This window comes from Cygnus olor, chromosome 6 (genome assembly GCF_009769625.2).
Source record: "Cygnus olor isolate bCygOlo1 chromosome 6, bCygOlo1.pri.v2, whole genome shotgun sequence".
Lineage (NCBI taxonomy): Eukaryota > Metazoa > Chordata > Aves > Anseriformes > Anatidae > Cygnus > Cygnus olor.
In genome coordinates, this window is record NC_049174.1 from 25,447,488 (window position 1) to 25,973,455 (window position 525,968).

At 44.5% G+C, this 525,968-nt stretch overlaps 4 protein-coding genes and 1 long non-coding RNA gene across 9 annotated transcripts; 2 read left to right on the top strand and 3 right to left on the bottom strand.

Moving 5' to 3' along the window:
- The first annotated feature begins 76,771 nt into the window (after window positions 1-76,771).
- Window positions 76,772-296,173, top strand: SEMA5B (semaphorin 5B). The gene is given in 25 exon segments (XM_040561085.1): window positions 76,772-76,887; window positions 98,338-98,561; window positions 108,508-108,568; window positions 158,088-158,293; window positions 173,253-173,352; window positions 188,417-188,462; window positions 210,463-210,525; window positions 220,952-221,002; window positions 221,004-221,051; window positions 221,793-222,006; window positions 224,586-224,871; window positions 229,266-229,401; window positions 232,965-233,172; window positions 235,369-235,576; window positions 250,464-250,581; window positions 256,942-257,123; window positions 260,215-260,358; window positions 263,264-263,411; window positions 264,800-265,025; window positions 265,676-265,894; window positions 267,613-267,783; window positions 268,694-268,843; window positions 269,754-269,798; window positions 272,952-273,157; window positions 290,013-296,173. Coding segments are annotated over 22 exon segments (3,279 nt in total). The 5' UTR covers window positions 76,772-76,887; window positions 98,338-98,561; window positions 108,508-108,568; window positions 158,088-158,139; the 3' UTR covers window positions 290,169-296,173.
- An 8,813-nt stretch (window positions 296,174-304,986) lies between these two features.
- On the bottom strand, window positions 304,987-367,652 carry SLC49A4 (solute carrier family 49 member 4). Its single transcript, XM_040561082.1, has 9 exons — window positions 367,146-367,652; window positions 350,306-350,399; window positions 338,000-338,268; window positions 332,140-332,269; window positions 326,879-326,987; window positions 326,166-326,233; window positions 321,208-321,335; window positions 310,647-310,829; window positions 304,987-306,993 (listed from the first exon to the last, which is right to left on the bottom strand). Exons 1-9 carry the CDS (start codon window positions 367,525-367,527, stop codon window positions 306,878-306,880), a joined length of 1,479 nt encoding a protein of 492 aa, XP_040417016.1. The 5' UTR covers window positions 367,528-367,652; the 3' UTR covers window positions 304,987-306,877.
- Window positions 367,598-403,221, top strand: HSPBAP1 (HSPB1 associated protein 1). The gene is made up of 8 exons (XM_040561083.1): window positions 367,598-367,776; window positions 379,039-379,224; window positions 384,829-385,013; window positions 388,796-388,932; window positions 391,864-392,035; window positions 399,010-399,093; window positions 402,287-402,397; window positions 402,593-403,221. Exons 1-8 carry the CDS (start codon window positions 367,740-367,742, stop codon window positions 403,142-403,144), a joined length of 1,464 nt encoding a protein of 487 aa, XP_040417017.1. The 5' UTR covers window positions 367,598-367,739; the 3' UTR covers window positions 403,145-403,221.
- On the bottom strand, window positions 385,830-417,734 carry LOC121072009. Of its 2 annotated transcripts, XR_005820933.1 has the most exons (4): window positions 417,395-417,734; window positions 408,456-414,209; window positions 390,201-390,340; window positions 385,830-386,313 (listed from the first exon to the last, which is right to left on the bottom strand). It is a non-coding gene; the product is annotated as an uncharacterized LOC121072009 (long non-coding RNA). The 2 variants fall into 2 exon arrangements; XR_005820934.1 differs by lacking the exon at window positions 390,201-390,340.
- A 10,123-nt stretch (window positions 417,735-427,857) lies between these two features.
- SLC15A2 (solute carrier family 15 member 2) lies at window positions 427,858-467,086 on the bottom strand. 4 transcript variants are annotated; one of them, XM_040561779.1, is made up of 23 exons: window positions 466,874-467,086; window positions 466,745-466,791; window positions 463,384-463,471; window positions 462,629-462,770; window positions 460,721-460,813; window positions 459,522-459,621; window positions 454,297-454,387; window positions 452,064-452,141; window positions 449,351-449,433; window positions 447,981-448,067; window positions 447,577-447,666; window positions 447,258-447,302; window positions 445,006-445,038; window positions 443,844-443,932; window positions 442,074-442,155; window positions 440,023-440,148; window positions 439,155-439,319; window positions 436,745-436,791; window positions 435,409-435,519; window positions 433,929-434,025; window positions 431,501-431,647; window positions 430,353-430,457; window positions 427,858-429,479 (listed from the first exon to the last, which is right to left on the bottom strand). In XM_040561779.1, exons 3-23 carry the CDS (start codon window positions 463,388-463,390, stop codon window positions 429,303-429,305), a joined length of 1,995 nt encoding a protein of 664 aa, XP_040417713.1. In that variant the 5' UTR covers window positions 463,391-463,471; window positions 466,745-466,791; window positions 466,874-467,086; the 3' UTR covers window positions 427,858-429,302. The 4 variants fall into 4 exon arrangements, with proteins under 4 accessions (XP_040417713.1, XP_040417710.1, XP_040417711.1 ...); XM_040561776.1 differs by having other exon boundaries at window positions 466,745-467,067; XM_040561777.1 differs by lacking the exons at window positions 466,745-466,791; window positions 466,874-467,086 and adding an exon at window positions 465,648-465,833.
- Between the last annotated feature and the right edge of the window lie 58,882 nt (window positions 467,087-525,968).

Consider the following 525,968-nt stretch of genomic DNA (forward strand, 5'->3'; position numbering starts at 1 on the left):
CCCGCTCTGCCTCGCCACGATATCCCGGGTGTCCTCCAGTAATCTGAGCACCAAAGCGGGTCAGAGGTGTTACAACTGGCTTCCCACAACCAGGCGGGATCCTCACCTACAGCCCAGTGGCCGCGTGAAATTCTTCCTTGGCTCAGAAACATCAAAGAGAAATCAAAGGCATCTTTTTGAGTCTGATCCTTGCAGCTGGCTGTCGCCTGGGCATTACACCAAGAGGCTGGCTTCAAGGGAGCAATTTGTAGATCCATACAGCTAACTGATCACTTCAAGCGGTGATCATGAAAACTGAACACCGTTGACATTAACAAGTCCCCTGGTGGAGATGTAATTTTGCAAAGCAGAAATACACATCGAGAAAGTTATTACTATGAGCGTTTACACTTTTGTGGCATCTTTTGCGGTGGAAACAGTGCACGCTTTCCTCAGGCACAGCTGGCTAACCTTTAGCAAACCATTTCACAGTGCTACACCTCGCTTCCCATTTGCGGAAGGCCTCGGTTAGCCTGCCTCCAAATGGGGCTGGCAATCCTTAGCTTCACCTAAAAATGCTGGTGAATGCCTGAGCAGGGCAGCGCAGGAACCGTCAGGAGGTTGGGATGAGGAAGGATGCACAGCCAGAGAAAGACTTAGGAGAGGAAAGGAAAGGCAGGAATCTCTTCATCTACAGTGGAAGGACCCAAAACAATAAAATAATCAGCCTACCAGCAAAAGGCTTTGGATTCCCAGTTGAAGCCCATTTCAAACAAGCGATCAAACCTTCCAGGAACAGGCCACCTCTTCCAGACGCTGCTCACCTCCAGATCACTAGCCCCGAGCTGAAAGGCTTCTGCACACAACTACCCTGACTCATCCGGACCTCTAATCTCAGTTGGATATCCAGGTCCTCAAAGACTGAATCCTCCTGTGACTCCTTTGTGTAGGAAACTGTTATATCTTCTGACGCTTCACATCACAGTTACCAGTACCAGGCAATGCAAAAGTAACCTCAGTGTGGTGGATTATCTGAAAGATTATACAAAAAGAAAAAAAAAGTCCAGTTTGGAAAGCCACAATTCTTATATAGAGAAGAAAATAAAGAGGGTATCTTTGTGACAACTACAGCTTCTTTCTTTCAATTCAGCTCGATATTTTGTGTTGACATGACAGGCATTGCCTGAACTTAAAAGACAAAATCATTGAGCATTTGTCTCAGGTCAAAATAATATATCAAGTATCAGGTCTGGACTGAGCTTGCCAGTGCCAACTACTTAATCAATCCGGTTGTGCATTACTAATGAACTTGTTACAGTGGTATCCGAGTGTGCCACTATCCAGCACGCCAAGTTTTACCCTGTATCTATTTGGCATTAATATCATATTCCACTTGCTTCTTCATGATTATAGTATTTGTATAGGGCACCTCAAATAAATGGGTGTCAGAGCACCCATTTATTCACCACTGAGAGACAAGAGAGAATTACTGCCCTTGGATTATAGATCAGAAAACAGTAGCAGAGAGATTATGTGATTTGCCCAGGGCTATAAAACCAGACAGTTTCAGATGAGGTTCGTTTCCAAAGTCTGCCTTGGGACTGCTAATCCTTACTTGTCTGTCTATATTCAAATGTCTATTTTACCAAGGATAAAATACAAAACTGGACTGACAGTAAGTATGTCTGTAAGGAATTACACCTTCTGTATTTCCTATATGTTGCTCCTTTATTTGACAAGCTTTACTCTTTGTTCTCGTTTTAACCTGAGCAAGTCTCTGGCAGTTTCTCACAAAAGGTAAAATGAGCCACCTTTACCACACAAGAAAATGACAGTAGAGCAGACAGAAAAAGACACAAACACTTTGCAAGCCAAACTGAATCCAGGGGCAATCCAGTATTCTACACTGGGACCCCAAACCACACAGCACCCAAAAGGAAAGGACAATTCCCTCCCTGCCTTAACTGCATCAAGGTCTCCTCCTTCCTTCCAGCACCATCTCTTCCTTTAGTTCAGCTTCAGCCAACTGTTTTTAATCTATGGTCTTATCTCTTATAATTTTTGTGACATCTGTGTCATGGCACTGATTGCATCAGCTGAAAAGAGACATACGAGCTGGTTGCCATCAACAGATTGATGGTATTGAAGCCCTGGGCTCATCATGACCTTTCCTACAGCTCTTCTGCACATGATGAAAAGGAAAAGAGACAGAACTAGCCCTTGCAGGACTTTGCATGGGAGTGGTCTCAGAGAAGAGGCACAGCTGCACAGCGCTTTCCTCTAGCTGATGGCTGTCAGAGGGGAGAGCCTGAAGGCAGCTTTCCACTCCTGCCTCCTCAGCACCTGGAGCGGGGCTGCAGATGCAGTGTATCCGTCACATCAGCTAACAAGTTACACAAAAGATCATTAGCACGCCAAAATGAGGGACACAAAGGTGCAGCTGTAATGTAGAGGATTGTTTCTTAGGCTGAACATTCCAGTTTCATACTTTTGCATAAACTCTTTTTAACACTGTTTTGTTAATGGTGGAAATACATCATGAGTCTCCAGAGACTGCTGTCTGTTACTCTGCTGTAACACGTCTGTGATTTTCACCTGATTCACTCTCTGCAGTGAATGGGGATGGCATGAAGGCAAATCAGGATGGAGTTTAGTTTGAAGGCTCTTAGCCTTAATGCTCTGCAAGGATGCCCTATGCAACCATATCGCTCAGTGTTTCCATTTTCTGCATCACACCCCTTTACATTTCTGAGGTCCTGAAGGACTGTGCATTTTTTGTACAGACCATGCACAGCACAAAGGAGAAATACACATGCTGTGAGCTTTCATGGGAATTTTACTTTTGTACTTTATTGTTGTTGTTTCCTTCAGTCCAGAATCAAAGTACTTCTGGACCACAGGTAGACAGATGCTCTTTATATAGGAGAGGAAAAAAAGCAGTAGGTACTGCAGGAGTCAGTTAAAAGTTGTGTACAGATGTTTTCCAAACTTTTCTTCCTAGAATTTTTCCATTACAGTTTTTATTGCTTTCTTTAACTCTGAGGTCTGCATGCCCCTTTAGGTTTAAGTGGACCTACTGTTAAGAACACTGTCATTTCTTTCACTGAATTTCCAAAACTGGATATAATGTGTTCCTGAGTAACATAAAAACCTTTACAGTATGGGCACCTTGCTGGCAGGTAGTAGATAATTTATGTCTCTCAGTTACCTGCTGAGAGAATAGTTTAAACAAGATTAAAACAACCATTGGAGTCTAGCTGTTGTGCAGTAACTACAGCAATACTGAGTGTTTCCAAAGTATTGCGGTTGAGATGGTTTTCTAGTGATTTGCAGAAGCTTTATAAAATATTTGCAGGCTGTTTTACCTTGAATGCATCATCAGAAAAGGGTCGAACAATGAGCTTGTGAAGAGAGCTGAGATCTGAATCTGAATTCAGTCCATAGCACAACTACAGGTTTCCTGCATGAGGATTTACATCTCATATGATCTAGCAGGGGCTGACGTCTCCACCTGTAAAACAGAAATAGGTGTATTAATGGAGCTTAGCTAACACGCCTTGGATTGTGATGGCACCTACATACCCCAGTAGCAGGGACCCAGCTGGTTATTTTTGATAAATATAGGTCTTTATCCTGCTGGCAAAATGTTTGTCTTCACTCTGTAAGTTCACATACCGAGACTGATTCTGCCATGCTGCTCAGGGGTAGCCTCACACCAAGGGGTGGCAGTGGGGAAGTAGATGGGGCTTTTTGTGTGAGTTGAGTTATTACGCCTCTGGTCTGAGTACATGAAATATTCATGCATACAAAGGTCTAAATATAAAGGTAAGATTATAAATATATGACCAAAATATTGTTTGGTTGACCAAAATAGTGTTTGCACTAGTGGCCTCAGTCTTCAATGGAGCTGCATCCTTCCACAGTAGCTGAGCATCTGTCTCTATATCGTACACAAAAAATGTATTAGCATTCAACCACCATATATTGTATATTTGCTGCAAACAATGTTCCACTAAAATATTTTTCATACATCTGTCCTATGAGAATATAGCCAATATATGCAATACATACATATTCAGTACTTTTTCCTCTCAGTATGCAGGTATCTATATTTTATATCTACTTTTTCTATACGTGTATATACACACATATGCACACGTATACGTGGCATACATTAAATTAAACAGATGTTTTGTGGAAATTTATATCATTATATATAATCATAGTCATTATCCAGTCGATATGTTTTTTTCCTCCATTTTTCAGCTTTCCTGGTATTAGTTTGTGTGATTAAAGTACTGCCTGTGTAAGCTCAAGATCAGCAGATGCAATTAAATGTACGACTGTGCAGTCACTAGTTACTATGTGCAGTAATGCAGACTTTAATGAGAAGGATTTCCTTCCTGACAGACCTCGTCTTTGCAAGGACCACCACTCACAGTCATATGAAAAGAGCTGCGTTGCGATGAAGCTAACATTAAAGAACAACTTTCTGTCAAATCCTTTGGCTTTTTGCAGTTGTGCAGCCAGGGTAGCAATTTAGCAACTCAGTAAGGAATTTACTAGGTCCTTAGGATTTTCTGTCTCTAAACCTCTTTCCTTCCTGCGTACTGCGGCAACTTATCTTTTAGTAGGGAAACACCACTGAGAATGCCGCATGTGAAAAGAGAAGAAGCAGGGAAGCAAGTGGGAATAAAGCCTTGATCCTAAACTCTTTGAAGGTAATGGATTGACTTCAGCAGGCTTTGGCTCAAGCCCCAGCTGTCAGAGAGAAAAGTCAGTAAGGGAAGGAGGAAAACAGTTGAGAAACAAGGAAACAAAGGAGGCAGAGATAAAAAATGCTGAACAAAAAAGGAAGGAAACAGAAAACATAAAAGGTAGAGTGCTAAGGGAAGTGAGGCAGAGGAGAGCAGTAGTGGACATCACTGAAATGTCAACAGAGAAGAGTGAGAAAAAAGCAACAGCAAACAGCCCATGAAACAGGTTGTTCAGGAGGCAGATTTGCTCCTGCTTTTTCAGCTGGTTGTCCACGTAGCACAACTTCCACATTGCCAGGGACTCAGTGTCAGTCATTTCTATACAGTCTTGTTTCTTGCCTCCACTGTAGCAATGAAAAGATTGTTTAAGGTGGGTCTTATAGCCACAAGATTGTCTTGCAGGCTAAGAACAGGAGTTAGAAGACCTAAATTCTGTTTCAGAGCTCTGTCCCAGGGCCCTGGCAACCATTAATAAGTCTATAAAGTATTATTTTTCTCATTTTCTCCTCTTGAAATATTCATAAGCGTGGTGACAGGAGGTTACTCGGCTGCTGTTTGTGAAACAGTGAGATTTACAGACAGTTTCCACTGTGAAACCCTCTGGTAGGGTCTGTGTTGAAAATGGATGTTTCTGCTGCAGAGGATCATAGTAAGGTTCAGTTGTTTTCCCAGATCTTCCTTTCAGGATATATTTATTTTACTAAGACAACTAGCAACACCTCTGTGTGGCTCTTGGTACTGTAATACAATAGTGAAATCCTTGCAGAATTATAACAACACTGAGCAGGAACTCTGCCAGCCAGGTAAATTCCTTCCTACACCTTTATTATCAAGGGTATCCACATGCCTACCCTCTCAAAAAGCCTTATCACACGGCTGTTTGCTGAAGCTGAAAAATGATTTTCTCCTCCTGGGGTTCAGCGGGAGACTCTGGAATTGCGGTATGGCCCCGGGACAGGCAGACAACACTGTTCGCTGGGGCCCGGGAGAGGGAGGGGGATCTCCAGGTGACTTCTCCTCCCCTCGCTTCCCTGTGCCCCCAGGAAAAAGCCGAGCAGGAGAGCCAGCCAAAGGCTCCAGCCGGATGTCGCCAAAGCCAGGATCTCTGCACACGCAGGTGACGGTCTGGATTTTGCACTATAGCGTCTTGGCTCTGTCTTCATTTGCAGCTTTCTCGAACTCTCTTGCTCCTACACAATTTTTTCCACTCCTGCCTCGCAGATATCCTCTTATTCTTTTCTCTCCTGGGCTGTCTTTCCCTGTAATATCCATTTCCCAATTACATTTCTTTCCGCTTAGCTGACCTCTACATAAGATATTCGCCTCTTTCCTCCAAAGAAAGATGTAGATAAAAAAGTTCCTCTGCTGCCGTCTCCTTGTTCACTATCCTTATGCATTATATCCACTGCTCCATCTCGTGTCTTTCGTGCTACTCAGACCATAAAGTCTTTGAGCCAAAGACTGTCTCTTGCTCTCTTTCTCAAGGGCCTACTTAGTAGGTCAGTCGTTAGGCACATACAGTAAACATCATAAATAATAACGATTCTCAGTTCCTCCTGCAATGATTTTCTCATTGGTCGCGTTTTTGGTTCCTGTATATTCTGGCTTCATCGGCTACACACATAAAAATAGACAAAAGTGGCTTTAGAAGCCGGGAGCTTTCTAGCAGCTGGCAGGGTTATCTTGTGGTGAGTGGACCCAGAAACCACACCAGGTACTGAAAGGTTTCTGATACAACCTAATTATTTCAGGTATGATTCTCTTCATTAAATTCAACAGTTCGAGCAGAAATTTTCTATTCTGGGCATCTGCTCCAAGTTTAATTATTTTGGGAAACTTCTGCCAGAATTATTCAGCCATCTCTAAGCATTAGGCTTAGTGGATGAGGTGCCTTAGAAACTCCTGACCACCTTTATTTAGTCTGAAAGCCTCTAATTCCCTCCTCCCTTGGAGCAGGCATCTGGCCTTCATGGCGGAGTCATGCCCTTTGCAGTCTCTGTGAAGAACTGCCCAATTTTCCCAAATTAAGTTCAGATTAAAAAAGCAAACCAAAGCTGTCGTTTGCACACGTGTAAAAGCAAGCGCCTGCGTTCTCAGGGCCCCCATCTCCCACAGCTCCAGCAGGCCAGCCTGCAGCTGCAAGATCGGCTGGGCTGCTTCCCCAGCCTATGCCAGAAATATCAGCCTCTTGCACGGGGGAAACTGGGTGCCTCTAGGCTGAGAAATACCCCCCAGGATCAGGAGAGAATTGGCACACGTCTGTGGGAGGCCAAGGCTGAGCAAGAAATTGCAACTTCAGATCCCCTCCTCCCCCAAATTCTAAGTGCAGAAGGAACAAAGTAGCTCGCTCAAAAGTTGGGAAATGATAGATTAAGGATGTTTGAAAAACTGTATTGGCTTTCGTAAGCATGGTTTGTGAGGTGGAGTTTTTAATTACACAATTACGCTTTTTTATTTCCACAGACTCCCTAACCTGTTTGTTGTGATTGTTGGGAGACTTGTAATTAAAGGCTGGAGATAACTGGAAGGGAAAAGGCAGACCTATCATTAATAAAACATGATCTCTATAACATTGGGCAAACTGCTTAAATGATTTTTTTCCACATCACCCCTAAATGTTGATATCTCTGTTTCTTGGCATCCAGCTTGGTATCTGATCAGATTTGCAGAAATGCTGAGCACTCCTAAGAGAAACTGAGTTCCATCAGAGCAGTGCAGTGAGTACTTACACTGTACAGCTGACTGTTCTGAAATAAAAGGTCTTAGTTAGTTAAAAAGTATGCTCAAATATAGGGAACTCAGCCTTATATTGCCTTGTTTCAGTTCCCCCTTTATCAAGCGAAAGGGCATCCTCTTTTAAGCTACTATAACTGGGAAAACAAACTGCATGAATCACTCCATCTCTTTTGTGAAAAGGGACATGCAAACGACCCTGTTATGAATGTAACTCCCGTCAAGGCAAAGTCTGAGTAGCATACCGTAAGGAGGCAAGCATATATGCAAGACGGAGGATAGATTAAAATATGAAGAGCTACACGTGGACTGAGCATCATCTATCCTGTGCACTGAAAGAGGAAGGGGACTGTAGAAAAAAAAATGCTCAAATGGTAATGGATACCTGTTTTTCTAAGAAAACAATCTTGGAAGAAATGAACAGTGACAAGACAAGAAGGTGTTCAAAAACATTGTGTAAAAATGTGTTAAGGACCTATAAAATGGAGACAATGATACTTTTCCTTGCTAGTGAAGTGTTTTGAGAACTGCTGGTGAAATCTGCTGCAAGACTTAATGAATTTTTCTTTTCACAGGAGCTATAAGACCTCGTAGAGTGATTCCAGGATAGCTCAAAGGATACTTCTGAAGGAAACTGCAGTCTAGTTAGTTAATTTCAGGGGTTTTGGAGCAAAATCCACGAGCCATCAAATCCAGTTTCATTTTATGAAGTAACTTGGTGTCATGAGCTTTAGACCCTAGAGACAAGACTACGGATTTGAGGTTATTAGGGTGACATAAGCCAGGATCTGGATTTGGTTTATTTTTTAAACAAGTTGCTTCTTGGCAGCAACCCAGAAAAAAAACAATATATATATATAAATAAGAGGAAGGATAGCATGGTAATAAAACAGCAACCAAAACTAGTTCTGTGCAGACTGGAGTCTGTGAAATATAAGACGAGGACAGCACTGAGACACTAATAAGGCATTGTCCAGCTGAACTAGTAAAAAGCAATAGAATGAGGTTTAGTGGAGGCTGACAGGGTCACCTCAAGCTCATTTCCCCGCGTGTGCCGCAGAAGGAATATCGCCGGAATGACCACATTTTTTTCCCCTTCTGTCAGTTATACAGCAGAAAAACTGAGCACCTGCTGAAGGCGCTTGTCAATGACAAGCAGCAAATGGTAGCAGTAAAAGTGCAAGCCGATGCAGTGAATGTGACCCAAGAAATACAGGCTGACAGTGAAAAATGCTGCAGATTTGAAGTGTGCCATAGCTCTCTGAGTTTATGAAAGCAGCAGATCTGGGCAGCTAGCATGGGAAACAATGACAGGGCACGTGTCTGAGACGTCGCTATGGACAGGCAAAAAATGCAAGGTCCTAAGCATCTCTTAGAAATGGAGTCTTACCACTGCAGTGACAAAAAGTAACCGTATTCCCCATTTTTAACCTCCTGTTGCCAAATTCCCAGACCCTGCTCTAAGTCGTCAGCCAGACACGTGGATCCCAGCACTGTCAATACAACCCATACCAGGCCAAGGAGCCACAAGCCTCTGCCTCCCACAGGCATGAGATCTCCCATGTGCGAGCTTTTATCTCGCTTTGCACACAATTCATGTGAGCTACTTGCCACTCGGAGGAAGAAGGCTACATACCTAGTACGTGCCATAAGTACCAGGGCACGGTTGGGTTGTAGCTACTCTGTGTAGGTGAGGATTTGATAGACTAGGTGTTCAGGACCCCCAGAAGTCAGAGGACCCCAGATATTTATTTGAATTGCTTACACTTAAAGCCTCCTCTGGGAGAAACGTGAGCAATCCTGAATTCAGTTAATTTGTCTAAATGAAAAACTACTAAATAACTCCTAGAAAATTTCCCAAGATGAGAGCTATAAGCTATAAGGTCTTGTATTCTGTTGCACTCTCTTTGGGAGAGGAATCCTCTTCATTACAGAGGCTTTCTGATCTGATTTATTGCTCGTGTAATGCAGCTTCATGACAGTAATATGTACTTTCCATTCCCTCCTGATTCAGTCTTGAGATGGTAAAAAAAGACAGAAGCAGGGATGTTCAACTATGTGTGACCTAGGTATTCTTCCTTAACACAATCTCTTGGGTTTGTGCTTTTACCTGTGACATTAATATCTGTTTGGTTGTGTACTCGTAAATGCCAAACTTTTAAGTGGGAAAGGATTTATTTTAATATCTTCTGTTTAAAGTAAGAATCTTAGGGTGAGTATTTTATCCTTATTGATATATAAACATAATTTCTTCATAAGGAACATGGATATATTCAGGTTACATAAATCAAAATACTCAGCCATCTGTACCAGAATAGGGATGGTATGACTTATGTAAAGGAAAACTATGACTCTCAAATCTGCTGGAATTAAAAAAAAACCACAACAATTTAATTCAAAATATTTTGGTTATATGTTTTTTTAATACTTAAATACTGCAATACTTGTTTAAGTGCAAGCAAGATTGCATAATGAGAGAGCAAAATAAGTCAATTTCTCTGTAATGTTGACAAATGTTTCTTGGTCAAAGCATGTTGTGTAACTTCTGATATGGTTTTGCTATTGTAGTTGTATTTATATACTGTAATAAAATGTCCTTTAAAATTTTCTTATTTTTAAATCTATTTATTGTTTTTCTCTTCTCAAAATAATAACACATGGATTTACTGGACAATATTACTACACTGCCTATTTGGTTTACAATGGCATTTTGACAGATGAATTTGTTAACATAAGTATCAGATTTCTTCACTCTTATTACTAATAACACAATGTGTTCAAACTGAGATAATTTGAAAATCCATTTGACCTATCACTTTTGATGGGTTGCTGAGTTCCCGTGCCTTTCCAAGTGCGTGAGGAAAACAGCTTCCTTCCTTGGGAGTCATTTTATGTTTTGTGTAGTAAGCAATGCAGAGGAAATAAAAGTTCTTTGTTTACAAACAACAGAGTCCCATTCAAGTGTTAAACAACTGTTATTATTAATTATTTACATTGTGATAGCTCTGCAGAGACATCATCATGGAGCATAGCTCTATTATGGTAGCTGCTATACAAACACAGATGAAAAAGATTATTATTGCTATTCCTTATGGCATATACACTAAATTGCCCAAGGTAACAATGATTTGTTTATAAAAGGCAGCAAAAGGGCCTGGATTAATCCAAACAAAAAAGCCTAATTGTACTACTAAAACCATTTGTGATATGAAAGAAGGAAACAAAACTAGAAAAGAATGTGCTAGATTAACCTCACATCTGTTTATTGTTAAAACAATAGAGGGATCCGCTATTCGACACTTCAGAAGAGCCATTAAATAAAAAGGCTGGCGAGGAAGACCTAGCTGACTCATTACTTTTGCCAGCTTTGGCTAAAAACTGAACAAGCACTTGTGGCTCTTCCTTCTGGATTTTTTTTCTTTCCCATCTATATCTATTCTATCTTCCTTTTTTTAGCTTTTCTTTAGCGAGGGTTTTGCTGAGTTGGCCAAGATCACAGACCTTGTTGCTATGATGTTAGATAGATTGAAATCCCAGCATTCAAAATCCTGAACCCTATTTAGCCTTTCAGTACTGGTCATGAACACACTTTTGATTCATCTATCCCATCAAATTTAATACAACACCAATGCAGGGAGCTTACAATCCAGAAGCATTATATTAATCTAAAATTATAAAAAGATCCATTCTAATTTTGGACCCAGAGATATTTGAAAGTATTTCTGGTATTATTAAAATCAGCATCAATAAGGATTAGATCCCTCTGAGGATCTAGGTTTAAGAGACTGATGAAGGAAGGCTGCAGTATATTAGGATACTGAAGTCTGTAAAACTACCGGCTAGCATACTAATTACTGGATTACTTTTCTTTCTTCTATTGTATTGCTGTTTCCAGAAAATTTGATTCATCATCGTTGCTTCATTTTCAGTAATATACCAGTTTCGTGGGACGCCAACACAATATACTGAGTTCCTCTGAATTCTCCAGAAGCAACAGCCTCCCACAAAAGCCCACTCCCTTCACAGTGCCCATTTAAGCATGGATTTGTATGTCAGGAGAGCAGTCAGGCATGGCTTTTTCTCTGTGCTTGCTAAATGATACTTAACCTACTGTTCCAGAATCTCGAGAAGATTGTTTTCTCCTCTGGACTTTTTCTGAGAAAAATTGTTTCCTTTCTCTCTAAGAGGGTCTTTTCCATTAAGCTTTTGGGGAAGCAATCTCTGTTAGAATGCATGGTCATGATCATAAATGCATCTCAGCATTGCAGTTCATGTATGAGAATTAGAGGGAACAACCCCTGTCATTTAATCTGATCCACAGGGGGCTGAGAAAGAAGCAGGCAGAAGCAGTGCCTGCTCCATTTATCAGCAGAAAATCTGATGAAAAAGTACAGTTCTAGCCTGTTTTTGGTGGAGAACTGAGCTTTTAACAGAACTAGTTTAATTAGAAATGTTTCTGGTTGGTGGTACTTGTTCTCTGTGGAAAACTGCAGCTGAAACTAATCATAACACTAGCTATTACAATTTTGTAACATTACTAAAGTCTTTCATACACGTCCTATGATTGTCTTACACTCTTCTAATCGCCCTGGGTGCATTGTGGCCATGTCACTGCCGTGACGCACCAATTCCCTTTACAAATAAAATGAAAGAGAAGGGCATGTTGATCTACTTATTCATGACAAGGAACCCAACCTACCATGCAGAATACTGTTTTGCAACTCCTGCACTACAGTTCCCAGGAGGCAACGCAGATATGTTTAGGAATCAAAATATTTTTCTTTTTCGCTGCCATTTCAGAATATTCTATCTAAGAAACTCTTCTTAACTGCCAATTTTCCGGGCAGCTCTAACCAAGAATCCTCAATGAGACAATAGAGGAAATAACAGAAGGACCTAGCTAAAAATGAAAAAGAAACCTAGGCTTCCAGTTTTCACGTTATCATCTTCTAATGAGTTTATTTTCTATTATGTGAGGTACTTAGGCTGATTCTTCCAAAAAATGGATGTTAATAATGATCAATCTACATTTACTCTGCACATAACCGGAGAGGTTATGATGCATGGCATAATTGCAGTGTACTGAATGTTTCCTTTTTATGACTGGCTGCAGAGACTGTAATAGCCTGTTACTCATTTCTAGGTAACAGAGTTCCTCCTTCAGTTTAGGTGGCAGGAATTTTGTGCTTCTGCTGATGAGATTTTCAGGCTTGATTCTGACTGGCAGCTGTAGACAGCTACATTTAATTATCAGACAATCAACATTGTTTTGTCACATTCTCCTTTCAAAATGACCCCAATGTACCTGACAACAATACCATATCAAACAAACCAAAGACGCTCTTGGAAAGGAGGGAGTTTTCCTGAACGCTCTTCACTCTGAGGAAGAATTTATTACATGCTTTATGTGTTCGTACTTCTTTGTTTCATTTTTCTTTCCCCAATACGTTACAAAGAAATCGAGAAGACTCAAGTTTAGATCTGGCATAATTCCAACAGCAGTCTTTGTTATTCACCAATTAATTATTTATCTGTTCTCCTAAGAAAGAAAATCAACAGGCAAACAAAACCAGGACGTATTATGTGTATTTACAAGCTAGGGAAACACAGTAAAGATAAAGGAAAGAAGTGTAAATTTAAAATATTCTTGAAGATAAGACACCAAGGATAAAGCGAAATTTCATTAATGTATTCAAGTACATTGGCCCAAAACCATGCTGGGTATTAATCCAGAGCTCACAAACGAATTTGTTTCACTGTTATTTAAAAACAGAACAAAACCCAGCTCTGGAGCAGTTACAGTGAGCTGACAACCTCCACACAGAGCACAATGTACTGGATTAGACTGAAGAAAACCCATTTAGTTAGATAGCTGCCACCAAAGAAAAAGGATGAGCTCATAGCTACGGTTTTAGTGCACAACTGAGGAGAGACTGACTGTGAAAATCATCTCATCTCTCTGGGTCTGTTCCATGAGTAAAATAAATCTATTTTTAACTTTTTGCATTGTGATAACCTTCGGGGAAGACACGTTGTGCCATCATTCGAGACCAAAACAAGGCCTTGGAGAGAAAAAGATGCACCTTTTCTGCCTGAATGACGACCTATGGGGAGCCTAGTCCCACTCACCTCTACCTGGGTGATGGTTCTGACCATTTTAGCCAAAACATGGCTAAATTTTGAAGGGAAGAATATAGCGATGCAGTTATCTGTGTCAACTGACAAGGGGATGAGCAACATTCACTACAGATGCCCACAGGAGGTGGTGTTGGCAGGGCTGCCCGGCCTCCCTGAGGCAGTGTGGTTGTCTGCCCCAGGTGGGATGCAGCCTGCTGGGCTGTTGGGTGTTAATGCCTTTTCCACCAAAAACTGTGACCTGGATGATCTTCCCTGAGCCTACCTGGCCTGCCCTTTCCCTCAGGACTTGGCGTGGCACCTTGACAGCGCTGGGTGGTGGAGAAGGGAGAGTGACCATCAGTGAGGCTGGCAGAGCTGTGTCCTGCTGCCACATCAGGAGCTCTTCAGGGGCTGTCACCCAGAAGGAGGTAAGGCCTGGAGCCACCAGCTTCAGTCATGTTTGGGACAACAGGGAGATTGTGGTGTTCGGAGCTCCAGATCTAAATGTGTAATTGATTTTGTGCACCCATGAAAGGGTTTCCAGGGTTTTGGGGAAAAACCTTGAGACCATCCCCTCTGAGGGTGATAGGTCTTCAGCACCCCTCACCAGACACAGAAGTGGTTTCATAAGTCATGAAGGGACAGAAAGATGTTGGGGTGCTGCTGGGTGGGGGACAGTGCTGAACACAGCCCCTGAGGTCTGGGGTCCTGAGGGGATCGTCCCTGCTCAGCAGAGCAGCCACTAGAAACCTCAAGCTGAGGGCCGCAGTCAGCACTGAGTGGGCTCCCAGCTGGCCGGGGGAAGGGAGGGAAGATTATTTGCAGGAGGTTTCAGTGTCAATTTCAGAAAAAGATTTGGGGAAGAAAAAGCCAACTGTGTGGTGTTGTTTCACAAGGAATGCGTGCCAAGGAGCCATAAGAGCTGGTGGCTCTCTGGGGACCAGGGACTGCCTCAGGCAGCAGAACGGGGCCTCGCCATGGGGAAAACCCCAGCCCTGGGCACCGGGTGGCACCCTGGGGACAGGGACACAGCTTGGTGGGACCCATGGGTGAGGCTGTGGGCAGCTGGAGACCAGTACTGCTGCAGCAAGGACTGAGGGCCCCGGGGTCCTGGAGTGGGGTCCTGGGCTGTGGCCCCAAGGGCTGGTCAGAGCCATTTAGACTTATGAGCGCACTCAGAGCCCTGGCAGTGGACTCTGTGCTACTGCAGTAACTGGAAAAGAGAGGAAATGAAATATCACGACATTCCAAAAGAGACAGTGTCTGATAAAAATAAGCATTTTTTACTGAGTGTGTGCTTCAGCTGTGTAACATATTGTCACAGGAAGCCACTGAGGCCAAGAACTTAAAGAGATTCCAGAAGGTTTGGTCAGTTATGCTATAGCAAGGCTGTCCACAATTGGCACAATTTACAACAGATTTCAAAGATACTCTAAAGTGTATGCTTCAGGGAAGAATTGAGTATTTCAAGAGAATAATTTGAGATTTAAAGTAGATTAAAAAAGTATACCTAGCAGACTATTGCACTGCCCTCCTAAGGTACCGTTAGAGAGGATACTGATCTGAATAGATTGCCAGTTTTACAACATATGACAATTCCTATACTGTATGCTGAGTGAGAGTAGCCTTGAAAAACAACAGTGTGTGAAGCTCACAAGATTTTAGCTTTTACAAGAGCTGCAGCAACTTAGCTGCTGACAAGTGAGAGCATATCTGACCTAAGCATCTTTCAATCAGTGAGGTTCTATCCTTCAGAAAATAGGAGTAACCGAGGAAAATGTTATTACTTCCACAAATTAATTAAGGTTTCATGCTCTTTTGCCTGGGCATGGCCTTTTGTTCTCTCTCTCCCCTGCCTTCCCTTTTTAATCTTGCAGACATAGAAGACAGGAATCCTTCATCATTTAGGTAGTCGCTTGTACCTATGAACCCAGTCCACTGTTAGGACCTTTCTGATGATGTGAAAAATTGCCTCTGGAAGTGTCAGTATATCAGCACAGCAAACAACAAGCAGGGAGTGGAATCCCATGACAACTCACGTATGAGTTTAGACAAAATCCATGCAAGTGTTACAGCATGTGAACATGGAAAGAGAGCTGCCATTTGTACCAGCTGGCCTGATGCCATTCACAGTTTAAACAGTAGAATGTGGGTCCCCAAAGTACACAGACTACCACTTGTGACCTTAAGGAATTCCTGTGTGAGCCTTAAAGAGAAGGTTGAATTTGTTGTGTCATGCTTTTTCCCATAAAGCACACATCTGTGTAAAAGATAGTAAGTTATAAACGTGTTTCTTTATAAACTTGTAACTCTTTTCCACCCAGCGAACTGCCCAAACACTTAGGAACTATTGGCATCCCTTTGCCTACCACTGAAATGCAGCCATTTCTGGGCTGCAAAGTAGCAGCTGCTGCAAGATCCACTATTGAACGGATTGAACATTGCTTGTGAATAATACTATCTCCGGCTGAAAATACATGGCAAGTGTAACCAGTGATGTGTGGACTCAGTGATTCTCAGACATTGCCCTGACACAGTTGGTGCCTCTTATCTCTCCTATATTCTGTTTTTCCTTGCAGTGTCCCAATCCTTTTCTCACTATTTTTCCAACATACGTTGCAGCTGCCAGAAAAATAGTTGAGCAAAATTGGACTGACTCTAGGAAGCAAATGGGAAACCAAGCTTCCTTCGTCTGCTTTGAGGCAGCCCATCACTCAGCATTCTCCAACCAGAATGTTGCGACTTTAGACTTGTTACTACACACACTTTTTCTCTTGCACACAGACGCGTAATTTTCTCTCCAGGTCACTCTGCATGTTGGTTCTCTCCTCCCATTTTTTTGTTGCCTTTTTGTTTTGATCATTGGCTGAAAATTTGCTCCCAGCTGGATTTACAGTAGACACAGAAAGACATCGATGAAGAATGCTTTTATTGCAGGGTCTAGCTGGTTAAGGAAAAAAAAAAAGCATTTGGGAATCTTCAGTGAATCTTGACCTGAGCTCCAAACCGCAGCAAGACATCACATCTCTGAGACCGACAGATGCTTTACCACCGTGACAGCAGCGGTTTGGGAGATTATTGTCTGACAACTGCTGTGTTCTCAGAGTCAGCAAAATTGTCAGCCTGGGAACTGAACTGCTAATTGCCTGAAAGCCTATGCAAAGTCTTGCCTGGTTATTGCTAATCAGAGGAAGAATTAGGGCCAGATTATGCGTGAAAATCTGGATTAAAGTGAACCCAAATTTTTGTAAAATGATGACCTTCTACTGAACTTCACAGCTGGCTCTGACAAAGGATGTGATTATTCTGACCTAGTTTTCAAGCTCTCCCCCAATATTGAGACCTGAATCCAAATCTAACATCATTATCCAGGCTCATCAGCTGAACACCTCTGAGTAACTCTAAGTGGGGATAACGCAAGACACGCAGTCAGGTAGAGGATGTGTGCTTCAGTGCTGATCACTGTAACTTCATGAGCTCTCAGTGTCATCATTTGTAGCAATGTGGCACCAATCTCCAAAGCTTGTTTTGAATCATGCAGTGAAAAATTATTGGTACTTAGGTTGCACAATTTTTTCCCTTGTTATGTCAGGAGCAAATGACAGTTTGAAGTGAGTACTGCTGCTTCAGCTCAGCAGCTGATATGTTTGCTTACCTGATGCAGTGTTTTTTGGCAGTGATTAATGAGAGCTCTCGAGTCAGAGCTTATAACCATGATGAGCATTAACAGGTAAACCCACAAACAGTAAAGGATAAAGCTCCTGAGGGAGGGAAAGGCACTTGCATCTTAGTCTGGCTGCTTATATATTGGTCTCAATCAGATTGTACAGGGGTTGTTACACTTCAGGCCAAGCCTTTTAAAGGTCTAAATACATTTTTCATGAGAATAAATGTTTATAGCCCAAACTGACCCTAGAGAAACTGGTGTCTAACTTCTCTATTTAATCAGGCCGAGGCAGATGATTCATATTGGAATGCTCTTTTTTTTTTCTTTTTTTTTTGTGGCAAAATCAAACCTGTCTGCAGTATGCTTCTATACAGAAACAAGGAGATGCAGCAATGCCTGCAATATTAACAAATCTGGTGGGTATAATGTCATAACATATAATGCTATCTGTTATACAGGGATATTCATGTAAAAATGCCCCTGGTCATTAGTGCATTTAAGCATACGCCTAACTTTAAGCAAGTACTTGAAAACCACTGCTGTTCCTTGAACTTTAATGGGACTTTGGGCCACTGTTCAATTTGATATTTATCTTCCTTGAACACAGGAGGTGGGCTTGCTTGTGACTTTTTTGCTTTGCTGGATCAGGGTTTATAAACTTACAAGTTGATTTCTATCCTAGTCTGTCTAAATATTTCAAGCACATATACAAAAATAAACCTAATCTTCTGCCAATATTCCACCTCTCTGGTCTCATGACAGCCAGGACACAAACCACTGATCTTTCCAATGATCTGGCTTACAAATCTCATTTTAGAAGGTACCGGCAGCTAATCACTCCTTCAGTTGGAATACCTACATTACTGCATCTCTGTTGCATGAGACTAGCTTGGAAAATGAAGTTAGACTTGTACAATAGAAGTAATTTAATACATGATTTAGAACTTTAACCACCTTACTACAAACTAATTTGCATGCCTGCAAACCTTTACTTGTATGAGTAACCCTATGTGTTTTGACGAGGAAGGAATTACTGGTGAGATTTGGCCTGCTGACTGTAGAAATGATAGTATCATAGATCAGTGATACTATTTACATGAAACGTGGCAGTTCCATTCATTGTTCCTGGAAAATCAGGTTTTCTGCCCTTTTTTTCCTTTCTCTACCACTGTTGGATCTTGCATTTTTGAGGAAAGGGAGAGGAGAATCAAACCTCATATGCCAGTCTGTTATTGCAATCTGAGTGTAACATATAGGCAATCAAATAATTGATCACACTTAACCTGGTTACCTACCAACTGAAAGCACAGCTGAGATTTAGGTAGGTCAGTGTTCTTATAAGTGAATTCTTTTGGCCCCTTGACAGAGCTTTAAGCAACTGTATGACTGTCAGACAGGTTGCAATGCTTAGTATTTTACAGAACTGGATCTTATGTTGTAGACTCACAGAAAAAAATGGGTTGGAAGGAACATCTAGCGGTCTGTAGTCCAAACTCCTGCTCAGAGCAGGGCAAGCTTCAAAATCAGATCAGGCTGCTCAGGGTCTTGTTGAGCTTTCAAAACCATCAGGGTTGGAGACTGAATAGCCCCTTTAAGCCCCTGCCTCAGTGATGCGCCCGTCCCACTGCGATGATTTTTTTCCATGTTTCTGAACAGCATTTCCCTCGTTGCAGCTTGTGGCTGTTGCCTCTTGTCCTTTTGCTGTGCGTCTCTGAGAAAAGTCCGGCTCCGTCTTCTCCATAGGATCATGGTAGTGGAAGACTAATTACATACCCTGATGGCCTTCTCTTCTCCAGGCTAACCAGATCCAGTGGCCCCAGCCTCCCTGTGTACATCAGGCGCTCCAGTCCCGTAACTCCCTTCTCTGGGGTCTTTCCAGCCGGTCAGTAGCTCTGTTTCTGCAGGCCCTGAGCTCCAGCTGGGGTCGCTCGCAGCCTGGGGTGCTTCAGACTTGGTATGTGCCGTTGTTGAACTTCACATGGTTCTGGCTAGCCGATTCCTCCAGTTGGTTGAGGTCCTTCTGAATGCAAACCCTGCCCTCGAGTGTGGCAGCTACTCCTCCGGCGTAGGTGTCACTGGAGGGCGCGTTGTGTCTCAGCACCCTGGGCCATATGGCACAGCGGTAGGATAACATATTGCCTTAGTCAGCAAGAGAGATTGTTCAGCTAATCTGGCAGGAGTTGGATTCTTAATAACTGTTGACAAGAATTCATGGAATACTTCTGGCCACCAGACTAGGCTGAATATACAGTGTACTTTGCAGTACATGTTCTGTTAATTGGAAAAACATGTAGTCATTGTATTTTGATTATACGTAAGTTTTTATCTAGTGAAGCCATTTCTGACAGATAACCTCGCACGGAAAAGAAACATAAAATGGATAACGAGTAATACATAATTAGCTATATAGAAAAAGTGGTTGGAGTTATCTGAGAAGAAGGATTACAACAGCACACTGCTAAAGCTCAATACCTGACCCTGCCCGCTCCAACCACCCTGGTCTGCGCTGCTGCAGCTGCGTGCCTGCAGAATCCACTGTGCAGCCTTGTTTGCTTTGCTCTTGTGCCTTACGTTCGAGATGCCACTGCTACACGTTGCGATGGCCAAGCTGGAGGAAGAACATGATGTTGTGCAGAAGGTGTAGGGGTTTTAATTGCTGAAAACACAAAGCAGAAGGCCTCTCTCTCTGCGCACTAGCCCACTCTGCTGCAATCATTTTTCTTTATTGACATCCCTGGCTGTGCCTGTGAGGGGAAGCAGACACTCCCAGCTAGGAAGCAGTGCGGTGCACAGTCTAATGCGACGGCGTTCGTGGCTTTCTGGTAATGTGATGCTTGTGGTATCCTGCGATCTCTTTGCTGAGGTACTGCGAGCAAAAAGGTGGCTGTCTCTTCCAAATTGTTAAACCTGAAACAAGCAGCACGCAGTAGTAACACCCAAACCAACCTCTTCCTGATGTTTAGGTTTACCAGTGACAAGCTAACAGGGAAAATTCATGTGCCACATATTCCTAGCTCCTCTTAGGACAGCTTAGCGCAGGGCCAAGATTCCCATTCACCACAGGACTGCTTCCACCACCCTGCTCCTCACGTGGGAGAGAAGAGCCCACTGTGCCTTAATGAAGTGGGCAGCGAAGAGGGCAGAGAGGGGGAGACCTCCATCCCTTTGTACTTCGCAAGGACGTCTCCCTAGTGTTGGGCCTTCTGTTGCATTGCCAGGCCAGAAAGGGGTGACAAGTCAGAAACGGCCTTTCACCAAGAGGGACCAGGGCTACAACATGTAGATACGAACTGTTCTCCTAGGGCAGGAGGCAGAGCTGTTGGGTTTAGGGTTACATTTCAGGTTTCTTGTTGAGAAATGTCTGAACCTGTGAAGTTGGACCTACCTGCCTGAGAATTTGAAACCATGCTTTCCCAAAGCCTATGGAATTGTCTGCGTCAGTCCCAACAGGCCCATTTCTTAAGAGAGGAAAGGCTTTGTCACAACCATTATAGGTGAAGATAGAATACAGTTTCTATTCTAAGTCCTTATTTTAAATATCTGTCTGAAAATCTACAAAAAGGAGGCTTGAACTTTAAACTAATTGGCCTCCGCCTAGAGATAAAATTACACTTTTAAAAACAGTTCATATGTCGAATAAGAAGGCTAGAAAAATGTTTCATATTTTTTAAAAAATACGATTTTTTGCTCCTGACCTTTCAGTTTAAACAGCCCTGCAGCCAAAGTGGGTGAGATTTGAAAGTCAATTGGTTTTGATTACAAGCAACTGAATATCACACACGGAGTACGTACAGTATGGATTTTAGTTAAGTTCATTAAAGCATGCAGGTATGGAAGGACACTGCATTAACTGAGTGCTCGGAACTTCTTAAGTCCTCGGAGTGGCTTTTTAGGTCAGGAGTTCAGAATACTGTGGGGGAATTAAAATCTGCTGAATGGATACGCAGTTTCTCCAGTACGTTCACATTGCCAGTACACCAAGAACTGCATTTTCCAAACTCGACACCGAGAGTTTCATTATCAAGACATTGCTCGTAACGTAAACAGGTGGAGGAAGGAAAGCTAATACCTTCAAAACCTGCTCATATTTAGATCCAGATTTGTCAATAGAGCACATCACATGTTGGATACAGCAGTGTGTTGTATAAGCAGGCCCCTGTAAACCTTTAAAACAGAATAGGGCAAGATACTGCAAAGGCTGTAAAGGGAAATTGCAAGTGTTGAGCTCCTGTTTAAGCTGAATTACCTAATGTTGGGTATGAAGGCAGTGGATAAGCTGGAAACAGTCCTGAATCCACTTTCTATTCAAATCCAGACTTTGTACAGAGTGTTCAATGAGATGTCTTATGTGCCAGACAACATCTCTTTAAATTAAAGTTTAAGTCTAATTGTAAAGGCCCCGATGTCCCCCAAGAAAAAATAATCCCACATGTATTTACCAAGGAAGTTTTCAGTCCTTAGGGTAATATCTACCTTAGAACACAATAAGGTCTTCAGTGGTAGGTTTTCCACTTCCAGTCTCAAGGCAGAAGTAATTTCTAATAAACACAGCCTCTGGCCCCAGAGCTTGAGTTAGAAGAGGAGAAAAAGCAGTTTCTGATGTGGTATCAAACTTCTTAATGGTGTTGTTCAAGACTAATTTTTCACTGTTCCTTTTATTTGCCAAAAATAGGTGACTGCTGGGCGCCGTACACAATGTGGATGCTCAGCGGGCAGTGACAAGTGTCTTGGGTTAACATTCCCTCCTTCTGCTGTACCATGTAGTTAACTCAACCTGGACGTTTGATGAGTCTTTTTCTGCAGACAAGGACCTTCTTCCCCTTGTGAGCCTTGGTGGGAATACTCAGGCCTGCCTCTGTTAACTGTGAGGACATTTGCTGACTTCGCCGTGTCAGGCGACATATGAAAATTGGCAATTAACAGTACCTGTCTTCAGGGCGGAAAACAATTGTATATCACTTATTTGTAGGCAGCAGAGGCTTCAGATAGAGTTCTCTTAAAATGAAGCAGTTGTCCCAATTTAAGCCCATTTCATTTCTTCCCAAAGAAGTGAAATATAGTTGCTGCGGTGATAGTGTCAAGTCATCCCTCTGTATTATTCTATTTGTTCCATCACAGCCTTTCCTCTCCAGGGAGCTCATTTGTATTCTCCTGCTTTCAGGTCATCTGACTCTCACTTTGTGTCATGGATTTAACTTTGCCTTCTCTTTAGTATGAATTAAAATGTTACTGTCGCCACCAGCCTGAGCCTGGAAACCACAACTGTGACTATTTAGCAACCTATTTTAAATTCAAGAAAAAAAAGCCCTGTACCTAAATATTTAATGGCTAATGGCCACTTGGCTTCAGATCTAGATCTAAATATTCAGGATAATGCTTACTATCACTAGTGCTGCATGCCATTTCTTTTGAGTATTTGCTGATATTGTACTTAGAGAGGCATTTTTTCCCTTTTGAGAACACACTGCGCCGTCTAGAAGCTCCGACCAGCCGCCTGCATCAGCACAAAGTTGCAAAGAACATTTCGCTGCGTCTGGTGTGAGTGTTTTCTTCGTGGCAGCCCTTCTTCTCCCCTTGCAGTGCTCCAGGGAGGTAAAAACCCGTAGGCAGCTACTGAAGTGAGCACCTGAACGCGTGTGCTCTAAATTTAAGCATCGTTTTAAAGTCTTGTCACTGACGTGCGCTCCTTCCCTCGCTCCGTGGGAAATGCTCTGGCCACCTACAGCAAAATTGCTTTTCTAAGGCCACGGCTGCCGCTGCGGAGTCGCGGTCTAGGGATCAAGCGGGGGCGAGCGCTGTCGCCCAGTCTCCGGATGATGAGGCCAGACTCCAGATTTTCCTCCCCATCTCCCCCAAACCCCGTGAGGGTTCCCTGAATGCCCGCGGCAGCAGCGTTCAGCAGCCCCGTGCAGCCCGCCCAGCCACAACGGATTGATTTCATGCAGAACCACGCAGCCTGCCCTACTTCGGCAGGCAAATGCAACACCGGCTGCAATTCGGGGGGCTGTCTTTGGGTGACCTGACCCACCACAAGCCCACCTCCGGCGACCTCAGCCCCCCCGGACCCCAGCTTTACGCCCGCGCTCAGCAGCGAGCTTCTGCTACCCACCCCGCAGCCCCATACCCTCGCCCAGCTTCGTCCCCCCGGCTGTGCCTGGGGTCTCTGCCCCATTTCACCCAGCCCTCCCAGCACCCTGCAGGCAGCGAGGTGCCCCCCACTACCCCTGGACCCCCCTTTTTTTGCCCTCCCCCCCCGGCAGGGCAGGAGGCTCCGGGCCGGCCGCCAGCCGCGGCTGCAGCCGCATCGGGAGGCACCAGCAGCACCTAGCGGTAAGAGCCGGCCCGGCCCGGCCCGCCCTGCCGAGGTTTAGGATCTGGAGGTGGGAAAAGTTGGTGGGTACAGCTCGCTGGGCCTGCGGCGCCCCGGTTTTAACTCGGCACTTCTTTTTTGAAGAAGCGGGATGGTAGCGCTTTGCATCAGATGGCTGCTACTGAAAGGAGTCAGTAGTTTCCCTGTTGGGGCAGAGGTTCGGAGAGGTCCTGCCGCGTGTCCCAGTTACAGTATCCAGACCGAGAGGCCAAGAAACAGCCCAGGGCTTTACTGACACCTTCACTCGGGGGTGTCTGAGCAATGCACATGGCCAGCAGGACTGCCAGCTCTGCAGGGCAAAACAGCAAAACAGGAGACGGAAAATGCTGGGAGATTTTCGGGCAAACAATCTTTAATAGAAAAGCGCTATCCAGAGATCTTTAAATGTCGACAGAGGGTGGACCCCCCCTTAGTTTACCTCATTTCATGCTACTCACTGCTCACCGCTCAGTGCCTAATTTGCACATCTCGGAAGGAAGAAAGGCAGAGCTTTGGGGGGTCTTTTTGGGGTCCTGCTCCCGAGGCCTGGGTGAGCAAAGCACCCGCTCTGCAGCAGGACTGGAGAGGACAAAAAGGAAAAAGGAAAATCCAGCACGGCCCCGCCACAGCGGTACCGACCTGCGCTTCATCCTGCTCTGAACGCCCGGCCCGCTGTACGTCATTATTTAAAATTTAATTTACTAAATTGAAAGGTATCATCGTGCGTATTAGGGAAACGGATGAGCTCAACAGTTACTTACTATTCACGTCGAAATTAATACAAATACCCCAAGAAGACGCTGTACCAACAAATCGGCACGGGTTTTTCTGTAGGTCTTCAGAAGAGATGGGGGTGAAAACAGAGGGCAGAGGAGATGCTGTCGTGCCGGGGGCAGCTTGCTCAGCGCCTTTCAGGCTATGCCCGAGTCGAGGCACATCTTTGTATCCGAGTTCTGAGCAGGACACAGAGCCACGCTGCGTTTAGTCTGCACCCGCTCCCTGCCCTCAACTTCCCGGTGCGTCTTTTAACATGGAAATCGGGTTGAAACCGTAAATTATGTACCGACCATTTCAGGCAAACCGTATCCAAAAACGCGTTCCAGCATGAGGGGATGTAGTGATAGTTACTCGATTACAGAACTGAGGAATTAAGACCGGGCAAATAATTACCTCTTGTGTAACGCGTGTCTCCGTGCCGTGGCTTTGACCTGGGGGAGCCCCGGCGGGGTTCCGCTGGTTTTACAGAGCACCAGTGGCCGGATCCGCGCGGGGAAGAAAAAAAATGAAATAAAATGAAGTAACCCCCGGCTCGTTATGCACGCACCCCCACGCGGCGCCATCACGCAGGCCGCCCTGTCGGAGGATCCGGCAGCGAAATGAAGAGCCGAGGCCCTCAGCCGGCAATTTTCCCCTGCCGCCAGATCGCGGGGGCCCGGTGCCCGAACTTTGACCACCCACCCCCCCCCCCCGAAAAAATTTGGGGCCCCCTCCCACCGTCCCCGCCTTCTCCCGCTGCAGCACCCCGCCGCCGAGCGCTGCCGCCCCTCCCCGCGCCTGCCCTGCCCTCGCCCCCTTTCCCCTCTCCTTCCCCCCTCACTCCGCGCCCCCTGCGCTGCCCCGCGGCGCTGGGAGCCCCTCGGCTGCCACCGGGGAGAGCCGGGGCCGCCAGCCCCTAGCTCCCTCCTCCTCCCCTACCTTCTCCTCCTCCTCCTCCGCCTCCTCCTCCTCCTCCTCCTCCTCCTCCCCCCGCTCTCCGATGGCAAGAGTTGGAGCCGCGCTGCTCGCAGCCGCCGGGAAGAGCCGGCGGAGCGCGGGGCAGGACCCGGGGCCCGACTTCGCGGCTCCCCGCTTCGCCGCCGCCGCCTCGCCTCGCATGGCCCGGGCCGGCGCTCCCTGAGCCCGGGGCCGTGGGGCCAGCCGTGGGGCCAGCCGTGGGGCGAGCCGTGGGGCCAGCCGTGGGGCCAGCCGTGGGGCCAGCCGTGGGGCGAGCCGTGGGGCCAGCCGTGGGGCCAGCCGTGGGGCCAGCCGCCGCTCCCCGCCGGCCTCCAGCGGCAGCCGGAGCGCGATGTGCCGCTGAGCCCCGCACCCGGAGCCCGGCCGACAGCCCGTAAGCGCCGCGCCGGGGCCGGGGGAGGGAGGTGGGAGAGCAAACTTCGCGCTGCGGAGGGGGAGCGGGGCCGGGGGACACCCTGCGGGCTGTGGGGGCACCTTGCGGGCACCTTACGGAGCTTGGGGGCACCTTACGGGGCGCGGGGACACCCTACGAGGTGTGGGGACACCTTACGGGGCTTGGGGATGCTCTGTGGGGTGTAGGGACACCCTACGGAGCATGGGGACGCTCTGTGGAGCGTGGGGACATCCAGTGGGGTGTAGGGACGCTCTGTGGGACACGGGGACACTCTGCGGGGTGTCGGGACACCCTGTGGGGACACCCTGTGGGGCACGGGGATACCCTGCAGGGTGTGGGGACACTGCAGAGCATGGGGACACCCTACGGGGTTTAGGGACGCTCTGCAGAGTGTGGGGACACCCCACGGGTGTATGTACACCCTGCAGGGCATTGAGATACCCTACGGGGCCCAGGGACTCCCTGCGGGGTGTAAGGGTGCGCTCGTGGCCCCACGCTGGGCTGGTCTCGCAGTCCTGGGGCTAGGAGGTGGCCCTGGAGGTGGCTTCGTTCCTCTTTCTGTCCCCTTCTCCAGCACCTTCCCGGCTCTCCCGAAACCCGCTGAGCGGGGCTGTGAGGGAGGGAAGGGGTGCGGTGGTGGGAAGCCGGATGGCTTGGATAGAGGGATATTAAATTATTATTATTTTTTTTTCAGATGGTAATTTGTCTTTGTGGTAGGGGTGGCCCATTAAATTTCAGCTCACGTCCTGATGGAGATCAAAAGCAAAGGGGAGAGGGAGAGGGAAGCGGAGAGCCTTGTGCAGCTCCTTCACTCCGCGTATTGTTAGAAACTTGTGGGGCAGGGGGGGATAAGGGGGATTCCCAGGAACAACCCTAGCGGATCCAGCTCCGACACCCACACCAAAAGTTGGAGATGTGTATTTTCCAACACTGCCATCTGCTCCGCGGTGCTGCCCAGGAGCGTGCTTGCTGTTACGCCTCGGAGGAAACAAACAAAAGGTTTGCTTGCCAAGTCAGTGCTGAACCTGGCTGTTCACGGGCATTAGGTGGAGTGCAGGGGAGTATCTGTGTCCTGAAGGCTTGCTGTCCTCAGCTGGCTCAGGTTAGACTCTTTTTGATAATTTCCTGTCCTAAAAAAAGGTCTCCAAACATGGTAGATGCCAGGTCCTGTTTTTTTTTCTTCCTTTTTTTCCTTCTTCTTGAACTATTTATGTCTGGGTATATCGGTTTGGGATCATAGTAAAGTTTCATTTTTTGTTGTGCAAATGTTCCCTCTCATTACAGAAAATACTTCTCCTAAATTATAGTCTGAGCGGCAAGAGGTTAGCTCTCTTTGCCTCCGGATGGGTTCAGTGGTAGGCTGAGACCCCAAGCTGCCTGCACTGCGAATAAAATAGAACCCAACTAGGCTAAAAGTTATAATGGGCTTTGATTCTCACTGCTGCTTGAGATCAGCGGAGATCCGGGGTGAGCGAAGGCAAGGTGGAGGAGTGCGAGTAGCTGGAACAAGCTACTCACACGGAAAAGTGCTCTCGATTATATGTGTGAGTTGTAAGCACCCAAGGGAGAAAACTGGTCATAAACTGCAGAGAAGAAGGCAATGGGAAAAAGAAAAAACCTGCTGGTGTTTAACCAGATTACTTGGGATTTTTTAACAGAGGTTTTCTTTTTAAACAGCTACTCGAACCATCCGTATCTTTTTCCTTCGTTTTTCTCTCCCTTTCGGGCTCAAACTTTTTCTGTTCAGCTTGGGCTGAGCGCTAAGTTGGCTGTGCACGAGGCAGGCTGCACTAGGGGATCTTTGCGTTTTCAGTGCCGTGGAGGCAATTTCTCCTTTTTCTTTTTCCCTCTCCCTGTATCTTGCCTTCTTTCCTCAAAGAGATTAAGTTTTTGTCCACCCCGCCAGCGACATGTTAATCCTGGAGTCAGGGGGGCGCGAGATCCCGCCGCTCAGCACATAGATATTGGCTTTGTTCAGCCCCCAGCCCGTGGGACCGCTGGAGTTGGCAGTGGCTGCCCTCCCTGACCTCCCTCCCTCCCCACACCGAGCTGGGGCAGCCGGCGAGGAGACAAGGAGCAAACTCCAGCCGGTTGAAAAGAACAGCCCCGGGAGACAAAGGGCTTCGGCAGGGAGATGCGGGGGGTGTGGGGCTGTGTGGGGAAGGACTTGTAAGGAGGTGGCCCCGTTGGATCCCACAGGCTGGAGGAGGTGGCGTGGGGACGGGTCCGCGAGGAGCCCGCACAGCCCGAGAGGGACCCCATACAGGTGGTGCCATGGGGCTGTGGTTGTTTGCAGGAAGACGAAGCAAGTGCCCAAGCAAAATGGCTTTGGTAGTCTGGTACGATTGCTGTTTATTCTCCAAACAGAAAGCCGGCTTAGGGGAACGTACACCTGGGCTTTACGGTCTGTGCTTCTCTGTAACTTACCCTGGAGTCAGTCGGAAAAGTCTGCTGGACTTAGGCTGGGACACGCTCAGCCCTTAGTGGGGAACACGTCCTTGGAGAGCAGTGGCTGTGTGATGCTAAATGTGGCTCGAACAACACGTCTCTACTTCAGCCAGGCTTAATAATCCCGTGAGCAGTCACGCTAGGGTTAAATAGGACCATCTGCATGAGTATGTTTTGCTGGAAACAACCACACTGCGTGAAAAGTTTGTGTGTGAAGCCTAGGCTGTTGCCTTGCTGTTTGGCAAAAGGGGGCAGTATCAAACAGTACCACAAAGAAATCCACTGTGCATCTGCCTCCCTGCCTCGAGAACTGATGCGTGGTGTTTCTGCTGGGACCTGGGAGCTCGGGCTGTTATCCGGAAGCCCTTATTCAGGTGGTTCCTTACACAGACATCAGTGAAGTTAATTGAGTGCGTAAACGAGGCAGGATCAAAGCTGGCGCTCTTTTACTTCAGGGCTGCATCGCTTCCATGTGCCGGCCTGGCCAGGGAAGGCTCGGAAATGTAGGATAACATCGCATGATTTCAGAGCCGCTTGGGTTCACGTTCAGGAGGCTGGCAGCAGTAACCCTAGCCTGCTCTTACACCGCTGATTTTAGGGATGGCGTGGTGAGGCCCTAGGCTTGGAGTGCCGGTCCTATAAATGCCCTTCGGGGAATTGTCATCGCTGCTTTCCTTAGTAAGAAAAGTGAACGTTTTCTCTTCTAAATTTAACTTTGTTTGAGAACTCATTTGCTTCCAGCCGAGAGAAATATATTGATCCAGCATACAAAATACCGCTCTTAGAATGCGTTCAAAAGCCTTTTCACCTTTTATTTATCCGCACGCCTGGAACCATTGGATCACCACCTCCCAGTTAATTTTTTACTGAGCAGTGTTTCAGAGGGTCTCTCGTGGGGAAGCCGTGCTGGGCTCCAGCCATGCTGGGTCTCGAGAGCAGCCCGGCCCTGGGAGGGGAGCGGTAAGGGATGGGGGGCGATAAGGGATGGGGAGCCGGCCGGCACCGCAGCCACATCCCGCTGTCGGAGCAGTGCCCAGCCCCGCGGTGCAGGTGCTGCCCGGTGCGAAGGCAGCAGCTGGGTTTGCCCCGGCTCAGAGCATCCCTGACTCCTGGTGTAGGACTGAGGAAGGGCGAGGGAATCGAATGCAGGTAGCGGTGGAGGCGATTCGGGGCCGTTCTCCAGGGGTGGAGTTGGTGTCACGGCCTGCCGAGATTGCAAAGTAAGGCCTGGGTGATGCACTTACCTCTTATAGACTGAATGCCGCGAGGGTGAACTGCCGCTCCTGTAGGTTGCATCCTGGTTATTTAGTGCCCTTTTAGGTTGCATCCTTGTTCTTTGTGTTGGTGTTAAACTCCACGGACACAAGCCGTGGGGTACGAGAGTGCTGTCCCTGCTGTGCCTTGAAAGGGGCTGTGTTCGAATAGGAGTGCTGTTGACTTTGAGAATCAAATAACAGTTCTTTGTTAATGCTCTGTTGCTTTTTTTTTTTCTTTTTAAGGAGGAAAACCTCACCGAAGAGCATGTGTCTCCTAGTCTTACTGTAGGTCATTGTTCCTCTTCCTTTTACGCTGTGGGCTGCTGACTTCCAGCACTCCCAGAACCAGAACTCATCCCATTTCTGCCCACGGTTGCAATTTTCATTAGTTTCTGTGGTAGCTGTCTGCATACGAGATATGAGGTTTTGACAGGTATTTGAACCTGCAGCTTCTGTGGACAGCGCCTTGCTTGCTGGAGGTTATTCTGCAAGCACGGTTAGCCTCGGTATTTATTTCACCTCTGTTCTCATCGGCGTCCAAAAAATACTGCCTGACAGCCGTTGTTCCTTAGCCCGGGCTCAAAGCGTGCGAGCAGCAGAGCTGGGAAGGCACGAGGGTGGCTCTCAGTATGCAAGGTCTCCTTGACTACAGCACTACGACTCCCAGAGTTACCTCTGCTGCAGCACTCGCACAAAGCTCTCGCTTTTAAGGCCCGTGCAAAAGAGCTCAAAGTGATTTTCCGACGATGAGCGCCTGAGTGGCGGTACTTCGGGTACTGCTGTTACCTAATGTGTATCTACAAAGCACACGGTTCTGTTTTGTGCCAGGCTGCAGTAAGTCTGGCAGGTAATTTGCATGTGAAGGATGTTACCAAGTTACAGCGTATGACTCCAAATTGGTGACGGGGCTATTCATGTGCTTATAATTAGGCATACCCCAAAGCACTGTGTTGGTTAAGGACCGGTATGTCTTTATTTACTTTTTAGTAAGCTTTAAATGAGATCGTAAGTAAACATGCTGATTGCTAGTCTTAATCCTCAAATCAGTTGTGAACACATCGGGAGTTTCTAAGTCATCTGTGTAATTTCGTTGCTTTTCAGTAAGGGGTCATTTGTGGAGAGAGCAGGGGGCATTTTCTTCCCATACGCCTGGTCTTGCAAGGTGCTGCATGTTCTTGGTTCTCATTAATGTTTCTCTGGGAAACAGCATCCTGCACCCTCAGACCCCGACAAACACAGGGCCCTGTGGGTCTCTGCTTTGTGCAGCAGGCAAAATGCTTCGGGGCTTGGTAGTCCCCACATGTAGCGTGCTCTCCATTAGGCTGTTGCTAAAAGCCATATAAATTGCACCGTGCCGGTTTCAAAGGTTTGACTTTGTCCATTGTGCAGCACCGTGTGACCATCTGGGACACAGCAACCTGCGGAGAAGAAGCGCAGTGAGCGGTTTGATCTCGGCCGAGTGCTGCGCTGAACTCAAAGGCTCAGTCACGGCTTCGTATCCACGAGGCAGCCTCAGCAATTGGGAGCAGCGTGTGGGGATCTGGCGCTGCAAAATGGGTCCCCCGGCAGCCTCGAGCCCTCTGTGCTACGGAGGAGAGGATCAGATGGCGAGCTGAGATGCTGTCCGCTCCCCTGCGCAACAGCCAGCCTGAGTCCTGCTTAGGCAGTCTACGAGCCATTTGCAGTTTAAGGGTTTGTGGCTTCTGAAGTTTGTGTATTTTGCAGATTGCTCGTGCCATAGCCTTCCAAAACTGTTAGCTTTTAAGGCAAGCAGATGGCTTTAGCAAAACAAATTTGCTGGCACCTGGAACAGGTGGATCTGGAATCAATTTATGCGGTGTAATTTTTTCCACACCCCTTTTGGAATAATTTTATACCCTGGAGCCACCTAAGATGCTTATTATGTAGCCAATAGGGAGCTGCTTCTGTCTGACTACATAAGATTTTACACATCTTTTATAGCTAATGCCGAGATTGAAATGCAAAATTTAGTGCTGGGAGTGCATGCGAATTTGCGAAACTCCCGGGAGAGAATGTGGGTGCATGTATCAGTGAATGAATTATGCTCCTCCATAGACAGAGAGGGCTTTTTTTAGTGGTAACAAATGTCCTGTGTTCAGTGTTTGTCATTTTAAAAGTAGTATTTTTCATTTCAAGTGCGAGCCCCGTACAGGTTACTGATGTAGAGTAAAAATGAAAAAAATACCTTTAACTGCATCTGAAAGGACGACAATCAAAGTTTTGGATGTGGTGCAAAAGTAGGGATGGAGCTGGCGTTTCCAGTACGGCTGTGACAGGTACGAGTGGTTACCTGAGAAGGGAAGGATGCTCTGTGAGAAGGGGAGGATGCTCTCGAGGGGCAGGGAGCAGACCCCGGACGAGGCCTTGGCCACATCCTTGTTCTTGCAACAGAAGCGGGGCCAAGCAGCTCACCTGGCTGGGGAGGTTCCTGGTGACTCCGAAAGGGCTTTGAGCGGGCTCTGGGAACGTCTGCACAACTCAGGTGTTGGATTAGGGACCAAATGTGGGAAGGGTCTGGGGCCAGCCCTCGGAGGGAGGAGGATGCTGCCTGCGGCCGGCCTGCTGTGCAGGTTGAATCTCTCTGCTGTGTTTCCTGGCCACGTGGAAGTTGTTTAGCCTGCAGCTTCAGCTAAAGGTTGCTTATTTATCTCCTACAATGCTGATTTACAATAGATCAAAGATTAGCGGGAAAAAAGAAGACGAGAAAGGAAAGGGTAGGAAGTTCACTCTGGATAATTCAGTTTGACAGGCTAATATAGTAAATTCAAGAACGCCGAGCGAGAGGCGCATTTTGGAGCCTGTCTGTATAATGCAGGGAAGGAAAACTTGGCAAGGTCTCAAAAGTTTGTTAGAGTGATTACAGATCCCCCCGCTCTGCCTCACGTTCCTTGCTCTGCTCTCTCTTCCTGATTGAAGGCGACTGTCTGCCAGAGGGAGATTTTCAAACACATGATTTGGACGGGGCAATCAGTCTGCATTTATAAATCACTTAATATTTCACTCTCCGACCTTTTTGGGGTCCGCTCCACATCTGAAGGGCATTTTCATTAAAAATACAAAGCTGAGGCTCGATTCCTGCCTGCGTCCAAGGTGCTCCTCCAGTCTAAGAGAGCTCAGCTTTTGTTGGTAAGTGCAGCCAGAAACCACCTATTTAAAATAAAAGACCATTAGTGGCTTGTGGTAGGATGAAACAGCTGAGAGATACATACTTTATTCAACATGAGCAACATAGGACCATGCACTGTGACTTCGGCTCTGAGCTGCTGTTTGTTACTGATGGAGGGTGCTGTCAAGTAGCATGTAATGCAAGTGATGAGGAATTGCACAGTTCCTGATTTGTGACGATAATTAAGTGATACAAGAGTACGACTCCCCCTCAGTTCTGTTTTGACGACAGTGCGAGGCAGTCAGAAGTAAAAATCATCAGGGAGAGAAACTGAGGCACAGAAGGACTGCGGCCTGGAGCATTTTGTGCTCGTCTGTTAAAGATATCACGAAGCGTAAGGAGGCAGATGGGCGCCAGGTAGGAGGGATTGCCAGGGACCGAAATCAGTAGGAATTAGGCTTTGACATCTGTGAAGAGTCAGGTGTTACATGACTTGCTCGAGGTCACACAGTGAGTTAGTGGCAGAGGTAAGGTTACAACCCCTGGAAACGCTTACTCACATCCTTAACTCCAAATATGTAGTTGCATCCTGTGAATTAAATGCTTCGTCTCACTGCTTTCCTGGATCAGAGCTCTAGACTTGTGCCTTCCAAGACTACGCACTTGCTAAACATTGCCAGGAGGTTACCTGGTCCTGCGAATGCTTTACTCACCCGAGAAGTTCAATTCGTTGGGGTGACTGCAGTTGGAGAAAATGATTGCAGGTGCACAACTGGCCCCAATATTTTGCAGATGCAACAGGGATCATTCCTGCATTATGTACTTTCATATATGCACGTGCACACGCATCTATATGGATTGAATTAAAACAAAAACAAGTGATTAACGTCTTTAAAATTTAACAATTTTCCCCCTTAACCAACAGAAGTTGTTCCCAAGAGAGTAATTTACTACATATCTTCGGTATTTGTACAGGACTGTACATCAGGAATACAAAACATGATGTTGCTAATGCTGTGTGTTCCCTCTAATGGGTCTTTGAAATATTAAAACAACTTATATTTGGAATGAGCTTTGCACACCTTCTTGTCTGTGGTTGCTTTGCAAATCCAGGCTTCACTGCTTCGCTTCAGAAAATTATGAGTTTATTATGCTCCTGGAATGCTAATAGCACTTTATTTTTTCCTCCAAATTTCTTCTTCCTATTTATTTATTGATTCTTCATTTGAGCACAGTTTCACAGATAATGATGATGCTACTGAGAATAACTGGTATGAGTTAATTTTGAGAAGGCTGAAGTTGCTGTGCCATCCTTCTTTGCCAGGAACCTCTCTGTAATATTCATAAGCTGAGGCATCCAGGATGCTGAATTAGTTAAGAAGACGACTGCATAAGATTACTCCCAATGTTATATTTCATTCTTAGATTCATAAAGACAAAGCGTGTCGGGGCTGACAAATCTAAATTTAATTTTTCATTGAAAACCCATTGGCAGATTTGCAGATGGCAGGATTTAGGTAAGCAGTCTCTGATGGTCACTTAGTCTTTACTCGGATGAATCACTTGCTGACTTGCGAGTGAACACGTGTGAACCAGAGATTTTAGCATTTCACCCTTTACATTTTACTTTTGTTTCCAGGGATTCCTCCCCATCCGAATCCCTCCTCCCACAGTGATGGATGAGGACTTCAGAAAGTGCTTTCGGTCATTTTCTCTGTCTTCCCTGAGGCCACAGGACTTCCCTGAGCTGATTCACATTCAAGCTGGTCATTTGTTCTAAACAAGCACCCAATTTTGATTTAAATATTTCTGAAGGAAGAGAACATCCTGCAATTCTTGGTTAAATGTTAAAAATTCAGCAGCCCTCATGGTTATATTGCCTCTTACTTTCTCAGTTGCTAGCTTCTTGGACTTGTTATGCTCTCATGTGGAGAGCAGAGCATCCCATTTGCTTGCGGTGGAAGTACTTGTGAACTGCAATCAAGTCAGCTCTTAATTTCTCTGTGATACTGCAGTATTACACTTGATTCTTCTGTGGTTTTTCAATCCTTATGTCAGCCTGATGGCTCTTCTCTGAACACTTCCTGAGGATGTTAGTGGCCAAAGAAGACAGAGTGATGATGCTGACAGCTGCAGAGACTGGGGAGAACTGGAACAGCACAGATTACAGAGCAGGACTGAGCAGATAGTAGGAAATAAGGACTATATGGCAGATAAAGTTGGAAGGCAAAAAAGAAGCACAGTGGCATATGAAACTCCTGGCATGAGCAGCCTGGTTTAATTTATGCCTGGGGAAGAGCTGGAGTAGCTGTAGTGTTGAAAGACAACAGCATGTTTTTGCTGGCAGAGGAGGATGGCTGGGAGGTGGGCAAGGACTGCAGCAGCAGTAGCGCTTGTAAATCAGAGCAGCGTTGTATCAGAGGAGCTCTCTGTGGGAAAATTTCAAAACATCTGTCTGCACTTTGCTTGGGCATAACCAAACTCTTTCTTTCAGTTCAGTCTGAATTTCTGGCGAGGCAGCCGTTCTGTTCTTGCAAGTGTAAGGTCTGGTCCTGCAGAACCAAACCTACTTTTGCAATTTGTGCAAATGCACAAAGTGTGCACAAAGGAGTGCACAAATGAGTAACATCTGAAGTGTTACTCATTTCAGTGAAATGACCTGTAATGAGAATTTACTGGCCTGGGTTCTTGATTGCTAACACAAGGCAAGCACCATTAACTATCCCAGAAGTTATACCAGTGTACGGCTGGGCTGTACTAACCCTAACTGGGATACTTGTGATCTGAGAGGACTAGAACCTTCCCGTAAGTAACCCGATTTCTGTTTTTAGTTTGGAAAGATGTTATCATTTAATGAAAACTCTTTGTTTTCTGGCAGCGTACTTGGCTATCCATTTGCAAAGCTCTCAAAGGACTTGGACATCTGTGAAAAGTGCAAGAGTTTAATTCCGCTCACAGCTACGCTAGTGCAACCTCAGTGAGGAGCTACAGTTGTGCTTGACTGATGACTAATAAATAGTGTGAGTCCAGGTACTCGGGGACAAATTTGTACCTCTTTGTCGTTGTTGCACAGGGATGGTGTTGGACCAGAGGCACATTCCGAAATAAGGTGTGCAAGATTATGCTATTGCAAAACCCAGTGCCAAGAAAAGCATTTCCAGTTTTAATTAAAACAAAACCCCAGACAACAAGATCTCTGTTTCTGTTGAATTGTTACCTTCCCAGACGTTTGAGCATGAGATGCAGAAGTAATTGATTAGAAACACAAGTAAAATAATAAGACTTTTTTTTTTTTTTCCAAGTTGATTCAGCTGAAAAAGGGGGAAAAAAAACACCTGAAGATTTTCCCTGTGTCGAGTAAGACTTCTCTCCACATATAGACCAAATGAACTGCTGAAGTGCTTCAGTGAAGTTAGCACAAGGCCCTGAGCCAGTGGGATTATTTACATGGCAGACTGCTACCTGGTCAAATCCGGGCTTTAAGTACATAGCCTGAAGAACTGGGAATAATCTGATGTCTGCAGTTCGAATGGCCTGAGGTATTTGCAGAAGAGATAATGGCCTGATCCTGCACCAAGGGATATCAGTAGCAAAATTTCCATGTATGTAAGTTAATACTGGATTTCTCTCTTAAGAAAAAAATCAGTACGCACCTTGTAGTTCTTATCGAAGGACTATTTGGTTTTGAGATTGGCATACTGCCGAAGTCAGGACTGCATGAGTTGGCCCCAGGTTTTCAACCTGACAGTACCTCTTTAAAATGCAGCAGTATAATTTCGACATCTCTTATTTGTTTTGAATAGCAGAGCTAACATGTCTGTCAGTCACAATGACTTGATAGACGTGATTAAAAGGCAGGGGATCGGGAAAAATGCGTGCTTATCACAGCCAACCCTCCCCAGTGAAAAAGTAAGTGGCTCAGTGGCATTTTTGCAATTGAGGTGTAACTGAAAGCATTTTTGGAAATGTACTTTGTAGACTGCTTTGAAATGGTGTTTTCTATTATGACCAGTTTCTGGAACAGATTATCATGATTGTAAGAAGCACTTCAAAGCAGATTGATGTAGGAAGATCTTTCCCTGAAAACTTTGGCTTCTATGTAAGACAGAAAGCTACAAATGTGTCTGCAATCTGTGTTGTTTCAGCTACAACAGCATTTATTTGATAAAAGTGGGCTGCTATTAATTTCCAAAATGCTACAAAGCACTTTGTATTTTGCTGGTCCCTCTGTTTCACAGAGGGTTTCAAAGGCTGTGTTTCCTTTCTCCCATACCCTCCAAATTTCTGTTTTGTATTTTCTAAGGGCTGAGACTTAAACATTGTAATAAAATACTGAATTGCATCCGATAAACAGTCAGACGCTAATTTAAAGTATCAATGGCCAGACTTCCATAAACAGATCTTGATGCATCATCTGCTCCATTCCCTGACCTTACACAGCTCCACCTCCACCATTCAGCTGCCATCAGCAGTAGCTAAATCTTGGGAGGAATTGGAGAATGCTATCAGATACACTTCAAAAATATATAAATCTCTGAACTTCCACCTACAAGGCAAGCTACATGGCATTTCAGCAAGACTCCCAGAAAACTTTACTTGTAGGCTAAGATCTGTACCTGGGGGAACTGAAGTCTTCTACATACGTGCAAACACAGGAGCAATCTGTGCCACAAAAGGCCACTTTCTGGTTGGTATGAAACCAGGTGGTAATAACACATTGGAATGTGGCGACACGCCAGTAAATAATTCTTGGTTTTCAAGGGTATTGAAAAGGGAGGAAGCTCGTGCAGAAAATGAAAGGCAACAGGAAGAAGAAAGATAAGAAGCAACTAGAACTGTTTTACTCCACTATGTTTGGTAGCACATGTAGAGGACAGGAAGAAGAAATTAAAAAAAGTTGTCATGTTACTTTGTATCTCCTCCAGCTGGAATATATCAAGCCCATTGCATCGCCCTTTACGTGATTCCTAAACAGACAAATTTCCTTTTTACCAGGGAAGAAGCTGAGGGAAAGAGAAGTTGAGTCACTTAGCTCATCGAGGGAGGCAGCGTATGCGAGTCCTGCAGTCACAGTCACTTTTTCTTGCTTGACAGCAGAAGTATGATGAATTATTTGCGTTAAAGCAGAAGAGCCTTGAAGTAGTTCCTCCCCTTTTTGGGAAATTATTCTTTCCTATAAAGCAAGGCCAAATGCTGTGTTGATGGATCTTTTATGAATACTTATGGTAAAGGTTAAAAAATGTGTGATTTTTTTTTTTAATCTACAATGTCATCGAATGACCATTTCTGACACGTAAGTTTGAAATCAAAATATTATGTTGCTTTTCTGTTTCAGTTCTTCCAATAACTAGAGCAATACTCTTTGTCTGCTGTAATCCATGGAAATACTCGCCGTATGCTATAATCCGTGGATTCAGTTCAAAGTTGCCGTCTTGGTGTCAGAAACCCCACCAAGAACTTGCCTTTACTCTTTCGCTCATGCGGTGCTTGTCACCTTCCAGAGGCTGGGAGTCCATCTGGTTTCGTAAGGAAAACTGCTGCTGGCAGTGAGACTCCTCCACCCAGCTCATGCTGGAGGTTGTGTCTTTGCCTTCCCGTAGCCACACCGTGCCCGGCGGTCCCCACGTGACGCAGGGATGGAGGGATCTGTCTGGGAGATGTGGTAAATAAATGAAACGACCTTGTTTTTCTTTCTAAAGAAATGCAGATCACTTTTAAACAAGCTTCTAAAGCAGATAACTCTCTGAGCCTTTTCTTACCCTTTCTTTTCTCCAACATAGAAAATTATTCACCAAGCACCGCTTTTGTCTGTATTTTTAGTGGGCATAAATTTATCTACTTAATACGTAGTATGCTTCTTGCATCTACACATAATTAAATCATATTTGTTCTTAGAAACTATTCATCTAGTGTAAACCTGCTTCCTGAGTAAATATTCCTTTAATTAGTAGAACAAATAGATTGCGGGATTTGGAGTTGATTATCACAGCATTCCTTTCCCTGATGTCTGCTTCAGATCTGCACAATGGAGAGGTGTGCTAAATACAGCCGGGGAACACAGCAGCAAGCTTTTTTGCAGTTTGAAAATAAATACACCTTCTGAATACTTCACACCTACGGAACCCTTCATTTGGGGATTACAAAGTGCTTCACCGTGCTGTGTGGGTATTATTCGTTTCCCTTTTAGAGGAGGATAAACTGAAACGGAGAAATTAAGGCCAGAATGCTACATCCCCGCGTTGTATTAATAGGGGAAGCTGTACCAAGATGTGTATGGTCTCCAGCCAGGCTCAGTGGCTTGGGACTGGGGTGTGCAGGCGGTAGCAGAGCTGAGAGGGGAGTGCAGCCTTCCTGGATTTTTTATGTTGGGACTGTATGGGGGCAACTCCTGAGAAGTTAGGGGAGAAATCTGTTTCCTGCGGGAGGAGTGTTTAGGAGTTATCAGCGGCTTCATGTTTCCTAACTGCAGGGTAAGGAGTTCCTACTAGGGGAGGGCAGATTCTGAGCTCTGACTTGCTCCTGCTGAGTTAATTAGCTTGACTTTAAATCAGTTCCTCTTCTGAGCTGGAGTTGCTTATGTGGGAAAGAGAGGGAAGAAGCCCCAGCCAAATGAGAGCCCCCGGTAAGGACGCAGGTGAACAAGGCTTGTAAATGGCTGTCCTGAGACTGAGCAGAAGAGTGTGTCTGCCAGTGAAATGTCCCTGTTTGGATGTATCCTTAATGAAAGGAAAGGTTTTACTCTGCAGTCAGCAGCCAAAACATCCCTTCTGCTCTTTGAGCGTGGCATGACTTTGCTTCAGGGGTGCAGTGAACAGAGGTGGCATTTGGGGGAGACTCAGCAGTGTCAGAGCTGATGGATGGATGCCATGAGATCCTGCATGCATGGGGACAGCTTTTTGTGTCTGCTTGGCTTTGGATGGGGGTAAATTTGTAAAACCATCCCGCCTCACACACATACTGACTTCCAAAAATGCTTTCCTCTTACTGTTCCTGGAGCTATTAGATGTAGCTGAACCTCCTCAGATAATGGACTGTGAAGGAAGGAATATGTTGCTTAAACAAAAACATCTTTAGCAGCTAACAGGGTTAGTTGTTTTTATTTCTCTCCACATATTTACTCCAGCTCTGATAGCTCAAGGGCTCTCCTTCATGGCTCCGAAGGCTTTATTTTAGCAGGACAAGCATCAGCCGACCCGGTAAGCACCTCCTTGTTGGATGTTGGTGGTGATAATGCAGCCCGTGCCTCGTCTCCTAGCTCAGGTGTGCCTACCTGCGTGGTTCTGCAGCGATAACCAGAAGGTGCCTTCCTGTGGTTTGGTGTAATCCTGTTAACCGCAAGAAGATGTTCTCATTGTGTAACACACTATCCACTTGGGAGTTAGCAGGAAATACCTATTGCAATTCAGATTTACATCCTGGATTATTGGGCAATAATTTCCTTGTTGCAGGCAGGTTCTGCCTCCCTCAGAGGTCAGACAGCGCGGGGACAGGAAGTTTAAGCCAGCTCCAAGAGGATGTCTGACGAGAGCTCTTTGCCTCGACTTTCCACCGTGGAAGGGTGTGAGAGAGTACATGGGATCTGTTTTGTTCATTGAGATCAGAAATCCTTCTGGGATGAGAAGTTGCCCCACAAACATCAACGGCACCTTGTGCCGCGCCACTGCACTTCGTGTGGAACCACTACCTGCCTGTGGGACACGAACAGCAGCAGCAATCCGTCTGAAATGCAATGCCCTGTGCTTTAAATGCTTTCGCTTTGTTTTCAGATAACAATCTCTTAGCTCTTTGAGGCATTTAGCAAAAATTGTTTTAGCATGACTGCAGCATCTCAGAGAGCGTTGTGTGTGTTTTCGAGTGGGTAGGAGCCGAAACCATGCGGTGCTGCCGCAGCCGTAGCGCTTTGCTGTGCTGTGGCAGGTAGGATCGATTTTACAGTTAGGTGAGACTGATTTCAAATGTTCCTTTATTGAGTTTATTGGCACCTACAACTAACAGTGTTAAAAGGTTAACTGGTATGCATGTTAAGCTGCACACAGCCCAAAAAATTTGTGTGGAGAATCAAAACAGTAGTCTCCTGTGAATGGTCCCTTCACTCGACAAAATGTCTGTGTGCGTATGTTGAGGCTTGATGAGGTTGTTTAAGATCACTGGATACTGTAATCTTACAGCTTTTCTGTGCCTCTTGTGGATAATATTCCTGGCTGAACGCTGAACTGAAGGAAGGGCAGAGCGGGCTCTTGAGCAGAAAATAGACGGAAGACTTGGAGCATTCCTGAGACGTCTGGGATCCGTGGCTGGCATCGTGTTGTGCTACAGGCCTACTGCGTGAACACGAGCATGTCCCACACATGCTTCATGCTTCCTTACTCAGCCCCTTAGAAAGCAGACGGTACTTCAGAGATGATATGAGGTTTCTCTGGGATTTGTAAAGCTCTGGGAACACCTCGTCTGGGCCAGCTACAGAACTGCAAGTATTGCTATTGCTTGGAGTCAGGTAGTCCTGTGAAAATGTCACCTCCTTTGGTCCACATTAACAGTTAGAAAGGGACAAGAACTGAGCGAGAAAGAGAGATGTGTGCTCTGATTGCTTAAATACCAGTGTGGGAATTAGTAAGTTTTAACTTTTAAACTCATCCCTACCAGCAGCTCACTCTTTGCCTTGGGCAAACGATGGGAACCAGCAACAAGCTCCTCAGTTGAAGTAATAATACATAAGAAAAAGAAGAGAAAAAAAATACATCGTTTTCTAGAGCTGTTGTGGGAATTAATCAGAGATTATTTTAAAGTATTGCCTGAAAAGTGCTACATATTTTAAATGATTTCCTCTCTCTGCATATTAGTTGTATGCATAGGAGAAAATCAGTCTGAAGCACAGCTCTCGTTTGGTGATTTCGATTTGAAATGACCCTTTCTTTCATCAAAACAACAGAAAGGACAGATGTGTGTTATTAAAAAACAAGATGTTCTCGTTCAAACTGGCAGCATTATCTCTGAAACCCACCCTGCAGGAGCAGTGCTTGCAGAAAAACTAGATTCCCACCAGTTAGCTGCTGCTATCTCTTTCACTTCATGCTCCAAATTACTTGCAGAGCAGCTGGCATTAGCCACCCTTATTTCCTTTGATGCAAGAAGTGTGCTTTTCCCGTTCTCAGATTCCTCCACACCTGTGCTCCCAGTAACAGGCGGTGATCGGCGGTGAGTCACTTGACACGCTCTGTGCCTAGAGTTGGCTTTGCTCCTAGTGACGTGTGCCAGCCCAGGCGGAAAACATAGAAAGAAAAAAATATAGACCCTAAAGGCATGATAAGTTGAATTATTTCCCCTCAGCCCTTCCTTTCCCTTCCCGGACTGGAAATCCAGTTTGCGTATGAAGTTCATGAACTGGAAACAAGCTGCTGACTCTGTGGCTGCTGTTGGCTATGATCCTCCAAACCTCAGCATTCAGACTGAAAGCCAGACCTCTCTGGTACATTAAGGCTCACACACTAGCTTTAATTGTTGAGCTTCCTTTCAGGACTAAGAGATTACAAAAGAGTTGCCAAGGCTCTCTTGTCAGTGGTCCGTGTTCCCGTGATACCCTAGCTAACTTGACTTTGAAGTGGGCTGCAAATGAGGATGTTCTCCTTTCTCTCCTCTACAAGTGCACATTGCAAGGGTCTAACTGCCGCTGAAGTTCCCATCAACTTGATTAGTTGGCACCAGCTTCGATGTGGACTGAAACACCGAGAGCAAACCGTGTCTTTAGAACCAGACCTCTAAAAGTTACCCGAGAAGTGACTGTGTTTGTTCCTCCTGAATTTAAAGCCTGTGGATTGGCTATGACCCTCCTGCTATGGACCTGATCCAAAGATCACTGAAATGAAAGAGAGGGAGGGTGTCTTAAAATTCCTTCCCTCGGTTTTGGATCAGGCTGTCTTTTAAAGATACTTGTCCTCTCTTCTAATCTGAACCGAGTATTCTTGAGAGCCATGCATATCTTTTCTATTTCACAAGTTTGTGTGTTTCACTCCCACTGGCATGCCTGGCTCACGGTTCCTCTCATTTCGTATGGCTTGTGGTCTGTACAAGCAGGTTGGTTTTCATTACTGCATCAGACATGGATAGCTACCAAGACTGCATTTTAACAGAAGGTGGAATATATCAGTGTTGTACAACTGAAGCCAGAGCCAACAGCATATTTTACCTTTAAGCTAGCGAGTCTACCAAAGCCAGTATTTTTTTAAGCTAGATGGGGACCGTACATCTGCTGCGGTGCAGCTGGAATACCCGCCAGTAAGGGCAGGGTGCCCTCTCCAGGGGCTGGGTGTATTGCTTTACGGGCTGTCCACCTGCACCGGACGCCTTTCACTTGGCTGCACTGCACCGTGGTCATGGTTGAAAATAAGCAGATTTGTTGTTTAATACCTTTGGCAGTCTTTCAAGGAGATGGAGTGAAAAATTGAGAGCGCACTTGGTTGGCATCCCATTCCCATCAGGAAGGGCTCGCGTAACAACAGGTCCTGAGCTCGGCCTCTCCTGCGGGGGCATTGTACCTGCTGGAGGGAGGGGGACCCCTCGGACGCTGTTGTTTCTGGACAGCATCCTGCAGAGAATAATCGTAGTGCCACCACATCTCAGAAAAAGCCTTTCGGCCTTGGTCGCTCTCTTTGGCGAGGCGGATGAGGCAGCGTTTTGCAGCCCGCAGTTATGTGTTCCCGAGGCAGGGAAGTGCTGCCGCGTTGGGTTGGCCTTAAAGGTCATGGTTCTGCTCCGTGCGTGCAGGAGGGAAGGTCTCTTCGGTTTCTCTGTGAGAAACCCCCCAAAGGCAAGAGCAAACTTCAGCTGAATTGTTTCTCTTTTTGGCTCTTTCGGCTGGAAGTGGGCTGAGCTCCAACTCCTCTCATGCTGTTTGCCCTGTAACCTCCGTTCCTTCCCGAGTCCCATCCGCACCGTCAGAAACGGGGCAGGTCCCTTCCTCTGCCCCGGCCCGGGGCTGTAGTGCTTGGACGCGGTCCCCTCAGCTTTCACCCCCAGAGCCGTGCCCAGGCAGCGAGCACGGCCGCTCGCCATTACGCGGCACGCCGCGCCTCCGCCCGGCACGCTGCTCGGGGCGGCGAGGGAGCGAGGAGCTTTCAGCCCAGCCAACCTTGGGCTGAAGTACACAGGCCTCTACTGACATTTTCGGCTGAATGCTAACGGTAGCCGCTGATGAAGCCAAGAATGTGTCTCTTCATGCCACTCGAACGCTGTATCGAGGGCGAGGGCACGATTAGTCATTCAGCAGGCAAACATCTGGTGTTCCGCGTGCCCTGCAGCTCTTCCTACTTAGCAGGCCTCACAGAGGCCCGCCAGAGCTGGGAATGTGTTAATGCAGGCATTTCAGTTTTGTATTTTTAACCACCACCATCAACTTCTGGACTGGCTACAGTTAGCCAGTGTGTTTTAAAAGAAGTAAAAACGTGCTTACTTGTCTGCTTTTTATTTTTAATTCTGTTGTTACAGCAGGGGACGGGTCCCCCACCAGACACGTACCAGCACGGTGCCACTGACTTCCACTTGTCGTGTCCATGCACTCTTCAGTCTTCCCAAGTGAGCAGAGCCCAGGCTCTAAATCTGGCCTGGGAGTTTAGGCACAGTTCTGAGGTGTCTGTTTTCTTTTTGGAATATATGCCTGGGTCTGGAGATGAGTGTTGAAGTATTATGTACAAGACTTTGCAGCTGCTTAAACCCATACAAGTTTTCTACAGTTGCCTGAGGCAAAACTGGTTTGCTCGTGTGGTCTTTTCCAGTTCTGTATTCTTGTATTTCTAGATCCCAGCTCACTCTGGACAGCCAGAACCACTTATCTCTTTAGGAATGTGTGATAGATGAAAAAAAAAGAAACAAGATTTTCAGAGGGTTTCTAACCACTTAACACTGTCTTTAAGGCTGAATAGGTGTCAGAAAACCAGTGAAAATAAAATATGTCTTTATGCAAATCTCTGCCCCTTTCCTCCCCATGCTTTGTCTTCTGTTCTGAATCCCAGAGTCGCTCTCTGACCACGGGCAAATCCTTCTTTAATCCTTGCAAAACTTCTTCCTTTTGCTCCTTTCTCCTACCCTTGTTTCCTTCATCTTGGGCAATCCATCTGGGCTTTTAAGTGACATCAGGTTTCTTTGTTTTCCACACTTGGTGAAATGCCCTTTTCCAAATGCTTTTCTGTGCAGTACACCTGTAATAGCTGGCTTCTTCCAACTCAGGCACTTCCCTTAGCATATCTGATGTCCCATTGGAAGATAAAACTGCTCACGGTGCCTTTTGTTTGTCTCATGTCTTCTTCCAGAGGCAGCAAAAGACGTGCAATGGGTTTCTAGTCCACTGAGTCTGTAGCTGGTGCAGTGTGTCTTGAAGCTGGAGCCTGAGCTGGAGGTGTGTTACAGCTGCTAGGAATGCAAACAGTGTATGTAGACAGAGCCTGAATTGCCCCAGGTATCTCAGTAGATCTTAATCACAGCCTGTTTTCTTCATCTAGGCATAGCTTTCAAGCAAACCGAGTTTCAGAGAAACATGACAAAACTGCTCCGCTGTTTTGCAAAGTGCAAGCAGAAGTTGTAGTTAAAGTGACCCTCACCATCAGTTGGAAAGTACAACCTCAGGCAAAAAGACTTCACTGCATGCGACTTCAGTAATGGCAAGGTGACAGATACGCATGGAGCACAGGGAGAACTTGCTCTCTCTGTCTGTTGTGTAACGTGTTTTTATGCAGACTAGTAAGCAGAATTGTGGGGGGTCCATTGGCCTTTTGACCAAAGAAGAATCATTAGTAAATCGTAAGCCAATTAGGGTTGGAAAAAAGCTGACAGCCTCTCCAGTTCATCCCTTGCTAATGTGGGACTGTTCCCTACAGAGCATTTTCTCTTGTTGGCATTAAATGATGGAGCATCTATTGCTTCCCTTGGGAAAGTACACATTCACCATCAGTGAACTCTGTTTAACAGATAGCCTAAACCTTCCTTAGTTTCCTTCCCGTTTCCTGACTAACTCTTCTGAGATTTTTGCACCTTTTGAATATTTGTGGATAGTGCTGTTGTTACCGTATGTCATATAGGTGATCAGTGTATCCTTATCCTTAAGATACACTCATCTACCACCAAATCCTAGAGGAGCCCTTCCTTTTGGTTGCATCAGATCTGAATTTGGACATAGAGCCAAATGGTTTCAGAGGAAAACCCTCCTTTTTAGACTATCCTTGCCATCATTCGGTTTGATGATTAGACTACCATTTTCTTTTATTTCAGCTCAGTGACCAAGCAGCAATCTGGAATTATACATCATCCTGTTTCATATACTTTATGACTTGGTGTAAATTAAAAATAATCCTTTTTGGAAGCCTGAAATTTTACCAGTGGCCAAAGTTCCAGAGAATCCATTTAGAGGAAAAATACCAGTAAAAGTAAGAGAGGATAAAAAGCATCACTGGCTGTGTCTTTTGGTGTAAATCACATTCATTTCATAAAAGTCTTGAACACATCCCTTAAACTTTAATACCTGAATTTCAAGCCCAGCAGTCAGTGGAGTTTTTAGCACCAGCCAGAGAGTATTCATAGTTGGCAGGCAGATGGTTCTTTCCCCTCTTTTACATTCTTTTAACGCACTAACACTGCCAGTTGGGCATTTGAAAGCCTCATTAATTTTCCTCACTGTTTGGCAATAAGACCTTGCTTGTTCCTTGCTGTCTTCCATTACTGAAACCTGTGCAGTTTTCAGATTGCTCCTACTTGTTGCTTTGATGTGGGGTTGGGTTATTTGCCTTGCTGTGGAACCAAATGGCGGAGATGCTGAGTGATGCAGAAACACGCTGGGATGTGATGTCAAAAACGCAAGTGGTTAGAGTGCAGGGAGGAGAAATTTGGTGCGTGGGTACATCGGGTACAAGGAAGGAATTAGAAATGAGCAAGAAAGGATCATGTCAAGACAATATTGATGTTAGATCCAGCAAGCTCAGAGGAGACTGTAGCTTTCTCTGGTTACAGCTTCTGTGTTTTGATGTTATTAGAGGAACCAATGATGTTTCTTTATACTTTCCTGGAGAAGTCTCAGGTTTCTCTGGAGCTCTGGAAATACGTGATGTGTCTGAAAATACTACTTTTACATAACTGCTTATTTTTCTTTTTTTTTTTCCCTTTATTTTCCCACAAGGCAAATGCTTTACAGTGTAGCTCTTCTTTATACAGCGAATGTGCAGAAATGGCAGCACGGAGCTGCATGTTGAGGGGTTTCGACTGGCTCCGTATCTCATTATCCAAGTTACAGGATGGATTTTTTGACTGCCTGCCCTGCAAACTCATTCTGAGACAGGTGTGTTAAAAATGCATGTGTCCTTGGTTACCTGGAGAGAGCAGAGGTGCTTTGTAGCTCTGAGTTAAGTTAAACGAATAGAGCCTGTATTATTCATCAAGACAAAATCATTTTCTGAATCTGAAAAAAAAGAAACTGTCTTGTCTGAAAATCATTTATCTGGCCTTGATTTTCCTGAGGGCAGTGAGCAGAAGTCAAGTTTAAAACAGAATAAAACTCTTTTTCTGTGGGATCAACAAAAGTAAATTGCCAGCAGAACCACTTTTGATCAAATAAGTGTCTACTGCAGGAATTGACTGTGCTGCCTGCACAGCACAAAGTTACAGCGTGCGTCTGCTCTCCGGTCAGTTAGCACTGCTTCCCTCTTCCTCTTGGCGTGCTTGGTAAATTGAGAAAGATGGATGGGTAAAAGGTTTTGTCTTTCTCATGTGGACTTCTCCAAGGTGAAGAGCTCGCTGCTAGATCAGCAGTATACATCTGACAGCGTGTGTGCAGAGAAACCAGCAGCACTAGGAATTCGTGGTAGCAGCACCTCCGCTGATGGCACAGAGAAGTATCGCCCTTATGTCATGGCTTCAAGAGGAGTGATAATATTCTGCAGGTCTTGGCCTGGGGCATGATTGTCTGGGTTCTCCGAAGTGGAGAAGAGTCTGATAGAACCAGAACTGCAGGACAGAATTGAGGGTGTTAAATATGATTCATGTGCCGAGCTCCTCTTCCAACGAGGTAGGATGTCACAGGAGTCATTATCTTTAAGGTGAGATGTAATTCTGATATCCGAGCTGTCTTGTCATGGTCAGTATCCATGTCATACCTCAGGTCTCTTTGCTTTTCAGCCCCTAAGTCTTGGACAGATTGCAAATTGGAGCAATTTATATTCTTGCTGCCATGGTGAATTACATAGGAGAATAAATCTCCAGAGAAAAATGTGTTGGGCTTTTGTGTGAGTAGGCACTAAGCAACGTCACCACTGGGACCCGAGGAGCCACGGCTGGGGTAGGGTGGAAACTAACAAAAGGAATATATTGATTGATTCCTCTGAGCTTTTACGTCTGCGAGAGAGGGTCTGTGGAGAAATTTCTTCATAGAAAGAGTTAGGAGAATCTGGATCCATATTCACTTTTGGCCTATCGACCACCATTGCCCTCCAAAGTTACCCTCCTCAGTCTTCTAACAAATAAGCTCAGCAACCCGCTGGTGAGACACGGAACAAAATATTTTTGCCCTAAAAGTTCAGTTGATTCCTTTTAATCCTTGATGCCAATGCTACTGTTACCGTTCTTTCACTGATTCTCTCTACTGTAGTGGTAGGCAGTAAGGTAAACCCAAACCAGATCCAGTGATTAGCTTCCTCCTCAGGAGGAAGAGTTCTTGTTGTTCCCTGTACTCTTCCAGATACCCTATATTTGTGTCCGCACGCAATCCTCTCTAGCATTGCAATTAGTTACAGTATTCCTTATCTTCTCTCCCCAAATACTTGTGCATCTGCATGGTATGTTGTTCAACAGGTGCTGTTTTCCACTCCAGACATGACTTTATTCCTCCGCAGGGAGGAACGGCTCCTGAGGACAGCCCTCAAATACTTCTCTGCTCTGAGTGCAAGGCAGTTCCACCAGCAGTAGTACAAATCTTGCCTCCTTAATAAATCTCAGGCTTATTTTCTTTATTTCTTTCCTGCCAGTCTTCTTCCTCTTTTGTGAACTGTATTACTTGTCACCCGGATTCTTGCAATAGCATTTTGTCCGGCTATTTTCTCCCCTTCGTTGTACAGCAGAATTTAATTGAACTGGATGAAATATACATGAACATGAAGCGGTGATTACTCAGCCCTGCTCCTGTTAATTCACAAATGTAATTTAACAATTTAAAACAAATCTTAACTTCACTCGGTAGTTTTAGCGCATCGATCACTAAATTAATTAGGGCTTTCTAAGTACATCATGCAAGTTGTGCGTCCCACTCCCAAATACATATTCTGTGTGGAATTTATAGGGGTCGGGAAAGCCTCCCTGCGGCAGCTGCCTGCAGCCTGCTGGTGTGACTGCTTACGTTGTGGGACCACAGCCTCAGGAGTTACTCCTTGGTGCCTGGTGCACTGTGCAGTGGAGGCTGCACTCGATGCATTGTCCTGGCTGGAGACAAGCTGGAATAAGACGTTCCTGCTCCAGCTGTTCCTCTCCAGCATCTCGCTGGAGGTTGTGTAGCTGCCTCGCTTCTCATTTGCAGTGGGCGAGGAGCACTCAGAGTCAGCTGGCGAGTGGTAACGTGCTACCACAAGGTCTGCTGGTGGTTTTTCATTCTCTAGGCTATTTGCTTAGGCTGTAGTTGTTTTAGGGTTTTTTTTGTACCATGTTAAGACTCCTGTTTTTGAAGTCTTTTGTTTTCCTCTGCTCCCTTCCAAACCCTCTGTCCTCAAATCTTGTAGTTTTGATTTAATCTTTTGCCAAGTTGTTTTATTAATTTTTAGATAAATGCCCTTTGGCTCTATCAGGTAAGACAAGATGTAGAAAAACTGTGGTATAGCAACAGTTCATCATTTTGCCCCTGTGTAGTGCCAAGCCCAGTGGCACTGGTTCCCCACAAGGCTGTGGAGTCCCAGGGGCCCCCCAGAGATCACAGAGTCACGGCATGGTTTGGGTTGGCAGGGGCCTTACAGCCCACCCGGTTCCACCCCATGCCATGGGCAGGGACACCTCCCACCAGCCCAGGCTGCCCAAAGCCCCATCCAGCCTGGCCTTGGGCACCTCCAGGGATGGGGCACCCACAGCTTCTCTGGGCAGCCTGTGCCAGGGCCTCACCACCCTCTGGGTAAAGAGTTTTTTCCCTGTATCTAATCCAAACCTTCCCTCTTTCAGTTTAAAACCATTCCCATGTCCTCTCACTACATGCCCTGACAGAGTCCCTCTCCTGCCCTCCTGTAGGCCCCTTTAGGTACCAGCAGGCAGTGCCTCAAGGGCAACAGAGGTGATGCAGGACTGGGATGAAATCTCTGGACTACTGACTCTGCTCCCTGCTCCTGAAAGTAACCATGTTGTGCAGTCCTTAACGTGTCGGGAAAGCCCCACCTTTAAAACAGCTACGTGTCCTATCCCTCTGTTCTCACTGGAAAAACATTAAATAAACTCAGCTTCTGACGGTCAGGAATATTTTCTGAGGCGTATTGTAATTCTATTCAGAGATAGCTTATATCACCTTTTTCCTTTATGAACACTTTCTTCTAACCTAAATAGCTCTTTATGCCTGATATATTTATAGTCAGTAATCATCTCCCCTCTCGCCTTTTGTTTTACTAAGCTAAACAATCCAAGCTCATGAGATTCATAAAATGCTTGATAGCATGAGTAACTTTTCTCTGAATATACTCAAGACTGAAATGCTCTTTGGGCCCAGGTAGAACTGAACTGCACAGCACCATTCTTCCTTTCCTACCTCTGCTGGAAGAATGTGTTTTCATACACGCTGTGGTTTCATTTTTCTTCTTAGAAACTATGCCCTGTTAATGGCTCAGGTGACTGTGAATCCAATTAGAAACCCCAGTCTTTATCTTCGTCTTGCTGACCAGTGATATCCACAATATTCCTGCTGGCTTTTAAATCCTGTTCTTGCCCTTTGCATTATTGAACTTCGTCCTGCTCCACACCTTTTACGTCGCATATGATTCCCTCCTGCATCACCAGCATTTCTGAGCCGTGAGTCAGCAGCACCTTCCATTACAACAGGTCTACGAACTTAAAGCGTGGGGAAGTTTGAACGCAGGCTGCCAAGCTGCATGTGTAGCTCCTGCTGAGCGTGCGCCTCATCTGCTGGGAACCCGGGCCGTAATGAAGGCATGGAAGCTGCAGGTGGAAAGTTTTCATCTTTTGCTCTTGGTAGCACACCATACATTTAACTTTGAATGTCTTTAGTTTAATCCCTACCATACACGTCATGTTGGTTTCCACAGTATTGCACGATCCTGTGCTGTGCTCAACTATTTCAGTGTGTGCACACTCAAGGTACTCACCATCTGTTGAGATAAACCTGCTTTGCTCAGGACATTATCTCAACAAATGTTTCAAAAGATGCATTTCTAGATGTGCCGGTGCAGGACTGTAGCCTAAATCGCTCCTGATTTGACTGTGCTACAGATGCAGTCTGCGTGGGACTGTTTACATGTCCCCGTGTGTGTCGGGTTCGGAGGGCAGCTGCTGCCACTCACTGCCAGTCCATTAAGGAGATGGGGCAGGTCCGATTGACTTCAAAGCAGTGGGACTCCATATGGGTAAAATTTATGCCTGTGGAGCTCCTTACAGGAGCATGATTTCATGCAATATTACTGAATCTACTCATGTAGACATAGGTTGGAAATTCCTTTTATTGGCAAAAGCTGAAGTTGGTCAAATATTGCACTTGTCCAGTCTGCAGCCGGATCCCACTGACCTGGGGGTTACACCAGGGGATCGGGCCGGCCCAGTTAATTTAGCCTTGATGACAGCCATTGTGCCGCTGATCTGTACGATCGGATTGTGTTTGGGCGTTTGAGGGCCTCTGGGGAACCCCACGTGATCCGCTCTGTGAAATTAATTTGATAATGCTCCGCATTGTTTTCCCTCAGCCCGATCGTTCATTCCCTGCTGAAGCTGAGGCACTCAGGGCTGGGTTCATCGTGTTTAGAAACCAGCTACAGTTTTCCATTTACAGGATGTCAGAATCCCTGTGTGGTCTCCCTCTTACAAAAACACAAAGCTCAGAGCCGTGTGCTGAAGGATGCCTGCCTGAGGTTTCTGCCAGCGAGGAGCACGTTGTCATCCCTCCAGCTTGGAGCAGTGCAGCCCGTAATCGCTGCCCTGTGAAACACGGGCATCCAGCTTCCTTGGAGCTGGCCACGGGCGGACCTGCAGGTGCTCCTTCACGAGGTAACTGATGTGATCCGTGCTGGTGAAATGCAGTCCTGGCAGATTCAGGGGTGAGAGTCCAGTCCCTCCGGCTTGCAGCCTTCCAGCACTGTGCCTGCCTGTTTCAGCTCTGCCAGCTGCAGGCACTGGGCCAGCCCGAGCCCCGGTGCAAGTCCATTAGCATCGGCTCAGTTGCCTGCACCTACCCAAGGCTAACCTCGGCCCACTGTGGTTAAACTTCTCGCAGTATTTCCGCTAAACCCTTTTCTTTATTCACGGGTTTAGAAGCTGGCTGTAAAAGTGTGCTGCATGCTGACATTTGGCATACAGCATGTCCTCGTCCTGGGAGCAAGGATTTTCTTCCTCTGTAAAACAAAACAAAACAAATAGAAAACTCAAAGCCCTCTGAGGAATTCTAGTCTGATTTCCTGAAATAGGAAGGTGTTTGTTTCAAATTCTTTCTTATTCACCTGTGTCTCTGGGGTAGATTTGTGTTAAAGATTATCAAATGCATCCGTATGCAGATACAGAGAATCTGTTCTCATGTGCAACGTCAGCTCATATCGCTTGCTTTGGTAGTTGGGGGGAGATAATCCTTCCAGGAAACGTAAGTACTGCTTAGGGCAGTGTGCCCATAAATCAGTCTTCTGCTGACCAGGTAGCTTCTTTGTGCTTCTGTATCCCTCACCTAAGTCAAAGCCACTGCTTCGAGCAAACGTTGCTCTGGTTTTGTCTTCACACAAGGCTTTGAGCCTTGATAAATTTGTTACTCAAACTGAACACACAGGCTTTTATGCGGACAAATTTCAGTTTTAGTGTTTCTTGAGAGTATTTCGTTGCAGCTTTGTGTGGCCATCGCCTGTTGGTGACAATCGTGTGGTATGGATACGTCACATGAGAGAGAGTCTGTCGACTGAGTGAGTGGCAGGAGTGCTCAGTAAACAGGAGGGGGCTTGGATGAGTCACTTGTGCAGGCGCTCATGCCAAAGTACATTTACATGAGCATTCATGAAACTGCTAGGACTTCCTCTGTGATATGTCCTTGCAGAAGTTTTTGGTTGTTTTTGTTTTTTTTTGCAAATGCAGTCGCTTTCTGGACAACAATAAAATCAGCCTCACAGCTGGTTGTAGAAAAAAAGCACCTGCAGTGTTTGTCAAGAGGAACTTGGTGGAAGGAGTTCAAGTAGAAAGTGAACCTGCCTGGTGCTGCTGCCAGCACCACTGGGCGAGATGAGCTGCGAAGTGGATGCAGTAGGGGCAGACCCTGCTTTCTGCCCTCATGTCTGCCCTGGGATCCGTATGGCTGCAGCAGACCGCACACGGGCGGTTGGGAAACCGAGGCGTGGGAGGGGCGTATTATTAGCATATTTATCTATTTCACAAGGATATGGCAAATTTTGAAAGATAGTCATGCTCATGCCTTTTAAACAGCTGTACAGATTTAGGTTGGTACTGTCTCTCAGCTGTTCATTATCTGCTGCTCAGCTGACTGATCATGTAAGTATTCCTAATTTGTTTCAATACAGAGTGAAACAGTTAATTTAATGAAGCTTTTAATTAAGCTGATAGCAAGAAGGGATGGTCAGGTCTTAAAGCACCATTGTTTTCAGCAGTATGCAGGACAATGGCAATGATATTTGCAAAAGCCTGCAGAGGAGCAGAGGTAGAAATGATACTTCAGTTCTTATCTTTAAGCTATGTCTTACCTTATATCCTTAGGCTATATTGGTTCTGAAACACGTTATGGACTGCTTTCTCCCTTCTGTCAAAATACAAAGGTCTGGAAAATAGAATCAAATAAAACTGGAAAAAAATGTTCTTGTAAAGTGCAGTCTTACTGGAAATTAAATCCAGACATTGCAGGAAGGCTTTCGATTCTGACTTAACAATGCTCTTGTTCCTTATTGCAGCACTGTTTACATGGCTGATGAAGGAGAAATCCCAATATGCACAGATCCTCTTTTGCAGACTAGAGCACCTTCACAGGTTTATCCAGTGCTTTGCCTTTTTTAGCTCCTAACGCATCAGTCCTGGGGAAGTGTATGTTCATGGGCCTGTTAGCAATAAGGCCTCGTCTGTTTTTTTGTAATGAAAATATCACAGCCCATCTGCTTTTCCAATTGTAGAGCTGTCCTGGTTGGTATCTCACTGGCAGACCGGCTGCGGGGAGCACCACGTACACATTTAGTATTAATTTCATGTATGCTATACAATATAGCACATTTTCACACGCTCCTTTGATAACCCTTATGCTTTAGTTTTCAGTACATCTGGGGTTGGGGAAAAATCAGGCCCTAAGGGCATGCTGGCTCTGCTTTTGAAGACCCCGAGCTTTCAGAGGAAGCTAATAGAAGCCATGGGTGCTCAGGACCCCTTAAAGCTAAGCCACAGATTGTGCTGCGCTCGCTCATACCAAATTAATACCTCACTGCAAATAGTTCGCCTTCCTTCAAAGCCGTCATGCATCGAGCACAGCGCTTGGCAGTATGATCAAGCCTTACGGCCAGGTGTAAAGAGAGTGGGAGTAAAGGACCAGGAGCCCTCCGGATGCCCCAGCTCTCCCAGTAAGGGTCTGACCCGTGCCAGCTGCAGGTCTGGTGGCCAGCCGTCTGAGCATACTCTGCTATGTGAAAACCTCTTGGCTCTATGTTAATGCGTATGAAATAATATGTAAACCCTGGCGTTGCCACTGTGATTAGCATTTATCTCATTTTGGATGAGAAACTCAAAGAAGTTAGCTTTGCTTTTATCTTTAATCAATTTCCCTTTCCAGCTCTGGGTTTTCTTCCTTTTTTGTCTTCCCTCTGCACTCCTGGAATGATTTTTAAATATTTGCACAGAAACAAAAACAAGCGGAATTGTTTGTAGATGTCATCCTTGTAAAGAAAAGCTTGATGTTATTATAAATGTTGGACGAATAACAAGTCTATACCTTAACTTTGAAAGCACTTTGTGATGCTCGCTGTGTCATAGAACTGTATTTGTTAAAACAATGCAGCATTTTTCATGGTCTCTGGTTTTTAGTGCTCTACCCTCTATACGTCCTTTACTAAGTCCCGATCATTTTGGTACCTGAGCACAACTGGGGCTTGATGCATTAGATTATTACGGATTTGTATTTCTGCTGCCTGTTAAATATGCACCCTAGTTCAACCTGAAATTATGGCCAAAATGCAGGAATTACAGGTGGTGTTCTGTACCTAGAGTAATTCAGGAGGTCATAATGGCCTAATCTGGCTGTAAAATATAATAATCTGTCTAAACCTTTGCAAGTACCCTAAAGTACTGCAAAGTGCAAAATATTATAAACAGAGTGAAGAGCCATCATTAGAGAGGAAATGAAAATAGCCTGGCTTGCCTAGCCTAGCAAAACTGAGGTGGAAAGGGGATATGAGTGTCCATAAATATATCAGGGGGGTTAATAAGAGGGAAGGAAAAGGACTTTTTAAGCTAAAGGACTAGGGTTGCACAGAAGTAGCTTGTATACATCGGTTGTGAATAAATCCAGGCTGGAAACTCTCAGGTTCCTGCGCGTTAGAGAAGTGAGGGGCAGGCTTCTGTAACAGCTTTTGAAAGGGGAATATGTTCAACGTGGATCATGGTTGTTTATGAAAGGGATCAGTGATGTGGTTGTGTGTGAGAGCAAGAGACTGGATGACCTGGCAGAGTTCAGTAAAAGAGCACAAACAGCCCGACTTTTGTTGTATGCATTTAAGGGCCCAATTCAAACCAATGGCAGCAAACCCCAGCAACGGCACCATTCAGATCGTCCTTAGTTTACCCCATTGCACAGATTTCCGTGACTCTGTGGGGGGTGAGATGTTATATGTGAGGTCTTACCTTGCATAAAGTACAACTTGACATTCCCATGGTGGCCAACAGACGCACGGTTGGAAAAGAAGTATGTTCGCCTGCTTGTCACTGCTCAATTTAGACATGACTGGGTATAATAAATCTCTCGAGTTATCTTCCATATGCAGTATTCTGTATCTTATGAATCCCTTGAGTGAAGTTTAATGAGAAAGCAAGGTCACAGAACAATAAGAGAAAATTGCCGCGTTCCAGCTATGAAGACAAAAAGATTGATCCAGTCAATAGCCATTCAAATCAGGGGAAACCTTTACGTTGATTTCAGTGGAAACTGGATCAGAGCCTTAGTGAGTAAATTACTGTCTGGTCTCCATACTGTGAGCATCTGGTATCGTGATATAACACAATTATATCAGGGAAGACATTTTACTCTTAAATTGCGTTATAAGGCGTAAGAAATAAAAGAAAAAACGATCCCAGTTGGAGCATTCTCCACAATACAAAGGTCATTAATTTTTATCTTCAGCTGTGAAATGTAATTCAGAATCCCATAGAAAATGCACATTGGCATTTCTGATCTCTTCTTTAGGAACAGTCGCTTTCCTCCTGAAGAAAGAGCAGCTAATCGCTTTTCTTCGACCAGAAAGGAGAGCTCTGTACATCAGTGCATTCAATCAAATGCTGAATTTTCTTCCTTGGTGCTTTAAACTAAAGGTGGGTCCAAGCTGAAATGTTGGATCCTAAACCTAAGACTCTGGGCAAGTTTCTAGTTTTACAGCTCCTATACCAGGTAATGGCTATCTCAGCTGCCATGTTATTCTTGTTATTCTAGCAAAAAAACCCTAAGACTGGAGCAAGATCCAAAGAGCGGTATTGGTATAGTTGCCCTAAATTGTCAGTACGCTTTTGAACTAGCTGTGACACATGCAAAAACCATGTTCCTGAAGGCCTGCTATGAGCTCCCTTTTCATGATGATGACCTGGGGCTCAGAGCAGGTATCAGAGGCAGAGCCAGAACTGAACCTGGATTGTCTCAATTGCAATATGGAATTGTAAAACCACATGGCAAGTGAAACCATATTGCAATTCTGGACATTTTAGGGATGCTGATTTATTCTCCATTTGGCCAGATTCAACTGTCTCTGCTTCTTCTGCTATTTAAATCAAACCACCACGTCTTCGGGGATGGGACCCTCTCATTAAAACCCAGTTTGGTGCGTTAGCGTTTTGTTCCAGGGCCATCCGCAGGGAATAATTGAATCTGACTGTTGTGTTTGTCTGTGCAAACAGACCCCTCGCACTGCAAAGCCTCCACTTAGTATGCGCACACAGCATCGATAGCTTAGCCCGCCCTCCCCGGCACGGCGTATATATGTATCCTGCATGCACTTGCACGCACCTACCTCCAGCTGTGCCGGCAGGTTCATTTTGCACCATTGCTGGGGGCTTTTCAGGGCACACAGAGACAGCACCACGGAGGAGGGAAAGCCGATACTCTTTCTCCTTCACAGCAGGTGCTTGTTAAGTGCTTCACCATTGCTAACTTGCAGATGTAAAAATTTTTGGTGGCTGTGTAAGAAAATACTTGCACCAGTAAGCAGCGTGGGCTGTGCTGGCTGTGCCTCTACTGTCTGGGCACCTGCCCAGAGCTCCCTTAATCCCGAGAGCCATCCGACATCCACCCGCTGTGCCGCTCTGAGCCCCGTGCAATTCGGGGAGCCCGTGTCGTGGGTGCAGTGGGACCTGCAGCTTCCCCAGGCTCCAGCCAGGAGCCTTCAGGCTCCTTCTCGCGCTGCACCCCGATGTGGATGTGTGCATGCCAGAGGGCTTCGGAGCTTTTCCTGTCGCCTGAGCTGAAGTGTCAGGAGGATTCCCTGTGCTGACTGCAGGAGCAGAGGAAATGAGAAGTCCGCGAGTGCCAAAGTTAGGCACACGTTCTCTCTTACTCTTCACAAAGCTGGACGACGTTCCCACGGTGCTGCTGCTTCCCATCTTCCACCCTCCTGAGACAGTTCAGAAAATACAAAGCGATCTTCACCGTTTTCACTGCATTCTCTCCAGCTTGGAAGTGTCAGAGCTGTGTTCCCATGTTCTCTTTGGGCTCTCGCTGTGCTGGGGTTACTGCCCTTTTAGGTCTGCTGCTCGTTTGGCGATGGGAATGCTCCCTGCTGCTGAGTGCAGATGAACTGGGTTAGGATATGCACTGTTTCAACTCAAGTTAAGTGCCCTTCCTGCTTCAGCTCTCCATTTATTGTTGACGTACGGCTTTGCTGGCCCCATTGCACTGAGAGCTCATGTTAAGTTGCTTGTCTGCTCTGACCCCCTAATTCTTCTCCTGGAAAGCAGTGACTCTGCAAACAGTGCCTTTCCTTTCAGGGATGCCCTACGTTCTTCCCTCTAGATCAGTGATCCCCGCATTTGACTAAACTGTATTTATTTATTTTTTGAGTGGAACCAGCTTATAAAGAAGTCTGGAGCTCACCGTACAATTGCCTATACTGTAGGGACCAACTGAATGCATCTGAAGGCAGTTCCTACTTTCTTGGTATTCCTTCACGAGTTTCACTTTTTTGGCTGTGGTCCCAATCTGTTCCTCAAAACCTGAACTCATGCAGTCAATATCCATGAACCGAAGTGTTATTATTCCAGGTAAGGGCCTGGCCCCGTGTTTTAGGGCCCTGTTTGGCGTACCTTAGCTCTGCAGATGTCCTCTCTTGTCACTCTTTGTCAAATGTCACTTGTCACCCAGATCAGCTCCGGGCTACTGGGGTCAGACAGCTCGCGCTGTGAGGAGAGCAGAGCAGAAACGCTGCTGTGGTCAGAGGTGCACCTTTGAGATGGGCTGAGCCGAAATGCCAGGCAAGAAGAGACCTGATGAGTATGCAGATTTCAGAGGTGGCTGCTGCTTGCTGTCCCCATATTGGTGAATTTAGCCCTAAACTCTGTAGCTCAGACATGTCTCAGGCAGTTTCAGCAGTGTTGGTAAGGTAGGAGCTTCTTTAGGAGTCAGAGATGAAGTTTTTCTTTCCCTAAACTGGTACAGGGCATACCTGGCAGAGATAACTCACAGGAGCCTCGCTGTTAATACGACCAGAACTGGAACAGATAGGACACGTTTGCGAATCAATTCCCGACTTCCCCATGCATGTCTGTCTCCTCTGCCATTTCAGCAGTGTGGTAGAAGCAGATAGTATCCTGAAGCTTTTCTTCATCTCCTCTCACATAAAACATGCGGCATATTATAGATGTCAGATCAGAAGTGCATGCTAGCATATTTTACGCACAAGCTAGCTTGCTCCTCAGGTAGGAGATGTTGAATATAAACCCAGCACATTCAGAAACACCCCTGCAGCAGTTAAAGGGAGTTGACCACAGCAGCTTCCTGAAAGAAAAGCATAGCCGGGGATATCTGGCACTGGCCTGGGACTCAGGAGCTGGGCCACTATTTCTGGCTCTGCTGTCAGTTCTTCCTGTGCACAGTTCCCCTGTTTGTAAATACAGACACTTATCTCCTTCAGGAGAGCTTTGCAATCCATTGAAGAAAGTTGTGGGAGAGCTGTAGAAATGAAGAACCCGCTGGTGGCCGGAAGAGTCTGTAATTTTAGACTTTTGTATCAATATCTAAGCAGGCTTCTGTGCTGGCCCTTTAGTAACACTGCGTTGGGAGTGGGACTTGAGGATATGGACGCTGCACGATGTACACGAGACCCAGCCCTGAGCAGAGGGCAGAGCGCTCCGCGCAGATCAGCTCCTGCCCTCTTGCACTGATTGGGATGCTGCTGCTACAAACTGCTGGTGGGACGGGTACCTCATTAAAGAGAAGAGGCAACAAGTGAGCATCACAGTAATGGGGAAATGGGGAGGTAATTGTAGGAAGGGGGAGCGGGTGAGCAGCCTACATGGTACACGACTGGGTTTCAGCTTCTGGTTTTACTTAGAAAAATCCAGCTTTCTGTGCCTGCGCTTCTGCTTCCATTTAAAACTGAAACTCTTTTTTAAACCTCTGTTTATCTTCAGAAACCTATTTCTGCCTGTTTTCATTTAGTTTTTTAAAATTGCTAGTTTAGCCCAGTAAGACTTACCATGGATTTTCTTAAGGGGAAGAAATGGATTCTGCAATTTCAAGCCAATAATGATCTGTTCGTGTACAACATGAAAGAAAGAAATCGAAGGAGTTTTTTGACAAGGAACAGACGTCTCTGTAAAGTAATCTTTTCTAAGCCAACTGTGGAGAGATTTAGCTTTCTGGTGTTTCCCATGAAAACGTGCATAACTCATTGCTGTTCAGCAATTTCAGGTCACTTGACTGGACGTAATTAGCATGCTGTAATGAGCTGGCGAGCCCGCCGATAGTCCTGCCAGGGAAATGTTTAGGAGCCTGCAGAATGTACTTGGTACATCACACGCGATTGTTTGATCCAGGAAGACATTTCTCCTCACCTCACAAGGTTCATTTGATGTATATATGTGGATGTGGAGTGTATATGAGGCGTGGTGCCTTGGAGGAATGTTGCAATATCAAAATTGGTGGTTCACTAACGACCTGCTTCAGGTGAGCTTGAAATACTCCTCTTGGTGATGGCCTAGAAAAGAGAAGCTGACGGTGTAGGATGGGGAGGAGAGAAGCTGGAGCATAGAATAGCTGCGTGTGCCTGTGGGGAGGGTATAAAGCCCTAAATAAGCAAAATAAAAAACGTTGTCGATGCACTGGGAATGATGCGCATTGTTAGAGCGAGCCGCTCCTTGGGAGAGCAGATGTCTTCTTCAGTTCTCATCACTGGAGTTTGGAAAGGATTTCAGGGAAATCCGCTGTAGACTCAGAGAGCAGCATTGCACATGTTCTCTGAAATACTTTCTGACTGTGCGTGTTCAGTACTAGCAATAATTTAGGCCCCAATCCAATACCCACAGAAGCTAATGGGTGTCTTTCCGTTAACTTCTTTTTAATAGAGCAGGCCCATAAAGAGAAGACAAGCGTATTTTTAAGAGCCTGCTAATCTGTGGAGCATGTGTTGCTTTGAATGAAATCCCTTAGCACACTGTGAATGGAAGATTTCCAAAAAAAAAAAAAAAGTAAATATCCATTTGTAGAAGCTAAGAAACTGTAAAGGCTGAGGAAGGAAAGGTCAGCTGCATTCCAGGCTAAAGACTGAAGATCTTCGTGGGTTTTAATGTGTTTTTTTATGTGTGGGAGTATTGAAGATGCCTCAATATTAATTATATAGGATATAAATTAATATTAAGAAGAAATCCACCCAAACAAACCGCAAACCTCCTTGCTGTGCCTGAAAATAAATTGCATGAGTGCAAGGAGGCAAGGAGCCAACTTCCTCCATCCTCATATAGACAAGAGGAAACGAAGGTCTTACCTGCTGTTTCATAATCAACACAACTTTTGTCTCAAATATGTATTCTAAAGGTTTTTATTCCAGAAATTGTTTGTTTTGTGGGATTACTGCGCTGCGTGTTTGCATAACTCTATTTCATATTTATTTTTATTTTTAAAGCCATAATGGCCTATGAGCATCTAGTCTGATAATGTGTTAAAATACAGAACGTAGAATTTCCTAGGCTAATTCCAACTTTAAATCTAATAACATGTGAGAGTGTAGTGGAACATACTAATAAGAAGAAGTTCAAACTTCAGAGTGTGCAAGAAATGGACAACCTATGACGACATGCCAGGTTGAAGTCCTAGGCAAAGAGTAAAAGGTGAAAAGTCTGCTGCTTTCCAGTTTGTTTGTCTAATTTCACCTTCCAGTGCTTTGATCTTGTTATACCTTTGTCTGCCGGATTAAAGAACTGCCTGGGATCAGATACCAGATATTGTGTAGGTACTTACAGACTGTGATCAAATCTCCTCTTAACCTGCTCTTTGATAAGCTAACAAGATTGAATTCTCTAAATCTCCCGCAGAAAAGCGTGTTTTCTAGACCATGAATCATTCTCGGGCATTTGTTTGATACTATTGCACCGGTGTGAAATTGGAGGTGTCCAGTGGTGAGTCGAGCTCTGTTATTTATTTACTTTGTAGAGGCTCTTGTTCTTTGAAAAATCCTAGGCTCCAAGTACGTTCCAAAATGTGACCAGTTCTGCATTTCTGCCAAAGGTAAACAGACAGAAGTCGAGAAGCATCTCCCCCTCTTGTGTAAGTCCACATCTGTAATTGTTTGCACACTTTTAAATGTTTCTTTAGCACTTCAGAGAGGCGGCGATGGTGAAGTAATGTGTACTGATCCCAAAGCAGTGTTTGGGAAACGCCTAAAAGAACCAGAAAATGTTGTGCTTGGCACCAATGTGATATCGATGCCCACGTCATGTTTTTGTCAGATAGGTAACTGAATCACCTGTCTTCATGATCCTGTTGCTACAGAAATGAGTAGGACATCCTCCACGCTGCACTGGTGGCAGGAGAGCACCTGAACAGAAGTCATGACTTCCAGCTTCCAACCCCAAATTTCCTAGCTAATGCCAGTTTTAGATCTAGGAATGCAGGTCTGTCCAACCCACGTGTTGAGATGTAGATTAACATTTTAGCTCCTGCCATTTTAGCTCAGTGCCATTCAGTGTGGGGTTTGGAAGCTTAAGCATTCTGAGTGGGGAGAGGGATTAATGGCTTACGGTTTAGCCAGAGAAACATAATACTTGTGTTCCCGAGTATGTTAGGTGGAAAGTAGCTCCTGAAAGGTAGCTCCGCTCCGTTATCTGACCCAAAGAAAGCCAAAGTACAGCGTACACGGTTGTGCTGGTGATTTCCTGGTTGTAAAAAGGAATAAATTAACCCGTGTCAGAGAAGTTATACCAGATTGATAACCAAGTAAATGACAGCAAGTGCTAGCAGAGAGCCTCCCTTTCCTACAGAGGTGGTCCCCAGAGGCTGTTCTTGAAGAGCTCCCTGGGACTCCAGTCAGTAAGTGCTGAAGGCACTCAGGTGTTGGAATTTATGTTACTGAGCATGAGGAGTTCGGTCAAGTCCTTAAAATGCGGTGCAATTGTCTGTGCTACAAGAAGTTTCAGTTCTCTCCCTGTAGGCAGGAACCTGTGTTTTACTACACATGCATGAACATTGTCAAAATGCAGCTATTACCATTGCTAAAACCGTAGTGGAAGGTGTATCGATCCTGCATGAAGAACAGTTGTTTACAGCTGGCAGAAGCGGCTGTGTGCAGAATTCACCGGGGCTGGCACATTAAGCACTGCTCAGCCTGAACGCATGAACTTCAGCCTCCTGCGCTCCGCTTGGGTCTGCTTATATTTCAGATAAGCCACCGGCAGGTTGATGGTTTTAGTGGAATGCAATCTGAAAATCAATGTCCCCGTGTCTGCTTTCACCATTGTGCTCCATTGCTCTTTGTGGTCTTACGTTATTAAAATTACATCAGGTGTGTAGCTGTATTGTATGACTCGGTAGTTGGGACGCAGATAACACTGGGATTATTGGGTCAGACGTATTTATTATCCATTCAGAGAGAGTGGATATCTGATGTGAATTTCTGGAAGTGTCTGAGTTGATTCTGTAAGCTGAGAGCAGCTTCCCCATCATCGGCGGCTGCGTGCAGCCAGTCCTCTGGCTGCCGCTTACCTTCCCTTTATCCCGTGCTCCACTGGAGCGGAAGGAGCACGTAGATTGGAAATGGCTCGTGGTAAGTGTGGGGAGAGGCAAAAACCTGTGGACGGAATCCCGCAGCCAATGACTCCCTGGCAGAGGAAGAGGGGAATGGGTGTTTCTCCATCCTTTGTGCGTGCTGAGTGGGGCCAGCTCTCGGCTTTGGGGTCAGATGTTTTTTTATTGCTGGCACTGATTGAGAGCCTAGGGAGAGGAACATGCGGCCAAAGGAGAAAGCTCCAGATAGTCACGGGCATTGAACAATTGGGTGTGTTATCATGACCCCTGCTACACCTAACTGTCTTACTGCCTTTTTGTCTTCTCCCAGCCATAATGTCTCTGGATGCTGCCTGTCTTCCTGTGTGCCCTGTGATGGGTGGGACAGTACGTACAGCTCTGCTGGAGCTTGGGAACGGGGTTTGCAGTCACAGATGGGCACAGGCACGGTGCAGGGGCACCATGGGCTCCGAGGTGCCCAGATGAGTCCCAGAGGTGCTTGTTTAGCACCAGAGCCAGGTGATGACACCGTTGCGATGCCTTTTTGGGTTAACTAGGCTTCCTGGGAAGCAGGTTGCATTAGCTTGGCAGGGCGGTACGTCGCTCCCAAGTGCCAAACAGCGGTGGTTATGTTGCTCACAAGGCTCAGCCTAGCTGCTGGAGAGCTGCCCTGGGTGTCTGCCTGGCAGTGCGCTGCAGACACCTACCCCTGCGGACGGGGCAGGTTGCAACAGCCTTGTCCTTGTGTGGTGAAGAGAGGGAATCATCCAGGCCAGCTCCACGTGGCTGGACTTGCACAGACGAGTCAAAGCCAGGACAAGCAATCTGGCCTCACTTGGAAGCTGAGTGTTGGAGAGGTACATCTGCATGTGGTGGCCCACAGCTTGGGGCCAGCATATAAAAATCCCCAGCCCCTGCGGTCCTCAGTTCACAGGCAGAACCCTGCAGGTTTGATTCAGAGAGACTGCAAGGGGTGAATTGCATTGAATTAACTTCCCCTCCCCAAAAGCCAGCCTCTTCTTGCAGAAAGATGCGGGGTTGCCCTGCACCTCTGCTTCTCCACCCAGGTGCCTGCAAGGTTCGGTGCCTTCCAAGTGAGGAGATGTGCTCAGCCAGTGGTTGCTGAAAATCCCTATTGGGATCTGGAACTCGTAGGCATGAAATGTTGAACCCAGGTTCATCTCAAGTCTTGAGAATGTTTTACAAAGCCGTACGCACGTTACTCAATAAAACAGATTGCACCTGGGCAGCCCTTGCAGCTGTACATCAAAGGGATGCACACACGGCCGAGGGGCGGGGGAGCTGGGAGACATTTCTCTTTAGATTGTTATCTAGGAGATGCTGTTCGCCTCGGCAAGCCTGTGGCTTCCAAGGTTATAGACAGGAGTTTATTTTTTTGCTGCGATCATAAATAGCTTCTGGCTCCTTGGTCTGACTTGTCAGTTCTTCTCCTTGGGGTCAGGTTTGGTCTTTGTCATATGCTTATCTGATTCTTCTCTGGCAAGGTCCAGTTTGCAGCAGCAGCTCTTTTCATCCCCGTCAGTCCCTCAGGAGGACCCTAGCTTCCCAAGGATCCTCTGAGAACCCAGCTGAAGAGAGCTGTTCGATTCCTCAGTTAATTCCAATATCCAGTCTGCTGACTTGTGCTCCTTCCCATGCTTCCTTCAAGATTTTGCTCCTTTCTACTCAGTCCCACCCTTGGGCTGTGTACAAATTGTTACTGACTCTTTCCTTCTCTAGTAGTTTAGCTGAGTTCTCAAAAAAAAACACCTTGGTGGTGGTGCCCTGTGGCGTTAGCACTCATCCAGCACAGCTGCCTGTGCTCCTGCACCGGGAATGTTGCCTGCCTGGGGGAGCTCGCAGCGTGGGGAGGCTCCAGGCACCCGTGGTACTGAAAAAAGGAGGCTCACACGTGCCTGGGGGGAGCCTGGAAGCTGCAGGCAGAGTGAGGAAGCTGACAGTAACAGCCCAAGGTTTATTAGTGTGCCACACACCTGAATGGACATCTCTGTACGCAGCAGTGCCTAAATTCGTTTTGCAAGCGGTAGCATCTAACTTCATTTCGAGGTACCTTGGTTCTGGATTAAGCTTTTGCAGAGTCTCAATTTTCTTCTTTCCCTGACTTGAAATTCCCAAAGCAAAGGGAGCACCTGGAGTGGATGATACTGCAGATGTTAGAGGCCATAAAAGCGTAGGATATCTGTTTTTTCCCAGCATGGGGTTCGTCAGCAGCTACACATCCAGATATTTCATTTTAAAGTATTAACACATTACATGGATTCGCAGCTCGATTTTCAGTGCAAATATTTTATAAAATATTGAAATTTAACACAGCTCTATATTCTCTGTTATAGGTTGGTTAAACCTCTGAGAGTAGTTTCTTTCTTTATCAAATCCTGCAGAATCCTATTAGTTGCTGAGCTTTAAGATCCAGTAGGCCTTTTCCCCATAAGATCAGCTGAGAAGATGCAACATAAATTCAAAATATTAGCACAGACTTTAGCCTAGGGCTAACACCGTTCCCTGCAAGGATATGGGGCCTTCACTGTACTTACACTAATATTTGTGACATACCCTTTACCCTCGGCTTGAGACTTTGCTTTCCCAATCAACAAACCTGTCTGCTTGAGGCTTATTTGATGAGGCAGTTGATGCATCCTGCTGTGAAAGTAAGCACAGCATTCAAGGGTCATTTGAAGTCCAGCATGCCCAACTCCTTGCTTTAAGACCACTTGAGGAGGGGAGAAAAATTGGAAGAAAACTCTCCAAAGAGGAACTTTGCACCGAATAAGCAATTTGGATGAGATTGTTATGCAGCCGCATGAAGCCGTGGGAAGAGATGACCACACGAGGTTAATTGCATCTCCCGAGCGTTTCCAGATTTGAAGAAAGAAGGAAAATGTTAAACCCTGCACATTTTCTTTCTCTTGTCTGCCAAGCCCATTAAGAAGCGTTTTAGAGGAATCTGCAGCTTGATGGGTTCTTGCAGGCCGTCAGCACGTGTCGGGGGTGAGCAGCAGGGTCCGTGGGACACTCGGGTGCCCGTGGGAGGAGGCAGGAGCAGGACGGCGAGCACCACGATGCTGATGGAGCCACGAGTGGCTCTGGCACAGCAGCAGCCCGTACGTGTGGCTGGGTGAGGGTGGGAAGCAGCAGGGCACTGGGAGAGCACCGCAGCTGCAGCCCCGTGCCCCAGGGGATTTGCTGATGTGTGCTGGGTGCGCAGGTCCGGCCGGGGGCTGAGCACTGAGTCCCAGCCCTGTGAAACTCTGGGGGCTGGCTGAGGCCAGGAGAAGCTTTCTGCTTTGTCTCAGAGCTGGTCGTGCTGGCTCACAGCAGTGAGGTGTCTCTTTTCTACCTTGATTACCTTTTTTTTTTTTTGTTTTCTCTTACCAGGGATATTCCATCTTCTCGTTACTTTGGATAGCAGAGCAGGGATGTTAGACATGGTCTCTTTTATCCACTTAGCTAGAAGATAGGAGATTAACACACCCCTTATAATTGGCATCCATTATATCAATAAAAAGAGCAATTAACCTGTTACCCTTGTCTGAAGTTGACAAACCAAGGAAGAAAGTTGCATACAAATTAAAGTTGTCGCCCAGCTAAATGGGATCTATTTCTCAGAAATGGGGAAGTTTCAAAGGCAGTTCGCTGGGATCAAAAGAGAAACTAACCATACAGGGGGCTTGCACCAGGCAGTTTGAAAACCCACCTTCATTGCCCCGCCTATTACTTCATTGCTTGAAGTCTTCTTTCATTATATGGTGTAGACTAAATATGTCTTGCTCCTTGAGTTCAGCAGCATGGATGAGCTTCACTCCGTAGCACTTCACACCGTGGGTGAGGTTTGGGAGTCCTGTGGTTGTACACTCCTGTAGGAATCAATGTGGGGGAATCAGAGTGGGTTCTTGGAGGGGATTGTTGCTTCTTTGGCAGAATGTGTCAGCAACAGGTAACGTCTACAAGAACATGGCTGGGGGGGTGAGCTGGGCCATTTGGGGTTGCCAGTAGGACAGAAAGCCTCACCTATCAGCAGTATGCAGCCGCAGCCTCAGGCACGTTGTGATCTTGCCAGATCTTGCATAGGAAGCAATGTTTGAGCAGCCCCAGTCCTAAAGAAAGGCTCTTGGGGTTGGCAGATGATGAATCAGATGAGTTGTTCCCGCTGAGTCGGTCAGAGACAGTGTCACTAGTCCTCCAGAAAAGATACTAAATGAAGTTTCTGACATTTGAAATCATTAATTATCGCTTGGCACTTTTCAGAAGTGAAGGGGTGCCAGTTCCATTTTGCATGGTTATTTCTTGGCAGATTTAATTGAATAAGAAGTCATGTAGGATTGTCTTCTCCGTACCATTAAACAGAAACTGTGTGCATTAAGCAGTGGCCACAGTGATCCGTAGTCCCAATGCTCCTAAAATTCATCCCCTTTTTCATACATGAACCCTTAATAAATTCAGCTTAGCATTGTGGCCATTGTGCATAAGGCACCATTATATCCGCTCAGGAAGAAAAGCACTGTAGAAATTCAAGATCCGTATTTTAAAACACCCACTAGGTCTGGATTCTTGCCTTAAACTCTATCTGAAAATAAGCAGAAGTGCCAGACACTGTCTCTTTTGCCCTGCCGCTGGCCCCCTTTCCTTCAGAGCAGATTAGGAACAAATGTGGAACTCACCAGCTCGCTTAAGCACTCCGATGAATTTAAAAGCAAACACAATGATAAAAAATCCACAGGCTTTTTATGCAGTTTTAACTTTCTCCAACTTGTTAGCAACAATGAAGACGTATTGCATGAAATGGAAATGTAATACAGATTTCTTTCTTCATCCTGCTATTAAGATTCTTTGTGATGTCTCTATAGTTAGTGAAAATCAGAGTAATGGGGTAATAGAGGGGAACTATTTACGTATTGTTGGAGGAGATTGACAAACTTTTTTTATCCTCATTGCTATTTCCTCCTGTTTGAGCAAACACATTGCCTTTTTGATGATGTTGTGACTTTTGTCACGCTCTGCGTCTGAGCGTGTTTGTTAATTGGCACCTCTTGGATGAGTCTGTCTGTCAAAATCACACGTGGCACCTGGCTGCGTAATGTAACAAAACACCCGCAATATTTGAAAGAAATGCAGGTTTTAATATCAGTTTCTATAAATAAAGTCTCGTTGTTGACGCGAGATTGATGTGATATGCCTTTAATTAGAAAAATGAAAAGTCTTCTGTGCATTTGCTGCCTGATATTTAAGCTTCAGATATTTAAGCTTCCCAAACCAAGACATAACTTAGGCCCATGAATAACTTTCATTGAAGTTATGGGCCATTATTACCTAGACAGATGCTTAATTTTAAGCATGTGCTTCTTAAATGCTGCAGAAGGTCAGGCCCCACTTTTCTGAGAATTCATCAGACTCTGCTTTCAGACTTTATTGGTGCTCTTATTCCTGTGGACTCGGGAATGTCACTAAGACTGGGATGGACTATTCGGTTTCCATAATATTGCTTTGGCCACAGTCCCGCAGCCCGATCCAGGAGAGTACAAAGTATTATCACAGGAACAGAGGTTTCCTGTATGCTGTGCAAATTTGTAATCCCCTTCCTTCCCTTGTAGAAAGCTAAACTTACATCCAAGAACAAATGAGCATGCAACCGAGTTCATGGAAGAGATCACTCACATCGAAGGAAGGGACCTCTATCAGCATTTGAAGTTTCCCAAATGAATTATGTTGTCTCTTCTAATATGCTGTGCTCCACATTAGTGGCTTTGTGGGTTGCAAGGTATGCCCAGACCTCTTCTTTAACAGCAACGACTGTAAGTAATCCAACACAGAGCCTCAGCTGAAGCCCACTGGTGTCGGTGTAAAGGTCCTTACTGACTGTGGTTTTGATCAGGCCCTTGCTTTCTGCTCAAACCAGTGCCTCCTGATGTAGGAGCTGGGGTTGGGAGAAAATAACCGTCCCTTCATGCTGGACGTAGAGGTGGGTTTGGAGCCGTTTTCCTGGGAGGTGTGCATTTCGGAGGGGGACGTATGCCACATTCTTACAGGCGCATACACAATGTGGGAAGGCTGAAGAAGCATGTGGCTGAGCATAGAAATGAAGGATAAAGTGCTTTCCTTGCCCTGGCGAGACTGAGCACACAGACAGAGAAGTGCACACAGACAGAATGAGCCCTTTCATGCGGGGCGTCATGATTTACCGATGCGCCGCCTGCATACCAAGTGAAGCGGCGGCAGGAGCAGGGCGCCGGCCCCCTGGGAGCCCGGGGCAGCCGAAACCCCAACACCTTGCGTCCCGTGTTCCTTACACCCACGTCGTTCCAGTGACTGCGTGAATTTACAGCCGGCCTATACCAGCCTGTAGGTGAAGATTTAAGCACCTTCTCCTCTTTTCCCTCTATTTGCAGACTGGTACACGAACGGCTGTGAAGTGATATCAGCAGTTTGCATAGAGAGCGCCGGGCTGTCAGCGTGATGTGCTTTGCTCAGGTGTAAATGGCTTCAGTGGCTGAGACACGGCCCCATTCCCTTTAGCATGATGATCACTTCTGTTGCTGTAGCCCCCGCTGGGTCCCATTCTGCTGGTTATTGCGGCGGTACCGAGGAAGGAGCAATCCCTTTGCCGCATCCAGGGCCTGACTCCGATTTCGTGTCCTCCGTGACAGGGTAAACGAGCTGAAGTCAGTGGAGCTGTGCCAGGTGAGGGAGAAGCGAGCAGGGAGCGTGATGGATCTGCCTGCCGAAGGTGCTTTTATGGCTCCCAGGGCTGCGATGTTTGAACGCCTCGCAAACTTTAAGACCACTCCAGTGAGAGAGGGAAGCAGCGCCGTCCCTGCCTAACAGCTGGGGAGCTGAGATACAGTAAGATAAAGTACCTTGGCCAAGGTCGCTCTGGAAGTCTGTCACAGAGCAGGGGCTGCCAAACAAAACCTTGCCAGCTCTCAAGCTGCTGAAAGGGTGGCTGGGCCAGCTTTCCTCCTAGCATGGGGCAAATGGGCTGTCCCTGCCTCTGTCCCACCCCGCCTCGTCTCCCTACCCTCCTTGGGCCACGTTGGCGTGAGCTGCTCCCCAGCAAAAAGGCAAAACCCGGCTTTGGGGATGCTCTCTGGGGTGCAGGCCAGGCTTTATGGTCCTGGGGCGATGGGTGCCAGGTTCCCAGGCACGTGGTGATCCCAGGTCAGCACACCGCGGGGCTGCTCTTCACCAGGGTCTGCACCTTCCCCTCACACTGGTATTATTTAGGGTGACTAATCATAATAACAAATTGATTAAGGTTAACTGGATAAAGTCATCTAAGTCATATTTACTGCTAAACTAACTGCCCAGGGAGGTGAATTAATGATCTTTACAGAAACCTTTTATGGTTATTTGGCCACAAGGTGCGATCTGGTTTGATCTTTTATGCAACATAAATCAGTTTAATGGTTAAATCTGTGCAGCTAGCTGTTGAATTTAAATGAGGGCTTTTTAAATGAAGTATGATGCTTTTCCACACACAGAGGGACATTGAGCAGGTGTATATTGCAATTAAATGGGAAAACTTACAATTAGATAATGTTAAGTTTGTGACACTGGCTGACAGAAGCCTGGAGATTCATGGTGAAGGTCCATGATCAATCATTAATTCCTGCCACTGCGGAAGGAGTAAAAATGCAAATGGTCTCAGCTGAGGTCAAAGCAGTGTGGGAGAGCGATGCAGGTCATGCAGCGGATGGCTGCTACCAGCCACTCATTTCGGTAGCCGTGGGTTCAGATGCTCCGTTGTGTCACAGATGGAAATGTGGTGGGCTTAGGAGGCAGCTCTCGGCCTTCCTAGCATTTGCATTTCTTTTGGCAACACCAGGGGAGGTCCGGCAGAGATCAGGGACCTGTTGTAATAGGCAGGCTACAAACACATCCTGGAGATGGCTAAAACATTTGCAGATTTTCTAGGAGGGGAGAAAGCTGAAGAGGTATCAGCAGCTCTCCTGGCACTTTGGCACCGCGCTCCTACTTTGCCTGATGTGGTCACAGCTTCTCCTGCCCCATTCAGGCAGCGGTGCTGTCTGTCCCAAAAGCTCACTGTTGAAATCTGGGGAGATGAAGGCTGACAGACCTGTGCTAATGGAACCGAGGTCAGCAGACCAGATCTGGAAACGAAACCAGCGCTTCTGATCCACGGCCTTTTGTCCTTTTGCCACAAGACCGCGCTGATGCTGGATCTCCCAGGAATCCTGCCTTTGCCCGAGGATGGAGAAAGGGAGCAGCAGCCAGGACAGCTTAGCCATGAACTGCTTCTCAGCGGATTTGCTGAACTTGAGCACAGTCTGTTAGACACACCTGTTTACTCAGGTGTTTCCTGAAGAGAGGGAGAAGTGATTGGGGTGTTGATTGAGCACTGGGGAAACCTTGTTTGTAGTTGGGAAGACATGGAGAGGAGTGAATGGCTCCTGTTTGATTGAATTCTTTTCCGAGTGCTCCTGCGTTAATGTTTTACTGATAAAATTTCGGAATGGGCAAAGAGCTGGGGACAGGTGTGTGTGGGGGGGCAGGTGACAGGATTCATGGGCACTCCAGGAGGGATTGGTTCAGGGAGCCTGCGACACTTTTCCCCACTCAAGTCAAAGTTGCTGATGGGACACGGTCCTCCTGGTCTCGTCTTGTTGTGGAGCAGAAAATAGCTGGCTGTTCTTTTCTGTAGGGCTTGGTCCCGTTGAGTGGTGGAGCTCAAATGCTTGGTGATTCTGCCAACCCCCCTGCTTGTTTGAACTCCCTGGAGTGCCCCAGGGGAGCAGCACAGAGACATGCTTACGGCTGTGAGCTGGGACTTGGGGCACGTGGCTTTTCCAGTAAGAGCCTTGGCTCTTTTGCCTGGATGACTGTGAGCTTTCTGCGTGTTTCCTGGCCGTCTCCCATCATGGAAACCGGAGTCAGTAGCGCAGAGCCCTGGGTAAGTACTGCTTGCAAGCACGAGGATGAAAATGGCTGTGGGAGTGTTATCCTTGCTTGCAATGGGTGTGCATTAAGGCTCCTGCTAGAAGTTGGACAGTCTCCATAGAAGATCCACCGGTGTGCAGGACCAGAGCATTTGAGGGCTCTTCTTGGGTTAGGGCTTCTCAATCCTGCCAGCTAGTTGGGTTTGTTCCTCTCCTGTAATCCACCTGTGATGAAGTTCTGTCCCAGCAACATCAGTAACAGATGTTTTTAACATTTATAATAAGAATCATTTACATCTTCAAAGCTCTTTGCAAACATAAGCTAATGGAAGAATCATCGTTAACCAAGAAAGGATGGCTTTGTCTTTTTGATTTTTGACTTTTTACAAAAAACACCTGAAATTTGTAAGAAATACAGCTCATATAGCAGTTAAAGGAAAAATCTGTGGATTTCTTTCTTCTTTTCTGGCCAAAACTGTGATTGATGAAGTTTTAATTCCTTTTTTCTTTTTAACTGGCTCAAATCACAAAAGAACAAGAAAAAGAAATTAGCTACCTTCCTCCCAGCCTGCTTCTGGAGTGAATTTGCAGTATTGGAAATTGGATCTGTTTGGATTCTAATGCTTTTACCTTTTCTTTATTACCTTTTTGTACAGAAGAAAATAGAGAACATCAAAAAAAAATTTTAGAGCCATAAAAACTGAACAGGGGGGTTTCTAGATAGTGCCTGAAACTACTTCAGACAACATCTTTTTGTACCACATTAAAATGCAAGTCGGCGTTGTTGCATTAAGTCTCCCACCACTTCGGTGAGGTAAGTAAATATTATGATCCTATTTAACATATGCCTCAAGCCACATAAAAAGCCAAACTGAGACTTGGCATACTTGGATGTAAATCATTAAAATTGCATCTCCTTTAATGAAGGCTGAATTCAGTCCAAAGAGGGAATGTTAGAGCTGGAATTAGACTCGGTCCTCAGCCTGCCTCCTGTACACCAAATTGTGGTTTAACAGCATAGCGGCGTTTAGAAAACCAGACCGATGACTGTGACGGCATTTTGGATTTTCACTACCACGATCGTTTCCCTGTTTTTAAATCAAAGCTCTTTGGTTCTCTAGGTCGGGCTCATATAAAGCCCAGTCCTAGGTCTGGCTGCCTTACACCTGGAGTGGGCATTGCCTGGAGCCCTGGTGCTGTATGAAGCTGCTAGCTCAAAACAAAGTTTGAAAACTTGCTTGGATTCAAGTTCAGTCGGTATGATGAGCAGTATAGGATTTCCACAAACGCGCATGGGGGGGCTTGGACTTGTGCAGAAATTGGCAGTAAAGTTTTTAAAGCGTGAAGCAGGGCTGTTGCGGTGAGCTCAGAAAGTGGTTTTGTTTGGAAATAGTCTGTTTTCTGTATAGAGACAGTCTGAGATGGGTGGAGAATACAAAGTGCCAGTTTCTTCCTTTGTTTTCTTAGTCAGGTATTCTATACGATTGCGCTGAGAAACTGGCTGGTTTATTTTTACTATTGGGACTTTCAGGATTTTGAAACTGGACATTATGCTCACCCTGTGCTGAGCCTGCACTGGTCTTTCAGTAAAATGTATCTATATTTCAGGCTTGTAATAAAAGCAGAAATCAGAGAAGCTTTGCTTAATTTCCAGATTACTACAGTAGGCTTGTTGATGTGTTTCTAATCTGGGGTTTGTGTGTGAGAAGCGTCTCAATGTGGCAGCCTAATTCTGTCAGCAGAGTGACCCTCATCTGAAATATCTGGCCCTGACAAAAGTCACTCAAGGATGTTTTTTCCAGTCTCTGCTCTGATTTTATGACTTGATTTTATTGATTTGATATTTCAAGTCTGATTTTAAGAATAAGGCTGGTCCATTCTGCTGGAGGAGAGGTGTAGTCACAACTTGCCATAGCCTCCCAGTTTAGGAAGGTCCAAAGCATCTTCTCCTTTTTGTCCCAGTGGTTACGGAGGAAACCAAGAGGTAAGGATTGCCTGGGGACTCTTTCAAAACACACGCAGAGTCTCAGCAGTTACTTGCTTTGGTCGTGCTTTTGGATTTGCCCTGGCAGAGCTGTCCAATTAGGAATAAAAAATAGCATCAGAGCCCAACTGTGGTACCCAAAGAAAGAGATGGATACTGAGCATTCAGCATTGCTCCCAATTAGAGCTGCTATAAAACACGAAGCAGATGCTCTGTGGCAATGCAGGCACTGGTGAGAAGCAAAGCAAGCAGAGGTAAAGCCGCCCTGCCAGGCCCCGTGCCCACCTCTCCGGCTCCCTGCCAGCCGCACCGCGGGGATGGCGCGGGGAGGCGGCCCAAGCAGCTCAGGAGGTGGAAGGAGCTCACAGCTGGGAGAAGGGAGGTCTCTGGCTGTAGCACATCATTAATTGCCAAAAAAGATTACCCCCTTGACACTGCTGCTCCACATGCTCGGTCTTCAGCCCTACCTGGCTACATGGTACCGCTCATTTTCTGCTTGTGCTGCAGGAAAGAAACAAACCAGCACCACCATTTTCCCTTCTGTGCCCTTGAAAGGGGAAGGAGCTCCTTCCCAGGCAGAAAGGGCAGGCCTAGAGAAAAGGGACTAGCGTGGGACTTAGAGGGTTTGGGTTAATTCTTGCCACTGCCACAGATGGCTCATATAACCCCAAGCACGTCAGTTAATTTCCATGTCCTTTCATTGCTGCAGTTTTTACTACTCCTGGCTTTTTCCTTTCTTGTCTACTGTATGTGCTGCTCAGGCCACTTGCGGTCTCCTTTTCTTTTGTGCAATACAGCAGCTGAGGTGGTGGGAGGCCACGGGCTGCCGGAAGAATAAAACAAGAACCCAGGCAACCCCGAGCTGGTTTGGGCTGGGTGCAAATGAAATCTTGTGGTCTCGGTGGCTCCTGCTCTGCTCGCTTTGGGTGCTGGAGTCGGACTTGCGGTCATGCCCAATATTTCCACGTTGATGAGCTGGATGGGGACTCTGTCAGTGCCACGTCATACACATGGCATCGTGAGTGGCTCCGCTGACAGGAGAAGTGTGTGCGTGCTGTGTAAGTTCCTACGGGCCTAGATACCGGAATGAGAAAGGAAATTCCTTTCTCTGAGGCTCCCAGCACCTCTGGTACGATTCAGATGAGCCTAGAGGCTAAGATGGGACGTATAACTCTGTATCACATTTGTATCTAAATCTATAGTCACTGTTTGAGTTCAGCCTCATGCTGAACAGCACAGCAAGAGGCTGGGGGCTCGTAGGGCAGAATTCCTGGGGCGACAAGCCACCCCTGGGCTGGCACCTGAACAAGTATGTCAACAAATCCCCATGTCCTGCTGTGGCTGTGTTTTAAATGGTCTGGTGATGCTAGGTCACCTTTACATGCTGTCGTACCTGTTGAGACATTGTGGGGCTGTTAGCAATTTGTTGCTGAACACTCGAAACAGAAGAAAGCTCTGCGGGGTGGCATGCTCCCCGGCAAGATGAAGCAGAGCACAGAGGCTTGGAGGAAACAAACAACAACATGAAGAGATGGCCACCGGCCAGGTTTGATGATACAGTTTTTAGGAAATTGCGAGTGTGCACAGACGATTTCTGTTTTCCCTGACACCCTCATGATTATTGTGTCTGCGAGGCATTTGAGCAGAGAGGCACGATGAGAACTGGTATTCAGTCTGCGGGAACAAATGGGAACCTTGTCCTGCTGGGTGACAGCCGCTGTCCTTTTCTGCGGGGGCATGAGGAGCAAACCGCAAGCAGCCCGAGCAAGTGCTGCGGGCGGCTGAAACCGGCCCTATTGGAAAGCCACCGAGAGCTTCTGAGGGGACATCGGAAGGGTTCGTGTGTTTGGTTGAAGTTGGCATTACTTCTGTCCCAGCGCAGATTGGAGATGTCCCCGCAGCGCCCAGGGCCCCGAGCAGTGTGATTAACAAGGGAAGTGACTACGTTAACCAGAAGTTACATAAGGAATAATTTACCCCCAGCTGCGCACAATAACACTGCTGTAATTCCATCATGGTGCTCCGCTGCCATCAGAAACCGCCCGCCTGAAGTTGTGGCGTCTCGTTAATCCCTGGGGACTCGCAGCCACAGCGCTGAGGCCCCGGGCATGAGTCCTCCCTGTGGGGTTAGCTGGGGGAACTCTGCAGAAGCATCTCAGTGGGTCCAGGTTTGCAGCCAGCCAGCCGAGGGCAGGGGCAGGTGGGGTGGGAGCATGGGGAGCGGGGAGGGAAGGGCCTCGATCCCTTGCTCGGGCCCCTTGGAGCGGTTGCGGCCCTGGGCCTGCTGTGGTGGGACCCGCGCGGACACCGCACGTGAGAGAGAGGTGGGACGAGGAGGAGCGAGGGAAAGGCCCCTGAGGTGATTTCAGCGAGCCCTCTGGCAGTGTGGCCGTGGGAGGCTGCCATGTATAATAAGGAAGCGATTTGTCTGGGAGTAGTGATTCAGCATGTAAAACTCTCTCTGGCTGACCTCTTCCCCGAGTCCCCAGCTCGGGGTTTTGCCGGCAGTTCCTGGCGGAGGAAGGCCGACCAGGCTCGGCGCTGCGCTGGGAGGAGAGGTCAGGGTGCTGATGCTGAGGCAGTGCTCTCCTGGCGGTGCAGGGGCCGCCTTTCAGCCCGGCCCTGTGGAAGGAGGTGGATTTTGCCCTGCTTGGAGACACATTAACCACGGGAACTTTCCTTTCTCCCCAGCCGGCCCGCGGGCTGGCTCTGCGTGTGGCCTCTCCCTGCCACCCCTCCGCCCGGGAGCTGCGTGCCCACAGAGCTGTCAGCCCCTTCCCCTCCGACTTGCGCCAGGCCGCTGCCTTGCCCTGAGTGCGTCTGCTGGTATGTCCCCGAGCGGGTCCCCTCTGGTGGGTGGCCCTGGGAGGGCTGGAGGCTGTGGTGGGAGCTGCCCTGCAGGCACCTGGTGCTGGAGGGTTCAGAGGGGAAATTGGCGTGAGCTTTCTCGAGCCCGCTCCGGACACGAGGGTTGAATCGGTTTTGCTTCCTGGGTGCTCTGGGAGTTCCTCCTGTCCAGAGCTGTGAGTCTCTACCTGACTTGCACGAACGATTACAAACCTGCTGCTTCTGGGGAATTGAGCTGGTTTTATAGGTTGCCAAGCTCTCCCAGCAAGCACTGTGCATGTTTCCCATTCAGCACTCGCTGCCTGCAGCGCAGAGAGGCAGCGCCTCTGAATCTGCAAATGCCGGCTTTTAAAATAGCAGCACCCATGTGTTCTTCTTCCCCGGCTCCTAATATGCACCCCGACATTTTTGCTGCTTATTCCATCAAAAAGCTTTATAATCTCTTGGGGATGGGGTTCTCTTGCCGCTTGCTTTCTGTGGTTATACCAGTGCAAACTGGACGTGAGGTGTGAGCGGATCAAGATGGGCAGGGGTCTCTGGGCAGCCCGAAGGGGCTGCAGGTCCCTGCCTGCTGCTGCCGTCATGTGCGGAAGGAGCAGCTGTGCTTCTGTGCAGTTCCCTTCCACAGCAGTGCAGCTGTCTCCACATCCAGCCTCGCTCCTTTCCTTTTCATTAGCTGAACGTTGACATGGCCAAGTTTCCTGACCCTACAAGTTTTGGGCAGCCTTAACTCTCCATGTGGCTGAAGGCCATCAAATACATACCGCATCTCTTGGGGAGCTGGAAGAGGAACCAAGAGTAATTCGTAGATGGGAGAAGAGACAAGCTCTGCAAAGGAGCGACCGTTCTGCTGCCAGATGGGGCTGGACTGGGCATGCAGGAGGGTTTCAGGGTAAGAAGTTAATGACAGCCTCATCAGACCTTTTCATCTCACGTCCCCTACAGCAGTGGCTTGTGATTATACCTGCTGCTTTGCTGGCAATGTAACCAGCTCAGCATGGGGGCTGCATGTGAACAAGTAATGAGCACGCAGCTAAAAACCTGCCGGTGGGCACCGCGGGCTTAATGACTTCACAGGGTGCAAGGCCAAGGTGCACGGGGCGCCCAGCGCTAACCCTCGGCGAGGCTGACGCTCAGCAGTGAAGGAGATGTCAGAAGTTCAAGGCAGTACTCTGCGTTTGTGAATTCACCTTCTGAATGTGGTGCTTTCCAGCTCCTCCAGTGATATCAGCACAAACTATAAGCGAAATAACTCCTTTCCCCGTTATTAGGTGATATCTATTAGCAGACAGCTCATTTTCTGTTCTCTTCCTGGCAGGGACATTTTGGCCATGAACAGTTTCCAATCTGGCAAGCACGACAAAAGTATTACAGGAAGGGAGAGAAGTCAAGATCCATGGAGGAAATGTTTTTCTCCTTTTCTTGCTGCTTTGAGAATAGCCCCCAAGCAGGATATCTCAGCCAGGAACCGAGCTGTCTCAAGTTGCCTGTTTGTATGTATCAGCCAGTAACAAGCCCACTCCGCATTTCTGCCTCTTCTCTGGTTTTGGTGGGAATTTGGGGAGGAGCAGGCAGGACTGGGATTCCTGCCTGGGTATCTGCCGGGTCTGACACTGGCCAAGCCCTTGTGCTCTGTGGGGTGCGTGCGTGCATTAGGCTGTCCTCTGGGGACGTCTCACCCCAACTCCTCATATCCAGAGATGGGCTCTGACGTATTTTTGTCACGAGCTTTTGCCTCTCAGCAGCTGCAGTTCGCTGTCCCAGTGCTGGATGTTCTCATTACCAATGTGATTGCCCAACTTGTGCGTTGTTCATCCCGTGGCTGCTGACACGGGTGCGTCGCAGCCTGGTGAAACCAATACAGGAGGTAAAACAGGGACTGTAGAGAAAATCAGCAGCTAGCTCAGTCATCATCTTCCTTGCACTGCTGTTGGCATATGCTGCGTAGAACAAATCCTGTAACCTTTCTGTGTCTCGGTTCCTTTCTGTCTAATGAGGACAAATATTAATGGCTCCTGGTGACAGAGGGAGGCTGCTTTCATACTGACAAAGTGCTTTGGTAATCGCAGGTGTTCTGTCAGTGCCACATAATGTTAACCTGCCGTCTGGATGATCAGTGTTTCCTGACGTCTGGGTGCTGGGAGCTCGGTCTGTGGGCACGGCAAGGCCTGCTGGCTGCTCTGCCCACGTGCTGAACAGGGGACAGCTGAGAAACCGGGAGGTTGTGTCACTGCTGCTGGATGTGACACCTGGGTCTGCACCGTTACTTTTCAGCCTGGTGCACTTGTGGCACGTGGAGCTGTCGTGGCAAGGGCAACAAATAACTCCACGGGGAGGAGAGGCTCACCTTGCTCATCCCTCTTCCTCTCCCCATCACCCAGCCCAGGGTCTTTTATGCCACCTGCCCTGTGAGCCCCTGAATCTTCTGCTCTCTGTCCACGGCTTGGGATGGGTGAGTCAAGAAGCCCATCTGCTCAGGCTCTGTGATACTGCTCGTAGCCCCTGGCGCGGTGGGGGGCTTCCTCAGCAGTGTTTTACAATGTGTGGTTCATTAGCACTTATGCCATGACTTTTCCGAGCAGTCTGTAAATGCCACACCGGCCCTTTCTTCATAACGTTCTCCCCATTTCACTGTTGACTTAATTCTTTCAGACCTCATCCCAGAGGAGCTACTGCTCGCTCACTGATGTATAAGGATTTCTTATCCCCTGGCTTTCTCTGGTTTTCATAGCTGGAATATTATTTCCCCTCTTGCCCTGCCCTCCCTAGACACTTAACACCTTATGTTTCATTTATAGTCCCTGTCTGATATTTTCTTTCAGCATTTTGTCTCTCCAGTCTTGTTTTTCTTCCCCAATCTCACTCTTCTATGCAGGCAAATGGAGTTTGGAGTCTTCCTAAATCATCCTGTAAAACGGGGCAGAGCAGCCGCATTCTAGGTGCTGCCTCAAAAATATGCCCACAAGCCTTTCATTCCTCTTTTTCTTTTTAAATGTATATTTTAGGGTCACTTGTGGAGGACATGTTTGCAGCGCTGCAGAAGCCTGTTGGTTGCATTTCTGTTGAAAAGCCCAAGACGTTGCCACAAAGCAAGATGTGCAACCACAAAGGAAATGATTCATTTTCCTCCCCCTAAGAGCCTTACAGAAGGTGGTCTTCACAGCAGCCCCTGCAACTGGGGTCTTGTGCGGATAGGAAAGCTGGCGACAGTCACTTAACCAAGGTCACTGGAGGAAATCAGAAGCAGAAGCGGGACAGGGATTGTTGTGATGGTGCCTCCAGGCACGTTCTTGGAAGGCCTTCAGCAGGGTGGTGCTGCCGCCCCGCTGCGTGCACACCACGCACCCTTTGCTGCGTCCCGTGGAAGTTGCCAGTGGGCACGGACAGCTAACACATTTCAGGCTGGAAGAGCGGGAGGACTGAGGCATGCCTCTGAGAGAAGCATGTATTTATTGTGATGCGTGGTGTGTGTTACCATACATGACACTTAGGGGCATTTTGTGACATGTTCCTTTACGCTGAGTAAAAGATAGTTACTTTTATTCAAGATTCCTGCTGGAAAAGCTTTCTGTGTGCTAGCAGCCAAAGCATGCAGGTAAATTGCCCTAATGTAGTCAGCAAACCATTCCCCCTCACACCCCAATATGGTTATGAGGCATGGTGGCTTTGCACAGGATGGGAAATCCGCGCGGATTGTTTTTAGAACTGATTTGTCACTGTGTGTACAAAACCATCCTGATGCCCCTGACCAGCCAGGTGACGAGGAAAGACCGTGCTTTGCCAGGCTTTGCCTCTCTGGAAGCACAGTTGCAGTGCAGCAGAACCAGCAGTGGCTCTGCCCTTGGCTAGTGGCCGCCCCTGCACCGCTTGCCGCTCTGCTGCGCTGCGTGGGGGATGCAGGGGGTGTTTGGAGCACCGCAGTGCTGTGGTTGAACCTCCCTCCGTGTGCAAGGAGAGACCTGGGACCTGGGCTGGTCCCTCTGAGGTCACCTTGGCTACTTCTGCTTGTTGCTGCAGCGTCTGTGCAGCCCAGGCTGCTGGTTTGAAGGTGGGAAGCGGGGATGCTGCCGCCTGCTGCCTTTTGTCTTTGGAATTGTGTTACCGAGGGGTGTGTGTACCCTGGGGGGACGCTGCTTTGGTTTGGAAGCCATCCAGAGCATAGGTGCTCTGAACATATGGCACGTGGATTGTTCCTTTCTAAGCATAAATGAAACAAAGCACCACCGCTAAGGTGTGAGGTAGAACAGGAGCGCCCGGCAAGTTCGGGTGCTTGGTTTTCACAGCTCAAGCCAGCGTCTGCAGAACATAAAGGGTTAGCTGTTCCAGCAGTAGCATGATTAGGTGCTATGAACACTAATGATCCAAAAAGCTCAGTTTTAGCTTATGTGAGAATTGTATCCAATGTTTTCATGCCTGTTAACTTTGCAGACAGCAGGTTTCCTACAGGAGCCGAGATCCAGGCAACTACATGAAAAGTTACTGAAAATGCACGTAGCGTCTGCCTAGAGCTGTGGTCTGCAGCGGGAAGTTAGACAAGGTGAGGCTGTAAAAGGCCGGTAATTGTACACAGGAGATGGTTGTGATTGCTTTTGAATGTGGAGCCATTGTCAGGAACACAGAGGAAAAAGCACAGCCTATTTGAGCGCTCTCATCTCAAACTTGTGGCTAAGTGAAGACAGGGAGCGATTTGGGAGTGCTGTGGTCCGTGCATTTTCACCTCTGGGATCTGCAGAAACTTGGGGTTTCGTGCTGCCTTTGGCATGGCTTTGCTCCGCTCTGCCAGATTCCATTAACCCGCAGCCAGCGGTTACGTGTTGGGGGTGGCGTCTACCAGATGCGAATTCGAGGACCAAAAGGAGAGGTTTCAGTAATGTTTGTTTCAAGGCGCTTGAAGATTTTAATTTTGGCTCCCGAAACAGCTGCCATCCTTTAGCTATTATCAATGGCATTAGAGCTTCACGTAGTAACAGCATCCTGGGATCCATGCGAGAGTGTCAGACTGGCTTGCTGCTACATGAAAAATGTCAAATCTTGCAGCAACTCAGCTCTTCATTTTTGTCTGGTGTTTAGCACTTCGGAATTTGATGCCATCATCTTATCAGAGGGAAAACGTCTCAAATTAGAACTTGCTTTAAACAGATGCTTTGCAGACTCGAGTAAGTACAATTTGTAGGCAAAGCTCAGGGAGAAATTTAGTTGGTGAAGGCATCTAGGTTTATTTACCACGTTTCTGGGACCCTGCTAGCTTTGTACTCCTGCTTCCCATCACTCCTTGAGCTGAACTTTCCCTGCCAGGGGATTCCTCTGGGTTTGCTCTTATCCCCGAGGCTCTGCCCAGCACAGGAGAGCACCGCTGTTACGCTGCCTCTGGGTCGCTCAGGCATTGCCTGTCCCTTGTGCAGCGGTACGAGCACTTCATTCGCTGCTGCGTGTGTGCAAAGAGCTGTAATTACGGCACGTTAAACGAAACAGTATGTAGAGTGTGGGCTAAGCTCTGGATATTTTTAGTCTTTGTTGGCCTTGTCGTGGCCCTCGCTATATTTCTCTGGGAAACAGTTGCTGAGTAGCATCATTTAGCTTGTCCCACATAACTCCGGGCTCTTGGAAAGCTGGAGTTTCCTGCCAGGCTTGAGAGCTCTGGGACTGCTGCTTTCCCATTGGGAACGTGCCCATTTTAGCATATAAGACCTCATGCCGTATTAATTCTGATGAGTGTTTGGGGTGGAAAGGACCAGACGTTAAGTGTTGTATGGGGGGGTGGGATAAAAACCAAAGGTCGTGAGTTTAAGCGAAGGCCAGGGTATAGGTGACAAAAATCCCCATCACCTTGCTCCTTTTTGCGCTCACTGCTGCCTCAGCTTCCCGGCAGGCAGCTTTGGCCATGACTTGTTTGAAATGCTGGGGTCCGAAATGAGGGCTGATGAGCCTGGGGCCTGAGACATCGCTGTCAGGGTCCCTGGAGGATCAGCAGAGGGGAAGATAAGCCCGTGCTGCCTCCAGATGCCGTGCAAAGCTCATCTTTTAGCTCAAACCGGAGAGGATGAAGGTGCGAACTGAGCTCTCTGGCTGAGGCTGTTGTGTTAAGTGCAGCCCCATGTTCTGCTCTGCCCATTGCTCCGAGTGGTGCTAACCTCTGGCACTTGGTTGAGGCAGACACCTGGGGATGGCGATGCCTTACACTGCTGTAACACAAATAGCTGGGGCTCATCTGGTTTTTGAACCCTCAGTATTCACCTTTTTCCTATCCTGAGAACCAAAAGGCTTTTTTTTGTTGTTGTAACGGGAATTTCATGTAACAACATGGCTCTAGGAGCTGCAGCTTTTAAGAAGAGAAGGTCAGGAGAGACTATATAAAACCACCATGCTCTATTACATTACATAAAAATTAAATAATACCATACTTCAGAGACAGGGAGAAGCACTTTTATGGGCTGAGAAAACACACATGAAGTGTAAGCTTTCCATGCAACAGCACGAAAAGTGGGAGCAGGGCTGGGAGCAGAACAGACTTCTTCCGTCTCTGTGCACGGAGAAGGAAAGAAGAGAGCAGCCAACGATCCTGGACATTGAATTCTTCCTCTGCTGGGCAAAATGTTGCACTAGGGAGAGTTACCTGAGTCGTTTGTTTTCTACAGGCATTGCACTCGCTTAGAAAAAGGAGACCTTTATGTATTGTAATTTAATTGGTCGCTTTTAAAACTGCTAAGACTGAGGAGTGAATTTAAGAACGAGTTTTTCGAAGAAAAGCTGCTGGTCCCAAACTTAAGCAAGACTTAGATTAATCACAGTCTTGTGTGCAAGAGAAGCCATTTGAGAATCCATCAAGTTCATGGGAAAGTGATCTTGGAAGAGCAACAAATAAACGCTGTGACCTTTTGACTCTGCGAGCCCTGGAGCTGTGGTGAGTTTGCAGTCAGGCACTTGGTTCCAGACAGGAATTTTCATTGCTGCAGTGAAGTAAATCACCGTGAGGAGGAGGCCTCGCCGGCCCTGTCTGCGTGGAGATATTTTCAGAGCTCTGATTCCCTGCGGGTGCCCCCTCCCTAAGTGACAGCGTAAATGGGAGCCAAATGATAGATCTGCTCTGGAAGCTTGAAATACCAGCATTTTAAACCAGGCAATTAATATAGTCCCAGAAACCAGCCTTATCACTGTCGTGGTCTGCGGTGGTGGCTGTGGCCGAATCCCGACAGTACGGGATGGATTTGTCCCCAGAGCAGATGCGGTGGCGGGGCAGAGGGTGCTGCAGCACCCTGTAACAGCACCGTCGCGGTGTGGCACAGGTAGGCACCAGAGGGACTCCGTTCCTATCCACGTCTCCTCAGCGCTTTAAAGAAACTAAATTAATGATGGGAAGTAAAACAGCTTTTAGAAAAATCACTGTTTTTCACGAGTATTAATTTAACGATGCTTAGAAGCAAATGCTTTTTAAACCGTATGGTAGGGGAGGGGAGTTTCTCTGCAGTTAAATTGGCTGGTTTGGCTTTTTTGGCTTGGATTTTTGTAGGCTAGCCAGAGCCGTGTCTACCCTGGTTCGGACTCTCATGTCTCGTGTTTTATTTACAGTTAAGCTGCAGTCATCGAACCAAGTGTCATATTGCCAGAGTGGTTCTCAGACCTTGTGAGATCAGGCCTGGAGGGGTTTGAATTGTCTTACAGAGTTTAAAAACTGGGGAAGTGGCTAAAGGTTCTTTCTGGTTTGACTTAGGTATTTTGCAGGGACAGAGGCAAATTTGTTACAGTTCAAATTTTCAGTCTTCTCTCCATCTGTGGTTCCAAATGAACACTGGAAGAAGTTAAGCCTGGTTAAGCCCAGCCAGATTTGTGTCGTGAGGTTGGTTGTGAACCCTGATGGATGCAGTTAGGTGTCAGATACAAGGCTGTTGCTTACGTGGTTTAGTTTAATAAAGCATGAGTTGACATTTCAGCCTTTTCAGGAGCTGCTCGATCTCTCTCCTTTCCCGTTTTTGTGTTGGGTTCAGGCTGTTTGAGAGAACTTGCTTATCCCAGGAACTGCCACCTTTCCCTGGTCTGGATTAAAGTTAGCTGAGAAGCTCCCAGATTAGGAGGAGGAAGAGGCAGACAGACTGCGTTGTGTCTCATTTCCTTAGGAACGGGGAAGAGCAGCGGTGTTTGTGTAACTATAGGAACTACGCTTTGGAGAAATGACCAGACAGTGCAAGGCTCGGGATAAAATCAAGAGTTAAAAATGATGGTTTCTCCTGATCAGCCATCGTGTACAAGGAAATAAAAAGGGCTGAATACCTCTGAGGCTGCTCAGGGAGACAATATGACCAAGCTGGATGTTTTTTATTCTGCTTGATTGCCTTCCTCACCATTTGAGCTCAGTGTGGCGTGTCGGGGGTATCACGTGAGGAGAGTAAGAGGAGTTTGTGCTCCATGCAGTCATTACAGGTTGTCCATGGAGAATACAGCTAGTACAGCTGTTCTCAGCGTTGCAGCTCCTGCTGGGGGGGTCTTCTGCACCAGCAGGCTCCTCACAGTCGCTCACCGATGCAGCTGTATTAGCAGAAGTCTATAGGGGATGCCCTGCCTTTGTCTTTGCAGTCTGGGTGGGCTCTGCCCTTGTCTTCAGAAAGAGACCACGCACATCAAGCATGCTGAGATCCATTAAAATGAGACCTTCTCCTCTAATGCCGGCAAAATCAGTACTGCTAAAAGGAGAGTCTTGCCCTCATCGTGCCTAAAAGGCTGTTATGGAGCAGCGCGCAGGGCTCGGCTGTGAGTGTTAGAAACCTCTGGAAGAAAATTGCTGCTGTTGCTCTTCCCCTTGGCAGAAGCAGAGCTGTAGGTGTGAGAAAGGCTCTGCCGGGTCGGCTGTAGAAGCATCCTCTCCTTCCTCAGCTCACGCATGCTCGATTCAAACCTGTGAAATGCCCAAGAAGCAACAGCTGTAAACTCACTTCTCCAAAATACTTTGTTTCCCTCTTTTCATCCTTCTCCCATCTGCTCTTTTCTTGTGTTTCTGTTCCTTTGGTGCTGATAAAGACCCCTCATATTCATCCTGTGGATTCTCCTCCCTCTCAGGGATCCGATGAAAAACACAACTGGCATTTGATGTAAATCAGAGTAAGATTTTGCTGATTTTCCCCCTACTTATCACGTTCCAGGCATTAGTATAATAAAGGAGAAGGCAGTGACTCTTCAATTTACATTCCTCAAGGCAGATGCCTTCAGCATGTGTGAAACGGGAGAGGAACGGTCAGTATGGCGGGGCGTGAATGACTAAGCCAGGGCTGAGGGCTGGTCCTTCACCCACCTAGGTGAAGGCAGGGACGTGCCTCACTCCCTTGCCCCCGCAGACCGCCCTCACCGCAGTGATTCACCCTGAGCGCAGCAGCTGGGGAGCAGCCCTGTTCCAGAGCAGGAGACCACAGCTGTGGTGCTGGTCTACCACCAGCAACAGAGCGAGAGATGTGCCAGGGACTTTCTTGCACGCAGCAAAGCCAAACGGGAAGAGCTGGGCTGGCCTGGCTGGCACACAGGGGTGCAGAGGGGCAGAGAAGGGGGATCCTGCCCTCCACTCCACCCTACGCAATATTTCCTCCCGCTCAGACCCTGCAGGGTGGCCACACACAGCCTGGTGCTCGCTGTTTCTTGCAGTTTTTCTCAGGCAGAGCTGAAGGGGCTGGAGCTGCTGAGCCACACGTTGCTCTCTGGGTCCTGCCGACTGGGAGGGCTGGTGCCAGCCTTTGCTCAGAGCAGATAATGGCTTCCAAAACAGATGTGATTGCACTATTACGATTTTTTTCCAAGTCAAAAATGGCTCTCCGATGATGTAAAATTTTTCATTCTGATTGTGCTGCGATGGGTATGTGCGCCCATCACACTCCTCTGCTCCCCCAGCTAACCATCCTTTCTGGTGGACAAAGGTTCCTTCATTCATCTATTTGCCATTTTTTGTCTCTTCTAAAAACTCCTTAAATTTCAGTCACTGGGAAAACATTTAACTGCCTTAACATTGCATCATGGGGCTGAGCCTGATTTGTTGGGGCTTTGAGGCCAGACGGCTTTATTAATGACAATGGGTTCCTTTTCAGATAAATTCTCCTTTTCAGAGAACATCTTTCCTAAAGAGTTTCACAGCCGATTATGGACACAAATAACTCATCAGAAAAAGTTAGTGATACTCAGTGCTTGGCAAGCCCTGAATTATTATCCAGTTAATGCCGCGGCACTGTGCACTTCAAGCTGTGTTGCAGTGGCATGCAGACCCCAGCAGCTGGTGCAGAGCTCATCAAATAGCTGTTGAGCATCATCCCTGATTTGTCATAAACCTAAAGGTTCCTCTGGGGAGAGAATGTTATCGCCTGCCACAGCCCGGCTGCACGACAGCGATGCTCCGGCACTGTCGTTATCACGGGGGTGATGGTTGTTTGGATTCCTCCCCTTTCTCCTTTTTCCTTTTATTATTTTTCCCTTTTTTTGGGGAGAATTGCGCTCACATTATTCATAGCCTTATGCTTCTAAGTGGCTGGTCTGGAAATGCAGTTTGGTGTATGCTTTAGGGCTACCTGCTTCCATTTCTTAATAAGAAGCTGAGTATATATTTAAAAAAAATGTTTAAATGCCTGACAATACCAGGAGGCACAGAATGGAGTTTTTTTGAAGGGCTCGGGTACCTTATCCCTATGGACAGGAATGGAGTTGGAGGTGCAGGTTGTGTGGGCTGGACAAAAGCCATGCTTTGTGTAGGATTTCAATATTTGCTCTTATTCTGATTAGGGACAAAACTATAAAATTTCAAAGCTGGAAAGGAAATTCTAGGGGAGAGAAAAGCATTAGTTAGGACTCACAGAAACACTTTGTTTTAAGAAATGTTTATTTTCGGATGCATGATACAGAAAATGCTGAAGCAAAACCTTATTTCAGGATATTTTATGTTTCTCAAAGTTTTCCATGTCTGGTTTTGCCATTGGCAGAACTTTTCCGGTTTCCTTCCTTTTTTCCCTTTCAGACACAGCTTCAGCAGAACTGATAGGATTTCCCAAACTGATCAGGGCAAAAAGCTTCCAAAGCTTTTCTGACCACCTCACTCTCGGCACTGCTGAAAGCCCTGTGCAGGGATTCACGTGCTCCCTTAGCATCTCAAGGACTTGGAAAACCCAGCCTGGGGTCTGGTGCAGGAGGTGTTCTGCAGATGCAGGAGGTCACAGGGCAGCTGCTGATCCTGGTGGCCCCATCGCTTAAACCCTTGGTGCTTCACGTGTTCCTTGGTGTCATGCAGGTGACGATAAGGCTGCTTTTCCTCCTGGATCCTGCGTTCATCTCAGCAGGGTCCAAGCCATCGCAGCCCCTAATTTCAGAGTCCAACTCTTCAGCTCTGCCAAAACCCCTTCAGGCTTTTAGTTTGGGCACCCCTTGTCAAGTCACCAGTAAGTGGCCCTTGTGCTTGTATAGAAACATTATCAAAGGAGACTTGGAAGTCACTCCTGGCCAAGTCCCAGCTGGCTGTCTCTGAGTGACACCTTGTTTCTCCTTCCGTAAGCTGCACCATAACCCGAAAAGATTTGCCATGATCTGCAACGGGCTGCTCCAGGGGTACCTGGGCACTAGTGACAGGCGAAAGTATTTGTCTGTTTTCCGAGAGAATCGCTCCTTTCGTGACCGTGTTCCTTGTGAAACGTGCCGAGTCAACACGACTGGGCTGCGAATGCCCCAGTGTCTGTGCTCTATAAATATCCTGGGCAGATAGAGAGTGCAGAAAGCAAACAGAACACTTAGGTGGTAAGGACTTTGCTGTCGGACCTGCCAGCTTTGTGCGAGTTGTCGTTGTGACTGTCTGTTATAAACAGGCTGCAAAAAATACTTTCAGCTGCTTGCGATGGAACGGGCAGAGGTGGAGGCTTTGTGTTGGCTCGAACCAGTGAGATGCTTTCGGGCCAGAAATGTTCCTTCTGCTGCCAGCCCCCAGGAGACTTCTTTGGCCTGAAGGCTCGCGTGTAACAGCTTATGTATTAGCCCAATAAAAGATGATCTACCTTGTCTCTCTATCGGTCCATCATCTAAAATGTTGCTGCGGCTAATGGTGGCTCATGTTTGATTTGTACCCAGTGTATTTTAAGGCTGCAAAACTATCTAGCCAGGATAGATGTCTGTCTCAGTGCTGTCCTCTGCCTGTTATTATATATGTTTGTATTAGTGGTGAGCTATCCTGTAGTGTTAGTCAATTTAAATATTGAAAACAAATGTTCTATTTCTCTGCCTTGGGGCTAGGAGTGATTACTTCAGCCTCTTCAGTGTACATGGATCTGCATCTGTTAGAGGTCTCTATTCTATAATGAGCTCAACATACGAACTCAGTTTGCAAATTCATCTGAGAAACGCTAAAATTGGCACCTAGTTCTGGAAGTACCTATGGTGGTAATGCATCCAGGGGTATAAATACCACATTGCTGCGGAATCGCGGTTTTTTAAACTCAGCCACTTGGGTCAGCGTCCTTCTGTCTCCTTATTGTTTACAGCCTGATGTTTCGGTGTCACCAGGATACATTATTATGACCCTGGGATGCAAACAGCCCATCGCTGAGGGCTTTTTTTTTAGTAACTTGGCAACGTTATCTAAAGCAAAGCAGACTCTTGAAAATTGGGACATGCTGCAGTACAGAGGGACAATGAAAAGTATTTGTGGCACAGAATATTTCTCAGACGTTTGAAATCTCTGTTATGTCAGTCTTAATCAGAAGAGGAGCGGCTGAAGCAAAAGAAATATTTTTTTTTTTGCTGTTTAATGTTTCTGATAAAAAGGGTATTTGCAAATACACCCTTGAAAATGGTATGAGTTTGACCCAATAACCTTAACGAGGTTTATAGTGCTGTTTGTAAATAGGTGTTTAGGGAGATGTAAAATTGTAGATGGTTGACCTGATAAACCACAGTATCATTTTCAGAGCTGGTTAGGTGGGTCGACTGGTCGAATGTTTAGAATCAGTACAGCACATGTAGTACAGATTTGATGAGAACCGTATCGATTTGAGGTGCACGGGAAGCATTTCCATGCAGAACAGAAGAGCTGCTGGATTTATTTGTATTCCGAGCTGGGAGCAGGCGGAATTTGCCCAAGGGACCCCTTAGAGTCCTAATGTGAGACGGAGCGAGGCTGTGGGAGGCACTGCCTGTGGGATGCAGCGAATGGGAGCTGCAGCTCTTGGGTTCAGCTCCGGGCTCAACCTGTGTACCCACAGGGGCTGCCTGGGATGGGCTCCATCAAATGCCCTCCTTTCTAGCCCTTGGCTCCAGGGAGAGCCGCTCCTGGACTCTTGGTGGGGAGGCAGAAGTAGATGCTGCTCTTCGTGGTGCTCTTGACACGCGTCAAGGGGGTGAGTCCCCAGCACCGTTTGGGGGCTGCGTGCTGGGTTCGGTGTTTGGGGGCTGCACAGATCGGATACCATCAGCAGCAGAAAGGTTCAGCCTCTCCAGAGCATGGCTTAAATGGGAAACTACATCTCTAGTAAGTGGAGAAGGCAGGTGGAGCCCAGGAAAGCTTGGGACACATTGCTGTGAGTTGCAGAAAAATAACAGGAATTTCACAAAACTGATAGGCAATATGGTGATGAGCCTTTTATGATGAAGTGCCTCACCATATCCAGATCATTTTGAACATTTTGTTTCTTCAAGCCAATGTCAAGATCTTTCTGTATCCTGCAATCTGGAGCTCATTAAGTGCATGACGCATGGAAAACTGTGTTTGCCTCTTGATACTGTAATACTGGGGAAAACAAGTTCTTAACCCCATTTCATGTCGGACACCTTCTGCATTCCAAATTCAATCCGTCTCATACACGTGTGCTCGCTGTGTCTAGGTGTGAATATGAAAGTCAGGCTCTGTGCAAAAACCTCCCCTCGTCAACACTTGCTTGAAGGTAAAAGAACAAAATACAGAAGCCGCAGCGCTCCATCCACCTGTCACGGCCTGAGAGATGGAAATGCCCCCGTGCTGCCAATGTTACAAACGGGTATTGCTCCGGAGGGAGATATTGAAGGATGCAGTGCATTTTGGAGTTTGTTGTTGTCTGCTTCAAAGTGAGGAGAGAATCAATAATTTGTTAGCCTGTTAGCTGATGGCTTGTCCATGTGCCAGCTCCAGTGCCCTCCAGGAGAAGCTGCCAAAGTGACCGAGGGAGGAAAGCGGGATGTGAATCCCACAAGTCATTTTCCTGAGACTCTTACGTGGGAAACCTTTAGAGCCTCTCGGTAAGGATAGAGACCTTTGCAGGCTCAGTTGCTCTTTGAGCAAAATTCCTTTTGAGGTCAGTACACCCAGTGCTGGAGTCTTTTACCTCGATGGGATTTGAGTGTGTGGGTAAAAGGCATAGGGAGGGCATCAGGACAGAGTACGCTGGAAATGTTTTCCTGGGAGGCTGGAAGGAGCCCACCAGGCGTAGGCTCTCCTGGAGTGGGCATACACATGGAGAGAAGGCTCACTTTGTGAAAAACAAACCTTTCTTCTGGCTTCCTCTGGTCATGTAAGCAACAGGTGAGGTTTCTCTTTTCCATGCCCACGGGGGCCCCAGTCCTGTCTCCCTGGGGCGTTGCAGCTCACACTCCCACTTACAGGCATCAGAGGGGTTTTACAGCTGAGACTTTTCCTTCTTTCACATCCTGGAGGGGAAAGAGCCCCCAGGCTGGCAGTCCCTTGAAGCCATAGGTTGTGTCACACATAGGAGCAGGTCAGAGCTGGGGTGCTGATTTCTGCTATCCTCCAGCTACCTGCCCCATATGCTGTCGTAGCAAAACCCCATAAGAGGCCCTTGTCCCTGCTTTGCAAATTATGGGATGCCAGCAATGTCCTCAACAGAGGTTTCCCCTGCCTGTCATTTTTTTCCCCTCTTCCTCTCTGCAAGTTCAAATGTGTCTCCTTTGTAATGGACTCAGCCGAAAGATTGTGCCTCTTTATTAACCTTCAAATAAGGGTCCGCCAGCTGAGGGAAACACAATTCTGCAGGGCTGGTGGTGTAAAAGTCAATGCTGGTGTCACGCAGCTGTTTAAAATCCTGGAAATGGGGCTGCTGCTTTTTGCTTTTCGTTTGGTTTGAGGCTTTTTTCTTTGTGGTAAAGAGATGTAAGTTGTTCCTTTTCTGCCTTCTGCTGAGTGACTTATAAATGGCCTGTGCAAAGTTGGCTCTAGAAATTACAATCAGAAAAATATATAGACTGTTGCATTGTTTTTATGGATCCCAGTTCATGATATGGGGGAGATTCCATTATAAACTTTCATTCAAAATAAAGGAGGAACACTAAAAATTCTGCTGCTGATCCAGGGAAAGTAAAACTTCGTCAAGGCAACTAACACTGAGCCATCTTATACTTTATTCCCTGCTGTTTATCTAAAGCACATTTCTTACATTCAATAGATTTGTACCTCTGGCAGCTTATATCTCCACGAGTTTAAGAGCCTTTGACTAATGAAGACCAGAGAGATTTCTGCCACGCTGCCACAGCCCCACTGAAGGAATCATTTCCAAGCGGTTTGCTCTCCGGGGGCACATAAGGCCAAAATTAAAAATAACTAGCTAAATAAATAAGCGCCTGTGTACATATACATACATATATTTAGATGTTCAGATTATATTTATATACATATGTATAAGTTTGTTTAGAAAAAGCCTTAGCTCCGAGCAGCTTCAGGGGGCAGAGCGTGCGTACAGCAACACGGTCTGCTAGGTGGGTCTTGGCCGTGTTACAAGCTATTTGCAAATTAATCGTGGAAGAAATCTAAGCTGTCTGATCCTACGGGTGAATAAACGTGTGTGTTTGTGTGAGCGCATGTGCACGCATGCAGAAAGGGGCTGCGAGGGAGGCCTGCGCTTAAACTGCTCAGACAAGTTTTATTGCTTCGGCCCACTGGTGCTGGTTTGAAATAGGGGAACTGATCCTATTAAGGTGGCTCAGAAACGTCTCTCAAAAATGGCTTGTAGGCCCCGGTTCCCACACTCATTTCTTTCCTTGATTCACTTCAAAATCTGCTCCCCTTAGCATTTACACAGAGGCACTGAAGAATGCATTGTCACCCCGTGGTTTTCTGTGACAACAGGTGGTTTGGGGTCTGGATCAGAGATGGACGTACAGGGAAAGCACACAAGCCAGAAAGTGGCTGTATCAACATTACATGTGGAAAGTGAGAAGGTATATGGATGTGAAAGAATACATCCGAATTAAACAAATATCCACATGAAGGGAAAGGTAGCTCGACTGAAAGGGCTGCAGTGCCCGTGCTGGTGTTGGCCAGGGCCTGACTCCACAACAAGTGGGAGCGCAAACATCCACACCAAATCCTGCGCACTGGAGCTCAAGGTTCACATTCAAGAGAGCATACACGTTCTTCATCCTGGTTTGGCAGCATGGTCCAGAGCCCATTGTTTCCCTGCAAACCTGGTTGACAGCTCTTAGGAGACTTGGGGCTGTACCAGGGCCCCGTGGGTTTCAGCGGGGCCTAAGTCGCGTAGGGGTGTTCGTGGTGCCACAGGGGCAGAGCCTCTTCTGAGGCCTTCAGTCAGTGTACCCCACATGTGAGAGATGCAGGGCAAAAGCAGCCAGGCTTGTTCATGGACGTTAACAAAACATCTCCTGTTTTAGCGTTATGTGTCTGGGAAGAGCACAGCAGGGCCTGAGGTTTGAAGATGGGCTTTGTCAGGACAAGAAATCCATTACTGTGCTGTCAGTGAGACCCTGCCTGTGGCGTCGTGCACCAAGATGGTGCTGTCAAATTCGGGAAGTAATCACCAGGGGTAGATGGCAACATTAAAAGAGAGATGCGAGTGGGAATGAATTTAGCCAGCTTCATCTAAAGAAGTGTTTAATGGCAGGATGATCATCATAAAGGCCATTTAGTACCAGGAAGAGGAGATGACACATAATACATGTAGTAAGTAGCACAGAGAACAATGAATGCAATTTAATAAAGGGCAAATTCAAACTGGAAATGAGGCTAAACTTTTGGATGGTTCAGGGCAGGCAGAAAGGGAAATCATTTGCTTAATGAGGTAGTTATGACAAACTAGGTAGAAATATTCTGGTTTCCGAATTCAGCAAGCATGGAATTGAGTCTTTCCTGCGTGACACAGTGGGTTCGGCCAGGAAGGCCGGCGGTGCTCTGTCAGCCTTGGCCGTCGTGACCATTAGTCGCATTAATAATTCATGTTGGAATAAAGACACTACAGCAGCATCATCACATGTGGAGGATCCTTCCTTCATCTCTAGCAGTGAAGAAAGAAATCGGTTGGTTTTTTTTGTGGCTTCACAATAAGAAACAAAAAGTTAAGTGTGCTGCGCTTGTACTAGCAGAGATCTGTGGACGGCAGGGAGATTTCCAGCCCCACAGCATTTGTGCCTGGTCACAGCCGTGTTGTGGCGTGGCTGCTGGGGATGTTTCCTAGGGCTGCACGGGACTCGGGTGCCTGGCCGCCCCCTGCATTGCAGGGCCAGCTGGATGCCCCCGAGGAATCTCTTCAAACCCTGACTCTTGTATTCCACTCTGGCTGCTGCCTTGAAGCAGAGCTGACCTGATGGCCGGTAGCGATGCAGCGGTTCGTCTTAATTAACCACCTACAGGTCTCCCTGCTCCGAATGTGCTCGTGCCCTCCTGCCTGCTACGGCTCTTTATTAGGAGCATGTCTGAAAACAGCCTTGTGTCTGTGTTGCTGCGAATGCTTTAGGAAAAAAAAGACCATAAATGCATGCTGCTAGAGCCTCACAGCTGAGTAAAAGTGGACCAAATGTATTGCTGGTGTGAACATAGTGGGATGAGTGAACAGTGCAGGAACCGATACTGGTGTTTGAAGCAGTGAGCCTAGGATGATGAAGAAAAGTGGTAAACAAAAATGTTAATCTCTTTGTGGCGCAAATATACAGTTGATGTTCCTGGCCATATTTTAAATACATTGAAAGGCATGAAGTACCTAATTAATGAGGTTTCATAGGGATCCCAATTAACCACTAATGGTCGCCAACTGCAGTGTCTGAAAATGAAGTGAAATGAGGGGATTCTGTGCGTGGAAGCGGCTTGTATTGTCCAATGCAGCTGATGATCGCTGTGCTTAAGTAACTGAATTCTCGTAAGGATTTGAGCTGCTTGAAAATAAATGCAATTTCTCCAGGACCTTGATAGTGATCAGGAAGTGAATGTAAAACTGTGATCTCATGTAATTTGGAAAGTTAATATAATAATCTGATTGGCAGAGCTTGCTAGGCATCTAACTGTATACTGAAAAGGAAAAAAAAAATCTTAAGGTATGGATCTGTGCCAACAGCAATGGAAGTGGAGAAGACAGTAGATTTTATGTCATAAATGATCTGAGATGAAAATGGGTGGTGTCCCAAAGAGAAGTAAAACAGTGTGCTATTTGCGAAGAAAATAGGTCAGTCTAAATAAAAGTGTTGGTTGTTACATGCTACAGTAGATATATGTTGGAGAGCTGGTTGGAAAATTAATTTATTCCTGTAAAAACATAGCTCTTATAGAGGTCTTTCTTTAAGCTTTGAGATTTTCTTTGGAAAAAAATAATGTATTTTATATATATATATATGTGTGTGTGTATATATATATATATATATATCAGTTTCCATCTACCTGGAAGTTTCAGATGGAAGCCTGGTTTCTGGTCAGTTTTTTTCTCCCCCATGTAAACACATGCTTGCAGGAATATGTCTGTACTGGTGTGGACGTTCGCTCTACAGCAGAAATGAATCCCTTTTTACAACCCATCATGTTTTGTCTCTTGGTTCTGCTTTGTCCTGGGCTAGACGTATGGGCTTTCCTACCTGTTAGCTCCGTGTCCCCATCATGAGTTTCCAAGCTTTGGTTTACAAGTTTCTGTTCCAGTTGCGGGTTTGTAAGGTGCTCTAATGGCTTATCATTCCAGATCTTCTTTACTCTTTGCAGACAAGCTGAAAATTAGCAATAAAGTGTTTGATGATGTTCGGTGAAAGCCATGACAGAAGTTGCACAAGCAATAAGTGTCAAGGAAAGAAGCCGTAAAGGCTGAGGAAAGGCGATGCAAATTGTCAAGAGCGAGTGCAAGGCGCATTTTTCTGAAATAACTCATCTTTTTGGCTGGGGTCAGAGAACAACAATCTCAGATTTAATCCGTCCCTCGTATGAATCGCTGAAGTTGTTGAATAATAACCCATAAAATGTATATTAGCAGAGTTGTGCCAGGACCCTAGGAAAGGTAATGCTCCCTGGGTGTTTTGTGGGAATGTTTTGGACCTATATAGCACATTACCAGCATTCATCAAGTAATATACAACACTCTTTGGCTAACTGGGGAAGTTGAGTTGTCAGCAGGAGGTCAGAGAAGATGATCTGTTGGTTCCTTCTTGCCCTAACGTCTCCGAATAACAGCAGTAGATGCCCCTTGCGATGCTCACAGAGTGTGTTTGCACTGAGTTGCAGAAGGCCGTGTGATCAGCATGCCGACAGTCGCCTGCGCTGCTACAGGGTGGAAGTGTGGCCGTTTCAGAATCTGTTGGGAAATTTTATATTGCTTAGGCTGCTGGGTGTCATGTGGCACTAGAAAGCAGAAAGTCGGCTGGCAATGTGCTGCTGGTTGCAGGTCGTTATTTGAGGTATGGATATGTGCATCTCTCTGAATAGCCGGTGCCTTTGTGGCTTAGACATTTGGCTGAGATGTGGAAGACAAATATTGGAGGCTGCAGTTAAATTAGGCAGCGTGGAGAGTTATACTTCAAGCTTTTAGGCTGGGACGTCGGGTTGCTGCTTGGGGTTCAGATGTCAGGTTGTCTTTCCCTAGAAGGTCTCATTTTTATTCCCATGTGGAATGGGAGAAGCTCTGTGGAATGAGAAAAGTTGTCTGTGCTGCTGAACTATGAGCTTGTTTCCTGTATCTTCACTCCTTTAACTGGGTGTCAGTCGCCTTTTTTTGGTTAGATACCATAGACTAATTCCTGTCTCTGTTCTGGGTCTGTAGTTGAGCAGAGCAGTTCATCACCAAGGGAAAATAAGTCTTTCTTTATAACTGCTTCTCTTCATTTTATCTCAGCTTGTCAGTGTCTGGCAGATTCTCCATCCTTTACGCCATTCCTCTGCAGCTCACTTCACAGAGCAGTCATTAGCTCTGCATATAGGGCAGGCTGGGGAAATTCGTTGCTTCCCTGAAGTTTCATTCACTCTTTCTTGGGTTTTCTTTGGACTTTATGTTCTTTGTAGGCTGAAAAGGGCTGGGTACTGCTCTGAATCTGGTCTTCACTTTGTATATTCTTAACACTTATAATTACTACTAGACTGGACTGACCTAAAGTGGTATTGTAACTGTGCCTGATGTTTCTGTTCAGAAAACATTTATAATGCTGGCATTTGAATCTCATTTTGTTAAGTTTACTTGTACTGTTTAGAACAATTTGAGGAGATTTACAATTGCTTGTTTTGTAATACAGCCACGAAGAATTAAGGGAAGGCTTTAAAAGTAATCTCTCTTTTCCTCCAGCCAAAGAAACACAGTTTTCATCTATCATCTTATTTAGGGTCAAAGTTTGGCTTCTCTCTTGGTGCACTTGATGGGCATACATAAGTGCTGCATCTGAGTAGTTCGCAGAGGAATTTGGCACTTTGATTTTTAAATGCGGTGCCAAAAGAGCAGAGAGAACAGCGTAGCTTGGTTACAGTGGAGTCTATGCAAATATGGGAATTATATTTTCATGAAAAATGACTGTGAGAAGAGAAGACTTAGAAATCAATTGCAATTAAAATTGTAACTGGCTTGGTACTGGAGATGGATAGCTGCTAGCTTTAGATATTTGCTAGCTAGGCAGAAACTCAGAAAATTGTGTTTTCCGAGAGCAGAGATATAGAGGAAAGATGGCTTTATGTTTAAGGCTCTACACTGGGACTCAGCAAATTGACTTCCCTTCCTTTCCTGGCTGCCTTGCAGGATGCCTCTGTAGTCCTGGGGATGATTACAAACTTTTTACCATATGTTTATGCTGTGTCTAAGTGATCTGGAGCCTCGTTTTAGTTGGGGTTCATGAAATTCTAGCCTACCAAATAATATTTACTTATTAGTCTCTACCAGAAAGTAAACATTATTTGGAAAAACTAAACTGAGTCACGTTTATACTGAACAGGGATTCTGTGCTCTAGGCAGTGATTGATGAAAAATAAGGCCTTCGGAGATGATGACTATATCAGACTGGATGCTCAGACCAGGCATGGGATCATTAAAGTTGTTTCAAAAAATGTTGGGGGGAGGAAGAAGGGAGAAGGGGAGGAGATGCTGACCATGAGGGCCACGGGCTATTTTCCCAAGGTCCCATAACTCAGCAGAGAGGAAGGACCTGACAGAAGCAGAGAGAGCCTTCCTCAAAGGGGACTTTATAACATCATTAGTGTATTGGCCAAATTCAGGCACACTTCAATATTAATGAAGGATTTTTTTTATTTTTATTTTTTAGATAAATCATCCACAAACGAGTTTATGAGAAAAGTAGAAGGAAGAAGGCCAAAGAGGCATGCCAGAGAAGGAAGCTTGCAGAGTCCAAGGGGTTCAGAGAAGACTGCAGTGGGACTGCCTCTGAGAGGGAGCGTTTACATCACTAATTCTTGAAGGGCTTACCTTCTGGGACTCTGAGCTTGGATTGCTGCCGGAACATTTGTCTGGGACTTGGCCTCTGGGCTGGTGAGTTGGTGACGGAATGATACATGTCTCATGTGCTGAAACATGATGTTTTCAGGTTGCTCACTGTGAGGAGTTTTGGGCTCTGATCATTCTGTTTCTCCTGCTCCAGTGAGGACAGGATGTGTCATGCAGCAAAGAAGGCAAAGAATCACAAACGTTAGATATTGGGTTTTCCAAATGGCTCAGGGCTCTCTTAACACTGTCATCATTGGACTCATTGGGACTTTCTCCCCTGACTCTTGGGAGCAGGGATCTTGTATTCCAGCCTGTAAAGTAGATAGATTTCTGCAATCATTTGGATACAAAACATGTATATATGTCTGCTGCAGTGCAGGGAGATGATGCAGCTGTTGCAGATGCTGTTTAGCGGTAGGAAAGTAGTACATTAGCAAGGTAGGTCAAATTCAGCCCCTAGTTATACCAGTTCAAATGCAGAATAATGCTGTTGGTGTGTTTAGCCAGAATTTGTTGTTAAACAGATACCTTCATTTTGCAGTCACTTGGTACAGGTACATGTGATTGCACTATGGGCAGGGAAGCGATGAATGGAACCTGATTAGTTTGCTCCTAGAATGTATCCCAGAGAAAGTAAATAGCATTGCAAAGGGTTAGCTTTGCAATATTGCTTTTCCGCTGTAGCATTACAAGAATGTACTATTTACCATTTGTGCCCAGTTTGTGCTGTCGGAAACTAGGAAAAGTGTCCGCTTTGGAAAAGTTGGAGCTTCTGTGTGGAACACAACAAAGCAAAAATTTTAAATTTCCTTACGGAAAATGGATTTTTGATTTTAACAGAAGAATAAAATGGTTCTCTCTGTTTTTGTAGAATGATGGATCCAACACGGAATTTGCCAGAATAACCAATTTGGTCCCATCTTGGTGATTCATTTCCCTTTGGACTGTCTGGCAAAGGCATATAAGTCCACATAAAGTTGTTCCAGGGGAAACAGCAGCTTGGGAGTCCTCCGAAAAAGAGGAGGCATGAAGGAGCCACAGGAGTTGATCTGATGGTTCCATTTGCAGAGAACTGCCTACAGAAGGGTGTTCAGTAATCCCCAGAAATCCCAGATACACAGTTGATATGCTAAGTGTAGGTTTAGCCATCTGACAAGGGAAGTCAGGACCATGGGGCCCATTCCTGCTGCTGCAAGAAGATACGCAGCGAGAGGGACTAAGTTGCACTGTCCCTAGAGAAAAAGGAACAGTTGGGTGCTCTGTATGCTCAGGGCTTGCTCCTCCTGTACCGTGAGCAATCCAGAGGCAGAGGAATGCTGTCTTAATTTAGAGCTGCTTGATTGCATATTGGGGATCCTAGAAGCCCTGTGAATTTGATCTTAAAATCTGCTTGGGCTTCCAGCGCTTAGCTTTGTGGCATGGCTGCTGCAAGCCTGGGGTTGTTGGCTTGGAGCTGCTGGTGCTGGGACAGCGCAAGCCCCGTTACCTGTCTCCCTGGCACGCTGCAGTGCGATCCGCATGGGTTGCTCAGAGACAAACGGGACTAGCTCGGTTACCTCACACCTCTTTTTAAAAAGACCTGGTAAAACCAAAAGAGTAGACGTGCCAATGGTGACACACCAACTTTTACTGACAGAAGAGAGTCATGTCAGAAGTGCTGTGGGCAGATCTACTTACAGCATCCAGGGGCTGGTTTAGAAACAGCGCAACGAGCGAACCTTTCCTCAGCGGGTTTCGCTTCTCTGGTCCTCATTGTTCTGAATGGTGCTCAGCAGCTGTACTCTTTGGAGAAGCAATAGGCATTTTCTTTGACCAGAGATGTTTGCAGCTGTCTCCTGTCTCCCCTTGAACTCTTTTCATATTCATATTTTCATCGCTAATGAGAGTCTTGACTATATGCTAAAAAGATCCTCCATCCCTTCAAATTTCTCTTGGAATAGCTAAAGACAAAAGAAGTAATGAACTAAAGCTCCCTCTGAGTCTTTGACTCATCCAATCACCCAAATTAATCAGTGTTAAAGAGAAGTGTGCTGCTTGGTGTGACCACCCAGGGCGCTCTGTCTGGCTCCACGACTTCGGTTGCTTTGTCTCAGTATCACAGCACGCATATGGTGTGAGATTATGCTCTGTCCTCAGGTGCCCGCCACGCTTACCCGAGGTAATCAAACCAAATGCAGGCGAGTGGCAGCTACAACAGAAAGTAACTTCCAGGCAGCTGTAGGTTTAGTGTAGGCCTTTACGATAAAATTTTCACCTCCAGTTTAAATCCAGCAAAGGAAAGAGTGTATGTAGACGCACACCTGTTGAAAGCAGAATGTTGACCTAAATGTTGTCTGTAGCCCATATCCCCAGCCTGCCTCTGTGACCTCCTATGTACACATGCATGCTCTTGGTGACGGCCTTAAATAAATACTGCTGGCTGCATGTGCAATAGGCAGGAGTGAGAAGTGCCTGGCTCCAGGATGTCCTCAGTAGAAAAATGGCAAACAATGGCAGTTAGCATCTGGGGGCGAGACTGGCCCATAAGTCGGGGTTCCTCTCTTTCCCCCAGCTGTGCCACTAACTTGCTGTAAAACCTTCCCAATCACTCAGGTGATTGAACCTCTGGAGGTTCAATTCTGCTTTGGAAAAGCAGGAACAACGATTCCTTTGAGCTGTGCCTCCATAGCAGTGATTGAGCTGGGCTGACAGGCACCAATGCAGTCTTCAGGGAGTGGCAGCGCTGAGGTTGCTCTAGTGAGCATTTTGTACTAGGGGAAGAATGGATCCTTAACATATTTAATTGATAATCTCTGGGTATGTATACCCCCACTTCTACATTAAATACTCTTAGTCATTTACTGTGTCTTTCCCTCTTTTGTTTATCTCTCATTCTCATCAACAGGAGCTTAATTTTAGACCATGATAAAACTTTTTAAGCATACTTTTACTGGATAAAGTCATTAAGAAATCTGCACACTTTTTTTTTTTTTAAATAGTGACCCCATTCTTGCTTTCTGAACTATCTTGCCTTTTTTTAAAAGGGAAGCAATAATGAATTTCCATATGGGCTATACCCTGTAAAAAGATTATCTCCATTTATTCTTTTTATAAAGTTTTCAGAAGGGAAGGCACTGTCCCAATGCACAGAAGCAATTTTTCTTTTCAATGGATCCTGTGACTCAAATCTAAACCTCTGCTCTCAAAGGAACACTTTTCAAATGTTTACTTACTGCTTGATTCCTGATAGGCAGTCTGGAAAAAAATCAGATGAGGTGTTGCTCCTGAAAGTTATACTGCTTTATATTGTTTGAAAGGCAGAGATTGAGCTGATTTGTCTAGCAGCTTGCCTTTTCTCAGCTGGGGGAAAGAGTTCCTTTGTAGCTCAGGCTATTATCAACAGTCCAGTAAAAGTGTTTTATATATATACATAAAAAACATACAACATTTATATAAAGCCTTTCATCTTGGTGGTTCCAAAGTAGTTGAAAATTTGTCAAATTCGTCAACTACTTTCCTCGAAAGTTATCTCTAACTTCAGCACAAAAACAGAGGTATTTCTGTGCTGGCTGAAACTATTTTTGCTACTAATAGCTTATTAAAGTAACCATCAGAGTTGTAACGCACAGATTACAAAATTTTGAAGTAAGAATTTTAGAAACTTTTTCCTAATCATGTAAGAGGATTTAATCAAACATGAAGCTGCTTTCTTGTTACAGTGAGGCTGGGGGTAGCTGGGGCACGAGGTGTGCTGAGCAGGAGAGGATCTGCACTGCATGTTTGTGGTGGGTAACTGGGGAAAAAAAAGATAGATAATACACTGCTGAAGACAGAACGAGGGTCATGGAAAGATCCTCTTTTGACAGATGCTTGGTGACAAATTCCTCTTCTGCAGCACAGCTGGAACAGATCGTTGTATATGGGTGAAAACTGCATGAACAAACAGGGATGCCTGTCCCACTCTGCTACCCCCTCACCCATCACGAGCTTGCCAGCAGTGTGCCAAGAGGGGATTTCTGCCTGGGGCTGGTGGTGCTCCTCACAGCCGTTTGCCCTTTACCTCACTGGTGACTCCATGACCTTCCTTGGCCCGTGCTTCCATATGAGACTTAAAACTGAGCAGCAATTGCCTCGCCTGGAAGGGCTCTGCCTTCACACGTCCCCCGTGCTCGCTCTGCCTCCGTAAGGCTTTGTCACAGGATCCTCTTGGCTGCTGAACCTTTTCCTTGTGCAAGTCGTTGGCTACCTCACGAGCAAATGTTGCAAGGTGACTAAGGGTTTCGTGATGGGATCCACGGCATAAGCGTGTTAATGGAGTCAAGTGCTATTTATTGGCTCCAGTGTATTTCACTGCGCCCTTGGCGCAGTTGTGCTTCCTGTATGAAACTTGGCTGGAGGAGTCAGAACTGCAAGACATCATCCCAAATTCCAGCTGGGATGTGTAACTTGGCTACATGACACTCTCCCCTCTTTGCCCCCCTTAGCCACTTCCCATGTTAAATAGTTTCTCAGGACTCCAAGGGGAAGGGGAGATAATCTCCAGGCAAATGATTCTGATAAGTAGGAAAAATGTGTAAATAAAATAGCCATGATTAATAGTAAGAAATTGTCACTTGTCTCACTTGCCTGGAAGTTGTGGCTTGCTGAAATGACAGCCCTTGTCTTGCTGTTGCGGGGTTGGGATGCAGAGAGTGAATGCTGGGGGTGGGATTTATTTGACACATATTTTCAAACTGGAAAAAAAAAAAGTGTGATTTATTTTCTTTTGCTGCAGCCTGCTCCCAATTTTCAGTTTACATTAATAGCTATGGGAACAGCAGTTCTTACTGCCATATACTTTAGCTATTAACACTGTGTCTGGTTTGACAGTGCATCTCTTAAATTTTTTTTATTCCCTTGTGATCATAAAATATGTATCAGCCTTCCTTTTTAATCTCCTTTGGCATGTCCAGCTAGTTAATGTGCATCTTTCCTCCTTTAGAATTTGATTCTTCTAGCGTCATATACTTAACTAGAAGAAACAAACTCTCCGCTAAAACTTCCTCTTGTTTGTTTGTTTCTTTTTATTTATTTATTTTTAATTGGGAACTTTTTTGAATTCATATTTAATGGAATTATTTCTCCAGGAGCCCCTAACAGCCTTCTCCCCGAACATTTGTTTCATTGATATTTTAATTGCTGTAATAATCAGCATTCAGAATAAGAGGTCTTTCCCCTAGCTCAGTAAATCCATACTGGCTGAGTAAAGCATGTCTGTGATTTATGTGCAGATAAACAGCTTTGGATCCTGTCCAATCACTTCATCAGTTTTAATTCGGCTGCCTAATCAGTAGCAAACAGGAGGGTTGGTTTTTTTTTTTTTGCTTTGTTTTGTTTTTTAGCAAGGTGGGGGTTGCTAATAGAGGGTTTGGCATAGTCCCCAGAATGGCACAGATACTCCCCATTTCTCATCATGTTAGTGTCAAAGTCAGCTCTAACTTTCTGAAAGAGCTTATAAGAAGGGATGAGATGCCAAGGCCTGCCTTTAGGCTTTTGGTGGTATCTAAGGAACCATGCAGATATGCAGTCTGAAAAACAAGTCTGCTCTTATCTCATGATTTATAAAGGACATCCTTTGGATGCCTGAGAAACGTGGAAAGGCTCATATGGAAGCAGATTTTATTTCCTGTGTGTGTTTAGGAGTTGATGCCTTCAAGATTAGTTTCACAGCAATTAGGTTACTGCTGTTGCCGTTTCCTAAAAGGCATGGTGACTTCAGTGCGGTCTGGGAGGCGGAGGTGCCTGAGGGGAGGCAGGGCAGCACCAGAGGGAGGAGGATCATCCTCCCGACCCTTCCCGGTTACATTGGGTAGGACAGCCAGACCCTGGCATCCCACTGGAATGAGCACCATCCTCTCTCCTCGTGTGTGCTGCTGGCCATGGCGTGGCAGGACGGGGACAAGGCACGGTGCTGCTCGCTGCTGCCATTTTCTTCTCCATTCCCGCCCTGCTGTGCCACAGGGTGGATGCTTAATGCTTGGTGGCGAACCACTGGGGTTTTGGGGACAAAAGCTGCACATGCAGCTCTACAAGAGAACAGCTCCTCCTGCAGCTCTGCAGCTGAATAAGGGCAGGGATGGTATGGCCCACTGCCACCTCTGCAACTCCATCCTACGGGGTGCCGTTACGTGTGGACTGTGTGCACTGTGCTGTAAAGGCCAGGGTGATCCAGATACATCCAGACTGAGGCTCTTCTAACTTAGGGCTCAGGACCAGAGTTCCTGACCTAATTTTTATCTACCTTAAGCTAAGCAACTGCCTATTAACGTTAAAACATTGGACCATTTACATTATTAGCTGTTGGTGCCATGTGTCCAGAGGTGAAGTGTTCCCTGATTTATAAGCAGCCTCTGAAGGATTACAGAGAACAACCCCGTTTTGCTCACCAGATCTAGGGCAAGCAATATCACCCACAATAATAAAGCTCACGTAAAAAGCTTAGCAAGATTTGAATAGCACACCGAGGCTGCGTGTCTCGGAGCCTTGTTGGTTATCCAGGCTGCCCTCCATTTCCATGGGTAACTGTGCCTGGCCAATTCCCTTACGCTGGGAGACTGCAGGAGATGTTAGATCGCTGTTCTTCTGGATCATTTTCTTCCTTCTTCATAGCAGCCCTTGCTGGTAAGCCAGCGGCAAGCTGGGGAAGCAGTGCTAGGCTGGGTGGCCACCACTGGGCCATTAGGAGACAGGTTCACTGGGAAGGAGAAGACATCAGTGTTGCTGCTGTATCCTGTTGGTGGTTTACATCATTGCCCAAATGAGATCCAACAGCTTTTTTTCCATTTCAGGTTAAACCCCCAACAGCTCCATGTTTCATCATTACCAAGACCGTAAGGAAAATCCCAACCAGAGCTGTTAAGTTCAAATTTTTTTTTTTTTTTTGGCTCAGCCTTAATTTCCTGCACACACCCATAGCTGCAGGGCCTTTAAATAGAGCTTTGAATCATGAAATTTGGAGAATTAGGCTGGGCTGGAGGGAAGGGCAGTAGTCTGGGTTAGAGGCAGTTTGGGATCGGTTCGCAGTGCAGATGTGCGTGTCCCGAGGGACCTTGGGCGAGGTGTTTAATCCATCTGCCGTGCTGGGTTTTGTCGGTCTGCAAAAGGGCAACAACACCTCCCCGCCTTAAACTGGAGCGCGGATAAAACATGTTACGAGAGGGAAGAGATTCAGCTCCTGTGGTGGCTCTGGCACAGCTCCACCTCCACTGCCGCAGCGCGTGAAGGTTTTCGGGGATGGCTGTGAGCGGTGTTGGGCCCATCTCCTGCAGGGCCAGGGGAAGGCAGTGTGCTGGTATGGCCTGGGGACAAAATGGTGGCCGCGGCCCTGAGGTGAGGCTGAGGCCCGGCTCGGATGGGGCTTCTTCGGTCTGGATACAGCAACCCAGGCTCCTCAGCTGGGCAGTTTGCTCCTTCAATGTGGGGATGCCCTGCTTTTGGCTGACACAGCGTGGATTCAGAGAGGGAAGTTTGGTCTTGTCTCCTGCTATTTATCTTATCCTACTTCTCAATTGATGACAGCACTATGGAGGGGCTTCCAGGCTTGGCTGAACACAGTCGACAGGTCTGGTTCTTTTAACCCGAGCAGGAGCTGTGAGCACCCTGTTCCTGTTAAAATTAACGTGAAATGAACTTCCAGAGTCCCGAAAGATTAAGACAATCCCGTCTATCGACTGCTTTAATGGAGAGATAGGAATGGCTTCATGCTGTAACCTGAGAGGGAATTCAAACATCTGACAAGTAATTTCAGGAGAATGCTCAGTTTCTTGCAGATCAAAGGTGAGTTTAGGGAATCCTCTATTCTCTGGCCAGAAGGGAGCTGTTATGTTTAGAATTTGGCAGTTTGCAGCCCAAAAATCCTGCTGGTGATAAAACCCAAGAGTTTCTGCTGTCCAGTGGCTTATGTTTTAGAAGAAACTGCCAGTCCTGTGGGTTTGAGTTCACAGATGCATCTTATTTTCTTACAGCCTGGTATTTTGGGCTCTGATCTGCCACCTGGGGTATCACCAAAAAAAGCATCTCCACTGTTGTCATTTTAGAGTAAGAGAAAACTGGTAATGAGGGCTGAGTCCTTTCGTGAGGTGATCTGTCATCCCTGGCATTCCCGTGGGTTTCCCACCTTCAGGATTCATCCTTGGCAGAAACTGTGGAAACTTTCCCATCTTCAGCCCTTTCCTGTGATTGCTTCCACAGGGAAAGACCAACAGGAGAGGGAAGGAAATAGATAAGGGTGCATACATGTGTCACAGTCTTAAAATGTTTCAAGAAGGGACTGTGGGAGCATTTTCTGGACTAGAAAAATGTGATGAATGAGACTTCTTGTAGAAAACAATTGCTGCAGTCCTCTTGGTGAACTGGGTGACTGGTTCCTCTGTTACTGCACTTTTCAGATGTTGCTACAATTATGATTTTTCCTTTTCTTTTTCTTCCTTTTTGCAAGAGTCACACTACGTAGAAACCATTGTTCAAGTGCGATTTACCAGGGTGGTGACAGGTCTGCCTATGGCCTGTCCCTGAGCGTGACACCTTAGCCCCAGGAGTCCTCTGGTATGATACAAGGTTTTGGCACATCAGATTTTAGTTTCCCTGGAAAAACCATTTTGTCTTTTTAGAGCCTCCACTCCTTGTCTGTGATGTAGAGCTAATAGCATGTGCTCCTTCTCAGGAGCACACTGAGGATAAACCCATCTGGTTTGTGAATGCTCAGACGTTGCTGTGATGGAAGCCATGTAAATAACTAGATAAATTATTTCAGTGAGATCGGCTGTCGAGCATAATAGGTAGCAGGGTCAGAGTCTATTCACAGTGAATCATTTCTTACTGGCTGAGTGGGATCTGTGCTCACAAGCCATTGTGCAGAAACGTCCTCTGATTTTTGCTGTCTCTGTCTTTTCCCTGCCTACATGTTCAGCTCCTTGATCTCTTGCCTGGAAGTTCCAGGGAGCAGGGACAGCTGCGTCCAAGGGCTGCACAGAGCTTAGCACCAAGAGTTCAGGCACAGGGTAAGCTTTGGGGCGCTGCCATAATGCTGAGCTAAAAGATCTCTTATTAGAGAACAATCTAGACTTTAGCATACTTTGATATAATTTTTGCCTCTTTACTTTCATTGGGTTAAGATGGAATTGAGGGTTTTGGACCAGACAGATGGGTGGAAATAATGAAGATAACCTCTGAGATGTGAGTTTCTTGAGCAGATTTGTTCATTTTGTGCTTTGCTGTGGGATCAGCACCCTCAATGTTTCAAAGAGCAGGGATGTTGCTCACAGCTAGCATGCTCGCTGTCTGCCCTGCCAGGCTTGCTGTGAGACCTGGGGCAAAACGTGTAGGCAGCATTCACACCTCTTCATCTGGCTGCAGCTCATGGATTGACTTGAATGGTTTAAATAGGTCTTTACTAATCTGGATCTCTGACTACATTGGTGAGTAGTTCTGCTGACAGAACGAAGCATGCAATAAGCTCAGGCAGGGGTGAGTGATAAGGCGAGGAGATGAGTGGTGGAGACAGTAATCTCCCCACGCAGAACGCTGCAGTGGGGAAGAAGGTGTGTGCTCACAGCCTGCATTTCTCACTGGTGCATTTTCCCCTTGGAAACTGGGACAAGAGGATTCCTTGGCTCTCCTGGGAGGATGAAGTGGTCAGTAGTGTGCAGGCAGGGCTGCACAGTTTGTAAGTTAGATTGAATGTATTGAAATATTAATTGTTTTTACAAACATTTGCTGCTAGCAAATCTGTAGGTTCAGATTTTTGCAGAAAGCAAACATGAAGAAAGAGGATTGCAGCTGAAGCAAGTTTTGAAACAAACTTCAGATGAGCATTAAGGAAAATTTTTACGTTGCTCTGTGGTTAAATTTAAATAATATGTTTGTTACATTTTGTTTCTAAAATAATGTCAAAATTTGAAATTAAATTCTCTTCCCCATCAGAAGACATAATTAGAAATATCCATTGAAGACTTGTTTTCTGATGTTTCCACAGGTTACTAAGGATTTCCCCTGGTGCGTGACTTCGAATATGATACTTCAGTAATGCAGAGGCTGTAAGTATATAATATGATGTTTGCAACCCTTCTTTAACAGCTGTGTTTACACTGTATCTAGATCTTTGATAAACTTTGCTAGACTCTACCTTGCAATGAGCTTGCAAGGAAGTGGCTGGAAGAGGACATGGTTCTAAAATGGACAGTGCCATTTTAGACACTTTGCTTTATGAGCTTAATGTTGTCTTGCTCAAGAATTCCTGTAACGGTTGTTTAATCTGCAGGAAGAAAGCCCAAGACATCTGTCTGTACTGCTGGAAATGCCACAAGTAGACAAAAATAAAAATACCTCATTAGAGTAGATGAGCAGTGAATAAAATGCAATGATACGTTACCAAAAGCTGGCATGGAGTTTGTTCCCAGGCACAGAACAAAGGCCAAGAACCTTATTTTGCTTGTGATAGCACTAATTAAAAAGGCCTATTAGAAGCTGAATGAATGAAATGGAGGCTGCTGCCCTGATCATGTATTTGTTGGCCATCAGTCACCTGGTGTCAGAGTTGGGTGTCTGAGGAGTCTTATCACAGGGGGAAGCTTTTGTGCAATTCCTGGATTGAATTCCTGGATGTGTGAAAAAGATGCAATTTCTGTCTCTTCCTCAACTGTTCCCATATTGTCCTTGGGTGAATTAGTGAGCTGTGAATTTTGGTAGCGCTTTCCTGAATCCTGCATTGTTTTTCCTAATCAGTTCTCTCAGATCTGCTCAATCTTCATTTAATTCAGTCAGCTACTCAACATCCAAACCATTTGTAATAAAGAGAGTGCTAATTTTTCCTTTTATTTCAATTGTAGTTGATGGCTTTCGGCAGGTGTTATCATATAACTCAATCACCAGCCACCGGAATTTGTAATTTAATCAATAAAGGAGGCCGTTTTTCTCAAGTAGATCAAAAGAGAAAGAGCTCAAGGAAAATGCTCAGTAAAAGGAGAGTGAAGAACAAAACAAAGTGATAGGAACTGTGGTTTGCACTTAATAGATTCACACCCTGGTGGCTATATCTGCCTGGCAAGCAGCAAGCAAAACAAATACCACTATTTTAGAACTAATGAGTGTAATGATTGTACCTATGCACTCATCTTGCAAAACCTAGAGGGAAAATCGTAGATGTAACTTACACTGCTAAGGCAAGTACCTTGAACCAACTCCACCAGGCTGAATGGTGTTAGCAGCTCTCTGCATGAGCATTAGTGTTTGCACGAGGAGCTTCTTTATATCAAGGGATACACCAGGAAATGAAACTCTGTGCTGTGCCAGATCCTCCAGGCTTTCTGTTCACACCCCTTTGTGTCATTGTGGTTGCTTGGGCAGAGGAGGGCATAGCTGTGGCAACAAGCCACTCTTGATGTACTCACTGAATGGCGCAGAGCTTTGAAGCACAGGGATCTACCTGGCCACAATAAAAGGTGGCTGTGGCTCTGTGTACCTGCTCTGTCTCCTCCCTCTGTCTTTGCTTCCACTGCTTCCGCTACCCCAAAGGAGCGGGTGGTACTGTCAGGATGAGGGGATGGATGTTCATTACCAGCAATGAGAGCTCTCTTGGTTTCACAACGAGGCCCATTTAAGAAGTGCGGTGTCCAGAAGAGTGTCTCTGCCAGTTCTGCTGCAGACCTGAATTTTCTCCCAAACAGGAAGGTTTATTTTGCTCAGCCTCTGGAATGCAACGTGCCCTTTTCACACTGTCAAGAAGCTTTGCATGAGGCCTGGGAAAGCACCTGTGCTGGGTCACAGCTGGGAACCTGTCCTTGGCTCCTTGAGGAGCCAAGTTTCGGAGGGAGATTGCCTGGACGGGTCTCTAATATCAGGCCTCTGAAAAGTCGCCCATGGTTTTGCTGATAAATAGCTGCTAAGTATTATGGTCTCTGCTTGGCAAGGTCTGCAGAGCTGAAGATGAAACGTATCAAAATTATTCATCCGGAACATGTTAAGGTTTAAAATTACACTAAATCATTTGGTCCTTAAGGGACATAAAAATGCTGATTTGTTTACGTCCCTCCCAAAGTTTCATTGCCAGCACTGTAGCCATGTTTACTGCAAAGGAAATGTTGAGTCAGCCATTGAAACATGCATCTTAGGGGATTTTAGAACATTTTTTATTTGAAGCAGACACATGAGTAAAGAAAGGCTTAAGAATACAACATTTGGGGGAATTTTTAACATGGTGTGTGGCATTTCTCTCAAAGATTTTAGTACTTCCCTCGAGTGCTACTCTAGATTGAATAAACAGGTATTTAGAGAGTCTTTGGGTGCTTATTTTCAACACGGGTTGCCAAACTTTTCCTGTGGTAGGCACTTAATTTCATAAGACAATAAGGCAATCAACTGATGAAGTCTACAGTGAGTAATCTTTAAAAAGACCACCAGACGCTCTAAAGCAGAAGCTATTGCTTAATTGCAGTAAGAGATTTGTCTCAGGGTTTGTTAAGAGTTGAACATCATGAATTGAAGAATTCCTGGGCAAGTGTGGCAATGAAGGGGCTTGGTTCTCATTTCTCAGCAACTCAGCCTTGTTGCAGCCTGCTGAATTCAAGTCCTGCTCCTGTTCTCTGCAGCTGTAGCAGAAGGAAAAGTTTTGGACAAGAAGAGAGTGAAGTGTGCCAATCAGGCAGCTACAAAATTTATAAAACTGCAACTGGCCAACTTCTGACAAATTACACTCTCTGCCCTTGGAAACTATCAAAGAAACCTGATGTTGACTAATACGAGCAATATTGTAAATTATATTGGTCTATCCTTTTTCATAAGCCTATGTTTAAGTCTATTCCCCAACCTTTCAGCAGTGCCAAAAGATTACCAAACATGCACCATATGATTGCTTATGATTCCTCCTTCCTTCTGGTGCCCACCAAATAATGTCATCAAAGTCAGTGCAGCTCTGCCTGCTGTGTTTGGCCAAATATGAGAGCAGAATTTCTCCCACTGAGTGGCTTAATGTGCTGTATTTGAAGACTGACTTTTTGGAGCAACCAGACTTTGGCTGGCCAAAGCAATCAGTGTTTTGCCGACCCAGGCAGCCTAGGGAACCCAACTGTAAGAAGTGAAAAGCTTCTGATGAGGACTGAGGATGAAAGCTTTTCTCAGGATTGATTTGGCACTCAAGAGCTCAGTACTTTGCTGAATTGGAGCATCCTCAGAAATGAGCCATGGCACACGCAGACTGCCTCTCTGTCCTTGCCACAACACGGACTTCCTTTTCACCTGAAAAAAAAAAAAAAAGAGAAAATAAGTAATACAGCTTTCAGTGGTATTTTGCACAAATCTTTTCTGCAGAGCAGAATATTCGAGGGGTGGGAATCATGCATGTGCATAGTATATTCAAAATTGTTTACATATATAGTCTTTAATATTTTTCCCCAAATATCCCTTGCTTTTAAAGCGCTAAAACATTTTGAAATCCTTGGCTTGTTTTATTTCTGTCTTGTTCCCAGCACCAAACCACCCATTGCAGTGATTCCACACAGATGAGGCATTTGGAAAAAAAAAGGATGATTAGGCACTTTTAGCTCATCTCTTAAAGGACATTGAGTTTTGCTTCCCCTGTTTTTTGAATTCAACAGGGTGCAGAAGGATGGGGTGTCATTTAGCTATTAAAGATTTTTGTTTTCCCGATCATTGTGAAGTAGCATCATTACCACAGGCAAATTACCATGCCTCACTGTGCTGTGTCCATGGCACATTAGAGGCCCTTTCCCGTTGGTAAAGCTGGGTCTATTCTTCTGTAAAACGAGGGGCCCATTGGCAGTTCTTTGGCAAGTTAGACAGAGGGACTATTTAATGAGAAGGAGAGTGGTCTAATAAGGGGGAAGAAATTGAACGTGACAAGTGCAGGGAGAGATAGCAGGAGGCTGATTTATAAATCACTGCGTAATTGGGCCAAAACAGTTATCGGTTTTCACAGGGGTGGGGAAAAAGGAGGCTGCAGTTTTGGGGTAAATGAGCAACGTGATTTTTCCAAAGTGCATTTTAGAAAAGTCAAGCGCTCCGTTCCATTTCTCTTCTGCGCAGTAAGTGCCGTGCTTTCAAACTAATGGAAACTGGTTTGCATTGCTTAATTTTCTTCTTCGAAATGCTGTATTGGTTTTTGGTGCAGGAATTGGACTTCTGCTTGAATATGTCTGGATTTTACAAATAGGTTTTAGTTTAATAAGATGAAACCAATTAACCAGAAAAGTCATTGCCCGTGGATTTTACAAGTGCATAAAAATATATTGCTTTTTCTTGAAACATTTCATCACCCTTTTAAATGTTCCCCTTTCTTCCCTTTGCCACTGGTGGCAAAGCACTGGGCTGAATTTATCCCCTCGTGCCTTTTCCTGAAGACGTCGGTCTCTGGCCCCAGCCGTGCCTGTGTGGCGATGGGGGCTGTGTGTGTGCACACGCATCTGTTTATTTCTGTCTCACTTTGCCCCTGCTGCCGTTCGGTGCAGTTCACTTGTGGCCTGAGGAAAAACAGAGCACGCAAGCTATAAAAAGGTGTTCTTAAAAGGTTGCTTAAAGTGGCACAGGACCCAAGGGCTAATGAGCAATCTCTCAAAACCAGGTGTTAATGCAACCGCTGAAGCTTGTGGAGCAGCAGAGGTGCTGAGGAAGGCGATAGCACCTGGGTGTTATCCCACTGCATCCCTGGGAGAGGAAACATCTCCTGAAACCCCCCAGTGGCCCCTCATCGTGCTGGCTTTGCCTTGTGAGTGAGGGTGGGGACAGGGGCATGCCGTCCCATGATGGCGCGGAGGTCTGTGGAAATGAGGTCTGGTCTCTGCCTGCCTTTGTCTGAGCGGTATTGCTCGTTTAATTACCTCTCAGGATGTTTTACCTCCGTCCTAAGTAATTGAATTGGAGGGAATTTGGCATGAGGCCCCCCCAGCCTCCTGTACCCCTCCATTTGCATCAACTCTGCCTTGGGAGCACTGGGTGACCACAGGACACGGGCGCACACGGAGGAGTTACAGGTTTTCTCTTTCCATTACCTCACCCTCCCCGTTGCCTCCCAGCCTTGCCTTCTGCTGAAATTGCAAAGGATATTAACTTCTGTGAGCTCGCGGGGTGTAACCAGGCCGGCAGCGCCTGGGGATGACATGGTTTTCCCTGCTCCCGTTGGCACTGTGTAAGTGGAGGCACGAAGGGTCTGCTTTAGCCCCTCATAACTTTGCTAGTTTGCTTTAGTTACCAGACCATACAGTGACTAAAGCGTGGCACTTTGGGGTAAAAAAGGGTGTCTGTCCATGTGGCGTATGACACATACAGTTAGCTCTTGCAAACAGGCATCTCCGCTCACACAAGCTTTGCCCAATCCTTCAAGAAAACATCTGTATCATCTGGAAGAACAACAAACACTCATTTTTGGTAATGTGAGCGGCTTTAATTCTCGTCTTCCGCAAGCAGTGGGAGCAGCCTTCAGGGCAGTGCCCTTTTTGCATCCCCGCTTGCATTTAGCAGCGGTTCTCACATTTTAAAAATAAGCGTGGGCACTTTACCAGCAGCCTGACATCGTTATTAATGCTGTGTGTATTTACTGTATAACTGACGGTCGAGCTGAAGGAAATGATTAAGTGGACGATTTTAAAGGAGATACCCCTTCCAGTGGAGTGTGAACTTGCACACAGACCAAACAGTTGCTTCAAGCCCCTCTGGATTTGTGAGAATCTCTTGATCAGCCACACCGAGCTGGGAGTGATGCTTCCCTTTCCAAAAACCCAGACAGCCCAGCACCTCCTTCCAGGAGCTGCTGTGGGAGCAGCATCTGCTGGGCTACGTCCAAGCTCTTCCACCCTGATTTCATTCTCACTTTTTCGGCCTTTGTTGAATCCCTAGGCCGTCCCTCATATTAAAATGACCTTATTCTTTCATTTAAACCTCCTCCCGTCCAAACAAGTGGTACCGACACCAAATAACTGCTTCGTGGTATCCAGTTTTGTCCTGCATTTGTTTTAAAGCTTCCCAGGAACCCTTGGCTACTTCGCGCAAACTGTTAACTTGAGGGCAATAATTTTGTCTGGGTTTTGTCACAGAAATTCAATTAAGGAGGATTATGAACACAGTTGTAGGCCTGTTTCATTTACAGTTGCAAATGAAACCCAGGCCACACACTGATCGTTTATATAGGAACGGAGATGCTGTGTAGCTTGGAGTGGCTGGAGTCAGAGTTACCTGCACGTTCCTTTGTGCAGCTTCACTTATTGCAGAGCGGAGGGGAGGGAGGCTTGCAAAATGAATAAAGAAGTGACAGAAAGGCGGGGAAGAAATCACCAAGGGGAAGGCTGCCCCCGCTGCGTTTCCCTAGGAGGCATGCTTCCCATCTACACATAATAAACTCCATGGGGAATTTCTCCCTCCTTAGAAATCATATCCCGAAGGGTAAGAGGGAGTAGTCCTTTATTTATTTATTTATGGCTAACAAAGAGCAATATTCCGTTCTCCTGGCCTTGGTTTGGCTCCAAGTCCCAGAGCCACTGGGGGCAAGGCATACGGTTTCACTTTTTTCAGTTATTTCTGGGTCATGCAAGCCAAGATTTTTATACTTTTTTTTAGCTTTTTGAGTTTTTCTGCAAGCAGCTGAATTCCCCAGGTGGGAAAAGGGAGAGGAGCTGGGAGGGAGGAGAGGACATTTACTAGATTGGAGCCTGGCTGCTGGTGGAAGCGGCATGTTTGTGGGTAATGAAAAAGAAGGGATTTTGTTTATTTTGTGGGATGCCTTTTTTAGTTATGAAGGGCAAAACAAAGGCACAACATCTTTTGATGTCCTCTGATGAAATGTCGGTATTTGTAAAGGAGCAATATATCTGAGCTTTGCCTTGTAACAAGAAACTTGGGAATTGCTTTGCACCGCTCAGGAGATGGGTGAAGGGCACGGCACATGGTCATCTCCTCCTTACACGGGCTTCATCCCACAGCTTTGGGTTCTGCCCTCTAACCCTCTGGCAGGACCCCCCCGATTTCCCTGGGGCGCTATGCCTGAAGACGCTGCGGATGTGGCCTCCTGTACGAAGAGGGCTCAGCTCTTAGCTGCTACGTTTTATTCGTAAGGAGTTATCACCGCTTCGCAGGTGGGGAAAAGAAGTGCCCGAGGGTGGAAACGCAGCCCCAGCTGAGTCAAGAACAGGAGCAGCCAAGTCGCGGTTCCCCACCCTGACTACCCGAGCTCCCGTTATCCCCTGCTAGTGAGCACCAGAGTGCCTGCCAAGCGGCCGTGCATCGCGCCTTTCATTAAAGCTCTCCTCAAGTACACTCTATTTAACAACTCCTTTTCCTCTCGTTTCTTGCTTTCTTCCTGATCCTGCAATTCCAGGAAGGGTTTTACTGTCCTTACTGTGGTTTCAACTATGTGCCCAAGAGGCTTACTGGATTCTTCCCCAGATCAGGGGAAATAAGCTCTTTTGTTTCTAGCTTTAGATCAGATACTGTTTCCATCCACACACCTCCCTCTATACAGCCTTGACACTGTTGAAGTCTGAAAGAGAAGCAGGCAGCTTATTAACTCTCAAAATCTTCAGCAAAATTCACTGGAGGTGGTGCAGTGAAGTGTGAATAACATCTACCTTTGCTCCAAAGCCAGGGCAGTTCATCCCAAGGCGAGGGGCTGGTAGAGCTCGTTGTACTTCTCAGCTGTTTGGTGTCAGACCAAACTGGTGTGAGCTGGTGCTGAGAGAACCGGCTTCATCAGCACCGCATTCGTCCTGGCAACACCTGGACGAAAAAAAGGAGAGGCCTCGTATAAAGGGTGATCTGCAAGTCTCTTGCCTGTGTGGGAACCTCTGCTGAGGGACTTAGGATGATTTAATTCAGTGCCTGCAGCAGCTCTCAGTCCAGCTGGACGTGACTTTGGAGCAGGTATCACAACCAGACGGATTTGAGGTTCAATAGCCTTGCAAAAGTCAGTCTGTTCACACTGCCACACAGACACTAGGGAAGAAAAAGGACAAGGATCAGAATTTTGCATAACTATAAGATTACTTTTTTACTGCTGAGCTGGACGATCTATCGTAACGCAGTTTTATTGTGTAGCCAGTGAGGGGCCTTATCTGAGGGGCGTTCACACAGGCGACAGGAGCCGACCTTTGGCAGTGCTGCTCTCAGCCCGCTGACGTACCAAGTGCCTCGCTGCCTAGCCTAGCCCAGCTTGCAGGTGAATAAAGTAGGGTGAGATGAATCTCAGCCTACGTGTCAATCACATGTTTTATATTTGGTAAAGCATATAAAAATAGTCCTTCCTTAGCATCTTTCAATCTGTAGGTAGTAGAGCTAGATCCTTAGCCAGCATAAATGAGCTGAACTTGAGTGCTGAAGAGCCGATTTTGATGGAATAACTTCTGCTTTGCTCCAGTTCAAAGGGAATCGAATCTCTGTGGAGTTCTTGGGGGGTTGTTCCAATAGTACCCCTAAACCTCGTACCAAAACCCCAGCCAAGGGACAGAAAGAGAGGCTGTGTCAGGTAGGCATGATGTGATATGATGCCTCCTGTTTTGCATAAATTGATTTAGATTCATGACATCTGGCAGCATTGCCCTCTCAAAGTGTAGTGGAGAAATAATCCATTCAAGTCTGCTCTGATGGAGAGTGAAATGTTGTTCACGAGCCTAGTTTAAAAATCGTATCTGAGGCTTTCCCTCCCATGGCTGCTGACTGCTTTAGCACAAACAATGCACACACGCAGTAGCCATTTCGGCAGTTTCCCTGGAACTTGCTGTACATTTTTAATTAATTCCTTTTTTTTTTTTTTAATTGAAACAAGCTTTGTTTTGTTTACACAGAAGAAAAAATGTGTAGCTGAATCATAAAGCCAGATAAAGTATAGTAAGCATGTGTTGGACTGAGGTCCTTTTCAGACAAATAATGACTTTATCTGCTTATAATGGAAGAATTGAAAGAGATGTGGGAAAGAAAGACTGAAACACACTCGGGAGCTTGTATTTCAGTAATGACGAGGAGGCTGACCGTTAATATGGGAATTAATAACCCTCCAAAGCCACCTCATTTGAGCAGCTGCTGTAGGAACTGGCAGTGCAGAATGCACACACTAATTCTCTTTCAGATCAGCTAAAATTAAATGTTTGTTACAGCTTTATGTACGTTCGCTCTCAGCAGGAGCCGTTTTCCTTCCCTTCAGGCAAGCTCAGAAGAGGAAGAACATTTAACAGCCTCGATCCACCCAGTCTGCGTGCCATATGTATGTGCCGCTGAGCCACGCCGGGCTTGTCAGTGCTGACTGTCCCTGAAAGGTGGAATCAGGGTGGTTGCTAGCAGTTGGTGTCATTACAGGCGCTGGAGCAAATATGCTAATGTTGATCAGAAGGGGAAGGTTGGAAATTGTAAGTAAACAGGGAAGATCCATCATGCATTTTCACAGATGATAAAAGGCTGACGGTGGCAGTCTGCTTATCAAATAACTAGACTTACTGAAATAGTCTGTCTTCTCATTAAATTGTTTGCTTTTTATGTTTTCATTTTATTTCATCTGAAGGTGTCTGTTGTGGTTTTTTTGTTGTTGTTGTTTTTGTTTTTTTTTCTTCCCAAACCTGCTATTACTGCCATGGCAAACTGGCTAATTTAGATCATTTCTTCTGTTAATGCTTAAAAGCCGCGCGGAGTGCAGTGTTCTGCTGGCTGATGGAGGGGGACCTCAGCACAAAGCCAACCCCTGTCGTGAAATCTGAGCTTCCTGGAAAATAAATTATAAAATCAATGTAATAATTATAAGTTTGTTCCTTGCAAGATGATACTGCTCGTGGAAGTGTGACTACACATTTCCTTTAGCATAAGCCTGGTGCCGTCAGCTATGCGCAGAGAACGGGGTAGGGTCGATCATTTCTAATCACCAGAGAGAAATAAAATGCAGAAACAAAAATGTTGCTAGCATGATATGACATCCCTGTGCTGAAGGGACCATTCCTTTCATGGCTCAGCGAGGCACCGTGTTCTGTGTTTTTGTTCCCAGGGGAACAAGCTGCTGCTTTCCTCCTCTTCTGAAAAAGTTGGGAAGACAAGAAGCAAAATATTAATAATTGAAAATGCAAGTTGCAGTAATGCCATTTGCATAAGGAATTTGTCTTGACCCATGGAGAATATCCACTGCTAGCTGGAGAACAGATCACCAGAGGAACTGTGGGAGCCTGATGGATCCAGAAGGCTACCTGGCATTAAGCATATTTCTTAAATGAATCTTAATGTGGCTCCCTGGGCTGGCGTTCTCTGTTTGTAGCTTGCCCTTTTTCCTGGTGGGCCTGAGATGCTCTCGAGAGGCTTGGCTCCTCCAGCAGTAACTAGACTTTAGCATGGAGGGAGAGCTTTTTATCACAGGACGCAGGGACAAATCCTTCCTCCTGCAGCATTTGCTTTCAGGTTTAGCAGTCCCAGTGACCTTCACTGAGCAAGTCCTTCCCCAAATGCAGTTTAAAAGTAAGCTGCACAGAGTTCACTCATCTGCTGCAGCAGGGGTCGAGTTGGCTCTACTGAGATTTTAGCTTACAGTTTCAGAAACTATGGTGTTTTTTTGTTTGTTTGTTTTTGGGGGGGTTGTTTGTTAAGCCAGATGCTTATGCTGCAGAACCATACTTCCTTGCTGTTTTGAATGCTGGTGATACTGAAATATTACTCATAAAGTGCACACTGTTACGATTCCTGACTTTAACTCTTAGCATATTTATAGGCCTCATTTCCATTTTTTGTGGTCTCATTAACAGAACAGCAATAATAAATTGAAATGTTAATGGGGGATCATTTCACCAACAGCAGAAGGTATTAACGAACTTGGTAAGATATTTGAAAGGAAAATAACTTTTTAGTAGTGTAATTTTTTTAACCATAGCCCCGATTGTCTCCTTCCAAACATGTGTAATTGTGGCAGTTTTGACATTATTAAAGTCATTTCATGTGGGCTTTTTAAAGATCAGCTTCCTGGATGTCTTGCACAGTAGATGGACCGTCGGCAGGAAATCCAGTAGGGGCAGCCGTTCTCAAAGTAGAACCATGAGCAGACTTAGCTGCAGTCACGAAGGTAGCGATAGAAACCCAGCAAGAACCTTACGTCCATGTGAGTTAATAACCTTCGTTAACACAGCGCGAAAGAGTGGTCCTCCTTATAGGAAGTGGGCCACTCACATCCTGTTACGAAGTGCTCGGAGACAATGTTCAGGTATGATCTCGTGTAGGAGTTAAATTCCACAACAGACAAGGAATTGTACCTTACAGGCACAGATTTGTGGAGGGACTCTGAGAAGTCTCTTAACTGCCCTGTATCTCACTTTTCCCACTGGTAAATTGGAGTACTGTTATTTAATGTAATGTAGGAGGGTTTTCAGGCTTGCTCAGGTAATAGCCATGAAGAGTTTAGTATCTTCTGAGGGGGAAATGTGGCACTGTCCATGGCCTTTCCCAGAGCTATGCCTTGTTGTAGACCCGTGTTAGAGTTATTTACAGCTATAAGGACATTGCTATGTACATGTTTAAAAGCTGAAAGCTAAAATTTGTAACAACAACAACAAAAATTGCTGAAAATTTGTGTTCTGTCCCCTTGTTCAAGTCTTTTGCTGCTTAAATCTAGAGGGTTTGTTACCAATGGGTTTTCATCTCTCTGAGAACATCCACGAAGGCTTTATAGATTTTGCTTACCTAGAAAGACAGTAGAAGCTTAGAAGTGGGTTGGCAACTTTTTGCCCGCCCCTCTCTCTCTTTTTGTTAAACAAAGGTTAAAAGGTACTAGAGTGGGTTAAGAATTATGTTTGAACTGGTTGTTTCCCATGAGAGAAGAGAGATTGACATTTAAACGTGTCATTCAAGCTAATCATAATCAGGAGCCTACTGACCTAGAAACTTCATGTACTCTTGTGAGTACAAGTATGTGCAGTTCTTTGAGAAAATGGAAAAACTGTAATTTTCAAAGGAGAGGCAGGATTGGTCTACTTCTCTCTTCCTTTGTAGATGTCATTCATTAGAAAATGACTTCTGTGCAGTCATTGTCTTGCTTCCACGCAGGGAAACTGCACAAGCATGAGCCCACTGAGCAAAGCACAGGATAAGCAAGTACCTATGGAAGTAAGAAGAAAAATGTCAGTGCAGGGACACTTGAAGCAGTCAAAAAAATAGGAAAAAAAGAGTATATCTAATCTTATTAGTAAATACTCAGAAAACTAACTTTCTAGTATTTTATATATATATATATATTTTTTCTTGACTAGGCTTGATCCAAAACTTAACAAAACGAGTGGGAGACTTTCCACTGACGAGCCAGAGTTTCGGGCAGGGACACCTGGTCTCTGTCTCACGGCAACACACTGCTAAGTGCCTCGGGCAGATAAAGATATTTTCAACAGCCAAGGCACTGGCAAAGCAAATTTAATCTGCTCTGGCAGTAATGACTCTTCCACAGGAAGAGGGGTAAACAGTTGCTTTGAGCAATATGACGTGGATATGGATGTGGGTATCACACAAGCACGTGGCAAGGGGTTATGTGTAGAGTAAGGTGACATTTTTATACAGACAAGTGGTCTATATGCTTATTCCAATTTGCTGTGTCATCTTTTAAGAGTCTCACTCTTCAGCTTAAGTTCTATTAGATTTAATTTCCCCCGTTTTTATGTCATTTAAAGCTCTGTGCGTGCAGATTCGGTTCAGGGATGGAGGTGGAGCACAGCTGGTGGAGTGGGGGAGCAGGGAGGGAGCAGATCTTTCTAAAGCAGCTAAACTTGAAGCCAAAAAAGATACTGCATTTATAATGTTCCCATTCTTCTCAATACTTAACAAGAAAAATGATTGTGTGTGTGTGACGTGAATATTCAGCACAGAGCTTTGGTAGCTGACCGCTCTCTTTTCACAGCCATCCAACCGCACACACATTCCTGGGGGATTACCTCACTGCCAGGCTCCTCGAAGTGTGGGATACACTGAAGCCGACCAACTGCTAAGCTCCCTTCTGCTCGCTGTGGTGCTGATTTTAGGCAATGACCTTTTAAAGCACAAATCTAAGCCTTCATCTACCCCCAAAATGATTTTTATTTCATCCGCTAGCTAAATGGAAGAGATGCTGGGAGTGGAAACAGGGTAGAGTCAGTAGGTTACGTGTAGAAATTCCTCTCCAAGCTTTCCACTCTTTGGCTCTAAACACTCAACAACTTTCCAGCCAGGGAATGTTTGTCCCTTCCTTCTCTCTCTTTCTCTCTCTTTTTTTTTGTGTCCTTCCCTTGTTTTGCATATTCTGACACACTGTTTACTTCAGTCTGCGGCTCCCACTGCTTTGTCTGCTCTCTCTCCATCCCACAATTACACAAATAAATCACTGAGGAAAATTTGCATTTGATGGGAATTTTTAGGTGATATTAAGTTTTATGGGCAGATTATAGCTTACGCAAGTTGGCTTAATTAAAATGAATTTTCATTTGTGACACAGAAGTCTTATTCAGTGCAAGGCTTTTCTTTTCTTTCATCTTTTTTGCTATGAAACATGCCAGTGGATTTGAAAATGAGAAGATGACAGGTATCAGAAAGCATCATCTCCCTTGTATCAAAATACCTGCTTATGCCAAGCAGAGCAGATCAGCATCATCACAACCCGAACGGTTAATTTATTCCAGGAATTTTTGAAGAGTGGGACCGAATGCCAGGCGGCCAGAGCCCAAGGCCCACGTGTGTTGCAGCTCCATCTAGCTCGCTCTGTCGGTAACTTGTCTCCCTCTGGATGAGAGATGAAGTTTGGCAAAAGAATTTGGATCAGGTGGAAGTTGATGAAAAGCTTGTCCAGTGTTTCCATGCCCTGAAATGCTATAGCAATTGGAAGTGGCTTCCTTCCCCTTCCAGCCTTGCTGGATTTGCCTTTGGTGAGTGCAGGGTTTCTCTTGCTACTTGCTGCCCATCCTGGGAGGGGCAGACCCACAGCACTGATGTGTGGGGGGCTCGGTAGGAGTTCTGCCTTCTTGGCTATTGCTCTGAAGCAAGAATGGCAAGTTACAGTTTGAGATTGCCACACTGATAAATACAAAATAATGATAATAAAGCTGGTGCCGCTCCCCAACGTGCATGAGGCACCGATGAAAGTGCTAGTTTCAATTTATTTATTTTCAGGCTGAAGATTTCCACACTTGCACAGCTCCCTTCGCTGCCATTCTCCGTGCAAAGGGCCCGTGTGCCCCTGAGACTGATACCGCATCTGCTCCTCTGCAAAGACAAAGATAAACTGGTTCATGGTGCGTTGTTATTTCGCTTGCTCTTCAGCATCAGAACAAGCAATAAGAATGCATTTAAGATGTTAATGAAATTAATGAAAGCCAGATCTCGAAAACAGCTGAGATTGTTGACTGTCTCAGGCAGATTTGTACTTCATTTTAATTACAGATGAGCCAGTACCAAAACCCTGATTAGAATTGCTCCATATTTTGGATCCACATCTCTCAGCTTTGCAGTTTGGACTGGTTTCCAGTGTTTAATTTTCCTCCTGTTTTATTTTTCCTCCTGGTTTTACTCCAGGTGTTTTCATGTTTTCATTTTGTCTCAGAGAAAGACTGGCCTCAGAGAAGGACAGGCGACCTGCTGCCTCAAGTCCCGCCGGGACTTCAGAGGCATAGTTTGGTAGCAGGATGTGCTGATACATGCTGGGGGGATGAGGACTAGATTTTGCTTTGATAAACATTTCGGTGACGTCTATGCAGGCGGGTTGCTGCGCCTACTGGCGTTCTGGCAGCTCAGTAAAATAATATGAAAGTCCCCCAGAGGTTAAATGGCAAACATCTTTCTCTCTGGCCTGAAATGGCCGGGGTTCTTGACCAGTCCCCCAGCTGCAAATCTGATTTATGGTTTGTTACCATGCCTTCGCCTGTAACGCCAGAAGATCCCACCGGCGGTGCCGTGTTCTCAGCATGCACCTGTATCAATTTCATCTCAAAATTTATACTTTGATTAAAAAGGAAAGCCTCTTGGAGACAGTGTATTAATAATGAACAAATTCCTTTTTATATCTCCTGGATATACAGGAACCCCGAGCCTCCCCCTGGGGAGAGACGATGATCTGAACAGTCCAGTTAGAAACCTCAGAGGCAGGCAGCACCCGGGAAAGGCTGACTTATAGTCTGTGTTCTTTCATTGCTGTACTCGAGTCCCAGGAACAGCATTACTTTGGGCCATAGATATCATGCTCCGCACTTTTAGGGTATGTTGAGAAAAGCACCTGATCACAATGGCTTTAAAAACAGTGATAAAAGAGGGAGAGGAAAAAAATAATTTACATTAAATGCTACAGTGCTTCATTTACACAATATAATAAAAAGCAAATTTTGTGATTCAAGTAATGATTGCAGGTTATTAAACTAAGCCTTAAAGACTTTATAAATGAAAGGCTTTTAATAAGTGATGAACATGGGTGGTGATTTGCACGAAAATAGAGAGAATCTTTATTAGTTTGACACATTTGTTCTCTACCCACCCACTTCCCTGCTACTTTACTTGGTCCCTCACAAAAATGTGAGACAAAGCTTTAGCTGGGAAACTACATGGGAAAGCATCACCTTTGGTTACTGCCAGGGCCTTGAGAATATGGCATTTTGGGGAGGTTCCTGCTGGTCAGAGCAGGGGTTGCGGGGCGGCTAACGCAGGTGGGACTCAGCTCCTGGAGCCAAATCCCGTCACCAGATGGTTCCCGTTTCCGTGTGCGAGAGGTCTCCTGCAAGAAGGAGCAGAGGGCTCACCGAGACGTGGCGTTGCTCTCCCCAGACAGCCGTTCGGTTAGAAAATGGGCGTCGGGGCCACCGGGCAGAGCTGAGCTCTGCTTCCTGAGGGCCTGGCTGAGAGCACGTCGCCATCGGCGGCTGCCTCCTCACTGCCTTGGAGGATCTGGCCTGGGCGGTGCAGGAGCAAGCACCTCTGATGGTCATTTCACCGCTTGTGCATCTTGCCAGGGGTTACTTCTGGCTGTCCTCGGGCTGTGACGCCGAGCAGGGACTTGTGATCCGGCAGGGAGGTGGCAGAGCAGGGGCTGCTGTGCTGCTAGGCCCGAGCGGGCACCCAACCTTCACCCCTTAGGCCAGTAAGGGTGGCTGAGCTCTACCTCTTCAACTTGCCGCTTCCTTTGAGTGGAATGCTCTGCTCTATTTTTGCCTAAATTATTAAAGACTGATGAGGTTTCCAGCCTAGAGGTGGCTGCGTTTCAGTGATGGATGAGTTGATTCTTGTACAGATATAGTAGTCAAGGCACTTTTAAGCATCTTCGTCGTGAAAGGCACAATATAAATGTGAAATATTATTTTGTGCCATGCAGCTGCTCAAGTCTGAAATACGCATTATGTCTCGGTAATACAGACAGTACTTAAGACTGTTAAATTAAACTATTAAAGCCTATAGAAAAAACAGAGACGACAGAGTGCAAATTAAATCTGAATTATCGTTAACTTGCTGTGCCAGTAGTTTTCAAACACATTCATACTGACCTGGAAGAGAGCAGGGGGAGTGGAACGACATTCCCACCTCCTAATTGGAGTCATTATCTGGTCTTGCTTACCACGCTGCCCACAACAAGGGCACTGCAGGGACAGCAGTGACACAGGTCGGGCAGAAAGGTGCCCGTGGACCACAAGGGGTGCGTAGGGGTGTTGTCAATGTCCTGCCACCTTTCTGATTCAGAGCCAGGACGTGGCCAGGCAGTCACTTTGCCAAATAGATAGTTTTTAAAGGTGATAAATGACTGCGGGCTCTTTTCTGTGCAGCTGTGCTTGTGAGAAATGCTGGCGTCCCAGGGACGTGCTGCTGCTACCTGCCCTCATCTCTCCACGCTGGCATCCTGGCTTCTTTGGGGGGCCTCGTGGTGACATGACGGTATGTTCTCAGATGCTTTGTCTGGTTCATTTATATCTAGTTGCAAGTGATGAAATTCTCACAGCTTCCTCTGGAAGTTTATCCCTGCCACAGTCTCTAATAAACACTGCACACTGCATTTTTAAATTAAGAGTTTGCCTTTGTTTTCCTCATTTCATTTCTCACGATGGTATCTCCGTGTACCTCTAAAAAATCCCTTTCCATCCTTAATCTTTACAAACGCTTGCAGGCATGTGGGTATCTGTTTGTTGTGAGTCGGGCTCATGCCAATCCATCAGTTTGCATTTTAGAACATTTTTTGACAGCAGAAAGTGATTAATTTTCAAAGCAGACACAACCTTTTATCTGCAGAAAAGGAAACAAACTTTCCCCCTCTCCTTCGCTGATTGAATCTGGAAATGAATGAATGATACCCGACTCAAATGTGTTTCTAAAATAGTTTTCATTAAATATAATCGGTCACTGCTGATCATCAAAAGTGTCTTGAAGATTGGCCTATATATGTGTGCGGTACTAAAGTCAGAATGAGCTCAGTGATCGATATTCATCCAACATCTTAATCTGCTCAACAGTATTAAATGGATTTTCCTAACGTCCCCGCAAAGCAGGGAAATAATGTAACTCTTGAGTAGAAATATTAAAGCCGGAGGATAAATGTGATGTCCAAAGCAATGCCAAGCAGCTCCTGACTTGTATCTCTGTACCTGTCGTCCTGCTGTTTGTCATCATCAACCGATGCAGTTACAGCTGGGGAAAACTCCTAAGTACGGGCGAGAAAACTGTGCTGTGGAAAAATTGGAGGAAACATCTCAGTCTGCCTTCCCCTCCGTGTGCTTAGGTAGTCCCAGATCTGCTAGCTGCTGGTCACCAGTGCCCGCACCAGGACTAAACCTGAGTGTATGCGCAGGTCTAGTTCTGACGATAGCTTGTGGGTTTTGTGTCGGTTCTGTATTTGCTTTGTTAGCTGTTTGGGCTCCTCTACAGAGGACAGGAACAGATCTCTGTCCTTAAGTCCATCCCTTGCTATACTTCTAAGATATATTTCCTGCTTTGGTGAGGGGCTAAATCTTGGTCCATGAGAAACTAAACTCAGACCTGCAAGTCACTTCACATACTGTTGCACTATAAAAATCACATACAGTTAGCTCACTAATGGCTACAGGTCCGTGTTCCTCCCCAGATTTGCCGCAGAACGTCTTTTGGACTTCCCTGCTGTAAAACTGGAGGGTAACTACCGGTGGTAAGTAGTTAGTTAGTTAATTGAGTTACTTAAGGCAAGGCCTGCTGCTCACCATTTGTCTGTGGCTGGGACTTCTGGAGAGATTTGAATGAAAGACCGAGAAGAATCTGAATCATCCAGTCATGCAAATTAAACTATTTCAGTAATATGAGGGCTACTTTTCCTGATCCATAGTAATTGATGAGGCTCATTATATGTTAATATCACTTCTTTTTTTTTTAATCTTACATGTAATTTGCTATAGTGTTGCGGTGTGAAGGTATAATTAAGATTCAGATGGCAATTTCATTCTAGACTGCTCTCTACCGTTGCTTAAATAAAAATTAGCACTTAGGATGATATTTTCTCTAAAGGCAGAAAAAAATATTCTTTCTGATACTTCAGATATAAATCCATTCACCCGTAACCAAATTTTCTAATTGTGAAAAATCACAAAACACTACCTCTTACCATCAAGCACTGCCCTGTGCCCCTTCTGAAGGTGCAGCATCCAGGGTTCAGTTCCCAGATGCACAAAACCTGAGACTCTCGTGGTTGCGGCTGTGACCAGCAATCATTTCTTCCACCCCTACGTTAAGGTTTGTTATCAGTGTGCGTGGTGCTGATGCCTACAGGAGCCAGCCACTCCAAGGTCTGCACGACCAAGCTGCTGGTGCTCACTGCCTCGCGTGAACCAACAGGAAATTTCACTGCAATTTTGCCAGGCTTATTATACATGCACAGGGTTCATCTGAGGCTTACGGTGGGCAAAAAAGACAGGCAGTGAGGGCAGGGAAGGCACGTGTGGGTCTGTCTGGGTGCTCGTGTGATCGCTTTGTGCTGGTGCTCCCTTTCTGACCGCTCTGCAGGCTCTGGTGCTACGTGGGACGTGACGACTGCCTCCCAGCTGACTACACACATTAGCGTACGGCGGGGATGTAACTCGCTGTTGACAGGAAAGCTTTGGAACATCATAGCATATGAAAAGAGCAAAATGAAATGTTTCTGTAATATAATGCGAGGACAGACAAATGTGGGTGTACATGAAAACATTCAGGCGAGTCTGCTGACATGGGCGGGAGGAGGGGAAGAAGGGAGTTGCTGTGTTTCTGTAAAGCAAATAAAAGAGTCACCGCTCAGGTGGTAGCAATTTCTGAAGCGGAAGGCAAAATCTCGTCTTTTTTTTTTTTTTTGTAGCAATCTCTTTTTGAAGCAATCGTTTTGTCGCTGTTTCATTTAGGCTGACATCAGGTGCTTTATGAGCTGCATTTCAAAGGTTTTCTCTGCCGGCTGCTTGAAGAGAGCCGGGACCGGCGCGTGGAGCACCGTGCCCTGTACGGTTTGAGCTGCAGGGGCCCGGCAGCAGCGTTGCTCCCTGCGAGGCCCCGTTGCCCCAGGACCCACGTCACCAGGAGCAGAGGGAGAGGTAGAATTGGGCCCTTTCTTCCCTTGCACGAGGACCAAGAGCAGTGGTGGGGCTCAGCCTGAGCTGCGCCCAGCTTCTGGCCAAGCCGTGGCAAGGTGATGGAGCAGGGACACACGAGAGGAAGGAAGAGGTGGGAGTTTGAGTACTTGTGTAGGAGACGAGAGCTTCTTCATCATCCTGCTCTGCAGCGGGGAGCTCTGCGTAAAATCACGGAGCATCTGTGTGGCTCAGTTTCCCCTCCTGTAATTTGGAGGAGATCTTTCCCAAAGCCACTGTGAAAATGATTACATTGCAGCGATGTTGTGCTGAGGGACCATAGGAGTGCCTCAGAGAGACAGCCTTCTGTCTGGCAGATGCTTTAAAGACAGAAAAAGAAATGCAAAGATTTGGCTTCGCTTCGCACCATGTGGAAACGCAGGATGTGTCTTTCAGAAAGGAATTTATCGCCGCGTTGTAGTTTTGAAGGACTGCAAGTGGTGTGGCTCAGACTCTCCCCCGGCGTAACTGCATCTCGTGCGCCGTACGTGATAGCGGGAGGTTTGTGTCGCCTGTCCACGTAGGTAGCAGAGGTGGGAGTGTGCTGTCTCTGCGCCATGTGCTGCACTGTAATGCACGTTTTGGAACCGGGCCTGTTTTTAATGTATTGTACCTTCTCCTCAACGGCTTCCTGTCTAATTCTGTGCGCTAACCCCAAAATGAGCAACCCTCACAGCAGCTGTCAGGGAATTTTTGTAAGTTCTCGACAAAGACCCTCCGAGGAATTTCCTTATTCACCAGCCGAGCTATCAAAAGCACCTTTTCCTGCCAAAAAGGGCAAAAAGCACAGAGATACGAATACATGTTTAGCGAAATCCCGTTGTACTGTAACAAGACCAGGCCCTGGCAGGAAACCTCGCGCTGGTGCCTGCTGCAACGAGAGTCAAAATAATACTCAGCAGTCTGGAGCATGAAACCTTTCTCATCTTCGCTTTGGTCCTTTCCAGGCGCGCCGGTACCTGGGACATTGCTGGTGGGTACTGCTGCCCCTAGAGCTGAGCTGGGCTGGGGGTGTTTGTAGGGCATCTTGGCAGCCCTTCGTGGACAAACGCTAATTTGGGAGGTTGGGGAGTGTTGTTTTAGCCTTCGGTGCATTTCAGTCTTGGTCTTGGGGAGAGAAAATACCAAACTCCCTTGTAAGATAACAGGTAAGGCTTATCACAAGGTGCGTCTCTAACTTTTGGTCACAGAGTAGACCAGAGCAGGACTTTTTGGCCTGGAAAAGAGATGGACTAAGTGGGCACGTGGTGGAGGTTCAGCAGGCAGGATGCAGGCGAGGACGGAGGAAAGAAGAGGAAGGATTTGGCTCCAGTGAACACATCAAGTCAGTGTTTTGCTTGCTGTGTTGTGTTACAGCTAATCTAAAGAAGCGTTGCTTAGATGATTGCTGTTGGAGGGAAAACGTGTGAGAAGACTGGAGCCGGGGGGGATGATGGAAGAGTTGGCCTAGAAAAGTGCTGGGACAAGGCGTGAGAGAAGCAGAAAGAGGCAGAACTCGCCTTCTTGAGAAGAAGGGACCAAAATGATCTGATTTGGATCAGAGGATGGCATTAAGGAGAAATACTGGGTCTGAGTGGCAGATGAACTGATCACATGAATTAAGACTATTCATTTCAGTGGCAGCATGAAAATGTGCTATCTGCTTTTATTCCAACTCAGCCTGATTTTGGCCATTTTTATTCCGAGTCACTGCCGGAGGGTGTCCTTTAATGCGGCCCTCTTGTACAGAATTCAGGAGCAGGGCTCTTTTCCGGATCTGAGTCTTTCCATTATGTTATTTCTCTCCTAAGGGAGTGAAATTGATTCCCAATAAGGCAGCTGGTTGATTTTTCAGATTCTAGCACTTGCCTATTTGTTTGGTCTTTTGGTTTTCCATTTAACAGGTTGCTCTCCCTGGCCCGCCTGTAAATGACTTCCACCTGGTCTGCGGGGACGGACGGCAGCTCCCTGGCCGGGCTGTTGCCCACTGCACCCCTTCTCCAAGGCTTCCCACCGCGTGGCCAGATACGAAAGCTAATGAAAAGCATCGTGTCTCCCTTCCCTTCTGCAGATTTGATTTTTATTCACTTTGTCCCTGTCTGTCAGGACCGGATGAGTGGAAAAGGAAGGGGAGTCGCTGGAACTCTGACCCGAGTCCACTCTGCTTCACTCTCCCTTATCCCCCTGAGTAAATCGAGCGCTTTTTTCATACCGCTGCATTTTCCTTATGCATTTTTTTTTCCACCCATCGTAGGCTTTTGTTCTTGTTGCCTCGACTCCTTTTGGCGCTGGGAGATCTACAGCCTTGAGGCATTTCCTATTTTAGTGAGGATGTTTGGCAGTATTAAAGATCAAAGCACAATCTAGGCCAACAGCGCAACGCGTACCTTGATATTTCTTGTTTATTCCTGATTAATGTTCACACACTCGAGCCAGCCCATTCCAAGCTAGAACATTTTTTTCTCTGTCTCTGACCATTGCAAACTCTTCCTTTTATGTAGAGGGGAAAATGTGTTTTCCTCCTGCTTTTTCGAGGCACTCGGTAGCAATCCAGAGGCTGGGCTTGGAAGCTGGCTGATAACTTTGCTCGTAACACACAGGGCTGAACAAGACAAAGTCTATTCCCCAGGGCTGCTTTGGTTGTGCAGCAGTAGGCATTTGTTTGTGAATGATGCAAATTCTGCGCAGATGAAAAAGTGAGCGTGGCTGCATCTGGTATCCATTGCGATTTTTAAATACTTTTCTGAAGATAACTTTTGTTCAGCAGGAAGCCAGTTATTTGGCACACCGTGTCCTTCTTGTGGGTAGTACGTCCCTACAGGACTCCAGGAGGCTACTGGCAAAACAATTAAGGGTGCATATTTTACGCAGTGTTTTCGAGAGAGAGTTGCAACTCTCCTTACGTGTTAGGAGAATGGGAGCTGCCATGCCAGGTGAGAATGGCAATCCTTCCTCTCCGATGTGCTGCCAGTGATGATATTCGATGCTGGATGCTTTAGGGAAGAGGCAAGAAACCGCGACGTGGCACAAAGGAGCTTCCTCTTACACCCATCGGAGCAGGCTGCTGCCCTGAAGCGTGACGAGGTAGCTGAGACAGTGACACGTCGCTCGTGGCTGATGTCAGAAGTGAGTTGTCAGTGCTGCAGAACAGGGCAGAGCTGGAAGCAAAGGCAGCTGGCGTGGTGTGGTGTGCCTTGGCCAAGTGTGGTGCCAGGGAAGGTCAGGGTGAGTTGAAGTGGGACGGTGGAAAATCTCAATTTTCGTTACGTTTAGCACATACAAGCCATACAGCCTAGTCCTTGCCTTTAATTGCATAAATTAAATAAATGATTTGTGCAAGCCCATAGGCAGATATTACAATAATGCATGTCATAATTTGCTTAGCATAAAATAACGCTTTGCTCTTGAGTTCTTATGGTCTATCATGAAGCAGCACAGACTTGTGAGCCTCTGAGCTACCATAGAACCAGAATGAAAAATAGGTGCAGTTTTTCCTCATTGCTTAACTAAGCTGATTCTGCTTTCAGCTTTGCTGTTTTACTCCATAAGAGTGGCTGGGATTCTGCTCTTTTTCCCCATATACTTGAGCCAGCAGGGCGATCGCTCAGTTTGATCTCCTAACAATGTGGGAGACTGGGGCCGCTCGACTTCCTGTAATTTCATGACCTACCACCTACCGAACGGAGAAGTAACACCGAAATGCTGCAGGCTTCAATATGTAGGATGTCAGCATCGGTCTGGAATATCCTGCCTGGAGAGCGTCAGGCGCGAGCACTGCCAACCCTGACATCACCCACCCAGGGAGGCTGCGCCGTGTCAGTTGTTCTGGCAGGTGGTTCCTGGAGAACAAAGAGAGATTAAATATCCCCAAGAATTTTATTCTGCTGCAGAAAACATTAGTAAAAAGAACTTTTGTAGAGGGTTGGTGCGTTACTTGCTGGCTGGCTGGGTAATGACGGGGCGCCGGGTTCCTGGCCGGGTTCGTCAGGGCGGGAGGCAGAGACGTGGCACAGTGGGGAGGGGGGAGGCTCTCGTGCTGAGACGAGGGCTCTTGCTGGAGAAAGGCCTGTGCATGATGCAGAGGCACGGCAGCTTTAGCTGTGGTTCCATGGACACATCCATTTTCCTCCAGCACTGTGGTGTGGCAGCGAATTTCACACCGCTGCCGCAGGCACAAGGAGGACGTCGCTGCCCAGGCAGGTTCGTGGGCGCCGCGATTCCACCTCTTGGTCTCTGCAGAAAGTAATCAGCTTGACTTGGGGTTTGCTTTTCTTCTGTTGTGCTTCAAAGCTTCAGCACATCTCCTGTGTGCGGATATAGAACACTCCCCTGTAGTAAACTGTTAATGCTTGTTGCCCTCTACATTGGACTCTGTGTTCTGGCTTTCCAGGAACTTTGCTGTTTGGGGGATCTGTGTTAGTAAAGCTGCAGCAATGCAGACGACAACTTGTGCTGAATTGCCTGAGACTGAGTAGTAAATCTGGTGACTAACCTGTACTGATGTCTGTGCTGTCCCAGCTCGGCTGCTTTCCTTTCTGGATGTTGCTGGATGCTTTTGTCTAAACTGTGCTGCAAACACTCATAGCTGGATTAGAGTCTGTGGTGGTGGTAGCACCCATCCTTTGCAACCTGTTTTGGGTGCAAAATGATTCTTGAAAATATAAAAAAAGCAGCTTTCAAAATGGAAGGAAAAAGAATAGAACAGAGAAAGAAGAAAAGGAAATGAAAAGAATGTACCCAGATCAGCTGCATGCACAGTTTTTCACCTCTCTCAGAAGAGAATGGTAAATCTTCCTTCCTCTGCAATTCCAAGCTGATGACTTGCTCTGGGATCTCTGATTTACCTGAATATCCTCTCTTATGCTGAAATCAGTCTTTTAATGCTGCTTATGCACTCTACTTGCAGTTGAAAATCCGATGCCATTTTAACATTTCATCTACTGTCTTTAGTCCATTGAACAGAAATAATGGGAAGAAGATAGAGTGATAAAGAAAAACACCAATGGGAAGTAGAATGAAAACTGATTGATGAGACATAATAGAGTTAAGCAACAGATGTTGAGCACCACTAACTGACTGTCTTATTATATTCTTCCAAAGGCTCATCTCCCCCGACCCTCACAGGCCGAGCGCTCCGGGTGTGTGTACTGCAAGTCAATGCAAATCGGAGGCAAAACATTTGCCCATAGATTTACAAGGAGCTTTGCAGTCAGACAGTGGTGGCATGAATGCCAGCCCGATCTGATCTATTAGTGCGGTTGCGTCTAACCTCCCTAGCCTTTTAAACAGGGAAAAACAGCAGCTCTAAGTGGCTGTGAGGTTTCAATTACATTTACGCCCTAGAGGGACACAGCGGTGACCTGGTGCTGATGGATTTATGAGTATGTTATCTGACAGGAAGGCGGGCTTAAAAACAATTGGTGCAACACATGCTTAGTTATTACATTAAACTACTTCCCTTGGCTTGGACGTCTCTATTTTTCTCCCCTGCGCAGGCTCAGGTAGTCCAGGGGATTCCTACCATTGATATGAAGATTATTTTCTCATAGTTGTTGCAGAAATCTAAATCACAACTAAAGTAATTTGAGACATTAAAAAAACCAACACACCAACATTTGAATCATCAGCGTGTTGAGAAGCCTTTTACTTCAGATGCTTTCTTAAAAGCTGAGAGGATTATTTTCTCCGACTAGTCTGTGCAGGAGGATTTCAAAAAGGAAGAGTTAGGTTTTTATGAACGCTCTTACATTTAAATCCTTAGAATAGACATGTTTCATTGATATATCGTCTTGTCCGTATTATATCTACAGGAGCTTGGTTTATTTATTTGGAAGCCATAGAAGATTATTCTTGAAAGTTAAGAATTGCTTTCCTTATTGCTCTGGAGCTTTTTATTCTCTTTTGGGACCAATCACTATCAGACAAAGAATTAAATATTGATGGGAAATAATTAAAACAGTTTAAATGGGCTGAAAAATACACAATTGTCATGAGTATGAAAGTGTTCAAATTAAATAATAATATTTCAGCATTCTCTAGTATGTCACAAGCCTACATGTGTACTTTTCAGCACAAAACAACTGCCATGTGTAACGGCCTCAGTTTTACTGATGTATTCACCGCTAATCTATGTGTGAAGACTACTAAGCATTTTTTAATTAACTTATGTCAAACGTTGCATAGCAGTACATCAACGAGAACTTACAAGAAGAACAAATCTCCATTCAGCTCAGATCAATACATGCACATAATTCATTACACCTGTACCGAAATATCCTACCAAGACACCTTAACTCTGACCCATGAGGCTCTGCAGACAGCAGATGTCTATTTTAATAATTATTGCAACAGGGATGAGTAGGAATATACCCTCAGCTGCTCGTGCGCACTGTAGTGCTTAATGGCACCTACCTGTACCGATCTGCTTGCACTGAACTGGGTAAGTTACCTCTTGCAGAGTTGAGAGCTGAGCCAGGTGTTCCGGCTGTACCAGCCCCACTTAACATCCTCTTTGGTGTCGTAACAGCTTGGTGGAAGTGAATGGCAGGGACCTGGGCTTTAGATACATCTGAAGGTGTCTTTTTTCTTCAGCAGACCCTGTTTTTGCCTTTTCAGCTCCTCAGAGCCTGTCTACCACGCAGTGTCAGTGCGTAGCTGCATGCAAGTTTATGAATTTGGATCCTTTCAGCAGCATTAAAGCCCAAATACTCTAAGGCACGTTCTGTAGCCGTGCTCCATTCTGCAGGTGGTGTAAGGGTATCTGCAGCCGGAGCAGGGATTCCAGGGCAGATCAGCCCTAAGCTGGGAGGAGCTCCTCACTTGAGTTGGTCAGACTGCAAAACATGATTGGGCTACTCAAGAGAAGGTGGCATTGCATGATTTTATCTTTGTATTCCATTAAAAACTGCATGTTGGGGAAGAAAAGAGCCCCAGTACTACCCATTGCCTAACACATTTGACACCACTGTATCTGTCTTGCTACCACTTTGTCATGGCCATTCGCTTTCTCCTCTAGTGGAGGATGAAGTGGTCAGGTCCGTGACAGTCTCAGCTGGTTCAGCCATTCCTGAGTGCCAACACCACAGTTCTTGCAGCAGCCTGGGTGCCAACACTGCCAATACTTAGCAAGTGAAGGGCTCTGTGCTTGTGAGTTAGCAGTCCGCTGCCTGGAGCAAGTGACTGAAGAGGTCCGGGCATGGATATTTTGTGATGAGAGCTCACCAGCAGTGCTGCAGCAAGAGGAGGGGAGATGCGAAGGAATCAGACAATTATGTGGGCTTTATCTCCTAGTTGCACAGAAAGTAGTTTGACGTAGCCAACTACTTTGCTGCATAGCAAAATTTTCCTCTTAGCAGTCTGTGCATGGATCAGTCAAGGACATAATGTCTGCTTTCATATTTTTTCCTTATTCCCATTGCCTATCAGGTGGTCACTGAGGTACAAGGACAAGGAAGTTTAAATGTGCAAATAGCCAATAGCGAGCGGCTCTTTCAAAACTCACCGCCTTGGTAGAGCTGTGCCGTAGCAGCATTTCCAGTCCATTTTCTGTAGCTGACCCCGCTGCCAACCCTACTGAAGGAAACAAACCAGCTTGGGACACACAGGAGCATGTACCTTACCCATCCCTACAGCTCTTAGCAGTAGCCTCGTGGTGCATAAACCGATGGACTGTCTACCTGGTGATGAGGAAGATACGAAGCCTGGGATTTTCACTTTGCTGTTTGGTTCCCATTAGAAACTCGTGTGACCTCCCTGTGGCTGCCAGGTTAGTGGCAATAGCGCATTTTACTGAGCATGTTTGGCAAGGAGAGCTTTTATTTTGTACTTTCCTGTCTGACAGATGGTTTTTGGTTGAAGCAGGGGTGGAAATTCCCCACAGTAGTTACAGGGAGACTTGGCCACATCCACTGGCATTAATTATAATAATTGTCCTTCGTAATTAGCCGCGTGCCAGAGCTGGAGGCACAACATCACGTCTCTGCTGACTCCGTCTGATTTCGGGTCCTTTTGCGGCTTGCTCTCCCACAACTGGGAAGCAGGTTGTTTGGGCTAGAATTAGAGTCGTAGGTAGGCAGCAGCTGCTCTTGAGCTTTTTTATATGCTAGTTGGATGTGTGAGATCAAATTGTTTTTGTTCATTTAGCAGCCTGTTCAATGGAGGGGGAAGAACAACGCGAGCCTCAGTAACTGCTAGCATCCTGTTCTGACAGTGGCTCTGCCTGCGGATGACACTGAAGTTTATTGATGGCTCTAAATGATCTGTTCCTGTTCCACTGCAGGAGTAGGAATCAGCCCTACATGTACCTACTTCTGCAGGGAAACTTTTACTCATTGCGTGTTGTACCAGCCTGTGCAGGTGGCCTTTGGTTTGCCCTGAACTTGGTGTAAGCATTTACTCAGCAAATACAATATTACTGAAATTATGCAGGAATTTTCTGCCTTGTAATTTAAACCTGGAGCTGGCCACACTGCCGAGACTCTTGTATTTAACCTATGAGCCTGTGTACAAAAAGGAGGGCTTTTGTCTGAGCCCCGAACCCTGGTGATGGTGGAGTACCCAGGCATCCCTGCTTCTTTAGCGAGGTCCCACACTATGTGGGTTGGCACGGAGGTAGTCTGAAGCCCAGCAACTTCTCCTAAAAGGATTTCACATCAGTGGGAACAAGGGATTTACAGGGTACCTCTTATGCAGAAGTGATAATCTCCACTAGAAAGCGTGAATACTACAGGTGGGTTACTGCGGTTGGGCTAACACCAGTCGTGTGGAGAGCAAACTTGGGAAGATAGGGCTTACACTGCTTCATTTTCCTCTTAAACTTAATCTTTCACACCACACAGTCGTAACAGGCTACGAAGGGCAGAACCGCGCTGCAGTTCCTACAGCAGCAGGCCTGTAATGTCCTCCACGTGTGTACTGCACTCGGTCGTGTCTGCAGTGCTCCAAATCTTCAGTGTATTTCACCCTGAGATCTCAAAACTTTTCACTAACCCAAGTGACCGAGGTCTTTCGATATGGTGGATGGGCAACGTGAGCACCACGTTATCAAAAAGAGAGTTAGTCTTTAGAGAGCTTACAAGAAATTCCCAGGCTGTGCTAAGATTGAAATCCCGAATTGTTGCCTGCCAGTCCTGCCCCTCACCGTCAGATCCACACCAGGGAGCCAGCTGGGAGAAAGGATGTGCTCCTGCTCCTGTCGGTGGCCTCGGACGGAGTTACAAGGGTGCGGGTCTGGCTCCGACAACACTGCACAAAGTGGTGTTTCCCATTCAGGATGCGGCACCAACGCGGTATCGAAGTGAAATCCAATTTGTGTCAAGCAGCCTTGACAACGTAGGTACGGCACCGACGCCGTAGTGAGTGAACAGGTAACAAACCGTGCTGAGCTTCGAGACGGAGGCTTTCCAGAGACACTCCTATGCAGTATGTTAGGAGCCCTGGATGACAACACGATTAACTTCTCATTGGCAAACAAAGTTATTCCACTTTGTCTGGAGAGGAAACGCGAGGTGGCTGCCCAGTCGGAATTGCGAAAAGAAATCCATGCTCATTGTGCTCAGCTAGGTCTTTTAGGAATAAAAACAAAATCAGTTTCTTTTTCTTTCTGGCTTCACGTCAAGTCAAGGCTGACACCGGGGATGGATCTGACTTGTTGCTCGGCTCAGCCTGGGGACGCGGGAGCAGAACTTGCAGCTTACTCTGGCGCCTAAACCCGAACTTCCCGAGAAAGCGAGAAAATCTGCATTTCCCTCCTGCATCGCGTGCATCAAATGACTTCAGCTTATGATATTGTATTACATTATTAAAGCTAAACTCCAAGGGAGCAGGTGGCCCTGTGATGTTATTTCACCTCCCAAGTCTGTTGGCAAATCTGTCATCTTCACGTCAAGTGAGAATGAATTTTGGTGGCTGCAGTCTGGGGGATTTTCAAAAGCAGGGAGTTAGTAGTGGTAATGGCTATTAACGTTAAATGTTTGCTTTGTGTTCAAAGGAGTTGGCTGTGATGTGTAGTCACACTACACTGTGTCTGTGGTCACTGTAAAGAGAGGAAAAGATGCAGCATTTTCTATGAAGACCTACAATTCCCAAACCATTTTGAAAGTTTGGGAGAGCTGGGATTATCACGCCTCTAAACTGCAGGGGATTTGTCTGTGTCCTAGCATGGAGGGCTATTCTGCGGGCTCAACCCAAGGAGAAGTCATGGACAGGAGCAGGAAATCCTTACTTGGTGCCTGTCTGCACCGTGCGTAGGTTAAACCTGCTCCAAATCGAAAAGAAAAATTTGAATAGAAAGAAACCCCATATCCAGTGTTCTCAGTATTCAAGGAAAAAAGAATCTGCATCTCAATCTCATCGTTGCGTTAAAGGAGATGTACTGAATTTGCAGAATGGCTGCAGCAAGTTGTGAATAATGTATGAAAGGGAAAAATTGCTTCCCTGTGCACAGAGAGAATGCAAACAGCTGTGCTGCTTGCTGCGTGCTGGTTGCAGACACCAGCATCGCTGGGGACCCACGGAGAGTGTAGCAAATCCCGAGTTCCCAAGTTGAGTTTCCCCTCCTGCTCTGGCACCAGGCCTTAAAAAAGAGTTTAAAATGACTTTTATTGCTTATAATTAATTTTTGTTCCTTTTCTCTTTTTTTTTCCCTCTTCTATTGGGCAACTGGCCAGATGGAGGGAGGGAGAGGGGGATGAGAAACATACACAAAGAGGCCAAATAAGGGAACGTGAGTCTAAATACATTATAGCTAATGTGTTTTTTTTTCTTTTTAGAGCTCAACCTTCTCTTTTTTGATGTTGTTCTGTGTTTACTGTTAATGAGAGATAAGGATTAATAAGCCTGGCAAAAGCCAGGGTCTTCTGGTGCTACAAACCAAACCTTGATTTCTCTCACCTCTACGCACCGCTCAGGTATTTGCTGTAACCTGCTCCGGTAGGCCAAGTCAGAATCTGGTCAAACACCACATTTGTGCTTCAATGCATCCAGGTCAGACTTGCAGAAGGTTTTTTTTTTGTCTTGATTGCTGCGGGCCAGAAAATGAGACTAGTGCCAAGTTATGTGGCAGCTTTATGGTGGTGGTTAAGGTTTAAGGCCAGCAGGACATTGCACTCTAAAAGGGTCACCAGTCTTTTTTCAGAAGGTTATCTGAACTCTCGTCTTTGGAAAAAAAAGGGGAGGGGGGGGGAATGAAGACAAGCTCATTATTTACATAGCTTTCATTTAAATTCAGCTTTGAATCCTACAGTCTGAATTTAAACAGATGAGCGAATAGCAAAACACAACTCGAAGAGCTGTCCCTCATTGCCAGGGGAGCCTTTTGTCTGGTGTGGAGAAGAAAACACAGACAATTAGTCATTTTTATGCTTTCAAAGCACTGGTTTGATGGTGCCAAACTTTTTCTTTTTCTTTTCTGAGAGCGAGATCTCGTCTACTTCAGCTATCTGCCACTCTGCTTTATGATGTTTCTAGGGCAACTGGCATCTTCATGGAGAGCCACCACCCGGCGTTGCCTGCGCTCAGACGGCTGCTCCTGGTGGCTCCTTTCCCTTCAGCACTCGCAGATAGCTCACAGCTCAATGGCCACAGCTCCATTTCTAAAATCACAGCAGCAAAGTTATGGTTATGATTACTTATGAGCACAGGTGAATGATTTCTCGTGTTGGATTTTTGCACGGCTGATGGTTAGGAAGGCTTCAGCTTTCTCCTCTGTCAGGTTGCTTCATAGGCAAGGGGCCTTGACCAAGAATATTCCTTGTAACTCTCTCGAACTTTGCTGGGAGTAACATTAGCTTCACTGCTCTGGAAAAATGGATCTGTCTTGGCCTGGGCTTCCCGTCTGCAGAACAGGAGAGGTGAAAGGGAAAGGCAGTGGGAGGAAGGAGCTCTGGGATGGGGCTGCAGAGCAGGCGACCTTCTGCAGACTGCCTGGGGAATTGCTTCTGTCAAAGACTGTGAATCTCAGAAAGCTGGTACAGGGTGATTGGTATTGTAGGACCTGGTCCCGAAAGGAGGGGAGCTGTTTCCTGACTAAAGCAGACGGGAACCTTTGCTCTCCAAGCCCACAGCCTGGGGGGAGTTCAGGGGGATGCTGTGATTGCGTCACTGTTTTAAAACATTTTCTTGTGAAATCTGATCATTTTGTCATTCCGTGTAAGCCGTGTGGATAGTGGTAGAGAGATGCCGAGGAAGCTGCACCGCAGCTGAGCGCAGTCAAAACAAGAGGCAGGGAGTTGCGCTGATGTATTCACAGAGACGTTCCCCTGTGCATCAATTTTGTGTTCCAGTGGTGGCTGAAAGATCTTTGACAGCACTTTTAGTCTGGGGCTTGTGTGTTTGAAAAGCATCTAGCATGTTGGTGGCAGCTATTTAGGGAGCAGTATCCTTCGTTGCCCATTGTTATCCTTCTCCCTGCACTGTTGGCTGTGCAGAGGCCGAACAGCGTTGCTCATTCAGATCACCTCCTGGTTTTCAGGCCAGAATGCCCCGAAGAGGTTTGCTGGCTCAGTGGCTAGCCAAGGGTAAACGGGCACCGTGCTTTCCATCAGACCTCTCTGAGGTGGTAAAGGGGCGAGGAAGTGCAGAGTTTGCTGTTGAAAATAACTGAGAAAGTTACTTTTAATGCTTGCGCTTACAGCTGGAGCCTGTTTGCTAACACCATCCACCCAGCCACTAATGCTTCCCCTTCCCTGATGAGTGTCCATTTTCAGCTGCTGGCTTGGTGCGAGAATATCATGAATAGGATTTTTTATTTATTAGCTGCGGTAATGTGGCACATAGGAGTTGCGTTACGCTGGGCACAGTACAAACACATTTATTTAGACTGGTGTGAAAATTACTAATGAGAAAAGATGGCTGGCCAAAGCTCTAGGCGTCCTGACACCTCGGAATAAAACAATGACATCCCAACAGTGTTTAAAGTGATGATTCCAGCAGAAACTCAGCCAGCTGCTTCCAGAAACTCCTACAGCATACCATTAGCCTTCTCTAAATAGTCTATAAAACAGAAGACCTGACAAATGTTAGGAGATGGTCTTTACCCTGAAGTGTTTACAGTCCAAAGCCTCCATCCTTCAGATAAGTGTCTGCTTATGTGATGATGTCCTGTGAGAAGACGTTGTTACTTGTCTTCTTTAAAATTATGCATGTCTCTGGATGGCAGGAGCAGAAATCAAAGGGGGACGAAAGGAAAACTCTTATTTACTTGAAAAGAAAGAAAAGTTGAAGACTTAAGCTGAAAGGACTTGCCTGAGGCCCTACAGAAAGTCAGTGGCAGAGCCCAGAATAGAAGCCAGATGTTCCAAGTCTGTGACAATCTGCTTTAACAAGAATCTAACGGCGAGATGTTTTCCTTCAAAGTCTGTTTTCACCTCCCTTTTGAATTATCTTTTGGTCCTCTTTTTATTTTTATTTTTTAAAGGATATCTAAAGAATGCCACGGGAGTTTCAAACAAAGATAATGCTTTGAGGAAGCCAAGCTTTGGGGTAGTTGCTTGTGTTCTGATTTACTCTGAGCAAGGGGAGCTGCTCTGATTCTAATTCTTAGGCAGGAGCCTCAAAGATTGCGAGAGTCTATAAATATTTGCTTTATTTGCAGTGAAGAGTACAGGAAGTTCTGCATTAGCCTAATTTAGGCTTCAATATAGGCTATTTATGTACTACCTCCTGGGACCACCTCTGATTACTGAAAGAGTGACCTTATTGGAAACCAACAAGTAGGTCTGCACTTAATTATGAAGGACTCAGAGCGCGCTGCGGAGCCCTAACAAAGGTATTTTTGTAGATGATGTTACGTGTTTTTATTTAACAGCTCAATTTAAGAGAGCTAAAACAGATGGCATACTTGTTACTGCTCTCTGAGAACACCTACAGAAGGACACCGAGATTAACGGAGAGAGGCCAAGACTAATAGGTCAGGAGTGATGGCAAGGATGGGGCTGTCTGTGCTCCCTAATTAACATCTGAAAGCACTAATGAACTGGTCAGCGGGGTCAGGGACAGGTGATGCTGTGTGGAGGGGGAGAAAGAGGGTTTTGTTTGTGCTCTGCGTTTGGAAGAAGTGGTTTAAACGGTTTTGCCTCTTTTTTAACTTTCTGGTAATAGCAGTGACTTAATCTAATCTAAATGTGGTCTTTGGAGAAAGTCTGCTCTAGGACTTTTCCAAAATAATTTCCTGGAGGAAAGAAGAATCTCTCCGAGTGAAGTTCAGAGCGGTGTCTGAGGAGAGAAATGTAAAAAGCTGACTTATGGGGCAGCAAGTTTATACACGGGAAGATGCTCCTCTGGGGCATTATAGAAAATGATTATAGCAGATTTTGTTCATCAAGGCAAAGTAAGCTAAATCAGATACAAGGCGAAGCCCTTAGGAGGGGGAGGAACGTATTCAATTTAGTGAGGCAACTGTGATAGTAATTAAAGCCCAGATGGAAACCTTTGAATGTGTCTGGCGTCTGTGTATCCGCTGCGTTTTTTCTGTTAACTTGACATTATAAAAGGAGCACCCAAAGAATAAAGAGATGGTGTTTGAAATTTCATCAGTCAAGCACTGTCCCAAATTTGATTTATTGTAAACAATCTTCAAAAATGGGTTTGGGTGTATATGATACAGGCAAGGAGTTTTCTCAAGTGGTAATTCACAAAGAGAGAAATTGTACATTATTTGTAGATTTGTCTTTGCTGAAATGCAGTCAGGATTAATCACACCATCCGCCAGCTCTGACTGTGAACCTCTTGTACTTCGGACATATGGATAGAATTTTGCTCTGCTGTTATAAACTCTGAAGCAGAGTGCTGCGCTGTTTACTTTATGAGAAGATATACTGCAAGATTTCAGTTAAAAAAAACCCATACATTAAAATAATTAATATAAAAATCAAGGATTAAAAAGGGAAACGTCGTCCTACTTCTTTTCCTCTAATACACAAGCCAAGAATAAATGATGATATTGTATGGAAACAGTGTTAAAGGGTTAGAAAAATGTAAAGAGTTATTTTTCTATTACTGCTGAATGAAGAGGGGTTGGCTCTAACCCTGCTGCACTGTCGTACTCACAGGGAGCCTCGAGCGTGCCCTGCCTCGTGTTGGAGCCATTGCGTGCATCTGCCTGGAGCAGACAGGCTGCTTCCAGCCCCGGCTCCTCCACCACACGCACGGCTTGCGCTCTCCTACAGGTGGGCTACGATTTAGCGCTACTGCTCGAGCAGGTGCAGCACCGGAGCTCGTGTGAGCACCCTCCTGGCGTTGCAGCGAGGCTCGGCATGCCCGTGTCGCCCTGCCGCTCGGTGGTGGTGGAGCACCGGGCAGAGTTTGCAGCTCGGAGCAAAGCCAAAGCACGGAGGGGAAGGGGAGATGCTCCTCTTCAGGGGTGCTACGTCGCTGTTTGCCACGGCATCTCCAAACACATACCTAGGGGCTTTTGGGAAAGTCTGAAGCTCCCCAGGCAGGCCTGTTTACGGGCAATTTTGTGATATTAGAGTTGCAGGCAAAACTCTAGTTAAGCATGTGTAATTAGCAGCAATATTAATGGTCTTTAACGATACTAACTCCAGGCACTGGTGTTTTCCCTGAGTTTTCCTTACCTCTGCGCTGATAATGGCTTACATCCTTGTACTAAATCCATGCTGTCAAAATCCTTATGGTGCTTTCCACTTTAAAAAGTATCTCCATGTGAGCCTATTTCCCCCACGTATGCTGTCAGTCTTCATTATAAGACTTTTTTTTTGCACTGAAGTACATCTTTTGCAGCCTGTATTCTGAAATAACAATAAAAAGCCACTTCTTTAACATACAGAGCTTTCTTTTAATGGAGATTTTTTGAAGAGCTCTGCTTTTACTCCACCAATCCGCATCTAGCTGCAAGTGGCTCACTGCCCATTGACGGGAACCCAAAATCCTGCATCCCGTAACTCGTCGGTTTGAGATGGATTAAATTAAGCTTCAGATTTATTTTTTTAATCTTAATTCTACCTCCACCTTTAATATCTGAGGGCACAACAAGCATCCGTGTCTCTGGAAGGCGTTTTTTACATGAGCCAGGTTGCCACCTGCAGCCTTGGAGCCGGAGTCGTGGTGGAGTTGCGCACCTGATGGCTTTCCCATCCGCTTTTCGCTTGTCAGCCTGTAACTTTACTTAAAGACAAACGAATTGTAATTAAAACAATCCTTTTTTATTCCCTAAAACCAACATCCTGTAAAGTTTATAAGACCACTGGCTATATTTATGGCCCCTACACCCCCAAAGGGGGGCCGTGCTGCTTTTGTCTGGGGCTTCATCGCCGCCACGGGAGCAAGGTCTGAACCGTGCATCAATGTTTGTCGGAGGAGACCTGAGAGATTTATAATGGGAAAACGCTGACAGTTTGGTAATTTATTGCCACACTAATGGGCAGCACTGTAGTTCCTGACAGCTCCAAGCCTTTGTTCTCCAGGATAGCTGGTTTTTAATCCACTTGCTTTCCTGGATTCTCCCCCCGCTCTCTGATGAATGGGTTGAGGATGGTGAATTTCTGTATTGCTGCATTTTCCTGAGCTGATTTTACAGCCTTCCACTTGTAGGACTTCTGGTGTTGAAATTTGTAAGGGGTTGCAGGAACTTCACAGCCAAAAGGCCTTTTCACCTAAGTTGCTTTTGTCCTCGATGCTCTTGTGGCCGCGGCCCCACTGGCGCACGTCGCTGCATCCAGAAGAGCGCGCAGCCACCGAGCAGCTCCTACTTCTTCCAACTTGTTTGAGGAGAAGGCTGTGAATCTGCATAATGGCCTCAGACAGAAAGTGCTTTATCTTGGCGAGTTAGTGAGTCAGTTTAGGGGTATTCTATTGGCAAACGCTTTCAGAGAAATTATGCATGGTAAATTAATGAAGGCCGGCAGAGGTATTATGGTGGGTGAATGCACATGCCATTAGAGTCAATGGCTGGCTGAAAAAAGTTAACGGTCATTAAGTGACTGTTAAAAAGGCCAGTGGACACAGATTTACTCCCTTGCAGGGCTCGGGCTGGGTTAGGGGAAGACAGAGCTCGCGTTGGCCGCCGGGCCACCGGACAGCCCGGCCTTTGTGCTTCCATCCCTGCCTCCGTTGGCTCCTGCCTCTGGCAGATGTACCAGAGCCCGCGAGAGCCCGCCGTGCGAGCAGGTAAAGCCCCCGCGTCCCTTCTCCTTTCTGGGCACCGCTCGGGGACAGAGCCGAGGCGGGTGGCCCAGGCTAATATTTGAAGACAGCTTCAGGCTCTGCGTGTCTCCAAGGGGGCCCAAAAGGGAGCCCGGCAGCGGGGACGCGGCAGGACAGGGGGTGCTGGTGCCATCCCCTCCGGGGGGGGGCTCTAAAATAAGTCCCCTGTGAGTAGTGGGGTGTTACCTCCCCTTCGCGTTCAGGTAGCGAGGCCATTATATGGGCGTTGGGACAGACCTGACCGTGAGCCGGCGGTACAGGAAACGGAGCTCTGAGCTCCGGCTGAAAGTTAGGCAGCCTTCTACCATTGCTGGCAATTCAGCTGTGAATTTGCCATATACAAAATATAAGAGATGTGGGCTATTTCCTGGGCACCTGTATTCCCCCCGGGGCCTGTGTCCTTCCCCTTGAGCACTGTCGATTTTTTTTTTCCACATTGTATTTTGAATGCGTTGATTCTGACTGAAATAAAATGCATGGAGAAAATTAATGATTTGATATCTTCTCGCTGCTGCCAAAAGAAATATAAAAGCGTCTTTGATCTGGGGGCTTTAAAAAAGTGAGCCGGACCAGTTACTGATATTTACTTACTGACCTAAGTAAGTGATAAAGCGACTGTGTCGAAGTTTAATTAGTCTTGATAAAGATAGGTTTTTAAGATTTAGAACTGGTGGCCTTTTGAAGAAGAAAGGCTTCGAGTTGTCATTTATGCCACAACATGTCCTTTTATCACACTTTGTATTTCTCCAGCAAGAACGGTTTTTATTTTAGAGAAAAAGAGAAATGGCTCATTTGATGGAGATTAGCACGGACAAGCTTACTAATATCTGAAGACTATTTCTCTGTCTTACCTTTTTCTGTATTTCATATCCCACAGAGATTACCTCAGACTGCTGTTGTTAGTCACTGTTATTTATATAAAGATATGTAATGCGTTTGTGCTGGAGGGGTCGTCTGTAACGGGGTATGCAATTTCAGAGTGTAGGGACTGGCAGGAATTACGGTGAAGAATTGCTTCCCAGTGACAGCTTTATCCTGTCTGTAATATGTCATTGCGTGTGACTTTCAATTAATCACGCAATAACAAAACATTGCGTCTGGCGACAGTGGTGCGGCCATTAATATCGAGAAGCAAGTCTCAGCTTTATGAACACAAATGCTGTCGCGGTCCCCTGCCCACTCGTGCACTTTAATCACTTAGTCTCAACGTGGAAGGACCATTTCTCTCTTCCCCTCTCCCTCATCAGCCTCCATTGTGATCTATTAAACTGCAATCCATAACGTCTCGCGTCGCCGTAATGCTCTGATGGTGTGCGGTTTTAAATGATTGCAGGAATTTGACTTTGTCTCACTCTGCCTTGACCTTGGTGTCTTCGGTGCCTTCCCCTCCCTCTGTTTTCAAAGAGGGAGTGAGGAGTTGGGAGAGAAAATAGAAGAGTGACGGAGTGGACTTTGGAGATATTTCATGGGAGGTTTAATGTTGCTCTTTGAGGAAATGGGGGAGATAAAAGGTAAGAGAGAGGCCGTTACTGGAAGACAAAAAGTACAGATTTGCAAATTTTCAGGAGAAAAGGCATCATGCTTTCGAGCATAACTGGCTCCATAGACTGAAGGCTGCCGTGTGCTGGATCTCATTGGTAAGCACAGTGGAAGCCTTGCAGTAATTCTTCCTCTTGCTCAGTCTCCCATTTATAATAAGATTGCTCGGTAATGTATCAATTTAAGTAAAATCCCCAAATCTCATTGTGTTTTACAGCTATATCTATATCCTGAACGGAAACATAAAGAGCCACTTGGGTGCTTTGTGCTTGGGCCACAAAGAAAGAAGGACGCCCTGGTCCCAGCCACCCAGCTGAGTCCGTGTTGTTATACCCGACCAAATTTGGGGGTAGAGTCTCACTCCATGGAAATCTGTGGTCTGTTTCAGTTGTTTCTTTTGGGTTAGTACTCAGGTTTTACACCTTACAAGACAAATGAGAAGGCTGGCAGTAATTAGTGTCAATGCTTTTCTTTTTCCCCCAAGAAGGAGATGAATCTAATTTAAAAAAAATGCTTGGCTGGACAGTGTTGGAAGAATCTCCTGAGCAGTCTGAAAGCTGGTGTACAGCAGAGCACATTATATGAAACAGATGAAATGCCTTTTTGCATCTTTTCCCATGTATTAACACTGTTTGCGAATTTGTGGCACATTTGACCACTTGCCTTGAAAAGCACGCACTGGACGAGGCGTTTGTGTTAGTCGTGGATTGTGACAATGGTGTGTTGGGTGCATGGAGCACTTTCACTTTGCCCAAATATGAAGCAAAAATCTTTGGAATTGTGAGCAGTAACAGCAAGGTTAGGAGCTCCCCGGGGAGATCTTCCTTCTCTGGCTTGCTGAATCTCCCCATTGTCCCTGAATTATCAGCCAGACAACAAAACAATAGGTAAAGGAGGGTTTATCTCAGACGTGGTTGTTCTGGGGTAAGTGGTGTATTACACCACACCATACAAGGTCCTTATTCCCTTTGGGCATTGTGACTTCTGCCAGTTGGCAAGGGAATTGGGTTTGGCTCTTTAATTAACGCTACCCCATCTATCCTGCTGCATTAGCAGTGCATCTGACAAGATGCTGAACTTGCAAAACTGTAAGAAATAAAAGCAATTCCCCTCAAGTAGACTTGAGGGCATTTGGTATCACAAAAGGTGACCTCTTTGGTCATTAGACTGGGCCTGATCCCTGGCAGATGCAAACCAGCACAGCTTCATAAAGCCATTTAATGCCAGGTGTATTAGGATCCTATTGCAGGCAGGAGAGGCTCCAAGAAGGAGGGTATGTAATCAATTTCTCCTCCCCAAATTATTTTTCCAGAATCCCCACAGTATGGTGTTTGAGTAATAGAATAATTTCCTAGCTATTAAGAGCCTGAAAATCAGCAGTAATTAACTTAGTGCAAATTCTTCTCTTCCTCTCCCTCCTCTTTGCTCAAAAAAACCAAACAAACCCCCTTTCTCAGCAGAGGAAATGCGGATGGAAGCGATGTCTTCCGCCTTAGTGATGTCGTGTACAGACTACATTGCCCCCCCCCCCTTCAGTTCTGTGAATAACATAATTGCTTTGTTATCCCTCAGGGGATTTGTAGTATTAACATTGGTTAATGACATTAATTCAAGTTTTTACCATTAATAAAATGGCATTGCTTAAAATTAAACATTACATTTCAATTAGTAGTCCATCGAAGACTTTAATAGTCTGGAGCATTAAAGTGATTTTTTTTTAATTTCTTATTAATTTTTTATTGTATCATGCTAATTTCCAAAGAGTGATTGAAAGCCCAGCTGATCCAACCACCGACCCTATCTGCCATGTTTCTTGAGGGAACTTCTTTCTTTTATGACATTATGCAAAAAGGTCACATTTCCACAAAGCAGGAATCTGTTTCCGTCACCTCCTGAATTCATTATCATCCTTTTTACTTTTTAACATGAGGCACATGATATACAGGCACCCCAGGTGGACATGTTTAAATTAATCTAGTAATAATTGATTCAGAAGAGATTTGGAGGACAGAATTTGCATAAAAGCCATAATGAGAGCAAATCCTCCAAGGCCAGACTGAACAGCTAAGTCCCTGAATAACTTACATCTTCTAAACTAATTTGGTTATATATGCAGTACGAAGGTGTGGGGGCTGGAGCGCCGTGTGATTGGAATTCATTACAAATAATTCATCTGCTCCGGAAAGCCTGGCCTTGCAGTGTGTAAAAACCATATCAGCCCCCAAACGCGTGCTCAGGCCCTGCCTCCTGGAAGCTGACAGTGAGGTTTCTGTCTGAGGGCTTGCTTGGCTTTTCCAAAGCATTTCTGAGGAGCAATGCTGGCACCCCGGGGCTGGGGCACGCCGTTGGCCCGCTGCGTCTCCTGCCCGAGGATGCCTCGTAGAGCGTCCTCCAGGCTGAGGTTTTGGCTGGACATTGGAAATGGCCAAAGAGCTGGGTGTGGGGGATGGTCTCGGCTGTTAGTCTCAGGTATTCATCCCTTCCTTTCCGGCACGGAGATGCTTAGCTAGGTCACAGGGTTTGTATTAAATTTTGCATCACCTTGGTTTCTGGGAATTTAGGGAAAGGGACATCTTACATGGTTGGGACCATACATACTATAGGCTGTTCACGTGAAGTAAATCTGTGGGCAGTGAAAATTACGACTCCAGTTCGTTAAAAGAATGCAGCCAGGGGCTTTTTGAGGGGTCGCTGCTTCACATTCTCTATGCCTAAATATGTTCGAGAAAAGTGCTAAAAGGGTCTTGCTGTGACCCCGTACAGTAATTCCTGTGTTGGGGAGCTCGGATTAGCAGGGAACCCAGAGCCACGCTCCTAGTATCGGATAGGTTGCACAGGGTTTTCGGAGAAAGAGGAAAATTCAGCTCAGCCTTTTCAGAAATTGCTGAACACCGAATATTTTCTGGGGGAAAATTGATGTCGCTGTTGTTTTCAGCAGATGAGGAATCAGTCCCATTTCGTTTACCCACAGCAGTCAGTAATAACCTGTCTCTTGTGAGCTGCCCGTTCCCACATTGCTGCCCTCCGGTGCCGCCCGGCAGCCAGGTAGGTCTGGCAGGAGCCCCGCTCCCCTGCAGCACCCCGGGGGAAACGCCAGAGTCGGGGCAGCCCAAGGCAGGGGGAAGAGTTATCGGAGCCAACAGGTAGCTGCTGCTGCGAGAAACAAGAGGAGAGCTGGGCATGGCAGGAGAAAAAAGAGCCTGGCTGACGATTATTATTTTGTCTGTTCGGATTTGGGGCATATATTGGCCGCTTGAATGCCTTCTGGCCAAGGGTTTCCATATGATAAATGGTGCTGCACAGTGCCAGGAAGAAGCTGCAGCAAAACATATTCTTGTCTCCAAGTAGGCTGAAACTCGGGAGCAGCGCTCCAGCAAGGCTTTATTCTCCTGGAGTTACAATGAAGATGTGCGTCTGTGTTATGTGGCAACTGGTAATCACAAGTCTTTGACAAAAACAAGCTGTGGTTTCTCTCTTGCACCGGCAAGCATTAAAAGAGAAAGTTACTCTCACCAGCACGGGGAGGAGCTGCGGGGAGCGCAGAGGTAGCTTGTGGCATCGCATCGTCTGCCTCTGACCCCGGTGCGGGGAGGATCTGGGGGATGGAGCACAAGGGGCGGGCGGCAGCAGCGGTGCCAGTGCTGGAGTCTTTAAACTGGGAAAACAAGGCTCGAGGGAAAATGATGCCTGTATGTTATGGCTGATTCTCAGCTGGGAGGTTGATTGGTGGGATGATTTCATGGCTTGATTTTCCTCTGCTGGAGAGTCAAATTCTAAGATTGCTCCAGCTCAAAGGGTAAATAAGGTTTCTTTTCTAATTTCATCTTAGTGTTTTCCCAGCTGTGCAGCCACAGGGTCACCACAGTGGGCACTACACAGCTTATGGGGGCTGCCTATCTGCTCAATGCAGTCTGTGGACTGCCGTGGTCCCTGGCTTGTCCTCACAGCGTGAAGAGAGAAATCTTGCCAGTTTCCAACCTGCATTAGGTCTGGTACAATTTGGAACCACTGTCACTAACTTCCATACTAAAATCCCATCAGATGTCTCCAGTGGACCCTGTAATTAGAGTTGAATAAAAAGCTAGTGTCAATAAAACAAAGGCTAGTACTCTAGTAGCTCAAAATTCAAGGGCACTTACAGTTTTCCTAATAAACTGTGAGGAAAAAAAAAAAAAAAGCCCTATATCAGGAGCATTTAGAAGAGTAGGGAAGAGTTTACTTCTTTTCCTGACTACCAGAAACTGGTTGTCATTACTAGTGACTAGTGACCAAAACCAAAGTTTGTCGTGCCTCGGTTTTGCCAGCTGTAATGCCACAGCTGCAGGCTGGAGGTGCAGGTGGAGCACCCCACGTCTGGAAATCACTGCAGGTATATCAGCCCCTCCAGACTGGTGGTAGGGCCTGTGGCTCTGCTAATTTGCAAAGGTACAAGCCATTCCCACACTGTGCAGGGGGCAACTGGAAGAAAAGCTGCTGCAGTAGTGTTTCTACATATCTAGTGTTGTAGTGTTTCTACAAGCTGTAGGTTTAAGGCATGGGTATGTGGGCTTGGGTACTAAATCTCAAGCCAAAAAGAGCCTGTTGGCAGTAAGGGCTGGTTGCAGCAACTCTGATGCTGAACCGACAGTACCTGCATTACGTAGCTGATCTGCACGTAAACAGCACAGCTGGTCCTTTACATCTGGATTTACAGCAGCCGTGCAGAGGACTCTACATCATGTGTACAGCAAGAACAGAGACTGCAGAGCACTGGGCACGCTCCTCTGCTGCAGGCAGGGCTCTGAAATCGATAACCTGCTGTTGCTGTCCCGGGTGCCCAGGGGATGCCTCACCGCTTGGGCTGCGCGTTGCACTCATTCATCCTGCCCTGTCGATGGAGCATCCAGAGGCCTTGACTGGGAGCCAGGAGCTCCCGAGTCCTAATCCAGGCTGCAGCAAACTTGGGGCTGAATTGCAGTCGGGCTAAGTACCACAGCATCCCTTGCATTCTGCTGTTGTGTAGCTGGCTGTTGCAAATCGGAGCCTTAGCCTTTGTCTCCGTGTTTCACAGATGGAGCACATGAAAAATAACTCCACAGTCGGTCCAGGTCCCAAAAATACCTCTGCTTTGACAGTCTCACAGAGAGGTGAGTCTGTGAGCAACAAACGGAAGGTCTTTCCATCGCTGGTGTAGAGGCAGTCTTCTGGAGAGCGGCAGAAGCCTAACACCAGGGAAATAAATGTGTGTAAGCTTTCGTTGCCAAATCCGATCTTTGGATAAACAGAAGACTTCAGACTCCAAGGCACCTTTTCACAAGTGCTAAGTTCATACCCCAAACAAACCCTCCCCAAACCTCTCATGTCTTGATATTATGTGTAGCCTGTAAAAAAGAGATCTAGAGCCCTTTGGGGAGAGCCTCTCGAGGCAGTTGGGGACAAACTCGATGTGTGGTCAGGTTAGTGCTATTCAAAGGCAGGGCTGAGTGTCAGCAGAGCAGGTATTTACTTATGCCCACCGGCCTTGGCAGGAACCCAGCAGCACAGCGTATTTTGCTCTGTTACACAGGCTTTTATTGTTGAATCAGCTTTATTTAATGGCAGCTTTCCATAGTAGGTTCCTGTTCTGGAGGGCCTCCTCCGAAGGTGAGGAAAGTGCTCGGTTTGCAGGACGGTGCTGCCACAAACCTGGTGCTGAGGCCAAGCCACCAGGTGGGAGCTGGATGGGGCTCACGGACTGCACACACGCAGCCACGGGAAGGGCCCTGACACTGACCGACTCTTTTCGGGCCGAGCCCTTATTAAAAGAGCTTTGTCTCTGTTACCTGAGCTGAATGAGAACTTCCCGCTGTGTTCTGTGGTTTGGGACCTTGACCAGTCGTAGGTGGGTTTGAACAGCAATTGAAAAACACTCTAGAAATAAAATACCCCAAATTATGCTGTCAATCTTTTGTGGGATGTAGTCTGAAGAAGATCAAGCTGTAGACTATTACTATTCAGCTCCACTACAGGCTTCATGGGCCCTGAACCAAGCAGCATATTAGGTTAAACTGATTTCTCCTCTGCTGAGTTACCTGAATTATTTATATAGATCTAGATAACAGAAAGGTTGCAACGAAGTGACCTGTATTGTGAGATCTTGATTGTTTTGTTCCTGATATAAAACCTACCGCGATGCTGCGGCGGGTACCATGCCGGCCGAGAGGCAGGAGCTGGGAGGGTGCCCGGTGGTGAGTGTGGAGCTCCAGTTTCCACCCCGCTGCTGAACTGTAGGGTTTCTTTAAAAGATAACCCTCGGATTAGATGCATGAAGATGTGGTTCTCTCTTCCTGGGGCGTTGTGAGAGCAGGTTCAGTGTGAGACTCTTGGCTGCTGTTGCTGCTGCATTTGTCCCTGAGCACGGGGCACAGGACAGCATGACAAAACCCAGCTCCCATGTGTTTGCCTCAAAAATAAACGAATGGGCAAAGCTCAGTATACGAGAGCCCAGTCTGGGGGGCACACGAGAGCTGGCAGGCAGACACGCAGCGAGACGTTTTTCGACTGCGAGGCAGCTCCATGTCCCCAGCACAGGCACTAGAGGCTGAGCCCAGTGACATGGCCAGGGCCAGAGGAAAGGCCATGCCTTTTCTTCGACAGTGTGCCCAGCCCTTGAGCCAGCCCAAGGAAGGAATTCCTGCTGGAGGGGATGGCACGGAGCGGCGCAGGGACAAGGGCCGAGGTTTTGTTGGCCTCACAGTTCTCTTTTCTAGGGCAGAGCCGCCTGTGCCAGCCTGTCATAGCCGCATTGCTGAGCTGCCGTGCTTTAAAATATTTGTATTTATTTCCTTAATTCTGCCAGTGCTTTTTTGAATACTTCAGTGTTCAACTCTTGCCTCTGCTCTTCTTCTCTCTGGTATCCCATTCTAATAAAATCATAACTGTGCCAATGACAAAAGATCCTGAACGGGAGAATTAATGCTTTTTCAGGAGGTTCCTTTTTTAGCCTTTTTTAAAGGCATCTCTTTTCTTTAAAATGAAAGATGAAGCATTTTCTTTTATCCTTAAACTTTACTGTCACGTTTTATTAAGTCAAAATGATAGTTACAGTCAGAGGAAAGCAGGATATGGATTCCTGGTACAGCCATTTTTAAAGTGCGCTTTGTTTTAAAGCCCTGAAGATTGATTGAAGGTATTTTTCTTTTAGACACGGAGCTTTAGTCAAAGGGGGCCTGATCTGAGTTACCCTCTGTAAATCAGGATTAGTTCCTGCGAAATCGATGGAGTTGCAATGCTACAATACCGGGGGAGCTGGAGAAGCCTCTCGCCCCGAGAGCGAACACAAGGGGGACCGCGGGCACCGCGCTTGGGCAGGAGGCGAAGCCACGAGGCCTAGCAGGATGCAGGCCGATCCTGTCAGGCTGCTGGGAGAAGGAGGCATGTGCCAGTGGGTCTGTGCTCACAGGGCCGCCGGGGCTGCACATTTCCCCTCGGGTGACACATTGGGCCTGCAGACCTCCCGCGGCCCCCAGGAGGAGCAGCCCTCGGCCCGTCCTGTGCCGCCACAGCGGAGGGAGCCGGGAGCTGAGGGAGCCTGATTTAGGAGACAAGAGGATGGTGGCAGAAGCGGTGCTCTACAAAATGCCTCTCTCTGGAGCGTATTTCACTGGATCCAGCAGAGCCTGAATTTGTTGACCTTTCTGGCGGAGGGCCAGAGGGCTTCAGTGTGCATGGCAGGAGAGGGGGGAGAGAGGCCCCAGACACCCCAGGGCCTTGGGGCCTCCACCACGGGCTTTCAGGAGGGAGAGGACAGAAAGACTTGGACAGACAATCTTGTTGGACATTTTCATCCCTTTTTTTTTAACGTGTCTGCATTTTGGAGCGGGGAAATAGCCAAGGTGGTAAAGATACATCAAAATGAGCGAATACAGAATGGAAACGATATGTCCTGCCTGGGATTTGAGTTTAACCAGGGATTTCAGCTCTTGTCTCTCATCTGTACTGAAATCTTGACAGCTGATTTCTTGAGCCCTAAGCCATTTTGAGCAGAGAGACTTTAATAAGAACAGCTCTTTTTATAGCATTTAAACTGTGTCTAAATGGCTTAGCACTAGGACAAGTTCCAGCAGCGCAAGCCACAGCGAGCCTGGGCTGCGCTTAGGACGTGCGGTGCTTCAGCAGTCCGGCTGAGGAGGGCTGCTCCTCGGCACCCCGCGGGCTCCAGCCCTCGCAGTGAAAATCTGCAGCTGGGGCAAAATGGGAGGCTTGAGTCTGGCCATCTCCAGCAGAATTAAAACATTTACACTTCATAACTAGCTGCCAGACTCTCCCAGACAGCCACTAGTTTGCTCTTGGCCTACAGTTGATCTCCTCCTGCACACAGCACTTTTTCATATGGTGAGTATGGGTTTTTTGGAAATAAAGTTGCAGCAGCTGGAAATAGCAGTTACTTAGTTAGGGCCTCTCTTAAAATATTCAGAAGAAAATGACCAAGGCAGCCTGAGAAGGGGCAGATTGTAGGAGTAACCGTTTGCAATACTATCTGCTGTCTGAATTTTGTTCAGCCGATGCTCTAGGGCTCTGATTTCTTTTGCCCTTGATCAAGCTGGTATTTACCCGCTGACTCACTGACTCCAGTTCAGGGCTGCACATGGCACAGATTTTGTTTAGTAGATTTGATGGATGTAATTGGATGAAAGAGGTAGCCAAGGAAGGGAGGGATACAAGCTTTTTATGTTTATTTTTCATCTTTCTTTGATCATGTATTTCCACTCCACATCAAGTTCAAAACCATGATTTTCGTGCACACTTTGGATTTCCCTATGACAATAAGGAAAAAGAAGATGGAACTTTACCTCAAATGCTGGTTACAGCTTTCTAAGGAATGCTGAAGTCCCTTGGACTGTGGTAAAATCTCCCAGGGAAAGTGGCAGAAATCCAGCTACTTGGCACATTTTACAACTAGTCCAGACAAAACACTAGTAAATGTACTCTGCTTTGGCACAGAATAGGCTGTGGGACATTATGAAGCTTTCTTGTATGTAACTTTTTCTCATTTCATGGCCCTGTTGAGTGCGAGGCTTGAATTTACTCATCTGCTGATTCTAGACCACACAAGGCCCTAGAGGAGCATTGGAGGACTGCGGGGAAGCTCTGCTCTGTGTCCTTGAGCACTGTTATCTAATTTAAGAGTTTCATTCACCTGACTTGAGATCATTTTTTGGATGCTTCGTACATGAAAACAGCCATATTGGCTCAGATCAAAAGTCTGCCTAGCTTAGTACCTTATTTCTAGGATTAGCTAATAACAGCTGCACTGGGAGGAGTACAGCACGTGTAAAGTCAGATTTCTGTACCTGTCTCTTCCAGTTTCCAGCAAGGATATTTGATAGTGAAGAAGTCCTCTTGCAATATGCATTTTCCACAACAACCATCTCCTATCTAGGGAAGGTTTGGCTTTGTCTCTTCTGGAACTTTTAGTGGAGCTACAGAAATGCATCTCCCTGGGGTTCACATCTGTGTGCTGTATTTAACTTCTGGATCTATACCGAAAAAATTGTCATTTAAACCAATGGCTGAAAAAATAATCCAATGCTTCATCATCAATAACTTCCATTACAGCGTGACTTGCACAACATCTCCATCATCTGAGATGCCACAGTACCCATTTGTGTATGCCCTGCAGTATGCTTGTGCTTCATGACTAAACGCTGTGCTGGCTTTAGCTTTGAATGATTTCACATCTATAACTTCTGCCAGTCCCATTTTTTAATTTAACATTATATTTGCTGTGTTAAAAACAACAACAACAACAACAACAAAAAGCAAAGCACAGCTCCATAGTGAAGTGCTGTAGAAATTCCTTTGGAGAAATGGAAGGGGATTTCATACAGTTCTGCATAAAATCTGTATGTATATGGGTCTGGAAAAATTGTGAAATGCTGTAATCTCTCACTCACACTAGTTAGGAAACCAAGTCCCAAGAACTACCCCAAATTCTGAATGCCAATGTTATTTTCAGTCAGTGGTACGCAGCTACTGCAAGGGATATGCATAATGGATGCACTAGCAACTCATCTTTATGCCAGTGTTTAAAATCACAGAGAAATACAGATAAGAATAAAACATAGTCTCCATCTTTCAAACCTGCTGTCTCCCATTGCTGCCGTAAGCACTCTATTATTGGTCCTGTGGTGCCCAAGGACCTTTACAAACTTCTTCCAGCTCCTCGATGTCACAGCATTGTCCCCTGTGTTGGAGTTCGCTCCACGCCACGAGCCTGCCACTGCTTATCAGTGCCTCACGTTACTAGCTCCCAGGCTGCCACTTCAGCTCACTGAAGGTGTTTTGGAGTCTCCAAACAAAAATATAGAGGTATTGGGCACTGCAGGAGTTGACTGTTATGCTCCCTTTATGAATCACTACACTCACGGGAATTGAAAATCTCATTATGTGCGAATTTAATCTGAATCAACTTTATCACTAGGTAAGATTCAAGGATAGAAGACTCCATTTGTTTGAAAACACGTGTTTGCAATAATTGAACAAAGTTACGTAGGAAAATACAATGTGCACATCAATAAGATTAAATTTGGCAATGCAGATTTTCCTAAGCTGCCGCAGCATCTTGGGGAGCTTGTGGCATGGGCTAATTAATCCTCCATCCCCTGCCTCAGGCCCGGTAGGCCCTGGGGAGCTTTTAGAGCTATATCTCTTCTGCTTCTATTGTTGAAAACTGCTCACGTAGAAAAGACATGATTTGCCCCTCTCCTAGCTGGAGAGAAGAGCTCCTCCTCTTTAGCTGTGGCTCAGCTCTTGTGTCTGGGAGCTCTAGCATCCCACGATAATGCAGGCAATTGACTCGCTTCTCACCGTTCTCCCTATTAAGGTCTTAATTTTTATGTTACACCTTAATTAGCACTTTCCTGGCAACACCTTTAAATTGGCTTTTCTTGTTTCAAGACATTTAAAACAGCAGTGGTAAAATGTATAAATCTCCTATTAGAACAGCATTACTTGCACATGTTCTGACGTGCTCTTAGCAATAACACAACATTTAAACATGGACATGTCATGCAGCTGGGGAGTGAGGTGTCCACTGGAGGACACGTTCACACCTGGAGAATTTGTGATTGCATATTGTCACCACTAACCATTGCACACTGGGTACTGTGTGAGGGCATATACCCCAAAGCTACACAGGGATATTTACAAAGCTGTGCACTTCACCTCTCTTTGAAGTTAAAAGCGAAAATACAGTCTTAAATTGGGTCATTTGTTTTTTTGTCATTTTGATATTTTCATGTGTACTTACCACAAGTGGAGTTGGGATGAAAGGGGAACTCCACCCTTCTCTACCCATGTTACACACTTTGGATAAGCATTCATCTTTCTGAAAGTGGAATTATTTGTGTTTCAGGTATCCTCCCTGGGCCTACCTTGGAAGCTAGATCTGCGACCGCCCTTCAGTCATGGTTGTTTCAAGATTAAAGGCCATTTCCCTGTCATTGCCAAGCCTTTTTCTTCTTGCTTTTCATCTCTCAGCATCACAGAATGTACCTGAATACTCTGAAGCTGAACATCAGCAGTGTGTCAGGAAAGAACACCCCACGATTGCTTTTGAAGGTAAGAGCTTCTATTCCTGTTTCAAGTTCCAGTAGGATGATCCATTTTGAAGTCCTTCCTGGTGTTGTTATGGATGATGGTTTAGCTGGTGCTTTTCCATACACCTGCTATCCACAGGCCAGTGCAAGTGGGCTGGTGAATCACATTCGCTTTGATGCTTTGCAGGGTTTTCACTCTGAGGTTTCATAGCAGTCACATAATTCAGGCAGCTTAGGGACTACTCGTCTAAGAACCTCCACTTCCAATTCTGCTACAGCCTCCCAGTAACCTTGTGCTGTGTTGAAACTGTATCTCAGTCTCCTTTCTTCTAAATGGATTCAGTAGTGTTTTATATACCTCTCATGGCTGGCTGGATCCAGTTGCATAAGAAGTGGAAAGTGAGAGAGAATTTGGACATCTCTGAATGCAGGAGAAGTAAAATGATTTAAAATCGCAGCAAGTGACTGACATTTTTGTTGCCTTTTTTTTGTGTGTGTGTGTGTTATTTATCACCTCTGCCAGTAGTTTTTCTGTCTTTCACCTGGACACTCGACAAGGTCTTAAGAATGTAAGAAGGAGCCTTTGTACTGCAGTGTCCTGCTGCACCACACAAAAATGTGGGCAATCCTTTTACTGTTCCTTTGTGACTTGGAATTACCCTTGTTCTTATCCCAGTTGTATTTTCCATGAACGTCTGTGTACCCCTAAGTTGCTGTCTGTCCAACCCGTCCATGCACCCACATGGCACTTAGCTCATGATGCTGGTATTAATATTTATTATTTCTGCATTCACCCCAGCCTTGTGCATTAAGCTCCGTATGCCAGCATCATCAGCTGCTGAATCTCCTTGCTAGAAGTGGTTTCCTCCTAAATGTTGAAATATTGATTTTGGTTCCCACTTAAGGCCTTGCAATGCGTCTCTTGTTACATTCTTTGCTAAAGGCAATTAAGTACCTTGCAGTGTGTCTCTAGTTAGGTTCTTTACTAAAGGCAATTTAGCAGTGGTTTTGTGACCTTTGAGATAGGGTTTCCAGGAAGAAAGCAGTCAAAGGCTTCCTTGCTGACCTTTCAGGGTTCTTCTGGAGAGCTTTACTCTTCTTTGGAGAGGAAGAAACTGTTCTCTCTTCATTTGGAAAGTGTAAAGGTTTCTTGTCTGTTTTCCATTACCTGTGCTTTAAAGGTTTAAATGGATTAAAGTAAATTAACAAAATCTTTAAGCCTACATGATACGGCACTGGCTCTAACCTTGCTCTGGTGGGTAAATAAACCTTGATTTTAATTGCTAAATAAGTCTGGCCATCTGTTAAACGAGGGAGGGTGAAAGGAGAAACCCTTGCGGTTAAAAACGTGTTGGTACTCAGTTGGATATTTAAATAGATCATACAATGATGAGGATGTTATTGATAAAAAAAGTGAGAAAAAGTGCATGCTCTTCCTATTAGCCAGGAGCACCAAACTTTTTTGAGTTTACAGAATACATGTTTGTGGGATCCAGCACTCAGATAAATCATTCTACAGGGAATATTAGCGTCCCGGTTCCTGATTTTGAGGAATAGGTGGGCATTTTTGGCATTCAGTATGTGTACTTCTCTGCAGAAGTGATGGCTATGTAAATACACTCATGATCTGCCAATTTGCTTTGTTTAAATCAGGCAAGATTTTTTCACTCCTCCCCTTTTACTGTTCTCATTCCCTTCCTGCCTTTAATGATAGAAGGCAAAGCCAGTTATGAGTTAATTAGAACTTCCCAATTATAGAAAAGAAAAAAGGATTGGAATTTCATACACATCAAGAAAATGCCCCAGATTATCATAAACCCAAATGATAAGCTCTTAACCCAAGTTAGAGTCATGGTTATTGGTTATCCTCAACACCTGTTTCCTCAGGACTGTTCATGATACAGCCTAATCCTGTATTCTCTGCTGATGGAAAATACATAGAAATAAAGTTAAAGGCACCTTGTTTCCACTGCACATGGTATTTATGTTCTGTGGAAGAGGGCTCACACCTCCAGGCACATCTCAGTTTGTAACATAATTTACCTTAAAACTGTACCCTGTTCTGACACCAGCACAAGCAGGTTTAGGCTGCAAGGAGGGGACCAGCAGGGAAATTTACATCTTACATGCTGTTGTGGATTGCTCTGAGGATGTCTCTCTGCTTAATTGTGTGCCTTGTGGGCTTCCTGTGGGTCTCCAAATACATCATCCCATGGATCACAACCTGCCATGCAATGGGAGCGCCGAGCCAACAACTGCAAGAGTGACCCCAGCAGCCGCTCTGCTGCTGCTCCTGCTGCCAGGGGAGAGCATTACTTGGCACCAGCAATCTTCAGTGGGTGGGTGGCAATAATAAATAAGGCCCCAGACCATTCAGTCATACGGGTTGCATTAATTTACTGTCAGAATGAACAGACTAACAAAACAATTTATGTCACAAAAGAGTCAAAGAGCTTCTTTTTCACAGCACTGCTGTCCAGGCTTCCCATTGCAAGACAAAGGGGTTGCTGGAACATGTTTTGAGTTCTCCAGCCTTCAGTTCCCACCTTGCTTATGCTCAGCCTCTCTTTTTATTGTACTTTTCCTCCAGACTATGATATTCTTAACATCCACCCCTGGTGGAGGTCTGCTAGATAATATCCTCATCATGGAAGAATCCAAGTAAAACTCCTTTCTGTCTTCTTTTCTGAGAATTCTCGATTTTCTGTGTGTCATCTCTTGTTTGCTGTAGCTCACCTGCATGAATCAATGTTCTGTTTGAGCACACATCTCTTTGTATTGCTATGGGAGGGGTAAGAAAGAGAGAATACAGCACATTTAAGCAGAAAGGAGTCTACATATGCAGAAAGGTTTTATTTTAGCTGTGTTTGGACCTGAAGACACATCTGTTGCCTTACAGAGGCCATTCCCCAAACCACCTGCCATTACTTGTGACCTAGAGAAAATGGTCTAGACAAGCCAGGGACCTAAATTCTGGTCCTAAATGTCCTTATTTTGCATGCTCAAGGTCAAAGTTTGCACTGCCAGGTGAGATGGGGGCTGGGAATGGGCTGTGGGCTGAACAGTTTGTCCTAGCAGACCGCATACTGACTGAGGGGGCCAGGTTAAGAATTTGTGCTGTGAGCGCTGTCCTGTGTGTCTGTATGGCACCAGGCTAACACAGGGGTGCTCCGGTTTCTCTGGGGCTTATAAATGATGTTCACTGCACAGCTCACCCACAATAATAACATAACCGGTACGGGCTTTTCATAATTAGATTGTTCTACTCTGTGCTTATAGGAAATCTGGTTAAAGTTTGATTTCCCTTGTTAGATCAATATGAAAATGATCTTTTACTTCCCAGGAGCCTGTTTCTGGGGTCTTATTACCTGTTTGGCTGTGAGTGGGTAGCTACATTAAGGATCTTGCATGCTTGTTTGTTTTTCAGTGGGTTGAGAAATTAGTGAAACAAGTCATAAATATTCTTAGTGCGTCCTTCTATATTTATGCATGCATGCACACATGCGTACATGTCCCATTTAAACAAACATTACATCATCCCAGCACAGCTCCAGTGTAGACCACGCTGGTAAGCCTAAAACCAGAGAAAATGTTTCAGGTTCCTTCCAGTTGTGATCATCTTTCTAGTCTTCTCCATGTGTATCTTATAATCAAGAGATCAGTCCCTGCATCGGCGACTGGGCTATGCCCTTGCCATGCAGATGCGTTTCTTAACACGATCGTTATTATACAGCTGCTCCTTAGACATAGAGCTGTGTTAGTCATTAAATTGTTATTCATTAAAGACTTTTGGAGCTCCCTTTGTAACATGCCCCTTGGGAAAGCCAAAAACATCTTTTGCCATGGCAATACTGTATAAGATCTGTTGTTTCAGGAGCCAGAGCCATGACTGACATGTGCATATAAGTTTGTAATGGGTGGAGAGTTTGGTTTCAGCTTGTTTACCAGGGAAGTGCTTAAAAGTTTGCAAACTCATCTGTGTTATATGAATCACTTGGATGTTCACAGCTCAACTGGAAATGAGTTGTAGACAGGTTTTCACTTGCAGTTCGTACCATTATTTATTTCTCTTTAGTTTTATCCATTAAATCGCTGTGCTCAGAAAAAAAAAAAAAAAAGGGAAAAAAAAAAACTGTGACAGACTCCCAGGTCCTTCTCTGTTCTGTCTGCCAGTGCTTTCTCCCCTGGGTCATGGCAGTTTGTGTAAGCCGAAAGAATATCATTTGTGCTCCCCTGCTTTGGTAATTGCAGCCTTTCTTTGTCCCCAGAAACACCTCAGGTAATCCCATGCTGAAGCATAGGAGAGAGGTGCACTTGGTTAAGTAGCTTATATCCCAGATCTTCTCAGGACTGCAAATCTCAGCTTGGCAGCCTGTATCATCACTGCTGGTGTGAGTTCTGGGCATGCAGCATTTGGCCATTGTCTGCTTCTCAATCTCTGCTAAATGCAGGCAAGTTGTTCTGTCTGTTGCCTCAGGTTTTTAAAATGTATTAGTTTGAGAGTGTTTAAATCTGGGATTTCAGTTCAGACCGACTGTAATTATTGCCTCTTACCAGATGAATGTGATTCAGGTTGCTTGAATGTTGCTTGCTATATATTTTCTCAATATTTTCTTTCTTTAAACAACATTTTATTGAAATGTGGCCAGCTTCAAACTCTGAGATCTGCGGGGAGCAGTTAAGTGTTTGCTTGTTGTATTGAAAGCAAAAGCTGTTTTAACTTTGTGGGCTGAAGGATAATAGGGTATGATTTATTCCTTTTGAAGGTTCCTGATGTTTTACCAAACACCCCCACTATTTTTGATTTGGTCACTAATACGTTATTCCCTTTACTGTACATTGATGGAAGGGAAAAAAAAAAAACACCACCACAAAACACATTAGCATCTGCCCGCTCCAAAAGTCAGCTAAGAAAGCCCCTTAGGAAATTCTGATAAAGATTTAAACTTTTCTTGAGCAAGTGTGATTTTGAGAATCCAAACCAAAACTTTAGGTAACAGTGGATGAAGGTTGTGGGGTGAAGTCTGAGAAGTGTATCTGGCTAAACGCTAAAGGGAAGGCAAATGCATTACGGCTCTTCTAGCTCATAGCCTTGCTGCCCTTGAGTCTCCACACGAGGAGCCCAAACGTAACAAATGATGGAGTCCTGACCGGTAACTGGTGGTATCCTATGCATAAGATTGGGATGCTATAGGAAATTTGACCTTCAGTGCATTTCAGTTTAGATTTTGTTTCCATTAAGCAAGCCTTGTGGCAATTTTCTTTTTAATCTTGAAAAATGGAACTGTGGCAAATGAAGCTGATATTTTCTTCTTTAGGGTTGATTTAGAATTTGTTTAAAAATTATGACTAATAAAGCCATAAATATACAGTGGTTAGGGAAGTAATTTGCTCTCAGGCAAAACTTCTGAAAATTACACCCAACAGCTCTTAATATATTTTTCATTCCGTAATAATAATTATAACAATAATGATGCTAGTTCTTTGCCACTTCCCCATTAACGATGTCCAAGGCACTTCACAAATGAGTGCAATGAAATTTGATTGAAGAAATGATTCAGTGTGCCGTTCCTTCAGGCCTCAAGGAGAAGGGGGGTCTTGGAAGAGTGCCCTTCATTCACAAAAGGCTTTAGACAGAGTGAATCACTGGCAAGAAGGAGAGAAAAGGAAGACTATGGTGGAGCTTCAGGAGGCAAAGTTTTTGGGTAACTCAAATAGAGGAGCAGGGGGAGATGGAGCTTTCATGAGGTATGGTAGCTCGGGTGAAGTATCCTCAGTAGCAGGACTGAGTGAGGTGGGCTTACGGTGTGGATGAACAGAATGTCATCAAGGTAGGAGGCATGGACCAAGGGCATGAAAACCTCTGAGCAGCAGCAGAGGAGCTTATTTATATTTTCCAGTGTAAGTGAGACAAGGGGCTCCATGTGCTTGGTCCTTCCTCTGGTACAGTGGTTGAGTGCAGGCCATAGAAGTGGACTGCCTCTCTTCAGATCCCAGACAGCACTGCTTTGGAGAAAGGAAACATTGTGGGAAGCAAAGCAAAGTGCTTATCTTCTTCTGTGTTTCAGTGCAAACAAAAACATGCCTTACAGAGACCTCATTTGCAGTTTTAGCGTTTACTTTGTCTAGTTCCGTAACTGAATAAGCTGTGAGTCAGTGCTATGGCAGACCTCGTTTCTTGAGCACGTAAGCTTCTGATGAGTATTAATATATCCTGTTCTCTTAAAACCTTCCATGCACCTTGAAGTCAACGGGATTGTGGACTTGGAACCAAGTGTGTGCTTATGTGCTGAACAAGGCCACAGCCAAAGTGCACAGAACTGAAATATCAAGTCTATGTAATGCTGTTCCTAGGGAGCTCCCTAGGTAGCAACCTTTGGTCCAGCTGGTCAACCTGTTCTTCTAGCATGGCTGAATCAAGTGGATAAGAAATCTACTGTGTTCCTGGGCTTGATGTAGGATTATCTGCATGAGAGTCTGTAATCTGTAATGCACAGTGGACTGGGTTAGAGGTTTTTGTGATCATTTCTAGCTTTGGGAGGTGCAGATAAAATCCTGAAGAAACCTTTGTGCTTTGGCCTAAAAACCCTCAGATTTTACATATCACCTATCCTTTCCTTTTTGCTAGCACTGGGCAATCCTTAGAATGTTTTTAATGAGAGTGCTTGAGTTGCAAAATTCCGATTTGTGTTTTATACACGGGGATTGCTCTGTTTCACAGCACATTAATGAAGAGGTGCAGGTCATCAGTGAAATGTGGTCTTTGATAATCCCATACTATTATCAGACAGCTTCCAATTTAAAAACACTGATCCTTATGAGAACAGGTTCATTTCAAAACTCTTTAAGGATTTTACGGCCCCTGCTCTGATTCATTGTTGTAACTGACTCAAGATGGGACCTTTGTCCACAGAAAATAGGAGCCCTCAGAGGTACAGCTAGCTAAAATGTACAGATTATACATTTGACTTGTTATCTCCAGTTCAGTCTCTGGTGATCTGGCAAAGAGGGTCAACTTCTGTTCGTCAGAATCAGACACATCTGCTTCTGTGGCAGATCTGCATACCTGCGTGTGAAACTCAAGGAGACTTCAGTCATCATTTCTCTGCCCTCTCTCAATATCCTGCCATGAAATATTCTCAATATTCTCGCCGTGAAAACAGTTGTCTTGAATCTTGCACCATCTCCGTTGGCACAAGTGTCTGATGTAGACATATAAACGTAAGGACAGTGAAAAAAAAAATTCTGCCTCCAGATGTGGAGGAGGTGGTTTGAACGATGACTGAACGATGACAAAGGAGTGGTTTTTTTCCATCAGACCGTAACGGCTGTAGGAGCCAAGATGCAGCTTGCTTTCCTGTCTGAAAAGAGGGATTATACCGATCAGAATGCCACAGGAAGCTGCAAGTGATGCATGAGCACTCACCTTATCGTTCTCAGCGAGGGAGATTGCGTGACAGCTGCAGGGCTCGTCTCGGTAAACAATGGATCACGATACTTAAACGCTGCACCATTCGTAAGAAAACAAGAAAGCTCGGGGGGAGCTAACAGCGGGGCTGTGTGTGGCACTGGTTAGTGTGGTTTCACAAGGTTGTGATGGGGCACACTCCTGCTGTCTGGCTGTCCTGGGAGTACGGCTCGATTGGACTTCTGCCTGCCCTTCACCATGTGCAGATAGGTGAGAAGAACCCAAGTGAGAGAGAGAGAATGGGCCAAGAGTGGCCTCTCTGGTGGAGCAGAAGTACGGAAGAACTGCAGAAATGTGAAGAAACGGGAATGTGACTCACAGTCCTTTGATCTCCTTCCTTGGGGGACCCCCAGGACAGCATAACAGCGAAATGTCCCTTACTGGGAGTGAGCACCGGTTCGTGCTTGTTATCTGGTGTTTTCTTTATCTGGGATTGAATCCCTGGGTTCTTCCTGACAGACAAGTGTGTTTTTCCAGCTGCTCCATATTAATAATAAAAAAGTAAATAAACAAGCAGTCATAATTGTACTTTTGCAAAAATTAGGTTTGGACTATGTTCTTCTTTCTCCATATTGAAACAATTTAGCAGCACTTGTTTTGAAGAAATGATTGAAATTTAGAAAACAAGGAGTAAATATGCTCAGTATGCATTAGCAGCAGTCAGTGCCTCCTGCACGTTGCGTGCTTTACAGATAATGAGGCGTGGATGGCCTAGCCAGTATCACCAAACCTATTTAACAATTTAAAACCATGAGACGCTAAATGGTTTCATGATTTCCCCAAGACAGAGGACTCCAGCGTTAGCGGTGTTGGGTACTTGGAACCGTGCCTACATCTCCAGGTGTCATTTCTCTCTTGGGCGAAAGACACTCAACAGTTCAAGGTCAGTTCAAGGAGGACGTGTAGGCAGTGAAGAGACAGCATAAAATCATCTAGATATGACGCAATTTTAAATGATATCATGACTTGGTTAATATGATCACTGTGGTTACCTGGGTCTTCAGTTCATTTCTTCCCTTCAGGGTGGTAAGAAGCAAAGCCTCCTTCCTTTGCTTGATAGTTGAGAGATGGGACTGTTCTCTCTTTCATGATACCAAGAGAGAAAGTCTTACTCTTTTTTCTTCCAGTCATTTTCTATCCATGTGCTCTTGGACAGGTTGGAGAGGGCAACACTTGCGCTTCTTGGATCTCCTCGAAAGGAAATGGTTCTCTTCACTCAGCAGTCATGGTGGCACTCGCCACTGGTGGGTTAGCTCATTGTTTCTCTCATCCTGGGAGTCTTGTAGTTGGTTGAGACAGAAAGAATTGAATGAGTGGACAGGAAATGAGGTAGAAACACAGCTGGAAGGTAAAGACTGCTAGAGAAGAAAGCAGGGGTCACAGGAGTGGTGAATAGTAAGATGGGTAAACTGAGTGAAACCATGAAAATGAGACAGGTGGAAGGATATCTAAATTGGATTTGGATATTGAGGGCAGAGATAAGGAAACAGCTGGCTATGGCATGGTGTGGGGTTGATCCATTTTATAGAAGGGAGCGTACTCTGCCAGCAGCCTTCGGAGTCCTCATATATATGAGCGGAGATCAGAGATTTAGGAAGGCAATGAAGCTGGATATTGCAGCAGTTGGGATTAGGACATATTTAATGTACAATTAAAGATTTCAACAGCTCAGGTTAAAGAACGAGAGAATACCAGTAATGAGGTGGAGGTGGTGATGGGAAGACAAGGCAGCAGGGTGATATGCATGTGTAGGAGGATTTTTGGGGTAAAGCCAGCTTGAGTTTTCTGGCCTCCTGAGTAAAGTTGAGCTCTGAGTGCTGACACATTTGTTTGCTCAGCTCTGCCCGCGCATCAAAAGATTTCTCCTTCCCCAGACAATTTTGCTGAATTGTGGGGTGTTTTTCTGTTGTGGAGCCTTTTTTTCTACATCTCAGCATGGGGTAGGAGTGAAACATTTTCAAAGACTATTGCACTAACATGTGGTGTGACCTACAACAGAGAGCTAAAATTTAAAATGAGGCTGATATTAAAATATGATTCATTGCCAGTCTAATAAAGATAATGCTGTAAGTTGTCAGTAACTTTTATGCATCATTGGAGGTGTCCACACTTGCTGTGTTTGAGAAGACAGGTGGTAGCATGGGTAGTCATTAGCCTTCTGATCTTTGGTTGCAACCTTGCTTGCTTTGTCACCTATGGGTTCTGGTCGGTGACCCGTACAGAATGGAAACCGCGACCTCACTCGTAGCAGGCTACAGTCTGCTTTGTGGAAAGTGCTCTGAATATTATCTGAGGATAATTGATGCAGAGGATGATCTGACTTTGCAGGCCTTGACAAGCGAATAGATTTAAGATAGTAGGTCTAATTCTGAAAAGGGATCATTTCATCAGCGTATACCAAGAAGACAGCCTGAAACTTTCCCTTACATTACAAAGTGATTTACATCTATCTGTTGGTCATTTGTTGGGATCCAACACTGAGAGTCCTCCAGGCTAGAGGGTAGTCTGGAAAAGATCTAAGTGGTTGGGTACTTGCAAACTGTAGTATCTACCAGTTGCTGAAGATGGTTTGTCCTGTGCCAGGGATGAAATAAATCAAAAGAAGAGAAGGTTGTACAGTTACAGAAGTCATTACTGTCATCTGGCCTCCCCATGAATGCTGAAACGCTCAAATACAGAAATTAAATATGCCATAAAGTAGTAAGCTGAGTTAAGAGAACTTTTAAGAGACCATCTTGAGTCAGTAAGGGAAGCGTTCATGTGTGGTCAAGTTAACACTGCACAAAAATAGGTTTGAATGCTGCAGAACAGGTAATTTACTTATGCCCATTGAGTCTGGCAGGATCTCAATTCTGTACATATGCTCTACCTCATTACACAAATCTTTACTGTTGAATCAGCTTATTTTTCAGGGGCTTTTCATAATTCATCTGGTTCAGGTTGTATTTTCTGGAATGCAGTGCCTGGAGCTTCCTTCATGTTTAACTTCCCTGTCTTCCTCCCTTAAGGTCTTTTTATGATCTTTGAAGGTTTTCTCCCAGTCCTCCCATTTTTAGCAGGAGACTCGTGTTTCTACATGATAGCACAACTAGTGGCTATACCTGGCACTAGTCATGAGGAGCTATTCCAAAAAAACTCCATGTGTGGACGCCCTTAATGTGTGACTACACTGCTACACAAAAGAATGAAAAGGGCTCATGTGGATGTCCCTGAATTAGCTTTCATCGAGCTAGCTCCCATGAAGATAATGACTTTGCAGCTGGCACTGAGGTATTTGTGTTGAGCTGCAAGCTCTGCCCAAAACACAGGAGAAAGACTTGGATGAGCAATTCAAGCTGAGGTTTTTGCTCATGCAGCCTCACTGGTATTCAAAGCTAGCTCAGATAGGAATGCGGGTGGTTTTTATATGTGGATATATCCTTACATTGCACAAAGAGTGCTTGGTCTGTTTTGTTTAGCTTCTTTTGCTCCAGGCTGGGCAGCCCATGCTGAGAATTACTCCAGAAGAGATACTCTTGAAAAACACCGTGGTTAGCCAGGCCCCATCCACCTTGCAATGGCTTTACAATTTCAAGGCACAGGTATTTAACCTCTCTGCTCTTGCGAGGTGTGTGCTGGCTGCACGGAGCTGTTGCAGCCTGCTGGAGAAGGGAGCTACAAGTGGCCTCAAGTGTGATGAAGCAGTACGTGCTGTCCTTCAGGCAGGGAAGTCTCAGCGCAGTGTTTACACACTTCTTCCCTCCAAAACACACAGCGTAAGGGTGAGGTGGGGAGCAGCTGGTTTTGAGGAGATGAAGGCTCAAGTATTACCAGGTTTACCACGTCTTTAGAAGCTGATCCAAAACCCATCAAGCTCGGTGGAAAACTGCCAATGATTTGAAGAGCCCCTGGATCAGGCCCTTAAACCCAGCTCCTACAACTCAGCACGCCAGCATACGTGCAGCTGATCCTTGTCCCGCTCCTGCGCTCTCGGGGACCTGGTGCGGAGCAGTGCGCTAGCAGGCTGCAGAGACCACCCTCCGAAATGGCAGAGGGCCTCTTTTCACCTTGTCTTCTGCATGCACGAACGCCCGAGCACAGCTGTGCCTGCAGACGCGCGTTTCCTGCAGAGCCCTGTGCTCTCGCAGCTGGACACCTGAACCACCTTGAGCTGCACTCGGGGAGCTTCAGAGGCACCGAATCAGATGGCTGGCGCTGGGCAGCGTTGGAAGCTATTAAACTGTTGTTTGTCGGTCCTAATGTGGAGGAAGTGAGAGCAGGGATCTTTAACCCCCTGGAAATGATTAGAGATGAGGAGCACAAAGGAGGCCTTGATGAGCATTTCGCCCCTAAGCTATGTGGTTCCTAGCTTTCCGCTCCTGCTGCCGACATGCAAAGCCAGGGCCTTGGGTTTTAATTTTTCATACTGTTTTTAAACAGATACTTTTGCAAATGTAAACATGCCCCAGCACTGAAGGTTTCCAGCCAAATTAAAGAGTCAGCACTGGAAAAATCAGCCTTCTGAGAAAGGTCAAATACAAGTAAACTCTGGAGTTCATTGGGTCCATATGTGTAAACTTCAGCTAATATGGGATAGGCCCAGGGCAGCACTTACCTTGCATAACTGAGCTTGTTTCAAAATGAAAGGCAAGAACTGTCCTTAGGGATGCCTGTGGTCTGAGCACTAGATTTGAATGTATCGAATGAAAAAAGACCCATGTCCTGGCTATGTTTCCATTCCACTTTATCCCTTCCCTTTAACAGGAAGAAAGAAGGTTTAGAAGGAGAATGTGCCATTTGGCATTAATTCTGACAACTCACATTTAGGCATTGTTAGCTGAGACCATGCTGGGTTTAATAATCTCCAACTACATGCCTATAAAAGCTTAATTTTGCTATGAGGATGCGTGCCTTGAAGCCTTTAATTTAATAACTGGGAAGGGTTTCTTTATAAGTTGTACCACCTGCAGTAGTAATAGAAATCAAGACACTGCCTGTTATTTCTTGGCTTGATTGACATTTCAGCCAACATGGAAGGATTCAAGCTACCTACTGCCTTTAATTTTTTTTTTTAATTATTTTTACCTGTAATTTGTCAGCGCTTGCCATTAGAAGGATGGACTGGTGAGTGTACCTCTCTGAAGTGAGGAGCTTTTGCTTAGAGCAGGAGATGAAGAAATTTTCTTCCTGCCACCGCACTGTAATAGTGAGTTAGTTAGTAGGAAAAAGTTGGTACGTGAGAAAGCAAAATGACAAGAGAAATTGTGGCCTAAAAGTAGGATCCTTAAAAGGTATCATCGTTATATAGCAATCCCCTAATCCCACCCCCATCAGCCAACAGAAATGCCAGGAGATCTGCAGCACATGTCAGCCAGCTAACCCGCCTGAAAGGTGTTATTGTTGCCGGTTCTGCTGCTTGCCTCAGAAATGTCTCTGCACCTAAAGAGCTACAGGAAAAGAAGACAGAGCCCCATTAGTTAGGAGAATGCCAGAGGTGAAACTGCGGTGCCTCCCTGGTGCTAGTACATCATTAAGGGTCCCAGAGGAGTGTAGGAGGTGGAGATGCTTGAAGGTTAGACGGGCTGAGTTATGCCTTAACTCATGCCTTTTCGTTGAAGAGCAGAGGAGGTACACGTGTTGTGAATGGCTACGTAGCATGACAGGAATGTTGAGAAGAGCTAGAAGCTTCCAGCTCCAGCTGACAGGGTTTTTATCTGGTGCAGATGGAGGTCTTGTGGTCAGAGAGGCCCTGACAGTGTCAAGTCAGGTGGGACATGGGATCAGGCCCGATGGCCAGCCCAGTGCTATGGGGGCTCAGGAGGTGTATTGAAATGTGGTGGTGTCCAGGGCAAAGCCAGAAGCTACACAGCAAGGTTCTGCCTTGGGAAGCAGTGTAGGACAAGTGGTGTGAAGAGTGGGGGCTTTTATTATATCTGTCTTTTTAAGGTTTTGATAATCAAAGGGCCTGATTAGCTGTCATCCATCCCTGAAAGGAGAAGGGACTTAAGATTGCTCAACAAATATCCCTATGTCAAAGGTTTTATACCGTTTGACATTTGTAATGCTACAGAGCTTGCCAAGACACCAAAGGCCTTACAAACAATGAGATTCCTCATCAGCATTGTCCTCCTGTGGAAAAGAGAAGTCCTGTGGAAAAGAGAACTAATGCCGATACCAAGATGTTCAAACCTGCCTGCCTTCAGTGCGACTTCTCATCATGGGGGATATAAAATGACAATGGAGCATGTTTTTCCAGAGCTCTTTTGAACGAGTCTAAACTTGGCTGCATCATTGTTATTATGAATCGCTGGGTCACGGCCTGCCTACTGACGTCCCGTTGGCATGAGGCCAGAAGATATTACCTTTCAGGTTCAAGGTTTTGCGCTTTGTGGGTCTTCTGCATCCAGACCGTGACCAATTTGGTCTCATTTGTGCCTTGCTCCCTCAAATATTTGGTATCCTCCATGTATTTAACAGACAGAATAGTTAACAGATGGAACAAATTTCCAAGAGAAGTCCTCACAGTAAAGCTGGATGGCTTTTGGAAGATACATGTTAGTCTATCCCCAGTTATTCCATGCAGCACAGGTGTAAGTTGGGAGGCTGAAATTCTGTGATCTGTGATACACACAAAGTAGAAGTTGGTAACTGTATTGAAATACTGAATTCTGTGAATGCCCTAACATCACATCTGAGAGTACACTAAAAAATAGTGATTTAACTTTTTCTTTAAGCAGGTATATTTTTTATTAAATCAGGATTATCTGCCCTACATCTCTCAACTGATGTTGTGTTAATAGATGTGGCTTCTGTAAGAGTTTTGTCTCCATGAGAATAGTCAAATCTATTGCTTTGCGTTTAACCTGCCATGTTGTTAAATCCAAGCTGGTTAATAGAGCCAGCTTCAAGCTCGCTCAATTCTCAGCTACCAAGATGCTGTGATGATCCCACCTCCCCATCTTAGTTAAGGAAGGATTTGATTGACAGGGATCCCTGTCAGATGTTAGGTAAAGTGAAACCTGGCACAGAACCTAAAACCTGGAAGAGAAGGTAAAGCCTGTCCTTTGAGCAGCCAGGTCTTGAGTGTAGATCATTTCTACTCTAACCTGGTGTTCAGTCAGTTGACCCCACCTTCTCTTCATGGAGGAGGACAGCAGCTTCCCTTTGCTTAGCAGGGAAGGCCAGGCTACGGAGGTGTTAGGGCAGCCAACCTAGTCCCTTTACACCATTTAAACCTGGCACTGGAAGTGGCTCCCCAGTTTTAACTGAAGTGAAACCAAGCTGCCATTGTCTCCGAAGCCAATGCTGACACTCCATTTTGGATGTGAAAATAACTGCTGAGACAGCCCTGCGTTTATGTACGGTTTTTGCACATTCTGTGGAGAATCAGAATAAATAGAAACCCTTTAAATAGATTATTAATTAACCTTCCCCTGACAGATAACTCGGTAGGAAATCCATTAGTAGATGTCTGGGTGAACTCACTGCTTCTGGAGCAGCTTTATTGTGTTGTGCTTTCTCCTTCTTATTGCAGATCTGAAGCCCTGGGTTTCGAATTTCACCTATCCAGGTGTGCATGACTTTTCTCAGCTCGCACTGGATGCCAACAGGAACCAGCTCATTGTGGGAGCAAGGTAAAGATAATCTTTTAATTAGCTTTTTAAACTTTTTAAACCAGGGCTGCTGCTCAAGCTCTTTCCCTTCAGGTTCTGGCTTCAGAGGAGAGTGTGTTTCCAGCTTATGTGGCCAGTCTCCCCCTCAAAGAGAAAGCTATAATTTATGTGGAGGGATTTAGACTCCTAGTATAATTGCAAAGAAGAGAAAATTACTAGAATTAAAAAAAAAAAAAAAGATGCAATCAAAATGACTGGTTAATGAAGCAGAGTGCTGGCATCTCCCTCAGTATCATGAATGTTAGAAGAGTTCTAGTAAATTATTCTGCACCATCACTCTGCCAGAACAGAATCTGGCTTTTTGGTGTATTTGCCATGGGCACACTTTCTGTCTATATTAAGTTCATCTACATGCCTTTGTATAAGCTGCAGTGAGACTTTGGCAGCAAGAGTGATAGCTTTCTTCTCTCTTCTTTTAGAATTTGCTTCGTAGCCTGTTCACTTCATCTCGCTGACATAGTCAAATCCCCACCTAATGCATTTTGGTGCAACTCTGTTGTTCCAACACATCGTATATAATTAGCATATATTTTCCTTTATTTTTAAACATTACTTTTATTTAGGATGCCGTAGGAGAAGGGTAAAAACACAAACACAATATAAGCATAGGCAAGTTCTAACAAATTTAGAGCTGCATTTGTAACCGGGAAAAAGAACTATGGTTCAGTGAAATAATACGTGTCAGGAGTGGTTGAATCATGAGCCCCCACAGCAACTATTTTTTATTGCATAATAAACAGATAAGACAACCCAAAAAGAAAGAGCTAAGCATGGCCTAACAAATCAGCCAGCAGCAGCAGTTTAAATATAGTATTTAGAAGCAGGTAACATTGTGGAAGCCGCCTGTGCTGTAGGTGAAAACAGGAAGAGACTGCTTTCTTCCCACCAGTGGACAGGGAGGTGAGGAGCAGGACTGGAAGAAGTCATGGAGTGAACAAGAGAAAGCAAGATGTGTTAGTGGAAGGGGAGTCTTTTTGCTCCAAAGAGACAACTGAAGTGGTATTTAACATAAATTTTCTGTGTTTGTGCACTAAATACTAAAACTTCACTGTCTGACAGAGTTTAAATTGCCAGAGGCCCTCCTGCTTTTCATACAGAAACATTTTGCTCTTCAAGCTGCAGCTTTACCTGCGCTGGAATCTTTAACCAGCCATTATTAATATTTATTACTTCAGAACAGCATTGCTTTGGGGACAGCCGTGAACGGTGCCTTCTGCCAGGCGTTGTACAAACACAGGCCCGTCGCCCTGAGGAATTCACGGTTTACATAATTCGGCTGCACAGCAGGTTTCCTCCTTGCTGTCGGTGACACGCTTCACCCCTGCTCGAACGCTCGCGACACATCCTGGAGGGAAGCTCTGTCTCCACAAGAGTTTGTACAAGTGCGGTTAGACACGAGGCTACAGTATCATTACAAACAGCAGAATGACAGCAAATTTGGCTTCCTGCTGGAAGCACAATATAGTGCGGCGGGTTACTCCAGGCGGAACCAGTGACAAGTATTTATAGAATTTGCTTGGAGAAGTCAGTTTTCATGAGGTATGACCAGCCTGACTGGGAGACTCTCCAAGTTTGATGGTGCCACACGGTTCTGCCTAGCAAGTCTTGATAGAGTTAATGGAGGTGCAGTTTCCCAGGGTGCTTTTTTTTTTCCTGGGTGTGGGGTAGGTGGGGAGTATGGATCCCTTTCCCTCCTCACCATCTCATTACGTGACATGAGGTGCACGCACATGGGGTGCAGGCAGGGTCCTTGTTCTGCACAGCACCGCAGGTCCTTGGGTGAGCTGGGCTCCTGGAGCTGTGCCAGAGAAATGGGAATGGGAAGTAAAGGCTTTTCTGTTCCCTCCCTCCCTGATAAATCCCCACCTTGTTCTGGACTATTTTTAGGGGTGATTTTTTGAGTCATTAGTTGCTCGTGCACCATCTGCCTGAATTTGCAAATGAAACAATACCTCAAAGAGATAGGAGCTGTCTCTATCCATCTCAACAGGGTGTAATTTATGAAACCTAAATTTAAATGTTAACCATGTTTAAACGTGCTACTGTAGATCATATTAGTAGTAACACCAGCTATTCTGGGGTTGTGGAAGGAGTTTGGGATCAGGGTGGAGTTTATAAGTACTCCCACTTCTCAATTTCCTGGTTAACATCATTCTCTTAGATGATAGCGTTATAAATTATTTCAGACTAGCTCTTTCTGTCTCTATTTAAAAGCTGTATGAGCTCACCACAGCAACTCTTAGCTTAGTTCATCCTGCATTTCCAAGCTTCACAGAAAATGCTTCCTGGAAGAAAAGAAGATCCTGGGGCTCACAAAGATTTTTGGTTTGGGGAATTGGACACAGCATGACTGAAACTGTAAGAGGTATTGAGGGCACACTGTGCAGGCAGGGGGCTGGAATAACACGAGCCGCAGATTTTTAAGCTTTATCGCTATCTGAGAGCCCTCCCCGAATGACTGGTGCTGTCTGAGTGCTAACCAGAGGAGTTTGATAACTCCACTGCACCAAACACCTGCCAAGTCAAAATCCCAGAAACAAAAGAATTAGTTTCAAAAGCCCACCATGGTTTCTAAGCAACGTATTTACTTGTCACATCATTTGTAAAATCCAAACACTTGCAAGTAAGGATATGAATAGTTTAGGACATTGTAAATCTCACACTGCCCATATTATGAGCCACATTTCATTAAGTATAAAAACACACATTTCAAAAATTCATAACCTTCATTTTGACTCATAGCTTGCATGTTTTGTTTTTGTTTAAAATGTAGTGTTAGTATTTTAATGTACTGTTTTTCTTCTCTGAATGAGTGATTGTTTTGAAATATTTGCTGCTTTTTTCAGCTCTTGAGCTTATGTGATTACTATTTGAGCCTATTTTAATGGGAGAAAAAACAATTTTCTAGACCTCATTATTACTGAGAAAAAAAATTGAAAATATGATCTGAACAGCTCAAAAAAACAAGACATATAAATCCCCTGTACATTAAAAAAATGATCATTTGGGGAACTCGAATCCTGCTTTTTCTGTGCTAGCTATCTGCAATGCCACTTTGTCCAATTGTCCTGCTTTTTTTGCAAAACACTTTCTTCTTTTCATCAAGAGTAAGCCTTGAATTTTTCAGACCTGAGAAACCTTCCAAGGCAAAGTCAATAAAGGAGCTGAAATGGAAACTGATTGCAGCCTTGACTATGTAGAAACTTCCATCCCTCTCTAATGGCACGATCAGGAATGCTTATTGTCTTTACTTTCAATCTTTTTCCCATTATTAGATTTCAAATTTAACTCTGTTACACAGCATTCCCAGTGAGCAATTTGCTTTTATTAACTGAGGGTCTATTCGCTCTACCTAAACATCTGAAATCAAAGATTAATGGTGAGGAAATGGGTGGCAGTTTCTCGCAGATTAGTGTCACATAATGAGCTATAGTTTTGAATTATAGACACGAGTTGTATATATGCCGCCACAGCAGAGGAGCCACAGAAGAGAGAATTCTGGTACCAGAACAAAGGCTGGGAGACTGGGACACTGCTCTTTTGTCAGCAGTACAGCTGCTGAATGGACTGGGAAGAACGGCTTGAATGAGCTGCTCTGCAATAAATGGTTTAACAAAGGAGATCGGCTGAATTTCCTAACTCGATGGGCAAGCAAAAGAGACCCGTGTTAAAAAGCGGTGACTTAAGAGATGCAACTGTTTGAACTGAGGGTGTCTGCTTGCTGTAGCTCACGGTCAGACCTCGATGCTGTCAGCAGCAGCCAGGTTGTGGCCCCTTTGCCTGCACCAATGTACCTGTGCTGTGGTAGGGATGCCAGAGGCGGTGTGGCGGGGCAGGAGGAAGCCTCCATCCCCACTCCTGCAGGATGCCCTGGCTCAACTCTGACATTCTTCCTTTGCCCTTTCCCCCGTCCTTCTTCCCTGCCTTGTCTGTAGCAGAGGCAGGCTGGCTTTCTCTGCTCCCCATGGCAGTGATTTCACCTGCATGCTGGAGAAGCAGTGCTGTGCTCTCTCACCTGTGCTATAGGCAGGGTGCCCTAACCCCGGGGAGGATGGGTTTTGTGTAGCAGTGACATCCCACCACTCCACCTGAGACCCCTAAGTGGCTGGGCAGAGGTGGGAGCCAATAAAGAAATGTTGATATGGAAGACCCTGCTTGGAGTCCAGCCGAAAAGCGTGCTTCACAAGAGCTCCCTGGCCAGGAGAACATAAAAGATTTAAAGGAACGTGGTCGAGACACCATGTGACAATCTGGCACGCCAGCAAGCTGAAAGGAAACAGCTTGGACAACAGGAGGACGGTACCCAAACAAATGGCAGCACAGGGAGTGGCTGGGAAACCCTGGGGGAAACATTTGACTTCTCCCAGAAGGAAGCCGCGGGGGTGTCAGCTCGGGGCAGCAGCCTGCTGGGGCTGCGGATGTGAGAGGCATGGCTGTGAGGGCTGGCCACTCGCAGCGAGTGGAGGTGTTGCCGTAGAAAAGCAGCCAGAGAGCGTCACGACCAGAAGTCCTCGTAGTTGTGCCTGCCAAGAGGGCTGTCAGCTCCATCAGGCGATGGGAAAGGATTATCTCTCGGGGCTGTTGCATGGGGAGCTGAAGCTCAGGAGCCCTTGTCACAAATGGCCATGACCAAAAATCTCCTGGAGGCAGAGGGCAGTGAGCAAATGCTGCATCAAGGGACTCAGAGCTGGCATGTGAAGTGCACGTCATTGTGGGCTGCTGGACTTTTCTGCATCAAAGCTACCAAGCTGCTAGGGATGCAAGTCTGGATGCTTTAGCAGGGGGCGATTTTCATACTTGTTTTAGACCTGAACTGAATGTGCCTGTTAATGTCAAGTAGGTAGGCGTGAGAAAGGAGGTAGGGTTAGTCTGGGGAGCAGAGAAGGCGCTGTAGCACTTACAAAGGTGGTTACAGATCAGGTCAAAAGTTCTGCCTCTAACTGTGGCTGTGAAACACAGTGTTGGAAGGATCGCTTTTGGCTTTGAACAGGAGGCCTTAGGGGGAGCACAGCAGCCTGGGAGCACCCCTTCCTGGCTGGTCTTGCTCCTGACTGCATGAACACAAAACACCTCTGGATCACACTAGCTCAGGAGCTGAAGGCTGAACGGAGGGACTGATATCCCAAAAGAGTTGCTTCAAGTTGCAGCTTGCAGAAATATGGCAAATAGTAAATATAGTCTAAGATCCTCGACCAGCAGGATTGGCATCCTGAGTTTATTGAAACTCTCCGGTGTATGATAGATTAGTCTGTCAGACACCAGCTTTCATGCAGATTTCTGGCTGAACACAGGCTCTTTCCTGCCTGCTTGGCAGAAAGCTCTAGAGCACTGCAGTAAAACTCTCAAAACCTGTGTCGCTTGGAAAATATCGCTCTTACCCTTGGGCACCTTCAATCCTACCCAGATCTGGACTGCCACTGAAGTCTGAAGAGAGCAAATCTCAGCAGATTGTGCTGCCTGGGCAAAAGGCAGCGTGCAAACCAGGAGGCTGAGCGGCAGAAGGCAGGGCAGAGTGGGTCTGCAGTTCTGGAGCATCAGCGTTGGGCTAAACTTTATCAACAACACTTCCTACTGCCAAACAATCAGGGCTTCTGTGAGGTGGAAAAGCACTAATAATTTCACGCTGTAGGTGGGAATCCAAGGCCCAGAGGGATTAAGAGCAAGCCTGCCCTGTGAAAAACACTGTGATATTGAGACACGTGAGTTTATAGTAGATCTCAGAGGTAGTGCAAGCTGCTCTTCATCCAAAGTCTGCACAGCCGCAGAGGTCTCTGCACTGTTCTGCTTAGCTAGTGTGGACATAGCCAAAGTTTTCTGATGGATTTACAGAAAATTTGTGCCAGAGTTTGGATTTGGACCATTTACTGTCGTGTTTCTACCTGGCAGTAGCAAGTACCTGGCACTTGCCCTCAGCCTTGCATCTCCAAAGAAGACATAAGTCTTACAAAATGCTCCAGGAGATCTTCAGCATAGCTGGAGAAGTCCAGTCTCATATAGCGTGGAGAGAATAACATGCAAACGAGTTAACATCGGGCACGATCACATGGGCATGGCCAAAGGTTCAGTAGACCACAAGTGTGTCCTGTTACATCCAGGAATGATGTGCCATTCTTCACTGACTGCAGAATTTGACTCGATAGCTTTTCTGAGACAATATGACCGAGATGAGCTCCTGCCATGTTCTGATGGCTCCCATTAGTATCACGCTGTCTTACGTCAGCTTTATCCCCCACCAAGTCACGTTTGGCTGAGAAATTACCTTGCCAGTTGAGGTATTAATGAGGACGTGAGCAAGCAAAGAGCATGATAATGTTTTTGATTATATCCAGATTGTAGGAGAGTAGCTGAGAGGGCTGCTGTGAAGAAACCAAAAAAAACCAGGTGCCATCCTTTCTCACTCTGATTCTTCGTATCAGACAAAATTAAAGTTGCATCCTTGTATCAGGGGGTGAAGGGAGGCAGGTAACATGGCGGTGTGAGAAAAAAAGGGGATATCAGTCTGTGAAATCAACAGATACGTTCAAAGGACCATTGATGTCTTTTGAAGAAATTGCCTGACCTGCATGAGAAAGAATACAGCGAAGGTGAGAAACCTGTGATTAGACATTACAGCTAGTTAAATGCATAATTGGGGGTGCACAGTGTCTTTGTGCAGAGAATAAAAATGTGATTTAAAGTGCAGGTTTTAACCTCTCTGGTTGAGCCTGGGATAGTTCAGAGGGAGATTTTCCTCTCTGATATCGTGCCAGAGGAGGTCAGTTCAGCCCTTGTGTAAGTGTGGAGGGGTGAAGCCCCACTGGGATGTGTGGCTCTTTCTTACCTATGGAATTTGCTTTCCTCTGCTGGTCTGCAGGCTGTCTGAATTTGCCATACCCCAAATCTGTGCTGTCCCTGGCTTACCCCTTGGGAAGGAGGGAAAAGGTGTGGACAGGCAAGAACGAAAAGATAATTTTCATAGCTTATGGGATTCTGGGAACTTTGGAGCCTGGTTCAAATTTTGTTCAAAGTGTAAGTTTTTTTCTTAGTTAAAACTTGTACATTTGCTTGAGAACACAACATGAACTTTAATTTACTCAAAATAAATCCATCAGATAAAATGCCACACTGCAGCGCTGCCAGGTTGCTGGGCCTGGCCAATGCACAGGAGAAGTTGCAGCTGCAAGAGAGCAAGGAGACGGCTTTGTTCCTGGTGTCGTACCTGGAGGAGAGGTGACAGCAGCCTCTTGGGTCTGTCGTCTTTGTCAGCAGAGCAAACAATTGGTCCTGCGAATAACCTGGTTCCACACAGCTACTGCCACGAAAGGCAATCCTGGTGCAGTGCAGGCTGGCGGGAAGCATCCTTACACAGCCAGTCACAGGCCTGACACACGAAGTATCTCATATTGCAGATAAAATGAGAATTGGTGGTACCCTATCACAGAAGCAGCCACCCACGAGAGACTCTCTTGCTTTAGTAATACGCTGAAAATAATTAAGTTTAAAGATTGCATTTGAGAGCACGGGGTGCGAGCAAACACAAGGTCAGGATATTTTGGCAAAAGCCTCAGAGGTTTGGACCTAATGTGTTTTACAGCATCAGAGGATGGGACTGCAGAGCCTTTTTCTTAGGCAGTACTGAAAATACTGACTTTTGCTCCGGTTAAGTTGGTGACACGTCAGTTTTGTATGGCAGGGCTTACCACAGCGACTTGCATATCGCTTTATGTCCAGATGTTTAGGTGCTAAAGCCCACTGCTCTGTGCCACTGCAAAGGTATGAAAAACACAGTGAGAAGAAGGGATTGGTTGGCAGTAACTTCATCTCACCAGCCAACTCGATCAGTATTTCCATTTAAGTTGTGTTGAACTCATCCTGAGTTTGAGGAGAGCGTGACAGAGCTGAGCACGCTTGTCAGCCCGAGCAGGCAGGTGGGGGGCCGCCAGGGAGCATCTGAACGATGTTCAGTGCCTCAGAAGAGGAATTTCACAGTTTGGCTTAGGAAAAGACACTGAAGTGATGGGCAAACAGGAGATGAAAGGTCCCCATGCAGCTCGGGGCCACCGTGAGGTGCTGTAAGTGATCTGGGACTCTGCCAGCTGGATGAGAGAGGGACAGAAGAGCTGTCAGGCGCATGTCAGGAGAGAGCTGAGGTGGCGTGTGGGATAATACGTGATGGTCTGAGAGATGGACTCGCTCTTCCAGGAAAACAGGAACAAACCCACACACCAGTTTTGTAAATCTGGCTCGGGTTCCATCTTGAGGGTTTTGAAGACACTCATTTATTGAAACAGAGAGAAAAGTAACAAAAACATTTATGGAAATCAGCCTGCGTTTTACAAGATATGTTCAAACAATATTTTTTTACAAAATCCCCTTCCCAGTTCTCTAAAGCGTGCGAACGCTGCTCCCCTCCAGACCAGAGCTGGTTCAAAGTGCCTGGGAGCACGGGACAACGTGCTGCCCCCACGGAGCGGGACCCCACGGGGCAAGGCTGTGCCTCTCCCTCTCCCACCACGCGGCAGAGGAGGGCCAGGGACAGCCGAGCCCGGCTTGCTGCCCTCGCGAGGTGTGTGAGGGGGGACACGGCTGCAGCTCAAGGGCTGAACCCTTCCTGCGATCCCCCCAGCAGCAGCAACAGCCCAGATTTCTGAGGATCGGTGTTGGTCAAGTGTGCCACAGCCGTCCTGTTGTCCTGCATGGTCTGCGGCCACACGCATCTGCCCCTTCTGGCTCCTCCAAGAGCTGGCACAGCATCGAGACTGCACGCGTCTGCGTCACGCACCCGGTGCTGCTACAGCTGGTGGTAGCTCTCCTCCACCGACTGGAATTTGGGGGATTTGATTTTCATCCTTGTTTCTACTGAGAAGTACGAAATGGGCCTCGTGTGCAAACACAGTGGCAACGCAGACACGGTAGCTGTGACCCTAGCTTAATTTGGAAGCTGCTTAATCAGAATGATATGCTGCTTGCATAAGGAGCCTCTTGTAAGAGGATGCTCCTCTAGCTCCGGCTAGATTTATCGCGGAGAAATGTTGCTTTGGGGAAAGCAATTGCTCATACAGCAACTGCATCATATTACTGCATGCCATTTAGTATGGTTCTCTGATGAACATCTATTGATTTTTAAGAAAGAATGATAGACCGGACAAGTTTTCCTTCAATAGAAACAAAATTACTGGTGAATAGGGATCCAGCCTGCGAGAGATGCTGGCTCACCACCTTTTCCCCAGCAGGTGTATACGAGGTCCCTCAAATGAATCTCTCAAGCAGCATTTGCAAAGGGATCGTCAGGTCACACTGGGGCAGGCACTTAATTAACTCCTTCTGAGAGCAAAGGCCAGATCATCCTGCAGGGGCAGGGTTTCTTGGGATGGCCGGCTGTTTCAGAGATGTGGATAACCATCTGAAAAGTTCAGCCACAGCTGGACCTGCGTAGAGATGCTGTGCGGTAATCTAGCGTGAGATTTGGTAGCCAAGAGCCCTGGGCTCTGCTCTCGATTCCATCGCTGCCTTGCTGTGTTCTTTGGAGGTCACTTAACCTTTCTCTGGCTCATTTTCTCCGTTAGTATAAGGGGGGGATGATACTAACCAGCTCGCAGGGAGTCCTGAAGCATGACTAAGCTGTGTTTGTCGTGCACTGTGCAAGTACAAAGTACGTCTGAGGCCTCCAGGAGCAAAGATGGGAAGAGCTGACAGGAGCTGCTGGCTCCCTGCCCGAGGTTCAGCCCCAGAACTCGGCTCCCAGGGGTACCGGGAGGGAGCACGAGGTTTGTCACATGCATAATTCTGGGTCTTGTTTCGCATTGCCCGAAGGACCCTGCTCTGTTAATTATTTTTCTTATTATCTACGCTGTGACAGTTGAATCCCTCCTGCAGACCTGGCACCTGGTTGCAGCCCAATCGTGGGGAATCCCTTCCCGGAGCACCAGAGCACACCTGAAATCTCCAGCAGCTCACCTGGGCTGTGCTGGGTGCCTTTCAGTGCAGCAACAGCCCCAAAGGAGGAGAGTGACTCTTCACTCAGTCCTCTTTAGCTTTGCCTAAAAGCATTTTTTTAGCATGATCGAACATTGTCAGCTTCTGTGGGCTTTGTTTCTACTTGCAGGACAACTGTGTGCGTGCAAAGAGAGGGGGCTTGAGACAGCCTGGGCTGTAAGGAGGGAGGGGCAAGCTTCTCACATCTGCTGTAAGGTGCTGGAAAGCAGCAACGTGCAAGTGGGTGTACATAAATTTAGGTGATGCAGACCAGCTGAGATAAGGTAACGTACTGTTGGGCTCTTGTGCTCACGTCAGGGTCCTGAGAGGTGCAGGTGGTGGCCAGCATTAGGGAGCTCGTGGCTCCAGAGTTGCTGGCAGGGGTTGTTGTGAAGCACAGAGGGTTATCTTACCTGCTTGGTGAACGTGGAGGGGGGCAGCGGTGGGAAACGTGAACAAACCTTGCTGATCTTAATACAAATAATAATCTGAAGCTGGAGTAACCTTTCATTTACACCTGTTCATTAGCTGCGGGGAAGGCCCTCCTGATCTACCACAGCTGAACTGAAAAGCATGCTCTTTTTAATTAGAAGGAAGCATCTTTTTGTCATCAGACAGAAGCAGTGCCTGAAAAGAGGGCTCTGCCCAGCACTGGAAACAAGTCCATCCATAGCTTGCATCTGAAGCATGTTGCAGCCCTCATCATTTCAGAACTCCTTAAAGGAAGGGTTTCAGCTTTTCCTCAAGTGCTCTTGTTGTGCAGCATCCCCCTGGAAAAGCCTAGTTTGTTTCGGAGCTCTGTTGCGTGGTGGTGTTGTAGACGAAGTACTTTGCCTTCACTGCAAATTGTTTCAAGGCCACGCGACATGTGAACGAGTGCATGGGCATCGCGTTGCAAAGTTCACCCAAGGTGCGCTTGGCTGTAAGAAATAAACACTGACTAAGCAGCTTTGACTTGGGAATGTCGTGGCAAGTGGATTTAAGTGGATATATTCTTCCGGCCTTTAAAATACATCTCTGCTGCTCTCCTGCTGTTCTGGTACGTATGCTTTGTGGTACCAGGCACAGTGAGCACTTAATCATTTTATAAGGCAGCCAAATACAAATTACAAAGCCAATTAACAAATACTTTCCTCTACAGGATTTATACTGCAGCTTGGCTCTGTCCGTAGGCAGACTAGCATAGAGGGCACTGTTTGAGAAATAAAGTACTTCAGTTTATACCCAATTTCCGAGAGTTTAAATGGCACTTCAGCACAGGCTTAAATGCTGTGCCCCTCTTTTGGGGGTAAGTTATTCTCTCAAGCAGGGCACAGAGTATGGGACCAGGAGATGAGCTCCTGTTTGAGCTGCAGATATGCTCTGTGATGTCGGCTGGGTTGCTTACTCTGTGCTTTAAATTTAAATGAGAATTAGGTCTCTTTTTCACTCTTCTGTATGTGTTCAGATGGCAAATTTTTCAAGTTTGGGTTGGATAGATTAGGAGGGTCTTTACACCAGCTAATGTCATATACCTGAGCTGGGGGCTAACACACTCCCCTGCAATCAGAGGGGCCAGTGAGAGGAGCCACTCTCCGCTTGGTGCTGTAGGCTTCTGCTGGGAATCAGCCTCCAGAGGAGCCACCACCATCCCACTCTGTGTCTAAGGCAGCAACACCACGGTCTTGGCTGAGACTTCAGGGTATCACTGATTAACATGGACATCTTCAGAAGTGCACAGATGTTGTGAGTAATAAGGTTAGTAGTTATGAGCAACAAAGTTAGTAGCAATAATAATTAGCAATGTGAGGCACCTTACAATGTATATAATAGCGTTTATCCCAGAATACTTAGAAGAGTTTAGCCTTTTGCTCTGGAGGTGGCTGAAATGCAGCTGACTCTGGGGTGAAAGAGAGCTTTCGTTGTAAAACCATGGAGTGAAGGTACGTGACCTTTCCGAACAGAGAGTAAGAGGGTTGTCCTATCCCTCCAGGTTTGTGCACCAGCTTCCTATATGGGCGAAGGAGGTTATTAGAATAGCTGGTTGCGCCAAGCAATTGCTCTTCTGGTGTAGTCCAGAGGGGCTTAATTTAAGAGAGAAAGGAATTAGCCAACATTTACAAGATAAAGTGGGGGGAAAAAAAAGACCAAGAAAGCACCTCATCTATTCATGCAGAGATCTTGGTGTTCTCATATATTTCTTAATGCTACTCTTCCAGCTGCTTTAAATTATAGTTCAGCAAGGTATTAAACAGACATAACTTCAAATACGAACAGAAAAAAGACACAAATGGGGCAATTCTAGGTATAATAAACCATGCCTGTCATTCAGAGACCTTGTTCATTCTTGGCCCGAAATTGCATTTAGAATGCAATTCATAACAATGGCACTGTCTTATTCAGCAGATCTTTCCCCTTGGCTTTTCTCTCCTCGTATAGTTTTACAGAACAAGTATGGTTAGAAGAAGGTGTTATTAATTACAGATTAGTCGGTTCTAGCCGGACAGGTCGGCTGGTGTCTCTGGTAGCCTCGTCTGCCTAAGGGTGTTCATATTGCTGCTGATGAGACGTGAGAAGGATCAAACAAACAAAAAGAAACTGCCAGTGGCTGTGCAGCCACCAGGTAAAGCAAGCTGATGAAAAATGAAGGGAAACCCACCTTGCTGTAAGAAAGCTACAAGGTCAGGTTTAGAGAGGTGAGGTTAGTGGGAAGCTTTTGGAAGATCGTCGTGCTTCTCACATTAATACTGTGTTTCTGCCTGGTTTAGGTGTCAGCCACCCGAGTGATCTCACCACTAATGCTTTGCTCAGGTGCTGCGCAGCAGTCACTGAGAGGACGGAAACTGGCTTTATTTAAATGGACACTAATTCCTGTCTGCATCTGTTTTGGCTGAGTGCAAGGAAAACCGTGTCCTTTAGCTACATCTTTTCCATTAAATATATTTTGGTTGAATTTGCTGTGCAGTACTACTGGGAAAAAAAACTAATATTAAAATTTATTACTCAGTCAAACTGTCCAGCTTTTTACAAGACTGAAACAAGGAGCTGGAATCTGCTGTATGACTTCCAAAATCAATGCATTTAAATAGCATGCTTAACAACAGGATAGCAACTTCAAATCCCTGGTTATGAGAACTTTCTCCTTAGGGTGTTGTAACACTGGAGGCCAGTGACATGCTTAATTTCTGCAGGAGAAGGCTTATATCTCATGATATCTCATGTCCTGGAATTGCATTAGTATTTTGGTGAGAGCAGCATGTGCTTCTAGTCAGATCAGTCACTGGAGGAGAATTTTCCTCCATTTTGAGATTTTAGCTGTATGTAGGCTTAGTGCCTCTGGTCAGCTGCATGCATCTGCAGGGCATAATATTTAAGTCTGTAGCTGATGCCAGAGAGTTAATAACAAATTACCTGGGAAAGTGTGCAGTCCTTAGAGACAGAATAAGGTTTCAGAATATGAAAGAGCTGCTGGATCTCAGGTGATAGGACTAGGACAGAAGACGGAGGTTTTGTGTGTGTATTTCTCTGCATACTTATAGGAGGTGTAATAATTACTGATACATTTTGTTCAGATATTGCTAATGGGACTCATTCTTCCCTGGGTAAGCAGTCCCAGTATAGAATAGGACAGAGGTGGTGCAAATCAAAGCTACATTGGCTGAAGATCTGGTACCGAGAGTTTGACTTTCAAGGTCCCTCATCATCCTTGTCCCCACCCATCTTTATTGACAGTCTGCAGTGGTTGAGATCCTTTGATTTATTTATAGAACTGGGGCAAAATATACAGACAACTCTATGATTATGACTTCCATGATATTCAAGTGAGAGATAACAGAAAAAGGAAAAATTGCTCAAGCTTCTTAGTGGTCATTGTGACCCCATATGAATTTCTCATGTGTGGAAGTTTGAGTAACTTTCTTTGCTTGGGCAGAGTGAGCTGCTGACTACAGACTCAAATCAACGCTCTTCAGAAGAGTCCCTAGGACCTTTGCATCACTATAAGAGCTTTCCATTGACTTCTTGACCTCACTGACGTAGGACTTGCACTTGCATTTTTGGTAGGTAGGGGAATGTCTGCAGACTACCACTTATAGGGTGGGTGAAGCTCCACCACCAAAGCTGCACTTTCTGCTGCTTAAACAGCGCCACCACAAAAACATTGTTCACCTGGTATAATATAAATGTCTTCTCTGGGAGGTTGCGGTGACAGGGATGTTGGAAAAGGATCACAGCTCTTCACACCGATGAAGATGACAAATGGGATGCAAAAATATGAAGCTAGGTATGGCCAAAAGCCTCAAGCACACAATCAAGTCCATATGGCTTAATACATGTCAGCTGATTGCTGGTAACTGCATTGTCTTAGCAAGCAAAAATGTGAGATAAAACCTGTTAACTAAGACTCTTCCATAGATGCTTATGCAAATGTGTCTTCCTCCCTATTTGTGTTGGGATATGAACATGCAGGGAGGGCTGCAGGAGCTCAGCTGATGTGTTGTATCTCATGCTGCAGTGACTTCTGTCAGGAATTCCCTTGCTTTGCCTTTGGAGATGTGATGACAGGAGGATTGGGAGTATCTGCAGTCACTGCCTTGATTTCCCTGCTGGTTTTCTGTGCAGAGAGATTCTGCTGAGAAGTATCTGTCCTCTCCTCCTCCTTTTCCACAAAGTCCATCTGCAAGGATAGGCTTGGGGGGGCATACTGCAGGAGGCAGCTTTGCTCCAGCTGACTTCTATCCAACCCCAGTTTTCTCAGTATGCAGTAAAAAAACATGAACACAGCCCTTACAGGGTTTCAACCAAAGCCCTTTGAGGGTCTTGAAATAGACTCTGTTTTGTTGGGATTTCAATGTGGGCCTCCATTACGAGGTTTGGAGTATTTTACTCCAGACCTGCTCAGAGCTTTGCTAAAAGGCTTACTAAGACAAATGAGCAAGGGACATATTACTATTTTTACATTCTTTGGAGAGAAATTCTAACAGGCCCTTGTTGTCCATAGAAATGGATAACCAAAAACTATTACTTGTGTTTATAACTTCTCCCTCCCTTCTTTTGATAGCCTAACAATTTGTATTTCTGCTTGCTCATGCAGGAACTACCTCTTCAGACTTAGTCTACACAACGTTTCTCTCATTCAGGTATGTTCACTTTTTACTCTCTTGTTTTATTTGACTTGCTAACAATGTTCTGTAGTATTTGACGTATGTTTTCAGAAGCCTGTAGAGAGTAAATTTGCAGAGTGGTGGAGCAGGGAGAGGACAAAGTCAGAACCTAGTGCTTATTTCCACTCCTGTGATAATGCTGGGGGAAGGCTCTTGTACACTTGCCCATTTGGACAGCGCTCTCTGCTCTTGATTCTTGAGTGTTTGGGTGGTAACAGGATGTGCCAAAAATATGGCACCTTAAAGGAACAAAGCATGTAGTGTAACTGATACAGGCTTAAACAAAACAATGGATAACAATCCTCCTTCATTAGAGGAGATGTTGACGACACGTAGGAAAAGCTTTTACTATTCTTGTCGATCCCCATTTTGAGTCTATGTCGGCCCTCAAGACCATGGACTGCTGAGAAACTGTTCTGCTGAATGCATTGCTAAAACCAGGGTTGGACTTTCAAGCATTCAACAGGCGAAATGGGAAGCAAAATCTATATTAACCATGGCAGAGTGGAGGTAAAGCAGCTGAAGTCTGAAGGGGTTCGCAAATGTCTAGCAGTATTAGGACTTTCCTCCCACTGCACTGAAACTGGAATTGAAAGATGCAGCAAATACGGTTGATGAAACCTCCAATCTTTAAATTAATAAATACCTACGTTCTGGGAAATTTCCTATGTTCTACAGTTGCTAGAGCACCAAGGATGTATTCAGCATTTTTCAGACGGAAGGAAGGGTCTTCTTGCTCTGCCTGGCTATGTAAAGAAGCCATTAGGCTAGCATTGCCAGCTATTCCCATGTGCACAAGCCTTGTGCTGTTAGTAGGGGGTACAAGTATAGATGGAGAGAAGAAAAGATGTTTAATGGTTGTAAAATGCATTGAATCTTCCTTTAAAAGGAAAACAAAGTCCGGAGTTACCAATGACAACAATAAAGAGTTAGAGAAGCTGATACTCCCATTTGGCAGGAGTTTTCCTTTGCAGAGCTGTATTAGCATGACTGGAAGGATTCCAGCGAGCACACAGGAGAGGGAAGTCTCTGTAGTTATGCAAGATGCCATACCTTCTGCAATGCCTGTGATCACACTGCCTGACACAGCCTCTTTTGCTCGTCAGATGAGGGGTCCCCTTTCCACGAAACCCAGTCGTGAATTTCCTTACACACTTCTGAAGTCAGGCTTGGCTCGGGCCCTTTTCAGTGCAGCAAGTTTCCTTTCCTACATGGCAAAAAAATGGGAAGTCTCCTTCTGTGGCACTGGAGGATGCTGTGGGATCTCCGGGTTAACATAATGAGCTTAGTTTGCTCCTGCTTTCTGGGTGTATCCGGTCACTTTGCCAAGACTTTTTGCATGACAAAGAGAGCATGGAATTATGTTGACACACGTGTTGGGAATGATGGAAGCGATTGTTTCCCGACCTAATGGTTGCCTAAGTAGCTGCTTGGCTTGTCTCCATAAAGCACATGATGCAGCTTAGAGGCACCCCCTCCCACCTTCCCCTCGCCGTGCATCATTTTAAAGATCGGATCAGAAAAGGAGACAAGAAATGCAGGGAATTTGCAGTTAGACCTATGGAGAGAGAGAACGCAGTTTAAGAAGTAATCGCAGTGCTAATTTGGGTTGTTTAGTATCTCCTCTTTGTAGCTAAAATACAGCGTGGATCTCGTCAGACCTGATCTGGGGGTAGTTTTTCTCCTTGAAACTGTGGTCTGATTTATTTCTGCTCATGGGACTTACTCTTCAGGTTGCCAGTGGTGCTGAATCTGCCTCAAGGTGCAGGATTGTGTTGGCAGATATCTGCTCCCTGTTTGTACTACCGTGAGGTGAGGGCAGAAGCATGAGGAGAACAGTTTTTGGAGGCAGCAGGGTGTGCTGGCTGTGGGCAGAGCCTGGAAGCAGGAGGAATACACCTCTCTACAGCAGCACTGGGCGAAGTTTAAAGCTGGTTTTCACTGAGAGCTCCTGTGCAATCTGCTGTATCCCTAGGCTGTACCATCCCTGGGGAAAAGCCAAGGGCACATTTCAGCCCCACAGCAGTCATGGAAAGGAGAGGAGGCCAGGGGGCTCCTGTGAAGGAGAAGATGCCTAATCAGCTTTTCAGCAAGGGTGGCAACCGCCCCTCGCAGAAGCAATACCCTGGTGCCACCACTTGCTTGCACAGCACATTCAGTACTTCGGGCTGTCATTCTGTAATGGGGAGATTTACTAGCCTGCTCTGCCTAATGCATGTTTTCCGTGACGGTTATCTTTTCTTTAACAAGAAAATGAGTATTTCCTGCCATTGAGCAGGTCATAAAGTTTTTCATCATAACATTACTTTATTCAATGCTTTTCAATGGGTATAAATTCTCCTTTTTCGGGATTATAATCCCCTTTATGTCTATTGCATATCACAAGAGCAGTGTTAACTATGTCGTTACTCACTGATTTTAGAGAGCTCCCAGACTTTCAAAGGCTGCTTTTTCCTTCTACCTGTTGAATGACTGTGGGTAGCTTTCATTTAAGCCCAGTGCTATTAAAAAGAGCAAGGGTTCTCCATCAACTTCAAGGATCTTTTTGTGAAACCATCACTCCTGAAAATACGTTTCAGGAGTCTTTAGTTTCAGAAGCTAAAGTTCTGGTATTATGTCTGAGTCTGAGCTGGACTGCCATGAGTGTAAATTTGGTTTTGTGATCTCCCCAGAAGAGAACACTGTGGAGCACCATGCAGCCATTCCACAGGGCTGGGGTAGGAAGTTACTGTCTTCGAACTGCAGCAGACTAAAAAGCAATATTTAGCATTATGTGGGCAAGGTACTGCATAAGACCCATGTAAAAAGATAGCATTACCTAGTAGAGCAGTTGTGATTTCAGGGGAGGGGAGGAAGATTTTAGAATGTGTCCGCTTCTGGACTACGTTATACTTTCATAACGGGGTAGCTTCCTTATCTTTCTTAGCTCCCAACTCTTTGTTTTGGGTTTCTTCTCCTGAACTAGATACTTTTATCCCTGCTGTTCTGCTGTGTTCCAAAGCTTGCTCTTGACTTGGAATTTTTCTGTTGGTTCTTCTGAGGTTGTTACACCAAGAACTGTAGCACCGAGCTTTTACATGAGAACTGGTGAGCAGAACAAGCTCGTTTCCTGGTAGAACAGTTCTCTGGGCTTTTTTTTCCCTCTCTTTGTTTCTGAAATGTGTTTCAGCAGTTCCATTTGGGACCTGAGAAACCTTTCACCACTTGAGTGTTATTTGCAAGAAAAACTTTGGTGGTGGTTATTTTTTCTTGTGAGAAAAAAAGTTTGGCTGAATGTCAACATCCAGAAGGGAATTGGGGCCAAGGTATTTTGGGGATCGCTTGTGATTTTGTTTGCCTCGGCCTTTCTTGCCAAAATTGAGGCACGTTGTTAGTGAATTTTTGAAAATCAGCATCTTGACATGCCCCAGGTGGGGTATCCAAAAGCACCTGTTAATTTTGGAAACTTTGGCATATAGCATTGAAATTCTTGCAGCGGTAAAAGAAACATAGTTTTAAAATGGATACTGCTGTTAATCTTTTAGCATCTCTTTTATACAAAATCCATGTAACGTTTCGTCTCCATCTTTAAACTCCCCTTTTGTATGCATTATAAGCTCTAAATACTAGACATTTCATAGAACACGTTTTTAAAATGATGTGCACTTGGAGCACATGCTGTTTAATTCATGCATGGGCCTGAAACAAGGTTAGCTCCTAATCTGCAGCTTTCACAGTGAGGCCATAGAAAAGTCTGTTTTATACTGGAGTTTGTAATTAATGGAGTAGGTGGAAGGGTCATTTTAAAAACATAAGCCTTTGAGCAAATTTTAAAAAATGCACGATGCTGATTAGGTCTTCTTAGCAAGGAATGCTACTCTCTGGTGTGCATTAAAAGCAGGCTACTTGGCAGGCATTTCATAAGTCCCAGTACGGTGCCTACCCCCTGTTCACCCTGATTTTACCTGGAATTTAAATTTCTCAATAGAAATGAGTGGGAAATGATTTTTCCATCTCCAAAACCTTTTTGAGATGCCAAGATATTTTGCACTGTGATGAAAATAAGACTTTTTGACATCTTTGTAAAATCTAAAAGAGAAGGAGGTAGACACATGGTTGCTTGGGATGAAAATATTCTGGGCCAGGTTATTTTCTGAAGTGACTAGAGAGAGGATTTAAATGTGCGTTTTTCTCATCTCAAGTGATTAACTTGGTTTGTTTGGGGCATCTTTCCCTTTCCCTTTCCCTTTCCCTTTCCCTTTCCCTTTCCCTTTCCCTTTCCCTTTCCCTTTCCCTTTCCCTTTCCCTTTCCCTTTCCCTTTCCCTTTCCCTTTCCCTTTCCCTTTCCCTTTCCCTTTCCCTTTCCCTTTCCCTTTCCCTTTCCCTTTCCCTTTCCCTTTCCCTTTCCCTTTCCCTTTCCCTTTCCCTTTCCCTTTCCCTTTCCCTTTCCCTTTCCCTTTCCCTTTCCCTTTCCCTTTCCCTTCCTTTATGACCAAAATTTGCCCTCTGGACCCAAGAGGCCCTTCCAGACTTTCTTCTAATAAGTTTAATAGAAGCTGTTAGGATTTCATCAAATGTTTTGATTCCAATTATTTCTTTTAATGGAAGATCTTTTGTGAAACAGTTTCTAACCAGCCCTTTGATGTTTGTTTACTCACCACTTATGTTATATCAGCTTAATAGTATTTAAAATACTTTATGAGTATTCAGTCCCTTTCTTAAAAATAAACCATATTTTAACAGAATGTGAAAGAATAAAAGAGTGTACCTGGTGGAAAACTATTTGGAAGACATGCTATTGCACTTTTTAATTCACGCTGAAATTTTGAGATTAAAACATGTTTTAATAAGCAATCTCATTTTTTGTCCTCTTGAGTGAGAATTAAGTTCAGAAGACAGCATTGTACTTCTCGGATAGTCTGAATTTGGGATGCTTGCCTGTGGGGTTACGCACTGCCCAGTACCAGCAGAGCTGTCAGCAGCTAGATCTCTAGTTTCCTAACTACAAAACGTCGGGATGCTAAAAAACACATCAACTCCAAATTGATAAATTGGCAGCACGTACATCCCTGTAAGCTCTTCTGAGCATGTTATGCAGTCACCAGGGCTAAACTTTATGAATTTTCAGGACTGCTGAAAGTATAAGGCTTAAACCCGAGCTGGAAGTTAGCAACGTGTCTGAGCAGCAGTAGTTCTGAAAGCTTGATGTGAAGCTTGCTGAAATCAATTTCTTTCTGTTGATATCATGGGGTTTTGCAATGGGTGTTTTTCTTCAAACCTAAAATAGGAACGAAATGTTTCCATATGGCCCTGTAGCAGATGAACTGCAGCTCTGTATCCAGTGCATTTCCGGTAGAGACTGTTTTACTCCGGTTTTTCTGCCCTTGCTCTAAGAAGCAGAAACATCTCTGCTACAGAGGGGAGGCTCCCAAAACTGAGCAGCTGCTCCTCGAGTCACACTTCCCTCCCTGCCAGTCCCTGGAGGGCTCTCTGTCTCTGTGGCATAATCACTGGTAAGCCGACAGTGCCTGTCAACAACGTGTAGTTAATAATAATAAAACTTGCCCCTCGGTCCTAAATATGCCATGTAGCAGCAAATGGAACAGCTTCTGTGTTTTACACTTCGAATCCAACAAACCAAGCATTAAATTGTCAGAGAACCGTGGAATGGCTCGGGTTGGAAGGGACCTCAAGGACCGTCTGGTTCCCCTGCCCCTGCTCTGGGCAGGGCTGCCACCTACCACATCGGGTTGCCCAAGGCCCCATCCAACCTCACCTCCACAGATGGGATCCACAGCTTCTCTGGGCAACCTGTTCCAGTGCCTCACATCCCCAGATGATGTGGGGCTTGCAGGCCCGACCCGTACTGCTGGCTCGGCCCGCTGGTGGCTGAGGGAAACTTCACATGCCCAGTGCATCTGTGTGCTGTTTGCTCCCTTGTGAGACGGGGATGTAGCACTTCTTCATAGAGTGGTGTGAGTTTTGTCAGTAAAAAGAGGTGAACATGTGGTATTTCACATTTACTTGCAAGCACATCCTTGAGTCAGAGCCATTCCCGTTTTTCAAAATATCCTTTTAAAAATCTAGAGGAAACCATGTGTCGACACGACAGCACGAACCTACGCATGTTCAATAGCAGGCCCAAGTTTGATGAAGGTATTTATCTGTTCAATCTAGTAGTAGTGTCAAGATTATCGTCCAATTTAAAATCTAGTTTGGGAAGTCATTTTGGGAAAGAGTGAGAACACTTTGTCTAGCTTTATGTAACACGGAGCCACCTGACAGGAGCTCCATTTTGAGATGTTTTGGAATAAGCTGCACTTCCCAGAAGTCATTTTCTTAAAAGCAGTTTATTGTTTGTTTCTTGCAGATTCCCAGATACTTCTTTGAATTATGTGGTACATATTCCTAGATAAAACATTTCTTTCTTTATTTTTAGGCCAGTGCAGTTCCCTCATTTAAAAACATAATCAAAACCTCTACAAGAGCAGATGCAGTCTTTAATATGTGGCTCATAGCTGAGTTATGATTGTCACATATTTTATCAGTATGCTACATTTTTTATTAACAGATTAACATATAAATCTATTCATAAATCACCTTCCGAAGCTGCACCTCAAACCTCTCACTCTCAGCCTAGAGGTTTAAAGCTATTCCATAATAAAGCTTATATTGGCTGAACAAACTTTCTGGCAAATTCAGCTTTTTATTCTGATGGTTTCAGGTTCCCAAATCAAATCTATTCCCTGAATACACCCCTCCTTAAAATGACAGATCAAGAGCTAGACTGTAGCTTTCAGGTGCAGTTTTCCCTTCGCAGGATTTATTTAGAAGAGAATTTCTACCCAGAGTGGGAGATGGCAGAAGAAAACCAGGCATGTCAAACAGGGGGTGGCCATGTCTGGAGGCCACACTTCATTCTCCAAGGATGCACTTCTCCAACTGAGTGAGGACTGCAGGAAACTGTGGTCTTTAAAAGGCTCCGGCATGAGCCACTGGGAACCAGCTTTGTCCTGATGTTACTCATCAGCTGAAATGCAGAGAGCAGGGGAAGCAAATCTCTTGTCACACTCCGTGGTGGTGAGTGATTTCTGAACACAACATCCTCTCTGTCTGAGAGAACCCAACTCAGGAGTCCATTTATATCTAGCAAAGCTTTTAAGCCCATGTTTAGCTTTAAATAAATGCCTATTTTCCTTTGAGAATTGTCAAAGTTAAGAACATGCTGCATGCTCCACTGAGTGAGAATAATTTCAATATGTGCATTAATAGATTTGCTAAACTGTCTCAGAGTGCACTGCTTAGTTGTAATCAATACAATTGCCCTTTAAAATGAGCATTTAGGCATTAGGAAGTTCTCATATATATGTTTACATATATATTTACACATACATGTATATATGTACAAATACACATGAGGATCATACATACATATATAGGGTTGTATAGCATGTATAAAAGGTTCAGGAGCCATAGCTGTTTGCATTCATGCTTGGCACTGAGCAGGGCAGCTTGCTCGGAGTCGGTGAAGGTGAGGGAGACGATTTACGTCCAGAGGGGAATGAGCCTGTTAGGCTCACAGGGGCAGGTGAGGCGTGCAGGAAGACTGTCATCTGTGGATTGTCAGCCTGCTTTCCCGGAGAATTTGTCAGTTGTCATTACCTCCTTCCCTGCCTCACCTCACTTAAATGCCAAAATTACTACAGGGGTATTGGTCTTTGTCAGCAAATATTATGAGTAGGATTCAGAAACTGAGAATTTAATTAGCTGCTGAAGTCACTTACTGATAACAGTGGCATATTGGGCTCTTTATTTGATAAAACCTTGTCAGGCATTTTATGTATAAGAAATGAAGACTAATGTTCTTATTCCTTGCAACTTACAGTCAGGACCATTAAACATCCTTATACAGAGAAGAAAAAAAAGGAAAATGAGAAAAAGAAATCTCATGGACTTCTTTCTTGACACCAGTGTTGCTTCTGTATCTTTGCCAAATATATTTCTGCTCTTCCATTTGCCCTTGTTTTCTCTGTGGGCAGCTTCTCACTTCGGTGCCCCAGGAGGGTCTCGGAGACCTGCGTGTGCTGGTGCCCGGTCCCCTGCCCTGCCCACGCCTCCATCCGCTGCTGCTGCCAACAAGCCAGCTCTGCGGGACCTCCTGGCAGGCAAAGCAGCCTCTTGTTAGAGGCTGCACCTTAACTAAATCATCATTTATATGAACTGAGTTTAATACGAAAATATTAACATATAAATAATATAAATATTATTTATATTATTATCTATTATTATTTACTACTTTATTATTTTAGGGATGTGGGGTGTTCTTAGATATGGAAGAGTTTTATTCTCTAGCTGGGAATCCTGGCTTGCCACAAGGCAGAGAAAGCAACTCTACTGCCCCAATTAGGATGGGATTGTTAATTTAAGCTGTAAGAGAGGACAGGTTGAATGCAGCACCTCTGCCTAGGAGCAGTGGATGTGGCAGCAGTGACCTGTTGAGCTTCACATGCCAACCCAGGGCTCGCCCAGCTGGCTCCCACTTGTGCCCTCGGGAGGGGAGGCGATGCCTCCCGTGGCCTCTCCCCAGTTCAGCGAGCTGAGCTCTGCGGAGGTGCCGAGCAGATGATGGCTGGAGCCCAGCGGAGGAGCTCGGCGAGCTGGGGAGAGGTCCTGGCACCCCATTGCATCTGCTGCGAAGTCAGAAGGGAGAGAAGTCGTTGGTAATACAAGGCACTGCATCTTATAATGCCAACAATGGAGTATCTGGGCCAATTACTGCAAAAAAGCATCTTTTATTTATTTATTTATTTTTTAGACTGAGATACAGGGAAATATCTACATTTTATACTCAAAGCAGAGCTTAAGAGAGATTTAAATGATTCATGCCTCTTGTGCTGTCTCTCTGCACAGGATTAAGTTTGACCCTGATAGCATCCAGTCATTTATAATGAGAGCATTAAAAAATCACCATTTATTGATTTGCACCTCTCTAAAAGGACCCATGGATGACCTCATATGTTTCCCTTAAAACCAGCCGTTGAGCTCTTAGAAAAAAAGAAATGAATTATTTTGTAGTAAATACATTTCATGTCAGTGCATGCATTTTCTCCCTGGATAAATAATCCTAGTTTCTCTGTCAGTAACAGTTTAGCCAATGTGTGTTTTACAGCTTCTTTTAAACGTAATGGTTCTGAATGACTAATAGGAAGGGGATTATAGGAGCCGGGAGCTATTCAGCAGTCACTAACATGGACTGCACAGCTGTTACCATTAACCCAGAGCTGAGACGGGAACAGTTTGCTCATCAGTCCCTCAGGACATCGATCCTGTCCCAGCATGGCAGGCACAGCTTCCCTCCATCCTTTGAAAGCCTCGGAGAGCTTTGGCCTCGAAGGTTTTACCTGCCTTCCCCAGGCTGTACCTGTGAAGGAAGGTGAGGAAATCTGGCTGTGGGGTATAAACGGGTTGCTGGGTGCCACCACAGCTTCAACGGTCTAGAGGAACAGTACCTTACAGATATTCTACTGTCAATAAAACACTTCTTTCATCTAAAAGTTACCACGCCATGGTTATATCCGTCTGATATGCTTTTATTGATAACAGGACCAAGTGGAGACTATGCTCTTCTGAGACTGGGGAGACCAAGCACGGGGAGTCAGTGGAAAGAGATGTGTAGAAAAATTTTGTGTTTCTGTCCATTCTCTACAAAGAGAGCCTAGATAGCATGGACTATTTCAGACAGGAGGCAAAGCACGGCTTGAGTTTTTGAGAGTGTTTTATTTCCTTGGAAGTAAAATAAAAAGGAATAACAGGGCTGCAGCCATTTGGATAGGCTGCAAGGGTGCCCAAAGAGAAGTGATTTAAGCTTTATTAGGCATGACGAAAAAGTTCTGAAGTTAGCCTGGGAGTGTTAAGAGACAAACTGCAGTTGCCAAAGAGGAGAGGATTTTGATGCATGGGACAGAAAGGAATGATCAATGGTTCATAAATATACTAGTGGTAAACACAGTGACAGGAGAAAAAATGTATGTGGCTAATATAATTGTTACAAATTTAGCAGCTTTTGCTATGAAATCAGTTACCGAGGATTTAAGAACAAGGCTTTTTTTTTTCTTTCTTTCTTTTTTTTCTTTAAAGACAAGATAAATGTAAAAGCATTGAAAACCACCAAAAAGGAGTCTGACAGAACAAGCACAAAGAAGTACACTGCGTTAAGCCTGTTGGAGAATCATTTTGTATTCCCCCATCTTAATTATAAGCCGTATTCTCAAAACTCATTTGTAGAAAGCTTGACCTTGGTGGAGGTCAGACACAAATGTGGTGGAAGGGAGGTAAGGGAAGAGACAGGTGGTGGAGGGAATGCAAGGGCAGGACTCGAAGTGGAGAAAATTGGAAAATAAATCCCGTGTTGGCAGGAGCATGCAAACTGGAGAGCAGAACAGAGGAGCTGGGAGGAAGGAATAAAAGACACTGCATCAGAGTCTCCTTTGCAGGAGAAGGAGCAAATAAATTCCTTGTTGAGCTGAAGCTTGGCAGAGCTCACTACGGCATCAGGTACTGACGTCTGGTGTTGGAGAAGAGGAGGCAAAAGCAAGGCAAACTGTGACAGACCAAGCAGGGAGTCTGAAGGCATCTGTTCCGCAGCCTTAGGAGGAAGCTAGGTGGATTGATGCTACGCGCAGCAGTGGGGCTCTGGCCACTTAGAGCAGCAGCAGGCGGGAAGTGCTTCCAGCCGGGCCTGGAAGGCGTTAGGTACACCCGAACTTTTGGTGGTGGGATAGGAGAGGGGCAGACAGCCATCTTCCCTAACCCAGCAGTCCAGTTTTCATTTAGACTGTGGAGCATTTCCATTCTGCAGCGATAAAAGAGAGGCTTGAGCACTGATTCTTGATAAATCAACCGCATTACTTTTATCCAGACTGGCTGCTAGTGCTTCTCCGAGAGAAGCGTTCGATTTTATATTGATCAGGTGCTGAACACAACCACTGCATGTGCTGCTGGTGACGTGATGGCATTTGGAACGTAAAGCCTTTGATCTAGATGTAAAGAAAAGTGGAGACTTGGGTCCTGTCGGCCTTGTCATTTCCCCCCTGACCACTGGAAGTGTTGCTGCATCTCACAGAGGTAAGGCCGTAGATAACTGTAGCCTGCTCAGAGCCTTCCAGTGTATTTAGGACTGGATGGATGTTGGCTTCACACCTAATTGGAATTGCTGCGGAGAGGAGTTGGGGGAAGTGTACAGGGAATTCAGCACTGTTGGTTCTTCACTTTCTCAGTATTTAAGTGTTCCTTGCTGATGGAGCACAGATGGTCTTAGATTAAGGAAAAAACATGCCAGAACTGCAGGCTAGGTTCAGACTGGGGAGTTAAGCTTGACATGAAATAAGCAGAAGGCTGTAATTAGCTTATCAAGTGCATTAGGCACCTGGCAGAAGAAAGCAGGTATGAAATGCGCAATGTAGCTATGGAACAATTAAAAAAGATACTGAAATCTGTTTTACGAAGCATGGGGGTGCTTTTCATTGCTGACTTCCTCTTCCAGCCCAGCCTGGTAGCATCTGAAAAGTTCTACTGATTCTTGGTTATCAATGATTTATCAGAAGTGACATTTTCTGACAGCTTGTGATTGTGAGCACCAAACCTCATAGAAGCCAGAGAGGCTAAAGGTCAAAGTCTAGGTGCATTGCCAAAAACTTTCCTGGAAAGGTTGCACCACACTTGCTTGTGCACCATGTGCGCTCCCTGACTGCAAGTATCAGTCATCTCACTGCTCCCTTCTGTTCTTTCTGCCTGTTTTTTTTGCAGCCACCTGATGTCTTTCACCCTAACCCTGGGGTCCAGGCTCAATGGGGCGAGGATTGCCATTTAATTGTAAGCAGAAATGCCCATCAGAGTGCAGCTCAGTGTTCCGTGTGCTACCACAGTATGCATCCAAACCCTGCTGTCTAGGAACAGGAGTCTGGATTCTTTCTCTCGATCTGGGAAACAAATAGAAATTCAGATATGTATGCTGAATTGAATAGAGAAAGTGCAAAGACTCCTTTTTTCTTAAGCTGAGGACTTAGAATTTGTTTTGCCCATATTCTTGAAGCTGAAAAGCTGTTATTTAAAATGGGGAAGAGCAGAAGGGAAAGTCTGGTTTCATTTTTGGTCCCCATGCAGCTTAGGCTCAGGCAGCATCTCTGTTCTTACCCTGCCTTGCGAAACTTTCCCAGTCTCTCTGGCTTGCTCAAAACTGGCCCTGGCTAATTAAAGTAATCTCAAAGCTTTCCTTTGGTCTCAATAGTGCATCTTTCACTTAATTAAAGATTTCCAGTGCCTTTTTTCCCTTTCGGTTGCACTACAGCAAGCTTAAGTGCACAACCAGAAAAGAATGTTGATAGGGTAAGTTGAATCACATGCACATTTTATTTGTTTAATTGCACACTGCCCCCTTTTTTCAAGCCAAGACGGGATTCAACCCATGCTCAACCTCTTATACGATTTTAATGAGAATATATTGCAGTGTTTGTCATCTGAAAGAGTATTAGGCCCCCACTAATGCAATAGATGTGATTTCCCTAAAGAAAAACAGGAGGCACAGAACAGTGAAAATGTCATTCTGAGTTCTTCATTAGTCTCTTTAATATTGCAAGATGTGCTGATTTTGATTCCTGAATCTCAGCCTAATTGTTGGGAGAATCAGATCCAAATTGGGCGTTTCCTCAAACTTATTTTAGCTCCTTCTCAAAGCAAACAAGTAAATGCTGAACAAGTATTTTCAGTGATGTAACCTGGAGAGGAATAAAGAATGCAAGACTTCCCCACTTTAGAAAGCTGATAATACACAGAGGTTTCACATGTGATTCAGTGATTACATTTTTGATTTGAAGCATATATAGGGAGCTTGCTTTTCATAGATGAACTCTTAATGTGGGTATACAAAAATGCACTCAGTTGACTGTGCAGGATTTGTCCAGTCTGTCTCAGAAGTGGAAAAAAGAAAAGCGTGTATAGTGGAGAACCCTTAACATCTCTACATAGCAGTGAGCTTCAAAGAGACACAATGGCAAAGAAACCCAGAGCAGAAAAATGAAGGAGAATAAAATAGCCTTGCTTGATGCAGAAGTACAAAGGAGACTATAGCCATGGTAAATTGATTTTGTACTGAATATGGCTGGTCCATTGGGAGGGTTTTTGAACCTCCTATTCCAGAAATCATTGTGCAAAACAGTGAGAGGAGGCTGCTTAGAAGTCTTGTCACATCCATCAGTGGAGCACACAAAGAGGAAGGAGGGATTTAGCTGTGAATGGCGACTCTGCCAGAGAATATAAAGGGGTGGAGATGGACATCTTTTGGCGGTAGAGGGGCCTCGAAGGAGGAATTGTCCCCACTTTACCAAAGGCGACCATTGCTGTGACTCCATTCTTAGTGGCTTCTTAGAAATAGCTTGTTGTACTTTGTTTGTAGCTGCTGAAGAAAAAAAAAATACAAAACCTGTTCTTTACAGATCAATCGGTGCTGGAGGTGTGAGAAAGCGCTGTGTGGTGCCCACCTGGCCAGTGCCAACCACACCTTCACACACATCAGCTGTACGTGGATTCCTGACCTGTTCTTGACTGCAGTGAATTTTTCTTTAATCATTTCTGACTGAGTATATTTTAACTTCTTTATTTATTTTATTGATTTACCATATAATCTTACATCTTTGTCATCTCCAGTATATTTAGTAAATGTTTGTTGTCATAAGCTATAAACTGAATGTGAGATGGCAAGAAACCAAATTCCACCGTGGATGTTAATTACCCAACATGCTAAAAGTCTCCTCTCAGTTTCTGTATGCTTTTGATCTTCAGTAATAGGAAACACTGTAAGTCATCCTTCACTAACATCTTCTGTGCTGTTTTCCAGTTCTGGGTGTTGTCATTCATTCTCAACTGGCTACAGGCGAGAGCTTTAAGGTCTTTTTTCACTTTGCATACCAAATGTCCCCGTTAACTGAGGCTGTCAATTTGCACTTGGCCCTATCCGTGCTTTTGCACACTTAAAAGCAATAGAAATATCCAGTGGATTAAGTTTTCAAAGAGAAGGTGAGTATTCCCATATAGCATTTGCAACTAAATCATTGCCGTGTTAAGCTTTCAAGCTACATGAAGTACATCATCAGCAAAATGAAATCATTGCCGCAGACTGGCATTTTTCTTTACATAGAATGATAAAAATACAAATAGTAGATAGTGGAAACAGAAATCCAGTGCCATCTTTATCTCTGTTCTCCAGAGCTGTATCTTTCTTCCAAAGGAACATCTTGGCATGTTCATCTAGCATTGCTGCATAAATATGTTGCTGTTGGTGTACGCTCAGCATATACCCACAGCACAGTGTGTATTCCTGTTTCGTTTACCCTTATAGGCAGCGCTGCAATCCGGTCTGTTACTAAAACCTGTAATTTGGGCATCATCCCTGGCTGCCACGAGCCTTTCAGTCCAGGTATAGCATCTCTTAAGGCACACCCTTAGCTCCCTGTGTGACGAGGTCACCAGTGTCTTTGCACCCTTCCACCCATTTCCCCTTCTCTGGGACAGGAGCTCACTGCTTGCTTGCCAGGAGCCCTGTGTCGCTGGGATGTGCTCCCTGTGCAGGAGGGAGGCTGTGAGAGATTTAAAGCATTTTACTTTGCACTTGAGACAGGACAGAAGTGTGAGCAGAGAGGGTTGCCACGACTGAGGTGATGTGCAGTGGCTCATCAGGCTGGGATAACTGGATCAAAGGCAGAAGAGCTTGCCTGCGAGGAGGCTGAGCCCAGTTCTGGCAGGGGCCAGTCCAGACGTGCGCACAGTTAGAGAACATAAGGTGGGAGGACAGGCTCGTCTCTAAACCAGTGAGGCTTAGGAGTGAAAACAGTCAGTCCTGGAAGCTCCCCTCCCCATCCGAGGGGTGCAGATGTACACCATTTTTGTCATCCTTGTGCAGCTAGGGATCCGGGGCTGAGGAACTGGAGACTATTGATACTGCATTTCTCATGGCTCAGGATGTGGTAAGAGTCCGTGAGATACAGGGGAACATGAATACCAAAAAATGGTGTCCTTTGGAACTGAGCTAAGATCTGTTGTTAAAATGAGAAAGCCCTTCTTTCTGATGAATTTTGCCTTCCTCACTGTGCCAGAGTGTGGCATCCCCTTCTGTTCTGGTGTAGGGTGATGGTGTTCAGCAATCTATGAACGCCGGGCCAAAATCCATCACAGGACAGTAAGAGCCTGATGTTTGTTCACAGAGAAAAGATCTGATTCTGAGATTAAGGTTATGGGAACTGGGACCCACTGATTTTTTTGCCTGTTTGCCAGCCTTTGTCCTCTGAGCGTTACATTTTGAGGCCTTCCCAGATGGTTGTGGCCCAGCCACTCCAGCAGAGCCACGCAGCTGGGCCCAGCTGCTGATGTGCATGTTGGGTACTTCATTTAAACTAAACTTAGAGCTTGAGTTTTACTGCAGCCTGAAGGCTCTCAGATCACTTAAGGGAAATCAATTAATTTGATAAAACACCGAACAATTCCCTTCATCCAAGTCCCGCCCATGCAAATTGACCAAATCCTTTGGCCATCCCTCATACCTGTCACTGCACGCAGTGGTGACCTGCAACGTGCGTAGTGCACGATGAAGCAGAACTATTTATTGAAGCTTGCCATTATGTCATTTTGGTATTAGTTATCTGTTTATCAGGCATGTTTATCACAGTTTTAATAAATTACCTGCGTTGGAGCTTCAGAAATGGCCTCTAGGGTATTAAGCTCCTGCGCTCTATTATTAAGAAGTTGGATTTCAATAAGTTATTATTTATAGAGCGCTGTAAATGTGCCTTGTCCTTGAGAGACAAAAGCCAATGCTTCAAAAAGGAATTTCACTTTCCACACTTTTAGACTGAGGCCACAGGTCTTTATGGAGAAGTCCTGGAGGATTTAATAGGGAAGAAGTAACTAAAGTGATGTAGAAATGTTTTTTACAATATGCTTAATAGAAACCTAAGTTAAACAAGAACCTTTTCATGAATTTTCTGGACCCAGCCTGTAGAAATGACTTTCAGAGAGCTTTTTATTTCTTAGTGCTATAAGACTCAGTGCTTACCAATTTCTTTGAAATGCTGTAGAATTTGCCTGGGGGAGGGTAGATTAACACTGGTGCTGTCTTCTGTGGAGACTGCAAGGTATATAGAAACAGAGAAATAAACTTAAATATGGATTTGTCATTATCAGCAAGAATTCTATGGGTTGCATTTTAGAGGTACAATACATGTTTATCAGCATGGATGAGAAGGCTAAGGCTGACATCACGTAGGGAAATAAAGTGGCCTCTGAATTGTCATTGCCTAAAGGACTTGCCTGCACCCTAATTTAGCAAAGTCCTTAAGTATGTGATTAAGCTAAACTGGTCTAGTAGGGCATGTAAATACGTCCATTGAAGTTGGCAGGTATTAAAATACAGTGCAGAAGCATGGTCCCTTCATAATCCCCTCTCCCCAGACTTGGAGAAGAGTTTCCATACCTTGCTGTGAGATGAGCTGATCACAGAGCAATTTCTAAATGTAAATAAGAAATACAGATTTAGGGCTGGTGTAAGAAACGCAGGAAGCCACCTTTGGAGCAAGTCTTTTTTTCCAGAGGTACATTTCTCTCAACATAGTAGTGCCTTGTGCAGTTATTGGAAAGGAAGACGTAAAGAAATACACAGGGAAAGAAATGATTCTGCCAGCTCAAGTCTCCAGTGCACAACGGCTGCCATCCCACAGCACCTCCTGCCCTCCTTCCTCACGGATAACTCAGCAAAGGGTGATGTGACCAGCAGACTGGCCAGGGTACCCTGCACGGCAGAAGTGGAGAACCAAAATCACCTCTTACTCCTCGGGCAGATTGAGAAGCCTCCTGCGTGCTCTGCAGAGGGGTGATGGAAGTGGAGGCTCCTGCTGCTAGCAGTCCTGCAGGCCTGAGGCTGGCGGACACGGCGCTGCTGCTGCTGCCACCGTCAGCAGGAACCTGAGGAGCTCAGTACCTGGGAGAAAATGCTGGGCTTCTCACAGAGTCAGTTCCTGGTTTTCTGCCGTAAGCCTGTACTTGTTTGTTCATCTCCTTCCAAACATACACCGTGTACATTTTTGTGTTACACTTTTTCCCCATAACAGGAGAGAACAGCATGATTCCCGGCCTGTCTACAGGCGTGCGAGGCTGCCAGTAGCTTGTACAGAGCGCTTATTTAATGGGAGTGAGGTTGGTAACAGATGGATAGGTTTATATTAAGAGAGTTTAGAAACTAAGAATGGATTTAATTTGCCCAATAAATACGCATGTAACCTATTCTGTTCCAATCTTCACTTTCTAGTTTTAAAGCAGTGTTCAGGTTTTGTTCAAAAAGCTCCAGCAACCTCTGTTGTTTAGGTACAGTGCAGGGATTAGTGTATGCTTAATCTATTAAACTCACATGTGGTGGTTGAAGTAATTATAAATTGCTGGCCTGAATGTAAAAGCTGGTCCGTAGAAGTTGAGGAGATTTTCACATCAGCATGTGAGGATGCACATATCTATTGATAACAGGACTTGCTAGTGACAGGCAGGTACTTTGGATGCCAACACTGGAATGTGCAGGTAATTAAATAAATGTATCTAGAAAGTTTCTCTCAGCAGTGTGTGCTGAATAACTGATTTGATGGCTTATGATGAGCTAGAATTTCTAGATCAGTGTTGATCTGCAGTCTGAACTGGGAGCAAACCGTGATGCTCATAACTTATTAGGAGAGACGTTCTCTTTCTTTTTGTGACGGGGTGTAGCATCTGAATGCTCAGATATGCACTGAGCGTAGCCACTGTTGTGCGTTTCTGTCAATTTTCTTGTTGGCCAGTGTTGCACCATGTGCATACACATAGTTGTGTGACTGTAATTGTTCTCCTTCATGTGATTTCCTAAAAATGCTTAAATAACACATGCCTCCTCCCCCTTTTTCTTCTTTTTTTTTCCTTTCCTTTTTTTTTAAAAAAAAAAAAAAAAACACAGAAAAAAAAAAGAGCCTGCATAGAGCTCAAGAACAGACATAGGGATGGATGTGAAGAAGCAGCTATCCATGCAAATGTGCTGAATGGAAGGCACATTAATTGCATTTTCAGTTCAGAGACTAAGTTGGTAGCACTCTCGTGCTTATCTGCGCAGATGGCTGGGCAGTCCTGCTCGTGGTTTGCGTGGCTCTTCTCTTACACAGCAGCTGCAGCCCTGTGCTGCTTGTTTCATTCATACAGCATCTGAGTCCAGTGTTCCCCCATTCTGCACATGGACCTTGTGGTTGTAGAGGAGGTGCTCAAAGTGGCTGGGAACACTGTTACGAGCTGCATTTCTATGGGAGATGCAGAAGGGAAGGGATGCTCTAGAGCTTGTAAGGAGGTTGTCTGAGGAACTGGAGTGCTGTTGGTAAGGATGTAAAAGAAGGAACTGCTGACGTCCTGCCACCCTGACAACCTAAAAATGTGTCTTATTGGTTGCTTAAGCATGTAGCAGGTAGAGAAGGAGCTAGGAGAAAGAACATACTGTTCTGTATTTGTCTGTAGTCTTGCTGCCAGCTTTGTCATATCTTCATCCAGGCTGTTTTCCATGACCCATGCCATCAAAGTTGGCTTTTTGCTGCATGGGTCCAGAGGTGTCCACTCTGCTGCTTTTGATGGGCAGATGTAGCAGGAGATACAAAAATAATGCCAAATATGTTTTCTGGGAGCTAGGAAACTTAAATGGCTCAGACAACTGAGAAAACAAATTATAAATTCAGGATGATGACCCAACTGTGTGACCAGAAACGTCTGGTGGATACATTTTGTACCGCAGCCAAGAGTGCAGAGGCAGCTTTCAGCAGTAAAAAGAAATAGTATTCACTTGGTTTATTGAGGAAGATGAGGAAAGGAGGGGGAGGCAGCTAAGTCAGCATGCAAGAAGCTGGGTAATGAGAAGCACTAAGATGAGGGAAGGAGGCAAAGGCAAAAGCATCCCTTAGAGTGCTGTAGGGTTTTGCAAGTGTAAGCAGGTGGCTGCAACACCGAGAAACACATGGGTGCACACAGATGTACTCCATAAGAGGGAGATTTCTGAAGGTCTCTCTGCTGAATGACCAGGATATAGTTTGAGTTAGGGGCAAAAAGAATCTAAGGGAGAGGATGATAATTTAATTTGGGAAGGAAAGGCTCGGGCTGAGCATGCCAGTGAGATGCAGGAAGTAGAGCTCCAGCATTACATAGGAGTTTGCACAGAAAGCCCAGGACAACAGAGATGACTGGAGTAGGATCTGAAAAGACAGCTGATCGGTCAAGTAAAGAAACCAGACAAAGCTGGAAAGCTTATGCAAAGGCGCCAAGCTCAGAGATCTGAGGCTGCCCAGGACCTCTTGCCAGGTCCAACCCAAAGGCTATGACCACATATGTATGATGGCTCCTGAGAGCCTGGCAGAAGGACTTGTCTAGGCTTTGGGTCAGCTGGCTGGTACATGTTCATACCCTGAAGTACAATATTTAAACACACATTTGCTGCTTGGCCCTGCAATTATATTTTTATTATCGACGTGATGTTCTTTGCAGGGTCATGAATATTTTCTTTGAGTCACTAGAGGTCATTGGAGTTACTCAGCCCTCAGACTAGTTTCTCCCTGTCTCACCAAAGATTTGTGAGACTTGTAAAATATGCTCCGGATTGCCATATAGCTTAATTAGCCTCTGAGCTCTAATGAAGTACACCCTGACTAATGGTGCAGTCACAAACAACATGTTCCTGTAATTTGGGCCGTCACCAAGAACTTCTGTTATCACTAGACTCATCAAGGTGGTGCTTCAGAAAGCTGAAGGGCACTGTTGCCTAATGAAATGCAGAGTTTCGCACCAAGAACATAGCTGGAGGGGATCGGTGCTCTGACACGAGCTGTGTTTACGACGTGCCGCAGAGCCGTGCGGTGCAGGTGTCTGGCAGGAAGAGCGAGGTGTCCCCGAGGAGCCCAGATTCTTCTGCTGCTCTGCTACAGTCCCACAGGAGCCGGAGTGTTTGCAGAGAAGCAGCACTGATCGCTGTAGTAACCAACGATTTTTGTTTTCATTTTGGCCTGTCAAGCACTGTTAAGTTAAACCGGGCGGTATAATGGCGAGCGCTCTGTCCCCGTTCCTGAAATGGAACGAAGAGTCACCTCATAAGTGATCTCTTTTCTGGAGTTGTTTTATATTAAGCTTCTCAAAAATTGATCCATGGTCCGAAACCACTGTGGACAGATGAACAAGGGCCAGAGCTGGGACTGGAGATCAAAATGCCGCCGTGCAGTTGTTTTGCAGATGTCAAGGCTTCCTGGGAGTTGCCAGTCAAAATTTCTTGCTGTTCTGTAAGAGTTTATCGCAGCGAGCTTTCTCATCTGATGACGTATCCCCTCTCAGGATATGGCTAAATGATCCTTTCCAGCAAGGACTTATCCCAGCTCTCACACAAACACTTCTGAGGCACTAGCTTTTGGCCTTCAGCCTGGGTTGGACTGCAGCGCATGGGAGGTATTTCCCGAGCGACTCCCGGGGAAAGATCTCTGTTCTTCCCTTCTCCCACCAAACCTTTGCATGTGCTCATAAAGCTTTACTTAAGCCAAACTGAACTGGATTTTCAGCTGACAGACGAGATAGCATTTTTTGGAGTGAGGAAGAATACGCCTTCTCCAAAAGTTAGATATATAAATGCATTTCCTGGGTGGTGGCAGTATTTCTTGTGGTTATGAGCAAGTATCTTCATGGAACCAAGGTGGGTTTTTTTGTTTGTTTGTTTGTTTGTTTGTTTCGGGGGGGAATTCAGCCCCTTTCCTTGGTAGTCTTTCTCCTGCAAAAAGCAGGATTTATCATGTGTCAAGGGGACAATTTCTATGGAAGCTTTAGTGTTTAAAAAAAAATAAAATTGGCTGCACTGAAAAAGTTCAAGAAGAGTTCAGATCTGGGCCAAACTTTGAAGCCATTTCCTGTGTGGGTAATGGACTGGGAAAAAAAAGAAATCCTGGCTCTTTTAGGGGGGCTTTGGATCTGTATCTGAACTTTGCAAGCATGGCCTTTCCCTGTGAAACAAAGCTATTTTTCTTGTTCACAGAATGATGTATTATGTATAGTATGGATGTTTATATGTATTTTCACCTCCAGCTAACAATACCTGCTTTAATTTGTTAGAACTATTTTTAAAAAGTACTGAAGGGAGGAAAAATGCAGAGGGCACAGAACGGTTGGGTATGTTTCTGATTTTTTCTTAAATCTAGAAGTTATAACACAGCTTTGCTGGTCTTGACTTTCCTTGTGAAGGAAGGGGCCGCTTTGCTCTGAAGGAGTTATGCAAGGCTGACTGGGGGGTCCCACGAGCTCTTGGTCCAGATCGTGCAGTCCTCAGTCAATTTGGGCCCCCAGCATTTTACTCCACCTCAGGATCTGGCCCCACTTCTCTGGCATCACCAGTCACCATCCAGCCTTTCTCCACACTTCTCATCTGTCTGGGTTTTGCCTGTCTGCACACAGTTCTTGTTTTATCCGGCTCACGTCACTGCAGGATTACTTAGAAGGTGATAATCTTGAGGGTAAATTTGAGAGGACCACCACATCTGTACGCAACTACTGGGTTTCCCGTTGGGAAGGTTTTCATTTTGGTGATGAAGGCCGGTGGTTTTGTACAGCACTGTCCTCCTTGAAAATGGGTGAGGACTCAGCATATGGGACTTGTGTCTTGGAGCTTCCAGTTGAATGATGATCAGAAGTTGTATTTACATGTAAATTAAAGCCTTACCTCTGTTAACATTCCAGTTGCTTCTGCCTCTGGACATTTCATCTATTTATCATTTGTGTGCACTGTGAGCACAGTGGGAGCGAGATACATGTTTACTGTCACAACACCTTGTAAATTGGGCTGTATAAATTTCTGGAGATGCTTGTTTTGGGGAGTCTCCAGACATGGTGGTTTGTGGCATTGTCATGTGACTTGTGCGTTTTGGTTTCTCAGGCAACAGCATGGGGTTCAGATGAAGACACCAGGAGGTCCTGTCAAAGTAAAGGGAAAACAGAGGTAAGTTTTCCTTTGCTACAGACATGCTATGGGTGAATTTATTTACATCATTCCATTAGAAATCCCCACAGGGAGCATCTGACACCAGCTTGAGCCCATAAATCTGCAGCTGTTCGGAGCTAATACCACAAGTGCCTGGGCACCACAGAGCAACCATTTCAAAGGCTACCTGTCCAAGTTATTAGACTTGCACTACATGAAATTTAAAGGTGATTTCACTGCTGGAGAGGACGCAATTTGTGACATATCAAGGATCAGTATGGTGGCAAATCCAGGGAAACATCCTGTAGTGGGTCTGAGGCTGGTCAGGTTGGCTTAGTCTTAGTACTGAGCAGCGAGCCGTTGGCGTTCGGCCACGTGGGCCTGTGTCTGATACTTGTTTGCAGTTAGAGCTGATTTTTGTATAATTCTCTTGAACATGAAAATTGAATCTGCTAGGACACTGCAGTTCTTTTCAGGTGGAATGTCACAGAGCTCCTTAGGAGGCCGGCGCAGTCTGCTAAGCTGCGGTTCAAAACCAGAACTGTTTGAACTAAGGCATGCTATCTCAGACGTCTGAAGTTTGCAGGCATTTCTGACTGAAGCACAGGTCCTCTTCTGCCCCACTTCTGAGAAACTAAAACAAAACCATGTACTGAAAACAAGTATTTTGATTTTTCAAATGTGGTGTTGGTACTGTTCAAACATGTTCAGGCCTCAACTGAGAGGGTGTCCTGTTGTCCTAAATATTATACCACAAAGAGTTTTCAGTCTAAACCAAAGGAGTTGGAAGATAATCATGATCTTTGCTGTAGACTTGGACAGTCAAGCAGAGAGTGCTTGTGTGGCTTGCCCAAAATCTGGAGTTCTGCCAAGTTCCAGCTCAGTGCTTCAAACACGGGATTATATGATTTTCCATTGACCACATTCATTTCATATAATAAACTGTATGTGATTATTGTGTTAACTTGCATATACACAAAAATGCTAGCTTGAATTTTGTAGGATGAGCAACAAAGAGCTTCATGTAGTTTTGGAGAAGAGGAATATCAGTATCCTAGAACGTGTTTCAGAGTTTGTGTAGGGACTGCTTCACGTAGAAGAATACCATGGAGTCAAAATAGGTTACGTTATGTAAACACCAAATTTTGCCAGCCACTAGAAGAAGAACCCGAAAGAAGATGAACAACATTAAAAAACTCTAAAACCCAAGACGCAAAGAATTTTTGAATTTGTGGTCTTTGTACTTTAAAATGTGTACTCTAAAGAAAGGATTTTACTCTGTACTCCCATTGTAAAAATTTGTGAACCTTAGTCCATTGTTTATGAAGAATTTGAATTTATAACCCAGAATTATTTTGTCAGCCCCCAGATAAAACCCTATGAGATTCCATGCACTCCACTGAACAAATTCTAGGATAATTTCAATTTATTATTTTTACTGTCATGCCAAAAGAAAGCAATGGTCTGAGCATTTTTGCTGCTGCTGCTGCCTCCACACACTGCAAAGAGTCTGCCAAACGTTTCATGAGGATGATGCTCCAAACAGCTGAGTTTATGCTGTTTGTTATCCAGAGCTTAATATTGTTTGGTGGGTGCAGGAGCCTTGGGTGTGCAGTTTTGAGGAACAATAATTAATCATATTGTTAGACACTTCTTGACATACAATTAATGGCAAACAGAGGTGTTGACTAAGAGTCTGACAAGAAGACATGAAGCTATGAAGAAAGGCAGAAGGATTCTGCAGTAGATAAGTAAACTCAGATCTCCCAAGTCTGTATCTAGTTTTGCCTGTATGTCCATGGATGAATCCCTCCTGGGAGTCTACACATTCACTGCTCATTACACTGTAGAGAAATGACTTAGTGCTAGCTCCAAATATATAGAGCTCAGCAAGCTGATGAACAGCTCTACTCCAGCTGAGAAGTCCAGCTCTGACCTAGTATCTTTGCCTTTGGCTGGGTAAATGCATCAGGCAAGGGCAACACAATGTGAATATTTCTATTTATGCTGTGTGATAGTGGTACAAGAACCAGAACTCTGTCTGTCTCAGCTCTGCTTTGTCAAAACTTGACTAATGGCAGTTTTCTACATAGCACAGATGATGTGATGATAAATATGCTCAGAATTGTCAGGCACTTAGATATGTGGTGATAAAGGCTAGAAATAAGGAGGACCTTTGGCTCTTATATTAATTCACAGTGTAGTTTGGGTAAGTTATATGACTGGTTCATTTTCCTTGCCCATTTAATAATGTCTTTATTTTAAGATGAAGCTTTCAAAGCTACCTAGTGTATGAAAATGCCTTTTTCTTACGCCCGTTGAGTATCTAAATTGGATTCTCCCTGCTGCTTAGAAAATCTCCTCCTAAAATGCCTAGAGTTTTACCATAAGGAAAATAAGAAGTGCAAGAGTAAAAGCTACAAAATGCATATCACGGAAGTATAATTACCATGGCATGATGATGACTCTACATTTGAGTACCAACTGGATAGAGAAAAGGGAGATGAGAAATCTGTTTCCCAGATTTAAGGCTACTAGGTCTTTTCCTCTGACACCTTGTGTAGTTCTGGCCAGAAGTTTCACCTGCCTGTTCCAAAACTGAGCTCAGTAACTTGTCTTTGGCTGCTGCACCTTCCTGAGGAAGGCAGAAGGTTTTGAATCAAACAGGCCGACTGCATGCTTTGCTGGCTTAATCAAATGGCTGATCACCTTCACTGTTAACAGCATGTACTTTATTTCCTCTTTGAATCTGGCTTCAGTTTTGAGTGTCTGTGTCTCTTTTTGCCCTTCTCTTATAGGTTAAGGAGCTCTTTAGTTACCAATATTCATTTTTTTTTGCAAAACCATTTATATGCTCTTGTCAAGTCAGTACTTAGACTTTTTGGTAATGTAGAAAGCTGAGCTCTCCAAGCCTTTCTCTAACTCACTCTTCCACTGCTATTGAATATTTTTGTGTCTGTTTTCTGCACACTGCAATTTTTCACCTGTATTCCCATGTCAATCTCTAATGCCTGAGTGTGATTAAAATAGTCTTCCACCTCTTATTTGCCCTCTGTTCATATACTCAGCAGTTTCATAAGCTCTTCTGTCATAGGAGATCCTGCAGAATTGCCTAGTTACTGTGACCACTAAACCCTTTTCACAGTTGCTAGTTTCGGGGTGTAATCTCCCAGTCTGTACATAAAGTCCTTTTGTTCCTTGCTCTTTAATGTATAAGATCTTTAAAAAAATGTATTTTGTTAGTTGGGTATAGCTTAACAACCAGCCTAACGTATATGTCTGCTTTGGCCTCATTGGTAATTGCTATTTTTCTGATCGTTAGGTTATCCACAAATGCTGGTTAAGAAAAATGTTGATACTGGACTAGTACCTTGCCATCTGGGTCCCTGCTAGAATAGCAACTTTGTGAATGATTTTTCTCAGAGGACTTTTTTTCAGTCCACGCATTTATCAGATTTTAATCCTTTAAAGTATATGTACTTGAACTTGATTTTAAAAGTAACTCTCTACTATATGTCATGTGGTATTAAAATATACACTTCAGAAAAGTCTCTTTCATTTATATTGCTATTTTTGTCAACCAAAGCTTGTGGTTTCCTCAAAGAATTGTATAGCTTTATTTGCCATGTCGCTGGAGATCTATGCTGGCTTCCGCTAGTAATTATTCCTATTTTTGCAGCATTTATAAAATGCATCCTGATCAGCACCTTAAAATTCTCCCCTGGAAACCATCCACCATACTGAGAGATACTGCAGAGAACAAAATCGGTGTTATGCTGCCTTTCTTTCTGTCTTCCAAGTGATATCACCCAGAGGTTGTAGTTAAAATGAGCGATGGATAGAGTGCAAGGGGAAGAGGTGCCACTAGATCAAAATGTATTTAATTTCATTAGGAGCTGCTCAGCTTCTAGTCTGTAATTGGTTTGTCTCTGCATAACAGCCCCATCCGCCACATCTAAGGAATTTTGCCTGACATAGAAAACTGTGGCTTTCTAAACAAGCGCCCTTTGGTCTTTGACTTGTCTAAGCATAAAATTATTTGTTAACTTTCCAAAAGCAGCACACCGCCATTTCAAAGAGAGAAGGGAACTGTTTGCGAAAATGGCAGCGCTCCAGCGCTTACATGCTGTCCTAAGGACTTTGGGTAGCAGGGGGAAAGATGATGCACTGATAACACTTCTGGAGTAAGAAAGAACCGAGGGAAGCATCTGATAGGCATCCAGCTACTGTTTGTCCCGGACTGGTTGTCTCCCTTTTCTTGTATGATGTCCTGATACAGGGGGTTCTTGGATTCATGCAAGGTTGCAGGGAAATCCTGGCCCAAGGTTTCAGGCCAGTTAAATGGGTTTGGTGCAGAAGTTGCTAGGCTAATGGAGGAATCTGCTATTTTAGGCCTCCAAGTGGCTGTCATACAGGGGATGTGTCCCTCTGGTCATCTAATGTGGCTGGGAATCACCATACAACTTACAAATAACAGGCATCCAGATACAACAGGCGCTATATCAATCCACAGGTAACTGCAAGGCAGTCAGACGGTTTTTTCCTCCCCTTTCTAATTGTTTCTAGAAATCTAAAACTACATTCCTACTGCTTCTGCTAAACTATCAGCCACCTAATTTGATTTGAAGTCCGTTAAAGAAAACTTGGCTGGAAAAATCATTAGTGATTCTCTTTGGTATTTATGGCACTCAGAGGAGAAAGACAGCTTGGTCAGGGTGTTGGCTTAGGCTGATTAGTAAATTGTTTGTCCAAAGAAATAACATAAACATCTAGAAGCATGTTAGTAACAGTGCTCAAAAACATGTTAGATCATGATTTTTTTTAACAAATTGGGATGAACTGCAACAAATAAATATTTGCTGTACTCTAAAATGTCATTGAAGGCTGAACATGGAGTTCTGCTGGCCGGTTCTCTGAACTGCAGGCTGTACTTCAGAGCCAGTGTATCTACTTTTATAGTAATGAAAGGCTTTTGGGATGGCTGGTGTAGCTAGTAAGCACAGCTAAACAGACCAGAGCATCCAGTGGTTGAGGAGCAGAGAGTGTGGGGGGACCTGCCAGATCAGCGGCGGGACAGAAGTCGTCTCTTCCCACCGCATGTGTAGACAGCAGGAATAATCTGGCCAGCCAGCAGTGCAGGAGCCTTCTCTGGGTACAGCTGCCAGCACATTGAGGCGTGAGTGTTTCTGTTTGATCTACCCCCAGATGACTCCCGATGTGGCTCCTGCCTTCTCTTCTGGCAGCCTAGAGTAGTACTGCCGACTGCACTGACACAGAGCATCGCGTTGTCCTGCCGCATCGGGGTGGCCAAACCTGGCTACTCAGGAGTAGTGTGCAGGATGACTTGCATCAGTAGGGAAACAACCTCCCATCACGGTAACATCTCCTGAAACCAGAATTCCTTTCTTTTTGCAGCTTCTAGGTTTTGTTAGAGTCTTGTAGATGTAGCCAGGAGGAGCTGAATGGAAAAGAGGAGCCAGGTTTCAAAGAAGTAACCCCCCCACCCTGCTGATCTAGCTAGGGAGAACAGGCAGGCTTTGGGTCACTGTGGACCGGTCTTTATGAGTTTTTGGTAAAATTTGCTGTTTCTACTCGAGATGTCCTCATTCTCCACATACACCCCCCTCTACCTGTTTTATCTCGCTCTGCTCTGGCCTCAGTGAACTGGCAGCAAGCTCTGCAGATTAATTGCACATTGTGTGAAACTATTTTCATTATTTTTTAGCTCTGTTAAAAGGTCATAACTGTGTCTTTGCCAAGTTTCATCCCATTTCTCCTCTTAACCGCCCTGGCCTAACCCCAAAATAAATTTCCATATTCTGAAGAGTTTGTATTTCTTACTGAGGACAACAGACAATCTGAAACAGCTATTTCCTGTTAGAGCATGTAGCTGTGTTTTTAGTCTATGATCAAAATGTATTGGTATGTGATGAAATACTATTAGGTTAAAAAAAATCAAAAAGCAAAAAGCAGATCTCAGAAAACAGCTTGAGTGGTTTATTCAAAGTAAAGGCCAATTAAAGCAGTGCCTATATACGGTTAGGCTTTCAAAGGAAAAATACCTCTGTACAATGAGATTAAGGGCTTATAACATTTCAGAACTCCAGTGTTCAGAGATGACAGATGAAACGACTCAAGAAGCACCTACAGCTGGCTTATTCTTTGCATCCTGAAAATGTCTTTTTGAATTTTACCTCAAACTGAAGCCAGCAGGAGTTCAGCCCCTCCATTTGCTGGTCTGTCCACACGAATGAATGGAGTAACACTTTGGGTTCTTGGGTTTGAAATGTGCTTTCAAAGCAGCCTGACATCTGTATTGCTAGAAAGAGCCCTGCTCCTGCCCACAGTAGTGGACATTACGCCATTCACAGACACAGTGAAATCTAAATGTTGCAAACCTGAAATAAATGAGAATGGGCTTAAAGTGAGGAGGGGCATGAAGGGATTCAATAAAGATTAAGCTTTACCAGTGATGTACTCTTCCTAGGAAAACAAGGATCATTAGACTAGGGGAAAGTGATTTCTGCTCAGTCTAAGGCCTTATCTCCAAAAAGGGACCAGTATCAGGTAATTTGGAGGAAGGAGTGAGAACCCCAAAGTCAATAACATGTATTTCAGAGAAAAATCAGAGATATGCTTAATGCTCCGGCAGTGAGCCACAGGTTTTTATCAGCTCTGCCATATATTTAATGATAATCCCAACTAATATAACTGGGTTATTCTCATTAACCATATAAATATTGAGTCTTCTCCCTTTATTTAAATCCTTAATCTCATGATCCCAATAATATCTTCTGGTGATGAGATTGGCAGTCTGATCACACACAGATCGAACTGTCTGCTCCATGATGTGGGAGCAGGATCCAAATATTGTCTTGTCTGGACAGAGCTGGGGTTCAAGCTTGCCAGATTTTCCAGCCATGTTAGATAAAGCCCATCTGAATTTTGCCTCCTGTACGACTCAGTTTTCCAGGCCCATGGAAGAAACTGCACTAAATAGCTCCCATTTTCTGTAAGTGCTTGTGAAATCATTTTACTAACCAGTTGCCTCAGCTACGAATTGTTGTAGAGGGGAGCATGGTGAATAACTTTTCAGAGCAGATCCCGGATGGCTTAAAGAACACAGAGAGGAGCCTGTTCCTTTCTAGTTATTTTGAGAACAGGGCAGAAAGGGGACCTAATGTAGATGTCACCAACAGTGTCTCGAGAAAAATCCCACAAGCTGGAACATTTTAGTGGTTCAGCTTCTTCCTTGCTTTTGTTGGAGGTTGTCATAGACTGGCAGTGCGTACAGCAATAAGAAATACTAGATGAGCACAGGATTCCTCTTGGAGCCAGGCAGGTTAGCGAGGTGGGGTCCGGCAGTTAAATCTTTGTCCCCGTCTTGCAGGATCTCCTCTCATTCAGTGTGTCACCATGGCAAACCTTCCAGCACCTGTGTGTTTCGATTCATCCAGCCCAGAGGACAGGAAGATAATGCGTGTCCATTTTAGAACATTACTAATGCTCTACAAATTGCTTTGAGACCGGTGGATGAAAAGTACATGTGATCGTTGTTCTTGCCCCAGGAGTGTGGAGCCCTTTTACCATCATTAGTAAGGCAAGTCCAGGGAAAAAGCCTACTCAGAGCCTAGGCAGTTAATTCATAGGGATATAACTATGGTTGGATATGGCCCACACCTGGTAGCAATGTTATCTAAGCACAGGAGAAGAAAACATCCACCAGGCACCCCAGTTTCTGCCTTTTACAGCCAGTGAAATAATTATTGGGCTTGGTACATCCAGTTCCCTGAAAAGTATCAGCTGTCAAATGTTTCCAGTCTAACACCTCATCTGCACTGCCTGTGCTCTTTTGCTCTTTGCTAGCACAGTTGGGAATGGGCTGGAAGTCACAGATGAAATATTTTGGTGCAGGTTCAGACAGCAGCGGATATATTTGCTCAGTATGGTTTTTCTTCTCTTTCAATAATAACCTCTGCTTTTGACTGAATGGGTACAAAGAAAGCCATGCTTAATTAGGCTAAAATAAGACAATGTTTTACCAGCTTCCAGCATCCTTATCAACCTGGGCTACTGCGCCTTGGAGTAAAGTGTGCAACAGATGCATCCAGCATGATCTCACAGAGAAATTCTTTTTTGTGTTCCGTCTTCTCAGCTGGGAGGATTTTTAGAGAAATGAAAGCTTGTTCACGTGTAATATAGGTCTGCGCAAAGAAGAGAATTCTGCAAGTTAGGATTTGAGATTTCTGCAGGATGGAGTTTTATTTAGGAGCAAATTTAAGTACCTATGCAGTAAAGAGTGAGGCAACATTAGTGGTGTTATCTGGTTTAGGGCAGATGCTGTGTTCAGACTGCACAGAGCAGAGGAAGGTGGAAGCAGAGGGGAGCAGGTGGATTCTCTCTTGTTATGTGAAATTCGGGTACAGAGCTGCTTTCTGGGTTAGATGCCAAATCAATCATATTCTGAAAACAAAACTCAATGGGAGAGGAGCCCGTACTTTTTAAATCGCATTTCCTCAAGAATTTCTGGTCCTTCACAGTTAAATATACAGTGGTCCTAATATTAAGTGGGATTGGGTAACTGTGCTGTACAGAAACAGGAATTACTTAACCTGCTAGGGCAGGGAATAACCAGCAGGGCTCACAGCACCACGTAAGGACAGGAAGAGGGCAGAGAGGCTGGCAAGCCTTCGTCTGATCAAAGGAAGCCACGAGACCTCTGTTCTCAAGGTGGGACAGTGTTCCTGGTGCACGGTCACCAGGACTGATCTGCTTCTGAGATACGAAGGGCTGAATCGACCCTGCTACGGATTTAAGCTCCGGTTCCTCTGTGCCAGGGGCTGTGTGTCGGATCCCCAAATCCCTGCTGAGGTCAGCCTGGCAGTACCCACTCCATCACCTCCGTGGCCTCTGCCGGGGCCGGGTGAGTGCTCCCGGGCTGGCTCAGGAGCACAGTCCCTGCACAATTCTCCATTCAGGAGCAAGCCCCAGACGCTGTGCCCATGCAGTCGCTTGTCTGCGGCCAATGCCGGGGGGGTTTTGCTAAATGCCATTCTTCAGCAAGTTGATTTCCATACAGCGAATGAAAGGAGATGGTAGTACCTAATCCAGCTAAGCAAGCCTCTCCCTTTCCAGCTGATATGGAGTGTTTTTACACTGCTGAATCTTGCAAATGAAGTCTTCAGGGAACTGATCAGCAGCGTGGAGCGCTGTGAGACGGGGAAGCTCGTGGAGTGATTGCTGCTTACAGGAGAAGCGGTGTCTGCAGCTGGAGGCTCAGCTTAGCAGCAAATTATGATCTATTGGAGGGAGGAAAGCAAAGCAGCCAGGATAACCCAGCCGAGGTTGTTATTTTTTAACAAGTTCCCTTCTCTGTTTACAGTAGAATATAACTGCCTTTCCTCCCTTGGAGCCCGTGGGTGCCACTCACAAGCTCACATCCTCCTCTCGTCGCTGCTTCCAGAGCCCAGGGCAGGCAGCCCGGTGACAGGCTCACCAGGCATCCCTCACCGGGGCTGTGGGGATGGATCTCGGGGCAAGGGGCTGCCACAGGCTGTGCTGGCACCTCCACTCCCTGCAGGTTGCCTTGGAAAGCCCTGGCCTCTCCCTCTGTCACTTAGCATCCCAGACTCGCTCAGCTGGCCTGACCTGCAGTCCACCGGTGTCAGGATGTGAGGCTGCAGGGGGAAGGAGAGGCTGTGGCTCTCTCCAGCAGCTCAGAGGAGATTTTCTGAACAAAGCCAATGCAGCCCTGTGCTGTCACCACTACCCCAGCACGGGATGACTGTCCCACTGTTTTGAAGACTGGCATGTGGAGAGAGTTTACTGTTTGTAGCAGCTGAGAAGATGGGTTTTGCTATTTCTCGCTGTCCTGGCCTGAAAGAGAAACTCCTTCCACTATGGAAAATCCTGAGCATGGAACCTCATGGTGGAAGGAAGCAACAGTCTGTCCAAGCATGAGATTCTCCTGTTGCAGAGAAGTTCCTGCTGTTTTCCTGCTACACCGGTTTGACTTTTAGTGCAGGGAGCCCCTCCGCCCTTCACCAGAGCTGTGTCTGCGTAATGTTGTCAAAGCTGCAGCAGTGATGGGAAAAGAAGGTCAGAAATATCATGAAAAGAGGGAGGATTCCTCCTCCAATTTAAGCAGAAAGAAAGAGCCAGTTGTGTAGCTAACACAGAGTCAGCCTGATGGATAGCATCCTACCAGAGACTATTTGTGCAGGACTGTGGTTAGAGAAGTAAGCAGCAAATTGGCCTTGCTCATGGAGACTGCTGGCTCCCTACAGCTGTGCACTGCTGCAGCGCTTGATGCAACAAATCTTGGTCCAAGTTAGAGCTAAAGAAGGTGCATTCCAGCTGCCATACAGGTACTTTTTTAATGTAATAAATAACCCCACAGTCTTCTTTTTCAAGGTTCCTTTGTCTCTGTCTTGTGTCCCTACAGGAAGAGTGTCAGAACTATGTCCGAGTGCTGATTGTTTATGGCAAGAAGGTTTTTTACCTGTGGTACCAATGCCTTTTCGCCAGTGTGTTCCAGTCGTCAGGTCTGTTTCACCTCTTTTACAGTGATGGAGGGGCTGGATATGTGTTCTGGGGAAGGCCAGTCATTGACAGGGCTTCATGGGTGAAGAGAATATGTTCCAAATGAAGTTGATCTGAAATTGTTTTGGGTTTTTGGCCCCGTTGGGGCAGGGGGTGGTGTGTCTGCAGGTGGGGAGCAAAAAACCCATGGTATGGTTGAGCCAGATTTGGACAAAGTGCTGCTCATGTAATCCTTGGGTATGCTGTTGAAAATGGGCAATACAGACAGGCTTAGCCGTGAGCACCTCCTGAGCTGAATACTTAAATGTTTTCTTCAAAATAAATGGCAAAACTCCCTTTGGCTTCAAGGGAGGCAGGAGCAGGTTCGGAGCAATGTTTATTTTTATATTTTTTAATGCCAGTACACATTCAGAAGGTACCTATGTAAGATTAGAAACCTGTGCTAGCGAGAGGAGCACCTGATTACTGTGAGTGGGTTGGGCTCTGCAGGCTTTATTGGCAGGGGAATTACCCTTCTTACAAGGTAGTAGGATCAGTGAGGCTCAGACACAACTTCTTACACTGGCAAGTGATGTATGTAAAGATCAATTTACAGTCATCGCTGGCATTATTGTCTTATAGCTGCCTGTTTTTTTTTACCATCAGGGCTTTGCTCGGAGGTACTCATGGGCAAACTGAATTCTCTGTGCCAGTACGAAAGCCAGCTGCTCTTTAAATTCTCTCCTCTCTCCTTTTAAATACAGGTAGGAAATCTTAGCAAAATCATTGACAGAATTAATGGAGTGGCTCGGTGCCCGTATGACCCCCGGCATAACTCGACAGCTGTGATTACATCACGAGGAGAACTCTATGCTGCAACTGTAATTGATTTCTCTGGACGGGATCCTGCTATTTACCGCAGCCTTGGAAATGTTCCCCCACTTAGGACAGCACAATACAACTCCAAATGGCTCAATGGTAAAGTCATGTGGGTCGTATCTGAGCAAGAGGTATATTAAAGTCAACTTGGCAGGCTTGTAAATCCTTCCTTCTGTTTTCTTATTGGAATCCAGAGTTATGATGGGGATGGGCTTCTGGTGCAATGATCAGTGCAGCTTAGAAGACATTTAAAAGTAGCCTGGAAGGATGTCAGAGGAGTTGATTTAGAATATGTAAAGTGGGTCTTACAGGCTACTTAATATATATACGGGTCTCTGTCTTCTGAGATGACCAAGTACATCCTTTAATTAGAAAATCCCTCAACGATTTGAAGATCCAAGTTAAATAGAGCCTTATGTTGTTGACCCAGTTCTGCAATGTGTTGAGCACACTCTACTTCCACTGACTCAGCTGAAAATGGTTCGTTTCAGTACAAGATCAGTCTGAAAATGAGAAATTTCACAGCAAGTTATGTTACATGTAAACCCATGCTGTTGTGGATTTATAGTTATTAAAAGCAGCTGTACCCCAGTCTGATAATACCCTGCATCAAGCAAGTTGTAGAATTTCAACCAGTAGTTCCTGCAGTAAGTCCGTATCCTCTGGCTGGGACAAAGCACATCTTGACTGAGCAGACTATAATGATGGAGACCCCAATATTTCCCCTCTCTCCTTTGGCCCAGGTAAGTTGACCAAATATTCAGAATATTTCTGTTGGATTTCAGAACCTTTCAATCAAGGATATGAACAGTGGGACTGTGCATTCTCTGGAAGTTAATGAGAATGAACTCAGCTTCTGCAGACACTCATATATAATGTTATATAGAGAGCAGGAGTTGTAGAAGAATGTCGTCAGGCAAGACTATGAATTAGGACAATTAGTAGCATAGCTCATATACACTCATTAGAAATATGTGCCTCTTGTCTGCACATGAATTAAGAATTCAGAAGGAAGTCACACGGGGGAACCTTGGAACAGAGAAGTTTAAAGAAGGACAAACAGAAACTGAGTTTCTAGTCTGTGGTTGGAAAAGCTAACATGACTCTTGGATTTACAACTTTGTGCAGTCTTGGTGACTTTGGAGTAAATTTATCCCATTCTGGCCACTTTTCAACAAGAAACAGAAAACCTGAAGATGATTCAGAGAAGAGCCATGGAGTGATTTGAAGCTTGGGAAGTCTGCCTCACAGTGAGAGACTTAAGGAGCTCAATTTATTTATCTTCCTGAAAAGGAGATAAAAGGTGTTTTGCACATGATATGGAAATACTTATACCGGGAGAAGATCTCTGGCAGGATAAAGTTCTTTAATCTAACAGACAAGTCATGACAAGAGCCTGTGATTGGAAGCTAAAACCAGATAATGTCAATGGAAGAAGAAGTGCAGGTTGCAGCTGGGGCAGTCGTTAGTCATTTGAACAAGTCACTGAGGAAAGTGATGAATGTAAGCCGTGTGACGCTGTCTTGTAAGATCAGATCTCCTTCAAAAAATGCGATCTAATTCACCTGTTAGTTGTAGGATCTGATGGTGGAATTACAGGGTGAAATTCTCTGGTTCGTATTAGATGGAAGGAAGGTCAGGTTGGTGATCACAGCGATCCCTTTAAAGTTCACAGTTTGTCTGAAAGAGAAAGTTTGATCAGAGATGCTCTGCAGTGCCCTTCCCTCTGAACCATATTCTACTTCCCAAACCTTCCTTGCAGCACCATGAGTCTGCCTTCCCCTCTCTGCCAGACTCTGTTCTCCTTTCACTCCTGGGCTGCAGAATTAAAGAAATTGTGTACTTTTCTCTTTTTCCTTTGAGCATTACTCAAAAATGAACATCGTAAAAGCACCTGTAAAACCAACAGGGTTTTTGTTGTTGTTGTTTAGTCATATATTATTAATTGGCCAATCTTTTCTCTTTGCCAGAGAAACTGTTGGGATGAAAGACTGTACACTTTAAAGCTTTGTTAAATAGCCAATTAAAATATTCATTACAAACCAACACCAGATTCTTTTCCATCCTTGTGAAAATAATAACAATGATTCCAGGAGAAAAAGAATTAAGGAGAGCTTGCTTTGATATTGTCAGTTTGTGGCGTGGTTTTGTTTTACGGACATAAGATAATCTTTTGTGCCTAGAAACTGGAAAGGCTGTGTGATAAAAGCCAGATGTGATTGCGCTGGGAAAATAGGTTGAATGTTTCAATGCAGCAGTTTGGGGAATCGGGCGGATGCAAGCAGCGTATTTAACACACCATAAGGTGCACTTCAGAAGAGAATAGGTAAAAGAACCCAATGGGAAGGCTTTATGTTGTAAAATAACTGTAGGTACAGAGAGTAGTCGTGCATATGCAAAGCGTTAAACTCTGCTTTCACTGCAGTCAGTAGCAGCATAGCCAATAAAGTGGGGAAATGAAGGGATTCTTCCATGATCTGAAAAATGGAGCTAGAGCTGTACCCCCATATCATTATTCTCATCTACTGTTTTTATGTCTGCTGCTGACTCCAAACTCCCTGTGGTCGCAGCTTTGACAGCCTGTGTAAAAGGAGCTGGCAGTACAATGCATTGGACAAGTCACTGAGCACGGATTGATTTCTGACCTGTATAAATCTCTTCACATGTTTGTTTTTCAGAGCCTAACTTTATTGCTGCCTACGACATCGGTTTGTTCACCTACTTCTTTTTCCGAGAGAATGCAGTAGAACACGATTGTGGGAAAACAGTGTATTCTCGTGTGGCCAGGGTCTGCAAAAATGACATTGGGGGGAGATTTTTATTGGAGGACACATGGACAACTTTCATGAAGGCCAGGCTGAACTGTTCCCGTGCTGGAGAAATCCCTTTCTATTATAATGAATTGCAAAGCACCTTCTACCTTCCTGAGCAAGACCTGATCTATGGTGTCTTCACCACTAATGTGTAAGTTGCACTGGTTTTACTGCCCTTCTTCTATCCCCAGCAGTCTGAAACCGGCAATATCCTGATTTCTTAGGCAGTCCGAGCAATAATTTTGAAAGATCCTTTGGTTTAACGCAAAGGAATAGATAGGTCTGTATTATCCATCAAGGCAACATTGCCTTTAGGACAATGTTTTTAGTCCGTTGTTCATGGATGCCTGGAGTCCCTTACGGGTGACAGTACATTTCTAGGGTAACTTAATTTGATTTAAAACTGAGCTGTGACAGACTTCTGACTTTTTGTAGTGCCAATGCTACTTGTGTTGTTCACAGAGCTGGTATGAAAATGACCCAGTAGAAAAATAGATTTTCAGCCAGGTTTACTGCCTGAATGATCTGATGCTATTGTGTGAACATCGGGATTGGCCCTAGAAATGGACAGATACATATGCTTGGGAGAGAAGTATTGGAAGGAGGAAAATGAGGCAAATGGGATGACAACAGCAGGGACTGAAATCAACATAAACTGCTGAACAACATATTATAGAAGCAAGGTCATGGAGGCTACACAGCATTTAACATTTTCAAGTGGGTCTGTACCTCTGCTACAAACAGTTTGGGGTCCATAAATCAAAAGCAGTGTTGGAAATCTGAGGGGAAGGAATGATTTCTGAAACTTCATAATCACCTTTTCTTGGCTTGATATTGAAAAAACTTGTAATTGGAATGATTTAGTGTAGCTGTGAAAGCAGAAAAGAGAAGAGGAGTTAATTAAAAAATATATTAAAAAACTCATAATGTATTTTTTTAAGTCAGAAAAACTCAAATAACTTTTTCTCTGAAGCCCAAGGCTAGGATGATAAGTTTCAAGCTATAACCAGTCTGTGCGGTATTGAGTTTCAATAATGCATGCTCTCCAGGGGGGTGTTATCCTGATGTGTAAACTAGAGGATGAAAATCTGAGTTAGTTACTCCACATGACAACCACTCAAAATATCTTTCTCATGCTGGTTAGCCAACTTCTTTGGGGCTTTTTCTGCAATAGAGAGTACTGTTCAATATGAATAATTGTCTGGTCACAAGAAGCCCCACAGCAAACCAAAGAAGTGAAGCCTCTCTGAAGTACAGACCTTGGGTCTGTTCTCTCTGGCGTGGCAGGGCTTGAACTTCAGCCCTTGAAGCCACAAAGCATCAGACCCAACTTTTTGAGCTAGAGCACTGTTCGGAGTTTCACTATAAAAGTCAACAGATCCAAAATGATATTTCCAGCCTGTAAATGCCAAGAAGTAGGTAAGTGTTTGGCCACCCTCATTCACCTTCCACGTTTTGTTTCTGCACTACTGTTGCCAACATCAGCCAAAAGTGAGCCATTGGAGAAGTGGCAAGAAAAAGGTTGTGGAGTCTCTTTGGTTGGACATCTTCAAAAGCCACCTGGACGTGGTTCTGGGCAACCTGCTCTGGGTGGCCCTGCTTGAGCAGGGATTTGGACCAGAAGACATCCAGAGGTCCCTCCCAACCTCAACCATTTTTTGATTTTGTGAAAAAATAATCATGAGCAAACACTGGACCTTGACTGTGGACTTCAGGGAAGTCTATCCTGGAGTCAAAAGGAGCATGAGTTGTTCCCCCAGAAAACATTTAAAGGCTGTTAGCCAAACTTCCTGAATGTGAAAAGGAAACCTGGCTACTGCTATGGGCAATTGAGATGAAACAACTTTTTTTTTTTTTTTTTTATATCAGAGACACTTTTATGCCCATAGTGATAATGTTTTATCTATCCATTTGTCCGTTCATCCAGCCAAGAACGGAAATTGGAAATGAGAATAAAATTATTAATAAATGTACTATATTAATCAAATTTATATGGATTTTGTGTAAAACAGAGGAGACAGACCAGCTCTGGTTGGAACAGTTCTTTTGTGCTGTGTCTGTCTCCCAGGTTTGCTAAAGCATGAGGCATGGTAAGTGTTACCCCTCTCTCCTTTGGATTGCACTTAAGTCACTCTTCTTCACCATTACTGGTGTATGTTCCCTCTGGTATCTTCTGAGGACAATATAATATGTAACATTTGTGTAATTGAAGAGATGAGTTATTGATAATAGCTGAAGCTAGATCAAGTAGCGTTTTGGGTCTACAACATGATGTTCTTTTGAGAGTTCAAAGAGAAAATGTTGCAATTTGTCATCCGACTAGAGAAATAATGGTAATTATTCTTTTAACTTCCACTGGGACTTATATCATGCTGCATGAGCGCTGCATACAAAGAGGGCTGATGTGCGCTCTACTCTGGTTACCTTTATAATGGAATACTGATGCACCACAAAACTATTATTTTTTGTTTAAAGCTGTTTTTATTTTGGCAGGTTCATCTTTAATGCAGTTATGGTCATCTTATAACAAAGGGCTTTTAGTCTGTATCATACTTATTGGTGGTAACACCCATATAAAGATTTATTGCTTCATTTTAAATTATATCCTGCTAAATCAGTGGAAAAGAGAGCTTTTGGGGGAAGCTGTTGATGAAATATTTAAGAAGCTTTATTAAAGTTTTGGAGACTATGTTAAAGCCTCCTTGAACTTAGCTCACCTAGTTAGTCACAGGGAGCAGGAGGTGGAATAAAGGAGCTTGCACTTTCCACCAGGGCAACACAAGAGCCAGCTGGCCAAATCGATGCCACTGATTTGAGACTGGGATCTAGGTTTTTGTAGGGAGGGATGGGAAATATGCCAGGCCACAGATAGCATTATTTCATCAAAAGCCTCATTCCTCTATCAAAAGGAAAGGGCTATACTGTGGAGTCTTTAGCAGGGACCTAAAAAAATCCTTTTTTTTTTTTTTTTAAGTGTTTTTGTTAGACTATCAGGGTTTTATTCTTTCTTTTCCTTTTCATTTTCCTTCTCATTCTCTTTTTTTTCCCATGTGTGCCTCAAGGCATTTACTTGTCATCCATCATTAGCTTTGTCTTAAGAGCTGCCGTCTGTGAGCATGCACTGCGTCAGTGGTGTTCAGACAAAAGTGGAGAAAGGTTCGCCTGGCGCTGCTTTGACACGTTCAAAGGGAGCTACTCCATCACTCGGGGGGTGGAAGGGCAGGGGCAGGAGTGGAGAGTGGGAAGGCAAAGCAAGAAGTTCCTCCTGACGTTGTATTGCTCTGAAGAAATATGCTGTGAAAGGATCTGGCCTTCTACTTTCCTGCCTGGGACTGTGGAGCAAGGCTTTTTTTAATTTATTTTTTTGTGTGCAAGAGATTGTAATTATTGGTTTAGTAAAAAAAATTGTTCTTCTCAGAGAATTCAAACTGCTTTAATTAGCAGCAAGATACATACAGCAGGGCTTGGGTTATTTAAAAGGCACTGTGACGAGTCGGTTTCCTGTGCTAGCCCTATTTTTAGTTTTATTTTGATATCTTTCTCTCTAAACGTTGTTCTTTTCCTTTAAAAAATGGGAGAGCTGGGAGCAGGTTTTGAATTTCAGGTAACCATTTAGCAACTGGCCCTCTCTGGACCTGCTTCATGGAGATGCCAACTCGTCAGGGAGGTGCACTTGAACCCTGTGGAAGCAAAAAGTGCTGAGCCTGCTCAGGACCCTGCAGAAATGGGCCCTCCATGGCTGAAATGGGCCAGCAAAGGCCAGTGGATCTGGGTGCAAGTCTGCCCAGGCAGCATTACCTCCCTGTGACAAATTCCCTGCCAAAGAGTCCTTCCTGCGGTGGCATTTCTCTCGCTGTGCCTGCTCTGGCTGGTGCGTGCATGCGTGGGGAGCAGCCTGCCCCAGACAGATGCTGCTCCCGGCTGGGAGCACGAAGGAGTAATCACTGAAACAGAGGCTTGCACATATTAGCAAGACATTTTTGCCTGCTGAGCTGCCGTAACAACCAGCTTGGTGTGCACTGTCATTCTGTCCCTCCCCCTGCCTGTGTGCATGCTTGTGTATACTTACAAATAATACATATATATATATATATATATATATATAAACATTAGGGGATATATTTTATAGCTGAAGATTTCAGGAGACTGTAGAAATAGGCTTTCACCTTGAGAAACACCAGGAGATTAAAAATTATGTTGTTTGTAATCAATCAAGATAGATGGGGTGGTAAAAAATAAAAATAAAACCAGACATAAATAATCCATGCAAATTAAACTGTGTTCACCTTTCATGTCAGAACTACTTCCGTGGCCCTTAAATCACAGGCATTTTAAAACCAAGCTTAAAATTCATTCTCAAAAATTGTCATGCAATTCATTTGCATTTTACAATTTATTTATTTATTTTTACTCCCTGTGAGATTGGTATCACTGTACGTCTACCTAGCAATTTACATGTATTTTATCTGAGTGAAGCTTGATGTCTGTTATGATGAAAATGTCAGTGTTCTAATGATTAAATTGATTTTTTCTCCCCTTTTCCAGAAACAGCATAGCTGCCTCAGCAGTGTGTGCCTTCAATCTGAGTGCCATTACTCAGGCATTTAACGGCCCTTTCCGTTACCAAGAGAACCCCAGATCAGCCTGGCTGCCGACGTTAAACCCCATCCCAAATTTCCAGGTACTGCTTCTGCCCTTCAGTGTGCTCCAGTCCTTTTAATGTTCTGTCACTCCACTGGGTTGATTCTTAGGGGGCTTATTTTTCCAGGAAGACCCACAGTGCAGATAAACGATATTTTTCTACCTTCATGAGTATCTTGGTCCGTGGAACTCCTTGCCACATGTTATTGAAACCATGGGATTTATGGGAAAATTTAAGTGTTTTTACACATAAGGATGTTCAGAGCTTTTATAAGAATGAAGAGTTCAAAATATCTGTGGGCCATAGGTGGTCTTCTAGGTAAAAATTTTGGGGGAAAGCTTTCCTGCAGGATATATCACTGGAATGTCCCCACTGAGAAAAGCCTTGCAAACCACTTTCTGAAACAAGCAATACTGGCCTGTGGTGCGAGCTGCATCAGGTTGGATGGACCCAAACTCTGACACAACAGGGAAAATCCACTCTTCCCACCCTCTTATTTCTGTTACTCTCATCACCGATATGTGAACTCTGAGCATATGGTCCTCACAGGGGACATATCCATACCAAAGCTTGCGGATTCAATGACTGTAAGCTGAAGCTGACAAAGTCAAACTAGAATGGAGACAACCGACATTTTAAAACAAGAAAGGTAATTAACTACTCTGACTGCGTAAGGATGTGATGAATTTTCCATCACTTAATGGGGCCCTGAAGGCAGCCAGTGTTTCTGTGTGAGATGGATGTCTTTCCAAGACACGATAGCTCAGCCAGAAGTTATTGACATGTTGCAGAAGTAAGTAGTGGAAGAGGCCAGATGGTCCTTCTAGCCTTAAAAATCTTTGGTTTTATGAATGCGTAGTTTTCCAGGGTTATGAGTTAATGCCAATTTGAAATTTATAGAACATGATAGTTGCTTTATGCCCAAATTCAGTCACTGCAGCACAAAGTATGAATTTGTGAGCCCCAGACAACCTGAGTCCTCTGAAGTGTGAGCCCATTTTACAGCTCAGCCCCTTCCCACCTGGGGAATCCTAGGGAAGGCAAACTCATCTTTCTGTCCTTGCTCCTGCACAGTGAATCCTTTCAGCCTGATTGTGTGAATCTGGTTCTGCTTTATAATGGCAAAGGTGCTGAGGCTGCCTGCAAATGCCATCTGCCTTCAAAGTGGTGATGTCAGGGACCTTCCAAAAAGGACTCTGCAGTCGGCTGAGATCACTGCAGGAGCAGATGGGAGGCAGGTCCATGCTGCAGGCAGGGACACGCTTGTGTTCCTGCTGAGGAACCTGACTTTCTCCCCCTGAATTCCCTCACAGCACCTGAGTGAGGGCTTCAGCCTCTACAATGTGGGACAAGTTCAGGCTCTTGATCACCCCCTCAGCTTGCTGCACTCAAAACCAAGAAACAAAGCTTTGCTGAAGGCCCAACCGTGTTAAACATGACCAGGGCTTTTTTTTTGTTTTTCCTTCTTTTTTTTTTTTAATTTAAAGGGAATATTAAGGTTAACTAAGAATCAAAGACTTTCTGTCTCTTGCTGGACTAACCCAGGAGGAATAGAAGAGGACTTCGGAAAGCATTTCCATGTAGTGAAAAGTATCAGATAAAATGTGGAGTGCAAAGATTGCAGCAGCAAGATGAAAAAAAGGGTCAGGGAAAAATAAGGAAAGGAAAAGGAGGTATGTGGCAGACAAAAGGAAGATTGCAAAAAGAGATTAAGATGTTTTTCAAGTACAGGAGGAACAGGAGGTCAGTGAAGGGCCTTTAGGAGATGACAAGGGTAATTTAGTGACAGAAAGAGGCAGATATTGCAAAAAAATTAAATTAATTTTTTTGCCTCAGTGTTCACAAAGGAGGATGAGGGAAGGATGCCAGATTTTTTTTTTTTCTTGTGGAGAGGAAGGAGAAATACTGAAGGATATAGAGGATCAGGGCAGTGCAGATAATCAGGAAATTAGAACAAAACGAAATAAAACCAAACCAGAGGGATGCTGTGTCAGCACACAGGCTGCCAATAGCCCAAAAGGATTATCAGTGACTTGATGAGAATAGAAAACAAAACCAACAATGACATTCCTGCCACTGGGACTCCTCCTTCAGTGATGCTCTAGAAAGAAATGAGAGTGGAGAGAAAAGCATCCAAAGCAAGGCAGGAGTGTAAACCAGAAGGGGTACAGGAGACAGGAGAAGAGATGCAACTAAAAACCCTTTAAAACTTGGGATGAGACACTAATGAAAGAAAATGACCTTTGCAAAAAAAAAGGTATTAAAACTCATCTGAAGACATATCAAAAAAAAAAAAAACAACCCACACTGATACTTCCTTAGTCTGGGTACTCGATCCAAAATGCTAAAGCTAATAAACAAATGGCCATGTTCGTAGATGATGTGAACTAGCATCACCCTGTTCACTTAATTCACACAAGCTCCAAGATATTGGTGGTGGATTTTTGGACAAACCAAGTTGTGCACAACTGTGACAAACATGCTTGTTGCTGAAATGAGTTCTTAAAGGTTTGACAATTGTAGGACTTAGTACACCAGCTGTTAGGATTCATATCGACTGTGTAAATGTGAGCTAAATTCCTGTGAGCTCATTTTAGCACATCGTAAGAGAAGCTCCACATGGTGCACCTCTGAAAGGCAGCCACACTGCAGAGTTGCTTTGATGCATATTGAGAGCATGCACATGGGAAATTTGTACACTGCAGCTGGGATGCTGTAGATCAACATCCTAATTTGCAGTATACCAACTTCCCTTCCAAGGAAAGACCAAACACCTGGACCCAAAAAGAAAAAGAAATTTGTGCGTGTTGTTTTTTTATCTTCCTACTGAAACTGTGAGGATCAGTTAACGAGAGGTAGGCCTTGAGCTGGTGTTTAAAAGACAGAAGATAAACTCCCTTCTTCCCCCCTGTTCTGTATGGACAGGGCGTTGAGTCCTATCCCCATGCACCCATTGATGCTGGAGGGTGGATTCACACAGGTCAATCTGCCATGGCCTGTGAAGACAGAAGAGCTGTGTGTGGGGAGGGGGCGGTTAGTGCCTGACCTGCCTGGGTTAAAATGAAGCTGGAGGGGTCTGTTCAGAAGAAGGAACGTAAGAGAAAAACAGTGTGGTGAGATGGGTTCTTTGATGAAAAACCAACCAGTTTTTCAATTTTTTTAACCTCTATTTTTTTGCACATTATACAGACTGAGACGCCAGGTACAGTCTGAAGATTATTTGAAGTGCTCCAAGGATTTATTACCACAAAAACTTCCTTTCCGTTGCTAGCTTTAAATCTCTCTTTAATTCTCTTTTTTCCCTCCTTAGTTAGTTAATGCCTTTTGCCCTTTGGTGTGCTGGCTCCAGGGCATCACAAGGGAGTGAAACACCACAGTGATGGTCAGTGAACTGGTTGGGAGAAGCATTTTTAGTGGACTACAGGCCAAAGCTAGCCATTACCCAGGCTAAGGGCCTGGTCCTGGGCCCCTTCACACAGACCTGCCTCCTCAAAAAATCACCAGGGCATGGCTGGTTGAAATCGAAGCATTTCAGGGTTTGGTCTTGGGCTACTGGCGTGGGGAGAAAACACAGGTGCTGAAGTTCAGTCTTCCATGTTTAGTGTGGGACGCTGAGTGATGACAGCCCTAACGAGAACCTGACGGAGAGAGTCCTGCAGGACGCGCAGCGCCTGTTCCTGATGAACGACGTGGTGCAGCCGGTCACCGTAGATCCGTATGTGACTCAGGACAGCATTCGATTTTCCAAACTGGTGGTTGATATTGTTCAGGGGAAGGATACTCTCTACCACGTGATGTATATCGGGACAGGTAAGAGCACCAGGGCTTAAGAAAGTTGCCTCCATTTGCTCGTAGACTTAGCAGCCCTGGGAGCCCGGTCATGGCACCATTACACAGTAGTCATTCAATATCATTTTGGCACAAAACTTCATGAAAGTTAGCTTGCCTGACTAAATTAGAAGCAGGATGGAGGACTTGAAGCAGAGTCCCAAGTGAATGGGCCATAAATCTACAGTGTGTTTGAAAACAACAATAACATTTTTCTTCCTTTTATAAAAACATGTTTCAACTGATCAGCCTAATACATAACAGTGGGAAAGAGCAAAGGTTGCTAAAATGTTCTGTGGTTTTATGCACATAAGTTGCCTCTCTGCGCTATGATATACTCATCTCTAAATAATACTTAACTTCTAGGCTTGCCTGAGGTTTTAATTGTTTGTGTTTGCATTTCCATGTGCCTACTGGGGTACAAGTCCCTGTGCTTTCAGGAATGAGCATGTGCTCAAATGTGATGCAGATGGGGAAGCTGAGGCATGTGTGCTTTTGTGCACAGCGAGGCAGTGGTATTATTAAGTGGGTGATTTGGATTTCTTAGTTTCTACTGCCATCCTCTAATGAGGAGGACACACTGCCTCTTCTGAAAGGCAGAGATCTCTTGGATAAATGAAAGATACTAAAGAAGGACAAAGTGTTACAAATGGTTGTTTTAGCCCATATCCATTCTAATCATAAAGGTTAAATTAAATAGTTAGATTAATCAGAGCATATGGCCAGCCTCATGGGTATAATGTTGTTATCCTCTATGGCAGAAGCTTTGACTTTAGAATAAGATGGATTGTCTCCATAAGTGTTAGTTTAATCTCAGATCTGAATGCAGAGTCATTGCTTCATTCTCGTGTTACCGTCTTCCCAGACTGTGTCATAATTTATCTAACTTTTACCTCCACTTACTTCAAAAGTGATCATCTTTGATGTCTTTTAGTAATGTTCCCACTGTGGGAGCCTCACTGGACATTGATTATAATGAGAAGATTGTACTAACATGGAAATATGACATGGTTCTGTTATTTTGATATCTTGATACTTTAAGCAAGGAGTCTCAGTTTCAGAGCCAGAGAGCTGGGATCATTTCTGCCTCACATCACTTGTGTGGAAAGGTCTTCTGCCATTAGATCAGATTCTTATTCATTGCATTTTGGCCCTGGTTAGTAGTGACCAAAGATGAAGCTCTGCTGGACCTGAAATGTTTAACCCATTCAAATGCTTAAGCAGAGACAGCCCTGCTCAGAGGCAGCCCTGAACACAAAACCCAATCCTCAGAAAAAACAAACCCAAAGTTGTTCTCAGACTTGGCCTCAGTCTTGTTCCACCCTTAAGGTTCTGCTAAGTGAAAAAAAAAAAAAAATCTTCACATAGCAGCCAACTCCAGTGCTGTAAATTGCTGAGCTTTGGCACCAATACAGAAGTTATCTGGATAGAAAGATTGAAGTTCAAGAACAGTCGGGACTGACAGATGTCTTCTGGGGTTTTAATGAAAAACAGTGTGGTTACCCCCTTTTCCCCAGCATAGATCTCCCACACTTTATTGGATCTTTAAATTGTTTGGTTAAGAGCACTGTGAACACAAATGTATATGTTTCTGCATATGCACTGCTGATGCCATAACATCCCCTCATCGAGCTGGCAGGTTGGCTTCTTCCAGGAAGAGGATCAATTAGACCCGTGACCCATGGAGTCATTACAGAGGCCTCTGAGATTTCCAGCAGGGCCTCTGCATCTGTTGTCATTTGTCATGGCATCACATCATACCGATCTGCTCCATAACCAAAGAAATATAGACATTGAGGCACCAGAATGATCCCTGCTATCTCAGGTCACCTTGCTGTACAGCTCACTGGTAACAGGACCGGACTGATTTTGGCCTCAGTGCTCCAACTGGGAAATATTTCCAGGTACTCACTCTTCAGATGGTTCATATCTTTCTGGTTTGCCATTAAATGCATTCCCAGATGGTTTCTCTGATGTCTGAGAACTGCTGAGGATTGTAACCATGTAGCTGGGGCACTCTGTACCACAGGCAGCAGGTGTGTTAATATTTGAAAGTGACACAGAACCAGGTTTAAAGCAGTTGTATAAAGATGACATTAATATTTCAGTCTTTCGGTAGGTGTGACGTGAAGTCAATGTCTCCAAAATTTACTTGTGCCTTGTTTCTTGTTCCAATAGAGTATGGCACCATCTTGAAGGCCCTTTCTACCACTAACAGGAGCCTGAGGAGTTGTTATTTAGAGGAAATGCAGATCCTTCCTGACGGACAACGGGAAGCAATCAAGAGTCTCCAAATCCTGCACAGCGACAGGTCACTCTTCGTGGGCTTAAATAATGGAGTGCTAAAAATTCCTCTGGAGAGATGCTCCATGTACAGAACAGAAGGGTAAGCAAATTTACAGCTCTGATATATTCCACTTCAACTTAAATGAAAAGCACCAGGGAAACGTATTCCAGTCTGATTTGGTGTAGAATGCCTTTTTTTCCATCACTGCAAGACAAAAGACACCGTTGAAGTGCATCTCCTGATAGATACATTCATGACAGGCACAGTGAGAATAAGCAAATTTTTTTTTTTAGGTAAATATTAATTAATCTTCATCAGAAATTAATTGTATTTTTACCAAGGAAGGACTGGCAATATTTACTTTTTTTTTTTTATCTTGACATTTCACTGTTGATTTGTTGATTTTATTAGCTCCATGTGTTTTGCTGGCTGTAGGGCTGCAGGTTTCTGAATTTGGGTTGCAGCCAGCCTATTCTTGCTTATCTGAGTGATCACCTCTCAGACATCTGATGAGGCAGGGCTGGGCTGCATGACCACTTCTCATTGCTTTTGGAACCCAATAGCTCATTTCAAGTAAGCGTGACACCTCCTACACCTGGATAGATTCTGTGTCTTGATTGCACCTTTTAAAGGGAGTAGGAAAAAAATTTTTAATTGTCAGCCCTGGCTCCAGAGCAGTTCTCCACCCAGAAATGAGTGCAGAAGGCTTTTGGATCTGAACAATATCCCCCTTTTTAGCAGGTGAACCAGTGTGATACCAACTGATTGAGACATATGCTCCCTGAGAGTGTAGTGGGGTCTGCTGTGGGTAATTGCATGTCTACATCTCTAAAAACACTCTTCCCTCTCCTCTCATGCCTTTGCCCTGCTCTTCTTGATGAGAGTTTTGTCTGAAACTGATGTCCTCTGTGCTAGACAAGAGGAAGGAATTTGCTAGCACTGTCTAAATGGACTCCCTCTTTCATGGCCTAGTGCAAGATGTCCCTGTTCTCTGGCCAAAAAAATGATACAGAAAATGTCGCCATCATTTTATTTTCAAAAAGTAGGGTTTATGTATCAGCTTGTACCAAATTCATGTCTGTCTAAATATAAAAATGCTAGCTCTTTCTGTTTTTGCTGAACCTCTTAATTGCCCTTTTGGAAAATGCAACATGGTCATTACTGCAAGTTAGACTCAGAAGTGTTTAATGTGTAAAGGTTTAGCGGCTTATACAGAGAGGCTGACACAGAAGTGTTTAGTAAGAGAATCACAGCTGGAAAATGCCATCCCATGCTTAGCCCTTAAAAGCAGAGATTTGAAAAGGTAGAACATAACAGCTGTCCTCTTCAGGCTGTCCTGGAGAGTTTCAGTTTCAGAATATTTATGTGTGTATACATATATATGATCCAGTTTCAAGAGAAATGAGTTCTTCCTTTTCTTTCTTTTTCTAATCTTGAGTTCAACTTTCCGGTAATTTATAGATCGTGTCCCAGTTTCAGCCTGTGTAAGTACTCTGTGTGACAGTTCCATTAAAGCTCAAATGGGTGGAGGTTTGCTCAACTGCCTAAAAAAGGAACAAGCAGGAAAAAAAAACAACAGTGGTTGGAGGGTACCTCACAGGAGCACCATCTACTTAGGACTTGAAGGCCAGAGCATTATCGCCTGGTGGTAAAACTTTATTCCAGCATGACTAGTTTCATACTTCTAAGCAATGTAAGCCAATCACTGGTCTGTACCACATGAAGTGTGGTCTTCAGACAGCATGGTGGGTTGCATACACTTGGCAATGTGGGAGGTCAGAATTTGCTGAATTCCAATGCTGGCAAGTTAGTGTGCTTGTGGAGATTGTGATGGACCGTTTGCTCCATGGCTGAGTCTTGTGGAGGGGCTGTGCATTTGAAAGAAGGAGGAAGAAAACGAAGGAAGCTTAGGAAAGCCAAGGAAAGATGGTATTATGTATTTGTTTGATAGGATGTTGTGATATCATTATATAATTTTTAAGCTCAGCTGTTTCTGTAGGAAATTATCAACTGATTTTTTTCAGCTGCGAATTTTGGAAACCTTTTTCCCCTTAGCATCCTGGCTACACAGGTGATAAGTCAACTTGCCCTCCTTTGTATTTCTTTCCATGTTGAACTATATTGAGAGGGATGTTTTAATTTCCTCCAGTGCATTCCACCTGGCAACTTCTCCTGGGCTGTGATTTATTGCTTATTGTTGTGTCGATGCTTAATACATGCCAATATACAGCTACCACGGAAGAAAGGGCTCCCACCCCTGCAACACTCCCTGCTTACTTTTTTGTCATGCTGTGACTTCTGGACTGTCCCTCCCTGAAAAGCTCTGGTTTCAGCAGTTTTTATAATCTAATTGTTTTGATGGGGGCTCAGGAAGCTTTGAGCTGAAGGAGAATTTGTGCCTCCCAGGCAGGAATACCGCATCACTGTTTATTTTCTTTGGCTCTGCCTCACGTTATCAGGAAACTTTGCAGCCTTTTACACCCCGGGGGTTGATGTGGGTTCCCGATTGCTGACTTAGAGCTCTTGCCTTCACCCTGCCTTCTCCCTGCAACAGGCAATCATGTATCGAGGGGAAATTGATCCCAGAATCAATCCTGTCCAGCAATCGTTGCTGTTGTGTTGCTTTAAACCTTGGGGCTTGTTACCAAGGCTCAGAGAAGGGGCAGAGGAAAAAAGCAGAAGCGAAGGAAAGAGATGGAAAGAGAAAAGGATTTCTGCATCTCCTTTACTATTTCTTTATTGACACGGCACCAATTTAGTCTCTAAATGGTGACCAGTAGCTCAGCCCCATGTCTTGATGTAGTTCATTGACCCAATATATTTCTGGGTGTCTGAGCAGTGCTTTGTGTTTGCCTACTGACCTGTCTCAATCTGTCTTTTGAGAACAGCCAGTCTTAGCAGCAGGGCAACAGGAAGACATCTGTAATGTCAGCTGCCCAAATTTACAGGCTGGACTTGGCTGCAGGGACCTTGCTTGTTTGTGTGTTTTCCTGTTGTGCTTCAGTATGCCGTTCCCCACTCTTGCTGGAGAGTATTAGGAAGATGTCCAAAACGAGCAAAACCTGCAAGCCCTTTGAACGTGCAGTGTGTTTTGAAGGCTGCTTTGCTGGGTGGTAGCTTGGCTGTGCTTGCTGCTGGATTTTGCATGGCTTTGAAATCTTTTTAACCTGCCTGCAATTTTCAAATGAGCTTGAATTTTTACCTCAAGTTGCCCTCAAGCTTTGGGGAGCGATATTTGGAGAGCCAGCATTGCAGCTTTGTCACCGACACCACCGTATCTCTAGAATGTATCTGAACAAAATCCTGGATCTGAATTGTAGAGGGGTGAGGACTAAAGATCTGGAACATTATTTTCAGGTGGGGCCTATCTACAGGAATTGTTTAGTAATATTTTCAAAGGGTAGGATGAGATTATTAATTTTAGGAATTGCAGTCAGACAGGTAGTAAAATGAAGCTGCCTGTTCAGGGAGTATTTTGTGATCTGTTTGTACTGCCCCTTTGAAGCATCAGGGCCACGTGCCTCTGTGCACCCTGAGGCTGGCCTCAGAGTGATATTGTAGCTGTTTCTTTATTACACATTCAAATGAGCAGAAGAAAGTGTGTTTGGGGTTGAGACCAGAGGGTCTCTTAAATATTCTGCTCTCTCAGTCCTGAACGGTTTGTCTTAATGCACTTAATGATGATATTCATTCTTTCCTCTTCCTTCTCCCAGTTTGCATAAAACCTGCAGTTCGCAGGTTTGGGATGCAGTTTGGTTGCACAATGAGGTTCTGAGAATAGTTTGGATGGTCTGTCCTCTCCCCCTTGTGCAGTGCTCATGTGTGGGTATCCCATCAGGCTGAGTATAACCTTAGGTCAACCTCGTGGCAGCGGAGATGCTCCTGCTTCTGAGGCCATGTGGAGCGCCAGATCCTCTCGCGTGCAACTGTGACAGTCTGTCATTTGCACTCTGCCTGCTTTTTTGACCCTGTTCCAGGGAGTTTGCTGTTGAGTTATGCTGAGCTTTTGCCCTCCTACTTGGCCTAAATTCTGTTGTGCATCCCCTCTGGCCATGGTGCTTAATGCAAAGCTAGCAGAAATGACTCAGCTGACAAGTACTCTTATTTGCTGACTTGAGATCTGTGTGAGAAACAGAACTCACCTCTAAATAGCTCTGGAACCGTGATCAGACAACTAAGTACGTGTAGGTGAGTAACTCTCGAAATGGCTCCAGGGACTTTTTGGAAGAGAAGGGTCAGCAGCCTCAGTAATGAGGCAGAGTTTTTTGCCCTCCTTCTCCCTTTTGTACCTGCCTTCCAAAGTGCAGAACTGCAATTCCAAACAAGGTCCTTGTACCACTTCCATACCACCCTTTAAGGGATCTGAGATATCACCTGGGACATTGCTTTGGTGTTTACTGTTGTTGCTATTTTCTTCTTTTTTTACTCCTTACCTGGTACAAAATCCTCTGTAACAAAAGAATGAAGCATTTGAGTTTAAGACTGCAAAAACAGACACAAAAGTACCAGATTTCAGGAGTGAAAATGTTGGGGAACTTAATTGGATGAATAATACAGTCTGGGAAGAGACCTTAATATTTCCAACTTTCAGGGAAAGAGTGAATTGAATATGGGCTGGAAATCCTGACCTCTTCAGAGTGACAATAGTTCCTCCAAGGAAAACAACTAACGATCATTGGGTAAAAAGCATGGGAGAGAAAATGGTAAAAGTGGTAGGGCAGGAAATGAAGACTGTTGTTGAGTGCAGCCCAGCAACTAGCAGATCACTGAGGTGATGTTGATGCTTTATTATTAATCAAAGACCTTGAACATCCATCTCTTCTGAGCTGAGGCTGGCCCAGATTTTGTTTTGAAAATATCTTCTGGAAAGTTTTAAGAAATATCTAGCACATTGAACGTCCTTTTAAAAACAGAGGCAGAAGGAAAGGTAAGATCTTATGAAAATGTTGTTATAACGCTTAATCACTGATTTCCATCTGCTTTGGCTGATTTGGCCTCTCCAAGGTTAAGGAAATTAGCTAATTGTTGTGCCACCAATAATTCTGCAAAGCTCTGGGAGACTTCATAGGCAGACAGGAGAGTATTCACCCCAATCTTTTGTTATCTCCAGTGTCCAATAATACATCAGAATAAATCACTAAACATCTGGTTTGGCATTCTGGTTGCATTTAAGTAAATAGCAAGACTCCCACTGACAGAGAATGAAGACATCATACAGAACCATGATCACTAAGGCTCTTGGAAAGAATAAAGTTTGGTAGATGAAATGGATTTGTGTTCTTTAAATAGAAGTGCAAAATTATACCATTTTCTCTATCCCAAAAACACATTTGCATCTGCTGTAGCAGGCAATTACTCCCATTTTCTTTAATGTAGCTGCTTATATATGTAAAGCTAAGCACATCCATACTATTTGCAGGATATGGACCTCTAAGATTGGAGGGGATGGTACAGGTCTAAGGAGAGTGATTGAAGAGCTTCATTTGAACAGTTTAGGAAAGGGATGTGGCCATGTGTGTCTGAAACTGAGAAAAAAGGTGGCAAGGGTAAGCAGTAAAGCAGTGAGCAGGGGCATGTTTCCAGTACGATGCCAGAGAGATTGGTTTTCAGTTTCATCTTATTTGACGTTATCTTTAATGGCATGGAAGAAGAAAATAGCATACTTTGTAGATGGCATTTGAGTACGAGGGAATCACAAACAGCAGTGAGGAGAGACGTGCAGTGTGGTGCTGGGAGGGAAACCGGCACGAGGCTGTTTGAGGAATAAGCCTGTGCTGAGATTGCTGGTGCTTGCATTACCGAAAAGGATAGGGCAAAGGATGAAGGAGTGGAAGGGCCCTGCTCAGAACCAAATGAATTATTAAAGTTTTTCCCATTCGTATTAAATACACAAACCAACAGTAAGCTTTACATTCATTTTAAGCTGTCTGCATACTTTCTGGGCACTCACTTTTAGCTCTGAACGATGCAAATGGCCATGAATGAATGGTGCTGTGGTAGAAAGAAAACCAAGCAGTAGCAGGAGTCTGGGGCTGTTCAACTGCTGAAACAGATGAAGGTCACTTCAGAAATTGCCAGGTAAAGTCAGATAATTTCAGGGCTTCTGCCTCCTTACTGTCATGACTAGGTTGCAGATTTGTTTGGGGGGGGGAGCTTTGGAGTTGCTGGGAGGGAGGAAAAAGCAGGGAGGTTGAATGTGCTGAGGGCTTTTGTTTGCTCCTTATTTTTAAAGCATACTGCCCAGGTGATTTGCTCGCAAGATCAAGAGTGGTTTAGAATATGGATCCTTCGCAGGACCTCTAGCAGACTGGCTTTAGGCCAATGCAGATCAATGATGTCTAAAAGTCATTACCATCTGATACCTGCTAGGTGGGCTGTGTGAAATTAGTTTCAACACAGAGGCGACTGACAGGAAAACAGGTAGTTTTCTCAGAATACATAACGTTAAGATGACATTGATGCTACTGTTATACAAACAAGATTAATAACTGAAGCTTTCAGCAAGCCCCAGGGCAGATATCCATTGCTTCTGTCAATTCTTGCAATTTGCTACTATTAGGTCATGAGATTTGTATTCTAAGCAGTGGTCGTATTCAGCAACGTGGCTCCAGATGTCTACTGCCTTACTGCTGCCATGGCTGCTTTTCTTCGTGTCTCAAGCTTCCAGCCTGCATTTACAGTGTAGAGCACAGAGGTGTTACAGAAGTCCGGTGTTACTACCTGTTGACTGTATTGCTACAGAGGCATCATCAACTTTTTATTAGGAGATGTGCTGTTTTACCTCTTCGGGGAGGAAAATCTGGACCTAGAGCAAATTTGTTGTTGCTGCTGTTTTAAGTATAAAATATAAATACCTGTAAGTGCATAAAATATGTATGGGTGGTAGAAAAACATATCGTTGTACTTCTGCCTGGTGTCTTTCACATGTCAGAACACCAAATACTGTACATCTGTGGGAACACTTCAGTCTGCACGTGGGTAGGGCTGGATTTCAAGAATATCTGTTTATTTAGTGATGCTGTCTCTTGCTAAAAAGTGGAGTTGATGTTGTTTGGTGGTGTTTTTGTAGCTACATGGGAAAAAATAATGGAGACTACATTGGCAGGGCCGTTTTGCCCCTTACACGGTGTTGAAATAGCCCAGCATTAGCGAAGGGATGTTAGATCCTCAGAGTTGCAGTAGGTAGTCTAATATTTATTTGCCTTTTCTAACATACATTAACATACAAAGGGTCTGTCGAATCTATATCTTGTTGAGCAGAAAATAATTACCCAGCGCTTAACAAAATCCAACTTTCACAAAGGAGCTGCTTGAACGTGGATTATTTTTTGCAGCCTGGGTGATAACTGTAGACTTTTATTATCACTTAAATTTCTTTCTAAGTTTTCTGCCTTTGTAATTTTCTCTCCTTTCCTAAGTTGCCATTTTAGCATTATTTTTGTCCTTAAATCATCAGCATCTTCTAGAGGCTACGTAAAGCACCTGTCTGTCCCCCTAGCAGTAGATTAGCTCATCTAAAGCACCCTTTTTCCTGGATCCACCTACAGCGCCAGACTAGAGGAATTTGCCATGTTCACACAGCAGTCTCAGATCTGCAACCACAAAGCAGAAACGCAGAAGCAGAGCACATCTTAATATGACAGCTGCCTTCAGACACTGACTGACACAGGGCAGAGAGAGGGAATAACACTTGAGTGCACTGATTTGCCCAAGCTGCCTTTCCAAAGGATGTCTGCTCCACTCTGCTTTTTGCCATATGGCAGCCCTGAGGGGCATGTTTTCTTAAGGCTCAGAAGCCTGCTGAGGCTAGGAAATGGCTGTGCTTCACAGTCCAGACAAACATGCCCCACATTCAGGAATTCCTTCTGGCTATTCCTTTCATTAGGACTTTAATAGTAGCCGAGTCTTCTTGTGGATGACTGATCCCATCGCTGGTAGTCAGTGGCCCTCTGTACTTCTGTTTTTGTTGGAGGTTAGTTTTGTTTGGCACAGTGACAAGAGTGTCTTTCAGATAGTGTTTATGGAGCAACGCTTACTCATTTTTTTTTAATAACCTGTTTTACTGATGTAAACATAAATCCAGATTTAATCAGAATTTTTCTTGTGATGGCATTAATCTTCATATTTGAATAAATGCAATGTTGTTTTATTTCACAGCTTTAAAAATAAAAATAAACACCTATCCAATAAAGAAGTCACTGTTGCTAAAAGATGATGGAATGGCATGTCAGAAAGTAAGAAATTGAATAGTTTGTTGTGTAAACTGTACGAGGCCATAATCTATAAACTGCAATCGATTAAAGAGATATTGAAAACAGTAAGGCAGGAGGTGGAAACTAGCAAGTCAAGGTCCCTGACGTGGAAAGGAAAATGAAATGAAACTGCCTATGAAAATCCTGTGTCTGTGCATTGTTCCTTTCAAATAACCTACGTGTGTTCGGCTCACAAATGGACCTCAGTTCTAGAGGTTGTTTTACACCATGGCTTTAATCTATGCATTCAAACAAATCATGTGCAGAGCACCAGGCACTGATGCTAAGCATGTGTGGGTGATAAATTGCATACACACACAGCACACGAACACTCCAGATTCTCTGTGTCCAGTATCAAATGCCAAAGTGTCCGGTATCAAATGGCAAAATACCAAACCTTCCGTCTTTAGATGAACATCAGCCGAAGCCCTCGCGGTGGTGGTACCTATGAGCATCACTATGTTCTTCCTGAGCAGTGCCCCATTCTGCAAATAATGGCTTATGAAGTCTGTGGCTAGAAGTCTTGAGCAAAGAGCGGTAACAGCTGGCACAGAATATGTTGCATTCACCAGCTGAGAAATGAAGCTGCTGCTTGACCAGCGCCTGACTAAAGCAGCTCAGTTCCACTTGGCTTCTCTTCTCAGTGGGGAAAGATAATGGATTTGCACAGATCACTAACTCATCTCTGCAGTTTGAATTTTTAAAGGTGTCAAAATTAGGGGGATTGTTTGAAGGTCTGGTGCTTTTTTCCCTTTCTAATCTTATTTTCTTAAGCCACGAACATCCTTTTGATTCTTATTCCTCTTTTTTCATGCCATCTGGCTTTAGGGAAGACAGAAGTCCACTCTCCCTTGCATGGGCTATTGAGGTTGTCAGTAATTATGATTTGGTTGGCTGGAAGCTAATATGATTATTTCCGTAGTTCAGCCCCTCCGCAGGTTGATAGCAATGGGACAGTAAGCTAACCTTGTCAGGAAATGCCTGTCTGCCAAACAGCCTCATGCTCGCAACTGACAGAGCTAAAACCCCCGTATTGCTTACAGAGTGCTCTTCTCTCAGTTACCTGCTCAAAGAGTGGGGAAAACCAATGTGAAATTGTGGGATCTTACTCCCCCAAAAGAGCAAGGTGAACACATGCTGACCGTGCTCTTGAGGTGCTGAGCATGGATGAGCGTAGGTTGCTCACTGCCTTGCAGGATCAGGCCTATAAATGTTTGCACTGCATTATTCGGTGTATGGCACTACTATCTCTGTGCCTCTAATGAACTAATTGGTGATGCCTGTGGGATTTCAAAGGACTAGGTGCAAAATGACAGCTATTGTATCACCCTGGCAACTATGATGTTCACCACTGGTTCCAAAAATCATCAGCAAAGATGCAGAACCCTCTCTTGGCATGACGGTGGGGTTTTGTTAGAAAACATGGTCTGGGAAAGGAGCTTCTCAGTCTCTGGGTCTACAGCCCTGCCTCTGCAGCTTGTGATGTCCTGTCATTGCATTCCTGTTTGCTCTTAGTCATCAAAAAGTGGTGAGAAAGAGGTAAATACAGAGAGAGGGAACAAAAGTGGGAGGGTATGCGCATCCTGGCAGATGAGAAAAGCCAAGTCCTGTAGTGTGAGTGCTCTGGGTGATAACTCCTTGGCTGTTGGTACAAAATGGCATGTTTGTGTGTAAGAGTGGGAAGAAGCTTTAGTAATTCTTTCTTTCCTTTGGTCTGCTGAAGACTAATCTCTTGGGTCTGGTTCTATTGATTTGATGATCCATTTATTACACAGTCTAAAGCTTTTTAGCTCTCAGGGTAAAACAAGCAAAAGAGGAAGTTATCTAGACCCAGAGCAAATTGAAGAGGGAATCAGAAACTTTTGAACTACAGACATTTAAGTTTTAATGAAGATTTTGAAAGAATATGCCTTTCAGGCTATTACAAAAAAGTTTCCAAATCCTTGTGTTATTTAGCTTATCAGAAGGCTGCTGTTGCTTTGCAATGCATTTTGGAACAGGCATTCTCTTTAGGAAGCATTGTGCTCAATGATCCGTCATTATTGTTTCTTTGGACAAATCTAGCCCACTTTAAAAGAAAGAAGGGGAAAAAAAAAGATGAAGTCTGGTGATGCATGGTTTTCAGTGTGTAGGTGAGCAGCTCCCACACTGAGCTGAGCAGAGACCTCCTTGTCTGGCAATGTACCTCATTGCATGGTGCTGAGCAGCACTTCCCGAAGAAGCTGAAGCTGTAGCTGCTGCAGCAATGTCACTTGCCTGGAATGGGGAGCAGAGGTGGGATTAGGACCCAAGACAGGGTCTCAGCGGGGATGTGTGAGAGGAAGGAACCTTCAGAGACCCCCCCGGGATGGCGCTAGGAGAACCTCTGTTTTATCCATGACCCATTTATATTTTAGGAGGATGAGGTTTGCCCACAGGGACCAAGGTACTGGGCCCACCTCTCAGCCACACACGAAGGGCCCATACCTCTCAGGTGCCTCCCAGTTTCCTACCTCTGCCTTTGGGTTCCCTTCATCTTCTCCTCCCTGATCCTTTTCCCTGTTCCTCTAAGGAATGGGAATACTGATGGAGATATTTACATGGCCTCATGCCTTACATGTCTCCAAGTAGCCCCTTGGGGCACAGGGAAGCAAAAAAGTGCTTCTCCCTTCCTTCATGAAGCTGTGACTCTTCTTGAGGAGATGTTGGGCAGGATCAGAGTCTCAGTAGCAGAAGCCTTTTTACAGCAAATGCTATTAGTGAAGGCTCAGCACAGCCAGGCTTGAGAGGCCCTGTAAAAATTCTTTTGAGTCATAGCTAAGAGTTTCCATTGACTTCAGAGCGCTGTGCTTTCTGCCCCACTTGCACAGTGATAATCCTTTGTGTTATCCCCGGTGACTGCGGTAAAAATGATTGCAATAGCCAACAACAGGGAGGCTTACAGGTCCCAGACAGCAGGCAGCAGGTGAGCTCTTATGAGTAAGATCTTATTTTCATGCAAATGTCCTTAGTAAGTGAGAATAAGGAACCAGAGAAAAAATAGCTTGAATAGGAGATACAAATGGAATTGTTTTTCAATTGAGTGTTTTCAGTGTACGCCATTATGCCTCAGATGAGACATTTATTGCAAGGCAATGAATTAAAGTGAATCGCTATTGATAGTAATGCCCTGTCATAATAAATCCAACCTCTTGGATATCCGTCAAGAGGTATTCTCCTGGGTCCTCACTGAATGCACTACAGTTACTAGATGGCCAGAGGGGAACTGGGGGCACGGACCATGTGGTATCATCACCATCTCACTTCCACAAACATCCTACTTTGTGGGATTTCATTAACTAAGTCATTAGCATTAATACAGCCAGTGTTAACCTGCCACGCTCGGGTAGTCTTTTGGGATAATGGGTTCCCTCTACCTGTGTGAATTATGAAGGGAAATGATACTGTGTCATTAGTTCCCAGGGGCATTCCTAGCCTGCCACTGAGATAACCTTGCTGTAGTTTTCACTGCTGAAGACTCTATGTATGGTATGAAATTTTGGCCCCTTCGAGCCAATGGCTCAAGTCCCATGGACTTTGAAACATCAGAATTTCATTATAGCATGGTAACTCCTTTGTATCTTATTTCACAGTATTTACATAGTGCCCTGCATGACTTTGGGACTGCAGGCCTGTGTGAGACCTTTTGGCAGTATCATAATATGAAATGGTATTTACACATAAACATTTCAATTTATTTTGTGTTCTGCACATAGGGAAATACCTTGATATCTTTCCATTTTCCACACCACAGTGCCTGATTTACTAAGAATGACAATGCATTTGTGAAGCATTTTGATCTGTGTGCATGCATACATATGTATGTCTTCTGGTGTGTGCTTGCTGGTGTGGTTTTATCACTTAATGACATAAATAGGGACATATATTCTAAAGATATTGTAAAGATATAAATTAGGGTGGGTTTTGAAGTGTTCACTTAAAGTACTTGCCAGAAATGTTCTCTTGCAGTAATGCACATTGTAATGCTTTTCCTGCTTACAAAAGGAAAAAAATGGAGCAAATTGTGTGTAAGTAAATAACATTCCTCCTCACCCCTAAGTGTACTGCTGTCAGTTGATATAATAGGTTTCTTACCAGAGTTGAGGCAGATGAGTGGGCTCTGAATCCTGAAGGGAGGCAGACAGCATAGCTATTTTGTTTTTAGATTTCAAATGGTTTTGAGGGCCTGCCGTCAGATAGAGAGAAGTCCCGGTCTTTGATGGTTGTTAAATTACACAGTGCACGTTTTGACAACTCAGCAGAGCCCAGGCTCTGCCTGGATGGCAGCAGCAGCTGGGTAAGGATCCATTACACCCAGCATCCAGAGAGCGGAGACGGCTGGAGCTCCCTGCTCCCAGGGCCAGGCTTTGGCCAGGGCCGGGCATCGCGGCCTTCCCACAGCTCTGCAGCTCCGTCGCCTCTGCCCATCAGCTGGAGACCAGTGCTGGTGGCCGGGGAAGGCGGGCTGAGCCACCCCAGTGCTCCATCAGGGACCTGCAGCCCGCTGCTCTCAGCCGGGAGCAGCACATTAGCTACATGACATACATTACGAGTAGTGCCAGCAAAGTGGTCAGTGCCTAACCGGGATATATTGCAGCCTGCAGAGCTGCTGAGGGCTGCAGCACAGAACATATGGAGATTATTTCCTGAATTTATGCAGCACATGTTTTCCTATAAATTAAATTCAGAGAAAATGTGTATCATAATAGGGTGATGCTCACAACAGCCTTCCCTGTTATGAATTACAATGACCTCTCTCTGCTCGCTGGGCGCCCAGCAAAATGGCCTCATGCAGTTGGAAACAATAGCATGTACTCGATGTCAGGGTCTGAAAGCGTGACCAAAAGCCTCTGTAACTAAAAGCCCAGGCTTTCTTCTTTCCTCATTTTTTCCCCATTGCTTTTCTCATTGTTATTCTTCTCTCTAGAAGCCGCACAGCTCCCTCCTGAAGTGCAGTTACCTAGAGGGTGGGCAGATGCCCCTGTGGCTGCTCAGTCACTGACTCGATGCCAACCTTGCCAAGGGGCTGCTGCATGGCGGGGGCAGCTCTGTATGTGGAGGCAGCCCCACGGCGTGGACGGGGGCAGCGTGGGATGCCAGTAGGACCGGGGTGCCTAGCCAGAGTAATGAGCAAAACAGCACATGTCCCTTCTGCATCCTTGGACTGGGGATACGGAGTCTTTTCTAAGCAAATATTTGATGTTCTGTTGCCTGGGGCTGGGACAAAATCATCTTTGCATTTTCCTCGGGTGTTTATAAGCAGTAGAAGGAAAAATGTAGTAGACAGTCCTTGTAACTACCTTCCTAAAGCATGAAAGATAAAGTTATGCTCCTTACAGCTCACTATGTGAAATCTTTAGTAGAGGAAATGTCTTTCTGCAATGTAGGAGCAAACTGAAAACTTGTAATTAAAATATAAATATATACACATGTATATATATGTGTGCGTATATATATATATAAAGCAATGGGTACCAGACAACAAAACAATCAAGGGTTTTGCTTTGGGGCAAATGGCTGTGGAATCAGTACAGGCTGATAGAGCGTTTTCAGCTGTGCTTAAGGGACATGCTTTTTCATTTGTGGCTGATTACAGGCTAATAGGATTTCAAAGATTTCTGGGAGGGAGCCGTTCACATCTCGTTGCATTTGATTCTTTTTTTTTTTTTTTTTTGATGTTTCATTTATCATACTGATACCAACCCTTAGAATAAATTTTATTACTCTCCCGTTTAGCTTCTTGAACTGAATTCTTCCCCTTGGTCCCTTGCTGCTACCTAATTGGCAGTTTTCAAATCATTTGGGACTTTTGGAAAGATCCTGGTGGCCCTTTTGTGTGATAGAAGAGAATGGATTATTGGAATAAAAAATAGTGTTGCAAATCTTTTTGGGTTTAGTCCTCTCTTCTTTGTCTTTCACTAACACATGCATGGTGTGGCTGGTACTGTTCTTTTTTCTTAAGGAAAATTAATGATTTGAAAGCGACTCATGGGAACAACCAATATAGCTGAATTTTATTGGTACAGACTAATTCAGTGACTGACCTTCTCTGTTCGGTGGCAGTAGGAACCTTAGTTATTTTTCTTTAGCGGCTCACATGTTGGGAACACACACTTAGCCTGTAAATATGGATTCAGGAGGAAAATGAATACAGCAGTGTTCAAAGCAGCCAAAAGCTTAGAAATAATGTTCTGCTGTGACTTTTCCAAACTGACATCTTGATGTTGGGATTATAAATGAAGCCATTGTTCCAGGAAAGGCCAGGACTAATAGAAAGCCTTTATTACTGGTCCATTGGCTAATTCTGCTTGTCTAACCCTTTTGGATGGACATAGTGTCAGAAAACATACTCACAGAGGTTGCTTTGTGTGAGATTTGGCCTGCTGAGTGATTACATGGGGGCACAAAGATATCTCAATGACAAGTGTTCTTTGACTAAAATTTGTAAAGTCATTTTCTTTCCCTAGGCCTTGGAAAGAAATGAACTGATTTTTAATCTACAGTTTCTATGAGTGATATTTGCTTTGTGTCCTGTCACCCTTCTATTCAGCCGTTCTCTCCTTCCAAGCAGGTAAACCTCTGCTTAGAAGAAATTGTTTCTTCTGCTGAGCCTTGGTACAGTTGACAGCTGTCATATACAAGCGCTATGCTTGAATATGTGTCTTTAGAGCTAGACAGTCTCAAAGAGCTTTAATCTTTTCTCTTTGCACATGCAGGGAATGCCTAGGAGCCAGAGACCCCTACTGCGGCTGGGATAACAAGCAGAAGCGATGCACCACCATTGAGGACAGCTCCAACATGAGCCTGTGGACTCAAAATATTACTGAGTGCCCGGTAAGTGGAAATAGTTTATATACGTACCAACATGTGAGTGTGTGTGTATGTGTAAAAGGAATATTGCAAGTGAGCATTTGTCAGCCTGATGAGGACTGGCTGGTAAAAAAGCATTCAGAGCCTAGTGGCACATACTTCCTCTAATATCTGTGCACAGTCACTTGCTGAGAGCACAAAGACCCCCAATGTATTTATCTGCCCAAAAAGGGGGATCCCAAAGCAAGCTTTCAGTCCCCTTCATGCCCACCCTTGCTAGGTGGAGAAGGGTGGATCATGTTGTTGGGTTCCTGCTGAGAACCATGTAAACCCCAGATGAAACTTGAGGTGTTTCAGGGCTGCCCCACTGTCTGCACCACCTTCCAGGCTTCCTTGCAGGACAGGGAGATGACAGTCGGTGACGTACGGTGTCCTCGAGCAGCATTCAGTTCATTTTCCTCTCGGATCCCTGAGCACAGCCCATGGGATGACTCTGGTGAAGAAATGTTGCACTGGCAGGAAGAGGCACCTAGGGAGCAGCAGAGAAACATGGCATGTGTGGGTGGTTTGCAGCGGAACAAAAAGATGCATATCTATTAGAGAACATGGGGGAAGGGGGGAGTCTGTATAAGAGGGAGAATATGAGAAAGAGAGAGTTCAGCTCTAACCTCAATTCAACAGGCCAAAGACCAAACCTCTGTGATATTCATGGTCTCCATGAGAGGCAGCAGTTAAGAGAAAGTGTCTGCTTGAATTAGTTTGAGTTGGCTCACCAGCTCCCTTCCCATCCGCCCACCTGCTTTTCTCCGACTTCAACATCCAGTTCCTGGCTGTGATCCCCAGAAACCATCTGGCCAAATTTAATTCTTGCTGCTTCAACCATACCTGTGAGGTGGTTGGGAGGGAAAACCAGTCTTATTAAATAAGTTGTAGGGATGGAGGGGAGGAAAAATTCTCATTAATGTCTATCTGCTTTATCTAACGACAATTAGCATGTTAATACTGATAAGTCCGGTAGACAGAAAGAGGGGGCTGGATGGGTTATATCTTCAGTATGCTATTTATATCTGGAGGTACTGTGATGTTTATTCCCCTTATCTTCCTTACTTCTCATATTTTCCCAGGAAATATTAGTCATTACTTCAATCCATCCTCAGCTTGGCAGGCTTAAGTTTTTCACTGCTGGATTCAGATGCTTGTGTGTTTATAACCCTCCTGTGTTGAACTGGGATGCAGTGCTTCTTGATTGCCCATGCTGTTATCTCGTCCTGCTTAATGCCTGTGTCTGTTGATAGGTGTGTGAGGTGTTAATCCTCTAGTTTGAACATGTCTGCTGTGGTGCACACTAGGGAACAGGCTACTCCAGATCATTGTTTCAAGGTCATAAAAATCCAGCACAGAATATACAGCAATGGCTGTTCTTGGGGTGCTAGTTTTACATTATTTTAATGTTTTCCTTGTAGATAATTTTCCATTTAGGTGCTGTCATTCTGCTGCATACATCGGCTCTGTGCTCTTCAACTGATGAGCTGCCAAGCCAATTAGAAGCCACATGCAAGTGCTTCCTTTTTCTTTCTCCTCTGCCCCTTGCTGGAATGAATTCACCTCTGGCATGGGATGGGATGGCTCATTTAAACACCTCCATCAGCAATGTACAAGTATGTTCTTCATGTTCAGTGCAGGGTAAAGATCGTGGTCAGCAGAGGCAAGTCTAGGGCAGCATGTTACACCACTGGAAAGGCAGAGGAATGCAGTGACCCAATGCCAGTTGTCACTGGTGAAAAAGGCCCGTGCTGGGACTTCAGTTTGATGAGTTACCATCTTAAGAAGTCCTGGCTTTTCTCACCCCACTTTTCTGGGCCAGGCACCAGGCACTCAGCTGTGCTGGTACAGCTGTATGTGAGATCACACTCCAGTGTGACATGGTGTAGATTAAAAGCACTCCTCCCAAATAAACTTTTCCTAACTCGCATAATTTCAGGAGTTCTTCTGTAGCCTAGCCCACAAACAGATGTCCTGGCACAGCTAAGAGAGTGGCACACACAAACTTTTAAAGCCAGAACTGGCATATTATTGAATTATATCCTACAAGGGCCAGGCATTTGTGAGTCAACCACAACACTAACACAACTTGACTGCTGATCTTATGCAAACGTGCTTGTTCAGAGCTGCTCTGCACATCTTTGTACAGCACCACATTGCACCACAGATTCCCACTATCTAGATCTAATATTAAGGGACCTTAGATACAGAGTTAATCATACGGTGTTTTAACATATTGTGCACTGGTTAATTTACCATTGTGCAATGGTTAATATATATAATTAGCAGAAGAAAAAAAACCACAACACTGTATCCTACTTTATATCTTTCTGACACCAACATGAACCACCAGCAGGAAAGGAAGTTTAGATTTGGCTCACACACTCTAGTAACCGAGTTCATGGTGTCACTGATGATGGTGGTCTGCAACTCAGGAACTGAGTAATGCCGATTAAGTGTCCAGTCCTCCTTATGCTGATCCAAATGATGCTCTAACTCATGGGTTTTTCGTCGTAGTCCCAACTTGGTGTATCCAGCAAACCCCTATCTCAGTCCTCTGGCATCTGCTCCATATTACTCTAATTTCTTGCACATTAGATCCCCCAATTCATTTTTGGGGTGACTAACAGACTTGTGTAGTCAGCCCCTCTCAATTCGTGTGTGGCTGCCGCTCAGCTGTACTGCCCAGGATAACCCTACTCTGGCCCACACTGGAGCCTGCCCAGTGCACAGAGGGGACTGCACGTGCCAAAATCAAATCCATGAGTCTCTGAAAACTGACAGTTTTCCTCCCCACCTCCCAGGAATTTTATACCCTAGGCAGATTTGAGTGGCTTTTCATGGAAATTGCGAGAAGGTGTTCCGATGACATAAAGTTCAGTTCCTTGCTCTGATCACTAGCTTGTTTCCAAGAAAATGTTGCTACTTATGGACAAACACTCTTTCCTCCTAGATTTGGTTTTAGAAATTATTTAAATATTTTGACTGAAACTTTGAAACTTTGAAAGAACTTTCAGCTTCTATCAAACAGCCAAAATGGCAACTTCCAGCTGAAATAATCAAAGCTTGATAAAGTTATAAGCAGTTGACATGTGAAGCCTAAGAGGAGGTACAGATATAACAAAAGGACAAGGAATGCTTCTAGCCTTATCAGTAATATCAGAATGAATATTGAAAATATCCTGGCAGCAGGAGGTAGGAGCGGTCAGTCGGAATTTTTAGATTGTGCAATTGAGCCTGTAGATGGTACAGGGAAGAAACAAAATGGTGACACCTTTGGTAGGAGTATATCAGTTTACTTAGTACAAGAACTCTGGAATTAGTAGTAATGTCAGATTACAGACGGGCATTTGATCATGGATGTTTTTAAAGATGTCCTCTCTGTATGATGGACGCTGTGTTGGCTACAAAGGATTTACCTTGTAAAGATATTCCTGAAAAAGCTCAATGCAGATGAGTTTTTATCCCGCTTCCTAAGTTTGCTCTTTTGAAGATATTATTATGAATTTAAAGATGGAATAATAATCCAAATGTAATTTCATAAGTAAAAAAAAATTTCCCACACTCTCAACGTGACACGTTTATAAATCTCAACATTTCAGCTATGGCTGCTTATTTGTTTAATTTTTGGGTTGCTTCCCAGTATCACTTATGAGCCAATAATTATTTGTCAGCTTTTTTTTTTTTTTTTTAATTGAAGCCACGGGCCATATCATACCATTGATTTCTGAACAGAACTCCCTGCTGGAATCAGCAAGGCTTTCTGGCTCAAAAATGAACAGAAATGATCCAATATTTGGATTATGACTTTTGTAAGGCAGGAGAAAAGAGGAGATAAAAATCTAGCGTTAAATATCTTCAAGTAGTTCTTTTGATTTTTTTTTCTCCCTGACTTTTAGCAACCAAACAGTGTTGATTTTTGACTGCATGCATGTTTAAAACAACAAATTCAAAAAACAACAACAAAACCCAATGTTCTTTTCTCTGGGCATTTTGCTTTGTAACCTGCAGCCCAGAGCAAATTTTTATGACGACATGATAATCTACTGCAAACAAAGGTTTGCAACAGATGCTCAAAACCCCCCAACTGCTGCCTGACAAGCACAGTAACAGATCTAAATTACTTCTAGGTCACTGCTGTGTATTTTTTACGTTGCTGTAGATGGGTGAGAGGGGAAAATGACGGCGCACCAGAGGTTCATCATGGGTGTTTAATGTAGTGCCAGGCTCAGAGAAGCCCAGAGCAAAGTGTTTAAGACAATGAGTGTTTGAAAGCACTGCTCTCTTGCCCACAGTTGGCTCACTTGTGGACCCTGAGCAGGCTCGCAGCCTCTCTGTGCCTTGGTTTCCTTGTCTGGAAAGCAGGAGAAATGAATCCCCCCCCTGCCCGGGGCAGCCCAGGGGATTGATCCTGCTGGCTGCAGAGCTCAGCCAAGCATGGCACAGTGGGACTTGTCAGCGGTAGCTGGCTCAGATTTGGGGTCAAGGCCGTTCGCCAGGGCCCCAGCCTCCTCTTTTCTTTGCTCTTCATTGCGTGCAACATCAAGGCCAAGCCCAGCATTGCCTTTGCCAACTGGTTTACCAAAGCTGTTGAGCATCCCACCACCCCAGGAGTGACCCCATGGGGATGAGCCACGCGCAGGCAGCTGCCTTCGGTGCTGTCCCACCTGTGGGGCTCTGCGCTTTGGGACGTGGGTGGGGGAGGATGGGGGGAGCTGCTGGGGAAGGGTGCATCATGATGCTGCACTGTAGCAAGGAGAAAGCCAGTCACGAAGTAGAAGGAGAAGAAGAAGAGGTAAGTGGCATGGGAGGGAAACCAAGGTAACCCTCAGCTCCTCAAGGAGTAGCATCAGCGTCACTCTCGAGCTGCAGACCTTGGATCTGGCACAGCACTTTGAACCTTCCTACAGCTGGCTGCATACCACGATACTATGGGCTCCCTGTAGCCATAGGGTATCATGGCTGTAAGACCTTCAGCATTGCATTAACTGCTTGTTGCGTCCAAATTTCTTGTGCTACCTGGCGTGTGTTGGGGCTTCAGAGAAACCGGGGGAGAGTTCTCTGCTCTACAGGGACCGTTACTCTGCTTTGCCCAGGTGGTCTATGATGTTATATCTCTACACATTATCTGGGTGCAGCACCTCTGTGACAGGGAGAGGGGGGCTGTGTAGCCCTGAGGTTGTTACCACGGTGTGGAAATGTGTCGTCTGATGTAGGAGCTAAATGCAGCAGTTCCCAGATGGTAGGGGACTGAGCTGCGCTGGGGTGCACCTGTACCTGGGCAGGAACAAGGGGGAGCCCAGGGCAGAGGTGTCAGAGCAGGCTCCCAGGCATGGTCCTGGAGTTGCTGAATTTTGCTGTCAGAGCTGGTTCCAGCAGCAGCAGCAGCGGGCACAAGAAGGTGGCGGGGGCCTGGGAGCGATCCAGAGAGCAGCAGGCAGCACTGCTTTTCTCAAGTCAGCTTTGGCTGCCAGCAGCAATCCTTCAGCCCACATCTTTGGGCCCACCTAGCAGCAATGGTTAAAACAAGACATGGGAGCAGGCTCTGATGCCCTATCTCTTGGAAGGCCATCCTGGGTTGGAACAGTTGTTTTTCTCACAGGACTACTGCATTTTCACTTCAATGTCGTGCAGAGGGAGCTCAAGCCTCAGGCTCCTGGACGCTGAGCAGGCAATGAAACAAGGGGCAGAGGAAACAAACATCAGTGTGGTCTGGCCTGTAAATTGCCTTGAGATGAATTCTTGCTCTTCAGCCCAGTACATGATCCTAAGCATTAATTGTAGCCACCACCATCTCCTCCACCTTCTGTCCTTCACCCAGCTTAGCCACATAGGCTACAGCACTGTTGAGAAACGGAGGCAGTTCCACTTATGGCGCATTTGGACAGGGCCAAACTCAGCCTGAGCCGGTCGCTGTGGTTACACAACCGCTGCCTCAGGAAATACTCGGCAGGAACAGGCCCAAACACCCCAGAGGCAGAAGCGTAGCAGAGGGAACAGCCATGGCTGGCCGTCACCTTGCTGGGAAGGCTGCAGCTGCGCCGTGTGGGGCGCGCGAGTGCGGTGGCCTCACGGCCTGCAGATGGGCGCTGCGCTGGCGGGGCAGGCTCGGGTGCCTGCGCGCACACGTTAGGTATGTGGGGTGGAATTCGGAGGTAAACACCGGCGCAGCACAGCCTGAAAACAACCCTCTGCTTTGAATCCTGCTCACAAGCACAGACAGCTCCCATCTAAGCTGCATCTTAATCCCCCCGGCAGCTTTGTTTGGCATTTCTATTGTGGGGCTGTCTCCAGAAATGTAAACTTGCTATTAATGACCTTTTTTTTTTTTTTTTAATCTAGGTGAAAAACCTGACAACAAATGGAAGATTGGGGCCTTGGTCCCCATGGCAACTGTGTGAGCATTCGGATGGGGACAGCACGGGCTCCTGTATGTGTAGGTCACGTTCATGTGACAGCCCGCGTCCTCGCTGTGGAGGTCGTGGCTGTGAAGGGGCCAGGATTGAGGTCGCCAATTGTTCAAGGTATCTCGGCATCTCTGTGCTTTTTGGGAAGGGAACAAGAATTGTGTCTGTCCACAGCTTATCTCTTTCCTTGTGTTTCTGTGACCATGTTGTATCCCAGCCAAATTGAGGTATATGAGGTCCAGCATGAGGTCAGTGAAAAATGAAGGAGCCTGGGGCCTTCAGGTGTCTCAGCCAGGGCCCTTGGAAGTTGGGCACCCCAAATTAATGTTAAGGTTAACCTTGCATACACTGTGCCACAGTATCCCTGAAGGGTACAGTGAGTAGTGACCCATCCATCAGGAGGAGGTGAGTAAGGCAGAGTCAGTTGTTAGCCAACTGAACAACAGTAAGGTAAAAAACATCAGTAAGCTCTCGATCGTTATTTTGCGGAGACTGAATTCTGAGCTTGTGTTGCCAAAAGCAGAGCTCCTTCAGAACGGTGCTTGTAGAGACAGGACCTCGCGTGGCTGCGAGCAAGGTTTGTTTGCACTGCTCTGCGGTCCTGTGCGCTGCCTGCAGCACGCTGGCCTGGCAGCCAGAGGCATCTAGGAGGCACGTCTGCTGGGCACAGCAGGTAAACAACACATGCAGCTTGGCTTGTGTCAAAGTGCCACGTTCCCAGTGAAGCCTGGAGCTCATGCTTCAGCAGTATGCTAGCTAAATGTCCTCTGGTGGGGTGCCTTATACATAGCCATGGTGTTTATACCCATGCTACCCCATCACCCTCAGACTACATCATGTCATGCCTCAAGGAAAGACGAGGCAATAGGGTAAGCACTACTTAACCAGGGTGGGGCCAGCCAGTATTTTGGTAAATATTGGGTCAATTCGGTTTTTATCTACTTTATCTTCCTTACAGATGTTCATTCCATTAAGGACAGCTGTCTCTTGACTCCTCCCTAGAGATCAGTGCTGGTCTTGGCACCAAATATTCAGCAGTACTCATGTTTGAATTGGCATCTCTCCTTCCAGTTGTGGGCTGTGCTACCTAAAAGATGTGTAGTCATTCCCACCCCTGTGCTGCCACCGTGGGCTGAGCGGAGCCTTCCCAAGGCTGTCTGTTCATGTCACTGGTAAAGGCAAATTACGCCAGAGGGATGGGTTTCTTAGCACTACTCTGATGGCAAAAGAGGCAAGAACAGCTTCTGAGCAGGGGATGAAAAATAGATTATTCAATCTTAAGACACAGGAAAACAGCATGGTTTGAAAAATAGGGACATCTGGTCATCCTACATCCACCTCAGCCCTCAAATTTCCTTTAATTGACTTCATATGGCATTAAGTTTTCTTCTTGAAAGAGAAATCAGGATGACTAAAGATGAGTTCTATTAGAAAGCTGGAAATCTGAACATGGAAAGTGTCTTTATTTCTGTTAAAAAATGTTGAACACACAAATAGATGCTGAGAATTGTTTTCCTGATGAATTTCTAGATGAGATTACTTACCCTATTTTGCCATAATAGCAGCAAATAGCAAATTCCATTTGATTTCTTCCTTTCACAATTTAACATATAATCTTTGCTTTGGATTAAGGCCTGGGGATATAGTAGGTGGGTTAAAACATGGAAGAATAACTTAGAAGAGTAACATTTTTATGTAAGTGAATTTCTTGTTCTATGACCTTGTTTGGGGTAGGAGAGGGGAAGGGAAGGAGGGATGAGAGAGCAAGAGGAGGAGGGGAGGAATAGCTAGCAAGATTCTGAAATAAAGCTGCCAAGAACAGGCAAGAGTTGATAACAAATAGAAAAAGTGTGAAGGGCAATGTGGGTTTTAACTTTCATCCTCTGCCCTCATTGGTGCTACGCCAGAAAATATTTCTTGCCAGCAGTTTTATTAGTTCAGTAAATGCTTTGAAAATTAACATCTGTTTTCAAGCTTAGCTTTCAAGAACCAGAGAGCACCTGAGTTGTTTTTTTGACTAGACTTTTTAGAAAGATTTTTCTTTAGAAAAATAACAACAACAACAAAAAAGAGATTTTTTTTTGGCTTTAGGCAGCAAAGTGTCAAGATGAGGCAGTTCTGTAAGACAGAGCGTTGCCACTGGCTTCAAATGAAATGAAACCTGCAGTACAGAAGAGATGAGATACAGTTCCTCCCAGCCTGCCTTAGTGAGGCTCCGAGGTTTAGTAGTGCAGCTAAATCAGAGCAAGGTGAGCTTTAATAATCAGGAGATTTTAAAGATGATAATGTCAGCTTCTGTGTGAGCACATGGTGGAGGTACTGCATGGCAGCATCCTCACAGAAGCCAGCCACATGCATGTGTCCCGACATCTCCATTGTGAGGTGCAAACTCAGGGTTTTTACATCACATTTGCTTCAGGCTCGGTTTCCACTTCTCATCCGAGATGCGATCACTCATTAAACCCTGAAATTCTATCCTACCTCTGAGCTCTTAATTGCCTTCTGGTTTCTACAGATTTAAGGTCACACTACAATGATGCTTGCAGGCTGCCATGAAAGCTAGAAACAATTACTGTTATTTTTTATGAAACTTGAGATTTCCACCTAATAGGACTCAATGCCGAAGGGTTTAGGAAAACACCAAATATTATGAGGTTTGTGAGAGAATGATTGGAGCTGGCAACAGTTTTGCTGTAAGAGATTTAAAGCATCAGTACCTACTGAATTAGAGGGAAGTTTTTAATATCCTTTGGCACAATTGGCATTGATGAGCCTCAAAACCTGCACTCTTTGCAGAGGAGTCCAGGAGATAGAACTTTGGGGCCAGCTGTTGGCTCAGAAAAGGGGGGTTTGGAGACATGGGGGAGATGATGGGGGAATAGTCAGTGAGAGTTGTAGCAACCACACTGTTGCCCAGCAAATCCTGGCAAGCATTTTCCAAATCATTCAGTGTTGGCTTCATTCTCTTCCTATCCATTTCTTAGATAATTCAATGATGAGGAAGTAAGGCCAATGCTAAGCACTTTTGGAAATCCCTTCGCTAAATATTAGCTGGTGTGAAGTCTGGTTGAAATGAATGTCTCTCTTCTCCAACTGGTTCAAGCATTCTGCTATCAGAGACATATCTGTTTGACTGTAAAGCATGGCATGACATAGGCAGACTGTTAGGTAACCCCCATACTCTGTTCTCTCTCAAACTCTTTGTTAGAAATGGCGCTTGGACACCCTGGTCTTCCTGGGCCCCGTGTAGCACCTCCTGTGGGATAGGCTTCCAGGTCCGCCAGCGATCCTGCAGCAACCCTGCTCCACGGTATGGAGGCAGGGTCTGTGTTGGACAGAGCAGAGAAGAGAGGTAAGATACCTTAACAACATCGTGTGATCACTTCTGTTGTTATGTTGGCAGCTGGAAGTGGTGGATCTTCTATGAATGCAGAGGAAGGCTGTTTGGCTGAATATGTACAGCAGAAGGAATTTCAGAGCCTAGGAGGGATGAGGTTGCTCACATGCATGGCCACTCTTTTGCAATGAGCCTGTGACCATCCCAGACTGCAGAGCTGCCTTTTCTCTCAGGCATGACCATTGAGACCCTCACAAGTATTCTCATCCCCAAAACAGAGGGTTGACCACCTCAGTGAAAGAAGAAGCGGTGTCTGCTGTTAGCAGTGCAGAATCTACAGATAGTTACACTGTTCTGATCTGTCCCTTAGGAGGCAGTTCAACGTGTGCAGCTTTCATTTCTAATTACACCGTTGCTAAGTCTATGTGCTGATGCACCAAAACAAGTTCAAGACAGAATACTGCTTAACTCACAGATTCAAGGTTGGGTTTTTGCAGGGCATGGCATCAGAAAAACATCTTTCTTCCCCTCTAAAGTAAGCAAATTTTATGCAAGATCACTAAAAAACAATACTTTTTTTAACATTCAGAGCTATCTGCACTATTTCACAGAATCACAGAATCGTCTAGGTTGGAAGAGACGTCCAAGATCACCAAGTCCAACCTCTGACCTAACACTAACAAGTCCTTCACTAAACAATATCACTAAGCTCAACATCTAAACGTCTTTTAAAGACCTCCAGGGATGGTGACTCAACCACTTCCCTGGGCAGCCCATTCCAATGCCTAACAACCCTTTCGGTAAAGTTCTTCCTAATATCCAACCTAAACCTCCCCTGGCGCAACTTTAGCCCATTCCCCTTCGTCCTGTCACCAGGCACATGGGAGAATAGACCAACCCCCACCTCGCTACAGCCTCCTTTAAGGTACCTATAGAGAGCGATAAGGTCGCCCCTGAGCCTCCTCTTCTCCAGGCTGAACAATCCCAGCTCCCTCAGCCGCTCCTCGTAAGACCTGTTCTCCAGACCCCTCACCAGCTTCGTTGCCCTTCTCTGGACTCTCTCGAGCACCTCCATGTCCTTCCTGTAGTGAGGGGCCCAAAACTGAACACAGTACTCGAGGTGCGGCCTCACCAGAGCCGAGTACAGGGGGACAATCACTTCCCTAGACCTGCTGGCCACACTGCTTCTTATACAAGCCAGGATGCTGTTGGCCTTCTTGGCCACCTGAGCACACTGCTAGCTCATATTCAGCCGACTATCAACCAATACTCCCAGGTCCTTCTCTGCCAGGCAGCTTTCCAACCACTCATCTCCCAGCCTGTAGCTCTGCTTGGGGTTGTTGTGCCTCAGGTGCAGGACCCGGCACTTGGCCTTGTTGAACTTCATACAGTTGGCCTCAGCCCATCGCTCCAGCCTATCCAGATCCTCCTGCAGAGCATTCCTACCCTCGAGCAGATCGACACATGCACCTAACTTGGTGTCATCTGCAAACTTACTGAGGGTGCACTCGATCCCCTCATCCAGATCATCGATAAAGATATTAAAGAGGACTGGCCCCAGTACTGAGCCCTGGGGGATGCCACTGGTGACCAGCCTCCAACTGGATTTGACTCCATTCACCACAACTCTTTGGGCCAGGCTATCCAGCCAGTTTTTAACCCAATGAAGCGTACGCCAGTCCAAGCCAAGAGCAGCCAGTTTCTTGAGGAGAATGCTGTGGGAAACGGTGTCAAAAGCCTTACTGAAATCAAGGTAGACCACATCCACAGCCTTTCCCTCATCCAGAGATCAGGTTCGTCAAGCAGGACCTGCCTTTCATAAACCCATGCTAACTGGGCCTGATCGCCTGGTTGCCCTGTAAGTGCCGCATGATGACACTCAATCTGCTCCATGAGCTTCCCTGGCACTGAGGTCAAACTAACAGGCCTATAGTTCCCCGGGTCTATCCTCCTGCCCTTCTTGTAGATGGGCGTCACATTTGCTAGCCGCCAGTCGACTGGGCTTCTTCAAACCCAACCCCTCAATAAACACATGCTTCAAGGCATCCTGATTTGGTTTCCAGCTTTGACATTTTCATTAAAGGCCACCTCTGCTTGGCAGTAGGCTGTTGCTTGTCCCTTGAGTGGTCACTAAAGACAGATCTTTCTGCATTTCTCAGAATACAAAGGGCAATTCATTTAACTTCCTTTATTCAGGACAGTTTAATGTTTGGTGTGATTTGTGGCCATTCAGAATGGTCCTTTTTGGGTTTTAAAGACTACATCTGAGTCAATTACAATCCTGTGTGATTCAATTTGAGAACAATATTGATTAAAAAGCTGAACAAAATTGAAGTTACCTTTTCTAAAGGGAACATGAAATAACATTAATTTAGGGCCTGCCTTTAGATGCATATAGCATCTAGTTCAGCTCCAGTTGCAAACACTAGTTTCTTAGGAACCAAGGAACAGTAAGGGCCAGATCATGGGACAGGAAGATTGTCAAGTGTTTAGCACCTGCCGTTAGTGACAGATCAATGTGGAGCTGACCTCGTATTAGTTTCCTAAATAAAAGCCTGATTTTTAAAATATTTACCATCCACTATCTCTCTTTCTGGCACGTGGGCTTCAGCTTCTGACTTCTTGTGTAAATTCAGTGCATAAAAGTTTGGATTAGAGCACTTTCAAAAACCCAGTCTTCACCATTTGCTCCAACTATGTCCTGTCAGCCTGGTTAACCACTCTTTATAAAGAGCACAGTTCTCTGCTATGAGCACTAATACTGCTAATCTGACTGTTGTGTCAACCTTCTGCTGGCTTTCTGTGCATGCTATAAGTGCACCCAAATGCAGTGTGCAGTGTAGCTTTGCATCCGTCATCATTTTGCCCCTGGGTTGTACTGACATAGACATTATTTGAGAAATATGCTTTCTTCTTTCAGATTCTGTAATGAGAACAGTCCTTGTCCATTACCAATTTTTTGGTCTTCATGGGGTCCTTGGAATAAATGTAGTGTGAATTGTGGTGGAGGAATTCATTCAAGGCAGAGGTCCTGTGAAAATGGAAATACATGTCCAGGCTGTGCTGTGGTATGTACTGTTTATTGTCATTGCATGTGGGACACCTATTAACATCTAGCTTCTAGGGACGTGTTATTTAACTCCTCTCTCCATCTTGGTTTTATTTCTCAAGCTAGAAGAAATTGCTATCCTCAGCTCTTGCTGGAGAGGATGCTGAAACGAACTGGGAAGCAGAGAGGTGGCAGATTCCAGAAGTCAGTGAAGTTGGTTTGAGTGTGTGTGTGTGTCTGCGTGTGTGTCTGTGTGTGTGTATGGGTTAGAACAGACTGGCACACAGAGAACTTCGTAGGCCTCTCTAGGCTTGATACCAAGTCCTTTAACTGGCAGCACTCTACATTTCTTTTATTCTATCCCACTCCCAAGGATGACCCTGTTGAGTCAAGGAGGCCCTGCACACATCAGAAATGAGTCTCGTTGTCATACTTGAGTAAACAACAGGTCAAACACCCAGTTAACCCATCAATGAGGCAATGGCTACCAATTTTCTCTCTTTATTTTCCCTTTCCTATTCTGGCAGCTGTTTTGTGCAGATGTTTTAATTAGTTTTATGGAGAGCTTTCTTTCAGTGTAAGCAGATTTGATCTGGAACCTCCCATCTGTTCACAAGCTGTTTGGCATTTACTCTAGAATCATAAAGTCCTAAAGCATTACATTGCTCTCCCTCTGCCAGAAAATATGGGTTTATTTATTTATTTTTAGACAAGAACTCAATGCTTTACACTGGAATCCTCCTGCTGGTGGTGAGAATTGTAAGGACCCTGAAACACCACATCCCCATCCACCCGGATATTGACTCTACTCTGTGGATGCTCATCTCTACACTAAGGATGGCAAATGTTTCGTAGTCCTCACTGGAGGATTCAAAAAGCCAACCAAACAAAAATAAAAAAATAGCTGTAAAAACGGATTATCTAAAACCATCTTAAAACAGTAAACTTTTCAAGGAATAAACCTTACTGACATTTTGTCCTCATGGGGCTCCTCTAGGCCGACCTGAGAGCAGCGTATCAGGGTCACAGCAGAAAACTAGTTTGCTGTTATTATTATGCGCTGCCTGAATTATTCTCCTGCCCATGATGCACCATGCTTTCTAAGCCCCACAGGACTCAGATGGGCAAGAACACCTGAGTCAGCAGAGAAACACAAACCTGAGGGAGACATAAAAATAGTAAGCATAGTCCACCCTCAAGGTCCACCTGAGGCACCTCTGCCTCCGTAGTCCCCATGTTTTGTGGTGTGCCCAGCACCGTGTTGTACCTGTGAGGTCAGAGAAGGTGAATGGAGGTTGTTTTAGATCCAGAGCGTACCCCCTTGTTTTCTAGGGTATAAATACATCTCTGTCAGTTAGTCTGCTGCTGTTTGATAAGTAAGGTCAAAGTAGTTTTCCTTCTTGGCAGGAATATAAGACCTGCAACCCAGAGAGCTGCCCAGAGGTGCGTAGGAACACACCCTGGACTCCTTGGATGCCTGTCAACATCACCCAGAACGGTGCCCGCCAGGAGCAGCGCTTCCGCTACACGTGTCGTGCCCAGCTCTCTGATCCCCACGAGCTGCAGTTTGGGAGGAAGAAGACTGAGAGTCGATTCTGTCCCAATGATGGCTCGGCAGTGTGCGATACTGACTGTATGTATTGCCAGCTCCAGGGGACTACAGGGAAAGCCTAGATTTGGTGGTGGAAAGGGGATCCTCTCAGAACAGCCAGAAACTGGTTGTGTCTGCATAAATCTTGGCATGCACAACTAATGTCACAGCAGAATGATGGGGATGGAGAGAGTCCTGTGACTTAGCTGTCAACACCGTTATGATCCCTGTGCTTGTGGTAGGGTATATATAGATCTATTCCTGGTACTGCCAAGCTGCCCCAAAGAGAACAGGCAAGTGATCAGGGTGTAGAGAGAGAAAAAAAAGCTATTCTACAGGATAGCGTGTCTTTACTTTTCTTTCTCTCTGGAGGTCCCCTTGTGCACTGCCTCTGGGGTTATTCCCTTCACTACTGCTGTGATCCAAGGCAGCGTCCTGAGGGCAGAGCCTGAACTACCACAGTTTGCTACCCAGAAGGGTCATTTATCAAGGTTATCGCTAGACTCAGTTTGTATGTGCACAGATTTTGTTTCCCTTCTAGCTATGCTGTAACCCTGTAACACTTGCTAAGAACAGAAACTCATCCCCAGGGCACATAAATCCTGATTGTATTCATGAGATGAAGTCCTTTTTAAAAGCTCAGCAACTGATTGATTTGTGATCATGTGGTGTCTTGTTTGTTTTCCTTGAAGCTCTTGTTGATGACCTCCTCAAGACTGGTAAGACCTCTGCACGGATTATCAATGGGGGCTGGTCCTTTTGGGGGGCCTGGTCTTCCTGTTCCAGGGACTGTGAGTTGGGCTTTAGGATCAGGAAGAGAACATGCACAAACCCTGAACCTAAAAATGGTGGATTGCCCTGCGTGGGGTCAGCGATGGAGTACCAAGACTGCAACCCACATCCCTGCCCAGGTAACTATGATTATATTCCTGCATGAAATTCAGAGCTGTTCTTGCCCATCTTAATGGCAGAGCCACCAAAAATCAGTATTTCCAATCTGCCTTTTTTTTTTTTTTAATTTGGGGGATTCACCCTTAATTTATTTGAAAACTATTGTAATGATCCATGTATGTAAACCACACACACTTTGGTGCTGTGACTAATGTTTCACCTAGGCTCAGAGGGTAAAACAGCCACGTCCTCTAAAGGAAGTAGTATGGTGGCTTGTCTAGCAGTGTTTTGCTTCAAGCAGGTTTGCTGCTCCATCCAGTGGAGGGCATGATGGTGCACCTGCACCTTGTGAGGAGACGGGCTTAATGAATGTGACTTAATGCTGTGTAGAGAGATGCTTGATGTGGCAGTTCTTCTTGTGAACACTTGTTTCTTCCCCTTCTCCTGCTTACGTATTGTTCTTGCGATGGGCATCTACTCTTGACATCAGTTACCATTTCCTGCACAGCCAGCAGGGAGTATTCTTGCCTGGTTTCCTGGTTTTCGAGTTTGTCCTCATGTTTATGTTGCACTCCTGGTCCAGAATAGTAATAATAGAGTATTGACTAATGTATTCTCACTCTCTTATCATTCTCCTTGCTCTATAATAGCTATCTAAGCTAAATTTAAGTGATCTTACAGAAATCACTTTGCCTCTTTGCAGTTCTTGCAATTATCTAACTCTGGCAATATAGTTTGTGGCCTACACTTGAAAATGCTGTATTATTATAGTATTATTATGATATTAAAATACAATGCAAAGGTAAAGTGCCAATGCAGGTAGGAAAACATGATCAGAATGTGTAGCAAGAGCATAGCAAGAGTGTCAAATATTGCACTCTGTGGCCTATAAAAAGAAAATAACTCTAGCACTATAAAGGCAGCTATTAGTACTATTTTGGAAACTCTTCAGTGGCTTTTCACTAATGTCTGTGCCCTTCTTCTGTGCTGTTTTCTCTCCCTGGACACTATGATGTTTTACAATCTATTGTAAGTGCATGACTGCTATTTCTCTGTGTCTCCCTTCTTCCCTGCCTCACTCAATATGTATACACAAATCCTGGGTTCATCTTGCACTAAGTCATGAGGTTGCTGTCTCCTGAAGTAGTGGCATGTGGACTTGAAAATCAGGTAGTCTAGTAACCTGACAAGAGGGGTTGGGAACGAGGGTTCTTAATTCCCTCCCTGGATTTATTATTAAAGTGTTATGGGACTGTGCTCATACAAAGCCTCTGAACTTCTCTTTTCTGAAGGCTGGGACTAAATGACTTGGGGTCCCCTGCAGAAAGGTGCCATATAAACTCCACTTAGGTTGTACAACACTGTTTTTCCAAGTAAATACGCTGTTGCTGTAGGTAAAGTGTCAGACAAGACAATATAATAACAATAAAGCTGTTTTATAAAAAGGTGTGTAACAACAAAGTGACTACCCTAAGGAATAGTTTCTATTATGGTGCTTTACGATGCAGTCCTTTTGTGCGTAGACTTCATTTGGTATCCACAGAGTGCAGCACCTTCAAACCCTCTCTTGATACAAAGCTCTTGTCAGGACCAAATGTCCTGGGGTGCAACAAAGTGCTAGCTAGTCTGGGCAGGGTAGACCCGGAAGGTGAGATACTGGGACTCTCCAGCTTTGTCATAGTGAGAGGCGTAACCAACTGCATGCACCTCTCTCTCCTTGCTTTTCCATACCCTTCAGTGAAAGGCTCCTGGTCTTGCTGGACTCCTTGGTCTCAGTGCTCAGCAACCTGCGGAGGAGGACACTACCAGCGCACACGGACTTGCACCAATCCAGCTCCATCTAGCGGAGAGGATATCTGCATTGGGCTGCACACTGAGGAGGCCCTCTGCAACACGCACCCGTGTGAAGGTAGCCAGTTCTCATCCCTGCTCCAGCTGGCTTGGGTGGTGGCGGGAGCAAGGCACATCTACAAAATGTTTAAAAAATAAATCAGGAACACCACCAGTTAGTAGCTTTTCTGATCATGCAGTAAATGTATACTGAACCAGGGAAAAAGCAGACATCCTAGCATTCAAATGAAACACATCACCTTTCTTTTTGTACTTGTTCACTAGACCATGCTTTGGCATTCTACTGCTGGCCAGGCAAAATCTTGTTAATGGACAAACCATTTAAAGTAAATGAAAAAGCAGGACTTTGGTTCTTGAATGTGGAAGCTACAAGACAAGAACAAGGAGTCATGAAGCATCAATCTGTGCAGTTGCTGAAGGGGTGATCCTTCCTTTTTCTGTCTTACAGACTGGCAGATGAATGTGTGCTACAACTCAGAGTTTAGGGTTCAGATCTGTGCTGGTTTTGATTCACCATTGTGTATTTCTGATCCAGCGCAGGCTGACTCCTGCCCTTAGGGACCTTAGCAAAAGCTTTTTAACTGCTATAATTTGTGCTGGCTGCTTGGGGTATGCCTGGGAGGCAACCTGAAATTTGGAGGTCCTGGTGCAAGATTGCGCCATCCAACTCATTGTACATCTTTAACCACAGAGTTGATATAGGAGCTATTGAAACAACTCTGCACAGTGCAGTACTCCACCAAGGGCCAGTTCAGTCTGTGTTAAGAAAACTTCAATCTGGCAAGTAGGGTGTGATGCCTGCACTGGTATTTGTCTTGACATAGTTAAATCCACTGAAGACCACTGGATTACATGTGTGAGAGGCCCAGGTGAAGATCTAGACACCTTCCAGCATGGGAGAAGTTTGTTTTCCACAAGGGATCCTCTTGGTGATGTTGTCCATGTGTTTTCCTGATCTTGGATTTAAGGTGGCTGGTCAGAGTGGTCAGAGTGGAGTCTGTGTAATGAGGAGGGTATCCAGTACCGCAGCCGTTACTGCGAGGTGCACAGTCCAGACTCTTCTCAGTGCGTTGGAAACAGCACACAGTACCAGGATTGCCTGTATAATGAAATTCCAGGTATGTACAATGTTGTTGGAGAAGGAGGGGGTGGGCCAATTCAGAAAAGCAGCTCATCCCCAGAGTGTCAAGCTAGGGTGAGGTATTTTCTACTATAAAAGGGGTTTGTATGCTTCTAGAAAAACAAGCAAACTGATGCATATGTTATCAACTCCCTTGTTGCAGGCACAGGGTAGCTGGCGTTCCTTTGGGGTAACTCAGCTCTCTTGTAAAACAGAATTACCTAGTTCTGTAATAAATAACTAGTATTGCTTCACCTGAACTGAAACTTTTAACTTTGCATAGTTCATCTTAGGCTGGGTTATGAAAATGAGCTCTGTTCTCAGCATGGATGCAGGCAACAGAAGGTCCTTGAGTTCAGGTATCAAAGGAAGCATCCTAAAAGACTGAAGAAACAAGGTGGGGCAGGTGAAGATAACTGGCGTGTGAAGTGGGGAGAATAATCAAGTGTCTAACAGAGCAGCATGGTTGATGGATAGACGGTCATTAACATTTTCCACTCTATGTTTTGCAGAAAATGAGTCTCTCAGGAAAATATTTGATATCTGTCTAGGCTGAATAACACCTTCCAAATGTTCTTTTCTGGACTATAATGACCTGGCTTAAAAATCTGAGATATCTAGACAGTGGTAGTCTCTTTCCCATGGTTCTCTCAGCTACCTTCTTTCCCCTAAATTGAAGAATCTAAACAGTGTTCAGGTAACGGTACTGTAATTGTCAGGTCTTTGGAGAGGTTTGTTGCATGTGGTTTACACTCTGAGCTTTCCATTCAGTTTAGAGAGACTCTCAGCTTGCTGCAGAACACAGGAGCAGCTTTTCATGTCTGGAGCTTGGGGGGGTGGTTAATTATTTAAAGGAGTAAAGTGGTGGCAAAATGACAACTTTCTCCAATATTCTTCTCTTTGTTTAGTGATCCTACCAGCCTCCAGCATTGATGAGAGCACAAACTGTGGAGGTAGGATACCACTAACTATATATCTTGTTTTTATCTTAACCTGGCTTCTTTTCTCCCTGTGCAGTATCAACCGAACCATTAATCTATACAGTTCACATCCCAGTGATTGCCTTAATTCCACTGGAGTCTTGCTGTCTGAGTCAGACTGGAGGAATGTATCACACTGGCCACTTGTCAATTCCAAGATTTTTATTTATTTGGGGGTTTGGGTTGGCCACCAAGGGTCATTAATTACCAGGGAGCAAATTGCTTGTCTATCTCTACCCACTGGATAAATGGTTCAGGAAAACGAAGGGATAGTCCTCATTTTACCACTGTATGCCTCCAGCTGTTTGAAGGCAGGAGTTTTTAGGTAACCTATAAAGATTTCACCGAATGGGGTCTCTTAGACAGTTCCTTTGCTGATATAGGACTAGATTAGAGTTTATAGTTGTCCTCCAAGCACTTTCTTTCACTGAAGTCCTCACCTCTCAAAGAAGTTGTCTCCTTTCCGCATGTAAATTGGAAAGATCCAGTCATTAGTGTCACTTCTTGACTGCCCTAGGAGCCCCTGTGATAAAAATCCAGACTGAAGAAAATGGCAAGTTCCTTCGACATTTTAAAATGCTAGTTTCACACTAATGACTATGTCAATTCCCACTAGCATCACACCCCTGCTTTCTTGAAATCTAGATGATCTGCAGGCTGCCAAAATCTCTTCTCTCCGTGCAGATCATGGCAAAAAAAAGCATGCCACATGTGGAATGGAAATGTGGCCTCTCGGTTTGTGACTGTGGGGCAATCAATGGAATTAAGATTTCGGCACCTACCACATAACAGTCAGCTTTCTGCATCACTCCTCCCCCTTCAGAGAGTGCAATGTATCTATTTCAGTTCCAGGATTTCTTCCTATGGCTGGCCTTCTTCTGTTATGCTCTGTATTCTCATTTCCTTCTTTTTCCACCAGTATATTTGCTGCTGTAATCTGCATTTTACCTTAGCTAATTTTATTAATTACTTAGCATTCTACAATATTTGGCAAGGAAGCCAATCAACAGAAATTCAGCTGATGCATTTCAAAAAATCTGTATTTTCCAAGTGAAGAATCAAAAAGTTTCCCCTCTGGGGCTCAAGTACCGCAGACAAAATTACTTATTTTATCCCTCAGATACTGCTAAAACTCACCTGAAAAATCAGGTGGGTCTTCGAAAGGTGAGAGTGAAATGTAAGAGAGCTTTATGTTTTAGAAAGGATTTCCTACTGTAGTGAATTGGGAAATATAACAGTGAAGTGAAACGTTCACTACAATATAAGCAAAGCTGGACAGGAGGAGAATGGGACAGTGTTATGTGGCTTCACTGAGCACAGTTGCATATTCTGTGTTTTAGCTCTCATGAGTGAGGCAGGGCTCTTTTAGAAAGGAAATGTCTTTTGGGGAGTCTTACAACATTTAGTAGGAAATTACCGTCTTTCTGCTGTTTTTTGGACCATCATCCAAACACAATAGAAAGTGGTAATCTTGCAATAGAATTCTATAGTGTGGTTTAAAAAATAAATGTAGCTTGTCAGTCTAATAAATTCTGTATGTTCCTTACTGTAATTATGATTGAAGTGCATTACTTTGCTGTAGGACTCTATTGGTTTGGTTCCTTTTAAACTCAGGAGGATATTTTTTAACTAAAGATTAGAGGAGAGCAGCAAGCTAATGGGCAGAATTCATCTGAAAAGCGTATCAGTTAAAATGTAAGATGGCACCAAAAAAATGAACGCCGTGATCAGACTAAGAATGAACCTCATTTAAAGCCACTCTCTGAGTAGTCCCTTCCATTTCTCTGCACACAGTTAAGTCAACACAGCAGTCTGTCCAAACGAATTGGCTTTTTAACTATTATGGGAATTTTACTGCTGCAGACCCCACCAAGCCAATACAGCCATTCCCCAGGACGGCTGCCCTGGAGGAGCAGCAGTGGAGAATCCCTCCCAGGCACTAGGCCCCTGTCATTCCTGTTTGAAAGATTACAGAGCAAAAGCAGGGGAAAGGCAGTAACATTTGGGGTCACCTTGCTGATTCTTTTTCTGTAGATTTCCCCCTGCACACAGCAAAAGGCAACAGGGTTGTAAAGTTTTGCCACCCAAGGGTGCCTCTCGTTGCTTCGTTAACTTGGTGGCTGTAAGGGTCACTAATGTTTCTTCTGTTCTTGGTGGAGATCTGTTGGTGATTCATTTTACCGTGGGGTTTGAGACTCTGAAGGGAGTGCGGAACGAGGAGTGCTATTTGACTTTCTTCCCCCACCAGCCGCAGTGGGGAGGCAGGCACTCCCAGCGCTGCAGCTCCTTCCTGGGGTCAGCACTGTGCTTGGAGGGTGCCGCTGAAAGCCCACGTGGAGAGATCTTTGTAGGAGGCTTTTATAGTCCAGGAGCTTCTCTTTTTGAAATAATCGCACTGTAGCTACCCCACTGGCACCTGCCTGCAACTGCCTTCCTATCTTTGTGGAGAAAGCCAACCAAAGCAGTTTTTTCAAGCAGTTACCCCCCTTTCCTTTCTTCTCCCTATCATTCCCGTTCCCTTGAGGACTCCTGTTTCACTGTTAGCAGTACAAATACACCTCTGAAGTAGTGCAGAGGTGGCCAGGGCAGTACCCCTCTGTGAATAAGTAAGAATGCTGAGCGCACTTGGATTACACGGGGGAGGAATGTGTCTCTCCCCCACCCGACACACAGTCCCATAGGCATTTTGGGCAGCTGACAAAAAGGGCTTTCCCCTCCTTTCCTTCCCCTTCAGAGAAACACTGAGCATTTTTATCCCCTTATTTCCATGACACGCACATGCTTTGGAATCCATTAACGTGCATTGTTTGTATGGCTCATTTCTTTAGCTGTCAGCTTAACATAATGTTTAGTTTCAATATCAATAGAGGGGAGAGAGGAGAGACAGGGAGGGAGCTTTGAGAAAACAATGCATGAACCTGTTAAACTGCAGGAGGCAGAGCTGCAGTGGGGAGACCGATTTGCAGGGAGATTATGTCAGTTTATGTTGGAACGTAAGACTCGGGCTTCAACAGCTTATTAATGTTGATCCCGAGATGTCATAGCTCTGATTTGCACCTGTGGTCTTGTCGGGAGAGGGAAAAAGGCTGTTCTTTAAAAATAGCATCTCTTGTCATTCCCTTGCAGGTTTTAGTCTCATCCATCTGATTGCCACTGGGGTCTCCTGTTTCTTTGGCTCTAGCCTCTTAACGTTTGTGATTTATGTGTACTGCCAGCGCTGTCAGAGGCAGTCCCAGGAGTCGACTGTTATCCACCCAACCACTCCCAACCATCTCCATTACAAGGGCAACACAACCCCCAAGAATGAGAAGTACACCCCCATGGAGTTCAAGGTAGGGTACTTGATGAGAAATACCACAAACAGCTTGATACTACCTGAACAATTCTGTATTTATGCCGTGGTTTGAATTGGGTGGGTTTGTGTTTCTGTGCCCAGCTGTTGGCATTACATATGGGGCTGAAGGGGCATTTAGCTGTGCTATCACAAAGGGGTTAAAAAGTCCCATTATTGCAATGGGATTTTGTTCTGTTTCACAGTACTGATGAATGCCAGTCTGGCAAGTACATACCAACATACTCCAGGCCATTCTGACTATTGTATGTATACAAATTGTCCTCTAAGAAATCAGTAAGAGCTCGGTTCAGTGCTTTGTTAGTGCATGGTAAGAGGAAACGGAGGGGAGGAAGAATAAAAATGGAAACTTCATTGGACAAATAGCTGGGAAAATGCTTATTGGTAGGATGAGTTTCTGGAAATGCTTTAGGAATTGCCAAATTGGAGAGAATGAGAAAGTAAAGAGGGTTCTGCACCCTCTGTCAGTACCGGACAGGATTTATCCTCAGACAGGCATGCAGAAATTCAATAATATCAGCAGACCTGGGAGCTGAGGCCTTAGGAGAAGGTTGAAGGGGCACAGTCTGTTGGCATGTCTGCTTGCTAAAGAGAACATCACTCATTAGCTGAGAAGACAGGACTAAGGGTGCAAGAGACAACATGCCAAAACAGTAGCACACCACTGTACCTGAGTATCAGTCTCCAGGTGAAGTGAGGGATCAGAGAACTGAGCAGCGGGATGAGTGCAAGCGCTTTGTGTCACCATGGGAGGAACAGCCTGCCTAAGGTCACTTGAACAGCATGGAACATTGTTTGGGATGTGACACAAAACAGAAAGAAACCCTGCAGCTGCTTATTCCTTTGTATAGCTCTGTGCTGTTGACATTATGATTGTCTGTTTCTGCTGATGTGGCCTGGCTTCTGACTGAGGCCTAACAATAAGATCAGCTGTGGGACCATTGCCATAGACTAAACTCCCTGGGCGTTGGGAACTGTTTCTACATAGGGACTTTATAATGCAGGGCACAGGACAACTCCTGATAAATGGCCATGACTTGCAATGTAAATACACATCAAAAGTAAGAGCTTGCATCAAGTCATTTGAAGAGTCGATGTTGTTTTGGCGTTTTACAGGAAAACAGTTTGAGGTGGAAAATAACAGACCAGTTGGGCAATAAAGATCTGCTCTACTCCTTGTGCTGAGCATTGCAGCCCCTCAGAGGATTCCGCTGTTTATAAATGCAGTCTCGAAAATACATTTCCTAGCAGCGTAAGGCTACAGTTGCATACAGTTTAATAAGAATGTGGCATCATAATGTGAGTCAGCATGGATTTGTGGAAAGTAAATCATGTCAGGCAAATTGGATTCCTTTTTTAAATTAAATAAATATTGATCTAGATGGGAGGGAAGCGGCAGACATATTGGGATTTTCAGAGGCTTTTAACAAAATTTCACAGGATGTATTATTCTGTACACTCTGCATACACGGGCTAGGTAATAAATTATTAACACAGGTAAAGAACTGGGACCTGATCCTGGAAGCTTCAAACTATGACAGTAATCCTTTCAGTTGTGTGAGGAGTTGTGGCAAAGTCAATAGGAAGACACAAGTGAGAAAGGCTTGCAAGAATGAAAGTGAGCAAGAGTATCCCCTTATTTCTTACATAGCAACAAAGAAGGTAAGAGGTAAATTTTTTTTTGTGGGCAAAAGCAGATAGTTGCAGGGTTGGCTTTGTATTAACATTTTCTTCATAATTTATACTGTGCTATCTTACCAGATTATGCTAAAATAGGAAGAATAGTTATAATTTAGAAGAATTAAGTTGTTCCCAAAATGATCTTGATTGACTGGGTAAATGGATTCTGAAATGCAATATGTCTATGCAAAGCGGTGCAGTGGAGTAGAAGTAATAACAAGGCCAAGCAAAGTTTAAAATAGCAGCAGATTAGTTAATGCGGTATCAGGAGGGAGTTGACCTCTTTGATAGATCCATCTCTGAATACTTGATCTAGTGTGTAGCAACAGTGAGCAGCTGTTAGAGACTTCTTTCATGGGACATAAAGAGCCCAGGCACTACATCAAGTTTTGAAAAGTCTAGTTTACGTGAAGGAAAGCATCAGCTAACTGGGACTGTATGAGTTAGGCACAGTGAGAAGGGACTTGGACACAGTGAGAAATAGACCAGATGAGGCTTATTTATAGAACGTTAGGAAGTGAAACAGTTCAAGTGCATAAATCTGCAGTCATTTTACAGACAAAAAATGTTTAGGAGCAAGGGGCTACTTGCTAAGAAAACCTCAGTCATATTCATTGTGAATGAGGCCAATAGATTTACAGAAAGTTTATCAAGTGAAGCCCCTTTCCTCTATTCCTGTGGAATATTTCCGTATGTTCGTCTTCTCCATTGGCCTGCCTTTCTTAACCTTTTGCCTGAAATCTTCTCGTTTAATATTATAAATCTGCCACTCCTCAGTGTTGCCTTGAAGAACATAGCATTAGTGCAGTAGAAGGAAGGCTCTGTGTACTCTGTGCTGTGTAATTACAAAACTTGTTATTAGCCAGCGTTATATTTAGGAATAACTGGCAGATTTTTCTAAGGGTCAGGAGGGAATTTTTCATGCCTTCAGGAAGCATGTGTGGTTTTATTGTGATGCTACACAATTAACATTCAAGTGAAGGTGGAACTAAAATTCACCTTCTGGAAAAAAAGAGTTGGACTGAGCTTGTGTATGGGGCCATTTGAATTTCAAACGTGTGCACGTGAAAGAAGGCGAAAACACCTGAAATTCCAGATTTGAAGCCCAAGTAAGTTTCTACACAGCAGATGCCAAAAAACCTCCCCCAAACATTTTTTAGTTGATGAAAGCAAAAGAATTGTTGCAGGTTTGTGTGTGTGTGTGTCAAGGAGTTAATCAACCCATGATTAAGGAAGTACATGGTGTGTAGACTATTTTTCAGTAGCAGAAAATGATAATATACCGTGACATAATGGCAGCAGAAGGCTGAGCATATGCAAAACTCTATTATTTCTATTCTTTGATAATACTAAGCCTTCTGCAACCATCTTTAGTTTGTTTTCATCTTGAAATCTCTTTGCTCTCTAACCAGCAGGTGAACACAGTAGAAAGTTTGGCAATGTTACATTCAAATGTATAACACTGAATGCAAACGCATAAATCAAGGTGAATTTTATATGAAGGCAGATTTTAATGAAGGAAGTGCTAGCTGATACGAGCCTTGTTGGACATTTCAGCCCAGCAATGCAGTAATGCAGATCAGATGTAAATATCATACATAATGGTGACCTATTGATCATTTAGCTGATGCTAACTTGTCTAGGCAGTGTTTTGCAGAAGAATGTTTTATTTTTGCTGGCTGATTTCCCCTTCCTGTTTTGATTTCTCAGGAATGCTGTGAGGTTTATTATTAGCTATTTTAGCCATGATGTCTTAAAAGATTTCATGCACATGCATTTACCAGCAGCACGTTGATTTTCATTTGTTATTCACAGATCGGAGGGGAGAGACCTTTTGGGTCACCTAATAAGCAGTTCATGTTTCATTAATTGGTTAAAGTTCATACAGCACTCTGACAATATTGAAGTCCGTGCAGAACAAGAGCATAATGAAATAAAAATTATCCGCTCTTCACATTTTGGCATGATGCGTTAAAGAACCATCTACAACCTTTCCAGTACTGCCACACCGATTAGTTAATATCTGGCTATCAAAGTAGAGAGAAGATCCTCTTTTGTGACATCTTGCTTCAGCTAGTCAGTGTCTTACTCATGTGAGTTGCTTGTTAGCATCATGCTGATGGAAATCCAGATGATCCTGCAGTAGAAGCAGGAGGATGTAGGGTCATGGTTGAGCCCTTGTGAATTAGGAGCTCTAGGAACAGCCACACATGAAGAAAAGGTTTGGACTGAACTTCTTCCTCTTGCTATATCCTCTGCCAATAAAGAGAGCCAACTTTTTACTCTACACGGGATGTGGACAGGCAAAGGCATCTGCACATTGGTCCAAATCCAAAATGCAATGGCCTTTGTATCAAGCCAGATGTGATTACTGAGAAATGTAAGTTTGCAGGATGGTTATGATGATGATTCTGCAGATTTTCTTCTCGATTGTGCTGGACAGACCTCCCTTTATCCTTCCTTCCTTAAACATAGCTTTAGCCATGAGTCATGCAGTCAAACTCATTCTGTACTGACGCCTCCAATAAGCTAGGGAAGCACTTAAAAGCATTGCATCTGTTCTAGGCATCACTGCTGCTCTTGTAGAAGTGAAGGGCCAAACACGCAAGTTGTACTCAAGCAAAATAGTAATTTATGTCAATGAGCAAATATATGTGGGGGAAGGCGAGGTGAAAACTGAGTGAGATAGCAGGATATGACAATGAAAAATGGAAACTAAATATTTGATGTTTCATCGAGTACCTCAGGTTTCTAGGAGGACACCAGAACAATGCACATTAAATTGAGTAGGACTGTGAGTCCTGTAGTTGCCCCAAATTATACAGCAAATATAAAGCCAGCTACCAGAAAATGGGGAAATATTCACTAGGTCACCCAGGACTTGATATAAACTAGAAGATAGAATGAATATTTTTAAATGAAGTGAGAACAATGCTGTTGAGAATCAAATGAGAGTGCAGAGCAGACGCCCCCTGTGGAGGGCTCCAGACACTGTGATCCACACTTTACTGATCCCAAATAATTCATGACAATAAAATATCAATGTGGAAGGTTATGAAACAGAAACCAATTCTGTCTTTGGAAGAAGAAGCCTTCTGAATAAAACAACAGGACAAGTGTTTGGCATGGCTTCCAACACTGCAATATGAAATAAAGCTCAGGGTATAGGAAAGTGGATCCCTCTTTGGATTTTAAATGTCTGTTTCTTGGAGATGGTCATTTTCACTGCCACTGAAAATCACACCTATTTCATAGCAGAGAGACAGCAAGTGGTTCACGTTAAAATGAGCTTTAACTGTCGTCAAGTGCCACGGAGGAATGTTTGTCTAAGTCAACCTTTGTCTTTGAGGATGTTTGTTTCTCTCTGCCATGGAAAGACTTGAGGCTTCAGTGTCCTGTTGTTTAATTTGATATGTTACTACTTCAACTAAAATTGGCTAACCCATTTATTTGTAGTGATCGCAGCACATACACTAATAGCACTGTAATATAAGATTTTTCTTTTCCCAGTGACCCTGTGTATCACTGTATATCATTCAAGCCCTGGGAAGTGACTGTAAAGTTCAGACATAAGCCAAGAGCTGATGATACCCAACATAGTCAATAAGTTATCAACAGCCTCCCTTAAGTACTTGCTTTAGCTGGATGGCATTTGAGAGAGAGATTTAACTGATGTAATCAGCTGGAAAAAAATAAATACAGATATGTATATAAATAGAGTAAATCAGATTGAAATATAAATTTTGTTCCCAGTGAATTTCATGTTTTACAAAGACTATTTCCCCTGAACAAAGTGGCATTTAAGAACATTAAGTGCTTGAATGGTAGAGTACATATTTTTAGTACTTACCATGAGTATAGTATTATTTGAAAAAGAATAGTAGGGGCAGGGGGTTGTATTGGCAAAGGAGCATTCTGCCCTTTCTTGTATGATCCTACAGTTGCAAATATCACTTCAGGGGACTCTCAATTTGCATAATGCCTGCTAGGAAGGGAAAGCAAGAGAGCTTACTGATGGGGAAAAAAGGATTAAGTGGTGCATCTCAGTCAAAATCTATTTTATCTATCTGTCTTTTCTCCTCTTTATGTCATTGGGTTGAGTGAAATTGAGCAGTCAAGCATGCCTGGAGGTGTGGCTGTCCTGGGATGATTGTGCCTGTGCAGTGATGTGCATCTCTTGGAGGTGTCCTCACGCCATGGCAGCAGTGGCTCAGCAGGCTGCTGTGTGCATGTCACAGCTCTCACCCTCGTATGTATGCATTATTTAGGAACAGAGGAAACTGCCAGTTCAAGTCTGAATGTTTCCTTGCTCTTGCGCTCTTTGAGATGCTAAGCAGTTGCTGACAATGATCCCCCAAAGGAAATTGTTTGCCCCTCCATCCACTCTTCATGCAACCCCTTTATTACTCTGTAGGGCTGCCGTTACTGATCTGGAGTTGGGAATCCACATCGTGGATGGATCTACAGTATAGGCTGGTCATCACAGATGCTGGTACTGCCTTTCTTTGGGGTTGTGTTACCACAGCTGTGATGGTCTGTGGACACAAACAAGACAGGTTTTTAGGTAGAAAAGTTTTATTTAATTATTTATTTATTAGATCAAGGAGTAGCTGGAAAAAGCTGGGAGCTTTTTGAGCATATGAGCTACTACTTCAGACCTGGACAGGTGTGTTCAAAAGTTCATCCAATTTTTCCAGCTACATTAATTGATCTAATAATCGATAACTACTTTTTTTTTCTTCTGGCAATTCTTACCTTTCCTGATTTCTCAGGGATTGATTTGTATTTCCCCCACCCACCCACCTGTGCTGGAAGGAGAATTAAATGAAGTGCAGGAATGGGAATAACAAAACCACACTGCAGTAATGGCTGTGTACTTACATGACTTCCCTCTACTGGCCAGAATAGGAATATTTCAAATATACCCTAGTCCCATTTGCTAAAAATTAATGGTTCTCCCTTGTTCCAGGTGCTTAAAGTGGTTCTTCTCTCCTTGTCTCCACAAAGCTCTGTCTGGCACCGGTATGCACAACAGTCAAACTGGGAAATCCTCAGTGCTTCCAAGATATGCAGGAAGAATTAATTACGTGTTTGCAGAAGAGTTTAAAGGGAGCCCTGAAGGCAGTGAGCTAAAGTAAGGGCAGAGGATAATATTGGACAAACAGTAAATAAAAGAAAATATAAACTTAGTCGTACACTTGGAGGATAGCTGCCTCACTATTAATCTGGAATAGTTCCACTAGCAAATAATGGATTTTTAAGTAGAATTGTAAAGAAATGGAGCTGCATACATACAAAATAGCTGTGTCGGTTTTCAGAACCAGAGCTCGATGTCCAGATCTATTGTGGCAGTTCTGAGGGAGTACTGCTGAAATACCCGAGCTTTTTTTTCCTGAACCATGGCAGCACTGTCCTAAAGAGCAACCGAGAGCATCGTCAGGGCTGCTCAAGATGTCTGGTTGCTGCCACAGCACAGGCTGCAGAGGCTACAGCAACAGTACAGCCATTGCCACCTTCCCCCAGAGCATCATTTATATATGCACAACAGGTTTGGCATAGGGTGAGCAGGCGCAGCTCTGCCTACGTTCCCCTGTAGTCAGGAGGAATCCTCATTAAGTCAGCTCTAATGTTGTCCTGAGATTTGGCACAAAGCATGTGAATAAAGGAAAGAACTGAAAATCTACGGATGAAGGAATCTAGATGGACCGTATCCCAGAGTCTGTGAGAACCAGCTAATGAACAACTCCAATTACCTTTATAAATATCTTGGATATTGGATCTTGGGCAAACCCTCATTGCCATGAAATGCAAAGGTAACACAAAAGCGTTCATAAGAAAGCAGGCCAATTTCCTCCCGGCTAATTGAGTCACTGTTAAGCTACCCAAGTCCAATGCACTAAAGTCACACAAGTAGCTCCAGTAACTCTGTGTGGGAAACACCAGTTGGATTTGGGGTTAAGAGAAAATATCTGTAAGCATACATGCACAATCAATAAAGTATGCCTTGACATTCCCTATTCAACAAGGCATATCAATGAGGTGTTAAACCCCGGATGGTCTTTACAGTTTGGCAGAGTCAGGACCATACCAGAGAGTGAAACCAGGAGAAACAAATGGGATTGACTTGACTGTGCTTTCAGTTACAGCGATGGGAACTCATTGAAACAAATCTGTGTCATTGTTAATATCTGAAACCTGAATTAATGTTGGAGAGGCAACATCTTACATACTCTGATGAAATGAAGGGTGCTTGGGTGGAACTGACAGCCGAGTCTGGACCGTAATGCTGAGAAGGAAGAAATCAAACATGATCACTTTTCGCACTGAGTTTCAGCCGTAGTGGGTAAAAGGAAAGCACTAGACTGAGCTGCATGAGGACAGATTCTCAGTTGGTTAAAAATGTAGCTTCACTGGTCCATACACTTAAAGAAAAGAGTGTGGTGTTGGTGTCTGAAATAATCTTGTGACATGTAAGTACAAATTGGCTTGGACAGGAAGGCTGCTGCAGAGATTGAAACCTGGCTAATGGACTGTAAACATCGGGCAACCGTTAATGGGAACATACGGGGCTATGGGGAGGAGTTGTTCAGGGCACTGCAAGCAGAAATGCAAGGTTTGGCTTTATTTAATATCTTCATTAACGAGCTTGGAGAGGGTACAATCAGTGTGTTAATTAAACTAGCAGAAGATATTAAACTGGGAGGTGTGTCAAAAAAACAGCCATCGGTATAGAAATAATGGAAAATGACCTGGAGAGGTTGTAAGTGTAGAGAGGAAATAACAAGGTAAGCTGCTGCATGGGGAGAAAACAAAGCAATCGTGAGGAAAATAATCAAAAAGCAGCTATTTAGAGGGTGGGAGATACTTGGAAAGCAGTAAGCCTATAAGGGACGGAACAGAGTTAGCAGATGGCAAATTAGGCCCAGTTTTTACTTTTATTTCTATTTTTACTATGTCTTTTTTTTTTCCTTTTCTTTTCACCACTTTCACCTTTGCAATTCTCAGGCTAAACGTAGCCCTGTGGGCTGGCACAGCTCTGCATGAGTTATGTTTGTAATTTACCACCAGAAGTGGCTCGGAGGCCATCTGAAAGCTCAGGGCTGCTTGCTCCACCGTGACTGCCATGATGCAGTGCCAGCTGCCTGCCCCGGACAGACCTGCAGCTGGCCACCACCGCCTTGCTAGTTACCATCAGCTGAAGCCCAGTTGCTGTAGGTGTGAACAATTTAACGTAGTTTCAGAAGGCTTTGATCATACCTCCGGTGAGTTAGTTTGAGTCCGATAGCATGCCCAAGGGCAGGTGCTGTAGCTCAAGTGATAAGCCTCTGTAGTGATGCTGTTGTGTGTCAGGGACCCAGGAAGGGGGAGGAACAGCCACCGAGGCATAGCAGGACAGCAAGGAGACAGATTACACCGTCCCACACAGCTGAGATCATGTCTGCTATACCCTGTGCACCAGCTATATTGGGAAGCAGCACAGGGCAGCCCTGAATTCCTCTTTTGTGTCTGGGTACCACGTCATGGGTGTCGCCACCACCAAATTACTGGCAAGCCAGGGATAAATAACATGCTTTACACCAGACACCTGCACTTGCCAGTGGGAAGACTTCCATCGACTCTTTGGACTTCAGTTCCCCATTCAGAAAAAAAAAACATGGATCTAGCTCCAAGCAGGGATGCACTTCAGTTTGCCTTATTATTACATGCAGTTTGTTTTGTCATCTTACTCATGTGCTTAAAGCCAGAGATGTGCCAAAGCATCTTTCTGACAATGGTCCTTTACGTTGCCAACTCTGAAGGTTTTAAAAAGTTTAAAACGGCAGTAATATAACCGCATTCCCTCCCAAGAATGAGGATAAAATAGCTATTTTCAAACAGCTATAGAAAACTGTAGCTATTCATTTTCTTATAATTGAATGTTAGTTCCATTGTCAACCTGAGCACATCCACAGATGCTGCCGTCATTTGGGGGCTGTTTAATTTATTTACCAATAACAGTGAACAAAGAATTTCCAGTCTAAAAATATGGTAAGCTTCCATCCCAAAGAACATGCAATCATAAGTTTAGTGTCTCAGTGGGATTTTTTTATATCTCTTTTCAAGAGAAAATACCTTCTTTTACAGAAAATAGGTTCCTCATCTGTACATCTACACTGTACAGATTTACTACTGTAAATCCTGCAAATAGCCTTATTGAATTCATTGGAAAAACTCAATGAATAAACCTTGGCCAATGCTACATTTGACTTCAGCTTAGGCAGAGCTCAAGAGAGTTTCTAAAAGCATCAGGTAAGATAGTTTGTTTAGCGTAAGGCACTAAGTAAATTTTTAAGGAAGATCAGAAGGAAGAATTGCTAAAGACTTATAAGGCACTTGTAGCTTGCAGCAAATACATGGGTCTCATAAGGTCTTTCTGGCAGCTTTGTCTTTCCAGCGCTGTTTGTAATGCATAGCTTGAGAGGCACAGCAGTGTTGTGGCATCCGGTTGATCAGAAGAAAGGGAGCATGTGGGTGGGCCAGATGTCATTTATTTTCCTGGTGTTAAATTTTGCCAAAACAGACTCTTTTAGTTATATGGTTTATTTTGTTGAAATGTAATTATAATGCTAATTATTTCCAAATTTACTGGTTAATTATAATTCTGAGATCTCTGCGTCGGTGCTTCCAGAGATGTACAAGCTGTGGAAAATGTTTCTTAATATTAATATATTTCTGCAACCCTAATTCGTTTGGCTAATGTTCCTAGAACACAAAAAGTAACATCCTTTAACAAGAAGGCACGGCTAGCTCCATAAAACAGCTGATCTGTATCGAAAAGGCATTTTGCTCAATCTGATTTCACTGCAAGAAACAAATGACTTTAAAAGAAGCACAAAAGAAACTGAATGTTGGATCTTGGATGCATTACATCATTGCACAATTCCCTTAAGCGTCCGTTTTCCGGGGGGATGGGGGAGAGTGTTGGCCATCCGACTGTTGCTACAGGATGTATGCTGCATGCTGTTCCAAGGAAAATTGGAAACGCTACTTCACTTCTAATTGTGCAAATGAGTTCGGTGGGAATTCTGTCCCTGATTTCTGCAGATGCATAATGCAGGATGCACATGGGCTCGGATTGTGTATTGCCAAGAAGAATGGCCTGACTACAAAGTTGCTGCTTGGTACCCAGACCTTTATTTCAGACCTTTGTCTCTGTCCACCATGGATGACCAGGGTTAGCAGTGATGGGAGTTATGACCCTTTCTTCCTCAGTTCCTGTGCTCACTCGGTGAGGAAGGAAAAGGGGAGGTTTTTTTCTCTGTAGTACACTGGGGTGTTCAACATTACAAACACACTTGCCAGATGGAAACTTCCAACTAAAAGCTAGACAGGGTGGTTTGAAGCTGACCAGGAAGGTGAATAAACTTTTTCTTTCTTTCTTTCTTTTTTACCTTTTCAAAGAGGAAAGTGTCATGGATGAGAAGGGGAAGAACTGAAATAACACTTGGTGAAAGACAGTTGGGGAACTGTTGAGCTGGAGGAAATTGTTGCTCCACTGACTTTGTGGGGACAAACAGGCTGTGTAGTTGGTGAAGATTAACCTACAAAAATCTCGGGAAACTCACTGACGTTTCCCTCACGCCACCCCAAAATAGAAAACAAGATCTGGAGCTCCATGAGAATACTGAGGTCTGCTGGATAGGATTAAGGAGACCGTGTCATTGCCTGTCACCCCGTGGGAACTGTATTTACTTTGTGGCCCTTATTTTAATATCAGTGGTATGTGTATCATAGGCTTTTTGAAGCATCCTTTTCGCTTTAGCTTGTTGAAAATGACAGAGGATTCCTTTTAATTGGGGATGGAAAGATCTTCATCTCTTTTCCAAGTCAAGTTTTGAAATTTTCATGATGGTTTATTGAAAATTGAAACATTTGATCTGTTTATGCGTGTAAGAAATGTTTATACAGCTCGTACATGCAGCTGTAGGATGGGAGTAGCACTGAAAGTCCCATACTGTTCCACATGAAGATGTTTTGATACATCTGGGAGAATGTAAGCAAGTAGGTCAGTGGAGTATGACTTAATGATTTGGAGCAGAGGCAGAATTTGGGGGAGTAGTGGCAAAGGCTTCGCTGGAGGAAAAGCAACAAATGGAAAATCTGAACGATGAGTTAGGCTAAAAATACCAATGGTAAAAGCTGAGCTAAATTAAATGTATGCATATGACCCAATGCAGTCAAGTTTAACACAATCTGATGCTTGTCTTTACCTTGGGAGAAACAGCCTGTGCATGTATGTCAGTATTTTGCCTCCTGTATGAGTTCCAGGGAAAGAATAACACGCAAGGGGATATCAGTAAACTTTCCCCTTGGATTGTTTCAGTTCTAACTAATTGCTAATATAATAGCAAGAGTGCTAACTAATTGTTTATGTATTTCTGTAAATACTCAGTATTCTGTTGTGCTTGGCATAAACGTGTAATTCACTGGCAATAAGATCAGACCTTTTGATTAGTTGACAGATCACACGTAATGTAGAAAGCTGCTGCTGTTTTGCATTCTCTTAAACCATATCCATCTTAGTTCATCTGAAAACATCCCCGTTTGACAAAGCAGAGTTCCCAGGTCAGAGAAATTTTTATTCTCTGTTAGTCATATGCCAACGCAACATAATAAAGTGTCTTTTAAAGAGAGAAGTTGAAGTTGTGCCTGCTTCTGAGTGATCCACATGGAGCTGTTAGTACATGCTGGTGGCGTACCTTCTGCTTAAAGATCTTGAATTGAGGTTAGCAGTGAATAGACCAGAAAAATATGAATGATATCAAATATGCTAGGATGGCATGGCTCACACAGAAAGGAAGAAAGCAAGTAAAAATATGTGATTGATGCATGTTGAGTTTCCAGTTATTCTTTGAATGGAGCACTTTTTTCTAACCACATCACACGAGTTTTGACAGTAGCTCGGGTTATGGTCTCAATTTTGCATGGGGAATATTTTGTTTGCACAACTACCAGAAGCTTCTTTCTTCTCAAGGGAGGATGGAACTCAAAAGAGAGCCTGAACTCCATTTCCATCAGTGTTTAAAATACAGCTATGGCACAGAGATTCTGCACCAAGTGGTGTTTCAGCAGTAGAAGTCAATCAGGCTTTTTGTCTTTTTTGATCCTGCGTGCTCAGCAGCTAGTACCAAGAGGTTGTAACTGCTGGCAAGGGGAGGCATTAGTGTTCGTTATGGTGGGGAGGAGAGCAGACAGCAAGAAGTGGAAAATACAAGTTGAGCATCAGAAAAAATGCCATCAGTAAGGTCTGGTGGGTGCTCAGACTGAAACATCTCCCTGGAGGGTGCAGGATGGTGTGGCAAAAGGGCCCAGGCAGCAAAGGCAAGTCTCTCTTCCTTCTCTGAAACCTCTGCTGAGGACAGCTGAGCTCCAGTGCTCGCTGTGGTGCTTTAGTCATCTTAGTTACAGCATCCATAGATAAATCCTTAAAAAAGCAACACAGTATTGTCCCTTCTAAGAGGATTTACTGGGCACTGCCTTCAGGAGCCACTTCTTGGGCACCGTGATACTGAGGACTTGGCTCAAAAGTGGCTGAGGAGAAGAAGACCTCGTAGGAGTTGGGTTGCGAGCAAAGGTCAGTTCTGGGTTCATTTTTCAGGTTGACTAGTGGTGGGTGGTGATGGCTCCTGGGCTTTCCCATCAGGACTGACAAATATTGGTGGGGACACCTGTGGGTGCTGCAAGCTGTTTTCATCCCCACAATAACTCGGGTTGCTGGGGGGCTCTGACCTTGATGGAGCAACCCATATAGCATTGGGGGAATATCGTCCAAAGGGAAAGTCGGTGACCATCTCTGCACTGTCACAGTGAAGAGGAGCCAGACAAGAGCAAGGGTTAAAACTCTCAGTGAGATGGCACAGGAGCCCACCCAGGGAGATTTAACTGCGCTTCTCTTCTCACACAGAGCATGCCTCGGTGTGTGTGTGTACATCTCTAAAATTCACTGCTGCCTAATTTCCCATCTTCAAAATATCAAGCAATTTCTAGTGCCAAGGAACCTAATCACCTATTTATTAAAATGAGACAGACAATACGTTTGTGTGGGGAAACGTGAAGGCAGTCCGCATTGATCATGCTGATTTAGGACTGTACTGCCTTCGCAGTTTTTCCAGAGATAAATTCCTTGCAGCTAATTGCATTATAAATTCCGTTAAACCATTTTCATAAGGTATTTCCCTAAGATATAAGCCCTCCATCAAAAAAAAAAACAAAAAGAGCAAAGGAACAGTTGTGGTTTTTTTTCCTAATTAAATGTTATATGAAAGTAAGACGAGAAAAAAATATGTGATTTGTGTTAATTAAATGCTAAGTCTTCTGTTAGGGGCTGTTTTTAAACACTGTGGGGACTTGTTGAAACTCATACAGATTTTTCCAATTGAAAAATGTAGAGTCCTGAGGTTTTTGCCCTCAGATCAAGATGGTCCTGAGCCAATGCAGGTCAGGATTTCAATGCCACCAAATTTCAGAGGTTGTAATCCTGGCGTGCCTTGAATCTGAACTGTACCAAAAGGTGACACAGACAAGTTCAGGATGCTGGGCTGCCTTCAGGAGCACCTGGGGAGCGCGGCAGTGGGGATCAGCCTATTCCTCCTGCAGGGGCAGTCCACAGCCATGGGGTTATGCTGCCTGTAGCGGGCATCCTGAGCTAGAGATGCTGATAGGAAATTGCATTTACTGCATACAGCAGGGATGAACACCTGTATTTGTTTGCCAGAGAGCAGTTCCCCAAATACTCAGTGACAGTACTTAGCAAAGTGTTTTTACCGGCAATCTCAATCATTTTCATCAAGCTGGGTCAGGAGACACTGAAGCACAGAGAAGTTAATTGAATTTCCCAAGGAAGCATAGAAAGCAGTGGAGAACTGAACCTGACTTCCTTGTTTGCCAGCCTCCAGCACAAAGCAGCAGACTGTTGCCTGCACTATTTTAATATTTCTTTGGGTTACTGCGAACGAAGTATGACATTTCTCTTTTTCCTTTCGTATTGAAGGGCACAAATTCTCGTTCCTTGGAATTATTTGTCATTTTGAGCATGCCTTTACAAATTCTCTCTTCAGCTCCTACAAGCAATGTGCTGTGAACTCATTTTAGAGAGTCCAGGCAGGGAAAGATCTAAGTCAGACCAGGAGGAGGCTGGGTCTCCTCCTGTTTTCATGTACAAAGTGTTTCACATAATGCCCAGTTCCAAAAAATTTTTTTCAGTAATTCAGCAATTGGGAGATTTCTTTGCCAGGGTATTTTGCCACAGGAAAGCCTTTCCTCCTAACATCTTTATGAAACTGGGAGGCACAGCTCCCAGAGTAGCCGTAGCCATGAGTCTGCTTTTGGACTAGAAGAAAGTACCTTCTTTTCTTCCTCCTCCTCTCCCGCTCCCCATGCAGTAAAATTATTCAATTACATAGAAATTGGGGACATAAATGTATTGCCTGTGGCCTTATCTCAGAGCCTCGAGGTAGCTCTGGTCATTGAAGTGGTCTCGGTGGGCATGTGGCTGTGCCCCAGCTGTGCCGCGGGCACTGCCCCGGGCTCACCTAACCACAGTCCTCTGACAGCCGGGCACCTGCTGAGGGCTGGTCACCCCCTGCCGCTGGGGCACGGGGACGGGGGCTCCCCAAAAAGGCAATTTTTTCTACAAGTGCCCTCCTGCAGGAGGGAGGCCTCTCCCCCTCTTGCTGACGGAGCCCTGAGGCCTGAAGTTTAGGTGCCTGGAGTTAGACGGGTTGACCCTTGCCCTCTGTGATTTGCTTGAGGATGTGGGAAGCCATTCTGTGAGCTACCGGTCCAAAAGGAGTAAAGCTCATGGGGCTGGGTGTTTCTTGGGTTTGAGCATTAGCTGATTAATTCTCATCTTGCCCTGAGCTGGGTTGGGTGTGAGACGTTTGTCTCAATGGGGAGCTGAGGTGAAGTGGTTTCTGCAGAAGCACCAGGAGGTAGCAGAACAACCAGTAGGTCCAGGCCTCATTAGACCTCTCCATCTCTCTGCTCCAGACAGGGGAGACGCTCATGCCCTCCTTAAATGTGCTGTGCCCTGATCACGAGGATGCTGTAGCAAACAAACCTTGTGTTGACCCTCAGATCAAAGGAGTGAGTTCCCTACCATACAGCATGACAAACGTTAAAGGTGCACGGAGGAGCACTGTAGGCCGGAGATGCGTATAAGAAATTGAAGCCAGCGGTTAGTTGAAAAAAACTATTAGAAATGTTCCTCACCCAAATTCGTAGAAACCAGATGACTATAAAGATGAAGGAGAAAACTTTGTAAAATTATTGCATCTTCCAAAACATAATTTTATCCTTGTGCGTAGGTAACAGCTGGCATAGGAATGGTTTTTAATGTGCGGGAGGGGGACCTCTGGTTGCTGGTGGGAAAAGTAATAGTAATTCTTGCAAAAATAATGAAGAAGGGGGGAAGAGGGGAGGGAGAAAAACCCCATTTCTAAATTTTTAATGGTAAAAGGGGCATTTGTGGTTCTCATTTTTATGTTGCTGTTGACAACAATTGTTACATGGTTGTTAAATTTTTTTAAGTAATTTTAGTTTTTCCAAAAGTGACCATGATTTGTTACTTATACTGTAGCTTACAGAAGTGACACACTTAATATCGGGGGGTCCAAACCTGGATATCTACCAATGGAGATGGAGATCAGGTAAATGCACACCTGCTCTTCCAAAGAGAAAAAACTGCCTTTTGGCAACTGCTTTGCGAGGGAGCTGCAGGCTGTACCACGAGTGTTTTGGAAGGGATTAGATGGAGCGCTACCATTAACCACCGAGCTCCGTGTAGGCCCAGCATGGTTTTGTGTGACATTGACGTTCAGACACGCCATCTGCCAGGAGACTCCGGGTCTCTGGAGAAGGCTCTGGGTTCTGGCCCTAGCAGTAGCTGAGCACAGGTCCCCTGAGGAGACCTGGCAGGAGCTGTGGTCCCCGCAGACTGGCCCCTGAGCGAGCACCATGTACCGGCTCACTCTCCCAGCCCGAGGGAAGGCGGTGGTGGCTACAGCAGGGACCGTGCTGGAGAAGGCAGGTGAGAGGGAGGTGTGTGCAGGTAGAAAAGAGTAATGATGTCGTGTGTGACCACTGCCATGCCTGTCATTGCCTCTTCTCTTTTACAGACACTTAACAAGAACAATCTGATACCAGATGACAGGACCAACTTCTACCCGTTGCAGCAAACCAACGTGTACACGACGACCTACTATCCCAGTACACTGAATAAATATGACTACAGGCCTGAGGCCTCCCCTGGAAGGACCTTTACCAACAGCTGATGATGGACAGATCCTACAGGACAGGATCACTTCCTATATGAATTTTTTTTTTTTAATTGATTTTGTGGACCAAATACAGGCCCAGCCTCTAGATGTAAATATTGTACAGTAGGGTCTTTTTTTTTTTTCCTTTGGTTAATTGTATAACTTGTAAACAGCACATCTCCCTACAAGGACAAAAATGCATATGGACCTTTACACAGAGCTTTTGCGGCTATTTGGTTGGAGATGGCTCTCACTACTGCAACTGTTCATGGCTGGAAGATCGGCGTTGCTGTCCAAGGCCGACGATGTCAAGGAGCTGGCTGTGTGCCGTGCTCAGTGGCCGCCCTGCGGCGGCGCAAGAGGTGGTGGCCTCCTAGGACAGGGGTGTCTGTCCGGTGAGGAGCATCCTTCCTGAGACAGGGTAGCAATGGTGCACTGGAAGACACGCGGCTCATGGAACAGGCCAAGCGGGACTCCATCGTGCCAACAACTTGAAGAACGTTTTCTTTTCCTTTTCCTTTTTTATTTTTGATTTTTTTATGATTATGAAAAAAAAAAAGAGAAAAAAAAAAAAGTAACTTCCTAGGGCATTGTTCCCTGTATGTTCAACAGAGTCTTTTCATACTACAGGAAATAATCTCTGCAGCCTTCTTTGGTAATATGCAATTCAGCTGATGAGAAACAACACACAAACAACGTGCATTACCCAAAGAAGCTTTCCAGAATGTTTCCAGTCTTAATTAAAAGGAAATTATACAGGCAGTGAGACACTGAGAAAAATAAATGTTGGAATAACATCGGAGACATGAACTTAGAGTGCCTAACAAACAAAGATGTTTATATCACTGGAAAAAAAATATGTGATGATTGCCGCACAAGAGCCATGGGCTTTTTTTCTTTCTTTCTTTTATTTTGTTTCTGAGACAGTGTTAACTCTTTTTGTTCTAGCTTTGATCCTGATTGTGTCTGCCAGGAAAGACAACTTTAGAGGCCACACTCTTCTTGTGGGAAATCACCATGCTTTTGTTGGTTTTTAGTTCATTTACTTTCAAAGAGTGAATAATTCTGACTTTGCAGGAGGAGGGTATTTTTGTAAGGAATGTTTCCATAGTCTGATGTGACCCAGAAAGTCTGCTGCACATTCTTATAGCGTCTTCCAGTCAGTACTCTATGAAATAGTAACACAGCTGAGTAATGTGCATTGTTTGCCAATATTTCCTTAATTTTTCTGAACAAAACCAACCCAACAAGTAAATGCTGCTGCAGCTATTGAAGTAAATTGGGGCGGTAGCATTATTAAACAGTATATCCAGCCTTGAAATGTAATTTTGTGTATGTGTGTGACTGTGTCTATAAGAACTGTATTAGTTTGATGCAGAAGCCGTGTTGTCTGCAGCCAGATGTTTGTCTGACATAATTGTTTGGCAAAAAGGAAACTTATTGCTGGTGCTTAATGTACAATTACATCAAATGTGTTAGCAACGTGAACAAGTCCACCACTGTTATCATTCAGTGTTTCTAAATATTTATAATGAACTCCTGATGCTAAGGATTTTAGAATGTCGCAATACTGAGCATGAGATAAAAGTACGCCCTGAAACACGCATGAGCTCCACGTGGTCCCGAGCTTGGATTTGTTGTCTGCATCTTACCCGACCGACCGCCATGCCCCCGCCTGGCCATCGGCTCGGCCGTGCTCCCTGCCGTTCTCTGTCTTTGCTTTATTTCAGGTTTTGCCATAAGCCAGCACTTAGGTAGTTTCTCAGTGCTGTTCCTTTGCAGTTGCTTGTTTGGAGGGCCAGCCTGGGCTGCGTGCCCTCTTTCACGTAGGTAGCCGGTAGGGAATGAGGAAAGGCTGTGTTGCTCGTGACAACTATATTGCTTTTCCTGCGAGGAAAAGCCAACATGGCTTTGTAAGCCTTTGTTACGGTTGTGTGACCAGAAGGCAAAAATAAAGTAGCCTTCCATTTTTAAATTACTTTCTTCGACTTCAGTTTGCAGTGATTGAAGGCTGTAGGGATATTGGTAATAAAGTGGGGTCATTAGTACTGCCACAAGGATGCCTTAGGCTCACTGGTGCCCGTCATTTCCAGCAGCTGTTCTTCTAATTTAGCAGCTCATCCTGCTTCTGCTCCAGTTTCACCAGGTGAAAGAGAGGGAACGAAGAAAGAGAGAGGTGCCCTTAAATAAGCACAGTCAGATTTGAAGCTGATGCAGCCTTGAAGCTTCGTCTTCAGCGGCTGGGCAAGAGTGTCGGGGCAAGAGTGGCAGCAGGGAAGCAGACTGGCCAGCACAGCACCCCAGCACCAAAAGCAGCCTCCAGGGCCTGCAGGTGGGCTCTGGGAAAACTCCTTTTGAGGAGCGATGCCTTTGTTCCATGAAGAATTCATCCCTGTCTTGCTGAATTGCCTGATGCCCCCTGAAACACTGGAAATCCTGTCTTGAAGCCATCCTAACAAGCATGTAACCGAGGGGTTGAACATGATTACGTAGACCAGCTGGCTGGGATTTCCCAGGTTTAATTTAGGTGAGTCAGAAGAAAGCATGGGCTCCAGAGGTCATGTTAGTTGTACTACTGTAAAGCTAAGGCCACCTGCAAGCTGCCCTCTCAGACTGTGCCCTGCACCAACACATTCTGCAGTTACCATGCGCATGGCAGGATTGCAGCTGGAGTTTGGGGGATGTGAGCAAGTCAAATCTTGCAATTTTTTTTTTCATTTTCTAATTTCCCCCCCTTTTTTTCTTTGTTCCTTAAACATTTTTCCATTCTCGGCCTCACAGAATAACACGATTTAAACTGATTTTTTTTTTTCCCAAAGAAAGTACAATGTAGCAGTTGAATTTATTTAAATGCTCAGCTCACCAAGATGGGTCATTACTGCCATTGTGCTCGGAAGGTGGATGTTCTGTAGGCTATTGGAGGGCAGGTGCTTTGAGGGTGGTGCATGTGGTTATAGTTTCATCAAGACATTCCTTCTTACCAGCCATCCAAATGGATGCAGCCCTTTTCATGTAATTGGCAATCACAGTGAGGGTCTGTCGACTCCATTCAAGCAGAAAGTAGAATTCAGGAGAGAGTGAGAAAGAGAGAAATCAGAGCTCTTATTACTCAATTAATGTTTGTGTGAGAGTGCAGTTCCTTAAGGACAATGTTAATGTGATATGAGGGCTGCATTTTTATGAGCCCTCTAATGCATGGCAGGTTAACGGCACCATGTGCAGTGATATTCCTGCAGTCCAGGTAATGCAGCAGTCTGATCATCAGGTCTGTAATACCTGTAGCAGATTGAATTGCTCCTGGATGCTGAACTTGCTTAGATTTCCTATTCCTAAGTCCAGTCTGAAGTACACTGGAAATGCATTTAGATCAGGAGCATTGCTTCCCAGAGGACTCAGCTTGCTATAAACATACCTTTTTCTTCCACTTCTAAGAAAGAGAAGGGGGACCCTGGGCAGTCACAGTGTTGGTCTGGAGACACTGGCTCTGTGCAAACCATTGGGTTAGGAGTTAGGAATACAGCGAGCAAAACACGATGGAACTCTTATAGTCAAACATTTCACTGAAACATTTTTCACGGGGCTGTTCCTTCTCCCTCCTCCATGCAAGTGGCCGCGTTCCTCCCTGCAGAAGGGGTGTGCATCCCGGCGTTATCCAGGCCATGTCGTGTGTGGTCACGGTCGGGCTTCACCAGCCCAGACAGACAGCTTTCGCCCACCAGAAATAACTCGCGCAGCTCACTCGGAGACTAACCAGCACAGGAGCTGCTGCTGCCCTAGAGCTGCGCTTGAATGTTGAGCATATGAGCCCCGGCTGCTCTTAAATACGCGAGCTGTGCAGATACCATAGGAGAAGAATGTGTAGTGTGTTACGCCACTGTTCCTAATGCCTTACTTTCAGAAAAGAGAGAGCTTTCTCTGAAATCAGCAGAGAGTAAGAGTGGAGGCCACGTCCGATGCAGACAATTTGACGCCTCCAGTGTTAATCTGATGTTGAGCCCACCTGGAGAGGAAATTGCTGTCCGCTGAGATTGATTTATTCTTTGTACCAAATGTAGTGTGGGGAGAGTTTTATATATATATATATATATAAAATATAAATGTAAAGTTTGTGTAACAACTTGCTCTTTTTTTGTAATAGTGTATACATCTATCAGTGGATAGATACAGTATATATTTATAATATATACACACTATATATATATATAGTGTATATATATATATATATATATATATATATATATAGCAAAACGCCTGCAGAGGAAACTTAGAATAAGAAAGGCAGTGCTGGTATTCCAATTCCACAGGGACAAAGTGAAGGAAAAAAATATATATACAAATCTACTGTCCTTTCCATTAGGTTTAACAAAATACACTTTTGAGGTAAATGAGATATAATTTTTTAATTGAAAAGAAAATTGATTTTTCTAGTTAGAAGCGCTGATTCTCCCCTAAATCATTCTGGTTCAGAATGCCTAAGCAAAAGATTCTCGCTACTGCTTATATTTTCTGAATAAGCCTCCTGGATCTCTCATGTGTATCACTCTGTTGTTTTTGTAATTACAAGTAGGGAGTAATTGTGCAAAGAAAATTAAAATAGCAAGTAGGAGTAACAAATATTGTACCATTAGAGTAAAACACATAACCTACTAGAACTGGAAAAAATGTCATCTTCCACGTTAAAGAAGTTAGCAATTACTTTCTGAGTTATTGATCGGCATTACGAGACTTGCCTTATAGTGACACGAGGAGGTGTTAGTGCAGAGTTTAGGGTTGAGAAACCCTGAAAACCAATGGCTTTGGGTTTTCTGAGGGGTCCAAAAAAGACACGGCGTGCAGAGGCAGGCACACAGTGCTTCCAGCGCTGGTGGCCACGGCTCCACAGCTGTTCCTTGCCCCGTCGCTCCTGCGAGCTGTCCTGTGCACATGGCATGGCACGGCATGGGGCCCCTTGGAGCCGTCTGGCACGGCAGAGAAACACCAGGAAGCTGGGTTTGATGTTTTTTTTCTCAACAGGTCTTTTTAATGCCATTCAGAGCAAGGACCAGACTCGTACACGGGACTCTTCCCTTTAAGCCTGTTAGGAGAAAACTTGAGAAGGCTTCAAGAGCAGGTTTGGGGTGGGTGAGCAAACCCACGGGTTTTGGTGCTGACTGATTGCCAGAGCCTTCAAAATGGACAAAAAAATAAAAATCAAAAAACAAAAGACAACCAAACCAAAACACAAAAACACCCTCTGAGCATGGGGGTCCTTGGGGGGGTTATTCAGCCTCAGCCATTCTCCCCTGAAATTCATTCTTTGGACCATTTTTTTTTTTCTGCCTCCAACCTCAGCTGCAAATTCACCCCATGCTGTTGGAGATCGGTCCGTGATGTGAGAGTAGTGTTTGGCTTTCTGGAATTCCCATCCGTGAGTCGTTTTTAAACAAACCTGACGGTGCAAAGCATGAACACCGCTGAGGCCCCGATGAGCAGGTGCCGCTCGTCCGCGTGCCGCGGAGTCAGGCAGAGGTCAGCGTGGCCAGGCCATTAGGAACTGCAGCGAAACGTTTTCAGTACCAAAACGTCAAACAGTGAAAGCCAGCCAGCTGCACGATAGCGTGGTTTACATCCGCACACAGCCCCTCAGATAACATCCGAGCGTGCAGGGCCCTTAAAGCGCCGCGGTGAATGGGGAGCGTTCCCACGGAGGAGGCTTTAGGGAGGACGCGGCGTGGGTGGCACCGATAGGGCCGAACTCGTGGTCGGGGCAGGAGCGTGACGATGCAGTGCTGGGCCTCGGGTGCAGGGGAAACCGTTGTGGGAAGGCTTGCCCCAAAACAGCAAAACCTGGAGTGTGTCGCTGGACTCTGTTGTGAAGGCACATCACCCTTCCTATGCAATTGAACTCGATGGTACTTTAGTATAAAGGTGACCTAGACTGTAATCACTGCCTTTAGACACTGTGAATTTTTTTTGGGTACTCTGTATTTTTATATATTGTACAATGTAAAGAATAATTCAGAAATAAAACAGAACAACCTGCAGGCTTGTGAGTTATTTCCCCTCTGTCCCTGCGGGGCATTGGCAGAGCAAGTTTGGGTTGTGTTTGTCGTGACTGAAGACCAAGCAGTCACCAAATTTTATGGGTGATGCTAAATTCTGTTACCCAAGCCAGCTCCCCTCCAACACAAGGCTTACCATAGCCCCACGACAAGCTTTTGGTGCATCTGAAAGATCCTATTGCTGCACAAGGTGCCTAGTGAGGTGAGCCCAAATCTGACTGCAACGCCGGGTGCCGAAGAATCCCGGCACGGTGCCGCAGGACGAGGCGCTGCCCTGCCCCGGGATCGGGGGCGGGTGGGCTGCGGGGACACTGCGGCAGGCAAGGGGCCCTGGGTGGCTGGGTATGGACTGGTGCCACGGGACCGCGGCCTCTCCTCAGCCTCGCGTCGTGCTGTGAAAAGCTGTAAAAGTCGGAGGGGGCGCGTTTTGATTGAAGGATGATGGCAGCCTCTCGCCGAGGAGCGTTATGGCTCTTGTTGCGCTTATTAATCAAAGTAAAGACCATGAAAAGTGACAGAGTCAGGAACATTTTAGTTTATGTTCCGATACAGCTCAAGACTTATACTGAAGTTTTGTACAGAAAATTACACCATAATGTCATAAAAAATAGATTGGATTACTAATAACCTGAAACGTGCTACACCTGCATACATAATACTTTAATCCTACTAAATCATAAGCTATCATTTGGGTGTTTTCATGATCTCAAGTGTGCACACAGGAATTTCTTTTCAATGCAGGCCATTAAAAAGTAATTGAGAGGCACAGGATCAGTAAAAACAAACTTGCTGTGAATAAGATTGATTTTTTTTCAGTTAGTTTGCAGAATAACATGGAGAGACCACTTTGGAATGGGTTTGTTTTGCATCAAGACACCTCTGCGCACAATTAGAGCAAAGCGTCACGTCGGAGCCTATTTCCAATTTCCTTAAAATCTGCCTACCACAACATTTTTTTCCTAGGTGCTAATTTGATTCATTAACATAACAGCCTCGCTCGCAGCCCCGGTGCATTTTGTTCTCTCACCTTCACCACACACCCCAGCGCTTTTCTCCCTTTGTAATTCCTGGCTGTGTGTAGGGACCGGGGGACACTGGGTTATCCCACAGGTTCCCCACTGTCCCTTTGCCGAGCCCTGCGGCCGGGCTGCTCCTGGCCACACCAGGGTTCAGCTCACAGCAACCCCTTCTGCTGTTTTGGCCGTGCTCATCTTCTGCCCACAGGGCCTCAGCCCACTGCTGGGCTTCACGCCTGGCTTTGCTGGTCTCCAGACTCCCGCTGCAAAAGCATCGGCTCCCAGGGCATCTTGTGGTTGGTTTTTCTCCTCTCCAGTATAAATCTGAGAGACCGCGTGCTCTCAAACATGCAGCTCAATTACTAAAAGCTTTGGCGAGTCATTAAAAATGTTGTTCTGCTAACAGCTGAAATGCGTTTCAACGTGCTTTGGTTGGTTCATTCATAAAGCTGCACGTGTGTGGATTTGTCACTGCACTTTCTGTTCAGCAAGCTGAGTTGCAGATTAGTCAAGAGCGAGGCAGCTTTCAGCACGGCCCGGATCTGATCCCGAAAGCAAAAAAAACAATGCCACCACTGCCACCCCCACGTTGCTCCCAGCATCTGTGGTGAGGACGGATAATAAATTCCTTAAATTGTTGAAAATGGGGAGAACCAGGTTTTGAAGGCCACGTCCACCCACCACTGCCATACTTCAGGCTTCTATAAACCACCAAGGCTGCAGCTCGCTGGGTCCCTGAGGCGACAGCAGCGGTTGTGGTGTCCCCTGCACAGCTGGAGACTCCTCCGGCTGCAGCAGCATCTCCTGGCTGGGGAGCTGTGCCCTGCCGCTGTCATGCTTCAGAGTAAGTTTTCTACAGACAAAAGGATTTTCAAGGTCAAATTCCACAGCTTCTCAACCAGCAATTAGCTGGAAGCAAGATGTGCTCCTGGCTTTCCATCCCTCGGGGACAGCGTGGTGTCTCCTGCACCCAGGGCTGGCATCAGTGGGGATGGTGCCATGCGGGCACGGATCGAAGTATCCGACCTCGGCACCTCTGTCATCCCTCCACCTCCTTGCTGCCATGGTCGTAACGGAGCCAGCAAGGGACTGCTCCGCTTCCCAGCACAGGGTAATGACCAGCCACCAGAAACATTTGATATTTCCATGATGTGAAGCATCAGTGGCCGCAGAGAGAACTATCCCCATTTCTGCAGCACTTAATTTAATGTCATAAGCGAGCGATCTGTACGAGAGACCAGGCATAATGCTGATGCGCTTTTATTGCTCTGGCAGCAGCCGCATTACTGTTTGCTGTTTTTGCATGTCTTAGTAACAACAGTTTTTGCTCATAGATTTCTTCACGGGAGCTCTGCTGAAATTGTGTTTATGTTGTGCCCATTTGCATGCCGACTCACAGCCGCTCCGCGGGTGAGCGCCTCGCTCTCTGCCCGTCACTGCCGGCTGCTGGGGTGAGACCCCCTCCCCGTCTGGAGGCTGCACCGGGGAGCAGTGGGTTGAGCGAGTGAGCGGGTTCAGCCTCGTGCCCCAAGCCATGAAAATCAGCCTTTGGTACCACAGAAGTGCATGGTAAGAGGAGCTGCAATGCCTTAGCATAGCCCTATCCTGAAAACCCCTCTCTGAAAGGTTTCTTTCATGCTCCAGGGGTAATGAAGACATTTATTTCTGTATAAGGCTGCGCTGGTTTAACACAGGCTTTTGTTGCACTCACTACAAAGCTTCCAAAGATGCCATTTCCTTCACCCGCCAGCTCCTTCACCCCACCGAGATGCTCTTTTGGCACCAAAACTCAACCACAAAGCTACCTCCGTAATCCCAAACCTCAGCTCTGCAATCAAAGGCCAGTTGGGGAGCACGTGCAGGATAGCCTGAGTTTTGGGGCACTCTGCCAACAGTTTGTTGAGGGGTCTCCTGTGGCTGCACCAGTGCCTGACCAGGACGGTGTTTCCCCGAGAGGGGTTTGAATCCCCTCCTGCTGCTCATTGCCACTGCAGGTCTGCAGCCAGGTGGATGAAGGGAGGGAAGGATGGACAGACACAGCTCTGGTACATGCCTCACAGCTCTCAGGCCGCGCTCCCATGCTCGTTTGGCTCCTGGCAGCGAAGGTGGTTCTCGCAGCCCTTTCCCAAGGCTGACCTCCACAGGAGGCAGCAGCCGCAGCCCAGCCTGCGCGGTTGGGCCACCACAAAGACAGCAAGCAGACAGTCAGAGAGCCTAGACATCCTTTACACACCAGGGAGGCAGATTTCAACAACAAAGCTGAAATAGAAACTGGGCAAAAAAAAAAATCTCTTTGAGCAAGGCTGAGCATAGAGGGCTTGGCAATACACAAAGCCGGGGCGTGGATCTGAGCTGGACCCCTGGCCCTGCTCTCCCCCAGCACAGAGGTTTCTGCAGCTTCTGCAGCATCGCAAAGATAAATATGACCAGGAGCTGTATGGTGAGAGAGCCTCAAGCTCCCATATATAGCCTGGAAAGAGGCTGTTGCTAAGAATAGTGGGGCCCAGATATTCCACGATACCAGAGCTGACAGATTTCTTCCCGGCACTAATAGGATGTGAGGCTATTTTAAACTTGCCATGGTAAGTGGTCAGGACGTTATTGAAGAGCCGGTCCTAGAAAATAAACATGGATCAAGAGATCCCAGGCTGGGCCTGTTTCAATTAAATAAAGAATAAACGCAAGTAAGGGGATTATGAAGGGCATCCTTTCCAAAAGCTCAAACTGATACGGTAGCAATTACAAAAACCAGCCAGCTTGCACCATCCTGAGACTGGAGCATGGATGCAACTGGATGGGGAATCAGAAACGTGGTGGGAGGAAGCAGAGGCTGCACAAAAGGGCTGTGGGGATGGAGCTAGGATCAAAAAATACCCTTTCCTCTTTGAACCCCATCTGCCCCCATCCCCTTGGTCTCCTCCACCTCCCTTTGTTGATCTCCGCTCTCCCAGGGGTCGCGCTCAGTCCTTTAGACAGGACTCTCCAGTGTGCAACAATATCTTCAGTATTTTTCAGCAATGTTACAGCAGAAATAAATGATTCCCTTGTTGTGTGTTTGTTTTTTAATTAATGAACACTAGTGGCAGCACAGCTGAGTAACCTCTTTAATGTGCAACAAGCATTACGAGAAGGAACACACAAGTCATGGTGAGATTCCAGTTTTAAAAAGAGATGACACAGAGGGTGTGTTACAGTGACAGGTATATAGTAGTTTAAACATCATTTTCTTAAAAATAAAAATACATCACCTCAGAATATTGCATACAAAAAGTAGAATTTACCTCAAAATAAAACTCTATCAAATCATTTAAAAAGTTACAAAAGTGGGACGCGTACAAACAGGTAAAATGGAAGGGCCTAGCTGTGAGAGAGCTGCCTGTGGTGCTCCCCAGGCCTGGGCTGTGGGACAGTGCCCAAGGCCTCTGAGGGCTCACTGTGACCCAGCTGTTAGGCTGGGCAAGGCAAACGAGACCTTAATTAAACAAATGTCACAGACAGAGGCAGCCTGCCTGACAGCTCTGGGGGAAAACATGGGGCTTGGGCCTTGTCAGTGAGGACAGATTAAGGGTGGAGAAAGGGCCTGAGCCTAAAGGGAAAAGCTCTCCCTAAGAAGAGAGGATTGCCCCTGGTATTTTCTTCATGTAGCAATACAGAGCGAGCATAAGAAGCCTGTCCAGATACAAGTAGTGAAGAAATCCCAGGGGAAGGCAGTGGTGTGAGACAGGAAAAGCTCTTGTAGCAGAGCGCAGGCCCCCTCCCTGCCCGCTGCACCTCAGGAGCCAGCGACTGCAAGCCGTGCGCCAAGCCAGTACCTGCTCCAGCACAAACCATGCCGCAGATGAAAAACCTCGTCCTTGAGGGAGTCCATGAACTCCAGGAGTGAACCATGCTCATGAGGAAGCCTTTGAAGCCACCTAGGAGAGCCCGGGTGTCTCCCCCTTCACCTTCTGTTAGTGTCCAGAGGCAAACCCAGAAGCCTCACACAGAGGCGGTTTGGGAGAAGGCAGCGGGGGCCCCAGGCACCCCAACGCTTCCTGCCCGCTCTGCTCAGTGCTGGTCAGGCAGTGCCAAGGGAACAAGCACCTCAAGGAGGGAGGCCCAGCAGCAGGACTGGCCATGAACGTGCAGGCCAAGCCCTCGCCATTCCGGAAGCACCACAAGGGCAGATCACCCACAGGAAGGGAGAATGAGAGGCCCATCCCAAACTCCGAACCAGAAAGCAGTTGAAAAGCAGAACTAAAGTTTTCAAAAGGGATTTAGCTCTACGAGCCTGGAGTTGGAGTAACTGAATTAGAAATGTTTTGCAGAGGGAGGAGGCAGCCCCTGGAAAAGAGATCCTGCTACAACAGCTCCGAGGGGGCTGTAGGATAATCCCTCCTGCACTGACCCAGGGCCACAGCACCTCTGCAGCCCCTGGCTGCAGCAAATCCCCACTGATCTTCCCTCCCCTCAGCCCAGGCACAGCAGCTTCCACAGCACAGCTACAGGACGCCCAACCACAGGGAGCATGGTGCCTAAGGCTTCTGGGGTGGGTATGGTTTGCTCTAAACACGTTGTGATCCCAAACAAAAGGCAGGAGCCAGCACATCTGTGCAAATGTTTGCTTTTGCTTGTCAAAACTTTGGATAGAACTACATTTCCTCCTCTATTTATTGGTTTCATCTGCCTCGAAACACAAACTGTAAGAATTATAAGCAGATTGACATCATCTGAGTTTTACTGCGCCTGCTGCCTTCTCTACTGAAACTCCACGCTCCAAAGTGACTCCTTGGTGCAGAGAAGCAGATTCTCCAGTGCCACCTACAAACAACAGGGCAGTGGTAACAGTTGCAGGGAAATGCATGAAGCGTGTGTCTGTACCCAAGCTCCCCCGCACAAACACGACAGGAGGCGTCTGTGTGCCTCTCAGAGGTGTGCTCCCCTTCTGTGAGCCCAAGGAATACGGTGGAAGAGGAACTTGTTCATTTTTGCAGGGCGCCTTCTCTCACACCCTCACCTATACCGCGTCCCTCGCTCCCACAGCATGGTGCTTCGGCAGTGCTAGGAGCAGTGACACCAGACATGAAATCAATACCAAGCACAACGTACAAGTGGAGCAGTTGCCTTGCCAAATTATTACCATAATCCATAACTGTAATCTTGGGAAAAAAAATAAATCTAATGGAACTAAAAAGTCCCACCTGGAATGTCTTTGTCACAGATGCTAATTAACATTTGAAAGTGACCTAACGTAAGAAATGAGGATTAACGATTAAAAATCTGCTGTCAGAGCATTATGGGACAGCTAAATTCTCTGTGCAAACTGTATAATCCCCATTCATATTTCCACAAGTCCCCACATTTAACAGCACTTCCCTTTCTACTAACAGACAATATACAAATATCAATCAAGTCAGTTTAATTATATTAGTGCAAGGCTATGCATTCACTTGCTAAGTTTACTGTAGAATAGGCCATAAATTAATATCTCCATCACCACGAAACTTCAGGTTTTCTACGCATTTGATAACTCACCACAGTATTTCAGTGCTGAAATGCCCTCCAGAAACCCCTCCCCCCCTTATTCAGTCCATCAGCCTGTCCCCCCAGACCTACGGCTGCAAACACAGATGCTGCCCAGGATTTTCTAACCCACTTGAAGATGAAAGACATCTTGTTCCTACGCATTTCTGAGCTGTCAGATGGTTTGAACACAATGCTGCAAACCTGAAGCCACAGCAAGCACGGTCCATATCAGTTGGGCCTGTCTAGGTGTAGGAGCCAAGTCCGTGAGTTTCAGGCACATTAGTGCCTGCTTTGCAGCAGACTGCTCACACACATGTAAAATCTTTCGGGTCTGCACCTTCCTCCAGCTTGCGTGATTTTCTAAAAATCACTATTTTTATACATATTAAATAGATGGGACCCATCCCTCTAAAATCGATTTGGGAACCTGGAAGCTTTTTACCACAGTACCTGCACTGCCACCAACACAGGGGAGCAGGCCACTTGGCAAAGCAAAGAAAAAGGAAATTAAGGGGTAAAAACAGGGAAGAGAGACAGTAAACAGTGCCCTAAGCAGAGCCAACTTCTTCTAAACCTGAGCTTCCTCATTAGCAGCATGAAGGCTAGCGCAGCTCCAGAGCTAGCAAGAAGAAAAGCCAGCAGAACTGGAAGATGAATTTGGAGTTATTAGTGAGCCAAGCAGAAATCCGAGAGGCAGCCCAGAGTGTAACTACTTGAAATGAAGGTCTATTAAAGAGAGGGAAGCAACGACAGTGCATCCTCCCTAGCATTTTCAGTATAAAATATAGCACAACTATTTGTACTTCAAGGGGTTCTGCACTGCAGGGAAAAATTGCTCTCCTGGGCCATGAACTTAAGTGCCGTGAAGAGAAATAAATATTGTAACTTCTCAGAGCACCTTCCTCTGTTTGCAAGTCAGAGGTGAAGCAGCAGCCAATTCCAGCTATTCTGTGACAGTGCTAGACAATGTCTCATTTAGAGAAAAACCCAAACAAATCCTGCTGTTACTCATTCACAAGTTCTAGAGAGAACTATCAGTAATTGATACCATTTACCCATGGCAGATCCCAACAAGGATGTACCTATCTGATAACCCTTATCCAAGAAATATTCCCAAAGCTTCATTTGGGTTACTAACATGAGATGTACTGCTCCTCCAGAGGAGGAAGATGGTGACGATCACAAATGAGGATAAGTTATGAGAGATCTCAGCAAGCACATTTGCGATCCCTACCTCCTGTCCCAAGCCAGACTTGCTAATCTAATAAAGACCTAAAGATTGTGTGCCTGGAATGCAGCAGTGTCCTCAGCAACTTCACGTAATTTGGGAGCAATCCTTCAGTTTTCACTCAGGAAGATTTCCATCAGATTTGCTGGGAATTCTGGTTGAGGCCGGACTGCAGACTAGTGCCTGCAGTCACGGCACGGGTCCCCCTCCAGCAGTGTCCTGTTGTACTGCTCGGCTCTGGATAACATTTCTGTCTCGATGCAGAGGTGCTGAGGGCTGTAATTAAGACCACACATTACAGTGCCCAAGACAGACACAGAAACTTCTATCAAAAGCATCTAAGGTTCAGGAGAGCAGCGAGCAATTCACAACAAATCAGGAAAACACTCAACAAGGCTTAAAACAAGATGTTCAGTCTTCTCCCCTGACGGTACAGAGAGTCTAGATTTGGCAGCACTGCCAAATATTTTGAATTACTCACTGCTTTCTGAAACAGAGGAAGAATAGGCTATCGTCTGAACGCTGCCTCAGGTGCTCCTCCACCTTAAAATAGTCTGGACAGTGAAAGGATTAGAAGTCTCTGTCACTCGGGACAGTGCCTGAACTGTGCAATTTTAATCCTAATATAGCTACAGTAAATTGCAGAAGTAGAGCTCTGAAGAGCCATCCGAGCTTGCAATTCTGCCATGACAATGCAAGTACAATCAAATTCTTGGCAAGCAATCCTAGTTTTTCAGAAAACAATAGGTAGCAACAGCTACTGGATACTGAAACTATTCCAGGCACTAAAACATAGTAAAAAGGAGTTGGACATTTAATTCCATCCATCTGAAAAACGATGAAAGGATGATGCCAGTGGTTCTGAACGTGATTGATAGATCGATTAAGTTCTCTCTATGTAGGTTAGCTCCATTGTCTACAAAGAACCTGTTCTGATGGGGAAAAAAAGATCATTTAGTCACTGATATAGGCAATGAGCTAAGTCAATCTTCTGCTACTTACTACAGTAAATACATCTGAAAACATAAAAGCAAGCTGTTTCATGGCATCTGCTTTATTTTGCTGCACAAATACACTCCTGAGCTGAAGGTATTAGTGGCATGTTCTCTCTGAAAAACGAGAAGACAATGAATGGATACATGTCGGAAAGGTAGCGCTCAGATCAGGTTTTATTTGAGTGAGTTTACAGTGTCTGTATCACTCAAGAGTGGCAGAGGAGAGCCCCACGTAGGAGCAAAGGGCGTTTGATTCAAACTTCTATCGACGAAGAACTCTGCACACCAACCTCCTCTAACATGTGCACGCACTCCATATTATAAAATAGCTACAGTAGGAAATCATTCACCCCCTGAAAAAAATAAACCATGTCACAGACAGCCTATGTATGCATTTTTGTTCATGGCAGTGACTGGTTTAGTTACAAACAGTGGCATACCACCACCATCCAGAGACAATTATTTAACATAAACCTATGTAAACACATACCCTTATATAACTTATATATATTATTATATATATATATATATAAGCTTTATTTGTGTATACATAGATATAAATACGCACACACACACACACACACCCCTAAGAAAGCATAGAACACACACATGGGGAATACTGTAAATAATGCTGAACTGAAACCCAAGCAGATAATTAAGAAATTATTAGCAGGTTTAAAATTGAGTTAAAAAACTATTCAAAGTGTCTTCAATATTTATGTTCAAGTAAGGGCCAGAACGACCACAAATCACTACTGATAAAAAGAGCTGGCATTATATTTCCCATATTATGCCAAAACCCATGAGTTATTTTTCATTGTCAAACTCATTGTCATTTCGCCATCAGGGCACCCCAACAAACTATAAACATTTTTTTTTTAGGAAACCGTGATTTTTAAAGACTTGGGTTAACAAAGAGTATTGCTTAGGCACCCTCAGTTATAAACTAATCCTAAAAACCATGCACACCTTAGGGTATCAGAAGAGAACGACCAGGACTTGAACATCCACACCAACAGTATTTAGCGGCATGAACAGGTTTTCACAGTAAATAGAAAACAAAAGGTAGTATTGGAGACAGGGGATGGAAAGGTGAGACAGCGGTGGCCTTTAGAACAGCAACACTTACCAAGAGTGACTCTACAGTGAACTTCTGAGATACTACAGATGCTATGCATTGAGGATATACAGAGCTGTGGCAGTATTTCAGAGGCAACTGCTGGTTGCAGTTGCAGCTACGTTTCAGTGGCAGCTACGGCTATCGTTCAGCATACATGTGCTCCAGGGTGATAAACAAACCTCTAACAACATCGCAAGGATTGACTGGGATTTTAGTATGGCTAAAAACCCTGGTACCAGTGTCTTATATCAGAAATCACTTTATTAGAATGTAAATGTAGTGTACAGCACCAAATTATTTTAGCTTAACTGTTTAATGGACATTTGTTATAGAAGTGACTAGCAATTTAAAAGATTTATAAAAAAAGATTTTTCCTTTTTTTTTTCTTTCCTTTTGTTGAGATTATTCACTATACTTATTCTGATAGAAGACTTGAAGGTGACTGGTACCCCAGTGTGTACAACCTTGAGTTGGCGCACACGCACACACACAGACTCATACATCTCACTGCTACACGAACAGCCTTTTAAATAGAGAACTCCAGTTCTGACACTGGTACCTGTACATCAGATACATTCTCTTTGTGCATTTCAGGCATCTTCATCACCACTCAAGTTCCATGTTTATCTGCCCGCAATTAATGCGAATCAAGGGGGTCTTGAACATAAGAAACAACCTGTCCCTCACTCTTTAATAAAGCCATAATTAAGTCTTGTAATTTCTTTGTTTTTCCTCTGGTCAGCTGTGCAAATCCAGGAAGATGCGCAGACTGCAAAATCAACTTTCAGTCTCTTCCAACCAGTCAGCAGTCCTGCGTTATCAGACAGAGACAACGACGTCGAGGTAGAGTCTGTCATAGGATTCTCGGAAGCACAGGATGAGGAGCAGGCTGAGCAGACACGATCCTGGGAGGCACCAGTTGAACCAGGAAAACTCTGTAAAGCAGAAGACAGACTCGATGTCAGAGTTTCCAACATGCTCCGTGTTTAAAGCTACCTAAACTTGTAATACTCCAAGTTAGAAACATGGCTGGTGGGTTTGATTGAAGTTGCTGTGTTCTTAAAAACTTGCCAGCTCTGCAATCAATAGATTGTTAACATGGTCTATGAGACTCCTCCATGAACGACTTCTATATATATATAAAACCAATGCCTCCAGCTAATGTTAATGCTTCTTATTCAACCTGTCAATGGAGAATGGGGGGCGAAAAATCTATCCTTGCTAATGGAGAATAAACCACTTCTGAACACTCTACTCATTAGTTCTTTGATTTCTATGGATTGAAAACTAAAACAAATTAAAAGCATAAGAAGCAGCAGGGTTTGATTTTGAATCAAACCTGCTACATAGTCTGAAGAGGGAAAACTAATTCCTCTGACGAACCTTGTGAACAGTGCAATCAATGCAATTTAAAACTAGTTGCATGAACAGTTCTTCAGAAGACTCTTTAGCTGTTAGACAAAACATACTGTTTTTAAAAGCGCATGTTCCACGTTCAAGAAATCCTATTTTCTGATATTTGACTACAATTAAGTAGTTTTATTCAAAAACAAGTGCACCACAACCCCCTTTTTCCTTTTAATTCTGTTAATTTAATGAAGCATTACTTTTACCGGAAACTATTTTGTTTCATTTAAAAATATATATTCTTATTGTTCTTTTATTATTATTGTTTTATTTATTTTACAGAAACTAAGTTCTCCCTCAAGGTCTGAATAAATCATAATTAAGACCTCAGCACCATTACTTTCAGAAATCTAAAATTTATATTGCTAACAGAGAACACACAATTTACACTACACAATGCAAAGGGTAAGAGTCAGAAAACCTGAGAAACCAACCCCCCAAAACCAGCAGTCTTCAGCAACACCCTCTCCCCAAAAGCTTACAGATTTGGTTAGGCAGTAATCTTGTTAATAAAATGTTAATAAATTTTTTCCTAGGCTTGGAGAAGACTACATTGTTCATGGGCAAATGCTTTGCTATTTTCTATATGAAGTGATCAATACCCTTGCTTAATTGGACTAAACATATTTTAACCCATATATCCTAAAAGATTACATTTTCCTTTTGAACCCTTCACGTGTTTTGTGGCCCAGAATTTGGAGATTCATGCTAACATATTGATCACACAAAGCTAAAGGGTGATTTGTTTTTTTTTTTTTTTTTTTTTTTATTTGGAACTCCCTGTAGGAAACCACATCCAGAGATTGAGGCTTTTTGTCTCAAAACACAGCAATAGAAAATATGCTGAGGTTTCTGAAAGGTTTTCATTTCCCTTTCTTAACTGAGTCAGCTGGACCAAAATCTTCACCGCACTCTGAAGTTTCAAGGGCTTGGTTCTTTTGCAGCCTTTGCAATGTCAAAGTATGAGAAGAAAAAGAAATAGAATTAAAACTACTGAAAGATTATTTGGCTTAAAAAGCAAGACTGAGGGAACAAGATAAACTTGACTGAGTTCTGATTTACTCATAAACTTCTTAGATGCCATTAGAAGATGTATTTTAATCAAAGGGAAAACAAGTATTTAAGATCATTATCTAAATTCTAAAGGATTTTTCTTTTATCAAAGGAGCAATAGCATCCACTGGCATTGATCACCTCTAGCAATCACATAACATTTGTAGTTTTGATCATTTCTGTTACTGCATCACTGCAAATGGATCATCCTGAGCACAAACAGATGTTCCTCCTCCTTTGCAGAAATAGGGAAAAGATTCCAAGTGTATGGGTTTATCCTTACCTGTATTTACTGATACATGCTGGGGAAAGATTTACTAGAGGAAAAAAATGGCCTCAAATACCCTATTTATTAGGGAATAAATTCACTTTACCATAATTGTTTAGTCAGAGGGAAGTTAAGACAATGAAAACAGTAAGATGCATTGTATCCCAATCCTCAATTATTAAGCAGTTCAGAACACTGGACTGAAAAATGATGAAAATATCCTAGAGTATTCTGTATAATCTTTTCGGCTCAGGCAGAAATGTTGGAAATAACAGTATATGTGAAAGGAGCTCGCACCAATTAATATTAAGCATAGAAACATTTTTTAAAAAGTCAAGACTAAACATCAAACCACCAGAGGCTGGTGTGGATATTTTTTTTTTTAAACAACAATGCATTTTGATGGAACCTTGAAAAAAAGAAAAACAAGCAAACGAACAAAAAAATTCTCTCTTTTGTGTTCACAGAACATAACTAAGAATGTCATTGTTAACCTGCTTACAGTTCCTTGTCAGAAAGATGCACAAACCACTTTGAAAAGTTGCCCCACACTGTGACCTTCATAATTTCAGGCACAATTCATGCTGAAATTTGTTAGTGTCCTCTAGGTTATAAAACAAACCATCTTAAGAAGTAAATGCTTTGATATAGAAGTTCTCAATTTTTAATCCTTCCACAGCAAAAGTAAAACACTGTTTTGCAAATCTTGTGCCATGAAGCAAACATTTATTGTGACAACAAAATATAAACCCAATATCTACATCTTCAAAAACCGCTAATAAGGATCACTTCCACTTTAAAGAAAGACTGGTTCTTGTTTTGCAGCTTGGAATCACAGAACCATGCACAGAATCATGTAGGATGGAAAAGACCTATAAGATCATGAAGTCCAACCATGCACCTAGCACTACAAGTCCACTGCTATCCCACGTCCCTAAGCACCACATCCACGCATCTCTTAAACACCTCCATGAATAGCGCCTCCACCACCTCCCCCTCAGCAGCCTGTCCCAACACCTAACCACCCTCTGAGAAGAAATTCTTCCTGACACCCAACCTAAACCCCCCCCCGGTGCAACTTGAGGCCTATCACTTGTCACCTGAGAAGAGACCAACAGCCTTCTCTCTGCAACCTCCTGTGAGGTAGTTATAGACAGTGATGAGGTCCCCCTCAGCCTCCTCTTAAATAGCAAGTTTCAAGTATGAGTTCTGAGGAAGCTAATAATACTCTATAGATGAGACAGTCTGAAGAAGCTGATGCAGGTATCAAACAATACACTGTTCTGCCTCACTGGGCCACTGGATTACCTAAAGAAATATTGTCTTTGAGCAGTGGTCAAAAGAGAGGCTCTTTCTTGTCCCTAATGACATGCCCGACTCACTGAACAGAGCTGACCACAAAACAGGGCATTTCTTCTCTGACCCTCCTGGGCCATACGTTTATACCCTGAAGCATGAGATTGGATTAGCTGTGTTTTGGTTTTGAACATGCATAGATAAAAACAATACTAATGGCCATATTTTCCATTAATAATAAGCTTTTATAAAGTTTTTAAGTAAATATTTATCTATAAAATTTATAAAATTCTAAATAGTTATAAAAATATGATGATTGTGTATCTTGATGGTTTCTGGCTACAATAAATTCTAAGTGGTACATGACTACATATATCTTGCACAAAAGCATCTTGGTTTTTTTATTAGCAAGCATGTAGAAAAGAACAAAGTTACTCCTTACTACTACAAAGGGGATTAGTGTGTTTGGTTATTAACAGAAATCGTACGTGCTAATCCTCCCCTTACTGACAAGGCTACGTGTTCATGGAGAATTATATTTTCAAAGTAGCTTGTATTTCTTACCTGTATGGTAAAATGTGAGGAAAAACAAGAGCACTCCCATAAACACATTACTCAAAAAGGTGACAACTCCACAGGTAATTCCTTCTGGAACGGGGTAGACTGTTTCCACAAAGAGCTCAAAGAATATTGGTACGCTGCTGTTGAGAAATATACCCAACAAAATGCAGGATGTGTACAACGTAGCTGTAAGAGAAACAAAAACAGCTGTTAATTTCACACTGGCATTGTTTGTCCATATTTGGAGCTCCCAAGAACACTAATATTTGAGCAACTGAAAAATGCATAAACTTATTTTTATCCTCTGTTTATCATAAAGTATATAACATACCACTAGTTTCAGGCAGAAAGGAAGCATTGATTTAAAATAAATAAATACATCAGAATAACAGATTATTTTTTTTTAATTTATTTTTTAAACTGAACCTGCAAAGACAAATTCTGTGATGTGGAATTCAATTGTAGAAGCAAACAAAACAGTATTATGAATGCAAACCTTCAGCTACAGTTTGATTTCTCTCTGAAATGAACAGTAACTGTTGTCCTATACACAATTAGAGAGGGGAGCAATTAATGCTTTGAATTGGAAATGGACATGGATTAAACTTTTGGCTTAGTTCTAAAGGTCAGAACTAATTTTGCTTCCATTTTACAAATAAATACTAATGATCTACCAGATATCAAGACATTAGTATTCATCGCGGCCTGAGGCACATGTTGAATCTCTTTTGGCTTCGATAGGAAATGAAGGGCACCCAGTGCCTGGAAGGAATGGGACATATTTGATAACGCAAATTTTTCCACCAGTGTGTAACATTTTTCTTGAACAAATAATAGAAGAATACAAATGTTTCTTCAGTGCCCTTAGATATGTTGCTCTATGATTTCTGACAATGCCAAATACTTCACAGTGCCTAATATCTTAACATAGAGTCTTAATATGCCTATATTATCTACTATTAGATCTATTTCTGAAAAAGAAAGAAAACCTCAAAAGAATTTAGTACTATTTAGCACAGACTTATTTACATTTCTAAGTGCTGTCTTGGGAAGAAGATGACTTCCTGACCTGCAGCCTCTATAATCTGAGGTTACCAGTCAAGAAAACAAAGCATAAAGAAGCAATTTGGAAGGCTTGGAGTGCGGACAAGTCTGGAAGAATTTCTGAAGTTTCCATCAAAATGGCAAGAAAGTGAAGAGAATTTTTTTTTCAGAAGCAAAAGCGTTAAGTCACAGGAAAACTATTTATAACATCTCACTGCATCATGGTGCAAAATCCTTAGACAATTTTTGTCGTATGGATATATATGTTTATATAAAATAGAAAATCTTTTCTTAGTTTTATTTACTTTCTTTTGTCTTATAAAGGGGAAAACTGAAAAAGTTCTGCTTCATCTTCTGTTAAGCACTGCTAAGCCTTTTAACTGAGAAACTGTTAGGAAGCAGGAAACTTGAAAGAAGCTTAAAATTAAAAATAAAAACAATCATTTGTTAAAACATGAATTATGGGAAAGAGAAAAAAGCACTAAAAGATACAGCAGAAAGGTCTATCTATCAGATCCGTCATCTGATGTGGTTTGCTTCCAAGGCACAGATATATACTTCTTTCTCTACAGAGGATTTGACAAGAAAACAAGGACAGAAGACTCAGACAGAAAGCTGATATAGATGGCATAACTTCAGGAGGGACAGCTGGCCCCTCTTCCTTCACTCCCTTCCCCTCCCCAAAACATACCAGAATGCTTTGAGTTGTTTACGATAAAAAAGATCCAAGGTAACTTTTTACTTTTCAAATTCTTTTCTTATAAACTGCAGAGTGAAAGTCAAAGAAACTGATGCAAGGTATGTTCCAACAGTTTGCAGAGAGCAAGGAAAAAAAAACTGCTAAAGAAAAAAAAAAAACAACCACCACCCTTATTAGGAAGTTCTTCCTAATGGGTTTTTCTAGGTTAAACTGAATAACTGATTTTCTAGCTACAAGTTCTTTCGATTTTTGCTGGAAGTCCTCAGTATTTAAAGTTTCATAAACTTCTCTTTGAACCCCTGCTTACCTCAAACACAGCACATTGCTCTCACTCTCTGTAACTGCTTTCAGATGTACCCAACAAATGTGAACATTGCATTCGGCTATGTGAAATCTGTGTCGGCTTGAGAAACCAACACAAAAACAAAATGCAAGAACCTCTGAAGGCAAGCAAACACCTGCCTCTCGTTACCCTCAATTAAAGATAACCATAGGTAAATACGGAATTCTATATTAGAAGCCTCAAACAGTGGAAAACGGTGGAAATAGTCATGAAGCTGCTCACAGAGAATGAGCACCAGCAAAAGTGGAGGTGCTTACACACTGCAGTGGAGGCAAAACCCCTACAGCACGACTGAAACCTCCATCGACTGCAACAGCCGGGACAGGGGGACTGTGTGCCTCTGAACAGAGAGGATCTCTAGACATACCGTTTTCAGAAACTCAGATCTGCTCGAGCTGAAGACAGCAATATGCATCTAAGATTAACAGCAAATTATCAAGACCTCCTATTTTATCCAGTACAGTAGGTACAAAAGTTTCCATAAAACAAATAGCACCCTCCCAAACCAATTTGATAGTCTAAAAATATGCTAGCCCTATTACATTATTGCTCATCGCTCACTAAAGCATGTTAAGATGATTAAGATGACTAGTCTGTAAGCAAACAAACACAATAACCGTCCTTTAGGAACTGCATCCTTATGTCCCCTTGTCACTTCAGCCTGCTTTAGCCATGCAAGGACACCCACCAGCACACAACATGCGCTTCCACACTCCCAGGACCAATGCAGCTTTAGCATTACCTTCTATTTTCCCCCAAAGTTTATCTGCCTCACATGCACACAAAATTGCCAGCTGAGTACCAATTTAAAAGCCTCTACTGAGATCACAGATAATATGTAAAGAACAAGCTGCATGTATACACGCACACACATTTGGAAACCAGTAAGAGGAAATGTCAGTGCAAAATTATAGGTAGAATATAGTGTCCAGTAGCTGCCAAGTTTTAAGACCTAAAGGAAATGGCATGTTTTAACTGGTAAACCACAAAAAGCAGCTCTAAAAGTGAAAGATGACAGCCTAAGGGGTTCTCACTTAATGGGTACGTATTGTAGTGATGGGAAAGTGTTTTTATTCTGTGTTTCTGTAAATCATTCAGGGTCCTTCTGAGTGCTATACAAATAAGCTTATTCCATTAACGTGGTGATTAAGTCACAAATCCAATTGGTCAACTGGACAGAAAGTCAAAGGTAAGATACTCAGTTTCAGAAAAATAAGTAGGAAGAATAGGAAGAAGTCAAGTAAGAGTTCAAAAGTACTTTGCCTATTTATTTCATACACTAAGTAGCGCACCTTATTTCCACTTCAAGGGCACCAAGACACCGTCGCAGGGAGAATACCACCTATTAATGGAGACCATTTCCTTTCTACTACAGTGACCTTGCACTGAACAAACAAACAATTACCACGATTTTATACTGTAGAAGAACAGCTGCTAAAGTTACAGTAAATGTTTTTTTCAATTAAGACAATCTTGACAACAGTCATTGGAAATGAATATAAAAATTTGAAAGTGCTGACAAGAACAACCAGAAAAAAAAGATCATTTATCAAGAAGCTAATATTATGTCCTAAAGCCTATCAAGGACAACAAGCTTGCACGTGTTTCGGTAGAAGCATGTGCTGGGGAAGTATGTCATGCTGCTAATATGAAAAAGATTGTTTTTTCTTAGGAAAAGGAATTAACTGTCTGTGAAGCTCTGTGCAAAGGTGTGCACCAGAGACAGTGGCAGGTATGGACATCCATGAGTAAAGGAACTGGGCTGGGTTTCTTTAAACTACGTTGACTAATGTCATATCTTAAAGATCTGTATGTGAATTAAGCAGCTATTTCACCAAATGGCCAGCGCAAAAGGAGCAGGAAATGCAAAACACTCATCCAAAGCACAGCTGCTTTAGAGAATTGGCCTGGAGCTGCCCTGGCAGGAGGCTCAAACTCCTTTTAGCCATGTAATATTCCCGCTTGGGGTGTGATGCAGCTCGTGCTCTTTCCCCAGTGCCTATTTTCCTTCTCTTTGCCAGGAAGAAAGCAAGGAACCAAATGCACCTTGATAACATCACTGTGGATGTTACCATTAGAAGAAGCAAGGTGCTGATTTGGGACTGATGTAGCCAGAGTGGCTTAGCACTAAAAGGAGAAAAAAATTAGGCTCCATCCTGGCTTCCCACCTGCTGCAGGTCTTTAGCTCCAGGAGGGCAAATAGATGCCTGTATCCCAAAACAGACTGTTTTCTTCAGGCTACCTGCTGTGACAAGAGCTTCGTACCAAAACCAAACAAACAAATTAGGAGTTAGAACAGGGAAGAGATTTAAATGACAGGGTACACTTGTTTGTTCTCAGATGAGCTTCCAACACAGCAGACGGGGTCTCAAGTCTCTCTCAGACATTCAAACCAGCTCCCAGAGTTTCCCAGAATGTCCTGCAACGTTTACAAATTTCCTTTTAAATTACACCATCACTAATCTATAACTTCAAAGACAAATCCGAAACTAAATGAAATTAATGGAAGGACTTCCACTAATCTAAATGTTTCTTATCAGCCCATTGGCACATGCATCTTGGCTGATTTCTAATCAGACACTATGAAATATCACTATTTCATTACAGAAGTATTTTGCAGATAAATTTCCTAGAGAAATGCAGATACTCCAGAGCAATATCAAGTGCAAGGAAGCAGTACAGCATCTGCTTCCAAAGTCCTGTGCTAGAAACAATTGAATACTGTACATTTCCTAATAGTTCTCAGCCAAACTGAGACAGGACTCGTACAAATTCCATATAAATGAACAGGGAAGTAAATACCACTGAGTATGTTCTCATGGGCACAGCATATAATTTAAAGTGAAGCCTACAGAGATCTAGGGCATTTTATTATTGTTGATTATAATAGCAGCCCAAATGCCACAATGAAAGGATAACGCCTTCTGCGGATGAATGCTTTGTGGACTTCAGTATCTCCACGACTGGGCTAAACAATTCAAAATTAGTTCCTATCGAATTCCCTGAAGTCTGCTAAAGTGGAAACAAACTTCCCTGTGACTTAATTCTTGCTACTGGCCAAGGTAAGAACAGTCACTGAAGAAGTCCCCCTCAATTTTTTCATGAGAAATGTGACTGCCTCAAGGTAAGACAGCAATTTTTACTATAATTCACTTACAGGAGCAAAAAAACAGTAGAAGAAAGATGTCCCTGTACTGTGCATTTATAACATCAATATGTTTCATTGCATAAATTTCCATCCCAGCATGTGCTGATCAAATTCTTATCTCATGAGATAGTTACGAAAGTAACCAAAAATCTGATCAAATTGGATTTGTTCTATATACTTCTCAAGGGAAAAACAAGTGGAACTTGCTTTGAAAGCAGAGTATTAACTTTAGAGAACTAAAAAACAAAAAAAAACACAGAAAGTGATCCTCCAAGAAAAGAGGGGAGAAGAATACAACTAGAAATCATATTTGATGCTTCCTCTTGATGGGTATTTACAGTGGCCATATTTACAGATATTCATCCCTGAAATACTCTTCCCAAATTTGTACACTACCTCTAATGCTGTTTTTTTTTTAAATTGCTTTCAATTAAAACCCTTAGAAGAGTGCTCAAAGAAGACCAAAATTAGTTGTGGATTTACAGGAAAAGAAGCCATTAGGAAGACAAAGATCATTATTCCAGTCTTATGAGTTGGAGCACAACAGGAGGGGGGTAATACAATTTGTCCACAGCTATAAACAGGTTAACGCTGAAGCTAGGAGGAAAAAAAAAAGTCTCCACGCTTTCGGGCCACCGTTTTTATCCTCCGAGGCAGCATGCTTTATACTTACTAAGCACATCTTGTTTATAGTACAGAAATTAAACTCAAAGAACAAAACAATCAGTATTAAATAATTAACATCTCTCTTTTTCAACACTGTGCTTTGTAGATGAGGGCGGGGAGACAGATGTGTTTATAATGTTCAATCTGGTGAACCTGAAAATAAAGTTTAGACTGCTTAACCTAAATATAGTCATCAACTCGTGGAGTTGCCACAGTATGCTCAGTATCTGCCATGCAGCACTACTAAAGATTTTGTAAAGCAAAATTCTGCTGAATGTGCTCACATAAATATTAGCTCATAAATATTCTTGATATGCTATGCTGAAAACATTCAATCTGAGCTGCAAGCAACTAGTGCTGCATATCAATTTTTGGAAAATGCTGGCATTTGTATCCAGAGATCCTACCAGCTATACAAAGTGGCAAGATACTGAAACTAGCGTTACAATGCGTTACACAATTATTTTGGGTCAAAGCATCCCATTGTACATAAATTCACATAATGAAGTTCAGTACAAAGCAAACTAACAATGGACTTGGCACAGAGAAACAGATCAGCAGCTGCATTGGGAATTCAATGGAGAAAACTATTTTAATGCTCAATGTCTATATAAAATTATCTCTGAAACTTGCTGGAAAATGCAAATAATATACATTAAAATTAAAATTTCTTAAAAGAAAATTCCTGCTTGCTTAAAATGTAAACTAACTTCAGAACCAAGGGTTTTTAAGAGCTGTGATTAGCTGATGAGAGGTGTTTGAGACAGATGATATAGTAGCTATGATAGCACTATATCATTACTGCCTTGCCTTTTTTTTTTTCTCCACACTGGCAGTTATGGTTCATACATATGACTCCAAATACACTTTCGTAAAATCTTTTAGAGATATATTAAGAAGTCAGCAAGTAAGAGAAAACTTGTCTCACTGTGGCAGGAGGAAAACCCGAGCGTATATGGTAATGCAGAGCAATGCATGCATGACAATACAAACAATGCTAAACAGTATCATTTAAAGAAAACAGTCATTGATTTTTAATATCTGCATTAAAGGTCTCCATTCTAAGTAATTACGTTTCGTAGGAAATATCTTTAGATGATGTTGTGCCTATTTACAAGGAATTAGGAGAGTATTATACAATGTAAGTGCAGAAAAAAAACATTTTGCTGCGACCATTTTCTTAAATACAATTCTTCCCCCACTATTTAAACGAGACACTACTACAACTGCTACAAAGTACACTGATTAAAAGAGGTTTTGTTTGTTTGTTTAAAAAAAGGTCTTTAGAGATTTTCTTCTCCTTCCTTTATGATGAATAATTGCCCAAACTCTCTTGTCATCTTAGCATTTCAAAAGCATGCCTGCATGCAAACGTACCCATGCAAGTGCTTAGTCTGGTGACCAGATGAGACAGACTGAGGGTTTTCAGAAGAGGGGAACAAGCAAGTATGCCACAAAATATCCATATACCAAAGGAAAAGGCTATTTTTGGACCTAGGGAAACCACTGGCAAGGTCTACCTACAGATGCAAACGTTATTTGTGGATCAATCAGGTATCAGCTGAGATGAAGGGGATGATGATTTTCTCTAACCTGCCTTCATCTGTAGGGTAAAGCTTTCCGTAATGCCTGGACCAGTACAACAACCTGCACGAGATGTCTTGCTTCCTCATCAAAATCACTGTCCTGTTGCGTGGAAGAATGGAAGAGCTCCCTTATAAATGTACCAGCAGCCCACCAGGTCATGGGGTTACTTTAGGAGTTTCTAGACACTGCTGAATGTGTCAGTGTTTGTGGTTTTGTGGGGCAAAAGCTGACGTGTTCAAGAGTACAACACTGGAGGCAGAACAAGAGAGGAGGGGGAAACCAACCCCTCAGGGAACGGGAGCTAGCGTGGTTGGAAGGGAAAACATCCTTACAAGATCAAAGGTATACCCACCCAAGTTTCCACGAGGGTCAGTTTTGAACCTTGTTTGCTCTGCCTCAGTATTTGAATGTGTGGACCAAAATCCATCCCTTGCTGAGCAGCACTGCCAGGCCTAACACTTGTGCTCAACTTTTTGGCTACATCAAATCCTGTTGTCTTCAGTAACATACCAATCCCTGCTTTGCAGCCGGTGTTCAGTAATGCCTGCAAAGTATCTTTAGGATACAAAGCATTATATAGACCTTTACTACTAATGCTACAAAACAAACAAACAAAAAAAAAGCAAATAACACAAAAAAAACCACCAACAAACAAGAACGCACCACAATGTCAGCTGCTTTAGCTCTGCCTATCTTTTAACCATACAAAAACACTCAGAGGACAACTACCTAGAGGTTCACTGTCAACCCTGGTCTGCTGAGTATGAAGAGCAACTTCTAACTGAACCAGCTGTGTCAAACCACTTCACAAAGCCACTAACCAATGGCCTGCATTTGACCTCCTATATTTTGGCTGATATACTCTACATCCCAAACTTTTAATTAAAAGAAGAAAAAAAAGAAAGAAGCTCATCAAAATCAATTCAAACGTACCATTTCTCCCAATTACTGTGGAACGCACGGGTCATCATCATATTGCATCATTATGTTGAGGAATAATCTAGCATGAAGTCCCATAAATTAGCTTAAATAGCTTGTGTGTTTTCATCCATAACAGCGTATTTCAGAGAGATATACCACTGCTTTTCTGTGTACAAGAATCTAAATTAAACAGGCGCATTACGTCTATTTTATATGAACTTTAATGAGAAAAGGCTGATATGGAACCTCCCCAACCTACCTATGAAGTTTAAATATTATGACACAGGAGAAAAAGGAAATATTATTTGGTAGCTATACATCAGGCCTTGAGGCCCAGTGCCTGACACCTTGATCAACTCTCCCCCTCCCTCGCCCCAAGAGGAATGCACCATATTGATGGCATTTCTATTCAAAACAACCTTGTGTTTTATAGGAAAGCTTTCAACATTTACAGTTACATACAGAGCACAGACAGAAAACTCTAAAAGATAATTTACAACTCAATTTAAGGAACCATCCATTTTAGAACAAACAATAAATGCATGAAAAGAACAATCCAATCCCTATATTTTTTTTTTTTATCAGAGGATGTTAGTTCAGGATACTTCCTATCAAACGCTAAATACCTTAGGTATTTTTAGGCCTTGATAGTGGCAGATCTTTCAAAAAACACAAAAATACCTAAAAACAAATACGAATTCTTATGGAACCTATACTGCATGCTGAGTACTTTAACAGAGTAAAAATCAGTTCCACCGGTTTTGTTTTGGATCATTGGTGAGTACATACATAATGACTTCCACCTCTTGAAACCTCTTTGCTTCATTCTTATGCATAGACTTGAAGGGGTATTTATGTGTTTGGCTTGTTGCATCAATTCAGAGGATGGAGTCACTGTAAAAATTTACGTTACTGCAGGCTTGTAGTGATGAAGCAGACAAGCACAAAAAAATAAGAGCTTTTATTGCATTTGTTTTATCTTTGATGGAGAAGTGTAGTCATTTATTATGACAATAGCCACCGTGAAGTCTGATTTATCTATTAAGTTAGGTTTTATTTGAGTGGAAGTATTTTTGAAAAAAGTTGAAATTTCAAGATAAATCATGAATTTGACCAACCACCATCCAGATGGTGTTTCTCCTGAATTGATCATATATTTCAATTTGCTGTATGCACTTCTAGTTTATAGTTGTGACACATGCAATGCACCAAGGACATTTACTGAAACTCAAAGTTAATTTGAATAAAACAGCATTTTATAGACTACTTTCCACAACAACTTCTTTCTTAGAAATAGGGTAAAAATATTTCTCCTATAACATGTATACTTGCATATCACAAAAACGGCACTGTATTTAAAATACAATTACAATTCTTTATTAAATTATTAAATATATATTTTAAATCTTGATGGTTTAGTTTAGTAACTCAATACTCTGCTGAATTAAAGTCTTGGGACCACAGGTGTATCAATCTTTTGGTGCAAATAGGAAGGTGAACAACAGATTTAAAAAATTAAGCAGTGCTTGTTTTCAAATAAGGGCACAGCCCATTGGAAGCTTCAGCTCTGATCTTTTCCTCCACTTCTGCCAACAGCTTTTTCCCCATCCTTTTGAGGTGCAGGATGAGTTAATTTTGGGCTGGAGTTGTTCCCTGAACCTGCATGCAGGGGGGGGAAGTCAGCACAGTGTGGAGACAGATAAATGAAAATACCACGACTCACTTTGGTTTAAACTGCAACACGCTTTCAATAAGTAATGCAAATTTCAAAACCCTAAATTTCCAGACATGTCACTGTTTTTTCTTATATGCAACACTACTCCCATTCATAGGATTTTTCTTGTTTTATTTCTCACCATTGTTATTCCAAAACATTCAAAACAGAAAAGCACTCAGTCCCAGAATAAATCTTAAATGTGTACTCTGTGTTGTCATAACTACTGTGGGCTTTTTTGTTTTTAATCTTTTTATGAAGTTACTAAAAAGATGCTACAGAGATTTCAGATAGGTTTTCTAAACCCTTTGTTTGCTCTTGGTAAAATTACTACATTACTAACGATACTAAACCAGGTTATAATACAGTTGATTTAAAGATTGCAAATATGTACCTGTACTACCAATTATAAATAATAAGAATTAAAATAATTGTCAATACCTGTGGTTAAAGGCAGATGAGTGACACTAGTTAGACAGGTGAGAGTGAACCAGGTTGATGCTAACGTTGCTCCAGATAAAAGCAGCAGCAGTATAAATTTCAGCATGCCCCTGATAAAATCTGCAAATCTAAAATAAAAGCACAGATGAGAACAGTAAAAATGTTATTGTTCATATTATTTAAAATGTAACGCTTCACAATTAATTCATTAAATTCTCATTAAACATTTTGGAAACTGTACACACGATTTAAAAATCGTTTCTCATTTTCAGAAATAGGAAATAAAACTTTTTATAGAACAGTGGTATTTCTAGATGTCAAGAGCCATGGATTTGAAATAACTAAAACAGAAAAATTCTCAAGGCATCAATTGAAAGCACTTGGTATACAAGAAGGGTTTTTTTCCCACCCACATTTGTTGGGCACAACATCACACCACTACTTACACCGCTGTTCTGTCTCCCTTGGCAGACACAGTGCACAATTAGCATATGAGGAGGCTGATTTATTTCATTCAAGACATAGTTAAATTTAATGATTCATTCCTATGGGAAATGACAGAACTCCCAATACCAGAGTCCCTAGATGGATGATAACAAGGAACATCTTTTGAACCCTAAAACACATTGGTGATGAAGCTGTCAATGGCTTAGGCAAAGCAGGAACTCTTTACAAGTACGGTCACTCTGTCAGTGGCTGTTTTGGGTTGAAATGTTCCAGAAACCACGCATCTTCATGCCATTCCTCTCCTACACACACGCCTCAGTGATAATCTGGGTGAGGATATCTCCACAAGTCCATGGTCAGTCTCTTACACATAGGTAAACATGATCTTTATACCACCCGATGGTACAATTCCTTTTTTTTCCATCTTTTTTTTCCATTTTTCTTTCAAGGAGACATATTGCATTTGAACTACACTCACTTGGCATAATTATCAGTGCAACTGCTCTTTTCAGAAGGGATTTCAACCTGAATACTAAAACAGGTACACTATAAAAGGCTACGTCATTTATCCACTAGTAATTTTCTACAGGTTAGGAGACATGACTTCAGGCTGGACGTATGTTTAAAGAATGTCTTACAGTCCCTCTTAGGGTTCCCCTACTTCTTTCAGGCTAATGGCAGCACAATCCAGTTACATTGGTTCATGACAAAATCCATCCAGTCTGTCAGCTAATTGCCTTTTCTTCCTTGACAATGATCACCTCACAGGCAGATACCACAGCCTACTTGATAAAACAGACAACGCTACCAACATTTTGAGAACTAAGAATCCTAGCTCCACATACGCTTTAAGAGATGTATGAGTAATGAGATCCTAAAAAAAAAATTATCAGTTTTTCCTCTTATTTTGACTTTACCCGAGCTTTAATTCCACATTGAATTTAGCAGCAAGTAATTCAATAAGCAGTAGAGGGAGATCAATGCTGTATATAATCTTAAAAGTTTATGACTGCAGTGTTCAAGTGGCTTTTGCGTTAATCCCCAATAGTCAGAGGTTAGCTGCTACTGTTGTTTTTTTCTGACAATTCAAATTCAGCAATCAGGATTACTTCTTCTCAGTAGTTTGTCAGTTTCTTTAATTATTCTTCAGGATCATTGGGGTCAAAATCAGCAATTTTAAAAGCTTCTCAATGTGCAAGCTTTCGACATCTTCCACAGAGACTCCCTACATTGTCTGCTGGCAGGCAACATCACTATTTCCTCTTTTTAAAGGCAAGAACAGTTATGCACATCCCATCTAATGATGGTAATGATGGGAAGTGAGATATAAGCCTCCAGGGAGGGACATTCAGAGACAATAGGTCTGGATCCTCTATTTCTACCCTACTACCAGGGATATGGGGGAATGGGAGGATGACACCCACCTAAACCATTCAAGATGATTCAGTGGAGCAAATATCTATCTTTACTGAGCTGCTGCAACTCTTTGACACAAATAACCTGGTTTGGATATCACTGGTAGTAATGTGCTCCAAGGAGCTCTCAGCTATCACAGGAATTCAGAAGGGTCAAATACAAACTGAAAGGTTTATCAGCTATTGAATTTAGCCAGCAACAGAAATAATGGAAAAAATAACTTAGCAAGCTAGCCTGAAATTGGTAATTGAGCGCTTTCTGCTTCTTGTCTGGTTACAGAATAATAAAGAAGACTGTAAAGCAAAACAACTTTTCAAATGCTGGTTTCAACCCAATAATAATATATATATTTATATATATATATTTAATGCTTTAATCCCAGTGTTTACTTCCAAAATTCTCTTTCTGTTTAAATCTTTTTCACAATCTAGCACGTAAGTGGATGTCTGCATCTGCTAAAGTAGGCGCACCATGAAAGAAGGTGTATACTCACCCTTACCACCCCCAGGACACAGATCTCTCAGCCTACTGTTGGTAGCTGGTTCCTGTAACCCTGTAAATCAGCCCTAGGCTGGATCCTACATTTAAAATCACAACCCCACGTTGCTGACAACACTGTCTGTTGCTAAGGAAATTATCACCATGTCATGAAGTCTCAGCATTTTGACTAACGCTGCAGGTTAAAAGCAGAAAGAAAGAGTGAACTGTGAAGGACAAAAACTCAAATATCTGTGGTCATTAGTAAATGTGACCAAAAAAAAACTAAGGAAAGGGAATAGATTTATGTTTCCATGCAATAATATGAATGTCGCTCTTTGACATTGCTTTTCTTCAAGCCAGTATCATTTCAAAGCTGCCAGCTGCCCAAAATAGTCCAAGCTTTTCAATTAGAAAAATGCATCACACAAATTAGCTAAACAAATCGAAGTTCACAGCTATTTGGAAAGTAGTAGGTGTAGAGCAGGAGGATTTATATATTGTGTTGAGGAAAACTGGCACCATTTGGAAAATGAGATAGATAAATGAATTTCCAAACTGGGCATTACTTTAAATATAGATGATTTAACATCTCCTGTGATATGCAGGAACAAATGCTCCAGCGCAAGCCCCAGGTTGCTACTGTTCTAAATGGTAGAATTTGCATTGCCAAAAATGGAAAGAGCAAACTCCTAAGCTGTACCAATTTTGTTTTGATAAACTAGTAGAAAAAATATTAGAAGAAAATCCAGCTTCTTAAAAAGTGGTTAAGGGAGAGAGCTGCTTGCTTGGCAAATCACAGTTCTGACTCTGAAATACATCAGCCTGTCACCCTTGACAAGAATCATTACTTAATTTTCCTAATTACAACTTTCAGCAGATTACAGTCAGACTCATCATTGATTCTGCCCTACACAGATAAATGCTGAATAGACCTAAGAGGGAGAGTCATCCATCAGGAGTGACAAATCACCATCTCCCTCACTTTCTGTGTGTAAACCTTTTCATTTGAACTGTATATTGCCCAAGTTGGAAAGACATATTTGGAGACAGACTGTTAGTATTTATTTATTTTTTAATTTACTCAAAAGCAAAGCTCTAGATGCTACAAAGTACTAGTATTCAACAAGGTTTGAAATTAATTTTGAAGAAGTTAGAGACTCAGCATTTCCTGAATCTTATCCCAGGCAATATATTAAATAAATTCATCTACCATAAAGATTCAGATTTGCACGTTGGCATTGAGAAAGCAGATTCTCTCCTAACAAAGGTAAGCGAGCTGCTAAGGGTGCCCCTCTACTATTGAAACATCACAAATAAATGAGATTAACCTATGACAGAAAGGATTAAGTCGGCATGCCACCTGTTACATTGTGCGATCTATCTAGGTCACCTACAACAGTGGTTTTAAGCATCTGCTTCTTTTAGGATAAAAAACTCGTATCTGAGCTTAGCCAATCAAAAATACATTTTTTTTAATTTATTTTTTAGGAGAAAGCAGGGCGCAAACTTTGTTTGGATACACTGAGCCCTTTGGCCTGCACAGAGCGGACAGGAGGGAAATGCCTGTTCCCTCTCCCTCGGTCAGGGGTTCTCTCCTCTTCCTCTGCCATGGCTGCTAAGCAGCACGTCAAGTGTCAGGATGAGGAACCTCACGTGTTTTTCTGCATCGTGTGCTCTGAGGGTGCAGAGGAAGTGAAAAGAGCTTTGATTTCTGACCTACAAAGATGTCTCTTGGGGTACACAAACCCACAGTGCCAGCAGTGACGACAGACCCCCTGCACTTGGGCCAAACTCACTGCAGAACTAGATAAAGAACAGGCATTAAGAAGCTGTGGCGGCACTCAGAAATCCAGATGCAAGGGAAACACAGTCAGTTTTAGTCAGTTTAGTCAGTTTTTTAGTCAGTAAACTCACTAAAGTTCCTCCAGAAAAAGTTCCTCCACTTTTTTTTTTTTTTAAAAGGGAACCTCAGTGAAGAAAAATCAGCAGCCTATCGGAAGGACAACCCATGCCTTGTTTTCCTGCTTCCCATATCATTCAGCATTTACAATGGCTGTGTCTAGATATATGAAAAGTGTAAGTACACCTATACCACAACCTACAGCAGTATAACAAAAAATAGGCCATACAGAAATCCAGCAACCTGTCAAAACAGATGCAGACTAATTTCTCTGCAGTGGAACATACCATTACTGCGTCTAGGCTGCCTTTGCTACATTCTCAATATCCCTTCAGGAATCAATACACCCAAAAGTGTTGATGGAAGGAGACAGACACTATTTCTTCGATGTTTTCCAAATGCGGTATAACGGGTTCTCCTTAATTCCAGGCAGCTGGATTCACAATAACCATTTGAAAAGAACGGATGGGAAGCACTTGTCAGGAATAACGATATGACTTGTTGAATTGAGGCACAAGTGCGTGGAGTTCTCAACCCCCAGAGAGCAGTAACACAGAATATACAAATCCAACGCTTTACAAGAAACACATCATAACCCCAGAACTATGCATTTTCCATTTCAAGTATCTAAAAGATGAGAGAAAAAAAGTTATATTATTAAGAGTATAAGCTAAATGACAATCACAGTTGAAGAAATGGATGCAATTATTCCTACCTTGCCATTGCTATGCCAACAACACAACCTCCCACGATAGACCAAAATCCAATCCAGCCTGCATCTACCTGACAGGAAAAAAAAACAGTAAGAAACGTGTTAAAGCTAAAAAAGTCAAAAGTTAAGATGTTACTTTCAAAACAAAGGGTGCACAGGGGCTGCAAACTGCTAGCAACCCCACCTGGCACCTCCCCCAAAAACAACCTGAGGTGCTAGACCATTTTTTTTTGGATATTTAAGAGGAAATAAATTCACTAGGAGGAAAGTATGACCAAGTAGCCTATGCCCTAAATATGACCTCTATTTATACAATCATATGAGTAATGTCCTCTGGATTTTTTATAGTACTCTATTAAAAGCTTAGAAATCCTCTTTTTTCCCCCCACTTCATCCCTTTCACCTGGTAAACATTATTCTCTATTACTAAAGGTGCAGCAGCCAACAACACTCCCATTTGTTTATCTGCCTCTTTGTTCTTGTCAAAGGTATACATAGCTTTGACTATGTATACTAAACACTAGTGGAGAGTCAGCAGGAAGAATCATGACAGCTTGAAAGCTATAGATTATTTTGTTTAAAATTTCAGGAGAAAAGTGGTCCATATGTATTAACAGCAGCTTAAGCATAAAAACTTGATAAAATTGTATGTTAGTGCAGAGTAAAAACATGCCACTTACAAAATAGCTGTTGATTATCAGTCAGGAGATACTTACTTGGCTTACATGAACTGGCGTTAATATCAAATCCAGAACACCAGACCAGCCAGAGAAAACACCCAGTGGTATAGCATAGGCTAAAGCAATCATCAAGAATCGGAAATTGCTGTGAAGGCAAAACATATGCAATTAGCTGCAGCTTATATTAGAAATTGTGCACCAAGATTAGCTGCTAGAGTAAATTGCACCCTAGAATCTATATTCTGCCCGTCAAGAAAAATAGCAGAGTTCTGAAGGATGAGTGAGCCAGGAAAAACAATGAAGTTATCCAGACGTGTCACTAAAATACCACTGGCTGAGATGTTACTGCCTTAGCACTGTGGTATTCAAAAAAGCCAGTCTCTACATTCAAAGACTTTATAACATGCTGGGCTCATATGTTTCTCATTTCCACAAGCAATTCTGCATTTGCATGGGCAACCCATTTAACCTAACTGCATGTTAGAAACAATAAGCACTAATTCAATTTACCAACAGCGTATTTCAAGTATAAAATCAGAGATTCATACTTTTAAAATTGTTTTTACTTTTATTTTGTGAGAGGGAAGGTTTGGGAGATAAGGTGCGCACAATTGCAAGAGTGGGAAATTTTGACAGTTTGAGCTATCAAAACACAGAGACAAGTATAATAGCCTGCTCTAAATACTCATGTTTGCTTTTTCCCCCAATTAAAATTATCCAACTCTCAGTATTCGGTGAAGATAAAGCATCAAAGCTGTGTCATTATCATCACCGTACACAGCTAAACAAGATTTGGCAGACAAACACCACCAATCCCCCCCTGCCTGCAGCCATCACCGCAACCAAAATTAAATGCGACACCTTTGCTAAGGGGATCCAACTTTTCCTATAAAATGTTTCCATTTGGGAACAGAAATATGCTTTGGACCCTTTAACACTGCCATTTTTAAGTGAAAAGATGTTATGGCAATTCCAAGGTTATCCCAAGGGATATCTGTGTAACCCCAGAACGCACCCCCTCACACCCCTTCCCAAACAATTTATATAAACTTGATATTGATCAGCAGCACCAGTTCCTTGGTATGCAGCAGCAATTTAACAGCACCTAGTTATGAAAGCCAAGAGGGAAGGTAAGAGTTTCAAAAAAAATTCTCCAAAACATTTAGAGGTTTGCAGCTTACGCTGTTTTACTCCCCTCGAAGATTCAAAGCACCCCTGCCAGCACTCTTTTGCACACTGTTCTTCTCACACATCCTCATCTTGAATAACAGATTTATATCACATGAACATATCCTCTTCTTTCAGTATCATTCATGTCAGATTTATTTTTTTTAATGCAAAGAAAAACAACTCCCAAACTTCCAGCTCTTCCACACATGGCTTATATTTCTCTGAATGCTAATGCATTTGCTGTCTTCCTGACAACTTTTTCTCTTTTAAGAATGCCGTACTCTTATGCTAGTGTATCCTGTGTCATCCTAACATCTCTCTTAAGGCAGGTTTTCTGATGTTACTTAATACTACCCATGTAAAAGCTATTCCAGTACCTGTAGAAGAAAATAAAAGGGAACATATTCATTTTGCACGGACATTATATAGCCACATTACAGACTGCAAAGAAGGAACAAGTCTAAAAGCACTGCTCCAAAATAATACTTGCTCATTATTCAAAATCTTTGGGTATCTGTCTGAACCTCACCTTCATTAAAGAGCTACTTCTGCAGGGTAAGTACTTTGTAACTTACTTGACCCAGATTTCCTGTGGTGTGTTTATTTTCTGTAACTCCAGCAACGAGACAGACCAGCATGTGGGGTAGCTGCTCCACCACGTGCAGCTCCTGGCCCCAGTACCAGACCCAGCTCTGCATCACGACATCCTCCAGTGACAGAGGCTCCCATGCTGCCATCCTGCCTAGTCTTCACATTAAAGCAGCCAACCTGGACAAAGAGTGCATGCGGTGGCGAAGTGGCACCAATCACCAGATGTCACTTTGTCCCCTTGTCCAGCAAGAGCTAGCACTGGCTGCATTAAGTGTTAAAGCCATTTGAAACATCTCAAGCATCAGCTCCACTTTTCACGGCTTCAGCAACTTATATTTGTTTTTGCAATTTTGCAACTGCTCCACTGAAAATAGAGAAATGAGCTGTCTGTCACACCATCAACTGGTGAACCCACACTATTTTCCATCATATCAGCCTTTATGACAGGATATCAGCATCAGGTTCCATTCTCCTGGAATATGAATTGGCTTTTTCTTCTGCTTTTTTTTTTCCCCCCCTTTTTCTTTCTTTTTTTTTTTCCCGCTCCAGAATCCTGCTTAATGTACCAGAATTCATAAGACAGGCTGGTTCGGAGGGGAGCCCTGTCAAAGTCAGTCAACACTTTCAGAATAACTTTGACAGTGCCTATTAATATCAGGCACACTCCAAGCTGCTCTCAGCCCGGATGGTGATGTCATGTGAAAGTTTCATGAAAGTAGTAACGATATACAAAAACCTTACTACGAAATTTGAAAAACGGCTTACACAGCCCCTTGAAGATATAAAAGGCATGTAACTGGCTACTAGCATCTAAATTACTTAAAAGCTAAAATCACTGTATGTTCTCTTAACATAAACGTTAAGACAAACCGTTTACTTGTATTAGAACTTTTCCCAGGGAAATTTTTGGCATATTTTGAAATATGAAGAAAAAAAAAATCACATTCACTTCACCAAAGAAACTGAGAAAGGGCATAGCACTTTTTTTTTTAAAATGGAAATTCAAAGTACACTCGTCACACTGTGTAATAGACTGTTAAAAGAATTGGGCTTAGTTCTCAAGCCATGACTAATCTGTCAACTCCCACTGCAGGCTGAGAGAGTTGGTATTGGGAGATAACCAGAGATCAGCTAATTGTTATAATCTGTCAGAAGCAGGAAACTTCCCAGTTTGGAGAAGGAACCATGCTCCTAAGCAACTCCCCCAAAACTGGCCTTACAGAGGGTGCTTGACCCTAAGAAGACCTATAAAATACAACTCTGCAAGGAGCAGCTCATGAAGACAACTGCTCAATGACCTGAAGGCACAAAGGAGTGTGGGAGTTGCAAGGATGTGACAGATCCCTTTGGCACCCAAGGAAAAAGTCCATGACTTCAATGGTAGAGTTATGCTGCACAGCTTTAGTTTGAAGTAAAAAAAAAAAAAAACACCAAACACCTGAAGCCTAGAGCAGAGAAGAGGGAAGTGATCAAAGCCTCAGTTCTCAAGAATGTTTTCTGGGGCATGGTTGGATGAAGTCAGCTGACCAGCTCACACACATCCTAAATTTCTCACACACAGTTCTCACACCAGAGGGCAAGTATGCAATAAAGGAGGAATTCTGATTTCCTGGTAGTCATCAGCTGATTACCTTTAAGCCTACATGACTAAGTCAAAAGAAAGACCCTCTTTGCCAAGAATTATGAAGTCTAGATTAGGCAGGGAACAGAGCTCAGAAGCCTAACGAACCAGCTGATGGATTTCTCTTGAAGCACAGCAGATACCATTTTCTTTTATAAAAAACCCTTGCCTGATGGATTGTTGCTGAAAGGTTCCCCAAGGTAAGTGGTTTTAATGATGAACTGTTGATTGCTTCATGTACAGAGGAATGAAGAAGTGCCTTTGATAAGGGGTAGCATGGAAGAATGCATAAGGACCAGAGGGGAGAGAAGGATCTACCTGACAGCAATTAAGCAAAAACCCTCTTGGTTCTTGGAAACGCTGTAAACTATGCTCATTATTTAAGCGTCCAGGTTGTTTTCCTAAGTTTTGTTGATTGTGAATGGTAAGCCAGTTTTGCTGTTTATCTCCTGACTGTACCAGTATCACAGGCCCAGTATTTATAATATGTTGAACAAGCAATATAATAGTTATAAAGCTCCCAAATGGAGCACTGTCAACCGAAATTTTACACTTCACCTGTGGAGTCAGTTGCTGTTTGGATTTCTGTTTGACAGCAACATTTTTACAACACAGCCCTCAGGCAGGGTCTCAGCACATACCAGCTTGGGTGTTTAACAACATCATTGTGTGTGCTAAGTGTCCTTATGGGAATTGCTATTTTTTAATATCCTGAGTAGGTCACTTTGCAGACTAACCAGCCAACTGTATTCACACCTTCTCCCAGCTGCCAGCCTACTCCAGGATGAACACACAGAAGCGAGCGTTTTGTCAATTTACTCCCCCAAACTGAAACAAAACTCTCCAAAACCACCAGGGAACAAAAATGGGGGATAAGTTGTTTTTGCTGGCCCTAAACATACTTTTAGGAAGTACAGAACACAATGATCTGTAGCAACTAAATGCCTGAAGATCTAAAATTACCAAGTTTTAAGCAGACTATTTTGAACAGATTCAGCTCCTATAACTATATTACTACAAGAAACAATTGCAGTAAGAGTTTGAAGCTCCCTAGTGAAATCAACCATACTCTGCACCACGGTTCTCTTCTGCCCCAGGAAGCTCTTCTATGCATTATCACGTACCAGGCACAGGCCTTCACAATTACTCAGCATTATTATTACAGTTGCTCTGATACCAGATTCCCATTACACAAGACATTCTGCAAACACTAAGGGAGGGACTGGGTCTTACCAGAAGAGCTAACAACCTAAGCAGACAACAACGGAGAAGCCGTAAAGCTGAAGATGTTGCTTTCTTTATAACCTTTTTTCTTTTAAAATAAATACAGAGGAAACTAACACATCTTTGAACCTGTCTAGAAGCACCTGGAGACTTTCCCTATCCCCACTTTATATTTTAACATATGATTAATGAGATTTAATAGATCATACAACGGTTTCAGATACTTCATTCATTGCTCCCGTGGCTGAAAGAAAGCAGCTGTATACTCCTTCGAATGGTAAGCAACCCCCAAATTCCTTCCAGTGTAAGAAGCACGGAAGAAAGCAGCTTTATAGTTAGTTATGCCCAGTGTTGTTAACTGTTATCTCACACCCAGCAGAATGCACTGTTAACAATTTTGTATAACCTGATGTAACAGAAGTGTAGCATAAGAAAAGCTGTGCTAAAAGGATGACTACAGCAGTGTTGGTGCAGAATGACTCTGGCAAGAATGCTTGACATATTCCCATTTAAAATTTAATGTTGGCTTTTTAGCAGTTAGCATCCTTTTATGTCTCAGCATTAATATTTAATTTGATTTTGTTTAAAAGTGCTACAAACTAACTTGTTTGTTCAATGAGAAGATTAAAGCACACTTGTGTTTATTTATTCAGGTGCTGATATTTTAAGCGGAAACCAAATGAGGACCTACCTTAAAAGTCTGCAAAAGCTTCTCCTGTAGCTAAGCCGTTGACTAGCTGCAGCCACACTGGGAGGGAATGGAGGGCGTGAGGGGAAGTAGGCCAATGCTGCGGAAAATATCAAGGAAACCATTCCAAATTCTAAACAAGAGGGCAAAGAAAAACAAATCAGAGAACAGATGTTAGCACTGAAAGACTTATTTCAGCACCACATTGTTATCAGCCAGCCTCTGATACATAAATCCTACCACAAATGCTTTACTGCTCCTGACAGCAGACCTGCATAACTTGAAGGACGACTTTTTTTCCCCCCCTCCCCAAGCAAGATTTCAAATTGAGATGGAGAATCAATGAGACAGAGAAATACTGGCAGTCGATTCCAATGAAAAGAGCTGCAGAGCAACAGGCTCACACATGGGGAACTAAGTGAAGCAAAAGGCAAGCTTTTGTTTTTTTCTCTTTAAAGAGAACTGTGAAGATCTGGTCAAATTTCTTTGCAATGGAAGTAATGCAAGGCAGGTAACAGCATGCTAGAGACTTTAAACAGATGGGACTGGGGAAGCCCCAGGGCATGGAACGACAATTACTTGGTATACAGGATGATGAAGGCAAACGAAAGGTCAACCAAGGCAGCATCTTGGACACAAACAGTACTACATGGCAATGGAATATAAAAGGAAAAGCATAGGAGCAGCCATTGCTTAGGAATAGAGAGAACGGAGGTAATATGGGGAAAAAATGAAAGAATACAGCTGTTTGTAGATGCTCCTCTTGTTTAGCAGCAGGTGTTCCAGATCTTCAAAACATTTCATAGTAGAAATTTGGACATGATCCTGCAAAGGGATGAGCACTTCACAGAAAATTGTCAGCAAGCCCCATGATCACACATTCTGAGGAAAAACAACTCTATCCACATTCCGTCTAATTAATTTGTTTCACAGGCCTTTTACAACATATATCATGTTATCCACAGACCTCAATCCAAAATATTGCTGCTGTCCCCTTTGAAAACAAGATTCTTTGCTGCCAGAGAGAAAAACGTATAGCTGAAGTGTGTTATCTTAAAAGAACCTGTGATCATATACAAAGAAATGTTCACCAACACCACAAATAAATTCCAACAAAGCTGGATACTCAGTTGCATTCATTTTCTTCTTTCTTTTTTAATAAATCAATATGAACATGGCACTTTGTCAGCTCTTCTGCTAAAGTGAAAGAAGTTCAGGAAACCGAAAAGTAAATAATACTCAAGAGCATTAATGGATCAGCTGTAGATTGGGATGGGAAATGAACATTTACGGGGAAAAAAAAATCTACCCTAAGTTTATTTTTAAAGCATACCAGGAATGTGACAATGCCAGTCTCCATGATCAAATCAAGAAGGATTCTTTTTGAACTGTGTGGTGTCTCTTTTCCCCTACTGTGGTCTAATTACACGTTTTGTGTGTTGAGATCCTTGTAGTCCCTCTACAACTCCTCTAGTTTCCAAAAGATAGATGAATTTCTATCTTCCTGTACATTGTTTTTGAGAACATAAGCAATGCATAAAGAACTGGCCACAACTGGTTATCTCAGATCTAAGAAAAAGGATGAGAGGCTCTGTCATTATAGGATGATACTGGGCAAGGAATCGAGGCTTGCCAAAGACTCTTTATCCCCTTGTCCTGCATCTACATACAGATTTATAGGTACGTGTGTATGTACATGCACATCCACACTTGATAACATACTGAAAGGAAGATTTCAGATTGCGAATGGGTAGAGCCAATAAGAATGTGATCACATAAAAACAGAGGTTTTCTAAGGTGCTTATTATTTAACTTTATTATATTGCAATGGCATAAGGTGAAAGGCTACATCTTCCTACAAAGAATATAAAACAGGTTGATAATTTTTCTCTAAGTCATGGTAATATTTTAAAACAGGTGCTCATCTGGGGCCTCTTCTAAGGGTTACCACCTCAAGATTCCTGCCAGTCAAATTACTGCAGTAGGAGCAGTATAGTAACACTTTTTTTTTTTAATTATTAAAATCAGCATGCAGTCCTTGTAGTACCATCTTGCATCTCTTTAATGTTTCCCAGTGTTATACTTCCTAGGCTAATGAATTTGCCTTGCAAGCACTGCCCTCATGCACAAAAGAAAAGAGCAGAATTCACTTTGGAGCCTATCCAAAGCCAAAGCAGCTCCCTCTACTTAAAAATAGAAGTTTTTATTGCCATCTTAGCTTTGCGTATCACACTTGCATCTCTATGAAAATTCCAGGTACTGCCAAATGCGTTTGATTCCTTACATCTTGAATTGCTTCTTCATTAGGAAGCCTACCATCAACACAATCATTACTTGTTGTACCAGACTAGGTAAAGAAAAATACATTTCCAGGACTAATTTTAGATTGCAAGCAGGGAGTAAAAATGCAAAAGACAATATTGACCTGTATCTTACATTTTGAGATCCTTTGAGACCAAGGGAGCTGCTGCCATGGAAGAAGAGCTCTTCCACAGAAGCTATCAGATTCTTGACAGTGCAAAGGATGCAGCAAAGCACTTGAAACTGGGCAAGTCAGCATAAATTAGTGTGCAGAAATAGAGCGCTGTATATGTTTTGCTGAGGAATGAATCTGAAATGTCTCACAAAAGCAATGAGGATATCATGCCACAGTGACCTGTGAATGTCGATGTGGAGAGATGCCTGCGCCATAGCCCTGGAAGCAGGCACTCCTGCTGGCTGTGTAAGCCCTAAACAGAAAAGAGAGGTTTACCGAGATACAAGTCTCCTTGATACAAGTCTTTTTCCTTCTGAAAGACAGACTACTTATAGAACAAAATCCTACCCAAAACCAAAGAAACCCTCACCTTCTCCTGAAGGGTAAAGGGGAAAGGAAGGCACTTTACATATATTAGCACATACATATATACACACACATGTGAAGTGCCCTCCTTACCCCTTTATTTTCATATGTTTATATACACACGTATATATACTTTACACACAGCTATATATGTGTACATGCAAAATTTTGTAAGAAATGGTGATTTCTCATTGATATTTAGGAAAGCACATAGCTAAAAGCTCTGGCTGAAGTCCGGAGTCATTCGAGCTTCCTTATGCAATACAGGTAATATAACTCAAAACCTGATTTGCTACATCCGTACTATTTCAGCTGCAAACCAGAATGTGTAGAGACACAGATGACATGGAAAGAAATTGTGATATTTTTGCTGAGCTCTTAGTCCACGTTTGAGATACAGGAACAGCAATTTAATGAAACACAGAAGAAACTGGAGTTAACAGAGCAATTTCAGAATGGGTTTATAAGCAATTGCTTCGTAATCGTGTTTGAGGTTAAGTCCTTGGAAAATTAGCACACTCTTGTCACGCTACTGATCGCAAGTTAACAATTCACATTATTAGGGTTTTAAAAATCACCTAACTTCTGGATGCTGCTTATTTAATAGTACCTCACGCAACAGCAACAAGCTCCATCACAAACAAAACACTCAAGAATGCAGAGTGCCTATCCTATGAAACTGGCTTTCCTATAGCACCTTAAATGAGAAGTCATACCAAGCTCTGCTGCACTTCCTAAAGAGCTAGGACACTTGAGTCCAGCTCCTTGTTCTGTCCCATTCTTTAACACTTTTACTATCTTTGAAGACTGTTTGACTTTCATTTTGTGCTTAGCTGATTTTGAGGGGACAAATAGTACCCTACCACACCTATGAGGTATTTTGTGGTCCACGGGTGAACAGAGCTGTACAACTACCATGAGGTACCCACCACAAGTTGTTACCCACCACAGGACAGACTTTCCTCTACCTCTGGAGCCTACCTGGCACAGCAGAGCACAGAAGAGGCAGACAGCAGGGTCAGCTGCCTCTTGAGCTCCTGGGAAAAAGAGGGCTGAGGTGTGATGGGACAAATCCCATAAGGGATGTGAAGCAACCTCCTCTTGGGACGGCTCCTGCCAATTTCAAACCAGTTGAATGTTTTGCCACTGTCACAGTGATTCTCCACAAGCCACTGACATTCAGGAACCATCTCTTTTTCAATGCCTGAACAGCAAAAGGATCCTGGAAAGACCCCTTGAGACACATAGCTAACACTGCAAGTGCAGCTGCACAATGAACCCCAGCTATGTATTTAAAAGTACTTTGAACAAAGAACTATAGCTGCCCCACAAAACACACATCCTAAGAAACTGAAGAGCTGCTGTAGGATGATCTTATGCTGGGACCAACAATCCCAAGCAGGTTTACAGGATGGGCTGTTTCTAAGTCCTTGCTGACTCAGAAAGGCAGAAAGAGCTGCGCTGAAACACTGTGCAGCAAGACAGATCTCTGAACCTTGCTGGCAAGTGAGATCTATTCCCAGCTTCTCAAGAAAATACTCAGGAAAGCTTCCCGGAACAGAAGAGAAAATGAATCTAATGGGCTGCTGAAAGCAACATTTCTAGTGCTAACAGACTCAAAGAAGTGGTTTTAGGCACAAAACTGTATTTCCTTAAGGCAAATGAATTCTTCTTGCTCCATGGAAAATCCATAAAGAGTGGGCTAAAGCACTTTTCTAATTGTTGGATTTTTGTTCCTCTTTTATCCACTGCTCCGCAGGACACAAACTCACTTGCCTTCATTTTTCCTTCCTTCCTTCCCACTGGTCACTTTATCTTCCATGAAATTTCTGGACTCTAACATCAGATTTCTCTGATAAAAGCCTAACCAAACCCAGATTTCTTTGTTTCAATAAATTTGAGTCCAGCAAAAAGTATTTGAAAGGCAAGAGTCAACTACCTGCTGAAACGGGATCCAAACTCTACTATGCTTTCTTTGAAATTTATGGTAGATTGGACCTCACCCAATACAAGTATTAACTTCACAAAGTTTCCATAAGAATAGCAGCCAGAAATAAATGATCACAAACAGTTAACTCAATCTCGCAAACTTGACTGTGAACTACACTATACATATATACTTTAAGACTTATGGAATGCATAGGGCTAAGCCTTAGCTGCATTTCAGAGGCTGGAATTATAAGGAAAAAAATGTCGTAACATGGTAAAGTGTAGGTGCTTTCAATGCTATACCAATTTATATCAACTAAAAATCAGATCACAGACCCTTAAAGCACTTGGGGAACTCGTTTCCTTAAAGCTTGCTGCTGAGTGTTGCTAATTTTTGTAAGTGACACTAAGAGCTGTGAAGCCACTGCATGAAAAAGAGAAAGGAAAGGAAATCTACGTTGTATCGGGTGAATTTTATATCAGTGTTTTTTGCACCAAAACTGTTGTCACTTCATTGAAATTCCTCGCCACATAAGAACTAGAGGATTTCAGTTAAAGCCAAAATTTTAGTTAAGAAACAGATTGAGTTTTAATTCCAGTATTAGATTGAGATATTAATAATCTAATCACATTTGAAAGGCACACGCAAGTCATAAATTACAGTTGAATTAATGCAGAAAATAATTTTATGCTGGAGTATATGATTTCTGTCCTATCAGAAACAGAAGGAAAAAACAACCTGTCATGGAGACTACTCTTTTTAATAAAAATTCAAGAAGTGATCAACAGTTTGGAAGCTCTGGGCAAGCATAAGCTCTCCTAGAAAACATTATTCCTAAGATCAGCTGATACAAACAATTGAACTACTTCACTTGGAATCAATCTGTACAAAAGATTATTTTATAACTTTTGCTACACAAAAGGGAAAAAATGAACCCTTCTGACTGTAGAACATTCTACCACTTCATTATTTACCACCAATATAGTTACCGTTTCCTTTGCAGACCAGCCACTAGAGGGTAGTGCTTCACAAGTACCAGACATACGAAAGTATGTAAATGTTTTATAATTAACTTTTTTTTTTAAACACACCTGCATACAATACAGCCTCAATGCGGTCCTTGATGTGCTCAGTGTTGCTTTGTGATGCCAGCAGAAGGTGAGATGTTCCATTAGGAGATGGCACTACAAGAGGTCCCACTAAAAACGCACCAGCAGCACCCAGGTAACTGAGCAGAGATGCAATAGCTGTTGCTGTGGCACGTTCATCCGGAGAAAACCATGTTGTGGAAAGAAATGGTGCTGCGTTCATCACAGTTGGCCCCGCCAAGCCATTTAACAGCTGCCCTCCATGAATCAGCCTGGAACAGAGAATAGAGATGACAGCCATTTGGATGATAATAGCCTGTTTAAAAAAATAAAAAAAATTGCACATAAGATACTGAGTGCCTGAAATGGAGTGACTGCACAAAGAAATGAAAGTCCTGTGCAAAAAAAAGGAATATTCAATACACTAAAAGAAGCCCAATTAGACTGATTTAAAGAATCCAGGTCTACTCTGTTCTCATTACCTCAGATAAATGGAGAAGCAAATGTTCTCTTCAAAGCAGGAAAGGAAGAGGGAATAAAAGGGACTTTCTTCGCAGAAAAAAAGGTATCATGATAGGATCTAAAAGTATAAAAGGGATAGTAGCAGAAAAGCTTTAAACTACAAGCATCTTAAACCTGACCCCTTGCCTTCATAAATCCCACAGAAGATTTAAATTAGTTACGTCAGATCCCAAGCTGAAACACTTCAGCAAAAACACTCTGCATATTTTTTCACTGCATTATTTATTTTTATTTACACACTCAGATGAGCTCTATGTGCCTACAGATGAGGAGGCTGGGCTGTTGAGGTTTCCAAGAGAATCATCTTCTGCAGCAATCTGGCCATTCTCAACATACTGTTGAAACAGCCAAGGAAACCCAGATTTTTCTTGTTTTTCACAATCATTGGATTTAACAGATAAGACTGGTGACAAAACAGAGATACTACTTCCAAGCACTGAAGTCTCTACAACTTTTGGCTTCATATTAGTACAATAAGCACATACAGAAAGGACTTTTTGAAGGTTCTCCTAAATGTGTAATTCAGCCAGAAACCTTCCACTTTGACTTTTCCAGAAGTGATCAGACATGAAAGGCAAAATCATTTGGGAATTTATATAAAAACAGCTAGCAAGTCAAACAAAACACTGCAACCCTACAAAGTAGATCTATCCATTGCGCAATAAAATGGTGGCAGATGATATTTCCAAATGGGTGATGTTTTTCTAAGCATAGCAGGAACTCAGTGTTATTGCTCAAGACTTGAGTTGTCAGACATAAAAAGCTATGGCCTGAAAATGGGGAAACAAGTTAGCAACGTTTAGGCAACGTTTCAAGCCACAAATGACTAAATAATATATAGCGTGGCAAGAGTTTTTTTTAAGCACACCATGGAACAAAATACGCAAAAGAAATGCTGACAGACTCTTTATCAAATTAACAAGCTAGCTTGTAATAAAAATTGATAAATGTTACTGATTCTCTGTTGATTAGAAATTAAGTCTTTAAGAAAAAATTATGAAAAATATACAGCAAAGAAAAAAATGCTATCACGTACCATTTGAAGGAAATGCTTTCCCAGCTAGGACAAAAGTAATATCCAGTCTTGTAAGCAATTGTAAGCAATTACATAAGCAACTGTAATTTTTTATAAAGTTCAACTAGCAAGAATACATTTCATTACTATTTGTTCATGATGTGCTTCAGATAGACATCACCAAGACATGGCCAGGTGTTTTTACTGCTTTTTAAACTGTGGCCCCCAGTATAATCAAATGAAACAGTTTAAAATTAATAAAAGCACTATCTAAACAATACTCTGGTATAGTTTTCTGGAGGACACATTACACGAATGTGGTTACTCTCCAAACCAGCGTACTTCGGACAGACCAAGTAGTACCTTGTGTACTTTGGTATATTCATTCTACTTTCTCCATTGTGATAAATTATTCCCATACTTACAAGGGAAAACCCCGTTTCAGGGTATTTGCAGTTATTCTGCACCCTTAGAAACAGCTGCATTTCAGTAGCAAGTGAGATAACTACCACGATTTTACTTGAGCATTTTGTCTTGCTTCAAAGGGAGTTTAATACTGAAATTAGTGTTTTGTTATGGTATGCTAGGAAAAATGTGTTAATCCAAAATAACCTCTATAGCTATAGGTGCTATACTAACACCTCTGTTCACTCTGTTAATACCATTGTAATTCAGATATGCCCACTTCATTGAAATCTAAGGGCAAATAAAACTCACTAAAAAAATAAATACAAATAAAACTCACAGCAATAAATAAAAATAAATAAATACAAATAAACTCAGAAAAAAAATACAATGGTTCTGTATCTGTATCTTCTGGTAGAAAAATAAAAGTTTTGTTAAAAAGTCATACATTAAAAAATATTATATATATATATATCATATGTTTAAAAAAGTATAAAAAGTCATATACTGTGAGAATTATAAATACTCCTAAAATGTACTTACACTTCAGATTATTTATATCCAACTCCATAACCTGAATAAAACTCTGTAACATAAAGGCCTTTATACTAGAGGGAAACATCTGTTAGTTTTACTCTGCAGATCCATAAGGAGAAAGTAGTATTGTAGTTCAGAACTTAAACTGTACATTATTTTTCTGCCTTTCCGTAGTGTTTTCATGTAAAGAGTTTATTTTTGCCTCTCTGTAGGCCTCTTCTGTTGATGTTCTCATCTGCTCTCCCCTGCCCTAGCCTGTGTGGTATGCTGCCTGCTCTGATTTGCCTTTCCGTCTGCATTTCTGGCATTTACCAAGCTTGACATTATCACGCAGGGCAGAGCATCTCTTATCTTCATATTGCCTAATTTTTCAAATCTAACATGTTGGGTCTGATAAAAACTATTTTCAGACTAAACCGCCACTGGTGTACAGGCTGCTTCAAACACCTCTACATGTAACAGTCTAAAGCTTATTTTATCTCTTTTTCAATACTGGCTTAAATTAAGCTTTATTTTTTTTCCTCAGGAAATAAATTATTTGTATTGTTCCTCTACATATCCTTAACTCATTTCCCTAGAGAGACAGGGAAAAGATTCAAAATGTGATTTGGTGCTTTTACTAGTCTGCTACTCTGGGAGACGTACGTAGCAGCCACTACAGCTGCCAGAGAAAAATATGAACGCAACAGCACTGGTGGCTTTTTGCTGTTTGTTACAACGTCTTATCAACACTGCACTAGATTTCAGTCTAACAGCCCACAGGAGTCTGCTCTGGTGCACCATCAGCACTAAAAATTACTGCAAAATCAAGAGACATTTGTTTCTGTTACTCCCCAGTTTTCTTCTTGTTCCCGCTATCGAAAATGTGCAAAGAGCAACTGGATTTTTCCATGCCACTATTTCAGTTTGAGTCTGTACAACGTGATTTCTGTTCTCTGAGAAAAGGGCTAACAGGGTAACTTTAGTTTGGGACCCTACCTAGCTGGAAAAATATCTGTTCACATTTCTTCCTGAACTGGCCTCTGAATTGCAAAAAGATAGAGCAAGGAGTAGTTCAAATACAACAACAGAAATTAGAGAAGAAAGTCTTACCATAATGTATTTCACCTCTTTTCCAATTTTTGTCAAGTTAAGCTTTAAATAAGTTATGTGCTTTTCATCACATCCTTAAGAGAACGTTTTCTATAAGCTTGAAGTAGTAGCCTGGTTGTACCTGCTTTATTCACTCTCTGCTGTCACAGTTGCAGTATCATACCAGGCAACAACAACAAAAGCATGTGAGGCTATAAATGCTGAAATTACAGCATCACTGAATGAACTGGGTATGAAAAAGTGAGATTATACAGGAAAAAGGTTTTAGTGATTGATGATAATAACATACAGTTTAGATTGGTAAGAGCTTCCTTTCACAGGCTGCTTTACTTATCTTTTTCTCCCTGTATGGTCTGAAACTTTTCATGCATGGTCAGAGTCCCACAAGGTATTGGATTTGTTAAGCTATTTAAAAGCTGTGTTACATAAACACTTTATACATGTAAAAATAACAGACATTTAATGTTTCTACCACAGTATGTCTCACGCCTAGACTTAGGAGCATTTTAAATGAAAAAAAATCATTAGCTTCCTTTCTCAGATAGGGAAGCAGAGGCAACAGCAGAGGGAAAAATGAGCCACCCAAGAAATGACTCATAACACAATGGATTTAAACCACAGTACTGAAATAGTTCTCCAAAGCTCATCTAACATCTTTTAATTGACCTTGTTTTGGGAAGGCTAGGAATGGAGAAGTCATATCAGAGCTTCAACACTAACAAACAGAATGGAAAGTGTTTTCACTTTCCTTTGGCAGGAAATACATTGGAAAGACGAGGCAGCCAGCCCCAATGCATCACTTTGACACTCTTATCTTCTCTGATCTTCTCTGTCAGCCTCCGATGAGCCTCCAGTTGACTGGGAAATGAGGTTCCTCTGGGTCCTAGGCAGGAAAGGAGCCCATCTCGAGAGCCTTGTGAAGATGGGATTTCTGGTTGATTTTTTTTCCTGAAACTTTTACTATGCTTTTCCTGCTAGCTGCTACGTCAACAGACTGCTTAGTTGTTACTCTGACTTCTATACAGATGCAATGAAAAAATTGATAACTCAGTCTTGTCACTGTTTGGCTACGTGTGCAAAGCAAGGAAGCCACCAAGAGCTGCTCCAGGGAAACAGCACTGTGTGCGCCTCTTATTTGGGAAAGAAAATAGTAGATTAATTGCTGATCCTAACAATTAACAAAAAGGGATTCTGGATAAAGAAGTTAATATTTTACAGAAATGGATGGGTGATTTATCTTTCACACGCCTGACATTTTCACTCACTGAAAGAAGTAGATTATTCATCTCCTGCATATTTGGAAGACAAATAAGTTTATATAGTGATTAGCTCATTGTGGTAGCTCTTGGAAGCAAATGAAAGAGACCCTTCCACTGGAGGACTTCAGAGCACTTTCAAGTGCTATTGAATTTAGCCTTACTACACAGCAACAAAGCCAGAGAATACCTCCTATTCAAGTGTCTACATTGATGCATGACGCAAGTTGCTTGCCCAAGCAAAAGAATAAGAAAACACATGGACTTATCTACATTAGAAGATTTACTGTACTTCAGAGGGCACTGATACCACTTTTGTAAATGAAAAGTCTTTGATTTTTCACAATCAAGTTACTAGAAATGGATAGAGCTTTTCCTTTAGGTTCCCAAAACTAAATACAACAAAAGACACCTCTATTAAGTGGTACCTTCTAAGGTACAGATGGAATTTGGAAGGTCAAATTCATGCTTTGTAGCAGTTCAATGCCATGGAGTACAGGGAGAGCCTGGTGCAAACGCTGTCCTGTTTATAACCAAAAGAGACTGCAATAAGGCTGTGTGTCTGGAAAAGGACTGAGAAGAAAAAATACCGCTGGGTAAAGCAACGAATTCATCTATTAAAAATAACATTCTGAAAGATGAATTTCGTGGGAATGCACTTCTTTTCAATATTTTCATTAAATGATATATTTATACTACAAAAGCTTTATGCCTTCTGGATATTCATGGATTGAGGCCATTAGCATTTTTAGCTTGTTTTTGATGCATACGACCATTGATATGTGGAATAATTTAAAGTTGTTTTTCCCCATCAATAAGAAAAATTATTATGAGCAGAAAGCCTGAGTCACTGTGGGGTACATTATCTTCAGCAATAAAAGTAAAAAAGAAAAGAGAAAACTTTTATAAACGCACTGTCAACTATTTCTGTCAGGAACTCGGCTCACATCTCACCCACGGCACACACCGTGGCCTCCTCGCAACCTGTCACAGCGCTACAGGAGCGGACTTTGGAAGAGCTGGCCTCAGATCACCGCATCTCCCAGGCTTCGCAGCCTCACGTCTCTTCTCTCAGTCAAAGAAACCAGCAAACAAATTTGCAGCGGTCTGAGGAACAGCAAGTTTGGGCTTTAAATCTGAAAGAATCGAATAGTGGAATTACTTTGAAACTATTATTACTGAGAGCCTGCCAAGAAACAGACAAGGATTTGCAAGGAGAAGCAGCGGCAATCTCAGGCCAAGACCCTGACATCTCTGTCAGACATCCTGACAGAGACAAGGGGACGGCGCAGGAGCATGGCGAGACCCCTGACAGCGCGGTGACAAATTCACTCACATCCCCGTGCCGTCACACCAAGCGATTATATGGTCATCACAGCTGTCACGCGGCAGAAAAGAGCGGTTTTTCACTGAAAGCATTACCCAGGTTTGAAGGATGAGGGTATATGAAATCAAAACTTCTTTTCGGCATTTTGATTTTTATTAAAAATGGGCTTTTTTTCCTCCCCCTTTTAAAGCCATTCCACAAACCCCTCATTAAAAGGGGTTATCTTTAAAACAACGTTACCAGAGGATGCATTCATCAAATTCAAACAGATCCAAAACAAACAGCATTGCTGTAAACTAAAAGTAGGCCATTATATTAAGGGCTAATGAGGCAAAACATCCTGAAACAAGTTATCGGGGAAAGGCACCAGGAACGGCTGCTACCGGGTCTGCCGTGTGAGAAATCTGAGGAAAATTTAGTGCTAGAGGCAAAAACTAAGTACGATTTTTTAAGTGAAAGAGTAGGAGAGCACAGGAGAGGCAGTAAACTAAAGACTTGGATAAACAAGACCCTTTTAAATATTCCCACACAACTTTTTTCAGGCCAGTGAAAGAGCAAGAGGACACTTTGATCATAATGCAGCAACTTGGATATGAACTCAACTAATATGAATTCCTCTTTAAGGGCAAAAATTACCCAACAGAATAAAAGTCACAAGACACTACTGAAGTCAAAGATCTCAAGATGACAACAAAAAATAATTAAAGGATCTCTACAGCTGAGAATAAGAATTTCTGTTATACGAGATGGAGCTGAAAATCCCACAAATGTATTCTCTTGCCTTCCAGCATAAACTTAGGCTAGTTGAGGCCTTGCAGAAATACTGTCCATTAAATATTACTGCAATACCAAGCCCTTGCTGAGAATTCAGAGTTTCCTTTAAGACATCGTCTGCAGGATTTACCACTCTGAGGATTTAAACAGACTGGGAGTCTGTAAACAGCTAATTCAGGAGTTTACTACCATCACTATCACATACCGCTCAAACAATGAGATGATCCCATGTCATTCTTTACACTTTCAGGGATGAAAAAGGGAAAGCGTGGAATTACCAAAGAATACGTATGACAAGAACAAAATATTTAATACAAACTAGGTAGCAACTAGCTAACAGAAACAAAATGTACAGAGTAAGAGTAGTACATGTACAGACTAGTAAGAGAGCATCTGTTAACAGAGTTAATAAAGTTAATATATCTAAGAGTAGGCAAAAAAAAAATCAAAATTCTAAGAAGTGGTAAATAAGTCTCTTTACAGGAACTACCAATTATCAATATCCTCCCTGTAACACTTCGTAAATACCAAGACTGTCAGTTCATACTGCTCCTGTTCCCACTGTCATTCTCTGTCATTGCTTTGCAACAAATGTTTTAATGAGACTTATTACCAAACAGCACCCTCTCACTGCCATGACTCAAAGTCCTCAGTAACTACTTCTGTATTGTGAAATCTAATGTGAAGGTCAAACCCTACCAACCCACAGAATACTAAGTTCTAATAAATTTCTTAATTAATGTATTCAATACAAACAACAAATTATGTTACATCCTTTACGTCCATCTCTTTTATTATCCCGTCTTTCACATTTTAAGAAGGCTTACGTGGTCAATCTTAAAAGCCACAGATTTACAGCTATGGGCTGATTTCATCATTTACTTCCCTCTTTCTTATGTGTTTCAGCTCATAGGTAGATATAATATAGCCTTTTGACTAGATTTACTGTTTTACAACCATATATGCTGTCTTGTAAATCTATTCCAAAACACAGAATATAAATGTGTTGTGTTACATGGGGAGGGGAGAAAAATCCTGTTTTTTTTCTATTAAAAGATGGCCTCCTAGTAACTATTGATACTCAGGTTAATTATAAAAGTCCAATTAAAATACTCATTCAGTGCCAAGCAGCATTCAAAAAGGAAAGGAATGGACCTACAGATGCAGGCAAAGCATATCAAGAGATGCTCTTGTAACCTTCAGGGAAGGGAAGAAGGTGCAAGTCCAGAAATAGTACAATTTGATAGCATCCCTTTTCTTTAAGTTCTATATATTTTACACAAACTATGAACTGAAAAACTAAGTGTGGCAAATGAGTCTTTTATAGTACTGAGAACAGAGTCTTATTTTATTTTTAAAAGTCAAATGTACTGTCACATGTATGGCACTAACTTGACAAGCTCAGATGTACAGGGTAGGTTAGAAATTTTATTTTGTAGCTTCCTTGTCTGGATGTTACAGATATTAACCTTGCAGGTTAATATAGGTTGTGGAGGAAAACAAGTGAACAGGAGTGTGTGTGTATATAAAATAATATATTTATAATACATATTATAAATACTGGGGGGGAGGACAGGACTTTGCTAGTTCAAGTACTGGTTGGTTCCTCAATCTCACACACAAGTCCACACTTTCACATTTAGCCACGCACTCCCTCCTCAGCCTTGCCTGCATTTATGAAGTTCTGGGATGGATTCCCAGTACGGTTTTCGGTCTCAATAGCAGAGAACGAAAATTCACCATACGGAACTGCAGCCTCGGGAGACACTCTCAAATGTTCAACCTAAATTCTCCCGTATGCAAGTCACATGCATATATACCAATGTCAAATGAACTGAAAACAGAGGTTAGGGTTTGCATTTAAAATATGACTCTGATTGCTGGAGATAGTCATAGTTCTTACACGTCAGAGCCAAAAGAATAATTACAGACTAGAAAGGAGCCTAAGAATGCATTTGGATATTACAGGCCCGTACGAGATACGGAGCACAAAGCAGTGAGGATTAAATGTCAGTCTTAACAGTGATTTCCTCACTTCTGTGATTGCTCTGATAAGTGATGGGCTTTAGTAGCTCTCCTTAATACTAAATTACAAGAACATAGTGAGTACACAGTAGAAAAAAATAAAATAAAACTGACTAATCTCATGAACATTCTTGTAATTTTACATATCTTAGCTCTGACATAATAGTCCCAGAGAAATCCTTCAGTATGTTACTGCAGATTACCCAGGGAATGAAGAAACATTACGAAACATGCCAAAACATTTAAAGGAATTCCAGTTGTGCCAGCTTTTGAGATGCTCAAATATTACCTTTTGTGTGATCCTGTCCATCTGACTGGTTGATTGATGTTCAAATGATCATATTAACACATTCAGAATATACACATTCAGAATAAATGCATAGCTTAGTGCTCAGCCAACTGTTGCTAACCCACAAAGCAGTAATGATATTCTCCAAAGTACCATTTCGTTTGGTACCACGCTTCAAGTAATTGATGAAAATTGGCCAGTCTTAGCCCTCAAAACAAATGCAGGTTACCTGGTATAACATCACACCGTGTACACAACTATTTACAGTGTCTTGAGACATTTTCAGTGAAAACCATAATTTTGTTTCACACAGTTAGCAATAATTAATTCTCTGTAGATTTTTATCAAACTGTGTAAAAGATCAAACTATTTCCTCAGGTAGAAATGTAGTTCTTGCAAATCCCTCCCTTTTTTAAGAGTAGGCTAAGTTAACAATTTTATCAACTTCGGCTTAAAATTATGCTTATTTTCACAGCATGGATAAATGAAATAAGTAACCTTTTCCATCAGGATTCTGCCTTTTTTTTTTAATATGATTCTCAATGAAATGCGTCATATTTTATACACCTTGCCAGACACTGGAAATGCCCAGGCTTTCTTTCCCCAATTAAAGAAGCTGTTATTTGAGTGTTTCTCCTTAAGTATTTCTTTTACTAGGTCTTCTCACTGCTATTATACTAGAAAACTTGGTTAAAAGGTTTAAAGGAATGCAGAAATCCCCCTTCCCACCCCCAAAACCATGTCTCGCATCTAAACATTGTTTGGGAATTTATTTCCCAGTTCTTAGTTTTTATCTTTGCTTTGCTAAAGCAAAGCAGCTTTAGCAGCTATGGCACCTTTTGCCTGGGGCAATCTTTTGGCATAACTTATAAATGAAAAGCTACATAACACACCACATTTCACTGCATTTAAGTTATCTGACCCATTTGAACTATACATATAAAACTGTAACCATATACCTATATAGTTATATATAACTAAGTTACAAGATATAGTTATATCTATAACTTACAGTTATAGCTATACATATAAAAACCAAGATTGGTCTGAACTGATGAACTGGATGTTCAGCATCCCTTTGGGCCTTGAGGACAGGTGAAATAGGGGCCCAGTATTGGGCCCCAGTAGATGGGATTGCTATTCCTGACCACCGTAACAGTATGTTTCCACCTCAAATTGAAAGGGCCATTTTAAGTAGTAGCATAATACGATTAATTCAGCCTCCTCTGCCCACTAAGTCATTGAACAGCACCTTGAAATAGGCAACAGTGTTGGCAACCACCATCTGGAGCACCTTGGGTTTTGTTATACACTCACCAAGCACCTAAGAACTGAAATTACATCCCCCACTACCCACAGTTCACTAAACCAGTCATTATGTACTAACTGTTTACTACTGATCAGGGCTAGTTTTAAAATCAATGCTGGTATCATATTCTCAGTCCTCTGAACCTCTTCCTTAGTTTTACCCATGGTATCTAGATACCTGCCTTCTACTTTCTCACCCTAGTGGTTTCCGAGCTGACTTTCTGTGTAAGCAATACTAAGGAAAAAAAACATGTGAGCCTAATGAGGTTCAAAAAGTCCAAGTGCAAGGTGCTGCACCTGGGTGAGGGCAATCCCAGACATGAGCACAGACTGGGAGAACTACTCACTGAGAGCAGCCCTGCAAAGGAATGCTTGGGGGTTCTGGTGGATTAAAATCTTAGTGTGAGCCAGCAGCGTGTGCTTGCAGCCCAGAAGGCCAACTGCATCCCAGGCTGCATCAACAGAGGGGTGGCCAGCAGGTGGAGGGAGGTGATTTTCCCCACCTGGAGTGCTGCATCCAGGTCTAGAGCCCCCAGCACAAGAAGTATGTGGCACTGTTAGAGCAGGTCCAGAGGAGGGCCACGAAGACAATCAGAGAGCTGGAGCACCCCTCCTATAAAGAAAGGCTGAAAGAACTGGGGGTGTTCAGCCTGGAATACAGAAGGCTCCAGGGAGACCTCACTGCAGCTTGTCAATACTTACAAAGGGCTTATAAAAAAGATGGAGAGCAACTTTTTGATCAGGCAGACAATGAAAGGATAAGGGGGAATGGTTTTAAACTAAAAGAGGAGAGATTTAAATTCGAGGTTATGAGGAAATTCTTCACTCAAAGGATGGTGAGGCACTGGAACAGGTTGCTCAGAGAAGCTGTAGATGCCCCATCCCTGGAGATGTTTAAAGCCAAGTTGCATGAGGCCCTGGGCAACCTGATCTAGTGGATGGCATCCCTACCCATGGCAGGGGGGTTGGAACTAGATGATCTTTAAGGTCCCTTCCAAACCAAGCCAGTCTACAATTCTGTGATTCTATTCCTTCCTCCTCTTAGCTTTGCTTCTACATGAAGAAGTGATCCACACATTCCATGGCTGTATGGAAAGGATGCATCTCCTAAACCTACTGTAGGTTCCCACATTGAGGATATGCTGACAGGACAACCGACTCATTTGGATCGTCTGATTTTTAGGAAGGAAACTGTCTCTATCAGAAACTCTCAAAATTGCATGTGTACAAATGGCATTTGTTCCAATCTCAGAGAGAGTATAAGGTTACTTTGGAATGCAGACTGGAAAAGACAATATGAAAAGGCCATTTTGCATAAATTCAGCCATATCACCACTGTACAATCTCATACATCCAATAGGAGAAACATGAACTAATTATTTAACATTTGCATATAAATTACATATTTTGGGGTTTTGTGGCTTGGTTCCCTGTGTGATCTTGGGCCAGTTTCTGAACCTCTCTAAACCTCTGCTTCCTTGTTTGCAAAACAGATTAATATTATTTATGCAGGATGGGGTGAGGCTTAATTAACTCAGGTTTGTAAAGACCTTTCTGATCTTCAGATACTATGCAGAACAAGGACTAGAAAAATCAATTTAAGAAGCCAAGAAATGCGTAAGCCCAGATCCATGCAACATGCATTTAGAGTATCAATTTTATATAGAAAATTTGTACTAACATTTCTTTGCAGCAGCAGCAAAAAATACATTAAAAGCAAGTATAAAATATGTATATTAAAAATAACTAATTCACTTACTTCTTCCTTATTTCTAGGTCTGAAACTGGAACACATCTCAGGCCAGCTCCCAATACCATGAGTGATGATGTTAGTAATACAGTTACCCTCAGACCTGAAACGAGAAAACAACAATATTTCACAGGTTAAGTCAGCAATGCTGAAGTAAAAAAAAAGTCGCCCAGGTATATACATTCGCGCTCAGTCTCACTGAAGTTATGCATGTTCTTTCAAATCATAAACATTGGTGATAAGAATTACAGATACAAAGTGAAATCTTATGTTATTTTCTATATTGATACGCCAGAATTAAAGGCTTACTCTTGGCATAATACCAAACAGGATCATACCTAAAATCTTACAGATGTTCTCAGAAGTGAAAAGTGGTAATAAAAGCATCATCTAGTTCTAAAGGAAATACTGTACTTTTTGAAACATCAGGGAAGATGCTCCAAAGTATGATCTGAAATCCAGGCAGATCCGAAGAAAAATCTGTATTTGTACATTCTTTTCCAGCCACTTACTTGCTTTCATAATGCAGATATTCTTTTCATCCTGAAGAAATAACTATTTATTCAGCAGGAAAAAAAAAAGCGTAGTGTATTTCTTGCAGGCCTTGCAATTAGGCCAGGTTTTTGCTGCACTCAGCTCAAATTGATGGAGGTTGTAAATATAGTACGTTAGAAAAAAGCTACAATCGACCTATTCTTTGAATGTGTCTTTTTCCCCATACTATGATTCTCAACTGAGAAGCGCTTAAATTAGAAACAACTTTATCTCAGAGCTGCAATTCCATTTGCTAGCAGTTTATTTGCTGCTGCTAAGGTGTTTCCATCATCAGTAAGCAGCACAAAAACAGTGACAACTGACGGGCTCAACCTCCAGAATACTGTAAAACACCGAAATCATAAATATGTACAATTAAAAATGTTGATACAGCTTGTAACTCTAAAGTCATAAAACTTGAAACAAACTTGGAGCAACAAACAGAAAATACAGGGCTTTGATATTCTTAGCAGAACAACTGAACTATGACAAGTACACAGCATCCCTAACGTTTAGGCAAGCCTAGTAACTACCCAAAACAGAGACAGAAGAACAACTTGCTAAGATAACCCACATAACAAACAGACATCAGATTTTGATTCTAGACTGCCAGTTTTCAAATAAATGCTCCCAGTATGTCAATGACTCCTGTAACCCATACAGTTCAACCAATAGTCACGTTAAACATCCTGTTTCCCTGGGAATTTTACAGGGGGTTTCAGAGCACATGTTTTACCACAGTGTAATAGTGCTGTTATTGCAACAGCTCTTAGCAAGCCTCACTCATGAATATGCAACTCCTTGTGCCGGACATTGCACAAACCAAAGACGGCTCCTCTCTCAAACAACCTAAGCCAAGACAACCAAACCAAAACAAAGTTAACGCTACAGGTTTTCTGAAACAGAAGCATGACTTCCTCGGTACAGCTGAGTCATTAACAAAAGGAATGTGACCCAGGTTCCTGCAGCTCCTAAGGGACAGCTCATGCCCCTAATGCCGCGGAGAAGCATCACCAGCTGAGAACATTTGTTTCCTTGAAGGACTCCCAGTGCCTGCCCAGACTTACTTGGCTCTGCATTTAACCAGCACATGTAGCTGTTGAACTGGATTTTCAAGCACACACATTCAGAGAGCCCAAACTAATGTCCTGATAAGGCTGTTCAAAACCCTGCTGTTCATGTTTTCTGTGCCACTGCGTGAGCCTTCATGGCGTGCTGAAACCTGTACTACCATGTTGGATTAGCCGTGGGGGTAATTATTTGTGTTGGGAGGGACTATGTGCGATGTTCTTGCCTTTTTCCTTTAAAAAAAATTGTTAGCATTGCTTTCATACATAATGAGAACCTGTACACGATCCAAATTAGAGTTTTATTGACTGAAAGTCAAAACGTAAGTCTTTTAAACTGAGAAACGTGTAGTCTTCCATTGGAAACACTGCTGCAAATGTTTCAAGACAGAAAATGACACATGCATTACTGGAGTTACGCAAACCAGGATTTTTTTGAATGACATTTCACAAAGCATGCCACTTTCTGTCTTTTAGGAGGTACAAGGACAAGGACAGACAGCTGGGAAGGTCTCAGTCAAGTGGCACAGCAGGTGACACAGTCCAGGTACATCCCGGCACAGCAGAAAATGAGTATTATATAGAAATTTAGGTTTATATCACCACAGGATGAGCTTTCCTAGGTAAAAAAATACCTATTTTATTTTTTCATTAAAAAAGTTTTGTTTTAAATCTGTAGAAAAGTTTCATTAAAAAAAAAACAGCATCACATAATTCAGTGAAAAATAAATTGGATGTCAAAATTTCCCACCAGCTCCTATTCTAGGCTTATTTTTACCATCAACCGTACGTGTCATGTAATTTAAAAATAAAATTACCAGTTAAAGCCTCACAATCAAGATACGTTTGATCTCTCCGAATGTTCTTTGAAGTCCTCATCTTGAATACTATACACTGTAATGTGCCACTTTTAAGTGTTTTGATTGCGCAGACTGTTCTTTGGCCTTTTGTTTCACCTTAACGTGCAAACACACCTACAAATTCTTTTGGTTAAAGCAGCGTGTTGAAAACGATGACACCGAAGTGAACAAGTAAAAAAGACTGTCAGACAAGCAGCATATTAGAGATTTTCTTTGCTAATTACACAATGTACTTCTACCCTCTGAGCACCTTCCCCTTTTGCTTTGCTTTACGTTTTAACTCTCTGAATTCATTCTCCCTTTCATCTTAGAAATCAGTCTTTAATAGTATTTTTAGAACTATATAAGTGTTTTTGCTTTGAACATTGCAGTGTCCCTTAATCTGAACTGGAAATCTTGTACTACTCCAAACAGTAACCTCAGAGTGTTTCAGGATATCACTATGCACCATGGTGACAATAAACCAAAGTTACCAACCGAGCCTGGAAAGAAAGCCTGTGAACCCTGCAAGAAATTATTTCTCTAATTAAAAAAAAAAAATAATCTAAGCAACACACACAATCAAGATTTTGAGTAAACCTAATTAATTTTATTGGTTTTACCCTGTATGCAACTGGTAATGGATGGTGGTGGGGCTACAGCTTCTTAAAAACCATCATCCAGTTCCCAATACCCTTCTTTCAGAGGTTTCTGACATGCAGCTGGAAAGGGAAGAAACATCTCAAAGTGGATGTTGTACAGGTGGAGGTGGTTTTCTATTCTTTGGAGCCATTCCTGCTGGCTGCTCCTGCAGGCTGCTGGGCCCCACAGGTTGCCCTGGCTGCTGGGCACTCTGTGGCTACCTTCTGAGTGGTCACTGGTGGTAACACAAAACTTCATCAGAAGCATCAGAAATTCAATCAGTAATAAAAATATATTTCACTCAAATAATGATTAATATAACCAATATTGCTCAAGTGTTTAACCCTCCTGTAGCTAATAACACCGTCTGCTTTGCAAACTCAGCAGCGCACACTGCATTTGCTGGCTTTGATTTCTCTTTAAAACGAGTACCCCCAAACTCCTGCCACTACTAGAGATTTAACGGAAACTCTCGACCCACAATCCTCTTCACTCTTCTGCAAAACACAGACTTTTAAGCCAGACAAGATGATGTGGTACTAGCAAACCTTGACGTACCTGTGCCACCAGGATGTGCAGCAGGATGTGGCCTGCACGCAGCAGCACAGCCTGCAACCAAGCGGCCACTACAGAGCCAGCGAGAACGAAACACTTATTTCAGAGCAGCACACAAATGGCAGCTAATGTTTGTTTGTTTCCCCCCCTTCTAACGAAGTGCCCATTTTGGGGGAAATTCCAGTTAGATGTGCAGAACAAGCAGATTTCACCTTTTTGCTAAGCCTAATGGAAGTCTTGCCAGAGGAACAGCTGCAGAACTGAGCCCTCCACCCAGCATGGCCAAAGTGGATTTCTCATACACCCACATCTCTCTCAACGCATTCATATTTAAACGTTTTCCTTCCTTCAGCTGCAGATACTAAAATCAGTCCTCACAAACACAGAATACAACAATGCTCTAATTACAGATGAGTGACATCGGCCCACTGCACATTTTCACAGCTTTTAAAGATCAGGCTGGAGGCAAGAACGATCCCTTCTGACACAACTCAGAGCATTTTAATTCACTCAACTACTCTATTATTATTTTGACTAAAGCATATCTGTCTAAAAAGATAAGCCTGTCTGATGCACACACGAGGAAATGAAAAACTCACCGATTTCAACAGCCGTTCCAACAATCACTGTTCAATTGTGTTTTCCTTCCTATTTAAAGCAAAATCAGTTGTCAAACAAATTCTTGCTTTGCTTTTCAGGATAGAAGAAGCACTGGACCTTGTATTTTTCCTTCTATGAAGTTAATACACAATAAAATAACCTTTACCTTTGGTTTCAGTAAACAGAAGCACTGAGCTCCGAGTTTTTCACAATTTTTCCTTCAGTCCTGGAATTGTTTTTGCATGCCTTGTCCAAATACCCTCCTCATTGTTCAAGCATCCTTTTTTTAAATAGGATTTTTTTTCTTGGATACCTGTTTTCCATTCCATACGAAGGATCTGTTTCTCTTCCTCCTTTATGTGTGGCTTTACATTTAGCCATATTAAAACAAGTTTGATTAAACAGCATACTTTATCAGGCAATCCTCAAAGCCCTGCAGAGAAGTCCCTGCTTCATCATTATCTACTGCTTCAGAAATCTTTGTATTTTAAATTTCATACTAGCAAAATTACACTAAGAGTTGCACCATTTTCTCTCACAAGGTTATCTGTCATAATAAAAATAATAATAATAATAAAAGCTACCTTGCTGCTAAATAGAGCGAACAAAACTTTTGTTGTGCTTGCATTTCACCAAACTGACTGTTGCTAAGAATATAAGCAGCAATCCTCTTTCAGATAAAGCATCCTTACAACAAGCAATACAACTCAGAAAAGAAAAGAACCTTTTCAGTGACATGAAAAGACTTCCTAGTTGAGATGTGGTCCCAGTCTTCTAGCACATGGAACAAACTTGAAAAATCAGTATTTCAGACCCAATGTAGATTCCACAAACGCACTTGATTGCAGAGGAGCATAAATTGTGTTTGGAAACTCAGTGGAAAATAAGTATGCTCTAAAGTATATCATCAACTACACTCAGAAGCATTAAAAACTGGAAACCAAATACACAAACTGCATGCAGAAGAGAACAACTGCCAGGTCATATGCAGCTAATCAAGAACTGCTCCTAGTCTGATGGCCAGGAAGTCATGAGGTGCTGTTACATACACACTACATCTCCCTTCTCCGGGTCCATGGTGCTGATCTCCTGTCTTTTGTAAGCTGTGATTTTAAAGCTAAACCAAAGCTAATTGTTTCCATCCGTTTCCCTGGCTCTATGTGGCACTACCCAAATAGCATCCACATTTCTCCTAAAAAGGTTTAGGACTTGATCATTTGTTTTGGATTGAAAATACAGCAAATTATGGACATTCATTCAAGCATTCTGCTTGACAGCACCTTTCTGGTACCAAATAGTAAGAACTAAGCATATAGGACCCATTTGAAACAAATTGTATATTTGAATACATTTGTCCCCTCCTGCCTGATCTAGGACACAAAAAGTAGACCTCTTCCGGACAGAGCCCACAACACAGCCCAGTTCCACTTCCATGGGGAGGATTGCATGGCAAAGTCAGATTCCAGCAGACATTGTGCTCCAATTTCTGTCTGACATAAGTAGTAGACAGAATTGGATCCCCAGACAAAATATGTACCAGGAGTCTCTTGAAATATAGATGTAGGAGATAATGATCTTCAGAGAGGCAATTTCTCTTTATAATTTCTTATGCGTTGTAACGGAATCTGTCAGCAATAGCTGACATCCAGGCTATCAGGAAGAGTTTGAAATTTCTTATAAACGTATGTTTCATCATATACAAGTTTTCCAAATAAACGCTGTATGTATGAATACAGCAACTTCAAATAAAATAGTTCCTGGGGTTCGATACAGGCCTCCTACTCAGGGTCAGAAAGACAGACAAGCCCATATTGCAGAAGTGAAATCACCAGCGGTACGGAGGAACCCAGAGGGAAGTCCCTGCCAGCCAGGAACAAAGGCTGGTGCCAGGGACAAGATGAGACCTAAAGATAAAGCTATTTCTCCTACCAGCACTTACTGGACAGAGAAGACTGCACGCAAAACTGAAATTATGGGGCCCAACATTCATCCCCACCAGTTCTGTTTTCAGTATCTCTTGCAGAAGATGGAAAATAGGCAATACCTGCATAAAAGTTATCAAGCACCAGCTTATAAGAACATCATCACTCCCAAATTACGAGGTTAGGTAAGAATCTTGTAAAATAAAATTATGAGACTCAAAGTACAAGATTTGGCCAGCCAAGTGTTTCAGAGAAAAGATGGCTCTATTTGAGGGAAGTGACTGAACGTGTAAGAACTAAAATAAAACCAGAAGGACAGAATTGTGAGAAGCAAGGCTCAGCATCACGTAATTGCGAATTATTATGACAATCACACAACCACCTCCCCAGTTGTTGAGCTGCTCCACCTTTCTCTACATGCATCCTGACTGTTAGGTAACTAAGATACTTGCATATTTACATTCTGACTGCACAGCTCACTTTTGATTCACATTGCAAAAAAAAACTTCTTGTTTTATGGTATTTTTGTTTTCCTTTTCCTTCATTAAAGCACATTAAAATTATTGTTCATCTTACTCTAGATACAAGAATTTCACTGCACCTGCTAGAAGGAAGAACAAGCTATCACAACCATGTCAGGAGGATGCAGGGTGCTTTTGTCTCATTTGCATCAACACGGTCAAGCTATGCCGTCATGGGATCCGTGGAACCATAACGTTTTAGCTTTGTTCCAGTGTCTCTCTCTTATTTTTAATACTGCTCCTTTGCTTCATTTTTAACACTGCTTCTTGGCTTATTTTAGCTGCTCACCGATGTACATTTTACCCACAACTAATCCAAGTGCAAAGAACCTCAAAGAAGAGAGCACTGGCCTGGGGCAGTGGGACCTGCCTCTCTTGACGTGCCTTAGGAAACTGGGCAGGCCACTTCTGCTCCACTTCTCCCCCTCCTGCCTTATTTGTTCAGGCTAAACACATAGAAACGGGAGCTGGTCTCACCACCAATACTATACCGGCTGGTAAATCAAGTGTTCTCCCTGCCTGGAGTCAGTGCAGTGCTGGGATACACTAGAAAAGGTGTAGAAAAGGACTTGGAGTGCTTACTGAATCTGTAAAACTCACACAAACACTGAAGAAGCACTCTTCCTTCACCTCAGCTACCTGCTTTCTACTCTCAAGCCTGATGAAACACGAAGACTTGGGTGAATCATTTAATTGATCTTTTCCATTTGATTAACTAAAAACTACATCAAGGGGCGTGCATGTGCGTACACGTCAGAGAGACACCGAGCAACTGACAAAAACACCTAGTTATGTTGGCAGAGGACTAACCCTCGTCATTAATTTTGAAGCTAAATCATGGATGCTCATTAACAAGTCAAGAGAAAGTACGAGATAAGAAGCCTTCACTGTAGCAATCACTGTTGTCTTCCTGGGCAAATCCTGACAATCCAAGCCCTTTCAGCACTGAACAAGGGGGAGGAAAGCTTTTCTTTTCTTTTCTCTTCCCACTCATTTCGAGCACTCCCGATTGCACAGCAGGCTTAATTACCGTACAGCTAACCACAGATCCCTACCTGCGGTGACAGAGGAAAAACAGTCTTCTGGTACACATCTATCAGGAAGATATTCTGTCATTATCTTAGTGGCACTTGCCCACACCACCCAATGGCGCATGAAATTCTTCATTTGAAGAGACACAGAGGCATTTTGCTTTGCCACAACAGAGTATCAAGAAGCGCCCATGCAGCAAGGATTGGCAGCTACACTAAATACCACCTAGTGGATTCACTAAGCGGGACGCTAAGTGCAAAGTTTCTACTTTTTCCTGTCCCTGCTGTGAGGCAGGGAAAAGAGATGTAAGAGTCCTGTCGATGTGACATCCACGTGGGTCTTGAGACTGTTCAGCTGCTGGAGTCAGCGTTCAGCTTCCCTGCGTGTGAAGTTTCAACATTACTTTAACATTACAAGGACCACAAACTATTTAGGGTACACAGTTCAACTGAGATTATCCTAAGGACACGCTCTGGGGCACTGTAACGGGTCCTAAACCCACTGCAGTTTTAAAGGCTCCCGATCAATTCTTTACGTTCATGTGATTAATCAATTACAACTTAACTCCACCTTTCCCAAATATTCCAAAGGGACATCACTTATCAAAAAAAGCCAAATAAAACAAATAAGAAGTTCCTAAATGCAGTTGAATTTCACATCTGGTATTCCAGAAAAACATCAGCAGACTTTGTGAAAAGCAGAAGACCTCTCACTTTCAGAACACATCACTCCCTTGAACTGAGTCATACGGATCTCCAGCTTTAGAAAGAGGAAAAAACTAAAAATCCTCTCTACAACAAATTTGCATGAGAAAGCTTCATTTGTAGCTTTTGAGGAAATTGGAGCATTGATCACAAGCTTCTGCAAAACAATTAAAGTTACAGCATGGCTACAGTGCTACAATAAGTACATGCACGTGAGAAGCATTAAAAAAAAGCACCAAAAATACGGCAGGAAATGATAGAACGGCACTGAATGTCACCAATTAGAGAAAGGCAAAGCAAGCCACAACTTCCCTTGCCATAGGATTATAATTAAAAGAGTGACAACAGACAACGTAATGGTATTTTAACGTTTTCTGTCCCAGTTACAGAAAGCTTTCCAGAAGCAGAGCACCACCAGACAGAGGGGCCGCGTGCACTCGGGCAGCTCACGCCCCCATCACGTGGCCAGGCATCTGTCATCACCAAAACCACACCAAGAGCAGCAGCTGCATTTTGGCTGTGCTGCCGGCACACACATGCATGCAACGTCCGGGGAGCCCCATGGGAGCAGGCAGGGAGAGGGTTAGCTGTGCCCGCGTCCGAGGCACCTCGAGGACTGGGAACGCAAAGGAAGAGCTGAACAAACCCTTCTGGCAGGCAAAGGCACTGCCAGCCTGAGTCCAGAGCTTGGATTTTGCAAACGCGGAAGACTGGGACCTTGTAAAAGATAAGGCAAAAAGGGCAATTATGCTTAAACAGAATTCCCAACCACTCAATTTAAGAGCACTTCCCAAGCTAGTTCAACCACGGGGTGGGAAACACAGCTTTTGTGATGGGCTGTGCAGGCGTCTCAGGACACACACAGGCAGCCCCTTGACCTCCCTTCGTTTGTCACTGGCATCCCATCACACCTACTACTGCCTCTCACTCCCTGGGAAGCCATTCAGTGTGCCTTTCTTTCCCCTCCAACCCTTCTTGGTCCTTCCCATCCCCACCATTCCCATCCCTCTGGCTCTAGGTCTTCTTTCTCCATACGAGCCTCACACTCTCACCCACTACTTCATCCCACACTGTCCCCTTCTCTCTACCTCTTCCTGCCTATCCAAGGGCTTTTGGGACGCAGGGTCTCACACCTTTGTCCCCTGAGCTTCTCACATCCAACCCCTCTTACTCCTCAAAGAGTGCAGAGTAGGCGGCAGAGGGAAGCTGGAGCACAAGACTGGCAAGCCACAGCAAGAGGGAGACACGCAGCTAGTTACACAGCCCACGGTCAGTGTGACTGCACGTACAGGGCCCCAAAGCCTCTGACCCTCAGTAAGACGGCCAGTACTATTCTCGTAAGCTACATAACCATGTTAGGAATATATTTTTTATCAAGACAAAGTTATTTTAAACCCAGAGTGCAGCTCCCTGATATTCTTCAGCGTGCGGCATTTCAAACACCTAGCACCGCTGTAACAGCTGCAAAGCGTGCAAATAGCATGTTGGTTGCTTAAAGGGTAGTGGGATGAAGAGAAACCTCTGTGGAAACATGGCACAAAGCAGAGGCTGGGGCTGCCACCATCTAAAAGAAAGAACTACCTCCAGAAGAGGACATCTGTCTACAGCCCTGATTTCTACTCAGCCTGGCCCATCAGGAGGTATGGGAAGTGCTGCTACCAATCACGCTGGTATTGCTGTGATGAATCATAGTGGCATCAAGTTAATACAACTCATCAGATCCTAATTAAACCACTCTATGTTGCTAATCACTCTGTGTATCTCAAGTGATCTTTTGAAGCACGTCTGACTCCAGTGAGGGTGGGCCAATCAATTCTCTAATGAGCCCTCACTTCTGCAAACACTCGCACAAATGCTCTGCGGGCTTTCACTGCAACCACAGCATATAAAATTCAGCAACAGAAGCTAGCTAAGTTTGGTTAGGTCTCCCTTTTCTCCTGATGGTGTAGTGGCAAAACATGTCTATATAGACACACACACACACAGAGCAACTCATCAAAATAGATTTTGCAAAATCAAGCTATTCAAATATTTACTCTAGTGGGATTTACCTATACACAGCTCTTTAATTGTTTATTTCATCTTTCCACACAATAAAAACAGCACTTCATCTCACTCCTTCCGAGATTTGTTAGTTTAGGAAAATTAATCCCTTTCACAGAATTGGATAGGCTTGGATCAGTATCACTTACCAGACAATGAAATACACGTTGCTCGTAGCACGCAGTAGGACAGCACTCCACAGGATGCGAGGGAACAGACGGGGGTAAAACAGATATTTTCCTTCAAACTTCTGTGCATTTCACTCAAGTGTATAAATCACTTGTCTTTTCACTAAATACGTATAGCTTTCACTTCAAACGAATCCAGGCATCTTCTCCCCCTTTTTTTTTTTTTCAACTAGAGCACTAAGTTCACATTTAGCTTTCATTAAATCCAAAAGAGCCTTCTGCTGCTCTTGTTGGCCTTAACAAGACCTCTGCCATTAATCTGAATGCTACAGAGTAGAATCAGTTCCTTATGATAAGCACACTCTTCATGACCTGAGCACACCTCAGCTGAGTGCCAGAAACATCGCCTTTTCCTTTCTCCTTGGCTCCTTGCCATTCTTCCCACATTTTCACACCTGTAAGCTTTCCCGCGGGTATTTATTTCCTGTAGGCTGTGCTAACCTAGCAAAACCCTGTCTGTATAAACCACTTTTATTCTCAAGGTGTGTAAATCCTTTTAGCTTGATCTCACCAAATTACATAAAAGTCTTACTGCCTTACACTGAGTCTTATCCTGGGAATCTTTAGCCGAGGCTCACACCTGAGGTTGACCTCTGAGTTATCAATTTGACCATTTTGAAACACCGGCTCTAAATCTTGCAGTCACACACCCAAGATAAGGAAAGTCTATTTCTGAGATCATGACAAAAGGTTGCTGAAAATGTGTTTCTTTGCCACAAGACGAAAACTTTCAGATTTTAAAGCCATGAACCTTTAAAGGTTTGTGATTCACCTACTGCTGACCTGCTGGTAACCAAAATTCCATATGCTTAGGATCGCTTGGGACACTACAGAACTACAAGTACTTCCAAGAAAACCTCAGCATGCTGTTGTGAGTGTCACCATGGAAGTATTTCACGCTGTCCATCTATGCCAACAGTGATACTTATCAGCAACTAGACCTGCTACAGCTTTTTGAAAATTATTAGTAACATGCTCCAATCTGTATTTGCTGCCACACGGTCTGAGAGCCTGGATGACAGATCAGGACCCTGAGACACCAACCACAACAGAAACACCGAACAGAAAGAAAATCTTCCCCATCTCTTGGCTTTACTTAGCCATTCACAAATGCACCGAGTTATAGAACAACATCCTGCTTCCTCTTTGCTCACCGTACTCAACCTCACAACCCTCAAAAACCAAAGGCATCTCACGAACACTTCCTAGATGACATTCTACCACAGGGGAGAGGATGCTCATCTGAAGTCTTCTCCTGCTGTCCCCATGACCCTGGATGCGAATTAGAGCAGTCCAAAGCCCCAAAAGCAAAATCAGCTCTTCCATGCATACAGTACGAGGTGACAATCTGGGACCTTCAAGTATGCAGGCTATTTTACAGAATTCTCCTTATTTATCACGTGTAGTTTATTTTCTACAGAGAACAGTTATTAGGGCATTTTTATATTAGTAAGGTCTGATTTACTACTCATGTTCAATATTCATTACTGTTTTGTCAGACTGTATTGAAGGATTTAACCTCAAAATTCCCTGGTGAAAGAGGTAAAAACTACATCAAACATTTTAAGGGAACAAAACCAAGAAGCTAGGAGACAGCAGTGAAATTAGGAGGTTGATTTTCAGGAAAAAAAGAATAACTATTTAAGCAAGAAAAACACTCAGTTTCAATATACAAGCCAGTCTCCACTAAAACAAAAAAAAAATAGATCATTGAAAATTTCTCTCTATTTTGTAATTTAATCACTAGGATAACAATACTATGTAAATTTAATTTTAGCAAAAAAAAGTGACTAAGAATATCTATACAATCCATGTAAGCATATACCGTTTTACAAAAAAGGACCAAGAAATAGATTACATTTCACTTTTACCAGTAATAAGTGACATTCCTTCAAACTCAATACAAGATAAAACTGTATTGCAAAAGTTAATGAAAAATATCACTATGCTATTAAATTAGTTTAATGTGAATTATAAAGTATTTCCTTCTTCATTGCCTTTCCTTGCTTACATGGGAACATAATGAAGAAGAAATATACAATATCAGTCTATGTCTCATGTTGTAACTATGAACTTAACTTATAAAAAGATCAGAGGACCAGACCCATAATTCAAATATTTAAGCTTCAGACTTCAGGAGGAGTTAAGATACATAAACACCCTAACAGACCTGTACATGTCTACAGTTCCCATGAAATGAAACACTCGAGGCACAAAACATCCATAAACACTCGGGCATCATGTGACAAATCATAGCTAATTTTAATCCTGTACACACCAAGGATCCATCCAATGGCACACTGAAATCAATTCCCATTTTATTTCAGTCTTACCAAATCTCTAAAGATAATTACAATTAAAAAATGACTCCTGTACCTATTGCTAAAGAAAATGCATCTGGTGAGACACATTTAACTCCTGTGCACACTCCATCTCTTCACCTTTCCTCACCAAGATACAAGCTGGCAAGAACAACAAAAACCCCTATAATTCCACCTACAGAAATGGTTTTTCGAGCCTGCTTCATAATGGCACGTACTCAAAAGTGACATTCACAAACATAACCCCTCAGTTTCAGCATGCATCCAGCCCAGGACTAGGAAACATTACGGATATCACCACTGCCCCTCTGACAGGGCCCTAGGAAGCAGAGTTTGGAAAGCTGCTCCAGCCTGCCGAGTCCAAAACCACGCTGGTACAAGCACACCGTCAGCCAGAGGAAACAGGGAGGCAGGAACAGGGCCAAAGAAGAATTTCCTGCTGCAACACATGAGCCTTGCTAAGTGTCTGAAAACTAATGTATTTTTAAGTCCAACATGAGCTCCGTAAAATTCAAAGTGATCTTTCAATTTACATACCCTAGTGAAATACCATGCTCACTCCAAGGCATCAAAGACCCTTTAAACTACTGCATTAACACCCTTCAAAAAAATCACCTCTTCCCACTGAATGTGTTCAGACCTTAAAGTAGGACCTTTTGCAAATACAGTCTTGTGAAGGCCATCACCGTTCTCTTGATGAAAATTCACTTAATTTCACTAAAAAAAAAAAAAAAGTAAATCACTACAGATCTATAGGAACCCAGGCTTAGCTGACCAAGACTGTCACACCACTCACCACTCCTGACATCCACAGCTGCTCTGGGTCACATAAGTCCACAGGGGACATGTGAAGTCACCTGTAGTGTCTTCTGCAGAAACTCCCCAAGGTACCAGAAGTGACACCATCCCTGCCTTTCCCAGCCTACGTGTTCCTCCCAGGCTCCAACCACGTTACCCGTGTCAACTGCAAACAGGCCTCTGTAAAAAAAATCCAGGAAACACATTTGGGAGGCCAGGAAGGAAGAGGTCACAGAGACAAAGAAACCCTTCTAGGTTAAAACACAAACAAATGTAATCTGAGCATCATAGATCCCTTACACATAAAATGGAAGAGCAGCTAACTATTGCTTTTTTAGCATGTTTTACTAAAAATAAACACTGCCACCCTCTCTTCTTGGGGGACCCCACGCTTCTCTGAGAAGTTGTGATGCAACTGAAACACGCAGTCTAAGTAATGCTTCTACACGTAGATTATTAACATGCCCATTGCTGAATATTCAACCTTTCAACTTGAATTGAATTAAAAGGAGGGGGGAAGAAGTGACCAAACTGTTACAAGCAACACTGAAATAAGAAACAGACACACATGGTACAACAGAAGTTTGGTATGGGAACCTATTTCGATTTCAAACTACATGCTACACTGAACAACTGAAAAACAAAAAGACAAATACTTTTGGACTTAATCTGAAGCACCATAACACAAAATCAGACTTAACTGACAGCAGACAGCTATGTATTGATACCAGTTAGATACACCTCTGACTGTGAAGTATAGGACTATCTAAAAGCAGAATCTCCTCTCACAAATCCTGACACTCGTCATCTACAGTGCCATACTTCTGATACATGCCAGGTTTTAAACGTTGACACTTCACAAACAGTTTCTTTTCCTGACAGTTTCTTTACGATCCAACTCCAGTGACAGATGATTGAAGCCAGAAGAGTAACTGGTGTTGTTTCTCTAGATGTTTGGTACAGAGTAAATTCAATCTAACGACAAGCATTTATACTCCTAAGCAAGCGAAATACTGCTCTTGCAAGGTCATACCCAACCAACTTTAGAGCTTCAAAGAAGTCTTGCTCCTCCTCCAGAGAGCAGATCCAACCCCATGAGGTGCCTCTGGTGGGACGTGCTCCGTGGGAGAGCTGGGCCGTGCTGGCACTCCTTGCTCTGCTGGAAGCAAAGTGTCAGGACTCCGCCGTTACTCACTTCCCAACACGAGCGGCACAACATTCTCCATGGGAACCACCCAAGAACAGCATGAAACTCAACAGGGCCCCCACAAAATCCACTGCTGTGCAAAGAACATGCTCCAGGGCCGTTACATATTCTTCATGCATGAAACCAATGAGTAAAGATTCTCGGTTAAGGCTATAAACTGAAACTGTCTCAACAAGGACAGAAACACAGCAAGATCAAAGAGGTAGTTCATATCAGTACCTCCATTCATTGTGGAATTAAAAAAAAAAATCACAATTATTATTTAACATACTCCAGTATTTTTTAAAACCCTAAAAATCAGCTGCATAGAAGAGAAAAACATACATTCGGTTCTACCAGCACAGGTTCAAGTTTAGTTTTATTTCCTTGATAACATGAGCAGAGTTGTCAGCTTCACTGTAGAAAACAAAGCAACTCACTTTAATTTCAAGATAATTAACAATGCTATTAATACAACAGTCTAGACAGACATTGTTGACTTAAGTTTGAATTGCTTGAGAGAAGGCTGGCTGTAGAGCCACCACGGACTCATTTGGAGAATGTATTTTCAGCCCAATAAGCTTTATTCCCCCAAAGTCTCTTCAGCTTTAGGAAAAGCAATTCCAATTTCAAAGCATAAACCTTCTCAGCTACAACTTTTCTCCCCGTCTTCCTTCACTTTCTCCCCTTTGCTCCACACAAATGAGCTATTAATTCCTAAATAAATGGAATGAGCAGCACTTAACATCAGGATCCACAAGGGTATTTAGGCTCCTATCTCCTGTTTAGAGGCCTGTTTAAACAGGAATTAAAAGACTAAACACTTCCATGGATTTAGGCCCAGAAGCTCAAATCAGCAAACACGTGCACTTTAGCGGTCCCCAGGGTGACCACACATAAACTTCACAGGCCTTGAAGAAGTTCTCCAAAGACAAATGCTGGTTTTGGAAGTAAGCTACTGAAACGCAAAGGCCCGAATGTGAATTAGGAAACTCTCCCTCGTGCTTGTCTTCCAAAACCACAGCGCCTAACTTCTGGGTTTCTGTTTGCTGCCTTTGTACCTCCCTTGTGCACCAGCGGCAAGCCGTTGGCTTGGCGTGATCCATTTTCAAAGATGAAGTATTTCACCACGATGCAGTAGCTGCTCTGAGCACCAACATCCCTTGATCGAGACATCCCCGCTGGCACTCAGCTGATTACCAGAAAACAATGTTGCTGATACAACCATCTCCATGGCCAACACCTGCATGGCAATGCCAGAGCGGAGTGGCTCTCCTCCAGACCCATGCGGAGCTAAAATGCTATAACCGCTCTTAGCTTTAGGATCACTGAACCACAGAATCATTAAGGTTGGAAAAGACCTCCAGTATCATCTGATCCAGCCATCCCCCTACCACCAATGTCACCCACTAAACCATGTCCCTAAGCACCACGTCCAACCTTTCCTTGAACACCCCCACGGATGGTGATGCCACCACTTCCCTGGGCAACCTGTCCCAACGCCTGACTGCTCTTTCTGAAAAAAAACATCTCCTCATTTCCAACGTAAACCTCCCCTGGCACAACTTGAGGCCATCCCTATGACTAGTTACCTGCGAGAAGAGGCCAACCCCCAGCTCCCCACAACTTCCTTCCAGGTAGCTGTAGAGAGCAATAAGGTCTATAGAATCATAAGGGTTGGAAAAGACCTAAACTTTAGCAACACCTCTCAGCGCCTTCCTCACGAGTGGCCTTTGATGCACCTTTATTTGAAATAAGAGCTGCGCTGGTGGTGCTGTAGGGCATCAGTCACCCGATGGAGACCCCACGGAGGTCCCATCCCGTTCCGTCCCATCCCGGGGGGCTGCAGCAGGCTGCACGACCCGGCCGTGCCCCACCACCCCCAGCCCGCTCTCACCCTTCTTGTCCATCAGCCACATGAAGAAGAAGCAAGGCGCGAAGCCGATGGGCCCCCAGAAGACGAGCAGGGCGATGTCCCAGCCGCTGAAGCCGAAGGCCAGGCGGGCCGAGTTCTGGATGGGGCCCCAGGTGTTCCACAGCAGGCCCTGCGCGAAGCCCAGCAGCGAGAAGAGCAGCAGCACCAGCCACCGCCGCCCGTAGACGCGACCCGCCGCCGGGGCCAGCAGCCGGACCGGCACCGCCACCGGCCCCGCCGGGCCCCCCGCAGCTCCCCGCGGCTGCTGCAGCTGCTGGGGCCGCCGCCGCTGCTGCTGCTGCTGGGGCGGCGGCGGGGGCAGCAGGGGCTGCCGCTCCTCCGCGCTGCTCCAGCCTAAGCCCATCTGCCGGGGCGCTGGCGGCGGCCCGCCGGGGAGGAGGGCGCGGGGCCGGGGGCAGGGACGAGCCGTACTCGGAGCCCCGAGCGCGGCGGCGCTGCCCCGGCCCGGCACAGCCGCATGCGCGGTCGGGGAAGGGCCGGCGGCCGCCTCCTTCCTCCGCCGCCGAGGGGAGGAGGGAAGGGGAGCCGGGGAGGCACGGCCGGGCCCGGAACAAAATGGCCGGGGCGGAGAGCGGCGGCCCCGCCGCGCAGGGTAGGTGCCCGCCGGCCCCTGGTGTGCTGCCCGCCGGCGGTCCCGGGGCGGGCGGGAGGTCGTGTCGCCGAGTTACCGCTTGCGCCTCCCCGACGGCGCCTTACCGGGAGGAAAACACCGGTTTTAGTGAATTTCCCCGGCGGGGAGGTGCGGTGCCGTGTGGCTGCTCTGCCTCGGTTCCGGGCGTGCTGCGGGGCCCCGGGGCGCCGTGTGCCCCCCGGCCACAAAACGCGGCGGTGTGGCTGGAGGGCGAGCCCTCAGCTTGCATCTCGGTGTCTCAGGTCACCTCGGTGGGGTTTGTATGAAGCACCCCAGTTCCTCAGCCTGTTTCCTGTAGGAGTTCCGGGGAGATAAACTGACCCTTAATTTCTGAGGGGGTTGACTATTTCAGGAGTGTGTTAGCAGGAAGCTAGGCCTCCTACCCTGAACCATCCTTTCCAATCTTAACAGCATCTTCAGCATCCCCTCTGGAACATCCCACCTCGGGTGTGATCTTCTTACCTGGTCACCTGCAGTTACGGAGGACAGGGCTGGATTGGCCCATTAGCGCCTAGAAGTACCTTTACTCAGTGAGATGCTACAGCAGAGCTTATCCGTGTTATATCAGGTTTGAAGAGGGCTCTCTTCCAGAAGTGTCCCTTAATGTCTAAAAAGGGTTGGGATGGATGCAGCGCACCTAAATGTGGTGTCTACCTAGCAGGTGTCAGAATGGCTTTGTAATGAGGTGGATAAAAATCAGCTGTGGTCTGAATTGGAGCGGAAAAAAAAACAGGATTCAATTACAGCCTGCACGTAAATCCATTTTAAAAGAATTCAGATGAATTCTGAATCATGTGGGCTACGCTAGGCTCATTAGAAACTATTATCATTTAAATAGATTGAAGTATATATTCATTTCATTAGCTTGTATGAGTATTTATCTGTATATCTACCATCTGCACTTGTCATAAAATTAATGGCTCATATGCTGCACAATGCTTCATCTTCCTTGAAAAAATACGTATTTCAGTTTGGCTCGCTTAGGAATTCTGTCACAAAGATTGGAAGCTGGTTTGATAAATGCCTGTGTGCTTAATTGGGAAGAGCTAAATAGTGGGATCCACAAGGGCTGGTTTTAGATGCAGTGTTAATGTAATTCTGTTGATACATTGGGCAGCGCATGACTGAAATTCAAACACGATGCCCAATCCACAGTTTTGCAGCCAAAACTACACACTCCCGTGAAATTTCCCCCCCAAAACATACGGACATCGCATATTGTTTAGCCCACACAGCTCTGTTTGCTAGACAGAGGCTCAAATTAGGAGTTGCAAGCTCAGGGTGGAAAAAGGAAATTTATACCAACTGAAATAATCAGAAATATGATCAAAAAGAAAATGAGGTTTTGTCTAGAAAATTTCGATATCTTCCTCAGGAAAAATAAAATTCATGCACAAATAAATATCAGAGGGATGTGCAGATAGTAAAGTAAAACTTCAGCTTGCCATGTAGAACTGTGGTGAAAAAAATAGAGTAAAAATATTGGACAAGATTCAGACTTGATCATGACCGATGTGTATTCTGTTAGTGCTTTTTTTTCCAAGTAAGATTAATTCCCTGTTTTACTTGGTCTTCTTTATACATTACCACCTCCGTATGGTTTAGTCTGTGCCAAAATGTTCTTTCGGTTTGAAACGGCTATGTTACTTCTATAATTTAATTGATTTGGTGGCATTGTGCCAAAGACAAAGTGCTGTCATTTGAAAAAGTAAACAAAGTGAAAAAATGTTTCTCTCTTTGAACATTTTTCAATTAACTGTAGTAATTGCAGGGCTTTCTTGGTTATTCTAGTAGCAAGAAACTAATCCAATAATAAGGCAGGTGGTGCTTTGCAGTGTCCTTTAACTGCAAAACTTGCCTCTTGATACGTGCATGGTAAAATGGAAACTTCAGTAAAATTCTTCAATATGCAGGTCACTTCATCATGTGAGAGTTTTAAAGATATTTTGGCGTGTGCATGGGCCAGCAGGAGAGAGAATTTTCTGAGAAACAGTGACAAAAAAAGGAGATTAAAATAGACTTGGAAAATCTCGGTTTATTTACTATTGACTTAATTATGATTTGAATAATTTATTTTAACTGCTTGTTTCTAAATCACTCCATCTTCTTCATAGCTTCCCAACCCATATGCAGATCTTTCAGTCGCGGCCTGACCTTTTCTATTCCGGCTATTTAATTAACACAATGTAATATTCTGTGTGAATTATTCTTGTTTGCAGGATATGGTACCATTTAAATTTGTTAATGTAAAGGAGCAGTGCATTGTTGATAAACTGTTGGAAACCAAATTAGCTTTATCTTGCAGCTAGCTGATTGCATTATTTCACTCATGGGTATAATACTTCTCTAAATATGCTAATTTCACTCTTTTCTCCGTGTGGTGACATTTTTACTGTTCTCATTACTGACATTTGTAATATGTGGGGTGGAGAAATCTTTTCTTGCTTTAACCTCATTATAATGTAGCTAAAGAGATTTGAATATTATCAGATGAAGCGCACATACATTCTGGCAAGTGGAAAGGTTATTTTGTCTCCTGGCCCAGAACCTTAATGCCTATAACTGGACTTGCACAGACTATGGTGCCTAGATCCAAAACAGTGATATAGAAGCCCTTCCAGTTATCAATCACACAGCCGTGAGAGCATATCTGTTGGTTAGGTGCCTCCATTTCAAACCTGAAAGCTCTCAAGTTGGTTGCATCTCCGTATGCATGCCTGCCTGCCTATACCCGTGCTAAAACCCTCTGGAATTCCTCCTAGGAGTTGGTGGCCTCGCGCTTTGATAGGCTAGTAGTGACGGATAAAAATTGTTTGGCTGAAACTGTTAGTGCTGCCAACTGCTCATCCCATCCCTGAGACAGGCCGGGCTGATCCATTATTGAGTTGGCACCTAGACTATGCTGTTTTAAGCTTGGCTTATAAAGATAAACTGAAGGCTTTGACGGGTTTGTTGTAACCCTGGGGCATCTGGAGAGCCTGATTCAGCTTAAATGCACCTATCGTGAAACGGTTGAGTTGAGCAGTTAGAGGATTATCCCCCCATGATGGAACCTTCAACTCCTAAGGCATTAGCAAGTGCCATTTGCTCTCTCCAGTCATCAGGTTTTTGACAGATCAGCTCCCCATGTGACTTTTTTTCAGAGTGATTAGAAGAATTTCAGCATCCCCTTGTTTCTGATGCCTCTCTCCCAAAACAACGCTTAGCATTATGTGTGCAGTCTGGTTCTTTCTTGTTTCAGCTCATATCTTCCAGCCTGACAAGTGGCAGTTGATTGCAAAGGCTAGAAACATTTTGGCACAAAACGGGCAGGATCCTAAATTCGTTTAAAGATTCAAAAGTGATGTTTAGACTGTTTTGAGTATTCCCTCCAGCATCCAATAAAAGGCATGTTTCCCAAAGGTTTCCCTCAACTGCTAGACTTCAGTCGGAGTTGTGACAGTATAGTTTCAGAGTTCTCATACACAGCACCAGTGTAGCAGAGAGATGTAATGGTTTTCCTTACACCCTCTGTCCTTGCACAACACCTAGGAAGAGGCGTGAGCAAATCCTGTCCTTCCCTTATCTAGTTTTGACATTCCCTTCTTTCTAGTTACGCAGGAACACATTCAGGATCTCCTCTGTTTTCAGCCTGTTTTGGGCATTTTCCAGTCTGTATTCTGTACCTTTCAGCTTCTTTCTCACCTTTCTCTTTTACTGAGAGGAAGATAGACTTCTAGTTCTACAGTCATACAATAGTTCCCTTGTACTTTGGGATGAAAAAGGCTTTACAGTACTTCCTCATGTTTTTTTTTTTGTTGTTGTTTTTTTTCCCTACTATCAAAAAGAAAGGAAAATACGGAGACATGTTCAGCTTATGAAAGCTGACCAGTTTTATTTTTAAAATCAAATATCAATAGTGTCCAGCAGACAGTCATTTATACCTTTTGATCACAGGCTGTGTATGCCCACGTTGCATGGTGACCATTGTACAGGAGATGATTTTGTGGTTTGTGGTTAGCCAGAGCCCACTGCAGGGTCCCTGAGGGAGATGCTGGGCAACTCTGTTTTTTCGTGTAGATTCTTCCTCTGTGGTTGGTTAATGAAAGATGTAGGGAATACAGGTTGAAAATCTGTATCAGTCTCCTTGGGTCTTGATCTGCCTCAGTCTTGATCTCATTGTCTGATGCCAGCAGGAAAAGCTAGTCATTTGCTCTGGTACTGGTCTGTGCATTGTGTCTCTGGTGAATGATCAGACTTTGTCATTGTTCTCCTATTGCCTTACATCGGAGCAGCAAGGAATAACGTAATCATTGCCCAGATGTAATGATCTGAGCGTTAGGGCATTTCTGTATACAAAATGCTGTGTGTCTGGCTGGTCACACATGGCTATCGTACAATAGGTGTGCTGTGATACCCCTAACAGCAGCTTGTTGTGTTAGTTGTGAAAAATCACAGCCTCCTTGCATAGAAGTTTATCCTTCTGTACAAACTGTTTCTTTTATGTTGAATATTTATATTAAGAAACAAAAATGATGTTATTGCAATGTTAAGATTGAACATTAAATTATAAGAGCTTGGTGATTCAGATTTTTGTGAACTGTATTAGGTCAAATTATCCTTAGCCCTACATTGCATTAAAGCAGGATTTTATTTCCCTCATGTGAACCCCAAGATTGAAAACAAAACAAAACACTGAAAATAGTTTTTCACAGACCAATTTCCCCTTCATTGCTGGCGACAAGTACATTGTCAGTGTGTTGCTGCATGAGGACATTCATGAAGGTAAATAGCAACTTAAAAGTTAAGCTGACTTCTGCTTGCTGAAAGAAATAATATAAACAGATGTAAGAACAGACATGGTTTTTGCTTAGTGTTACTATAATAATGGCAGTCCCAGAATCTAATACTCTGATTGTGCACATTAGTAATTGTGCACTTGAGAAACTTTTCTGGAGGTTCACATGGTGAGTCTTTGCAGTTTCTTTCAATTTAATAATTTATGCGATTCAAAAATGTTACTTTTATTCTTTTAAAGTATAATTTCACTTTGACAATTATAACTCTAAAAAACTCAACTTGAGCATTAATCAAAATATGTATCCAGTGTATTATAATAATGAACAAAGCCATGTATAACTCCATCATCACCCCTTTGTAGGTCAAATTCAAAAGGCTCATTTGTGTTATTGACTATTTACTACAGTAGCTTATGAGAAAAACATATTTTTAGAATACTGTTGACTATTACTATTTACTACAATAGCTTATGGAAAAATGGTGTATTTTAGATTTAGAGTCTTTTGTTGCTGTCGCTTTGAAGTTCATGTCAATCGAGTTGGCAGCATAGGACAACGATAAAGTCCTAGATGGTTACAGTTTGTGACTGAATTTTGTGCAGGGCGTTCATCAATTATATAGTCATGCATATATATTTACTACTAACAAGGAATAGGAAAAGAAATAGAAATACAGTTTATTTACAACCTGAACAAATTAGGTTTTTTTCTTAGAAATATAGATGCTAGTTCTCTGATGTGCCAATTCCTTTACTTTCAATCAAAACGTTATATTCAGTTTTGTATTAAATTACCCATGTATTAGGAAGGTTGTGAAAAATGTATATGAGTGCTGGTGAGGTATTGGGAAGGAATGGGTTTGCTAGTACATTTCCCCAGCAGCAGGTGAGCGTAATTTACATGCCAAACAGACAGAAGGGTGGAATTGTAGCAGCCTAGCTTAAGAAAGAAGGCTTCCCTGTTGGATAAACTCTTTTATATCCTGATGGAAGGCTTTGTTCAAAGACCATAGTCTTTTCCTTCAAAAGAAAATGAAATTCAATTTATCTGACAAGTGCTGCAGTCTCATGTTTCACTGTGCTTTCAGCAATTCTGCCAGTAGGGTGTATACAAAGTTCATTGGAAATACATTTAATATCACTTGTCTCAATTGTACATATCCCAATTTTCCTGGTTTTGGAGATAGGAAGGAGAAGGGAAAATTTGAAATGCCAGGAGATGCAGGCAGGATTTACAGGGACAATTTGGGAAAGGAAGGCATTTTTTCTACTAGAAGAGACCAGAAGTGCTAATAGCTCGACATTCATTTTTTTTAGCTGAAGACAGATACAACTGCTTTCTGGAAGTGCAGTACAGGATGGCAGCAGGACAAGCAAAGGGCAGAAGCTGGCGAGGAGTTCTGGACTAGCTTTCTAAGAAGAGCCCTTGGGGATTTTGGAAGGAGTTCCATAAATTTATGCATGATCTTGGGGTGCGAGGTCCCTCCCAGTGTTATATTCAGTGTTCTGCCTCTTACTCCACCCCCTAAGAAGTCTGATAGCTATTTCCCTATTTTTTTATTGTAAGGACAGTTTGAGGTTTGAGGGCATAGCCCATGCTCTTATCTTCATGTCTTGGGTCACTCAGGCTTACTCTAACTGTGAGATGCTGCAGCAGGACTGCAAAGTGTGTGCACACACCACTTGCCTTTTGGTCCCAAAATTTTCCTGGGAAGGACAGACTGATTCTTTTATTTTTTCCTCCTCCGTCAACAGTAGCAGACACTGAGGGCAAGGAAGGGCGTGCTTATTATTTCAGGCTGCTGGAAGAAGCTTTAGGTGCCAGTTTTACCAGTGTAGAAGCGCGTTTAACAGGTCTGTCCTGAGAGGCTCCATGTAACAGCTAACTATCCTCCAGTAGCCAAAATATCTATGCAAATCTAGTTTAGATGCCCGTAGGCTATGCTGTATCTGCAGTGGTGCCGTACCCAGAGTCAAAAATAATAGTAACAGCAATAAGTGGTCAGGAGGACATACCTAGATGTTCATGCACTGTGTCCTGAAAACTACCTGGATATAAATAGATGCATTCTGTTTGCCCAGAGTAGGCTGATTATAGTGCGTAACCTTGTAATCACATGCAGATTATTTAATTATTATTATTATTTTAATTTACAGAGTTAATGTACTGAGAAATCATTAAGTCTGACCTCCAAACCAAGTCGCTTCTTTTTGGTTCGGGGAATTTCACCATCCCCTGTTCCTTCCTCCCCACTCCTGGCTGTGGATATTTAAGATTATGGAGGTTAGCTGATTTTTTGAGTGGCTTGACTGCTCTGTATTAGCCTATTCGATGCCAATTATTTCTTTTATCTTCTTATACATTATACTTCTTTAAAAAAAAAAAAAAGAAATAAGGTTGATAAAGTATTACGGATTTGCAAGAAAAACAAATTGACAGTGCTTCTTCCAAATATGTTATTGGGATTTCCTTGTACTCCCTCTTTTAGAAAATAATTTTAATACCTCTCAATTAAACCTCATATTTAAGCAGCAGGGTGTTTTGGCAGAAGCCAACTACCACTCACTAATGAACTCCTGTAATTTGCTAAATTATTTTAAATGAATGAGAGTACATTTAGCTTCTTAATGACAGTACATTTAAATTCTGAACAACTTTGATCAAGTCACTTTTCTTCAGACTGCCTGCTGAGCTAAACTCTTTATTCCCAAACCCCATTCGGTTACTCTGAAAAATTGTTAATCGGAAACAAAAAATTATTTTTTTCTTTTAGAAGCACAAGGTCTACTGGAGAGTACTTAGCAAATTCATCCCTATTCTTTTACCTGCCCTCAGTGCTGACATCTGGCCGAGTCTTCGTTTTTGGCAACACTTCATGTAAAGATGACTGGAGAGCTTTGTTTTTTTAATTGGAAGATCTCTATTTCACACTGTTGCCTTTCTAAAGAACACCTAGGTTTTTTCACCAATTATTTAGGTTGTCACAGTTACAAAATTTGAATTAAAACTTGGTCAGTTTTTCAGTTCCTGGTTGGATTCTATACATGCCTTGTAGGAAGTCAAAACATGAGACAAATTATTCCTGTTTCCTTTTGTACTGTGAAGCCACATCATTTCTTGAGCCTGATGGAAAGAACTAATTTAATAGTATTCATTTTCTCTCTTGGATCAGAGTACAAATGAGAAAATGAAGACTCCAACAGAGTTTTTTTCTTTTCAAAAGGAATATGCATTTCTGTCCTCTCCTGCTACCTGATTTCCCTCAGGAGTTTGATCTCTAACACCCGGGATATGCCAAGGACTTTTTGTTTCTTTGCTACACCTTTTATTTATACACATTTTACTTATACACACCAGTGTCCAAACTCTGTGCCCTTGTAAATGCTATAAAATCTCAGGTTTTGCCTAGGAGCAATTACCATCAATTTCAGATGAGGAAATACTGAGAAGGAAGAGTCCAGCTTGTGAGGTCTTCATGAAGCTATGGTAACAATAACTAAGGAAAACATTATTTTAGATTGCCTTTTTTTTCTGCTAATATCTCTTCCAAGAGATATCTGTCTTCAGATATCTCCCTTATCTTTTATCAGTCATATAGTATATAGTTCTGTCAGAAATCTGTGTGAATCATCAGCGGAGATCTCCAAATTACCAAAATATCTATTTGATGCAGTACATGATAGTTACCTTTTATTGTGTGCCTTTTCAGTCACAGCCATTTAGATATGCATGACAAATATTATGGGGAATGAATTATGTTTAACTGGCTGTAGTTCTCACCAAGGAATACATAAAACTGAATCAAGACGCTCAAAGATTCTTTTCACAAAATTGGCAAGAATTCCCATTTGTCTTTTCCAAAAAGGTAATGTTCATTTATCTAATGCTTTAAATTGTCTAAAATGTCTCAAACTCCACTGCTGATTATATCGGCAGTGTATGTGTTGTATGCAATTATTTTATCTATATCAGGAAAAGATAAACACTCATTTAACAATGATTTTAATACCATTTGAGGATAGGAATGATTAACATCAGTCTGAGACAGACTGCCCTCTTTCATTGTTTCTAAATTTTATAGGGAAATAGGTTCAGAACTGAATCAAGTGTGGAGACATGACAAAAACCTCCGGCTAATGTTCAGTAGAGTAGAGGCTCTTTAGTTAAATTGTGTTGTGTTTTTTTATTTGGCACCTATGCAAACTCTCCCAATAGCTTGAGCTGTGAGCTCCCCACTGAATAGTCACTGTGGTTAAAACCACACCTTTCGAAAGCACAATATGCACGTGGAAATCACATCAGTAAGCCACACAGAATCAACAGTTGAGTTGGCTTTAGTGAGCCTTCCTGTCTCTCCCAGTAAAATTTCTGCTTTTATAGAGAACATCACAACTACTGACTGAAGTTACAGGATGAACCCAAAGTTTTGCAGTAAAACTTAGCTTTAGAAAATCCTCCAAAAATATTTCTGTGGATTTAGGTCCTTTAAAATAATTAAATGTACAGCCCTTAAAACAAAAGCAATTGAGCAGTGGAAAGGACAGCCATGTGGTGATAAACTTAGCCTAACCAGGAATAATTTCATTTTAACAAGCTAAAAGATACGCAAGGCCAGCCAGCTCCCGTATCGTGAACGCCGGCTGTGTGCAATATTACAATTGCACCGGTTGAAGGTGGAAGTCATATAAATCCCTCTGGGAGTGCTCAGGTCTGGACTGAGCCTCACGTTCAGTCTTTGAGCAATATCACTATGAAGAAAAACACACCGAGCCTTGTCCTCTTGCCCTGCCTGGCACCAGCTCCCTGTGGCCTCAGTGGCACGTGCAGTTGTGCCTGCTCGTGGTGGCTCTGCCGTCGCTGGACGAGCTGCCTCCAGGTGTGCTCACCTATCACTGCAAAACCCCCAGAGGCTCTTTCTGTGGGTACTGAGGGCCATATGGTACAGCATACGGTCCCTGTGTGGCCTCCTTATGTCCTGGCTGCGTGAGTTGCTGGAGTGCGAGACTGAAGGCCGAGTGTCATAGACGGCTCTTTCGCAGCAACACCATCCTGTCAAGCGCTGCTCCGCGGCTGAGAGGGAATGTGGAAAACAACCTAAACCCCAAACTCCCTCGTCTCATCTGCCCGGAGAATTGGAAGCTGTTTTTTTAATTTTATGTTCTGTGGAGATAAAATATCAGAGGTCTTTGGTTTTAAAGCTTTAAGCTGGAGTTGCCTGTCACCAGGCGTGAAGGGCATGTGCGGGATCCTGTTGGTCCTGCCATTCACACCTCAGCATTCCTACATTTAGTGATATTAGAAACAATCCCAAGGAACCTTCCTCAGCAACCCTTGCTCCCGGTGCTTCTTCCTGTGTTGGAGAAGCCCTCTAGGCTGCTGGCTGTGGGGCTTGCTGGTTCTCCACACCTGTCCTCCCACCTGCACACACTGAGGGGAGCAGGGGCACCGGGTGTTAAGGGGAATTTTCTTGTCCTGTATTTGTTTAGCCCATTGTGCATGCTAGACCATACTTTGACCCGTGAATAGTGTGAGTGAATAGGTTTGTTTGTTCTAAACAAGTCATGGGGAACCCGGCATATTTAATCAGTATGTTAAATGTTAGACATAATATGGATACAGATTCCGCAGGAGTTAACTTCAGTAGAGGTTACAATAACGAATGGATTTTTTTTATGATCCACATTTGTAGTCCACTGCTTTAGCTCTATGGAACTGTTCTGGTTTTTTTTAAACAAGTTTTCCTTCTCAATATGTCCCTAAAGAAAAGTTGTTCTAAAAGTGCTGAGTTTATTCAAGTTGCCTGCATTTCAGCTTGACAGTTTCAGCGGGCCATATAACTCTCTGAGCAGCAAAGGACTAAATTGAAATATTGTATTAGCATAGTTCTTGGATTGACACAATTTTCTAAAATTCTGTAGATGAAATATTAAAACTTTAAAAATACCTGCTGCTTTTGGTTGCGCTGCAATTTCTTGGTTTAAATTAAATGCATAGGAACCTGGTTTGCCATCTCTGACAACGCTCTACATTTTGTGGAAAGAATTCTCTACAGAAAGACTGTTACTATAAAAATGTATGTTCTCTAAACTCTGGACATTATTCATAATTTTTTTTATTGATAGCCTAATTCTAAACCATTTGGCTACAGTGCTTTACTGCCCAATTACAAGTTAAAATTCTAAGTGTATGCCTATTTATTTATTTATTTATTTTACATTTTACGTGCTAATCACTGTTTTAAACTGTAATTTAGTGTAGGAATGTTCTTCCAGTATTGGTACTAGAAGTGTTACATAAAATTTTTTACAAGTGTGATACATGAAAAAATCAACTATAAACAGATGAAGTATTAGTTCTTAATATTTCCCCTCCTGTGGGAGATTATAGATAGCACTTCATGTATCATAAGTCATTTCTTCACTGCTCTTTTTTTTTCTTTACACAGGTGAAGATGTCAAACCATTTACTCCTGAGACAGCCAAGGAAATTGTGATGTCTCTACAGCAACCTGCAGTCTTCTGTAATATGGTTGGCAACTGGCCAGCCCTGCACTGGAATGTGAAATACCTTTCTGCAGTGTTGGATGGAAAGACAATAGAGTTTAGAATAGGATCGAAGACAATGGATTTAGGTGAGACTGAGATGGACTGGTGATATACTTCACAACCCTTTTTTTTTAGGTTGCACAGTTCTCTGTCTCTCTGTTATCATTGTTCAGTCTCTAATGTCTTACTTTCATCATAGTCTTTGTTTTTAGGACAGTAGATTTGGCCAACGGTGGAACTCTCCTTTCTTAACTGCTTATTTGTAGTAGTAAGTTTGGTAGGTAAAACTAATATATAAGAATCAAGAGTCTCAGTTTCCTTTCCTTGCTTTGTAGGGTGTGTGGTTGGTCCTCGTCTTTTACATGATTCAAATGATCAGACAGACTCAGCTTCTACATCCACAAACCTTAGCATGTTAAAAAATTAGCTGATTAACCAGTCTATCCTTTTTTCACCTGTAGAATTGAGATAATTCTCACCTTCCTCCCAGAGGCTTTATAAGACTCTGGTAGGGTTTTTCTTTTTTTAAAAAACCTTTAAGAACCTGTGATGTAAGACGCTGTAAAGTATAAACTATTAATAAAATCACCTGATGGCCAGTAGAATAATTTCACCTCTAACCTTCCAGATTGACTCAGAGATCTAGGAACACATGATGGAAAAAAGGCACGTTTTGCAGTTGATTTTAAATACTACAACAGCCATCTGTAGCTACACAATGCTAGCCAAGATGTATCTATGGACAGAGTTTCAGACCAGAGTGGGAAGATACAAGACGTGTGTGCATCAAAATGGCAATCTACTAGTGACTTTAGAGGTTATTTATTGGTTTATTCATATATATGAATATCTTCTGAATATGTTCTGCATATCCTCTGCCCTCCCAACTACATGCCAAAATACAGTTTGCCATGTGCTTCTCCCTTTTGCCTAAAATATCTTCTCTCCTTTCAATCTCTTCTTTTTCTCTAGACCAGTCAACTACAGCTTTAAAAAAAAATGCTTAGTGTAAGTCAAGTTCTTCTAGACCCCGTCTGGCTGTTATTTATGTACTCTTCTAACCTTCAGCAGTTGGACCACCTCTTTCTTGGAGTGTAGGGTCTGCATAGAGACTCCAGAAGAGGCTCTGACAGTTCCTATGGAAGTGGTAGGATTACATCATGTTATATCACTTAACCACACTGTGTGAAATTTGCTTTCTTCACAGCATCATGACAATATTATTTCATGTTCAATTTGTTGCAAGAGAGGTGATGAAATAGAAGGAAGTGTTAGAGGGGGAATGCTTGGCATTTTAGGATTTCAAAACATATTACCAGCTTGGATTAATGATCCTTTTGTCATCCCTGGTAAAGCAGGTGTTGTATGTCTGCTTCCTACAGATGTGATAACTGTCTTGTAGAATTAATATGTTGGTACATGTCTCCACAGCAGTGCCACTATACTTCAGTGCAGCATCAGCCAGTTCTTGCACAACACATGAAAGGCACTCTCTTGCCCACAGGGAAGAAGGTAGAGGTTGTATATATATGACATTTTCCTTGACACCTTGATAATGTACCTCAGTTCTAATATGCACGGCTTGCCAGCACAGGTAAAAGGATAGTTTGGGTCCTAGCCTCCATTAAATTAGTAGGCATTTTTGAGAGCCAAATGGGTATTCCAACTGGGAAACTTCAAACGGGACTCATGGAGTGTTATGTGGGTAAGTGATGGATTGATGCTGCCAGTTAAGTAGATAAGACTTACCTCTTAATAATAACTTGTAGTCACTAGGGATATGGAGTGGGCTTAAACTGGAATTTGCATCTTGAAGTTGCATCTATCTGTATTTTACTTTTTCCTAAAGACATCAATCTCCAGGCAGCAATCAGTTTGTCTCCAGGAACCTCCATTATATGCTAATGTGAGCTAGAAGTGTCTTCAGGAAGATGGTTAGAGCTGTCAGGGGTTATATTGTAACTGAATGAGACTTGTGTTGCTATAAAAGATTTGCATTGTAAGGATATATTAGTGAAGCCATTAGCCAAGCCATCCCAGAGTCTGAAATAATGTAATACATTTCATGTGCCACTGTCATTTGGAAAATGGTTGATCTCACTCTTGCGTGCATCACAGTTTTTCAATGAGGGCCTCTCTTTCTTATCATTGCTTACGCTAACTTTCCCTGATGAAATGGAAGCAGCAGTGTGGTTAGAGAAAGCAACAGGAGAATACAACTAAAATAGTATTGGCCTCTCTGAATACTCATCCAATGTTAACATTGGATTGCCTGAAGACTAGACTAGTCTGGCACTGAGTTGGAGATGTGCAGGAAGGAAATTCCTCTTGTCAGTGTATTTTCATGTCACTCTGAAATGACTGCTTCAGAGTTTCTGAGATTATTTAAGCTACTGGGTTCAACTGGAAAATCCTAAACCATTTGAAACCTCTTGCTATGACAACTTGTCATCTTTCTTTGGTACCACATCTGCAGCTTGTGGGGAGATTCCCAAACTAAAGATTCCTTAATATACAAAAGTGAGAACTGCTGACGGGACAACTCAGTGGGAGTTTCTTGGATTTTGTATTTGCTTTTCTTGCTAGTTTGGAACTTCCTGAGGCATTCAGATCTGGAAAGTATATTTGGCAGATGAAACATGGGAGTTAGCAGTATTGTTTGTGTGAATTATTTGTACATGCCTAAGTGTATGTGTTTGGCAGTATTTTGTCTTATTACACAAGTTAAACAAAATGTGTCTGTTAAAGGAAAAAATGCAATCAGAGGATTAAAAATTGACAGAGATAAGATACCTCTAGAGAGTACCAACATTCATTACAAGAGCAATGAAGGTGCAATTAATCAGGAAATCTGTACCTATCTACTTCCAGCCACGCTAGAAGATTTATTTTTCTGAGGTGGGTTAAAGGGTGGGCAGCAGCTACTGAAGTTGAGTTTCTGGCAGAGAAAATGCAGCAGTATAACCTATCTATCTGATGGCCACCTGGAGCATACCAGCATGTACAAAGGAAGAAGAAAGCTGACTCAAAAAATACTTTTTTATACAGACTTCTCCTTTTGATCATTTGTCCGGTTGTGTATTAAAATGAATAAACAAAGAGTTTACTGTGAAGAGAGAGGGCAAGAGGTTGTCATGCTGATCAGCTGTGTGTCATGAGATCTTGGGAGGAATTTGTTCTCAGAGATGCTGTAGTGGAGCTGATTCTGTCAGATACACTAGAAAAGGGCTGCAACTTGGACATCTGCCCAAGAGGTTTTGCCAGTAAAGACAGTGGAAGAATTCAAGCCTCTGAGATTTAATATAGAGGGGACTGCGAGGGTGGCTATAGACCCCACTGCTGAATAGAAAGCTGAGAGTGTGGTACAAACACCGTAGGCTGAATAAATGTCACATAAAGCTGAGAGTTGGATTCGTACTGGAGTTGGATGTGGATGATCAATTTTTTGGTTTATGAGTTTACCTGTGCTTTGTTATAATGTTAAATTGTTACTCCTTGCTTGGATTATATAAATAATTTTAATTCCCCAGCAGTTCTGAATACATATTTGGTTTTCTTTTACATTTAAAGAAATGGAGGAGATATTTCACTTCCATTTGTACTTGCATTTTAGGATATCTTCTAAGGCTATTATCCCTTTTTATTTTCCTTAGTATACATTGCAAATACTCCCCCTGAGTAGAAAAGAACTTGACATCTGACAGGACTAGACCTTAACTAAGGAGGAGCTGCTGTTGTGCAAAAAGCACTCCATCCCTCCTCCTGTTTTCAATCTGTGGCATTAGGTGGGCGAGAAGGCTGTCATGCCTCCAGATGTCATGTCATCAGACAGCATTGGTAGCTTGTTTTAGACTTCTGTGGCTTAAACTACAATTTATTAATTCCAAAACATCTTCAGCTTTTAGTCATTAAGTATTAGCAAACTGGTTAATAATGTTTTTTGCGTTCAGCTGCCCTTTGCTACTGTTTTCACCTTAGTTGCAGTCTACAAATCCATATAAATAATCTGTCTAGATTGCCCAAATACTGTTGTTTTTTTTTATTGCTATTTATTTTTCCCTAAGCACACACATCTTGGCACTGAACTAGCTATAAATTAAACCAAGAACATTGCCCTGAAGAGACTGTATCCTTGAAGATAGTATTGCCATTCATAGCTGGATTTTTTGAAATAAAGCTCAGTGTAATACTTTGTGAGCTAGAAAGAGCATATTTCTTGCCTTTAAAATACTTGCCTCCTGAGTTATCTAGGAAAATAGTCAGTGTCTCGAGCACTCTTTTTTCTCATCAAAATAATGTAGATATTGAGCCAACTTCAATAGTGCTTGTATCTTTTATCTAATTTTTCCATCAGACCATCTTTTAGTAAAATGATATGCATTGCATTAATGACAGGAGAGAGCATTGAACCGCAACACGGAGAGGGAATCAGATATAGGGTATTTTTGGTTATTGCAGGTGATTTATATGTCTTGCGTGCAGTTCTTAGGTTAGGGAGCCCTTACAGTGCAGAGACCCAGGTTTCATATTGCTGAATATTGGGGCTTATCTGGCATTTTTTAGTTAATGAATTTGATAGTGAGGGGAAGGAAAACTGCTACCTAGGATACTACAATGTAGAATGACAAAATGATGGTGATAAAGGTTTGCAAAAACGGTTTTTCCACCCAAGGGGAATAAGAACAAATGTATGAGACTGTATGGGAATGGCTGTGTTAAGAAAATGAGAGCAGTAAAGAACGAAGAGCTGCTGCTGCTGCGCAACAGTGAAAGGATCCCCTTTTTGAACAGCTCTGTGCAAGTTACACAAGGTTAAATTGCAGCTCCATCATTGTCATTCATGCAGGCTGCAGTAATTTTTTCCTCAGTAGTGACTACAGTACAGTAATTTTATTATTTTTTTTAAAGTTGGACAAGTCTCTTTGAAGCTGACACAATTAGCAGCTGTGCGAAATGAAGATCTCTGATAACCAGAAGGAAAGCCTGCTGTGGTGTGGGCTATCTTGTAGGCCTGCCAAGTGACCTGAAAGGTTTTATCAGTCAGCATGACCAAAGCACAATGGAAGCAAAATACTGCTGGTAAACTTTTTTTTTTTTTTTTGGTCTGGCAAGAAGCACCTCAATATGCTTTTTTCAGTCCCAAATGAAAAATAGGGACATACGTATTTTAAATGGATCACGGATGTGTGTGGCTCCATACTTTGCTTCCTATGCATTGCTGCTCTGATTTAGTCATGCTTTAAGTGGGAAAGGGAAAGATGAACATGTCCATCTACAGAAATCCATGGAGACAAAATAAAGGGTACACAAATACTTGTGTGTACATTTGCAGCTCACATTTAAGAAGAGAGACCGTGCAAAAGACGGAGTCGTAAGTTGCTTAGGGGACTTGAGTGTATTAGTGAGTTACCATGTTTAACGGTGCCTTGCACGTGAGCAGCAGTAACTGTTGGTGTGCTTTTACCTCACAGCAAGTTCATGGTAACAGCCTTTCACTTAAACCTTAATGAAAAAGCAATAATCTTAGACACTAATCATGAGTTAGTGATGAGAACCATTTCACTGACCGGAGTCAGTCCACCTAGTCCCACTTTGTATTTCATGTTGCATTTACACAGGGAGAATTACTGTTTTTACTGGTTATGTACTCAGTGCTCATGTAGTATTCGGCTTTTCTTTTGTTGCTCTAGTTCCCCAGTTTGAAACCAGGTGTAGCTATGTGAAAGCTACACTTGAAGAGTTTTTGGCTTGGAGCAGCGGACAACCTTCTTGTCTCTCTGGACCATTCAGTTGTTTCGAGTACTCCAAATATTGGGCTTATGCTGACTACAAGTACATTGCCAGGATATTCGAAGACAAGGCAGAAATTTTCCAGGTAAAGCATTCATATTATCTCTTACTAGCTTAATCATTGCAAATTATCTAGTGTAGCTTCTGCGATCCCCTTTGCCCATTTTTTAAAAAAATTTGAAATGAAAGCTATTGGTTCTCAGGCTAGTGCCATATGGCAGCCAGCCAAATTTCTGGGTCTCCTTATATGCCTAAAAACAACGCCGTATGTAACAAAAACAACTGCCAGCTTGGCAGCACTCCCCATTTAGCCGTGCATCGTTCTGTGACTGGAGGGAGGACTTTGAGAGCAGGCTCGGGGAGCCATAATCACATGTGCGACTGCTGCTGCCGAACATCTTTCCTGCACCTCTGCTGAATGCATGGAAGCGAGGAAGGAAAAGGGTGATGAGATGACAGGCGGGCCTGGCATGTTGTGAATTCTGAGTCTGCAGGATTATTATACCTTGATTGTCCATATAGGCAGTAAAAAGAAATGAAGTAACCTGTCCATGGAAGTACATAATCTGGGGTAGTTTCCTTAGGACACCTAACTGGAGTATTTTCTTTCACTTTTCCTGTGGGTATATTGGTTCATCTACATTCCAGCTACTACTCCTTGGAAATTGTAAGAGGGAAAAATTAAGGATAGCTATACAAAGTTGTATTTTATCAAAAGAGATGAAGAAAGAATAGTGAATGAACCCTTATTAATTTCTACACTTTCAAATGTGAAGATGGAATCATAATTCTCTGCAAACACTGTATCATTGGGATGACAGGGAGCCCAAACTGATAAGCCCCTTCAAATTAATTATTTTCTCAGAAAGTGTTTCCCATGCTCCTAATATATATTTTTTATTCTTTTATACCAGCAAATCAGTATTTTTCAGTACTGTCTTTTTTCAGACTGTCTCCTTTTCCTTTGTTCTGTGGTTGGGCAGCAAGGTTTGGGCACAGGGACCACTTTGCCTTTCCTTTTCCCCTCCCTCCTGGAGCACACTGAACACACTGGGTATTGTTCTTCAAACTCATTTTGGAGCTCCAGGCATGTTTCAGGGTCCCCCAGATTTGAGTGACTTCATCTGTCTGTGGTCCTTCCTTGGCCTTCTCTTTCTGCCTCAACAGACAGCATTTTCCTCTGTTTTGTGGCACAAGACCACGAGGATAATAGCAGCTCAGAAGACCTGAATAGCCTGCTGCTTCGTTCGGTCAATAAAAGCACACTCAAAGGAAAGAACCATTTTCCTACCTCCTTCTTCCCCTTGCCCCCATTCAAGTACAAAATTGAGGCTCCAGGAATTGCATATCTGTGCAGGTATCACGCCACAACCTCATCACCTGACCTGTAATAAGCAACAGATTGTACTGTAATTTTAGAATAGACACACGTAATGGTTATGCCACGGATTTTTTTTAAGCAGAATCTGGGAAGGAAAAAATCGATGGTGTTATGCAAGCAAATATGGTGTATGTCATCTGCTGATTTTACAGGCATGGGAGTGAAATGCATCAGTCAGTTCCAGATTCATGGATTTTGAAACACTGCTACACAATTTATACCAGCCAAAAGAATTCTTTGTAGAAATTCTCTTCCACTCTTGTGTGAATTTGAAGATAACCCCTTTTTTCATTTTAGATTTTATTTAGATTTACGTAAGGTGACTTGAAGGGGAAAAGAAGGCCAACTGCACTGTTATTTATAGTGATTAATAGGGCCATTTAGAAGTTGTTTGAAATTTAGATTGCACTGTTTATCATTTACAGTTGTGTGGGCTAAGGTAATGATTCCATTATTCTAATCTATGAGCAGTATCTAGCATCTTACATTTTTTGTTCAGTTGATATTTCATTACAGAATTTGAGATATAAATCAGAAGCAAGATATATGCGTGAAGTTTAAATAGAAATGAGACCTTTTAAAGTGACATACGGGTACAAATTAACTTCATTATAAGCAGCAAATGAAATAAATATAATTCACAAGTAATGTGCCATCTGTTATGGTTGGAACACCTTTTAGAGCGTTTCTTCTTGCTGTGGCTTTTTATTGTAGGAAAGGAGCCCACTGTGACAAGATTTCAGAAATCCTACCAGTTCCTTTTCAGTTCATTGGTTAAAAACTATCTTACCCATAATCATTTCAACTATTTACTACAGTTGAAGCATTTTCAAAAAGTTCTTTTAAATCTAATATTGATTATGTGTGCTTTCTTTCCACTTAAATTGTAACAAAATACAAAAACTATTTAGGTGTGAGATTAAAGTGTAGAGATGGTATTACACTTAACTTTATCACTGAAATGGTTGTATTGGATTTTAAATTTTATGGCTGCTGAAATCTATAGGAGCAACTCTTTGATTTTTTGCTGCTTTTGACAAATGTTTATATTAGACATGCATTTTTTTTCAAATGATATCTTTAAAATCAATACCTCTGAAATTTAAAATCTTTAGCAACACCTAATTTTGGGGAATGCTGACACTCATTTTGAGTCATAAAATGAGGCTAATACAGAGTCATGGTGAAGTTACCCTTATAATAATATCTAGCTGTAGTTTTCCTCATTCATAGACCTTAAAAAGTGATGGTCATCCACCTGTCTGCAAGCAGCTAGCTTACATACTTAACTTAGGAGGCTAGACTCCTATTTTCTGTTTATAGATGGTGGAAAAAGAGAAACTTCTCCAAGGGGTGGCTGAGAGTGCTTTGACAAGAGCAGGAACCAAACTTAGATTAGATTCCTAAAGGTAGATGAGGTGAATGAACCTTAAAGTGCTTTACTAAACAGAGCAAATATCATTCATAACCTTCCTTTTCAAGATGGAAAAAATAAAGCTCAGAGATGAAGTGATTTACTTGAGACCATCAGGAAGCCAGGAACTGAATCTCTTGTTTCCTAAAGCTCAGTCTGGGGCTCCAGCCAAAAGGCACCAGTGTATCTGGCTGGCATACCTCAAATGTTTTCCAGCGATCAGGCCCTGCAGGTTGCAGGGTGAGAGAAAGAAGGGAAAGCTTTATCCAAGCTATATGGAGTCACCCTGCAAAACCTGGTCAGGGAATCAATGTACTAGGAAGCTCTGGAATCATATTCACAATAGACGCATGCCTGTTCTGCCTTTTCTCCCCATATAATTGAATTGTTTTACATTCACTGCCTCCACAGCTACAAAGGCAGGAGAAGAATGTGTCTTCTAAAATGATAACTTGAAAAAAACAGCATACCACTGGGTCAGAGATGGGGTAAAGTCTGTGTTTCCAGAATACATGAAGAAAGTTGAGACAGGAGCAGAGAGACAGACAGCAAGTGTGCCATGCGGATTATCAAATTGGATTTAAAAGGGGATGGGAATTTTTTCTTCCTTTCTTCCTTTATTTTTTTTAAATGCCACATATCAGAATTTTTCAAACATAAATTCTGAGTTTGGGTGGATGGTTAAGAGTAGAGAATGGCAAAAAAAAAAAAAAAAAAAGGTTTGAAAAGCAGGAAAAGAAGCCATGTGTGGCCACGAAGTAGTTGGGCAGTCCTATAGAACAAACAGGTACCTTGCAATACGGAAGGCTGGGATGAGAAATGGAGACAGGTCTGGGAGGCTGTGTAGTGAGAAAAAGAAGAAAGTCAGCAGAAGAAGTGCTCCTAGAGAGGAGAATTTTGAAGGAAGGTGCAAAGGTTGTGCATGCAGGAACCCCTACCGAGGAGCAGCAACTGAAGTAGGCAGAGGAACTGAGAGGTGGAGGCAGAACACAGGAGACTCAGAACTGAGCATTGGATTTGAAGATTTGAATCAGTGTAACAGCTTACATAAATAACATTTTTATTGCTGTAGGATATAAGGTGGTCTGACTTTGGTTTTCCTGGAAGAAGTGGAAAAGAGAGTACACTGTGGATTGGTTCTGAAGGAGCAAACACTCCCTGCCATTTGGACTCCTATGGCTGCAATTTAGTGTTGCAAGTACAAGGAAGGTAACAAATACTTACACATACAGCAAATGTGGAGGAAAGTTACATTGTGCTATAAAGTTAGTTTTGTACTCTTGAATATTAATTATAGATCCTGAAAATTTTAATTTTTTGAGCTCTGAATGATTGAAGAGCATCAGAACTGGTTTATAGGCAGAATTTAGGGGGTTGGAGTTTGACTGGAGCATGCAGGTAAGATGTAATTTTATTTATAAGATGTATATATAAGATGTAATTTTATTTTCTTCAGTTAGATGGAGATCATTCCTGGTCTGTGTGTTATGTGTTCCAATATTAAACATTTTAATCTTCCATTAATTCCATTTAATCTTGCATCTAACATTTTAATCTTTATGAATTCAGGAAGTTAGAATTAGGAGATAAAGAGTTAAAAATAAAAAGCCTGGAAACAAAATGGAAGTAAGCTACTTTAGCCTTTATGCCATTCTCTGTGCAAGAGCTTCTAATAGCCTGCTACAATTAATTTAAAGGGGGACTATCAGGATGGGAGCAGCCAGCTGTGAGCAAAGTTAAAAGGAACATTTAAGGCTCCAAACTCATTTGGGAGACATGTGGCTTTGTTGCTCTTTCTTTTCCTGCTTACCACTGTCTTTTTTATTCCATGTTTTTTTTCCTGCTTTCCTTGCATATTGGCCTCATTTTTTTTTTCAATCTATGATTACTAGAGTAACGCTAGAGTAACAAAACAAGTTGCGTGCATTTTTTAGGTTTGATAGTACATGGTGGAAGGAGTAACTTGCCAGTAGAATTTTAATGTGATTAATTACTCTGACACATTTTATAAAACAGTTAAATCATGATCATCTTGCGATTAATTTGCAGGATGGGGAGGCAGGCAGGCAGGCTTCTTTTCTGGGCATTGGCACAGGTTGACTGGCTTTAAGGCCTGAGGCAAGTTAATGTGTCATCATCCTATCTATAAGAAGGGTAATTCTGTTTTGCTCTCAGGCTGGTTTTCATTCAACCTTTGTAAACAGCCTTCACATCTTGGGTGACTGTGCAGCAGACACCCTGGAAGCCCCCCTCAGAACTGCACTTCTTGCTGCAACCAGTCCCATAGACTGTATCTCCTCAGTAAGCATGAGGCATTGAAGTCCAGACTCTTAAATGTATTTAGGAGCTAGAAATCTCAATGAAAACCGTGAGATTTTCATGCCTAAATATCTTCTAAGGATCCACCTAAATATTGGGTGTGCTAATTAAGTATAGTAATCTAGACCTGGTACCTGCCATTCCTTTTTGATCCCTACCTTTAGGTGTTGAACTCCAGCCAGAGTTCCAGCATTACATTGCAATTTTGCCTGCCTTCCCAAGACACTCCCTCCTGCTCTGGTAGAACAAAATCTTTGTTCCTCTCGGGGAAAGAAGAATCCTAAAGCCTTTGCATGGCCTGAAAAGACAAAGTTGTTTTCCTCTTCAGAGCAAAGCCTATAAATAGACCACAAACCTATACAAGCTTGTGCATCCTGTGCTTCTTCAGAGCAGAAAGATTCCCTTTTGAGACTCACAAACAAAACAGGCTTTGTAACAGAAAATAAGCTTATGCTGAACTTAAATAGATTTGCCTTTGCAGGAAAGCCAGGGACCACTCCTTAGCCCTTTGTTGCTATCTTGAATTTCCTCCTTGCATCCCTTGGGCTTCCTAATTTGTTGCTTCATGATACTGCTTTGTCATGAGCCTGCAGGATTAACCCATGAGCCTCCCAACCTAGTTATTTGACGCCTCTTTGGAGGTCTAGCTTGGAGGGCAAAGTCAAATTCCAGTAGGGCTCAGGTTCCAGGTGAACTATTTCTGTGTGTTTGCACCCAGCAGTAGCTTTGGTAATTACCAAGAAACGTCAGCGACCTATGGCACTTCCATCTGTGCCTATCTCTGCAGTTCTGGCTACCCTGCTATTCCTGTCTCTTCTGTTCCTGTGCCATTTGGGTGCCTTTCTCCCATTTTCAGATCGGTGACTTAGAACTGACAACCAAGTGCACTATGCAAAAAGCAAGTACCACAAAAAGGGACAAAAAGGAAAGATCTAGCAAGAGTCAGAAATAAAGCAGAGCTGCACAAATTGTCCAAATGTGCTGCAAAGTTACTGCCTTTACTTTTCAATTGCTTAGTGCAGGGGTTACTGTTGTGCTGATTGTCTGGCACTTCTTAAATGTAACAAATTTTCCCTTTGTATATTCCTTTCTGGTTATTTCCATTACCTGAAGCACTACCCTATAAATTTTCAGTTTCTAAATAACATATGTACCTGCTAAGACATTTAATTTATAGTACCCATAAAACTGGCACCACCACTTCTGGCCTATTCTTTTTTCTGTCTGTGATCTGGTCTATGTAAGTGAAATAGAGACACTAGCTGAGTTTTACTAAGAATGAGGGGTTTGGAGCCAACGTAAGTACCAAGCAAGGTGATAGGAAACTGAAGAACACATCCATACGCCTTTACTGTTGCCGTTGTAAACAAAAACACTCTCCTTTTAAAACAAACGTGGGTACAGCAGCTATTCATTCAGTGAATGAACGTATGCTGTCTCTAATGAAATTATTTTCCCTGGTTTGTAGAACAAATTCTAATGCTCTCTGAGCATCTGTAAATGCCACACGTTGCTTTGTAGAAAGGAGGAAGGAGGAACCAGATGGGAGAGCTTTCTTTTTAAAAAAAATCATTTTATCTGCCTTTTAAAAATAATCGGTGAGAAACTGTAAATCTTCTCAGTTGAAAAATTAAAAAGTGGAATATTTTAAAAACACTTCTAGTAGACAGCCTGTAAGCAAGCACTGCCTATGTTCTCACTGCGTAGGAGATTCACACAGCGAGGCAGATCTATGTTTTACTGAAAACCTTGCTACTGCCTTTAGTTCTTTGCTGTAACTGACACGCACTGAATACATTTTTATCTTCTTTCTATTTTCAGGAAGAGATGGCACCTCTTCCCACCTGGTGACACCAGTTTCCTTTATCCCACCAGGATTCCTTATGAGGAATCCAGTGTATTCAGCAAAGTCAACGTTGCCAAGCCTGATCTGAAACGCTTTCCTGAGTTTAGGAACACAACAGCCCACGTGGTTACACTCAGTCCAGGCCAGGTACCATTCCTATATGAGCTTTATGTTACTTGAAAGATGCTAGTAATTTATTTAACTGGCTAACTAAAGGCTAGGAAGTTTTAACAAATTGACTGTGGTATTTTCCTTCCCCAATGTTCTGCACTCAGGTTTAATAAGGTAGATCTCTCAGCATGGAAAGTTTCTTCACTTCCAGCTATTTTACTAGATTTTTTGTGCAAAACACACAAACGTTTGGAGAGTTAGTTCGATAGACTACCCAATAACAGTTCTTGCAATCACCTCCAAGTTGTTTTTAAACTTTCTTCAACAGTACTCTAACCTGTCTACTCTGAAAACAGTATGTTGCGTAAAAGTGTATTTGATTAATGAGGATGTAGAGCCAGCAAAGGAACTCAGATGTTGATAGCGAAGAGTAACTTTCACCAGGGAGCACTGGCCTAACTTGTTGCTTTAGTAGCAGAGCATTATAATGATGATACTTGCCTTTAAAGCACGTACCACCCAGAGGTTTCATGGTGCTTTACAAGGATGTGAGGATATTACTAACCCCATTTTACTGAGAAAACTCAGTTACAAGTGCCTGGCTTATAGCCATGGTAGTATAGCAGTATGAGAATAGGACTCAGGACTCTTAATTCCTAGTTTCTTGTTGTAGATAGCGTCCTCTTTTATTCAATCAACATGGACTGTATTTAGAGTGAATTACCCTTTTTCATTTGTTTAGCAGTACATGTCCTTGTAAAGCACTCCTCTGCATCTCAAAGTGTCAGGCTATTCCAAAGGAGTTTTGTAATGTGCATTGCTCTGGCTGTGTAAGGTGGTAGAGTTGCTGCTTTTAGCGTCTTTTCACCATCCTCCTGCCAGATGTTGTCACCTCTTCTGATCCACCAGCCCAGCAACTTTGTGTTCCCTCACCCATAGCTGACAAACCCAGCTGTCTTCAACTGTTCAAAGAACAGATTTTTGTTAATCCAGCTAATTTTGGTGATGCATAGTGAGGAATGCTCCTGTGAGCTGGGGAGGTGTCAGACTGGAGCAGGATAGTAGTTTCCAGCAAGAGGATCCTGTCTGTCGACTGGGATCAGTGTGTTCTTCTGCTGGTACAGTTGCAAATGGAGGGGAGTCTGTGATCAAGTTGCATTGGATGCACTACATTTACTCCTAGTCATGCTCCCAAAGCAAAATGATTAGTTTTGCCACCTGCACTTTGTAAGGTAACACTGTTCAATAATACAAAGCACCAAGAACACATTTTTACTATTGGTAAAAATGCCACGTCCATTCAGCATTGCATTATCCATGATCCCCAACACTATTTCAATTTATAATCTCCTTTGGAACGATCAAGTGTGGTAGTGAACCTTTAATATGATCTTAATTTTAATTAGGCTTAAAGCAATTACAAATTAATCTTGCTAGGAATAAAGATCTTGAGCCAGCTCAGTAATACACGTCCCCTGCATTTCCATGAAGGAGATGCTGTTTGGATTTGGGGGGAGAAAGTAACGTAGGTAGTGATGGAACAGTGTGGTATTGCCTTCACCCATTTTATCAGTGCCTTTTGGGTGATGCTGTGATCTCACACAGAAGCTTATGGGGCATCTGGCTGGGGACTGCTGCTGTTTGACAGAGAGGAAGGAATGACCTAGAACTCCTTTGTTAAGGAGCAAGAGGATCCCTAAATAATAACAATCTTGATACAAGCTTAGCAGTCGCTTTCACACAGAACACACACAATTGCTTCAGAATTTGCAGCCAGCTTTATTTTGTGGTAGTTCATAGCATCTCCTTCCCAGAGGGTATGCAGAACATTTTGGATTAGATATTGTAACAATGCAGGGATGAAAAATAAAGACAAAGGTGTTCTTAGGTATTCAAGAGAGCAACTGCATGTAAGGTGATTGCAGCTTTGAATATCAAAAACTTAATGTGTCTAATGCCACCTTCTGGTCATTTTTTGCTACAAGCCATTTTTCTACACCCCTTTAAGGCTTTAAAGCAGCATTCCTTCGCATAACATTGTACCAGTGTATAACGTGCACTTCATTTGCATTCTTCGTGCCTTTTCACTACTTTCACTGTGTACCTCAGAGGTGAATCTCTTGTGAATTTGAGTAATCAGCTGTTACTTCAGGTTTTATAAGGGTACGTTCTCTACTTCACCATTGGCCGTGGGATGAATTTCCACAGGGGTTTTAATGCAACTTCTGGTTACACATTAATGTCCTCAATACAAATTATGATATTAGGTAACTAAATTTTTGAGAATTTACAAGCTCAAGTTGTGTCACACAAATGTAGAGGCTCCTTGTAAACATATGGACCTGGTCCTCTATGTAATTGTGGCAAGGCTGAGTGGGAATCATGGAGCAGGAGGTTAACTGCTGGTGGATTTGCACTCACTGAACTAGCAAGTTTTCACCCAAAGCATTTGTCTTCTGTTTTATTTGCTCATAAATTCTACAATATTTTTAGTAATACCTTAATTGTTGTCACAACTATGCAGATACTAATTAAAAGACTGCAAATGGAGCAAAACACGTCTGTTCTATTATCCTCCACCCTTTACTTTTCCTCAGCCCTCTGGGAAAAGTGCTAAGAGAATTAGGGGAAGAGCCAGTACCCTCAGCTTAAACCCTGTCCTGGACAGATGTCCTGTCTGTCATTGGTGAGAAGAGCCTGGCACCTCCACAAGGTGATTCATCCTCCCTGTCGTATACAGTTAGGGTCCTGCCAGAGCATTCATCCCATCTTGTACTTCTGCACAGGCTATAAAAGGAGCCTATGCACATAAAGGCTTAACTTTTTGATAATTAAAAAACAGAGATGAATCCTACCCGAAAACACTGTGTATTTGTAAGGCATCTCAGTTTTTCAGTGATCATTCTCTCCTTTGCCCCCCGTCTCAGCAACTTCTTGCTTCCTTTCTGCTCGCTAACCTAATTGTAAAAAGTAACAATAAAAATAACAGTAAAAAGAAAAAGATTAGCTAACAGTAAAAAGATTAGCTGCCATCAGCTCTAGACGCCGAAGGCATGAGGAAAGGCCTAGCTGAGCTAGTCTGAGAGGCACTTTGAGGTTGAGAAGGGTGCATTTGTCCACACTTAAAAACATCAGAAAAAAATATATTGTTTTGCTATTACCTGTCACTGTGAACTTCTGCTCAGAACCTTGCTGCCCTTGCATTTGCTTGCCTGCCTTCTGAAAGGCTACAGAAACGTCTCAGTCCCAGTCAGTATCCACAGCTACAGTTACCACAGCTGCCAGTTCCAGACTCTGCTCTCCCACTGGTTCCCTAATAAGCGTCTCCCAGTCCCTCACCCAGCTCCTTACGGACACAGTGTGGTGACAGCCCCATTCCCTGTCTGCACACTGTGCTTCTCCCCAGGGCAGAACCTGCATTTCTGCCACCAGCAGCCCTGGACTCTATGTTTCAGCAGGTGGAAAGACACCAGAGCAGCAGAGAAGAAGGAGGCAGGGTAAGGACATCCCTCCCAGCACAGGCTGGGACAGGGCACAGGGTGGCAGCACTTCTGAGGAGTCATCCTCACTGCTGCTGCTGCCAAACCTCAGCGTGGGGTTTGCAGAGAGGAGAGCAGGACTGGTTATGCGTTTTGTGGTGTTTATGTTCCACTGCCGGGTTTGCAAGTGGCTCTGGAGTTTGTTTCGTTTCTCTCCTTTTCCTCCCATCGCACATGCATTCTTTGGTGCTTCTTTTTCTTGGGCATTTACGCAAATATCTTTTTTAATGAGCAGGAATTTCTAGGTATAATATTTCACTTCAGGGTACGCTCTTTTTTGAAGCAATTCCACCTTTGCCCTACCTTTGCACTGTATCGAGTTAATCACGTCCAATGAGAATTTAAACCTGTTCTGTTCTCTGTGCTGTACAAGTCTTCAGCATTGCTCCACTTACTCTCCCAACTGTTCTCTTTTTTCCCCCCTCCACTTAGAGTCTAGAATTTCATTTTTATCTTTTGAGATTTCTGTCCTACTTTGACTTCATCTGCTATATTTGTCTATCACTAGGCTAAATATTAGCATTACCTGATTGGTTGCTGTTTAGATTGGTATCTTCCCAACCCATGAAGCTAGATACACTCTGTAGAAAACAGGCTAACACCAAATTATTTCATAGCTTGGAACAATTCTGACCTGCTTTTGCACCTTGCATTTTCCCCTGTGAAATGTTTGCTGCATTTTTTTCCCCCCACTGTGTTTTATTTTCACATTTCCTATCTGAATGTAGTTTCAAATGTAGTTAAATTGTGCCCTATATTCATAAATAGAAAAGTCTGCTTGGTTTTGTTGTGGAATGGATAGTTGTTTTTTCCACCTAGTTTGCAAAGCTAGAAGAATCCCACTCTGCTTCTCTCTGCTGGCTTATTGTTTTGTCTTTGCTAGTTCAGCTGCTCCCTTGCCAGCTTTGCTTTTTGGTTTTAATTCCTTTTTTCCGTTTCTCCATCTTGCTTCAAATTTTAGCCCTTTTGCATTTTGATAATTTCAATTTTCTTGCTGCCATAAATCTTTATCTTAACAAGCATAAGCTTACTAAAAAATAAAAGATGGAGAGCAAGTAGCTTTATGGTATCTGTTTTGCCTCTTACAGTCACAGCTCTGTAGTTTCTCTATAAAATCACATCAGCAAATAGTGCCAGCTGCAGAAATGCACAACTTCACAGTTACCCTTACCTTGCTGGCAAGTGAAGTCTGATTAATTTCGCAGAGCTACTTCCTCCTCTTTGGTTTGAAAAGACTGGACTAGCTGGGGGCTTGTATTTTCCTCCTAGCCATACCTGATCTTTCCAAAGCAGCTGTCTCCACATTGCACCTAAGTCATGCTAAGCTAGCAGCTTCCACTCTTGATTTCCATCTTGGTTTTTCCAGGTAGGCCCTCTTACTGAAAGATTTATACACTTCCATTATTTCGTCTCCCGCTTTTATTCCCTTGCTGCATAGCCTCTGCACCATACCCCGTTCTATCATGTTGTCTTCCACTTCTCCAGCATTTTACAAACGTTCTTCCCAGGGGAGTTTTTCAGTAAGGACCCAGTTGTGGGAAACAGGTACTTACTCTAGACGCTATGCCACCTTCTAACATATAACAATGTTTTCCAGGCTTCAGCGTTATACCTTGTCATTTGGATGGCACTGAGATTCTTAAACAATGGGTGTAGTGCAAGATCCCCTATTAAGAAGGGTCTTTGGTTTTTGCATGATTCTGTTGACAAAACGTGAGCAAACACTTGCTAACACAGTCCCATTGCAGCTAATGCAGCCATGCTCTTGATTGAAAGCGTATGTTTGCACGATGAAAGCACTACTCTGAAACTTGCTCTGAATAGAACTATGCTTTTACTTCAGTCTGTGTAGGGTTTAATACGCTTTTAGATGTAAGAACTGATCAGTGATGTTTGTTAAATACCATCCCCCCACAATCTTATCTGCAACATGCTGACATTTGTGAATCCTGAGCTCCATACCAATGGATGTGCAGTGTTTGTTTTTGCATCTGCCTGTGTGCACACCCACACCTGCAAAACTGTATTTTCTACTGTTCTCCCTTTCAGTTCTGACTTTTTAGTGTCTTGTTTGGTAGCGTGACTGCTTGATGTTCAGCTCTGTAGCTAAATCCTGCCTTGGTAGAGGGGACATCTCAAAGCTGAGAAAGCGTTCCAGATAACTAGATATCACACTAAGCAGTGTGAGCCATTGGTAGTAAATTCAATCATAGCTAATTGCTTTTGATGTTTGCAACCACATGTCTAATTAAGCAATGCATTTCATTTGTTCAACAGGAGGCTTGGACTGTGCCATCGGTGGCACAGTTGTTTGTCCCCTTTCTCTCAGTTCCTTCTTTCTGTTTTCTACGCTGTACTGGATTAAAATACAATTTCCAAATGCTTTTGACCTTTACATAGACTATACTTTTTCCCTCCCTTAAATTGAAAACCTGTGGAAAGCATTTCTGCCTGTAGCCGAAAACTGGGCTATAAGCATTTGCAGGACTAGTGCTACAGTCACTGTTTCCTTCACAGGCATTTTCTCATTAGCAATGTTTTGATATAATGAATCACAAGGCTACCTAGCTAGCAGGACATTCTTTTCAGTAATTTGCATGCAACAAGAAAAAAAATTGGCTGTGATTCAGATACAGATCATTGCTTCACTTTCCCCATTCTGAAGTGTGTATTTTTATCCATCTCTGACCATTTTCATTCCCTGTCAAAAACCATCTTTTATGCTTTTCTTGATAGCTCTATGTTAATCTAATGTTCAGTAATCTGAAAAGCTTGTACTATATCATCAAAACAACATTAATGTCTTTGTACCGTAAAAGCCATGGGTTAGAATCAATTTTATGTCACAGCTATCATCCTGATATAGTTGTAAAGCTCTGATCTGAACTAGATTGTCATGATTTCTGGGACATCTTCTTTTAAAAGCCTATCTAGTAAAAGCGACAAGTTTAATACAGGTAATTATTTACCAGAATTGAAGCTACGTGTTCTTAATCACCTAAATTAGTATTAGGATACCTACTTCTGGGGGAAGCCAGCTGGCAGTCCTTCTAAAGGAGCTGGGAAGCCTGTTCAATTGCACTGTCTACAAAAGACCGCTTGCTTGGCTGAGACTTTCCCTAAAGCCCTGCTCTACGTCAACACCAGCTCCAGTCCCTTTGTACAGCTGGACCTTGCTTATCTGGAGCAGTTAAAAGGTTACTGTCCTGCTTTATATGAGAAGATTTTGGATGAGAGGTAGTTCTGGATCATGTCCACTTCTTACATAATAGTATTTGATACAAGGGGAGTAGCAAAGGGACACCTAAGTCTTGAGGAAAGGCTGTTTAGAAGAAACGAAGATCATCTCCCACCTCCCACTTCTATTCTTTGCCTCATTCTGCCTCTGCATTCCACACTAATTTGAATAAATCACCTGAGCTTTCCTCTCAGCCTTCTGCTAGCATCCTAACGCACTATCTCTGATTCCAGGTCCTGCTTGTTCCAAGGCACTGGTGGCACTACGTGGAATCCATCGACCCCATCACCATCAGCGTAAACTCATGGATTGAACTGGTATTTTCCTTTTTATATCATGGTGCTGTAGCATTTCCATGTGTGCATGCATTATAAAAAGTAGGAGAGCTGATATAATCCTGTCCCAGATCTGATGACCCCATGAGCCAATTTGAGTGGTTTCAGTGTGCTCTTACATTTACATAGCTTCTTTTATCCTTAGGGATAGCAGAAAACTTTGCAGACTTGCACATTCTCCTAGCATCATTTTTCAGCCACCACTAAAATGCAGCTATGCTTTGCCACTGGCATATTTGATTCAAGTTTTATTTTCTAGAGGAAGCAGGAGGGAGAAAAGAAAAGCATCTCTAACAAAAACCGTGACAAGGATATGACCTAGACAGAGGAGTGATTCCACTCAGAACTCAAGCTGTGGTTCCTACTCAGTTGTATTGAGCAGGATCTTTTGCAAGGATTAAGGTTGAAGCATTTTGTCCCTTGCCCATCTGGTTCAACCCTATCAGGTTTGCTGTATTCAGCAGCTGGTGAGGGAAGAGCCCTTATGGTTACGGTTTTTCCTGAAGAACCTTCCAAGGCTCCAGATCTAAAGTGCCAGTTCAGTCATATGCAAGTTTACCTCAATCAGGCAAACAAACACAAGCTAAACTTCTCATGTCTGATTTCTCTGGGACTAACCAACATTGTGCTGAATAGGGAATGACAAACAGCAGCTTCATCTCAAGCACATGCTTACATGCAAAGCTAAATTAGAATTTAAATCAGATTAATGTGATAGAAAGGGGGTGGCAGAGGATGTTTGAATTTTCATTTCTCTGTGATAGTTTTGATTTGCCGGGAGTTGGATTTTTCTCATGTATTTAATTAATTTTCTTTCCCCTGGGCTCTGATTTTTCTTGCTCTCCCAGTATATGTGGGATGGTTCCAGGGATATCATCTCAATGCTACAGAAGGTTTTCTGATTCAAATTACTTCTTCATTAATCCTAGCTTAATATTAAAAAGGCCCTTTAAATTGGCATTTGAAAGCTGCCTCACTAAAATGAGTATTGCATTTTTTTGCACCTTTATTAGACTGGAAATCTGCAGGGGGATGAACACATGCGTTCAGCTGCCGTTCAAACTACACAATACATTTCTCATACCGACATCAAACCAAGCCTTTGCAGAGCAGAGGCAAACTTGGGTATTTTCCTCATGGAGAAGTTTTCCAGATGAGACTGCATATGTAGAAAGGACAGCAGGCCCATAGTCTGTACTGACCTCATACACAGTCCTGAGTCTAGTGCCAGAGAAAGCACCAGCAATATAACAGAGCAACCATTTAAGCCTGCCTTAAATTCGAGCAGCCTTTGAAGTAACTTCACCCCATGTTCCTGAAGACCCCCACACTTGCACCCTAAGTTGTACCTCACAAATTCCCCCCCCACTGGAGGAGCAGGTCAGAACTGGATCAGTTGTGCTGGGCAAATAGCTCCCAGGTGGCTGGGTTGTATATAACCTGTTTGGGTTTTTTGTAGCTGGGAAAAAAAAAGTGGAGCTAAGCTCCATGGCCTTTCTGGTCATAAAAGTCTTGGTGAAGTGACAGATCTTGTTGGTGACAGCAAGTGCAGACAGTTGCGTATAGATGGCACGATCTGCAGAGAAGTGTTTGCTGGATTTTGTTAATGAATGACCCCTACCCCACCCCCCAAAAAAAAGATATGAAAAGCAACCATTAAGAAATATAACCATTGCAACTCAGGTGAAAGTTCCTTACAGATATTATCCCTACAGATGATGGTGGCAGCACTTCGGTGTTGGGCAGCACATCTATGAAAATTCTGACACGGATGCTGAGAAACAGTATTGAGACTATTTCCATTACCAAATCAAGCAGTTCTTGCTTGCAGCTGTTACCAGCTGCTTTCATATTGACAGATGTGAATCATGCCAACATTTATAGTCCTAGGGAAACCATTAATTATATTGGCAAGCCTTTAGAGTAGAAGTTTAATTTGTTTTCAGCTGGATGTGAGCTGCTCAAAGCACTCCATGCTTCTTAACATTCTCATGCAATCAGTACAACCCTGTTATCCATCAGACCAGGATGAATCCCAGGAGTGCAACACCCTAAATAATAATTTCCACACTTAAATAAACTGAGTGTTTTGTGGACTTTTTATATAAGGCCATTAGTAAGCAAAGCATCCACAGCTACGCTTTCCCTTGCTTCTATCCCAAATTCTGCTTGGGGATCCAGATCAATTACTGCCTTCAACACTCTACCACCAAGATGCATGGCTTGCTTGACATGTTCCCTGAAGCCACAATTAGACAGTGCACTGTTGTGTGTTGACTAGGTTACATCTTTCTTCCAAAACCTGTACGTTTAAGTATCTCAACGAAACCAGATTTATGTATCCACTCCTAGGCATCTGTCATTGAAATAACTAAACTACCCATCTTGTTCAGAGAGTCTTATTCTCTCCTTTCACGTACAAGAAATCCAGTTAGGTGGGAAAGAAAACTAAAATAGGTCCTATAAAGTTTATTTCTGCCATTCCAGGCTAACTGGTACCCAGTTACCCAAGGGGATGATGGAGGAAGTGAAGGCCTAAAACCAAGAGCTAGTTACTAATTTAGTTGTTAGTTTGGCAGGAGAGCTTTCCTAGGAAATGCATTTTTCCTTTCTGCTTACATTTAAAACTGCAGTAGTATGTTAACTTCTGTTACTATCACATGATAAAATGTTTCCTGAATTTTAAGCCTCACTTTTGCTTATCTCCAGACCTCACGTAGTTGCTGCCTTGCTGTAACATCCTTAGTTTAAATACTTAAATAGACGTAATATGTAGATCTATAAAATTTTCTATGTACTTTCATGGTCCTTCTAGTCCTAAGAAGTCTTATAAATGCATATATTAATTAAATGCTAACATTGCTTTGTAATTTCAAGCACCAGATTCAATTAAAAGAACACTAATAAGGAAAAAGATTATATACACACTAGAATCTTTTTTTTTTTTTTGCAAATCTTTATCTGCATGAGTAGTCACACCAAAGCCTGTGCTGTTACTCATGTAAGCTCTGTACACGAGTAGGAGCTTCAGAAGTCCAAAACCTTCTACCCACTTTACATACATGAGTATGGCTTTCTAGCTAAGGCATCTGTTTAGTTCTTGCCAAGATCCTCCAACTTCCTATAGCAATTCAAGTGCTAACCTGTCTCCAAACACTTGGTTCCCTTGAGGCAGGATGCAGATCATGAAGCCCGTGTAGAAGAAGCAGTAACTCGAACGCTGGTATGTGCCATAAAATCAGCAGAAAACCCCAGTGATGAAGATATCTGGCTAAATCCCACAGAGGTAAGCACTCTTGCTCCATTACAGCAGTGGCAGTATAGAATTACTGACATTTTGCTTAATTCTTTCTGCTACCTGAAAGAAAATTTTTAAATTCCTTCCCCCTAAGTAGGAAAAATAATCCATGGGAGATAATCATGCAACACTGAACTGAAACATTCCTCCTTTTAACCGAGTACATTTTTGGTGTTTTCTTAGGTTGAGGCAACATCCCATGAAATCAATCTCCAGTACCTGAATAAAGCAGTGTCTGCATATTTCAAGTGTCAAAAGGCAAGCGTATCAGAGCAGACACGTCCCAGTAGCACTGAAACAGAGCGAGTGACGAGCGCCTCACGAAAGAGGAGGAAAAAGCAAGTTGGCTGGGAACCAGAGGGCTGCAAATTACTAACCCACGAATTTGGCTTTTCAACATTTAAAGGAGAAAAGTTCCAGAAAATACCTTTTGGGCCTCACCTCATTCAAGTTCTACCGCAGTCTCAAGAAACAAGCTCAACGGGTGCAGTTGAAAGTGACTATAGAGATCTTCCCCATGAAAATGAAGGAGGACATTTTGGAAAATTACACTGCACCAGGAAGCAATTGGCAATGAGTAATGACTGCGAAACGCCTGCAAATCAAATGGATTCAGACAGCAGTCCAAATGCCTCCCAAACAGCCCTTTCTACCAATGATTTGCTGGACTGTTTGGTTAATCCACATGTCATCAGCTTAGTGGCTCAGCTGCTGCTGGAGAGAGCAGGAGTTTAATGCTCAAGTGCTTTATCATATTTGAAATAAAGAAGTCAAATAACAGCCTTGTTCTGGCTGTTTAAGGTTGGTAATAATTGAATGTTTCACTTTTGTTTCAAATACTTTTTAAAATGTAGACAAACACAGGTAATGGTTAAGTGGCAAAATGAAGTAGAGCTAAAATAATAACTGATTAATGGGGATTAGGAAGAAAAAGGTGTGTCAGAATTCCTCAACATTACAAACAGAAAGTACAGTTATAATTCCACCTTGTTGTGTGAATGGGTGGTGTAACACATTGTACAGCTCTGAGCATCAGTGAATCATCTGTTGCTCTTTATAAGTCCATACATGAGACAAGTGGCTCAAACTGGAAGCCAAAGAGCAGCCCCAGGTCCCCAGGCACAAACAGAGGGGTGAAGTGGAGGGAGGCAATTTAATTGCTCTGGGGCATCCATGCAGAAATGAGCAGGCTGCACATTTCAGGAAGCAGCAACAGGGGCTTTGAAAAGTGACCGAGTTAGTAGTAGGAAGCCATATCAAGCTCTGTCTTTGACCCAGATATGCACAGCTTCAGACTGTCCATCCCTGTCCTATTGACTGGGCTCAGACCCCAATGACACCTGTGTATCATCAGCAGTAGCAAAGCCTGCTGGCAAGATGCAGTTCTTAGCTCCATCTAAAAAAAAAAAATCCATGCTCTGACACAAACAGGAAAATGTGAAGACAGTTTCAGTGGGATTGCACCACCACAATACTACCAGAATTTAAGGAACAGTCCTGTTCATATAGTTCATGTTTTTGTGTTGGCACCGCTGTGCCAAAAAGGATTAAAAATGAGTTAGGAAACGTCTTAGTCACATCTGCTGCCTTTAGTGATTCACCAGGCTCCTAGGGAGCAAATCTGTAGAATAAGGCAGCACCATTTAGATACATTGGCATATCTCAAAAGAGCTGTGCTTTAATGACAGCCCACTTTCATCCTATTGTTACACTTGTCTTTTTTCTCAGGCTGACCACAGGGGCAGGGCCCAGCCAGAGATCACTGCTGCTGGAATCATTTGCACTGGGGCAAGGGGGCTGCAAATGGTTCATTTTAATTCACTGAACAGAAATAGTCTTGCAATAAAGAAAGCTTTTATGTCTGGAATGGATATAGGTGAGGGAGAAAGAGTAGTAAAGTTCGAAGAGGAGGAGGACAGCAGCACCACCTTCCAATCCCCAAATGTACACCTCCTTAGCTTTCCTCTTCCCCCTACAGAGGGGATCATTGTAACATCACCCTCCACAATAGCTACACCGAACATTTTCTCCCTCTGCATTCAGAATGACTACCCCTGTAACAGCTGAATGTTTTAACGTCTTTGCAGGACTTGCCCTTGTAGGCAGAGGCTCCATTACCTACTTTGGAGGATCTGTCTCAGAGACACTGTTAGCACAAGGCTGAATTGCATGTGTTCAGAGGCACATCACTCAGCGCTCTAAACAAATACCCTGCGTGTCTGGGGAGAGTTGCATTTTATGCCTGTCCAGGTGCAGCCTGTGATTTAAGGGCCAGGCTGTGGCCAGAAACCATTAGCAAAGGGGACAAGGAGGAGAGAGCAAGGCTGTTTATGATGCTAGGTGAAAGCACCAGAAGGACTTTATGTCTCAGAGGCATAATATAAAATCACAGTCATACACTCAGCACACAGGGGTAGAGAGAGAAATGACCACAAATTTAGAAAGTCACATATGGCAAACGGCCCACAGACCAATAAGAGAAATTTATAGCTCTGACCTGATTTGCAGGATACCGAATGCCATGATTTCTGACTCTGTTTCTAAATTCATGGCCACTCTGTGGAGAAGCTTGGACAAGTTTCTACATATTCATGGCGTTAAAAATAAATGATTTCTGACCTCTTCAGTGACAGCCTGGCTCAACAAAGAGCAGGAAACTCAGCCATCAAGCCCTCCAGTCAAGACAGCTGCAAGCAAACTGCTTTTCTCTGCAATCACTAAGGAAACTTTCTTCCCCCCACAGAAGGTATTCCCTGCTCACTCAGCAATGGGCATGGCAGCAGTTGAGCAAATGGTGACCTACAGGCAGCACCAGGATGGTTCCAGTAGTGACATGCTCTTCATCCCTGCCACAGCTAGGTGACAGTAAGAGGTTGTCACCGTGTGGCCAAATGTGGAACTTAAAGCCCTGGGCCACTCCAAGCATCATGCTGATCTCCACACACAACCAGCCTGTCCCACTTGCCCAGTGGAAACCCTGGTCTTCCCTGCCCCAAAAGCAGCTGCAGAGGGGTTCACGGGCAGGCCCCATTCATCTCTCTGGGGCTGCTGGACATCACTACTCACTGTCCCTGTGCACAGCACTCACCTAGGGATTTGCCCATTGCTTGTCTGCAAAGAAAAAATACATTTCCAAATCAAAAAGTCCTACCTCTTAAGACAACAGGATGGGGGAAAACCCTAAACAGCCTCCTCAGTTTCAGTATTTCACATAAAATCTCCCTTTTACATTTCAGTGGGCAGCATGCTATGTTCCACTGCACTGTTTCCCCCCACATTTGCATCTCTCACGATTCTGCTCCAGCACCATTCTCGTGATACCACAGAACTACTCAACTGCAAAGCAGTGTCATATGATACAGCACAAGCCATAAATCGAAGTTTTAACTAAGAACAAGTTTGGCACATCGAGGAGGCAGAGTGTATCTTTCTGCAGTACTAATTGCCTTTTAAAAATAAAAGCAGTGCTACAAATCAGTGTGTTTGCCCACTAGGAAGGTCCTTGCTATATTTCTTAGCTGCAAGCATGAATGTTCAGGTGTGTGGTGTGGGCAGCCTTCCTTGGGTGGAGTTTCCTAACATTTCTGGTGTTAATAAACTGTGGCTGATGCAGAATAACCATTGCAAAAGGGTTTTACCACCAGATTAAGTTCAATGGGAGAGGAAAAGTTACTTAGTGTTACTGACTGCACTACACTTCTCTGTTCCCTGGACAAAGAGGTCTGACCCCACAGCAAGGCCTGAAAAGCCACCTCACAGCTTTGTTGGGAGGCCTCAGGGTGCAGGAGGAAATTGTTGCATGGCTTGGTGCTTTGGAGACAGATTTTGCCATGTCTGTACAGCAAGAAGAGCCACGCATCTTGGAGGTGTCCTAAGCAGATGCTCCATGAGGAACTGGAGCAGAAACCCAGGGTCTCTGACTTCCCCAGGATCCCTGCTGAGGGACTGGGCAAGCCTTGCAGCTGGCAGAAGTGCACCATTACTTTGCAGCAGCCAAATCTCCCATGCATTACAGCTGTCGTGGTCCTTGCGGCATTGCTTACCTATTTGCAGGGGCAGTGTGGTGGAAAATGCATTGCTAGTCCCCAGTTCAGTGTGCATATTATAGTTTCCCAGTGAAACTTAGTGCTATGTTTGGAGGGCATAAACTTTGCCCCTTCCAAAGCTCTGGTAAGATTGTCCTAGCAGCGAGCTCCAATTCCCTGCGATGACCCATGAAAACCACTTCACGAAGGTCTGAAGCTGACGCTGCAAGCTGCAAGAACTTTTAAACCCAATTTCCAGCAAAGGAGGTAGACCTGCACCTTTGATGAAGGTCAGAAAGGTGGCTTGCAAAAAGGCTTTTCTCCTCCCTGTTGTGGTTCAACACACAGAGCCATCCCTACCCCACCACCCCCATGGGGGCACTTCTGAATTTGTGGCAGCCAGACAGTTAAATTCTTTCCTAAATTCCTCCCCCAACACTGCCATGCCCCCTCCTCCTGGACCATGCCTATTCAAAACACCTGGCCTCAAAATTCACCCTTCCCATTAAACCAATGCTGGCCTTGTTCTGTGCCCTGGCACAGCACATGAATCCACTCCAATTAGCAGCAGCCCTAACAAAGCAGACTGAAAAACCACCATTAAAATGAAAAATGATGTTGTGTAAATAGAAGGCAGAACAAGCGGGGCCATAATACAACTCATTGCCATCCCCAGACAAACAGCCTCATAACTTACAAGGAGCTCGATGCCTCGAGTGAGTTTTAGACTGTTTTCCCCGGGGAGGTAATGCATTGCCTCTGCCCCACTCTGCATTTGCTCAGAGCTTTAGATTTTTTATCCAAAGAGATTAGGATCATTGCCGTTGTTAAAAATGGGGCTTTCTGTTGTGTAACAGTCATTCATCGAAATGTGGCTTAATTTTTTGTTTGCTGCTACACATTGACTGAAAGCTAAAGAACCACAAGGATCCACACTACATGCCGTGCATAGATCATCCCCAGTTTAGCCACAACTGTCTTCTGCTGGCACCGCCACAGCCCCATCGCCCACCCAGCCCTGCTCCCTGGGGACCACCCAGCCCAGGCCAGCCTCCTCCCCAGCCACAGACAGGGTGGGACCAAAGGCCTCCGAACAGCCAACGTACTGAACTCTTAGCACATGAATAAACTTGATTGCCACCAAATTGCACCCATGAGGAGGAGCCTCATGGGCAAGTCAGAGCCAGAGAGAAACAAGGCCAACTCTAGGATACAACACATGACATGCCATCAGAATCCTTCCCAGCCCTGTAGCTACTTTTCTGTGTCTGCCAGCTACATTGTCATTTTTAACTTCAAAATCATGTTTAAAACTCTATTAGAAGAATCACCAGAGCACGGTATGACAGAAAACAGACCTGTCCTGGCTAGGTCGGGAGAGAAGGGAAGAGATGACCAAGCAGGTCTTCCATATCTTTGCCTCTTTGGAAAGTTAATTAGCAGGGCACAGTAATGCTATTTGTGCATTTAGTGCATGCGCCGATTACAATAAATTCTGTCCCACACAGTAAAGTCAAAAGCATCTCACATCCGCCAAAAAGCAATCAGGACCAATTAATGAAGATGTAATTTCCCCAGATGCTGCTATTAACATAATTCATAGTGTTCCTAGCAACGTGAATATAATTAACCCAGTTAGCCACAGCTCTCGGCACCGCCACACCGAGCTTCCTGTGCCCGTAGGGACGGAGCTAGTCCTCATCCCACCTCTGTAAGGAGGGGATGGGGACTCACTGACATTGCCCATTGTATTGTTCTTACAATAAGAGTGATGCTACAGCCTTTATCCGGCAGTTTGGGGGATTCAAATGCACCTCTCCAATGGGATGCACAACCCCACAGCAGGCCCAACCCAGGAAAAAGCACGCACAAGTCAAGGGCACGGCAAAAGTTAAGACAATCTCTTAATCCTAGGTGCCTGTTGGCTCCTTTACCGCCCTTTTTCCTGGTTGATGCCCTGTGTAACGACACGGTAAGTGCACTGCTCTGCCTTCACAGCCATCCGAAGCGCAACAACTTACTGTTGGAGAGCAGCAGGACAGGCTGGGAGCTGACAGTGTCCAGTCCCACCAGGGCAGCTGACAGGGTCCATTAACAGTCCCAGACACAAAAAGCCACAAAACACATCCCACGTCCCACCAGGGAGATGAGCTGGGAGCAGAATGAGATAGGACTGAAAACCTGTTACCCCAAAGCCCACCCCAGAAGGCCCAGAGGGGAGGCTCAAGACCTCCAGCACAGCCCAACCAAAACTGCTGGCCTAGGGCTGCACTTAAATGGTGTCCAGGGCCCATGTGGGGGTGTGGGTCCCAGGTGAGGCCAGGCAAGACCATTAGGCCTTTGTGAGCTCATCCTGCAGTCATAACAGCACCGTGGCAGCCATCAAGGCATTGTGAGGTGCAGCTGGTGCTTGCTGCAGGCTGGGAGCCATGGCAGAGGACAAGCCTCCAGCACTGGTGGGACAGTCAGCACAGGTGGATTTCCTCCCTCTCCTGGTCCCAATTTGGCCCCACAGCTGCTCCTGGGGCAGCAAGCTGGGGTGGGGAGGAGAAGACCAAGGCTTAGGTGTGTGTGCTGAGGCTCAGGCCTTCTCCTGTCCCTTACATAGGGGAGATGATGCTGGGCCTCCTGCAGACCCCTGGCTGTTACTGTAGTGGTGAAGCGAGATCAGTGCTCACTTGCAGGGACAAAGGGTGTCCTGAGAAGACTTCTGGGTTGTGTTTCTGGGCTCTTTTTTTCCCCACCCTGCTCCATTTTCGATGAAATTTCACAACAACAAAAAACTTGGGTAGTGTTTCTTAGCAGCTCAAAAGAGTTGGAAGGGCTTTTCTGTCCTGAGGGAAGAGCCCCTCATTTCTCTCCCTGCCTTTTTTCTAGCAAGAGACAAAACAAGGGGACATTAAAAATTTATGAATGCTTTTTTCCACAAGTGTGGAAAGTTTTCAAATGAATTTGATCAGTTCTTTTGATAGCTGTGGTCAGTGGGGAGCTGATTTCCCTGGGAGCACCTTAATGCTCCTAGGATATGGGGGGAACTTTGACCAAACCCCGTTTCATAGCTGGAGACCACCAGCACTTTAAATAATTCATCGATTTTTTGCAATTGATTTAACTCAAATCACCTGAAAATATTAGGCTCAAAAATGTGGATAAGTTGCTGGGTCAGAAAAGCAGGACATTTTGATGAAAGTACAGACCTCTCGGAGCCAGTCAGTAGTTTAACAATTACCCAGTGTAATAGCATGGAAAAAGATGCTGTGGACAAAGGTGAGATCACTCATGTTAATTGAAGGATCCAAGCCACAACGCTCCTGCCTTAATAGTGGATTTAAGCTGCGGCATTGTAAAGCAATGGTAGAATGGACACTGCTTTAATGCAATTAAGGAAGAAGCAGGGAATTAATGAGTGTTTCCAGGGAGGGGCTGGGGGAGCTCTGCCAGCTCCCTACTGGCACCTGGGCTTGGGGCTTTGGTGGCCATGAGGGAAAGTGGGTGCCAGGGTGAGATGCTGCTGATGGGCCACCATGCTTCTGTATATCTTCTAACACATCTCTTGTGAAAAATTAACACATCTTCCCCATCCTTCCCCCATGGTGTTTACGCCTCCATCCATAACAGGTTTTGCTCAAGGGGTGTGATTTGGTGCCCAAGCCCAAAGATGGGGTCACAGGTCTGCACCCCTGAAAGGGGAGACCCCGAGGAGGGGACACAGGTGCTGGTCCCCTCCATGCCTGCTCTGCACAGTGCAGGTAATAACATGCACAGCACATGTCAAGGTGGCTTCTTGAACAGCTTTTTTTTTTTTTTTTTTCTTTCACCAGAGCGAGCCTTTTATTCTCCCAGCTACAGAAAATCGATGCCTCTTTTCAGTTAAAAGTCCTGGCTTGAAACTTTGGGTGCCTTAAATCATCTTTGTGTGACTGGAAGGAAGGCAAAGTCCTTCTCTGCTGCCAGCAGCCCTGGCACAGGAAGGCGGCTGCGGGCAGGGTGAGCGGTGGGGGCTCAATGCCCAGTGCTGACCCCACTGGGTGTCACTCAAGCCTCAACCAAATTCAACGCGGAGAGATTTAAGTCTTCCCTTGGGATTTCTCTGGAATATATTCTTCTGGGAGAAGAACTGACCACTTGCTTTTAACATTTTTTGGCAAGGCTTTACCTGCCTGAAACATGGGAAGCATAGTCAGGGCCCCAGGAATAACTTTTAACAGTCCTCTACCCCAGACTTTTCCCTCCCTCCCACTTTATTTAATTTCACCCGCTTGAAATCAAGAGGGGTGTTGCTGAGCCTGAAGGCATAGCTCTTTCGTCTCGGCTCACAAGGAAGGAAAATAGCCTTGTTCCTATTTTCATGCTAATGCATGAAAAATCTTCCAGCCAAATCCCCGTTTATCACGGCAGATTGAAGGGCACACAATGGAGGGGTTCATTGCACTCCTGCATTTTACCTTGTACCTTTGTTTGTGTTATAAAGTGGTGTGAGCAAGAAGATTGCTTTTTCTTTTAGGTGCCACAGGACAGAATATTCACATCAAAGGGAAGCAAGGACTGACACGGTTGCACCTTTAGCTTGAAAATGGGCATATTTCCCAACAACTGGGAGAGAAACGTGAGGTTTGAGGCATGAGCTGACCTTCAGACCTCATTTTTTTCTCAGGAGGGAAAAGCAAAGCCACCCTGAGCCACATGGGGGTCCAGGGCTCTGCAGTTCCCCCAAGTTCCAACAAGTGAAGCAGCACTGCTGATGATTTTCACTAACCCAAATGATGTCTTTTAAACGGTTATTCGCACAATTAATAGAGAAGTCAAATAACCCAAATGAATGATAACATTTTAAAGTAATTATTTGCTGCAAATGAACACAAATGATTTCAATATATAATGCATTAGCTCCAGCAGCTGGGAGATTCATCACGATTCGAGGTGTGCTCAGAGCTGGGGCCCTGCCTGAAGTCTCTGCAGCTGTAAATCCTCATTTTCTTTCCTCCAGTATAAACTTTGCATAGATTTCCCTTCCAAGTGTGCAATGAGCTTTTCCTTTTCATCCCTCATTGGCTCCACTTTGTGATCCCACTGGAGGAACCTCAGCACAGGACACAGCCCAGCCTGAGGCTCATTTGCTCCAAAGCCTTTTTTTTTTTTTCTTTGCTTGAAAGGCATGTTGTGTACAAGAAGAGCTGTTTGATGGACCCTCCCAGCAAAGTGCCCATCAGAGGGTGCAGCAGGGCTGATGCTCACCAGCCCCATTTCTCCCAAACCTGGCCGTGGTCTCCCAGCCTCTCCCGTGTCACCAGCTGGCAGGGACATCCGAGCACGTCGCCAAACAGCGACTGCCTCAAACTGATTATCAGAATGAGTATTTTGTGTGCGTGACGCAGCTTCTTCCGCTGAATTCAATCACGGCATGATTAGATTACATTCCCTGACACCTGTTTATTTGGGCCAAAGGAGCACGCTTCCCAGCTTTTAGTTTCATGCTTCCAGGCACCTGATACTGGGTACCACAATCAGCGGTGACAGAAAGTTTCTGTTTCGATTAATGAGCGAGCAAAGGAAAGGAAGGGAGAGGAGCAGGGACGGAGGAGGGCTGGTGATTACCCAGGAGGATTAGGGCTAATTGCCCTGGTTCACTGTCACTAGCAATTTCCCAGGCAAACCTGGAGGGCTGGAGACACCTCATGTGCTCGCAGTGTGCTTTTGCCACCTCCACCACTGCTCTGGCCAGCCTGGTATAATGTCCCACGTCTGGGGGACGTTCCAGGTGGCAGTGTGATGATGGGGATGCAACTGGCAGCGTGGCAAAAAGCTGCATCCCCACACAGACTGGCTCCAAAAACACCCTGCCAAACTGCATGGGGACAACAAGGCCTGAGACACCAGGCATGGAGGAGAAGTACTTTTCCTCTTCTTTTCCTTATTTATTCCTTAGAGCTAAATTTTTAGCCTTAAGTGCCCCATGCCAGTCTAGGAGCAGACCCCATGAAGCCTTCTGTGTGGAGAACAGAAGTTTGGAAATAACGTGAAGCTTTTATCCACCGCAAAACCTTTGCCATAAAACTTCATAAAGTGAATTTTTCCTTCAATGGGTCCCCTGGGACCTAAAAAATAAATATCTGAGGATTCATGTAGTAGTAAAAGTCAATAAAAGTCTTTGAAGCAAATAGGCTATTGAGGAATTACGCGTGGAAGTGAATGGATGGATTCCTCCATAAATCTCTTCACGGAGGTGCGCTGACATAATGAAGACACAGTAGGTGCATTAGGAAAAATCCCCTTTTTAATAACGGCTGTACCGTGCGGTATTCCTAAAGCGACGGCTTGCCGGGTGGGAAATCCACTTAGCAGCTTTTAACTGGAGGGGAGGTGGAAGGAGGCGGCCTGGGCCGGGAGCACGTGTGGCAGTGCCTGGGGGACGGCAGCGGCTGTGGTTGGACCCAGGGCCAGGCCGCAGCCTGTGTCCCCTCATCCCAGTGCCCGCACACCGGTGTCACCAGCAGCTCCCCTGGCCCCGCTGCCCACCCCAGTGCAGCCAGCCCCACGGATGAGCATTGCTCTCTGCTTTCGTTAGGATCCATTTCAGTTTTTCTGAGGAAATGTCAGGCCTCCGTAAACCCCCTGCTGCTGACTGCAGAGGTCTCAGAGGGGTTTTGGCTGAGCAAGCATTTCTCTTGTAAACCTAAATATTTGTACTACAGCTGTGTAAACAGTCAACACTCGAAGGGTTTTTATTTTTAACCTCCCTGATTTCCAGCAAGGGATTAGGATGGATGTATTGTGTGGTCTGACGTCGCCTTGTGCCATTTATTGCACATTGACGGGCTCAGTCTCCTTTCTGAAGGTGTTTCACTTGTATGGCAAATCCGGATGGATGGGAATTAGATGCTTGTTACTTTATATTGCACTGTCTACCCAGACACCAAATGTTCATCTGCGTGAATGCAGCGGCCCAAAATTTCATCTGGCTTTCTCTGGGCAGGATTGCAGGGTGCTGCCGGGGAAGGAGAGCTGAAACCAGCTCCTGTGTGCTGTGCCACTTAGTTCTTTTCAAGTGCTTTACAGCAAAACATAGCTTGGCCAACGTGTACAAATGCAAAGAAAGAGCAGCCAAAATGCCGTGCCGAGGCAGCTGTGCTGTACAGACGTGCTGCAGACAGATGTGGCAGCTTTTCACCTGAATATTAAACAACGAGTAGAAGGCAGCCCAAGCCTCTGAAAATTAAAGGTCTAAATACATTTACATTTACAAACTCTGTAAATAAATAATAAACCAGAACGCTGCAGCTCCTGCTCTAAATGCATTCTGCATTGCTGTGATGTTGAAGCACTCCTGTATTTCTCTGCGTGTCCCAGGTGCTCTGGTTTACAGAGCCGAGCTCCTCCAAACGCACCCATCTCTTGTCACTGCAGGGCCCGCACGAGTACACTATTCAGTGCGAACAGCACACAGCGTTTGATGTTTAGTGATCCCGTACTGGCCCTGGAAGACGTGATCCTGAGCATGAGCTGCTCTCCGAGGCTCGTGCAAGCAGCAGGACCCCTGTCTGTCGTGACTGATTGAGCTGATGGTTTTCCTCTATCGTCTGAAATGAACACAAAGGACCTAAGGAGTGTTTCGCTGAGTAGCTGGAGGTCCTTCTGTTCATTTGTTATTTCCCATTTTCAAAGTCATTCTTTGACTTTTCCCTCTGAACCCATTTCTCTCTGGTGTTGCAGCTGCTTTTGTCCTTCTGTCCTATTGTCACTGCTGGGCCGAGAACAATTCCTGAGGCTACACAACCCTGCAAGGAGCAGAGACACAGGAATGTTAGCCACGCAGCCGCCCAAAAACCTGCGGATTTGGGCATTTTGGGTTGAGTGCGACTTCCCAGGGCCATAGGGCGCATGGCTGGGAGAATGGCAGCACCAAGCAATGATGCGGCTGCAGGTCCTGTTACTTTTTTCGTGCCATTTCAATTAACGGTCCCAACATGCTGAACAGACCCGTCTGGTGTTAATCTGTGGTTAATTGGGTCAGGCTGGAATGCAGCAGCAGTGAGCACCAGGCAGCTCTGAGTGCTGGCTCTCTACCTTGACCTCTCTGCCCCCGTGCCATGGCGACCCCTGCACCTCTCCCCTCTCCACCACCCTCTGAGAAACCTGTGAAATTTGCTGCATTGTCTGGGACCCACTCCGCGCTGGAGAGACTTGTATCTCATTTACAGCACTCCACTTTCCCAAGAAAAATCAATGCTTGTTTACATTACTACCCTACAACCCCTATTTTAAAGTAATTCATGGCTAGGCCAACACTATTAATTTTATTAAGCCATTATTAGTGGGCAGATATTATTCCGCTCCATTGAGCCTAAGTTGATGCAATTACCACTCGCGAGCCGAGCACCATATGTCTGGAAATTTCAATTCTGTTTGCAACCTGAACGTTAAAACCACACCGCGCCAGATGCTGGTGGTGGGAATCGGGGAGCCTGCTGATTTCCAGGCGGATTCAAAACAAGCAAGGAACTGCCCAAATTTTATAACTTAAATCCTTTTAAAGCAGAGGCAGTGATATCAGCCTGGATCTGAGCTATCTGTGAATGCACCGTACCAAAGGCAGAAATGTGCTCAGATATTCTCCCTGAGCCTCCCAGGTCTTATAGTCCATAGAAATCTCATCAGTGTGGATTACCAGTTAACTGAAACATCCTCTGATGTGAACAGGACATTTTACACATGAAGCCAGCTAAGGTTAGCTCTATCTACACAGAACATGTGCCAACCATCAGGAAGGGCCACGTCCAGCTGAGGGTGCATTGCACTCTGCTTGCAGGGTATGGATTTCACCCAGAGGCCTCAGAGCGCATTTTCCTCTTTTCTGTGTTAAAAAAATAAAATTAAAATAAAATAAAATAAAATAAAATAAAATAATATAAAATAAATAAAATAAAATAAAATAAAATAATACAAAATAAAATAAAATAAAATAAAATAAAAATAAAATAAAATAAAATAAAATAAAATAAAGGAGCAGAGCAGTGTGGGAACATGAGACAAAACGGTGCAAATCCCACAGTCTCAAACATCCCCCGGAAAATCCAACCAAAAGAGTGACCATCTGATCATGAGAGGTCCCCAGGAGCAGAAGGGTACAGAAACCCCATTAGTGATGTCCGCCCCACTGAGTGGCCATATGGACACCCAGTGTGGGTCACAAGGGAAAAAAAATTCTTTGTAGCCAGCGGGAATTCAAGACTTCAGTTAAAAATAAAAATAAGGACTCACCCTTACACAGCTTGGAAAAACGTTAGCTCAGCCACATCCTTGTGTTCATGGACAGAAATGGGGTTTGTGCGTATTTGCAGGTCAAAAAGAACCTGCCACTCAGGGAATGGGAGAGAAAAGAGAGAGTTCCTGTGCTAGGAGCTTGCAGTGTAAATAAAAGGTGGTGGGTGGGAGGATGAGTGGATGGATGGATGGATGGATGGTTGGATGGATGGATGGATGGGGAGTGCGCATCTGCTGGGGCTGCCTCTGTCTGTGAGGCCAGGTGTCCCCCGCTGAGACTCGGGCCAGGGTCCCTGCAGGACAAGACAGAAGGTACCATGCAGCTGCTGGCTCCTGCTGATGGCTGCTGCTCTGGAGGGAGCAACTGATTTATGGGGCCCACTGCACTCAGCTAAAACACTTGTTCAACATCATAAACCAACAGCCTCATCTCCCACGCAAAGCAAAGAAAGGGAGAAACAAAATGAATGCTTTTCTCCACAATTGAGATGTTTCCTGGCAGCCGTGGAGTTCTGCAGAGCATTTGTACTGGGCAGTGGGGCAGAGACCGGCATCCCCACCTCAGCTGCCAACAGACTCAGCCACTGAGGTTCTCCATGTAGGGACAACGGGGAGGGTCCCCACTATCACTTGGTGCCCAGGACAGGGCACAGCAGGGCACGAGCATCCTCCCTGAGGCGCTGGGGGATGGAGGAGTGGGCACAGGGGCTCCCCAAACCCAGCATTTCATTAATGAAGTTGTTTGCAAGGTGGTGCCGAAATGAAAATCATGTCTGAGTGGTTTATTTAACCCTTTTGGAGGGCTGGAGACCAGGGTTGAAGCTGCCCAGCTGCAGGTGCCAGCAGCGATGTGTTTGCTGCAGAGGTTTGGGGAGCCTGGAGCATGGACCGAACCCATCCCTGGTGCTCAGCACCCTTCTCTGGGGGACAAGGCACACGAGAGCCCTCCCTGCCTCTCCCCACAGCTCAGAGACCCTGCTGGAAATGGCGGCAGGGTTTGGCTGATCAGCATGTGGGGATCTGCTTTATTTTAGCTGCCCCCAAAAGGACCGCATGCAGGGACAGATCAGATTAACAGGGCTGATGGAAAACATCCTCCTCTTTATCCCCCCTGACAGCTGCAGCCCTTTATCATATCTGAAGACAAAGTTTTTCAGCCATCAGTTTTCTGCCTCGGGGCTTCGTTTCTCTCCAATACAAGTTTTCTATTTCTTCTCTGAGAAAAAATGAAACATTTTGCTGGCAGGTTTTCCAGCCACCCTTGCACATTAGGTGTGGCGGCAGCCAGGGCTGGCACATCCACACCCACCGCCCCATATGCTGGGGCTCTGGCGAGGACAGGGGTGCAGATGGCAGCTTGCTGGCCATGGCAGGGGGAGGAGAAGAGAGAAGAGAGAAGTGATTCCTTGCTGCTCAGCCTGGCACCACGTCCCTTCACCAGACCCCTCACGTCCTTCTCAGCCACATTAGTGACTTGCTCCCTGTGCCAGGACCAGATTCAGCCATGGTGGCATAACCAAGGTGTGGAAGGGGCTGGGACATATTTGAATGAAGACAAATATTCTGACCAGCTCCTGATGGGCCATTTTGCTGGCTTTCTTCAAATCCTGCAAGGTCGAAGATAAGACCACCAGCAAGGGCCATGTCCCTCCAGGGAGGTGGAGGGACACCGGCGATGTGGGGACGGGGTCCCACTTACCGGCGTGGCATGGCCAGCACCGGGGTGTCCTGCTCTGAAGCTGATGCGCCGTGTGATGGATTTGATGCACTTCACACTGAACTTGATGCATGGCTTTGGAACCAAATCCATCACCTCTTCTGTCACACTCCATATACCGAATCAGTCACCACCTACTGAATTAAAAACTTCACATGCAGTTCACATCACACCATAAATCAGGCCGAAATGGAATTAAATGCATTGTATGCTAAGAACTCATTAATCAGCCCATAAATTAAACATGGGACAAACCTCTTGGAGTAGATGTACCCAGATCTAGCCCCCAGAGCACACCATGTGGCTGAAGACACTGAGCTTCTCCACCCATCTTGGAGCACGTTTCTGTGCCAGGACCTGCTGGGTACCAGGGAAACCTGGGCACCCTGCAAATCCTGCCGGCGGGCTCTTGAACCATCCAGGCCCCACCTGGGGGAGTTCAGGCCGGAGCCTGGAGGACAGAAGCAAGTCAGAGCCAGGCCCTGCTCCTCCTAGGGGGAGCGGCAGCAGGAGGCCACGAGGGCTTTGTGCCCCTTGCTGGCAGCTGGCTCACACCGTCAGGCACACCCAGCACCTCTCCTCTGTGTAGGGATGGGCTCAAAACCCCAACAGCCTTGGCGTTGAGCATCCTTCTCCTAAGCCCTCGGCAGGGCTGGAAGGCTCCTGGTTCCCTGACACTCCTCTGGCTGTGTTTGGGCACCTGCAACTCAACTTGAAGGCAACAGGAGTTTAAAAAATCTCTGACAGGCCTGCGGCCTGTGGCATGGCTAGTCCTGTGTGAGATGGGCAAGAGAATCACAGAGAAAGGGGTGCTGGCTGCTCCAGGCCAAAGTTAGAGACTGGGCCAAAGACAAGGCTTCCGAAATTCTTAGCTAAAACCAGGCTTCCGATTTTCCCTTCTTGTTATCTGCATTAAATGTGGCTTTTTGTCACAGTTCAGGAGGCCCCAGGGAAAGGTGGGACAAACTCCCAGCCTGTCAGAAACAGATACCTCCTTGGATACGATCCACGCTGTTTCCTTTTATTTTTCTATTCATCTGGTCCACTCAAAATCTGCTCAGAAGCAATTAGAGCCTGTCAGCTAGAAGCTGATGCAACTTTTATTTAATTAGCCCAGCAGCCAATAAAGATCCCATTCATCAATATCTCATGGAAGGTATGGCTGGCGGCGGGGGGGGGGGAGGGGGGGGAGATTTGTCATTTCTCCCCTACATCCAGATGGCTGCGAAGCATCTATCAGTGATCTGATCACACGCATGGACACGTGCACATCTGAGGAGACCGACCAGCTGGGAGGCATCTGTCCAGAAAGCAGTTATGGGAGAAAATAGTGCAAGACCGTCCCAGATGCTCCATTAGCAAGTCCTGTTGGTGATTCAGGCTCCAGACCAGGTTGGGCAGCAGGTGACCCTGGTGGGAAGAGCAACTTTGGAGGGCTTTTCCTTTCCTGCCCCATTTTGCTGCCCTTTCCAGCAACAGGAAAGGGTGGAGATGTGTAAGGAGGGCCCAGTGCCAGCAGGATGAACCAGGGCAGGCCAGGAGAAGTATGGACGGGGATTTCCCCGTTCCTGCTGCCGTTGCTCTGGGAAGGGGGATAACAGCCCCCCTCGCTGCCCACAAACATGTTGGAGGTGGGAAAGGGGGACAGGGGAAATTAGTACCCAGAAATGATGGATCCCAGCAAAATTTTGGGGCATTCAAGATGCCAGAGGTAGCTTTTGGAGTGACACCTTCCTCACGTGAAAGCTTTTCCCTAAGTTGACTGTCAGAGCATCAAATACTTGCCTGACCTTCTGCATGTTTGGCTTTTGGGCTTTTCCCAGAGAGCAGGCAGGGTGGCCAAGAGGATGGGGGGATATAGACCTGGGCCTGGCACTGGTCTCATGGGACGGAAGGGAGATTTCACCCTCTCAGGCCCGCAGGATTGGGCCCCTGCCAGCATCTCTTGCCAGCACTGTTTGCAGCTTCAGCATTACAACTCCCTGAACTGAAAGAAAATAAATCAATTATCACAGGATGGCTCCTAGTTGACAAACATGAGTGATGGTATCTTTGTAATTAATGATTATGAGAAAGCAGCTGAATAGTTTGGTTCCTTGTGGCTGGCTTGACATGTGATACACAGCAGTCGGTGCAAGCAAAGCAGGTAATTGGAGCTGGTTTATCCTCGGTGTGTCCAGCTGGAAGCTGCACCTCCCAGACCTGCACACCAGGCTGTTTCCTCTCAAAGCCTTAACCCCCCGCAGCAGAAGAGGGGGGTTAAGAGAGACACCACATCCACAGCTGTATTCCCAAGCCAGAAGAAGCTTGGGAATACCAACTCAAAAAGTGTTAAGCAAGCCTTAAAAAGAAGCGAGAGGAAGGCTTAAACACCAGGCTGAACTACCCATGCAGTGGGGCTTGTTCCAGGACTGAGAACACGTGTGGAGACACGCTGAAGCACGCCGCTGTGTCCAGAGGAAGCCAGCGATGCGATTCACCCTGCACATGGGGACAGGCACTTAGCAGGGGGCTCTCAGGGGCTGTGCTCAATGTGAGCCTGTGGTTTAACTGCTTATCAGATAAAAAGTAATGAAGAAATACTCTCTCTATTAACGTATTATTTCGAGCCAAGCTGTGGTGCTTGCCTGTTTTTATTCTCTTCCATCAAGTCTTGTTTGATTTGGCTTTTTTATTTTATTTTTTTCACTTAAGACCAATGTGATGTGCTACACGTGGAGTTGCCAACTTCAGACATTTTTGCTGGCATGACGTTTGGCAATTCACAACTCGTGGGGGCTCCTCTTTTAAGGGGACTCTTGGGTTTTGCTGCATTAAAACAAATATATTCTTTCCAGGTCGGGTGTGGAGAAACCTATGTGTGGCATCCAGCTTCCAAACTCAAAAGGGAAATAAAAAAAAAAAAAAGAAAAAAGAAAAACACACCCCCACACACAAAAATGAAAAACCCTCAAAAGTGTTATCTTTTAATCATCTGTGCTTTTCAAACACTATTCCCTTGGGGAACCCAGTTTACAGATTTTCTGCTAACAAAAGGTGATTCTTCTGGAGAACAAGCTCACTCCTCATCTCCAGCGCCTGGCTCGCACACCAGTGAATTCCTGCATTGTGCACGCGAAGCCCACGGTCAGGAGCCGCAGGGCAGAAATGGCACGGCGCCCAGCGCCTGGCCCAGCGCCCAGCACGTGCCCCGAAGGGGCTGTTTCCTGCTTTCTCTGAGCCTCTATTCTGCTGCTCCCTTCCCCGGGAAGATGCCCCTGTCTCTGTGACAGCTTCCCCGCTGGTTAAACAAACCCAGGGGGAAGCACGGGGCTTTCCCACACGGTGCAGCACCCTGCTTGCATCCCCTGCAGCCATCTGATGCAGAGCAGCCTTCCCCGGGCAGATGTGAGGACCCGCAGTGAGGACCAGGCCCAAGCACCTCCTTCTGGATCTCTCCTTTCTACAGAGGCTCAGCGTGGTCTCCTCGCTCCCAAGCTCGTGCTCAGACAGGACCAGCCTCGTAAAGCACTCACAGGCTGAGCAGGCCCAGCAAGCCCAGGACTGGGAGAGAAAAAGAGCTCCTTTTGCCAGCACTTCATGTTAAGCTTCTATATTTAAAATGACTACGTAAATGAAGAAATGAATAACACGTCTAAGCACTTTACCAAGCAAATCCGATTTCTGCTTAGGAGAATTGGATAGAATAAAGCTAAAAAATTTGCTTCGAGGATGGGATTTAATTGAAAGTGCCAGCGCAAGTTCCCTTAGTGCACTTGTAGGTTCAGAGAAGAAACCTGCTAGCGAACAACTGTTTTAAACAAGGTCATCATTAACACCGACTTCAGCTGTCAAAAAGACTGAGATTGCAAACTAAGAGGGGCACAAGGAAAACCTCTTAATTTGTTTGTAAAACATTTGCGAATTGTCATATCAATAATGGATAATACGAAAATGTTGGCCCTCCAGAGCTGGTGCACACTGCAAAGCTTTGCTGAATTGCACCTAAACTGTTATCAATAGCACATTTATTATTATAATAGATGAAAAACAAGCTTTCTGGCTGAAAAACAAGATCAATTTGAGCTCAAGCTATTTGGATGTATTCTAAATTCTAATTTGGATGTATTCTAAATTAAAATGCAGCATGAATGCTCCTTTAAAAGGATATAAAAAAAAAAAGGAAAGAAAAAAGAGAAATAGGAAAAGAGAAAAAGAGAAAAGGGAAAAGAGGAAAAGGAAAATGAAAAAGAAGAGGAAAAGGAAAAAGAAAAAAGAAAAGGAAAAAGAAAAAAGAACAGGAATAAGAAGACAACAGAATAGCCCTACTGCAATTGCACATGCCATCCAGCTCTGACGCAGTAACCTGAAAGGAAAAAAAAAAAAAAGGAAAAAAAAAGGAAATTGTATTTGTGTCCAGCCAGACATTTCTCATCTTCAGGGTTTGATTCAGAGCCTAAGGTAACAGAGCTTTTCCTAGTGGGTCAGGATCCAGCCCCAGGAGTGAGGATTTGATGCAGGAAGTCAGCCAGATTGTGCTGAGCTCCCGGTGCAGGTCAGGATTTGATTAGAGTCCGGCAAAGAAACCCAGACAAAATCTATCTTGCTGCAATCAAAGACAACCACAGTTTAGATGGAGAAAAAAAAAAAAAAGAGATAGAGAGACTGTAGAAAAAGAAAAAGCAGCCACCTATGTGAAAGGGGACAAGGTTTCATTCCTGGAGCAAGTACCTTGGGGACCAAAATGGTTGGAGCAGCATCCTGCCCGCAGCGTCACCACATGCATTAAAACCTGCAGGAGACCAATGTGCCTTCGCCTCCCCCCACAATTAGAGGCTCTCCGACACCTCCTGGGGCTGCCTGCCACCCTGCAGAACTAGGCTCCTCTTTTGTTCTGACAAAGAAGAGACCAGTGAGTTGCAGACTTCTCCCCATAGCTCTCTAAATAATTGCATTCTCTTATGTCTTTTAACCACAAGCCCCACGAGGCCCGTAGTACCACGTGCGCAAGCCAAATTGGCCCATCAGCTCAGTTTATCAAAGGGGCCTCATTTAATCTCAGTCTTTGATGAAGACAGCAGCCGTCAAAGCCTGCCCTAATGATTTGCTGAGTTTACTTTGCCTGCAGATCTGCAGCACGAAGGCACTTGGCCTCCAAGCATGGCACTGCTAATGGGAAGCCACAACGAGGGAAACGGAATTGGCAAGAGAGAAAGGAAGAGAAATCACAGCAGAAACCTGGAACAGCTCTGGAGACTGAAGAGGCCAGATAAACCCTGTGGTGGGTGTCACCATGAATAATATCACAAGACTGGTCAAAAAAATTTTGGAGGCAGAAGCTCCCGCGGAGTGAGTTATTGCTACTGCGAGACCCAGAAAGGAGGGGCCAGAGAGGATGAGTCCAAGGAAAGCAAGGAAACGCAGAGCCAGGGGAAGGAAGGAGCTCTGGGGAGAGCAGCCTGACATCAGAGCCTTTGCTCAGCCTTTGCTGCACAAAACCAGCTGGTTGTGAGGCACTCGGTGGCGTTTAATAGTTTTCAGCTCCAACAGAAGAGGGAACTCGGAGCCTGCATTACAGCAGCTCGAGGAGCGCTGCGGGCTGAGAGAAACCAAGCACAACCCCGGGGTTTCAACCAGCACATACAGACGGGTGGTGCAAAGAAGGGCCAAGGAAGTCCCCCGGTGGGGATGCGAAGGACCCTACTGGCACCGTTAGCTCGGGGGGATTCCTCACAGCTCCACCAAAGATGGATGGACCATCTGAGAGCAAACAGGCAGGGCCATTTATTTATTTCATGCAGAGAGTGCAGGTGCTCAGAACAACCTTTGGGGGGAAAACAGAAGAAAAACAGAGACGTGAGCTCCAAAAGAAAAGCTACAGCCAGCAGCCAGCAAAGGGTGAAATGCAAACATTACTCTGGCTGCCTGGTGCCTGCAAAGGGACTGCTGAAACCACCTGCAAGCCAGGCAGGCAGGAAAAAGTGCCCCTCACTGTACATATAGTACATACGTGCTTTTAGCATTGCACATGACATGGCAAGGTCTGGGAGACACCAGTCACCCGTGAGCTGGAAGAAGAAGGAGCAGAAAGTGCCCACCACGGGTGGGCAGAGCTGGCCCAGGTCCCCGTGCCAGGAGGATCAGCTCTGCTCTGCAGCTCCAGAGCCTCCAGCAACTGTGGGAGGCTGGAAAGAGCAGCCTGACCGTAAATAATGTATGCTTCTGAATTACCTGCCTCCACAAGATGTGTAGGGCCACATGAGGTTCTCACAAGAGGCCAGAGCCAAAGCAGCCGAGGGCAGATGCCCTGTTAGCACCCAGATACTTGGCTCTGCGTGGTTCCTGCCCAGACACGGTGGTGCCGTGGGTGAGAAGCTTTTCTGATCTCAGCCACGTGGGCATCACGACACAGGACAACCCTCTTCTGCAGGTCACTTTGGCTCCTTTTCCTTACACACATGGCTACGTCGAACTGGACAGGTCAAACAGACTGAGCCACATATGCAACGAGAAAAAAAATATGTATCTAAAAAGTAATGTTTGCTCGATTTTTGTGCCTTCAGCTGGGCTGCCAGTTGCCACGCTGCTGGATTCCAGCTCAGACTGAATTGCTACATTCTGGTTTGGGTTTTGACTTTCTGCAAGCATATTACAATTTTAATTAAACATTAAACCGGTGTTTTTGAGAGTTTTGCTGTTTACCTTGTTGACTAAGAGTCTTTCAGGTCCTAAGTTTTACTCTAAATTTAGGTCAGTTCTGGCTGAGCCCTGCAGGATAGCTGCTAAAACTACTCATTAGAAAACGAGAGATCAGAGTTGATCAACTGGCAGTGGGAACCTGTGGTGTGGCTGCTCCGTGTCCTGGCAATCTTCTGGTCTACAGATACGTGTGGCAGGCTAATGTTGATCTTCTGGTGAAACACAGCATGGAAAGAGCTTCAGGAGATGCAGCAGCTGCTTGATCCAAAGCACACTAAGAGACAGCCTGTTTGCTTCCTTATTGACCACCTGAGACGTCAAGGAAGGAGAAGCTTTAAGTAGAACAATTCTTTTCCTTCATGCAATTCCTGTAACATGGAATGAGCCCTCCTCAAGGCAAAAATTTAAGGATCCCCCATTTTTGTCTTTCTGGGAAGCACTTTGCAAGAGACGGAAAAGCCTTACAAAGCCCCAGGGAAGCAATGCCTCAGCTCAGACTTCGGCAGCCTCACTGATTTTGCTTTTTTTTTTTCTAAATTGCTGAGGAAACCCAAGGGCCTCACAAGATCTCCTCATATGTGACAGGTTTATCACACATGTTGACATGAAGGACTAGAGTAAAACCAGCTGGAACCAGAAACATTTTTTTAAATGCTGTTGTTTAAATCATATCACAGTAACACGTGCTAACAAAGTGCAGAGCCTGGTACCATCCAAAAGTCAGCAGCTGTGGTATTTGCCATGAAGCTGAACTCCCAGGTTTAAGTTGCTGTTGCTAGAAAATGTTTCTTGTGGCTAGGAAAAGAAATTCAACACAGAGAGGAGAGGAGATTATTCCTCTGCGTGTGGCCCTATCTAAACCTGCTGGTTACCATCCCGTCTAGCTCTCCATCCTGTGCTACCCCTGTCCTTAATACGCCTTCGTCTGACTTTTCTGTCCCAAGGGGAAGCCAAGGTGGTGGCTACCATGGATGGCAGGCACAGCACCAGGAGCACAGCCTCCTCTTCCTCCTCCTGCCACTGCACTCTTCTTTTCACTCGCTCACGTTTCACTTTCACGATAAAGCTGACACCTGGGTCGCTGCTGAGGAAACCCACGTCTTCCCCCAAGGCGAGCCCTGCCCCAAGCTACCTTGGCCCAGCTCCACTTAAGGCTCCTGAGGGGACAGCGACAGCAAAGAGGATGGGGCTACCCCTCTTCTACAGAGGAGTTAGTGAGGCACCCAGGTGCCTCTGGGTGCTGGCAGCCACCTCGTGAGGTGCTCAGAGGGCTTCGGTGCTGACACCAGCTCCAGTTAGGGCAGACCAGGCAGAAATGAACCAGTATTTGTGTCACCCTGGTAAGAGAGCCAGAGCCAGATCCTGAAAATGTGAGTGGACTCAGCCTAATGAAAGAACAGCCTCTCCTTAGTATTAGTGATGCTTCTTTTTCCCTTAAAAAAAAAAAAAAAAAGAAAGAAAGAAAGGAAAAAAGAAAAAAAAGAAACACAACTTCTGGAATAATGGGACTGTGGGGAAAGGGAGAGGGAAGAAGAGAGATGCAAACCCCTTGAGCTGCACAGAGCAGCTTGCTACCTAACGATGCCCTGGTGCCTCAGAAAGAAGAGGTAAATTTAAGGAGCTCATAGCCAAGAAGTTGTTTTGCTGAGTTTGAAATCTCATTTTTATGCTTATCTCATGCAAAACTGGAAGGAAGTAACACAGGCCACACTTAAAACCTGCTAAGGGGAAAAACATGTTGGACAACAGCCAGTGCAATTGAAGGGAAGTTTGCTGCACTAAAAGAAAACTTGAGCAGAACGTGTCCTTCAGAAAAACAAATATACACACCTCCACAGCGAAGCAAACCCCTGCAATCTCCACGCAGGCTTGTGCAGCACTGTGCCTGGAGGTCCTCATCAGCTCATTACCGTCCCTTAGCCGGAGATGATCATTTCTGCAGGTCAGCCTCCGAAACAGCTGGTGTGAGCTTCCCCTAATCTGCTGCAGGGCAAACTCCCCCATCAGCTGGGAGTCCCTTCAGTGACAGCCAGAGCCGGCCAGGCAGCAGGCTGCTATTTCCCTTCAGGGGTTCACACAGTTTTACATGTACAATCACAGTTCGGGCTTTTCCCAATGGTCCAAAGTCAGTAGGAGTATGCAATATTTTTCTAAAACTGGGTGTTAAAAGCCGAGTGTGGCCCTGTGCCTGGGCTGTCAGTGTATAAGAAGAACCCGGAGACCTCAATACCCCACAGAATCAGGTCTGAAATCTTCGATACTGCCCTGAGTCCATCTGAAGGTGATGAAAGGGCTCCTAGGACAGAGTTGTGAATCTAAAGTAGAAGTGCTATGCCGAATGTGCCATTTTGCAACCTTCCGCAGCTACATCAGGGGCAGCTCTTCCTTACAGCCCCCAGCCTGGTCCTCGCTGTCTGTCAGCATGCCCAGGGAAAATCCCTCCAAACTGCTGGCACGTTTCAGATAAACAGGTCCAGCTAGCAAAGCTCTACAGCTGCAGCAGAGGCAGTGAGGAATGGCCCTGCCAGCAACCGAGCAGCTGGATCAGAGGGGGAACTGACCTCCCACAGGTGACGATGGGCAGGTGGGGAAGGAGTAACTGCATCAGCTGGAAGAGAAACGTGAGCAGAGCCTTCCACTCCCTCGGGCAAAAGATTCCCCAGAGGGGCTGCAGCAGCAGCCCCCACACTCATGTTAGCACTTTATTTACAGCATTGGCTTCCTGTTCGTAACCTTCCCAACTGTGAACTGCAATTTTTCTCCCCCCAGCATTATGGTGATGGTTTGGAACACAGAGATGTTTGGAAAGGGACAATTTGGCATCAGGAGCCTAAAAAGCAGATACAGATGACATCCTAAATGTATCTTTTACGAGTTTGGAATGATTCCTTTAAATTAAGCTCAGAGTGTGTGACAGCTTCTGGTAATGTCGCCAGTAAGGAAATAAAACATAAAAATCAAGAGGTTTTTGAGCCCATGCAGTCTTAAAGATCACATCCTTTGAGCACCTCGCTTTCCCTCATGCCACTCTGAGCTGTGATGAACCAAGTGCTTCCCAAGGAAAGTGCTCCAATAATTTTCAGTTGTCTTTTCACCACATATGCCCTCGAACCCAAGCACACTTCCAAATTCAAGGATTATAAAAAATTAAATGCTCCAATAATTCTAAATCGTGTCTGTTCAGTGCTACTGGAGCCTGTCCATTCCTTCAGTTTGGGGTTTTCTGTTTTGTTTGCAGGGGGATGGGGGGGGGAAGAAATGCTTTCTATTAGCGCTTCAAATTGGAAGCCAGTCAAACAGCATCATAGCAGAGTGATTCAGCAGCCTCTGAGCTGATTCTCAGTGTATCATAAAACAGGATTTGGAAAACTACAATGCCTGGAGGAGAAAGAACATACACAAAGATTCATGGCAAGAGAACAATATCAGAAAGGAGCAGAGGGAATAATCCTCGCTTGGCTTCTGAGGAGCAGGTCAGATGGCCTAATAGATGGCTTTCAGTGCCCTTCATTCCCCACTGAGTCGCAGGGTTCAGCTGCCCTGTTCCAGCTACCACCGCTTAATAAATGGCTCTGCATCGACTGAACCACATTAAGCGTTTCTGTGCGCACACCCGCAGCCTGTTGTCATTTATCTGAGACAACGGACTCCCTCTGGCGCAAGACCCAGATGTTATTTCACAGCAGGCAGGAGCTGATGCAGAACTCGTAGTGCAAGCTCATGACCATTTAGGATGGTAAGCAAAGGAAGCAATCTGAGACTGTGAGTCTTCCAGGTGCAAACCAAAACGTGGGGTTTTCTCAGTCTTATTCAAGAACACACACACACAGGAGCACATTAAAGTACCAGAGATGTCAAGTTAAGCATATTCCCTAGCACCACCCTGAACAGGAGTGAAATTAAACGTGTATTTCATGATATAACCAATGCCAAGTTGGAAGAGGAAAGTATCATCAAAAATCTATTCTCTGTGAACCTGAAAATCCTATTGACAGCCCTTTTGTAAAGTAAGCCATACCTGGCCCAACTGCAGCCTTGGAGTGGCAGAGGAAGGCAGGGGCTGGCTTGGCAGTTTTACTACATCAGCAATGGTTGAAATAATTCTAATGCAGAACAACAACAACAACTACAGCTTCATGTAAGGAAGGAAAATCAGACAGTTATATCACAATTCTGCTAAAATACCTATATCCAAAGTTTGGTAGAGAGACAGAAAATCGGGTAGGAAAATCTCATATGCCATGGTCTCATTTTGTAGACTGAAAAAAAAATGATAAAGTGCATCCTTGTTTAAGTCACTGCGGGATACCTGGAATTTTATAGAAACTGCTGCAGTGTGTCTCCCAGTGGGGAATAACTGAAGCATGAGATGAGAAAACAGCCATACCCTAACTTGCAGTGGCAGGTACTGTCAAAGGAAATGTCCAATATAAGCTTAAGATGGCAAATAACTGCCTGGATTCCTGAAGTAAAAAAGTATAAACCAATTCTCTAATCATGTCTAATCAAAGGATACTATCAGTCGCTGCAAACTTCTAAGAAAAAACATGTATTAGAGAGATGGTAGCATGCATATCTTGTTCAGTAGTGTTTGGGGAATATTTGAGCCTGCAGCATTTAATTCCCTGTTATTACTTCTGGGCCTGGAGCTGAAAGTCATAAATCAGGGCCATTCATAATTTGCAATAATGGGGTGAAATACTCATAAGGAGAGTTACATGATGAAACCTTTTGGGATTGTAACTCTTCCAGTCAGTGATGATTGCATTAAAAAAACCTTCCATCATCTCTATTATTTCCTGATTCCTATACTGGGTTTTCATCCTTTTCCCCCAACATCTCCAGCTTTTGCTGTCATCTGGCATGCCCTCCACCCTTCCTCCCTGCTGCCCTAAATATATGTTTAAAACGAAATCATAGGAAAGTATCCCTTGCTTAGGAAGATGGGCAGGTTCTAAATTACACTGTATTTACTTATAAGCGCATTTAATACCAGACGAGCTTTCCCAGGGAAATTTGCTCTGATTTCAGGACCCCTACTGTTTATATAGAGGGCTATTTTGTCCCATTTAGATGGTGGCTACATTTTGAGTAATAAAGACTACAGTGCTTAAAATAAAATAACATTGTCCCCATCTTTCTTTCACCCTACCATCTACCGAGTTAAAAAAAGAAAAAAAAGAAAAAAAAAAGATCCCAACCCCATGATGTGTTAGAGCTTTGTTTTCTGAGTAACGAGACTAATCATGTTTCCTCTGCTTGGGGTCTCTGTCTTCTCTTCCTTTTCTTGTAGGTCCTCTGGATCCACACTGACATAGAAATATCCCATGATGGAGAAAATAATGCACACGGCAAAGAGTAGAACAGTGAACAAGACAAATTCAGCCCACTAGGATAGAAAAAGAAAAAAAAAAAAAACACATCAGGTCAGGAGATCCCAGACTCCCAGTCCAGAGGGTTTCTTTGAACTTCCAAGTGCTTCTCAAAGCACTAGGTTAAAGTTACTTCCCAGCATCCAAGACTGCTCACAAGGTAGAAACTTTCTCATCCTGTTTTCTGGTAAGCTATGTACACATAGTGTAATGATGAATATATGCACTATACCTTGAAACAGACTGGTTACACTGGGCTAGTGTCATTAAGCCTTTTCTTACAAACCTGCCCTGGCTGGAGTACACCTATCTGGGCTTTTTGCCCACAACATGCCTTTGGGAGAGGCAATGTCCCATTAGCCAAAACCAAGTCCCACTTCATACCTTCATGCCATCACCCCAGCAGTCTGACAGCCAAGTGAAGCAACCTCCACAAAACAACCTCCCAGTGCAGAGCCCAGGATCTCGGGCTGCCACAGGCAGCTGGCCCCAAGGATTCCCCAGCGGGACACCTGAGGAGTCTGACTGCCCACCGGGCTAGCTGGGTGAAGGCAAGCTGCTTTTGGTAAGCAACAGCAACACACGGCTGGCATCACCTCCAGGCTCCGGGCCCAAATACAGCCTGCTTGCCTAGAGCTGAGCTCCAGCACTACTATCACAGCCTGTCTCACTGCCACTGGGAGGCCCGGGGAGGCCCACTGCTCCAGAGGGCAACGTTGCTAGGGGCTAAGCAGAGCCCTGGCTGGAAGGAAGCTGGGGCAGACTGCCAGCACCCTGTGCAGGAGCCTGGGGCTGGGCAGAAAAGCTGTGCCACCAGAGCACAGGCATCCAGAGGTACCGCCCAGGGCTGGTTTTAAAGCATTAGCTCTGTTGAAAGCGCCAAACCATACCTGTGCCATTGGTGCAGCCTGGGCAACGACGAGCACAAGGGTATTCCCAACAGCCACCGTGAGCAGCCAACCTGCCTGCAGCACCGACTTCATGCTGGCTGGAGACTGAAAAGAGGAGAAGGGTCTGGTCAGTGCCTGCAGTGCTCTGCCCATATGCCCAGCTCACCCACCACCCCTCCCTGTGACGTCCTGCCAGGTACAAGCATCCCTGGACCCAGCCTAGGAGGAGATGGTGGAATTTCCTCTGCACAGTGCTTCCTCCATTATTAAGTCCTACAGCTGCATATAAGGAGGTTTCAAAACATGTCATCCATAACATGAAGAAGGAAAAGTCACTGCTGTTGCAGAGCTGGATCCTGATCACCCCCGACCTTCATTAGCTGAAATTGTAAAATTGGGAAGCCCAGGGGCTCGCACGACAAGTTCTGAAGCTTGGAGCCTGGTGCCCTGTGGCTGCACATCTTTGGAAAAGAGGCTGGATCCTGATGTTAAGCTTCCTGACAATGTAAGGTTTTCTATATTTCACAACAGATTGTCCCACTGGATTAATCACCCTCATTAATAAACATCTGCAGTGTACTCCCCAAGGACAAATGTGAGTAGCTTCTGCTTTTTGATCTTGCAATATCTCGGTCCTCTCTGCTCATAAACCTTCTCCCCAGACAACCTAGTACACCACAATCAAATTATCCACTGCATTCTCATTACCCCTTCAATCTCTCACCTTAAAGCAGGTTCCAAGCCCCCAAGCCACTCTGTAGTCCTTGAGATACTTCTGCATTTTTTCACTGAAAAATACATACCCAAAATATTTGGGAGAAAAACTTTCTTGCTGGGAGGAAAACCTGACATTACAGCATTCAGAGCTTTCCCATTAAAATTAACTTCTATCCATTTCTGTTCTGTTTTCTCAGCTTTACCAGAAAAGGGGTTTCCTGAGTATAATTGAGAAAAGCTATCTTCAGAGTATGAATGAATTTAGCTTGAAGGCACCCAGCAAGCTGCTTTATAATCCTACTTTTAACTGAAGAACAGATAACATTGTTAGAAAGCCAAAGTCATGCCAAAGGACGTATTGCAAGTCAATGGCAGATGCAGGAATAAATCCCAAAGTCTAATTGTAAGCCTCTTATCTTTAAGTGGAGTACCTGGGAATAGGAGAAGGCCAGACCCGTAATGGAGAACATCACTTCTCCAGCAGATATTAGTAAGTATTGTGGTAACTGCCAAGCCATATGGACACTATTGGCTTTGATGTCTTCTGACTTCCATGTCTTAACAGCATCTCCAGAAACCTAGCAGGAAAACAAAGGCACATTGATTAGCTGCTGAAAGATCAGACCCTTCCTAGCTTGGACTGCAACAGAGAATTTATTAAAATGAAGCTTAAAGCAAAGACAGAAGCAAAGCTCTGACCTGGAAGCAAACTATGGGTCTGATCCCTGCCATATCCAAGCCTGTTGGGAGTGGGCTGACTCCTACTGCACAGGGCACAGCTGGCAGCATGCAAATGTCCCAGCTAGCTCACAGGCTGCAAGAGCTGCATGAGTTACTGCAGACGGGCAAGGGCTCGTTCCACCTACGTGGCCACTGTTTCCATTTCCTGAGCGCTGTACAACTCCCCTACTATAATGGTGACACACAAACAAATCCATTTCAGGAATTCAAAGAGTAGCATAGGCTGTCCCATATCAGGCGTATTCAGATAGTCAACGTAGCTGTATTCCTAATTCCTTTTGTTTGCTTTCATAGGTGTAATTAGCACTGCCTCTGATGCACAGGGAGTCAGAGAGAGATTTGACAAGCAGTGAGGAAAACACTAGGTCAAAATGACTTCAGGCAGAAAACCTCATGTTTAAGGAGTATTATGGGAAAACACAAGGGATATTTACGAAATGTACTTGATCACCGTGCAGGGAGGCAAATCAAGGGAGTGTATTTCAGAAGGCTAAAAGAGGAGAGCTGTGCATTGCTCTTTAGCCCATAAACAAATGTTACAAGCACCATACTATAACCACACACTGAGGAAGGTTGGGTAGAAGGCAGCATCCCCATGATTTAAGTATTACAGTTCAGCCACATTAGCAGACTAATGTATTGGATTCTTGGTATTGGATGTAGCACTCCCAGCAGAGGAGCAGGGCACAGTACAAATCACTGCAACAATTAAAAATTATCTTGGCCTGGAGCAAACTAACTCTCTACAGAAGAATGAAACTACAGGACAAGAGATGGAAAAACAGAGACCCAGAGGGGCTGAGGCACAGAGCCACCCCTGAGCAGCCACAGCTACGAAAAGGAATTTTGTAGACAGGACCACAAAGTGGGATCCTTACCCACAGCAATGTGGGATGCACCTACCTCATCTGGCCCTGACTCAGCTGTGTTACCGGAGGCTCTGGGGCAATATTCTTAGTCTAATATTCTTCATGAAACTAAACTCAGCTTCTCATCTGGGGAAAAAGGCTTGCTGCCACAGAGGTAGGGTCTGGCCCATATCACTTCAAGTGTGTGTGTGTTTTATGTACATAAATCTCTGCACTCACAGATGGCAGCATCTGCCTGTTCCCTCCAGGACTGTGCATCCCATTCCAGCTACTGGAGTTAAAAAAAAAAAAAAAAAGCCAGGTGTTTTGCAGCTATATTTTTCCCCCTACATATTTGGACTCTGCAGACATGAACAGATTCCATTAATTGCCCAACAGGGAGATGTTATTGCCAGGGAGTAGCTGACAGCACTTTGCTCTGCTCATCGCAACACAGTAGTCAAAGCCCCAGAGGGCAGCTTAGCAGTGTGTCCTGTCAGACCTGGTTTGTCTGTGAGCCCGTGCAGTGGAAAGGTTAAAGTGGGTACTAAGCTGATCACGTTCATCTCTGTGGCTCCTGCCAGCTGGACCAGAGCTGGAGCAGCACGCCTAAGAAGCTGGCAGGCACGCAAAGGATTCCACCCTCTCTGCGATGTTCACACCCCTGGGTTGTTCAGAAAGCCATGCCTTGACTTTACACTGAGCTCCAAATGAGCTGTACAGGGCGAGAGAAGGGAAAACAGATGAACAATCTCACCAACCTCCATCAGCACTTCGCCTTTTTCTTCTTCCCATGCATGCCTGCAGGCCTTGGAAGATCAGCCTTCAGGTCAGTAAGTGAAATGTGAGGATAAAGCAAACTGTTTCTGCAGAGTTCCTCAGGTGTGAGGTATTACCAGGTACAGTATTTTAGAGACCACAAGCAGCATTAGCTCTTGGCAGTGTCTGCAGTAGCTCTTTGCAATGTGCTGGCACAAACTGCAGGCCACACGATTTTATATCGAGGATTTCCATCAAGGAAAATACCTTACTTCTTGTGTAGCTTGCAAGATCTGGCAAGATCACAGCATAAGGTGGACTAAGTACCCATTCTTTTTGCTTGTGTAAGTGCCAAAACCTTCTACTAGCCCTTGAGTAATGGACTGCCTTCAAATGGCTACTGCCCAGTTCTTGCTGAGCGGAGAAAGCAAGTGAAAGTCACCGGCATAAGAAAAAAACACTGCCAGAGACCAGAGAAGAACGCACTTGTTACCATCACAAGGTCACCTACATTAGTTACCACAACAGTGTACGATGCGCCAAAGTCAAGCAGCCCAAGGTCCAGGGTGAATTCCCCCATTTCAGTTATGCATTTTCCATCGTTGTATCTAGATGCAAGAATGAAGCACAGTATTTTCTGGTTATTCTCACAAGAGCACAAAGCACAGCTAACAAAAATGACCCTACAATGGACTAGGGAGGATAAATGACGTAAAGCTGCAGTCATGTTAATGTCAGAGGATCTCTAGAGTTCTTGCCATATTTTCCTTCCAGAAACACTTAGACCCTGACTAGAGTTCACCTAATGACCCAGGCTATTACTAGCATTTTTTAATGCTGCTTCTTCCTAGTATGGATTTCTCTTTTCCCCCAGATTTATTTTACTTTCAAACTTTTCTTCACTCCTTTAGGAACCAGACACTTACCTAGGGCCAGACAAGTTAGCCAGGCTCAGGCAGACTTCAGAAAATCAGAGCTACACACCCACAAGCCATGTCGCTTCCTTTCAATAGGACAAGTTAGCCATCGTACTCGTTCTTCTGATTTTGAATGTGTAAAATGGCACAGATGCTCAACAGCATTGCCACAGTGGTTGCTACATCCTTCTAAATTGCAGCAATAAGTATCTTGGATGGAGCTGATGCAGAGAAAAGCCATGAGGCTTTTGAAACACTGCAAAGGCCAGAAATATCCTCCAGGAGCCAACTCCAGTGCTGCCAAACCAAGGCCATATGGAGCTCCTGTCTAACAAGCCCGGTCTGCAAAGCCATGTGATGTTACTCGATGTTACCAGCCCACATACCAACACCTCGTGGCCTGGAATATGAATTGGTCTTTCTCTGAGAGCATCCTAACATGAAGAGCTCAGGCCTCAGAGAATATCAAAATAGAGCAGGTGCCACATGGCAGAGGGGACTTTTCCATCTCCCACCTTACTTTGCACAGGAATGGACATCCTCTTCTCTCTAACCCCACGCACAGTGTGAATAATAGGTCAGAGAAAGCTAAGCCCTGTATTTGGACTTCTAAAAGCTTTTTGGGTTCCCAAGATTCCTTTGACCTGACTCTAAGAAAATCATTGCCTAAATTAGGATGGCATTATACTCATGTCATAGCAGAAATGTTTTCAAGCTCTGTTCCCAATGATTTTATCTTAACAGAGCAATAACAGCCATGGGAAGGGAACTATCCCAGGCACTGTTTGGAACTTGAATCTATTCAACTAGATATTATGCACAGAGATACTGATCTGCTATCCTTTGACTTGGACACTTTTCAGGCTAAATGCATAGTGCTTCTGTACACACACAAGTGGTCCAGGGCACCTGCTCTGCACGGAGACGATAATTCTGCCTTTTTACAAACATCTGCCCACACAACCAAATGCCAAGACAACAGTAATGAAATTTTTGCTGTTTGCCTGAGAAAAGCCCCATGGTATCCAAGGAAAGGCTTCACCAAGAACCTTCAGCACAACAAGGGAAACTTACTTGTCCCTCTCTAGCAGCAAGTACTCAGAAACACCGTAGTTTTTCTGAACAGCAACAAACTGTTTGCTGTCAATGGTGAGGTTGACATCTTGGCTCAAACCATTAATGAATCTGCAATGAAAGCATATTAGGTTGTCACACAGGGCAGGAGAAGCACAGCATTAGACACTTTAGAAGTGCGCTCTCCATCCCAAAGCATTCTGTAAGTCCATAGGCTTATACTAGTTTGTCCTGCAAGCTACCAAAATATTAGCTTGATTCATTGCCCAGTTTTTCAATAAAAGATTAGCTTCCCTATTGCTGTGTAATTTTACCCTCTTATTTTCTCCCCTGTCAAAGTGACCCCCGCTTCTTGTGAGGTAGAACTTACCAGCAATCTCTTCTCAGACACCTTCAGAGATTCCCCCCGATATGATCAAGAGGACAGAGCCCCAGTGCCCCCCAGGAAACTATAAAGGTGGGAGTCCTGATGGGAGTGTGCACCATGCTGGAATACTTTCCAAGGAGTTTCTACTAGTGGGAATGAGTTTTCAACAAAATAATGTGTTTTCATCAAAACAGTCTTCCATGGGAAAGCACGGGGCTTTCAGCTTGGGGCTGTTAGTGAAACCAAACACTTTTAATTTGATCTGACTATGTTTTAAAATATTTTGTTTTTCAGTTGTTAAAATGGAGGGGAAATCCCTGAAGATAGGCAAGTGCTTTACAAAAGTAACTTTAGAGGGAAAAAAGGATGTCTTCCTAGTTAAACCTCCTCACATTTTTGAACAGAAAGGTCTGGGATTCTGTCAAAAATGCTCACAGAAAAATAAAAAAAGTTCCTGACTGCGGGTATTGATCAATTCCCCAAGGTACTGTTTAGTCAGTAGAAGCCTTCACAAACACAGGGCTATGAACATACTGTTCTCGTTGTATCCGCTTCAGTACAAATTTGTACGTGAGGTCGGATGAGATAAGTGAATGTCATGGGCTGGGCCAGTTTGCAGAGGACAAACAGCAGCAGCCCCTTTCTAGATTGCTTCTTCCTTTTCTTTCCCAAAGAGATGGGACACAGGGAGATGAATTTATCACCCTCCCAAGGGAGGGGATCTTTTACGTTGCCATCTCAGCCCAGCCTCTCCTAGGCAGTAAATGGCAATAATGTTCAGCTCTGTGTGGTGAGTGTGGGAGGTGGCACACCCTGAGCACTCTGACACCTGAACCTTTTCTTGCAGGGGAAGCATGGACTACATTCTAACCCAAGAACACCTAGACTATGGTGCATACAGTTTGTATTAGACAAAAGCAGTTTCCCTCCCCCCACCTCCCTTGAATCCTCAAAAAGAGCCATTCATACCTAACAGCTGCCAAACCATTTTCTGGCTTTGCTTTCAAGTCTGTAATCTAAAGAGGGGAAGAAAAAAGAAAAAAAAAATATCTGCATTAATACTGCCTGATAAACAACGTGTAAGAGAAAATATCTTTGCCTGTGGAATTACACCTGTTACAAAGCCTGTGGAAATTGACTGAACTCTCACATAAACTTTATATCAGGCCACAGAAGTGAAGCCCTGGTACAATGAAACCAATGGCAAAATTTCAGCTCCACCTAGGGCTTAAGATGAGATTGTATGTTCCTTCTCACCTCCTGTATAACACAAGCTACAGAGTTTCAGCCAGTTACCCTTCTACTGAGGCATGTAACACCCTCTAACATAAGTATTTGTCTCAATCTGAAGACAACAACAGAGCATTATCCACATTAACTTTTCAGTGATTAATTGCAACCAAACACAGGTGCCATATTCCTACAAAAACAGCAAATTGCCTAACTTCCAGAGCTTGATTCTTGGCTTACTCATTGGCTTCACAGAGCCTAAAGCCAACAGGGAACATTAGGTTACTATTCTGATCATCATGTATCACTCACGTTTTCCCTGACCTTCAGTACTCAAGAGAGAAAATGTTTCATGGTGCAGGCAGAGAGCAGGAGACACCATGATGCACTGATCTATTTCGTGGTTGCAGTCTCTGCAGGCACATCCTTGGATTGGCAACCTGGTTGCCAAATTTTCTAGCCCTTTCTTCACGCTTTCTTCCTGGTGTTAAACCATGAGCTTCTAAGCAAGGATCCAAAATTTCAGTATCCCTATAAAATGTCTATTCTACTCCAGTGTGATATGCTGATCCAGAAATAATATATGCCCTAAATAACGAATAGCCATAGTGAATAATAAATGTGGGAGCAATAAATAATAAACAACAACATCATTTCTTTCAGTGGGAGGCACATGGGGATTAACACTCTAGTTCATTGCAGGCGGGCTAGACAAATTATTACTCGCTTTCACCAATGATCCCCAGAGCTCTCAAATTCATTTGCTGCCCACTCAACCACCCACAAAGGAGAAGAAACCAGTTTCAGATTGGATCCTTCCAAGAAAGCATCCTCACCTGAGCGGGGGGATCCAAACCTAGCATGGGTTTGGGGGAAACTGGCATGGTCCGTGGCCACTCCAGGACAGGCCCCACAATACAGCAGTGATGCTGCCATTGCCTCCCTTGTGTTGCAATGTTGGACAGTATAATTTACTACACTGTCTTCCACACCTCCCTTATCTCATGCTGAGAATGACAAGTCAATAGCATCACCCAACAGCACTGCATGGAAGCCTGCCCATGCCAGGGGTAGGCATTAATTCAAGCACAGGCTAGATAGCTGGGGCAGCACAGAGATGTACTGAGGTTCAGAGGTTGCTTTGCTTCAGCCTGTCTCAGGCTTTCTTTTTCACGGAGACTGTATGAAAATCAGTGTACGAGCATCAATTTCTAAAGGAAACAGCACACAATCATCAGGGTCTCAGGGAAACTTAACGGCACTGTGTGAAAATGAGCCCCAGGTTCCAAACCATAAAAGAGAAGGGGAAAGGAAAAAAAAAAATTCTTGAAACTCTGCATTTTTAAAACCAATTACACGATTCCTACTACACAGTATTGAAAGCCTTTGCAGTGGCAACTCTGCAAGGCAGGAGGCTGAGGAATTGCTAAGAGAGTAAGAGAATTGGTGTTTCAGCATGAGGACAGATTCTGATGGCATTTACACATACATACACACCTACCACAATGTGAAATGACACCGTTCATTTTAAGAGAGCTTCTTGGCATACAGCTGCATTCAGAAGATATCAGAATCTGGCCCTACATATCCCATATACGTCTCTACAGTTACTGCAGCAATACACAGAAGTCCAAACAAAGGCGGCTCTGCAGCAGAGCCGGAAATGAGCTTAATCATTTATTCTGTTCAACAAAACAAATGGGCCTTCTGTGCTTTTTCACTAAACACTTGTAATAACTAAGCCCAGAGTCATTTCTCTGATGCTTTTATTCCGTGCCCAGCCCTAGAGCCTCTTTAACATCTTTGCTTTATAGAACCATCTTTTGGGGAAAATCTCTGGTTCTCTGCTTCCTCAGCTTTCACAAGCTCTGCTGCCCAGCAGGCATGACTCTGCTCTCCCACTGCAGCATTCACTGAATTAAAGTGTTCCTAGCAACTCTCAGATGCCATAACGCCTCTATTAATCAACCAGCAGAAATGTGTACAGATCCAGTGCCGCTAGCTAAGAAGTCAGGTTTTGAGCAACTGAGAGCAATCAGACAGACACTGCAACTGAGCAAGTGAATTAATGACCCTATTACCCCATTACCCATTGTATCATCACAGCCATTGAATTAATATTGTATTTACACTTCACTCCCACACTCACTAGGCGACTTGATAGGCTTCCTTCTGCCTCAAAAACAATTAAGCTGTATACTGATTTTTCCTTCGCGGTGTAGTTAAAAGTGAGAGACAATCCTTGATGTTGCAGGACGAAGTGAAGGTTCTGTTGCTCGCCATTCAATATCAAATTTGAGTACTCAGCTGGGTTCTGTGGGGAAAGAAAAAAAAAGAGAGAGGAAAAAAAAAAACTTGGCTACACACTTTCTTCACATGAGAAAGGCTTCAGGATGGTCAGCTCAGAGCTTGGAGTAGCTTCCCTTGCCAGTTGTAACCCAAAGGCCAGGAAACCTTCTACACACACAGCTACCCTTTCCCTGGCCCTGCTCTGCCCCAGTGAAACCATATCTAAAATGTGGCAGGCAGCTGGTAGCCAACGGCCTGCTGTTCTGAGACCCAAAGTAGGCTGACCTGGAAGTAATCTGGAAGCTGAAATAGGAAACAAGTTGCAGTGCCCATACCCGGTTAACTACTTTCCCATTTCTTTCCTCCTCTGCAGGTAAATACTTTTCAGTTGCCATCCAGATCCCAACAGCAATGTCTGGATCGTGTCTGATCACTGAGAGATGTGATCTGAATGCCTCGTATTGGGACATTCCTCCTTTATTCCAATTCTAGGTGAATGTGTTTAGCCATTTCATCCTTTGTCAAGAAAATATTTCTCCAAACTCTTCCCTTTCTGTCTGGTCAGAGATAGTGTGCTCCTTCTCCAAAGCCATTCCCATACACTTCTAAGGTGGCAGAGAACAAGCTCTAGCATCTGGGGGTTTTATTGGCAAGTGTCTGAAAAAAAGCCCACCCTTTTTTCAATGGGATGCAGGTCAGGTGTGCCATCCCCACACACACACACTTACCTGAAAAGCCTCCACAGGCTGCTGAAATAGGTCCTGGTCTTGGATTGTCACTTGAACAGGGTTCTTTGCCAAATTCAGGACCTGAATTAAACTTTCTTTTGGGACAAGTTGAGGCATATCGGTTTCCTAATTAAAATAAAAGGCTTTAAGTGCCATCTGTATGCTTATTAACGTTTTAATAACTCTTCCTTTTTAGTCATAATAGTCTTCCTCTCTGTAATGACATTTTTCCATCCCTTCCTCATCAGAAGTTGCACTGAGAGAAAACCGAACATAAATCTTATTTAGGGAGGCTTCCTCGGAGTACCTCAATAGCCAACCTACCCTTCTTCACAAAGGCTGCTCTTCACACCAATAAATGCAGAGGCTACACAACTGCTGGGCAGGTAGAACAGTGTCACTCTCTCATTATACAGTTCCCAAGTGCCTGGATTTAACCAACTGCCATGTCAGAAAGGAAGAATTGTGATAGATTTCAAAAGCAGGGACCAGAATAATTGTTTTCCCACTGCAGTCGGTGACTGGGAAAAGAATTAGGCCAGAAGCTAAGCAGTTTTGGAAATCCCAGTCCAGCTCCATGTCTGTAGTTGGTGCTTTTGCATCACTTGACACCATATTACCTCAGCACAGACCTTGCTCGCTGTGTTCTAGGAAAGGGAAGATAATGCCTGCAGTACGCAGGTATCTCTTTCTGCCAGGAGTCATTTTTCCTAGAAAGAGTACTTCAATCAATGTCAGCCTTGTACTGCAGATCTAAAACTATTTTTTTTTTTATTTTGTTGAGGTTTTATGTTTTGTTGCTGTTTGTTTGTATATTTTCTTTTACTTTTTTTTTTCCCCTCACTTCATTTTCAGGTAGCTGCGAGGAATAAATCAGAGCTATTAATTTTTTTCTGTCTCACCCTGTAATTCAGGTATGGCAGGCAGGGTAATTTCAACCTAGCTTGGAGGGGAGACACTGTCAGAAAAGATAGGGTGACACTGTTTTCCATGTATTTCCCAATATTAATATTCAGCAAATCCCACTACTGTGGCTTTTCACTTGCACTACTCACAGCAAGCCAAGGCGGGCCATCATATGTCCCTCTTTGCTGGAGCTTTTAGTGGCCTTCAGGGTAAAATTTCCATGGATAGGCAGGGGGCAACATCTAACTCATCGTGCCTCTGCCTGGATGAGTTGCCCACAGCCAGAGCAGACTTTCAGTGCTCAGAGAGAGCTGTTGTGGCTGGCAATGAGAGCGTTTCATTGCTCAAGAAAAGAGATCAGAAAGGACCTCAGCCCACAGTCTCATTGCAATGGGAGACTTGTCCATGGATTCATCTCATCTGAGGAGCCAGCAAATATTAATCCAGGGCTGTGCGCCAGCCACTCTGTAACAGAACACTTTAAGTATACATGGAAAGCTTTAAAAATTAATCCTACAGCATCTTTCTTAAGCCAAAGGTCAGCCAAAGTTTGCACAAAGCTGGTCACGGGCCAGAAACAAATGGCACAAATCTTCAGGGGCTAATATGGAATTTACAAGAGATTTGCTGGCTTTCTGTCTGGGGATGGCCAGCAGCCCCTGGTGTCCAGGAGTGCATTCACCTGCATCACCGGAGAATGAACTGGTTGTGTAAAAAACACATCCTCACCCAAAGCAGAAAAGGAATAAAATAAACTGAAACAGTAAAATATAGGCAATCTACAGCAAGAAATAGAAGAGAGAACAGACTACCCTTTTGAGAATTAATCTCTAGCATTAACTAGGTGTCTGTCAAGCACTGGTGATGGAATTATAGAATATAGACCAATACAGGTGACTGCCACAGTAAAACTGCAAAGAGCAGAAAAAGAGAGAGACAACGACACAGAAAGACAGACAGACAGACAGACAGACACAGAAAGTAAGAATTTAAATTAGCAATTGGATTAGTATGTTTAGTTGTAAAGAACAAATTGAAGGTGACAATCCAGGATCACAATGGGTAAAAGGATTATCCAACAGGCATCAATAAAACACCCTAGGGAAAGCCAAGTATTTTTGAGGAATCTCTTGTGCTATACATACATTTATTTTGACTTCTACAATAGCTGCAAGTCCAAACGCCATCCCTGCAAGGATCATACCTGTTGCCATTTTCTTAATAGGCCTGTGGAGCAAATGAAAGAGGTGCCATTAAGAAAAGAAAGTAATTTAAAATATAAAATATAATTCCTCAGAGCCTAAGATGTGCCAAAACCACATAATAAACTGTCCAACAGGTGGCACTGGGGATGACGTGCTGTTTAAATTGCCAATCATTTAACTTAAAACTATTCTATTTTTCTGTATGAGGCCAGCACTGAGGCCAATTAAAACTGATATGCCATGAAAAAAGCTCTGTGCTTGCAAGTTGCATATAATCTTGTTCTTAGCTCTTCTAGTGGGAGTAGCTCATGGCATTATGTTAACCTGTGATGTTGGAAGGAGCACTAGAAATGACACATCTTCAACTCTCTTTTGGGAAAGGCAAAAGATAAGTAGCATGCTATTTAGCAGCAGGAATGAAGAGCAGAAAAAATGTAGTTTTTGTCATCAGCATTTCTGACCATCTGTGTCATCATTCTGGGTTATTTCTCCTGCCAATAGATTCACATTTCTGGAGAATAAGGAACTTGCTTCTGAAACTGGTGCAGAACTATTACAACTCTGCCAGAGTTATGTGAGACAATATGATATAAAAGGGTGTAAAATAGGTCTAGAATGGCAGGTCCACCAAGTTGTTGAGATTTGAAAAAAACGTGGATCTAGATTCTGTGGTTTCTGCTCCTTGTAGTGGTCTGGACTCATATTCTAGATTGACAGGGATGTGGGATTATGAACCCCAGATTATGAACCCAAATTCTGTCTCTCAGCTACATGCCCTGGGATAAGAACATATTTACTGTTTCTATTTTGTAACAAACAAACTGGTTTTGACCTCAAATTGTGCATTGAGATTGTGTAGCACAAACTTTTGCAGCCACATAGATGAAAACCCTGAAGACTACAGTATTTCCACAGCCACATCTATGGCTAAACTGGATAGGAGCCTGTTAGCATCCAGCATCCAGGGGACAAAAAGAGTGTGACATTCAGTCCTGGTCAGTGCATGGGTTTGTGCTGCTGGGTGAGCTACTCTGTGAACTGGTCATCAGACAGGATGTTTTTTTGCCAAGCTGGGGCTTTTGAAGCCAATCTCCCACTTGTTCCCTCTTTCCACACTTTATTTCACATTGAGGAGTGGTGTTGGAGCACACAAACTTGGTTTGTTTCAGCTAGATCTGTACTGGCAGGTGCACATAACTTACTTCCACTGCTAAAGGGCATCAATCCACAGAGGCAGACTAGAGATACTCAGAAGTAATACACACCCCAAATGCATAAATTGGGTCTCAGAAACAACCGTTTTGCTCTAGAGTTTCTCACCGGTTCCTATCCTAGTGTGGAACCTGCCTTCACAAGACCACACACAGCGCACACTGTGGGACAGTGAGTTTGGCCCCCTGGGAGCTTCAGGAAGGGAATTATTTAACGGTGATACAGGAGATAAGGTGAAGGACATGTTGATCAAATTTAAAAGGGACTGTTCATATCAGCTTCAGGGAAAATCTGTTGATAGAGCAGAATCTAACACCATTGAATTTTCCCCTCTGGAATTGCCAGGGCCTACAGAAGATGGTGACGCTGCCAGAGAGGCAGAAGCAAGTAGTGGGAAGGGTGAATAGAAATTTGTGTTTCTTCTTAAAAGCTGTTCTTCTGCACACTTGCTGCAAAAGAGGAAGAACTGAGGTATCCGCATTGTCCCCAAGTACTTACGTGAAATTAAATTTGCACATGCTTATCAGAGGGTAGAGCCCAAGGTCAAAAATTGGGATGAAGACAAGAATAAGAAGTGGATTTAAGAACTGCAATACAAAAGAATGGGAGTTTAGTGACTAGAAAGCAACTTTCAGTAATTAAACTCATAAAGCACTGTCCTCCAGAAATAATTCCATTAAATAAAGGACATGAACAAACACTTTCAAACCTCCTTTAAAAATATAATCATAGTTTGCAGTTCGACGGCTTCTGCAATTTAGGTTTCACAGGCACGAATACATTTTGTTCACATCCTCCTCTCCAAGAGGTAAGCAAGCATCACCAGCCCCATCTCCCTGAAGAGAGAACTGAAGCATTATGTTTTTAGAGAGTACAAAACCCGCTGAAATGGAGGCAGGCAACCTTAGGGGCTGTGGTGGGACCTTACAACAGATCAGCAATAATGGAAACATCTTGGGACTTGAGCAAAATCCCAGAGGAACAGGCACTATTTTGTGAGATTGCCAATTTCTCATACTTGCACACAGCACAGGAGCCCCCCAGGAACTGCATTTCTCCTGGGAGGGCAGAGCTTGTCTGCCAGCCTGCAGTGGCAAAGCAAGAAAACAGAGAGCGACGGGAGAACAAGCAAAGAGAGATGCTCAGTCTCAGCTTTGAAGGAAGATTTGAGGGGAACAGAACAGCCTTGTATTTCTTCAGAGCTGCTCAGTGTAGGAACTGTAATCAACTGTGACAATATGGCACCATGTTAGAGCCTTCACATTTTCATTTGCCCTGCAGGAAGGGAGGAAGGAAACATATTTCAGGTGTAACGCTGATCCCAGTGCAGAGCCATGTTAAAAGGATACACAGTTTGTATCCTCCACATGCCTGCACTAGTTCAAGAGCTATTATAGTGGCATATCCTCCCACATCTCTGCATTATTCTGCAGGATTCAACCTCTGTGTTAGAACAGCCTTGGGATCTTCTGAACATCAAGGCAATAAGCTTGCTTAAGAGCTAGCGAGCAGTAAGCAAGAGTCCACAGCACACTAGTTATCAGGAGCACTGCTATTATCTTCAAAAGGACTAGAAATGGGCCACTGGTCCCAGCAGAAAAATAAGAATGAGAGAGAAAAAGAATTTCTAAAAGAATTTCCTACCCTAAAGTATTTTTACCTGCATTTGGTCAGGCTGAAGGACATATATTCCCTGAAACAAAAAGACATTCCAAGTGATTCATAAACACCATGATACGACAGTGTATGTGGTTGATGGCAAATAAGCAACCAGCCCACAGGATAGGCTTTAGCAGCAAAGGTGGTTTCCTCAAATGTTTTTCGTTGACACTTGACACTTGTCATCTAAAGACAAATAGTGTGATAAGAATCATTTTGCACAAGCAAGCTGCGCTCAGCCCTTGATATATGGCAGCTGGGACACCGCCTGTCACAGGTACTGAAACCCATCTTTCAGACTGGCTGAGCCCTGACCTGGGTGAGTGGTGAGGAACAGGCACGTTAGTGTCCAAGCTGGGACCTGAATCCAGAGCTTCCTCCCCCTGCTTCTCTAATGGAAACGCCCAAATCCTGCAAGTGAATGCCCTCAAGTTTCAAGACCTCTGAGCTCTGTTGGCATTTGTCCCCAGCACCCCAAAAGGACAACAGAAGAGCGCTCCTGAGCCAGTAGGCTGTACAAACACGCATTTCTTCCCTCCATTTGCCAAAGGCACCAAACGGGTTTTGGTCAGCTGTTCAACTGTAACTTCTTAGTTTGAAGCAAGAGTACTTAAGCTTTTAGGAGCTGCTTCACCCTTGCACCGCCGTGCTTAGCCCCTGCAATTGGGTGAGGCCAGCAGGGATGGATGGAGGGACCCCAGTCCCCAAAATAGGCAGATGAGCTGTCTCCAGGCAGGGGCTGGCATTTGTCTGAACTCCACACTATGCTTTTCATTTGAAATTAAGATGAAAAGAAAAGAGAAAAACATTAGGTAGGAAATGGTACCTTTCTGAGAAAGCACTGCAGGGATTTGTCTCCTGTCTGCCAGGCTTGCCCTGAGCTGAATGTGGAATGACTACCTGTCTCTGCTGGCAGCTGCCTCCTGGGAGAGTAAAAAGCACTGGGCACAGAAAAGAAGCCTTGCAATTAAAAGTATCAGGCAAATACCTTCTCCCCCTGCTACTTTGTGTACACTATACAAATGTGCCATTAGGAAACAAGCCTAAAACATTTCATCTCACATTAAATCACTCCCTGTTAACTCCAGCCTTCCTAGCTGAGTACTTTGGCTGGAGAGGGCAAAAACATGGAATTTTGCAAACACAAACTCCAACAAGCCTAACAATGAAATTGCCCAAATGTTGCAGTTAATTTTCACCTTCATGGGTTGGGGCAGCTGACCATGGATGTTGAGAGGGAATGAGACTGAAATAAGCCAAAAATCCATCCAAGCTGGTGCAACAAAAACAACCCAAACAGTTTTCTTCTCCACCAGGGAGAGTTTAATAAGTGACTCCTGGCGATTTTTAGATGTTCTGCTACAGATCACTAAGTGCATGCAAGCACAACAGCAGAAAACAAAGTTTCCAGATACACATCACAAAGACTTCAGGAACTTCCATTATTTTGCCTTTCTTGAGTGGGTAAAATATTACCCACTGTGTAGTCTTTTTCATGCCTCATTTGAATTAATTAAGCCTAATGAGTATCACATGCTGAGAGCCAAATTTTTAATGGGAGAGACATAGAAGGGCTCAAATTTGGGACCTTATGTCAATATTGAACTGTGAAATGGGTATTTATGATCTTAAATTCCGATGTGAACATCCACAGGTGAGATCTAGATGGCTTATTAGAATATACATGTCTGGAAACTGGCCCTGGGTGGTGACATCTTGAGCCATACAGCTGATCCACATTTATCTGCCACTGCATCCTGCCATTGACATCTTTGAAGTGCTTTATGGCTACTAATTAAACCTCACCACATCTCTACCCTATGCACAGGATTCCTGCTGATCCTTAGAGGCTTCATTAATGTATCACCAAGTCAGCCAGAGCAGAGGCACACAACTATAACAGCTCTCGTTATACCTTGCAAGGGCTGTGTGAACTTTCCCTGATTTCCCCCTTGCATGGGGGGAGCAGGCTGGAAACCCTACCTGCTCAAGGTCACGGAGCAGCCAGTTGCCAGCATGTCAGCACTCCTGACTGCAAGCTGCCGGTGGCTTCCCAGCCCTCGCTCCTTGCCGTGCCAAGATGTGCTGTGATGAATTGCACATGGCCACACAGAGCCCCTTACTTCTGATCATTGGAAGTGCAACTCATCCAGACTCATTAAGCAGAAGCTCTTAGTATTGTAAGACTCCAATTAAAAAGCAAGAGCAGTGATATTACTACTAGTCTTGTCCCTGGTGACAGTAAGTACTTACAAAATCAGCATTCATCTTTGTGGCTTGCAAAGTCCACCTGGATCCCTAAGAAGAAAACAGAGAGCTGTGAAGCCTTTAAGGCTTTAAGACATCCTACAGAAGAGAAAACATGGAGATAGAGAAGACAAGGGCTGGAGGTCTTATTTCCCCTGTCTATTCCTTCCCTTCCCTATACTGCCTGTCAGTAGGCATGGCACACTTCCTTCTCACCATTCTGTGCAAACTGCAAAGGCAGAACCAGCATTGACAATGGGTCAAGCCCCTAGACACCTAGGAGGGGTGTAGCGCTCCGTGTCCTCAGGGTGCTTTGGTACTGTACCTGCTGATCAAACAGCGCCCAGAACATCGGCAGTGGTACGAAGAGGAAGAGAACGCGTGTCACCATTTTAACCTCCCCAATCAGCTGTTTCTATAAAGGGAAGAGGCAGAAAGATAAGATGACAGGACAACACGAGCTTCCAGCCACAAAGCAAGAGAGCTCCAACGTCTCTCTACATGGCAGTTATTCATCGCATTTACTCATGGGCATTTTTGCACTTCTGCATTTCAGTGCAGCACCTAAACCGTCCATTAAGGGTCAGGAGAGTACAGACATGGGAAGGGACAGGACAAGTGAAAGACTGGCATATGTGAAGAGTGGTGTGGCCAGGCCAGTCTTAAGTCTGTCTGCCTCCCTGCCTTCTTCTTTCCCCCTCCAAACCTACCAGGTGAAGCATCACTTACCGAGTACTTTTCTGATGCCCAGTCGAGCCAGTGATCTCTCTTTGGAATATGATGGGAGCGGTTTTTCAGCCTGTTTTTAATAGCAAACTAGGGGAAAAAATAGATGAATAGCTCCCTTGTGCCTGCCACCTTGTTTAAACTATTTCCTTTCCCTTTCAGAAGCTTTACATATCAGCCCTTGCCACATTTCCAGCTCAGGACTGCCCTCCCCATCCCCAAAGGTACACAGTACCAGATAATTCTGCTGGACAAATCCGAAATCTGCATGTGCAGGACTGGACACTTTATGACCAATTCTCTGCAGGAAAGGTTCTGTGGCATTGGTTAATTAAAGGCATGATGTGGTAATGAACAACTTCCTCAGCCTTTCAGAGACAAATCTGGCATTAGCCCCCATAGACTTTCTTGCTTCATTTAAAACCTGATAGGTTATAAAGCTTTGAACATAATTTCTTCTTCCCTTCTTTTCTGAAAGGCACCTGTTGGTTTGACCACTGTGCTGGGAAGGGAACGCCTCATTATACACAGCAATGTCAAAACCAGAACTCTCCCTCCTTTCTTGTTCTGTAGGCCTGTCTTTGTATATTCCTGGTGCAGCCCATGTCTCATCCAGTCCTAGAGAAGCTTTCAAGTTCATTTCTCACTGAAGGAAAAATCAGTGACACCAAATTTTTAACTTGTTTGTTTATAGTGCGTGCTCCAGCCGCTGAACAGACTCTGGCAAGAAGAGTGGCAGCCTCACTTAGACACCCTATCCTTAAGATATGGCTGCTTCATTGAGGTAAATCTGTCACTAGCATTAACCTAGGCAAAAAGAAAACATTTGCTGAATGTTTTCAGCTTCCTGAAAAAGAAACATCAATCCACCCAAAACCAAGAAAGTATTTTTGCACATACTATATTCAACTTACACACTATGAAAAATAACTGATAAGGCTATACTGCAACTTCAGCAAGCATCTCTTGCATTTACAAGAGCATGCTCAATGCGCATAATATGAACACGTACTCTTACTGTCTGCTGAACTGATAAACTTCAGTAAAATTGTTCAGCTGAAAAAGAAAGTCACATTTCTGATACTTTGTGAGTTTCTTAATTTTCCTTTCAGTTTCCTGCCTGTCTTTCAGCATCCCCCCCAAGTGGTTCTACTTGGCATCAGTTAAACAGTTCATGGAACTATGGAAAAACAATTGAAATGCTGAAAGAATAAACTGGGACCTAAATGTGTTCCTTATTCCTTCTAGCTCATTAGCAATATATCCAGGAGCAGCATACAGAACTCCAAATGCCCCCTCCCCATTCCCTTTGTGCTTTTCTGATCTGCAGCCCCAGAGTCGTGCATGAAAGAGAAGGAATGGCACATACTTACTCCAATGCATTTGCACACTTCAAGTAAGACATTCCCTTGTGGGGGCATTTTTCTGTACAGCCCACTTCCAGCAATGAACACAACTGAAAAATATTATAATCCAGAAGGGAATTCACATGACTAAAGCTCAGCCCCAACCCCCATATTCAACAGAAATCCTCTCCCTTTAGGGCTTACAGGATTGCAATTTTATCAAACAAAACAAACATACAGGACACCATTCATGCCTTCAGATGGAAGAAAACGCAAGTTCCTACAAGAGGCAGTGTGATTCCTACAAAGTGACTGCCATCTTCTCATAATCTGCTGTGGTACAACATGCACCTCGATTCATGCAGAAAACCAGTGCTTTGAAAATTCCCCCATCTATGCTTTTTGTGGGCTAAACTTAAAATACAATCCACATTTAATTCCTGCATCTGATGTTGATGATACCTGTGCTGGAAACCATCCCCGAGTCATTGCAACCACGTGAGGATGAGTGCAGATCCAACACGGGCTCTGTGTATTGCATCTCACCCACATTTCAATGGCAACTGCCAGCCCAACTCGCCAAGGCCACTGCCTCACACACTGGTGCTAAGGGAAATTACCTCCACTCGTGGTTTCCATGGAAGGATGTGCAATTTAAGATATTGTTTTGCCTTGTTTTTCTCCCTCAAAGCACAAAAACATATGAAGCAAGGCTTCAAAATGTTGTCAGAGATGGAGCTATCCAATTACAGATCATTTGTCCTGCTCTTTGAGAGCCTTTGACTGCACTGCAATTCCAAAGATGTTAGCAGGGAGAAGCACAATAAAAGCTGAGCACAAAATCCATATAAAAAAGCATTTTAAGCTAACCCAGTCACCCAGGTCGGTCCACAGCCAGTGGAGAAAAGTAGGCATTTTTATCCTAACATAGGAACGCTGCAGGAGATTCACCATTTCTCTTTTCTCACTATGAAGACCCTTTATGTCCTGTTTTGACTTGCAGAACCGTCAGAGAGGCATCTGAAGTCGGTTTAGGTGAATCTCAATCAAAGTCACTTGTCCAAAGTCACAGAGTGGGCAACTGCACTACCTCATTTTTAACATCTCTCCGTGGAGTCGTTGGTGCCTCCTAAGGGAGATTGATTAGGTTTGCTGAAATACCTCCTGGGGATGCCACTGACTCCACTGGGAACTGAGGTTCCTGCATTAAGTTTAGCATTTGAAATTAAATAATACCAGTCCTCTCTTATCTTTCAGAAACTGAAGCAGCTCAGACAATCTCGCTGTATAAGATTTCCATTCTGCCTCTAAACCTATCCTCGTTTTCCAGCGTCACAGGGAGGGGGCCAGTCAGGACTGGAAGGGTGTTTTCTCCAGTCCTGCGCACTGCTCACATAGTCAAATATATCACATCCAAGAGCATTTTAGCATGTTACGAAAGAACAGAGCTGCTTTGCCAGGACGGGCTGTGGAATCTGGCAGCAGGACACTAGCTAAAAACACATTTCGACTGATGGCCTCACTGAAACTGCAGTATTTACATGTCCATTTTCCCCTGGGCAACTACTACTATCCTGCTGGAAACTTTCAGCACAGAGAAGCCTATGCTGCCTTAAACTGATAGGAGTAGGCCATGTGGGAAAAGAAAAGCTGCTCAGGCCCATGACCACGCACTTTTAGAAAATAATTGCTGTAACACTGGCTGTGGCCTGATGACATTTCTTCAGTGTGCTGATCCTTCTGCCAGATGGAAGTTTGAGGGGGAAAAGCAGCACTCACATTCACTGGGCGATGAACTTTTCAAATCACAGATGCTATGGTGAAATCAAACAATTGCTTGGTCTCTCAATTAAGCTAACAAGCTGAATAAGAAGTCACCCCATGCTGTGTTTAAACCTCTCAAATGCAGCATAATAAGGGGACTGCTCCCCTCAGTCGCTTGCAACTGTGAAACTAAAGCTAATGGGGTGTCCTCTATATTGGTTACTGAGGAGTAACTGTAGGAATGTAGAAATTGCTAGGTATTTGACAGGGGTTGAAGAAGAAGTCTTGACAGTACATTAATGGGGCTAAGATGCAAGCTTTAGGGAGTAGGATGATTGCGGCTGCCTCCGGACTCTTGGGCAATGAGGGCTTATTATTGCAACATAATAATAGGCTGTCACTATAATTGTGGGAATTACTTCAGCCAAGCAAACTGAGACAGCTCAGAATAAAGTAGCATCTCATTCAGCTTCTTCTGGGATTTCTGGGTGGCAAACAGATTCTGAGGCAAAAGTCTGATCCATTAAAGATGTCCCCGAGCTACAAAAAGCCTGTGCAAAGGTTAGAAATGTCATACTAAGCTTCCCTTCTGTGAATTGGGGAACTTTGAGGACTGCTCAGATGGCAGCTCAAAGACCTGACTTACTGACAAGCAAAGCTATAGTCCGTCAGAAGAATGATTTTGGTGACTCCCTTTGTTATATTGAACAAGGTAACTGTACTGTGATACACCCACTAGACCACTCGCTCACCAGTGTCATGCTATAGGATCGCAGGATGACCACTGTCTGCCCACCACTGAGTGAACCAGGTGTTTTTTCTTGCTGTTCTGAACTGTGAAATTGTTGGACGACCTTGTACCCTTGAGCTTCCCATCACAGTATCCATCCAGAGCTGGTAAACTTGTGCATTTTCTCATCTATAAGTGGACTCACAAATGGTAACTACTACTAGAAGCATTATAGTTTTCACTCACCAAGCGCCAACACCATCAGTGCTGCTGGGACACCAAAAGCCAGTGCATAACAATCCTCTCCAAAACATTTCACATCCCCTAAAAATGGAAGTCAGAAATAAAAGCATCTCATTACAGTCAGACTTATGTTACCTGGGTCTTTGATTTGCTTCCCTTAAATCAGTCACTTCTCTTAGCTTTAAATCTTCTTTGCTGGTGCTTGACACTGTGAATTGAATCTCCTTGAAACAGTTGTCCTCCCCTGACGAGGACAATTTGGAAGCAGGGTTAGTGTCTGCCAGCAGCAGCAGCTGATAATGGGGTATTGATCAGAAGAACAGAAGGGAAAGGGCAGACAAATAGGTAGAAAGAAGTGGTAGGAACCGTAATTTGGAGAAAAAACAAAACAAAACAAAATCAAAATAACCTCAAATCATTATGTATTTGCATAGATCTAAACAATCAGTACTGTGTTCATACATATCATTTGTGTTCACATATCATTTGTGCCAGCTTCATGAATTTTTGAGCTAGAAACCCACATCTGATTTCCTAGTAACCTACAGTGGACAAGGCAGAAGGAAAATCCCCTACTCCTAAATAAATGGGAGCCATTAGACCTAATGCTCTGGTTGCATCTCCAGTTCCCTTGCTCTCCTTCCCAATCTCACGAGAGGCTGCCTGCTCCAGGCGTCAGGTCCTGCCCACCAGGAAGCCAGGTTTGTCAGAGCACGGCTTCGACTGATCTGAGGTATGGTTCACCGAAACCCTGGGCCTCTTGGCCTAGCTCAGTTCTCACTTCACACGAGTTTAGCAGGCCGAAGCAAACAGCAGACCAGCAGTGTGGTCTAGGTCTGTGTGCCAGTGGCTACAAATCACTGCAATCTTACATGGAGCAAAACCAAATAAATATGACTAAAACAAACTAACACAGTTAACAGGAAAACAACCCATGAAGCTTTCAGTTGTTCCTGTTTGCTGTCCCTGGGCAGTCATGGTCAGCTGCATAGCTGTGTGCAGTGCCTAACCCTTATTTGCTTATTTTCAGTAAATTAGCTGAGATCCAACTGGCAGCAAGACCTTATGGACACACTGAACTTTTGACATGCAAAATGAGTTGGACTTCTCCACCTAAAAATATCCTGCACTTCTGCCAAATGTCTAAGAACAACATTTCTTGCTTTTCCAGGAAAAGCTTTCACACTTAGCAGAAATTGTACTCTTTCCCCATCCTCTCCACCTTATTTCCACGTTGCAACTAGTTTATTGGTACGCTGCGTTGGCACGAGTTTGGATGTTCCAAAGGGACTAGATTTTCATCAGCCCCCTGACTACACCAAGCGAGAGTGCCTCCCCAGGGTAACGCTGGCTGTGGAGAGGAAACATTTGCCTTGGCCTGAACATGGGGCTGTAAATGTGAGACAAAGCACAACTGCCCACAGCCTTGTGAAACGAACGGCCTGTTGAAATAGCCGCTCCAAACAAAGAAAGCTTCCTGGAGGCTACAGGATGGAAGGGAAAAAATTGCTAGTGAGTGTGAAGGCTACTTTGTCCCTGTCCCCATCCCCTTCACCTATGGCCTGCTACCCTCCTGCCCTCCCTCTGCCTCTGTGTCTGTATTTACAGCACGCCAATCCCTTGGTTTCTGGGCACTACAATACAATGAAGGAAACAGCAGCAAGGCTAGAATGTAAAGTAGGTCTTAAGTGGGACAGAGGCCTGTGCTTTGTCCTCAAGGCTAATTGCTCAGGGCTGCAGTCTTGCAAGCAGACCCCAGCAGACATGCCTGGGTGCCAGGACAGAGTCCTCCAGCAGTCAGCAGTGCCCTGTGGGAGGGAGAAGGTGGGGCTCCACAACCAGCCCTGACAATTCGTTCGGTCCTGATGTCTGCCCACGATGCCAAAGATCAATTCCCATCCACAGGTTACCTACGGGCAAGACAGGGAACAATCCTTCACTGGCCAGAAGGAAGTGTAACTGACCATTTAGTTCTTTCTACTTCCCATATTTTAATTCTACAGTTCAGGCTGGCTTTGAAATACAGCTGGGAACGTGTTTTTTGCGACTTGTCTGCTGCTAGTACCATAAATCTGTTACGCTGCTACGGCAGGATTAACAAGGCGTAAATGCAATACAGTGGCCAATCCAGAGATAATGTAATTTCTGCCATTCAGTTGTCATAAGAGCCTAACAATGCACAGCAGAGTAGTCAGAGGGCAGCTAATTTATTGTCTTATTCTAAATCAACACTGACCTCTTAATACAGGAGTTACAAACGTGGAGATCAAACTTCCAGCATTAATGGATAAATAGAAGACGGAAAAAAACTTGCTTCTCTCCGAGGTCTAAAACAAGAGAAGACAATATCAATGTCACGGCTAATGCACAGCATTGGGCTTGCAAATTGAATGCTATCAATTCTCTTGTTAGGAAGGCTGGGTAAATATTGACACGCAGTGCATAAAATGTTAAGCAAACAAGCTTGCCTTCAGGTGATGGTAAAAGCTCACACAAATCAGCTCACGTTACTTAAGAAGTGCTCTGGGGCTTTTTGGCATTTCGGAAGAAAAGCCACTGCTTGGAGAGTGCTGTGGGATTGGAAGGGGAGAGCATTTACTTATTCAGAACAAGTAGCATGATTCAGATCCTCTGGCACCTAATTCAATCCAATTTGGCGCGGCTTGGCAAGCTCACCATTTGTTCCCATGTCTGAGCTCTTTTTTTCCCCTCCTCTCTTCCTATGTAAAAACAGAAAAAGAAACCTGCATAGATTGAGGGGTTGTTAAAGACAGCATAGATGAGAGAGAGGCAGCAAATGAGAGGGATCCAACAGGCAGGCGATTACCAAGCTGAGGCCAGTCAACCTCAAACTAATAGGGTAAATTAAATCTACAGGAGCAAATTCAAGAGCCTGACTGAGGGTTGAACTCCAAGAGAAGAGTTCAAAATTCAACTGATGTTGTAACGTGCTACAGTCCATGCAGCCAAAGGACTCCTGTTGATCTTCTTGCCTCCCACATAATTCCCAATTTGGAGGCAATTAAGAACTTGATGCAGAGTTTAGTGCTTTCCACTGAAGTAATGTGTGAAGGGATTCACTCCAAAGCAGTCTTTCCTTGTTTGCAGGGGAGACACACCTGCACAGATACATGCACACACAGTGCTAAACCTCCTCCCCGTGCCTGGGCGGGCCAGTAGAGTGGAGAAAGAAGAGAAGGCAACCTGGCCTACACCACGCTCGTCTGTATCACCAGCTATTGGACATCTGAGCTGGGGAAACCAGCATTTAAGGACAGCCCAAGCCCGGGCAGATGATATGTTTTATATGTATTTAGGCTTCACTCCAAGCTGTCACCAGGTCCTGCGATGGTAGTGGGCAAATTGCCTGGGACATGGCTTGGGTAGAGCACCTTAGGGCACCTGGAGCTTTGGTAGAGCTCCTTAGGGCACCTGGAGCCACATCTCTCTGACCTGAGCATGTTTTTGACTGGGAAACTTTAATTCGTCTCAATGTGAGGAAGATCCCCAGAGGTCTGGTTTTGCCTCCTCTCCTTCAAACACATCTTGCTCCCTTAGACAACAATAGTCACAAGGCTGGAAAACAGAAGAAAATGTGAAGAATTGCAGTAAATGTGAAGAATTGCGTGTAAAGAGGACATCTCATAAGGAATGAAGCCTGGGATCCCAAAATGACCATGGTGCAGCCAACAGGTACTTTGTATGGCAAGAAGCTTCTTACCGCAGCAGATCATTGCGGGGAAGATGGGCAGGCAGGAGAGCACAGGAGGACTTTCTTTATGTCACCTTGTGAAGTGGGTACTGGGAAGGTGAGGCTGAGTCCCGTCACCTCCCACCAGCACCCATCAGGGGTGTTGGGTGTCCCCTGGCTTGGGTGAACGGCTTTTTGGCTTGCCCCAGCACAGTTATGAAGGTATCCCATCAGCTTGAGTTTTTGGTTCTTGCAAGATTTTATTTCCTAGCACATCTCAGAATCTAATCCATATGTCACTCATAAGTGATTTATCCTGGATTAAAGAACTGGTAGGCCTTACAATCATTCTCTCTTGTTCCTATGGTGAACAGCAAACAGCAATGAATCTTACTGCCTCCTAAATTCCATTTCTGTCCTCTCCAAAATTTTTGGATACCTGCTATTTTCTAGTGCTAAGCTAATAAAAGTAAATTTTCTTCTTCATTCTACCTCCGTGACTAGTTATTTGTCACCATAAAGAAATCCAGAAAAATCAGTAGCCTCAGCAAACTCTCCCGATCACCGAATAGCCCTGCCATGGCTTGATATGGTACTGCAGAAGAGTCCTCAGTCCTGACCTCTTCTATTCAAATTCTTATGACATATCTATAACCCTTCATATCTGAACAACTCAGAATTTCTGAGAGTTGAGCAAGACTCAAGCACACAGCTCTCGACATGATAAAGTCTAGAGCAACAATTACCAAAAACAGTGTGCTGATAAGAGGACAGTGATTTGGGCCGTCTTATTTCACACATTTACAAATTTCAGAGATGGAAAAAATGGTCAGAGAAGCAGAAGTGAGTACAAAACTAATGACCTAGCAGCTTGTAAATTACACCCGAATTCCTTCTTTACTTTCTTAATCTTTGGAGCAGACATACATTAGTAACATGACTTGGATTAGCTAATTTGAGGAAAAGGTACTGTACATTATAATCCTGATCTCCTTGGCAACAGGGAAAAAAAAAAAAGAAACAAAGAGAAAGCTACTTAGTACCTTAAAAACCATACCACACCGTTTGAAAGCAGCTTTGGCCTTTAATTAATAAACACAGCAGCCTGTGCATTTATATATCATATCATAAATACAATTTTGTTCAAGCATTCTTAGCCCGGACTGCTAATCCTATAGACAAGGATGCTTGGAAATCTCCTGCAGATAAATCTGCTTTCCCTATCTGATCTCCTGCTGTATCAGTCTTCATCGCTGCTTGTAGTAGTACAGTTCTCAAACTGGCAGATCCAAGAATTTACAAAGCACTCTAAAGAAAACCAGACTAATGGTGCGCATTTGCCTCAAAACCTAAATTTGTCTTTATGTGGGAACCACAGGGGCAATTTATTTATTAATTTTACACGCAGAACTACCACATCCCTAGTTTCCAGATTGAGCAACTAAGCCTGTGCACTTAAGGGTTCAGCTGAAGTTTATTGGTGTCCTGAAAATCGATGTCCTGAAAATTGAGGGGGAATCAAACTCTTCATTTTGTTGGGAATTTTCAAAACTTATTTCACCCTACCTGGAGCAGAAGATGAAAGACATAGGAAGTGTTCCCAAACAACACTCTGGAGGGGAGAAAAGTATTCTGGTTGTCCCCAAACCTTCCATCCCTTACAAAATCAAAACTTCTCATTCCTATTTTAAAGACTTAAATTTCCTACTGCACAGCATAAAACCTTTTTTTCTTCTGAAAGACAAAGTAATATCAAAATGGTAAAATACAAACTTTCTATTCTGAAAAGAATGAATAGAGCAGAACATACTGTCCTTATCAGAAGGCTTTTTACAGTTTTCTTTTTCTAAATTAGTTTCCCTTGAAGGCAACACACAGAGGAATGTCTGAGCCTTAGCGTTTGATAAATTTGTTGGAGAGGTGTAGTCTGACTGCTGGAGAATGGGCACAGTCCCATACAACCACAGGCAATTCAGGTTTTTCTCTGTAACTCAGTTGTGACTGTAAGTTCGGGATAATAATATTGTGTGCCTGACTGGGGTGCTGAGATTCATTAGCTGAAGTCTATAAAACACTCTGAAGATAAGTGGTACATATTATCATACTGTAATTAGGTGGTAATTGAAAGATGCTGGATAAACATTATTAATCATTAATATTCATAGAAGTAGCACTTCTGAAGATGCTGCTGTAACACCTGTTACAATCCTTTTGGGACAGCTATTAGCGCTGTGAGCTGGGATGCCCACATGCTGGTATGCACGCAGCATATTCCCAGAGCACATGTGCTGTACTGCCAGCCTGCTTCTGGAGACTGAGGAGGCTGGTGACCACCAGCTGATTGCTGCTCCCTCTTCCAAAGCATCCTCTAAAGCACCAGGGCTGATGGACAGCACAGGATGGGCCCTCCTGCAGAAGGATCTGCTTTGAAAAAGTGACCATGAAACATGTTGGGTTTTGTTACCCCTTATTATTCAACCGTAAGCTTCATCACTTTAGTATGACAGAGTTCATGTGTAGAAAGAACAAGGCTTCTCCACATTTTGAAACTGTCATTCTAGTCTGTTTTATTTATTCGTTAAATGCTGACTACGTGCTGGGACATTGCAATAGACAAACAACAAACTGCCCTACAGGGCTCCCATCCCTTGTCCAAGGCCAAAGGGCCATCCCTTATCCAACTCCACTAGTGCCTTTCCTGACAGACCATTATTCTAGTATCCTTATTCAATACTTCTGCTGACAGAGATTTCCATCTTCCAAAAGTCCCAGTCTTTCTCAGTACTTTTCTTGACCTATTTCTGGAATTCTTTTCCTGCTGTCAATCCTAAATAATCCTTATTGATTTTAAAAGCCTTCTCGTCACAGACTCAAACACTTATTTTCTTCCTTGTAGTAGAGACCTTCTGTGACTCATGTCATTCAGAGAAGTTGCTGATTTGAATACTGTCTTTGAGAAAAATGAAATTTTATGTTAGATCAACATAAATCTAAATGTTTAATTTCAGGTCAATCTGAAAATAATGCTTTTCACCTTGAAGTAGTACTTTCTGACCTGCTTCACTTCAAGCTCAACCTTATCCCTGGTTGAGCTACTGTGTTGCATAATGGGAGTTTAAGATTGGTGCATTACAGGACATGAGGGCCAGGGCTAAACACTTGTGGTGGAGAATGAGGATGTGAAGCAACTGGATTGTGATTCACAGGATCCAATACAAGCAGAGCTTCCCAGCTCTTCAGAACTTTCCATTCTGGAATAACTAGAAAACGTTCTGGATACACTTGGTACTAGAACTGTCTTTGAAAGGCTAGAATTTTCTACAGTTCTTTCTGAAAAACACCTAAAACAGACTATGACTGGTGCCTGTTTTGAGGGAAAGTTCCCAGGAAAGCACAGAGCCTGGTGATACAACTTTCTCTTTCATCTGATGTGTTGCACTGCAGTGTGTTATAATCACACCTGTTAAACTGGTTCTGAAATAGCTACCTTTCCATGCTGTGCCATACAGGATCTTCCAAATACTTTGACATCCAATTAACATTTGGATTATTTGATGCAGTTATGACCTATCCTTCCTGATATCAATCCCGTCCCATTAGTGTTTTCCTTTACTGAAGCATCCCGATTCTTTCAAGTCTCATGCAAACCATCTTACTACATCTTTTCCTAGCAAATGGGACCTTATTCTAGTACAAAAGAATCTGATCACACAAACATCCTCATAAAGTAACCAGACACTGCAGAGTTTAGGAAATAAATGAAATCTTACATGTTCCTCTTCAAACTGGTCCCCACCAAATGCAGAGACACAGGGCTTGATACCTCCCGTTCCAAGGGCGATCAAAAACAGACCAACCATAGACAGGACCCTTCATGCAAGAACAAAAACAACACCATTGCAGAACCTTTCCAGTGCTTAGGAGAGCATGTTAGTGTCACCCAACCACAATTCCTCTGATATCACTGTCTTTTGCACATGGGCAGTGATGATAAGCAAGCTAAGTACCAAAAAAAAAAAAATAAAACAGTTATCCTCATTTCTGTATTCAGTATCAGTCAATTAACCAAAATGTTTTTGTCAGTTTCTTGCTGTTCAAAGGCCCAGTGGACATAGCAGACATTGAAGAATCAAGGGATTATTTTTCACTCATCTGAGAACAAAAGATTACAGAGATCAATTGAGGAAAAGAAAAAAAAAAAAAAGAAAAACAAAGCCTTTGCATATAGGACTTCCAGTTTGAATAACTGAAGCAAAACTGTTTGAATTAGACTGTTGGGTGCTTTCCACCTCCCAGTGCTCCTCAAAATCCCATTGTTGGCCTGACAGCAATGGAACCAAGTGTCAGGTCTGGGACAAAAGAAAAAAGAAAAGCTGCTCTGTAAACCAGAAACTCCTGCTTGCATGCACGTATTTTTAGAGCCCCTAGTACCTAGGCAAAAACAGCCTGGTGGTTTCAGAGACACCAGCTGGAGAACTACTCTGAAATTCCTATCGGTTTGGAATCTAGAGGGCAAGAAGGGCAGTACCCTGGAGGCAACACAGACAATTCAATTCCTCTGTCACACATCAGAAAATGTGTATTTAGGGGTTTGTGTTCCCATGCACACAAGGGGACCTTGCTGAGCTGGGCACCAGTGCTGATGAGAAAATGAGGGAAGAAGGAGGCTGGTGTAGGAAGTTGGATGGAAGAAACAAACTCCAGCAGCATGGTGTAGCAGACAGGCATGGTCAGAAGTCCCTGTGTCACAGGGCTCGGTCTCAGCGGTGTTTTCCAACTCCTCCTGCTGCATTCGCACTCTGAACACCCTCTTCTGCTTATTCAGACATCCCAAACACTTCCCTGGTAAGAGCAACCCATGCACGGTTCCCAGACTGCTGTCCTCATGGAGGTGAAACAAATGATGGTCCTGGGTCAGCCACCTACCGCTGCAACCTCCTACAGCGTTATGGCTTCGACAGCTACTTACACGTGAACCGCCTGGTTGCCCAGGGATGGAATTGCGCCCACTGACTTGATCAGATGGCCGATCACGTACACAATGGAGAGGTAGATGATTGTCCTGTGAACAAAGCAAACAGCTGTGACTGAAGGTGCTGGGTGATGTATGATCTGAAAACAGAGTGTGCCTGTGCTTCCTGATATGGAAGGTCTACTTGGCAGATGCACAAGGAACTGCTTTGTCCATATCTCTGGTATCACAGACACCTATAACTCTTCTGTGTCAGCACTGAGCACACTGGAAGAAAGAGATAGTCAAATGGGTTGAGATTAAGGAGGGAGGGACCCTATTTTCTTTGCAGAGGTTGCTGGGCATAATAAACTAAAAATGTTCCAGTCTTATCATGCAAATAGATATAGGCAAATAGGCAAGCACTGTTCAAGTCCAACTCAGTTTCCAGACTACTACTGACTGGCAGTTTGTAGCATGCACTTAACTGAATCCCTACGCTGGAAGGCATCTGTAAAGTCTGTTGCCCACACCCAACCCACCTGACTGCCACATCCATACTAGTGGTGTGATTTTCCTGTTACAAGACTGGTTTGGATCTCAAGTACCTCTGAAGGACTGAGCTCATCTATCTGCCCCAGGCTCTTGAGTGCATTACATTCCTTCATCATCTTCAGGATTACCACAGCTATGTATTTATATGCAGACTAAACACACACACAGGGAACGGAAGGATGTGTTAGGAAAGAGGTGCTAGAAGAAAGCCAATGAGCTATTGGGCACAGATGTGGTCCTCAACATATCCAGACCCTGGCTGCAACAGCTAACTTAGAGCCACAGTAGATCATTCCTAAAAGCCCCTCTAATCTGTTATCCTGTCCTGGGTATTGGCCAGACCCAGCTACTACAGTAAAAGCCACCACCCATTAAGACATAGGGAAGTCTCTTATCTAATGCACAAAAATGTGCATAATGATTTATCTTCTCACATCATCCTGCTGCAAGATTAATACCCTCAAAAAGCAACAAACATTGCTAGGTGAAACCTCAAATAATGAAGTTAATAAAATTCCCAATTGTTTTTGTTTGTTTTTTCATTCTAAAGGACAAGAGAATAACTGAAATTGAGCACAAAGAAAAAAGAATATTGATATCCCTTTAAAAGCTCTCTGCTGAAAAGGCAGATTGCAGCTGGCTTTTTCCATGTTGAGGCTCTCCTGCCAGATGCGCTTAGTCCTATAGAGAAAGGTTCAGCTGCACTTCATCACACTGACAGCAAGACTCCTCAGGCAGTGAACAGACAGTGCCAAGGAAAGAATGTCCTGTATCCAGCTGCTCACCACCACCCTGGGCAGATGATGGCCCCACAACTTATCAGTCTAAGGGAGGACTCCTTAATTTTCTCAGGGAGAGTTTACCTGGTTATGCTCTAAGGGAGATGATTTGAGTGAACCTGGGTTACTCTGGGACAAAAATGTGTGCACTCACACATCCCCTGTGCTGAGAAAGCGTAAGTAAGTGGGTACAATTAGTGACATTGCATCTGAAACCACTAGATCCAGAAGACGACACTGCTTCCTCACCATCCTTGAGTCTGTCTCAGCAACAGATCTCGGCAAGCTGAGGGTTAACCACTACACCTTAGATTCCTCGAGGTGCATGCAGAAGGAGGGTGGAGGAACCTGGTGTGATTTAATTTGTTTGAACTTTGTTGCCTATTGGTCGTTGGGAAAAAGAGGAGCACAGAACAGCGTGAGCAAACAGCTCGGCTGTTCATCCTTTAACAGAGAGGAGCTGACCTTTGCAAGCACATCTTTGCCGCACCCTGGGCAAGCCCAAAACCTGGAGCACATGCAGCACTGAACCTCCTGCAGACTGCATGGCATAAATGTATTCTGTATGAATTAGAGAGATTACTTTACTTACTTGTATTTCCCCAGCCACGAGTCTGCCATGATGGCTCCAATGACAGGTGTGAAATAACAGAGAGCAGAAAAGGCATGGTACACAGCAGTGGAGAGATTCTCATCCCAGTGGAAGAAGCTTATGAAATACAGCGTCAGGACAGCTAAAAGGAAGCGAGCAGACCACATCAGATAATTAATGTGCATCTCTGCAGGTTAGCAGGAAACTACATCACAGTGACAAGAAAAACACTGATTTGTGTAGCAGCTATGAGCACTGTTGTGGAAAGATCTGTGCTTTCAGACCTGTTCCTCATAATCCCTGACACAGGAAATGCTCAAATGAGATATGCCAGTACCAGGCTTTCTTTGCTCATAAACATTTATGTTTAGCTGGAAATTATATTTTCTATCTTATCCTACCGTAACCTGTAGTTCCATTTATGCGTTTTTTCTCTTTGCAAATTAGGTGCCTGTATGATTCAGTCCTCTGACACTCTGATTGCACACAAGTGAAACACATCGCACACTGGAAAACCACGTTCAAGACAGAGAATCATACAAAAAATTAAATTGGAAGTGACACTGGAGGTCTGTAGTCACTACTTCTGCTCAGAGAAGGTCTAGCTTCCATGTTAGGGCACATTGTTCATGCCAAAATACCAATTTACTTTGAAAGACAACCATGACCACATACAGCACAACCCTGGAACACCAGGCTGGTGTGTACAGAAGCCCAGCGATGGAAAAGTCTCTTCCTAGACACGGGCCACATACCTCTCATGCCATAGTAGGAGAAGCGCTCGCAGAACTCGTTCACCACGATGAAGGCAATGCTCAGGGGGTAGTTGGAACCACAGAGTTTCTGCGGGAAACAAACCAGAAAGCACCAGGTTTGTGGAAGCTTTCACCCACAGTGCCTGGGCAGCAGAGAGGAGGCCAGTCCCAAACCCAAGTGCTCACTGCTGCCTCTATGGCCTATGGGATGGATCCCCTCAATCTTCACAGGCGTGAGGAGACCCCACAGCTGTCTTGCATTGGTCAGGGCTCCCCAGTGAATCAGCCTGACTGGTGTTGGCCCGGTGAGGAAGCCCGTGGGGACTCACAGACCACCAGCTAGTGCCCACCATGCTTGCAGCTCCAGCAGAAGGGTCCTACTGCCTCTCTGCTACAATATAAAACCCCATGGAGATGCAAACCCACCTTCAGATGCCTTTTCTTCCTACACTTCACATGTAGCTACCTCCCTCCCCCAAAAAGCTGCCTCTCCTCGCAGCAGGCCTTGCCTCAGCAGCTGACAGACCCCAGGGAGCTGCTCCTTCCCCTGCGACCACTGCCCTCAGTGTCTGCACCCCAGTCTCATCAAACTGTGTCACCATGTTTCCTGAGGCAGAGCATCAGCCATAGCCTCTATTGCATATCCTAAGAATGCCATCATAGTTATGGATAATTCAATTTATTAATCAAAATTTAAACAAAACAGTTACAGGCTTCTCAAACCTGTCTGAGCCTGGCCACTCTTTCACTGAATCCAACTTTTCTCCAGCTAAAATCAGAAGTTTCTGAGTGAAATACACGGCATTTGGACAGCCGAGTCTTAGCATGACCTTGTGCGGGCCCCCAGCCCTCTTGCTGCCCCCCGGCAGTCCCAGCTAAGCAGCTGGGAGCTGCTGGAAGCTGCTTAACTCCACTGCCTCGCAGCAAGGAGAGCAGGTTTTCAGAGCACTGCCTGACCCTGCCAGTTAGTGGGAGAGACGGGCTGGCCCTGCACAGGGTGAGGGATGAGGTGGGTGTGAGATTAACAGCTGCGTTTTTATCCGTGGTTTAAACAGCCACGGTGTGGGCCTGTGAAATGAGATGAACCCTTCATATGCATTTCTGTGCCTCGTGTCAGAAATAATGAATTCCTGTAGTACTTCCCAGAGCCCCAAATGCAAATACAGATAAGAAAAGAGATATGTTTATTCAGGTTAATTCCACCACGAGACCTGAGCTTATTTGGATTTCCCAAGCAATGGCATCGAGGTTACAAGACTCTAGGTAATGATGCGAGACTATAGAAGAGCCACAAAAGAGAAGATGCTGGCAGTCTGCAAAAGCACCAACACCCCTAACAAAAACCCACTTTCCATTATTTAACCCAGCATCTCTAAAGACAAATATTTTTGTCCTTTTCTGAAACACTTTTCTCTCACTATTTGTGGAATGCCTTTTTATTAAGAAATCCTTGGCCTCTTTGCTTTACTTGAATAAATATGTGATTATCCATTTCATTTATTGTTTATGCTGAAACCATCGTGCTCAACATATGGCTTGTAAGACAGAGTGGGCTCCCTTGGAAACTGCACTGGGGCCTCCTGCTTTGAGACCAGCCTAAAAACGGTAGCATATATAAGCTGCAAACACACAAACACAGAAACAGACACACACACACAGCACCTTTCTCCAACAAGCTCTTCATAATACAGAGGAAAAGCTGTAAGAGGCAAATAATGTTTCCTGTGGGTGCTTGGAGGCATTTTTTGAACTTGGAAGTAAAATGATATACTGGGGATATTTTTCTTTCTCTCTTTCACAGCCCTCGCTATCAGCACTCATGAGATTTAATAACGTTTGATGGAGATGCAGAGCGTGACTCTACAAACCCAAGGCAGCCAGGTGTCGGGGTCACTGCTGTCTGAGCTCACCGCTCCACACCCGATGCACAAGCCCTGCTGGATTCAGCTCCAACAGGAGAAGGTACAACACGCCTCGCTGTGACCTGCAGCGACAGAAACCCTGGCAGCGGCCCACTTCAGCCACTCCTGCTCTGGGAGAGGCACCTCCTAACGATGACTAGGGGCAAGCAGGGAAAGGAGAGCAGGAGGCAGTGACTTCCCAGCCAAACCTGCCCAAGTGCCTGAGCCAGCACCTTGAGTAATTGCTTACAAGCACAGAGCAAGGGACTTACAAGCAGGGATACTTCCACCTGGCCTGTATGCCATGAGACAGCATCGGCACACGCAGAAGCCCTGGGGTATTCACTTTGCTGTATCACTGACCTGCCTATGGCCTGCCTGGACATCCAAAAGTGGGCGGCCTTCATCCATGACGAGAGCTGGATGCAGTATGCTGGCTTTTGCAGAGAAGGACCTTGCTCAGCAGAAAGCCCCAGCAAAAGCAAAGAGGCTAAGCCCGGATTCAGGAGCACACAGGTGCTGTGCTGTGCTTAGCTAACCGCGGTAAGCCTGGGATCTGCGGGATTATGGAGCTCTTAAGGATACTGTGGAAGTTGATAGTCTGTGTCTTCGAGGGGGAAAAAAAAAAAAAAAAGGTCATTTAAAGTGCCAGTGGCAGACGTTTGTTTTCACCCCTCTTTCCTGCTGGCTCGCTGCAAAAGGGAACTAAGGAGCTGTGGATAGCCAATAGTTACTGTCTGCACACTACTTCACGTTGTGAGCTAAAGATTTGGCTTGCTAATGACATGACTGACTGCAAGAGCAAGTATTACCACATTGTCCTGCAAACCAAAGCAGGTGCAGAACAAGCCCTTTTCTCCCCCAAATCAATGCAGCATACAGCACTTTAAGGCCAAGCACCCAACCAGAATTAGACTGAGAATCTACACAAACATCAAAGCTGCAAGGTAAGAAAACAAGGAGCTGAATCTGGCTCTAGCTCACAGCCAAAGCTGTAAACCTGAGGCTCTGGCACAGGCATCAGTGGCCTGTCCTCTGTCCCTGTCCTTCCTTCTGCTGGGCAGAAGCTGGGGACCCTTCCCTGGTGTGTCTCATCAAACTAAGCAAATGTACAGCCCAGTTCCCTCCCTCCCACTCACATCATCCCCCTTCACTTCACTGAAGGAAGTCTTTTCCCACAAGGAAAGGGGCATTTAGGAAAAAGGCAGCAGTGAAAACCCTTACTCTTTTTCCCAAAGATGCAGACAGTTCATTTTTTCCCTTTAAGCTATCCTTTCTTAACTTAATCAGGTTAGTGCAGGGATTTTTGCCTTGAGTTGCTAATGCTTATTTCAACTCTCTGCAAGAAAGGGTGTTTGTCTCTAGCTAGAGCACAAAAGAGGAAAGAACAGAGAGATCTCGCAACGTTTAGAGCAAGCTGAGCAGAAAGCAAAGAAAAGGAGACCAGCTGTAACACTCACCGGGGATTTTTTCTGAACAGGGAAATCTCCTTTGGGGGGATCATCTCCTGCAGAAATAAAAGTGAACAAAGTTTCCTTGGATTCGTTTCTCTGAAAAGCGTTCATCTCCCCTCTCGCCTTGTCTCCCACCATGCTATGTGGCTGTGGTGAGTTGACTGGGAAGATTTCCAACCTCAGGCATGAAGTTTGATTCAGTTTGAGTTAACCCTAATTGAGCACATTTCTGCAGCCAGGGCCGAAAGGGGAGGGAGATGCCGCTAGGAAAGACAACTGCAGAGTTCGGGAAGAGTCAGGGAGTGCAGCCGAAATCGTTCACAGGTTGGGGCTGTCAGCACTTTGTGGCACAGACCTTCTGTTTGCTTGGCATGCCCCCAGCTATCCTACGTGCATCAGCCCAGCACGGCACTGTATGCTGAACAGATGTGAGCTGCATAAAAATCCCGAGCCCCAGCCACCTCTGGAGCCTGCAGCTTGAGGAGCAAGGCGTGCATCTCCCTCCCAGCATGGTAATGGCAGGTTTATTCTGCAGGGATCTCGCTCCACTGAAAAGCCACACACCCACCCCAAGTCATGGCCACTGAAACACTCATCACGCCAAACCCTCGGACGCTGGATGTCACGGACGCCTGCACTGTGATAAATCATTTCTTTGCTGACCCGGGGTACCTTTCCACACCAGCTCCCCGGAATGACCTTGCCTTCCCCTGGGGGCAGTTTAATCTGATGGCACAGCCAGCACCCCGGAGCAGCCCCAAGCCCCATCTCTACTTCCTATACCCAAAAGGCCACCTCCACCTCTGGGCTCCCTACATGACAAACACTTCCTACGCTTCCTACTCCCGTGCAACCTTGCTTTTCATCTGGGTCACTTCTCAGGTGTCACAAACAGCCTCCAGGGAGCTAGGACTCATTAAACCCATGAGAATGACCCAAAAGCATACCCAAAGCTGGGGGCAGTGCAAGGAAGAGGCCTTGAGCACTGTGGTCCTGTCTCCTGCCCGCCAGGCCAGCACGTACTCGAGTCCTTGCAGCCTAACACTGTGTAGAAGGCAGCAGGAATATTTCTGAGCTGGCTGGGGGTATCTCTTAGCCAAAGTATCTCCAGACAATCCCCACTAGAGGCCTGCTGTATTCTGCCAAGCACAGGTGAGCAGGGCAAACACAGCCAAGTTATTAAAGGACTACAACAAAAGCAAGACAGAAAAGGTTTCTCATCCATTCTGCAGGGCTCCCACGCCGATGCAATGCGATGCCTTAATATTTTCAGCATCCTGCAGCTATATTTTCTGTGTGTGTACGCAGCCCTGTGCTTTACGTAAGCTAAAAGATTTCTTTTTAATACTAGCATGAAAAAACACATCAGTCGGTGGGATTAACATGCTACTTGTCAAATACACTGCAGAGATGTTTAGGCCATTAGCTGCCAGGAGGTTTTCTCAGACAGAAAGGCAGAAAAGGAATTCAAACGTCTGGAAATAAATGGCAACTCATGCCAAACAGTGAGAACAAGTTACGGAGAATAAATCTGCAAGCAACTCAGATACAAGTGATTTCAGAATAAAACTCAATAGAAGGAGACCCGTGTGGCTGGGATGAAAATCGGGAAGGAATCGTACCACAGATGGAAATAAGGTGGCATTTCTGAAATGAGTATAAACAAACAGATCAAGCATAGAGTGATAGAGGCTGAAAAGCTAAGGCACAAAATGAATTACAGCTAGCGGGGGACACAAAAGGCAATAAGAAAAGGTGTTAGAAATGCTGTCAATATTGGAGAAAGAGGAAGGGAAATGAAAGTCTTATTTAAACTAGAAAACGAGCAAACAAAAGCTCATCCAGAGAAGCCAGAAATGTTGTGCTCTTTTGTCTGTCTTCGCTTAAAAGAAAAAGAAGAAAAAAGAACCAAGATACTTAACACCATTAAAACGAACCAGTTAAATATGGGTGAAATGGGACAAAAACCACTTAAAGAATATTTGGGTATTCAAAATGTGCTCAAATTTTTACAACCTGATGAATTTCTCCTTCAAGCGCTAGATGCGGTTTTTGAGCCACAAGGCAGGAGAAGCTTCACCACTACCTTTAAAAAGGCAGGTTGGGACAGCCCAGGCATGTTCCTCCATAGCTGGGGAGACACCTGATCAGATAATCCCTTCTATAAGCACCAAAAGGAGAGTAAGGATTACAAAACAGCCATTTTGGATCTGCAAAAGTGCTCTCAAATCAGATTGTTTTATTCTTTGGTGACAGGATCAGTGGTGTAACAGCTACAGCAGCTATGGACATGATGCATCCTGTCCAGTGTCTCTAATGTCTCACAAGGAAAATAGGGTTCAGATGAAATACCCGTACAGCGGGCAACTGGAAAATCCCTCGCAGGGTAGCTAGCAGTACTTTTTCATCAGATTGGGAAGGCAGGAAACACAGGTCCTCAGCTTCTCCCTGAGCAGAGAGAACATTAGCACTGCCAGCGTGCTGCTCTTCTTTGTGTCTGGAAGCAGGATGGGGTGAGCCTGGTGGAGAACAGGCAATTAATTCAAAATGGTGTTGCTAAATGGGAGAAACCACCTCGTAGCTTTGGAATAGTTAAGATGAAATTCAGGAAAGAAAACCACCAAATGCTACCCCTACTCGTTGTCAGGAAAAAAAGGCACAGATATCAACTATTCTCCATTTTCATCAATGATAAGATGAGAAGAATAACTGACAGGCAGATGGATGAGGTGCCCTTCTGAAGTTTGTCCCTCCTGAATTTCTGTGAAAATCATGTTCTAAACAACTTCAACTGGTAAACATGAAAGCAAGGACTGCTTTCTGTGAGCTTTCCTCTTTTCTGAGTTGTCCTTCATGCAAGTGGGCAATCTGCATGATGATTCATGCTTAAATGTAATATTCAGCTACCAGATGCCTTGAACAGGCAGAAGTTCCCATGAATACATTATTCTACGACTTTCAGTTCATCATTCAAGTTTTTTCAGATCCCCAAATCCACAGGACAATCTGCATTTTCCCTTTGCATTTACAACGCTTAGATTCTCGCTGCTTCCTGCTGAGTGCTGTACACATTAATCTGTTTATACTCAACTGATCCGTTCATTTATATCTGCATTCATCTTGTGGTACAATTCCTTCCTGATTTTCAGCTCAGCCATGCTGGTCTCTTTCTAATGAGTCTTATTCTGAATTCACATACACTGGTCATACTTCTACAGTACTTTTACCGTATTTTTGTTTTGTACCAATCAGAGAAACTTCTCATCCCTGCTGGTACCTTTCTGCCTTCAGTTTCTTCTATGATTAGCAAGAAGAAATCTAAAAAAGCTCTCTCACCAGCTTGGGCTTCCTTTGCAGCTTGCAGCACGCCATCCTTCTCTGCCATGCCTGCTGCTCCGGGCACATTGGAGGCCCCCAGCTCTGCTGTGCGTGAAGATGACCCTCGTTGAACCTCTCGGCGCTCTGTCTTCCTGTTAATGTTTCACTTCCAACAGCAGTCCTTTGGTCACCAATAAAATAGTTAAACTTTCATTTATTTTGGATCTTGAAGTCACACTGAAGTCTCTGTTCATCGCCAAAATGTCCCAGGGAACGCACCTTCATGAATATGGCCTCTAACCATGGCACCTCTTGTGGATGTTCAGAGGCAGTCGCTTTCCACTGTAACTACATTATCTTTCAATAAAGTGATGACTACCTGACAAGAACAGGGACCGGACCTGTGACTAGACAGGACCTACAGCTGGCAATAAAACCAGACAGACTTGTGAGGCCGTACACCAGCTACAGAGCTGGCCCTAACTATGCACATCTGTTAGCAGTTAAGACTGTGAGAAGACCCAAGGTTTCATCACCTTCTGTCAGACCGGATTCAATTTCTGGTTCTTCACGTGTTACACAGGAACGCAGACATAACATGGACATGCCGTTCTCCCAACCCCTTTTTCACCTTAGAGCCATGAGCCGCCTGAAGGAGGATTGACATTTTTTCTGGCCTGCTTCTGTTGTTCATTTCTTTCTGCTTCCCCCCATAAAGTCCTCTAAACTGCTGTGACTTCCTTTCAGAAAGGATCTAAGGCATTTCCCTTGCAGGGGAAAGCCCCAGATATATTCTACAGACAAAGAATTTCACTGTGAGCCATTTCTCTGTGTTAAGCAGTAACGTGGAGTCTCCATCACCACACATCATTGCCCCAAAGCCACCCACATCCTTCTTCCCCTCCTCACTGCACCGAAATCCCAGTCCCACCTACTTCATGGCTCTGTATCTCTCTTCATCTCCTCAAAATACAAAATATAGTCAAGGCTACAAGCATATAGGCAGTTGCTACCGAACTCTGCTATTAGCTGAACTAAGTCTGGCCCAGGGGAACAGGGGAAGAAGACCAGAAAGATGCACTAGGGAAACACTGAGAGACATCCGAACCTTACAGTGAAAGGACACATGCAGCAGTAGCTACTTGCACGTGCAACAGTGAGCGGCCCAAGCTATTTGCAGATCAAATTCCAAAATGAAATAAGGAATAAAGTCCTATGGATGACGGGTCATTTGACAGGGCAACAAGGGACGCACAAGTTGAAGTGAAAGGAAGAACAGCGCAGACAACTCATAAAAAGGTGATGGTAAATTGTGAGCGAAAGGAGGATTGAAGCAAAACTTTAATTATGGCTACAAAAGAACAGACTATTCATACCAGATATATTAAAGATAGATGGTAAGAAGGATTTAAATCTGGAATGTAGGATGTGTGGCCAGGATCCAGGGAGCATTAGTCATACAATGAGTACCATAGATAAGTACAAAGTAGAGGATGGCACAGCTAGCAGTATTAGACTCTGGGCAAGCAGTGTGAAAAACAAGCAGAAAAGAAGAATGAGCACGATAGGCCAGACAATGCAATAGAAAAGAAAAGATGGAAAGAGAATAGTTGCTAGGAAGAATAAAAAGCTTTTCTTGGTAATGCTTGTGACTTCTGTTAGAAGATTAGGGGGCGGAAAACACATCTGCAAGCAGCTTTTCTTTCCAAAGGACTTTTATAAGACTAACAGTCTTATGAAAAAAATTAGGATATTTCTCTTTATTTGGAGGGATTGTTCAAGCAAAACAGAGAATATAGAGCTGATCAGATGAGGAGAAGAAGAGAAAAAGGAGAAGAGAAGAAGAGAAGAAGAAAACCCAGCACAAGTACAACCACAAATGTAAACTACATTCTAGGCTCTTAGGATGGGAGCATCACAAAAATCATTGCAAAAATTAGACTCCAGAATTAAACTTGCAGTCCTTTGGAACAAACCACTGATTAAAAATAAGTAAATACTCCAGTATTTAGTATACAGTAAGTATAAAGCAAGGAAAGCTATATATTGCATAGAAAACCAGGAATAATTTAACTATTCAGGCTGTCAGTAAGGAGAGCTGGGGCTAAGCGACCTCTTGTACTCCTTTCCAACTGTTTCCCCCCCAAGGTTCCAAGCTGTACTGATGCCATGCGATAAGGTATTGTGTCCTTCCTCAGAGCGGACTGGTAGCACTGGTTTCAGCAGATTCAAGACAAAGAAAAATGGACATCGAGGTGCCCCAGGCAATCTGGACCCAAGGGCACATGTCTGATCCCTGGGATGTTTGTATTTTCTGTCCTTCATGTCCCCTTCAGCGATTTAAAGAATGCAAGTCACTTCTTAGAGACAGCCCCTGATTAAAACATACCCAGTTTTACCGTTCACACAGGTATGTAAAGTCAGCAACGGTGAGTGTCCTCTGGGGGAAAAAAAAAAAAAAAAGAAGTGTAAAAGGCAATGTGAGCTCAGCTTCTAACCCCCTACTCAGTGCTGTTTGACTCCTGAGGGTGTAAGTGCCAAACTCTGAATGTCTTTTTTATGCCCCTAATGAAGAAGGTGTGCTTGTCTCTCACACACCCAACACCACAGCTGCCTGGCTTGGGCATGACTCAGGCTCTTTGTTCAAAACCTCTGAATAATAGAGATAGCCTGGAAAGAGAAAAATCTGAAGGTTTGCCCAGTCCACTTGCCTGGGGCTGGATCGTCCCCTTCACAGAGCGAGGAGGTGGGAGGTCCCTGCAGCCGGAAGAAGGATGGCTGTGGTGCAGCAGGACTTCGGAAAGGCACCCGAGGGCTGTTTGGCGAACATTTTCTCCCTGGTGGTGTCATAAGCAGGTTCTTACACAGTGTTGTTCAGCAGCAGGTGTCAGGGCATTTCACTGAGCAGGTATCAGTATCTCCACTTCAGAGGTGAGCAAAAGAGGGAAAAATTGTCCTGATGAAGGCAGTCTCCACTGAAACCTCATGCGTGCCAGCTCAGCAGTCTGTCCATCAAGCTGCCCTCCCCGCCTTTAGTGTTATCACAGGAAAGAAAAAACAGATACTGATTTATTCTGCCACAGGCTCAGAGAGGGAAAACAGCTACTGAGGAAGATACCGCAGCCTGCAGCAGCTTCAGGTCTGAAGGAATGCTAAAGGACAGTTGCATCCAGCGTCTCAGTCACCTCTGGGGTGCATTGCCCTCCTCTCTGTGCTCGCTTCCAGCCTCTGGGATGGATACTGCCGTGGGAATTTCCCGTTTCACACTGACCCCTCAGCTGGCCAGCAGCTCCTTCCTGGTGGCAAGTCCCACACCCACTCCCATCCAGCTCTACCGTCGAAAGCTGCTTTTACTCACCGCTAGCCTCTCCTTCAGCGAGGGGCAGCTGGTAGTGAGAAATGCTGGAGTCCTGCAAGCAGTCGGTTCCTCACAGCCCGCTCGCAGGGACGTCCAGCACCAGGGGGTCTGTCGGACAGCGGAGGTGGGTGCACGGCTGCTGGATGGGGCAGCAGGACACCAGGGTTCAGTTCTGACTCTGCTATTCATCAGGCACCATGAGCAAATCTCACAGGTTTCCTAGCCTTAACCCCACTGGACATAAAACGAGAGACGAGCAGAACTAATCTTCCATACATCTGGGGTGAACAGTTTTGTTTATTAATCTGGCCACAGAACTGGGAGAACCTCAGGGCAAGCATTAATTGTAGCCTTTCCTTTTTTTTTTTTTTTCTCCACGCATCTACAATAAACAGCCTGATTGTTTTTTCTTTGCAAGCTTCTCTGTGTCAGGAGAGGTAATGCACTGCACAATTTCAAATCTCTGCCATCACACAGAGGGTATTCTCACCATACCTCAGGACAGCTGATTTTTTTTGACTAAAGCTTAAGTTGGATTGTCGTTTTATAACCAGTGTTTCATTAGGGCAAGCTGCAAAGGCCAGGGAACATGTAAATCCCTAAAATATCTCTGTCCTAATAAAAAAAAAATGCCGATCTAATCCAGAGAGATCTCAGCTCTACAGCAGTGACCCCTCCCAGATGCAAGCACAGATATGATACAGCCCTCTGCATTCTAGGGACTGGCATTTCTACTGAGATTTTAATCAGATCCTGCTGGACCAGCTCCCTCCGTTGCCACACCAAGGGCCACGCAGGTCAGGGGCTCATCCAAGATTCGTTAACTCTGGTTCCCTGCATTTTCCTAATGAGCTGGCAGTGCCATCCACTCTTTTCAGCCTCCCCCTGCAGTGACCACGGGGACCAGTTTGCTCAGATGGGCAGTGTTAGTAGCTCTCAGCAGCTCCACAGGTTTTCCCTCTATCAGGTCCCTGAGGGAGAGGCAAAAAAAACTAGACAGAGACCCCTTTAAAATAAAAGGTTGGGTCTCCAACTTTTGGGTCTCCACATATTCTGACAGTTTGTAGCCCAGTTTGTAGCCCCATCTGCATCTGACCAGAGCAAAACCTACCTGGCAGAGGTTTTACCAGTTCTAACACGTGCTATCTCCTTAAACCTATTTTCCTGGAGAAAGCAGCTGCCTGGCAAACAGGGAGCAAAAGCAAGATGGAAATTGTACACATGGGCTGCAGGCAGCATCAGCATGTGCCAGCTGCGGCTATTGCCAGATGACGGGAAAGATGTGCCTGTTCGGGTGAGTTAATGCACCCACTGCAGTCTCAGCCCTGGAGCCTGACAAGGGACGGTGGTGTTTCCACCGCAGCAGCGGTGCTGGGGACATGCTGGTACAGGCTGTCCACCACCCCTTACACCTCCTGTGCCTGTAGCTGATGCCTTTGCTGTTTAGTATTCAGCTTCAGATGTCTCCAAGTGCTTCTGCACAGCCCTTGGTAAACAGAGGAGACCACACTGGTACTTAGTGACAGAGAAATCCATTAGTACCAACGTTTATTAGCTTTAATAAACCCGTGCTGAAAAAAGCAGTCACCCTTCACATGACCTTCGGCTATGCCTAGACTACACGATAAGACCTGGCCACGCCGGCCCTACGACACGCAGAGGGCCACTCACGGGGTATACATTCAATTGACTTCAGAAACCTTTGAGTGCTTGGCAACTTGCAAGAAGTGGTTTGCTTATAGAAATAGTCGCTCTCAGAAGCAAAGTGTACGTGGCACTTTTTCCTTGTCTCTCATTCAGTTTTACATCTAACAATCAATCACCAAATAGACTCAACATGGAATGCCTTAGCATTGTATTCCGCTAGAAATATTTCTTTGCTGTATAAACTCAGATTAATATTCATTCTCTCCGAGATAAAGACACCTAGAAATAATTTGAGGCAATAGAACCAGTTTTCAGCATTCCTGACACTTCCCATTGTTAACAAACAGACGATCTAATAACAGTAAAGTCAGAGGAATAATTCCTCTCTTATACCAAATCTGATTGACTAGACATGACAGATGGTGTTTTTATTACTTTCTGTCTTTATGCCATTCCAAAAGAGGTCTCATCTAATGCAGCCCAGGCTGTGTTTTCAGTCTTAACCTCTCAGATAAGCAAACCCTGTTTCATCAGGTTAATGGATCCTTACTTGATTCAGGAAGGCAATTTTCCTTAAAGTTATTCTAATCAAGTGCTCAGAGCCCAAATTGTGCTGGCTGATTGACTGCCAGCAACAGTTAAATCTTTCAACTAAAGACCAGAGTTATTTTCAAAGAGGAAAAACAACTTATTATTATTATTACAGAACCAATTCTATCCTGTATTCAGTGACTTCTCAAACACCAGCTTCTACTACAATCACAAAATTAAAGATAAAAGCCAAGTTAATACAGCTCCCCTCTCAGTTGTTTTATTAAATAACAGACGGGAAAGGAAAATTAGAGAGATAAATGGCCTGCTGTCTATTGATACCCCTCAATTAACTGCCCCTGAGCTGATAGCATCTGACCCTAATCAGCACAGACTCCTCCAAAAAGAGGCTCACTCCAGCCTGTCTTCCTGCATCAGCCCCCAAACTGAGGGCTGCAAGGGTGAGTGACTTACCCAACAGGCTAGGAAGGAATGACACACGACCACCCACCCTCTAAGAGAAAAGCCCTGAAGGAAAACACACACCTTGAGGCCCTTCAGGAGTGGACTTCCACCTCCACAAAATCTGACTCCCAGGAGCTTCAGCCAGCACGGCTGGAGATGGCAGGCCAAGCAGGGAGCTACTTGACACAGGAAATTTTTCTTCGCCATTTTCTGAGCAGCTGAGTGTTGTCCCAGCAGCTCTGCTGAAGTTATTGATGCCTCAAATGAAATGATCATTCTCAATGATTTTTATCTACCAGCCACCAGATTTTTAGGGTTTAGTCAAGCAGAGGATTATGTTGTAATTTCAAGGCAGGCATCTTTAAAACGGTGATTATTCTGCAGGAACGATAAAAACGCTGGAGAACACATTAACTCTTTCCTTCCTCAGAAGGGCTTAAAAGGCAAGGAGAGGTTGTAATACAATGGGAAACCTATTGATCTATATTCTCCCCCTTTCTATTACAGATCAGTCCTCCAAACAGGGGCTGGTTGTGATCATAAGCATGCACCCGTGCACATACACACACCAAAAGCAGTGGCTGCAACAAACTTTCTGCTTAGCTTAGGCTGGGATTTCGATGCATGGGAGGAAGCCAGGCACAAATGGGCATTTCAAAGCCAAGCAGGGGACAGTCTCACAGGATTTCCATCATTGTTGTAACAGAAATCAGACCGGTCATTCTACCATACTGGGGAACTCACTTTAAAGCAAAACTTTCTTTTTTTATTTTTATTATTATTTTTTAAGGCTTCTGGCTTCCTCTGGGTTGGAAAGGGAACATGGTCTGCTCTTGGCTTCTATGCCAAAAGAGAATGGCGTGGTTGAATCAGAGGTCCCCAAATCCCAAACCGAAGTCAGTGAATGGCTGGGCTCAGCCTCAAGGATTAAAAGTTCCCAAGCTTTCTCAGATGATCTTCTTGTGTAGCCTGTCACATGTGAAACACACATCACAAGCCAGCAGAGGCAGCCTTTTGAAGCAGCGTTCTCCTCGAATATCACAGAGTTGATTACGGACACCTTTGGGCTCAGAGCAAGCACCACTAGAAATTGTTCCAACAGGGTTAAACACAAATGCATAACTTAAAAAACGCTACTGTGTAGACAGCCTCCAGGAACAGCCCTGAAACTGTGCCCCCAGTTAAACAATCCCAAAAGATGGGGATTCCCAGAAGGAGATCTATCCCTGTTAACTGCTGCTGGGAAACAAGGCATCTGAGCAGCAGGAGGAAGAGATGAGCTTGATTTTTACCAAGTCTCATTTACTACATTTTTTTTTTTAAATGACCAGTGTACAGTGTCCCTGAGCCTGACACAAAACCCTGTAACTTGGGCCTGTGGACATAAGCAAGATTCACCCCAGTCCAGCTTCCAGCACCTGGGAAGAGCCGATTCCAGCCGTCTTGGAGAGAACTGCAAAGAGGCTCTGCAGCTCTAGGACAAGCTGCCCCAGGAGGTTTCTCATTGCCTTTATTGAGTGTTGGGTCAGGTCTCACGCACAGAAGTGTCTGTGATCAATGAACCCATGATTCGCTAGTTCTGCCCAAGGGCTTATTCACAGTTAATCCAAACCAACTTGATTCATGAAACTGGCTGGAAATCTCATCAGAACAGGCTTTGCAGAGAGATTTTTGGCACTTTTGCTTCCAGCACTGGCTGAAAATAGAGCAGAAAGAGACTCCAGCCTCCTCTGAGTTATTTTGTCAGATCTGGAGATGAGTGATTAATTTACAATAAATAATAATAGCTTGTTCATTTTCTGCCTTATGCTTTTTTTTTTTACCCTACAAACAGCGCATTTTTTTCCCCTTAGGTTTATTTGTTTTTCAAAACTATACATAATGTAATTTCTGCAAACAATTTCAGGTAGTTTGACAGCATTAGCAATATAAGCAGGCATGACGGGACAGATAGGTTACAACATACACTTCAGAGCCTGTCATCTGGATGAGTATACGTCTCAGAAACAGGCTCACAGTGCAGATTGGCACGACTCTTATTCTCAAGCCCTTACACGGGTATTTTGGACTATTGCCTCCAAGCAGCCCACTCCCACAAATATTCCTCATACTATGTCCATCTGCTGAAGCACTCCTCAGCCAGGGAACGTGGAAAGGACGGAACACGATCAAAGCACGTTACTTACCGAAATATCTGCGGCAAGTCTCAAAGAAACGTGTTGGTGGAGTGTCCCTAGATGGAAGGATTTCCATGATGGGAGTGGTAAAGCAGCCCAAGACAAAAAACTGAGCACTACAAACTGTTTAAACTTCAGAATGTGTCTGAGGTAAATGCAGGGAACAAATACAAGGTTGTTTCTTCTTGTACCCACAGCAGCACTCATATACCACGCTGACATGCAGAGAACAAATGGCAAAACAGGCTCTTGGCCCCACAGTAACATTGTTCTGTTTGTCGTCCCTGAAGGCTTTCAATTAATCTTCATCTGCGGGTTTGGCCAGAGAAATGTACTGGTGAGCCTCCCCACTCTGATTTCCGTATGCAAACTTAAAGCTTCTTGAGGATTCATTAACTCTTTAATTCTTTCATTTTCTTTAGAGGGGTCTTCTGTATGTGCTGTATGGCTCGCTGCCTTTGTAAGAGTGGAGTTATTGACAGCTTCTCTTTCCCACTTGCATGTGCTCCAGAGCAGGGATCCTGTAGAAATGGGTGGTCCTTCAGCGAGGAAAACGGAATTGTGTTGGAGCTATCCTTGCCAGACCTGGTCTCTCTGAGCGCTAAAGCATCCTCCTTTTTTCACAGTTCCCTGCTGGAGAATCAAAAGCACCAAAAGCTGGCTGCATCGAGCCAACTTACCAAAGGTGATCAGCGATCAGAATTGGTGCCATATGCTTTCAAGAGTTCAGATTCAGCTTAATTGCTAAAATCAGATTTATGCTTTGGTGAAAGGCAAGGAGGAGGGAGACTTGCTGTACTGACTACTAAGCCTCTGTGAGAAGCTGGTCCTCCTGTGCGTACCAAACACTTCAGAGGCTGTTAAGACTCCACTTTCTGTGCATACAAGAATCACTTTGCCACTGAAGTGCAGCTTGCATTGCCGTAGGAGCAAGCCAAGCAGGTAGAGATGTATTCCCAAGGCAAAATAACCTGGGGTCTTTAATTACCCAAGTGAGAAAAGAGGATTTCACTTTCTCCAGCCTTGCCTTCGTAATCCACCGTAAAACTGAAATTTCCTGCTCCGGAGAGTTGGTACGCTGCAGAAGGACAGAGCCTGACCCAGCTGGCCAGCTGGCCACCCAGCCAGGCACCTCTCTGCCCCCTTCCCACAGCCCCCGGGCATCCCAAAGGCTCCAGCAGCTCCCTCCCAGTTCAGGCCCAGGGCTCCAGTTCAGGCAGCTATTTCAGTCCCGATGCTCAGGCCTGCTAAACCTGCGGTGTGTTAGTTACGAAATAAGGCTGATTGACAAACAGTGTACTATCACTTGAGAGGAGATAAACCAGACGTTCAAGCTGCTTGTGGCAGAACAGCTCAGAAGATATGATAAGGTGCCATTGGGTCCTTCAAGATTAAGAGCCCGGCTCTCCTCTCACCTGTTTTGGTGAGAAGCAGAAGGAGCTGCGTTGTCTGCGGAGCTGAACCTGCAGTTAAAGGGTTTGACTGGAAGAACCTCCTCCTTGGGTGTCGGCAGGACTGCAGCAAAGGGAGGACATCTGGGCCCCCAGACCTTGGGGTCCCCAGGGTGCCCAGGGAGCACCGTCTCATTTCCACGCTGCTGGAACAGCGTGCTCTGCTCCTGGCAGGGAATCCCAAACTTCTGGGGTCTTCTGCATACCTGCACAGGGCCAAGCGTGCTCCAGCTATGTGAGCTGCCCTTCAGAGCCTGTTAGCTAGCAGCAAAGCCACACGCACTGGGGCGTGGATATGGAACCCTCCTTGGGGACAGCAGAGAGAGAAGGTGAGGTACACGAGGGCAGGAATTACGCACTGATGGCTGTCGGGTCACCGAAGAGAGGAAGGAAGGGAAGCGATACGACACGAGGGGTGCTCAATTTGCCATAAAAATGATAGCTAGAAATATAAAAAGCTTTATAAAATATTCATTTGCCTCGGAGTTCATGCAGAGGAAGAAATCTATAAAGGTAAACATGCCCCAAGCAAAGAGCATCCCAGAAATGCTGAGGCAGTTCTTGTGCCCAGTGCCCCCAGCACATTAACACATCAGGGCAGCGAAAACAGGGCCGGACAATACTTCAGTTTATAAAAAGGTCAAGGCTATTTTCAGCCAGCTGCACTTGGCATGCAGAGCATGCTAGCTTATCACTTCTCTTTGCCCCTAACGCTCCATCCCTACGGGATTTTGGAACTGCTGATCTGACCACAGTCAGTAAAAGTAAATATGTCTGTATTTTTGGAAAGGGTTCCGTAAGAAACTTGCAGTGTGCACGTCCAGAATAAACAGGAGACAGTAAAAAAGTTGGCTGTAGTGGTTGCCACACAGAAATAAACCCTGGGGAAGAATCACAGAGGGCAACCGAGGAAGGAAAAAATAACTGAGGCTGAAGAGAGGAGACCTGGCTGAGACACTGCAGTGGAGTGAGGGCAGGAGGGACGAGCTGCAAGCTTGTGCGATGAGCGATGCTGAGGACACTGCCTCCTGACTTTGCAGGAGGCAGCACCGCTGCCAGATACTCTCACATTTCTCTGTCATACTCCAGTGCTGCACACAGCCAGGGAGACGAGCAGGAACCAGCTCATCCAGCCGGTCTCTGTGCCGGTGAAACAACGGGGATTCAGTGGGGAAAGCTGCAGCCCAGGCACACACACCTTCCCCTAACCCCTCGCTTCGCCGAGGGGAGAAGGATTGTTACTTACAAAACCAGAACGTTTTGGTTGCAAAATGAACTCAGGGAGTCAACAGCTGCTGGAGCAAACAGCCTATTTCGTGAGAATTTAGCAGGGGAATAATTTAATGGAGCTCAGATAAAAGGCAGTCACCTGGAACTCAGATTTAGAAGAAATTGCTTTTTTTCTGAATTACTGGTTTGGAGGTTAAATAAGGAACATTCATCTGCACTTTTTTCGCACACTTCCCCTGATCAGTGCACTAATGAACTCCAAACCATCCGGGGAAATGATTTCGGTCCCTCCTCCCACCTCTCAAGGAACAAGTTCTTTATTAAAAACTAATGATTGATTCCCTTTCTCAAGATTAGCAACTGCAAGTTTGGGGGCAAATTCAACCCTGGAACAAACAAGAGCAATTCCCTCTGCGCTGATTAGGAGTTCATCCTTCTCTAAAAAATCCCAAAGGCTTCTTAAATTAACTGTCTTGATTAAAGACGGGTTTAGCTTTAATTGGGTAATTGCTGAGGTCTGTTATCATTGGTTATGGCAGAGATTTCCTCTGCTGTATCTAGGCCAGACAGGGGTGCTTCCTTTGCACCTCGGTTCGACCCTCCTCAGGCTGAGCTCTTCAAAGTTACAGGCATCATATATCATCAAAACACATATGAATATGTACACATCCTGATATTTTAATATGCCAGCCTCAGAGAAGGCATCATCCTGCTCACTCGCGCTTGTGCTTCAGCACCAGGCTGAAGTCGTGACATGGCATATGGGGCCGCAGAAAGGCAAGAGGAGGCTCCAGGACATGGATCCACAGATACAGCCGTGAAACTCCCCTGATTTCAGTGAATTACCACCAAAGAGACAGTTCTGCATGCTAGGGACACGGAGCTGGAGTAAGGGCTGGTTAAAAACCAATATGGTCTGCAAGGAATTAATAGATTTTCTCTGGTGCTAAGCCACTGGGTGGCTCATACCCTTGTGTCTCACATTATTAGTGAAGTAGCTACAAGACCAAGTACGAGGGGAGACTGGGCTGGTGGTAAATCTCAAGAACATACATTTTCTTAAAGGCCTTTATAGGGATTTGGAGCCAATTGCCAGTGAATGAGCAGTTAATGTCTCTGCTTGTAGTCAGGACTGTAAAACACGTGGATGCACATCTCTGTTCATTTGGTGTCTCACTATCAAATAATTTCTAGGTGCTTTATGAGGCTTCTTACTGTGATTACCTGACTCAGTCCAAAGACAGAATTGCCAGTGTTTAAAACTAGAAGCTAGGACAAACTCTTTCTGGGGTTAATTTTATGTCCATTGGTGACCTCTTTGCCTCCTCTTAGCATTCTAGAGATAAACTCCCTGACTTTACAGCTCTGCAAAGGCCCTTTCTAATTGAATCAAGCAGATTTAGATTATATTGACTGATTTTTTAAGCAGGAAGTAGATATTTGCTTAGACCAGTGAAAACTGTGGGTTTGCAGGGGAAAGGAATTGAGAAGATTGTCTCCAGGTAAGAAAAGAGAGAGATTAAAGTTTGAAAATTATTCAGACATGTCATTTCAAAGCTTTTAGTTGAGTTACAGTTAAAAAAAAAAAAAAAATCTCCAAACCCATACTAAAAGGTCACAGCTGAAATAAAACATCAAAAACATTTTGACTGACTCGAGACATGGCTTTTAGTATTTCAAAATGCAGACAGCTTGTTCTGCTGCAGGACAGGAAGATTTTCTAAATCTCAGACATTCCGGTGAGGCAGAAATGTGCATCTCTGAACCTCCAAGACCATTACATTCCCAAGTCTTCTAAAGTCAGAGAAAACTGCAATGTCAATGCTCTTTCTTGCCATGTCTCCACCTCACTAACGGTGCACTGGCACGGACAAAGCACGTGCATTGAGGCGGGCTGTTACCAGTAAGCGACAGTGCAGGTTTGCATGGCCCCAGCTGCCTCTTCAGTAACCATGGCTCATTTACCAGCCAGAGGCCGAGCTCTGGGGTTGTATTTGCAGTTAGGGAAGGGCAGAGCAAGAAGGATGGCTGCTTGCACAGGGTAGGGGAGACCTGCCGCCTGCACGAACCAGATCTGCCCCACATATTGACCTCCACCCAGCCCTCCCCTCCTGGGGCAGACACTCAGAGGTAGCTCAGCTGTGTGCAGGCTGCCAGAGAAAATGTCTCCACCTAGGGAGCAGCCACCACTGAAACTGAAGCTACAAGGAGTCAAAAATTGTCTTATGTGACACCATGACTGTCAGCCACTGTGGATCCAGATGCACTGAAATGGTGAATAAGCCTGACTCGGTCTAGCTCAAAAGCAACCATGTCAGGGCAGAGCCACAGCTTACAGTGACTAAATCCTACTCCATGGTCATGCTGCTGGAGTACTCAGTCCCTCGCTCAGGGTGGAGATGTGCCAGATGCTGGGTCAGCCCCATTCATGCAGAACAGATGATGTTGGCCACGCCAAGGAAAGCTGTGCCTGCTTTGCAAAACTATGAAAGATGCGTTGGGTAGTTGCCTGAGGCAGTTGATATTGATGTGCAAGCCAGAAAAAGGGCAGCAGGTCTGCCCAAATGGCAGGACGGCCAAACACAGCTTAGAGAGCCCAGCGAGCAGTTCCTCTCCTCCAGCAGAGGCTGGACAGATGGCCTGGAGAGCAGCAGGTCTGCACCACATACCCGCCCTGCTGCAGGACGAGTCACAAAGTGCTTTCTTAGTCAAAAGAGTCATTGAAGGCAAGAGGCTCCCTGCCCGCTTCCAGGCCAAGCAAAGAGCTTTGGGACCGCAGGCTTGGACTGTGCAGCTGTATCTGGCCAGTGAAAGCAGGCCACGCACGTGGTAGCTCCTGCTCTGCTGTATTTTTGGCCCATGCCCCATCCTGGCAGGCAACCAGGATGAAGGTAATTTGACATGCGATGAACCAAGGCAAGACATTAACACAAAGCCAAAACCAAGACAAAGGGTCGGCTCGCAGAGAGCGCCAGAGCTGACCACGTGCCTCAAAAAAAGGAGAGGCTATGAAAGATCACCGCTAGCTCCATGCACTTGGAGAGTGCTTGTCCATGAAGGCACTCCAGAACCATTGTGATGGGCCACTGTCAGCTGATTTGGGTAGGTTTGCCTCTGTTCTTCAACGCGTGGAAGGCCACGGATCACAGACCGTCCATCCCTGATCCTTTCCATCAGCTGAGGAGGTCTCCACGCCCATTCTGGTCCTGACAGAGGTAATCAGCATTGGATTTTCCCCCGCTATCAAAATACAATTGCACTGCCATCCAGCAGCTCTCCAGCAGCCCACCTCAAATGAGCTACTGATTCCACCTGAGTCCCTAAGGAGAACGCAAGCAGGTATCAGAGCCAGCCCCCTCCATCAGTATCTGCAGAGAAGACTAGAGAGACCCTGGAGACACATCTCTCTAGGACAAAGCAAGCCGTGCTCCTATACCCATCCTACCACTGCTAAGTGAGCCAAATTGACTAAGCAACTTAGGAAGGTGCAGCCTGCTCCTGTCCATGGCAATGCGTTGTTCTGCAAACTGGAGCAGGCCTGAGGAACCAGGACATGCCTCAGCCCATCCCCACTGGCTGCAGAGGAGGTTCTTCCTGCCTAGGGTCTGAACTTACACTACTAACAACTGTTAAAGAGGAATCTGCCAGACTGGCAAACATGCAATACTTGACATACAAATTGTCTGAGACATTGAGATATCATCGCATAGCCATCTCTTGACATACTGGCATAGCCCTTCAGGCCAAGGACCAGTCAACCTCAAATGACTTATTCTCAAACAGTTACTCAAAAAAAAAAAAAAAAAAAAAAAAAAGGAAAGGGAAGGGAGAAAGACCAGAGGTGGAAAGGCTAAATATAATGTAATGCATCACATTGCCTTCAGTTACACTGCACCATTTCCCTCCTTTTGCTAGGAAATTGCCATAGCAGCATTCTGCAAACAACTTTCATGAGAGCTTACAAAACAGCAGTCAGACAGGAAGGTGATTTGAAAGATCACAGAAGGGAAAACACAGGACAGTGGTTCCTATTGGAGACAGGTCAGCTCAGGACCGCAGCTCCCAGCATCTCCCACCACCCAGCCAGGCACACAGAACAGCTGTCCCGTCAGGTGGGAGCAACACACTGCACGTAGCATCCAAACCGATTCACGGGTGGTCTGGTTTTGGAAGGGGACTATTCAGCCATTCGAGGAGCAGAAAGGTTCATTACTATGTCTTTTTAGCTGTTCTGCTGAACGGGTTCTCTTGGGAGCCAACAGGAACTGCACTCCTGACACAAGTGAAGTGGTGGTCCCCAGATCAACCACAAGCATAAAACCAAACTATTGTTTCCAGAAGAGGCACACAGGGCATCCTGTGACTGACCTGGGCTCCTTTGGCCTGACCTAGGAAACAAGAAAACCAAAAGCTCCACCTTTGAAAGCTGTTTAAGTGTGAGCTGCTACCACGTTGCTCGTCTGAGCCAGTGCAGATTAGGAACAGAGTCATCTGGAGCAACAAGCTTTTCTGTGCCACCAGCGCTCTTGTAGGTGTACCACAGCAAGATCTTGGTGATTTCTTTCAACTTTTTAAAGCAACACTATGATTTCTGGTACTACTTAACCCAGAGCTTACCAGAGTTGCTCTTCTCTCTGCACAGTATGTTTGTCACTGTATTACAGAAAGGTTACTCCACATACGCAGCCGCAGTGCCTCGCACCACAGAAATTCTTCCCCACCATCCTCTCTCCCCCCTCCCCAAATCCCCAGTACACATCCATACGAAAAACACCCTGCTACACTTCAAACACCACCCTAGTCAAGCCTTTCTTTTTCAGCTGCCTGACTGCCAGCCCCAGCATAGCAGGGCTGCCCATTTGCAGAACTCAGCACTCCAATCCACTGACCTTTAACACAGTGTATGGGACTGACTGTTTCTTAACACCATTGTCTATTTTAAGTAATTTTCTAGAAATTCAGTTCATTCTTCTGCTTGCCTAAGGAGATATAAAATTTACACCTATTGTAAAAGCATGAATAAAAGCTGATTGCAGAAAGTAAAGACAATAATGTGCTCATAATACTAACTAGCTCACTTGCACTGCCTTTCTGTTTAAAGGAAGATTTGTCTTATCATCAACAGGGTGTTGATTTAGATTGCTGCTAAAATTACCACTGTAAAAGCAGAGCCACTTTTATTGCATTAGTATAGAGAACAGTTATGTACAGTCTTGACTTTTATGCCTGTTGCCAGTGGTGATCAGTCTATTAATTATTAAGCCAAACAGGTTCTGCAGTGAGAGATGACATATTTAATGCACTTGGGATATTTTTTGAAGAGGTTAACATTTACAAAATAAATAAGAAAAAAATCAACAAAACCTTTTTGAAGTAGAAATGAGCTAAGCTGATAACAGAATCAGGTAGAGAAAGCAAAGTGTTTGAGACAGCAAAGCAAGGAGGGCAATGCTCCAGTACTTAAAAGACTCACATTTAGTTTCCAGCTCCGTACCGACTTCTGGTGTAACTGGAGCTAGTCTTCCAGGCTTGGCAACTGATTTCTGTACTGATATAGTGCAATTTGGCCAAATATAAAAGAGAGAAAGAACTACACTCCCTACTAAAATGCAGTCACCTTCAATGGTAGCCACATCCATTTTGATTTCTCTTTACACAGCTCTCTCACGACCTGATACTTGAGCTGCAGGTCAGTTTTCTTCAGTAGCCACATTGCCCACCCCATGCTCACGCATTTCTAATCTCAGTTCTTCAATGGGTAATCACTAACAGCAAAGTAGCAGCTCTTGTGGATGCACAGGAGGAAGAAGTTTCTGTGTATTCTGCACGTGGTTTGCTATGTAAACAGTACCAGAAAGGGGGCAGGAAGAAAACATTTGACGTTAATGAGCAAATACCTGCTTGGATTTCCCAGTATCCAGGTGTCATCACTTTTCGATAAGCAGAGAACATTAAGACTGAAAATGTATCTAGAGGCATTCCTCTTCTGGTTTCAGCATGCTCGGTATCGATTCAACTTTTGCTCAGTGCTCAGACTGCTCAGCATGAGAGCAAAGCCACACCAGCCATTAGTTTATGCTGTGACTTTGGGACTGTTAATCTCTGATTCAGCTAAGACAAGAGTGGCTGGGCTGCTGTTTTTTCAGCCCCATAAAACTCACAAGCAGCTCAGCTCCAGTTCCCTGCCAGCATTGTACCATGTGGTCAGCAAGGGGGGTGTGTTGGCAGTGGGACTGCAGGGTAACCTGAGAAATACCAATTGGAATGGCTTTTCCGAATCCTTTACAGAAAGCACTTTTATCTGAAGAGCATTTCATCAGTTAGAAGTGAATGCACTGGTGGGGAGAGCTTTGGAGAACACTCAGGATCCATTTCTTTTCATTACAGCTTTGTTATGAGATTTGCCTAGACTGCTCTCCAGTTGGGTGATCTGCCCATTTAGGAGCATTTGACCGACAGATACTGCTGCTGGTGCAGGCTGGGTGGGAAAGCCACGTGCTTCAAACGGGCATCACAAGCACTGCCCTTCAGACTGCTTTGAAGGACCAACTATGTCTGCTCTGAGAGAAACACATTTACTAGAACGTTTTAAAAAAAAAAAAGTTGTGCAGATTTAATGACTGATCATACAGATGTCTAAGACAGCTTCTCCACCAAAGTAACAGAACCACCAACTGACAGACTATATGAAAGAGAGAAAATCCTGTAATTCAGCCTATTTCAGTGCATGAGAAATAGCATGCAACAGGAAAATTAGGTTAAGTATCAAAGCAGTACCTTGATTTCCATTCTCAGCTGTGTCTCATCATCCTTTCATGATCTTGGGTAAATTACTTGACCTCCCATAGCTTAAGTTCCTCAACTTTGAAACAAAGAAGATTCTCCTGTCTTGATTACTTGGCTTTTAAACCAACTTCAGTAAGTGTCTTTGTGGAGGTTTGTACAGCACCTAACATTTTCTCTCTGTGGCTGTTTTGGGGGAAGAAGCCACATCCTTTATTTGCTATTGTAAACACAATTAATAATCACCAGAAATTTTGCACTCCATCTATAGTTCAAGAGGGGTGTTCTCATTCCTCGGCCACAGACAGAAATGATCAGGACAGAATGAATTTCTTAAGCCTTCATCAGGAGGACTTCAGATGGGACATTGGCTGTGGGGGTGTTAAAGGTTTTCAGCACTCCTTTGAAGGCACTGGCATTGCCTGTGGAGTCTACAGTCCAAACAAAAGAGCAAAGACACTCCAGGTCTTTTGGGACCAAAAGCAAAAGAAATCTTCCTTTGAACTGGGAAAATCTTTAGAGAAGGGACTTCAGACCTCCAGTAATAAAGGAAATAAAAAGCATCTGCACTGACAGCTCCAGTTAGGAGTAAAGAAGCACAAAGAGCTTTGAAAAACAACCAGCCTTTCATCTTCAATAGCAAGCTCAACAGCTCTGCACCAGCTGCTCTGTAAACAGCATAGCAAGGGAAAGCAAATCATTGGCACCAAATGCATTAAACATGGCAATGTCTTCAGATGACATATTTTGTAAACTTCCTCCTTACAAGTTATGCTATTTCTTAAATCTAAAGGATTACCTGCTGTATAGCAGTGGAGTCATTCTTCCAAGCACCTGGGCAGGGTCATTACCCATGTTTCTTACTGAGTTCCCCACAAGGCAGGCAGTTTGGTTAAGAGAGGATCAAATGGGTTGCCAGGTGACTTGGGTTCATCCTCTGTCTCTGCTTTACATTTTCTGAGGGCCAGCAAATCACTTAAACTTTGGGCCAAGTTTTCACCTGGAAAAGAACAATCTTTTGCAATTCTTTATTGACCCTATCCATACGAACTTTTCAGGAAACAGACAGACACTGCTTGGCAAACTCAAACCTCCTGATAACAGAGTCACTCTTCTTAGCTCTGGACCACATCGGAATTGACCCGGAGCACCCAAAAACATGTATATCACAGGCTGAATTAGCTCCAAAGTACAAGTCCTAAACAACAACTAAGTGAAACTCCACCCTAGATTTGTTGAGGTTTAATTTAATTGAATCCTCTCATGTGAGCAATGAAACACTACAAGCAAGGGTTAAAAGACAGCACTGACAATCCCCCTACAGTATTCTGGGCACTGAAGCAGTTAAACACACTCAGCATCTATGTACATGAGTAGGGAGAGATTACATCCTCTGAGTGGCTTTGCTGTGATCTATTAACGCTGAAGTGACATTTTCTTTAATTTTAAACTGTTTCCATTATGAAAACTATGTTAGAAAAGAAGGACAAGTGGAGTAATGAACAACTGTCATGTCTTATGCCTGTGGCAAAGCATGACCAAACACCCACCTTTCCATTTTCTCCTCGCGTAGAAATCTGTTGGGATTCTTGTCACTTAAACTCCCTAAACTTCATTTCACTATCAGGAGAATAAGAATGCCAGGTATTTCCAGAGTACCCCAAGGTTTAACAATATCATGATATACATACTGTGTTTGTACCACTTAAAAAACACTACAGGCTCTTTGAATAGCTGCCTGCCTTCATGGGGAAGCAGTTGAAGAGTATTCCTGCAGCCCAGTTCCTTGGGTTCACTCTGCTGAGGGTAACTCAGAATAAAAACCACTGGTGGAACAGATCCTGCTGGACACCTGACACCCACTGCTGCTAAGCCCTAAAAAGCCCTGTTCCAAAAGTCACAGCCCCTTCTGACCTGGCACATGCTAGTGCCATGAAGGCACTACTTAGTGGGGAGGTTTGGAGCTCACATCTGCCTAGTGGTCTTTGCCAAGCTGTCAGCCAAAGATTTCTTTAGCATTAGGCAGCCCATCCATTTCTGGGGTATCAGCTGCTGTTAGCCAGATGCTCTCCCCTCCATCAGGCACGGGTAGGTGACTTCTCAGGAGCTGCCCTGAGAAGAGCACAGACGTGTGACAGCACTAAAATAGGCACTTTAATTTGTTCTCCCCACTTTGACCCATGAAATAGCATACGTGCCCCTGCTCTCCTCTTTCATCCACTGCAAAGCAGCCGCAGGGTTTCAGGAGACATTTGGGGACTGCACTTGTAATAACCCTGAACACACATCCAGCTGGTATCTGCACTTGCTAACCATTCCAGCATGGAGAACAGCAACACTACATCCCACTTGTCCTCAGGGCTGCAGCTCACGCCTTCAGAGCAGGTAGCACTGGTGGCTCAACCCCTTGTACTGCAGAGGGACTCTGCTGGCAAAGTCCTTTAGCAGCTCAGCTGCTCTTAACTGCCTGCTAGGCAGGAGCAGGCTTTGCTCCCACTCAGTACAGCCTTAAAAATCTTAACTTCTTCCCTCAAAGCTGGTTTGCGAAGCACGTACAGCCAGTGAAAAGGCTGATGTTTTACATGTCTTGCTGTGGTGGACCCTTATGGCTCGATGAGATTCCTTTAACCAGAGGCATGACACCGTCATATAGGGACCACAGACTGGCTGGTACGAAGCTAAGCTTGTTGCTTCTTGGACCGGGTTGGATCTGCCATTTTGTTTTAAGGAAATGGCACAAAGTGGTGTCATCATGTGGACAAGCAGAGTTTAATGCCAAAGGAATGGATCCTCGTGCTTTAGTCTCCAAACCAACTGCCTTCCACTCTCTGGAAACAGCAGCCTGCCAGGCAGAGACAGACATAATTACAGAGATATCATTCCTCACCTCACTCCTTCCCCTTGGTAGACCAGTGTTACTATAAAAAGGGGAAACTGAGGCACAGAGAAAAGTGGCAACTTGTCCAAGGCTCAGGGCATCACAGGCAGTCAGGAGGCTGCATCAACCACTGGTCCATGAGCAGCATCTGTTTCCCTACAGCAGCCTCAAAAAACCAAGCTCTGTGGCTGGGAGGATGCTTTTCTGAATACCCACATGAGGCCTGAAGAAGACCAGGGTGACCAGACCCTGCTCTGCAGCAAGGTTGCAGGCTCCTGCCAGAGCCCAGTTTTCCAGAGATGATCAGTGGGAGCAGGATGGCCTTGGAGGCCCCTTCCCCCAGCCAGGCAGAGGCTGAGGTCCAGCCCGGCCCACTTCTCTCCATGGCACAACTGACCCCAATTCGAGCTGCCGACACTTTTTTTGCTCAGGGTGTTTCAGAGCTTGGTTCTTTGTGAATGCCTTTTTGTGTCACGCCACTGGCACCAGCACGGCCTGCTCCCAGCCTGTTCCAGCAGCTCCCCGACCGCTGAGGTGACCAACGCAGAACAAGGCACAGGCTCCGAGCTGGTCCTCAGCAGGGCCTCGGAGAGAAGGGAAGGATCCTGGTGGAGCTTCCTCCCTCTTCTAGGGAAAAAAAAATGTGCCAGGTGAATGGAGATCCTTTGAAAGAGCAACACTGTGCCACAAGCAATGACATCCATTCAGAGGAAAAGAGCTAGGACCCAAGCAACAGGCTGCAGTAGCCATCTCAGTATCTACAACATGACCAATGTAAGACTCTTTTCTTAAAGACATTGCATGTTTGAAACATGCTGAATGAAGCTCTTTGGCACGTTGTTCCATAATGCCTTAGAAAGAAGCAGCCTGGAGCCTTTCACTGAAATCCCATATAATCTGGAGAACTTCACCTCAACAACCAGGGCTGGGAATTATGGTTCATGAGCATTTTGCACGGTACTGGCTTTCTGCAGGGTCTCATCCAGGGCAGTCACTCTGGCAAGCACAGCCTGTGTTTTGATGGAGCTCTTGTGCTCCCTCACACCAACACGTACGTAACCCAGCTCTGCCACGTTTCTGTCACACCCGCGCTCTATCTGCAGCCACGGAACTGCTCCTAGATCTCAATTTACAAATCACACCTTCATCGCTGCCAGAAGGGCAATTACCTTTTTTCCCCAACAACAGTAAGCACAGTTATCAATGCTGGCTAGCCCTGGCTGCTCGGGATCAAAGACAAGGAGCTTTCACACACGCATGCAGGAAATCCAGTCCTGGCTACGCTGTTGTAAGGGGGCAAAGCTCAAAAGCATCCTCAGAAACACCCACAATCAGCTGAGCTTGTTCTTGCTGTCAAAGGCTAAGTTTCCCTATTTATGATGCATAACATGAATGTCTCATTTTTCTGTAGAGTGCAACAATTAGGTTTCTCTCTTATAATTTTACCAGTAGCCTCCTGTGTCAGTCAATGGAAAAATATTAAAAAACAAGTGCTTCAGAAACAGGCCAAAATAATACAGGCCAAAGCTCAAACAAAACAGCCCATATCATTGCAACAATAAAAATCAGGCTCCCGTTTGCAGAGTACCCCGTGTGGAGTTTTCTTTTTCCCTGCCAGCACTGACAAACCCACGCAGTTGTTCTGCTGGTGGCTATCTAGGGGAAATGTGGCTGAGCAGGCACTCACCCATCCTACTACCATGGGGCGTAGGTGCGGGGCCACACCAGTACCTGAAAGCAGAGTAAATCCAAATGAGAAACTGCTGCCTTCAATATCCTCAAACAATTGAGGGAGAAAACTGTTCAGGCTACTACAGGGGCTGCAAAGTTTAGGCTTGAATATCAGCCACAAAGCCTCCTCGTCCCCTCCTGACACAGGCAGCCCCTCCAATGGGCACACACCCACTGCAGGGACATGCTCTGGAGCACAAATGAGGTCCAACATAAGCCCAGGGATGACCAGAGTCCTATGGCCGTCCTCCTTTTGCAAAGAAGCCACCAGGACTTGCTATATAGAGAAACCAGGTCACCACCAGTGATGCGTGGTGAAAAGCAATCTCGTGGGCATCACCTCACACAAAGCAGGGGATGCTTTCTCCCGGTCCCAGACAAGCACCAAGGGACCTTCGAAATCAAACCAGAGCAGAGTAAGGGAACTTAGCCCCATGACCAGTGCAGGACGGACAGATGGACTCCTGCTGCCTCAGCTGATGCCACTGATTCATGCAGTTCATGCAATGCCCTTTCCACCTCAGACCCCCTGGCTCAGCAGTTTTGTTACAGGCGGGTCACTTCCAACCCCTCAGTTTATTGCCTTCCTCAATTCATGCTACGTGGTACTTCTCCATTTCCCCCTCTTTCTCCTCCCCATGGCTATTACATGAAACCTAATCAATTCCCAGTTTAATTGCTTTCAAGACCTTTCTTTTCCCACTCTAGCGCCCCAGCCACACATTCAGAAGTGCAAAAGGGAAAGCCATGAGGGACTGTGTTAGAGTCATGGTGCTATCATTGCTGTGCTGTCACTCTCCATTGGAAGACTTCACACATTAGGGGCATTGCTGAATTAAAGCTAGAGTTTTAAGATCAAGGGAGTCCTGCACACTCCTTTTACAGATGGAAAAAACACGGCCCATAATGACGATGGCAAGAAATCTGTTGGTTTTTTTTTGTTGTTGTTGTTGGTTTTTTTCTCCCCAGGCTGGTATTTCCATGTTACCTCACTTGCTTCTGTTTGTTTTCCACTTTTTTTCTACCACCAAGCTTGTCCACCCTGCACCTGAACTGGACTTGACCAGCCCCATCCCACAGTCCGTCACAGCAAGTCACTCAACCCAAAAGGTAAAGGGCTAAACCCGGATTAGAGGTCAAAGTAAATACTGATCTGAAGGGTTTTGTGTTTGGGAATAGGTAAGTGTTTGTCTTACTGGAAAGCTGGTTTAATTCATTGTTTTCAGCTAAATAAATGCAAGGGCACAAGAAAGCCACTGACACGCTGAAGCACAGGAAATCTCCAGCACATAATAGAGTGGCCAGCACATGAAAGCACAATAACTCATTCAAGTACTCTGAAATTCTCAGCTGAAAATTACTATGTCATTACACTTGATTATTTAGAGGCCTTGAGTGCTCTGCCCAAGAAGACAACCCATTTAATCCAGTTACGTCTTATGTGTAAAACTCAATACCCAGGTTCTGGACCAAGAGAGCAGCCATCATGCCAAGGGGACAGAAACCTTTTATACCCTCCTTCATAAAACACTGTGTAGGGCACAGAGACAAACACCTTTCTCCGTCATGATTTACAGTCTGCAGTGTTGATCAGCTCATGGAACAAGACAAGCAAATCACTCGCAGCCAAATCAGATCTCCTTGATCCAGAGGGCCACTGGCAGAGCCCAATCAAGAAACAACTAAAGACACCACAAATCACCTTGCATTGGAAGCTCCCTCCTGTCTCTCCCTCTGGGGCTGATCATCTCAGCTTCCTGGTGGAGCTAAGTACCTGTTATGGTATTAGCATCACACACCAGGCACCTCTTCCAAGGATGGGGAGAAATCAGCCGTACCACAGGGTGCACAGAGAACAGCAAATACGAGCGGCCCTCCGAGATAGCAGTAGGCATTGTTTCTCATCTCACAACAGAGCACTGACCAACAAGAAATGTAACAGATTGGTCTTAATTGTAAAATTCTCCAGGCAGGCCAACCAGCAATACAGTGGTATCAAACAGCTGGTAAGCATTATGGATGACTCCAGCTACTGGGCCCTTAATAGAAGAGGTACCTATAAAGGTTTTGCTCTGGCAATCAAGCCCTTGAGATGCTGATAGCCCTTGCAGGGTTTTTATATAAAACCTCACCGCTTTATAAGCAGGGAACTTGGAGCCTGTTGCAGAAGCAGGCTGAAATATGCAGTGAGATTACAGGTTTCAGCACCTGGAAACCAGACACGCATCCTGCTTTTAAAGCACTATTAGGAGCAGAGTGGACTGCTATGATTTGAAGTAGGGGTTTATTTAAAAAATTTAGAAGTATTTCTGATGTGTTTTTCCCAGACATAAATAAATTGATGTAATCTCTTTTCAGAAAGTGGAAGAAAATGTTACCTTGTTGGGACTGCAGGAGCGGATTTATCAGCTTTGTCCCTGAAACTGAAGGGCATGTCTGAGATCACCCAGCCTCATCCAGGCATCAACTGAATGAGTGGCTGCAGTCTCCCACACCACCAGTTCAATCAGGCTCTTGCTGGGTGACAGTTTGGGTTAATTGCAGGGGTCAACAGCTGAGCTCAGGGCAGTAAACACTGCACAGGGCAGCTTTCACTAACATACTCCTGTGGCAGAGGAAATCTATTTCCTTTACCTGAACAGAGGAGATGGATAAAATCCCACCGAGGCCAGCAGATTTCATCGTTCTGAATGCATGTGATGGGCTGGACTGAGACGTGGGGAAGAACCAGCGTGGGCACTTGATTCCTGCGTCTTTTCCTAGCAATGCCAGACACCGGCTGTTACACCTCAAAGCTCTGCCAAAGGTCCTCATCCTTTTCCTGGTGGAGTGATGGGATAGAGTAAGCAGCGAGGTCCAGGTGTTGCAGGACTCTGCTGAGCCTTGGTAGTTTTTTTTTTCTGCACAGATCCATCACACCTTTCTGCACCCACAATGCCCCTTGTCAGTCTTCCTACCGCTACCAGACTGCTTGGGGATAGGAGCCGTGCACTCATACAGTAGCTAGAAAAATGGAGCCTTGCGCTCTGCTTATGCCTCTGCGCACCATGTGGGAGAAGTGTTCCTCCAGGACCAAGCTGGGTTTGGAAACAGGGAAAAGCCAGTGGCACACAGCAAGGCAGGGGGGAAGCACCCCGGTGCCAAGGTGGAATTGGTGTGGAGCAGATCTGGAGCGATGGCCTGGGACTGCAAAGCTTCAAGGTACACCTCCTAACCAGCTGGCCAGGCATCGACTGCCCGGACACCCCTGAAAGCCTTGGGCCCTAGAGGGGCGAGGGGACAGGTACTTTGGGGGCAGTTTGCAGGAACAAAATCCTCTCTCGTAGCTGCAGCTCAGGTTATCCCTGTCCCTCGGGGCCGCCCTCCTGTCCCCACAGTCAGCCCAGCTCTCGCCTCCCGACGCCTGGAGGCAGCGGGGCGGCCGCCCCAGGACCGGGCAGGGAGCCGAGGCCTCCAGGCTGAGGGTGCCCACAGCCGCGGGGACGGGCAGACTGAACCTCCCCAGAAGGAGGCAGCAGGACTGTGATCTTTCCACTGCGGATGAGTCACTTCCAACCGCGCTATTAAGTTATTACATTGTATTATTATATTAACGTCATCGCCATTTTCAGGAGAAGATAAACCTAATTTTAATCCGCTCTTAATTGAAAGCTTATCAAGAGACTGGCTCCATCCCTACACAGTGAGAGGGCTTTTTTTTTTCTCTCCTCCTTCCCTTCCCCCTCTCCATACGCTGCACTCTTTACGCTGATGAAAAGAAACATCTCTATTCATTAGAGAAAAAGCAGCTCGGAGTCAATCAGGCCTGTTAACCTACAGCCTGGGCTGTTATCGACGATCAGACTTTTCCCGACAACAAAAAACCTGCTGGGGGCTGCGGTTTGGTGCCCTGTTGCAGCAGTTCCCTTAGCTGTTCCTCTTTATGTTGGGGTACTTGACAGTTTCCATTAGGTGAAGTGAGAATATTAAAGATATTTGAGCAGCTCTGGGAGAAAGTTGACTATATAATACAAGGGGACTGTGCAGATTTTAATTACAGATTCTCCCAAAAATCCATAGAAAGTCTGATTAAACTCCTAATTACTTTTAAAGAAGTGAATAAGCAGTCAATAAGATGAACAGCAGTCTCTCTCCTCCTCTCTTTTTCTTCTGAGCAAGTTCCACGCTGATAGCACGCCGCAGATGTATTACCACAGGCAAGTTACCAGGAAACTAAAGGGGAAACATTTCTCTAAAGACTCCTTCGAAGGAACTTTTTGCGACATCCTCAGTACCAAGGCTGGCCCTGAAATCGATCAGGTTGCGGTGATTTGCACCAGCAGAGGAACTGCCCGTTGCCCCAGCAGCGACTTCATTTTGCAGGATTATACATCGGCTTTTCCAGCCGCGCTCAGCCTCCCCACACAAGCAGCGCCGGCCCTTGGAGGGCTGTGGCGGGGTTTCTTCCCCCGTCCAGCACGAGGAGGTGATGCTCACACGATGTACGTCTTGTCCCTGGGGGCTGCAGTTGGTTCTCCTGGCTGTGTTTTATTACTGGCAGCCTCCCCAGGCATGCCACATAACCACACTGAGCAATGTCACTTACCCCGCCCTGTCAGACTGCGGGGCTGGCAGCAATGTCCACCCTGAGAGCCCTGGCCCAAGGTCACGGCTTGGTGTCTCCACAGCTGAAGACGTGGGCACCTCCGTGGTAAGCAGAGCTGAGAGAAATACGCTTATTCCAAGGGAAGCTCTCACTGGATGAGGAGAAACTTCTCGATCCCGGCCCCATGGGCCCTGTTCCAGCCCATTCATAGGTAACTTGTAGGCTGAAGGTGGGACCCATTCTGAGATGGTGTACAGCGAGACACGCAGACCAAGCCAACGCTGTTCCCAGGGCACAGCCACGCTCCTGGCCTGTTTTTCAAGACGTTATTATTTATTTTGCTGTCTCCAATGCCAATATCCTTAACCCTGTAAATACCTTTCATTTTCCCATCTCAGAAAGCGGGAATGTTTCTAAGGGGTCACCTGTTCCAGGGCTTTCATTCTTCATCTCCAAATATCACCACGCTCTGCCTCTCACCTATTTTTTATATTTTCCTCGCAGAGAAGACACACAGCTACCCAGAACCTCCTCCTATACCACCGTCAGTGATTTTCTAGACAAAGCACAAGACTGGGAAGCAGCCAGCCCAGCTTAGGGGCAGTAACTACCCATCTCCCCCATCCCTATCCGTGGTGCCAATGCAGTTTGTACTCTCTGATGTGGCCAGAACCACAGTTTATCCGAAAACCCAAGTCCCATAACTTTCACAAACCTTTCAGGTGAGTCTCCAGTCCTGGAGGGACCTTGATGAGAGCATGCAGGTGAACTCTAGTAAAACTGTTGGTATTTTGAGGCTAAAGCCATCTTGTGCACTGGATACAGCACCCAACAGAATGAGGCCCATGCTGGCTGGCAGCTCTCAATGCTTTTGACATAAAAGCAACTTTTGACAGAGAAAACACAGCTGAAGTAGCAAGGCTACCGGGCACGAACATTTGAAGCCTCTTTTTTTCTCTTCTGGGAGAGGGCTGCAAAGTGGGGTCTTAAGGGGGAGAACAAAACTAGGAAGGGAAGGAGAAGATTTTGCCGTGCATTGGAGAGGTAGATTAATTCCTAAGCCTTAAGCCAAAGGGACGGGAGAAGAAAGAAAGGATCTTGGAAAGGGAAGGGGGGAAGGAGTTTGCTCTGCAACCAAGGCTGGGTAATAAGGCATATGTGGCTTCCAGTGACAGTGTGTGAATTTACAGTATAATAAAGATATATACGGCCATTTGGAACAAGCTATTTCTAACATAAAACGACTCTGTATATTGATTGCCTGAGGAATTTGTACAGAACCTTATTTCCAGACATATAACTGAGCATATTATTTACTCACCATAAAAGCTGGATAAATGGCCAGACTCCAGGAGGGTGTGAGGCAATGGTAGTTGTTCATTGACAGGATGAATGGAAGGAGGTTTGAGCATAACAAAGAATGCCAGGATGCTGGGACCTATCCCACCAAGCCAGCAGCTTCAGCGAGTCACTGCAAATGTATAGATCAGGTGTATCTGCTTGGGGTTTTTTTGTTGTTGTTGTTGGTTTTGTTTGTTTGTTTGTTTGTTTCAAAAGATGAGGCCACTCCAAGACCCTTTTGAGGAGACAGGAGCCCAATACACAGAAAAATCATGATTTCTTCTCTCTTTTCTTCATGATTTCTTCTCTCAAGTAGCACTGAGAAACTAAGAAATGAGGAATCAGAGGCCAGCAAGTCCAGAAAGCAGAAGGGTCTGAAGCAGAGCAGGCTCTTATAGGGCAGCATACGAGGCCCCAAACCATGGGAGCCCAGCTAGACCCCACATCAGTCACTTACTTAATGATAAGGGAGAGATGACAGCTGTGGATTGACCCTTGCCTTGCCTCCCAGGAGCCCAAGGCCAGCCTGGTCTGAGACAGGTCTCCCTCAGCACTACTGAGAGCTACTGGCTCACTTCCATCTGGATAGAAGTGCCTGAACAGCACGCTGTGAAGCTTGGATGGCAAATGCTTCCAGATCCCCTTTCCCCTTCCCAACAGACCCTTAGGCATACCAGTTTCCAAAGGGAAAGGGCTTTGTAGGTCTCTTTGTCTTTCGATAAGACCATAAGCTTCAAAGTATTTCCTAGGAAGTGTGATGGACACATCATCTGGGAAATGCAAACAAGACTTGAAGGAAGAAAGAGTCTGAAGATGAGAGAGGAATAGAGAAATACCCTTTGGTTTCACAGAAGATAAGCAAGCAGTAAGACCAGCTCAGAGACAGGGAATTCTGCAAAGTTTAGCAGCTCTACTGCAATTGTATTTAGACTATTAATAGTTTTGCTTCGACTTGTAAAACAGGTGAACAAGCAATGCTGTGATCTTGAGCATTCTCCTCCCCGTCTCCTTGCCTTTCACACTCCTTCGCAATGTTATGTGTAAGTGATACCAAATCCAGACGGAGATCCCCTGGGCAGGGACTGCATCATTTCCATATTCTGTTAAATGTCCAGATAGTCCCCGCATAGCAGTTACGTGTAGAGACCCAAAGGACTGGCCAGGCAGGTGATGGGGTCTTGATTCATGACTTCTGCTCATCAGCAAGGTGCTCTAATAATGAGGATGGAAAAAACAAGGTGTAAGAGGCTGTGAAAGGGTTGTAAAACTGCCTCTATGTTCAGCACACAGCCACTCCACCAGAGCAGCCCAGAGTATCAGAGAGGTTGAATATTCTTGTACTCCTGCTGCCACCTAAAGGAAATTTCTCAAAAATGTTCTGAAATGTGGAATAACCATATGTATGTTTCCATGCTGGGGCAGGCTTCTAGCTGGAGAAAAAGAAAAAAGAAAAAAAAAGATCCATTTGGAACACAAAATATTATGTTATGTTATACTTCTATCTTCCAGGAATCTGCTCCAGTGTCCTGGTAGATTTCAGCACGACCATGGTTGCCAAAGGATGGGGCCAGGGGACTTGTGCCAGCACTGCAAGGACCCCAGCACTGACGGTCTTGATGGCCATGACCTAGGGATACAGATAAGGGAATGTCTGTAGAGAGCCGCAATATCTTTTATTACACAAGCTGACATAAATGGTAAACAGCTTAAGGGTCAGAAATATATTTTCTTCATTTGGGGCTCAACACATAAGTTCTTGTTAAATGGATTCTTCTGAAATAGTTTTCCTTAAGGCACTCAATTCCTATGTTTGAGTTTTCCTCATTATTCAGGGGGGACATTGGGTCCTTTGCTGCCTTTGAAGAGATGAGAAGGTCAGGCCAGCTTTAGAAACCTGGCACCACGGCCTTTTCCTGATGTTGTCTTCCTTTAATGCAGCTCACTTGGTCGAATCCATTCTTATGGGATTATCTTTTTTTTTCCAGAATTGGGCATATTCCAATGGTGCTGCTGGTAGCCGGGCAAAGCGAAGATTTCTAAAAGGAAATGTTGTTCCCATACTGTGCATAAAATAGCAATAACTTTGTTTAAGCTTCTATGCTGAATAAATGCCCAACACCAGAAGTTCTGTACAGTCAGCACTAGTGAGCCCAGGGAAATATTAAATTGCCTCATAAACTGGAAGCCAAATGGAACTATTACTTAAATGCTCAAAAAGTATAATTTGCTGCTGCAGATCAACGAATTGCCTTATTAAATAGAGGGAACATTACTATATGAGTGAAATTGGCTTTACAACTGTGGAGTTCACATTTTAATACCCTTACGTTTAAGGGGTAACGTAACAGCCTATTTAGCTTTCCACCACATATGCACATGAGGGCACGCATGGACAAGTGCTCATATGACATTCAGAGTGGTCAGAAGTACAGAAAGTTCGGAGTGGCCAGAGTACAGAAATCTCACTGAAATGTATCAGAGAGTAGGAGCGCTTCTCACGAATGGGACCAGACCTCCAGTTCAGGACACTGGGGAAACCAGTCCAGGATGAGTAAGTAGATGCTTCCTGATATCCCAGTATGAAATGGCATGTTTGTCAAGAACTGGTAGCTGTGCATAAGCTTCAGTGCACAGCATGCCTTGATGTATCATTCCATGACGTGAATGTCTACCGAACTTATTACCTTCCTCACATATTTACTTTTCGGGACGACTGAACACCGTGTTGTCCTTATTTCACAGAGAGTTAAGCTGAAATGCATATGCATTAAGCAATTTGCCCCGAAGTGTCATATTGCGATGTGTCATTTGATGATAGCTGCTCTACCCTGGTGCTATTCAGGAAGCCATTTGACTCCCAGCCTGTGACTAATGTCTTGCCTGAGCAGTCTTGTCAGGAGATGTGATTTCTACATATGCTTTCCTTCTCCCTGTGTTCCACAGAAACTGCATTTACCCAATTTGGTCTAATACCTTCCCTATTTATCCTCACTAGGGAGTTTTAGCTTGTCTCGATACTGGAAACAAGCTATCTAGGTCACCAGCCATAGGTGAATATGACCTTTTAATTAACTGTTCTGAAACTGCTGAGAAATTGGGAATGGAAGACAATAAGGATGATTTTGAAAAAGAGAATGAAATAAAGAAAATAATGCTTCCGAAAAGGATTGTCTCCCTGTGATGCCTGTCTTGCTTTCCCTCCCAGAGCACACCACAGGTACAGCCAATATCCCCACGAATCCTCAAAGCAGAGGCTGTACAGGTACGCTGATGTGCTCTGCTCCACGGCACCGGGCAGCATTAACTCCCCAGCCAGCAGCTCTCGTGACTGACGTCAGAACATATTTCATATCAGAAGATGAAAACCAACAGGGAAATCAGAATGATGGGACTTTATCATACCATTTGATTCTCCAAATGCCCGAACTGGAAAATATTTTTTTCTCCAGTACTAATGAGCACGTATTTTCAGCTCCTTGCTATGGATGGTATTCATACCTATCCCCAGTTGCCCTCAAGGTGTTGTCTACAGAATACAAGAATTCCCAGAGTCTGCAAGTATGGAAGCAAGCAGGTAACTCCCACTAAATATCTGTGCAAGCGTGATCACAGCCGTGCAACACCTCTGACTTCTCAACCATCCAGAAGGTGAAGTTTGCTCAGCATACATTTAGGTGGCTTGCAGGCAGGGGAGACGACTCCTGCCCCAGCTGAATCAGGAGGCTGTGTGCCAAAGTCCTGCTGAAACACAGGCATGGGGACTACTCAGAACACTCCCCACCTCTGTTTTTGTCTCTTCCAGAAAGGCAAAATAAATAAATAAATACATGCACGGATAAATAAATACACAGATAAATAATTAAGCAAAGCAAATAACACCACACACACACACACCAAGACAGGAGTATGCATTTCATATTCTAGCAATCCAAAATGTGTCCCTGAGGCCTTGGGTAGCATTTACCTCCCAGCCAACCAAAATTAATTTTCCTTGCTTCTAACATCTCATGAAACAGTGTCTCTAATGCTTTATTCCACCATGTGTTCTTACCTACATCTATTAATTTTTGTAACGGCACCCAGGAAAAAAGCAATCAGGCTTACTTGCCATGCTTTGGTTTTGAAATCAAAAGATCCCAAGGGTTCTCAGTGGGTTCTCCTCTCCAAAGCAAAAGCCCTCGCTCTCTCTCGTGTTATGCCAGAACCGTAACTACTGCAGTAGCACAGCTGTATGTCTTACTTGGTCTGAGTCCCCTCCACTTCAATGCAAGCGTTGGTGCTCCAAAATTCAAGCAACAAATCAGAGCAACGCTAGGCACAAGATGCGCCGCGTACATACCAGCACTTACAGGGCCTGAAAAAGACATCTGTAACTTCTGAGCACCAGGAAGATGTAGTCATATTGGCACAGCTTTCTTGGCATTAAAAAAAGAAAAAGAAAAAAAAAGAGAGAGAGAGCCATAATTGTTCCTCTAGATCTTTGCCCTTCTGAATAACCTTACAGTATTTCAGCTATCTGGCCTTTCTCGAGTCCTCAACAGAAAGTTATCCTGCTAGCATCATTATTGCCACAGACAGAAAAGCAAGACAGGAAGTTAAGTGACAGATCAGAGACAAGAAAAGCACTTTATTTCGGCTCAGCAATGTGAAGGAGAAAGGACTTTTATTTTCACTCAGTTAACAAGTTGCTTGTGGAGATGTTCCCTTCCTGTTCACAGTCCTGTGTCTGGATGAAGAATTTCTGCATTGCATGTAGAAATATTTACGTGGAGGTAAGCCAATGTATTGATCAGAGGACAAGTTCTCTGCCTGGGATTAGGAGAAAATTATCTGTGGTCCTCATTCTCTGTTTAGCACGGCTTGCTGTGAGGTGCCTGCAGACAGCAGTGGGAGTGATGCTGAACTGGATGAGGGTCTTTTTGGCGTCCCCAAGCCACGTGGCACGGAGCAGGCCCCCAGGCTGTGGGCCAGCACAGCCGGGCTGTGGTTCACGGGAAGTGACTGCAGCAGATCTGACGCAGGCACGGGCTGCAGACTGGGATGTGGGATGAAATCCTACTCCGATTTGTTCCTGGTACTGGAGGAAAAGAAATTGTGCGCATACATTATCAATCTTCACATGCTTATCCAACCGGGGATTAGTGACAGCTGTCTAACGCCAGCACATATAAGCAGTGACACCAGATATGAAGAGGTCCATGAAGCAGAACAGACCATCATGCGGATTCAGGCTTGCTTTGGAGAGGCTGATCTGCAGAACATCCTAGTATCCTCCGCTATCCACTTCCATCAGCAATAAATTTCCTTGCGTTCTTCACGTCGTTAGTGCAATACTGGCGTAGCTTCTGTTTTGTTTTTGTTTTTTTTTTCTAATGCACACATTTAAGGTTGGAAAAGGGATAACAGAGAGAGCTGTGTTTCACGTGCTTTATAGACCACAGACAAATCCATCGCTCTGCTTCCACTGAACTGGCATTGGACCCTCTGAAGTTATAAGCCCACTAACGAGAGAGAACAGCCTTCTGGTACTTCCAGTGAGGCATCTTTCCTGTCTGCAGGTGGGAGACACCCACACGCCCAGCTTCACTGTAGTAAATGCCAAACAAGCCTGATAAGAGACAAAGTTAGTGCCTGAAATAACAATAGGCCACGGAAAAGGAAAGCTTGTCTGGCATTGTGTAAGAGGAGCCTTTGGAGCATCAGTGGCAGAGACAGTTTGAGGAGCAGAGAAACCAGGTCTCTGCCCCTGGATGCCCTCTCACATGCACATGTCCATGGGCAACTCTGTAAAATTACTGTTTCACCTGCTGAGAGCTCAGTGTTAATTACAGGAGTCTAGACTGAGAGCAAAACCCAAGGCATTAGAGGCCAATGTGTTTAGGCCAGAAGGTAAAGAGGAGTACAAGCAATAAAAAGAATTGTATTAAAGATATGAACTACCTAGCAAGGGGACTAGAAGACCTATAAAAACAAGGAGAAGTGAGTTAGGAAGATTATTAAGGAACCAGAAAGAGATATTGAGTATCAGACTTACAGAGAGGTTCCCAGAAAGCACAGTGCACTGTGGACAAATCTGCAGCAGACAGAGAGTAAACAAGACAATTACTCCAGTAAAAACCATAGGGGGGAACTGGAGTCAGCAGGTGATGAAATGGAGGAATTTATGAAGCAATTTTTTTCCTCCCACCTCTTTGCAGGGAAAGGAGAGGCCCAGTGCTGTGACAGGGGCTATATCTCTGGAAGGGAGAGGGCTAGATAATGCACAGACAGTAATAGAAATGGTTTGGGAAAATATAGGGCATTCACCACCTCCAGATACATGAAACACCTGCTTAAAGGAGAAAACACTCCTAGCAGCTCCGCGGGAAATGAAGGTGACAGCCAGAGAGCATCAGGTCTGAGGAAGGAATCTGAGAACACCCAGCAGTACTAGCAAAGGAACACAATGGAAGACATATTTTGATTAGAGTTAGAAAACATTCCTACTGTTTTAGCACAGCACTGAGATACCCAAGCTGGATCAGGGAAGCAGCCGGGCAAGCAGGTGCCATGCCAGCTGCAGGGCTGTGAGCCTGGTGCCGTGACCCCATGAAGCCCCATTTCATCGGGCACTTCAGAGCTCCAAGGTACGGCTGATCCAAGCACAAACAGAAAGAAAGGCAGATCCAGAGCACGGAGGAACTGGCAATCTGCACGTACCATTACCTCGAGGTAGTCCTGGACAAACGGGTAAAGTCTTTTCCCCTAATTCATAACATCCAAGCAGAAAAAAAGGATGTGTTTTGGATGTGTGCGGCAGCCTTACGGCAGGATAGCAAGAAGGTCTGTGCCTTAGCCCCTGGTCATGACTCTGAGGAATCTGCCATTAGCTCTGCCCACGGGCCACAGCAGACCCTGGGGATTCACCGTGCTTTCCACTCAGAGCAGGAAACAAGGCTGTAAAGGTGGGAGAGGAGAAACTGAGGCACAAATCTGTTACAGAGGCTTGGCCTCTTCCTTCACACAGGAAGCCCACGAACAACTGGTGATTCCTTCTTTAGATCCCTAAGAACTCCGCTCAAGCCAGAGCAATTACAGGAGTTAAAAAAGAATCCAGTCCATTTAACTAGATCTCCTGGCTTCCACACCGGATCTCAAAAATCCATTTTCCAGCCTGACAGCAGATTTGCAGGGCAGTAAGACACAGTATAGAAAATGGCTGTGATTTCACCTCTTCCTTAAACTCAGCTTTCCGGGTTGTAAGCCACAGGTGCTGGGGAATGATGATGCTAAAATACCAGACTGTTTTCAAAGGCAGAGTCCCTCGCCAGTCTCAATTCTTACAAACGCATCTGGGTGGGGTGAGCCCTACTGAACAACTCAGCCCTCGTGAAGGTGTCCAGCAAGGAAGTAGTGCAGATATCCTGAGGCCTAGTTTCCCACTCACTTTGTGCCTTATCTCAGGTAATCTCCCACATACACACAGGCAAGGCTTTTCCTTAGAAACAAGGCAGGGTTGTTTTCCAGATCAGCTCTAAAACGTCTGCAGTGCTGTGCTTACTAAAAGCTGGGGGGGCACTTTCAGGTCTGTATGATCAGCGAGGCAATGAATGGCCAGTGTCGTCATGCCTATTTGGTAGCTGGTTCATTTTTCCTGACCCACAGTCAGCCTTTAATTAGTACTTAACTAGTCACGAGTGGTAGGGATTAATAGGATGAACTGCCACTCAGGAGACCTAATTTCCTTCCTGCTTCTTCTGCTGCCTCTAGATGGACAGTACATCCGTTATAGTAAAGACTGCGTAGAGTGTGTCCACCTATTTTCAGTTTTTGTGCCGATTTCCATGGCAATGCTGTTCAGGCTCAATTTTCCAGGACAAATGAATGTTTTAAATTACATTCCCCATAAGCATTAGCTCTGGGGACCGTATGTGGCAAATTTACAACTCTTTCAATTTGTCTACAGGAAGATGAGGAACATGACTGCTTGTAAATAACAGGTTTGAGGATATAAATCATCGCTCTGCTTCCATCCATCTGTCCCACAGACTCTGCAGCTAAAAATGCACAGTTCATTACCACATAGTTGTTAGCCAAGTTTCAAGCAGTGTTAATACGCATCTTCGTGCATCGGTGGCAGATGAGGTCGATCAGCTCAGCCCTGCTCCGAGCACGGCAGAAGCGGTAATGCTGCCTGGTGGAGAGGCTTTGCAGGTCCTGCGTGTGCTCAGGACAGCCTCTTTTACCCGTTCCCAAACGTGCTGAGGCTCAGAGCATTGATTTGTGTCGGGACGAGGGCAGAGCAGACGCTGCTCAAAGTGCAGAGCAGTGTCTAGCAGGCACGGGTAAGCGGCTGAGTGATGGGTGCTAGAGGAAGGCTTGCAAGTAAATAATATATCTGTCTCTGCTCTGATGTATGTTGCAAAGCAACTAATTCCTTCCCCTCTGCATAGCTGCTGCTGAAGTATGGTGGCTGACTACACGCTCGGCGATGGCCTGCCCCTGAACATGGGGTAGCAATGCGGAGCCCCGCCACGCTATCTTGACTTTGAAGAATATTACAGTAGCTTTAAAGCTCTCAGACATTAAGAGACCATTACTCACTGTCTCCTCGGAGCTGATGGAGTCCTTGCCCTATGTGTTCTCCATTTAACAAATGTCACCGACTGTTTTACAACACGCTCCGCCGAGGAACAGAGGGATCTTTCAATTCAAACAGAGCTGCGATAGATTTAAGCAGCAAGGAGCACTTTGCGCTTGCTTGGGAGCAAAGCAGTTCTGCAGGCAAAGGTCAGGGTAAGAGGTCCCAAACGAGACTGTCCTGAACACAGGGGCTTTCCGTGGGCAGACCCCGTCTGTCCCTTGCAGCCAGCTACAGGTGGCTGTACCGCAGGCTCAGCGGCAAGGCTGAGAGACGCACCCAATGTCATGCAGCAAGTCTGTAGCAGAATTCGGGCTCGTGTGCTTCAGCCGTTGCCTAGCAGAGCGGTGCCAGACTTCACGAGTTCTGGATACAGCAGTCAGGCCTCCAAGGTGTCTGAAGCAAGAAGAGAGGACAACACGGAGCTGCCAGGTACTTCCCATGTGGGCAGCACCAGCTCAGCAGCGCTGTTGTTTCAACCTCCATGCAGTGGGAGATTAAGTTGACATCAAATCTTCATCAGCTCAGACAATAATTAACGCTTCCCCGTGTTAACCCAGGAGATAATGTGGAAGTCTATAAATGTAGTCAATGGTAATCATGAACCTACATCCCAGTAATGTTGTGAAGGAGAATTAATAATTGTACTCTTTTTAATACAGAGAAAATGTTATATTATAGCTAAGTATTTTTTTTTCAAATCTGAACCGGACAAAGATAAAATAGCACAGCCACTCCACACTATCATAATAACTTCCATTCCCTGGGCATAACGGATTTAATATCATTATCTAGAGATAGTATGTGTTCCCATTCTTCTGAAATCACCTACTCTTTGTCTATGGTTAATTACTTTGTATGAGAGCTGCTTAAAAATTATTTCCCCAAGTGGAAAATTTGGATGAAAATGAGAACATTCTGGTCTGGAATCAAAATTCTCAGCGGAAAACTGATGTGTTTTTTCTTTCTCCCCAACTGCGCAAAGCATTGTATTAAAAGTTTTAAGTTTGGGTTTTCTGTTGAAAAGCATCTACTTTCTCCGGTTTCGTTTTTGTTTTTCAGAGAAAGAAGATGCCTTCCATGAGCTGCTTTTTGCTACGACAAAACTAATTTATTTTTTTTGGCTTTAGATCTAACCATTGCATGGGTCTCACTGCTACAGCAGCTAACAATTACCCCAAAGGACCTGGTATCTCTGACAGACACTTATATTCTTTTAACGCTTTCACACTGTGCTTTGCACCAATACCCTCTGTTGTGCTCACTGGAACAAGCTCAGTGCAGGGGAGGTGGATTTCCAGAATCAAACCCAGGGACGGAGGCACGCGATATATTTTAACCTACCTCCTTGTTCCTTCAGGACTGTGCCAGAAGCAGTAGAAGCAGTTTGGCAGTTATCAGCGCTCGCTTCTGGAGGCAGAGCGATTCTCTGCAACCACAGCTGGAACAGACTTTTTCACCTTCTACCCTCGGACCAAACAACCTTCCCCCGGGCCTCATCAGAGCCAGCCATTTGTGAAATGGCTGTGCAAGAGGGGTACGAAAGGCAGGAGGAACTTGGATGCTGTTCCAGCCTTAATGTAATAACAGAGGTGCTGCTGAGGAGTGATGTATTCTGTGTCCCTCAGTCCCTCCAAGATCCCAATTAATACGATTCCATTAACTTCAGAAGGTGTGCTAAGTAGTAATGCTCTGGGCCATTAATTCCAACAACGTCAGCATGCTCTTGCTATGACATTTGCCTTAATTAGTACCATAACCCACTACTTGACTGCAAGCCTTGCAGGTAATAATTCATACACCAGTCCCCCATAAACAGAACTTTGGGTGCTCTCTGCTAGAAGCTGTAACCAACCTGTACATGCTAAAAAGAGGTAGGCAGTGGGGCACGGGGTTTACAATGCAGTAAGAGAAAAGAAGGGGGTTGAAAAGGATGCTGCTGAAGTTATTGTAACTCTTTGGGCCTTGGTTCCCCCCTAGGGGTCTGCAAGGCTTCAGAACTGACTCTTTGTGATGTTCTTCAGAGATCCACCAAAAAGCAATAGACTAGAGAAAGTGTCCTTGGATGGCATTAGTTTGTAGTAAGCTCTAGGCAACTTGTAAAATCTTCAGATGGATTAGATTCAGCTGAGAAGGATTTGGTCCCTTGAAAATGAGAAGCGAGGTCCTTATCCACCCTGCAAACAGTCCCTGAACTAGTCAGACTCTCTGCTGCCAGAAATCAGTATGAGGCATGTTGCTTTGTTTCTCCCTCGGTGATAACAAGGCTGTCCTTGGGGAGAGGTAGGGGGGGAACAGGATTTTTAATTTAGAGTGGGGCAAGAACACTTAGTGGCAGAGAGAAGCATCTCTCAAGGAAACTGAAGTACGTTGTGCCTCTTAGAAGTAATCTCTTTTCAGATGACAACGTATTTCCCAATTCCTAATGAAGCAGGCTGCAAAGCTCCCGTGAGATGTGTTTTTTGAACACGTTTTATCTCCAAGGAAAGCCAGATGTGCAGGGAAGGAAAGGCGCTTATCCAGACCACCTATTTTTCAGGGACAGAGCTCAGACTCGTATTTTAAATAGGGGACAATTACCTGTTCCACGTTATCTGTAGCTTTGCAGGTAGAAGGTATGACATACACCTTGGAGAAGAGGAACACACAGGGCTCTTCTGTGGTCGCTAGTGCAGGAGCGATAGGCATGAGCCCCCCACCCAAAGGAAACCATCTTGGTCACTCTGCTGGCTGCCACAGCCAAAGGTCTATGAAGGACAGAAAACAGAATGCAGTGAGGACCACCAGATTTTTCTGCTTTCCAACACAGCTTCTAAAACTTAAGACGTAATTAGCACTGACAACAGTCAGCAAAGCAAATGTCATTCTAGGCAGCCTTTTCTGAACGAGCCAACCACAAGTAGCATGGGAAAGAACTGATGATGCCCCGAAATATCCATGCTCTTGAGGTTGGTACATTTTGGCCAGAAGTCTCCCAAGAACACACAGCCTTGTTACAGGGTCAGCTCTCCAGCAAGGCACACTGGGAAGGTATCAGCATGGGACGGCAGTGATGCTAGTGGGTATGGACCAAACAGTCATGCAGAAAAATGCAGGTTGCTGGAAGGACACTGAATATCGAATAAAAAAAGCAAATGTAACCAAAGATGTCATCTCCTTCAAACTGGTCCTTTTGGGATCAGCCCTAAAAAGCAAGAGATTCTGATGCACAGAGTGTCTTCTAAATGTTATCTCATTCTCCACCTAGGCACGACAAACAGATGTTCCCAGTAACAAGACCTCTTGTAGCTAAATGAGATAACACAGTTGGCTGAGAGATGCCAGAAATGTTGTTCCCAGCCCCTTCATTCCTTGTCTTTCCAGCTGAGACTGACAAGAAGAAAGGCGCTGACTGCCAGTTAGAGTTTCTGAAGGCAACGCTACTCCAGAAAGAATTCAGATGAGACGAAACCGCTCATTTCCCCCAGGACTTCATTTTCATCAGCAGGGAAGAAAACGTAATACGTCCCTGCAGGCCCTTGACACTGAAGTCTGAGGGCCTCAACCTGATCTCTATTATGCTCATGTAAATCACGGCCCGCTTGTACCACAGAGCCGGTGACATTTCACCACTGCAATATTAACAAGGCCCCAGATATCGCCTTCCCCGTCATGCATTCTGAAAGGAGGTGGAAGATGCCTTGATTGCGATTCACTGCCCTTAACTTACACGTGTGAGTTGGCCAGCTGCTGAAAGAAAGGAGGGGAAGTGCCGAGGCCGAAGGGGAGGTCTGTGCTGGTGCAGTAGCTGGAGCAGGCCTTCTCTGTGCCAGAACAGTGCAGGCTCACTGGGGGAAGACGTTAACCGAGGGGAGGAAGAGCACCGGTCCCTCCCCACAAGGGCAGCATGCACCCACCAGACTGACATCCCCCCATGCCCACACCTACCCTCTTCCCCCCTGGACTCTCAGAGTCTCAGTGACCCTGGTCATTCTCCAGCTTCCTGCTAGGGGCAGACTGAGGACAGCCCAGAAGAAAAGTACGTGTTCGAACCAAGCTGCGTTGTGTTCTGATGGAGCACGATGGGTTTTGCTGCCACCAGGAAATGAGCCATTAATGTCCATTCCCACTTACGCAGCCACGAGCAGTGGCTCTCAGTAGATATGAAAAGCAATACAAGACAGCAGCCATCATCAGGTTAAATGAAAAATACGAAGAAGACATGGGCACGATCCAAATTATTGCTCCAGTCTCGGTGTGTTCCGTGCTAGAAATAGGTTTTCTGGAAATCCAGAGGATTTCCAAACAGCTCCCTCACACTTCAGGAAGGCTGAGACCGGCTTTTGTGGCTTGACTCTTATTGCCAAAGAGTTTTTCCTCAGAGGTTAGTCCAAGTCTGGGGACGGTGCAGCCTGCAGGATCGAAAAGCCCCGACAAACTGCCCCACCTCGCCCCCCAAGTGCAAGGAGGAGGCAAGGACCTTCCTGGCAAGGCAGGTCATTGAATGCTGCTCGTGTTTAAAGGGAAATGGTTGTGCTGTCTTTTTAAAGTTCTCCTTCTACTGTCTTCCTCGGGGGAGAGGAGAAAAGTGGAAGCATGAGACGAGCTGCTGGGTGTCCTCACTTAGTGCTGGGCTGAAAGGCAGGCTGGTAACTCAGCACCACCAGCGGGCCAGATGCCCGATGGCCAGTCAGAAGAACCTGCAGCAAATCCACATCGATGCTCAGTAATTGTTCCTGGTCAAAACCACCCGTCGGAGTCGGGAAACTCCGCCTGGATTCTCAGGAGGGTGGCAATGGCCCAGCTATACAAATCTGCACATCGCTCTGGAAACAGCCTATCTGCTAAGAAGAGAGTCACTAAACAGAAGAGCCTCTTGTTTCAGACACACGTTGCTGGCCCGGGAAGATGTCAGCTCACATAAATTAGTCACTATAAAATGGAGAACCCAACACTGGAAAAAAAATGGGAGGAAATAATATGAGAGGCTTTTCTTGGTTCATGACTGGAACAGCTACTGTCATTTAAATTTTATTAGGAAAGATTAAAAGGAGCCTTGGAGTGAAGCTGCTGTGATGAAGTGGTCCCAGGGTCTCTGTAACTGTGATTGGCACCATACTGACGTGTCAGCCTGACAAAGTTATGATAGTTATTACGCTGGCCCTAAAACAGACCCTTCAACTTGAGGCGAAATAATAAAGAATGGGGAAGAAATCTCCAGAATGCAGGAAGACTCAATCCAATTGGGCAGAGATATACACATTTACCTCAGCCTTGTTTTTTTCAGAGGTGATACAGAGTAGACAATCATACAGAGTAGACAATCAATACTGCCGGATCTGTACAGAGCTGCCTCTTCCTGGAGATGTCGTTGGAGCCTGCCCCATAGGCTTGGTGTGAGCCCGGTCCATCCTGCCCTTCCCTACAGCCGTGGGGTTCCTGGGATGCAGGAGGGAGCAGGCTGAGAAGCCTCTGGTCAGCTCAAGGCAGTGGCTGCCTTGCTCGTCCTGGCTGTTCCTGTGCCCCAAAAATGGCGCTGCACCAAGCTCCGCTGCTGGCTAAGCAGCGCCTCTGGTTTTACACCCACCTTTACCCTCAGCCCTAGGTAAGGGAGCTACAAAGGGTCCCTGGGCTGGTGCCACCGCTCTGAACCTCTCCGGAGAGAGCCATCACCTGCAAGTCACAAATGCCCACCCCTGTTTGACCAGCCCTGGCAGTGCAGCTGTAAAAATCCCAGCTTCTGCAAGCTGCTGCCTTTGAAAGCTCTGCCTGCCCTCGAGATATCTTTTGACGCACGCAACCTCCTCGCTGACCATGTTACACCACACACCCGAGCCTTATCTCTGGCCCCAAGAGACATGGTCTGCATAAGCACAGCCAACAAACAGGAGCATAATGAGCCCTTCTCACCACCCCAAAGTTGAAGGTGAGATGCCTTTTTAATAATAGGGTATTTGGAAGGATTTATAGGCGCTGGCTGTTTCAATACACAAATGACAGTATCAATCAGAGCCAGACAGCAGAGGAGGAAAGCAATATACCTGCTAGGTGAGGGGAATGCTGATGTAAGGCACAGGCAGCAGGGGCTGTGGCCAGCAGGAGCTGAGGCTTGTGTCTGTCCCTTCCTGCCTGGCAAGAGAGGTTGTAGCTAGCAATAAATCTGAACGAAAAATTGCATTCTGCATCCTAAAAATGTTTGGGTTGTATCTGAGGACCAGCTAAGCCACTTTGGTTCTGTCCCTTCCTGTCCCAAGGACTCTCCGCTTGTTGTCTATGCAAACCAGAGGAGCTCACAGGCCAAGGAAGAAGCTTCTTCCAGGTCTGTTTGCACCCCACAGCCCCTCACTGCTGCAGAGGTGGTAGATGCAGAGGGATCATCACACGCTGCAAAACGGACACGCATCTGTACGACAGACCTGGTGCTAAGTAAAAGCCCTACGATTCTTCTACCAATTTAAAGGCCAAACACAGCAGCCCAAATCCATCCATCTTCTTGTCCAGAGGCTGGAAGAGCAGAGGAAGTCTAGTTGCAACAGCTGCATTCTTTCTTTAAAGACACCTCAAGGAAAGAAGAGCGACTTGAAGCAACCGAAGATGTGTGAGCAGGTGATAATCCCACGTGGCTGCACACACGTGTACAGTACTGCACACAAACTCAGGCAGTCTGGGGCAGTGCCTGAGCTGACAATCGAGCCAACTGGAATCCACGGGGCATCTGCGCTGGTCCACCAGCCTTTGCGTCCCTGCACACGGGAGGGGAATAGCTGTAATACCAGCGCAGGGCTGAGGATGCTCTGAAAAGGGCCACAAGGTTAGAGACATTGTTTGTTTTCACAGTGCTTGATCTGCAAAGCCAAAGCAGAACAGGAGCCTTCCTCTCCAGCAGGATTATTTTAATTCAGATTCACCCGGAGAGAATTGTTTAATTTGAGCAGGTCAGGGGTTCAGCTCTACTCTATGCTTGCCTAGTTATTGAACAGATAATACCAAATACCGTTTGAAAGGAGAAGTTGCATTCACGTATTTTCAAAGATTTTCAGCAAGTCTTCTGGGCAATGCTCCCAGTTTAGAGCTTACCTGGAAACTAGAGAAAGCTATTAAGTTGAGGGTTTAATTGTCTTACTCCATTAGTTGTGAACACTCTGCACAGTAACCCTTGCATTCCACTCCCGCGGCCGCTCTGCTGAAACAAGTGCTGGGCAGGGAGTGGGCTCCCAACACACCGACTTTGTTGTGACTTTGAAAAACCCCATTTTAGAATAAAACCCAGGCTCTCTCAACTCCTTTCTGGAAAGAAATGTATGGTATGTGTACCCTGGTGGCTAGGGGCTATCAGCTGAGGGAGGAGAGACTCTTCAAGTCCAGGCTGACCTCACAGGTCTCCTGCATCCACCTGTTGGCCATGCCACCGCCTGCTGGAGCCTCTTCACACTCCTTAAATATCACCACGTCAACCGAACAGTGACCTGAACCCAGCTCTCTCAGGGCTACCAAGTACGTCTTTTCTACAAAGTGGAACAGCTCCAGTAGGACAAGTTGATAAAACCCGCCCCAAAATTGCTGTGAACCCGGTGCATGAAGTAAGGATACATTCATCCCCGCTGGTGTTCAGCAATCTGCCACATTTCCTGATGCCCAGATGAGTGCTGTAACCCCCACGCTGATCACTGTAACAGAGCGCGCAATTGTTTCTCTGCATGTCTTTGATCCCAGCAGAGTTTAATCAAAACCACCTCTCCTTTTTAGAAGTATTTTCTGAGCAAAACTATTTCACCAAAATATTTTCAGCCACTTCAAGTACAACAGCTCAAACCCATTTGCTGCATTGTGCATACTCTGCAATTTAGCAGATCAATAGGCAATCTCTGCCTTTGTCGCTAGCTACAGTAAGACCCTTTGCTGCTGCAGACTCCCTTCTTTCTGTGTCCTTTTAGCAACATTTCTGCCTCCAGCTTCTCTTTGCTTCCATGCACTTTGTAGATTCACTTACACTCATGAGCAAAGTCAGCATCTCATTCACAGGACTGATGAGGGAGAATAAAAAGAGGGCTGAAAACACCTCTCTTGCGGAAGGGAAAGCTGAAGTCTCTGTCATTCTGCCGGGCAAACAAAGAAAGCACCAAAGGAACTAACTTCCATTTGGTAACAGCCTCAGTGAAATACAGCTCCCAGCTGGGACACGGGGAGCATACTGTGAGCAATCGGGTTAACAGAGCCAGCTCCCAAACAGTGCAGGGCTGCACATGTCCCCTGGTGCTCTGTGAATTGCACCTCATGAATTCTTTCCACGGTTCCCCTCCTTTCTCCCAGCTAGGTGAGAGCACCTGTCCAGCACCCCCTGTGTAACCAGCACAAACCTTGCCAGAGCTCATCTCTGAGATTTAGCTGTGCTTTCAGTGCCACTGCATGGCCAGCCAGGGGACTGGCATTTGCTCCACTAACTTTGCATCCACCCCCTGCAAGATGTTACAGATGTGCAGCCCAGCTCGCAGAGCTCATCATGAGTCACTGCTGCGTCAGGGACATAGAGGAGCGCAGTCTAGCAGGCAGCAGAGACTCCTTCTCCATGGACGTCCGCAGTCTGATGGATGAGCCAGGCTCTGAAGATGAGGTTATTCCTGTTTTCCAGACATTTGGTCACTCCTGGCCCTAAATAATTAAGTCCTTACAGAGAGATACCTCAGTTTCCCCGTCAGCACAGTCAAACACAAATTACTGTAGTCACCACTCTCCCTCTGTTTCAAGAAAAAAAAAAAAAAAAAAAAGTACTATTTCCCGGCATAAAGATCTTACAGTCACCTCACAGATCTTGGGAAAGAGCTGTAGCAATTTCTCCCTCTTCCTCCAGGGCTTTAGGGCTCATTACCAAACTAACAGATAGACCGGGTTTGCACATTAGGAGCTTTTCCATAAGACAATCTCTCTGCAATTCAAACAGTTTAGAGCACAGCATGAACAGAACACAATTTATCTTAATTGAAAATGGCTCCAATCTGGCACTGTTTGTCTTAGAAAGTGGGTCTCCCTCCCAGGGTTATTCAAGTTACACAAAGCTCTGTGTCACCACAGGTGTGTGCAGCCTGATGCTGAGCACTTTCTACTTGAGGGGAAAAGCAAGGCATGCAGCCCTTCTGAAGGGTCACTTGTAGGACACCACCAAGTCCATTGTCCTGAGCAGCTGGAAGACAAAGGCACCAGCTTTGATCAGTTCTTTGGCTAGAACATGCTACTCCTCGGCGCTCCTAATGCCAAGGTGCAAGACAAATTCTTCCTCTTTGGTGAGAGCAGCAGCAAACTGTAACTCTGAGATAAGGAAAGCGTCAGAGACTCCTGTCATCAGCCCAGGTTTATCATGCTGAAGACCCAGAGGCTTTGGATGATGGCAGTACGAAAGATCATAACAAGCCATAAAACATTCTGACCCCAGATAATTTGAGGACTTTTTTCAGGATTTTTCTGTCAACTCCAAGACTTCTCCCCTGTCCAAGTCACATTAAATGCCTTGTTTCCCTCCCTATAATTTATAATGTTTTCAAATAAATATCACTTTCTAAAAAATGCGTCACATTTTATTCTGAGCTTGTCAAAGCAAAACATGTCCTGAAAAATTTCTCCCTCTTCATTTTTGGCCCAAAAAATTCACTGAACTTAGGCAGGTTCCCAAATAATTTCTTTCCACAAAACTATTTTTTCAGTGAATTAACTATTCCTCAAAAGGCATTTCCCCCTCTGCTGATGGAGTCTACCATTTTCTTCTTTGATGTGGCAAATAATAAAAGACGATTAAGCGAGAACAAAACACTCCTTTACCACTACACAAGCAGTTCCACTCCCGACCACTTTTTCATGTTAGACACAGGCTCCTCTGGCTTTCAGAGACCCGAAGGTTCTCCAGAGAGAGGAAATTACTTGCCTACAGCCACCCGGAGTCAATGGCAAGGCAAGAGAGATCTGCTTGAACCACAAGACACCCTTGAGAGGAAGAGGTTTATTTCTACAGTTTCCTGATTTGCAACAGAAGTACCACCACGGGGGTTAGCGAGGAACAATCATTAGCAGAAATACCAGAGCCTTGCCTAAAAGCACCAGTTACAACAAGTGCTCTGTGCAAGATGTCAGTCCTGCACCTGGTGAGAGACAGGCCTTCATACGGAGGGCTTGCAGTCTGCGAGGACGAGTGAAGGATGCAGGGAAGCATTAGCCCCTTTTGAATGCGGACAGAGGCACTAACTCTGGGGCTGCACAGCATCCACAGCATTCATTCCACATTCCCACAGCAGCAGACCAGCAGTTTATCTAGGACAGACTTTCTCCCCTAATATATATTAGCTGGGAAACCGCACTTCATTTGTGCAAATCTCCCACTTCTCCCTAGCTACCGCTGAGACTCCCATTAATGCATCACTCCGTGCAAACTGCCTCCTTTCGTGCAGACTGGCAACGATCAGGGTGAGGTTGTGTGGAGGATATTTCTTTTCAACCCATCAAACAAAAAACAGAAAAGAAAGCTCTATAGGCTAACCATGAGAGGACACAGTACATCATGTCTGTTTCTAACTCCTACAGCTCTGTGAAATCTCATCATAGTTGTTCAGCCTTGCTCCCCAGAAGCCCAACACCAGTCAATGCTCAGCAATGACTGAACACTATGCCCACTTCCTCGGTGGGGACCTCAGTTCAGGCAGCTGTCAAGTGGAAATCTCACCAGACTCTGTGGGCACTACCTGCCCAGATGGACATGTGGCCACCAAGCTCCAGCCCACCTGGCACAAACCCATTCCCACCTGGAAACATGGCAGAGCTGGCACAGAGCTGCCCCTCTCTTGCTCATGCTCAAAGTACCTCTGTCTGGCTTTTTGCCACTGTGCTGCGCAGATATATAACTTACAGATGACCTTCCATGCTGTGTTAATGCTGATAGCTTTTGGCAGCAGTGTTAAATTGGGCACCCAGATGCCTAATAAGTTTGTTCCCTCATTGGGTTTCGTTGGTCCAATGCACAAGGACAAATAGAGCTTTTCCCCCTTCCCTTCTACCTTTCCTTAGCTGTAATGGATAACAACCTATTATCGTTATTTCTCCAGACTCCAATTAGAAACACAAATAAGATTTGTATGTTTTCTTAACTGCTTTTTTATAATTAACATTCTGCTGGACATACCAAGCCCAAGGAGTTCCAAGGACACAGGGACGACACAGCACCACAGCTGCACAACATGAAACCTCACCACACAAGCGCAAGCACGTAGCCAGCAAGCACGATGTATCACGTCGGCTCCTCTGCCCCTGAACTCTTTGAGAAACACAAGTCTATAAAGGATAAAAGCCCGAATTATGGAGGTGTCGACGACACTTCACCGTGGCTCCTCGGCCCCGCTTTCTGCCCCCTCCTCAGAGCCCAGAAGATGGCGCCGGCCCCTCAGCCATCGCCGCCCGCTGTGCAGAGGGAGCCACGGGGCGGGCACCTGCGAGGCGCTGAAATAGAAAATGACGGAGGAAACCTCCTTGTCCCCCGGGGCAGCGGTTAAAATAAAGCACCCCCTTGCCATGCCCGCGGGGGAAGAGGAGCCATCGCCCACGCTGCTTTTACTGCAGGTCCCCGGGTGAGATGCGCCCGTGAGCGCCAGCCGCCTGCATAAACGTGAACCCGCTGACACCCCGGGAGGGCCCGGTGGGGTAGGGGGAAGCAACCTGCCATGACAGGGTGATGCTTCTCATTTTAATTTTACATAAACACGTGCTGGTTGGCACTTGAGGCACTGCTTCAGCCCCGAGGTGGCCGCCTCCAGCCTGGCCTTGGCTCAGCAGCACTCCCCCAGCCCCAGCCAGCAGCCAGGCAGAGCCTCACCCAGGCCCCCATGCAGGAGGAGGTGAAACAGGAGCATACAGAGTCACCCCCTTGAGGAAAATGCCAGTTTTTGTGTTATGACAGCCTTCAGCTGGCAGGGTTAAACCATGACCTAAAGAGATCAGGATGTTCGCCAGCTACGGAACAAGTTTTCTGGCACCACACGGAACAGTTCGGGGAACCAGCAGTGAGAGTGCCTACAAACGCCTAGGTCTGGATCTGAGACCGGGCAAATTTATCTTTGCTTTGGATCTGGCTGCAAATGAGTAACACACTTTCCATGGCACTGTCCTCAGTCATCACCACCTCGAAATTGCCACTGAGCAATTGCCAAACAGAAACACTGCAAATTTGAGTTGCCAAGTTAGCCAAAACCAGGCTGGTGCTTTCAGGCTGTGACAGGAACTATGTCAGGGAACACTTGATATGACAGCAGGGATTAGGTGCTTGCGACAGACCTCAGGAAACACAGGAGAAGACATCTACTTGCAAACAACACAAATGCAGCATAAAGGGTTTTTTTCTACATGACTGGTTCTTTGGAAATGTTTTTCTTTCACAGCTGCTCTTGGGAAGGTGATCCTTGGGACTCATGGAGGTCTCTGGTGGAACTGAGGGAAGGAGATAGTTTCTTCCAGGAGCTATTATCTCATGTATACATAGATGTATACATACAAATCAACAGCAAAGACTGATTTTTCAACAGTGGCAAACAACATCACAAGTGCAACTGAAATACTGAAAGCACTTTTAAAAAGAGAATCAGAGATCTGAGATCCTAAACACTGGCATTCTTCAAAGACAACAAAACTCTGGGCAACTGTCCCAAGTCTGGCACCTGGCCTAAGTGCAAGACCTTATCCCTGCTGGAGGAACAAAGCAGGGGAAATTCCTTGAGTAGGAACTGAGGAGAAGAAAAGTAGTTTCTTCTCTCCCTCTTTTTTTTTTTTCTCTTTTTTTCTTTTTTATCCCTACTTGTAATATACTTCAGCTTCTAGATGCCTAATACCCAGCATCCTGATTAGAGGATCTGACAGCACCTTCTTTCCCAGGCAAACATTAAGAAATCCATTAGTAAAAGGTCATGGTCTGGACTGCTCTGTGGAATAACCCTGTGAAACCCTCTGAGCGCTGTCAGTCCTAATCGATACCTAAATCAGCTCTCACGGTGCTGGTTCCTGTCCCAGGCCTTTCCACTCTCAGTCTGGGGTCATGGAAAAACTGCCTTCCTCGGCAATTATCAAACTGTGGTTGCACAAGCAAAAAAGCATGGAACATACTAAAATAACAGATGTAAGACTAGAACGTTGTGGGAATAGGCCCCAAACCAAATTGCTTCAGATTTCCTGGCAGAACAAGAGTCCTGGTAATCAAAACATTCCTGAATGCAGCACCGTCTTCTGTTGTGCACACAAATCCCTCAGTGCCATGTTATGCGCAAAAAGTTAGGTTCGCCAGCATTCAAATGTATCTCTCTGGAGAAAGACAAACTCCTGGGAAAAGGTGTGTAACTGCAGAAACTTGAACTTAAATAAATGCTTGCCCAGAGAGGGTACAAACTGTTCAATCCGGTCAAATTGGTTGAACTATGTGGGATGCCAAGTTTAGGCTTTTTGAAACCTGCAAGCACATGAAATGCAAATATTTTTACCAGATGAAGTGCCGTTTAAGTTCAGTTTAAAAAACAAAACAAAACAAAAAAAACACCTGCTTGTACTGAAGATTAGTGAGGGATGCCTGTTCCTCAGGGTACAGGGAGCTGAGAGCCAAGTGTGGTAATACGGCCAGTAGAGACGGCAGCCTTGTCAGTGAGGGACTGCCCTGCTGGCAATCATTAGAAGAGTGAAGTGCAGGAAGACCAACCAAACCACACCAGTCATTAGCAATAAGCTGGGAAAGGGGACTGCAGACGTCCTTGTGCGTGTGGAAATGACTTTTCAGTGCCCTGAAGAATGCCACTTGGATATTTGTAAATTCAAGTCATAATTTTGGTCACATTGAGGTGAGTTTGAATTTTGCAATTAATTTAAATGATGGTCACAATTTACATTCCACATTATTACCTTGAGGCATTTAAAGCCATTGTAAATAAAAAATGAAAATTATCAGCCTACTTCTCTCTTACACTAACCAACTTCCCTTTGCTGAACAATTGCTGTGTAACAGTTGTGTTCATCCTGTTGAAGTTGAGACCAGAATCTACTGCGCCAAATGTTCTTTCTTCAGAGCTATCTGTATCTCAGCACACATACACAAGAGAGAGAGTTAACAGCAGGCCTTGCAGGCACATGGTTTTATCTTAACAGAGCTAATGCATTATCAGCTAATTCTTGGAAATTCAAAGCAGCTGGGTCTCGGACCCTGCTCACACATGTTGCTTGTGATAAGAAACCACACTTCTGTATTTATGTATGTTTGTCAGTGTGACTGAACAGGTAAGCTGTTTTACTGCTAAATATGTCCTGACAGTCTAATTTCCTCCAGCCTTAAGGCTGCATCTCTGAAGAGTTATCTTGGCACTGCTGTTCACTAACAAACAGCCACTGCACTCTAGTCTGGGGGAAGCTGAATTATGGTTGGAAATTAGTAAATCTTATGCTGTCCATGCAGGGCCTCACAATTAAACGCTTAATTGTATCATATCCTGAAAGCCTCAGGAGAAGCCATTTGAGAAAGCAGTGCTCTAATTTCCAGTTGTTTTGTTGTTTAAGAATTAGAAATGCTGAAAGAGGGACCAAGATTCTAGTCAGAAAAATGTGTCTCTGCAAATCTCCAGAGATATGCAATTAATACTAAACTATCATTAACCCTGTGTACTGCTTTACAAAGCGGACTGTAAAGTAATACGAAATTGTGCCCTTGCCAAATTCATCAGGACATGCCTTTTCAATACAAAGACACGGTTTTGAAACAGCTCCTAATGAGTCATTTTGGGACACAGATAAATTGTTTCTGCCTCAAGGGATTCAACTCATATATGTCAGATTCAACAGTAGCAACAACATATTCCTGCCTGGCTTTTCATGGTAGATGGGCTGATTTTGTGCTCACACCCTGCAAATCCAGCCAGGCACAGGTCTGGGGAGCCATTTAGGCAGAGTGGCCCAGATCAGAGCTGAGACATTTCTGCTCCAGCAGCCCCTTCCACCACTACCAGGTGCTTCAGGACAGCCAGGCTCGGTTCCTGCGGGACAAAATGGGAGCAATAATTGCCTGCTGCTGGGGTAGGTTAGTCAGCAGAGCCTCGCCTAATCCTGCTCACCCACCCTTTGTTTGTGACTCAAACGTTTGCATTTTATGCTTTTTCTTTCCTCATGGACGGGTAGTGCTGGAGGCTGGGAGACCACGCAGCTGGGTAGGTTATGCCCTGACAGGACTGAGAGCTTGGATGTGTGACTAACCCAGTCTCCGAGGGAAAAGGCCTGCCCAGCATGGCTCCCACGGCGTGGCTCCCTTCGGAGATGCTCCATCTTTGTGCTTTGAAAGTGGCACGTTTAGAAACACTGGGCCTTATTCCCTTTTGTCAGAAGGGGTACAGCAATGATGTAAAATACTGTTGCATCAAATGGACCAGAAGGCTCCGGGGAGACCTTACAGCGGCTTCCAGTACCTAAAGGGGGCCTACAGGAAAGCTGGGGAGGGACTCTGTTGGGGAGTAGAGCAGAAGAACACAGCGTAATGGCTTTAAGCTAAAAGAGGGGAGATTTAGATCAGATATAGGGAAGAAACTCTTTACTAGGAGGGTGGTGAGGCCCTGGCACAGGCTGCCCAGAGGAGCTGTGGATGCCCCATCCCTGGAGGTGCCCAAGGCCAGGCTGGATTGGGCTTTGGGCAGCCTGGGCTGGTGGGAGGTGTCCCTGCCCATGGCATGGGGTGGAACCGGGTGGGCCTGGAGGTTCCATCCACCCCACAGCATTCTGTGCCTCTGGGATTCTGTGCTTCCATGATTCTATGCTTCTCTGACCGGTACAGAGTAGTGGGACGAATCATAGAATCTTAGGACTTGCTGCCTGCCACGGCTGCAGGTCTGCAAGGAAGCAGTGCTACAGAGCTTCCCCGGGCTGAGTCAAGGAGATAGGGGAGACCAGGGAGGGCACACAGGCACCCCATTTCTCTTGTCACCTCACTGGAGGCACCCCAACCACATACCACCATGCAAAGTAAGCCAGATGTTCCCTTGTGTCTCCAGCCCGACTTACAGAATAGTCATGCTTCAGCTTGCAGAGAAGGGACCCAATGTGGTCCTTGCCACTGAGGTTGAGGGGCAGGAGAGCCATCTCCACCTCCACTAGTCAGAGGGAGAGGAGCAGCTGCGTGCATGGCAAACATGCTTTAATTTCCTCCCTGGATTCAACAGAAAGATGGATGGGAAGAACTTCAGCTCTTTACAGCATGAGACCAGGCTAAGGAAGTCTTTGCAAAGCACGAAGGAGTATATTATCACTTCCCTGTACCAGATTCAGTTAGCACCATCCTAAATACTCTCTCCCATGAGAAGAGAGGAGCGAAGCCCATGCTACTTCTGCTGTCCATAGTGAGGAATTGTTGTTCCTTCGGGGTATCTCCTTGCTCTACCTGAAGTGGCTGCTTCCTTAGGTAGTTGGTGTTTCATGGCAGGAGCAGTTCAGGCTTTGCCTCACTGAGTTTGGAAACTGTATGTGTAGAAGCTCCAGAGCAACACACAGCTGAGGATGGAGCACAGGATGAAAGGTGTTGAAAGAAACCATGGCCAGTGTCCGTGATTTGCGCAGCATTCACCTCTCTTAGGAGCTTGAGCTGGGGAGAAGCCTGTGAGATGGTGGCCTGATCTCACTGGAACAGTGTTGTATGCCAGTTTGGGAGGGCTGTAGTAGCACAGCAAGCTGGCAGGGTGCTAAATTGCATTGTTTTGTCACCTGAGCAGGGTCCAGCAGCAAGAAGTCCTGCAGCTGAGCAGCTCTGCAGCCTTGAACAGTCACATCACCTCACTGTGGGATGACCAAAATATTTCCCTCCCTGCCGAGCACCCTGCCACTATCCCTGCAAACTGGAAAGCCCTGAGAGGTGCCAAGGCAAGCACACTTGAAATTACAGTTTTCATTTAGCTTGGAAAACAAATTCACCATTTGTACAGCCCCTCCTCCTTGTCAAAGAGGTACAAGTTGAAGAAAACCCAGCTGCGAGGCAGCCTCTTGCAGCTGAGCATCTATACCAGGCGGGAGGGCTCAGTGTGGTGTGAGCTGCTGATAAGACCCAGGAGGCTCACAAGCTACCGCAGCAGCAGCAGGGAGCCGTCTGCAGTCCCTGCACTTCCAACAACCAACACACCTGCCTGGGGTTGCTCTCAAGGTCCCAGGAAGCATCAGATCGACCCACCGGCACCAGCATACGCATCCGATGGACGGGAGCTGTTTGCCAACCTCCCGTTGCAGAGCTGATCCCACCTGACAGCAGCTGAAGTTACCCGACCGTGATCGCTCCCCAGTGTAGCACAGACAATCTCACACATATTTGTGTTAGGTTTAGAGACATTTGTGCAGCATAAGCACTTCTGGTTTCCAGAACAGAGGTCATTGGGATCGAAGGCTCTGATGTAACGAGGTGGCTTCTTTGGCTCGCTCGTCTCAGTCTCTCTGCAGAATTATAAATATAGCCAGGACATTATTAAAATGTTAACAAGTTTCCCTCTTGGGGACCTCAATTATTCACCTGTGAGTAGCTGTTGTTTCATCACCAGGAGGGAGTCAAATGGAAAGTACACAAGCAGGGATGGGTTCTAAGCTTTTAGCAGTAGTTTTGTTTTACAAATTAACGGGGATAAAAAGTCCCCGCTAAGCTCAGTACACTCCTTCCAGGTGGTACTTTCTAAAATACACTCATTGTGGCAAGAACTTCTTAAATAGCCTAACGGTCTTGCATCCTCAGCTAAACATAGCCACGGCCACTGATCATCAGTATCCTTGACAAATACTGTATCCGGGGGAAAGCAGCTAGGCAAAGTCTGGCTGTGTTCGTTAGGGGGAAAGTAGCTCAAGTATGGGAGCAACACAAGCGTGGCTGCTAATCTGCATGGAGCTTTCCCCACCTACATTCAGGTCACATTTGCCTAACATTATTTTTATGAACATTAGTTATATATATTTTAAAAATTATGAAATGTTAACTACGTGTTTCCGATGGTAACTTTTGCACAGGGCAAAAAGGAAAAAAAGAAGAAAAAAAAAAAGGTTATCATGCAGAACAGGAGTGGAAGTTGTTCCACACGGTGATGGGAGAGGATCATAAAGCCCACAAACCTTTCCAGAAGAGTTACGGAATTAGGACAGCTAATTCCAAACTATTTTTTCTGACCCTAATGCTCCGAGTGGCCCATTGCATTGTGCTCCTTGGTGCGCCCATCCGTTGTTCGGATGAGAAACTACTTGGAGCAGACAGCTTTTTGCCACGGGGTTAGGTGTAGCCCTGTGCAGAGGTGTCAGTGTTGCTGTGAAGCAATTTGATATGCAGCCTGGCTGTGCCCATGTCGCAGTCTGCATTCCAGTGCTTGAACCATCTGCCTCTACTCTCTCATTATTCCAGCAGAATCTGAAACTGGCACAAAACCTGTTAATTTGAGGTGGGAAATCTCAATCGGACATTGGCCTTTAGATGTCCTTAGCTTTTATGAACTGCGGGGGATTTTTTAACACTCCCATAAATATTTGGATCAAAACCCTGGTAAAAGCATAGATCTTTTTCATTAATTGTCAACGTACATCACGTTAGGTGTAAAAAAGAAATTGTTTAAGAGATGATTTGACATTTCAGGCTGAATCATCTCGTATTTCTCTATGAAAACTGTATATGAGGACATCCGTGTGTATTTATTCCAAAAGCTGTGGCAATGAAAAGGTGCAGGAAAAAGTGGGGATTGCAGAGTTTACTGGAAACTCAATACATCGAGGATCTTAGAAAAGGTACAGCCAATTAGGTGAGCTCAAGTTGAATTCTGCTGGTTGCTACGAGGAAATCATTGTGCAACTGTTTTGCAAGGGCATTGAAACTGGTAGAACAAGATACACAGCATGTGGAAGTGAAACTAAAGAGATTAAAGCACAGTTTGGGTTGTTGTTGGGTCTTCTTTAATTACCTTTTTAAGACACTCCACTTTTCTTTAAATAACAGCATGAAGAAGGCCTCATCTCTGAGAGGGAGCAAATAATCCTCTGTCATGCGTAAGCACGCTTATGAGAACAAGCCGGGTATGAATTTTCAGGAGACAAACCAAGCTGCCCAGAAAAGACAGCATATGGGAGATGAGAGATGGAGA

Excerpts from the sequence above, each read along its gene's own strand:
- SLC49A4 (XM_040561082.1), bottom strand. The coding sequence starts at position 367,527 with ATGGGCTTAGGCTGGAGCAGCGCGGAGGAGCGGCAGCCCCTGCTGCCC. Across the intron at positions 326,234-326,878 it reads CGCCAGTTCATGTAAGCCAA|GTAGATGCAGGCTGGATTGG; the intron begins GTAAGTATCTCC and ends TTTTCCTGTCAG. Across the intron at positions 310,830-321,207 it reads TCATCTGCCTTTAACCACAG|CTACGTTGTACACATCCTGC; the intron begins GTATTGACAATT and ends TTTCTCTTACAG.
- HSPBAP1 (XM_040561083.1), top strand. The coding sequence starts at position 367,740 with ATGGCCGGGGCGGAGAGCGGCGGCCCCGCCGCGCAGG. Across the intron at positions 392,036-399,009 it reads TTACACTCAGTCCAGGCCAG|GTCCTGCTTGTTCCAAGGCA; the intron begins GTACCATTCCTA and ends CTCTGATTCCAG. Across the intron at positions 402,398-402,592 it reads TCTGGCTAAATCCCACAGAG|GTTGAGGCAACATCCCATGA; the intron begins GTAAGCACTCTT and ends GTGTTTTCTTAG.
- SLC15A2 (XM_040561776.1), bottom strand. The coding sequence starts at position 466,876 with ATGGTGGGAGACAAGGCGAGAGGGGAGATGAACGCTTTTCAGAGAAAC. Across the intron at positions 462,771-463,383 it reads CTCCTACTATGGCATGAGAG|CTGTCCTGACGCTGTATTTC; the intron begins GTATGTGGCCCG and ends GCTTCCTTTTAG. Across the intron at positions 436,792-439,154 it reads GAAGCCTATCAAGTCGCCTA|ATTACAGACTTGAAAGCAAA; the intron begins GTGAGTGTGGGA and ends TCCCCTCTTTAG.